Below are 520289 nucleotides of genomic sequence, written 5' to 3'. Positions count from 1 at the left end.
CGTCAGGCCCCTGCTGCGGGCTGGAGGGAACGTCGGTGCCTTCCGCTGGCAGGGGACCGGGAACCTAGCAGGTGCGTGCAGCCAACCAGAGACGATCAGGTGGGGCGCTACGGCTGGCAAGCTTGCTAACACGAGCTGTCGCCCTTTGCGTCGAAAGGCGCCGCAGCCATTATTTTTTTTTATTTACGAAGGTGGGTTGCTCGGTGAGGAACTCCACCAAACGCGATTCAGGACCAGGTAAGAAGAATCCCGCCAGCGACCATCTCCGCCGACCGAGGCCTGCCCGATTTGCTTGTGGCTGGTCTCACGATGCCCAGCTGCGGAAATGGCGACCACTACCACTACCGTCAGAAGATCTCCTTATAAGGACTTTCTGCAGCCCGCGCTGCATCGGCGCTTCTCGACCACGGCCTCGATTCTGCTGGCCATCTCCTACTTCGAGGCAATCGCCTTGGCGAGCTGGAACTCCTGTTCGTCTTGACCGCAACTCCCGCGCTGCCCCGCGAGCGACACTAACAGTGAATTCGTTTGACAGACTTTTGGTATTGGTTCCCCATCGGCCCTACCGGGTTGCGCGCCCTCTTTCTCAGCGCTTGCGCCCTCTCCGTCATCATCCTCCGCATCGCCCAGTACCATGTTGGCCTGCGCACCTCCAACTCAGCTTTCCAGACCTTTCGACAAAATGTGTTCAAGCTCCCGACGATTGAGTCCATCTTCACGTATGTGACGTCGGCTCTTCTCTTCAGCCAGATTTACCTGTGGTCGATCCCCGAATCTGCACACCTCGAGTGGATCACGCACTTCTCTGCGGACCGGGCGAGACTGAACGAGAAGACCATCTTCTTCACGGCTCACTTTGTCATACTCGGCCTCTACCAGGCCGGCCTCCACCTCTTCAACGATAACGACCGGCTGTCCCTGGGCACGTCCAGAGCCAAAGACGCCAAGAAGACTGAGCCGACAGTAACACAATGGAAGCAGTTCTGGGACCAGTTGCCCGTCATCCTCATAGTCACGGTGAACCAGTCGCTAGTCGGATTGTTCATTAGTGCCGTCGTCTACATGCTCTTCATCCGTTCGACGGTATGGCATGCGCTCATGTTCTTCCTCCGGCCCGTCTACAACCTTCCAAAGACCAACTTGCTGCCCACCTCGCTGCCGTTTTCGTTTAGGAGCATACTTCGCTGCTGGGGTGCTAGTCTCATGCTGTTGCTGGTATGGACGGTTGGTAACACCGCCTTTTCTATCTTTTTGGTCAGGAAGCCAATTAAGAACGGGAAACCTTTGACGGCCGAATCAAAGGACCCGAATGGAAGCCTACTAAACGGGCTAAAGAGCAAGAAGCTTGCCATTCGTGTACGTGGACGCCCTAAACCTCCGTTACGATGCTTGTATGCCAAATTTTAACTGTCCTCAGTGTTTTGCCGTGTGGGAGTTGGCAGATATTGCGCGGAGTTTCCCAGACAGACGCAAGGCCATTTATGAAGACATTGACCGCAAGGACGCACCAATGTGGGCGCAAGTTTATGGGGTTTGTATTGACACTTTGAAGGAAATTGAGGTGCGCATCGACTTCTACGGCAAGGACCCCAAGCCACCGGTCCCGGATCCGACGGTAGTCGAACAGCCGAAACGAACCACGCTGCCCCCGAAAGAGGACGCCATCTTCCAGTCAACCCCCCAGAGCAAAAACAAGTTTCGCAATGAAATCGAGAAGGCGGTCACTCAGACAGTGGTTGACCCCGGTCAAGGATCACAGCTTAGCCCCTTGGCGAAGAAGGCCCTGCAGTCCGCGAAGGACCAATATCGCAAGGTGCAGCTCGAGACTACTGGTATCGATGATCCCGGGAGCCTGTTTAAGATTCTTTCCCTGAAGGTGCTGAACTCGGCCGTTGGCTGGCCGTTCCGACAGGAATACAGCAGGCGGCTGGCCCACGCGGTGCTAGGAGAACCCTACGGCGATCCAAGCCTCTATATCAACGTCACAGCTGCTTTGAGCCAGTTCGCGGTTCACAGTTTGACAGAGGACAAGTATGGCAATGTCCAGAGGGATGTTGCGACGATTATACGAACATTGACGACGGTGGCGAACAAGCTGCACAAGTTTACCCAGACACTGCCCACCCACTGGACAGATGTGGTCGGCAAGAGGGAATGCCCCGAGGTGGAGGCCATCTCGGATGCGCTGAAGGAGTCGCTCCGCGAGCTTGTGGAAGCATTTGGGCCGTATGCGCGAGACCTGAGACTGAGTCTGACAGACATGCGGTTAGCCAAGGAGGCGGCCAGACTTGCTGCGCCAGAGCAGGCGGTGATGCCGGAGATGCGTCAGGCAAGATGAGGTAAACTATTGATGTCTAACGGAATAAGACTTCTTATGTATGTGTACAAAAGTAGGGGTGTGTCACTTCGACTAAAGGCGGAACACAAAATGAATGCAACCGGTGGTCCGTACTTTTAAAACTTTTAAAAGAATAAAACATAAACAAACAAGCCCCTTAACGGTGCAATAACGGGAATTCTTGGCGGTGGAGTTTCACAGACACAGTTGTTCTTGTTAGGGAGCTTGGGTCAGGCGATCGACGAGGACCAGGGGAACGGCCTTTTAGCTGTTCGTAGGGTTAGGGTTGTCGGTGCTCTTTGGCACCCTACCTGTCCCGGCGAACGAGCTTGGCTTCCAAGCTTGAGCACTAACGCGACAATTTTGGTCCCCAACCCCAGAGTTTATCCCCGCCGCGGCTCGTCAATGAAACTAATAGGAAGGAGCGCCAACCTCGCGGGCCGGTATTGAGAGCGTCTTGCGACTTCCCACGCGAATTGGCGAATTGCCTGCGCAGACATGACACCCGTGTCCCGAGCTCGCCAGAAGCAGAAGCGTGGACCTCGAGCTCTGGCCCTGAAGGAGATCGCAAGCCCGGCACCGGCAGAATGTCAGCAGCGTCGCGAGTCTTCCGGATCGTGTACAACTTCTTCTACTACTTCCTCTACCTCGTCCTGCTCGCCTTCCTCATCGTTACGCCAGCCGACCTCATCCACCAGGCTGTCCAGCGCCAACAGAACTACAACATCCTCATCATTGCGCTCGCCTACCTCACAACCGTTCTCATCATCTCCTTCGTCTACGCCGCGCGACTCTACATCAACCGCTCCGTGCTGGCCTCGATCCCGAAATCATGGGTCCCGATTGAGAAGGGCGATGTCAAGACCGCCGTGCGCCAGGTCATTGTCGAGGGCATAAGCCGGAGCGCCGCTATTGCCTACGAGGCGAGGCCACGGGTCTCGCCCGTGGCTCCGCCTCAGCAGCAGGAGCAGCAGCATGAAACGGTAGTTGCGATAGAGGAAAAGGCCTTACTGCCCAGCACCGAGAAGCGGGCGCTCCGGCTGCCAAAGCTGAGGAAGAGCGCCGCGTCTGACAGAGCCAGTGTCAGTATCGATCTCATCGTCCCGCACCACATTGAAGTATGGGGCGAGATCGAGCATCCGGGCTGGGCACCGCCCACGTCCCCAGATCTGCCAAACCTTCAGTATGACGCTGTCATATCCGAGCTGCCACACCTAGTAGAGGCAAAGGCCCTCACGCTCGCCCCTCCAGATCCGGAATCCCAGGCCGATCCGCCCTTGCTGGACCCAGAAGCCGTGGCGCTTCTGCAACGGCCAGAGAGCCTGGGGCTCCGCGAGTACCTGACACACTTGACCGAGCTGGGTGTGCTCGCGCCACCGCCCTTGAACGGCGAATTCCTCGCCAAATACGAGAGCGCGCGGTTTTCTTCTCGTCCCCTCACCATTGAGCAGTTCCGCAACCTGATGCATCTCTTTGCCGACATCTTGCGCAACATGTATCCTCTCAGTCCGGCGGCTTTGGCCCGCTACGACGACTCGGACGGTGACGACTCGTCTGCCCTGGATAGCGACATCGATAACGATGCGCCCCGTGGGGGGTCGAGCTCGTCGGGATCGAGCAGCAACAGCAGCAGCACTGCGCAGAGCATACGCAGCCAGATCGACCCTCTGAGCACAGATGGGCCAGCTGGCGGGGGCGGCGGAGCCAGTTTCCAGGCGCATCGGCGACCCAGCTCGAGTACCGACAGCTCGGGTCGCCTGCGCCCGGGCATGCCTATGCGCAACTCTTCTGCCAACACTTGGCAGTTTCGGACCGCCCCGACGACGCCCAAGAGCCGCCATACAGGCCTCTCGCGGGCGTCGAGCACCGACACCTTTGCCCAGACGAGACACCCCTACCCGGCCAGCCAGGCGTCTACTGCGAGCCTGCCGTCGACCGCAGGGGGGTCTGTCATCCGGCTTGCCGGGAGCGATGACGCGACCGGCCTGCCCTATGTCCTGATGCATCCCCAGAGCCAGTGATATTTTTATGTCAGGTCTAGGCTGATCGAGGAGCGTGTTGCATCTTCAATGTCCCCTCGCCGTCGCGGGGTATAGGAATTGCATGACGTTTCTCTGATTACCTGAGAAGACGCTGCTTCCCTCTCCGAGTTTGGCAGCTCCAGCAGCTTCCTCGCTCTGGCACTTAGTCTAGCGCAGTCCGTTGCTGTAGCTGAATGACACAACGTATTCAAACCCTCGACCGCTGCACCAGTCATGTACCCTTAACATGACTCATTCGTTGATGTCACGAAAAGGCTACAACACAACCGGCATCACGGCCACATATAATCATGAGACGAAAAGTCCATTCGCCCAGCGGCTACCTCAAGAGATTCGCAGAGTATACACCTCTGCAGACAATTATTATCCGTGGCCATATCTTCTGACGATAATGGCTAGCATGGTCAACTACGTCATGACCAACCAGCGCCAAACAGACTCTTTGGATTTTATATCAAGGCTCCAAGAGCGACTAGCGGCCTTGGAAAACGCCCTTCTTGGCGCCGTTTGGCCTTGCACGGCTTAGGTTTGGAGAGTCCCACACCTTTGTATTGCGATATCAGGGGTTATCCCATAGGTAGCTACGGTTCCCTCGGAGAAAGCACTTGGCAAGTTCAGGCCGAGCCTTGGAGTAGTTGGGCTTTCACGTCTTGGAATTGGAAACCCCACTTCCAAAGTCTAGACAGACATTCAAGAATTGATTTGGATTGTAGAAAGGCAAGGCTCAGATACCTGGTCTGAGAATCTGAGAGCAATAATTAACTAGGTCGCCTTACAAGCGAGTAATCATGTATGGGTCGTCTAGTCTAGTCTAAGAGCCCGACAATATTAATTAAGTAATATAATACATCTAACAAGTCAATGTTTTTGTCTTGAACTCGACATGTGGTCTGACATTAGCAGTCAGTACCCAGGTAATCTTCTTAGAAGTTTCACTAGGGAAACTAATCAAAGTAGGTGATTTTCTTAAATGGAGAGAGCGTGGTAATTAACAATCACTGTGCCTTCCAGCTAGTCTAATTACCTATGTTGCGGGGACACCGGGGGGATGTTGGGTAGTATATCCCGCCCCCTGTGGAAGGAAAGAAGGGGAGATGGAGAGAGTTTAGACTATTGCCGATCTCTCCCGCGTTCGCTTGACCTTTTTACTCGAGATAATTATTACCCATTCATCAACTCCAGTTTAACCACATACTTACTGCACCTTTAACGGGAGTCTGTCTGTCTGTCTCGAGGTTAGAATTCTGACTAGCTAGCTCAGAATGTCAACCGACACTACAGGAACCGATATCAACCATGTTGCTGCTGCTGCTGCTGCTGCTGTGCCCTCGGCGGGAGTCTTTAGGACCAGAACTTCCGGCCGAAGGAGCTTGTTATCTACGTAATTAGTTTGCTGGCCGCGGATGTTTGGATCATCTATCTCGTCTTCTCGCTCTCGGTTGCTTTGCCGAAGTTTGAGGTCATACTCGGAAGGCAGATTCGTCTATGACGAGAGAAACAGGCGCGCGCTGAGGGGGTGGCACCGAATTAGATGTCTTGACAGCTTGAATGTTGCACGGGCGTTTCGACAAGGCTTCTTTTCTCTTCGGTTCTGCAGAGGCGGCGAGCACTGTCGTGGCGCGGTGGCTATTGCTGTTCGTGGCTGCGCCGATTGATATGGATCAACCGGCACGTATATTGCCGGATTGTGGTCGACTCGCCGCGGCCCGCTCTGTTGCTGTCGCTGTGTTTCTGGTAGTTGAAGTAGTGGTTCAGAAACGATTGGCTATTGGTTGCTCGGGTCATATACTGCTGCGCCTGGCTGCATCTCTGTCTGTCGATGTACCTGTATCAATGTTGCTCCGCCTGCGAGGAGGCAGGGCCGTGATGCTTCGGATGCGGGTTCGGGTGCGTGAATGGTTCGATCCGCCAGAGGCTTGGCTGGCAACACGTCCATGTTGAACACTCTACGCTCGTGGTAGATGAGAGTCATGAGGACTGGAGTTGATAGTCCGCCAAAAGAAATGCATAAAAGGTAGGACGTTGGACCTCGTTGACGATTCCGAGTTTCTCTCCAGACGCCAGACACAAACATCAGCCATCGTTACCCTCACTGACCACCATTTAAAAAACCCTCCCACCGCTATCACCACCAAACCCACCACTATGCAGCCCCCCTCAGCTTTCACCACGGCGCTGAACCTCCCCGACGGCGCCTGGGAGGGCACGACGTGCCCAACAGCAGTGGCAACCTCGACGTCAACGACGTCAACTACGCCCTCGGCCAGATAGACGCCACCTGCCGCCCCTACGAGGCCAGCTACTTCAAGTGACCTGGCAGTGTGGAGATTGTTGGCAAGGGCCGCAATGGGGACAATATCTGTGTTTGATTGCGCGACGGTTGGTGGTGGGTTGTGGACTTGAGTTCGTGGAAATGGCGTGATTGTTCTCTGTGAAGTGGTTCGGAATGGGCAAGGTGAAAGCCTGTTTGCTCTCCGGGGGCTCAAGTTTGGCACCAGGCTCGCCACTGCCTTGAATGTGTACCTGTTGACATAACCTGATGGGGCTGTTCACATTCATTCTGTTGGATCGACAAGTATTGACAATATGTAATACGGAACCTTTGGTGATATTGCTGTTGGCACGTTTTGATTTTTGATTTCCTTTTTCTTTTTGAAAACAAACACCTCGCCCAAGCATTGTTTCATTCAGTCCAGTTGAACCCAGAGTCTTGTAACCAGCAAGTTCCGCAATATGATCAAGGAAGGTACCAACGTCTGGGCGTTAACAAGCGGCCTCGGTAGTTTTGTTTGTCGTTAAGCACGCTCCTGCCGTTTCTCCCCGGGACGGCTGTTCACAGGTCGCCGCTGCCACTTACACCAGCTTATTCTGGGAAACGGGCAAGTCAGTCACACTTTTTTTTCCCTTGTTTTCTCCATCTTTCTTGACCGCAAACTTGAACATCAGTGCCCGTTGAATCGGAAAAGGGGCGCATCCCAAGAGGGCTCGGGACGCATGACCACCCGTGGAAACCCGGTCACGCAATGCCCCCTCTCTGATAGCGATGGCTTATTTAATCTGCTGCCTTTTTTCCTGTTTCAAGTTAATGGCGTCACCTGCCTAGATAAGAAATGCGGCGAGGCGTTTCGGGGGTGTGTGTCTCTCAATGTGTGTGCAACCGCATGATAAGGATGAGGCTCTGTCTTGGGTCGCGGATAGACTGGGAATTGGAATTTGCTCTCGGGTGAAGGCCAATCGTTTCTCTTACCTAATACTTACCAAAGCTACTAGTACACACGTACACGTATGGGTGGCTTCAAACTCGTACGCGTCCTGTGTTGCCCATGCACAGAGACGGTGGCACGACAAGGTTCAATAGTTCTTATCCTCACATACTCGCCGACTTTAAACGTTCAGGCTGTCCCCAAGAGGGGGGGCTACACGAGGGCGTTCAATATTCATGTTACCGCAGCCCGCGTTCTGTACATTCCACGAGGCTGGCGGCAACCCAGCCCTACCGAGATATTTCTTGCCTCTATTGCTTGCGAGTGGGCGTGATAACAGATGACTCTGGTTCGTGTCCGAAGGCTTACAGAAGGCATGCGGTTGGTTTGAGTCCGGTTACACTGCGTCCATCAGGTTGCCTTCCAAGCGGACAGAGGGCTGGTGAGCGTGGATTCGGATTGCCAGAGCTGTGGCTGATTCTGTTTGGTTTGGAGCTGGTGTGGGTGACGGGGAGGGCTGAGAGCCTGTCCCGATGTGCCTTGGGTAGAGCCTCGAGCTTGGACCTCGAGACACGATTAGAGAATGAAGACGTGATTAGTTCAATTGTTGCGCTTAAGACTGCGGCCCGCAAAACATGTCGACTCTCTCCCAAAATTCGTTGCAGACTTTGTTAACTCCGAGAGGAAGAGGCAACTTGGTGTTGCAACCTACTCGGGTTCATTTCAAGGCTCCACGTACTGTACAACCTGCAACGGGCACCTTTTCGTGCGACGCAACACGATGCACAAAGTGCACAAAGTCTGTATGACTGTGCTGGATGTATGCACCAGGCTGCAGCTTACCCATGCACGCCCTGCATACTCCTAGTATGTCGTGCATTGGAAAAATGGGCCTGGGGGATTCTGCTTGGCTGCAGTGACATCATCGCCACCACCACCCGCCCTTCCTCGACAACCGAGTGCCATTTTCCATGGAAGCGTGGGCTGGGCTGATGCCGACGTCAATCTCGACCTGTTCTAGGACGCCCGTCGCGCCCGAAAATCCGCGATGGATAAGGCTCCCGTGCATCCCCTCGAGTGAGGTGAATGAGGAGGAAGTGAGGGAAGCTTTGCTTTGGCGTCTCTGGTTTGTCTTCGGACAATCCCTAGACAACCGTCAGGTTTGTCAACCCCTCACCTACAAGGTGGCGGAGTCGCATCCCGACTTGGACAGCCTCGCTCGCCGAGATTGGCGAGCGAGATTGACATACTGTAGACCATCCCATATATCTGAGGTGTCCCGTCTTTCGTTTTGTGTTTTGCGATAGACGACCACATCGCCTGGTCGCTCCACGTTCGCCTCTTTCATTGACTGCTACACTAATCAGCACCCGTGCATCCGTCTACGACATCGACAGCCTAGAAAGTCCCAGGTTATTGAGGTAGCTTACCAAGGCGACCTTCCCTGTATTACCCAACCAGGCGCCGACTGTTCCGCGTCCATCCATCCCATCTACAGCCGAGCCGAGCCGCTCAGCCCCGTGACAGACAAAAGCCAAGGCCACATCTAGTCGACGCTCCCCAAGGCTCGTCCAACACACAACTTTGTTCTCCTCGCCACACGGAAATACTCAGCACAAGACATTCAGCCATCACCGGATAACAACTACTCCCATCCACACACCCGCGCCAGAAGAGGATGTACGACAACGATAACGACAGCGATAGCTACTCCCCGCCGCGTCACCGTGACGACAGCTCTCGGCACAGCGGCCACAGAAGCAGCAGACGGTCTCCCGCCGGCGCCGGCAGGGCCAGGTCCTCTGCGGCCCGGGATCTGTCTCCAGACTACCACTTTTCCGGCGGCGCATTTGTGCCTTCTCCCTACGCGCACGGCGCCATCCCCATCGTGACGCCAGTAGCAGCCGCAGCCGCAGCCGCAGGTGCCCCGCGCCTACACTACGAGCAGCACACGCCCTTCTACCCCCCTGGTGCCGGCGAGGGAGGCCTGCACGCGGGCGACTCGCTGCAGGTGCCGCGTCCGCGCGACTACCGCCCGCAGCGCCCGCGCTCCGTGCCGCCGCCAGGCGCCATAATGGCGGCAGCGCCAAGAGGGCAACAGGCCCGCCACCGGCGCGACAACCTGACCGACTCGGACGACGACAGTGGCGATCACAGGCGCGACCACTCGCGCTCGCACAGCCCCCTCGGCAAGGCGCGCCACGTGCTGGAGCACACGTTCTCGCAGTCGACGTCGGGGCTCGGCGTCGGCGTGCTGGGCGCCATTGTCGGCGGCCTGGCCGCGCGCGAGGTTAGCGAGCGCGGCCACCGCCATGGCGGCAGCGGCAGCAAGGACAGCAGCAAGGGCGCGGCACTCATCTCCACCATCGTCGGCGCGGCCGTCGGCGGCCTCGGCGCCAACGCCATCGAGAAGCGCCTCGAGAGGTCGCGCAGCAAGACCAACCGCGAGCAGGACGCCTGGGAGCGCAAGTGGGGCACCAGCCCCGGCGAAAACAACAACACTAAAGACCTCGGCAGGTCGGGCGACAGGAGGGTGCCAGCGCTCGAGAGGGACGCGAGAGACAGGGGCAGGGCCCACAGCAGCACTGGCCGAGACCGGGACAGGAGTAGGAGCAGAGCAGACCGGCGGCGGGGCGGTAGTGACTACGATGACGACGGCGACGGCGGCGACAGCTTTGACGAGCCCTACGAGGAGCGCGTGCGCCCCGGGAAGAAGCCCGGCGGCTTGGCCGACGACTACTATGCTGCCGCGTCGAGCAACGTGAGCCGCGTCGGCGGCAGGGACAGAGACGAGAGGAGACGGCACTGATTCTCTTATTTCTCTGTTCCTCTTTTTTTTTAAATCCTCACCTTTCTGTTTGGGTGTGTTTATGCCGTTCAGGCTGTCGTCCCTTTCAAATGTATGTGCTCAAAGAAACGGTCAGGAATATGTTTCGTCGTAATATTTGTCTTTTTATACCACCACCACCTTTGAGCGATTTCTTTGTTTCCGGGGGACTAGCTTATATGCCAGTGAGCGAGCGAGCGAGCGAGCGGACGGGCTTGGTCCCATTGTAGGTTTTGTAAAGCAAAGCGACATGATGATCACGATGATGATTTATTTATAGATAAGGCGTTGAATTTCGGTACTTACCTTACCCATCTCGCTAGGTACTGTATCTTGCCATGATGGGAATGGTGGCTGAATTGTGATCGACGTAACTCGCAAAGAAAGCAAGTGTGGTTGCTCAAGGGGGTTTGTGCAGCAGGCTGGTACCCAGGTACCGAGCCCTTTTTTCCTCCGTCTTGGAGGTTGAGGGGGGCTGTAGGGTATGACATGCCTTGTAAGAATGACAGAAACAAGACCGTGAGGTTGTGTCTATGGAGGTTGAATGGGTGCGGAAAAGGGGTCGTGGGATACGCAGAATTTCAAAGGTCACTTCCATGAATAGAAATGCGTGCTTTGGAGAGTAGTACCAAGGAGAAATAAGAAAGAGAAAGAAGAAAAAATCACGTCCACGGCCAGGCACAGCACCGACGTCTCTAGTTTCACCACTTTCACCAGGGACTCGTAGATTGCTCAACACAGAAAATTGATCAATTATGCAGTTACTTAGCACCTGGGTAGGCGGGCATCACATCCCCAGACCCGATGCACAGAGAACATGCAAGAGAACATGCAACTATTTGCACATCTCCATCCCTAAAGAGAAAACCTAAGTGGACACATATACTCCAACACCAGTAGCACCACAACGCTACGCCAGAACAAAGATAGATACAAGCCCTCTGGCTATTACCTCAGTGACAGTAACCGCCGCGCTATGATACGTTCGCTGTACATGTACATGTATGTATGTACAAAAGCCTTCCGAGACACCAAGTTCCCTTTCCTTTCCTTCGTGTTACAGCTACACATAGGTACACACTCCTTTCCCAGTACAGAACCTACTCCGGACAAGAGAAGAAAAAAGAAAGCGTACAAAAACGCCAGGGCTGCCAGAATAATACGAGATATATTCCCAGCCGGAAAATGCAGTGCCGTCAGCCACTTGGCAGCGTCCTGCGAGACAGTGGATGGAGGGGGTATTCCACAGAAAAGGAAAGAAAAGAAGAAGATAAACAGTCAAGCCATGTCCTTTTCTCCATGTATCCGTTTTCCGTACCCTATTTCCATCTATGCAGCCGATTGCGCCAAACGCCCCGGGTATCATATCCTTCTTCCCTTGTAAAACCTAGTGACCAACCAAAGTACTCGGAAGATGGGTATGTAAGGGAGAAAGCAAAAAAAAAAAGAAAAAACAGAAACGGCGAATAAAACGCCGTTGCATACTCTGACAAAGGGGAAGACCCCAAATGGTGGTGCCGCTACGTCTTCCTTGAACATCAGGGTAGCCTATATGCGGTTTGTGGGGGTTCGGTTTAGCCCTCCTTGATGACTCCATACGAAGCCGTGCGGCGGACCTGATTCGCCGCGTGCCACGTCTCGCCGGACTGGCTCTTGGTATGGCGGAGGGGAGTCAGCCCGGTGGCGGCCGACTCGCGCTGCGACTCCTGCTGCTGGGTTAACAGGCGCTCGCGCTCCATGGCAGCCTTGACAAAGGCGACAATCTCGGCCAGCTGGATCTGCTGGTGCTCAGGGGCACCAATGAGGTCAAACAGATTTTGGGCGTCTAGGAGCTGCTTGGCGATGACAGTATCGGGCTGGCAAAAGGTGCGGATGCGCATGGCGCGCGCGTCGACCTTCATCGTGTCGAGGATTCCGAGGATGGAGGGGTTCGACGCCGCCCGGCCGTAGAACATGAAATCGTTCACGTGGAGCTTGACCAACTCGATCTGCGTCTCGAGGTCATATCGGAAGCTGACAACTTTGGGTCGGCCTCGCTGTTGCCAGCTGTCGGCAATCTTGCGCAGCTTTTCAGGGTCAAGGCGGCCTCCGTTGAGCTGAGCCTTGACGTACTCATTTATGGCTGTTGCCAGCGTAAACTCGAGCTCGCAGTAGAGCAAGCTCTGCTCGCGGGGGTTCAACGAGATTGCCAGGGAGCGCGAGCCGGAGCCGGGTTGGCTCTTGTCTGACTCTCGGGACTTGCGCTGGGATTTGGTGTCGCTGCCCTTGTCAACCTAGTAATATTATCAGCGAGCGATCATAGTAACATTAGCGGAGCTTCTTACCATCTCCTTTGCCTTCTCGACGAGGCGATCAAAGAAACCACCCTTTCTGCTGGGAGACGTGGTGGGCTCGGGCTGCTTCTTCGAGGTGTCCTCCAGCCAACCGTTCTGTCCGATTAGGATCTTGGAAGCCATTCTGGTCGGAGCGGAGCTGTCTTGGGCCATGAGGTAAGGAGCGAGAGGATTGTATGTGCCCTCAGTGCCACCACTGGATGACCCATTTGCTGTTCCAGGATGATTGTTGACAGAGCCTTTCTCGAAGTGGACGTGTTGCGAATTCTTAGATTCGGGATCCGAATAGCAGGGAGACTGTCTCCATTCATTGTAGCCTTGTAGCACGCTGATATGTTTAGGAAAGTCTTCCTTCTTGATGCGAAGCGGGCTTATCGGAGCAAGTGGAGACACTTCGTCGGATCCCTGGGAATATACCGAAGATGTGTCGTCCGACAGAGCATAACGGGCTGCTTTGAGGAATGGCGACCGAGAAGTGTCAAGTGGATTGTGAGTAACGGCTGGCACCTGTTCGCGTCCATGCATGGAAGCCCTCTTTGCATTTTTCTGAGCAATTTCTGTATCAATGGGCGTCGGATAATGCCGGACATCTCTCCAAGTTGGCGAGGACGTGGAAGCCACCGGAGTAGTGGATTGCTTTGGGGTACGATAGCCCTTTTGCGCTTCTGGGGACTTGGGTGTCCGGCTCGCTTCGAACTCATAAGCCTCACGAAGATTATCAACATTCCTGCCCCCGCTCGTATGTTTGATGGGAGAATGAGATCGGTCTCGGGAAAGGGTGTTAGCTGCCCGCGGAATCTTGGTTGGCGACCGGGATCGCATGCTTGTTGACGGATGCTTGTTCTCGTTGTTGGTAGTTTGCTTCAACTGGCCTGCGTTCTGGGCCATATGGCGCCCTCGAGCAGCTTGCTCTGCACCTTCATCCTGGGACAATCTTCAAGCGTGTCAATTTGTGCGCAAAGATAAAAAGACAAAGAGAACAGAAAGGGGGAGGGGAAAAGGGAAAGAGGAAGGTCTGCTTACGCTGCAGTAAGACGGTCCATCTGGGTCTCAGTCAGGCTGAACTGCAGATAAACTCCCTGCGAACGGTCGATGCTTGGAGAAGGGACCACGGAGCCGAGCGAGTGGGATACGGGGATGAAATTGCCCCGGATAGCTCTAGCATCGTCAACAGGTGCTGTATGCTTGCCGTGGTGGCGCATTTTGTCGGAGTTTTTATTCTTAGGCATCGTGGTTTGGTCCAGCGAGGCGCCAGTATCAAAGTTGGCTGTGGGAGCAAGGTCTGTTTGGGGAGGCTTTTTGTTGTTTGGGAGCGACTTTTGCACGCGTCAGTATTGTGTTGGCAGGTGGACGTGAAAGCGGGATGGGGGGGCCACTTGGGACGAAACTCACGGGGAGCGGAAGAGCAAGCTCAGGATCGTGCAAATTGTCTAGGCAAAGACCGGATACCCAGTGCTCTATGCGATATGGATGGTCTTCCTGGCCTAGAAGGCGAAAAGAATTATGGTTAGAATTTTGCTTGGATCAGGCGGCAGAGGCAGGAGAGAGTTACGTCAACGCACCCTGAGCAGCCAGACCTTCAAGCAAACGAGACTTGTTCCCCTTGTGGCTCGGGTCTATAACCCCACCTAGGTCAGTAGGGGAAGACTTGATATGCTCTAAATTGAACTTCTCAGAGGTGCCCTGGCGACGTGGTGGGTTGGAGGTGGGCGACTGGGAGCGAAACTCACTATATTCTCGAGTTGACGGGTCGTCAAAGGAGCAGGGCTTGAGAACAAAGGGCCCGAGATTGCTTGGTAGCGAATTGGTGTTATCGTTGTAACTGCGGTTGTCCATATCACATCGAGCTATAGGTTGCGAAGTTGTCGGGTCAACAGTCAGCGTCAGTGAGCCCGGGCAAGAGGAGCATGGACCGCGCAATGCAAAGGTTTTGTTTGGGAGGGGACGTCAAGAGAGAAGACGCGGTTGGCGAGTGTTGCAGGAAGAGTTTGATGCCAAATAGTAGAAATTGGGTGGAAAAAAGAAGTAGGGTACAGGTACAGGTACATAGGGGGGGGGGGCCTGCGTAGGCAGTGGAGGGGAAGAAAGATATGGATAGCTTGTTCGTTACCATTGTCACCGGGGTAACCCATTGTCCCTATTGTCCCTACTATGGGCGCCTGCAGCGATTGTCGCAATTGTTTGACCGGATCTCCCTCTTCCTTTCCATGGGCGGACGAAAAAGTCACCTTCTCGTCATAAACTGTCTTGCGGCGTCCTTGTGGCCCACGATGGTTAGCTGCCCGCGCGCCCAGGCGAGTCCAAAATAATGCATGTACAGACGACTCGTCCCAAGAGCACCCACCGATAGGCTCACCTTTCTTCTTAGTGTCTCCCACAGTGCTTCCCCCAATGCCTGGCCATTTGGGGCTCGTTCCCTTGGATGCATCCACCGACAAAGTGCTTTTTCCTACCGTGACCAGAACAGCTCGCGAAACCGTCATGGAGACGCTCGTAGCCTGGCATATCTGGGGCTCCTCGTCCTCGGAATATTCCACGCTGCCACATTCAGATGCGACCTCTGGTGATCCAGGTCGGGGCGAGGCCATCGAGGCAGTTGTATGGGATTCGTAAATGCGCATTTTCCGTGTCTGCCGTAGATTCACGACTCGCCGCGATCTGCGAAGTTTGTGCGTGGGAGGTGTAGAGGGGAGGCTGCTGAGTGTTTCTGGGCGGTTGGAATGTGGCTCACCTGCCGTAGGGTAATTCACAACGTGCGCTCCGTCCGAAGAAGGGAGATGGGTGCTGATGCAGTGAAAGACCTGACTTGGCTTCCGTCGCAGCCTGGGGCAGCCTGTCGAATGACGTCCACTAAATCGCCAGCTCGAGTTGAAGCCTTCGAACATGGAGTCCGACTTCGTTCCATGCCTTCTCCCACCACCGCCACCACCGCCACCATCACCACCACCGCAATACCTGCCGCTGAATTTCCATCCATTTTCACTGCAGCTTCCACTAGGAATAGGCATTGCGGACATGCTAGAAATCGGTCACGTAATTTGCCTGCGGGGCGATTGAGATATATCCAGGGCAGACCTGAGAACGACGAGAACACAAAGGAGAGAGACAGGATCTGAGTCTTGAGGCCATGATCAGTGACTTGCAGACCCCTACCTAGCCACCGCCCGGTAGGTAAGCACTTCGTCTCGCAGCCGTTCACTGGAACGACGGATGACGTTTCTTTCTGGCTCCCGCTGGCCAGACCCGCCTACACTGGCTGAGGTGGTCTGGCTGGGAAGGAACGGCCGTATAAGTTTGGATGACCACCGGGCTCACAGCCGTCACAGCAACCGTGACCGTGACACGAACAAACTTGAAACGCTCCTTCCATCTTCACGGCAGACTTATCCGATTTCCCAAATCAACTGGCGCAGTTCCGTGACCTCCACGCCCAGAGGTAAAAGTCGATGAATCTTTCAATCCTGCGCTCCCAACGGCGTCGTATCGAGCACAAAACTCGAAAGTGTCCGGCGAGGTTTTTTTTTCTCTTTTTTGAACGGGCGCATTCCACATTAGGTTGCCAGTAACCAAATCCGTCGCCATGCCAAAAACAAAACAAAAAGCAATCACGGCTCCGCGCCGTTACAGAGGAATCCTACAACTCGAGCCAATGTCTCCGCCAGACGAGGTCAATTCTTCGTAGATTATCCAATGATGACTACCTACCCACCTTACCCCTTTTCGGACCACCCTGGTGACCTTGGCGACCAGGACACGGACAGCAACTACGCTGCCTTTGGCCATGAGCCGCAACGCGCCTCTGGAAAAAAGGGTTTCAAGAGAGGAGATATGAAAACGGCCACTCACATATCTGTAGAGAACTTACAGTCGTGTATCGCAACAGAAGACGTTCGGCGAATACGCAAACTACCTCGTCATCTCTCAGGCGACAGCAGATTCCCACCTCTGCCGACTCGCAGTCTGGCCGCCAAGATGCGATCCGAATGACATAATCATTGGGGGAGATCCAAGACTTTGGCGGACACGCTATGATGTGAAGACGGAGGGACTAGGGATGTCCCGGGATACCGCGGCGCATCCTGGCTCCCCTCACCAGTGCTGACGGCGCTACTGCGTACCGCTTCACAGGGTCGTCTCTGGCTGACGCCACATCAAACCAGCCCATACACGTGTACTTGCAAGCAAAGGCCATACTATCGGCCATTAGCGCTGATGCCGACCGCGGAGTGTGGCGCGAAGTTCGGGGGCGTTTACCCCACAACTTTGATTTTGACAGCGGCATCGACTTTCGGCTTCTCCTCTCAAACAAACGCAATCGGGTGGTGACGCAACGGCTCAAACACACGGCTCTTCGGGCTCCTCGGGCTATTGCAAGACGAGGCAAGAAGAAGGGACGGGATCGCCCGACCCAATGAAACGCTGTTTATGTCGCCGATGGCGCGTTGGCCTCGTCCCCCGGAATCCAGGTTTGCAATTCTTTGGGCTGGGGTTATCTCGGCGAGAGTGGAACCGGGCCAACGGCAGGGTCTGAGATGGTAGCCCCTTTTTGTACGCCGTGCCGAACAATTTGCAGAACATTCCTGAGCATTTGAGCCGTGCCACCACACCTTCGCCCAACTCCACTTTGACTCCCGTCTCCAAGTCCCGGCCCCGCCCCCCTCATCCCTTCAGCCAGCTAACCCCAGTTGGCTTTGATGGTCTCGACACGACCAGCCCGGCTACGGCCACACACGGCTGTTTGCCTCGCCCCGCCACGTGCCTTGTCTGCCCTACGCGGACCTTTGGGGTGCTTATGAGGACGAGTATCCCATGGCTCGAAGCTGCCCGCCTGCCTTGCCGGCCGTGGCTGCCGCTCTGCCCGAATCCTCGAGTCAGCTGTGATTTCCTCCCGAACGCCTTGCCGTTCTCTAGGGTCACCTTCGGAGGGCCTCCCTGCCCTGGTGGTTGCTGACCCTCGATTGTCTGGCCCTGGCGCTCGGTAACGAGGCCGGATCCTGGTACCTGGGTCTCTCCGATTTATATATTATCTTGTAGTTCCATCTCAGTTGCCAATTTCTCAGTCTCTCTCATGTTTCATTTGCTGCTAGCCCGAGATACCCATTTGCTACTACTTCTGATTTACTGCCGTTTCTCCCTCCGTCTCTCGTGAAGTGCGACCCTACATACTCCAACAACGAACGCCATGGCAACACACGCTGATCGGCGGTACGCCTCCAATCAATATGATATTGGTACTTGGAATCACCCTCACCCACAAGAGAAAGCACTAACGCCCCGTACCAGTCATTGTCGGCGCCGGACCAGTCGGCCTGATGCTCTCGACTTGCCTCGCAAGATGGGGTTACAAGATCAAGCACATTGACAACAGGGCCGAGCCCACCCCAACAGGGCGGGCTGACGGTATCCAGCCGCGGTCACTCGACCTGCTCCGGAACATGGGGCTCAAGTCGGCCATCATGGCTCATAAGCCCGCGCGCGTCTACGAGGTTGCCTTCTGGGATCCCCCTAGGGGCGGCAAGGGCATTGTCCGGACGGGAACGTGGGCCAGTTGCCCTAGCTTTATCGATGCCAGATATCCTTTCACAACGCTCCTGCATCAGGGCATGATTGAGCGTGTCTTCATCGCCGATCTCGAAAAGAACGGCACCCAGGTACAGCGGCCGTGGACCATCACGGGGTTTACTTCGGACGAGAAGGCGAACCCGGAATTCCCTGTCATAGTCCAGCTCGAACACATCGACGGCACGTCGAGCGAGTCGGTCCAGGCTAAGTATCTGTTCGGCGGCGAAGGGGCGCGGTCATTCATCCGCGAGCAGCTCAAGATTGGCATCAAGCACAAGGACCCTATTGCCTACGTGTGGGGCGTCATGGACGGCGTCGTGAAGACGGACTTCCCTGATATCAAGGTAGGAGAGTCACTAACCGTACCTGGCCTGCGACTGTTGCTGACCGAAATCGTTAGATGAAATGCACGATCCACTCCGAGCACGGCTCCATCATGGTCATCCCTCGCGAGGATAACATGGTGCGACTTTACATCCAGATCGCCTCCTCCACAGACGCAGACTGGAACCCTAGGAAGACGGCGACGCAGGAGGAGGTGCAGGAATCTGCCAAGCGCATCCTTAACCCGTACTCGATCGAGTGGGAGATAGTGGAGTGGTACTCGGTCTACCCCATCGGCCAGGGTATCTCTGAAAAGTACACTCTGGACCACCGCGTGTTCCTTGGCGGCGATGCCTGCCACACCCACAGCGTGAGTTTCAGATATACCCCTATATTCCCACTGGGCATATGGGCACAACTGACACCACATGCAGCCCAAGGCCGGCCAGGGCATGAACACGGCGTTCCTGGACGCGCTGAATCTCGCCTGGAAGATCCACGCTGTCGAGGGCGGCCTCGCAAAGCGCAGCCTGCTCGAGACGTACGAGCCGGAGCGCAAGGACGTGGCCGAGACGCTGCTCGATTTCGACAACAAATATGCTAAGCTCTTCTCGCAGCGACCCGGCGCTGCAAGCGAGGCCTCTGCGGCATCCACGTCGTCGTCGGCGGCCGAGGACAACGAGTTCATCAAGGCCTTCAAGTCGGCCTGCGAGTTCACCAGCGGGTACGGCGTGGCATACAAGCCCAACGAGCTCAACTGGTCGCCGTCGCACCCAGCGCAGTCGCACGTGGTGCACCCAGCCAGCACCAAGCTGCGCACGGGGCGGCTGCTCATCAACGCCGACGTTACGCGCGTCGTCGACGCCAACGTGGTCCACGTCGAGCAGGAGGTGCCGCTCAACGGCGCGTTCCGCCTCTTTGTCTTCGCCGGCAAGCCCGCCGTCACGGCCCAGGCCCTGCGCGACCTCACCGTCGGCATGTCTCGCAAGGGCTCCTTCTACTCGGCCTACGCGCGCCCCGACGCCGACGCCGTCAGCCACCACGAGCACCACAACCCCCACAGCCGCTTCTTCACCGTCTGCACCGTCGTCGCCAACCAGCGCTCCGCCGTCGACATCTCGCGCGACCTGCCCGCCCTGCTCGCCCGCTACCGCGAGCACGTCTACGCCGACGACCGCTGGGACCGCCGCGTGCCCGACGCTGCCGCCCCCGCCCACGCCAAGATGGGCCTCGACCAGGAGCGCGGCGGCGTTGTCGTCGTCCGCCCCGACGGCTACGTCGGCATCGTCGTCAGCCTCGAGGAGGGTGCCGCTACCGTAGATGCGCTGAACCAGTACTTTGGTGCGTTTTCGACCAAGAAGCTAGGCGAGACCCAGGCGCAGCTGTAGGCTGTAGGCTGTAGGCTGTTTTGAGACTTGGACTTTGGGGGTTGGGTTATAGCGTGAAGATGGGAGAGAGATGGTTTAGAGGTCTTTGCACGGACAAGCAAGTGTTTATGGTTTAGTTGCTTTTGGTGCGATTTCTTTTGGCATATAGAAGAGGTAGTGCTATACATACTCGTTCTAGCCTTGTGTTTTAATTCGCTTTACATAACGTCAACTTTCAATGTTCCTTCACTTTCCTATCATGTCGATTTACGCCCTGCAACTCCCAAGTCTTGTCATCTACCCGCCCCTATGTCACCTCCCATTGCAGACCTCGCATGAAAAACGGATACAAACATGCTGACACGCATGTTCGAATTCAGTTTGCTCTGCGTTCATTTAGGTATGGAGGTTGGTGTCTCCATGTCCGCTGCATGTCACATCCTCTTCTAGCCGTATCCTACAGTATACTTCGCGGGTCTAGTCTTCAACCCAGGGGTCAACAGAATGGAATACATAGATACGCGAACTTCCCCCCTGCCGGCTCTGTAGGCACATGCACGCGTGGCCAAACCTGGCGGCTGCAACGCACCAGCTGTAGGTGCGTAGCAAGCCGAGTGTGTTTCTTTGTCATATATTGGCCGCTCATAAGAATGATACGGCTGCCATAGCATAGCACAGATAGATTTAGGACACATCCGAGTTGATCTTGGGTACACCATCACGCCGCCGCCGCTACAGTCCCCTCGGTCCTCGCGTGCCAGTCCTCCAGCACCTTATCCAGCTCTCTGCCGATGCTCCTCTTCCGCTCGTCACCACACCAACTCCCCTCAATAGCACTCCGTGCAATGAGCGCCCAATCATCGACGGAAAACGCAAACGCCTCCTGCACCGCGCAGTACACCTCCTGCAGATACATATCCCCAAAGTACGCCGGGTCGTCACTATTAACACTGAACCTGACCCCCGCGGCTAGGTACGCGCGCAGCGGGGTGTCCTTGAGCGACGGCGACACGCGCAGCACGACGTTGGAGACCGGGCACGCGGTGACGAGCACGCGCTGCGCCGCGAGGCGGGCTAGAAGATCAGAATCGTCGACCGCGTGCGTGCCGTGGTCGATGCGCTGCGCGCCGAGGTGATCCAGCGCGCCGGCCACGTACGCAGCCGGCCCTTCCTCGCCCGCGTGCGCCGTGCGCCGGATCCCCTGCGCTGCGGCGGCCGCGAAGATGCCGGCCCACGCGCTCGGCGGGCGCGCTAGCTCCGTCGAGCACAGGCCCAAACCGGCGAGTAAGGGCGGGTTGCCAGTGCCAGTAGGGGAGAAGAGGCCGGCGGCGAGCATGGCGTCGAAACACGCGGCGGCGTCGTCGACGGGCAGGTGGCGCAGGAGGCAGGGGACGAGCAGGGCAGAGACGACGTGGTCGGCTTGGGCGCGGAGGGCGGCGGCGTGGAAGCCGGCCACGACGGTGGCGACCGCGACGCCGCGCGCCGTGTGCGCCTGCGGGTCGAAGAAGACCTCGGCGTGGCGCACGTTGGCCGTGCGGGCGGCGCGGCTCAGGTACGCGTAGGCCAGCTCCTCGAAGTCGGCCGCGGTGCGCAGCACGACGACGCCCGCGTTGTAGAAGTCTAAAAAGTCGTCGAGCGATGTGAACGCGGCGTAGCGCGCGCGCAGCGCGGCTGGTGATGCGTATGCCGCGTCCGCGGGCAGCGCCACTTGGTTTCGCTCCGCCAGCGTGAAGAGCAGCTCGGGCGAGAGCGTCCCCTCGAGGTGCAGGTGGTGCTCGCACTTGGGCAGGGCTTCTAGTAGCCCGTGAAGCGGCGTCTTGCACATCCTGGCTGTGCTGCTGTCGATGTCTGCCAGTCTAACTGGGAGGCTCGAGTCTGGAGTCCTTGGGCTTTTGGTCCCGCGATCCACGCTGGAATAGTCCGCGAAAGTAGTGTTGCAGACTAAAGTCTGCTATCCTTTGCTCTTGTCCTTCTTACAGCCACCCCAACCCCGAGGCTCGACGTTGACGATGAAGAGCAAGAAACAGTCACAGTGCAGGCCACGCTCACTGAACTCTCAAGCACACCAGCGAACAGCAACACGCACTGTTGCTATGAGATGGACAGCGTGGACTCGATTAAAACAAAAACCATTACAGGGTCAGGTAGGTAGGTAGGTAGGTACTTGGAGACGGACCATGGCCTTGATTTCTTTTTGCCCCTCCCGCTGCCGCCATTCGTTCCGACGAAAAGAAAGAGACAGGCAGACAAGCAGCCATGGGGCCGGTGGTGGCGGCGGATACCGGCGGCTGGCGATGGCCGCCCTCTGCTCTCGCTCTCTCGCTCGCTCAGGAAATATGGATGGGTTTGGTCGGACAAGCTATGCGATGCGAGATGCGATGGGACCTCAATCCTTCTCTCTCTCCCTCCCTCCCTCTCTCTGTTTCCGGTCCGGCTGATTGATTGCGTTTATATATGTACCACATTCACTCTGGCTTGAGCGACGGACCACATAATAATCATATACTCGGTGCAACAGAGTCCAAGCTTGCAACCGCCCGGCCATGGTGTAACAAGAGAGCAAAGCAATCATCATCTTGTCGACTCGGTGGCTTTTCTTTTTTTCTCTTGGGGAGTGAGTGACATTCTCTTCCTGCGGCCTTTGCACACGCCACGCCATGGACGTGGACGGCGCGGGCCGAGGCCGGTGCCGAGTCGGACCAAGAAGCCTATCACTCCGTCATGATTCCTTGGTTGGCGGTCATTATCTATATGTCGGCTGGCTTATTGCTCCGAACATGTACATGGCATTGCCAAGCCAGCCTGGGCTCAGTGTCTGAAAAGCCAGAGAGAAAAAAGACAAGTCCGAAGGAAGGTGAACTCAAGAGTTCCCTTCATTTCCGTTCCTTGAGAGGGAGGCCCGGCATGATTCTCCCTCCCTCTCTCCTTGACTAGTCGCATTTGCGCAATCCGGCATCCAGCGCCACCAGGAATCTCTGAGCGCGGAAACCGAACAAAAACATCAAGAAGACGACTGAGAGAAAAAGAATTCGATACTACTCTGGACAATGTCACCGTCGCCAGGAAGCTGCCGTGGCCGAGATTGCAAAGGGACCCTTCATCTCAGCCCCATGCCCCATGCGCTGAAGCGGGCTTGGCCAGGCTTGAGCCGCTTTATCAGCAGCAGCAACCTCTTCCTGGCAGACGGCTTGCGATAGGCTCGCCAGTCGCACCCTGCGCCGCGGCAGCTGCCGGCCCGAAGGAGGGGGGGTGTGTGGAGCTGTGCGCATCAAAGAGGAGGTGGGGGGCTTGTTGGGGGGTAGGTCCTGGTCCTCAGCGGGGAGAATGGACATGTTCTGGGGGCCCTTGGCCCTTGGGGACGGGCCCCTTGACGAGCTTTGCTGGCCTTGCCTTGCTGAAGAACGAAGAGGGGGGCGTTGGTTTCGGCGCCCAATGAAGCCTCCCGGGGTGTGTGTGCGTGTGAGTGTGAGTGTGAGTGTGAGTGTGAGAGTGTGTGTGTGGAGGGCACCTCGGAAGCACGGCGGCGAACAGGTTCCCAGATTGAGCTTTAGTGCTGAGGAAGCGCCACAGCAGAGCATCTCTTGATCTCCGGACTGATCTCACTCTGATCTGAGGTTCCATCTCCATCTCCATCCTCGGCCCACAAAAAGTTGGTGTCCAGCAAACTTCTCGAAGAAAAAAAAAATGACTCGAGAGCGGGGCCAGAGCAACCTGGGTCCTGAAAAGGCCCTTGAAGCCGCCCGCCGTGTCTTTCTTTCTGCGTATGTCACGCAACACAATAATACGTGGAGGCCATTTCAGCTCCTGGAAGGCGGCGGCCGTGAAACGTTTTCGTGGTCCTTGGCTGGGGAAAAAAATCAACGTTTTCTCAACGCTTGTTCCTGTCGGCCAGGCCACGGCCCACGTTCGGCCACTTTCGACTCCACGCGAGAGCACAGAAGCTAGTGGCCGCTAGTCAGTGCAAAGGATGGAAATGGGAGCGCCATTGCGGGTCCGAATGATCTTCGCCCCGGCTTCCTGGAGCCGTTAGACTGAGCCTTGAGGGCGAGATCAGCAGCCGAGCTCGGTAGCCATCCGAGAAGAAGCAGAACCGTGGCGTCACCGCCAGGAACCGCCAGCCCAGGTTCCGGTTCCGAAATACCTCTTCAGTAACGTATCCCCAAAAGACACTCTTCTGCTTTCCCTATTCTGAAAAGGAAAGGATCTCCGTTCGGAGAACATGTCGATTACCTATTTTTGTGTTATTAGTATTCCGCACCCTGCCTGCCCCCGTTCCAACGGCGACAGGGCTCGGCCGTCTTTGCGCCCGAATACGGCGGCTCGTCCGAGCAAACAGCCCACCCCTCCCTGAGGGGGAAGTCCCCTCCCGCCCCCTCATCCTACTGCCTGGTCGGCGACCTCCTGCGTATTCCAGAAGAGTCAGAAATGCCCTTGGTGCACATGTGATATTTGACGCCGTGAGACAGAAGGGTGAGATGGATGACCTCGTCACAACCACCACTTTCAGGCTCCCGTCCTCCTCCCCACTCACCCCCTTCCCTACAACTAGGTCACTATACTCCGCACCCACTTGCAGAATGCAGAGAGAGCCCGCTTCTCGTCGAGCTCGGCTTCCGCCGGCCGCATCTGGCGTTGTGGACGGCCAGAGAGGCGTGAAACCTCCCGCTGGCCCCGCTGGTCCCGCCGGACTTGTGTTTGTCCTGTATGACACGGTCGACCAACAAGTCGTCGGCGTGCCAAATCATACTTGGGGCACTGTTTATTTTTGGATGCCGAGACCCGATGTGAGGCATGCGTGAGCGTTATTGTCTCCGATTGTGCTCATCTGAGCCCATTGCGAATCGGAAAGCCTAGCCGTTATTGACGGGTGTCTAGCGCCTCCATCAACCGCCTTCCCCCCCCACCCCCTTTTCATTGCTGCCAGCTTTTGGTTACACGACATGCGCCTAGATGCTCAATGATGGTGAGCCGGCTGCGGTCTGGATAGGTAGTCACTTAGGTTGCCCTCAGAAGGTAGCCGCAGCGCACGTAGATGAGATAGGTAAGGTGGGTAGGTAGGTAGGTCCCACCGCTACCACGCAAGCCGGCAGCCTGGAAAACCCCGCGGATTTTAACGACCATCGCCATTAGCAAATCGCAACTTCTGCGAGCCGGCCGTATTTCCATATCCGTAGCGGCTGTAGCGAAGGGCTGCCACCCCCGGCCGGTGGCTATCTCTGCAATGGTAGGTATCCGATTTCTTCAACCGCTGCGAGCATCTTTCCACGTAATAGCGTACGCCCTGGGCCTGGAGGGAAGCTTGGGTATCCCAACGCGGGATGCGGCCCCTGACCTCAAGCCATGCTCATGCCCGACGGAGTTAGGACTAATTCAATTCCGGCCCAGTTATTATGTACTGACCCAGTTTGAAGTTTCACCTCAGGAAGCGCCCAAGTTGGTCCGCAAATGTGTGTGCGAGTGTGTGAGCGTGCGTGCTGTAGCACCCGGGGGCGTTTTTGTCGAGGGCGGCGCAGAAAGAAAGGGGAAATAATTCCGCAACTCACAGTTTGCCTCGAGACGGCTGAGCACTGTAGGTAATACGCATGTTCGGTTCGGGAGTTCCCCCGGAACTGACTGGCCGTTCGCTGGGGGGTTCCCGGCTCGCTCTCCAGATCTGCTCGGTCTCTGGCTTTGCCTGGTGAGAAGCTTAAATCCGTACGTATACGGATACTATATTGATATTCTGGCTGGTTCCATGCGGGAACCCGTCGACTACTCTGTAGCAAAGACACCGGAATTCGGCAATCGGATAGGCCCAGACTGCTGGTGGTTATAAATTAAACCCAATATTAGTATGGGAGTGTGCGCGCTGCGTGGTGTGTCCCGCAGCAGCACACGCCGAGGCGGCGACTGCTTGCTAGGATGTGGCTGTCAAGCCAAGCCGTGTCAGCCGCACCCAGAGAACACTCCGTGAGACGGTGTCTGGACGTGCAATTTACCTCAAGCACTCTGTTCCGCCAGAGATTCGGGGCTCGGGCGTGGTGAGTGATGATGCGATCGTGATCACTACCTTGGCTTGTATTGTATGTACGTATGTACTTGGTACATGGGCACGAACATAGGGGAATGACTAACTACTACATAGCATATTCCTTCCGTTTGTTGGCACTTGTTTTGCGGTTCCTCGTCAATGCGTGCTTTCTTTTTCCCTCCTTCTGATATTTGCTTTTCGTCTCCTCGCTTCCCCGCCATCTGGCCCTTATGTGGCTGAAACCAAGTTTTGACGAATAGTTGCCGATGAACTCCTCGCCTCTGCTCATACTGGAGGACGCAGGCGGCCATTCTTGGCGTAGCATTACAATGCGTTTCTAACATTCTGGAGCGTCAACGTTGAACGGGGTGGGTGGCCGACGCCGTCCACATGTTCACTGGTGGTGGTCGGCCACTCTTGCCGGCCACAGTGCGTCGCCTATTCGTCATTGGTATTGGTTCTCTGAGCATACGGACTTCCCGCTTCGGGATTCTCCCGCAGCCGCCCCAATCTCATGCCTCGCGTTAGTGCACGCCGAGACGACTTCTTCAGCGGCCTTAGTCCGCTGCCCAATGTCTTGGAATCTGCATCTCGGCACAGGTGGCCGGATCCCTCGCATCCTTCCGCTCGCTTGCAAGACCCTGAAAAGGACGACAAGTCCACAGGTACTGTCGTCTTTCGGAGTTGGGACATGCATGCTCTGTTCCCAAGTTATGGAATAGGCGGGGGAGCATTTGGAATCTGCAGCCCTCCAACCTTTCCTTTCCATGCAGCCACGCGTAACAGTGCAGCACAGAACCGCTCCAGAGGGTTCAGTTATGTTATTGTTGAGTGAGAGCTGTTGCGGAGTATTCGTACGGGCGCCGAGTAAAACAAGGCAAGCCAGGAGAGTTGTCCAGGTATGTACTCCGTACTATGTACATATAGTATAGTACTTTGTAGGGGGACAGGGCGTATGCTCGCAGTTCGTTCGCATCATGTTCGCTTTTCTCGCGCCCCTGACAAAGTGTTGCGAACCGTAAACGCGACCTCCCGTTGTAGGCGCTCGGCCTTGGTAGCCGTGCTGTTGCAGTCTCAATGGGTCGGGGATGTTTGTTGAATCTGTGCCGTCCCGTCACAAAGGTAATCATGTGAAACGTGAAGAGGAAGGAGGGGCAGGAATCTCGATGTGACACCGAGCATCGATCTGGACTGGTGCTCTGTACGACGGTCCGCTACGACGGAGCCGCATGCTGGCCCATCTCATGGCCGTCTGTCTGATGGTGATTGCGAGTACATGTTAATTGCGCTTGTCAGGCAGAGTATATACCCTACCTACGGCATCCGTAACTCGGGGGCTTAAGGAGGTCTAGTAGCTGGTTTTTGTCCGGGGTCACCTTCGTAATCGTGGCAGCTTGAAGACGTGCAAGGCCCGAAGCACGTGCACCATCCGCCGAGACAGTCGACAGTCGACACCATTGACAATGCAAGCGCAAGTCCTACTCGCTGTCTCTCCGTGTGTCTATCAGGTCGCCGACGGCAAGTGCATGTAACATTCGGGCTTTAATGGAGCCAAGGAGGAAAACGCCGTTCCATGACGTTCGTTAGTCTAGCGGTTGACTTGGTTAGCGGCTCGAGGAAGCGCACCACTGCCACACTGCCAAGAAGGCCTAGGCGGCCCGTCGATGTTTGGCTGGACCTTGACCACGGAGTTGAATTTTGGGGCGCAAGGATAGAGTATGTACCACAACTGCGAGGAGGCGGGCGAAATCTGGCCAAAAGTAAATGGAAGCTGAATGTGAAGCGTAAGGTCCTGCAGTATCGAGTCGTACACATCTGTATCCTGCAACCAAACATGCAGCCCCCGATGGAAATTAAGGAAGGTAAGAAGATGTAAACGCGGATTTACTCTGAAGAGTTGTGGTTGCATCCTGAGGTGGCAACAGAGACTGGCAAAGACGAGCCTCCCTCGCTACCTACTAGTCTGAAACGGGCGCAACTCGCATCGTGCGCCTTTAAGATTAAGGTAAGTAGGGATAATTTAACATGTGCTATCTGCAAAGTTTACTGTAGGTGGTAGGAGGACTCTCAATATCTCATGCCCTATCGATATTGAACATTCCTTCCGTCCCAAGTCTGCTTACTACGTAGTAGGTTGTTTGCCATTCATCTTCATCCGTTCCTTCCTCCCGCTCTCCAGGCAGCCACCAGAACAGAAACCTTGAAATGTGCCCGTGACATTGGATGCTAGGTGAGGTGGGTAGGTAGGTAGGCAAGGAAGGTACGCACCTCAGTGCTGTACGCTTAAATGGAAGGAACCACCTATCCCTTATCTTCATGAAACGCAGGCGCAGTCAAAAATCCGCCCCCAAACAGGACGAGAGGATTCCTGGTTTGGTACACTGCCAACCGAAAAATGCGAGTTCTTGGTCAAGCATCCAATCCAGGAACTCAGAAAAACAAGGATCGGGGTCATTTTCAATACCTTGGGGTTTCCGCGCGAGATGGTCCACACCGAAGCTGCCAACAGCGAGGTTCTGTTCCCGGGTCTGTCTGGATAGATGGGCACTGGCATCGAGGTATATTACTTTGGGTATTCGTACCTTAGTCAGGGTGTACTTTGTACAGCACAGTACATGCCCGTTTCGTTCCATGGCTGCTGTTGTCGGCTCCTCCCAGGTCTTGGGTCCGCTCATCTCGCGCAATCGATCTTGAAACGGTGGAGGCGGGGTGACCAATGAGACTACCATGGCTCCTTCCGAGTCGGAACCAGGGCCACCACTCCCCCGCGGGCCCGTGGTGGCTGGGCCAGCGGCCAGGACAGGACCTTGTGCGTGGCTTTGCAGGGATCAGGGGGAGGCCCGCGCTGCCCAAAGCTACCCCCCAGCAGTTGCCAACAACAACACACACATTTTTGGGAGCAGAGAATGGAACTTTCGCTTCGCTCCCCCCACCTACCTAAGGTACTGCAAGTTACCTTACTTCATGAAGGATGTGATGGCGTCGAATTTTTTCCAATTAATCATTTGGCAGCTAATATTGGATGCTTGCCGACTCGACGAGAGAAGAGAAAGACACAAAGACTTAGGATCGTCACAATGCCTTCCATGGCCTTGCCGTTGGCAAATGCAGCTTCCTTCCTAGTGGCACCAAGCTTTGAGCTGACGATGCCACTGCATATTCTCGTCTGACACTCATTTGTGACAGGCGAGATATCCGAGGACGGGAGGCACCGATTTCTCCGACGGGAATCTTGGCAAAGCAGTGGTCCGGTTGGCTTCCGAAAGGACAACCACTTCGCACGAGCTCAATTGAGACGACCCAAGTGTATTGGGAAAGGAAAACCAAGTCCGCCTCCAAGGTCCCACCGACCCAGACATTGGCAGACCAGACGCACAGAAACTTTAGGTTCTTGCCCACCGTGCATACGTAGTAGGGTCCTGCAAAGCGAGATACCGAGGACGGCGACCCCGGCCCCCAGTTTGGCCAATGGCCTCGCAGACGGATGCCCGCAACTGGCTAACGAGCAAGTCCTGGCGTCTGGTGCAAGACAAGACGCGGCGCGTTGCCCTTCCCGTGCTTTACCATCTCATCCCATCCCATCCTAGGTACGGAGGCACGGAGTAGGGCCTTGGCCCTCTAGAAGTGGACTTGGCTCTTGGCGAGCTCCCGGCAAGTTCGCGGCAAGCTCGCTCAAGCTCACGGCTCCCAGCGGAAAGAAGTTTGCAGCCCACTAAGCCTGATCGAGTTTTTCTTGCTGATCACTGTTGCACTCGTTTCCCGCGACGCCAGAGTCGAGTCGCATTGTTGATGCATGCCGTCGACAACTGGGGACTCTGGGGAGGCCACGACACGACACGACATGCGGCGGCAGCCCTTCTCACTTGTCAAGGCGCCAGCGCCAGTTCTAGCTCCTGCCCGACGTTTGCATGTCCACCATGGCGCGTCTCGGCACCACCCCGCTTGCTCGGCTCCCAAAGCGGCATTGGTGAGCATGTGTCTACCTGTCCGGGGTAGCGTGGCTGGCTGTCCAAGTCGGAACAGAATTTCAGACGCATGAGCGCTCTTTCTTGGCCGCTGGCGCGGGCTCCACTGCATCATTATCCCACTCCACTCGCTCTGCCCGATCTCCGATAGTTAACTGTTAGCTGTTTTGGGAAACGTCTGTGGTGTGAACTATTCTCTTGCGGGCACTACAGAGGAAGAGCAGGCCAGCCAGGGAGGGGCCAAGGGTAGATCCCCCCGCCCCAGACTTTCAACCACACATCCGGGCCCATCGAAATTTTGTCGACAAGGTGGTGCAGGGCCGCCATGATATCTGTGCACGGATATCTGTGCACTAGCCAAGAAGGCGTTGACGAGAGAGCGTCCCGTTGGAGCGGGTGACGACCGTCTTGGCCGCTCCCGCCGCTCGCTCGAGGCACGCCGCCGCACGCACCACTCATCGCTCATCAAGATGAGCCCCTCCGTACCGAGATCCTGTCTTCCCATGGTGCTTAACTAGGCCGTGCATGAGCCTGTGGACCGGTGCCACGCAGATGACGGCCTCTGCGCAACAATCCTTCTTCGACCATTGGTATTGTATGTACGGAACGGAACGGAATACTTCATACGTGTGCAGGGCAGGCAATACCGGCACCACTAAGCCGTCTCGTCTCTTGCCCGCAACGCCTAACGATGTCCAGTGCACCATCCAGTTAGTGCCACACTCCTGCTCCGCACCGCCGCCCCAATGACACCCCGGGGACCCGCCAGCGATCGTGCAGCTTTCTCGGGCTTTTGGTCCCCGACGCTTATTCCAAGGACGAGCCTTGTTGGCCTTGATCGAAACCCGGGCCTCTTGTTGTCAAAAAGCGAACAACAACACGGTGTATACCGCCACATACTGGAGAATACAGCCATAACTAGTAGGATGTATTCGCACTTCGTACAGCATGCCGGATGATTCGTTGATGATGAAGCCAATGTCCGTAACTCGCTCCATATCTGGGAAGCAGAAAGCGGTCAGGATAATAGCATGGCTAAAAATGCCAATGGACCGCCGATCGGATCACCGCTCTGGACGGAATCAGCGAGCTGATAAGAGCATGGGCCCCCGGGAGCCTTATTCTGGTTCAGTCGATCATCTTAGGAGCCTTCGCTATCGAACCGGGGTGCTGTGATTGACAGGCCGAGTTCAGATTCAGACTGGAAACGGTGCCTAGTCTGCCACTTCCGGGTGCCTTGCAAGCCGTCCACGGTTCACAGTCCACCCCGCAGGCCGCAGTCCGTCTGGTTCCCTTGCTTGTGACAGAATACGCAGTCCGTCCAGCGTGCCCTGGGCTGGGCTGGGGTTCATCGGCTTGGAAAGCCCCCTGGCCTGATGCTTGCTAAGGCACACGACGATGACAAACAAGGAAAAAGCCGCAATGAGGTAAATAATTAAACTACCGCAGCATTGTGCACCGATTCCACGCCCAAGTTACCCGCCGGTTCATGCAGTGCTCCTTACATATGTACCTAACCGTATTGTATGTAGGTATAGTACAGTCCGGAATATTGAGTCCCGGAATTACCTACATACACTACCTACACCACGTTGTCTTCTCCTCGGGCAGGTGGGTGCATCCCCGTCAGCAGCCGAAAGCCTCTCGACAGCCCGCCCGGCTGACAATGGCCGTGGTTACACAGGCGATGCGATACGCCACAGTCTCTTGTGGGTGTGCAACGGAGACCAAAAGATGCCGAGAGGCGTGGGGAAAGCGAAGGACAACTCTTGTTGATTCTGAATCTGCATCACGTCACGCCACGGAAGGATCCTGGCACCCATGCCGAGTGGATGGTCGGGCTCGGAATCTACCCATGGCCCATTGTTTCTTTAGCCCGAGGCTACCACTAGCGCCTCATGCAGGATGGACAGCCGAAAGCCACAGTCGGCTCAGGCTGACCTCAGCCCCTTCAGCGGGAGCCATGTGCCCTGTTGGCTGACAGGCGCGCATTAATTCTATACTGGATAGATATCTACTGCTGCTGCATACTACACGGCGCAGCGCAGCAGCGGGTGCGGCTTCTAGAGGGCTTTGGCACCCTAGCAGTGGCACTGGATGGTGAAAAGAAGAATTTCGTAAGGTCTGTCAGATTCCAGCAACGGACTATTATGTGGCACACATACAGACAGACACACAGACAGACACACAGGCAGACACACAGACAGATGGAAACGATTACATACGCCGGCTCTATCCTTACGGCAGTGCCAACCGATTCAACGGTCCCTCCACGGCGCATGACCGTCCATAGTGTAGTGTCTATGGTTCGGTTGATCTGTTTCCCAGCCTATATCGTCTCCCCAAAGCCGTGCAATGGTGCTAAGCTCGACTCGGAAGCGTTCTCCCACCGCCAAATAAACCAGCTGCCGGTCAGTAAATGGCTCTAGGAATGACATGCGCCGGGAAGGGGGTGAGTTGGGAGGTCCGCTTGGCAGTGGCCCCATTGCATCCATACCATCTGGCAGTATCCGTACTCAGTACGGATATTCCGTAAGGCAATCTGATATCGATGCCTTGACCAGCATTAATAAACCCCTCCCACACTTCTCTCCCCAGCACGTCACAGTGGAAGTGGGAGGCATGCCACTATCTGATGGCTCCGACTTGCACACGGTTCAAGATACGTACTGCATACAGATACGGTATATGCTACTATGTATCTTGCTCAGTGGGCATGCATGTACAAAGTATGTGCGGTACAGTACATACAATACCTACTGGGAGCATCTACCCAGCACAGTGGCTTTCGACATTCCGGGCACTCTGCGCCGACACCAGCGGCACGCTGAAAGGAGAAAACGGGTAGATGTCAGCGAGGTGCGGCACAGCACCTTATTTTTGCACGGTTCCCGATTTGCCCTGGACAGGCCAGGGGTGGGCAGAACTGACAGGGTCCGGGGTCTGTGGCTAGTGACGCCGTCCGAGGTGAGAAACCACCACACTTGTCGGCTCGAAACGCGCTGGTGATAACCCCAGCCAGGCACAAGCCATCCACGATTTTCCCTCATGGACAGATGCAGGGATGGCTTGCGAGGAGGGCAGGCAAGCCCTGAAGAAGCCTGCCCAGTTGCCCACGAGGCAGGCGAGATGGGAGCACACGTTACGCATCGAGGCACTGAGCAAGGAAGGGCACACGGTATCAGACACGGCGTGATGAGAGTGCAGTGTCCAAAAGCCACGAGAAGAGCACGACATCAAGACCGGACCGGCTGGCTGTAGCATGATAGCATCGAGTGCTTGTTACTCTCTACAGCCAGATTCTGCAGTTGAAGTCTGCAACGGCTACGATCAGCTTGGTCCCGCCACCGGATGTATGGTGTGTCTCTGGACGGACACTGAATGCTGCTGTCTGTATGTATCCCGAATCGTACCTTCAATACATACACTATCGACATTCAACATCAACAGCGTGGGACGGAAGCTAATAATGTGACGACGATGTAGAATAACTCATGACATGGGGAGGACGTAGGATGGCTGAGATGCCCCCCCGCCTCCACTAGCCCGCCCCGGCGTGTGCCTACCGGCCTGGCATTGCCGCTTTTGGCCCTTTCGAATCACGCTTAGTGGCTGCCAGAGTTTGCTATTTTTTTTTTTTAGTCACTAATCTACTGCTGATGCTCAACGATCGATACCAGCCGTTGTCTATTAACAGTTACTCCCCCTTGTTGCCGGCCAGTTGCTCCTCCTAGGCAGTACGTAGATCGGGGTGCCCCATTTTCTCTCTAGCAAAACGACGAATTCCCAACGCAACGTGCAGCGCTCTGGATCCGGTTTGCTCTTGTTCATACAGGGCCGCCGCCTCCGCGCCGCCTCCTCATCCATCCGTCCCATCACACCCTCTCTCTCGGTTCAGACTGTATGTATGTATGTACGGTAGCCTCAGAGAGTGTTGAATCTGGATCGTCTGTCTGTCTATCTGTCTAGCGGGTTTGCGAGATCGGATTGGGTACCTTTGTCTGGCGCGCATTTATTACACCCGCCAGCCGGACAGCTTTTGCCGAGCCCCATCCATTAAACCACACGGACAATACATACACACGACCAGCCGCATCGTCCCGTCCGCACACTCTCTAGAATTGGAACCACGCCTTGACACCCACGGGTGCTACTAATACGGCCGCCAAAACACACGTACCCAGGCGCACACACACCTACATGTCGTATTGCGGCCACTCCGGGGCCAAACGGCACAGCTCCCGACTGCTGCTGGTGCGGCTTTCTGCTTCTGCTTCTCTGACCCTCGTTTACCTCGAGGAGCCTGCGGGGCAAGGGCGAGGTCAGACAAGCCACAGCACACAACACACAGCTCACACAGGAGACCCTTTTACGCATCAGACGCGGCATGAGGGTTGGTTGCACGGCGCTGCAACACAACACTGCGAACAACGATTCCAACAGCAGGATTCCATTCTGGATTTTAGTTCGCCCTTCCATTTCTCCCCCAAGCTACAGGAAACAGACTAGTCCCTTGGGCCTTGAGCTTGAGACATTGTGTGTGTTTTGTGTCAAGTCCTTCTGTCCCGGCTCGGTCGACGGCAACGACACAAGCACTGACTGCATTTACGGCCTCGACGTCTAAGGCCAGGAAGTCCACAGTGGTTGTGGGCTGTTGGGGACAAGAAGCAACTTTAAGGGGGCTGCCTTCCCCCTATACATACTGAGAACGCTGTTCTGTTTACTAAGAAAAAGAGAGATCCAGAGAGAGAGCTGTGCGTATGTGATACCCCTCTTCCATCTCTCCCTTCTTTTTTTTTCTCTATTTTTTCTCTTCTCATACATTATCCCTGGCTCTCACTCTCACTCTCCCCCAAAAGGGTATGCATCGTCTGGGTCTGTGAACTTCAGAGAGAAAAAGTAATTGTGTGTGTATGGGTGTGTGTGCGTGTGAGAACGAGAGAGAGTGTGTGTGGTGTCTATGTAGCACCTGCCTGCTTGTCTGCCTGTCTGTGTGCATTGTGCAGGCCAGTGTGGAGAGTTGAGAGTCGAGCCGGAAGTGCGCTTGGATTCCCTTTAAACTAAACACGCCCCCCAATCCCAGAAAACAGCCCCAAATGATCCGTCTGCATGTTGCTTGACCGGCAGCTCCCCCAGAATCCATCCTATTGGGGCCCTTGTGGAGACGTACCCGAAGCAGACAAGACAGGCTGCGCGGGAGACGACCGACTAAGTTGATTTACTCCGCCTCTAGCACCACCAGCAGCACTCCAGCACCAGTACCAGCTCCAGCACCATGGCAGCTGTGTCGCACAACCCGTATGCTCGATCCCCCAACCCCTCCAGGCGGTCCTACGACTCGTCGTCCGTTTCGTCGGCCACCTCGCCCAAGCCGCCCACGCAGTATCTTAGCGGCCTGATGGGCTCGACCTCGACGACCTCGACGACAACGACCACGACGACATCCTCATCAGCAGCTTCGGCAACAGCAACCCCGACGACGTCCAGGTCGAATCCGGCCCAGGCTCCTCACCCCATAGGCATCCCCCCGTTGCCCTCTTCGTCCTCGCAGGGCCCGTTCCAGCCCTACACGCCCGTCACGGCCACGTCGTCCGCCATGGGGAGGGACTCGCTGCCCTCGGGCGAGTCGGTGGGCGGCACCCCGGTGCCCTCGCACGCCCAGCTGCCCTCGTCGTCGAGCTCCCAGGCCCAGAAGCGGGCGTACCGCCAGAGGAGGAAGGACCCCAGCTGCGATGCCTGCCGCGAGAGAAAGGTCAAGTGCGACGCCACCGAGATGACGAGCTGCTCCGAGTGCTCGAGCCGCAGCGTCAAGTGCCAGTTCACCAAGGAGACGAACCGGCGCATGTCGTCCATCAAGCAGGTTCAGGACCTCGAGAAGCAGATGCAGCGCGTCCAGCGCGAGAACTCGACGCTCCGCCGCCTGATGCAGGAGCGAGACGGGCCCCTGGACATGGACGTCGACGGCATCGAGCAGCTGCCCCTGCAGCTCCCCGAGATCAACATGGCGCCCAAGCACAAGAAGAGGCCGGCCGCCATGCACGACCTAGCCCGCGCGAGGTCCAACCTGCGCATTTTCTCACGCGGCGTGTGGAAGCCGCCCGCCCCTTTCCGCCGGCCCGCCACCCCCGAGCTTCGAGACTTCCAGCATCTTCTGCCGCCCCGCCAGGCCACGGAGCCGCTGCTCCGGGCCTACTACGCCTCGGCCCACACCATGACGCCCATCGTACACTGGCCCTCGTTCCAGCAGGCCGTCGACAACCTGTACAAGCCGGGGAGCCCCGTGCGCGTGCCGCAGACATTCATGTCCCTCTTCTTTGCCGTGCTCGCCGTGGGCAGGCTCTTTACGGTCGAGAACGAGCAGAACCGAGCCTACTCGGCCGCTCACCTGGTGGAGACGGCCCGCACGCTCATCGACCCCTGGAACAACGAGCCGGTGCTGGACAATGCGCGGACGCTAGTGCTGATCACCATTGCGCTGAACGAGCTGAATCTCAAGTCGGCGGCGTGGAGCTGGCTCGGGAGCGCCGTGCGGGTGGCCCAGGACATTGGGCTCTACTCGGAGTCGGGCCCGTGGCCCATAATCGAGGGTGAGATGCGGCGTAGGACGTGGTGGACCATCTACATTCTCGACCGGAGCCTGGCCCTCGAGCTCGGCCGGCCGGCGCTCATTGATGACTCGGACTGCGACGTGCAGCTGCCAGCCCACGTCGACGACCACTTCATCCACGACGGCGGCATGCTGGTGCCCACCGGCGCCGAACCGCTGACGCACTCGCTGCTGGCCGTCATCCACGTCGTGCGCTCGTACACGGCCCTGGGCCGGGCCTTGTCGACGCCCGTCATCGCGCCCACCCGCCTTGCCACCTTTGACCAGCACTTTGCCTCGTGCCTGTCTACCTTCCCGCAGACGTGCGACCCCTCAAGCAACGCGGCCCTCTCGCCCGTGCTCCTGAACCCCTTGATATACCTACTACACGCGCGCCTGCTTCTGCACCGGCACAATCTCATGCCCACGTGCCCGCCCGACGTGCGCCGTACCGCCATCGACCAGTGCACCCACACGGCCCTCGAGACGGCATCGCTGCTCGCCCGCACCACGTCGGCCCTGCCCGAGGGCGCTACGGCGCTGCTTACGACCCACATCTTCCGCTGCACACTGTTCCTGCTGCTGACGGGCTATCTGGAGCAGGCGTCCAGCTGCATCCGCGCCCTGGGCGCCATCAACGAGCACTGCGACGTGGCTGCCCCGTGTGGCCGCTTCCTGGCCTTTTTTGTCTCGGCCCTCGGGTCCAAGAAGGCCGAGTACGCCGCCTTTCTCGCGCAGGCCGCCCCGTCCGGCCCCTCCCAGCAGCAGCACGCGCACCGCGCCCCGGCGCCCGGCGCTCTACAGGACGCTCTCCTTCGCGACGAGGAGCTGCTAGCCTACGTCAGCGCCGACCTGCAGGCCGGCAGCGACACGGCCTGGGTCTGGGCCGGCGGCGAGCGCGAGCCGCCAGAAGTGCACCACCAACACCAACTGAACCACTCGCCCACGGCGGCAGCTGCGACGGCGGGAGGGAAGCACAGCCTATTCAGCCTCGAGGCGCGGACCAGCCTGACGAGCGACGAGCGCTGGGAGTGGGCATCTTCTGGCTGGGAGGGCCTGCAGGGCGCTGTGCAAGGGCTCCTGACGTCCCAGTCGACGACGCCCATCACGGCACCGTCCGCTGCCCAGAGACAACAGGTCTGGCCTCCGCTGCTGCCACACCTGCCGCCGCCTCAGCAGCTTGCGGCCCCCGTCAACATCAAGATGGAGATGGGCGGAAGCAACAGCAGCAGCGGCGTCATGGCATCATCGAACAGCCCCACCGCCGCGGGCGTGGCCAGGAGCAAGAACCAGGAGCGTATCAGCATTGCGAATATCATATGAGAACCTACCTCGCGGGTTTTTATATTTGACAAGGAGCACACATTTACAGGCAGGGAGAGGAGAGCAGGCAGGACAGGCAGTCAGCAGGCGAGGTGTCAGCCCAGTCCTCCCCCACGCTATGACTATGATGGAAATATAAAGGAAGTTACGTCTGTTCGTATAACAGAGGGAGAGCAAAAGATATCCCCCTAGCTAGAGGGGTGGCCGAACTCGAACTCACAAACAAAGCGACGTCACGAGCCACGCGAGCAAGCGTATCAGTGTAACACGCTGTTTGCAAGCAAACGAAAAGGGACGGCGAAGTCCAAGAAGTCAAGGAAAAGGAAAGAAGGAGTTGGGGTTTCAAACGCCCATGACTCACGATAGGTTCCTTTTACTTGGCTTCCGCGTCAGACGAGAGACGACGCAAATTCCTCCCCACACAACCCTCCACCTCCACGGCTCCTCGATGGTTATTTGCCTCACGACCAGGGCACGAAAAGGGGGACGGGGAGGGGGTAAGGGGTTGATTACATGATCCTCCCCTCCCCCTTTACCCCGTCGACACACGCACATAAATACCCTGTACGGGAGGCCAGGCGTACATCACACAATACGTACTATACATTTATCCTCTGACGCTTTGATGAATTTTAGGGTCCTCATTACTCGGTCTTTTACCATATCCTCCATATTCACCCCTGCGGTTGGCCTTGGATATATCCCCGGAGGCTTTTTCCCTACTACTTAAAAAATATTCGCGTTTATTTTGCTATTCTCCGTCTTCATTTTTTCGTCTTCGTCAAATCGGTGGGAAGATACCAGCTTGCTTTTCTCGTTTCTTTCTTGTTTCACTACTGCTGTCTGGCTATGTGTTGTTTCCTGCTCGGCCAGCACGTGCGGCCCCCAGCAAAGGGTAAACAAACTATCGGTAGGCGAAGAATATTTTGGCGGCTTTTTTTCCTTCATTTTATTTTGATACCACTGTTCTAGCGTTGTTTTTGTTCTTTGCCTTGTTTTTTGTAAACTGCCGACTTTGAAGGACGGGATATCTATCAAAAAGGGAGGGAGAAAACTCGGACCACGACACACATTCGATGAAGACACCTCATAGGTCACCTTGTCAGGTTTTGTTTCGATCTGTCTACGCCAGAGAAGAGAGGGGAGGGAAAAAAGGGATACGAAGTGAAGCAAAGACACACGATATCAGCACGGAGTGAGGGGGTGGAAGGGGAAGGAGGTCGGAAAAAACATATATATATGTTGTCGTGGGCGGGCGGGAAGGCAGGCGACTGATATATACATACATATATAAACTTATGTAACACGCCCGAAGGAAGGCAGCCCAGCCAGAAGCAAAAAAAAAGTACATATCACATTACTCTACGAATGATGGCCAAAGCCTCTCTACCTCTTTTTCCTCTGCTAGATGAGCAATAGTAAACAACAGCTCTTGACAGTGGACCGACTCCACACACCTAGGCACACACGGACACACATAGACATGCCCACAACACGTGCGCACACGCATGCACACTCCATCCCGGGACTCAGGCTCGCCTGCCTCGGTATGCAGTCTAGATTTTTCAGCAATCAACGCCCGCTCCATTCTCGCTCCCATCTATCCGACATGCACATAGGTAAGGTAAGGTATACACAAACAGCTTGATTCTATCATATTGCCTGCGCACTCTAAAAAACGTGCGACAGCATATTGCAGCCACCCCCGTCCGGTGTTCCCCTCCCCCCCTCTCCCCTTTCCAAAAAGAAAAAGTGTTCGGGATCCAGATCAGACTGCCGTAGCAGCGCAGTTAAAGTAGAGTACCATATATATATATATATATGTGCAAGCGAAAAAAACAACCCCCCCGCTCGAATTGGATGGGGTTGGGGAGTCCCGGAGAGCACCAAGCTACCTACCTTATGCGCCCACCCTATCGGATATATAACTTGTGTTGAAAGGCTGGTCCGGATGCCAGGCCGGTCGGCTAGTTCGGTCGGGTCCAGTTCGGCAGGCAAGTTTCTACTTGCCGGACTTTATGCGGGTGTGCATGTATTCAAAAATGATTTTTTTTCGTTTCGTTTTTCCTTTCTTTCGGAAACCGGCAGAGTTCGCCGGCATACAATCCGATTAGCTCTAACCCCCCCCCTTCCCGTCGGAGGGGTGGTTGGAATAAGGGATATGACATGTAGTATTATTCTCCCTTCAAGGTCCTTGTTAACCACACCCTCAAGTGGACAGCGGAATAATAGAGGTCGCCTATTAATTCTCCGTTTTCCAGGCAAAGGACCCCGACAGACAGAATTTGTGGAGAGTTAGTTTTGCCTGGGGGCGGACCCCCCCAGTTCTGCCGTCGAGCCGGATGTTCCGAGCTGCCGAGCCGAACAGGCGGGGAAGGGGGACATGGGAGGGGGAAGGGAGTTCGGGAGTTTCGGAAGCCCACCGCAGAAAGCTTGGCACTCCGGAAAGAACCCCGACGGGAGGCAGGTGAAGTGGGAAATGTGGGGGGGGTTTAATCGATACTCCCTGCAGTGACAGTTCCACTCTCAACGTCACCGCAAACAGGCGTTGGGAATACGTCGCATGTTTCGCGACTCAGACTTGAAGGATTTCCAAGAGGCCTACCCGTGAGACCCAGCAAGGAGACACTCGGCGAACCAGGATCTTGTTGGGTTACGTGTTATTGCCAGGTTGGTCGCGCGGCGCGCGTCCGAGCGAAATGTCGGCCGATGACCGATTTGCATGGGCCTCAGTTCCCTGGACGCCCGTCGCCGACGACGAGACGGGCAAAGCTATTGGCTGGCGTAAGCAACATGTTCCGTATGTGGCAGGGGGTGTGTCGCTGCAGACCCTCGACGTTTGGATCCCGGCTGGCCCCCCGTCTGAAGCCACCGTTATTGATGCAGCGTCGCTCCCGAGCCGCCCGGGCCATTGGCTGGTCTTTGTCCACGGTGGCGCGTGGTGCGATCCCGGGATAAGCTCGTCGGCCATCTCCGCCGCTGCAAAGCGCCTCCTACGAGGCACAGCCGACCCCGGCCCCGGCTCCGGCCCCGACCCCGGTCCCAGTCTCGATTCCGTGGCTGGTGTGGCGTCGCTCAATTACCGACTGTCGCCAAATCAGGACCCGTCGTCGGACCCGGCCCGGCAGGCCAAGCACCCAGACCACATCAGCGACGTCCTCGCCGGTATTTCGTTTCTGCAGCGTCTGGGGGCCGCGACGGGTCCGTATGTCTTGTCCGGCCATAGCTGCGGTGCGATGCTGGCTTTTCAGGCTGTCATGGATCCGGCGCGATGGGGTCTGAGCATCACCATTGCGAAGCCCACTGTTTTGCTTGGCCTCAACGGACTCTACGACCTCGCGGGCTTCATCGGGGACACGCCCCCAGGGTTCGAGTGGCTACGCGACGATTATGTGGTGTTCACGCGCAACGCCTTCGGTCACGACGAGAGTGTGTGGAAGACAGCGTGTCCTGCGACGGCCACATGGTGGCCAGACGAATGGAGTGAGGGAAGAAGGGTTGTGCTTGTCCAGAGCAGCGGGGACACTTTGGTGCCGTACAGCCAGCTCGAGAAAATGAGGGCCTACCTCAAGAAGTCTCCCTCGCTGCAGGTAGACGAGAAAGATGCGACAGGCGGGCATGACGCGCTGTGGGTGGAAGGTGGCCGGCTCGCCGAAATATTTAGTGAGATCATGTCGGAGCTGTAGGTAAGGCAAGGCACCCCCAACCCCTGTTGGCCGCCTGCGACATGCATTTTGAGCTTTGGCACGAACCCTTTGGGGCTGAGACGAAGCAACATGGACACGGACTTGTATAGAACTTTCGAATCGGACACGCGGCTTCCACATGGAAAATAAATGGCTGATTTGGGTTGTGTTGTGTGAAATGAGTTGAAAAGGAGTTCCCTCACCTTCAGCGGGGACGAAGAATGTATAGTCCGTGTAACAGGGGGCACTGGCTTTCGGGTATGGCACCCGCCTTCACGGCCCTTGTAAGCTGTCCAGCTGGGCTTCTCGTGTAGCCATGAACAATGTTGTTGGTCAGGGGCTTCCTCGCCAGGTATCCGTATAATCAGGTGTAAGCCCCTGAGCTGAGAACTGACGACGCATCGAGCTTGGAGCTGGCTGATAGCATCGATGGCCGGACAAGTGCCATGGGAGATACTTGTTCCGAGTCAGTAAGAACCGCGGTAAATAGCAGGTGGCTGTGTTTCTGTCTCGGCAGTGGGAGAAAGACTGTCGATTTGTGGAAGCAGATCTTCAGTCTTTGGGGCACGATAAAAAAGCAGGAGATATCGTGAGACGTAGGTAGTAGTGCTGGGTGACATTAGGTAAAAACGGTGCCCGAGAACATTCGAATGCCGCGCCACATAATCAGAGCAGATTGTGGCTATGGGTGGTTTTCGCTCGTTACTCAGTCTTCGTATGACCGCGTATACTAACAACGAAGGTATTGCCCCCAGCCCCATGATAGCCATCCGAGGCAAGGTTATCTATCGTTGGCTCAGCTGGTATTGTCTCTCGGTAAGGCTGGCTGCAGAAGGGATCCGTGGGGGTTTGAGACCCAACAACAGTGTGATGATGCGCCACCGACATCGAACCATCAAAAAGTTGAGGGAATTCGCATGTGTAAATATATACCAACCCTACCAGGTAGTGTTTTACGTATGAATTGTACATGCGTTGGGGAATGTCGGTATGGGCTGTCGCGCCATTTTTTGTCTTTGAATGGCTGTCCTTCTCCAAGATTTGCATCTCTGACCTTCTGTGAAATCAAAAAGTGCAGTCTAGTGGCTTCTGCTACCTATGGGCGTGGAGACCAATACGAAGCCCGAATTGCACGGCAGGTGCATTCGCCCTTGCCTGCCGCCCACAGCGTGTTTGCACCCAACTGCCTTCCATTTTATAGTCGGCCGCTCACCCCGCAGCCCAGCGTATTGGTGCTCGCTGCAGCAAGCGCGATCCGTCCGCTGCAGGCCAGGCCTGCCCTGCTGTGTAGGGCGACGGCGGTCCGAAACCCCACTCACCGCATCCGCGAAGGGGCAATAGGTCGCTGAGAGCACTCAGAAACGCACTTGTGCGACGGAAATACAAGCTTTATGAAGCAGCTGCGTCACTCGTGCAGTACAGTACATATGCACATGTGCATAGGTGTGACCGGATTCTGTGGCATACGTAACTGCCCAAGCCCGAACAAAAACGACCTCCACGAGTTCGGCAGGGCAGGTCCCCCCCGCCAACCTGGAAGCTTGGCGGCCTCCAGCTCGCCACCAAACTGGCAGTCTCCTGTCACGGTCCCTTCCGTGGTGTTGTTTCCCTCGCACCTTCCACAGACGGGAGTTGGCTTCGTGTCCATGTCTCCAAAAAACGATTTCAGTCCATTTGCTCGGGACTTGTGCCCAAATTACTGGCTATTGCACAATCGCACAAGGCGCTTACCACATCCTCCTTGAGCGTCCTGGCTGATGAATCATGAGATGTGCGGGGCAGAGCTCCCCCGCCATTTCCGCTGCTTTATTTCCTCCTACCCCTGAGTGGCTCAGCTCGAGCTCCAACTCCAGCTCCAGCTCTCTTACAACCGTGCATGCCGTATCTTTCTTAGGTGAGAGAGGTGCCAACGGGAAATGCAAACAGACCAAACAGACGTTTGGATTAACAAAGGAGTGCATTGGGTGACGCTCCTGCTGCATAAAACCCCTCAGCCAACGCACCTCACTACATCGTCCGCACCTCACCGCCTCGCATCGCAGCGATAGCTATAACAGGGCCGCCTTCTCCCAACCTCTTGCACATCGGTCCTAGCACCTTTGCTAGCTGTCATACTCCATACATTACATCCATACCTTAGCTGCTAAGGCATCTGCTGCATCTGCCCGTCCCATCCCACCTGTCCTGTCCCGTTCCCAGAGACTTTGCAAAGCTTCTTCCTGCTGTGATTCCGCCGTATCCCGTAATAAGCCCGTCGACGTACGTTACTGTACATACATCACAGCCAGAATAAAAATGGTCCACCTCAGCACCATCCCGTCCGAGGACGAGATCGATGACAAGCTCGTCGAGAGCGTCAAGAAGGCCCATCTACAGCTTGTCAACGACGAGGATGCCTTCACCACCAGCGTCTACGGCTCCAGGTTTGCCGCCCTCGACCTGCCCAGGCACGAGATGCCCGAGAGGGAGATGCCCAAGGAGGTCGCATATCGCATGATCAAGGATGAGCTTAGTCTCGACGGTAACCCCATGCTGAAGTAGGTCGATTAAAGCTTCGCCCTTTCGAGTTCCTGGCTTTCGCTGACCAAACACAGCTTGGCTTCGTTTGTCACGACTTACATGGTAATGATTCGCTGTAGGACAAGCACAAGGCCACGCATCAAATAGTCACTGACAGCCGCGCAGGAGGAAGAAGCCGAGAAGCTCATGGCCGAGTCCTTCTCCAAGAACTTCATCGACTACGAGGAGTACCCCCAGTCGGCAGACATACAGAACCGATGCGTGTCCATGATCGGCCGCCTGTTCAACGCGCCAGTCGGCTCCGACCACGCAACCAAGGGCGCAGTAGGCACGTCCTGCGTCGGCAGCTCTGAGGCCATAATGCTGGCCGTGCTGGCCATGAAGAAGCGCTGGAAGAACAAGCGCGTGGCCGCAGGCAAGTCGACCGACAAGCCCAACATCATCATGTCCTCGGCCGTGCAGGTCTGCTGGGAGAAAGCCGCCCGCTACTTTGAGGTGGACGAGAAGCTCGTCTACTGCACCCAGGAACGATACGTCATCGACCCCGAGGAGACGGTCAACCTTGTCGACGAGAACACCATTGGCATCTGCGCCATTCTGGGCACTACCTACACGGGGGAGTACGAAGACGTCAAGGCCGTTAACGATCTGCTGGTGAGGAAGGGGCTCGACATCCCCATTCACGTCGATGCGGCTAGCGGCGGGTTCGTTGCTCCGTTCGTCGTTCCGGACCTTGAGTGGGATTTCCGTCTGGAGAAGGTTGTCTCAATCAACGTTTCCGGCCACAAGGTATGTCCAAGACGGCAGCGTTTGCTTTCCGAGAGTCATAGGCTCAGATAGTGCCGACACTAACCAAAATTACAGTACGGCCTCGTATACCCCGGCGTCGGCTGGGTTGTATGGCGTAGCGCCGAATACCTGCCGAAAGAGCTCGTCTTCAACATCAACTATCTTGGCGCCGACCAAGCATCGTTCACGCTAAACTTCAGCAAAGGCGCCAGCCAGGTCATTGGGCAGTACTACCAGCTGATCCGCCTCGGCAAGCACGGATACCGTGCCATCATGAGCAACTTGACGCGGACGGCCAACTACCTATCCGACTCGCTCGAGGCCATGGGCTTCATCATCATGTCCAAGAAGTCGGGAGAGGGGCTGCCTCTTGTAGCGTTCCGCCTCACGCCCCAAGAAGACCGAAACTACGACGAGTTTGCCTTGGCACAGTACGTACTCACCAGTTGCGGAAATGGAATGGCAGAAAGCTAACACCCCCTCCTCGCCTGCAGCCAGCTTCGTGTGCGCGGATGGGTTGTGCCGGCCTACACAATGGCGCCCAACACCGAAAACCTCAAGATGCTGCGCGTCGTGGTGCGCGAGGACTTTACGCGCAGCCGCTGCGACAATCTGATTGCCGACATCAAGCTCGGCCAGCAGCTGCTCGAACAGATGGACCGTGACAGCATCAAGAAGCAGCAGGACTTTATTCACAAGAACCACACGGCCAGCGGCAAGGCAACCCACAACCACCCCAAGTACCGGGTAAGCCACCCCTTTCACATGATCCCTCACTTCTTCTTCAATATTGTTCATGATGCTAAAGCCGCAACTACAGAAGGAGACGCACTCTATCCAGGGCAGGACCGGCAAGACGCACGCCATTTGCTAAAGGGGCGGCCGGAGAGAGAGCACCCGCCCCAGCCCGCAATAAGACACGAGCAGTTGGCAGAAACTTGGAAGAAGACGAGTTTGGTGCTCAGCCAAACATGCAATCTCAAATGTAGCGGGAAGAAGTTCAGCCACTAGGGGGTTCGTTTGTAGCTGTGAATCATAAAGCAATGACACACATAAACACAAACACGTCCATCGTCCATCCATGATCTAGCAATGTCTGTCTGTCTGTCTGTCTATCCGCATTTGGTCTTTTTGGAAGCACAAATGAAGCAAGCAAAAAATTCAAACCCTTGATTTATCTGCTCCCTACAGATTCTAAAGGAGAAACCATTAGACAATCCGAATCCAGGAAGGGCTGCTACGAATTGGTACTTGAGTCCCAATATGAATGAATCATTGGTCCCCTTTTGGTTTACTACTATAACCAAGGTAAGTACCTACGCACTCCTTGTCGAACCGCACCGAGGCTATCGGGGGACGATAGCGTCTTGAAACAAGCCCCCCGCCCTTTTCAGGGATTCAACAAACAAACAGATTATTCTAAACTGCTAACGATAGCAACACCGAACGCAAACCAGCTCAAAACAACTTCGTTACTGAGCTGGGCAATTTTGACCGCCCGAATAGATGGTGAAAATTGTAAATTCGCGTGTTTTCGGAGAGAGTCCGCTTTGTAGTATTGTATTGTATTGTACATATGTACAGCACACACACACACATCATCGTCAAAACATGTTCGTGTAGATGCCTACGCTTCCATGCCAACCAAAATACATTCCCCCGTTTCTCCCCCCCTTCCAATATCCATCTATTTAACTACCCACAAGTACACCTCGAGAGGGGGGTTTATTTTCTCTATTCCGGATCCGTTGGCAGCCCTGTGAGCCCGCCTGCCAGGCCGTGCATGCGCCTGCTGAGCAGGTCGTCAGAGCTGGCGAGCTTGATAAGGCTGTGGTCCTTTGTGCGCACGCGGCGGACGCCGCCCCTCTTGGATTTCCTTTTCAGGTCACCACCGCCGCGCCCAGCGGCGCCGTTGTTACCGCCCCTCTTGGTTGCCTCGTCGCCACTATCGTCTTCCTCGCCAGCGACGACGTCGTCGGTACCGGCGGGTACACTTTCTTCGCTCACGTATTCTCCCTTGGCGACGCTGTCGGCGCTGGCAGCAGCCCCTCCCCGCCCGGCTGTTGAAGCCACTGGGGGGCTGGCTTCGTCGGCGGCTTCCTTTACCGAGCGGGTCCTCGCCCGCGTCATGCTCATCATCTCGAGCGGCCGGTCCTCGTCGCCGCTCGACTCGTGGCGGAAGTGGTGCCGCCCCGCCGTCGTGGCTGCCCCAGTCGCCGGCGCCGATGCGATGTCTGCAGGTGTTTCCACTAGCGTCTTCCCGCTGAGCAGGCCGTTGTTGCTGGCTACGTCGTTAGTGGGTCTCCGGCCCCTCTTGCGGTCCCGCTCCTTGCGCTCCGCGTCCACAAACACGTCCTCGATCCAGTGGGCGGTGCGGTCAAAGAGGCCCCAGGCCGGCGGGTAGACGGTCGGGAACTGGAGGAAGCCGTGGCTGATGCCGGGGATGAGGGCGACCTCGGCGACATCGCGCTCGTTGAAGCCGGGGGCGTGGGCGTCGTGGTCCTGGTATTCGAAGCGGGTACCTCCGCTGGCTATCTGGGCGGCCTTGACGCGGCGGAGGCGGCCCGAGAAGATAACCGTGTCGTCGACGAGGGGGTCCCGCTCGCCCGTCAGGAAGTATGTCTTTGGAAAGCGCGCCAGCAGCACGTCGGGGGCCAGTATCGGGCTGAGCAAGTAGTCACGGCTAAAGTCGGGGCGGTTGTGTGGCCCGACGTACAAGATAATCATGGCGCGCATCATCTCGGGTGTCAGAACACGGTCGTTGAAGTATGACAGCATGCTCGACATGGCTAGCCGCGTGCGCATCGGCTCCGGATGGTGAGAAGACATGCTTTTCTTTTGCTGGCGCTTTACGGGCACGTCGGGAGAAGAAGGAACTAAACTGTTCCCTTGGCCTTGTTCCTGTTGTTGGGTCTGGCCCCATGTCGTAGGCCCAGAGTGCGCGTACTTGGGCGCGGGATCTTGCACATGGCCGCCATCACTCGCATCTTTATTTTGGGTATTCTCACCTTCTTCTTGGCTGGACGAATCCGAGGTCTTGGACCCCGAGCCGGCATCGTCCTCATTATCAGACTGGTGGGGAGTCCCGACCAGGTCGTTGTACTGCATCGACTTGCGCTGCATGATGGGCTTGTTGGTGCCACGCATGCTGCGATCCTTGATCAGCGCCATCTGCTCGTCCGACATCCAATTGCCAATGTTCATGTCCATGGCAGGATAGAAGAGGATCAGGCCGTCGGGAATAGGAAGATCCAACTGGCCATTGTGGAAGCGACGAACGGGGGAGGAGCCACTCTCGATGATCATCAGCGTCATGGATGTCGCCAGGGTCCCTCCGGCGCTGTCGCCCGTGATAACCACCTTGGGCACCTCCCTTCCGGATAGCCCGATACATCGGCCGCGGCTCTTGATCAGGGTGCAGTAGACATCGTAGCATTCGTTCAGGGCGTAGGGGTACGGGTACTCGGGGGCTTTTTTGTAGTCGAGGCTCAGCACGGGCAGGCCCGTCTTGGCAGCCCAGGCGAGCAGCTTGTCGTCATTGCATCGGGGATCCATCGCCACGTAGCCGCCGCCCGGGATGTCTAAGACAACCTTGTTGTGATGCTCGAGATCGGACAGGGGCCCGTCGTAATAAAGCCAGGCGGAGACGGGGTCTTTGTAGTCGCTAGTGGCCGGCCGGGGTATCCGGATGGCCCGCGGCGGCCACCTAGTAAAGCGCGGGCGGACGAGGCCCTGGAAAAAGCGCAGGTATGGGGACTGGTTCCCCTTGTTCCAGCTGATGCGGAGATGGTCTATTGTCAGGTTGCCTCGGACCTTGCGGACCTTCTCGTCGGCTTTTTCGGCAGCCACCATGTAGAAGACGGAGAAGACGATGGAGGCCAGGTCGCGCAGCCACTTGCTCTTAATCTTCATGGCGGTCCAGAAGCCAGCGTCTAGGGCGGTGAGCACCCAAGTGGCGCGGAAGTAGGTGGCGTCGTACATGTTGGACATGGGCTCGGGGCTCGCGAGGCCGACAAGAGTGCTGAAGTTCCGGGCAGCGTAGAGGTAGATCATGGTCATGACCACGGTCTGCCATGCTGTTAGCCGCTTGGAGAACATGCGCGAGAAGAGGCGGAACACGGGAGGGCCATGTTTGTTGCCCCTATAGCAGCGTCAACGAGGAGAACACACACTCGGCGGGGAGCGAGATCGAGAGCATACCTGAGCAGATAGGCCGACCAGAAGCCTATAACGGCGAGGACCTGCAGCCTTCGGGACTTGACCGAGGGCCTCCCGAGGACGTGGTCTATCATAGCGAGCGAAACTGGTTCAGAGCCAAACGGCCTGGAACGTGTAGTGGGCCAAAGCTCGGCGAGCTGTGCCGGTTCGCTATCTGGTGCCGTCAAACATGGGCTTCAAAACCCGCTCGGATTGGTCTTGGTCTTGGAGTTCGAGGTCGTGTGTACCGGCCGCAGTAGAGACACAAACAAAGACACGGATGACTTCGGATAGAGTGCTACCAGCAGCCCTAGCTACCCCAACTTGTCCCCTCTAACCGCTGCTTTTAAGATGATGTTGTCGGGGCTCGAAAGACGAAAAAGCTCAGCCACCCAGGGCGTAATTCTTTTTGGATAAACAATAAATGGTTGGCTTGGGAAGGTGGGGGAATATCCCAAGACGATTTCCAACGGAGACGAGTCTCGGTCAAGCCAGACAACCCAAGGAGAGGGGTACGATAGAATAAGGAGACGAAGAACGAAGAACAAAAAAACCAATCGTCAGGTAAGACAGCGAGGTAAAAAAGGGGTATGTATCAGAGTAAGGAGAAGAACAAATTCGAGTCTACTTCGGACTTTGCAATGTCGAGCGTACGCACCTACGTATCACGAGACCGCATGATGCTGTTTCTGCTACTTACTAGTAATAACTGCCGTGCAGTGCAGTGCCTCGCCGGCTTTGTTTCCAATTCAGAGCTGCCCACCCGCGTAGAGCCGGTGGAATGCGCGGCCCAGCAGCGCTGGCTTGGCCCCAACTCACGAATCATGGCGTCACGCGCCCGCCTGTTGCGACTGACATGTGAAGAGGGATCAAAGAAGGGCGGCACAGCCTGCGCGTAACGTGGGGGATATTGTGGGGAAACCCCGCCAAAAAGGGGCTGGTTGGGTGCTAGCCTAGCCCAGAGCCGTGCAAGCGAAGCGAAAAACGACACACGAGTTGTTTTTGACATGTGCCTGATGAATAAAAGGGGAAGGGAAGGTAAAGGTAAGAATTCTTTAGCTTGACGGATCTCTTTTAAACTTTAACCTGCACGCACCGTCAGCCGCGGATGATGCATGGCAAACACAGGCGGGCGGGCAACTGCAAGTCCAACCGCTGGGACTCCGTCTAGACCTTCCAGAATCCGGTTCAGCCGATTCGAGCTAGTCCAACTACGGTTTAGCGGGCCAAATGCCGGCGGGGCAACCTCTCCAGACAGCTCCTCTTTCCTTCCTCGGTATCTGTTGGAAGCTCGTGCAACAAATGCTGCGGAGCAAAAAGTAGACTGTTGGTTCGATCGATTCTCGGTACCTAGATCTTCCGTACGTACTCGTACTGCATCTTTCTGTATTCTGTCGAAGCCAGCAGCGAACACGAGGCAGCGGTGCGGATTAGCTATGATCCCTTAATTGTCTGTTTCTCGAGTCCCAAAACACCTCGAGTCCTCGAAGTTGCTTTAGAGGTCTTGTAGGGCTGGGGTTCTCGCAGCCATCCCATCCCCAGAGTCGACAAAAAAGGCAGGAGAACAGAAACCTTCCTTAAATACATAACAGATACACCTGCTTCTTGTTTCTTTGATAGAGATATGAGTATGACTGATACGGAGTGTTTATCTTATCTCTTTTCGTCCGAACGCTACAGCCATGCCCAAGACCCGAGCAATGCCAAGGGGCCCAAACACACGAACCGCTTTGCTTCACACAGGCGCGCTGTCGACAGATATTTCTCGTTAGGGGTTTGTCTTTGTTCCGCATTGTGTATTTTCTATCGCCTACTAAAGAAGCGGTTTCCACAGTTAGATCTATTACCAAAGTGAAATGACTTATACCCACTACCACGCATACGGAGTACACTAAAATGAACATAGTTGAGCATTTGCCGCGGTCAGGTATGGCGCAAAAAGTCAAGCAATTGAATGGCAGTGCTCCGATAGAGTCATACAGGCCGACTTACGCGTTGTGTACTCCGTAAAGAAAGGAGATGCACATTCGATAGCCCAGACGAATCACTCTCAGGCCGTAAAGAGAAGCTTACCGTAGGAGACAACGGCTATCTTAGAAGCAATTCTCGGAGGGGATTATATTTATAGTGAAACATTAATATTTCTCTCTTTTGGTTTCGTCGAAACAAGATTTTATTTCTTTTCACACGCTTTTCGCTGGAATGACTGATCTCATCTAAAAATAAAATATGAATTTTGACGATAGAGAGAAACCAGGAGATAGCTTGTATCGGTTGGCCAGCCCCGGTACAAAAAAAGGTGACTTTGTATCGTTGATATTGCCGTCGCTGTCGCCATCGTCGCAAGTATGGCGGATCCGTTTGGGGCCTGTCCTGGCCATAAACATGAAGGCGAAAGAACAACCCCCTCACCTGCCCAGGCCAATCCACCCCTTCGATTCCTTCACCCCTTAACACCCTTAACTCCCCTGAACAAGAGCAGTCAAAACTTCGGCCATGGCGATAGAGGGTCAAGCACGCACTAACATCCCATCATCCCCCCAAGAGACTCCTTCCTACCGTTCCCCGTCACCCCGCTCAAAGGTCGACGCAAAAGTCCAGAGTGGTGGTGACAGTGACGGTTGGCGTGGGCGCTGTGGAGACGGAGCCAGTGACGCCGAAGCACGAACAGGCCGAGGCGTAGGCGGCGGGAGAGGAGCAGGCAGAGGCGTATGTGGGCACCACGCTGGCCGTCTGGGTGACCTGGCGGGCCTCGAGAATGAGGTCGCGCTTGAGGGGCGTGGCGCCGGCTTCGTCAACCGTGACAGTGGTAGTGCTATATAGTATGGTTAGTAGTTGATGAGATTTTATTTCATTTTATAAAATATAGATATTCGCAGCAGGGAGCCAGGTGGCGGCGAGGGAAAAAAAAAGAGTAGGGCCGAACGAATCGAGAGGAAAGGTCGAACTTACGTCGGCGACGGGGTGACAACTGTCAGCAGGAAGCTCTTGCAATCGGCAGACCGGACGCTGGCCGGAGAGATGCCCGGGCGAGTACCGGATATGGCACGGTTGCAGTTGTTGCCGGCGCATTCCCGACGGTCGAGCACCGAGGCGAGAGCCAGCGAGACAAACGACAAAACAATGGCGAGCTTCATTTTGAAAGGATTGCAGCGTTGGAGTTAGATAGACAGATAGACGATGGTGTTTTTGCTGCTTACTGTCTACTGGCCGCCTACGTATATAATAACTCTCTTAGGCAAAGATTTAGGATGGGGGAAGGAAGTAGGATGGGATATGTGTGGGCGGCCGCGGTTTTGGGCCCATTGTATCTATAAACGGCGTGCTCGCACTCTTGCACGTTGGATGCTCGCCGTTTTGCAGTCGGGCTGACAGCACCAGTGGTTGGGCGGTGGAAGCATGTTCACGGGCCTGGTTGGGAGGCTTGCAACCTGTGCCTCGTCCGGGCCCCTCGATTGGTCTGCGGGAAGCTCCAACCAGTGAGGCGAAGACTCTCGAGGCACGTCGGACGAAACGGGTGAGGGCATGTACGTGCAAGCTCAGCGTGCAGGGGTCCTTGTCAAGGCCAAAAAGCCATGCGTCGCCGATGCTTGTCGTTGACCTGACGAGAAACCCGATTGTTCGGGTCTAGTGTCGTAGGTAACTTGCAGCAACTTGCAGACGATAGATGCAAGTTGCGCCGGATATTGTTGTTCCCTTGTCCACCGTCTATGGTCTAAAAAGAAGCTGGCAAGCCACATGGAGCAGCCCGTGCCATTTCGTTCGCTCGCCGCCCCCTTTCTTGATCGAAGACATGCTGGTGCAGGCACGCCGCGTCGGGAAGTCAATGGCTGCAGTGCAGGCGGGATTCACGTCGATCTGGGTTGGATGACTAGCGCGGGACTCACCGTCTCACCCAGGTACAGTACTGTATGTATGTACGGGACGGATACTGTCGCCGGGGTTGGCAGTGTGTCACTGTGTAAGTGGTCGGCTTTGGCGCCCCGCCTATACGCGGGAGCCAGAGAAATGTCTTCACTTTGCCCGATCCGTCCAAACATCTTCACTGTCATTTCTTCTGCTTCTCTTCTGGAACCAACAAAGCTGGGATTTGAGGCTTGCAAGCCAATCGCCCGCCTCCTCCGCTGCCAATGACGAGCAGCCTGGGTCTCCGTCGTTAGGCTCGGTTGGAAGATGGAGCGCGGAGTCGGAATACATCCCGTACGCGCGCTTATCCGTCAAAAATAGTTCGGGCGTTGAAGAGTCGAGGCAATTGACAAAATTCCGATGAGCCACTAATCTCTCTCGCCCGGAAACTGGAACGAGCGAGCTCGACGGGCCAAGTTCCTCCTCAACTGCCCAAAGTGGAACCGATGGCTGGCGCCACAAGCTGCGACGCCCGACGAAGCAGATTGCAACCTCTTCCCACGAGGTCAGGTCGTGCGTGAGCGACTTTCTTCCTCGTTGCTATCGTCATGAGGGCACCTGTAAAGGTATGCCGCTTCGTCGTCGTGTCGTGACTTCCCGACAAGACTTTTAGTGTCTCAGCTTGCTCAGTTGAGGCTACCTTGGATTAGGTTAAAACGAAGAAGCGCATCCGTGATCCGAGCTATTGGCCGATTCCCGTCCATCGTTTGGGCCTTTTAGCTGGAGCTTGGCGAGTCAATTCATTCAATGTTCCACTGCCAGGCCCGCAGTCGCCAACTCAGGGCTGTTTGTAAATGCACCTCTGCTAGAGGAGGCGGGGAAGGAACACTTGTGCAGATGCAACCCCCGCTTATCTCCAGCCTTCCTTCCCTTTTCCACGTTCCTTCCTCTTTCCATTCTTGGTCCGACGCGGAGTGTCGGGACGGGCGGTTTACGTGAAAAGTCCCACCAATTCAAAGACAGCATCTTGTCTCCTTAGGTTATCATTCGCCTTCTTCAGTTCGACTTTGCCCCAAGTTCAGCCTTGGCTGACGGGCTTCAGCGATGGCTTGCGTGTGTTGTGTGTGGCTCTGGTCACCCTTTTCCATCATCCTCCAGCAATGCCTCATCAGATGGAATAGTCAGCCGCGTCAGTCGCCCTCCTTCGGAACTAGCCCAGCTGCCTCCAAGCTTAGGCGCAAGACTCAAAGACGGACAGTACCGCACACCACGGACGGGGCCGAGTTTCCGTGTGGTCGAGTGTCCAGATACCTCCCAGTCCGTGCCAAGACCGAATCGTAAACTCGTGCAGTATCTTGTTGGTTCGATGGAACATTAGCTAAGTATGATAGGTTTATTATTTCTGGAACCCAATGTTTTCGCGGCCTTGGTTCATCGCACGCACCTTTGTTTCTGGTTCGTTTACTTTCGCAGGATCATACTATGCATCGCCGGTGCTCCCCTTCCTTGTCTTGGGAATGGACCACAGTGCTCGCCCGACCGGTCCCACCTCAATAAACTAAGCAAACAACTACAATTTACAGCATTCGAGAGAGATAGAAACCCGAGACATTGCTGAAAGCTCGTATGTTGTGCCCAAGCCCTGAACAGTACCAGGTAATTTCTCTTTTACATCATCCCCTGTACTTCGTATACCCATGCCAGATATTTGCGCAGCCTGCTCTTCAACCCCAGTCTCCTTATCTTTCCGTTACTCTCGCGACGTTGATAAAAGAGAGCTCACCACTACTGTCTAGCACATACGGCCATAGATATTAGAAAACTCGGGTTCTCTAGTACCTACCTATAGTCGTATATAAAAGTTGGCTAGTCTACCCCACATCACTAAAAACCAACACAGTTGGATTCAGGTGGGCCTCACCTCGCCCACCTTGCAGGTACAGTACAGGAGGTAAGTATACTTCTTTGACGGGTCCGGAATTCACTTTGTTGGCCGGTTATAAGATCTCCGGTTGGATTGTTATCGTGTTAGGCGTCCAGTTGGCCCAGTCGGCCCGGTTCGCCTAGGTCGTTAGCCCAGACCCAGTTGGCACACTTGGCCGCGGGGTGGAAGCCACCAAAGGGATGTCCAAAATAAATTGCATACACAAGTGATGAAGGTGAGGTCCGGAGGAAGACCGGGGCTTTTTGAACGGCCTGTGAAGTGACCTTGAGCCAGGCCATGGTAGTAGACTCGACACTATTAAACCTTACTTCGGAACATCACTTAAAACTCTAAAAAACGGTACTCCCACACCGCTGGCTCAGTCCCCTTTTTTGCGGTGAAGCTGTTCTCGGCAACTGGCTACTTATTCAGAAGGCGAGAAACTTGCGACATCAAAGTCCGTAGAAGAATACCTCCCATGGACGGGAAACTAGCTAATTGTCTACAGGAGTGCTGTCCAACTGTTTACTGAAATGCAAGCGGCCAGTTTCAGGCAAAGGCTCCATATATAACCTTTCAACTACTGTCCCCCTCATGATGGGTGCTTCTCCACAAGGACCCTCGCAACTACCTACCTTGGTGTCCTCGCGATGGGTGCCTCTCCAGTCTCCTCAGAGACCCTCTCTCTCCCTCGGACCGTGATGACTTTTCGGGCCTTTCTTTTGAACTGGTCTGTTCAAGTGTTTCGAGGTTTGCGTAAGGCACGAAGTCTGGCGCAAAAATTAAAAGGGGTCACGTCACTTTCCCCAGTGCCAAGTTCAGGACACTACGTTCCAAAATTGGTTAAGCCTCACGCCAGCTGCCCGGCCAACAAGCCAACCTTTCACAGCGCAAAAAGATGGAGGTCTTCGGGTCTTACAGTGAGTTCAGCGATTTTCAAGGTCTTGGCCGGCACCTGGCAAACTTTCTATTGCTGTGGGGGTTCAAAACTTGGCAAATGTGAAGGATGGCCCTCTCTTTTTGCCTTAGCCTTCGTATCTATTCTGTTGCAAGCCTGGAAGCCATCAGCATGGCCGTGATGCTGGCTGGGTTCGGAATAAATATGTTTCGAAGTTGCTTGTTCTAGCAGCCCTGGGGGATGGGATGGGAACCCATTAGTATGGCCGTGATGCTGGCTGAGCTCGGAAGAAGTGTGTTTCGAGGTTATTTGTTCTGTTCCAGGCAGCCCTGGGGAGTGGAACGAACCGGCTACCATGGCCGTGATGCTGGCTGGGCTCAGAAGAAATGTGAAGTATATACAGTGTCGCTAGGTTCCTCGCATATAACATTGTCTATACCATCACATATCTACTGATACTCTAACACTTTTCCATACACCTCGCAGCCGCCAAGGCCATGGCCGGCCAAGATGTCCATAGCCTTGACATCGCCCACTGATACGGCAACGTGCAGGACGGTGCTGACGTTCTTGGAAACTTGGAGATGATCCGCGAGGGCCACCAAGAGCAACTCGAGCCCCTCGTAGAAATCACCACTGATGGCTTGCTGCATCACGCTGGTGCCATTGCTGTCGACTGTGTTCTTGTCGGCGCCCCTCTCTAGCAAATAGCGAGCGACACCAATATCTATCTGGTTGATGGCTCAATGAAATGCTGTCAGGCCATGGGGCTGTTTCTTGAGGTTTATGTCAACAACGCCCCCTGGCAACTCAAGTAGAGTCTGTACGGCGAGGATGTTCGTGCCCAGTGCGGCATATTGAAACAGCAGCATTTCCTCGGGATTGGCGCCGGCGTCGAGGAAGAGTCTCAGGCACTCGGCGCAGACTTTTTCTTTCCCTTTTGCGGGAAATGCTGCGGCGTACTCGGGCGCTGGCCTGCCATTCCCGTCTCGGGCATTGTAATCGGCGCCAGCCTCCAAGAGCATCTGCACCGCCTCTAGGTTCCCCCCATCTGGCCGCAAAGTGCAGCGCAGTCTGGCCCATTTGGTCCCGGACGTTTATGACGTGACAAAACTCCGCCTCACTGTTACTACGTATCATTTACATTGCGGAAGAAAAGGAAATCAGGTATATCCCTACGATGATCTTCTGAAGATATGACAGGCATAAATGGTCAATGGCTTCAGAAGCAAAGTCCTCTGAAAGCAGGCCCTCAATTTAGACCATACCGCGCGGTCAGCCCCAGAGTTTGTGTATCGCGAGGTCCTTTCGGAACGAGGACCCACGGTCGTTTTTGGAGTCGGGGTCCGCGCCGTACTGAAGCAGCAGGCGGAGCTTTTGCTCCTTGCGGCTCTCGTCACAGGCAACTCTGAGGCAATTCTTGCAAAATGGAAGACCCATCACTGTATTTGATGTCTGTGACGCAAGGGTGCTGGTTGTCGAGGAAGGCCTTCAAGTCTTCGGCGCCCCACGAAGGATAAATGGCACGGAATATGCTTCTATCAGATATTTCGAACTCGATTCGCCACCGAAAAGCCGGATGGTCTGCTGCTGGTTACCCACGCGGCACGATGGAGAGTCACATCTTGTTGTCGACGTTGCCGAAGAGCTGCCCACTGGGAACCCAGAGTAGCCAATGAACAGTTGGCCGATGGCCTGTAGAAAAGCCTTGGGCATTGCCCAAGAGACTTGTGGCCACCGGGCACTATGGCACATGGTATGACAGCGGCATGAAAATGTTGTGGCGCACGTGGAGCCGCCGAGTGTCGCCGAAAAATAGACCGTATGCATTCGGTGTGCGGTGTTGTTGTAATTTGGGAAGATGGTCGACGTCTCAGGCTGCTTGGTCCCCCCCAGCGATGATGCACTCTGGATCTGACTATCTGCGGGAGTTGAAACTGGACTAGATCGAGGTGGCTGGAGAGACGAAATGGCTTCTTGGATTGTAGACAGCGGCCGTGATATTTGTAGTTGAAGCTTAGCAGTGCTGCGGCCCAGAACTTGCAGTTCTTGGAGAGCTGTAAGCTGGGCTGAAACATGAGAGAGAGTGCTGCCTTGCTGGACGAGTGGGCGGCTGTCGGATATAGCTGAAGAGACGCTGTGGAGCTGCAGCTCTATTCGAGTCGAGGTGGTGCTGAGTTGCTAAGTACATGTACGCACTAGTTAGAAAAATGATGCTATTTGAACTGCTCCTCTTTGTCTATTTGTTAGGTTCAGTCGACTTACGCATTATTGGCAGCCAATATCTCGTGGATCCCTCGCCGCACCTCGCGCATTTCGTCCTTCAAAGTTGTGGCTCTGGACTCGTGTAACACCCATTTGACTCTTTGAAGCGACCGCTTCCTCTTGAGAAGGTCTGACGAGAGCTTGTCTAGTTTTGAGAGGACGTCGTGAGCTTTGTCTAGCTGTGACTTGAGCACCGCAGCACCGGCGGTACTGTCATCAGAACTGAGCTGCCAAGCCTGTCCTGGGCGCGTTGAGTTTGATCGAGAACAAGGGTAAGGTCTGCAATCTCGTTTGATAACGCAAGGAGCTCGTGACCATTCCTCAGCCCCCTGTGGATTTTGTGCAGGGCTCCAGAGATGCGGGTTGTGGTGGTGATCAGGCTCGCAATCCCCGCGAGCATGGATAACGGTTCAGCCATCATGTTGTAGAGCCTTCAGAACACGTTGAATGAATAGTATAAACAAGCTATATTGCCAGAGTTAGTAGTGCTAGTAGTAAAAAGGGAGAGGCGAAGATCAAGGCCTGGAGGATATTCCAAAATGGGGGTTTCACTAATATGTTATGAACTACCTATCCACGAAGGAAGTAGTACAGCATATAAATTAGGATCTGTTTAGCCTGGTATCTTACGTATAGGCTATGTATGATAATTTATTTGTTGTGCAGTTTGCGAATCCGTGAATTCGAAAATCAGCCTTTGCTGTGCCTTTGGAGCACATATATTTCTTGCATGCTGAAGAGCTCTCCTGCCGACTTCTTGCGCCATTCCCTGGTTGACGGTCTGAGAGCGAGGACGGCAGAACTAAAAGATATCGGCATTGGTGCTGCACATTTGCAGCTGAGACTGATATGCCAAGAGCCGGAAGCCTTTACATCGCCGATTTCCCAACGACCTAGACGTGGAGCAGGGCTCAGAGCTCGTCCGACATGACATCGTCGCACCCCCCCTGCTCAGGAGGCAATGGCAGTGGCGGGGATCTGACAAAAAAGCGGGCGGGAAGTAGGATATCAAGACTTCCTTTCGTATATGCAGGGCTCGCTTGCCATCTTCGTGGACCAACAAGCCAAAAGGCCTTGGCCACAAGAAATAGGAAAGACGAACAAAATATTTGACATGGAATCGTGCAACGTAGAACAGAAGAGGAGGCTGTCATAGGAGTCATCAGGGCTCAAAAGGTGAAGACCCTCCCAGTTGCTACAGGTAGAGTATCCCATCAACGCCCAATGAGCACAAAAAGAGGATGACCATCCTCTCCATGCTTGTCGTATATGCCAAGGAAAAAGGGGGGACTGGCCAAACTCGCTCAAAAAGCCAGGTAAAAGAAGCCAATGACTTGCTTTAATTCGCAACGGGGAATAAGTGGAAAGATCGTGGCCAGCAGGATGACTCCGTCCCATTTTCCTTTCGTGTACCCAAACCGACCTTCCGTTTATACCAAGCCCTTGAAAAACGAGGAAAAAGAGGATTTAGCGCTGACAGCTTATCGCGCAGTAGAAAGATGTACGCATTTGAACGGGCGAGGCTTGATCCATATGGCGGAGAAGATGTCTGTGGTGATATTTTCGAAGTGATTTCGAGGTATTTCTTTCACGATTGTGAATCTGGTGGGGGAGGCCGCGGTACCGGCGCTCTTGGTAGGGTCGGAGAGTTCATCCCTCGCTCGCCATCCTCCAGCCCGGCAGAGGTCTGACCGGCCTGTCTGTCAGAAGGCCCATAATAGCCGTGCATTTCGGCAGACTCGCTCACTACCCCTAACTGGCCACCGGCACCGAAGCCTGTAGTCACTGATCCCTGACGAACATGACCAAAGGTTACTCGCGGACTGGAGCCCGCGCCACTGCCTGAGCGATTACGGCTTCCGCCGCTGCCAGCAGAGGGCAACTCGGCATATGTACCGCTTGTATCCAACTCGGGAACTACAAGTGGGCTGTTGGCGCCGGCACTGTGCTCGCTTCCGTCGGCCGATAGCTCGCTTGCGTTGCTCTGCTGGCGCCAGTGATGGTGGCCATTCTGGCCTTGGGTGCTCTGGCTGTCAATGCTACCGCGTATAGCAGCCGTGCTCATGTTATTCTGCGCGCCCGGAATGTTGTGGACGCGTGCTGGTAGATCAAAGTACCCCCCGTTGGAGTCTGGGCTAGCGTGCCGTGAACTCATCATGTCGTTCTGCGAGGGCGTACGGTCAGAGTCGGAGCGCCCGCGTGTCCCCACATGCGGCGTGGCCGAGCCGCTGACCGGCGTTTTGATTAACGGGTCTATGCTCATGTCGTCGGATGGCGCAGCGTGCAACTGCCGTCCGTAGTACGCCATCTGCGCCTGAGACTGCGACTTCGTTTGGTGGCCGCTAGACGAACCCTTCTTAGACTCCATAACATTTTGGACGCCTTTTAGGCGCCTGATGATGAGGAAAGCCGCCACAACAACGACTATGAGGAGAACCACAACGCCGGCGATGATGCCTCCAAGTGCCCCTGGACTGAGGCCGCCGCCGCCGCCACTGTCTGGGGTGACGATGGCACTGCTCTTCGGAACGCTGGTTGGGATGAATTTGGCAGCGGCAATATTTGTGTCTGAAGGAAGGCCGGATGGGGGACTAGGCGTAGCCACGACAACGGATGTTTCCGTGGTTGTAATCCTGTGCGTGCCGGACGTTGTTGTAACGGCTTGAGTGACTGTACTGGTAACTGGGTTGGTAGAGTAACACGCGCTCTGCGCGCATCCCATCCCGCTCTGGCAGCATCCAAAACTCATCGAAGCAGGACACAGAAAATAGTTGTTGGGACAGGATGTATAAGTGTTGGTGATGCCGACGGGAGGCGTACAGTCATTGGTACCGCATATGTAACCGACCGGGCAGCAACCACCTTTACGTCGAGTCTAGTCAGTAAAATAGTTGCCAATGATGCAAATCAGTCAACGAACCTGAGTCAGAGGCCGCGCAGTTGAAGTAGCCTGCCTTGCCACATGCTGATGTTGGTCCCGCGGTTGTCGCATAGCAAGAATCCGTCGCGCAAGAATATCGCGGGGGACAACACCCTCCGCCCAGCGTTTGGGCGCATAGCGAATAGTCGGCCTGGCAGGTGCTCGTGTCTCTCCGCAGGGGATGAGCCGTCACTTGCGCCTTGGCCACCCTGTGAAGAAGCGCATCGTGCCTTTGCCTCCCCGCATGCGAAGCCGCTGCTTCACCGCCGAGAAGCGCGGAGACGAGCAACACCAGCCCGGGGGCACACGTCGAGGCTCTGCGCATCGCGGCCGTTGGGGCGGGCTGTCCGCTTATCGGCTCTTATCAAGCTCGGGGTAGGTGATGGCCGAGGTTTGTTAGTCGTGGACGGGTAAACCGCGCAGCATTCCAAATGCCGATCTCCGGTACCTTGGCAGCTATAGTCGGCTCCGATCTCAAAACGACGAGGCCTCGCAAATGGGTCGGATCTCGCCGTGTAGGGGTCGGGTCGCTGGCGCAATGGCTAGAACTTTCACTGTAGTATGAAAGCAAAACTTGTCGGGGCCAGGGCGAGGCTCCGACTTGGGAAGCAGCTCCCTTTTCTCTGTGAGAGGATTGCGTGGATGGTCGAAGGTGCTGACGGCGGGGCGAAGCAGGCGAGCAGGCAACGCCACTATCTCCCGTGTGGTCGGGACCGGGGCATCAAGCGTGGCACGAACGAGAGCCAGACCGCTTACAGCAGGTCGGACTGTACAGCACTGTACCTAACCCGCGGGTTTGCGAGGCTGGGTATGTATACCACTGTATCCACTGTTTGTATACAGTGCTGTTCTGCACCGGCTTAATCCCTCGGTAGGGCTAATAAGACGGGACGCTAGAAAGCGAGAGTTGGTGAATGTTTGTAGACGCCGACGGGCCCAGATTAGACATCAGATGTCGACGACGATCTAGCGTGACGCTGAAGCCGAATCGACGGGAGCTGGGGAGAAACTGAAATCGACGGGAACCCAGTCCTCCGGGAAGAGATCGTCGATATTCTTTCCCTTTAGAAGCTATTCGAGCGCCTTGAGAGATGCTCGCGACCGGGGGTGGCACTCTCTCTTAGGCCCCCAGGTTGTAATCTGACGACCACCCCAACATGCCGCCCGCATCTATCGCAAATCCCAAGTGGCACGGCTGGCACGGCGGGGCGTCCATGGACTTTGGGGTATCCGTATGTCCCGCACAATCGCGGGCGCCCCGCCCAATCAAGAGACCGACATCCGTGGTGTCAGCCCTAGGAACACGGCGATTGGCTTGTTAGAAGTTGTCGGGCGTCGACCCATTCACATTCAAGGCCAGCCCTCCAAGCCGGAGGGATGTGTGCGACGACGCATGCAACACATACACATATACATGCTGATGCTGATGCTGATGCCGATGTTCCCCCCCCCCGCAGACTTGAGGGAGGGGATGGTCAGGCTGTCGATTGCTTCCAGATGCCGATTAATTGTCCTTTCGGCCCCCCCCAAAGCTAAGCTGTCGCGTATGTTCCTCGAGGAGCCGAGAGGCACAGACTGCCATTTGGAGGGGAGGGGCGGACGGCTTGGAATCCATCATGGTTGCAGACGTTAACACACTACGCTAAGGTGGTGGTTAGCGAGGAACGAAAAAAGAAAACGCGAAGCTTTTTTGCTGTGTTTTAATGGACTGATTACTGCTTCTCCTCTCCACACACACACACGCCACGGGCAGCAGTCCGACTTTTTCTGTGGCAGCGGGATGGGGATGCCTCAAGGCAGCCACAATTGTCCCACCTCCGTCCCTTGCCCTTTCCTCCGAGAATGCTGCCGAACCAGCAAACACAGCAGTGACGGTCAGCGCTTACTCCGCAGTACGCACACGACATTCCTAACATGGAAATGCTCTCCATCAATGCTGGCAACGGACGAGCCAAGGTAGCTCCCGTCGTACATGTACATACATACATACATGTTCCAAACCAAGGCAATGTTGAAGTCGGCTCTCTGCTGCCTGGGCTGGACAGCTTTCTCTTGATCTTGGAGTTGCACGTGGGAAAGCGTGGCGATGCAGCAAACCTGGGGTTGTGTTGGCGCATTGGAATATGTTTCATGTTTTTCAGCTCTTCTTTTCCACTGCAGCCACCAACCTTCCGTGGCCCCCGCCTCCCGGTCGGGTTGTGGCCTTTTGTGTGTTTTCCAACAGGCTCCAGCTCAAGTTGGTGGTGCTGTTACCGCCTGCCACCACACCTGGCACGCCGTAGCTGGCTAGTCTCTTGTCCGGCCCGGAGCGAGGGGGCGGCGGGTTTGTGGAGAAAATGCGCCAATCGGGGCCGTGGATGGGATGGATTCCTCTCGAGAAACCAACCGCTTCAGGTTCCAACGGTTTTTCTAAACGTGGAAGTGTAAGTATGTGGTGATGGGAGCCTCGAGTCAAACACGCCGATCCGGAGTCTACGCGGACTTGGGAGAGACGAGGCCTAGTCTGGCAACTGACAAAGTCCCCAGGCCAAGAGCCAGCGGACGACCCTCGATGCAGGCAGAATGCCGAGAAACACTCGAGGTCCCAAGGTTGGGTCGTCCATCCCATCCCACATTCCTACCCCGCCAAGTTCTTTCGCTGTGCCTCTTTCTTCAGCGAACAAATGAAGATTGATTACATGGTAATTGCCCTGGAGAGGGGCCCGAATGACGCGTTCACAAAGCACCCCCAAACGACGGTGGAACGTGGGATAGCTGAGGGAGCCAATATACAGGTGTTGAACGATTTCAGCCCCCATGTGTCAAGCGTTTACTCAGCTAGACCATTCGGCTCCCTTTACTTCCGAACGACAGAGTCAACCCTGAAGCAGACGTTGGCAGTCGGGAGGGAGAGAAGTTCACCGGTCCCGGAAGCACGACGTGTCTCGAAGACCCTTGGCGTCTCCTCCATGGAAAAGAGTCGACGGCTCAAGTCTTGTGTGCACTTCAGATTCCTGCCTACCTAGGTGAGCATCGGTACCTACCATCCGGAGCCAGACAGAGCCCTTCAGCCCGTTCGTCGCTTAAAGAGGAGCCCCAACAAGCGGGTTAGGTTAAGTCCTTCAACATGGGACCTGTCTGTGGAGAACAACTTATCCAACGAGTCGGGACCTCATCAGTTCGGATGATCCCGAAAAAGGGAAAGAAGACGTGGACGACGACCGCAGATTTGCCGTGAAAGAGTAGCTACTATGTACCGTTCGGAGGCGCTGCGCTCTGATACGATCGACATTTAGGCCGGCTTATCGGGCCACAGCGGGTTCGTCCAGTCTCTTGGGATGGGCTACGCCACTAGACCAGACTGCCGGGGCTTGGATTTCGAGCGGGTCGCTTAGTAACTGTAGCGCAGATATGGATGCAGGTCGATAACGTCTGTTTGAGGCACGACTTCAACTCCTACACATACGTACAGACTTACTAAAGGTACGCACAAACTACAGCTTCACATGGAAAGTGTCGATGGGCCGAATACCGACCTGCACAACTGGATCGACCAAAACAAGAAGCAGAGGGATCTCGGGTGGTCAAATGACGATCTAAACGGCCCGTTCTCGCCAACCCCGCACTTAATTCTCCACAAAGGCAAAGCGGAGAGATGGGCTCGCTTTTCCGAGAGACTTTACCGAGACGGGACTGGAAGGCGGAGAAAAGAGGAAGGCGCGCCTCAATTGATGCGCAGACCGCTGTCACTAAGCCGCAGAAGGAGCATTGCTGTTCAAAAAAGCTAAACGAAAAATAAATAAAAAATCAATTCAACCCAGAATCATGGGAAGAGCAGGCCAAAGACACAGCTCAGGTCCGGACCGATCTTACTGTCCCGCTGTGGTGTGCTTACCCGGGATTCACGCCGGCAAGGCCTCAACACTATCCTTTGGCGGATAGGTGGCCGGCCGTGGCCGTGGCAGTGGCAGTGGTAGTGCTGTTTACCTCTTTTTTAAGATGGAAATCTAGACTTGTTCACTTCACCCCTCGAACTCACTCGCTACCCTCCACGCGATTACCGCCTAGTTATACCCAATTCGCCTTGACCTGTATGCGCAGTACTCGCTGTACTTCATTCACTGTCCACTACGTCAAGCCGCCAAACTACCGCTAGCGGCGCGAGCGCCTCGGTTTTGGCCCACTCTGTGCAGTCCGTCGGATGGGCTATTTGAGAGACGTGTTTCTTGCGGCAGGGAGCCGAAGCCAAGACCAAAGAAAGCCAAAGAAGCGGATTTCGGAGAAGCTTCGTCCTTCGACCACCACAGTCGTTGTGAAGCACTCAACCATGCTGCTATATACGCGGCGCGCTGCTCCCAAGGAGCCCAAGAGGCGTTCCAGAGCTGGTGAGTCGATTTGAGAGTTTCCGATTTCGAATCCCCAATTTCGAATTCCCATGCCTCCCTTTCTACTTCGGTTGTCGAATGCGACTTTGCACACTTGCTGTTATGCTGGGCTGGTCGGGGAGTTGCCAAAACAGTTCTGTCGTCTTTAAGTGGTCGACTCTGCTAACCATGTTGCCACAGGCTGTGCAAGTTGGTGCGTTGATCCCCCTCTATTGATAGATAGTTTCGACTTGTTTTTCTGACTTGGACACAAAGCAAGGAAAAGGTTTGTGTACTCCGTACAAACCCGCAATACGTCTCTGCGCGACGTGCGACTGTTCTGAGACTGGGGAGTCACGAGCTCTCCTTCATGGCCCAGACAAGGACAGTACACCTAACCAGCTGATGGGCGAGCAGAAGAAAAAATGCGACGAAAGACGGCCTCGGTGCACACGCTGCTCGGAGCATAGCTTCGACTGTGTCTACGAAACTGTGCAGCCGCGGCAGCGAAGAAAACGCGAGTCGCTACCGCCGATTCGCACATCAGTCTTGTCTTCAGAATATACCTCTTCTCGCAAGCTGTCCGAAGTTAGCTTGGCTAGTGATGACTCAAGGCGCCCGTCATGGGGCGAGTGGGATCATGGCAGTGTTGTACTAAGCTTCCTGAGCGATGCCATTGCCTCCAGTCCGTCAGAAAGCGTATATGACAGCGGCCCTCTCGTCAAATTCTCGCGGGTTGACTATTCTGGCACGTCACCAGTTGGGGTACGTTCTCCTGTCTCTCTGGTTGAGGCCAATGGCGGGGATTCGGGGCCAGCTATGGGACTCCACCAGGACTCTGGTGTGGTTGCGATCGCGCCGCAATCGAGGTCATTACATCCAGACCTGGCCATGATCGCGCCATGTCCTGTTGGGTCTCCCCTTTTCGATTTCTGTCCGCCGGCATTCTCGGAGTTCTCAGACCGCCGGAGCCGCCGAGCCCTGGTTGATCACTTCTGCAACGTCTTATCGCACCTGATAGTTTTCCGAGAAGAAACGGGAAACCCCTTTCAACAGCTACTTCTGCCGCTCACTCGGAAAGATTCGCCCGTCACAAACGCAATCTATGCTCTCGCCAGCGCCCACCTAGAGTGTCGGGGGGTAGAGAATGCGGAGAAGTCACTCTACTTTCACAATCAGGCCATCCAGGGGGTTGCGCAACTAATCGAGCCCAACAGCACAGTCAACAGAAACGAGATACTAGCAGCAATCATGCTTTTGGTCTACTATGAGGTGGTAAGCTACACTCTATACCCCACAGCGAGTCCAAGCTTGGCTAAAAAGCGGGCAGCTCGTCCAGAAGGGACGCTCCAATATAGTAGCTGGGCACCTAAAGGGGGCACTTACTATAATGTGCACGAACCCGGAGCCCTCCGATCCCACAAGCGTCTTCCTGGAACGCGTACGTGTGCTCCCTTTCTGGACCAGCATTGATTGCCCCCTCCTGATTTGGGCTCACGAGACTGCAGGCGTTTCGTTTTTATGATGTGATCGCAGCTCTCTCGAACGGGACGCCGCCGCTATCAGCAGCGCCCACACCAGATTGCCTCTTGCCTCTCTCCCCACTTGGAGCGTCGGCTGGCTCGCCGCTGTGCAACGTGGACGCCCTTCTCGGCATGGCCACGACACTATGGCCCATCATACATCGTCTATCCAATCTGCTGTCTATGAAGACCGAGCTACAGCTAGCAGTCCGCACCAATGCTATAACCCCCAAGATCGCCGTCCTACGTACAGAGTTTGAGACAACAGCTGGAGCTATCGAAGCAGCCCTAACTCGATGGGAGCCACACCTGGCCCCCATCTTGAGTCTAGACGACGATGGCCAGAGCGGGGATCAGATCTCAATTCCCAATATCACTGACGCCGAAAATAGTCCACACTCGTCCCCCATAGAGTGCGCGGCCGGAAATTCGCCAACTATGAGACCAACTATTGGGCTGGCTCCAACAACAAGGGACAGGATCCACAGCATTAGGAACAACGCGCTCGCTTATCGTCACTCGGCATTTGTCTACTTGTACAGGACAATATACGGCTGCTCGCGGTCCCACAATGTCGTCCAGATGCACACACACCTATCGCTCGTCCATTGTGTTGAGACCGTCTGCCACGCCGGACCTATGGGGGCGCTTCTGTGGCCCCTATTTGTTGCCGCATGCGAGGCCGTCAGTGCAGAGGACCGCGAACTTGCAGACCAGGCCTTCTCCGCGGTAAATCAAAGGCAAGGCATGAGGAATATTGAGCGCGCGTGGATGATTGTTCGGGAAGTGTGGCGGCGGGCAGACTTGGCAGCGGCCACAGAAGACAGGGGGGAGACAAGCTCGGAGCACGCCACTGTCGCTTCGCCAGCCAGAAACTGCTTTTATAACAACAAAGGCAATGAAAACGGCGGTGCAACAGACCTGTGGCGCCAAGTCAGCAGAGAGATGGGTGTGAATATCGTGTTTGGCTAAAGTGCGAGAGACAAGGTTTCCAGTTTGTTGATCCAAACAGTCGATCCCCTTCGGGCCTGCAGCTGCAGCGAACTGGAGGGAGATCTGGACTCTACTGCATGGCCTCGGCTACCAGGGCATGAACAGCTACCCGGTCAATGAGCTTCAAGTAACTGAGTGCGTGGGAGTGAGTGCAACCGTTTTCTGAGTTGCTGAGGCGAGTGAAGAGTCACACCAAAGCGTGACAAAGCTCGAAGGAATCCGGGCCGGTGGACATCCGGGGTTTGGATCAGGTTTTTTTCCCCTTCGCTCCCTTCTCCGACCCGTTTAAATGGAGGGGAGAGAAAGGAGGGTGGGTAGTGAATATGTGGCTGATATATGACAGCCGCTTTGGACACAAAGGACCCAAGGAGCCAGAGATATACCAAGTGACGCCACAGAAAAGCGAAGGGAAGACGTTTGAGGTAGGGGGCCGGGCCGGTAATAGGGCAGCCAACAGGCACCACTAGCCTCTTTCGAAAGTCAACCAGCGGCCCGGTAGCATAAGGCCGCCATATCAGGTCATGTTGTGTCACTTGCCTCCTGATTTCTGGCCGGCACCACCTTAGACTATCGTGATATATGGAGTACTACCATCTGGCCATCTATCGTCCCCCCTAGCGACAGCTTCGTGGCCTGCAAGGACTATCGTTATTTATGAGTCGCTACCGAGGGGTAGCGATTCCGGGAAGCGAAACCCCACACGCATATACGGCGTTGTCGAAAAGACGATAGGTACGGATACTGTAATGATATAGTCTACCTACCACACAGATGGCCAAGGGGGATTGCAAAAGAGGACGTTTAGCCAGCATCCAGCACAACCACCTTTACTTGCGAAACAACTCCCTCACCAATCGTCATTCCATGTCCGATATAAAACTGTTCGATATATATATATGTGTGTGCCGAGGATGAAAGAGAAGGGAAAAAAGGGGGGGCTCGACACGGAGTGACATGCATATTACTAAGTGAACACCAAGAAAACCCGTTGCATTGAACAGGACAGGTACAACCTCAAGTATTTAAATGCGTGTAAAACTGTAGCAGCAGTAATCTGTCAATCTGTCTGTCCGTCTATCCACCTACTTCTCGTTTCTCTACTTGCTTCCCTCTTTTCCACGTAAAATCCCAAGCCGGCACGCCACACACGCACACACACACACACACACACACACACACACACACACAGACACACGTGGAACCGAGATATAATATATACAATAGAATATACTAAGAATGCCGGAAAGAAAGGGTAAGACGGACGCCGTCTGAGATGTGAGATATTCTGTCTTCCAAGAGTTGCAAAAACGGCTCGAGGTGGCTGGGGGTGAAACACAGCCGCATTTTGCCACCGGGGGGGTTGGAGAGAAGGGGACAACCAGCTGATGGGAAGCGTTTTCTTACCGCCTTTTTTGAACTATCACTTTTTTTTCCTGTTTGCTTGTCTATATCAGTACTGTTCTTATTCGGTATATGTGCGCGTGTGCTGTTTGTGATGGGCAAGGGGGGTTGATAAAAAGTGGTACGTTCGTGGTAGTAATCAGGTAAGGTAGGTAAGTGGGGGAGCCCCATTCAGGGGATTAAGGAAGGGGGTGGGTGGGGGGAGATAAAAAGAAAGAAAAGAAAAAAAGTGTGGCGCTTTTCTTCCCCTTCACGGATGCAACGGCTTTTCTTATTTTATTTCTGGTTGCCTAACGTCCTTTCGTACATGACGCCAAACATACAAAACCCATCTTTCCCACGGAATTTCCGCTTTCCTGGGCCCAGGCCCACCAGCTAGCCAGACTGCCCGGGCATTGGGCTGGTCTGGGGGCCTGGCCTGTTTGGAAAATCGGACACTAGCTGCCGATGCCGGAAAAGTGGGGGAGAGCCAGTTCGTGGTTTCGTTTGGGTTACCTACCTTACCTGCATACAAACAAGGTATCTACGCGCAGTTCTATATAACCCGAAGTACTTTCACTAGGCCCTAGGCTTTGTCATCTATGTGCATTTTTTAGTATTCGTACTCGAGTGGAAAGGGAGAAGATGTGCGCTGGGGGCTCCGTTCAGCACATACCGTCCGTGGGGGTCCGGTTCCAACCCTTTTCTTCTTTTCCTTCATTATTAGCCTGAGGGTTAGAAGTATCTTCCAGTCATCGCCCTGTCCTATTTCTCGGTGGTTCCAAGAATCCAGTGTATAGCCAACACCCATCTTGGAAAGGGCAACCTATCGTCGGTCTAAAGATAGGGAGAATGTAAATGCGAATGCGAATAGCACAACATGTTTTGGTCAGTCAGGTTACCCGACATCTACCCTGCGGACTCGACTGTCAGCTATGCGCCACCTTCTTGTCGAAGCTTCTTCCCCAGGCTTCGTTCGGCAAGCTGCCTTAGTACCTATCCCTTGCCTATAGCGGCCTATTGGTAAGCTCGGCCGTACGTCTTTTTGGAGAATAATGTTTGGGGCCTGTCAATGTCGTGCATCAAACGCGGGGTTGTGTCTGGCCCCAGGGGTGAAGGCATAAGACGGGAGGATACGGGTTACGCTCCTGGCGCAAAACGTCAAATCGGTCGACACGCCAATGTTGGATACCTTGGTATTTGGGGTGGCGGCGTCTTCATCTAGAATTTTCTCCACTGTATAAGACAATGGACTCTTGTTTGTTGGACGGCAGGTAGGCCCTTAATGAGCTTGCTTTCCTTCACATGTGCCGTTGGATGCGGGTAGCTAGACCTGAGTAGGTAGTAATTAAGGTACTCGTTAAGTTCGGTGGCATCAATCCCGAACAACGGTTCCCTCGTCATCTGCAACCTTTTCCGCAGCCTCAGCCTTCTTGAGCTCGGCCACCTTTTCGTCGAAGCTCGGTAGATGAAGCATTTCCACTTTGTCGCAGTGGGTAAGCAGCCACTTGCGGCAACGCTCCTAGTCATCTTGCTCGCCCTCCATCGCAGCACTCGGGCCAGGTCTCTCTCAAAAACGACCTTCAAACCACTCGGGCCAGAACCCACCACACTCCTAGTCAATAATGGCAGTGATCTTGAGCGTTTTGGGGCCCACGAAATGTTATGCTGGCCAAGGCCGTTGTGGCAAAAGATGTACTCGTCCCTGTCGGACCTTCCACGTAGTCGCCAACAATAGTTGAGGCGCTAGGCGCGACTGGTGGTGCGCATTGGTGGGTATAAGAGCGTTTCGCCGGGAACCCCTGGCGTGTCGGATCTCTGAGATCTCAGAGTGGCCACGTGCTGCAAGAGCTCCTGCGTCACAACCGGCTTATCTTTCTGTGAGAGCTCGTTCATAGAAACGCCCTCTACCCGCCCAGTGGCGTGGTAAATGGCATCATCGTCTTCGAAAAAGCACTGGAAAGGCGAGGGGAGAGGGGGAATGGAAGGCGCCTTTTCGGCAAGATACTTGAGTACCGCGGCATCGTTTGCGAAGCGCTGGGGTAACGTCGTGGGGGGAACCATGGTGATGCTCGGGTCCCGGGAATTGTTTGCCACTCATGAAGACGAAGGCTGCGCTTAATAAACGAGTTCCTGACCTCAAAATACTTTTTGTCGGCGAGGATGGCTCAGCAACTGGGCTCTCGCAGCTGATGGATGTGTTTCGCCGAGACTGTTGCTAAGGCCGGATGGCTCGCTGTGCCTGGATGATGCTAAACCAAGATTATAGTACCAGAGCATGGTATTTTTGGTCGAGGGAAACTATTCAAGAGATGAGGAAGAAGGACCATGGGGACTAGGAATTGCAGATCAGCTGAGAAACATGATACACGCCGAGTTAGCTGTTTGTTCAATGATGAGATGAAGTTCTAAGAATGCGGTGAACTACCCGCAGATGCCGATCGTCTAGCCAATCCCCTTGGTAGGCCGTCTTCGTACTTGGTCCACTCTGTTTTCTCGTTGCTGTTGCTGTTGTTGTTGTTGCATGTTTCTTACAAATCATTGCTTTTGCCGCTAGAGTTCTTCCGAGCTGGGTACCTGACCCATGGAGCAGACATTATGTACCGACTCACACGCATTGCTATCAAGGTGGTAGGAAGGCAACTTGTGTAAGGGGCTGCAGTGGCTGGTCCAGATGTGGCTTTTGTGTGAGTGAGGTGGCTGTGGTCCAGGATTGGCATATTCTAGTGCGGGTAATAATCAAGCACCGAAACTCCTGCGAATCAATATGCTTGACTAATAAGGGGCCGGCCCCCTTCCCCTTTAGAGAGAGCCTTTTTCGGGGGGAACGTGATGAGCAATTGTGCGATTAGGTACTTTTTTCGTTCCCTTTCTCGTTGTCAGCCGTTTCTCTCCGACCACTTTTGTCCCCTGCCATCCCCCTCTTCCTTATCAGCGTGAACCAGATGCCGTCGCCGTGGGGAGCGCAGCAACCTAGGCTTGGGTCGAGTTGGAAAAAAAAAAGTTGGGGGTCATATATATTGGGAAACGAGATAAGGCGGCCCTGGAGAGCTCGGGATGACATGATGGCGTGCTCTGGAGATGCCGTCCTCTAGGCGATGTCATCCTACGGAACGACCCTAGATGGCTTCCGCGCAGGAGGCAATAAGGGAAAGAGCATCTGGGGGCATCTGGGGAAGCGGGAGGGCTTCCGTCCCATCTCGTCGACTTGCGTTGTTAGGCCCAGGTCGCGTCGAGTCTCGTTGGAAATCCGGGGTTGGCCCGGTCGGCATCTTCCAATCCGTGGAAAAGAAGGGACGCGGACGTGACGCTAAGCCCGAGAGGGCATAGAATAGGACGAGACGGAGTCGCAGCTATGATGCTATTGTCTGCACCTGTTACTGGCTCGCAACGCTAGTAAGGCAATAACCAGCCCGCCGCTGGAAGGATGAGGTGCAAGGCATTGGATCGAGGCAGTATGGACTGAGGTGCACAGTTGAACCTGCCTAACCTCCAACGGTCCTTTCCCAGACGTTGCAGGAAGGCGTGAAGTGGGAGGGTGGCCCCCGCGCTGCCCTGCGCTGGCTGCACTGGACGGATTTGGGAAGCATTCATCCGAGTCAATGGCGGACTGCCAACCGCTGAGCCTACTGCATTGCTGTACCGAAATGCCTGACCCACTTGCTGACCCACCCTTGTCGTCTGATGTCTGAGTCTGCTGGGCACTCTCCAATTTCCAAGACTCACTCCTACAGCGGGCAGTCGCGACTGGTTGCAGCGCAGAATCTTAATGCGGGAGCGGGTTGGGGTTTTGAAATCAGAGCCGTCAGGCAATCCACTTCTCCCTTCCATGTGCGTGTGCGTGCACAGATGAAAGCTCCATCAGCGTTTTAGACTCTGGTAGCTTGTTCGCGCAAAGCCGGCCCTGAGGCATGAAATGCCGAAGCAGCAATGCGAAGACAGCCCAAGACCTGAGTAGAATAAGACCATGCTCGCTGTTTCTCCCGTCACGATGGCTGCAGCCGATGAAGCTGCACGAGTCTCGGCCTCGGAGCACTCTGGGCTGGCAAAGTACATCCCTACGGAGACGTGTGTGGCAACCCCCCGCTGCGAGCGAGCCCTTCCCTAGCATCCATGGCGTTTCTCGACCCCTCAACCCCGACGGGACCCCTCCCCAATCAAGAAGCCCAATGCGATATTATTTCTAACTAAACTTATTGACAGCCCAAGTGCCCAAAACAGCCGCGAAGCAGCTCTTCTCTGATACAGGTTGAGGGGGGCAGAGGGGGGTGCTCGGGGTTAAACAGCGATCAGTGTGAAGTTGGCGCCTTTGCTCTGAATGGCCTAGCTAGGAACGAATACCTTATTACCTACCTAGCCGACACCAAACTCGGGGGTCTGGCCTCACACTCCCTCCCACACCCCCAATTGGTACTCCAATTGAAGTTGCCATTAGCTAGGTCCAAGTGCCCCCGTTCCCGTTGTGGCACGGTTTGAAAGACGTGAGCTCTTTCATTTGCCCGCCCTCCGATGACACCCCGTTATTGAAGCATCACGTCGCGGCTGGCTTGCTTTGCAGCACGCAACTCAGTGCAGGGCAGCGAAAGTGCGGTTGGTGCTTGCTTCCCAGGTTATTACTTGCTACCTACTACTTGCTCTTCTCCGTGCAGTGCAGTGTAGTGCTCAGTCCCGTCAGACAACGCCTCCGGCACGTCTTTTGTTTTCCCCGTCCCCCGGTTGGTTCATCTTTTGTCGGCCCTCGCCGGCTCGCTCGCTCGCAGCGCCTCGACTTTCCCATCCCCACCCTTCCCTCTCTCGTGCACCCAACTTCCCCTCCGCTCTCTCCAAACACTGCAGATCATCGCTTTTCAGACAGCTACAAGCTGCTCCCTCTTCCTGCCCTTTTTTTTTGCCAGCACCCTTCCTAATCTCCGGGTACGCCCAGAGAGGTGCTGTCCATAGCCAACGCATACGCAGGAGCTCCCCAACCTGAAGCTGCGCGTAGAGAAGGAAGGTATCGGCCCAGGACGACCCGCTCCCCAGGCAAGAACGACCTGACGGGACCCAGACCGGCCCAAGGGCTCGTTTGCCCGGATTAGCCTCCACCTCAGTTCCTCCACAGACAGAAGGAGACAGTCGCAGCTGAAATCTGGTCGCACCAAGTCGCTGCGGCCTTGTCTGGCCCGGGCTCCTCTTAGCACCCCTTGACCTTATCTACACCGTTTCTTCCAAAACAAGACAAAAAAACAAAAATGACTTCCTCAAAGTCTCTCCGCCAGTCGTCCGCAGTATGACCATGCTGTCGCGCGCATGTTGATCGCCCCAGGCCTTGCTGCTCCTGCACACCCACACCCACACCCCCTTCTCCTTGCTCGCCCGACAGTACATACAGTACCGAGTACCTTACTTGCTACCTACCTGGCAACGCCGAGCTGTGTCTCGATCGCCCACTTCAACGTCTTTCGTCCCGGCCCTGTCGCTGTTGACTGGATCGGGTCGCGCGACTCGATAAAACCTCACCGACTGCTGCTTTCGTCGAAGCCTACCCCGCCATTAGAGCTTCACCCGGCGAGAGCGAGCGCACCTGATAATTGCACGGCAAGCCATCATGGTTTTGCTATAAAAGGACACCCGCAATGACCACCCTGATCAATGGAGCCTTGCCGCCACCCAAACAAATACGTTTCGTGAATAACCAAGGACAGCCGCCGTCCAAAAGGCGGAGGATAAATGCAGCGTATGTTTTCCGCTTGTGTTCGTGTTACTTCGTGGTTGATTTGCCTTTTATTTTATTATATTTTTGATTTAAAAGTAATTCCCCAATATTTGTATTTCTTCTCTTCGACCTCCATGTCGTCTTTCCAGTTGCTTGTGCGTATTTTTGTGTACGCTAGCCATTGTATGGGTCGTGATCGCGATGTGTGATATCGTGTCACCCCCCACTGGGAGTTGTGCGGTGAAAGGCCTTGTGGGTGGGTGTTGGGGTGTGCTTTGACGGTGGACAGATTGGTTTCTAAAACGCAACATAGATGCTTGACGTGTCGCAAACGAAAAACGAGATGTGCAGGAGAGAAGCCAGTGTGCTCGACTTGCACTAAAAACGGACACAATTGTTTTGGATACAATGACCTGGCGGAGAAGAAGAGGGAGGATGGCGCCGGGCCAATGCCATCGAGAGGCGACCGCACCGATACGACCGACTTAAGCAACGACCTCGACGACGAGAACATGGATGATGGCGATGAGGACGTGCGCCGGCATTGGAAAGCCGAAGCTCGGATGAATAGCTTTAACGGCCGCGACGCAGCGCCGAGGCGCGACTCGGTCTCGAGCATCGCGGCCCCGCCGGGTCGGCCTTGCGGCCAGGGCAACGACTGGGATCAGGACGACAAGTCGCAGGGCTCGGCAAAGGCGATGAGGCGGACCAACTTTGGACGGACCTCTTCCTACTCGGAGGACGGCCGGAGTTCGAATAACCGCTCGCCTGTTGAGCACCATACCGAGAGCCATCGCATGCCCTACTTCAGATACTTTGGACCCACTGCCATCGTCCCGGGCTACAAGCAGATGGTGGTGAATGTGTCGGTGAATCGAGATCGACGCAAGAGCCGGGGCAGCTCGTTCTCGGCCACTTCTCCCGGCTCTTTGTTTGGCTATAGCCTTGGTCACCACCACCCGTCGCATCCCGAGACTGTTCTCGAGACGTTGGAGGATCTACCGGTATACGACGTCAGCGACATAAGTCCGCCTCACCCCATAATCATTACCCTCATCAAGACCTTTTTTCTCTATCTCGGCTGCAACTATCCCTTTCTGCGAGAAAAGAGGATCCTGCGCATGGTTAAGGAGAAGAGGCTCGAGCCCATTCTTGTGGACTCGATGTGTGCATTGGCGGCCAGGTTTTCGGACTTGCCAATCTTTTCCAACGAGCAAGATGCTAGAGTTACGAAGTCTGAGTATGGCCACGTGTTTGCCCAGCGGGCCAAAGCGGCCACCGTCGATACCTTCCCGTGCCCCTCTGTTGCTGCCGTGCAGGCATGCTTGCTTATGGCGTACGAGGGGTTTGGGGCGAACCAAGACAGCGCCTTATGGATGTATCTTGGTCTCGCTATCAGAATGGCGGTTGATCTGGGGCTCCCAAAGAGGGTCGGCATCAAGTATCAGGGGGAGCGCGATCCCTGGTACACGAGAACCTGGAGCCGAAAAGGTAGCGACGACTCGGGGACGCTCGAAGACTCGCAGGATAGTGAAGAAACCCTCAGTGCGGAAGAACAGCTCGAGGTGGAGCAGGAGCGTACCGATACGTTTTGGGCCGTCTTCGTCCTGGACAGAGTCATCTCATCGGGCACTGGCAGACCCGTAACCTTCAGAGACGATGACTTCGAGTTGGCCTTCCCACAGCCGACCAATGATCCGTTGACGGGCTGGCCGGCTCCGTTTCCAAACTTCATTCAGATTATTCATCTGTATGGCCGAGTGTCTGACGTGCTCAACAACATTCGAGACGCTAATGATCTGACCGAGGAGAAGCTGGCCAAGCTGGCCCAGATGGAGAGCGACCTAACTAAAATCTACCAGAAGCAAGATCCCCGCCTCCACTTTGGGATCACCAACTTTGGAGAATACGTCAAGGCCGGCCAGGGTACCACTTTTATTCTTCTGCACTTTTGGTTTCACGCCCTCATCATCGTGCTTCACCAGCCCACGCTATTGACGCCGTTCGGCAGCCTGAGCCGCACGAAGCTGTCGCCCAACAGCCGCGAGCTGTCAATGTCAAGCGCCAAGACCATCGCCGATATTCTTGCTTTTGCCGAGCTCATGGATCCAAAGAGCTTCATCGGCAATCCTTTTACGTCGCAACCCATCTACATCGCCGCATGCGCATTCTTAATGGAGTCAGTCGCGAACAACTCGGAGCCTCCTTCGCGAGAGCCGTCGCCCTCGGAAATCAAGGTCGAAACCCAAAGAAGCTCGTTTGGCGGGAAGCCAAATACGGGTACGGTCCCGGAAGCAAGATCGGCAAAGCATCTACTTCTAGCGTCAGCCGCGAACCAGAACTACCAACGTTGTTACAAATCGCTTCAGCAACTTCAGCAGTACTGGGGAGGGGTCGGATACATCCTCACTGCCCTTGACCAAAAGTCGAAAGGCATATGGGACTGTGAGACGTTCACGAATGAGGAATACGAAAGTGCTAAGTTTCAACGGCGTGGCTCACTCAGCCGTCTGACGCGTTTTGAGAATCCGGCCTCACCAAATGCTCCTCCTATCGCGTGGTCGCTCACTGGCACTACGAACTCGCCCAACTCTAGTCTCACACTGCTGTACCAAAATAATCTGTCGGCGACGCCTGCTCATCCGCCGCCTCCTCCGCCCTCGCTCCCAGTATCTGCTGCCACGCCCCCGGGGAATATGATCTATGATCCTATCCGGCAAAGCCTCCCGGAAACGGGCTCCATGTTTCCGCCTGCATATCCCCAACCAAACGTTTCGGCCGTGCGTTATCAAGCCCATCCCCCCAAGCCTGGCCGTCATTCGACGTCATCTGCGGGCGGGACTGGTGGAAGGTCGCTACTCAAGTATGGGACCCCGCCCTTGGGCGATATGGATTCAAACAGTCCGCCAAATGACTCGAAGATGCATGGACTTGGTATGTCTCAAGGGGGTCATGGGCCGTCACCGCATGCATATGGATCGGCTTCGCAACATTCTTCGGGGTACGAGTCTTCTGCCGTCCATAGCGGATCGCCCTCTAGCACTATCACAGACTCGGGCATGCACCACCAGCAAGGCCACAACGGTGTTCACCACGGGCAAGGCGGGCATGGGCACAGCAGCTACGAAGGCGACTTTCCTCAGAGCGGCTTGGCTTCGGGATCATACTCATATCTTGGCCTTAACCCCATTAATGAAATCATCACTTTCGACAGCCAGGAGATCAGCTTTGATGCTTTGGGTCTGCCAAACGAAATGATGCCGCCGTGGTTGGAGATTTTACCCGATAACGTTTTGGGTCTGTGGGAGGGAGGCATGTCGGGTTCAAACCAGGGTCATATGGGTTAGGGGAGGTATGGCTTATACGGCCGAGGTGGGGATACCCAGGTTTCTTTGCGCATTCTCTGCTGTCGTGTCAAGTGTCATTTTCTGGCCTCCAACGATTGATGATGTTTCCAGACCCGGGAAGGACTTATGATAACGATTCCATTTCGTTGGAGGAATAGGTTCTGCTTTGTTGTTTTTATGCGTCATGCCTTGTTTCCTTTCCTGCGTTCTCCTCGAGCACAAAGTACTGATTGCTAAGCACCTCACTACACACGATGGCACGATGGCTCACTGTATCACATCGTGGGTCATTCGTGCCGATGACTTTCTCTTACCTTTTCCAAGACAAATGCCCCAAACCATTGGAACTGGCGGGTATTATCATTCGGGGTTTCATGATCATATCTATTATTTAATAGCAAGGAGACGGCGCATTTTAGTCAATTGGTTGGGTAAAGCGGGGGTGGGAGGTCTTCTCTTTCCACATACGCGGAGTTTTTGGTGTTGGAAGAAGGAAGACTTGGGGGCTATCCGGAGGGTGATGCTTGTGCACGGGCGCAAGACGCAAAAGAAAGAAGAAAAAATACCTCGGAATCCTCTCGGCGGGAGGTCAATAAGGGAAGAAAGAAGTCTTTTTTTTCTCCATCTGGGGGGTTGCTGCTGCCGCATATTCTCCATTGCATCTTTGGCAATTTGCTAATAGTTAGTTTTTTTCTTCACTTGTTGTTAGTTATTCTTATAGTTTTTATATTTACTGCGAGTTGTCTTCATCACATGTTCAAATGCTCCTTTGATGGGTTGTCTGTCGTTGTATCTGGTGTGTCAGCCTGCACCGCCGCACTCGATGAAATGGGCTCCTCCTAATCCCCCAGACCACATGAATGGCCATCTCCGAGCCCTGTTCATCCACTAGGAACCCAACCTAACAAAGAAGGCTGCGTGGCCCAGTGGTTAAGGCATCTGCTTTACACGCAGAGGATCGCAGGTTCGATCCCTGCCGCGGTCACTTTGATTTGGGTTCTTAATATTCTTAACCTTTACACCGGCTTGGTTCCGTGAGTTTGAGGAGTTTTTTTTTTTGGAACTTTTTTCTTCTACATCTTCTAAGTAAGTTCTATTCTTAACTCGGTTTCTGTTTTACACAGTTCTTTTAAATGCACGCACCATATTTCACAACGAAGATAAGTTATTCGTGCTCTATGTATTAATAAAACTCTCTACGTCAAGGTGATTAAACGGTCTAGGTTCGGCAATTCGGCAGCATGTCAACAGCAGCGGCAGCGGTTTCAGGCCTTGCAATGACTGAATGCCGACTCGCAGTGTGAGTTTACGGTGAGAGCCTTGATAGGCCGGGGGTCGCCGCTGCTGTTCTTGTTTAGCAGGGAAGGTTTTCCTTATCGATAGGGATGCGGTCGTTGACCGTGGCGGTGATCGGCTGGGCTTAGCGGTTGACAGATGGCGGGGTTCAATTGAGGGTCGCTGAAACGCCGAAATCGCTCAATGGGGGGGGGGGGGGGGGAGGGGGGGTTTTTTAAAAAAAAAAATTCTGGGGCTGCTTGTCTGGTGGGTGTGTGGGATGACTCTTCGCCCAGTGCTTGCTCGCTAGCGATATCGTTCATACACAACCAATGTCCATTTCCCGAGCAAGACGGCGGTAGAAATTCCATGTGAGTTGTTATTTTTTTAGATCCTTTCCGGCAGTTGCTTTTTTTGTCTTGATCGTTTGCATTTGCGGCCCAATTGCTATCAGCCAGTGACATCGCCATTACACTCCCTATCAAGCAAGCACTTGCTGACAAGGAACCCGGCTCGACAGAGGTGGCTTGACGTCGCCCTTTCCTCTCCCTCGTCCTCGAATCCCTCCAACCCGCTCGCCCGTCGACTTGCACACTCGGACCTCGCCCTTCCCTCCCTTGGACGATGGCCTTCCGAGCATCTCTGCGGTTCGCCACCAAGACGCTCCCCGCTGGCGGTCGCGCGAGGTTCCTGTCGCAAGCGGCGGCTGTGCCGACGTCGAGTAGCAGCACGGCGGGCGCCCCCAGCGCGGCACAGATCCGTCGCGACGCCAGCATACCGAACCCCGATCCGCCCGCCGGCTCGGCCAGCGCCGCCTTCATCCGCGAGCATGCCCCCTTCATGGTGACCACGTACTCGCGGCCCGCGCCCGTCTTCGTGCGCGGAGAGGGCTCGTACCTGTGGGACCTCGAGAACCGCAAGTACCTGGACCTGACAGCCGGCATTGCCGTCAACTCGCTCGGCCACTGCGACCCGGAGTTCGCCGAGCTCATCGCCCAGCAGGCCAAGACGCTCGTCCACGCTTCCAACCTGTACTACAATCCCTGGACCGGCGCCCTGTCCAAGCTGCTGGTCGAGAAGACGGTCGAGTCGGGCGCCATGCACGACGCCGCCGCCGTCTTCGTGTGCAACTCGGGCTCCGAGGCCAACGAGGCCGGCATCAAGTTCATGCGCAAGGTCGGCAAGGTCCTCGACTCCTCGGGCGCCAAGCACGAGGTCGTCTCCTTCGCCAACGCCTTCCACGGCCGCACCATGGGCAGCCTGTCGGCCACCCCCAACCCAAAGTACCAGGCCCCCTTCGCCCCCATGGTGCCCGGCTTCCGCGTCGGCACGTACAACGACGTGGCCGGTATCGACGCCCTCGTGACGGGCCGTACGTGCGGCGTCATTGTCGAGCCCATCCAGGGCGAGGGCGGCGTGCAGGTCGGCTCCGACGCCTTCCTGGTGGCGCTGGCGCGCCGCTGCCGCGAGGTCGACGCCGTGCTGCAGTACGACGAGATCCAGTGCGGCCTGTCGCGCACCGGCGACCTGTGGGCGCACGGCCGGCTGCCGCGCGAGGCGCACCCGGACATCCTCACGACGGCCAAGGCGCTTGGCAACGGCTTCCCCATCGGCGCCACCATCGTCAACGCGCGCGTCGCCGACAAGATCAAGGTCGGCGACCACGGCACCACGTTCGGCGGCAACCCGCTCGCCTGCCGCCTGGCCCACTACATCGTGTCGCGTCTGGCCGACCCAGCGCTGCAGGCCGCCGTCGTCGCCAAGGGCCAGCTGTTCGAGCGCGGCTTCGCCCGCCTGCAGCAGAGGTTCCCCGACCTCATCGCCGAGGTCCGCGGCCGCGGCCTCATCCTCGGCCTGCAGCTCACCCAGGACCCCGCCCCTATTGTCGCCGCCGCCCGCGAACGCGGCATGCTCATCATCATCGCCGGCACCAACACCCTGCGCTTCGTCCCCAGCCTGACCATCTCGGACCGCGAGATCGAGGAGGGCCTAGTCATTCTCGAGGAGGCCATCGAGGCGACAATCGCGGCGGCGGCATGAAAGAGAGATATATATTTGTGGCGGCGGCCCCTTCCCTCCGTCCCGGCTTGCAGTTAGCCATCTAACCTGGCTGTCTGGTTGGACTGACTCTTAATATATCTCGCCTCCTGTGCAGCATCAGGATGATTTCTAGCCTTTTTTTCTTTGATAGATCCAAGAACTCACTAACAAAGTAGGTAGGTAGCTTCCACCAAGTGATTGAGCGGGACAAAAATGTGTGTGTGGTGGAATTTGTCCTTTTTTATTGATGCCCGCTTGGTTCCTTTTTTGCAAGTTCCTTAGCAAGGCTAGGTTTGAAGTAAGGCGTTTTCAGGAGTTTTCCTTTCTCTTTTTTTCTTCTACGATGAGATAGTTTCTTCTCCCTTCCACCAGAAGGGGAGAAAGATATATACAAAAAGCGAGCAATTTATTTTAAATTTTGAAGTTGAATTAGAATTCGAAGACGAAACGAAATCCGGGGTCAAATCAGCTTCCTGCCTACTACTTACCCTGCTCTCTCGAGCGTACATAGAAATAAGGATAGTAAATAATGGGTATTCGGATGAGTGCCAGACTCCATCCATTTGGGCATGCTTGCTGCGGGTGCAACAAAAGGTTTCCGTGTTCCTCAGCAGACCAAAACTCCACCACCTGATGAAGTACGAGGTAGGCTTCCGTAGAACAATACAACAGCAATATTGCAGCTTTGTTGGCCACGGCGTCAACCAGGTCAAACGAAACCGTGACATAATATCCATACCTAAAGGTGGCTTTACCTACCACTCTAAGTAGTCAGTCTTCACGCCATGTTGTTTGATATCACAGAGACAGTGTTTTCTCAGGTAAGAAAGAGAACTAGGTAGTCAGGAAGTCATCGTGAATGATGGATGTATTTATTTCTATAGCATCCTCCGTGTGGCTGGCCAAGTAGCTAGCTTCTGCTTTCAAGACTAGCAGCCCGCCCATGAACGTGTCCGCGTTTCACCCATACCGCGTTTATGCTGATTGACATGACACATAAAAAAGCGTCGCCTTATTGTCCTCTATTCCCCGCCGTCACTTAAACAAGGGTCGTTGTCTCTCTGTCTGACCCCCACTCTTTGTCGCGGCCTTTTTGTATTTTCTCACAATGCCACACATGCAAAAGCCCCGGCCCAAAACGCCAAATCCCTAGTTGATGCCTGAAAAAAAGAAGAGAAGAACACAAGATTTGCAAGAATACACACCACGAGTGTGTGCACCTGCCAAACGAGTGGAAATGTGCCAGTGGTCGCCCAAATGTTTTGTAAAAAAGGGTATATGCTCACGAATGTCAAGAATCGAAAGAGTGAGACCAGCCCAGAAAAATGTGGGTCCCCTTCCCCGCGTTGGGAAAGAGTCAAGTGAGTGAGTGTCAAAGAAGGGCGAATGTTCATTTTTATTTTCATTGTCGTCGTCGTCGACTTAATCTCAAGACGAGATTAATCGTAGAGGTTGATTTTGCGGCGCGGTGCCCGGCCAAGGCCGCGACGGCTGATGGCAAACGTGTCACTGACGCCAGCCGTGCACTTGGTGCCGGCGGCCATAGAGATGACCGCCGACCAGCTGCCGCTGGCGCACCGCTGGAAGGCGTTGCCGGCGATGCAGTTCCAAGCGCCCTCGTTGGTGCAGGCTGTGCCAGGAGAGTAGGTTCCAGCCGCGCTCGAGCCGGACCCAGTGCTGGTGCCGGTGCCGGTGCCGGTGCCAAGGGGGGCAGCAGCGGAGCTGGCCTTGGTGGCGGTCTGCAGCGTCGTGGGGACTGCGGCAACAGGCGTCGTCTGAACGGGGTTCACAGTGACCGAGGCCACTGAGCTGGTTTGGACGGTGACAAACACGCCGCTAGTTGTCATTTGTAAGCTAGAGGAAACAGCGGATGATGAGGGAAGAGGAACATACCCAGGCAAAGTAGGAGACACTGTTGGCACCGCCGTGGTGGTTGGGGATGGTGCAGCGAAAGCCGGCGCCGAAGAAGTCGACGTGCTAGCGCCAGCACCAGCGCCAGCGCTTGAGCTCGAACCCGCTCCAGAGCCAGAGCCGGAGCCGGAGCCGGAGCTAGAGCCAGATCCAGAGTCCGAACCCGAGCCGGCAGCGGCAGCGGAACCACAGGTTCCTGTTGGCGGTGACTGCGTAGCACCCTTATTAGTGACAACATCGGGTCCAGGGTTGGGGTAGATGACATCGGCGCTGTCGACCGTCTTGCAGCCGTTTCCGACATTGGCGAGGAAAATGGAAGGGCGGGACGAGAATGCCACAGCGCGCTCTGCGAGCGGCTCACGCTTGCTGCTGCCTCCTCCAATAGTGACGGCGGCGCAGTTCATGTATATCTCGCGATTTCCGAGGTTGTTGTTCCAGGTCCAAGCAAAGATGGCGTCGCCGGTTTTGGCGTCTGATGGAATCGAAAACGGGTAGCTAGACGAGAGTGGGCATCCGCCAACGATGGACTGGACAACGGTGAACGTCTTTCCTCCATCGTAACTCAGACTCGCCTGGCAGGAGCCGCCACCGTGAGCCGCACCACCGACGATGGTGAAGTTGTATGTGCCACCGGGAGCAAACGTGGCCGTGCTCTTGCCTGCCGCGGAACCAATATCGGATAGGTAGCCCTTGCAAGGATAGTTGGAGCCGTCACCACTGAGAGGGGCCGTCATGGAGTAATCGATGTTGACTGCGTTCGGGTTGTACTTGGACCGGAGAGGGGCAGGAAACTGCATTTCCATGTGGGCGGCAGCAAGCTGGCCACCAGCGACGAGCAGAGCCAGAAGGCCTGTGGTGAATGCGTTGGAAGGCATTTTTGGTGAAGGAGCGCCGAGCTGTAAAAGTGAGTTCGGTCTGAGAGGCTGGTGATTATCCCGTGAGATAATGGTTTGTAAAAGATCCTGTCTTTTGATGCGTCGTTCCTGGTGCTGTTGCTAGGAAGTCCGGATACGTAGGTAAGGCAGCTGTTTCCGAAAATGAGAGTGGAAGATGAGAAGCAGTGAAGTTGGTTGTTTGACGCCCTTTAAAAAGAGTTGAGCACAGCTCTTGCGCCAGAAGAAGGAATGATTGTTCACTGAGGTTGGTGAAAATTGTTCGAGGAGGCCGGAGTTAACAATAGCGGGGCGGGGCGAACAATAGGAAGCACCTGGCTGAATGACGGAAGTTGAACAGCTGGTTTTCCGAGGTGACGAACAATAAGAGGTGAAACAATAGAAATCCCTTGACGGGGTGGAAGGAGAGACAAAAGGCAAAGGAAGGAGCCGTGGCGTGGTGGTTAAGATCAAGACAAAAGAAGGCAGGACGTGCCAGACGGGTAGAGGGACGTCTCCCTTTATGTTTCTATTCGACCTGTTCATCCCTCGGCCATTGGACGCGAGAGGGCTGGGGACGAGGAGGAGATGTTTCGAACGCCACGCCACTAGGTAGGCGAGTGTGCTCCCTCTCGCTGCCAAGCACCAAACACCAAGCACAACAGCAAAACACCACAGCACCCCAGCATCCCGGCAATTGCCTCTCCGTCCGCGACCCGTTTGCTGCCGTGTGAATGGACGGCACGGGGATGTGATGGTGTGGGGATGGCGGCGACCCGGGTGGATCGTGCATACGCACGCAAACCCACGACCCTGAGGACTCCAGAGCCTCTGCCCCCTTTCTCAACGAGTGCATCGCCTGCGGCTATGCAAGGCCTGCTAGGATGATCGGTGTTGTACTGTACACTCCAGTACACCGTCCCAACTTCATCAGGTACCTCCTGCGGGGCACTTGCTTGTCATATCAGGTACCAGAATCCCATGACAGCTTTAGGGACAAGAGTGAATCAATCACCTGCGAGTGGCGGCTGGCTGGCTGGCAGCGAGCCGCGCGGTGTGCCTGGAATGCTGTATAGCAGCCTTCTTGGGCGAGGGGCAGTCATTGCTGAGACAGGTTGACAGACATTGACGTGGCCGACACCCGACCCCCCAGCTTACCTGCCTCTAGCCGGGTCACGCAGTAATGGATATGGTCATGGAAAATGAAATAGCACGGGGATAGAACATGGCCGGCGGCATTCTAGCGGCCGCCAGCGAACGGCATGGACAGATAGATGATGGAGGTCGGCAGTCGGCTGGTCTTGGTCTTCTGTGAGGCTGCATTTCAAGCGCCTTACCAGGATCGCCTGCCGAATCGCAGTTCTCCATTCTCTGTCCGGGAACCCCCAAAAACGAGAGGCACAGCAAAAAGAGGCAAATAGATTGAACAAAAAAGGAATGGAAGCGTTTTGTGATCTGCATGCAGCAAAAAAGTAGGGCCTGCAGGGGCTCTAAAGACGCGGGCAGCCAATCGAGGGGCGCGCGTGCCTGGCTCTTGCCAAACCCCCGGCAGTAGCTGATTGGTCCACGCTTGGTGAGGGGACGGGGGCGATCCGGGGGAACCTGGTCGAGCCACCGACTTCGGGTGGGCCAGTCCCGACATGAAACACCAAACCCCTTTTTCGGCTCTGCAACTCTGCGCCTCTGCTGAGAGCTGAGGGTTGGGCAACAGTCCATTCGAGAGCGCCCGACCTGGGTTCCCGCGTTCTGGAATTCTCCTTGCGACAAAAACTTGGAAGCCCAACCCCCGTAAAGTCCCCTCTCCGGGCGGTACTGTGCCACAGCGACCCCTGCACGGCCCATTCCAGTGGCCGCCGTGTCTTGGCTCTGCTGCTCGTCGGGACCCACTCACTACCTTTCGTTCTCCTTGCAGAAACGCATCCCACGGACCCTCCGTGTTTGTTTGCTTCCTCTTCCCCCTTTTCGCTGTGCCGGAAAGCCGCCATGCTCTCTGAATGAACCCTTCACCTCTCCTCGTTGTGATTAGGTCGCATTGATATGGCCGTAGCCCTGACAAGAGCAAGGCAGGCATTTTTCGTCAAGCCAAAGGACTAGGCAAGGCCCCAAACCCTCGCTCTCTCCTATCTACCCAGTTATGCTTATTAGTAGTGGCGACTAAAGGCCAGGGGAGCCCGTCTCCCCAAGGGGATGGATGGATGCACACATCACCGAGTTAAGCACGCAACCATCACGCCACCGTCCGGCCATATAACCAAGACAAGCCGCGTTACCCATGTCATGTGTGTGTGTGTATGTGTGTGTGTGTGTGTTTGTGCGTGCGTTCGTGCGAACAGTCAAATCCCAATGTTTGTCAGCGAGGGACCTTCCAAGATCTGATCCTTGACATGGTCGAACTTTGCGAGAAGAACAATTTTGCCTGGTGATCGGATACGTTGAACTAATCCCTATCGTTTCTCAACTCCGCCAACGTCTCCGGATCTCCAGCTTCGACCACAAGGGTTAGCCAAGCCCCTTTCGATCGCCGTTCGGGCTTTGAGCTACCAAACGAGTCTCCTGTATGTAGTCCATGTCTGGGAGCAGGTTTGATGGAGAGTAACCTCAAAAAGGATCAATCACCACATTTTAGAAAACTAGAGGTCTTTCGTGGCCGAATCTTTCCCTTCCCTTAAGTACGGAGTACTACGCTAACAAACATTCGAAGTGCATGTATTCCGAACGTCACGGATTTACAAGACCCATCCATCCGTGCAGCCTAATCTAGAAAGCGGCAACGCAGATGTCAGAGTAAGACAGATGCACGCACTTAGAGACCTGACGGCGGGCTGCAACAGCCGTGCTGCAAGCTGCAAGGCACACACGAACCGATCTTCTTGGCTTCGACAAAATAATGTTTGCCTTCAACAGTCATCTGCATGCTTTTAGGAGTCTGTCTTTTCGGTCTGAATTCTGAGCCGGCTGGTCCATCCATCCCGGGCCTTGTGCGGGAAGATATTGTTCTCCCCCACAACGTTTGCAGAGATGAGATGCGGCTCCATATAATGAACTGCCTATATGTTGAAATATTGACAAGAGCTCTCAGAATCAACATTTCCCGGGCCAAGAGGCTACAAAATAACGCAATGGACAATCGCTAAGGACAAACAGACATGCGGGCCTTTCATACTTGTTTGGAGCACTTTCTTGAGAGAAAAAAATTGTCAAGAAAGAATTAGAGAAATCCTCCATAATTCTGACCGTCCTGACCTCTCCCACAGGCTTTTTTCCTCTTGGTATTCAACGCCAGCCTTTCTGACTGTCGTTGGATTTCCATACACGACCCCACTCAGCACGCCGGACAGGGTAGCCCGGTCTGGGCGGTGAGCCCCAACCCTCGTCCTCCCACTGTGGTTTAGGGCGCTTGGCGAGGCTTGACTTTCCATTCGGGTTGAGCAGCGGGTTCCCTTGCAGCCAAATGCCGGCAATGCTTGGAATCTGAACTGTGAGTTGCGTTGCACCCGCGAGGCCCCAAGGCCAAGGGCCAGGCCCGTCGTTCCCGCGCGGCCAAGGTGAGAATCGAAGCATGATGGAAAACCCCTTTGGGAAATTCGATATGACGCGCGCAGCAGAGGGCGGTGCACGCCGCTGCCGTACATTGGACGATAGACGGTAGGTAATTAGCTCGAGTCGTGCACTCTTCAATGCTACCCCGAGCGTTGACGGTGACGATGACCGCCTACGTAACCACTAACCTCGGTGAGGCTGTGTACTTACCCATCCCACCTCAAAACATCTTCTAGTTGTAGTTACGAATAACATGTTTGAGAAAGTGGGCCTCCAACTGTCACCTCCAAGCGCCCTCCAAGAAACAAGTTGGGCAGATCGTAGATCCAAGACGACAAAAAGAAAGGGGGTGCAGCAGATCTGCGTCCATTGTCCAACCGCAGCGGCAACCACTGCAGCATAACCGCAACCGCAACCGCGCCCAACGAGAGAGGGGTGGGCGGGAATGGGATGCATGAAAGGAGAAAATGGAAGTTAGACGCGCGCTCCCCAGCTCAGCACCATCTCCAGATTCCACAGCCCAATCGAGCCGCTGAAATCGAACAAGTGTCTCGCCCAACGAAAGAAAAAAAAGAGAGCAAAGCCTTGAGTTCTCCTATAATAAGGCTTCCCTATTTAGATAAGAAGGTGCATCATTACAATAGCCAGAACTCAAGTATCCGCACCAAAGGAAGAGAGGAAGAATGGAAGCGGCTACGGCAAATACACCTTCACACTCGCACGTGAGGTGAGGACGCTGAAGTAGACACATGGAATTTATCCCAATACTAGTATACCAATGGTCGATAGAAATGAAGGAAGGCAAAGGATGACAGCTTTTCAAGACGAATCTCAATTCGCCTTTCATCCTTATTCTCCTAGTCCACTAACATCAACAGAAGACTGCAACGGGAACCGCGCTCACAATCTTTAAGAAAATGTTTCCAAAGCTGTTGGATTCCCCTATATGCATCCCCACAAACCGTGATATCGCTTGCTTCCCCATCGGCCACAAAGTCACGGTTCCCCGCCGAAACTCGTTTAGCTAGGGTGGTAGACACATTGTAATTTTTCCCTCCATAGCCAGCTTTCATCGCCCGGCTCTTCCTCCGCCTTCCATCTCACTCATAACTACATCTGACATCAATGGATACTACCATATTCATTGCAACCCTTCGCTTCATATCCACCCTGGCGTCTGCTACCCTGGCCGCCGCAACCACTAACCCAGCATCCCCCTTGTACCCGTGTCGCGCGCGACAGACCGCTCCGACATGGCGAACAAGTCAGACACACGAGTAGTCAGGACGGCTACGGAATAATGTCAAAAGTTTGTAAAGCTTCCATCAAAGCTAGCAATGATTTCCTCCTACCTTTGCTTTTCTCTCCACCCTCCCACCCTATCCTCTATCTCTCATTCTGCGTAGCGGAGCCATTGATTTGGCTCAATATGACTATTGCTTAGACTTTTCCACCATCTAGTTGATGATGATGGGTACCTCGCTAAGCTCCAAGTCGCGGCCAGGCTTGAAAGAGTAGGTGTCACAACAGAGTTGAATGTCGGCATTGCCACACGTAGCGAGTGCCCCGACTTCACTCGCTCACTGAGGCCGCTGGCCAGAGAACTTGCCCTGAGGTTGCTGCGCGTACGCCGGTTGCTGATATTGCATCCCGGGACTCATTCCATAGACGGGCGCCTGTCCTTGGTGGGAGCCTTGATGAACCATCATGGTTGCTGCCGGCCGGCCTGGGCTGGGAAATCCCGTCGAGCCTGCCATAGAGCCTGCCATTGACTGTGGCGGGACGGCGCCAGGAGGCATGAACGGCGGGCCAGGATACATTGGAACTTGAGGTCCAGCCGCCACCATGCCATTCGGTGCTGTCATATACTGCGGCTGAACCATCATCTGAGCCGCCATGTGATGGGGCTGCTGTTGCGGTAGGAATTGTGGGTTGTTAGAGAAGCTGCGGAAGCCCATCTGAGGAGCCCCAGGGTTCATGTACGGCTGCATTACTGGCTGGCTGTAGGGAATCTGCGCCGGCGCGTTCAAGGCCGGTGCATAAGCCATGGTAATCTGCGTCATCCTGGGCGAGGCAAACGACTGTGCCGAATTTGAATGCATCATCCTATGATCATCCGAGTTGCTGAAAGGAACGTGGACATGCCCGTGCTGGCCATTATGCATCTGCATCGGCGGCATGTGGGGCGACTGTCTAGGTGCCAAGTTCTGCGCGCCGAGTTGCAAATGAAACGGGATTTGGGGGTGATGAGGGTGCGGTATCTGGGGCATAACGTGCGAGGGATTGGGCGTAGCCGTCGGGGCGTTCGACATTGACCGTTCAAAGTATTTCTTGTAGGTTAGGTGCATCGTAGAGTCGGGACTCTCCGTCTCGTCCTGTAGCTGACGCCAAGTCGGAATCGTCTCGTAAGGTGGTCTGATGCCGTCATTATCATCCCAGTTACGCGGCGGAGGAGGCTGGATTGTCTGGATATGGGAAAGGATAAAGCATTTCTTCACATCAACTGCCTTGGTCTTGCGCCGAATTAACTGGCCAGCAACCGGAGTAGGAGCAAGTGTAGCCTCGACAATGTTGTTCACCGAGGAGCGAGGGCTAGAGCTCTGGCTGACAGCTGATGGGTTAAATGTAGTCGACGTCGCAAACGAGTTAGGTCTAAACTCGTGGCTGTTGGGGTTTAGTTTTGGTCCCAAGTAGGACGACGGAGCGCCGCTAATCCGGCGTCCGTATGACGCGTCAACAGAATTAGCCGGGCCTGTGGGAGGAAGCCGTATGTCTTGGAGAGGAGCATGTTGGCCCATGTGCGGGTGTTGCAGCTTCTGTTGCTCAACAGTGCGGAGCCGTTGGGCAAGATTGCCAGTTTGTTGGTTCTGGGGCGCCATATGCGGCAGGGTGCGACCATTTCTGTTGTATTGATAGTGAGGCTGGTTGTTGTACGAGGCACGGCCGCCCGGATGGCGGCTCGGAACGCCGGGTTGCGAGGACGAATGTTGCGGCGCAGTTGGACGCGAAGTAGTTCGAGACTCAACCGACGCAGGAACCGCCAAGGGCGTCGATTGCTCAGCCGTAGTCTTGGGCTGGCTTTCCTTTATTGCCGCCGGGGTGTCCTTCTGCGGGACGGATGTATCGACAGAAGCCCTCACCTTCGCCATCTCCTCGGCATTTTGCAGAGCCTTCTCCTGAATTTGCTTCTGCTTGGCGGGATCTTTGGCGATGATCGAGATCAGATCTTTAGGCACAGGCGTTGATAACTTGAAACTGGTTGAAAATTTCTTCAGTTCGATCAGTTTTACCTCTTTGTCTGCCCTGGCCTTGCCCATTCGCTTGTATTCCTGCATGTTTCTTTCACGTGTCGCAAAAGACTTGAACGAAGCCAAGACATCTTGCTCAACGGTAGCGGTAGCGTTCGGGGCGCTGTCCTTAGTGGTAGTACGACTGGTAGCAGCGGATGGACGTGCCGACGTTGGGGGCTTCTCAGGCACCTGCTCAGAGGGCTTGACTTCTTTCTTGTCCTCGAGAGCCTTTTCCTCGCTGGTCTGCTTCTCTGCCTTAGGCTCGACCGGAGTGCTCTGTGCAACTGGCGAGGTCCGAGTCTTGTCAGGCTGGGGGGAACTATTGGTCTCGCCGACCTTGGGAGTTGGCAGCTTCGGGGTAGGGGCGATCTTCAACTGCGAGGAGATGATAGCTGGATCTACAGGGGCGCCCTTGACGGTCGCTTGGCCAGTGGGGGCACGTCGAGCCGGAGGGGTGTAAATATGTTTGTTGGTTTCTCGGGTCGACAAGGGGGGGAAGTCCTGACGTCGTACTCCACTGTACCTGTCGAGGCGTTAGTTTGTCCAAAATTTCCTCCGTAACTCTGTGGCTTACTTTGCTTCCTCGTCCCCCTGATCCTCACCCCCACCAGAAAAGTCCATAACACGCTCTTCGGCAACATGCGATGTGGCAGGGGCGGTCTGCTGAATTTCGCGTGTTATCCTATCAGCCATCGCCATTCGCTCCTTGTACTCCGGGTGTTGCTTATTGATTGCCGAGGTATAAATTGACTCGTCGTAGTCCGTGTGAACTCCAAAGAGTCGCTCGTTCTCCTCGAATTGATTCCATGGCTTTCCGGTAGTTGCTGACTTCTCCAGGCTCTCGTCAATCTGGGAACCAGCATCTGGGACCCATGGCTTTAGGACTCGATCGGTGCTGCCAATCCGTACATTTGAGATTGCGCTATCGGTTCGAAACGAGGACCGGTTGCCTTGAAGATGTTAGATAAGAATTTCAACCAGGTAAACCCACTTAGACCATACCATTGAAAGCTTTCCCGTCACTCTTACCAGTGTTGCCAGATACCACACGAGCATCGGTTATCTCCTTTCGCTGGAAAGTCATACCGAGCTGTTCCTTTCGGCCAGCACCATTGGCGATTTCACCTCCGTTGGGGATCTTTTTCTGAGTCACCATGGTGAGTCGATAAGTCGTTGAGTCTGAGCTACTGAAGTTGCCCTCGAACTCAGCGCCCGTAGCAAGCGTGATCTTAATTCGCTGGCCCTGTGACGAAGCCACGAATTTTAGTCTTTGTATTTAAGCGGCCAATGTGAATAGGTGCCTCGACGGCAATCAAAATGGAGGCTCTGAGACACGCGCCATGCGAGCGCACGTGCCGGAACCTATAGTGTGGACGACGGCAAGGAGCAAGGAAACACCAAATTGACATACCTCGCGGAAAGAGCTTGGCACCGACTGCTTGTTCTGTGAATTGAAATTGGCTTGGGGGGTTTGCGATCGACCCGTGATAGGGTTCTTGGCGGATGTCCAAGCCTTCTGCTGGACAGGAGGCTGTCTATGGGGGCATCAGCGGATTGATACGAGCTTCTCCGCAACGCAGCGGGGTGGGAACCAGGGACTAGGGACGATTGTGGACGTCCAATGATGGCGCAGGGCCCTGAATGAATGCTGTCTTGAAAAAAGACTGGGGAACAAAAGCAGCAAAGGGAGGAGGGCCTCTTTGTGTCGGCAGGCGACGTGAGGCTCCGATAAAAAAGTTTGGGGATGCATGGAAAGTGGCTCGTGTCTTACCTCGTCGTTGGATTAGACGTGGCCGCCTCTGACGCTCTCCCTCTTTGGTCGCCAAGCTTGCTGCTGTACAAGGGTCGAGAGGTGGGCGACTTGATGTCGGGTGTGGGAGATTGGCCTGTTGGAGAGGAGACGGTGAGTTTTGAGTTCGACAGTCGGTCTTCCATAGTTCCTGTGTGGTGCCAGTGGCGCTGGTCGCACCTTTGCGAAGTTTGGGGGAAAGAGGGTTACGAGCGGGAGAGGGCGGGAGCGGCAGACAAGGTGTTTGCACGAATTGGGCGAATCAGAGCGCCGAGCCGTGCGACCTGACTGAATGGGTGAGGCGGGTGTGCACTTGCGAGAAGATCGACTAGCATAGGCCCGAGGGTCCAGTAACAGCGGCCTGCCACGCTACGATTTTTGGCTGGGCTTCGTCGCCGCTGGCCGCTGGAGGCTGCGCGGGATGCCGAAGAGACAAAAAACCCTGAGATGTAACAGGGAGCTTCGTCAAACGGAAATAAACGGGATCCGTGCTCGAAAGTGTAATAAAAAGGCGCATCGACTGCTTCTTCTCTTTGATCCACACACAGGTGGAAGTTTGACGTGGACTCGGTCGCTGGCTCGGGATATTTGGGACGCTTGGGGCTCGAATATTAGGTCCCACCAGCGGGACAGGGTGATTCGGAAGGGAATTGGCAATAGGCGACAGCAAACACGATGCAACCAAGAGCAGGTCCGGTCGGGCTTCGCTTGCTTTTTGGAACCTTGTTTCTCGCAGCTCCGGTTGAAGGCCTCGCAGGTTGGGTTTTGGGCGGGGAAGGAGAGCGAGATCGATGGGCAGCTGCTAAACGTCGAGAAGGGAGGCACGAACCGGCAGACAGCGCGGGGGTCGGAGAGGTGGACTGGGGGGAAAAAACCCGTCGCTCGAGGAAAATGTCGTAGAGGCTACGAAGAAAAACCAGCGAAAAACGGCCCCCTAGCGAACCAATGCTGGCTCCTCTGAACCTTTGATGGAGGAGGAGGTTCGGCGACAGAAGCAGGAGCTTTCGCCAGAGACCGACGTCGAGATTTTTGTTGGTAACAATATGGTCTCGCGGAAATGGGCAAGTGCAGGGCAGCCCCCGCTAGCGCCGATTCTAGCAAAGCCAGTCTTGGCGCGCAAGGATCGCCAGTTCTGCACGTGACCTCGCTCAGCCCGATGCATTTTGGATTTCGGGATGGACTGTTCATACTAATGTCAGGCGCCGATACCTTATCTTGGAACGTGATCTGATGCCAAAGGAGGGACTCAACTATCTGTAATACTACTTGTTGCATGTTGTTGTGTTCCCTCAATTCAAGACGCCGAGTAAGAGTAAGGTCGCTATTGTTTCGAAGCAGTATAAACGTCCGCATGGCTGCCAGTTGGAAACCATGTTCTGCGGATCTCTATTACTCCACGTAGTCGCCTCTCTGTGATTCAGGTCTCCGCAGATCTCGACGGGAGGGCGGAAGCTTCCACGTTGGTTAGCGAGTTCACAATACATTGAAAGAGTGCCTAAATTCTGTCCACCTCGTTCCTGAACAAGGTAGGCGTGTGCTATGTATAGTATATATAGCTGATTATATTTAATTTACTTCCCCTAAGGCGTGTGCAGCTTCCGATTCCATGCCTTCGACCCTGCGACTGCTTGCAATTGCAGGGCATTTTAGGGGGCTGAACGCCGCCCTCAGGGTTCCATGTTAGGTCGGGGCCATCCCCGGAAATTTCTGAGGGTCCTTTGTAAATATTATTCAACAGTTTTCTACTGCTATGGAACGGCGTAAAAGTCAGAATTGGGCTGGCCGATGTAACGAGGTGTGTTTGCTGTTGCTCTAATCTCTACCGGGCAAAATCTGCTGTGTCCAGCAATGAACACAGCGTTGCGGAAAGTGGTCTGAGGGGCCAGAAAGGCCAAATGCTGTATGGTTGAAGAGATATCACAAAGGTTTGCCGGATTGTTGGTGGTGCGACTCGACCCGGGTCCTCTGCCTTCTTGGTGGCATCATTCTTCATCAGACACCGGCACTAGTCCAGGAGGTCCATGGCTAAGCAGTGGATCCTGGTGCCTGGTAATACCTGGGGGCGGTTTCAGGTTTTTAAAGCTGGCAGACGGTGATGCACGAGGTCCCCACAACTTGATATCCTGATGAGCTGAAGCGACAAATTACCTGGATAGCTTACTCTCAGGTCTCTTACCTGCAGCTACCTTAGCTGCCTGCAGTCTCAAAGCCCGCAGCTGCAGCTCTCCCACTGGCATGAGTAATAGTCCGCAACCACAGCCAAACTTCAAGGTTCGTAAGCGCAAACAAGAAGAAGGGTCCCCATTTTCGTCTTCTCCAGACTCCAGCTGCCCCCTCCCCTGATGGACATAGCTCCACAGTCGCATCTCAGGCATCCCTTAGCCCACGGCTGTCATCTCTGAGTCTGTCAGCAACATTGAGGCTGTTCAGCTACTCTGCAGTGTAAGCTATCGGCCGCATTGCAGCAAACGGATCGGCCGCCTACGGTAATAACCAGGAACCTGGAAAGGCGAGTCGGAGAATTTCTTCCCGCAGCTCGAATTGTGCCGCACTAGGAACCAAAAGCCGGCTCAGGTTCTCGTGACAAACAGTGCCCCGCCCTTCAGCGCCGGCACTCCACTGTGAACCATCTGGCGATGAACGAATGGACCCTGAGCAGGCGGGGAAAGAGCTCTCCAAAGCTCAACCTAGAGCTCTTTGAAGGGGATGGGCCTACAGGGGCGGGTTGACTAATTTGCAGGCTATTTCACAGTGATGTCATGTCGACAGCTCCTCTGATAGAGTTTTATGTCTCTTTATGTGGTGGACAGGGAGCGGTCCATGGCTATCCCTCTTTGTCCGCAGGTTTCCCACCGCGCGAGCGTGCATGCCCTGCCTTGGCCAGGCTGGCAGGTAGTTGGCGGAGAAAGAGCATTGTGTGCCCAGTCTGGCCCAGGCAAGAACCACCACCACCAGCACAGCGGGAACCACCACCACCAGCATAGCGGGAGATCGACACATAGCCGAAAATCTGCCAAGACCCGATCAGGAAGGATCGAGGTCCTCGTTCCTGCCGCCGGTTTTGCAGTTGCATGACGCCAAATTGCCGACTGCACTGCATCGGCATAAGTACATCTTGCATCAAAGATGGTGTCTCGATAGAGCGTGATCGACGGAAACCTTGACTTAATTCCGCAAAGGAATGGAAAATGCTATCCTAAAAGAAACACAGGGGAGGGTATTCGGGGGCTAACTCTACTAACTCGAATAAGCACAATCTACACATCAGAAAAGGTTGGCTCTGCAATATCATCCGTTCTCCCATTCTACTTCCAATTCACACCAGGGCTTGCTATGCCGTAGCACACCGCTCAACGCTGGAAACTGTTCTTGAGAAAGAAATAGGAGTGAGTGAAAGGAGAGGCCAGTGGATGCAAGAAGCCTGGGATCCGGAACTTGAGGTGTAGAGCCATCGCCTTGGGGATGAAACTTCGCGGATCTCCCTTCGAGAACATCCAAATGTTTGTCAGCTGGTCCGTCAGCCGGGCAACTTTCTCAGCACGGGCCCACATCTCTTCTTCAAAGGCGACAACGCCGCGGTCGAGCCCATCATCGGCACCTCCCTCAACAGCACCGATGATGCCCCGCGCCAGCCGTAGGGCGTCCTCGAGTGCGACGTTGACTCCCTCGCCGGCGAAGGGCGTCATCAAATGGGCGGCATCGCCAACAAGCGTGACGCCGCGGCGGTGTCCCCAGCGGAATCCTACGGGGAGCTTGTGCAGCGTGCGTGGGATGCACTTGGTCTCGGCGCGGAGGACTGCCTGGTGGAACATGGAATGCCAGTCGGCGAACAGGCCATCAGGCTGTCTAAGCAGGGCGGCCTGCGTCTGCGCTAGGTCCGTGGCATCGTAACCGCACGAGTCAGTCCAGTGCTCGTCGGCTGTCGCGAAGCCGATGTGTACTGTCAAGGTGCCGTCGCCCATCTGCTGGACCACTAGCCGCTTCCCCTCGCCCTGTCCGAACAGGTTGCCGCGGTTCACCGTCGCATAAAGCTCGGGGGCCCGCGTAGCTGGCTCCGGGATGCTCATCTCAATCATTCCCACCCCGGCATACTCGGGCCGCTGATCGCTGAGCGCTCCGCGAACCTTGCTCCAGGCTCCGTCGGCGCCGATGACGAGATTGAACCCTCGCTCTGTCTCAATCTCGCTGTTCTTTTCAAAGACTAGGGCGTTGCTGCGGCTGTCGCTTCCCAGGTTCAGCTGCTTCAGGTGGTAGCCCCACTTGATCGTGCCATCGGGCAAGCTCTCGGTAAGAATCCGTCGGAGATCAGCGCGGTCGATCTCGGGACGCTGCTCGGCGAGGCGGCGGCGCGTCGAGGGGTCTTTCTCGGGGTCAGAAGACTCCTTGGGTGCCGGCGACCCGGCTCGCTTGATCAAAACCTTCAGGTTCTTGTCCGTGATCTGCAAGAAGTCTCCGTCGTACCGCGCCTTCTCCAGGAACTTGTCGAATAGCCCGGCCTGCTTGAGTGCCGCAATGCCCGTGTGCGTGTGCAGGTCTAGCGTGCCGCCCTGTGATCGGTAGTTCGGCGACGCCTCGCCCTCAAAGACGGTCACGGGGATTCCTGCCAGGTGCAGCAGCCGAGCGAGCATACACCCTGCCGGTCCAGCCCCGATGATGGCGATTTTAGGAGGGGACTGTTCCGTTGTCTTTCCTGTCGTCTTGTCCATGATTGTAGGTGGCAAGCAAGACTTTAACCGGATAGATGTTTGGTAAGAGATGGCTAAGAAACAAGGAGCTTGTGTGAGTGTCGTTGTGATGAAGATGCCTGCGCTGACTGCGAACTGTCATGTCCCTATCCATCCTCTCGATGATGGCGCCGATAGTCATCTTATACTTCTTGAGCTCTTTCCTGTTATTATCAAGCCATCTAGGACAGAGCGGCTGTCGGTTTTGAATCATGCCCGGAGGGTAGGTCGGCGGCCGCCTCGTCTGATGCAAAGAAAATGGTCTGAGCCTCGGCCTTACGAAAGTTGGACACAAACGTAGCGAATTGCGTCAGCAATCGGCACCGGTTTCGGCAAATATCCCGGACAAGGACTTGCTCAGGGCTGGTTGTACGCTCTGGAATCTAAAGAATGCGCTGTACGACGAAAGAAGAGCGTACTCCGTGGGTTTCATTCCGGCCCGAACGCCTATCGGCCCCAAAACCGGGAATTAAATGCCAAGTAATAGCCTACATAATACCTAGAACGGGTCAACACAACGGTCGACATCGGGGGTTATCAGGACCCGAAGATTTCTATCGGATCTAAATCAGAACCAGAATCCCCGCGACACAAAATTCATCGCCACATGAATGTCAGTCGTCTCACTGATAAGCCCCTTTACCTCTTTACTCACAAAATTCCAATATACGACGCGTGATGCATTGCGACACATCGCACATTACCAGCCAGAGCCAAGAGCTCTCGCATGTCCGCCGGCGCCGCCGACGGCATTCCTATGTCCATCTATTTGCCCAAGTCTGGGACAGCTGAGCCGAAACTCACGCATACTTACTTTACGAGGGTCAACCGGCGACAACCGCAGACCACTAGGAAGCTTATCCAGAATTCAGACCTCGACCAGCGACTCCATTGGATGCCTGGACCACTGCGCTACAACATCTGAGCATGAATCAACCAACACCACCTCGGGGAGGGATCTGGACTTGATGGGATACTTCAAATGACAACTGCTGCGCCATACCTATCGATGGCTGGCCAACCATGACACCTCACGAAGAGAGATGCCTTTGGGCCTTGACTTTGTTATTATGGGTTTGTATTTCCAGGTCTGGATCAAACTCTGACAGTGGCTATACTGCTTGGCAGCATTGGCCACTTGATATTACTAATTATTTGGTTGGTATGTATAGGTGAGGGATGCCAGTTCAACTTCTCGGCATCTCTATATTCAACATGTCATGTTTATATCCCGTTCAACAATGCGCCCAGAGGGAGAAAAGATTCTCGGTTCCCCCCGGCAGCCCAGTGGCTCGCAATGCACAAACACCACCCCGTCCCTTTCTTCACCTGGAATTGACCACCCTAGATGGCTAGGTTGGCAGCCATGGCGAGGCCGAGGATAGCGACTCCGAAGTCGGACCGACCGGCTCCGCTCGACCTGGTAGTTGTGGCAGCGGCCGAGGTGGTGGTGGGAGGCAGGGCGGGCGTGGTGGTGGGCCCGACCGAGATTGTGGCCGGCGTACTGCTGGTGGTGGTGCTGTTGCTGTACCTAGTCGTGATGGTGCTGTTGCTGAAGACGCTCCTGATCAGGGTTGTGGAGTTGGAAGCCCTGGAAAAAGTGGTGGAGGCAGAAGATGATGCCGACGAGAGCGCAAGGGCTGTAGCCGTTCCTGTTGGGAGGCTGCTGGTGCTGACGACGTCCTTGGCCATGCCCAAGCCGAGCAAGGCCGAGAGAAGGAGTGAGGTCTTGATTTGCATCTTGAAGGTCGAGAGCTTTTCGGATAATTTTTTTTTTTGGGGGGGGGGGGGGGGGGGGGTATTGTATTGGCGAGGGTAGTTACTTGTTGCAGATGAGTCTTTTTGGAAGCTTTGGAGTGATACGGAATGACAGAGACGAGCCAAAACACGAGAGAAAACGCGAGAAGTCTTCCCCTTTAAAGAAAAAGCCGCCGGGGACGGCACCGCTCGTCTCCCGGGGGACAATAATTTGCCTTGCACATTACAGTATTGTCGCACGTGGGGACGCGGGCGAGGGAAAAAAAAAAAAGCCTTGTCTGTGGCGTCGACACGTAATCTCTTCCTGTGGTTTTCTCTTTCAGCAGGGACCCGAATCACGACCCGGAGCATGGCCCGCGGAATTAGGAGCGCTGCGGGCGCGTGGGCGGCGGGACTCGCGCTTCGGCCTAGGCCCCTGGCCGCACAGTGGGACGCACAGAGGTTCAGAGCTTCAGCGCACTGAGGTACTGCCGCGCTGCAGGCCATAGATCCGTCACACAGTTCACGACCCCACGCTAAGCCGCTACGGCAAGCCGCACCTGCTTGCCCCCCCGAGCTTCCGTCCAGGCGATTGGCCGCAGCGACGGCAACGTGCTTTTGCGGGTGAGGCATCGGGGTGGGCCGTGGCTTGCTGCAAATCTCCCCATTAAAAAGGAATGCTTAAATCAAATGGCATGGATGGATGGATGGATGGATGGACGAAGCTGGAGCTGAGCTGAGCTGAGCCATTGGACTGGGGCTCTGCTGTTGCTCGCTCCTCCCGCCAAGCTATTGACGATTGCGACATCCCATCTTCATGTTTCGACAGAGTGGCCGATTGAGAGTGTTGTTTTCTTTGCTGCTGCGGACAAGAGTCTCTGGCATTTCTAGTTCTCTGCTGAATGCCATACTTACCAATAGATTCCTCAGTGTTCGACTGGCAACTCCTGAAACTACGAGCAGCGATGATAGCCAACGATGACCTTTCCTTCCCACGGGCACTAAGGTCCATACATTTTACTTGCCTTATCTTTGACTTTCTCGTGGCCAGGACAGCTTATTAGTATCCTAAAGTACTAGGTTCAGTCTTTGAAACGTCGATTTGCAGCCTGAAAGGCGGCTGGATTGCGACAGACTATGAAATCTCAAATCTCTTAATTTTTGCCTAGGAACCGGGCGGCATTGATCTGCGTATTCGCTCAATTCCATGAAACCCGTGATACACAGCCAGCGAAATGGGCGGGTGTTGTTGGTTCTCGAAACCCTCCAACGCTCGTGTCTCAGTCTCATTGTTTCCCGGCACAGCATGACAAGCTTCTCAAAACTCCACTCTCGTCGCACGCCCAAGAAAAGGAGACGATGACATTGTGGAATCGCGCTTGTTGGAGCTCAGAGGCCGTTTCGAAACACCCAATAGGGTCGTTCTCTGTGGATTACTTTACCTATCTCACCTTTTTCAATCCGCAGGCTGCTCGCACCATAGATGCACCTGTTGATGAGAAAAGGCTGCGAAGGTCTTTTGGTAACTTGACCGAATACGGAGTAACGCCAATGGCAAATGCGCACCTGGTGACCAAGGTACCTTGGACACGTAGTGAGATGCTAGGATTCGGCGCTGGGGCAACTGAGCCACTGCTGTCGTCAGACAAAAGCGACCGTAGTTGATCGAGTATGGAAAAATTGAAGAGATTCACGTCAAGTTGTCGAGTTCAGGAACTCTTGCGACTTTCAATTAGGACACGCTAGGCCCGTGTCCAGCCCCTGTCCTTGCAGAACGGCCTGACAGTTACGGTTTAGCGCGGCCTGTGACTTTTTGGGACTCTCTGGTCGGGGCTGGCAGCAGCTGGCTGGGAAGCAACTCGAAGTGGAGACTTTGCGGCATGGACGAATGGTGACACTTCGTTCGCACCCGACCGGGTCACCCAACTCGAGGCGCTTCGACGCCAGAGAATTGCCATCTGCAATCTGCATCGTCAAGAGTCGGCGCTTCGTCACAAGCATCACATCACATCACCGCGAGCCCGGGTCCCGCACGCCACCCCGACGCCCCAGCATCGACACTTGACCTTGCACGGCGCCCGACCGAGGCCGCTAGGCCATTTCCCCCCAACAAGCCACAACGAAATCCCTCTATAGTGGTACCCGACCTTAGCTACGGTATCTACCTTTTCTAGCTGAGGTTTGCCGTATTCGAACAAGCCGGGCGCACCTTTCCTTCCACCTCTGGCTACCCGTATACAGCTATCGACCCATCGAGGCTCGAAAGCCCCCCGTCGCGGTTGTCGTCGCCCGACATGAATGCCCCGCCGGGCCCATCTCGATCCATACAACGACGCTCGCCGGGAGCCGAACCCGGCCCACCGCCCAACATTCCACCGCGGTCCATGTCGCCCGCCGTCGGCGTCGGCGTCGGCACCAACGTTCCAGGGCCTCGCTCGTCGGCGCCCTCGACAAGATCGGCCCAGCCAGTCGCGAGCGGAGGAGGCGCCGGCGGGAGCGCCAACACGCGGCGGACCAACGTGAGTCTGACTTTGCTGCCCTCCACTCAGAAAGCACCAGCTGCACTTGGTGGATATCTTCCGGTTTCCCACGTCGCCAATGCCTTGTTTCCGTTTCCGTGCCTGTTTCGCTGCCACCTTGATGCACGTCCCGATTAGGCGGGCTGCTTCATGCGTCGACTACCTGCCGCGCATCATCTGCCCACAGACGACTGCCACACCTCGCCCTCTTCTTGCTTTCCTTGCTGCCAAATCCTGCTCCCCGGGGCACCGCTTGCGATCCCCTCCCCCACTACATGCTGACCATGGTTTCGTCTAAAAAGTCTTCGGGCGGCTCTGCTGTCCCGCTCTCGCAGATCGAAAAGAGCGTAACGCACCTCCTCGTCGCCACTAAGCAGCTGCTCGAGACGCTCACGCAATGGTCGCGCGGCAACGCGACCGACACCCAGGTGTCCGACGTCTACGTCCGCCTGGGCTATGAGTTCAACATGGCATGCCGCGCCTTCGCCGCCATCAACGTCGACACGTCCGACTTGGGCAACGTGCCGGAGCTGCTGAGGAACATCCTAGAGTCTACACTGAGCCAGGAAGCCAGTGTCGAGAGCCTCGAGAAATACCTCCCCAAAATACGCGACATCATAATAAGTCTGTTGCATGGGCTGAAAAGGAAACAACAAAAACTCAGGCAAAAGCAGGCGAGAGACAAGGAGAATGGGGTCCCTGATCAAGTCCCAGCGAACGCTGCCGCCAGCAGCAGTGCTGCTGGCCCCAGCCGGACGACGAGCACCAGCACCATGGGGAGTGTTAATTCGGGACTCACAAATCTGTTAAACGAAGGCCTGGAAAACGGGTACCGGGCCGACGCGGTAAGGGATGACGCGCGGAACAGTACTGCAAATGCCTCGCCGACAAGGCGCTTTCAGGCTCAGCGGGAACAGTCGCGTGGCTCTGTCAACTCGGAGCAGTCCAGTATCTCCAGTACGACGATGCAAAACATACCCGTGCTCCCCCCATATCCAGGCGACGAGACCTTGATGCCGAACGGCCCGGTGAACGGCGACCTCGACAACTTTCCTCCACCGCCCCCGCCGCCAAAGTCGCAACAGAGCGCACTGGCGGCTCTCCAACGCGGCGGAGATCTGGAAAGACGGGCGTCCCGAAGATACTCGGCCTACCAGATATCCAAGCACCTGGGGGCGCAGGGTGCCCCTATACCTATGCTCCCGCCGCAGACAACGCCAATACCCAACCGCGGGCGAGGCGAAGTCAGAGAATCCATGCGCGCGATGCAGACAAGGGAAAATGTTCGCCACAAACGCAACGTCTCGAGCCAGTCCAAGACCGCTGGAGATTCCTCGCCCGTGCGAGTCCCCAGTCGAGTCTCAGAGGAGCCTGAAGAGGGTCCCGCCGAGCTTCCTGCCTCTGGCCAGACGCCCACGATAGAGTCGCCAGAAGAAAGCTACTTCAAGCCGACCGCGACTCTAAAGGGGCCCCCAACACTTGAACCTATACCGATGATTAATCTGGGCGACTTGGAAGAGACCACAAGGCCACCAAAGGCTGCCGCACCAAAGGCTGCAGCGCCTCCCGCACGTGCAGAAACACCCGATAAGCAGCTCCCGAGCTCGTTCATGCTGGAAAACTCGCCACCCCCGACGACCAAAGAGTTGACCCTCTTCTTACAGTATAAATCAAAAGTCAAGAAGTTTGTGCTTCCAGAAGGCTACGAGGAGCTGTCGATAGGCCGCTTGCAGCTCGCCTTTATCGAGAAGTTCTCGTGGAATACTCAGCAGAACGGGGCTGACCTGCCCGATATATACATCCAAGATCCTGTGTCGGGCGTGCGCCACGAGCTCGAAGACCTGTCAGACATCAAAGACCGTACCGTCCTGGTGCTCAATGTCGAGCCGCTGGACGAGGTGAAGAAGCACATCGACGAGGGGCTTGGCTCGCTCACCAAGATTGTGCAGCAGGTCAAGCAGAACATTGACGAGCACGGTGCTGCCATCCAGAGAGTATCCGAGCGCCAGCAGGAGACGGCCAAGGATGTGGCGCGACTAGCGGCGGCGCCTCCTTCGATCCTAACGCCGCCTGCCGACTCGCCGAGGTCAGCCGGGCCTGCCACGATGCGCAAGTTCAACCCTGGCCAGGTGTCGGAAATCCAGAACCTGCGGCGAGACCTGGCGGTGCTCCGCCAGACCTACTCCAACTTCCAGTCCGAGGTGGAGGGCTCCATGTCGGCGCTCCGAAACAAGGCCAACAATGTCAAGAAGGCGGCTGCCAAGGCGGCGGTGCCGGGCGTCGAGGGCGCCTCGGGTCAGGCCTACGTCATCAAGGGCCGCAAGCAGCTGAACGTGGACAGCGACCGGTTGGTCAACAAGGTGGACGACCTACAGGACCTGGTCGAAGACCTCCGCAAGGACGTGGTGCACCGGGGCGTGCGGCCCCTTCCTAGGCAGCTCGAGGACGTCACCAAGGACATTACGCTGCTCAGCAAGGAGCTCAAGACGATGGAGGACTACATGAAGCAGGAGAAGCCGCTGTGGACCAAGATCTGGGAGAAGGAGCTCGAGGACGTGTGCCAGGGCCGCGACGAGCTTCGCGTGATGGAGGACCTCATGGTGGACCTGCGCGACGACCTCGAAAAGGCGTCCGAGACGTTCGCCCTCGTCGAGCAGGCCACCAAGGAGCAGATGAAGGACGCTGGTGCCGACGGCTCGGCGCCCACCGTCAGCCTCCGCCAGTTCAGCAAGGGCCTCAACAGCCTCGTCAGCAAGTCGGCCAGCCTCGCGGACCCCGGCGCCGCAAAGGAGGGCGTCCTCGGCGAGGTCCGCGCCCTCCAGCCAAACCACGAAGACCGGCTCGAGGCCATCGAGCGCGCCGAGAAGCTCCGCCACAAGGAGCTCGAGAGCCGCCGCGACAACCCCCTCACCATGGAGCTCACAAACTTTGTCGGCGAGGGCAAGCTCAAAAAGTCGGGCGGCTTCGAGGAGGTCGAGCGCGCCCGCAAGGCAAAGGACGACCGCATCCGTAGGGAGGTCTGGGAGAGGCAGAACGGCATCGTCTCGGCCGACCCGCCCTCGGGAGAAGCAGGGGCCGATGACGGGGACGGGCTGCCCGTAGTGTGATTGAAGGGGGGTGAATGATGTGGGGCGGCATTGTGGTGCGTAATGGACCTTGTTAAGCCTTTTAAATTTTTTTTTTGTTTTGTTCTTTCTTTGTTAGGCTAGGATAGGTAGGCGGCGCGTTGTGCGTGCGTGTGTCTCTGTATGATTGAAACAGATGCAAAAAAACATTGTGTCTGTGTTGCAGTATAGGGGTGGCGATGGTCTGTTTTTGTTGTTGTTCTTGTTGTTGTATGGTCCGTCTATCGTGTGCAAAGCAGGCCCGACTGGCTGGGCGTGTCTGTTCTGTCTGTTCTGTATAACTGCGAGAGGGATACGGATATGGATATGGATGCAGATGGATAGCAGGTCAAGGGTGTTTTGTTCTCGAACCAAGCAAGCAAACAACGATGGGGTGAACGGATGGGAGGAGGAGCAAGGAAATCAAATGAGTAGGGCAGGGTAGGGTAGGGTATCTTATCTGGTTCAAAGATGGGATATTATATTAAAGATCTAGTACTAACAAGATGAAGATGAAGGTGATGGTGATGGTGATGGTGATGATGAACATAAATGACAGGAGAGGCGAATCAATATAGCTGCACGCTACCACCAAAACAAACCCCCTTTTTCTTACTTTGGCTTTTGACATGTCATTTTTGCTGCCACTCCTCCCCCTGTTCCTTTTCTTGTTCTCTTTTACTCCCCAGTCCCTTTTTTATTGGCCCTCCATGCCACGTTAAGCCGCGTTTACGTTTTCGAGTTTTTTTACTTTTACTTTTATCTTTTTTTGTACTACATTACGGATGATAGTTAATAATTGGTCGCGTGGGAAATGGCCCTGTTTTCGCTGTCACAACACATTTAGGGGTGGACGGAGCGAAATGGGGGGGTTTTTCTTTCTTGTTTGCTTATCTTATCCGTACTCCGAACTTATCCCTGCATCCATTGCTTCAGTCAGCCCATATCCTCCCAATGCTTGGCGGAAGATTGGGGACATGAATGGCATCTATTTGATCGTGAACTGTACATCCCGAGGGTAGTTAAAGCACTAGAGCTACCTTGGGAGGTGGTAATTAGTAGTTTCCAGTGTGTGCATTATACGAGAAATAAATGGTACGAGACGAACGAATGTATTGTCGCCCCTCTTTCGTTAAGTAGATGGCGTGACAAGTCTCGCCCTCTGTCCATCTTTGCTTTCACATCTCGAGTCTACTCCCACAGTCTTTAGACAGACGGATGGACGGGTGGGGACGGGACGGGACGGCTATCATCTGCCGCTACCCCCAATCTCCAAGTGTCGAAAACTGCGAGCGGCCCCGTCGTCGTTCGTGCAACTCTCTCTCTCTCATTACATCACATCGCGCAACCCCGCATCCCTCACCTCCCTTGCCGAGCAGCTTCCCCCCCTCCACTCACCCGACTTTCCCACTGAGGATGGATCGACAGAAACGGATTGGGAGAGCTGATGATTTGCTTTTGGGAGTCTTGATTCGGTTATGTATGTAATGCAGGCTGCTTTGAAGGGAACCTTGGCAAAAAAAGTGACGAAAGAGGTTTCTTTTTTTGTTAAATGTCATGGAAAGGACTGGAGCATCCCACCTCGCGGGACAGCTGAGGGGAGCCCGCCCGGCCGGGGGGTAGATTAATGAACGAAGCCGCCTGGTTGTCCTACCCTGCTCTCTTTTGTTGGGAGGAATGTTATGTATTAGGGAGGAAACAGACAGTGGTCTAGTATATATAAGTGGGCTCAGCCGATTTGGTGCGCCCCCCAGCCTAACCGTGTGCCCACTTTCTGTTCTCCCCTTTGCTTGCGAAACTACTTACGTATGTATGTCAACGTCTTTGTCTTTGCCCCGCTGGCACACCCCTCTCAGATAAATCATGATATGAGATTGACCAGAACGCAGCTGATTATTACCTACGTAGACCACACCATAGCTGCCTAGACAAGAGTGAGAGAGCCGACATACGAACCCACAAACAGCAAGATGGCATCCAGCAGCCTCAAGCCGGCGTTTGATGCCGAGCTCGCCAAGGCCGTCGACGACGGCATCATAGGGGGAGCAGTACTACTTGCAGGCGACACGACCGGTGCGTGTATTTCCTCATCCTCACCCACTTACACCCACGTACACCCACTTACACCTACTTACCTACCTACAGGCAACTTCAACTACGCTCGAGCGATCGGCAAGGCGACACTAGACCCCTCCGCCGCGGCCAACACCGACATGCAGCTCGACAGCATCTTCGCGCTGGCGTCCATGACGAAACTCCTCACCTCAGTCGCCGTGCTGCAGCTGGTCGAGCGCGGCGTGCTCAGCCTGGACACGGACGTGGCGCCGTATCTGCCGGGGCTCGCCGCGCAGCCCATCCTGACGGGGTTTTCTGAGGGCGACGCGCCGCAGTACACGGCGCGCACGAAACCGATCCTGGTGCGGCACCTGCTGACGCACAGCTCGGGGTGCGGGTACGGGTTCGCGGACCCGAAGCTCGGCAAGTGGCTGGAGCAGCAGGGGCTCGGGGGGCCCGGGGCGGCGTCGTCGCCCGTGCACGGGTCCGTCGCGGAACGCTACGCGTGGCCGCTGCTGTTCGAGCCCGGCACGGCCTGGGGGTACGGGTGCTCGTCGGACTGGGCGGGGGCGCTGGTGGAGGCGGCAGGCGGGGCGACGCTGGACGCGCACCTGCAGGCGTACGTGCTGGGGCCGCTGGGGATCACCTCTGACAGCAGCAGCGGTGTCATCACCTTCTTCCCGGAGCGGCGCGGGGAGGGAGTGCTGGCGCGCGTGGCGGACATGACGGTGCGGGACGTTGCGACGGGGCGCGTGGGCCACGGGGGGGCCGTGTTCCCGCGGCCGACGGCGCTGCCGGCGGACCGGTCGGCGTACGGCGGCGAGGGCGGGTACGCGGACCTGAGCGCATATGCCAAGGTGCTGCGGTCGCTGCTGGTTGATGACGGCAAGCTGCTGGCGCCAGCGACGGCCGAGCTGCTGTTCAAGCCGCTGCTGGACCCGGCGGCGCGCGCGTGGCTCAACGAGAAGACGCTCGTGCACCCCGAGTGGATCGTCGGCACCGTGCCGCACGGTGTCGAGTATGACTGTGGCGCCGGCGGGCTGCTTCTCGACGACGATGGCCTTGCAGAAAACCACCAGCACCGGAAAAGGGGCTTCTTGAAGTGGGGCGGGGCGTGGAACTTGTTTTGGGTGGGTTGTCTTTCCCTCCCATCTTTGTCTCTGGCTTGCCCCTTTCCCTCTTTTGAAACTAACTGACACGCTCAACAGTTCATCGACAGAGCCGCCGGCGCGTTCGGCGTCTTTGGGTCGCAGGTCTTGCCGCCGGCCGATCCTGTGGTGCGGCCACTGATCCAAGCGTTCGAGGAGGCCCTGTACTCGAGGCTCTGAGCCCGCTGTTAGACCAGAACTCACTGTGGGAGTTGTTGAGGAGCCATCTTCCTCCTGCCGTTCAGTCATCACAAGCTCGTTCGTAATGTCATTAGTCAAAGCGTAGAATTTCCGTCGTATCTATAATGCGATTTCGCCGAAAAATACTTGAGAGACATCGATTCCGAATAAAAGACCCAAACATTGGATGATGTGTACATGTACATTCGCACGATAGCCGATTCTCTACCCCTTCTCTTCCCCATAAACCCCCTACATTCAAAGAGCCCCTATCACTCCCCAAAATAAATACGACATGGTTATATATACCTGGCCCTAAAACCTAGAAAGACAAAGCCCGATCACATCATTTTCATGTGTGTACCCTATTTTTTTTACGAGGTTTCTGTCGCTCCACGTTTCTTTTTCTTCTTCTTCTATCTTTGCCTAGACAGTAGAAAAATCAGTACCGCCTCTCAGGCGGCCTCTCATACGTGTCGTGAGGCCTCAGCTGTCTCGTGAGAATGCTCTGGTGTTGGGCGGCCGACACCGCCCCGTCCCTCGGGTCCCTGGCCATCTCGCGTGGGTCTCTCCCCAACTCGCGGCCGTCGCGAAACTGCTGCGGGTCGCTCCTCACCAGCTCACGCAGTTGCGCCTCGCGGAGTTGCTGCGGATCCCTCGCCATCTGGGCCTCGCGTATGTGTGCCTCGCGCTGAGACTGCATATGAGCCTCGCGGAGCTGGGCATCGTGCAGAGACTCGCGGTCGCGCCGCTGCATGTCCCGCATCGGCTCCTGACCCGCGTAGGGCGGCCCAGGGGGGCCGCGGTGATCGAAACCTACTGGCGTATAGCTCCGAGCCGGCCCAAGCTCCCTGCCTTGTCCGGGACCGGGCGTGTTTGAATATCGTACATATGGCTGGCCAGGGGGTGGAGCTGGCTCGCCCCTCCGTAAATCGGCGGCTTGCGTATATCGGCCTCCGTCTAAAGACGTGTTATGCTGATGCTGATGCTGCATGATACCCGCCGTGGGGCTCTGCAAGTCGTGGCCTGGATAGACGGGACCACGCGAATCCCGCAGGTTGAGCGGGTGCGGCTGCTGAGGAGGCCCGGACGACGCCCATGAATGCTGCTGTGGTGTCATCGAGTTGCTGACCTGGGGTTTCGCCTGCACCCCATGCTGGGCACCCCAGGCAGACTGCGTAGGAACAGGCTGGTTCGACTTGGGAGGTCCTTGATGAGGCGGCCAGGGCCCCTGCTGTTGGAGTTGCTGGTGCTGTTGGAGCTGCTGTTGGTGTTGTTGATGCTGGGCTTGCTGCTGAGCCTGTTGCTGAGCCTGCTGCTGCTGCTGCTGCTGCTGCATGGCGGCTGATGTAGGTTGCTGAGGCTGAGGCCAAGCCTCACGGCCGGATCCTGGGCCATCACGCCGAGGTCCGACCCCATGAGATGGGTGTGAAGCATACTGAGGGGTTGGGGAAACCGCGTGCGGCTGTGGGGCTTGATAAGGCTGATAAGGTTGCTGAGATTGATATTGCATCTGGGCTTGAGCCTGGGCCTGAGCCTGAGCTTGGGCTTGGGCCTGAGCTTGAGCCTGGACCTGAGCCTGCTGCCCGTGTGGTCCAGGAGGGGGGTAATGATTGGTTTGGTGTGACTGGGGTGAATTTGACGCGCTCGTCTGGTGCTGAGCTTGGAAGGGGTGGCGGGGCGGGTAATACTCGCGATCCGCTGCAGCCCCTGGGCCAGGCGCCCCCATGTGCTGCGGTTGGGGAGACTGCGTGTGGTACGGCTTCAAAGGTGGGATAGCCGACTGTGAAGGCTGCTGAGCGGGGCGATTGAAGGGATATCTTGCCGTCTCGACATCCTGCCGCGGCGCAGCAGAAGTAGGCGGAGGGGGACGCCCCGACAATGCCTGAGGAGGCGGCGTCGAGCTCGACTTTATCCCCAACGAGATGTCGCTAACTCGCGACACAGGTGGTGCTGGAGGGTCGTCGTTCAGTAAAGCGAAGAGACTGCTAGTCTTACGTTGAGCAGGACTAGGTGCCGGAGGCGCGACAGGAGGCGGCGGAGCAGGCGGGGCGATGACGGGCGCTCCGTACTGCTCCTGCATTGACGCCGGCAAGCCTCGCTGAATGCCGGAAAGCGGTCTCTCGGCCGCCGGGCCACCCTGCGGAGGGGGTTGCGGCGCAGCCACATGGTCGGCATGCGAGTGCCGCATGGGCTGTGCCTGGATGGGCTGCGTGTATGGCGGCGGCGCTAGCGCCACGGCACGGGGCGGTTCGGGTTGTCTCGACAGGGGCACCGGCTCCGTCCTCGGCTGTACAGCACGCTGGGGTTGCGCGAACGGGAAGGGCTCTGGGTGGTGGAGCGGCTGCTCCGGCTCCTGCTTCATGCGAACCGGTGGCCGCTCAACAGGCTTGGGCGGCTCTCGCGAGATTCCCACTCTGACTGAACGATCCCGCGCTTCTCGGGCCTCCTTTTGCTGCGGTGGTTGCCCTAGTGGCGCCATTTGCTGGCTGAAATCGATGGCCCACATTGCCGTCGGGCGTGGCGCAGATTCGTTGACAGGGGTGACAGGAACCGAGGTGGGCGCGGGCTTCTGCGAGATTCGAACCGGCTGTGGTGGGGCTTGTTGTACTAGAGGCTGTGGCGGCGGGACCAGATCGCTCTCTCTCTCGGGGTAGGGGAAGGGAGGACCGGGTGGCCTAAGCGGGTGGTTGCTGGGCGACATGGCCTGCGAGACCGGCGGTCCACTTGCTGTGGGAGTAGCTGCCGCCGGTGGGGGAGGTGGCGGCGGCGGTGAAAGGACCGGCACCGTAACCGCAGGTGCTGCCTGTGCCTGTACCTGTGCCTGTGCCTGTGCCTGTGCCTGTGCCTGTGCCTGTGCCTGTGCCTGTGCTTGAGCCTGTGCCTGTGCTTGAGCCTGTGCTTGAGCCTGTGCTTGAGCCTGTGCCTGTGCCTGTGCTTGAGCCTGTGCCTGTGCCTGTGCCTGTGCCTGTGCCTGTGCCTGTGCCTGTGCCTGTACCTGTGCCTGAGCCTGTGCTTGAGCCTGTGCCTGCGTCTGTGACTGCACCTGTGCCTGTGCTGGTGCGAGGGGATGCGCAACAGGAGAAGCCTGGGCAATCGGGACTTGGAAACGCGTGAAGGGCTGGCTTGACGGCGACGGCTCGACCTTGGTGGGAGTCGTCTCGTCGGACTCGGCAGCAGCCAGTGGCCGGTGCCCTGTCGACGGCAAGTCATATCTCTTCCTCGGTCCGGTTGACGGAGTCGGCGGAGCAGGCCGCTTTTCTCCTCGCTGCCGCTTAGCGTCGGCTTCGTTCGCGATCGCGTCCCATTCCGGCTTGCCACCCTCTTTTTGGCGGACGAAATAGTTCTTAACCTGCGGGGACGGACTGGTTAACCTAGGGTACTCGGTCGAGGGATAGGAGAGCTGCTGCGCAGAGGGACACGGGCTGCTTACCATTACGGCCGTCTTTGTCTGCATGTGGGCGGCAATCGAGCTCCAGTCAGTGCCAAAGGACCGCAGCAGGTTGGGAAAGTCGGTAGACTCGGAGACACTCCAGTAGCTGGATGCCTGCTGCTGGCTGCGCATGCGGTCCGACCCAGAGGAAGGATTGATGTCAAAAGTGGGCATGGACGCCAGGGGCGGGGGAGGTTCGGGTCGCAGCTGAGGCGGCGCCATGACCTCGGAGATGACAGACGGCATTACCGCCGGTGCTGTTCGCTCAGGGCTGGCCAGAGTCGGCGGCTGCTGCTGCTGCTGCTGTTGCTGGACGGGCACCAGCGGCGGCTGCATGCCACCGGGCGACACCTCGAACGGCTGCGGGTGGCGAGCAGCAATGTCTGCAGGCGTCTGCGGGGATGCCCAGTCGGGACCCTGGACCCTCGAGTTGGAGCGCGACCGGTTAGCCTTGGCTGCCGCTGCTGCCGCTGCCGCCGCCGCTGCGGTGGCGGCGGGTGGAGTGGGCGCCAGAGGCTGCACAGGCTTGAGTGCTTTTGCCTCCTTATCCGCTTTAGGCTGACGGGCTCTGCGGCCCTTCTTGCCCTCAGTCTTCTCGGCACCACTGTCGTTCTTTTGCTCTGCAGCCGTTCCAGCCCTCCTGCGGCCAGGCGTCGCGGCGGCAGTTGTGCCGTCCGAGTCGGCATTTGGCGTCGCCTCGTAGCCAAACGTCGGAGCAGCGGCGCGGCGCGGGCGGCGCGGCTGCGGGTTGTCGCCGTTCTCCTGCGCAGGCTCCTCCGTCTCGTTTTCCGGATTGCCCAGCTCCGACACCAGCGCGCTGGAGCGCTGCTTGGCGCCACGGCCCTTCTTCCGCCTCCTAGGCTGCTTCTTAAGCTTTTCCTTGAGATTCAGCTCCCGCTTCTTGGCGTAGTAATACTGAATGCAGGCCCCAAAGTCGCGCGACTGAATGTCCTTGGCGATCTTGCCCCACTGTTTCGGGCTCTCGAGATAGGCCTTCTCAAACTTTTCGGCCTCCTCTTCGGTGAAGTTGACATGCCACGGCACCACCTGCCATGTGGCAACGAGCTTCTCGAGCGGGAGCAGTCCGGCCGTGTCGAAAAAGAGCCCGCAGTCCTTGTCCTCGGGCGTCCAGAACATGCCGGGGATGACAGCTTCCTTATCGCTGCGCTGTTTCTCCTTCAGGGCCCTGGCTTCTCTTTCCTGCTTCTCCTGGTGCTCTCGCATCGATTGCTGAATCGCATACTCGACGTCCAGCTCGGTGGCAAACCGCCCTGCCCGCCGGCCCCCTTCAGGCTTGTTATCGGGTGCTGTCACGGCCTTGCCAGTTGTCCCCAGGGGCACCGAAGTGCTAGAGAAGTAGTCGCGGCTTTTTGCAGCAGCCGGATCGTCCGACCTGGTGAACTCGAGGTACTCCTCATACCTTGTACGGTATTCCCGCCGCATTTCGTCTTGCTCGCTTGTCGCCGCTGTCGTCTTGTCTCGGATTTGGTCGAAGATGAAGACATCGAAGTCTGGCATTTGCTCTGACAGCTTGCGGAGTCGTTTGCTCTTGTACCATGGCCTCGAGGTGAAGGTTGGAAGCTCCTCGGTCGGTGGAGTCATCGAGTATTCGCGCACAGCCTCGATGCTGCCATAGATGCTGCCGTCGTCCTCGGTTCTATCCTCACTGTCTTCGTCCATCGCAGATGCACTGCTCCTTGCCGAGACCAACTGGCCAGACGGCAATGGGAAGATTGGGATACCGTCCCCCTCGGCTGGAATCCCGTTTATCGGGATATTTTCACGCAGCGGGCCAAGTGCGTCCTGGGCTTCCGAGACGTCGTGCATGTCAACGTCTTCGGTGGGACCTTTTGACTCTTCGACGGTGGGAAGCGGCGGAAGGCCCGAGCCCTCCGTATCCATCTCTTCGACCTTTGGCTGTAGGTCTGCAAGTTGAGCCATGTTGTCGTCGCCATTTTCAACCGTGGGTATTGCCGAGGGCTCCCGGGGAGCAGGGGGCATGGGGTGATCTTCAGGCTCGGGCTCGGGGGATTTATTGTTCATATTCTGAGTTGTAGGCTTGGGGCGAGGGAAGGCAAAGCCGTCGGGGATGTCTCCGATCATATCCATTAGCTTGTCGCCACCTGACAGCACCTTCAGCATAGCGTCGTGAACCACGCTGGCATATCGTGCAACAATTCGAATGGGAACAGCGTCCTCGGCGGCCTCTAGTTTGTGAAGCTCAGCCTCGACTTTTGATGTCTCTTGCTCAAAGTAGTTGTCTAGCTCGTCACCATCCGAGTCCGACTCATCCTCAACGGATATAGCCGGCTGTCTGATGGGCAGTTGAACTCGGGAGGATGGAACAGAGAGGGTGGTGCGTTTCTTGCCGGTAGTCGCAGTCCCAGGCCGTCCAACCTTTTCCGGCGATTCGCCGTTGACGCTGGCGGGTTTTGCAGCCACGGGGCTAACCAATGGGGTACGAGACGGGTCAGGATCGGACTCCTTACGGGCTACGTCGGCCGTGTCCATGCCACACAGCTGCACATCGACAAATCTACCCCGTATATCCCGGTCGATTGACGCTCGCGCCGACTGGGTGCCCCTCTCGGATTTGACTGCAATGTCGTTCGGTCCCCTGTCATGCAGGCCTCGAAACTGCCCGTCACTATTAGACGTATGAGGCTCTGATTGCGCGTCCGAGCTCCGAGGACGCCTCTCGAAGTCGCCATGGTAGTCCGAGTGGGCGGATTCGGGTCGGTAGTTGCCGAACGGCGGCCTGGACTGTTGCGATACAAAGCTTTGAGATCTCGCTGTCTTGGGTGAGTCTGGGCCTTTCTTATTGGCCAAGGCCGGGTTAATCCATTGTTTACTAGAGCGTTGCTGCTTTACTACCTGTGCCCGAGGTCCTACAGGTATCGAGGGGCTTCCATCCAGGGCGGGCTTCGAAGGGCCGGTCGGCGGCGGTCTTTCGGTCGTGGCCGAGTGGCCTGCCGAATCAGGTCGTTCCTCGGTGAATGCTCTGGGGCCTGTAGGCGGGACCTTGCCGGTAAGAGACTGGATCCCCAAGCCCGTTTCCGAAGTCGAGGGCTGACGCGGAACTGTGCCGAACGCAGGGGCGGAGGGGGCAAGGGGCGGTGGCGAGACATCCTTGACATCCTTGGGCTGGGAGGGGGGCGGCTCGTGGGATACGCGCTCAGCTTTTGGGCGACCAAGCTCGCCGCGCTCTCTGTCTCCACGTGCATCGCGATCATCGCGAATATCTCGGGCGGGATCCAAGTACCTCGACGAGTCTCTGCGGTCCTCTTGGTCACGTCCCCACCGGCCCTCCTGGGACCGGCTTCGCGGGCCATAGCGGTCCTTTTGCTGCTCGTCGTATTGTCCGCCTCTGCCGCGGCCACCGCGCTCCGGCGGCCACTCTCCGCGCCCCCGGGATCCTCGCCCGCCACGAGGAAAGCCGCTGCCGCGGAAGGACGAGGATCCGAATGGTGGGTCAGAAGACGAGGAGCCTGCCGACAGCGGTCCGTCTCTTGAGCCACGTCTTGCCCTTTCCGCATCCACGCCGAGAGGGGCATCCCTCGCGTCTCTGAAATCGCGTCCAATAGGCGACCGACCCCTTCCTTGCGGGGAAGGTCTTCGGCCGCGGGGAGGGAAAGCGTCGCGGTCTCTCTCGCGCCAGTCTCTGTCACGCTCGAGACGTTGCTCGCGCTCGCGCTCGCGGCTTCGCTCGTCTCGGAAATGGGGGCGGTCCCGGTAGTCTTGCTCGCGGCCCCGGTCACGATCTCTACTATCGTCGCGCCACCCTCGGCCACGGCCGCTTCCCCGGCCCCTGCCCCGAAAGTCGCCGGCGAAGCCTCCGCCACGTGGCCCGCTTGGGGGATCAAGAAGCAAAGCCTTGGGACCCCGGGGCGGCTCGCGGCCGTTGAGCGGACTATGGAAGGCGTCCCGGTTTGACTGAAAGTTAGCGGCGTTAGCACGCGACTCGGCCGACTGGCGCCTGCGGTCGCCGTCGCCGTATTGCGAACCCCGATCCGCGCCGCCGCCCCTGTCGCTGTATTGTGGAGGAGAACGGTCCCGAGGCGACCGGGAGCGCCGTTCGCCGCCGCCGTCGTATCGGCTGCCAGTGTACCGTGACCTGTAAGCATCGCCATGGTAAGCCAGAGAAGGGTAGTCACGGCGATTGCGGGGGCTGCGGGTACGAGAACGAGGACGTGTATCACGGCGCTTATGGCGTCCGCGAAGGTATTCTTCTGGATGGCCGCGATAGGATGGATACATGGGCTCCGACACGTCGTCCACACGCGACAAAACATCTACAATTCTCCTATAGGGACTGGGAGTATCCGCAAAATACATTTGTACTGAGAGGGAAGAAAGTCAAAACATACATCGCAATGAGGGCTCCGGCCCTCTAGTTGTCTCGGGAGAGCCAATCTAGCATGCGCATAATCGAGGTTTACCTCTCCGCAAAGATGAGCGACGTGGGCGGTGTTGATTGAATTTAGTTGTTGCCACCGTTTGAGGACAGCAACTTGCTTTTGGTAACGCTTGGTCGCGGTGGAGGTGGCACGCCGTCCGGGGTGGAGGTTTGGCGCCAAGGTTTAGAGGCTGACGGGAGTGAGTCGTCGACGCAAGCAAGCAAGCTTTGGCGTTGGCCCCGCGGCTGCAGCTCGAAGGCTATCGAGTGAAATCCGTATTGCAGAGTATCGCTGTCGTCGGGGCGCAGCGTCGTGCTGTTCCGGGCGTGCTGGGCGTCGGCAAACAAAGGGTAATTGGATGGAGTGTGCGGTGTGTTTTGGAGGAGAAAGGGCTGGTGATGGCCGAAGATTGGATCGAGGTGGAGATCTCGAATTGACTGGTGTCGCCTGGCCGCCGGACCCATTCCACGCCCCCTGTGCTGTGTGTGCTGGGCACGGGCACCAGAGGCCAAGGCCAAGCAGTCGAAATGAAGGATTGTTCTCGTTTGTCCCGAAGCGTGCGTCCACATGCGCTACGGTACTTCCATGGTACGTGCCTTGTTTGGCACCTAAGTGCCTGCTCGGAGTGGGCCCGGTGTCTCGAACAAGCCACCCACTTAAAACCCACCACGGGTTGGAAAGGCGGCGTTGCGCTAGTCCCTTCCCGATCAGGTGTGCTCAATGCAAGACTGGGCCCTGTCCTTGGAGCTTGTGGCCTACGGCTCGTGATTGGGCAGTCGGTTAAAGACGCAAAATTTAAATGTTAGTGCATCCAGGCTGCACCTTCTTCTCATCCCGCCCCGATTTTTGGCCAGCGTTCCAGAATCGCGGCCGCATCAGGCGGTTCAGGGTGTATTTGCGGCGGCGCCTGTTGGGTATCTGCACCGATTGAAGACGGTTACAGGCCAAGCACTGTCCGAAGCCGAGTAAATAAAATCGATGCGCCTTGTATCCAAACACCGTAAACGCCCCAATTATCAGACGGTGAAAATTTCATCTCCTCGTTTTTCATGGGATGGAATTGTGGAGCGGCACTGCTGCCTGTCGTCTGCCTTCTCCGTACTGACCTTTGTACTCCGTACCGTACGTACGGGGCACGCACCCGACTCGGAACCTGTGGAAGGGATGAGCAGCAGAAATGCCCCTCACCTCATCAACCAACCGTTCGTGGTCGAATCTGTGACCCAACAGAGACATTCATCGACGTCTAAAAAATTCGGCATTTCCACCCCATAAACGCAGGGAGTCTTTTTTACGTTGGAAACGGCCGTCACTCTTTCAGGGTCCAAATCAAGGCGAAACAGCCGCTGGATTAGGGTTTCGATATCGAATCGTGGGTCTGATCTGATCTGATCTGATCTGATCCAATAAGCCACGGCTCAGGCTCCGAGTTTCTTTCTCGTACAAAGGAACTTCAACTGCTTCCAGCACCTTTTGGGAGAGACTCTCTGCATCAAGATGGCAGCCACACAGCCACCCACCGCCGCGAAAGAGGCTGTGCTGGTAAAGTCGGTCGAGATGCCCGAGGGCGCGCAAAAGGTCGAGGAGCTCGACTTTAACAAGTTCAAGGGCCGGCCTATAACGGTCGACGACCTCTTCCAAGGCATGAAGCACATGGGCTTCCAGGCGTCGTCCATGTGCGAAGCCGTCCGGATCATCAACGAAATGGTTAGCGACGTCTTGTAAAAGCGAACTCACCACAAGGAAAAAAATGGGGGGCAAGCAGCCTATTTTTTATTGTCCAAAAAAGATATTGTGTATGCCCCCAAGCCGCCGTGTACAGACTAACTAACTGTGTGTTCTTTTTACAGCGCGCGTGGAGGGACCTCGAGTCCGGGGACAAGACGACCATCTTCCTAGGCTACACGTCCAACATGATCTCGTCGGGGCTGCGGGGCGTGTTCCGGTACCTCGTCGAGCACAAGCACGTGTCGGCCATCGTGACCACGGCGGGCGGCATCGAGGAGGACTTCATCAAGTGCCTAGGCGACACGTACATGTCGTCCTTCAGCGAGCGCGGCGCCGAGCTGCGCGCCAAGGGCCTCAACCGCATCGGCAACCTGGTGGTGCCCAACTCCAACTACTGCGCCTTTGAGGACTGGGTCGTGCCCATCCTGGACCGCATGCTCGAGGAGCAGGAGGCCAGCCGCGGCACCGACGTCGAGGTGCACTGGACGCCGTCCAAGGTCATCCACCGCCTCGGCAAGGAGATCAACGACGAGCGCTCCGTCTACTACTGGGCCTACAAGAACGACATCCCCGTCTTCTGCCCCGCCCTGACCGACGGCAGCCTCGGCGACATGCTCTACTTCCACACATTCAAGGCCTCGCCCAGCCAGCTGCGCATCGACATCGTCGAGGACATCCGCCGCGTCAACACCATCGCCGTGCGGGCCAAGCGCGCCGGCATCATCATCCTCGGCGGCGGCGTCGTCAAGCACCACATTGCCAACGCCTGCCTGATGCGCAACGGTGCCGAGTCGGCCGTCTACATTAACACGGCCCAGGAGTTTGACGGCAGCGACGCCGGCGCCCGCCCCGACGAGGCCGTGTCGTGGGGCAAGATCAAGGTTGGCGCAGATGCCGTCAAGGTGAGTTTTTTTTTCTTATCTGGGTATTCCCCCCCCCCCTTTTTTTTTTTTTTTTTACTGGTGACGCTAACCGAGGGAATCAACAAGGTTTACGCCGAGGCAACGACGTGCTTCCCATTTATCGTAGCAAACACGTTTGCCAAAGAGGACTACGCCTGATGAGTGGCTGGATAAATAAAATTGAATTCTCAGGAACAAGCCGAAAGACGGCTCCAAGAACTCAATACGTGCGTACCTGCATGTCCATGTGAGATTTGTTGTTATAATCCTGTTATTCGCCCGTGATAAATTACTTCCCGCTGCGATTCCCCCTTTCAGTCTGGGTAACAAACAAAAAGTTGCAAAGAAAAGACAACCGCAGAGTGCAAGAAAGTAAGCAGCTCGGTCCAAACCGGCCGGCTACCATCCATCCATACCACATGTATCATTGTCTCCTCTGTTCTGAGAGAAAAGACAGCAAATACGTCCCAATCTATGAAGCCAGCCTTTTCCCCTTCCATATAACCATGTGTACACAACCCCCGTGCGCACTTTCCCGTCCCTGTACTTTCTTGTCCCTGGCCCTCGTAAATCAATAAACCGCACCCCCCATCACCAGCGCCCATATTATAACCTCCACTCCCATCACCACCCATAAAACCCAAACTCACTCCCCGGAGGCCCTGTCCTTGCGCCGGCGCGGCGGTGGCCGAGCCTGCGGTTCCGCGAGTCTCTGTCCCTGTCCCTGTCCTCGTTGTTGTTATTCTCTGAAGGAGCAGTGGTAGCGACGTTGTTGCGGGAGCTGCTGCGGCCGAGGAACACGGCGAACGAGCGTTTGTGTTTTCTCCTTGCTGGCGTCGTGGGGGCGCCAGTTGCTGCTGCGGTAATAGCCGTGGTAGTGGTATTTGTAGTAATGGTAGCGGGCCTAGTGGTTGTGGGCAGGGCAGGAGGACGGGGCATGGGCGATGGCAGGAGGGCAGCCGTGGCGGTGCTGGCGGCTCTGGTGATATTACTGTTGACATGATTGACACGGCGCGGCGCTTCAACATGCCCATGTCCTTGTCCTTGTTCAGGCCACGACCTGTGGCGCTGCGTCTGGGCCTGCGTTTGGTTCTGCGTCTGCTCACCAGCAACCTCATCGAGAAACGAGCGCAGGGCGGCCCGGAGATTACTCGTCCGGGGCCTCTTGCGAGGATCCACAGCAGCAACAGCCGAGCGCGGTATGCGTCCCTCTTCTTCTTCCCCCGCAAAAGAGGCACCAGCTGGTCTTTTTGTGCCTGGCAGAGACAGTTTGCCTCTAGGCGAATTGGCGGTGGCCGCCGCAGCAAAGAACTGCCTCTCGAACCGGCGGCTGCGCGCCAGCAGCTCGTGCTGCGCCGCTAGCGCCGGGTTGCGCTGCTGCCGCACGCGCGCCACGTAGTCGTACTGGTGCTGGCGCAGGCCGGAGCGCACGGGCAGGGCGGGCGAGGGCGCGGCGAGGTTCAGCAGCGGGACTGATGGCAGCGGAGGGAGCGGGCGCCGTTGATGGTGGCGTGGCTGGGTGGTGGTGATGGTGGTGGTGGTGGTGGGGGAAGAGTTGGCTGGCGTTTTTACTGCTGCGCTGTGATTTTTTGGCTCGCTCTTAGCTGTGATTGTTGTCGTGACTAGTATCTGCCGTGGCGGCGGCGGCCTGCTGTGTCGTTCGAAAACGGCGTCTGATTGTCCTGGCAGCCCGTCGAGATCCATCTTGATCGTGGCGCCGGCGTCGCTGTTGTTGGTTCTCGGTTTGAAGGGCGACTGTAGGATGTCGCCGCTGCTTTCGACGCCACCGTACTTGGGCAACATGGTGCTGTTACTGCGCCAGAAGCGAGAAAGCGCCTTTCGCACCCAGTTGGAAACGGGAATGTTTAGGTTTGGGTTTGGGTTTGGGTTTGGGCTCGGCGATGAGGGAGACATGCTCATATACGCTGGCTGTGGTAGCCGAATCCGAACTCGTGATTGGATGTCCATCCTAACAACGTGTGAAAGTAAGTGTGACGACGGCCTGGCAGCAGCAATTAAGGCAGTGCCTCGGACTCTCGGACCTAGGACGCGGTTCCTAGCGAAGCGACGAGATCAGATGGAAAGGGTGGGTCGATCTCGGGCTACGGTGTCTTCGTGGGCCATCACAATTTGTTCACTTCTCCGTCTGATGTATCTGGGGGCTATAGGACATTATGGCTCGGCCCTGCCTACAGATGAAAGGCGCAGAACGGCATCGCCATTGGCTTCTTTCTCTGCTCCATCCGAACATGAAGTGAGCTCGGTGGAGAGTGGGCAAGCCGGGTGCCAACAAGTTAACACGAGTTTAATTACTTGCAGATGAGCATCCCGCTCCAACATTCCGGCAATCTCCTTTGCCATGGCAGACAAGTCTTGTTCAAAGTGATCAGCCCATCGCCGAGTTATAAACGGTTGGAAGAAAGATAGGGGAAAGGACGAAAGGACGGCTGCAAAGCGGAGGCAGCAACGGGGAATGTTTCCATACAAAGCCAAAAGGGGGGGGGTTGGAGGAAGTAGATCGGGAATTATTACCAAATTCTACAATCCCAGAAGGAAACAATGACAGACAGACACCTAGATAGTGGGCCGTACCTTTGACACTTGGACAGCTGATAGTATTTACACACACCTGCCTACCAACACCATCACCACCACCACAGGATTTGATCTGGTAGCCTATGAACCATAGGCAGCCAGTCCCAAAGACAGCCAGCGTCCACGCACCGTACAACATTAACCATCCACTCCACGCAGGCACTCCATGCATTAGTTCGTCTCCGGACTGCCGGCCCTCGAGCGGGCGCCAATCACAGCTTTCCCGACGCTGCTCTCGTGGGGCTTGCCGACCTCGCGGGTGATCCAGGCGCCAATGTCGGCGACGGCGTCGAGGTCGACGCCGGTGCGCATGCCGAGGCTCTCGAGGAAGTAGACCATGTCCTCGGTGGCGACGTTCCCGGTGGCGCCAGGGCTGTAGGGGCAGCCGCCGAGGCCGCCGACGGCGGCGTCAAAGGTGCGGATGCCGTGCTCGAGGGCGACGGCCGTGTTGACGAGGGCCTGGCCGTACGTGTCGTGGAAGTGCATGGCAAGATCCTCAGGGAGGACGCCGGCGCTGCGCAGGCAGGCCAGCAGGGCGCGGGTGCGGGGCGCCGTGCCCATGCCCGTGGTGTCGCCGAGCGCGATCTCGTCGGCGCCCATCTCGAGCAGGTCCGTGGCCAGCTCGGCGACGCGGTGCGGGTCCACGTCGCGGCCCTCGAACGGGCACCCCAGCACGACCGAGATGTAGGCGCGCACGCGCAGGCCGCCGTCCTTGGCCGCCTGGATGACAGGCGCGAACCGCGCCAGCGCCGTGGCTATGTCGCAGTTGAGGTTGCGCTGCGAGAACGACTCGGTCGCCGCCGCGAACACGGCGATTTCGAACGCCGGCTTGCTGGCCTGCCCCGTCGTCTCGGCCGTCGTCTTCCCTGCCGCCGCGCTGGCCGCCCGCTGTGTCTCCGTCTCAAAGGCTGTGGGGTGGCGGGCGAAGATGGCGCTGGCGTCGTTCATGCCCGTCATGTTGGGCGCGAGGAACGAGAAGGTCAGGGGGGTTCGGGAGGGGATGTCGCGCTGGAGGATGTGTTGGAGGATCTGGCCCGAATTGCTCATCTACGCAGCCAGCCAGTTCAGCTTTGCCTTCTGTGTCAGTGACTGGAGGCAGCAACTGCAGCAACTGACCTGGGGCACCCATTTCGGCGACACAAAGGCGCCGGCCTCAATGCTCGACAGGCCGGTCCTCGCGAGCCTCTCAATCAGGTCAATCTTTGTAGCGAGCGGGATGGACTTCTTCTCGTTCTGGAGGCCGTCGCGCGGGCCGACCTCGACGATCTTGACGCGGTTGTCGAGGTGCGGGGGCGGCGAGTTGGTGGCGGTCGGGCCAGCGCCAGCGCTGCCGTTGCCGCTGCCGTTGCTATTGCCGTTGCGGCCTCCGCCTGGGCTAGTCGATGCCGTCGCAAACAGCCGTCGCCGCGCATCGCCGACGGGCGCGCACCGTGTAAAACGACAGGTAATCAGCGCAAGCCTCGCCATGGTTGTCATGAGCAATTCAGCCCATTACTCTGAGGCGGGAGAGGGTTCTGTTGTTCCCCGTAGGTGCGCACGAGCTAGGGAAGGGATGACGTCGCATAGCATCGGGTCAATCAATCAATTGGAAGCAGCCAACAAAGCACGTGACGTGACCGTCGCCTGCTCCCCACCCTGGTCAATACGCGCCTGGCAGGGGTCGCGTACCACGTTTGGTAAATGGATACGCACAGATACCTCCTGTCGCCACTGGACGTCACAAAACGCTAGAGAAAATTGAGAAAAGGAATATAGTTCTACAGTAAAGTATTGCCAGTTTTTTCGACAAGCTAGCTTTTGAGAAATCTACAGTTTGGGTCACACCACCAATCATCCATCCCCTATCCCGAGGATAGATACCCTAGGTAATACCTAGGTACCTCAAGTCCTATTGTCTCCCTCCACTGGCCCCGTGATGCACAAGAGTTCACCAAGGCCTCACACCCACCACGCGCGCTCGTCTCAACGGGTGTGGTGAAAAAAAAATAATGCAGAAAAAAGAAATCAGACAGAAATACTCCATACACCAGGGCGACACAGGCTAGAATGGGTTGTAAAGAACGAGAGAAAAAGAAGGGGAACGAGATTCGGGGAACGAGAGTCGGGGAACGAGAGTCGGGGAACGAGAGACACACTTCGTATGGCCATTCTATAGAATTGACCCTGCCTAGCCAGACAGCAGCAACAGCAATTTGCAAACTTAGACACACACCTACACCCACGCACAAATACACCTTTTGGGACAAAAAACAATCTGCTAGTCCATCATCACGGCGAGCGCGGCTCCAGCGGAACGACAGCGCCCTCCTGGACAATCTCGTCAAAGTTGGTCTTGTGCTCAAAGTCCAGGAAGCCCTGGAACACCACGAGCTCGTCGCGGTAGGCGAGGACGACCGTGGTCTTGGACACGACGCGGGCGATGGTGGCGCCGCTGTTGAGCCAGACGGACGGGATGAAGAAGTGGCGCACGTACGACTTTGACGCCGGCAGCCCTTTCAGGCTGATGGAGCACACCCAGCCCATACTGCTGAGGAAATACAGGCTCGACTTGTAGATGCCCAGCGCGCCCTTGGTGCCCGACACGAGCTGGCGCGCCGTGCACACCACGTCGACCTGGCGCGGCCATGCGGCCCCCGCTGCGGGCGCCGCCGGTATGTCGACCGTCAGGAACGCCGTCTCGGACGGCGACTTATACATGGCCACCGACTGGTGCAGCGTGCCGTAGCCCGCGCGCGAGCACCAGTCGTCGGCCGCCACCGTAGCGCCCGCCAGCTCGGCCGGCAGTGTCAGCTCGATGCCCGCCGCGTCCGTCTCGCGCTCGAGGCTCTTCCAGCGGAACACGTGAAGGCGGTGGCCGTCGATGAGCAGCAGGCGCTCCGCGTCGGTCGGGTGCTGCAGCCACCGGCCCGTCTTGCCAGAGTAGTTGGTCAGCGTGGTGGCAGCCCCGATAGGGAAGGCAGCGGTGGTGGGAGTAGGGGTGGGAAAGGTAGCGGTGAGGGGGGTGGGGGCGGGGATGGTGCCGTCCGTGACAGCGGGACCGGGGGTGGCGTCGTGGATCTCCTCGCCCCGTGTAGTTGACACCAGGCACATGGTGCCGTCGGCGCTGACGACGACCTGTAAGACGGTGTCGGCGGCGCGGAAGTCGAGGGTGTGGTCGAGCTGCTTCCACGCCGGGGCGGCCGTGGTGGGCGGCGCGAAGCGGGTGGCGAAGCAGCGGCGCGAGGCGTCGACGCTGAAGAGCACCTTGGTCTGCGGGTTCCACTCGAGGTGGCGGATGTCGACCATGCGCGCGTGGTACTTGAACTCGGCGCAGACCTTACCCGTGTTGGTGTCGTGCACCGTGATGGAGCCCTCCTCGCGCCCGCAAAACACGTAGTTGAGGTCTCCGGCCTGCGCCACCACCGTGATGTTGTTGCTGCCCTCAAACGACCGGTTGCACACGAGGCTCGACGCCGGCGTCAGGAACTCGTCCGAGTCCTCGCTCGAGCTGTCGTCGGCCATGCTCTTCTTGATGAGCACCGCCGGCTCCCACACGTTGCACGAGCTGCCCCGCAGGTCGAAGAAGCGCAGGCTGTTGGACGCGAACACGATGCCCATGATGCGCTCCTCCATCGACGAGATGCGGCAGATGAGCCGCAGCGAATCGAACGCGAACAGCGAGATGACGCACTCGCTGTCTCCCGCCGCCAGCGTCGACCCGTCCGGAGACGCCGCGAGCGTGACGGCGTGCAGGTGGTACGTGTTCCTCTGCTGCAAGCTCCACGGGTCGAGCGTGACAAGGTCGCCGTCTAGGTACGAGACCGCCATCAGGTTCTGCTCGAGCACCAGGTTGAACGCCACGTCGAGAATCTGCGGCGGCAGCACCCCGTCCTCGTATCCCTCCTTGACAAACGTGTCGACCCTCTCGTCACTGTCATAGTACGACAGCTTCAGGTGCGAGCTGCGGTACGCGATGGCCGCAATGCCGAGCTTGGGGCATATCCTCATGAGCGACGGCGTGATCACGCGCTGGTGTTGGTCTGCATTGTCCGAGTCCGAGTCCGTTTGCTCCTCGCCGAGAACCGGCAGGGCCTCGAGCCGCTGTCCCGTCTTGACGCGGTAGACAAAGACCTCGCCCGTCTTGACCGCCACGTAGAGCTTGGAGTCGTCGGGACTAAACTCGAACCACAGCGCGTGGTCGGGCATGGGCACCGTCCACAGAGGCTCCTGACGGGGACCCCACATCTTTATCCACTTGATGCCGCCAGACACCAAGACGTTGGTGAGCATGCCCGAGGCAAGGCGCCGGACAGGCTCGCCGTGCTGGAGGTTGGCCACGAGCTCAAACGTGGTGCTGCGGTAGACCTTGATCGAGCTGTCCGAGAGCCCGATGGCAAAGTAGGGGTCGAAGCAGGCGATGGAGAGAACCCGGCTGGGGTACGAAAAGGAGGTGAGGCGTTCGTCCCACTCCTCGTTGAACGAGCAGATCACCTTCTGGCGGAACTGCTTGGCGAACTTGGACTGGATGACCGACGACTTGGGGCAGAGCAGAGGGATCAGCGTGTAGATGATGGACGGGTTGAGGAGCAGGTTTGGCCCATAGATGGCCCCGAGCCGGGTCAAGTCTTCGAGGAACCTCAGCGTCACTGAATAGTCGGGGTTTAGGGGCGAGCAAGTGATAACCTGGCGGGTAAGATACGACTTGAGGTGCTTGATGGCCCGGCTGAACATGTACAGCCTGCTCGTCGTCGCCACCCTCTCGATCCACGTCAGCACGTTGGAAGAGATAAAGGCGCCGAGCAGCGGCAGCAGGTTGTGCGTCGCTTCCGACGGGGTGCAGTGGGCTATGTGGTACGAAAAGTTTGCGATGGCATATTCGTCAAAGACGGTCTCCTCCGCGTTCACCTTGGAAGGACTGGGCCGGTGTGCTCGGGGCGGCAGGAAGTTCTTCCCGTTGAGATGCTGCAGACAGAGCGTTGCGATGCGCGCGTGCGACCACGACCTATCGATGTAGAAGCCCGACTGCTCTCCGGTCAGGAACTCTTTGACCGTCTGGTGCATGACGCGGATCTGGTTGTCCTCGACCGTGATCATGTTGCCGCAGATCTGTGCGAATCTGTCCGAGGTCCGCAGCGTTTGGTTGATGTCCAGCCGCACCACCTCTCTCAGCTCCTCGGTCGTGAGAGGCTTTCTCGCACAGACTACCCACCTGAGAATGCACAGCGACAGCTCTGCATTCGGCGACGCCTTAATGTCCGCGAGGATGCCCTGGTACAGCCCGCTCATCTCGGTGGGGACCTGGTTGAGAGTGTCTCGCATGGCCTCGATGCTATGGGCCTCGTCGAGGCGGTCCATGATCAGCGACGCCCAGAGGAAGATGCCGTTCGACTTCTCCATGATCTCGGCCACCAATTTTGTTTCAGCCTGCTCCTCGCTGCCAAAGCCCTCGAGGATGTTCGGCGACAGTCTTGACCTCACAAAGATCTCAATGTCCTTGAGCGACTCAGCCTGGCCGGTGTGCATCTCGACTCGCTGGATCTTCTCTTGGTTGAGGAGGCGCTCTACGAGACCGTTGGGGCGACTGGACATGAATATTTTGAGAGGGAAGGACGGATCGATCCTTGCGAACATGGGGAGTAGAACCGAGAGAGCCTTGGACGGGCATTCGTCGAGGGCGTCAATGACCCAGTACTGGGGCTGGGATAGGGTCATTTTGAAGATCCTGCCGAGGAACAAATTGCTCCAGACCATCGTGTGGTCACTCTGGCTGTTGATGGTTTCGCCTTCCTCGATCATTGCCAAGAATGTGTGGCGGATCTGGAAGTTTGATTCCGCCATCTGGAGGGCGAGCGAAAGGAGCATGTGGGAAATGCTGAACCTCTCGTTGGCCTTGAAGTAGAAATATGCGCAGTCTAGGTTGTACGACTCGAGATGCCTGATAACGTGGGTCGACGCCACGGATTTTCCAGAACCCGGTGGGCCGTTAAGCCACAGATATCGAGGTGCCGAGCCGGCCGGCTCCTGCCTGGAAGGGTTGAGCGTGGTTACCTTCATGTTGGAGTCGGCCTCTGATGGGTCCTCAACGAGCCAGTCCTGGAAGGAGGCGTGTTCGGTCAGCCATTCGCAGGATCCATCGTGGAGCTTGTCTACCACTCTGTTGAAATCGCCATCTGGGCGGTCAGGTATGTCAAACGCAGCCGCAATCAACTTCATCTGAGCCTTGTGGTTCTCAAACCTGTCGGCGATGTCTGCTATCGTCAGCAAAGTCCACAACTGGCTCCAAGGGGGTTGACTTACACTCCTTCTCAATCTCCGCAATGGTCGTGTTGAAGCAGCGAAGCAAAATGTTGTAGTTTGTGTCTTCTGCAGTTTCGAACTTGACGACATGGCGATGATCTGCTTGCAGGAATTGGGTATGCTCACCAGGCAATCCTTTCCGGTGTCGTCAGCTATAGTTGGCCAAGAGCACGAGGCGAAGAGCACGAGGCGGAGAGCACGAGGCGAAGAGCACGAGGCGAAGAGCACGAGTTGTGTTGACTTACCTAGCACGGCCGACTCCTTCTCAACGACGGTCAAGTACTTTGGACCAACCTGGGTTGGGAGGCCCTCGAAGAAGGACCAGAGATGGACGTCCTGACATACATGCCGGAACTCGTCATTGATGACCTGGATTTGGATTTGCGCATCAGCAACGGGACGAAAAAGAGTCACGTAACATCGGAAAACCCACTTGAAGCGTCCCAGAGCCGGGAATAAGTTCCTTGACAAAGGATTTCGACCCGGAAGAACCAAGAGACATGGAAATAAATGTGGTCAAGAACGATGTCGAGTCAGCCCCCCTGTGCGGGGTCGCTAAGAAGTACAGACTGTGGATTCTCTTCGCAAACTCCTGATAGATGGGATCTCTTCTAGCGAGCAGGTAGGCCTGGGCAGCAAACATGTTAGCGATCCCGAAACGACTGCACGGTCAGCCGGGGGGTTCAATTTACCTTTTTCACAATCAAGCCTCCCATGCTGTGTGCCACGAGCACAATAGGGGTCTGTAAATCCGGTCAGACCTCGCCACCAAATAGGTCTCTTGGGGAGAAGATACTCACATTTCCATTCTTTCGCAGGCTCAGCGAGTTGTACAAGTCTGCTAGTAGAGCTTGGCCGTAGTCGTGGATGGTCAGGGTGCTGGGTTGCGACTTGGTCCAGTCCGAGTCGTAGCCAAAGCTGGAGATGCGGACATGTCTGAACCCGGCTTCGGAGGGAAGCCATTCCTTGGGCCAGAACGTCGAGGGGTCAGAGGTCGCGCTCCACGTCCTCCTCGAGCCGCCGTTTAGTCCGTGGACCTGAAAGATGCAGACAGTGAGCACAAGGTTTCACGCACGGGATAGGAGCTGGTACGCGAATCGGGGACGTACGAAAACGAAGTCGACACGTGGCTCTGAGGGCTCGTGCAGCAAGTTCAGCCCCAGTGCGCCTCTGAGATTGTCCGGGGTTGACGTCTTGGACTTGTCAGTTGTTGTTCGCCGCAGGCTCTTGAGCCGTCCACGGAAGCCGCCGACGTGTTCCGCCTCTACGGGAGTGGTGAGATCTATCTGCTTGTCTCCAGAGCTCCACGTCGAGCTCTGCTGCCGGTTCTGAGAGGATCCCATGTTAGCTTCCGGTCTGTGGGGGGTCACCTCCCGGCACAGGGGGCACAGGCGGCTGTGGGCACCTGGGCACTTGGGCACGGGGCACGGGGCATGGGGCACGGGGCACGGGGCACAAGAGGACTTGGGGCTCGGCTCTGGGGACCTCACCGGCGTCGGTTGGTCGAATTCCATTGTTATGTTCCATTCGGAGGGAATCCCCGTTGTTGTCGAGGACGGATTCGGCTTCCCGGCGAGGGGCGGCGGGGGATTCTTTTGCGCGGAGAAAGGCATGGGAGGACAATCAACACTCGTTCGGAGTCACTGGGACCGCAGTGAGACGAGCTGACGGGTAAGACAGCGATTTACTCGGTTTTTATTACGAAGTTGACGTAAGAAGCAAGGTGAAACTTTGCATTGCAAAAAGGCTCGGGGGGCCCTTGAACAAAAAGAAGAAGCTTGGTGGAAGAGGCCGATTGTTTTCCTGTTTCCCGAAGGAATTGCAAATGCGTCCCAAGGGGGCATTGCCAGCGAAATGATCGCCACGGCCCTGGCGTCGCATCTCGAACGCATCTCGATTCAGTTTGGGCTTGTTTCGGCAGATTGTGCGGGACCTGCCTGCCTGGGGCTGTCGACACATCCATCCGCGTGGCGGTCGGGCGTTTCCCCGTTCTCAAATAACCGAACGGCCCAGTCGAGGTGCGGCAGCGGCTTAGGTCATGTGTCAGGATGCAAATCTTGAAACGGCCTCCAAGTTCGGACGTGGGTCTCGGGCTGGGTGTGGCTGCGGCTGCGGCAGGAAGCCCGTCTGCCGGGCCGGCTTTGTCAGAAGGCCTATGGCACGTTGCTGCGCCGCTCGAGACGGCCAAGCGAAACACCCGACGGCATCCAATGGCTGACTCGATGGTGACGGGAGGAAATGGGGAATGCGAGCGCTAGAAAAACCAAAAATCAGTTCTACAGTGCAGATTGAGGACCAGTCAGTCTCTGTCGAGGTGGAGACCAGACACCGACATTGTTGCACGATGAGGAAGGTGCGAATGGCTGCCTCTCAACATTTCAAGTTCTGTCTCACCGACGGCCACCAACAGACCAACCCCGCCTTCCCGACCCATTTTTTTCTCGGCGCAACACAAATCTAACCTAGATCTGAAATCAATTTAACTGGCCGCCGTTTTCCGGGTCGGCGCCGGGCGGCCAAGCCTTATTCCGCGTGTTGGCTGCAGGATATACGTGAAACAAGACAGGTGACTGAGATGGACGACCGGATTTTCGAAACAGGCGAACCAGTTGGCCGCGATGCTGACGGCCGCACCAGCAACAAGCCAAATCTGGCCCCCCCGAGTCACGGAATCGGCCTGCGGGCTCCTGGGAAGGCCGCGCGCGATGGTGAAGACGCATGTATTTGGTTCTCGGTCGCCCCCGTGCGCTTTTTGAGACGAGCTGCTCCTCGACCCCGTTCCCAAGACTTGACGCATGCACTCACCGAGGCCGCCGTCGTCCTGATTCTGTGTAAGCTTATTCGTCCACACTGCATTGTACTGAATCGAATCGAATCGAGTTGAATTGAATTTGTCACCGTCCACTCCGCAATGGCAACCGATGAGCGAGATGTGGAGCAGAAGCTCGACGAGAACCTCTTGGCCGGTATGCGGACCCCCTCATGAGTCTATCATCTTGGCCAGCCAGCCTAGTCTGCCTCCAGATATCCAGAAACGTTGCTGACCGAGATTGCAGTGCTCCCCGAGGGCGGCAAGGTGATGTCTGTGACTCCCTCCGGCATGAGCGATTACTGCAACACGTACCGAGTCGAAGTGGCAATGCCCGATGGCAGCTCGCAGGTCTTTTTTCAAAAGGTTTGAGATATTTCCCTCTGGCAGAACTGCGGCCACGCACTCGAGATTTGGGGCTGACCCGTGAGATAACAGGAGTCGGCGGGCGAAACGGGGTGGGATTTGATGGAGGCTGCTTACAAGTCGGAAATCACTGCGCACGAGTTCATTCCCGAATTCCTCCCGAGACCGATCACGCTGGGCACGTACAAGTCGCGCCCAAACGTCCATTTCTACCTGGCAGAGTTCGCCGAGATGATCGACGATGATATTCCGGGCCCCGAAGGCTATATGTCGGGCCTCATTGCCCTCCACACTCGCAGCATGGGCAAGTCGCCCAACGGCATGTTTGGGTTCCCCATCAACACGCGCTTCGGTAACATGGAGCAGGAAAACGGCTGGAAGGCGACCTGGGAGGAGTTCTGGAGCGAGCAGATGAGGCGCTACCTCGACAAGGAGGAGGCGGGCCGCGGAGTGCCCGACGCCGAGCTGGCGAGACTGCGCCCGCTGTTCTTTGAGAAGGTCATCCCTCGCTACCTGCGACCACTGGAGACCGGTGGGCGCTCCATCACGCCAGCTCTGGTGCACGGGGATGCCTGGCCGGGCAACATCAAGTACCGGACCGACGGCGAAACCGTCTGCGCTTTTGACACGTGCATATTCTGGGCCCACAACGAGAGTGAGTGGTTACCCCTTTCGCATGCTCTCGTGTCGATGCTTTCCTAACCTGTAGTCGTGTAAATAGTGGATCTGGGAGTCATCCGTAACCCGCGCTACCCTCTCGGAAAGCCGTACCTGAAGGAGTACTGGAAGCATGTTCCGATTTCCGAGCCAGAGGAGGACGCCGACAGCCGGAACAGCCTCTACCTGCTGAGAAACCAGGTGCTGCTCGCGGCGCTGTATCCCCAGGACCACAAGCTCCGTGAAATGTAAGAACTGTTCCCCGCTCCGATTGAACACGGACTCTTTAACCAAAAGGACTGCTGTGTTGACCACCCGCCATGGCAGATTTGTTAGCAACATGCGATTCCTCGTCGACCGCGTGCAGGCGGAGGAGGATGCCGCCAAGAAAGTGTCTCAGCTCGCCGACAGCCTTCAGACCCAGGCTCGCCTGTAAGAAGTTAGTCTGGAAGGGGACAGAACTTTTGCAGTCTCTGGATGATATTAGATGCTTGTATGATAATGAACGATACTAGTAACTTCTCACGCAAGTTGAGTTGTTCTGTTCAGGTTTCATGCTGGGCCGTTAGAAACTCCCTCGACTTTTAGAGAGAGTTTCATGTGTGACTTGCATGGGGGCCGCCGGTAAGCTTGAGGCTTTTGAGTTTGATTGAGTAATTAGATTTGCAAGCACTGTGGCCTCGTGTTGCCCAGGCAGTCACATTCGTTTCACGAGCCACCTTGACAAAACTGGGCAATTATGTTGTCTAATTTCTGCTCGAAAATTCAAGCCACTCTACAGGTCGGCGAAAGCCAACTCAGTGTTCAGTTAAGGACTGCTAGACATGGCTAGACCTAGCCCGAGCTTTTCATTGTGAATATGAGCAGAACTCTCAGGGGCATCCGGACATTTCATGACAAACACGATGACACTTCCGCATGGTTTCAAGAATGAGCGACATCCAGTTGGCCGCAAACATTGGGGCCGACGGAGCGAGCAGCTTTCAAATCCGCTGGCGGTAGCTGCCAAGTCTCCGGTTCCGAGTCTCGGTCCTGTCAGGTCCGCGGCGAGTCCAACAATTCCCGTGCGATGCTGCCGGCCTGCGATTCAATCTGAGGAGCCGCCCACACCACCCTGGAGACCGCGTCACGTATGACTATTCGGCGACCTTGACGGCCCATGTTGCCCAGGCAGACGGTGCGGACATAGCCGCCTGATTGACGCCTAAAATCACTTTACTGTATCCGCAGGGCAAGGCCGGAATCCCCAAGCTTGTCCATGGCTAGGCTAGAGTCGCGAGACGGCTCACGAGAGAGGGGGTGTTTTGGGGAGTTCGGCCCAAAATAGCAGCGCACCCAAACTAAAACGGCGTCCGGACCGTGACATGAGAGCCCCGAGAATCGCCTGCCCTGGTTTTCCGTTCGCCAGAGGACACGGCTGAATGGTCGCGATAGCTAATTCGTGCGCTTGGGGGGAAGATGGCTCTTTGCAGAGGTTGCCGAACCCAGGTGCCGACAGGAACGGACCTGGCGCCCGTATTGGCGCAATATATAGGTGTCCAACCCTAGACCAGGTCTGCGGTTCAGCCGTGTGGGGAGCCGTAAGCGTGTCGCTTTGATTGCCCAAACATTTAACCGCCCGCCCTTTAGCCACATGCCCGAAAACAATCCAAAACTGGAAACTTCTCTGGTTGTGCTCCGGTGTTCCTGCGTCTGCTGCCCCCGTTTCTACCTGCCGAGTTCTATCTCGATGGCTGGTTGCGGCGCTTATCGTCCCGGGGGAAAGACGTCGTCATCCTATCCACGACCGACGATGCAACCCGAGCAAGCGCGGACAGGATCTGTATATAAGTCGCGATTGCCGACGTTGCTGGAAATGGTAAGAACTGTGATCTGCAGTTAGCATCCTCTTGTCCCATCTCAGCTCACCCAGAAGGAAATCGCCCACCATGCTATTCCGAAGCTTTGTCGCGCTCGTGGCCACGGCCGCAACGGGCATCTGCGCTTCGCTGCAACAGGTCAAAGACTTTGGCGCGAACCCGACAAAGATTTACATGTACATCTACGTGCCTGACAAACTTGCCGCCAAGCCAGCCGTCATTGTCGCAGTTCGTATCATCCCAACCCCATTGACTGAACGGGAATCTGAGCTGACCTTTGGCGACGCGTAGCTCCACCCGTGCGGCGGCAGCGCGCCTTCGTGGTACAGCGGCACAAAGCTGCCATCGTACGCCAACACCAACGGCTTCATCCTCATCTACCCGGGCACGCCTAACTATAGCAACTGCTGGGATGTGAACGGCGCGGCCACGCTGACGCACGGCCAGGGCGGCGACGCGCTGGGCATCATCAACATGATCAACTACACCATCAGCAAGTACAGCGCCGACCGCGACCACGTCTACGTCATGGGCTCGTCGTCGGGCGCCATGATGACTAACGTGATGGCGGGGTCGTATCCGGACGTGTTTGAGGCCGGGGCGGCCTTCTCTGGCACGGCGCACGCATGCTTCGCCGGCTCCCAGGGCCAGCCCACGCCCTTTGGGGCCAACCAGACGTGCGCCCAGGGGCTCCAACACACGCCGCAGGAATGGTCCGTGCTGAAATCCACCATCCATGACAGGGGATTTTTCCCTTTTTTCTTCTTTTGCAGAGCCGCACTGATGCTGACTGGTTACTAACCTCTTTCAGGGCCAATTTTGTCCACAACTCTTACCCCGGGTACACGGGTCGTAGGCCCCGCATGCAGATTTTTCACGGGCTGGCCGACACGCTGGTGCGGCCGCAGTGTGCCGTCGAGGCGCTCAAGCAGTGGTCGGCCGTACTCGACGTGCCCTTTGGCAAGAACGTCTCCGGGGTGCCGTCGGCCGCGTACACGCAAATGATCTATGGCGACGGCACCAAGCTCCAGGGCTTCTTCGGGGTGGGGGTCGGCCACACGGCGCCCGTCAACGAGCAGCTGATGCTGAAGTTCTTCGGCATCCTCAGCTGAGCCACCCTCGGATGGGATTTGCGGGGTCCGCACTTAAGGGTCGACGACTTAGCGTTCCTCTCGCTCCGTGTGCTGCTGCGTAATAAGAACGGAAAGGAAAGGAAAAGAGTTGGGGGGAGCGCGATTGCTTGAAGTCGGCCCGAGCTGCGGATGCGTCTCCCGGTGTTGATTAGCGTGCAGCTAAGACACCGAGGAGAGAGCCGCGTCATAACCTTGTTACCTTGTACTTGCCTAGAAGTCTAATTATATGTCAAAGTTGCCTAGCAAGGGCGCGTTTGCTGTCAGTTGGGATTTTAGTGCCAGCGGCTAATAGATGCAGGCGTTGGCGAAACGTAGAAAAATTCTGGCTAGATGTCGAAGGAGCGCTCGAAGCAGTCATGATGTGGAAAAAAAGAGAAAGGAAGACTAGACTACAGTACAGGGTAGGTTAGAAAGTTATGGAAGGTAGGTATGCTTAAACCTCTGGTAGGCATCTCGAACTCGTAAATACACTAATAGGCGCCGTACCTTGGGCCGTGCAGCACGCTATAAGCCAGGTGCCGAAGATGATAGTCCAGCGTTGCACCAAGTGTCAAAGTGCCGTGCCGTTTCGGTGCACGCACGAAAGATCACCAGACAAAATGCGGACAGGTGAGAAACGTCTGAGGTGGCCTGGCTGTGGAATGGAAGCTTCTGGCGAGGTCAGCAAGTGGACGGGATTTGCTTGGGCTTGCGTAGGGCCAAGTGGATGCTGCACCCGCAAGGCCAAATTCCCCAACCGTGCTCCATGTAGGGCTATCAGTCATCCGTCCTGTCATCAGCCCTACCACGAACAACGGTCTTGGCCCTCTGGCGACCCACTCCTGCCTTGTCCATTCGGTGCGCTAGGAAGGAAGCGGAAAGGCGCTGCACACACTTGGTCGCCCTCCTGCAATTGTTGAGGGCAGAACGGGGCGGAGCAGGTGCATTGAGCATGTACTGTAGCAAAGGCAAGCGCGGGAGGTTGACCAATGGCGCTGGAGGGACTAGACGATAAAGGTCTGGGCAAACGGCTCAAGCAACCTGGAAGTAGTAAGCCGGCTTACCATATTGGGAAGGAAGGGGGGTGCGAGAGAGTCTTGGGCGTTATTTCACTGCGCTTTCCTTGCGTGTCTGGGCGAAAAAAAAAAGGAAAAACCAGCCCCAGACTCGCAGCTTCCACTGAAACCTACCTACCTACCTTGGGCGGTGGACAACACTCTCCAGTCTGCCGCCCCGGATCTAGACGCGCGCGGGTGCCGATAAGTTAGACAAAATCTCAGTGTTTCATTGATGCACTTGGGGCTCTTTAAGTTGCCGGCGGCCGACGATCCACGAAACCATCGACTTACTTGGATGTCGGATGGAGACTGTCCGCTGCGCGACCTGTACCAGACGGGATTGCTTGCTTGCCGGTCATTGGCTTCCGCGTGACATCTGAGCCGACCGGCGTCGTCTGTCTCCGACGCAGCTGCCTCGACCAGGCCCGTGACTCAGACCGACTTCAATGTTTTCTTGCAGTTGTTTTATTTCGAACATTGGCAGCCTTGTCCAGAACCATCGAGGCCTCTTGTCCAATTGGTCAGACGTTAATTACTCTTGCACTTGCCTGCCGGCCGACGCATGAGCAAAGGGGGCGCCGCTGACTGCTCTCGATCTGACGTGACGGCGGAGGCCTATCCGATCAATCAGGAAGCTGCTGACACTGAGGCTTTGCATTCCCGATTCCCGTATGTCTAGGACTTTGTGGAAAGAGTTTCAAGCCTTTGTTTGGCACATCTTTTTCTATCCGATTCGTGAATTGAACTACCTGTCTCGGGAAGCTCAGCAGTGGTCCTTGTCTCCTTGAACACGCGAATATCATCATCAACTGACCTATTGCACTTCACTACCTTATTCGCGTCTCTATCCAGTTCTAGTTAGCTGTTGAGGACCTGCGAGTGGAAGAACTACGCTCTGAAACCCGTAAGCATTGGATATTTGCCCTGGCGTGTCTCGAGGTTGGCTAAACAGGCCATCGCAGAGGCACAGCAGCCGACTGGATTGCTTATTTCACCAAAACCCGCCGAAGCTTAAAGAACTTGCTTATACTTTGACCATAGCCTCCCGATTGGAGGCCGTTCATGGGGAAGCCCCCCCGCCATTTGGGTGGGTGTCGAAGGAAACATGTCATTGGCTCTCGGATATCTCTTGCCCCTGACAAGCATTGACAACTGGCGTCCATGCTTCTGTACCTGGGTAACAAACTGACCACCCAGTGCAAGGATTCCGGAGATTTGCTTAAGCGCCCTTTCGACAACGGTTCCTTGGCCAACTGCTTCTGAATAGCCGCGAGAAGGTAGGACAGCAGAGCCCAACACGATATACAACTTTAAGAAGCCAAAGCTTCGACGGTTTTTCGAATTTGAAAGCCAGAGCACGAGATTCCAGTCCTACCGCGGCGACATCAAGGGAGCGAGATCAAATCTTGGGAGCCATCTCCATGACGGCAAAATAATGTGGAAAAGGGGTTTGAAATTCTGTATCAGGCCCATGGCGAGCTAATTACACGAGGCTTTGGATTACTCATTGGCCTTTGAATTTCTTTATCAGGCCAAGGTGCGACCCCCACGTGTACCCTGTGCGTGGCCTACACCCCAACGCCATGTTCATAGGCCATTGTCACCGCTCAATATTAGGACCGCCGTTACCCTTTTACCTAGCACCACATACATCGTGAGCAGATGGGCACCTACCTCTTCCGTCGTGCTTGGCGACCGGAATGGAGCCGAGTCTGCATCCGCGCCAGAATGCTGAAACGCCAACTTGCCATCATGCCCGCCGCTGGACAAGATAGCAGCGGAGGCTGTCGGACTTGCCGCCAGCTACTTTGTGGTGAAGATGGCGTCGGTCATTCCGCTGCTTGGTCGTGCCAACAGTTCGGAATTCAGCCTCGCCGACACTAGTCGTCCAAGTTGCAGAGACGGGATGCAAATAAATGGCGACACAATAGCCTCGAGATTGGCCGACACGATAGAGGCGGCTGTTAAGGCGCACGGCATGAAAGAAGGCTTCTAGAAGGGTGCTTTGGCCCTCTGCTACCCTTGCATGCAATCTCGCGGCACATGCGTCGAACTTTTCGAGAAGACGATCCTTCATGCAGGCCAAGCAAATCCTGTAGCCAAACGCGCTGCCCGACGGCCAGCCACCAGGATCCCGTTGCTCTTTTAGGATCGCGCTTACGGTGTTCCGGGTCGAAGACTCCAGAATCGCCACCCATGGCACCAAGAAGCAGAAGCAGCCCCCAGCTTTCCGTCGGCACCATGACGGCGACGCACGCAACCCTGTCGCTTTTCCATATGGGTCGGCTCTCCTACCGCTCGACAGCCACAATTCGGTCCCGTCATGCATGCAGTGCAGCGCAGTGCAGCCAGACTTCTTCTAATTATTGCCCGCCCACCGCCATGGCTCTTGGCTGCCCAAGCGCGCGCTGTCTGCCCTCCTCCTGCTGCCCACGTTGCACGCAGGGCAGCCACACCAGGCCCACACTCGCTCGCTGTCGTGTATCCGTATCTCGCCGGGCAATCTGTGGGGGCTCTATTGGCTTGCACAGCCTGATATAGCCGCCGCCAGGCGCCATTCCATGATCCCAGCCCTAGCTTGCAGGGCAGCAGCCCATGTGGGGCTTGCTATGGATGCACCCATGCCTGCATGCAGCTGCACTGAGCCCTCCAGCGCCGACTTTTTATACTTATCGAGTGACCTGCCACACCTGCGAAGCCAGGCAGTGGGTGCTGGTGACTGGCCATCGCCGGCTGATTTCGTCGCACCACGGGCCTGCGGCGGCCATGGAATCTTTAAATCTGAGATTCTCTATTAGCCCACGATGATTACATGATTTATTACATGCGCATGCATGCTGCTGCTTATGTACCGACGCAGCCTCAAATCTAAACCCACGCCCTGCTTCCCCACAGCTGTCAAGTCCCGGCACGACTGACGCCAGCTAGGGACCCAAGAAAATTTAAACTCGCAATCAGGGGCCCTTTTTTGTGAATAAAAACACCCGGAATCGCCCTTCAGGAAACATGGCTTCGTTTGGTGTTGATTATCATCATATTACCGGCAACCCACGGAGATCGGCTCATCAATATCATGGCTCCACTATGGTCGACCAAGCAAGCCAGCATCCACCAGGAGCCATTACTATATGGTTCTCTGGACGTCGGAGACTACGACGTGGCATGTTCTCTGGGCTCTTCTTTCCTAGCCACCCTCTCGCCCAACCCCGGCCCCTTCGACATGTCCTCTCCCGTCTCCATCAGTGCCACTCGGTCCTCTCCATCAGGGTCAAGGATCGGACGTCCGCCGCAATGGACGGTATCACGATCACGGAAGCTGGCACGGCTCTATCTATACACGACCTTGTCCATCGAGAAGATCATCAGAGTGTTGGAGGATGATGTTTTCAAACCACGGTACAAACAAGTCTTGGAGCAAGGGCCCGGGCCTTTCAGAGCTGACACGTCCATAGCAAGAACTCTGCCCAGAAGACCATCCACAAGATGCTGGACAACGACCCCCGGTACCTACGCCCCGAATCACGAGTTGAGATGGACCTGCGCATCAACAACCTGTCAAGCTCCCCCACGAGGCGACGGACAAGGAGACCTGGCTCGTCGTCTGTGACCTATTTTAGCGGCAGCGCCAGCAGACATGCCCACGGCGAGGTTAGTCAGCCCCTAGTGTCGAATCTTGGTGCCATCGTCTACGAGAATCTGACACGCTCTCCCTGGCAGAGAGAAGCGACGTTGTCAAGTATCGAGGTCTCATCTGCTTCTGGGTCGAGCCGCAAGGCAGAGGAAACGCACTCGTTGCGCTCAAAAAGCTCGGTGGACTGGCCGACCAGCGGCCACATCCCAAGGCCTGACCCATACCCAAACCAGTTTTCCATCCCTATTAGGGGGAATTACGGACAGGGCAGGCCGAGGACATCAGAGTCCAGTGAGGCACACTTATCCACGGTTCGGGACCTGAAACGAAGGGTGTCGGACTGCTCAACCAACTACGCCCAGCAGGTATCTACCTTGCTCGAAGAGTTTACCATATCCAGCGGCTCTGAAGACGATGACTCGCCGTTTGATCGCCGGCCGTCGTTTGACCCGAGCGAGCTGCCAGAGCTGGCCATGACCCCAGACTTTGAGGCTTTGGACGTTTTCGAGGCCTTTCCCGAGCCGGGATTTGCGCTACCTGGGGACTTTCTAAGCGCACACAGGCGAAACTGCGCCGACTTTCCGGGGCAAGAGCATGGAGGTGGGAAGTGTTGGTGCTCCATTGCCGAAGAGACGTCGAGCCATGAGGATTCGTGGCTGTTTCCGAACGGCGAACTGCGCGAGCGAGCGAACCGTATTCTCGAGAACTCATCGCCAGCCAACATCAACCAGCGGGATGGTTTTGGTAACACCCCGCTTCATTTGTTCGCTGCTTTAGATGGGTACCAAGACGCCCTGTTTAGGCTTGTTGTCAACAGTACCAACGTCAAGGCGACGAACAATGCACGCCAGACTTTTCTCCACGTTCTCAACCTCGATTGGTTCTCGGACCTCACCAGTCCCACGGCTCCTCTGAAGCAACTGCTCACGTTTCTAGTCGAATCCGCGCCGGATATTGTTTACGAGACGGATGTCTACGGCCGGAATTTCTTCCATCGCGCCCACTCCATCGTTCGCGATCCCGAGATGCTAGCCGCCGTCATGTCCCCATTCGACCCAGCCAGGGCCCTGCGCCGAGATGCCTTTGGCTTCAGCCCCTTGAACAATACGGCACTCGGTGGCGAGGGACCCTATATTCCGCCGAGACGGTCTGGAACCCACTCGCCTCATCTACAGGACTCTCCAGTACTCGCCGGAAGCGAGGGAGGAGCCACACGAGGGCCGATGCTTTCTAGGCACAGCACTAACAGCCCACGGCCGTCAGCCGCCGACGAAGACTCGTTCCTGGCTTACCACGCCCGGCTTGTGCAGACGATTCAGTCGTCGTACATCCATCCGCGAGCCGAGGACGCCGAGGGCCGGAACGGTCTGCACTGCCTCGCCGAAGCCATCCTCAACCAGCAGACCATGGACGAGCAGCGGTCTGCCATGTCAACGGGCCGGCCCCTGAAGCGGAAAGCCGAAAGCGCGGCCGGGCCACTGCAGCTCGCCAGCGGAGGCAGCCCCGCCGCCGCTGCCCCTTCAACCTCGGCAAAAACCAACAGCGAAGGGGCGCTCGCGACGCGGCTGCGCCACGTCGAAGGCCTGCTGCGGTCGGCGGCCGCGCAACCCGTCGATATCGATCACTACGACAAGCACGGCAACACGGTGCTGATGGCCTTCATCACGCACATCAGCGACGACCAGGACGATAAGGCCAAGTCGCTGCTGGCGATCCTCGAGGCGCTGCTACGGGGCGCCCACGTCGAGGCGCGCAACCGCCGCGGCGAGACGGCGCTACTCGTCGCCGCACGCCTCGGCCGCAAGACGGCCCTGACCACCCTGCTCGAGCACGGTGCCAACGTCCACGCCCGCGACGTCGACGGCCGCGGCATCCTCGATCTCCTCGACGCCACCTGCTGCAGCCGCGCCGCCGGCCGCGCCGACTTTGCCCTGTACGCGCGTGTCGAGGCTTGCCGCGTGCTCCTCACCGGCCGCCGCGACTGGGGCATCGTGCAGAGTCCTTCTGTGTCGTTGGAGTGGCGGACGAGGGAGGGGAGGGTGTGAGTGAGAAAGGTGCTTGATAGATTTTGGCGTTGAGGGAAATAAAAGGGTCTGGCTTAGTTTGTTTTCCTGGTGGTGTTGTTCTTTGGCTTTGTAGATGCCATGAATTGGCGTAGTGAACATTACTTCATTGGAGGGGTCTGGATTTGCTTCGACTTTTCTCTCCCTTGACTTCTTCTTCCCCTCCCCCCGTTTTCTCAACCCTTTTAACTGGCAGGCGAAATTGTTTATATAACCTGGAGTTGTAGAGTCAAAATACACGGCAGACCTCTACTAGAGTGTAGGATAGAGGACAAAATAGGATAAGTTGCCTAATTAAGAAGCACCTTCCTTGCACATCGGTTTCGGTTCTCAATGTTATATGATCATGTTGTGACAGCCATTTTTTGAAGGTGTGTAAAAAACAACAACTCAATTCTTCATTAATGGATCTATTTCGCAATTGTTGGCGCCGTGAATGTACTCCGTAAGCTGTCAACATCTGGCTACTTTCTTTCTTCATTTTTCTCCTGATCGGGAAGCAAACCTCTACAGTGTTGAATCGCAATAGAGACTGGGCTGTACTTGGTACCTACGTTATGTCAAAACGCTCTCAATGCAGGTGCAACTCGAAAACCCAAAACCGTAACACGACTTGGGAGTTGATGTGCAGTGCGCCCACACCCACACACCCACATGGTCGGCCTCGAAGCACAACAAGGCGGGCTCTCCCACCTGTCGCTAGGTGGGTACCTTAATTCGCGATCCACGATGCGAACACCTGAAAAAGGTGACCAACCTCATGTTGCACCCCACCCCTCGCCCCCACCCATAACATTACACAGGATCCAGGAAATCGGATTCGGTTGCACAGAAACCCCGTGGCTCGGTAAGATACAGTAGGCTGTTCCTATTCCCGGATGGCACCATGACATGCTATGCGGAGTTGCTGTGATAGTCGACGACCCGCAAATATGGGAATTCATGTGTGAATTGCACAAAGGGCGTGTGTTACTGCGTCATGGTATATGAAAGGGGAATTACTTCCGATGCCACGGCTTCCCGCTTACTTGGGTTGCCCTAGACTAGATACAGTTGATCAGCCGTTCACTTCTAGCCTATCCAATGTCCAGTGGTCCACTGAAACGTCTATGATGTTGGGTGAGGCTCTGCTTGGCTTGGTAACACCAACTGATGGTTGGGTTTCACTTTGTGGAGGAGGTCGTCGCGCTGGGAAGAACGATTAGACGGCTGCCGGCACCCCGTGCAGACATTCGGCTGATTTAATGAATAGTTCATTGACTTCCGTGTTGCGAAGTGTTGATTGCCCACGGTGCCGAGACGAGGACCAGGCCGCGTTGATATTACAGGAGTTAATAGAAGACGCCTACGAATGTCGAGTTGACTATTGGGTGTTCACGGCAGATCAGTTGAAAGCTTCAAATGATTGGTTGAAGCCGTCGCATGAGATTGAGCGAATGCTAATATACGCAAGGCATTTTTGCAAGAGTGGCGAGTTCTATGCCCCAATTAAAGACTTTGCACATCGTGAAAATAGCAGTCTTATATCATAAGCCCGTAATTCCCTAGATCGGCGTGCATGAGAAATCGAAATATATACAAAGGAATCGCCAGGAACACGTCCATTCCCTGGTTGGTGCGCCAGGCAAAACTTGTGTTTTATTTTATTTTGCGAAAGTGGGTAGATTATCATGCTTTTATCCCAAAAACGTTGTTAATAAACCCGTCCACGTCGACTGCAACCACTATGGCGGAACGTAGTTCGATTAGACTAGAGTTTCGGTGGCGACCCTAGCTAGGAGAGAAAAATAAACCAACCCAACGGTGCCACCGGGGCGGGCCGCAAAAGTAAAAGCAAAACAAAGAAAGTTCGAATTGAAGAAGTGGAGACATCCCCGCGTGAAAACGGTTCGCGTAGGAATTTGTGGCACGGTGCGATCCCACTCTGCAAGACAAAGGAGCCGAGACAAGTGGGCAAGGGGAAGCGGAAGTAATGGGGCCACAGCCTGGGGCCTCAGTGCTGCATATGTCTGTTCCAGAGGGTCCAACACGATGCGGTGTACTCCCGACCGGTAAAAATGCGGAGAATAGGGGATAAGAACGGGAAATGAATGGGTAGGCAAGGTCACACGAGTTAGAAATTCGGGAACAAAGAAGGCAAGTGACATTGGATGTGCAACGTCTTCGGGGTTGGGCGCATTCGCTGGCTGGCTGGCTTGCGCGTCCAGACCGCATAAGCGGCGTCGGCCCGGACATAGCCGTCTTTTTTCTTTCTCGAAAAGTCAATGACAATAAAGTGGCGGGCGTACTACCCAAGTCTGGCGTGACACTGAACACACAGGGAAAGAGCGGCGCAGTGTGGGTGCGTGCAGGACTCGGAGGAGGAAAAGCAGTTGGTCAATGAGTCCCCCCCAATCATTGTGAAGTGGCATCCGTGCGAAAACCCGATCCACGGTATTCCGTACGGAGTCTTTCGTACCCTTGGCTGGGACGAGATCTACTGGTGTCGCCTCGTGGCCAATCGGCTACGTTAGCGAGGGCGGCCCGATGTGGGAAACAGGCTTGGTAGGGGATTGCGTGCTTGGGCTGGAGTGTTGCCGACTGGTTGGGAACAGCTGAGCAGGGGTTGGCGGAAGGAGGAGATTTGGCCCCCAACCCGTAACTCGGGGGGTATGGGTCTTTGGGTTGGGTGGGCGAGAGCCTGTCGCAGTGGCCGTCGCAATGCAGTCCAGTGACGGGGATGGCACGCAGACAGGATGGCGAGAGGTCCTGGTTAATTGGGACGACCATCGATGGCTTGGACGGCGGCAGTGGTGCGGCGCTGCCTCGAGTGGAAGGTCGAGGGCAAATCCAGAACGCGGCCATAGACAGGTCCGTCTTCAGCGGCGTCTTGTTCCAAAAACATGGCGAGCTGGGCAAGGCTAGGGGCTGCAGTTGTAGTTGTTGTCGTGTCGGCTGGTTCGCTGTTTGCGACCTGGGAGACGTCGGATCGACCGAGAGTCCGAATTGAAGCCGTAGAACTGGCTTCAACCTTGAGTGAAGACCTGAGATGAGAAAAATAAGGATTGGTAGAGTGCAAAGGGCGTGGGGCCATGGATGCAAAACAGTGGGGGGGGAGACAGTTTACGGGCACAAGCGTTGACAGAACCTAGTGGGCCGTTGGGGCTGGTGGGGGGTTCTGGGTGGGGCTTACAGCGAAGTGCCAGTGTCACTGGACATCTTGAGGCAGGGACTATGTTTAGCTCTCTGATAGTGGGCGAAAGATATAATAGGGTTTGGCGGCAAAAGGCTAATTGACTAGAGGAACTGGGAACCATCCCTTGCTGTAGATAGAAGGCAGGGAGATATTTATGTTTTCCTGAAAGTTTGGGACCACTGGTGGCTCGTCCAGGACCGGGTCGCAATTCAACACCGGAGGGGGTGCCGTCGGGTTCGCAGGCCCAGACCACCGAATATACGTGTAGTAAGAGTACGGTAAAGTCTCAATGTTGTATAGCGACATACAGCGCCGGGAACAGTTACTAACAATACGATTTCATCTTCGTCCCATATACAAACTAATACCAACACTGTCTCAGCCCGGGTCCATAGTGCACCTCAGCTAGGGGCTCTCGGAGACCCAATGAGTACCCTAATCACAGCCCGATTTGGTAGTGGTGCAGCTCCGATACGTTGTACCCAATTACCGCTGCGGGCCCGCCCCGCGTGTGGGTGTGGACGATGGACAGGCAAGGCAGGCAGGCAGGCAGGGGTACTTCCAGCGCAAGGTCCGCTCTTTCAAGCAGACGCCCCTGCCTTGCACAAGGCAGCATGGGCTAACAAACCTTGATCGCACCTTCCGACCTGTGTCGAGCATCTCATTTACATTTTGCTCTTTTTGCTCAGGACCGTTTTGGAATAAGGCTGACGGCCGGAAGGCTGGTGCTTCTTTCTTTAGAGAGCGGTGAAGGCGGGAGCTTCAAAGCAGCTCATAACCTTCCAAGTTCTCCCCTCCAAAACCCAGCCATCCCTCCCCCCTCAAAATACTCGCAGAGCAAGCATTCTCTGTCAAATAGATCTCCATTGCGCGTGCCTGTAAGAAGACAGCTGGCTTTCATCCTTAGGGTGTGAGGGTGTGAGGATGTTTTTGCCAGCTCCGCGAAACACAAAATCAGTGCTTCAGTAGGATCCTGCCGAAGACTTGGGGTACTTGGACCCGATTAGACGAATCTGCAATGCAAGCAAGCTTCCGCGGGAATTTATAGCGACTTTTCTATATGTATGGCACATATGCCGAGCACTCGGCCCGAGCTTCGATTCTTAGGCTAGGGGTGGGGATAGGTGGAGTTGAATGCATGTGGGGACGGGATTGAAGGGGCTCTCTCCTTTAATTTACTGTACAGGTGTACGGAGTATAGCCCAGTCAGGCACATCCCAAAGTGCGCGGACTGCCGTAATCTGCGGTTGCCTTGCTGTATTCGTCCTAGCACGCTCATAGGGGTTGCGCACCCCGGAGCTGTGCATACGGCGGTTCCGGTCTGTCATCGCGCAAACACTACATCTAAGCCATGACCCCGTCCTCCATACTCTACGCGGGGAAGTGCCTACAGTTCACAGCGCACGCAAGCAAAGACTTTGATACAATCCATGCACCGACAAAAAGACACTCGGTAGTGTAGACGCACATAGTGGAACTAGCATGTCTGCTACTCGAACGTCGGTTTTTTTTTTGGGAATCAACATAAACAAGGCAGGTGGGCTTGAAGGACGGGCGGATAGCTAGGGAGCGTAAAACTCCAAAAGACACGGAGCCGAAGCGGGCGGAAGCCCGACCGACGGTGCCAGACGGGACCGTCGTCACCGAATTTCGCTCTGCTACTAAAGTACGTACCTAGCTTGCGGCGGCAGTGGGGCGCTGCTAGAGTTCGACCGCATGCAGCTGCCATGGCGTCTTTCAACAGCACCGGAAGGAGCTCCGCCCACTACACGAGCTCTGTGTACCTAGGCGAGCGAGCGGAGCGCGATGCCTGTCTCCTTTAGATGCCTTTCCATTGTTCGCAATATGCGAACCATGGAAAGGCAACCAACCATTGGGAGAAGAGGCTTCTGAACTCCTTTGTGCCAAGACTCTAACGGAGAACAAAACGGTGTGTCGGTACCTTCATTAGGTTCGAATTCGAAAACCTCCGTATTATCTACGTTGGCTAGCATCCCGATTTGGCGGCGTCACGTGGAATTAGCAACACCTGTGTTATTTCGTTCCTCTCCAAGTCGCACAACGAGCCCCCCGCTAAACGTAACATGCTTCTTGAACAGTGATAGCAAACACATCACATTGTAGAGTTCTTGCTAGCGCGATACTACTAGAAATAGGAGAGAATTACTCAAAGTTTTGAACCACAAGCTATGTCATGTTAGACGCATTATCCCTGCCCCAAGGCCTCGTCCAAAACTGGAGCGATGTAGTGAGGGACAGTACTGTACCTCGGCGCATCCAGACACGCCTGATCAACCCAGGCACGCTTAGCTCGCTTTGCAATCAGACCCCACGCTGCAAGTTGCATACACCGTCCGCCTTATTCCTTCTCGGTGACCCCAGTCACTACACCCTTTCTGCCCCACCGGAACGTCCCGCTAGCGCACCCATGTAATTAAGCAGTAAGCCTAACCCATTTTAAAGTTAGGTTCTTAACGCTTATTTTCCCGCGGCACTAGTTGCCCTAAACTTGTTCTCGAAAACTTCAATGGCGCGAGCCGCCCTCACACAATATGCCGGAATGCAGGCGGGCTGTCCTCTGCCCCGGGGCCGGCTGGCAACTCGGGCATAGATGGTGCTCTCTTCCATGTCTGACTGGGAGAGATATCTATCCATCTGACCGCCCGAGGATTCACCGCTACCGCTGGTGGGAGTGGTCGTCTTGGAGTTGGAGCTTGTCGACATGGATGGGGAGGACGAGAGGGTCGCGGGGATGGCAGTCGAAGCAGAGCCGTAGCTATATATGTTCCTGTTGTCAGAGAGGTGCGTTTAGATTTGCAAGATTTGCAGTACACTCAACATCGAAGATGAGAAAGATGAACTAACTAATTGTGAGATGCGAACGAAGAGTGAGACATGCTGGCGGCGAGCCCCCTACTTCTGGAGAGGAATAGTGACAATTTTAGCAGCTAAAGATAGATAAGAGGAGAAAGAAAGGAAGCAATACTGTCTCGTTGATATGGGTTGGATTGGATCTTGTTAAAGGCAGCTCTAGACTAGGAACTATGGAGTGAGTAGAGTCCCGAGGGTGGACGAGGAGAGGGCTCTCTTTATAACCACGACGGGAGAGACAACTCACTGCAGAGGGACAGGAGAAGGTGTTATGTCCTGCTTCTCTTCTCTTTTTGTTACATGCTATAGAAAATTAAATTGAGCAACTGCTTAGACCACAAATGTAGCTCGAGTGAGCGCCCCCCCCGATGCGACAGATTTCCCTTGCACACCTAAATTCCTCCAAGATGCGAACCGGAACTGGGGCACACCCAAGGATCAGCTGCAGTACGCTATTCCATAAATGGACATAGGCCGACATATCACCCACCATCCTGGGCCGCCCTACGCTAGCGTATGAGAAACGGCGACCCCAAAAAGTGCCAATCTTTCATAGTGCCAGAAGAAAATAATTGAAACTGTGAGATTCTAGACTAGCCAGGGCAACTGTGGAGGGATGACCTCTATTAGTCTCCGAGCCGTGTGGGACACGGAGACGGGGGGCTGGCATCGTTGGCTAACCTGGTCACCCACCATCCTGGGGCCGCCCTACATTAGCGTATGAGACTCGACTTTCTTCACCTCCACTGGGGAAATACATGTTAGCTTGGTATGTTAGTCACTATTAGTATCTTCTAGGGAAATCTCGCTAATCACTAACTTTGCTACCTTCCCACACTAACATGTATTACCCCGGAGGTGTAAGAGGGCGCCAAATCATTCACAGTGTTAGATGAAAATAATTAACACTGTGAGATGTCAAAACTAAGCTATGTGGAGGGGTGACACTTTTTTTTCTTCGCTTGAGCCGTGCGAGGGACGGAGATACGGGGCTGGCATCGTTAGCATACGCAGTACGACGCCACTACGGAATACAAGCGCAAGCTTTTGCTCAGTGGTGATAGTATCCGATCGAGCGGGTCCCACTCACATTTGCGCCCAATGTAGTATATCTTAGAACAGTAAAACGACATAGGACCAACCGTTTACGCGCAGCGCCAACAACAACTACTATGAGCGAGAGAACAAATACTGCAGGTGGCTCGCTCCTTTCGGCTCGACTAGTCGGTATATTGGCATGAACACTGCTGGATGTTGGCGTCAGGAAGGCGCATTCGGATACATACGTATCACGACAAGGGAAGCAAGGTTGCACTCTCCTCCCTGACGGTCTGCACGGCACCTCGTCGCTCGCAGTTTGGAGGGGGGGTGTAGGATTCTTGTCGGCTATCAATTCCCCTACCCCTTCCTGGCGGTCTGCATGGCACCTCGTCGCTCGCCGTTTGGAAGGTGGGGGGAAGGATTCTTGTCCCACCCCCCCGGTTTCTGTTTTAGTGGGGGGTTCCCAGACTAATCGAAGCCTCAAGTGGGTGCGCGGAACAGGGACCGTACCTGCACCCGGGTTTGACACGGCCAGATCTACTGGCTAGCGACATCCCCAAAAAGCCATGTCGCTCCTATGACTGCAAAATAATATCAGGGGGCCGCGATTATTGGCCGGAGTTGGCACGATGCCACATCGGCGGGAAGTGTGGGCAAGGCTGCCCGGTGTGGTAATTTGCACCTTAAACTTCGTGTCTCTCCATGCAGTAGAAAGGCTTCTGCACCGGCGGTTTGAGGCCATTTAGTGCACTATGTGTATGCTACCATGCAGAAGCGCAGGTATGGTTGCGGATAGACCGCTTTGGTCGTGATAGACGCTGCAGTAAAGGTCATATGGAACCGCCGAGAACAAAGGTCATCCGGCGCCGAATCCGCTACTCTCATCTAAGGCGCCACGAACCAGACTTCCTGTCGCGTGCAAGGGATCCGTCTGGCGAGCTCCCCAAGACGGGGGGAAAGTTGGCGCGGCACAAGTATACCCCTACCCAAGCACGGAGGCAGGCGGCTGTCTTCCAAAGCCCATACATTGTGCCCGGCCGAGAGATGGACGGCTTCCGTTTCAAGACCCAGCGAACGGCTGGTGGATTCACAGATTTACAGGTTACGGTAAGGGTGCCTGTCGGGCCCACTTATTACGTCACACACACAGCAGACCAGAGCCTACATAGTAGCGGCATCAGATGGTACGATCAGGCGTTCGCGCACTGTATGTATACCTATCCCGGTCACGTACCTGCTATTCATCCGTAGTGACAGCGGCAGTAAGACGGGATGATTTTTGGGCGTTCGCGCACTGCGTGTATACCTAGCCCGGTAATGTACCTTGATACATCTTTAAATGTGAGCAGGCATGCTCTCCCTAGAGAAGAGATCCCATGATGAAGCCGAGCTGGATCCGCAACCTATTAGTACGTAAGTCTAATTGTCAGCCTTCCGCATCCCGCTTCCACCTCGCTTGCATTGCTAAGTGATAATTTTGGTCGCATTGTAGATAGCTTGACGGCGTCTCTGGTGTATTATCCGTAATATTTCTTACCCCTGCTTTATAATTATACTTTTTTGCTACCTTAGGGACGGCAGTTTTAAGGAGGGGGGGCCGCCATGATACGCGGGGACGCTACGGGCCAGCGATGACATCCACGCAAGATGCTTAATGAGACATCGGACGCGCGGGGCAATGTCCGCCCTACGAGGGGCGGCCATTCCGGGCTGGAACGGCCCACGGACTTAGTAAAAGACCGACCACGTTATCCGGCCGCCAATACGGAGTATGTTCTAGCTAACAGCCCGTTCTTTTAAACTTCTTCCTCAAAAGGGCCTTCTTTTTTAGTACACCTACATCAAACTGGTGTGGTGCACATGCATCAAACAACATGCACAAGGCGTGAAACGGAGAACCCCCATCATTATTACTCAATCGAAGCTCAGACTAGGCCATTGCCCAGGGCTGCCAGTTTGGCTCAAACAGCGGGCTCACATAGTAGTACCTGTTCTCGTACTCGTCCCTACGCCACAAATCTTCCTACCGCTGTTCTGTGCACAGGGGCGCATGTGCGTTACCTAGTGCTTCCTAACAGCCGCATGGACGTGACGGAGCCGCTTTTTCGCCGTCTCGCTTTCGGATTTTCTCACCTGGGGGAAAGGTATTCCTATTTGGGCTAATTTACCCAGCTGCAGCTCGCCGAATACGCGGTTTTGTTCATTTCACGCGGCATCGGCAGTACTGCCTCCCACGAGGCTCGAGCTGACATGTCCCAATTGGACTCTGTGAACAAAAAAAGAAATTTGCCCATTGCTTTCAGGCGGGGAAGTAAGTTTCCCGCATTGTACGGAATACGATGCACAGCATATTCCCTTCAAATGGTTGGTTACCGCTGTCAACATTTCAGCTGGGTTTGCCCCGGCCGATTTCACTTGCCTCCAGCCTGCCCTCGCAGACGGGGCACCCGGCTGGAACGATTTTCACATGCTGCGCCGCTGATTCATCCAAAATCCGGTGCCCAAATGGCCTTCAAGGGCGCACGCGCACCCGCGGGCGGCTCGAGACCACGTCACTCGTCTGATTTTCCAAAATACCCGCCATCGAAGATATGGCTCGGCTCCTACATGTGGCTTGAGCTTGCGTCATCACAGCGAACCGTCGGGGGATGGGAAAAGCAGAGTGCATCTCCAGTGTGTGGGACAATTCGTTGAGAATGCAATATGTGAATCATTACTCCATGGCCAGATGTGTAGTCATCCAAGCGTCTTTCCATCTATTGAATGGCCATAGGCCTGCTTGTTCCCGAACTCCGTAGTTCGCTAGTTGGTGTTTCTACGGCCTGAGGTGGCCAGTGGTGCAAAAAAAAAAAAAGGCAACCACGCCTAACCCAAAGGATATGGCGCATGGGCCACGCCGTTTCCTTCCCACTCCGGCGGGACGTGCCCAGCCAGGTGCAGATCATGCCCAGCCACGAGTTCGGCAGACAGGGCCAACGCTCGCTTGGCTAGGATACGTGCAGAGTGCAGATGAGATGCAGTCCGCTTGTCAAATGAAGCGAAAACAGGGGAGGAAAGCCAGAAACAGAATGGTCTGGGGTTCATCCCACGCAACACGTCAACACAAAAGTGTCGCTCAAAGTTTAAAACCGTATTCAGACGATGAGATGTAAAGCCGTAAATACGCCAGAAATGCAAGAAAGAAGAGACGAAAGGAAAAGAAGAGACGTATTAAGAAGGACATAGAAGACAGACGAAAGAAAATAAAGGGCGCGACAAAAAGAGGAATTGTTTCGCTGGTTAATGACAACAGGGCGTATGAGGATGCGGGTGCGTGCGTGCGTGCGTGCGTGCGTGCGTCCTGGTGGGCGAACGACGAAAGGTGCTATGGATGCGATGCGGCGGTGCGACGGGTACGACGCGGCGGATGGGGCAGATGTGGAGCGACTGGGGAGCGCGGTGTGCAAAAGAGGCTCATTCATTTTAGAGGTGCTTTCAATACATCGCACTCATGGTGCGCTGCCGCCGCCGGTGCCTGTGGTACCAGGCGGTGGTGGTGAATTTGTGTTCTGGTCGAAACCCAGATCAAAGCCGTCAATGGCGGCCACAGCGCGCACTGCGTAAAACGGGATGCGGCTGTATTCGTCGTTTCTCCCAGGGAGCTGCTGCTGCTGCTGCTGCTGCTGCTGCTGCTCAGCCAGGTTTTGGAGGCGCCCGTAGATTGAGCCGTCCTGGAGTGCGGGCTGCGCAGTGTATTGCTGCAGCATTGGGGATTGGCACGAGACAGACGAAGACGACGGCCAGCTGTTGCTGCTGCTGCCGTCGTCTGCGGGATTGGAGCCGCTACTACCAGCGGCGCTGGGCGGCGGGGACAAGGGAAGTGTGGCATAAGATCTCAAATCGCTGTGGACAGAGCTCGACGGCGTTAATAAGACCGTAACAGATGAGCTAAAAGAATACGTTAGCTACCACAGCATTACACGTTTAATAGCAGATTAAGTAATTAGAATGAAAGCGACTAACCTTGAGCTCCCTGTAGATGGTGGTAAATTTGTATTGAGTATTTGTGAATCCATGTTGGGGCGTGATCTTCGGTCTGCTGGGGATAGGGATTCAATAGCGTAGCTCAATGGAGCGAAAGCGTCGTTTCCCCAGCTTTGGTAGGCTGCTGGCCACAGTGATAGAAGAGGTATGTAGATGAGAACGTAGTTCAAGGTGAGGATCTCGCCGTGTGTTATATGAGAAGTGGTGATAAGTTGGGCGAGGGAAAAAGAAGTAGCTCGAGTGACTGTTTTATATGTATAGGAAAGGTGATGGGATTAGAAAAGGGAGACTGGGGGGAGTTTTAATCGGGGAAGGACGGGGGATGTTGGCGGCGAATGTTTGAGAGCGCTGGTGGTCGAAACCCCGACATGGAATTATTTACGCCTGAGGCAAAAATGGCATGCGTCCCATCTACAGCCCGTCGTACGGGGAAGGGGAGTCAAAACTAAGTCGCTACATCACTCCATGTAGAGCGCTACCGAATTTGCGGAGGGCGGATGGGCGAGTGCTCCGCAAAGCGCCTCAGTACATACATGGATACACTTGAGTCTCCGTACCTGTCATTGGCTCCCACATGCCCCCTGTCATCTTTTCGAGAAAAGCAGCCTGGAGTTGCCTTAACCGAGCAAGGCATACAGAGTAAACGGTAACAAGCTCTCTGTGCCTTGTGGCTTTACTTGTTTGGCCAAGATGGATTGAAACGGTGCGCGGATTTGGAGACCAAGAAATATAACGCCCATCTTCTTCACCTTGATCTAGACTACCCTTCCGTATTGTACACAGCTCCTCTTTACAAGTCCGAAAACAGCTGGTTCGTCTTTTATCATTGCCGCCCACTAAGACTCTGTCGACCCTTGCCTCCAGCTCAATGAAGAACTCTACGGCGTCGCTTTCTGCCTTGTCCTTTGAGTTGTTCTGAGTAAATAGGGAAATGTTGGTTCACAGTGTATGCTAAAGCGCCTCCAAATGCAGACCAGCCATTAAAAGGCACCCTATGTGGTCACCTCCAATTGTGGTTGGAAGCCCCACCAATCGGTGAGATGGTTTCCGCCAACTGCCAACCGGCTCCCGTTACCTCTCGTTATCTCATCTCAGCTCACGACCAACTCTCGAGTTGAGAGGAAGCGCAATTTTGTGGCCAGTGCGGTCGTCTCAAAGACGCCCATTCCCCGATTTCCATCTTTTTAGTCGGTTGATCTTCGATGACGAGTCCGGACGGCTGCAGGACGTCTTGGCAACTGTGACATGGCAGACATTGGTAAGCTCCCCAGTGGGTTTGTGGTTGGCAGCGATCCTCTTGACGCGCACATGTGCATGTGCCATTCCCGGGTCCCCACGAATGAGGAACGCGGTACCTTGAACTTGGGGACGAAATGCAACCGATTTTTTGACGCCAAAAATTACCAACAAGAGTAACAAGGCGGGCTGCTGCGGCAGTCCACTCCCTTTGGCTCTGCTTTATTGAACTCTGAAGCCCCTTTTCACCTTGGGAGCCCCAAAACCGCATTGCACTACATGAAAACGGGCGTTGTCTCGGTCGTACCGTGGAGGAAGAACTCACGAGAGCATGCGACGGCGCACATAGATAGAAAGGGTTGGGTGCCCAGAGGAAGAAGATTGGCGTTCCCGCCCGTCTCAATTACGTAGGCCCTAGGAACGGAGCTAGCGGTGGGGCAACGAACGACACCACCCCGCTGGGGAAGTCGGTACCCTACATCCTTGTCGTGTTCCTGAAACACGCAACTTCCTAGAGTTGTCACTTGTCGGACGGGCGCCAGCAGCCACCCGGTTTCCAGAGGACAATGACATTACCTCAATAAATGAAGCCGGCCTCCGTGTAAAAGGCAAAGACACACAATGGTTGGAATCCCAAAGAATGCGAGTCCTAGTCTTACAAAAGTGACAAAAGTGCAACATTACTCCGTAAACACCGACCGCTTAATAAGACGACGGAGAGAGAGGAAGTGATTAAGTCCGTGCTCCCCGACGCTCCGTAAATACGGAGGTTTACAGTAAGTACCCTTTGCGAAGAATTAATGAGACACCGGGCTTAGCGGGAACTTAGCGGACGATTCTCTGTGGGGCACTGGGACAGGCGCAACTACAACCACGGCACTGTGGAACGGTCCTCTGCGCCTGTCAAACCGTCAACGTCGGCTTTCGCCTAGCCAGGCACGGGCACTGACACAACAGCGTCAGGTTGCACGCGGGCGGCATTTGGGTATCCGATACACACTAGAGAGGCTGTCGACACGAACTCCCGTCTTCTCTCTCATCCTACCAAGGTAATTCTATTCCAAAGCGGTGAACGTGATCTCAAAAACTCACAGCCCACCTCAACATCTGGCGCACCCGGCCGAATTAAGAATCCCGGCTGAATCCTCTCAAAGCGCAACCTGTAGATGAGTCTATCGAGGTGCTAATATTTATTCGGTGTTACGATAGTTGTGGGGCAACATACCGTTATGGGCAGCAACAGCGCTGGCCACGAGGGGGAAAGACCTGAAGCTGTAGCTGTGGCTGCTGTAGCCAAACACCGTTTAGGGCTTGTGTGCAGGACTCCTAAGTAGGTGGGGAAAACAAATGTCAACGCACCCCAATCAGGCAACCCGGTGAATGTGAGGATGCTCAGGTCGAGACCGGTCTAATTTCGTGAGCGAAAGCGGAAGCGAGGGCCCCCAGCTCGCGGCTTGCGGATTTGCAACGAGACACGCCGTCGATTGAACTCCAGACCGCGGTGCAATATGGGAAACCAGGACGCGAGGGCATCAATCTAATCTTTTTTCTCACTTTCCTTCGAGATAGTGTGTTTCAAATTGTCTCACCGGAGCCCTATGACCAACAAGTGTCCCGATTTACGCCACTACACTCTTGGCGGTGGTAACACACGCGTAGCCGCAGGCCCCGACTGAGCCTGCCCAACTCTGAAAATTTTCTTCAATTATTGTTCGGGGTTGGGTAGGCGGTGGCTGACCGGCAGCGAGTCCATGAGGCTCGATCGCGATCACGACCCTAGGCGTGAGCTGGCCTCAGCTCGGCATCTTGAGGCCTCAAACCTTACTGTTGCCAGAAGTGCTATTTCTAGAACCGTGGCGTCTTCGTTGCTAGTCCCATTACGGACGGAAGTCGTCATTCTCAATCTGATGATAATAATAGCATCGGGGCTAGCAACGAATGGCTGGTCTTGGCAGGTGTCTGCCTCGGTCGCTTGAAGAAACAATAAAACAGGTCAGCTGACTACAATGCGGCTTCCCTAGCCAAGTGCGACAAAGGAAAAAAGAAGCTTCTCAGACGGAAGGTCTGTGGCGGCGCGACTGTTGTCACCCCTTCCAGTCCTTCCCTCCTAACCTGGAACATTTCCTGTCGGCGGCCCCACCAGTACGGAACGGCAGCGCTATTTTGGGTTCCACAGTGGGGCGACCCAGACTGCCCAGCCCTACGGCTTGGCCCCCCACGCGGTTTGCCATGTTTTTGCACTGTGCCACTTGCAAGCTTAGACCAAAAGGGTCGAGGAAGCTCGGAGGAATTGGGCACATGAGATGAAGGATGAATTTGTCAATAAGCCCATTTGAGCCGATTGGTGTTATCGTGCTGCAATCATGCCCAACAGCAATAAAATGCCTATAGAGAGTCGCCGAGGACTGTCAGGGAAAGACAAGTATCCAAAACAAGAGAAGAAAACCGAAAAAAACTCCAGACGCCATCGAACGACCCAAACGGCGTGATTGGGTGTTGCACCCCCCACACTTTCAGCTGTGTCAGGTCAGCCTGGGAGGCCTTTCTTGAACAGCAGGGGGTCGAGGAAAATTTCTCCACGAAAATGCCAGATTAGGAAGGAGGTGGCAGTCTCTTCTCCAACTCTTGAATGATGGCGCGTATGCGGGCCACGCCCCGCAATTTGGCCCACGCCCTCCCCCGGCGAGCACCAATCGGGCCCGGCTGGAGCCAACAGAAGGTCCAGCTCGAGTCGGACCGCAGGTGGCCGTGGCCGTCGCCGAACGCCCAAGGGTTCAAGAATCTGCGCATCGCGTAGGTCCGATCGTCCATCACCTGTGCCAGGGGCAGGGTGGGCCGCATTTTCTTGTCTACCATCCCGCTGCCTTGTTCCGCACACGCCCGGAGCGGACCTGCGGCGTGAACTGCTCAAGCGTCAGTGAAAGGGTCCGTAGGACCTGCGGGTGTGACACGGCGGTGCAAGCTTGCTCGAGCCCTAGGGGGCCCCGCAACCCGGTGCACCACCTCCATCCAATATTCACAAAGGAAGAACAGGAGTGATTGAGATGAAAATGCCAAAATAAGAACTTACAATCAATTCCCACTTGTGCAGTGAAATTATTCCAGCAAGTCGAAATGCGAGAGGGAAAAAAACCCTAGTCAAGGGAATTCCCTGTCAAGCAAGGTGCTGACGCGATGCGGCTGGCGCGGGTACAGTATCCCGCAACAAAAACTTGGCGGCCCTGGAAGATGCGGTGGGATGGGATGCGATCTGGGTTGACTAGCACCCGAGAAGAGGCGTTGGGAACGCGAAGTACGCTTCGGCCGCGAAGCGGTGGCTGAACTGTGCTGCACTGCGTGCGCTGTGATGTGCTTCAAAGGTCTCTTGAACGGTAGGCGGAGGTTGAAGGTGAGCGTGGTATGCCGACGGGAGCAGGCTGGTGGGTGCGTTGTGCAACGGTGAACAGATTCAGTCTTCCGAGTGTCCGCTGGGATGGTATGTTTCGGGAGCAAGGTGCGACCGATTGTGTGGCGGTATAACGGGAAATTTCGACGGTCGCGCTTCGAAAATAATTTGACGGTACGAGGGGGACAAATGCTTTCTTTTGCGAGGGAAAGGGGGGTTTTTGTTTGTTTCGCTCGGGCAAGTAGGCTGCGAGCAAGTCGTAGCGAGAGGGTCGAGAGAAGGCTGTGTAATCCCAAGGGACGAAAGCAGGGAATCTTGGTCGTTCAGTATGCGGGTCCAACAACACAAGAAAAAAGCCGAGGAAGATTGAAATGGTTGAGGATGGCAGAGAAAAAAGTTGCGGGCGCTAAAGCTTTAATAACCTGTACTCTGCTACATTTTGTCGTGTGTGACAGCGAAGGTTCATTCTTTGCTGGCAAAACATGGTCATGTTTATTACCTACTCGGCCGTCAGGCCTCGAAAAGGATCGTGAACCTAGAATCTGGCCATCCACGCCCGCACTTGCAGCAGACAGTACAGAGTACAGTGTAGGTGGCCCCCCTGCATCCCCGGCTTGTTCTGGTCAGCCAATGATCATCCAGGAGTCGCTCATTTAACACATGACTAGCCGTTGTCGTGCTGCAAGGAGGGTGTTGCCGCCCCTTGCCCACAAGCCGGTGATGCGAAAAGGCTGCGGACCCTGGAGGCCGGCAGGTTTTGGTGGTGGGTGTGGGTTCTCTCTTCTTTGGCCCATCGACCAATTGGGCCCTGGAAGCGCAGGCAGTGCTTCTGTGGCCCAACAAACGGCCAGCGATTTCTGCACCGTCCACCAGGCGGATTGGCTTCGTAATTGGACGATCACCAGGTCGCCCCGGCGCACATTAACTCGGAAGGGGGGAGACCGGACAGCAAAGTGGTGGTGCCAGACGGGGCCAGCCACAACAACCCACACAAGGCCATCGGGGTATAATGATTCGCGGCCTACTTTTGCCCTGGGGAGCGAAAGTGAAGCCTTTCCCTCACAACGCACAAAAGACTTGCAGATTTGTGGCTAATCAGAGCCCGAGTTCTGCCACCCTCTGCGAACTGGCTCCCCGTTGTGATCTCTCTTGCAGGGCCCGCCAAGATCTGAACAGCCCACCCCTGTCCCGGCGTCCACAAGCCTGGTCCCGCTGTGCGCAATGAGCATTGCCGTTTGGCGTAAATTTGGAGGTGGAGATGGACCCATGCTCAGGCATGGCCAGATGCGAAACCTATAGCAGATGAGATATTGGTGGCATGCGACGGCGGGAAATACACAGTGCTTGACACTGATTAATTGATGCCTCAATCTAAAGCAGCTAGTAGGCTCCCAGGTCTGTCTCCTAAGCAAGGTCGGGTGTGATGACCGGTTCGTCCACGAGATCTGCCGCGTCGAGAAGTGGCTCGCTGCCTTGTGATTGGCGAGCTCGAACTGTGCATTTCTGCCTGCCTGCTTGCCTTTGAATGGGATCCCGGTTTCTCTTGTTTCCTCTGGTAGTGAGTGAGAGTCGGGAAGCGGACAAGATGGCCTCCAGCGGGACCTACCTAGCTCTCGAAGGCCCGGCCGATCGGCATACCGCACCACACCCATATCGCTAGCTCAGAGCCACCATCCTACAACGGGGCCGCATGCGGACACTATCGATTGGTGTGGACCTTCGAGAATCGAAGTTGACAGGGTGTCGTCTGCCGATCCGCGCCATCACCCATCACCCACCTTACCCTGGAGGGAGAGGGAGGGGTTTCTTCTGGCCCTCAACTCACCGACAACTGGGCCAGTTGGCAGGGTGGTGCGTCACTCGCCCACACTGTAAAAAATCGTGCGTCGATGGGAAATTTCCCGGTGCCTAGTCCCCATTTCCAGCATGGGTTGCGACTGCAATGATAATGCCTTCCGTCGGTCTCACCTTCCCTGGACCCTGATTGACAATATTGGTGGACCGCGCCTGCACGCCCCAACAAGACCAGGCAGGCACGTCGGAACCAAAAAAGCCTGGGGTGATGTCATTAAGCCGTTGAAGACTGTGGCGGAGGCCTTGGAGCCCTGGCAGCTTAGGCGACAGCCACTAAAATCGGCCCCAGCGAAAACCCACAGACCTGAGAGGGGCAGGCTGGGCAGGCAAGGATCCAGGGTGAGGGTCTCGACCGGCGGCGAACTGGCGGGCAAGCTTTGCCCTTTTCGCCCAAGCCTGCCTGCCCAGGGCGGCCCCGCTCGCTTGGTGCGAATTGCCAATTTTTAGCGAGCTGCACGGTGCTTCTTTCTCCAGGCTCAAAGGGACTGTTCTAGCCCCTCGAGGCGTTTCGATCGAAAAGATCGTCACCTCAGCGTTCTTCATGCGCTTGCGAGAAACACACGGCGCGCGTGTGTGTCAGCGCCGCCTGAATGTTTCAATTTTTTTAATCTTCCGCGCAGGTTCTTCTGCTCTCCCGAAGACCCGAGACCATGCAGACTCGGCGAGACACGCAGAAATTCCAGAACTGGCATTCGCTGCGACGATGACCCAGCGTCCAGTGCCTGCATGACCCGCTGAAGGTGCGCCTTTGACGCTCCCTGGAAAGGAGCAACACGTCATCTCTTCTTGCTCTTCGGCGCGGTTGTGCACTCGCCAAGAGATTATTGTGTCGCCAAAGAAGAAATGTGGTGATTGTCCTATTTGACGCTAATCAAATGAGGAATGGTCTCGCGTCGGCACTTGGTTGCATGTGTCGGTGCAGTCGCTGCCAGAAATATGTTTCTGGGTTTCGCTATGACAGAGAGTGATCGGTTGAGCGCTTCATCGGTTGCTGTGTTGCTGAATGCGTTGACCGACAACTTACGCCCGGCGCCTGCAGCAAGGCAAGGCCAGCTGACGGAGTCAGTGCACCATAACTCCGTAAGCCGACGGATATGGGTGGTGAGTGCGCCAAATGAAGTGAGTCCGCAAGCCGGCATCAGCCCTGGCGGGTGTCGCCAGTAGCCGCCACGTATTGTCTTTCTCTGCGCTCCTCTGGGCCGTTTTTGGCTGCCGCTTCCTCCTTCGTGTGCACACGACACCAGCCTTTGCACAGTTTGAGACCGGCCGTGGCCTGAGTCAAACGGTCAGGACAACGTCAACTGCAGCCATCCTCGCTTGCAGTTAGCCATGTGTCCCTTTGCAGATACGAATGCGTCTAGAGAGCCCAAGAGTGCCGTGTTTTAAGTTATCCGGATACCAGCCCATATCCAGCAATTGGAATTCTCGCTTGAGCGGGGCTCGCTCGTTGACCCTCTTCGCAAGTGAGCCGCCCCCAAAAAATTCCCTACGAGGTCCAGTTCTTGCGTAGTGATTGCCTTCGGCTGAACGGAGCATCTCGACAGTCTCTGAAACCCACTTCCGGTGAACCAACAGCTGCTAAAAGGGAAGCGCTGACAAGTCATTCACTTGTCTTGCTTGTGGCATTGTTTCGCTTTGCTTGTAGCGTTGTTTCGCTTTGCTTGTAGCATTGTTTCGCTTCCCGCACTACCTACTGTCTCTCGGCTAGCTTAGCCAGCTTAGACGGGGTAAGTGTTTCGGGGCCGTCCGCTAATGCGGTGGTCTTGAGCGAGCGCTGCGATTACTGGCCAACTCAGCCCACCCGCAAGACACACGTCGATCAGTAACACGCAGCATTGCGTTTTTATGTTGCACCCCCCCGATCCGGGTGCGGTGGCACGACGCAGACCCGTGAGACTTGACCCCGGTCTCTTCTTCGTCGAAATTCTTACTGTGTTGCACGTGACGACATTGAATGCGCTCTGCCGTCAGTTCAAGCAGGGTTCCATCCGTGACAACTGTACTGCGTAATCTTTGAACAGCTGGGCATGTTTGGTATCACCGTGGCGTTGACGCCTCTAACCGTGCCCGACGCAAGGACCAAGCCCGATGGATCTTCCCGAAAGCTGGGGATCCAGCCGAGAATGCCTGCCCCGATTCTCGGGCCGAGTCAGTGCTTACCACTCATCACACCACCCGATAGGCTCAAGGATAAGGGGTTTTACTCCTCCACAGTCATTCTCAAGAGGAGCCACATGCATGCAAGTAGATTCAACGCCAGGCATCCACATCGAAGGATTTGATTGAGTAGATCAGCCCAGTCGCCGGCATTGTTGGAGAGAACTAGCGGCTAAAGATAACATCAAAAACCCACTGATCCACTCGGTTCTATAGTGTAGCGGTTATCACATCGGATTCTGATTTTCCACCTTCGGATGGGCGATTCTTTCGGTAACCCCGGCTCGATTCCGGTAGGACCTTTCTTATCTTTTGAAATTTTTGCCCTTTCGATGCACGGCCTTTTTTGTCTCTCTTGTTTCTTTCACCGGGTGTTGGTTCACTCTTTCCGACGGGCTGTGCATCTCGAATACTATTACTTCCGTCATCACACACGACACAGAAGTGGGCAAATAATAGTCCACTCAACTTTAGGTTTATACAGGTCTCTTTCTACTGAAATTATCTTTATTTAAGAGGAAACACATGTTGACAGGGAAGAATAGGAGAAACTAAGAACCTAGGAGAGGTAACCACGAGGTAACTAAAGGTTTTCAGCATTTGATCGGCGCCTTTTCAGATTATACATTCTATTGGTATTTTGCAAGAATGGCAAAGTTGGAAAGGCAATGCCGTGGAAGCATAGGAAGCAAAGTTGCTGGTTTTTGATCGCATAGTCGTAGAAATAATTAGAAAAGTTAAGTTGCCACCCAAGTTCAAATGCAATCTTAGTGACGGGACGGCAAAAGTTGCAAATAGATTCTAGGAAACGAACTGAAGTCACAAATCAGACGTAGTTAGAGAACTCAGCCAATAGTGTGCAGGTCCTGAACATATAACAGCCTCTTGTTTCATGCAGAAGTTGCCCCCGCCAACTTCCGTGTCTGTGCGAGATCCTGAGTTACCAAGTCTTGCGCCTCCTGGTTGTTCCAGAGCCCTTGTAATGGCGAGCGGGTGGTTTTCTTCTGTCTACCACAGTTGCTGAATAAAAGCAACTATGTCGTCGCTGACAAGGTGTCGTTGGCCGCCATTTCCAACTCCATCAGAATGCAATCTGACTCGACGCCTTTGTCTATGCTGCTATTGAGGCAGCCGTGCATCATGATGCTCCCTGTCGCATTCGCATTGAAGATGATTCTACACATTGGGGCGCAGAGACGTTAGCGCAAGAGCTTTCAAAAAACATATAATCGCTCACCCCGGAGACCCTGAACATGTCCATGTTTCCTTCATAGTTAGGCTTATATCGGCGAAGGAGAACTGAAACTCGGTCCCAGTCGTGTTGTTGCATTTCGACCACAGCCCCGCATCCCCCAGCTTGGCCAGGTCGACGTTTTGCACCGCGCATTCCACCGTCGTGTTTGTGGCCGAGAAGTAGGATTTGAAGCCAAACGAGCCCACAGATCCGCCGCTGTCCCAGTTGATAACCTTCAGAACAAAGTCATCGATCCTCCAATAAGCAGGCGATTGGGAGCTTTCGGTGCAGTTGGCCGCCACGTATTGCCCAGAGTTGCCGCCGTCCAGAGCCAGGCTTACTCGGCAGAGCAGAGCCACGAGGAGGGAAGTGGCTGCGCGCATCTTGTTGTCCGCGAACTTGGAACCGAGAGCATCAGACCAAAAACTTGGATTCACTCAACTGATCTTTGCCGCGCGTCAGTGTGTGTACTGCGGTTGAGTCTCTCATATTATATGAATGAAATAGCTGGCATTCATGTCGCCGGGGCCTGGCAAGGCAATCATCGCGACAGGGGATTGCCGAGCCTCTCGGCTAAAGTTGGAGGGGCCTCACGGAACCACTAATGCCGCCAATTTACCTAATGAATCGTCGTTGGTGTCATTGGGTGAAGGCTGCGGGGGTTGGGGTTGACTGCCTTCTCCGTGAGTAATTGTGACATGGCCGTCTCGGTAGCTAGGGACGGCTCTCGAAAGTAGATTTGACGGGGAGCGATGGAGCTACTATCTATGCTCTGGTCTTCTGGTATGCACGGATTTGGGTTAAATAGGCCAGGTTTTGCTGGAAGGAGGTTGCCACCAATTATAATTGCTCCTGCGATGTCAAACCCAATTCTTTGTGTTAGTGCATAATGAAGTTTGTTAACCACCTCATGCTGGCGCTTGTTGATGTGTTGGCCGTCAAGCGCGTTCCATCCATTTTAGGATCCCTCTCACTTGCTTCTGGACGAAGCCGAGTGCCGACTGCACCGTACCGGCCGCAATCCGACTTAGCACATGATTGGGACATTTCACGCAAGGGTATCTAAACCTATCGGGTATTTTAAATTCTGGGCTGGTGACAAGCCTCGCCCGGCAGAGCTCATCTGCCGGGACGACCCACGAGAACCAGCCAATTAATTAATTGTAAACATACCCCACAAAGATAATTGAGGATGGGCACTAAGCGAACCATAGATGACCAATCCAGTCACGGCTTCAAATTTAATGTGGCTATTTGGGGCCGAGGGGGGCACCCTTGCCACTTACTTGATCCAAGCAGGACAGAGTACGTCTCCTCTACAAAAGCGCCTTGGACCCGAAATGTTTATGAAGTTCCATTGTTGCCGAAGACCCTGGCGTCTTTCTCAACAAGGACAGGAGTCTGCCACAGAGCAACTGCTACTTACCCAACATGCGGTCCATTGTCTGGAGTGCTTCCTTCCTGCTGCCCTCGGTCCTCGCGGGAGTCGCGGCGCCGGGGGATTGGAGAGCTAAAGTGAACGTGTGAGTGTGTAGGACTCGAGTCGCTATTTTGGGAACGGTAGCTAACTCGTGGATGTCATACTAGGCAACGCAACGGTTTCTATGCCTTGGATGTTGTCGACAAGCTGGAGGACACGACGATGACCAATATTGATGCGTACATGACCAAGAAGATTGCTGCGGGCAAGAACAATGGCTGCACACTGGAGAGGGCGGGCGTGCGGAGGGAGTGGTGAGTATATTTGGCCGTCTCCATGATGCTGCCGGTCTAATCACTTGGAATGGGTCTCTGACTCGCTGATATTCAGGGGCGACATGACCGTCGATCAGCGGGCCGATTTCATCAACGCCACGCTCTGCCTCATGAAGGCGCCGTCCAAGGCACCCAAGGACCAGTTCCCAGGGGCTCGGAGCCGGTTCGACGATTTCATGGCATACCACCTGACGAACGCCGGATCCCTGCACGACACGATTGGCTTGTTCCCTGCTCACAAGTACTTCCTCCTTGCGTACGAGAATGCTCTTCGTAACGAGTGTGGCTACAAGGGGTACCACCCGGTAAATTATCCTTGACCCTCGTCCCACCCATAGCGTTTTGTTGCGGGACAAAGTTGCTTACTGCGATTTTACAAAACAATAGTACATGAACTACGACCGCTACACCAAGGATCCCACGAAATCGGCCCTGTTCAACGGCAATGCGACGAGTATGGGTGGCAACGGCGCGCCAGATCCCAAGTACACCGGTCTTCGCACCAGCGGCGGCCTGATCAAGTCTGGCGGCGGAGGGGGATGCGTCACGGATGGTCCTTTCAAAGAGTTCGTAACTACTTCACACAATCAACTCGGCAAAGGAAAATATTTGCCTAGAACTAGGCGGACTAACTAAAACCCCCTCGACAGCTACAAGGCCTCCGTCGGCCCGGGTTCGCCAGTGATGGACAACGTACCCAAGAACCCCCTGTCGAGCGGCGGCGGGTACAACCCGCGGTGCATGCGGCGAGACGTCAACGTCAACGCGGCGCTCGGCGCGACGGCAGACCGGTCGTACAACCTCATCACCAAGTCCAAGAACATCAACGACTTCTACAACACGCTGCTGACGCCGGCGCGGAACAACAGCGACGCCTACAACTGGGGCATCCACACCTCGGGCCACTACATCGCCGGCGGCGATCCTGGAGGCGACCCCATGGTCTCGCCCGGCGACCCCATCTTCTACTTCCACCACGCCATGCTGGACCGCCTGTGGTGGATCTGGCAGATGCAGGACCCCGAAAACCGCATCAACGCCCAGGTAAACCTCGGCGGCGCGAGCCTGGACAGGAAAATTGATCTCAAGTGGCTCGCAACCGATGTGATTCCCGTCCTCGAAGCGCACGACGGGTTGGGAGGCTACGGAGGGGCGTTCTGCCACGTGTATGTTTAGTTCTGGGTCTTGAGAATAGGTTCAACTCGAGTTCGCCGATCGTCGGTGTCCCGGGAATCGATTTGAAATGATTGTTGTATGGCTCAATCTTAAACTATCCCCTCGATGAAAGTTGACATTTCAACCTTCGGAACTCCGCCAAGTGGCAGTTCCCCGATCATGTCCTGCCCAGGTACGAAGGCTCAGGCAAGAAAATAAAAGGCCACGCTCCACAGTGGCCAGGATTTGAAATCTTACGGTACGATTTCATCTGCCTGGTGCCGTCCTGCACTTTACGTATCTATTCAAGCTTGTTGGACCTCCTGTCACAGCCCCAAGGACAGTTATCGTCTGGTACTTTGAAACTTGTACTGTGAGAGATTGGCTTGTTGACCAAGCAGCTGGCGAGGTCAATCTAGCCCCTTTTAGGACGTGGCGTTCTGAACCTTGCACTGGGGAGGGTGACTCTTTCCTTTTTGCCCGAGCCCTTGCAGTGCCTGAGCAAGGTGGCAAGGGGCGGTGTGGGTGATTGGGGGTTGGTGAGGGCAACTTTTGCGCGACACAACAGGCTGAGCGAGCCTGATGGCTCAGCGACCCAGCTCAGCGACCCAGCTCAGCGACTCAGCTCAGCGACTCAGCTCAGCGACTCAGCTCAGCGACCCAGCGCAGCGACCGAGTGGTCACCCCACCCTCCATTCTATACTTGGCTTCTATTTCATCATTTCAGCTAGCCACAGTCGATACCTGACGTCACTGGTCATCACCCATCGGATCTCGCACGGGTATAAAAAAGAGGCCGAACCTGCTGCCCGTAAGTACTTACAACTTGTCTAGTTAGCCACCTGAGCCACTCAACCAGAAACGCCTCCATCGGGTCCAAGCCTCCACAAACAACCAGCAAACTGACCATTAAGTAATATGGGATCCAACACATCCACTCCCTCTGGATTCGCAACAGCAGCCCAGGCCAATACAAGGGCAGCAGACTCTCCGCCATCGCCGTTTATCTGCCACTCGCACAATGGATGTCGGTCACAGCCCTGCTCGTTTCCCCAACCCCTCAAACAAAGGCTCTCCTAACAAGCCCCAACACACACACACACAGACATCCCTTTCGGTGAAAGCTGGGAGATAACCGACTCATGCAACTTTTGCTGCCAGCAATGCATCATCAGCGGCCGGATCATCGACGGCAAGCCCCGAGCCAGGGGCGCTTTCAGGACGCCAGGCTCCTTCTTCGGGCAGAACCCTGCGCTGGTGTTGACTTGCGGCAAATGTAGCAGAACTGGTATTTTTTTTTCAATGTCTCCCTCTACCCCCCAGTCTACCAACACTAACCTCTTTCTGCACCACCAACCAGCCAGCCAAGCATACGCCCTCGGCTGGATGTTCTGCATGGGCGACGAGGCCAGCTTCTGCCCTAGCTGCCTGCAGCAGAACGCCAGTCTCTTGCGGAACCACCGGCTCGGCCCGCGCCATGTCAGCACCCATAGCAGTAGCAGTCGCCAGCCGGCATCGTGGGTTCTCTTCGCCCACCCGAAACCCGACAACGACGTGGCCCAGCAGCGCCATGCCATCCTGGCCGGACAGGCGCCTCCTCCGTCGGCGCGGCTGGGCCAAGACTTGGGTCTGGCGAGCCCCGAGCCTGTGTCGTGGGTGCGCATGCCCGCCAACGCACCCTGGGGCGTCGTCCCCGGCGGGTCCGGGACCCGGAATACCCTGTGCGACGCCTACGATCTGCGTGAGTAGTTTTTGGTCTCCACTTTTCAGACCCTCGTCACCAAATCGCTGACTCGTTCGTTGCTCATCGGTGCGGTGCAGACAGAGGCGGGCCCACCATCGGGCCCACCAACAGCCAGTGGTATGCGTGTGCCCGGTGCAAGCCTGGCTGGGACGCGCTCGCGAGGGGCCAGTAGTTCGCAACGGAGGTGTAAACCGGTGAGGCTTGTAACTGTCGGGTTGCCTTTTGTGTAATATTCATGGCTTTGGACATTCGGGTGTCAAAGTATCTACACGAGCTTGCGTCTGTGCTGAATTTAAAGGGATAGTAGCTTATTAAGATGGAGTTCAGTTGGGCAAGTAAGACGTGTGGCAGGTTGCACGGATTTGATGTTGTCTCTGATGATAAAGCCTAGAATAGTTCAAACAGGCAAGATCACTGAGACGCAACAGCTATCCTGAACTGAGAGAACGCACCCCCCACGTCGATGTGACCTCGACTCTCATATTAACTCTTAGTTGATCTCCATTGGATAGACGCCAGCCGTAGCAGCCGTTGCACAGCAGAGGGTCCTGGTTGTTACTCGCCATGTCGACTGTTGAGACGGGTATCTGAGTCTGAGAGAGGACTTGAGTTAATTAGCTGCTATGGGCCCACGGGATAAGATGAAAAGACAGACATGTTTCTTGGACGAACTGTTGGTTAATTTCGGGTCGGACGGTGTTGGCTACTGCTGTCTGGAAGATTTGAGACAGGGAGGTTTTCTGGATTGATATTGGTGGGCTGGGAGTCTGTTATGGCAGCCCAGAAGTGGGGACCGTAGTGTTTGCCAACTTTAGCTTCCGCTTGTCCACTCAGACTTTCTCGATAGGGACTGTAGGCCTCAATGCTTGAGGATACGAGAGGTGTGGCCAATGCCGTCGTATTAGTATCACATGACGACTTCGGGTGTGACGCTGTCTATTTAATCACTGACTTGCGTGGATGCGTGTATCGCCATATTCTCGTTGATTTCGGTCAGGAGTTTGACGGCAGAGCTGATTTCCTCGTCACCTTCGCCAAGCCAAGCCAGCGTTTTCTCCGCGCGCGAGTAGATGAATGGCATAACCTGGACTTGAGCGCCTCGCTCTGGGAGATCGAGCTGGTTGATGGCGATAGCGTCGATCCAAAGCCGGCGGTCCTCGGTTGGCCGTCGGAGCCGGGCCAAGGCGCTGCGCAGGTTCTCCGTCACGTAGAAAACGCAGCCATTGAGGCAAATAGGTTGAAGGTTCTCTTGGGATCCCCTTAATTAACAGATAATGGAGTTGAACGGTGATCAGCGACACCCGCGTTGGATAATTTGGATGGATGGAGGAAGCCGAGGAGGCCCTGCCAGGGATGGGTTGCAGGCCGTTGAAGACGATATAATATGGTGTGTCGGTGTCAGTGCCTTGCGGGGCTGTGCTACGAACGGGTTCGTGGCTGAACGACACTGCCTAGGGAATGGAAGCCCAAAGGGTTACCTTGCATGCATGCGCCCACAGGTCGAACGGCGGGCGAATGCCAGCCCAGCCCTGGTCAGAACCCCGAAAGTCCAACAGGTACATGTACCCTACCCTCGAGAATTCCCGAAAGCAAAGGGAGGCCACAAAACAAACCGCAATACCTGGCCTCAGATTCCTCGCTCCAGAATGTCTGTCTGCAATCTCTGCCAATCTGTAGCTCTCTGGGGCTCAATATCCCACCAAGGCAGAGCCAGCTCGGCATCGACCTTCTGCCGTCCATCGAGACTCGGGAAGAGTCAGACGGCCAACCATCACTCCAACATAACCGCCCTCATTGCATCCTCGAATGCTTGTCGCGTTTGTCAAATTCTATCCTCAGTAAAGGCTCTCCAAAACTACCAACAATGGGCAGTCAAGCTTGTCGAAACAAGAGCAGCGCGTTCTCTCGTGACGGTTCTAGAATTGGAACTGTGGGAAAACACAGGGGTCGAAGATCCAGGGTACTCGCCTTTCCACGGCGACGACGACCCCAGGATTGGAATATGCGGCAGCACGAGTTAGTATGGAGCAATACGGCTGTGATACCAATTAGCTGACACGATGGATTCAAGATATTTTGGCAACCAGAGCGGTATGGAGCAAGACGTGTCCTGTTTTTGTCGAAAGAGTTCCAAGTTATCAACGACTGACTCGAGCACTGCTTCAGGGAGCACTCGACCTGCGGCGCAGCCCGAACAACCTACCCTGCCCGGTTCCTCGATCTAGGCACGAATGGTGATGAATCCACCGTCAGCCTCGCATGTTCGACCCAAACAGGGGCGCTGATCTCTCCCATTCGCTACGTGGCCCTCAGCCATTGCTGGGGTTCGTCGGCCAGGCCACCGTTAAAGACGACCAAAGCGAACCTCGCCAGCCACATGCAAGTAATCCCGACCGCCGCCCTCTCTCGCACCTTCACGGATGCAATCCAAGTCACGAGAGCCCTCGGAATCCGATACCTGTGGATCGATTCGCTCTGCATAATCCAGGACGACGACGCGATCTGGGCAGCAGAGGCCGTCAAAATGGCTAGCGTCTACCGAAGAAGCTACTTCACCATTGCGGCTACTTCGTCTTTGAGCGGCGACGGCGGCCTTTCCCTCGACGGCTCGGACCCAGACGCCTTGATCCACGTGAAATTTGACGGAAGCCCCCAACAAGAGGGGGTCGAGGCCTGCTCGATCAGGTACCCCGTCGCCTCGCCCCGAGCGATCTGGAATGCGCCCCTGAGCGAGATAGCATGGGTGATTCAGGAGCAGGTCCTCTCGGCCCGCCTCGTCCACTTCACAGAACATCAAATGTACTACCAGTGCCGTGTCGGAATGGAGTCGGAGGACGGGACGGTGAGGTACCCGGATATTTCCAGTCTCCGAGCCCACCCGTCCCGAGGAAGCGGGACGCGAGACATGAGCACGCCGGCTCGAGCCGTCGGGAACTAGTAGTCCTAGGTGACAGAGTACTCGTCGCGTCTCCTGACCTTTCCTTCGGACAGGGTGGCCGCCATTGCCGGCTTGGTCAAGTACTACCAGGACACCACCGGCGGGACGCCGGTTCTCGGCTGCTGGGAGGAGACCTTGTGGTACGATTTCGGCTGGAACGTCGAACTCGACGGCCGCAGCCAGAACCTCGCCGGCTGCCGCGCTCCAACGAAGTAAGCGGTTCTCCCCACCCTGGGAAGGCTTACGGCTAACCCATCCCGAGCATCCCTACGTGGTCGTGGCTATCTATCCGCCCTTCGACCTGTGTAGTCTCGGCGACGAATGTCAGTAACCTCGAGGACTACCACCAAAAGCTGAGCCTCGTGAGCTAGCATGTCGAGTGGGAAGGAGTGCCATTCACGTCCAGCCTTGTCAGTTCCCAGCTGGTTGTCCTGGGCCTGCTGGAGCCGCTCGGCATGCCGCTGCCTCAGCCGAGAGGCAAAAACCCCCTTAGATTGGACTTTGAGTGTCGCTGGGACGAGTTTCTGTCAGTTACCATCTTGCTCGACCAGCGGGTAGATGAAGGGGAGCGCGAAAGCTCGTTGCTCCTTCACCTTTTCTCAAATGCGTCTTGTCACTTTTGCATGGTGGTGACGAAGGAAGGGACCGATATGGACCCCCGGTATCGACGGCTTGGGTCGGGAACTATCTATCATCCAAAAGGCCACGTCGGGTTTTTCTATAACGCGGGATGGGAACGGGTCACACTGATATGAGGGAGACGTATCGTATGTGGAAAGAGTAGGTATATAGGTGAATATGGCCTAAGAATCTGTTAACCCTTAAATATTTATTAATTAACCCAATATTTGAAATGAATAGGCAGACACAAATACACGCATACACCCAAGTCGAACACCTAAGTCGAACACCCAGGTCTCTCGGGTCTCAGCAATCATAAGTCATAGTCAAACCAGCGCCCTGCATCTCAACAAACTGCACCGCGGCGGCGGCACCACTCCCATCGTCCTGCGCAATCTCAAGCGAGTAACACATCTGCGGGCGGCAGGCGAAGCTGTTGATGGTGGCGACGGCGCCGTCGGCGAACGTGGTGGTGCCGACGAGCGAACCCGCCGACGGCCCGTCCAGCGCGACTACGTTGACTTGAACGCTGCCGCTGACCTGCGCGACGCCCGCCGGGAGGTTGAGCATCAGCGAGCACGGCCCGACGGCGTCGGACGGGATGGTGAAGCCGATTTCTACCGGGCTCGGCGATGACGACAGGGATGAGCTGCTGGACAGGGCGACGGAGAAGGGGATCCCCTGCGAAGGGCTGGTGCGCAGAGCTGGGTATTGCACGCCGCCGCAGGTGCGCTTGAGATTGGATTGTGCGTCTCGGGGAGAGCAGAGAGGGTTTGTTGTGGGAGCTGCGGAGACGGTGGTGGCGGCGAGGAAGGTGGCGAGTGGGAGGAGTAGTGAGAGGTGCATTGTTCCTATGGCTAGGCGTGGTAGCTGCCTGGTTGAGTCGGCTCTGGAAGATAGATGTGAACAGACCGGACAATGACTAGTGGTTCAGAAGGACGTTGCGTGATGTTAGGAAAGCAGATTCAGACAGAGGACAACACTCAGGTTCTTATATCTGGGGCATTTGTGCCGGAGGGCAATGGCTGCACCAAGGACGACGGCAGGCTGGATATTCCTGGCTCGGCCTCTCGAAGATGACGAGCCTCTTCCCCGGGCATTTAATTATATTCAACAAGGCACGGGACAACCTTGAGTGCCAGTTCCGTGCATGTCGAGAAGCCAACCATCAAGTAACTCCCCAAAAATCATGGCCCCGGTATGCAGTGCGAGTCATCTCGCAGGCGGCTAGCTGCACAGCCAACAGGTGTGGCTGAAGATCTTAGGCCATGGATTCGACGACGCTCCCCCGGACAATGCAGCCGCGAGATTGTTCTCTCTCGTGCTGCGTGCTGTGGCTTGACATTGGTAGCGCTGAGCTTATTAGAGAAATAGCTTGCATTAGGGCGATGAAGCACCGCCAGGCTCTCTGCAATGTTCGGCCTTGGTGACAAGTCGGGCCAGGAACTTCGGCATAGCTAGGATTCCGCATGCCCAAAGGCTTGGCGAAATAATTTAAATTACGGTCGAAAAGTCGAGGACATGAACCGCCGGGGCACTGAAAGAAACTGAAAGATGAAAAAGAACAACTGTGTCATCAGACTGGCTGGCGTGGAGCAGAATCTTAATACGTAGAGAGACATGGAAACGTTGCTTGTGACTGAGTAATAAGTGACGGGAGAGACCAGTCCACGACTGAAAGGAATGCCTGCCTCCTCCTCCTTTTTGGGATTTTAGTCGATCTTTGTGCGTGAAACCGCCTCGGCACGAAAACATGTATTTAATTGGCAAGTCCCAAAAGAAATGAAAGAGAGAAACGGAGCAGCGTTTGCGCGGGAGATCTCACCAATTGGCGTGGTTCTCGTGGATTTCTGCCCGCTGGAGTCCGTAGAAATGAGGACGAAGCTGCAGGGTTCAGCTGTAAATGCCAAGACTCGTCAAACGTCTGCCCCACCAAACCAGAGGCCCCGCTGAAAAAAAAAAGTCCGATAAGCGATAAGGATTGTGGTGGATGGCTGGGGAAAAAATCACCAGCCAAGCGAGCCCCGAAGCCCCAACCGACCAGCAATCGACAGAAAGACGACAAGATGGGCAAACGCAAGCTCGCCGCGCTCGAAAAGGTTGATGCAGACCTGGTCAGCCTTCAATACAAGATTAGGAGAGATCCCAAGTGAGCTTTGCTGTCTAATGCCCTAACCGCGCCGGACCCAAGGCTAACAGCAAGGCCGCGCGCAGATCATATGCCCAAGAGTTTTACGACCAGGTCAGTAAAGCCGCCCTCTGGCGCACGTCGGGCGAGACTGGCGAGACTGGCGCAAGAGACTGACTATTGCGAGAATAGTGGCTTGCCTACGATGCACAGCGGCAAATCTTCATTTCGTCTCCTTCGACGGCCTCGACCGACGACCTCAAGAAGTTCCACGACCTCGTCGACCTGATCGCCCACGTCGCCGACCTCTACCCCGACCTCACCGGCGCCTACCCCGACCACCTCAAGGAGCTGTTGAACCAGCACCATGCTGTTCTGCACCCGGAACTGAGGGAGAAGGTGGTGGGCAGTCTCGTGCTGCTCCGTAGAAAGGATGTGATCGACTCGACCAGTCTGCTCACTACCCTTTTCCCTATCCTCATCTCGGTACGCGCTTCTTTGCGTCTAATTAGGGAGGCGGATCGCTAACCTGCGCTAAAATAGACTCCCAGCAAGACGCTGCGATCGCTCTTGTACGCCAAGATCATCAGCGACCTCCGGGAGTCCAACTCCAAGTCGACAAATCACCGCCTCAACCGGACGATACAGACCGTGCTGCACAACCTAGTAACGTCGGATCGCACTTCCACAAAGGGCATGTGGGCCACGCGCATCACGCGCGAGCTCTGGCGCCGCCAGGTCTGGTCGGATGCGAAACCCTGCGACGTCATGAAGGAGGCTTGCCTGGGTGACAACGAGAAGGTGGTTGTGGGCGGTGTCAAATTCTTCCTGGGCGGAGACAAGTCGCGAGAGGAATTCGAAGACGAGTCCAGCGGCGACGATGTCGATCTTAAACGGGTCAAGCATCAATCCGGTATCAACAAGAAGTCAAAGAAGCGCCAAAAGGCATACGAGAAGGCCATTGACAAAGTTAAAAAGTACGTCGCCTCACACGGGCTTACGATGCACGGGCGCAGTATTGGGGGGGGGGCTAGGCCATTGCTAATAATGCAAACAGACAAGATCGCAAAAAGAGTGCACCGCATCCGTTGAACTTCTCAGCCCTGCATCTGCTTCACGACCCCCAGGGGTTTGCCGAGCAGCTGTTCCAAAAGCACCTGCAGAACACAAAGAACAAGTTCAGCCTCGATAACAAGCTGCTGATTTTGCAGCTTGTAACCCGTCTGGTCGGCCTGCACAAACTGACGATCATCTCCCTGTACTCTTGGTTCGTTCGCTTCCTGACGCCCAAGCAAGCCCAAGTCACGTCGTTCCTTGCCTCGCTTGCCCAGGCGACGCACGACCTCGTGCCTCCAGATGCCATTGAGCCGCTGGTAGTCAAGATTGCCAACGAGTTTGTCTCGGAAGCGTCGGCTTCCGAGGTTGCGGCCGCCGGCATCAATTCGATCCGCGAGATTGCCATCCGCCAGCCGCTCTGCATGACCGAGACGCTGCTTCAGGACCTGGTTCTCTACCAGCGGAGTAAAGACAAGGGCGTTGTCATGGCCGCCAAGGGCCTGCAGTCGCTCTACCGTGAGGTGTACCCCGAACTGCTCCAGAAGAAGTACCGCGGCAAGGAGGCCACCATGGGTCTCCGCTCGGGCGAGACTAGGCAACGCAAGTTTGGCGAGGAGGACGTGGGAGGCATCGAAGGCATTGAGCTCCTGGAGCAGTACAAGGAGGAGCAGAAGGCCAAGAAGCTTGCCGAGCAAGAGGGCCTGCCCGAGGGAGATGAAGGGAAGAAGAAGCTGGACGACGAGGATGACGACGGCTTCCACTCGGACGAGTGGGAGGTCGGTTCCACCGACAGCGAGTCTTCAGGAGGCTGGATTGACGTCGAGAGCGACGGGGAGGACGATGTTCCTGCCAAGAAGCGGCAGAAGACGGGTTCTGAGGCACCGCAGCTCGTGGATGGAGACAAGGAGAACGTGGTTGCTGAAGCCAACGGCATCTCGACGCTCGCCATGACGTCCATTCTGACGCCGGCCGATCTGCTTAAGCTCCAGGAGCTGCGGCGAGAGGCCAGGGTTGACCAGGCGCTGGGCAACCGCTCCAAGCGCAAGAAGGAGCTTATTGACCGCCACATCGACGAGGGTGTGACGGCCGAGGACATTGAGCTCCCGGCGACGCTGGGTAAGAAGTCGACCAAGGAGGAGCGGGTTGCGCTCGCCAAGGACGGCAAGCCTGGCCGCGACGAGCACAAGTCGACGCAGGCCATCCGCAAGTCCAAGAAGGAGGCCGAAGGCAAGAGCAGCACCAACAAGGAGAAGGCGCGCAAGAAGAACTTCCTCATGACGGTCGGCAAGGCCAGAGCGAAGACCAAGAGGAGTCTGACAGACACGACTAAAGCGCTCAGGCAACACGTAGCCAGGAGCAAGAACGGCGGCAGGAGAAGAAACGACGCCCCGCCATGAGAGTGTTCGTATTCCTAGTTTTATTCTCCGTTCGAGCATCAATGACACAACATTCTTGTGTTCAAAGTTCAATTCTGCAGTGTCCATTCCGTGCCTTCCCATTCCGTGCGTAGCGGGTATGTTATCCTGTTTCCTTTTATCTGTGACTGGCCTCTCCTTGCACTGACTTACAGCCCCGCCTACCCAAAAAACGTCTCGGTCAGTTCCATCCCCTCGGCAAGTCCTGCTCAATGACCCAGAAGATCCCCTGAGCCGTGTCGCCGCCTCCACAGTCGGACCTGATCTTCCATGTACTCGACGGGGTACCTTCCCCGCCTGACCTGCTCGTCGCGCGGCATGTGTCAGCTGAACTCCTCGCTGAGGTAGTGCTTGAGGCGGTAGTCCTCGTCCTTGTTCCCTAGGAAGTTCATCCACAGCTCGCCGTCTCCCCTGACGGAAACATCAATAAAAAACGTCCTGGCTATAGTGTAGTACCTGCCGACATACGCGCTGAGCGCTTTCGGCGCGCTGGCAGCCGCCTCGCCCCTCCTCGCAGCCAACACCTCAGCCTGCAACTCCCTCTCAACCCGCTCGTACGTGCCCAGCCCGTCCACCACCGACGCCCGCGCAAGCGCCACATAGTCGTGCTTGAGCGCGTCGTCAAACACCGTCTACATCAGCAGCTGCCTGATCCACGTCAGCCCGTCGTTGAGCCCCACGCCGTTCGCCAGCAGCAGCGCCGCCGTCTCCGTCTCGGGGAACACGTACACGGCGCTCGAGAACCCCACCACCATGCCGCCGTGGTACAGCGCCAGCCGCGGGCGCGCCGCGTCGCCCACTACCGGGACCGCCGCCCCCCACTACCGGGACCGTCGCCCCCAGCTGCCCCACTATCGGGACCGTCGCCCCCAGCTGCCCCACTACCGGGACCGTCGCCCCCAGCTGCCCCAGCAGCTGCGCCCGCGCCCACCCCAGCCTAGCTCTGATCGCGCAGGCTGGCCGCCGTGCTGATAGTGCCGCTGGCAATCGCCACGAGCTGCTTTAGCGGCGAGCCGGGCGTTGCGGTCCTGCCCGTTGCGTCCTGGTCGTTGAGTGCCGCCGCAAAGCCTGTATAATACCGCAGCAAGTCACGCACGCTGCTCTGGATCCACCCCGCCGGCGTTCATGGCCGTTCCCTGCGCGAAGCGCGGCGCCGGGCAGCGCACGGCGTGCCGTCGTCAAGACACATGTACCCGCGCGCGACATTACCGTCGCGGCTCGCCGTGTCGGCGACATCGTTGCTCATGCAGGCCATGCCCAGGAGGCCGAAGGTGCGCTCGGCCACGAACGCCGCGTACGTTTCCCCGGTCACCGCTTCGACGAGCCGCCCCGCGACCTCGTCCCCCCAGTTATTATAGCAGAACGCGGTGCGGGAGGGGTTCACGGCGCGCAGCTGCGACACGGTCTACATTACCTAGTCCGGGCGGATGAGCATGTTGTTCGCGGCCTACGCCCACAACGCGTCGGCGGTCGAGCCCCGTACGGTGGCTCAGCACGTCGGCGACGGTCGCGTTAGGGTTGTAGACTGCTGTTTTTGGCGGGTACGTAGCCGCAAGTTGCAGCAGTTTAGGCCGCCTTAATAAGTACGTATTGGGCGGGGTATACATTACCCCTGGATTCGGTGGGGTGTGGGGACTGACTCTCGCCTCTCTGTGTTGCCTTCTCTGGGGTCCAAACAGGCTAGAACGGGCCGTCATGTAGAAGAAACAGCTGCATGTGCGTCCGGGAGGCACAGAACTGGAGGCCGCAAGGCACTTTCAGTCAAGGCAATGGCTTGGCAGAATTGTATTGCAGCCATCACAAAGATAATAACAATCTATCATTGGTGGCCTTGCATACTCTTCTCTAAAGCATCGACCACACCGCAGGAGTTGGTCCGGCGGGCAGAAGAGAAAGGTTAATGGTATCCCCTGTTGCCTCGGGCTCTCGTTTTAATCATATTCCAAGACAAGCTCGAAATCTATCAACCCAGAGGTGAACTGTAACGGCAGGATAATCTATTGTTGGCCAGTCAGATAGCCTGCGCTCACGTACTTATTAAGTCTTTTGGCTCTGTACTCTGACTTCAAGATGGATCCGCTCTCCATCGCCGCCTCGGTGGTGACTGTGATCCAAGCTGCTGGATTCGTGCGTCCCAGGTCCCCCTCCCCATTTCTACGGCCCATCGACTCGAATGGGCTCTTGAGCTCTCGCGTATCTCGCTGATATAAATGCTTTCTGATATAGGCTACGCCATCTCTAAACAAGTTCATCGAGTCAATCCGTCACGTCGACGCGAGGCTGTCAGAACTGAGTGGGGAACTCAACAGGCTCGCTGTATTGCTCACTGCGGTCGACGGTACATTGGACCAATGCCAGCGCCACAATAACCTCCTGTCCCCGATTGACGAGGATCTCTGTCGACATGGTGTTTCGGTCTTGAAGGACTGTCACACGTCTCTTGGTCAACTGCAGGATCTGATAAAGAAGATCAACATTGGGCCCACACGCTTGTGGCGCTCGACGAGGATGGCTATGGTCCTCAGTCGCCATGCCACCGATATTGAAGGCTTGCAAAACAAGATGTACAAGTCAAATTCGGCCTTGCAAACCATGTTGTCTGTGTTCAATGTGTAAGTTCCTCATCGAATATTCTGCAACTTTATACATTAGAAATAATACTATTAGTTTCGTAGGCGAATGATGGCTAAGATCCCATTTCTCGGCTAAAGGTCGTTGTCGCTTCGATCCAATGATTATCACGACATGATCGCCATCCAGCTGACCCATCTCGACGAGTACATCCGGAGTTCCTTCCGTGCTGCTATCGGCTCAACTGCCGGCTTTTCGCGCGCTCTCAGACAATCGTCCGAGGCTCGCGTCGCACGCAACTTGCAGAACTTTGCTCTTGCCGCTAGAAACTTCCACTCAGCGGCGACCTCGACGGCAAGCACAGTCCGTGGCTATTCAATGCATTTCCAGTCCTCGTTCCCAGAAGCAGTGGGGAGCACGACAGGCCACATTCCATCGCACAGGATAGAGCGCATCAGAGAGTACATAGAGGCAACTCCAATGTCACCGGTCCATCGCCATGCGAGGTCCCCTGACTGGATTTCGGCGCCGCAACCCCTCGACGCGGCCTCCCTGCAGCAAGCGGACAAGCCATCATGGGAAAGTGAAGATATAATGACGTCCTCGCCAACCCTGGCGACACAAATAGCAATTCCTACACAAGAAGAGCATGAGCCGGATGCCGACGCCGACTTGGAGCTGCTATTCCTGACTGGGCTGGAGAAGCGAGCTAGAGAGAGTGTTCGATTGAAGGACTTCTCCAAAGCTGAGACGCTGTTGAAAATGGCACTGGACCGCCATGCAAAACGCAATGGTGACAGGGTGGCGTTTGAGCGACTGCGGATTCAACTGGCTATGTGCTATTTGTTTCTGGGGAAATGGCCTCAAGCAGAGCCGCTCATTGAGGAAATGGCACGCTCGAACCGCACGCCGGACTTGGCCATCCCAAATTTGCTGCACGCCCTCGCCTTGACACACCTGACGCAGTCCTCTTCCCGAAGAGCAATAAAGTTGTGCAGACAGTCCCTGAACATGAAGAAACGGCTGATTGGGTCCGACCACGCCGAGTACTATCAAACGATGGAACTTCTAGCCACCGCCTATGAATTGGAGGTGGAACCAATGTATGGCGAGATTCTCAGAAACTTCATCCCCACGTCCTTCGAGTGCAAGAGTCACCCGCCCGATGTCCTTGACTTCATCACAAACCACCCGGGACTTCTTGATGGCGTTTTTGGCACCGATGCTACCCCCTGGGCAACTGCGCTAGAATCTGATGGCCTAAGATTGCCGGTTGTCGAGCTTTGGAATACCGGCGTTCCGAGGCCCTCTATACCCCCACCAGAACTCGAGGACTCGTCTCGACCCATACCGCTCTTCGAGAAGGACTCGGATCCGCCCGCCCCTATCAACCTCTGGGACGCTAATTCGAACACCCGCGTTGAGAATCAGCGCACTGGAATTGACCCATACCCAATACGAGATGGCCAGAAGGGCCTGTCGGGTAGGACACGGTGGACGCAGGTGCTTACAGGGGAAAACACCAGGGCACGTGATACACCGGAAAGGCGAGCGTCGCTCGGCTTGAATTCGCTAGACCTCGCGGGTACATCTAGCACATATGCACTCCAAGCGAGACAAACGGAGACCAGGAGACGGTGGTTGTCGAGGATCGTGCCAGAAGGAATGCGTCACATGACCTGGCAAGCATCAAATCACCGGAAGCTACAAAAGAAGAGGACGGGGTTTCAACAAACTGCAACTAATCTAGGTCCTCGCACAAGGCAGTTGATAGAGCAGGGAGTAAGACAGCGCATGGTTGAACCACTAGCACCTACTCCCCAATCATATGCCTCACTGAGCATGGACAGATTTTCAACCATGGCAGTGTTAGCTCCTGAAGATTCTCAATCAACGGGCGAGCCAGTCCAGCATGTTTGGAATCTTGTGGCCTCCCGATACGTTGATGCCTTGGTCGACCCTAGGGCCCACGGCAAGAATCATGGCAATTCTTCCGCCGACATTGCGGCCCCTGTCGAACTTGATAGCACTCCCCTGGGTCGTGACGATCCTGTCGCCAACTACGTTGCCCCTGTTGAACTTCACAATACGTCTCTCCCAGTCGAATTGCCGCTGTCTGACCCCTGGACCCGGCCAATATTTCAACACAGATCGACGGCGTCCTCAACATCAAATTCAGATTATCTCGATTACCCTGCGTCCTGCGACTCTCCAACTCTTGGTGCTCAATTCACGCCGCCGACCTCGAGAGAGAGTCTCCCTATAGGTACGACCTTCAACAGTACACACCCCATGACCGAAGATGCGATGAGATGTTTTGATACCGGGTGGTCGGGGATTGCATCATCAGATAGCATCGAGATCGAAGAAGAAAAGATCGAAATACTTTCGCTCGAAACCGACGTTTATGAGACAGATACAATTCCAGACAGGCCTGAGACAGATCTGACAAGTGAGGCGAAGGCGGGTCTTACAAGACATAATATCATCGAACACCGCAAAATTTCCGAGACACTCCCAGAGCGCACCCTCAGTTTGAGCATCGACACAGCCAACACGTCTCCGATATCCTGTCCTCGAGCACCATTTGACATCGAGAAGGAATCACCAAAGCCCCGCTGGAGAAGTCACCTTACTCCAGGCCGACGCAGGAGACGCCAAGGCAACTTGAAGAGCGGAGAGCGGAAGTCGATGATATCAAACACCTCCCCGTGTTTTTACACTGCCTCACGACTTTCCGCGACGGCATGCGCTCGACACATACCAACCGCCTGACATCATGTGATGAAAGTTGGAACAGAGCAGGTTGTAAGGGGGTACAGAGGGGTCTCTTTTTAGCTTATCACATCAACGTACTGCAGTGATTATTGAGATATTTTAAATGTCCCTGTATTTCTCAGATAAAGAGATGGGTATTTCTCAGATTGAAGAGATGGGTATTTCTTAGATTGAAGAGATGGGTATTTCTTAGATCGAAGAGATGGAATTATGCGACCGGTCACATTCCAGCCGAGGGCTGTTGCTTCGAGTATTGCAAGTAACCAACGTAGATAACTGCTACACAAGTCGAAACAGACGAATTACGTGCCCAAACTACAAGGCACTGATCGTATCTCTCAGCCCAGGAACTGGTACACGCCGCCCAAGTTTCCCTCCGTGTCCTCGAAGAACCGATACAAACCGCTCTCACCTTCCTTCTCAGTGGAGCTAAGCATCTTACCGCCGGCTTTCTCAATGGCATCTCCGATCTGCTCAACGTCTTTGACGAGCCAGTAGACACAGACGCCGCCACGACCGGTTGCAAGGGTGCCGGTCGGCTCAGGCACAGCTGGATACCGCCGCTCAAGAACACGTCGGGGTTGAAGTCGAACTGGCGGACTTCCTCGGCCTTCTTGGGGTCGCCGGGGGTGTCTTTGAACTTCCAGTTGAAGACGGCCGAGTAGAATTCATGGGCTGTTTCAATAGCTATGAGGGGCAGAAACATAAAAATTAATGAGTCCAGCGCTTATCTCGAGTGATCTCGGTAGCCGAGATGCCCAGCCACACTGGCGAGCCGAACTTGGGTGCCTTCCAGTCTGCCATTACGTAAGATTTGAACTTGAAATTTGGAACGGAATTTTTGCTTGGTGACGTTGATATTCTCTAGAGTGAGTAAGAGCTGCAATAGAACAGGAGAAACGCGACGAGAGTGTGGAAGGAAGCCCCTGTATTATGCCACACAAAACGTGACGGGAGATCAGGAAATGACTCACTTTGTCTCTCTCAGTTTTGATGCGGGGTGTGGGGTGACCCGCCTGGTGATGTGGCTTGCATTGGCGCGTGTGCACGGCTTCTGTTTCGCGAATGATGGCCCAGGATGTAAGGAGGCTGCATCTTGGCTGACACGCCCGAGACGCGAGAGCACGTGAAAGATGGGAGCAGACAAAGACAGCTACGACCCCGCACCGTCAAATATTTGGGTAATGTGATCCAAATTGCACTAAAAAACGGGAGAGGCAGAAGTGGACGAGTTATTTTAGGACAGAGTCAGGAGGCTTCGGTTGCGGTAGTGTGATAGCAACCTGGAAGTGACTCGGCGACTAAGATGGATGTCTGTTTTTGTGTGATGTCCAAGTAAGTTTAAAGTGACGGGCGTTTTCGGATTTGCTTCTCACGAGCCAAATCAGATCTACGCTGCCATCAACTGACATTGCCGCACCTGCTTTCTCTCCTTCCGCTCTTTAGGTGTAAAAATGTTCGACGCACGCAAGTCATGTCAGCAAATATGCCAGAGGCGCCCCACCCACCCGCCCACCAAGGCGAGCCGCAGGCGAGCTGCAGGTGAGCTTTACAAGGTACAACTACAGGAGTCCATAGCCGGGTAATACAATATGTTAATAGAAAGGCACTACTGCGTGCACTGGTCTGGGGATCTCAATTCATTGTAAAAGAACGTGGTTTCTTGGAGAAAAAGCTAGGAAAAATTAGGGATGCGTGCCGGACCTCTGATCAGAGGAAGGAGCAGGCCGCCCGCCTTTTATGAGGTGGGCGGGCCAAGAGAAAAGGAAAAGAATTTGCACTAGATTACATTCGGTATGGGGGTAAATAAACCCCTGATTGCCGGGCCCCTTGCCCCTGATCAGTATGCAAATTCTCACCCCACAAGCTAGATTAGCACAACAACAGATATACAGAATTAACCGCAAGTAAAACGCTACACTTGACTCAATATTTAATTATCGCGTGAGGTTTATACCTTAGAATGAGTCATTGTTATCCTCTCTGCTCGCTCCATTCCCCGACGTCAGCGCAAATACGGAATGCGAATGCTGCCGATTGGGCAACTTCTCCACCTTCTACTACTCTAAACTCTCAAACCGCAACGCCAACACCGTCCCTATACCTGTAATCAACATATCTGTTCAGTCTTCATTATACCATCCCAGCAATACTTGTGGTGCCCGTGCACCCTTACGGACAGGTGACCCAAACAGCCGAGCGGTTTGTAATAGACAGGTCTTATATAGACCAAACACTACGATCCTGGCTCGAGCTGTAGGAGCCCCACAGAGCCGGCGTGATTGGGGCGGAAGGCGGCAACGGCTTTGACTACTTATGGCAGTAGACGAAATGGAGTATTACCAAGAAGATGTTTCCGAACAGATCCTCTCGCTGCTCCCTGTCACACTTCGCAGTCCGACCATAGTGGTATAGTCAGAAGACAGCGTCCATTTCGACTTGAAAGCCAGTGGAATTAAAGGTTTCGAAGCGGATTTGAGCCATTCGCTCCCCATCGGGGACTTGGACATGATGACACCACGTTCCTCGGGCGCAATACGCAGCTCTATCGTGAGGGTGTGGTGCTAAATCTTCATAGAGATGTAAAGACCATTGCTCCAACTTCGATACTTTGTCGTGGTCGGTGTGTGTGTGTGTGTGTGTGTGTCGACTGAGTCGGGAGTATAAAAGAAGCGTGAGGGCGCATCTGATGCTTTGTCAGTCTATTCATACTACTACTACTCACCGTTAGGAAGGATTTGAACGTACTAAACAGTGCTATGAGAAAGCAGAAAGAAAAACAAGATAGATGAAACATGGTAATTTTTAACTCAAGGCGCCCCCGAGACTCAGCCCTTTATGCCTAGACTACAGTCGACAAGCCGAAACATCGCTGTTGGAATGACAAGGTCATTCGCAATATCATTCTGGTAGTGACAGTCACGATTGGGTTCTGGTTTAGCCACATAGAAGGTGGTTCGGTTGGTGGTTACTTCTTGATTGATCTATCTCTCTTCCGAACTCCGTTGGACAGGAAGAGGGTGTCTTATACATGAACATCTTAGTCACGGTCACCCCTGTTAGTGACCCACTAGGATGTTGACCCCTTGCCCCTAAGAACGTTCTGGAATATGCCGGAATGTACTACAATGCTCTTGTTCCTACAATAGCTACTACTATCCGTTCTGCATTTATCATAATGCCCCTTATCACGTATAAATCTATCCGAGAAAAAGCGCGTCTATAATAAGGCTTACGCCGGGGACTCACCGAGGTTGTCACGAAAGGTGTTACATGCAGGTATAGGGCGGCGGATTTGCGGCTCAAGGATCAGTCTTTTTTTTTTCTTTTCTACGTCACTCTTTTCTACGTCACTTAACGGCAGCAAGCTCTCAAAATTGCCTTTCAGACACCAACACCAACACCACCCCTCGTCATCGTCATCGTCATCACAAATCCAGCGATTCCGGCGCCCGCGCAATCACCCACAGGAACTCGGCATCCACTCCATCCTCGTTCTTCGAAACTTCGCTTAGTACCACCTCTAGGCCCGCCTTCCGCGTCACAACTTCGAGCGTCTTATCCACCCCGAAGCCACTCCAGTACATCCACCCCTTTTCCTCGCCCAACCAGCGATCCATAACCTCGCCCGGCGTGTCCTCGACGCTGAAGTTCGCCAGCACAAGCCCGCCGGGCTTCAGCCACCGCGCAACGCGCTCCAGCAGCACTACCTGCTCCTCGCGCGGCAGGTGGATGAGGCTGTAAAGCGCGACCACGGCGTCTAGCGAGCCCGCTGCGAACGACAGGTGCATCATGTCGCCCGCGACCCACTCGATCTGGTCGTGGCTGCCGGCGCGTGGAAGCACCCCCTCCCTGCCTAGCGCAACCTGCGTCGCCGACAGGTCGTTGGCCGTGACGTGCACGCGCCGCCCACGGCCTGCGGGCGTGTCGGGAAACTCGAGCAGCGCCTGCGTCACGGGGAAGCCGGCGCCGCAGCCTAGTTCCACCAGGTGAGTCATTGGTACCGGTGCCGAGTCGGACGCTGCCGTCGGGTTGCCACCCCCGCTGCCGCCGCTGCCGCTGCAACTGCTAGGGGAGCTGTCATTGACAGAAGGCAGAGGGGGCAAAAGCTGGAGCAGTTTTTCCACGTAGTGGAGGCGAAGGCCTGAGTGTTGCGCGGTCCAGGCGTTGTAGGAGGCCGCGATGGCGTCGTAGGAGGCCGCGAGGCGCTCTTTGACATTCTCGGGGACTGATGTCTCGGGGACGGATGTCTCGGGGGTAGGCAGTTCCATTTCTAATTATAGCTGGCGTGTAGGTAGAGATTTGAAATGGGATTTTAATTAGTAGCTTAGCTAAAGCGAGCTTGTAGCGTTCTCCAGTTGGTACAACGGTCTACTTTTGCTTTCGCTGCGGCGTAGCGTAGTAGCCCTTTGCAGCCGTGACAGTGATAAAAAAAAATCCAATCGAATGGGACTGAGAGTAACGTAGTAATTACGAACTTGTCTGGTCAGTGCTACGTTTCCTCGGCAATCAGTAACTGTCACGTGCCACTTGGGGTAGCCACAACGAGCATACCAGAAAAGGGGCATACTAGTAAAAAAGGCCATTTCCCGGCATGTTGACCATACTCAATCAGGGAGGATTGACCCCGATTCCGCTGCATTTGAATGGAATTGATTGGATCGCTTTATCTAGCAACAACCACTGATTAGTAATTGCCTATAATATGTGCCACTGACTCCTAGCTGTCAATCTTTTAGCAACCTGCCGCCTTCACCGGGAGAAGCTACCGCCGAGGTCTTCCTCAGGGAACCAAGTCGTATCCGGCATCTTCGTAAACACCGCCTCTTTGGTAAATAGCTCAATCCCCTCCGCAAGGTTGGGAGATCCCAGGTGGCCCTTCTCAAAGGCTTCCATGCTGACGTATCTAAACAGCCCAACTAGTGTCTGGGCCAGGTTAGTGCGCGTGGACCGCTGAAAAACCGATAGGACCGGCATAATCGTTGAAGGATCCTATTGGAAAACCTGCACCAGAAAGACCCAAAATTGGATCAATGCAACCCGTCTCCAGCTGCTGGTGGTCTCCAATTGCTGGTGGAAGACACGGAGCAGACGTGGCGCATGTGGCGCCTCGGCTTCCACTATCTCCCAGAGAAGCTGCCGGATCCGCTCGCCATGCTACTCGAGCCGCTATGCCGCCTCGTCGAAATACTGCATCCCGTCATGGGGAGTCCGGGCCCTGCTTTCTCGGCTCCACCACCCTTCCAGACTTAGTGACGCTGGATTTCCCGACTTCTCAGGCGCCCAGTGACGGATCCCGCAGCTGTTCGCGGTCCCGTGCCTCGAGCCGGCAGTTATACGAGGCGTCCGATTGGTGCCCGCACTTGACAGCCCCTTCTCTTTTGAACCATGATGGCCGGCCATGATGGCCGACTATGATGATCCTCATCGCATCCCTACCCAGCTTGACATCCTTTTGCCGTTCACGTCTCAGCGCCGTCGATATCATGGCTAAAGTCATTGGCCTGGCTTCTAGGCTGATAGCGCTGGCTACTTTTGCGCTGAAGTCCGTCACTAAGCTCTGTCAAACGGTCCACGGTTTGGGGCATCATTCCGAGACGGTCCTCGACCTCATCAAGGAGGTTGAGGCCTTGCAGGCCGCCCTCACCTCGCTCACAAAGACAGTCGATGACGCGGTGGATGCCTGTCACGAAGGAGAGGATTCGACTGCATAACGCTCAATATAACCGTAACCTGTATTGTGGAATCTAAAGCTAAGGAAGGAAAAGAGGAAGGAAGCAATTCGCGGGCGCAGGGCGCGGGGAAATAGGTGTGGGCTGCAGGGCTGACGTAAGGAAGCCGAGTGCGCACAGACCACATTCTAAAAAGGATGCACCCAATCAGGGCGCAGTATACGTCATTGACACCACCACGGCACCTACCGTGACAATGCCGACCTTTCCGCACTCAATATCCCGCTACTGCGATGCTGAAATGCATGTCGCGAATTGGAGGAGAAACTTCTTAAATGCGTGTCACAATCCGGCAGCACACGGGCAAACTTCCGGGGCTGGGCTAAGCTGAGGTACCTGGGTGAAGATGTCGACGGCTTTCGGCGGACGCTGGCTGGATACAAATCCACTATTATTATCAACCTCACCGATGCAACTTTGTACGCTCTCCCCTTGATACCCGCTTCCGCTCTATCGCACTTCCTAGGATGGGAGCGATGGGGCGGACGATGGCATTTGCTGACCTTTTCCTGCTGCATAGGTCTTTAGTCGTACCTCCTCCGTCAGTGCTCAAAAATTTGAGGAGCACCGAAACATGGTCCAGGTCGCTGTTTTGACGTTTGAAGACCGCCTTACGGCAATCGACGATAAACTCGACTCGATATTCCAACGCACCGTGGTGGACTCTGACGAGGACGCAGTTGAGCTGCGGCAAATCAAGGACGAACGGCTGAGCACGCAGAAATGTCTCCAGATCTGCATCCAGATGTCCCGCCAATTCGACCAGATCAAGCTTCCGCCCACGCGGGGCGATGGCAACCCCGCCGGGCTCATTGATCCAGTAAAAGTCATGGGTGACGGCATACAAGGCCAAACGTGGTTGGTTACCTGGTTTCGCTTGGAGCCCCCTAAGCTTCCTCTCGTTATATCTAACTATACCTACTACCTAAGGTATATATATATCGACTGCACTCTGCCTGCAGAAATCTCAAACCGGCCACAGCAGACACTTGAGCACTGGACTCAGAGCCTGACATCCAATTTTACTGTTTCATCATCACCTTCCTCCTTCTTCCACAGTCTACTTAACGTACCCAAGGTACTTGAATTGCCTCACCGCCGCCTCGTCTTTTCGCGTTTCCGTTTTCGTTGCCATCCTTCAGTGATCAGGCACTCTTCGCGAGCGAACCTCATGTTAAATCTCGCTAGACCACAGCTTCATACGGTCTTGGAAGGTAATGTCGGCCTCAAACTCTACTCTCGGGATAATATGAGTCTCAACACCGCCTACGCACCACACACGATTACCCAACATGGCGCCAAGTCTCACCCACTCCAGATTCAGCAACATCGCACTATTCCGGCACATTATGCTCCTACTGGTGCTTGGAAGAACCCCAGTGATGACAAAGATCACCGCCCAGATGGCTATTACTACAAGATTCGTATCAACCCCATTGTCGCCCAGCCGGCAAAAGACGCTCAGCCAGCAAAAGATGCGGTGAAGGCGCCAGCTCCAACGAAAAACCGACCCCAGCGACAGCTGCCGGGGGTCCGCCGAGAAAGACGTCCGTGTCGCCGGCCAACAGCGATGAGTCGAGCGGCTCTCACCCTTCGAGCGAGCGCTCCTAGGCTAACTCGACTGCCACGGACACGTCTGGCACGTCGCTATCTTCGGGGCAGTCGGTGGAACTGCCGTCGTTTGGCAAGCTCTTCCTCATCTACGGCCACCTCACCGGGACCAGCCTTTACATGGGCAGCGACGAGTACGACAATGAAGCCGAGAAATGGGTCAAGGAGAAGTGCCCCGTGATTCCGTGGGAGGCGTTTTCCGCCTCGCTTCTGAAGGGGGAACACGGCACCATAAGCTTTTCCAGGATTGCGGAAACCAATGTTTCCACAATCCTCCACCAGGCCAAGGTCAAGCTGTATGGGGCCGACAGCGACGGCGGCTGGTCATAAAACTGAACGTGCCCCGCGGCTGCGACTTGTCTGGCACAATGTCCATGTTTCCGTCGCAAAGACTGGCTTCACCGGCGGCAGATGGGGAGCTTTCCCCGGTTGTTCTTCATTTCTTTTTCTTTCTTTTTCTTTCATTGCGGAGACAAGACTTGGGAGCTGCTGACGCCAAAGTGCTCTCCCGACTTCAAGACATGGCAGGCCGTGTTACCGGGGTGGGGCGAGAACACTAAAAGCGCTGGAGGCTGGGAAGGCGCAAGGAGCGTTCCTAGTTCGCTATATGTGTTCGAGAGCTTATTAGTTAGCTAGTCTGATAGATTTTTAGTCTTTGTAGCCTTCTTTTTAAAAGAGGACTTTAAAGACCACGCCATAGGGGAAATAGAAAGCTGGGCACTTCACTACCGCAGGTCAGAAGAATTTTGATAGAAACCAATGGCAGTGCCGTTGTTTCTTAATTTCATGCCTTTATTGGAACTTCTTATCCATCTTTTGGTCTATTACTCTCCCAGATAATGCCCAATGTATTGTACCTCCTCTCACTTAAACATTGTCCTATTTTTTTCACAATGTCCTCAAAAGCTAGACCAACTAGTAAAGAACAGTTTAATATTCACTTCTCGACCAGGAGATTTCGGTATATACTTGCAAAAGCCGGAATCTCGTGGCACTTGGTTAACGAGTTGAGGTGTTTCGGTTCCATTAACCATTTCCAGAACTGGGCATGACCAGACCCAGTTCTGCAAGCCTCGCGTGCCAGTTCCTTGAGGATTTACTTACTTATGACTTAATTATGCCTTGTGATATCTTGATTTCATTCATATTGGTAGTGTTTTACTCGTTTCGGGGGGATTGTGTGTATTTGGCGTTGTTGGTCATGGAAAACTGCATCGTGCTAACTTGAATGAGAAGAAACTTGAACCCGGGGCCCAATAGGTTCGCGGGTCCCGCGAATTTAAATTTTCGCGGGGCCCGCGGATATTAGGTAAGCCTTCCATCCCTGCACATATAGGCATTACAAGTCTCGATTTCCGCAATTTGATTTGGGCCAATATTGTAAACTTTTAAGACAAGGTGATACAGCTCGCGTAGGGGCCGGGAGCAGCGCATAGAAGCAATCGGGGCTGTATTCTGCGTGAACCTGCTTGAGGAATCAGGAGGAAAAACCTGACCCTCGAAAGGAGCTAAACTAGGAAAAGTGGGCGAGGTCTGGCAGATGCGTGGCACCTGAACTGACTGCCCGGGGCTGTCAACACAAGCAAAGAAAAAACAAGGCAAAAGAAAAGACAAGGCAAAAGAAAGGACAAGGTAAAAGAAGAGAAGAGGAGCCTTTGGCTCACGATAACTCCCAGGGCTGACGAGCTCAATCCACCCTTGCCCCACCAACGCCTCTATGATCACTGCTTTCTTGACACTTCAAGGGGCTTACCTCACTACTACTCTGTCCCAACAAAAATACACCCCTCTTCCGCCACTTTGGACGAATACAAAGCTTGCTGCACTTCAATATCTCTGTCCATCCTCCTCCAGATCTCGCCTACACCTCTTCTCCCGGTATCCAATGGTTCGTCTTCCTTCTCCTGAGCTACCAGAGCTTCAATCCGGTCATCTTCTGATCTGTTCTAATCTAAGTAGGCCATCATCTCCTCCTTCATCCAGCCCCTTAAGCCTGTTGAGGTAGCACACTGTTTCGTCATCTGTCTATAGTCAAGGCACCACTCATAGCTTGCCTTGCTGTGTCGCAGAGGTAGACCCATTGCTTTCCGGTATTGCGGGTTGGTTTTGATGCTCCCGAGTGGTTGGGCTTTATACCAAGCGTCTCTTGCCTTTGTATATCTCTGATAGATTGCCCGTGGGTCCCAGTAGTTTAGTGAGGCTGAAGATGGACTTGACGAAGGTGCTAATGTGTAAGCCGGCGGTAGTGTAGGTGGCGGTAGTGCACGAGTAGGCGGTGATGTACGAGTAGGTGGTGTGGGTAGTGGTGATGTGTCTTCCGTGATGAGCTGGGTTGATGGTGTTGCAGTTGCCGCTGCTTGTAAAGTTGGTTCTGGAGCTAAAGCTAACTGGAATAGCTCTATATGCCTCTGAGGATATGACTTTGACGTCATTATACGACCTAATGTATGGCATTTGCTGCATCTGGGTAATGCTGTTGGATGTGTTATTACCTCGACAACCTCAAACCTGCTAGGCTCTCGCCTAGTGCTTGATTGTGGTATAGTCGAATTGGCACTAATTTGATCGATACGTTGACGAGGCTCCAGCAGCAACTGGGGAGCACCTTCGCGTTTCAAATGCTAGTGTAGAGACAAATGCTCAAGCCGAAGGACTAAGTTCTGGTCGAGCAAAACTTTCAATGTATGAGCACACGGTAGCCCTATAGATCGAGAGAAAGAACCTGAACAGGCTGGTGATAGGGGTGGGTCCTTTTTGGTAAGGAGTTTTCGCTGCTCTTCAACCTTTCTCAAAGCCTCGTGTGATACCCAGCTACGTACTGCGCTGTATAGTGATCCAGAGATGTTACGATCCTGGCTCAAGTCTGCAGGAGGCGCTGGAAGCCGACTGCTGATTGGGCAGCACTGGCGGGCAGGACGGGCCCCACATGAGCTCGGTGCGGCCAGTCAGGCGGCGCTCAGTGCGTTCGGCTGCCAAGACTGGGAAGACCCACTGAGCAGGAAGAACAGCCAATTAGGAAAGTGCTCAGTTACCATTGAGAGCTCAGTCGTCCTTGAAGACTGAGCGCCCCGGAGGCACTGAGCACTGTAAGGGAGAACCCTGATTGGTTGCGCAATTAGATAAATACGATGACCGTACCCACGGTCTTAGATAGTTCTTGCTTGGTTCTTCAAGCAAGCAATACACATTCACTGCACTCATACACTTTGAGTGGCATTCCGATTTGACTGTATTACCCGTGCGATAGGAGCTTGCCCTTTGTTCTATCTTCATAATTACCAACCCCAGCATTCTGTGGAGCCCGTGCTCCCTTACAGACAGACGACCCTAACAGTCGAGTGGTTTGTAATAAGATCTTCTTATATAGCCGTACGGCGCTTCCTTCATTTTTTCCGTATCTACCTACCTACTTGAGTTACAAGAATCGTAGGTAAGAGAGAGATAAAAGCTATGCCCTTGAAGTGTTGTACCTACAGCAATCTAACCAGCGTTAATTAATAGGTACAAACATCTCCCACGAACGCCCAGCGTTAAAGCAAGAATCCCCCTAGCCTTGCCATATGTGCCAGCCAGTGCCACAGCTACCTAAAATGACTGGTGAGCGGGCGCAAGCGTCGCGCCCCCTTCGCCTCAAATAGACCGTGGGACTCAAACCTCTTGTCTAATTTTCCAAATCCATTTTCTTTTTCTTTTCGCTGGCACTGCCTCGCCTCTTTCCTCTTCTGAGATGGTGAGAAGGCGGTGCCAGCCGCTCTCACGCGCCTGCTCAGACTGAGATCTCTTTTCGTCCCCCCTTCTTTGTTCGTCCGTCCGGTTGAAAGCCTGCCGGAAAGCCTGGGGTGGCCCTCGCTTGGTTACCTACCTGGGTACCTAACTAGGTACCTTGCCTAATTAATCAAGTGGCAACGGCGCCACCATGGCCCCCGCGGCCACAGTAGAAAGGCACGATGGTCTCTGCACAAGCCATGCCCTCGTTCCACTTCCCCCACTTGTCCTTGCGCAGATTGGCCTTCTCTTCCCGCGCGCCTTCGGCGGTTGCGCCGTAGTTGGACACGAACATGCAGCGCGGGCAACGCGCCAGCGGCGTGAAGCCCGGGACGCTGAGCGCGAGCCCGGTCTCGCAGTGGCGGTTGAAGATGGAGCGTGCGTGCGCGTCGTGGAAGCTTTTCAGCTTGGCCGTCCTCACGCTCTCCTTTTCGTCCCCCTTTTTCTCGTCGCTCAGGCTTTTGTACGCGTCGCTGCTCATTTTCGCGGCGACTTCTGCCTCGGCTTCGACGAAAAGAACGTGGGCCTTCTCCGACATCTTTACCGCGTCTTCGTCATGTTTGAGGGGCAGGTGCTTTTGCCGCTCTGTTGTGCGGAAACGCTCGACCATCTGATCGAGCAATTTCGACGGCTTGTGCATATCTTTCGATGATGCGATGGCAAACGGATCCGCAGGCTTCTTACCACTGCAAATGAACAATACAGATGGATAGCCGGCGGACAAGCTGCCCGCCAGTTCGGTTTTTATCTCCCTAGCCAATGCATCTAGTAACGCGTATCGTTAGCTGGATGAGTATCGAAGGTAATAATGACTCAGACATGTTGCCACCTGGGAGGGGGTGTCTCCTATCCGTGACTTACCCAAAGTGTCACACGATTGGGCTATAATTCGTGCGACCATCTCCACAAAGCCCAGAAGTGAAATGGATTCATGCGAATGGTCTTTGAGGGTTTCCTCGTTCACCTTTTCGACATGAAATCCCCGGACCATCTCGTTTGTTAGACCACCTTTTAGGTGTTCAAGGAAGATTTCTTTGAGTTTCGTGTCGAAGTCAGCGTCCTTCATGCTTCTGGTGTAGGCGGCATAGGCCGAATTGCCTTGACTGCCTTGTGTCAGCAACTCTTTCCAGTCGGCCACTTTATCTTCTACTTCCGTTCTGAACCGAGCGTCAAACAAATCGAAGTCGCTCTTGTGCGTTGGGCCGAACTTCTTGTCTTTGAATATGCCCTTTAGGTGCTGTGCTGCTGCTATTGCCGGCTCAAGTCCGTCGGCGATACCCCCCTCCGTACTTCTCCCGCACTTCCTAAGGAGGTCTTGTATGGCTTTAACCTCTCTCAGGGTGATGTCGAGACTTGCATTTTCGGCATGTATGGCTTCTTGAGACGGTGCGGGGGAACCAAAAGCGGCACGGGATGCGTCGTCGATCCTGGTTCTGATTGACTTGTTGTCAAAGTTTTTACCAAGCATGACATCTCCAATCCTAGTAATAAAGCTCTTTCTGGCTTTATGCACCTCCACCTTTTTCACTGCCATGGTGTTCATGAATCCTAATGGGACTCTGGCAAAATAGATCGCCGTGCGGACAAAGTCATTCGCGTCCAACAAGGCTGCTTGATATTTACCTTGCCCGACCGTCTGTGAGTGTAGGTTGGGGAGGTGTGTTTGCACCACAGCCACTAATTTTCCCAGGTTCTTTACCGTCTTTTCGAACGCTAAACAGTTACCTGCCATTGCAGCTAGTTGCTCCATATCGGGCTCTATGTCGGTCGCGGCGACGCCATTGCCATAGAGGCGGATGGGCTCCTGAACAACACGTCCAATTGGCTGAGACCTGGAATCAGGTGAATTTGGAGATTAGCCATGGCTAACTGGGGCAGTTATCGGGTGCCTGCTTTTAGCCCACCATGTCGGAGTTCAAGGCTTTCAGCAATGATGAGTACTTACATATCGAGCTGCCACGTGTGGGACTCGTTATGTAATCCGTTCTTTTCTTCTCTTTGACAACCCGTAGTTTACGCAAAGCAACTCGAGTTTGAGCCGGGGCCGCGAGGGTGGTTGGTTAATGGCACAAAGTTCGAGATTTGCGATGTAATTGGAATTGCGATGTAGAATTGCGATGTGGAATTGCAGGTGTTACACTATCAAACGGATAAGGGCAAGGAAAAGAGAGGTTTCAAAGACGGTGATGTGGAAGGGGGGGGCATGTGGTAGTTTTCGGAGGAGGTTCGAGACGTGCGTTGGAGAAGAATTTGAAAGGAAAGGATCAGTGGACGGCATGATCGAATTAATACTTCAACAAAGCCACGGGAACGAGTTCCCTCCACTGTCCCACGTGGTACATCGGTGTTGCTCGTTTCTCGCCGGTCCGCACACGTCAGCTTTCTAAGCTGCGTACCTGGCTGTTTCGGCGTCATGACATCTACTCTGACCACAGGATGAGGGTCTCTGACTACGGGGGGAGGGTGGGTGGGCTGGTGACTGGCGTGTGTTCCTTGGAGATTTGACCTGGAGCAGCAGCCTTGTCCTCGGAGACATAAGCATGCCCAAACACATGTCAGCACCGTTGGTAATACCCACCACGTTTCGTCCGTCTCAGAGATCCGAGCATCCAGTCAGACAGACAGAAAGCAGTCACAACAGGAATCACTTGGGTGGGTGATTGGGCATCTGTGGCCGCCTGCAGAGTGCCAACAGGAACGAACGAGCCAACGAACGAAGGCATGGCATGGCGGGGTCTGCGGCAAAGACATCACCTCAGGTCAAATTGGAGACGTGTCGGCCCCCAAAAATCACCGAGCTGTGCGGCGGGCGTAGTTTTGTTTCGACCCAGTGGCGCTAGTTGACATGAAATGACATGACATGAACATCCATGCGTTGCGTGTCCATTTAATTATAGTAACTGCCTCTAAAATGGTGTCCAGGGTGTAAGCAAGCCGCCGTGGAAAAGCCGCAACAGGGGCCTTGACCAGGCTGCACACCACATTTTTGGAGGCAGGCAGTTGATAGGTACCTTCGGTAGGGAGTATTCTGCATCAAGGTGGCGTGCTGTAATCAACCGTCCCGTCATGACAGGGTGCGACCTTACCTCCTGACCTTAGGAACGTTCAATTTGTGTCTCTTTTGTGTCTCTCTCTTTTGAGCCGCGCTGTCTTGGAAGACAAATGAATTGACTTTTAATCTTTTGGATTTTACCACAACCCTTTAATCGGATATATATTCTCGGTCCTCGTCTTCCTAACCATGTAGGACCCGTAAACCCATCAACTCCCCAAGCACTCACACCTCACTCCGCTCCATTTCACATTTGATCACCCGACTCTGCCCTTTCTCCGCGAGCACTGTCAAAGCCTAGCACCTGGCGACCAACGACGTCTCTTGCTTCAACTCGGCCGTTTATTTTCTCAGTCTCCGTCGTTAATTATAACTCATACAACAATTGACCATGTCGAGTTCGGCTTCTGGTAAGAGGCTTCAATCTACTCATGACCGAATGTGCAATCATGGCTAACAATCTGTCCATTGCTTGGGAGCAGGAACAAAAGCTCTTTCTCAGGTGCTGAAGGACGCATTCGAGGACGGCTGGCTTAAGCACTATGACAATCTCGACGAAGACTACACTAGCACAGTCTTCGTCAGAAAGAACCAGAAACAATTCGATCTGGTGCCTTGTCGAGCCCTCCCTTCCGAATATGTCGAGGATTATAAATTCGGCAAGGGCATAACATCCGATGACGTCCATTCCTACTGGTATTTGGTCAAACATACTAGTTCGGCTCCGGGGAGCGTCAAATCTTCTCCCGGATCCACCACGTCGAACCTCCCCGCCACCGTCCACGTAGGACGCGAGCAACAGCGCAAGGAGTCTCTACCTAGACCGCAGACAATTTCACCAGCCAAGTCGGACGGCTCTTCAGGCCAGAGCGACAGCGCCAGCTCAGCCGACAAGTCCTCGACCACGCACATGTCTACCTTGACCGCTTCGTCAGTGACTTCCTTGGGTGGGAGTGAACCCCATCCGCCACCCAACAAGCTCTTTCTCATCCACAGCCAAGTGACCTTCAACAAGGTTCCCGTCCACTACTACGTCGGGTATGACGAGCACGGCAGATGCCTTCTGGTGAAGATGCCCACCGACGAGGTGGAGGCGTGCAGCTTGCTCGACGAAGTCAAGCCGAACATGACCTTTGCCGTCCTGCGAGATAGGAAGAAGCTCCTCGAGTGGATGCAGGCCGGCTGTAGTGAAATGGCGTGGAACGAGGTCGTCGGCCACCTCAACTCGGCGCTCACCGACCACTTCAAGTTTTCCATGCTCACCTTGAAAGAGGCTCTGGACATATTGAACACCGCTCGCGCAGCGGACAAGAGAGCTTCCAGCCCGGGAAAGTAATTAGACCCGTGGAACATGCGTGCATGACCTGAGACTTGTGTGGGCTGGGCAAGTGCGCGAGGTTGTCTGTCTGCTGCCAATGGACCTTGTCCCCACCTCGCCCCGCCGTCACTAGGGGAAAGGGAAAAAAGGCAGGCCCATAGTTTTTTCCCCTGACGAGGCAAGCCCCGGGGTTCTAGTCTGAGAGGCGCCTCCAAATCTTCAAGGCATGGCGGGCCGTGCCATTGAACGTGGTCAGGAACCTTGAGGAGGTCGCGAAATAAACGATGCAAGATATAATTCTCGCGGTTTCGGTTGTGTGTGCGTGTGTGGACAATTGGTTGGATACGTGTTGCTGGCCTGGCAGATGTTTGACTTTGGCTTGAAAAAGGACATCGGGATCGGGAGCTTGAGTGCATCAGCAGCCTAATGACCTTAGGTACCTTACTCGGATAGATGGTAGTAGAAACCAACGGCAGTGCCGTGTTTTCTCTCGTGCTCAGCGTTCACTTGACACTTGTCGTCTCAGATCTTGGTCACCACTTCAGTTGATCGGTGTGAGGATTTGTATGAGAGGGCTTCTTAAACTAGGTATATATCCGAGTCTTATGCCGATTTGCATGGCAGATTTAAACCTAGCTGGTGACTATAATCCTGGTCAGGCAACTCGCTTGCAATTGATGGGTTGGCTGCCCGGGCCAGTTATGGGTTCTGGGCAAAGACACAAGGCTGCAATACAGCTAACTATTCGGTTCTTATAACGAACCTGATACGTAAGTAAGGTAATTGGTTCGATTAGAAGCTAGTTGCATTGGAAAAGCAGCAAATCTATCAGCGGCAAGTCACTTGAGGCCAGTTAAGCCGTCAAGCAAAGTTAACTTGTCAATTGCAAGCCAGTTGCCTACAAGTTTGTTGCATGTAAGCCGATTGCTTGCAAGCCGGCTTCATGTCTTGGACAGCCTCTGGAAGGGTTAACTACCTACAAACGGGCAGTGGGCACAAGTCTTACTACAGGGCTTGCAGCGCACTACGTATTCGTCTCTCACTAAGGTAGTATGGTATTTTACAAGTATTTCTGTTGGAATCACTAGGTACCGGTACTGGAAATAATAGGGCGTGCTGCACGCCGAAAGCTGGTGGTTCAAGTGATGGTTATTGTTGTCTATGTGTATCTAGAAGAAAGAGGTGGCCGTAGGCCACTTATATGGAATCTGGGGCCCCTACGCCTCCACCGCCGCCTGTCTGGCTGATGAATGCGTTGCTACAGCCACCTCTATGTGGCTGGAATGCGCGTTGTTCCAACAATTTCATACTGTGACGTTACCTCCGGGAGCCCAATATTTTGCGCTGGGAATGAGTTGGGAGGGGAGACCTCGCCGCCCAATGTATGTAATCCGTATTGAGGCTCAGGCCAATAAGAGAAGGCTGCGGACACCGAGATGATGTCTTGATTACCCCACCCTTACGTGAGCTGCCTTGACGCCGTGATTACTCATAAGCAACGCAACCTTGTCAGCGTTCATGTCGTTTGTGTCAGAAAGAAGGGGGTTCTGGCACGCAGTGCCAGAACACCAAGTAGTGTGGTCAACCAAGCTGAAAAAGAGCTCATGCGAGCTGAAAAAGGGCTCATGTAAGCTGAACTTTACGTAGTCAGTTCAGCTAGCAACGACTACTATTTGCCACCATTCATAACTATAATAGAGGTTCTCTGACTGAGCCAAAGAGCACGGGAGGAGGAGGAATCTCAATGAATTACTTGGAACTCCATCTTTTCCACCGAATTTAGTGTGCAGTGCAGTGTGCAGTGCTTCTGACAGTTTGCCAGTCACATTGGATAGGTTAGAATTGGCAACCGTGCCCTGCAATGCAGTTTACGTATAAGCTTAACGGGGAACGAAATAAAGCGCCTCCATACGCCCTTATACGGGCAGTCCAACCGCTGACTGACTTTCTGAGATCTGAAGGGCCTCAGCACCTTACGGCTCGCCGAAAAAACTTTTCGCTGAGGGAGGTAATAGTTATTGTGATGCCTAGGTATCTTAGAATCCTATAGACATATATCTTCTCTGAAAGCATATGATATAAGATTTTCTGGCCTATTTACTTGCTATTGTATCTTCCTCCTTCGTAACTACCACACAATCAAACATTCGGGAGCATGGGCCATTCAACCTTGAGCGCCAGGGCAAGCAACCAAAGTGAGAGGGGCGAGGGCTGACGTTGCCGCAAAAAACCACTCTCGAGCTTGCAGCAGTCAATGGAAGACCATCGCCAGGACCGGCATCTCTCACTGCAGTTCAGCCCCGAGTTCCACCAAGGAAGGGTTCCGCCACGCCGCACCTTACTAAGTGATCAAGTTGCCACGGCTTTGGTGGCCCCTTAGCACCAACGTCAAAGTCGCCAACGACATCTCCCCACCTCCATTCCAGACTAGTGTTACTCTGTGTCAGGCTGCCACGTTTCAGTCTCAGACGTGGCAATTTGTTACCATGAGAGGGGGGGGGGGGGGCAAGTGCGGATATCTTTTGGATTTTTAAGGTCTGCTGAGATCAGAATTTCAGCCCTGGCTCCTGATGATTCGCAGCTGGAGGCCAGTAATCAAGGCACAGCTGCAGCGAGGCGCTGGCGGGGTGCCATAAATGGCGGCCGATATAGGCTTGGCAGGGGAAGTCTGTGTCTTACTCTAGGCCAATCGGACCCATCTGAAATCAATGTTGTCAGATTTAGCAGCCTTGTAAAGAAAGGCACAGGTATCATGTTGAACACATATCTCACCAAATCGAGGATGCGGCTGTCGCGTCAGCCTTGGCTTCGAGGCTATTCTGGGCAGATGCTGCAAGTCGAAGTCGCACTCCAAGTGTGGCCCTACCTACCTTTGCTCACAAGGTTGCTACGCCCGAGAAGTTGATTATATCTGTTACGGCACGGCCGAACTATGGTCCGTGGTGCCGCAACCATGTCCTGGCTGCAGGCCCCACCCTGCAGCCCCACTCTCCCGACTGCAAAACCACAGCCTGCAGGAACCGCAGGCCTCTTCTTTTCCTTTTCCTTTCCTTAGCTTAGTTATCTTACGAATACAGCCATTCTTTACTTGCAACCTTGACTCTCGTACATGCCTGCCTTCACAATGTCCCACTATATAATTGCAGCCTGACGGCTTGCAATTCTGGCATCCTTTTGGAAGGTGTGGTGCAGCGGTAGTGGGTGTTGCTAAACGCCGTCACAGCCGTAGTCGATCCGAGTATTCTTGACACGGCCCCCATGACGGACAGTGACGGAGACTTGTAATCTCGCCTGACGCGGCATGTTCAGACTGCCAAAGGAGCCTGGTTAAGGTAGACAAGGAAGGTATTCTGCTCGCAACCGTGCTGACTCTCTAGTTAAAAGACAGCCCGCCGCAGCCGTGTATCGCTTTCTGCTTTGTGAGGAGTCCACTTTTTCTCTCAGCCTACCGCAGCCGTGTTATCGCTTCTGCCTTGTGAAGAGTCCACTTTTTCTCTTTATACGCCTTCTGCACTCATATGCGCATGCATGTCAGATCAGCGACAGTCGGCCCGACTATTATGCAACACCGTGTAAGCTTAATTAAATGCAGATCTGCACAATATCATATCGCAAGATGTTACCTAAAAGGAAAGTTACAATAATTTCTTGGAACCCTTGGTGGCTTGTAAAGATTTGGTGAGGACTAGGTACTCACTTCATGTTACCTCCGAGCTAAAGTTCAAGTTCTATGAAGTCGGTGACTTGGTCTCTTGTCTCGAGTCTTATATAGTCCGTGTGGCTCGTATCGGCTAGGTTAGTCCAATCGGCCTGATGTGAAACATATGTGGGCCTGGGCTCCACAAGCGCAGGCCATCATCTTCACATATATATCTCGCTGTTGCCCGGATAGCTAGATTCCTTCTAAGCAAGCAATCCAACCCATCACTTTCCCATCCACAGTCCGGCTGTTGCGCCACTCATAGTTCAAACTCTATCGTACTCTCACACTGTGAAAGTTATACCAAGTCTACCCATGATGTATATATCGCTTCGTGCGCTTCATGGCCTCGCTCTGCCTCTTCTGGTAGCTTCAAAGCTTCTGATCGACTTCAATGCAGCCCGAGGCGATGATCCTTCAAAGATGGGGCACATCAATCTCGAGGGGGCTCGAGGAGAAAGTCGGTCTTCAAACAGCCCAGATCTCTACATCAAAAGCGACCAAGACTGGCGAGGTGAGAAAGCTGCCCACTTCCACCGCGAAGTTGGGAACATTCGGTAAGTGCTTGCGCGACTATTTCCCACCCGACGGCATACAAAGTAGCCGTTCTCACAAAGAATAATAGGGCCGAGTATCACGCTCTGGATAAGAAGACGACGGCAGGCGAGACATACTTCCTCGGCTACCAGTTTGCTATGGGTGCTACGCCACACGCGCTCATGGTTTGGCAGTGGAAGGAGTACGTTGCCAACAACGACGAGGATGGCGGCGCCAACATTCCGCTTGCGTTGGAGATCCGCAACGGCAACTTGTGCTTCCGGTGGTCAGCTAGCTCTACCGATGGTCGTACTACGCAGTGGTCTACCCCGGCAAAGGTTAACACCGTTTACACTATTGGTATCGAGATCCTGGCCAAGAGCACCGACGGCCATGCTCGAGTTTGGTTGAATGGGGAGCCCGTCACCTTCACGACGACGAAGTCGACGACACTGAAGGGAAACATGTTCCCTGGGCGGAGTGATCCTAAGGTCGGTGCGTATCGCGGTGAAGATGTCGAGGTGAACACATTTGTATACCAGTTGCAGATTGGAACTTCAAAGGCAGACTTGAACGGCCAGTTCTTTGGCTAGGCTGTGTGCACTTCACTTCAAAACTTCGAGCTATCCCATTTCTATTCAACACAATTTAGTCGAGTTCTAGAGTATCGAAGTGGGAACCGCGTCTAGTTTTCATAAATGAAAGGTACTAAACCTAATCGCACATACACGGATTATCAATAGGAGTAATCGTCATATCGCTCAATAATTAGAAGAGAACGAGCTCATTTCCCAGAACATGACTGGGTGGGGCCACCGAGTCAGACATAATATCACGTCAGAGAATGCATGAACCGTAATTCCTGCCCTTCGCCTTGCGCGGCAGGCCTTTCGCACGCGGGGCTGGTTTGTTTGTTCTACCTCGGTTGACCGCCTTCACTCTGACTGAACATTAAAGGACAGGGGTGGTCAGGAAGTGAGTGCTTTGACTTGACGACAAATGATGAAACACCAGATAACTGTTGTGTTCTTTAACAGACTGACTTTACTCGTAGCTGGCGTAAAGACGAGGCCCGGCACGTCTTTGTTGATGGGCGCGAATTCGACGCACTCGGTAGGCGATGCCGGCAAAGAGTTGGTATTGAAAAAGTCGAGGAGGCGCCAGAATGCCGCCTCGCGCGGCGACCGAGGTGGCGCCACGATGATGTGCTTCAAGGACGACGGCGATGTTCAATGGCGAAACTGCGGAAATTCCGACGCTGGCCACTGCAGGTGCAACGCGATGCTCAAATGTTTTTGGGGCGCGTTGGTGGAGAGACGGCGATAACGATAACGTCAAGCGAGGTGCTAGCCCACACATTCAAGGCTGGGAGGGGTCAAAACTCAACGGCTTCCCCACCCCCGCTCGCCCCGGACTCGCTTCCTTAAAGATTGCCAATATTAGTCCCGTCGTCCAAGATCGACCCATCCCATAGGTTTTAGCTGCGGCTAGCCGAATGCCACGCGACGACCTCGTCGCCAATACCGTGCGAGTGCAAGAGCTTCCGAGCGGGGCGCTGCTGCTCCACATTGACGCCACGCCGTTCTCTGGGTCCAAGGCGACGGAAACAGCAGTCCTGCATCTGCGGGCAGTCACCATCGCTTGCCCTGCTCCTGCACTGCAATTTTTAGCTCCGCAGAGGGCATCAAGTAAACTAATAGCAATACTTGCCGCGCATCTTGCGCGCAATGCCGGCAAAACGGCCGAAATAAATATTTTTCAACTCGCCGCACACGGTTCTCAAAGCCTACCACCATGGCCGGCACGCGCAAGGGGCTGCGCGGTCGCAAGCAGCAGTTGAAAATTCCAGCAGGCGGCTCCCTCGCACCTGACGAACTCGAAAATATTGCCGAAATGCCAGCACACACCGCCTCGCACAGACCCAGTAGCCAACCCACTTTAAACACACAGCCAGCTCCATAGCCAGCCACAGCCAGCCACACCACCACCACGGCCATTCACGCCAGCCAATCCAGCACCCGGCTCTAGCCCTTTTGTCAGCTCCATAGACAGCCCTATATCTTGCCTCAGCGATGATGAAGAGTATAAGGTTGGAAATGGATTCTAGAAGATATTTGGGATTATTTTGATAAGACCTGGCCGGAACACCCCCTCCCGGAAGATGCAGCGATCTACACAAAGCAAAATGGCCAGAAAATTGTCAACCTTGAAGTCGTGAATTATCTATTCATTATCATCCGAAAGATAACATCTACAACACGGCCCTACGAAGAACTCTTGAAAGCCACACAGACAACCTCACAACCAATCACACAGCCAGCCATACAGCCAGCTACATGGCTGGCTAAACTAGCAGCCACTGTACCAGGGAAAACGCAAGCAGTTGGAAAGGAAAGACTTGGCGTTGTTCACTGCTACCGGTGCTTTAGCTTTGGCCACATTGCCAACCACTGTTTGAAGCAGTAGTGTGTGGGTTTTGCAGCCTAGATAGTTACACTAGCTCCTTCTGCCCGAGTAAAGAAGCAAAGAAGCCACCAAACTGCATCAACTGTAACGGCTGCCACCAAGCCTGGGCTGTCAAATGCCCTAGCCAGCCACAATCACAACAACAACAACCAAAACAACAACAACAAACGCAGCCATGGTCACAGCCAATATCACAGTCACAACCCCGGCTACCAGGCCACACATACGCACAAGCAACAGATACGCCCGCCCCATTATGACAAAGAGTCATACTACCTCGTCTTCACAACAGGACCTTCAGTCAATACTACAGCTATTTATTATACAGCTGTTGAAGCAAATGAAGCCTTTCTGAAATACTTTCCTTTTCCTTTTCCTAAAAAAAATAAAAAAACCCCCAAAAAACCATTTACTCCCCTTATTACTAGAACTCAAGGGTAGTACGGCATAAGTCCGGCTAAAGGAACCCCACTACTTGGAAACTATTGCGTTGTAAGGAAGGAGCACCCCGAGCACATGAGCACATGACAACGCGCGCACAAAGTGTGCGCGCCCACCACCTGTCACCAACTGGCCAGAACACTGCCAGTTGGCACAAGCCACTAAGCCACACCATAGCGCCACACCCCCACAGCTTTGGCGGAGCCCTTAAGTGTAAGGGAAGGCAGGTACGCCTGATCAAGGTGGTCACAATGAAGGTACTGAAGTAAGAGAGCAATGACTGGTATTAGCAAGAGACTTCAACCTAGCCCTCGTAAAGGAAAAGGGCGAGGGCTTCTGTTTATATACATGACAGAGTATAAGGCGGGCCTTTAACAAAGGAGTGAGTGGGTTATGTGTGAGGGTTGGGGTTTCTTTCTTACACTAAGCATATATATAAACAGTGGCCCTCGCCCACCTTCCTTTGCGAGGGCCAGGTTGAAGTCTTCCAATACCAGTCATTGCTCCCCTGCATTCTTGCCTGCATTGTGACCACCTTGATCAGGCGTAGGAAGGGGCTTAAAGGATGGGCAGACCAGAAGCCCGAGTATACGTAAACGGTTTTTATAATAGGACGGAGTCAAGCGGGAATAAATAATAACATAGCCAGTTACCAAGCCTTGTCTCTGACAAGTGCCGATTTGTTTTATACTCTAGATGGGTAGTTGAGAATTACCCTCTTCAGGTATACGCTTGTCTTTGAGAAATTTCTCATGCTTGTGACTCTAGAACCAAGAAAGCGTTGGGCCGTAACTGATTTAATTAGACGCTTGATCGATAAGCGTTGATGCTACACACAGGATCAGACCCTGAAACTTGTAGGTAACTGGGCCGGTTAACATTCTCTCTGGGAAAAGAGCCCAATAGCAGACGTTTTATCTAGTTCACGCGGTACCTAGACTAGAGAGTGGAGCCTGAGCGAGGGCCGTTTGTAGGTAACGTTGCATGCGCGCTTGCTTGGTAAAAGGGGTCTCTTGCAACCAAGATGTCCAGTGATCGCGGCAAGACGACTTGGCTCGTAACTAATACACCCTATTTGAAGGTCTAGCATCTTCTTGCTTCTTCCCCTCTGACAAATGCCCCAGCACTCTACTGAACCTCTGCTGCAGCATTAGGATTGTTCAGTTCACCGGGCAATTCAAGTCTCGAGAGCGAACATGAAGTCATATGGCTAATTGCAAGAGAATACCGGAGAATTAATAAGGATAACTACCCAGAAAGCCTCCAAGCATCACAAAAAAAAAGAGAGCACTCGCCACAACACATGTAGTACCGTTCCAGCATGTCACAAAGGGGACGCCTTCCCTAGAGGTCTTGCCGCTCAGAACGAGTACGAATGGCTCTCCCTCCGCATACGCCAGTAGTGAAGGATTCCGAAAAAACCCTGCATCGTGCTGTGCGGCTTAAGGCTTTTGCCTGCTCTCGCTTTGGATGGATGAGTTCTAAAACAATGGGAAGGTCTTATGGCCGACAATAGGGAAATTTGGGAAATTTCTACGAGCGGTTGTTGGCCCTTGCGAAGAGTACATACAAGGTGGTCTATCCTCTCTTCGGCCCCGGTGACCGCCCATCGTATCCACTTCCCACCGGCAATTCTGCCCATATACGTCTGTTACAGTCTTCATGCCCCGATGGGCTATCAGCGAGGTGTACGAGTAAGTTCTGCATATTACCTAGCTCCTCACTGTATAAGTAATGTAATTGCTTCCTGATCTTCATGTCCCGATGGGCTATCAGCGAGGTGTACGCGTAAGCTCTGCATATTACCTAGCTCCTCACTAAGATAATTGCTTCCTGATCTTCATGCACGAGTCATTAATACTACCGTGCCAGATGTCCACCTTCAGCCAACCACATGGACGAGGCTACACATGTGTTCGAACCTCAGACGACCGTATTGGATAAGGGCACAAAAGGAGAGGAGTGTAGATATGCTGAGCATTTTTTAGGCAGAACCATGGTCGTACGAGTCTGCATGTTAAAGAGGGGTATCTAACAACTCGATGCTGACCAGGGCCGGTATGTGATGGAGCTAAAGTTGATCTATAAGTAGGGAGATACGGAAGTGGGCAAAGTGTACTTCTTTCATCCTCCTTCTCCTTCATTCTACGCCTCCCGACACGGCAACCAACGCAAAACTCGGTCTTATCAAAAGTTTGTTCTCTACAGAAGCTGAAATGGTGAATTGCTCTCGACTCCATCATGATTCACTCTACTGATACCGTGCTCTTAGCCCGACGTGCTGTGCGACTCGAGCGGATGGCTCGTCACCAAGGGCTACGACTACAAGATCCGCATCCGGGTCGGGGGCTCCGAGCTCGGGATGTACGCCAAGGACTGGAGCGATAAGACTTTGGCCGATAACTATCGGCTGACTGCCGGTCCCGCCGGATCCGGCTCTCTGTTTTACATTGAGTCGGATGGCTGGGCTAGCGGCAAGAAGTTACAGCTCCGGGCCAAAACGACCACTTGGAGCACGTTTGAGAGTCGAACGGATATGTATACCAACTTTGCAAGCTTCGGCAACGAGAACAAGGGGCTGTGTCTCACGACAACCTTGGAATGGGCAGCTCCACTGCTGGGAATTGCTGGGACCGAGAGCAACATCTTTCTTGGACAGGGCTCTAACGTGGGGTTGAGGGTCATTTCTCATTGGGGCCCAGAGAGTGGCTGGCATTACGTGAATGCAGACTTTACCGGGGCATACCTGGATGTGCAGTTTGTCAGGATGCCCAAAGTTTAACTAAAACGGGCCGAAAGCTAGCATAGAATATCAAGAAGAAACCTATGTCTTTGCTTCGGGGGGATCGAGGTGTTCCATGAATTCGTTGGGTTGCTGCGTCGTACATTTCGTGACCGAAGTCACTAGGAGTACTCGCTAAGTCAAGGTCACCGTATCCGGACATTCATGCGCCTTGCGCTAATACTCCGCTTGCCTTGGCTGTGTAACATATCCTGTACCATACCTGGTGCTAGGGCCTCTCACTGTGATCTCGAACGTTCATCTCCTAAGTTTGGCCTTTGAGTTCGTCCGCGTCGTATGTTTTTCGTTTTCCAGTCTTTAGCTCCTTCCTTAGTGTGGACCGGTAGTTGTGTTATTGGTCTGTGGCAAACCTTCTAAAAAGCGACACCGAATTTCCTTGACCCCAATCCCGGCAAGGTTGTATAGAAATCACGAAGCGGAGGCGAGAGCACGCCTAGTGCGATAGAAACCGCCATTTAGTAAGTCTTGATCTAGCCACGCTCCGCTCTAATATATGAGAACACGTGGCATGGCAAAACACCATACACCATCGCGTTCACAATGACCTTCTCCTTCTCGCCAGGGACCTAGATGTCACCCTCGCCGATTTCCACAAAGCCTAGCTTCTTGTACAGGTGGAATCCCATAGGACTAGCCATGGTTGTTATAGCCTTCAGGCTGTCCTTGGTAATTTCTCCTATGCCCCACGAGCAAAGTGACAACCCGTGGCTACGTCTCTAGAAGCTGGGCAGAGTGGCGAGGATCTGAAGGTGGATCCGCTCATAACCCAGATATCCAAAGCATTTCTCATTGATTCCTGCCTGACATTTCTGGAAGGCCTCGACACGCTCGTGTTAGTATCCTTACGGGCACGCCTCCCTGCTTCTCAACCCATCCCTGGCTGTCTACCTATTTAGCTAATCTTTTTATATAGTTTAATTGAGGAGTGTTAACAAGACGAAAGGCTTACGGTTTTGAGTCTCGCGTCCGGGATTTTTTCTTTTGTTTTTATGTGAGATGTCCCATACGGCGAAGGCTACAATCGATTTCTTTCCATCGGCGAGGCTGTCTTCGCTGACCATCACAACCCAATCTTCGTAAGATAGGAAGTACGCGATCGCCATTCTTGTAAATTCTCGATGGTTACCAGGAAACTGTCCACGCTAAGGAAACCGGTAGCGCCATTAGGGGTCCAGGTGTATCGTGTCAATTATTCTTCCGTAATAGTATCGAGATCGGAAAGGAGGCCCAGTCGAGGTTCAATCTGCTCGGGCACGCTCGTAGTTAGGTGTTCGAGCGCTTCTACGCGACGCGGCTTATTTGCTTCCATTATTGTCGGTTGGGGCCAAAGTGCTTTATGGTGTTAATCCGTAATAATGTTTCGCGGGAGAGAGGGGCTAAGGGACATTTCTGCTAATACTGTGCTTATTATTAGAAAATGGAGGGAGTTTGAAGGAACGAAAGCTGAGGCTTGGGGGGAGGTGTATGGACTTACGTAGGGGATTACTGGTTGCTGTTTCTCCGTTAACTCCCGACCGTCTGGGGCTAATCGTCGGAGTTGTTGTACTGATTAAAGAAGTAGAGAAAGCATTATAATTTGCGAAAAAATCTCCAATGCGGGCGAAGGGGAGAAAGAGGTCGTATGGCTTCGCCAAATTCTCCTTCCAGGGTGTCCGGACATCCTGCCCCTGGCTCACCCCCGAGCGCCTTAAGATCACACATCTCTTAGAGACCTTCCATGTCTCTCATAGCACCTCTCGGCAATTTCTTATTATAGCATGATATGTAAGTGGGGTTTCGCAATTTTTAACTAACCCACCCAGCGTTCGGGTTCCGTGGGGAGGGCTAACGCCAGGGGGTTCCTTCCTGGGGTTGTGTTACGGACTAGCTCCGTTCCCCGCGGTCTATGGCGGCGACCCAAGGATCCGTCTATTGAGGAAAGTTATGGCATATACATGTATTCCATCCGCAGCAGATCGCTAGGGAGCGTTGATAGTTCCAGAATTCGAGAGACACCTTATATTCATTATTAATACCCCACTGGAGGCATTCCCAGATGGAATCTCAGCTTTCCCGAATCTCTGACGCTACCTAGCCGCCAAAAAACTAGTTCTAGGACAACAGAATTTGTCCTTGTTATTAAATCAGCGTGGGCGAGAATTAGTCCAGCACCTCTCCCGCTCTGACCACCCTTTTGCGAGCCCCCGCTCTCCTAAGCCCAAGGTCCGGTTGACTGCCTTCGAGTCCACCAGCATACCCGCGCTCTGATCTCGAATCGCTTGTTTCTCTGTAGATCTGAAGTAGCGTTCTGGTGGGTACACAACTCTTCAAAAGCTTCTCTATATGGACGTCAAGAGATAATATATCTTTGAGGATCTTGCCGTATATACCGGGTGGAAGTCGTCCACCGACAATAAAACAGATAAGTCCGAGACCACATGTCCAAGCAATTGCCCGTATCTTATTACTAGATACTCTAAGTAATCGGGACCGTCGTAATCTCCCTTTCGAAATTTCATAGGCTGGTCTATCTGAAATATTACTAAAGTTTATTAGGAGTAATCTAAGAACTTGTAGGCGAAAGTACATATAAAGAATTGTTACAATCTGGACAACGGGGTGTCCACGGAGCTAGGCCCGGCCTAGGATTGTGGGAACCGGGACGATGGGGAGGAGGTGCTAGGAGGCAAGGAGTATCGTGCACGGATTTCGAAAGGCAAGCTTTCAACACACAACCAATGTATGCTTAACCATATGCATTGATAGCTGCAGAACCGTTCTCCCAGAGAGCGTACTGCCAGCTCCTATATAGAACTATGAACAACCAATCAGAGTCCTTCCCTTACATGCTCAGTGCTCCACTGGGTGCTCAGTAGGACTGAGCACTCAAGTGTGCACTGAGCGCCCTGCTCAGGGTGCTCACCTTGGTCTTGGCAGACTGAGCGCACTGAGCGCCCTGCTTAGGGTGCTCACCTCGGTCTTGACAGACTGAGCGCACTGAGCGCTCCCTGATTGGCCGCACCGACCCTGGGGAGAGCTCCGCTCTTCTGGTTGCTCTAGCCAATCTGCAGCAGGCTCATGGCGCCTCCTGCACTTTTGAGCCAGGGTCGTAACAAGAATGGTTCCTTTCAACCACGTCTTCCCAGTTCTTTTCTATAGCTTTGAACTGACCACTCAACCACGTGGAGCAAACATTGCGTCTAATTAATCCGACGTAGAAGATTATAGCTAGAGGAAGTCCCGTAGTTTGTGAATAGGCCTGCACCAAAGAACCCGCAATAACCAAGATCTTGGTAGTACCGATATAAGTTAGGTGGGGGGGTAAGCGAACACTACTGATTTAGAACATTCTGTATAAGCAGGAGTCCCAACTAACCCTCCAACAAAAGAAAGGGTGATCTTTTTATTTACAAAACTTCAATACAATCTTTGATATCCTCTGAATCATCCGCTTCTTCCGCATCTTCTAAAACCTCTGCTGCACGCCCTACAGCCCTCTGGGCCTCACGAATAGTCTGAATATTCGCAAAGGTGGTATTTGGATCTTCTTCAACCTTCTTCTTCTTTCTGGCTCTTATTGATTCGAGAGTGTGTTCTAGACCTTCAATCTTTCGCTTCCTAATAGCCAGTTCAAAGGCCTGTTCATCCAAAGCCTTACCAATCTTTCTGAGGAAGAGCTTATCCGCTGGCATTGCTTTGATGATGCGTGCGAACTTCTTTGCCTGCTCAACGTAATCACGTGCCTTTCTAGGAGTCCTCCACTGCACCCGATCGTCTCCATAATCCTCCAGGATTGGCATACGGAGTGTGCGAACCTCTGGGGTAACTATAGTAGTTCTTAAGGGGCGTGAAGTATTAGAATTCTTGAGGAGGAGTGGGCTTCTTAGCGGTTTGTTGACATTCAAGGGCCAAAGGCCTGATGCCTTCTATCCTGACTTAGCATTACTCTTAGTAATTGCCTCTGTGCGTGAAATCTGGTAGCATTCCAGAAACGCACGTTTTCCGGCTACAGAAGAGTCGTCAAAGGCGTTAGCAAGAAGGTCCTCAAGCCGTCTGCGATAAAGTCGTTTTAGGGGGCCAAATATGGCCAAATCTAGGGGTTGGAGGACATGGGAAGTATGGGGAGGCAGATAAATAATGTGAATATTGTTTGTGTATGCCTCCCACATATAATCGGCAGTTGTGTGGCTGCCATGGCCATCAATAATAAGGAGTCGTTTCTCAGAGGAGTTTGCTGGCTTGGTGAGAGGAATGAACACATTTTTTAACCATTTGAGGCTTGTCTCATCGGTAGTCCATCCTTTCTCAGTTGCTGTAAAGAACCAATCCTGAAATGGCTTCATATCCAAAGGAAACCATTGTTGTTGAACGCTTTTCCCCTTAAAAATGACCAAAGGAGGAAGGCAACGGCCAGCTGCTGAGATGCATTCGACAAAAGTGGTCCAAGTGCGGGTTCCAGGCTGTTTTTTTTGAAGCGCCTTAAAGGCACGGCTTCCAATGACAAGGCCGTTGGTTCCTCTGCCTTCCATAATACCAGATTCGTCCTTGTTCCAGCGATTCTCTGGCTTAATCGCCTTGATAGCTGGTGTTTGGAAATGGTTGAACCAAGGTCGAATTGTTGACTCTGTAGCGCAGTTGACGCGGACCGAATCGACTCTCTTGGCCCTCTGAGTCTTCAAAATTCGATTGCGGTTAAGAAAGGCACGGCACCACCCCTTTCCAAGTGGTAAGGAGTCCCCCCTTTCAGCTAGAATACGGCGTGCAAGCTCCCTGATCTGTGCATGTGTAGGGGGCAATCCTAAATCTTGTTGAAGAAGAATCCATTCGACTAAACGATCCTCTTAGGTCTGTGTAAGCCTTTGCTCATCTTGATGAGCAACATTTCGAGGTAGGGAGCCATGTAGACGGCCATAAAGGGTGGAGGGTGGAACGTTCCATTTTCGCGCGACTTTGCGTAATCGATGTGTTCTGACGGCTTCCTCGCAAGCCTTGCGGAGGTCTTCTTCTGTATATGAAACCATTGTCAAGAGAAGAATAAAACGAATTGAAGATGAAGAGAATTGGAAAAGAATTGGTTGAGTTATGGGCTTTTTATATAAGAGGGTTGGTTGTGTTCCTCGCTTATCTAGAATGTTCTGGATCAGTGGCGTTCGCTTACTCCCCCACCTAACTTAGAGGGCTGTGTCCAATGACTCAACCTTCCGCAGTATATCTCGCTATTTGCTATCCAGTCTAGCTCCAATCAACGCATCGTGAAAGTAGCTATCATCCTCGTTTATAATGAAGACCCAGACCTATTCGGCTATATTTCCAATAATATCTAAACTAAGGGTGCTAATTAAGAGGCCTAGATGTTACGATCCTGGTTCAGGCGCGCAGGAGGCTGCACGGAGCCTCCCGCTATTGGCTAACGCAAGGAAGTGGAGTGGTTCCCCGCTTCTCTCAAGTGCAGCCAATAACGGGGCGGTCAGTACGATCAGCATGGTCAGGGCGATCAGTGAGGGAACTGAGCACACTGACCGCACTGATCACCTAGGACCAACGCTCTGATTGGTCCGCCTTAGATAGATATATACGACGACCGTAGCCACGGTCTCAGATAGTTCTTGCTTGGTTCTTCAAGCAAGCAATACACATTCACTGCACTCATACACTTTGAGTGGCATTCCGATTTGACTGTATTACCCGTGCGATAGGAGCTTGCCCTTTGTTTTATCTTCATAATTACCAACCCCAGCATTCTGTGGAGCCCGTGCTCCCTTACAGACAGACGACCCTAACAGTCGAGTGGTTTGTAATACTAGATTGTCTGGGATAGTCTGGAGAAATGGAGGAAGGACATTCGTCTGGATATAGAGATGGCTGACCGAGAGGGCAAGGCAGAAGATAAACGCGAGTAGAGATCTGCAGTGCCTCTACTCAAATAGAGGCAAGCGTTACCGTCGGTGATATCCGTTGAGAAGCGGGGTGGTTTCGGCAGCCATTTGTCGGGTTGACAATTCTTCAGGTATAGTGAAAAGAACAGCTTAGGTTGAATCTGCTCCATAGAGTGTCGTATATACTTAAGCCACTTAGCTTCCGGCAGATAAGAAATCAGAGTACTGAGGATTATATATAATATGCTTATTCGGTGGCCTTCATGCAGATGAGCGTGGGGGTAACCCTCTACCTGGCCTTTACTTGCGTCTTTTGATGAAAGCTTGGGAAAGGCCGAGGTGGGAAAGTAGCGGAGCTTATGGCGATTAAGCTGGAGCTTGACCCTTGAGGTTCGTAGCGTAGGGTATAGAATAACAACGACGACCTAGGCTCTATGTAAGGAAACCACCCTCGTAACCACCATGGCCACCGCCACCAGGGCCACCCTCGCCACCATCGCCACTATCGCCACCGCTAACAGGGCCACGCACTATCGCCACTACCACCCTAGCTACGCAAGGATGACTCGTAACCCCTTTCACGTGTATATAGACCATGGCCTTCGCACACCTCTTTAGCTCAGGCCAGGTTGAAGTCTTACGCCAATACCAGTCATTGCTCGCCCTGCTTGTTGCTCCTATTGTGACCACCTTGATCAGGCGTACCTGCCTTCTCTTACACTCTACAATGAGACCGGTAATGAGTCGGAGACACGGACCGGCGCCGATCCGTATAGAGGCAAGTATTACAAACCACTCGACTGTTAGGGTCGTCTGTCTGTAAGGGGGCACGGGCTCCACAGGATGCTGGGGTTGGTAATTATAAGATAGAACAAAGGGCAAGCTCCTATCGCACGGGTAATACAGTCAAATCGGAATGCCACTCAAAGTATTTGAGTGCACTGAATGTGTATTGCTTGTTTGAAGAACCAAGCAAGAACTATCTAAGACCGTGGTCACGGTCGTCGTATATATCTATCTACGTAACCAATAACAGTGGTTCCGTTGTCCCGTGGTCCCGCGTCCGGGTCACCGCCCGACCGGAACTGTCCCGCGTCCCCGAGCTCCAGAGCTCGGAACCCTGGAACGCTCCTGATTGGCCCGCGCCAAAAAGAGCATGCCCCACCTTTGTGCATATCCACAGGGAATCCATAGGGATTCGTGACAATTCTCTCTCGTGTTTTGTGATTAAGTTAGACATATATCTCATACAGGCGCGATTACCTGCTTTTTAGTGGTTGGAGACCCACTTTTGGTGGTAACTTCTTACCACCAAAAGTGGGTCGGCTTAGCGACACGTGGTGGCTTCATCATAGTTCCTCTTGACCGCTCATAAAAACAACCTGGACAAAACGATGGCGAAAGACCACTCTCTAACTACATCCAGCGACGTTATCATCCTCAATAGCATGGTAGAACTTAGCGCTATGCCGACCATTTCTGTCAGACACGTTAGCGCGTCGAACGCTCCAGGAGATGGATGACGAGGACGACTCTCTTGGAGATAACGCCTTGGTGCTGACACGCGATCAACTCCAGCAAGTTGAGGATTTTCGTAACCGGCTGCTTAACAAAACCGACGATGCCGAGAAGCTCGAGCTATGTGCGGAAAAGCGCAATGAACTACTCCGCCATAATACTGAACTGCAAATTCTGGTCGCCACTTATGACGATGTCATGTCGGCTGCTTGTCACGGATACGAAAACAAAAAGCGAGAGACGGCCAGCAAGGGGACGTTACGACCGACTGGTCGCCACAAGAAGCTCGACAATAACCTCGAGCGCGACGAATGGGAGTGCTACTTTGGTATCGCTACCTCGGCGGCCCAGGTCAAGTCCAAGTGCCTCGCCGCCCTGAAGGCCGTGGCCAAGCGCTGGGGCCGCGAAGTCACCCTGCACTATGAATGGGAGTCTAGGGGTGAGAAGTTTTACAATCTGCTTCGTGCTAGTGCATTGAAGCTCCCGGAGTGGAATGATACTGCCCGGGCATTGACTATCATCATGTGTCAACGACATAACAACATCAAGCGTGCCTGCATCGTCCAGTCCCGAGACCCTATTATGCAGGCCGATCTCCGGGAACTGGGGGTGTTTCCTATATCCAAAATTCGAGAGAGTGCATTACCTACCAGCTTTGGCTTGGACAAATTTGGCATTGTCGTTGTCGAGCAATTTGCTGTTTCCCGACCCCCCAGTACTTGCAGCGCCAAGCCGCCTGTCGAGTCCGTACCAACTAAGCTCTCCAACACTGCCAGTGACTTGGATCCATCAGATCTGCCTAGAACCGACTACGCAGAGCCTTCCGAACCGCCTGCTGACCCTCTCGAGGCAAACTTACTCACACTACTAACTAGAAGGTCGCTCCGCTGACCCACACAGGCTGACTGGAAAGAGACCCGAAACCGCGGCTCTACCCGATCTATTTCAAGGCCTCTGCCGCTCCCAAAGCTCCAGCATTGTTATGTTATCCTGTGTCGCCGACCCTGCTAGGGGCTCCCGATAATACCACTATCTTCAGCGCAGAGGATTTCTCCAGTATCCGCCATGAACTCTGCTATCATCACACCCAGCTCCTTTTTGACAAAGTCTGGACTAAGGGTCCTGCCCCGTAGCAGGCCACAACTCCGGCCGATCCTTCTGCCCATCTTCGGACGACCTCGCTACCTGACATCAGTCGGCCTTTCAAGAGATAGCGGCTGGAAGATCCATCCCAATTCCCTCCCGTCTTGGGCATAGAACCGAGCTCTTGCATGACCAGGAGGCTGATGAGGCCTACCGGAAGCGGGTTTTAACTGAACTAAAACGCATAACTTTACCACCAAACTCGCATGGCAAACAAACCGCCAATTTGGTACAGGGTATGCTCGGAAACACAAGACCGCCTAACACCGACAGGAGTCGCGGCCTAGTCGACGCCTTATTCCTTACTGGTGTTGAAGCCGCTAGTTTTGTTGAGTACGCATCTCTAAGCGTTCCCATCATCGCCGAAGGCCAACAGCAGTTCCAATGGAACACGAACGACCGACCCATCGCCCAGCTTTTCAAGCGCATGACCCACTTCAATAGGACTGTATCCGTACAAATACCATCCCGCAGCCCAAAGGAAGATTCATTTGAGAACCGAGCAAGGAACGGTACTACTGGCACGCGGTAAATGCGGAGTGTCCGGAATGCCCGTTGGCAGTCCTTGGACAATATTTTCGGACTTGGACCCTACCTGAAGAACAACCGAGTTGGCTAGAGTGTATTTAGAAAAACGCGCTGGTCCGCGCGTGACTATGTATCATAGATTATATTCTCGTCCAAGACCGAATACCCCCCCCTGGTCGCTGTTCAGAATTCTTGAATCTTCTGGTTTGTTGCATTCTATTAGAGTTCGCTGCCATTTGGCGGGATCTTGCCCACGTGTGCATGCTGTGCTGAGATGCCGCAAAGTAGCTTCTTTTGACAACTTAGCATGGTCGAAGTGACAAAGGTTTGTCAAAGCAGTGAATAACGGAGAGGTCCTTACCTGGGATGGCCCGCACTGCTTGTAGTTTGCAAGGCTAGTATGCTTGTATTGGGACAATAAGAATTTCTGGACTGGCCGAGACACTGTGATTCACTCCACCTTTGGTTGCTGGGTGAGCAGCCTTCCTTGCACGAGACAAATGAGGATTAGATGGCGGTATCTATTCCTAGTCTCTCTCACCACAAGGTGTTACTCGATATCGGCCGTGTATCACGAACTAGAGTGTGTCGCACCCGGCTTACTCGGGGCCCGAGGTGTGACAAGTGTCGCCAGTAGCGGATAACTGGGACTCTTGGATCAGCAGAAAGAGTTCCGGCTTCAGCGATGTGGAAGCAATAGGTCCGATGGCGTTTTGGCCCTGACGCCCGGCGTGTCTCGATTGTCGGGCGGCGGAAGTGATGTAGGTGACACATCTCGGCTAGAACTTTGAGGTTCGCGGCTCGGACTAGCCGTTCGAGCTTCCATGCCAAACATTGGGGTGGTGAAAGGGAGATTGGGTAAGACTGGAGAGGGTCTCTCCGTGTCTTCTTTGCGATGTTTGTCAAAGAGCTTCTTGAACCGTCCAGCCACTGCACAGAATGCATATTCGCCATGTCAGTACACGGTACTAAACTTCTGCGAAAGAATAAGGGATCTGATGGAACAAGCGAGGGAGGCTTTCCTCCCTTTGGTCGATAAAAAAGCACCTACCTTGCGATGCCACTTCGACGACGCGACCATCACGGTTCTCGGTGTTGCTAAACTTGATGGCAAGATATTGCACGTCATCGAAGAAGTCCGGGTCTCCCAAATGCAGCTGGACCGACTTTTGGGACGTGCTCGATGATCTCTTGTTAAGTTTCCCTCCCTCTGTCCCTCTTGAAAAGATGCCCGAGAAGCGCTTCCTTTTCAGTGATGGTGGCCCTGTTGGACTGCCTGGCTCGTCGGAGACGGACACGGCGGTTCCATGGCTGTTCCTGTCGCCGTCAATGAAATCTAGATAAACAAGGTCATTGCTCCCCAGCCGGGCCGCAGGGGCAAGGCGTCGCAACTCGCATTCGACATGGCGGTCCTTGTATATACCGTTTGTTACATTGAACGACAAACTTCCTGCTTGGCCCGCCCGCCCACGCCATAGCTTCAAGTCCTGTGCGTATGATTCACGTCTGTCGTGACGGGACTCGGTTCGATCAGTCCAGATTACGTCCGTGTCAAAAGTACCGTCCTTGATGAGATCTTTATCGCGCACGTCGCTTTGGAAATCTCGATGCGCCTCGGGTGACCTGAACAAGTACTCGGGTACGATGTCACGGTACTCACTGTTACCGACGCCGTCGTCTCTTCTCCACGTCAGGTGGTGTTCATCATCTCGGCCTCGAGGAGAGGGAAAGCCGACATGGAGCCTCTTGTTCTGGGAACTGTGTAGCGTGTTGGGGAAAACGTTGTGTGGGACTGTAGCCATCGTTTTATATCAGCACGGAGTGACACAGGACATAATAACGCCCTTAGTCTTAGAGTGGCTGCACGTACGGGAATGCTCTAGGACTCCAGGCGGCTTCGCCGCTGTCCAGATTATTTTAGGTCTAAGGCTCAGACGATCCACACGCCATTCCTTCAACGTGATTTTATCTGTGGGCAGCGTGACGTAGACAGGGGCGATGTGAAACACTGCAGGAGAAATAGGGATGAATGAAGATTGCGAGCTGCTGTGGGAATGCAGGCTGAAATGCGGAATGAACGGCAGGCTGGCGCTTGCTGGTATAGACGGCGTTGTGGCGTTAGACGCGCTCGGAAGAGAAAGGCTGATGGTACTAGAAGAAGAGATGTCTGTTCGAGCCGAGACGCTCGCGGATGGTGGTACCCAGCCTGATTCTGAGGCCAGAGTGTTGGCGCGTCCGGGCGGAAACACGCTGTACTCACACCCTTGCAGGTTCCGGAGCGGTGCAAAGGCAGACGCGTGGACAGATGGCCGAGTGGCTTCAATGATAGCGTCGTTTCTTGTACTTGTAGGGGCCATCAGCAGACGGTCGACTAGCAGGGGTGGACGCGAGGACTCGGGCAAGCCCGCGCGGGCGCAGAATTCGTTCCAGACGCTCGACATGTCGCCGTATATTGCCGAGAGGTCTAGCTGACGCGCAGTTGTCGTTCCTGCTAGGAGGAGTTGGGCTGATGCGCTCGTCTCGCGTTCGTACCGGTTGCTGATGGACCGCAAGCGTTTAAACATCTCCTCGATCCATCTTGGGTCGTAGCCCGGCGGGCTCTGTGAAATGGCGTCGCTCTGCCACGACGTACTGAGTGACGTCGAGTTGGTCGCGCGGTTTCTGATTGGCGATACGAGTGTTATCGGTACTGGACCAGGACATTGGGGGGCACCCAGGAATAAGGCGCCACGTACCTCATAGACGTCACGATAAAAGCCAACAGCTTCACTGTCTCTAGCTCTAGGGCATCTCGCAACTCCCTGACGCTCTGTTCAGCGAACGCATAGCGGGTAGTTTGCCATGCCGCAAGCCAGCTATCCCGCAGGCGGTCGGTTCCAGTGGCAGTAGCATGCTCGGCCTGGTACTCGGTCTTGAGAGTGTGGTATTTGGCTAAGAAATCGTTACACTCCTGGAGCTTGCGCGTGAATGTGCGATGCAACTCGGCAGGAAAGCGGCCGCCGTCGACAGCTGTGACATCGCCGAACAGGTTGGTAAGATAGCGGCACGTGTCGACGAGTTCCTGGACGCGGGCGGGTGCGCTCTCGTACTCGTGGGTGAAACTCGTGTAGATGTCTCTGCACTTCTTGATGACGGCGATGATATCGTTGATGCCAACTCCAGGAGGGTTCATGACGGAACCGTAAACTCTCGACACTCAAGCAAAAGAAGGTCAGTGTCTTGGAAGTGGATTTAGACTTGGGATTGGCAGAAGCATGGATTCCCGACAGGATGGTTTTGCCAGCGGCAACGTGGAATGAACTCGGGGCAGCTAAAGCCACGTGCAAGCACCATAGCATGCACTGACAAAGGCTCTGAGATGCTAAACCTGGGAGGCGTTCCGAGTTGTGGGTTTCTTGTGGGAGAACGGTGCGGGGAGCGACGGGAGCGGGGGGGGAGGTCAGTGCGGGGGCTTCTCGGCGGCGAAGGAGAGGCCGGTATTGCAGCACGTGTCGGCTGCCGCCTGGATGTGCAGGGACAAAACCTGGTAATGGGCAAGGGGTTTTGCAGAAGCGACACGCTTGGGGCCACGCATTACGGCTGAAGCCAGAAATTGCCCTCCACTACCTCTGTGACTGATCGGCACGTCTCCTGACTTCGGTAAGGCACCCCCCAAGCTCGGGTCGGGCTGCGTAGGTACGCACGACCGCCTTTGCTGGCTGATTCAAGAGGCAGGTGCGCCCACGCCCGCGCATCCCGCCTTCTCCCAGATCTAGCTGCGCCTTGTCACGAATTACGCAAAGGTCCCGGGAAGGGCTAGAATGGGCCTCCAGGGCTGCGCTAGTCGGTGTCGTGGCGGTATCACAGACTATCGATATGCGGTGAGTTGGGCTGTCCAAAGCGCAGCCTCGTCTCTCCTCGCTTACGGCAGCTGTAATTTGGCGAGCCATGCACTGAACCACCTCTTTATTTCGCGTGCTCTTTTCCCTTCGACGATTAAATTAAGTATGTTTTTTCTTCTCACTCTCGCAATTCTCAGGCAGCCGAATGGCATGTTCATCCGTCCTCGGTCAACGTCCTCAACCAGCAACCATGGGAGCAACAGTTTCCAGACCTGAGATTCCAGAGAGCCTGACGGTAAGCAGTTCCTAAATGTCGAGATTCATCAGTGTTATTTCGCAGAGATCTGACCTCTCGCTTCGCCCCTCCTCACAGACGCGACTGCAAAAAAGGCGTTTCATCCGCCGCGCCATCGATGCCCACGGCTTTCGATGGCTGGTGTATGCCGTTGCAGCGAGCGGTTTCCTAACTGATTCATGGAATTTGTTCGCCACCAACGCTATCCTGCCCTCGCTGGCATTTGTGTACTGGCCAGAAGAGACGAGCGGATGGCGCGAGTCCCTCATCAACTGCATGACCCTGGGCGGCTCAGCTGTTGGCCAGCTGTTGTTTGGTTACCTTGCCGACAGTATGCCTCTTTTCTTTTCAGATCTCTGAGCTGTATCACGATCTTGGCTCCGGTGCAATGATATGTCCTAACGCTATAGTCCTATAGAATACGGGCGGACCCGACTGTACGGTATTGAACTAGTCATCGTCTTGTTCACAACCATTGCTTTATCTGCATCCTCGACTGGCGTAAACGGCTCCATTGCTGTCTTGCCTTGGATTGCTTCAATGCGTTTCTTGATGGGTGTGGGCATTGGCGCCGAGGTAAGTCTCGTCGATCTACCTAAGCAGAACCTTTGCGCAAAATTAACACCATTTAAAGTATCCCCTGTCAGCTTCCATATGTACCGAGTGGGCTTCAACAAGTGCCAGGGCCAAGATGATGGTCGCTGTTTTTCTCATGCAGCCCCTTGGACAACTCATATCCCAGCTTGTGGCATATGGCGTCCTGCTAGGCTACAACAAGACATACAACCTCCAGTCCTGCCGTGCGCCCAGCGAGGGCGATTGTGGCAAGATTGTTGACATGATATGGCGCTGGGTGGCCGGTGTTGGTGCTATCCCCGCCCTAATCGCCATCATTTTCCGTTTCCAGATCAACGACCCGGGTCTCTATGACCTCGATGTGAAGGACGAGGGCACGCGGGCTGTGCAGAACACGATGACGCTTTATGGCTATCGCCGAATGTCAACACAGATACCGGACTCTGAGAACGATGGGGAGTCGATCGAAATGAGCGGCGATATCATGCATGACGGGCACCATATGAACGGCGCCGCTGTCCACCACGAACCAGAAGAGGAACTACCAGAGCAATTTTCGAGGAAGGACCTCAAAGATTACTTTATCACCCAGGGAAACTGGCGCAGTCTGGCTGGGACATCCATGTGCTGGCTTCTCCTAGACATGTAAGTGCTGGATGACGTGCCCATTCAAATTAGATCGGCATCTCCTGCTAACCAGAACAACAGAGCATTCTATGGTCTCGGCTTGAGCAACCCAGGTTCCCTCGCAAAACTCTGGGCCTACGTGCCAGAAGGCACGACTCTCACCGACGTTCCAAGCTGGAATCCCAACGCCGCGAAACCTCAGTCCAGCATTTTTGAAGCCCTGCGAGACAACGCAATCCAGAACCTCGTTACCGTGTGCGTGGGGTCCATGACCGGGTGCCTGCTACTACTCCTCATCATCGACTACATACCGCGCAAAGAGTTCCTGACATACTCCTTCGTCTGGATGGCGGTGCTCTTCTTCATCTGCGGCGGCTCCTTCTTCTCCGTCTTCCACAATGACTTCCACGCCGTCAGCATCGTACTCGTCGCACTGTGCTACTTTTCCTTCAACCTAGGCCCCAACACGCTCACGTTTGTCATCCCCGCCGAAATTTTCCCGACCCGGTACCGGGCTACATGCCATGGCATTGCGGCCGCGGCTGGGAAACTCGGCTCCGTCCTCGTCCAGTCGACTTTGCCTTCGTGGACCGTTAACGGCGTCCACGTGTCGGACCCGAATAGTAACGGCCTCGGCTGGGTGTTTATTACCTACGGTTTTGTCATGGCGCTGGGGGCTGTCTCCTCTTGGGCATGGATCCCGAGTCTGCAGGAGCACCATCGCGTCGGTGGAGGCGCTGATGCCCCGGCTACGGCGACGGTGTTGCGTACTAGGGGACCCCCGAGCTTGCGACTGCCGAGCAAGACGCTTGAAATTCTTGGGAAGGGTATTGTCCAGGCTAGAAATGATGGCGAGCTGATTGGTATGAGGGACAATTTCGTGCACTTGTGGAGCAGGTTGTGGAAGAAATCCCGGAGAGATTGACGACTGTGTTCGGCTTTCTTCAACGACGTGGTCATCTGCATTGAAGGCAAGGAGAAATTTTTTGGTTAGGTACTAAGGGAAGTAATACTAGACGAAAATTTGGGACTCAATCTCCTGCGGTCACTGTAACAACTTTACCGCTCTGAAATGTAAGGTAATCTCTTCCCCTTCAATTTGCGAGCCAACCAAGGGCGTCCTTGCCAAGCTGACGTCAGTTAAGTCCTGAGCGTCTCGTAGGGCCCAAAGTCCTCGAAGAGCGAAGTTAAACGTCTCCTTATACTTCTCGATAGCTTTGACATATCTTCCAGCTGCCTAGTAGTGCTTGTCCCGTTAACCGCCCGAAACTCCAATTACCATACGTCGATACTCTACGACTGCCACATTAACCTTTCAATACACACTTGCATTATGTGAATCCAACTTCTGGTATTGAGACCGTATATCCTCAACTGTGACACTTCTCTCCCTCCCATCATCTCCAAGTCGTCTCCTGCATACAAGCGCGCAAGCAGGGCTTCTGCGGCTTCTGCCACCACAGACCGCCTCATCCCGCCGTTCAGCAGATCGAGCGGCCAGTGGTGTCTTAGTTACCAAATCAGATGTGCCGGAACGAGCTCCCTGCCGGTCCACCGCCCAATCTCGTGCATCAATTTTCCACTGTCCAAAGTCGCAACTGCTCATCACACACATTCTCGCCAAAGGCGGACTTGTTCCCCTAACCCTAGCTACTTATGGGAGGGGCAGACGTGCGCACGGTATGCGGTATCTTGTGTGGTGCATATGACCCGGTATCCGTATTATGACCAGGACACTGTTCGGGTATGGGATGAAGTGCACATGACACTGCAGCGTGCAACCCCTCACCTAATGCCTTGAAAAGGATACTGGAGTAGATTGTTGATGAGACGTGCTGCATTTACCCTCGACCATCGTAGAAACGAATTGGGATCTTAGGGAGTAGGATGACGTGAGCCTTCCTCGACTGGCCGAGATTGACCACATTGGGGTAGCTGGACATGGAACGATAAGAAGGCTACCGGGTTTGATCAATCTGTACTGGGCTGCCTTCATAGGCCCGAACTAGCCATCCCTGCACAGAAGGGCTTGACAAGAAATGGGCGGCAAGGCGATGGCATGTGATACAGTCCCGTAGTGGGACCGCACCGTGTCAAGGAGATGCGTCCGGATCTTTCCGAATCATTGGCGAGCAGGACATCTATCTTAACCATTCCCCCCTTCGACGCTGCTCTAATGAATTGTGGTCAGCGAGCTAACATCGGAGGCTAGCAGCCAGTTATGTCACCCAAGGTTAGAGCCTGCATCCGGTCAAGTAGTGATTCTGTGCATCCGAGACACTAAGACCGAGCCCTTACGTACTGTATCGAGTTTCACGTTGGAGGGATATTCTGTCACTAGAACGGAGGTGGCTTGTGCGAGCAATTTCTGAACTCTTTGAACTCTATGAGCCGGTATCCAATCAGCTTGCATCTATCGAGATACACCGAGATGCGGCCTGCTGGGAGGCTTCTGAATGCTACTCTGGATAAGACAAAAGCTGTCGGTGGCTCGGAACAAAAGGTGATGTTGTGGATAGGAGCGGGGATTGCGGACCGTACCCAGGCCATGCAGCGGAGTCGGCTCAAGAATATAGAAACATACAGGCAGTTCTAGTCCTTGCTCCCGAGACAAGAAATTCAGATTGGATGACGGAAAGGTGTCGAGATACATTCGGCAGCGCTCGGACGGTCAATACAAGCTTCCCCCGTGGCGATCTTGTCTTCCACTCCAAACCGTACTACCCGGAGTGACTACATAACCTCAGTCGCCCTGGATGTCAACAAAGACGAACAGCACACAGTATTTATGAAGTGAATGGGAGGGGGTGGTAATAACCGGGACGCATGTGACCGAATCAGACGTCCTACGTTACTTCTGACATGCAGTTGAACAATCACGTCGGTATGGTGTTCGAGAAAATCTACTGGCGCGCGGAGCTGCTCAACTAAGATAACTCGGACAGGTGGCACTCATTCGCATACTTAGCTAGGATGGCCTGGCACAAAGAACTTGTTCGAGGGGCGACGCTGAAACCCGCGCTGGCTGCCCTACGTCATGTTTTGAATGGCGAGTAGCAGGCTAACGGCGGGGAGCTCGGCGTCTTGGACGCTGTGGGTGAAGATGCCGTTGTGGGTGCGGTCGATTACGCTGGACAGGGCAGAGACGGCGAAGGGGGCAGAGAGGTCCTCGCCGTTTGGGGAGGCGAAGGGTGGTCTCGAGCTGCATTGGTTCCAGGTTATGTTGGGGTGTGAATTGCGGATTTGACATCAGGGCGGTTGAGGCATGACGCGAGTGGGTTGTAGGGCACGGGGACGAGTTGGGTTAGTTGGTAGATGCTGAAGCCTGGGTCGGAGAGGGCGTAGTTTGAGAGGGCGAAGAAGTGCGTGTCGCAATGGCGAACGTCGAGCCAGATTCCGTCGGTGGTGCTGTGGGACGGGATGAGGGGTTCGGCAATCTGGAGCTTTCGGGGGGAGGGAAGGCTAGGTGCTTGGCAATGAAGGCATCGTAGCCACAGGCTTGGCTGGCATTGCGGAGGATTGCGAGTGTCTTGTCGGTGGAGGAGAAGATGGTGCGGAAGGTGTTGACCAGTGCGACCGCGGGGATTTGTTGATGAACGACCATGGGCGCGATGAAGGGGTTGTAGAGCAGCATGCCGCGCACGCCGAAGTAGCCTGGGGTGGAAGCGTTGGCGTCGAGGAAGTGCTTGGCGATGTAGGGTGCGAACATGCCGCTGTCTCGGAGGGCTAGTTGTTGCGATTTGTTCTGTGGGAGATGAAATAGAATCGTGGAACTCACGCGTGCGACTCTCCCGTCACGTACACCTCGTAGTGGTGCAGTCCAAATGTGTCGACAAAGTTCTTCCAGAAGCCCATGAACTGCTGCGCGAGGTCGTCCTCGTCCTTGATTGTGACGGTGCCAGTCGCGAACCCGGTGCCTATGGGCTAATCGATCCAGACGACATTGGTCGCGTGATGCCAGCTCCAGGGATTCTTAGCGGCCTCGACCATGCACTCGTGCCACTGAAAGGGGCAGTTCTCCTGCATGAACCCAGTCATGGAGGAGCATCCAGGCTATGGGAACAAAAAGTTTGCTTTTGCGTTAGACTATGAGGCATTTCCCGATTTGGGAAAACAAGGGAAGACTTACGCCGCCGTTCAGAAAGATCAGAATCTCCTTTGGGCGGTCTTTGTTAGTGGTTGGGAAGAACCAGAAGAACAAATTGCCGTCGCTGTCGCCACCAATGGGGAGCTGTCCGGCGTACGACTCTCCAATATCGAATTCGACTTCGGGTAGACCGGTGCCATTGACGGAGAGCTCTGTGGGAGGTCAGATGCGAACTGCAGGACTAGGAGTAATGGATTTGCTGACTCGTCGTGTTGGCATTCTCGAAAGGCGAAGGCGTATCTAGGACGGCCGCAGACTGAAAGGGCTGTAACTGGCTCTGCTGTTTGCCCTCCTTGTCTCTGCTTCGAAGGCGCCCGGGCAAATCGCGAAGGTTGCCGGAGTGGACCCCGTGTGCGAATCCAAAGCTGGCCGCCAAAGCCCAAACGGCGTTGGTGAACCGCATGCTTGCCCTGAAGAACGAAGAAGCCCGGCAGCCGGAGAGAACGTTCAGAAATGAGGTGAGGAACGAAAGAATGGAAAGAGGAGCAGGCCTCACTTGACAGCCAGGAGATTTGACCGTGGAGCTTGCAGCCTCGCAAGTGAATGTTCAGCGGTGCAGACAACCCTTCAATACTGCCACCGGCCCCCCTTCACTACGGCACCTGCTTGCGGCGTGGCAGGCCAACCACGCCAAGGCCTATTCAAATGACATTGGCTAACAATCTGAAGGACTGAAGAGCCAGTACGAAAGAAAGAATTGCAAATGGGCCTTGTTGATAGGTTGTTTCAAAGATGGTTTTAGGTTGGTAGAATAATTGCAAGAGGAAAAAAAGCTGCAGGCCCAGCTCCTCCCCAAATGCCCTTTTCAGCTAGGGGGTTGGCCACACCTTCCACTAATTCTCGCCAAAAGCCCGGGTTGCAGCCGCGACCTATAACAGCTACCTCGTAGGATATCCCAACACTTGCATGTCTAGAGTCGCTGGGTGACTCCGTGTCATGGTCAAAGTCCTGTCTATCGTAGGAGGCTTTCACAGGTCAATCCACTAGACTCTTCAAAAGGGAGACTGATGATACCTTTCGCATCCAGAATCGTCAATACCTAGGTCGACAAGCCAAGAAATCCCCTCACACGATGGCTCTAGCCTGCCAAATAGTCCTTTTATACCCAGCAGGTGCCTGCTACATTTGATCTTTGTAGACTTGGCGGAGTTTGGAGTTTGGAATCATCACGGCGTGTGTTGCTCTGCTGTGCTTGCGTGTCAGGGAAAAGCCGGGCCCTCATGCATATTCAGCTACGAGTATGAACTGTGCGCTCATGTGGGGATGCGACCGTCGACGAGCTCTCGTGTTTGTCATGCTGATGTGATTCGTGTTCAGTTGACCGGCAACGTTACGTTAGCCTCACAATCAAGCCTTACCGCCTGTCTTTTGCTATTTCTCGTCGCCTGCATGCATAGTTACACTCGGAATGGCGAGCGTCGCAAAAGTTCGTGTGATTACTGAGCCTTTGACGAGGCGAGAAATGGCACCATTAGCGTGGCAAATCGTGTCGTGCCTGCCCGTAGGACAAGCTGAATAAGTAGGTAGCTTAATAGGTCCCTCTTTCTTAGCATGGTAAAAATATCTTTGCATCTTTATCTATCGCTTTTTATCAACTCCACCACTGATGAAGTTTCGAGGCATGTTGACGGCGGAAACTTACATTGATGTGATCCATTATACCCACTTTTGGTGGCATAGTCCTCAAAGCAGCTTAGGAACTAAACGATGTCGGTCTGTCCTAGCGACTGCAGAAACCGCATCAACTCAGCCGCGATTAGGTGGTACCCGCTTATGATCGGCGCTCACGAGACTTCGGACCTCGTATTCATGATGATGACGGGTTTGGCCACCTAAACTCCAATATGGAGCTGATCCTTCTCGCTATTCCCGTTCAACTCCACATTTTCCTTCGATTTCCAAACTCTGGCAACAATCGCTGTCGATCAAGTATAAAGAGACGTACTTTTCCAGTCTTTGATCTCTCACAATATCATCACATCATCACCGGCCGCATCTTTAGCAAATACTCGTCATCAACCACGATGCAGACCATCCTAGCCCTCGGACTCGCGGCGCTGGCAGCAGCAGCTCCAGCCAAACGAGACACTCCACATTACCCTGCAACTTCGTTGTCCAAAGGCTTTCTCCTGATTGCCAACGTGACAGACCCAACCAAAGACCTGTCGCCCTCAGTCAATGGCTGGGTTGTCCAGACGGCGCACATTGGCCCACCGTTCAACGCAGCCGTGTTGCAGTCACCGGGAGCCTCGGCGCCCGGCCGCATCTTCTACGAGAACGGCACCGACGAGCGGGTGCGGTACGGCCAGAGCACCGTCATCACCGATGGCGCAACGCCGCCCTCGCCCTATGGCATCTTCACGCAAAGCCCGACTGAATTCGACACGCTCTACCCGACCGAGCACGATGTCTTCATCAACGGGGGGCCAGGAACGCCGGCGTCCATCACCCGGTTCCCCAACCCGTATGCCATCCTCCAGAACAATCTGGGCGTGGGCACTTTCGTGGCGTGCAACAACACGATCCCTTACTACGGGTACAAATTCATCACGATCAATTACGCCTACGCCACCTTCGAGGGTCCCGACGGCGGGTACCAGTACAACGCCAACATTCCCGAGGGATGCGCGCCCATTGCGCTGCTGCCGCAGTGCACGACGCTGAACGAGCTGCCGCCTGATGCGTATGCCAGCCACGAGTTTGCCGTGACGGAGCGCTGCTATGACGATGTTGCGGGTATCGACTGGAGCCAGTATGGGCCCTGACGACAGACTGGGGTAAGCTTGGCTCATGTCAAGCCGTTGCCAAGCCTACGCATGTCTTACTGGTTGTCGCTACGAGGTTTATCGCGTGTCTTCCTCTGTGATCAGTTGGAATTATAATAGCCAATAGAATATGTAATGTGTTGTCAAATAATACAGTTACTCCAAATAACGTCTCTGAAGGCCTTCATCAAGTCCAAGCACTGTTCAACCCTTGTAACTTTGCGCTGCTGGCGGGCTCGGGAGGCAGCCCTGATCTGCCAAGCTACTTAACAGGCATATTCTGACCGCACTTCTACCCAACAAACATCGCGTCGTAACACCCAACCCTGCAGGACGCGATAGACCCCATCGCCACACGTGTACAGAACGCCACAAAAGGAAGCTCAATTGGCATATTGGCAGGTGTAAGGGCCCGACCTTCCCCATTAGCCTAGGCTCCGTTAGGCTTCCAACCGATAGGAGGTAAAGTTAGGAAATCCTTCCCTTCCAAGGCATGGCTCTTTTGCAGCACAAGCAGATGGCACACTCGGATGACGCCAGATCAGCCGTGCTCACCGCTATGATGAATTTTAGGCGAGAGGTGAGTAAAATACCTACTTAGTCCTGCCCATCCCCCAGGTCCCGAGTCTCGCAAGGTGAGTCCCATTCATCCCCCGGAACCGGCTGACGAGGCATACACCACTATGGGTCATCTTCCCATCCGCCCTCCTCGGCGGCCTAGCAACCCTATGCCTCGCCAGAACCAGTAGCGCCCCCTCTACGCGCTTCTCCATCCAAGCCTGGCGCGACCAAGCCGCCGCACTAGAGCAACAATCAGCAACCCTCGCCGCCTGCCGTGTGACATCGACCCAGACGTCCTCAACCCAGACGTGGAGAGCTTGGCCGTATTAGTACTCCACTGAGTAAGTCCTTTCGCGACCCCTTCCCCCCCTAGATCTTTACACGGATATTAGATAACTGACAGTTGTAGATGGGGCTACCTGCAAACTGGTTCCGGCCTCCCGCCTACATAGCTACCTCATCTCTCGCTAGATCGACCTTGAATACACGTCCACCATCTGCTGTATGGCGTTTGGTGTCACCGCTCCGCCGAACACAACTGAAGTGAACCGCCATGGCGGGTTCTGTATCAGATTCCCGCGACTTGCTATCGTTGATGGATCTGACAACCCCTAGCGCGCCGCCACGCCGCACGCGCTTGGCCTGCCGGCTCGCAAGAGTACGACGAGCGAGCCGTTCTTGCTAGTTCGCGGCGGGGTGCATCACTGGGACGAAAATGGCGTGTTTGCAAATGAGACGGTGCTGGGGGTGCTGCCGCCGCGTGAGGTGGAGAGGGTGCAGGGCGAGGAGAGGAGATTTGTTAGGGCGTGGATGGACGAGTGGCAGAAGAAGAAGGGTGTGTGATGGTTGATGAGGAGTTGTGTTGGATGATGTTGGGTTGCTAACAATTTCGTGGGTATATTTCGAGCCGATGGAGGTGCGGAAGGGTGTGAGAGAGGGGGACGGGAGTGTGAGCGCCGGGATATGTGAAGGAAAAGATGCTTTAGGGGCATTGAAAGAGCTGCTTGCTAGATGTCTGATGTTTAGAACTAGAACGAAGGTTCTCATGGGCTAATAGTAGACTAATTAAGTAGTTACTCTACTACTCTTAAATAAAATAATAGAACTTTATACTCTCTTACTCTCGGGTAGAGCAATAGAGCTTTATACTCTACTTTGGCTCTAGGTTGTCATGCTAAGGTACAGGGTTGTTATTGCTTAGCAAACCGAGGATAATGGAAAAAGAAGATGAACACAGCAGTATAGAACCATTACTCGCCCGTGGGCTGTTGAATATCAAACCACACACACACACGCACGCACACACACACACGCACACACACGCACACACACACACGCACACACACACACACATTACCATAATCATTTAATACTTAACAAGTAACTATGTCCATACTAATACCAAACCGACATTCCATACAGCATCCTATTCTAGCCTTCTAGACATTAGTCATCTTCCTTAGTTCGCCGGCTAATAGGAACCGCTCTAGGGACAAAGGCTGGAGCGACGAGAAAATGTCAAAAAGAGAGGGGTAAGAGGACAAAGTTTTCTGAATCGACTATATAGGAGAATTTAGGTAAGAAAATCGATAATCTCTAATTTCTTATTCATCCGTTGCGTACTAAAGTCGCAACTGCGACGTTACTCCTGTTGTAGTCCGGAAAAGGCATTGCTTCTCCGCGAGGCCGGGCTCTTGCATCCAGCAGACCCTGTCGATTGCGCCGGTCGGTCCACCTCAGTTCCCCTCGCCGGCCATAAACTTTAGCTTGAATATGTCCGGGCCGGCAAGATTAAACCTAGCACGCCGGGCTTGCTCGTTGAGGGATTGGAGCCAGCTAAATGTGTCGTGCTCGTAGTGCGCAAGCGGCCACGCTTGGGACTCCAAGCCCTGGAAAAGCACTTCCAGCTCGCCCCTGACATCGCGTCGCCTGCGGACCTGGAGCTTGAAAGACCGCCGAGCCCGACGTAATCGCCAACGTACTCGTCGAGTGACGGCCGCGGCTGTGTGCCCGGCGTGCGGGCTTCGTCGAGGGCTTTTGCGTTGTCGACCTCACGGCGCGCATGGTTCGTCGCCGCTTCGATGGCGAGATGGGTCCGGTTGCGTTAGGCCTCGTTGATGATGGTCATCACGAGTCTGCTCTGCGATTAACGTATATTATAAGCGAGTGCCGCATACAAGCGAGCGCCGCACTTTCTACCAACCCACTACAATAATCCTTAATTACCCGACCATAACACTAAGAAACTATAATAACTAAACCAGAAACCGATGAATCAGATGATTCTGCAGCCTCGGTGCTGGAAGAGGTGACGGTAACGGTGAACGCCTTGGCGGGCATGCAACGTGCATAAGTGCTACCCAGGGTGGGCGAAATATTTTCAATACAGGGATCAATCCATATCGCTTATCGGCCTCATCGATCGATTATCGATCAATATTGATTCAATACTGCTGACTCATCAAAATACTGCTTAGTCATCCACAATATTGACCTCGTCAGCAAATCCCGCCTCCGTTGTAAGGCCTGACCTGATCCAATGTTTCAAACATTCAAGCATCTCGATAGGTGGCGTTGCTATGACGCTGCTGCTAGCTGCCGATAGCAAGGACGACGGTCGAGTAAGCAACCACCACCGCGACTACGACTACAGCTACAGCTACAATCACTACAGCCCGCCGCGGCCAGCATCCACCCGCGGCAACAACAACAACAACAACAACAACAACAACAACACGTGGCGATCACGGCTGGCGGGCGCGAGCAAGGTGGGCTACCTATGCTGGGTGCTCGTGACGCTGGATTACATGTTCGCGCGCGCCGTCAGCACGTTCGCGTTCCTGGCGGCATACTACCGGCTCGTCGTCGCCGGCGGCGCGGCCGAGCGCGTCGCAGACCCGCCGAGCCCACTGACAGTGACGCGGACATGATACCCCGAGAACGAGAACGGGAACGGCGAGGGTTCAAGAACAGCGTTCAAAATGCATTGCAGATAAACATTGCTATGAATCAGCTGCGGGGTAGGTGATTACTTTGGTGCCTTCTTCTTTAGAGATCTTTTGTTTTATCATGCCTTGCTACTCAAGAAATGGGGGTTCTGCAAAATGTAACGATGTATGACTAGATTCTCTCTTGAGTGGGTTCATGACCTGGTTCTAACTATTAATAGTTGAGGTTGAATAGAATTACGAATTGGATCTCCTAACTTCCGTCGCTTCAGCTCTTTGTAAGCCGCCACTGAACTTGAACCTTTGCTCGTGTCCGCCTTAGTTAGATAGAGTGAAAAGTTCCCGTGTGATAATCTAATGCCTATATGTTAATGGGAGACTTCCCAGACTTGAGAGGCCCTGCTGACTCACGGCTCGCTCTGAAGTTTTCTCCCTGAGGGAGGTAATCGTAATTAGGATCCATGATATAGAATCTTAGAGGCTTTTTACTATTCTCAAAATACCTCTAGAAGGCGTTTTAAGCCAGTATATTTACTATTGTCTTTCTCTCTGTGTATTTACCTTGGTACCACGCTAACAAGCCTTGGGGGCCGGAGTGTAGAGAGCATTTGTTAGGCGGCTGTGCGCTCAAGCCAGCCACCATGGATCGCACTCAGCCAACCACCCCCGGCAGGCAACAAGGTCATGCGGGCAGGTAGCTGCCTGAGTTGCTTGGGCCTCATTTCTGTGCGGGGAATGAGGCTGCCGCGAGTTTTCACTTTACACCTCTTGACTGTTCCACTACGCTTGGCCACGATCTGTCTGTCAATCGATTCCCGCGCTCTGGTCACACCTTTCTGTTGAACTTCTATGTCTACCTAATTACCGTTTTTCTTCCTCTCTCATCACCAAATCGACGTCATGGATCCCATCTCCACCTTTTCCCTGGCCGTCAACGTCCTCACCTTGGTTGACATGGCCGTCAGGACAGGGAAGACACTCAGCGAGTTGTACAAGTCGACTTCGGGCTTTACCAGAGTATCTCAAGAGCTCATCCAGGCCACCGACCAATTCGAGAAGGCGCTCGCTGGTCTCAATTCCGTAAACCCCCAGCCTGCCACTGCGCAGATCTCGGGAACCGACGAAGCAACGGCCGCTAAGCAATGCAGAGACACGATTCAAGCACTGAAAACTCTTATCGATCAAAGCAGGGCCGCCAAACAGTCTTCAGTCCGTACCGCCATGAAGAGCTTGTATGTGTCTACCAAACACAAGTCAAAGCTCGAGGAGTTGCAGGCTACCTCGAATCGGCAACGTCACAGCTGAAGACTTCATTGGCAATCGCAACGAGGACCGACGTGGCACGAATAGCGCAGCTCCTGGACGTCTCAAACACAAGCCAGCAACACCTGGCCATCAAACTGAACGCGATCAGCGACGAGTTCCCCAAGCTTGACGAGAGCCTGAAATTGATCGAAACGATTAAAGAAGCAATTGTCCTGGCCGAAGATTCCTTGAAGGCGATGAATTACGCTGCAATCCTCGCAGCGCTACGCCCAGCTACCGTCGATAAACGATCAATGATCCAGATGCCGATACCTTTTCCTGGATCCTTGGCGACGGCAAGACGGAGAATCATTCTGTTATAGACTCCGAGTCTTTATTCGCTAACCCAGCGTTGCTCTGGACCAAAATCCGGGAGGAGAGGGAGTGTGCACTTAGGTCCGAGCTCTCGTTGGAGTTTATGGAATGGCTGAATTTAGGCTCTGGTGTGTTTCACATTGTAGGAAAGCCGGGGTCGGGAAAATCGACTTTAATGAAGTACTTGGCCGCGCACGACACATCTCGATCCCTCTTGACGCGATGGTCGAGCATTGATGGGAAGCAGCTCATTTTTCTTGCTTCTTCTTCTGGAAACTGGGAACCGATGAGCAAAAGACGATGCGCGGTCTGGTCAGGGGGATCCTCTACGACGTCCTGAGGGGAAACCCCGAGGTAGCACATGTTGTTTTTCCGGAGCACTGGGCCCCAAACCGGTATGCCTCGCCACTTCCGGCTCAAATTCCAGGACTCAGCATTTCCGACAGCCAAGTCAAGGCTGCCTTTGATAGGCTCTGAGCAGTGCGGAGAGACTCGCCCGCTTCAAGATCTGCCTTTTCATCCACGGACTTGACGAGTTTGACGAGCCGGCAGAATCTCTCTGGGGGTCTCCAGTAAACTGCACAACTGGGCCAAGTGCGACAATGTTAAGCTCTGCGTCTCGAGTCGCGAAGAGCCACCGATAATGAAAGCGTTCCTTTCAGCCCGTCGCGTCACTCTCCATACATTGACCCGTCCAGATGTCATGGCGCTCGTCCGTAACAGACTCGAATTGAACCCGCATTTCCAAACCCTTGCGCAGTCAGATCCCACTGGCATATCAAGCTCGACGTTCCAGTCGTTGATAGTCCACAATGCCGAAGGTGTCTATATGTGGTTTGTTCTCCTGCTAAAGCTAGTGGAAGAGGAACTCGCGATTGGATCGTCGTTCCCAGCGCTCCAGCGCCTTGTCGAGACAACACCACAGGACCTAGACCAGTTCTTTGCCAGAATCCTGGAGAGCGTTCCCAAACACCATTCCAGGGGAGCTTATCTTGTCTTTGCCATGATGCTGGTGGTCCGCCAAGACTACTACGACGTTTTGAATTTCCCCTTCCGTCCGCCGCGGATGTACGAAATCTTCGCGCCGTCGACATTCGGCCTCTTTTGACTAAAATCGTGAGACGCTGGAGGTGCTTGCTTCTGGATAACGGCGTTAGTGTTGATTCGCTCGACGAGAAACGGCACAGTCGAGGTGTGGACTACATCCTAATCGACTCTCGCAAGGTCTACGCACTCTTGTGCACGGCGTTTGCGGAGGAGCTCAATTCGAGCGTCTCGTCGTCGATGCCACTCCTCCGTGCCCTCGTAACCCGCGGCGCCGACTTGTATCTGCCGCTGAATGACGACGAGACGATGATCCATTTCCTCTTTCAGTTTCCACAAGCATGAAGTTATCGATACACTGTTGCAAGAGCCGTGCATCGAAAAAATTGACTTTGATCGTCGTGATCAGCACAGGAGGACGGTGTTGATAGCTGCCTGCAACTTTCACGATGCCATCCGCGGCTATTCGCACCGGCATTGGGTTGCCAAGGTGCCAGGGCCGGCGCTTCGGATCCTCGACTCAGGGCGGGGAGCCGATACCACGTTGGTCAATGAGGAGGGAAAGACGGCACTCCATCATCTGTTGGACAACCCCGGCACGCCCGATGAGGTCCGTCGGGATTTTAACAACCATCCAGCAATTGCGCCCACGTTAATGATGAAGGACAACACACGCCATTCCGCTACGCTTTACGAAGCCTGCGACCGGAAATTTGTGAGCTTCTGCTTTCCAAGAGCGCCAACCTCCTTGAACCTGGTCGACGAATGGCTTTATGGCTCTACACTATATCACGACGCAATAGCATGTAACCGAGCGGACGCCTCGAAAATCCGGAACGATTGTCGGTTGACCTGTCGGAGGAGTATTTTGACAATGTGTGGCCTTTTGGAAGATGTTTCTACTCGAAGGCGGCTCCATCAACGCAGCGGACAGTGGCGGAAACACGCCGCTGCACTTCTTCTTGTTGGCGCCGGAAAAGAGTCAAACGCAAAAATCGACGGCGAACCGCTGCCATCTCGCCTACTACGACGTGCCGTTCCTGGCCGATAGTGGCGTCAATGTTTTTGCGGTGAACAAGGAGGGCGAGACGGCGCTGCACTTGGTTGCGAGGCGGGGGCCGTCGTATCGCGCGGCTTCGGGTCACGACGAAGGGCTGTTTAGGGCGCTGATGGCCAAAGGGGATAAGAGATGGAGAAGTGCATCGGATGTTGCGAGTGCCTGTAGCAAGAAAGATATTATGACCATTTTGGGAAGCGGTGAGTTATTGGAGCGTGTCTTGACTATCTCTTTTGGATAAGGAACTCTTTAGGAAAACCCAGTCTAGATCCACTCCTCATTCCCATGGTGGCTGATCATCAGTCCGGACTGCTCGGTGGTCAGATTCTCAATGACGTTCAGGACCATCTTGATGCTTTCTTCCGGCTGGATCTGCCCCTTGAGGTTCGGCCAGATCTTCTGGAAGCTCTGAAGAACGTATGCCTCAACACCTAGAATTTCGGCCGGTTTCGGTGCTATAGTCGGTTAGTCAAGGCGCACTAAAATCAACAAACAGAGGTCAACTCACTCGGCCCCGCGTAGGTGTCAACCCACCCGGGCGAAAGCGCAACAACCTTGATGCCCTTGGGCTCCAGCTCGGCGGCATACTTGGCGACAAGGATATTCACCGCACCCTTGGCAACCGCGTAGTCCACCGCGGCAGTAACGCCAGTGCCCTTGATCACACGCGCGTCGGCGATGCCGGTGGAGATGTGGATGATCTTTTTTTCCTTCCCGCTCTCGATCATCGGGAGAAAGGCGTTGGTCGTCCAGATGGCGCCGTAAAGGGATGACTCGTACGCTGCTTTGAAGAAGTCGCGCGTGGCCGCCACGTCGAGCGGGATCTGCGAGGGCGGCACTGCCCCCGCGGCCGGGTTGGTGGAGACGGCGTTGTTGATAAGCACGTCGAGGATGCCGTTGGTTTCTTTGGAGATCTCGGCTGCCGCGGAGACGAGAGACTGCGGGTCGGTGATGTCGGCCTTGACGATGTGGACGTTGGGGCGTTGCTTCGCAAGTGTTTGGAGGTTGGTTGCCGAGTCGGGGTTGCGGACGATGGCGAAGACGGTGTTGTTGGCGTTTTGGGAGAGCTGCTTTACGAACTCGAGACCCAGGCCCCGCGAGGTGCCGGTGACGGCGTAGGAAGGCATGGTTGTCGTTTGAAGGTTTAGGAGAGAGATAGTAATGGGAGGCTGTGTAGAAGATGATAAGCTACCGTGAGTTGTCTAGGATTTATTTCTTGACTTCAGGGGATTGAAACTTCATTTATACGCTCGATGATCATAGAACTTGTGAACAGACGTGACGTGGTGCTGACAAAATGGGAAGATCGCTTTGAAACCTTCGGCATATACAGAAAGTCGTGGCCACGAAGGCGCGATGGGGATGAATCAGTGCCTCCTTTATTTACTGGCGCTTCCGCGCAGCTGATGGACCGAGAGAGAAGGTGCCGGAAGTGTGCCATTTGTCAGCGCCAAAGCACTCGTAAGAGCCCATCCCGCCCCACCCCATCGGCCGGTCCGTTTCCCGCTCCCGTTACCATTCCCATTCCAACCCTCCCGAACGTCGGCCCAATGGACCCAAATCCCGCTCTCTCCTCGCTCAAGCGACGCGCTTGCGTTGCCTGCACCAAGCAAGGCAAAGTGCTCGCCACATGCCACGTCACATCTCATCTGCGACCGATACCACCGCCTAGGGAAGCACTGCGTCTTCCTCCATCTTCCCGAGCGCCGACGACGCCCGCAAAGTGCACGGGTAGAGTGCCCGACTGGTCAAGCCAGCAATGTTCAGGCCCTGGAAAATAAACTCGATTCTCTTTCCGCTGAAATCGCTGTCCTAGAGCAGCAAAGCAACACGTTCGGCTCAACATCGCAATCAAGCTCCCCTGCCGCAGTAGAAAGCGTTGCAAACAGCCGAGTTTTGTCCACCGGGTCCGGGTCGAGTCTTCGACACCCGCTCAACCATGGCCACGCCGACATTATCGACCGAGGCTGGGTCACCATGGACGAAGCAGAATACCTGATCACCGCCTTCAAACAAAACTTCATCCCGCGTTTCCCCTTAGTCACGCTAGGCCCGAGCGAGACGGCCGTGCACCCGCGGAAACACGCGCCGTTCCTCTTCCCTCTGCATCGTCGCCGGCCCACTCTACACCAACCCGCCTCTGCAGCAGAAGCTGGGGGAGGAGATCCGTCGGCAGCTGAGTTTGTGGCTGCTGTTTAACGCGGAGAGGTTAAGCCCAGGGCCTCTTTAAGTTCCTGAATGACATATTAATTTTCTGAAATAATAAATAGCAATGAGGCGACTGTGTTTGGGCAAAGTCTTTTAAATAATTCTTCCTGGAACCTAATAATTTTCAAATCAGGCGTAACAATGCCGCAATTGAGCGTTTAAATGCATGGGGAATTCCTGCGTGATAGGCGTTGGTCTATCTTCTCTTGCCATCAGAAAAGCTAGACTCCAGAACCACCTAACCAATTAACCAGGTAGGTAGCTAGCAGCGAGCCCGAGTAGAAAGGTTCGAGCTGCTATTCGAGTATCCAACTTTAAAATCATATAGTCTGGTCAGGCTCTAGATCCGGGCGATTGGCTAGAGATGTTTTTGGCACGAGGCCGCGAGTATCGTCGACGTCTTGCTCAAGAAGGTGGGTAGGAATGACGGCAGGGTTTCCACCAAATAGGACGTCCATATCTTCAAGTCGACGCCCGTTTGTTTCGGGGTACAGAAGGTAGATGATTGGCACGCATATCAGGTTTATGGCCATAAAGAAGAAATAGATTTTGGAGCCGATGTTGGCAATGCCAACGGGCCTTCGCAGTGTGGTTAGCTCCCGTTCCACGATTTCAACGCAGCACCACAGAGAACTACTGGATCTGTATGATTTGGAACCCACGCCTGAATTTATGCTGGAAAGGGGCGGAAGTCAAACGTATGAGACAATTGGACACTTACCAAATTTGTGCAACCATAATGGAGCCGATGGCGCCGGCTGAGGCAGCAAAGCTGAGCCCACGAGCACGGACGGCCGTGGGAAAGATATGAATCGCTTGGTTAGTCGGAGTTCCAATCGTCAGTTGTACGCGTGCTGCTCTGACCTCAGATCCATAGACCCAGGCTGCCGGGCCAAAACCTATGCTGTACCCAAGCGAGTAGACGAAAACGAAGACAATACAGGTGTAATCAGAGGCCCTGTTCACGTTATTTGGGTGGAATAGAGGAAGGGCGCCATTGATCTAATACGTCAAACGTACGAGCGTCAGCAGATTTCTGTGGACGACGAGGAGGGGGGCTTATAATATAGCAATCAAGCTCTCCTTACCAGAACGTACGTGAACCGTCGAAAGGAACTTATACAGCTTACAGTCCAGGATAAGTGACAGAAGTACTTCAAAGAGGTGGATAGACGAAGTGCCCTTGGGCAATCAACTAACGATTTATCCACGCTAACGCCAACGGTAAAGCTACATAAGCCGCCAACTCGGACCGCGGCTGCCGATAAGGTCGCTGTGTATATTGGCCGCTTCCTTCGCGAGAAAGATCTGGGAGGATACCGGCGAGCCCGGGTCTTTCACAGCTACTTCTTGCGTACCTGGGAAACCGGGGCGCTGAGGTGGAGACCATCATGAGCTCGTTGGGAGATAATAAGACGCAGGACGTCGCCAAACAGACCGAGCGCTGGCAATGCCTATTCTGTCTAAAATCTTTTACCTTCCGCGGCGGCTTGACAAGGCACAACGAGAACGACCATTTCAGTAAAGGTACCTTCGACCGTCCCTTTCCGTGTGGCGAGTGCGGCCGTCAAGGAAAGACGCACGTCGTGGATGGGGCAGAGCAGTGGAGCAACCATGTGGAGACGTGCCACGGTCGTAAGTACACGCCGATGCCGCCACGGCACAAGAAGGAGGTCAGACCAGCCGAGCGAAAGTCCGCTAAAGAAAGGTCCGCGCGTTGCTTCTTCTGTGAAAACATCTTCTTTGAATGAAGCAGCCACTCGCGACACCTCAACAAAGATCATGGGAGTATTTTTCAGGAGCCCTTCGCATGCTTCGAATGTGGGAGACAAAGACGAAAGGCTATAATCGAGAGCCGGGCAGCTTAGATAGACCATGCCGCGGATGTACATAAACGCGATGGACAGACGATGGCCGAGATTCCCGAGCAGGCGGGAGTTCTGGGGAAGAGGAAGAGGGGGGTGGAGAAAGGAAGGCTCGCTAGCGCGGCGTCAGAGCAACAAGCAGACCAGGACCGGCAAATGCATTTGGGCATCGCTCCAATAGTGATAGATCCTCGGCTGTTAGGTGCTTAGTAGTAGGGAGTTAGAAGAGACTGTATTGTTGAACTACTTGATCTCTCCGTCATACGTACATTGTCTGCCTTCAGCGTGAATGCGAATAGCAGACCGACGAAATCTCAGAGACCCGTATCGAGAATCCATCCTCCTTTCACTACCCCTGAGAGATGAAGGGCTGAGCCGGGTAGGCGGGGTAAGTAGGGTAAAGGGGGCCACTATCCGTACTCAGTATGTCTTATTTATCGGCGCAGGGAGATTTCTCCCTATCACTAGATATCCTCACCGGGATACAAAACTAAAACACCGAGGTCTACTCTTTGGTAGCCTAGAGTTCGTAAAATAAGGTGGGCAGCCAAGGTGGGCAGCCAAGGTGGCCCATCTCCGAGATCCCTAACCACGGGGCGCAGGCAAGGTGGGCGGGTAAGGTGGACTGTCATATTTGACGCGGCGATACAGGATCGGGTTACGCATTTCGTACCTCGCTACGCTATTTCTCGTCACGCCTAAGCGGTATATAGCTCTCACGGTCGTCGGCGAGGATTCGAGCCGCCTCGGCAACTGGCACCGCCAACGTTGCGGCGAGAGCTTCAGCCTCACGGAGAGCGGCCTGCTCGTCGGCCTGGAGCGGTGGTTCGGTAGGATTGTGGCCATGGCCACGGCGCTTCTTAGGCACCTTGACGCGGCGTAACAGGCTTGCCGTCTGGCCAGGTAAAGAGGGTTCCATGCGGCCCTGCACGCGGCGTACTGCACCATGCCCTCCACTCGCGCTGCTTCGAAGCGTAGCTCCTCGTCGTATTTGCCAGCTGCTCGTCCTTCTTCGCTTGCAGGCCGGCTCTCCGCGCCTCCTGAGCGCGGCCTTATTTGTCCGCCTTATCTACCCACCTTGTCTGCCCGTCTTTTCTGCCTACCTTGTTTGCCTACCTTGTTTATCTACCTTGTTTGCCCGCCTTGTTTGCCCGTCTTGTCTGCCTACCTTGTTTGCCTACCTTTTAGACGTTGCGTTGTTAAACTAGACCTTTCGATCGATTCGTTCGGGTCTGACCAGCGCATCGTTGAGTCCATCAGGTATATTGGTAGTCATAATAAGGATATGGCCTTCGTGCGAGGATGGGCCGTCAATGGCGGTAAGGAGGCCCGGGAGTGAAACGCCTGGTTTGTCACCGATAACGTCGATATCGTCAAACACAATGAGACACCGCGACGGCGACCTCCTAATGAGCTTACCGAGTTTCTCGTCGGTGAGGCCCGAATCCTTGAGGTTATAGGTATATATTGGGAGATAGAATTGTGAAGCAATGGCGACTGCAAATGATGTCTTTCCGGTCCCAGGCGGGCCGTGGAATAGGTAACCTCTGCGATAAGGTATGCCTCTATCAGAATACCAGACTTACCTTTTGAAGAATTCATTGATATCGTTCACAATCTCGTCTTTGCAGTCAAACCCTCCCCCCTTCTCCTTCCACATCTCAAAATGCAGGGGTTTTGACCATGCTGCGTCCGAGTGTAGTGCTAGTAGGGGACGTTTTGACAGCTACTCTATAGCTCTCATGATGTCTCGCTCTTGGCTGTCACACATTCTTTCCAACTACTTCCGGCGATAGTGGAAGTATTCTAGCACAAACTCGCGTATTGGTACAGTCTCGCGGAGCTTCTTGGCCGCTTTGCCTCCATCCAGGTCTGCGGCCACCAGTGACACCCGTGCAATCGTTTTATGGAAAGAAGGCGGGACGGTCTGTAGTGTTTCTCTGCCTAGAAGGGGATACAGTAGAGGCAGGGGTAACCGCCCGTCAGAATAGAAGCTGGAAGGAACCTTTAGTCTCTGAAATTCGCGTCTTTGCGGAACACTTGCTTGGATTATCGCAGGGGAAGATGACGCAGAGCAGCATCAAAAGGAGAGTGTCCCATCCTTGCCGCTGCGATATTAAGCGCTCATCTGCCGCCCAAGCCCATTGGTGGCTATCCCGGGTGATTTCCCCGACCCTCTGAAGAGAGTCAAGAAGTTGGGACTCTTCGCCGAAGAGCAACTCGGGGAGCTGAAGTTGAGCGTCCTTCAAACGTCGTACGCGCTCGAACACTACTCGTGGTATTGGCTCGCGCACACCACTGAAAAAATCAGCCAGATAACCCATTTGGCCAATTTGAGCGGCGCAATCATAATCGTTGATTCGTTGTTGTTGTTGAGCGATGCTGGCGGAGATATCGCCCTGGAGAGGCCACCGAGTACAATCCGGCGACTCAGCACCCTTCCGAGCGGTGCTACTTAAAAAGCTGGTATTGCATGCCGGTGTCGCGACGCCTCTCTCTTGTGAAGAGGCCTTCTCGTTAGATCCTGAGGTAGCTTGGTAGTCCTCAAGCAAGTGAGATGCGTACTTGCACTCGAGAGTGAGTAGTTCAAGTTCAGCTCTCGGCAAAGTCTTTAGCGCTGGGTTCGTCCACTCTACAAGCCTGGAATTTGCTTCTAGGAAGACGGAACGCTGCGGCCTGTCCAAGTCCGATTTCCCCCATTCGCTTTGGACTTTTTCGGTAAGGAATTTGGACGAAAGAGCCAGCTGATTCTCTACAAGCCATTGAAGTAGGTCCGTAGTTGTGCAAGCCGCAACTTCTCCAGTTGCTTCCCCTTTACCGCCGATATCACGAGCAAGGCGGGCCCGGGACCGGCGACCTTGGAGATTAAACGTTCGTAGGCGCTTTCTGGCTTAGGTGGCTTAGAGACATTCTCTCGATTGAGCCAAAGGCCATCGAGACTTGACTTGATACTCGACTGTAAAGTCCGTAGCCGTTCAGCCATCTTCGTATCGTTGGTTGCGGTTCGGAAGTGTGTGCGTCTTGTATTCGTACTAACTAATGGCAGGTATGTACTTTTGGGGAAAAATTCCAAAACGTACGTCATTGCGGCCCAAATTCCGGCACAGTACGTACCTTTGGATTTTTGCCCCAAATTTACGTACCAACCATCCTTGCGGCTGACGATTTGGCCCCCAATTGCTCCAAGACCTTGCTGGTTTAGGGACGCTCCACCAATTCGACGACATCCCTCTCTGCTGTCCATGTTCATTCCGAAATGTCACATCCCCCCCACTTCGCTAAACTAGCACGATGCACAACCACAACGCTTCGACTCTCAGTTCTGGACGACGAACAAGCCCCCCGCGGATGCAGATGGGATAGAGGTTATAGTAACACGGCGATCAGAGAGTATGTGCTGCTGACCACACCAGGCAGGTATACATTACCAGAATAGCAGAGGTACTCCCGGATCGATATATATTTGAGGCCTACTTCCTCCCGAGTTCAATCACCATTTCATGCTATCTCAATCACTTGCTCATAGACAGCGTCCTCACTGATAGCCTCCCTCCCATGGACGACCTCTCTTATACACAACGTCTCTTATAGATAACCTACCTCATATAACCACCTCGGAGTACTAGTTATTCGCAATTATGCAAGACGGCGATAAACAGGATGTCTACCCTCCTAAAGACGACCCTCCCAAAGATAGCACTCCTCCGCCTCCTCCTCAGGGAGGTGACCAGGCCTCCGATTTGAGACATCATAGCGAACACCTGGATCAATTTGGGTTTCGTGATGAGGATAAAGAAAAGAAATAAAGGTGTTATTTGCATCCATTTATTACAACCGCCTTTGCTTATAGTGTAATTAACTAGAGTTATTTGGTAAGGCCCTGGATTCAAGTGCCAGGTTCGGCTCTAGGCTCATAGCATCGACAGGTCTCTTCAGGTTCCCGGGTAGCTCCCTCTCCTGTGGTTCAGGCCTGTTGGATATGCTTAGCTCTGTTGTGGTGCCTTCTGAAAAATATGGAAGGCTCCAGGGCATCTTTGACACCGGCCGACAAGTACATGCCACCCCACGACCGCTTTAGAGCGTCCATCAGAGTGCAGGGGAGTTGATCTCCACTCTTCGAGGGGTCTCAGCACCGCCGGGGAGATAGAGGAGAAGGGGGTCGAGATTGAGGGGAGGGACGAGACCTTATTAGCAAGTCTGTAGGCGGGAAGAAGTTGCGTGAGTCGACCACCAGCACAGGTGTTTTTGTCTTCAGCAGCTCAGCGTATCCTGAAGCAAGTGGCGGCAATGCTTTCCAGGTTGGCAGCTGGGCAAGCGGGCGCAGGCGGGTTACCTAAGGATTAGCGCTCCCGCGTGCCTGGCTCGCCTCAATGTATGGCTTGCATGAGGCGGCCTGCGCCCCCCATTATCCATCCTTCCTTTACTCTCCTCTGGTCGAGCGTTTCTCTCGTTGATATCTCCAGGTGCAATCTTGTATTCCTTCCGGGATTTTTTTCTGGCTTCCATCTTCCTCTCATGCGCCTCCAGACATCTCAAATCATCGACGTCACCAGCGGAAGTTCTGTGCCGCAGCCCTATTTCCGAGCACAGATGCCAGCATTCATTACACGCGGCGACCACCTCGGGTCGTTTATGTCAAGCCCACAGAGGGACGGTATCTGGATGGAAACGGGAAAGAAGGGGACTTAAGTGGCAGTTGACAACACTTCCCGAATGCGAAAAGCCCGGACCTTGAATGATCAGGCCTAATAATTTTAGATGGATTCTATCTGGTGATGGCGCTCCACATACCCACAGCCATATCCTTTTCCTGCCTGCAGGAACCCAGATTCCTTCCTTTTAGTCTGTGTAGCTTTGTATCCACATCCACAAACCCGTGGTGACACGACAGGTCACGCACAGCCTGCCAGAGCAACAAGTCCTTGCCGACATCCTTGGCGACAGGACGAGGACCTGCCAGAAGAGGAACGTTTGTGGTTGGCGATGCAGTCGAATTGACTCGCGAATCGCTCGAGAGGCTTCGTCCAGGGCAATGGCTTGACAATTGGCTCCTTGGCGTTGCCATGGAACTAGTCGATAAGCCATCTTGTGTGAGATACGGCCTCAGCGTGCCGCTAGACGAAGATAAGGATGGCGAGAAAGTCATCATCACCAACCCATTTAGCCTCTGGAGAAAGAAGATCCCCCAAACGCATTGGTAATAAGCTAAACCGACTCTTCCAGACCCTCCAATGGCAATAATAGTGAGTCCTACGAGGCTCCGATCTCATGTCCTGCTCCACCAATATGGGGTAGTGACGTTGTAGATGCGGTGGATTCCGATAGCCCTTTCGGCGCGAGGCGCTAAGGTCAGCATATAATAGGGACTGTGGTCACGAAGCCGTAGAAGGGAAACTGGGAATGTCAGATTAGGGGCCATGAAATGGATTACACACCACTTACTCGTAAAAATACCGGGAAATAAGAGACACCCAATCCCAACATAATTGACGTGAGGATCAACTGAATAGCGTATGCGAAGAGTCTCGATGCCCTCTTCAAACCTCCATTCTTAAGCCAGTAGGATACCTCCGGTCGGCGGCGTAGGTCAACGGTCTCTTCCCAGCCCGACCAAAAAGTCGTCACAAACATGTCCCCCCCCCCCCCCCCCCAAAAGAATACAGCGCAGGGCGGCATTTGGCTCGGGCCATAACGGAAGCTCTAGCGTAAATAAGAGACAAATAAGAGATCCAACAATAAAAAGAAGCGAAATACTAAACTTCTGCCGAACACGCTTCAGAAGCCACGAACGCGCCCAGTGAATTCGCTGTATAATTTTAGCCCAAGATGGGGTATAGAGACCAGCCAGGACTTACAATTGTAAAGTTAAGTGCAAATAACCCGAAGGTAAAAAATGCATACCGTCCAATCCACATTACGCCACAGCGATTTGGGACCAACCCCGATCCAAAGTGGGATGAGAAAAAGTGTAGGCGATGCCCCCAATACCAGCTGTACAAACCAGGCGGTGTATAATACACACTGGTAACCAGGTTCTGTTAGCACAGCAGTCGTTGGGCCGGCAGGAATTCTACCACATCTAGCTTGGTGATGACATGCTCCAAGTAGAACAGCAATCCATGTCGATAGCCAGACAAAAGCGACTGCGGTTACCGCCTCGGTTTTTGTCACGTCTTGCATGCTTGCTTCGGGCTGCGTCAACGCGCGGCATTGGTGCCCTGAATCGGGGAAATAGAAAATGCTCTAATTATATATGTAGATATTGGGGGTTTGCACTCGGGAGTCGGGATTGCTGATCACGCCGACGGATCGGCCCAATAGTCAATCTTGGCTTTCAAAATTCCCAGGGACTTATACGAGAAGGGGAAATAAGTAACAGCGGGATATTAAGCGCGAAGACGGCGGGCGGGCCGTCGTCAGAGCGGCAGCGGGGGAGGGTTATGGAGGGAAAAAGGAAGGAAAGGAACCTAGGGTCATTGTAATCGGGGATTATTTCCAGAACAAGCTCCTCATCTCGAGCTCCTTGCGACGGCCGTGGTTGCTGGGTGGCACACCACCACTGCCTTCTTTGCCGTATTCCTGATAACGATTATGAAACGGACCAAGATAATCCGCCTCTACTTCGAAAAGGTACACCTCTGGTTCAATAAGACCTGCGTAAGGAAGGACTTCCACAGGTATTCAGTTATAATCGTCAGTCAGTATTACCGTCCTATCAAGTTTTAAGGTAAAAATTACCCACCATTTCTTGGCATTGGTTGAGGACTTGTAATTGCAACATGTAATTGATCATCTTTTAGGCTCACCAGCTTCGTGGGATCTAATCCCACCTCAAGAGTGTGAATGTTCGTGGTACTCAAACTACGTAGGGATCCTACAGGTCGAAGGGTTGGTAGATCTACCGGGGGTAATCTTGTGTCTATTCTCCCTCCCTCTCTCTGCGGAACTAAGGTAGGTTCTGCGTGCGACCGGGGTTTTTGTGTGTGTGTGAGGTCCGCGCGCCGCACGTGCCTACTTGCACGTGCGTACTCGCGCGATCTCTGCTTCCTCCCTGCTAGTGTGCGGTCACCAGTATCGCTATTCCAACAGTGGATGACTATTCTTCCCGGGCGATGCGAACCTTGGTCACCGAACCTGATGTTGGGCGGGCTCCGACCATTTCGCCGCCCATATCACGCACAGAGCGCGCAAGGCTCCAGAGAGCGTTCTATCGGTATGAGCTCTATTCTCGAGTATTCCCTGCCAAGCGTGCCGCTGAACCTCACGGTTCGCTCGTGCCGGCCACAGAGCAGTTCACTCAATTCCTGGCTCGAATCGTGCCTTGGGAGGCTGAGGAGATGAGCTGCATCCACACTTACTTCACGACTCTCATGGGGGGGCTTGTCGACGATCTGGAAGACCTGGTCGTGGATGCCGTTCTTACCGCTCCTGGTGTGCGCCGTCCGCCTGGCTCGGTTGTCGCTTCATCCCCAGATCCGCCTACGTGTGGACGGTATCCCCCAATTAAAACAGCTGGTGGATGGGTATATAATCCCACCCCCCCAGTATTCGATCGTCAGCCAGACCGAGGCGGACGACAAGCAGAGAGAGGCCCATAAGCAGAGCCAGTCTGCTGCTGGGCAGAGCCCTGCCGATGACAAGCTGGTCCCTTTCCATCAGCTCGACCTGACAGACCTCAACATATTTTCCGAAGACGGTAGGCACCGGTCACCAGGTTACGTCAGCTACCTAGCATCTTTGGGTTTGGCCTTCACCCATCAACTTGTTCTTGCCGATGAACTTCAGCGCAAGGATATCATCCGGGAGAATATGTCTATTGATCGAGACTTTCTCCCGGAAGCGTTGGAAATGGCCCGTACCATTTCTCCTCCGACAGCCGTACCAGCCGAGATCGCCGATGACCCTCCCATCCAAATTCAGGATATTACTTGTTCATGCCCTCCAAGTACGACCGCTACTTAGGCATCAGGCATGACGGGCTCAGGAAAGCTCCTCTGAGAGAAATGGCATATGGTTTCTGGGACTCTGACAGGGTCGCCTGCCCGGCGGCTACCGACAACCTCCTCGAAACGGCAAATATGTCCTGGAGTGATGTGCGTCGACTCTTCGACCGATGTACGGGCAGGAGTGCCGAGGAGCGACTGAAGGGTGTCAAGCTACCTCGGTCCCAGAAAACGAAGGATAGAAGAGGAATTTGGCTCGTCTTGGGAGGAGGAGGATGTCGAATAAGGCGTGCTTTTCTTACTCCTTCGGTTCTTAGCTGCGTCGACACTTGAACCTGATTAGCACCCGAAAGTAGGGCCAGGGAATTCTTCCTGGGATGTCGACGGGCATCTTCTACTACGGCTGACGGAGAGAAACGCCGCGACTATAGACTGGCGGGGCGTTATAAATGCTAGGATATTACGTTGGAGAGATGAGGGCAATAACGAAAAGTGAGACCCGGGGTCTATGGATGCGCAGCGTACGAGACTAGATTGGGGAGGTTCTTAGAGGTAACTGGACTTTCCCAAAAGTTGGATGGCTATCATTTTATCGCTGTCCTTCGACTATACACCCGTCTGAAACAATCATGCCTATGTAGTGTAAAGACGCGGATCAATAGGAACCTCGCTCTCGCCCTCAACCCCTTTCTCGTTATTATCTGTCTTTTCGCCTCTTTTCTTTTGGCTCCTCAGGATAGTGTATCTGTAGGGCCACAAGACGGCCATCCGATTCAGCCAAGAACTCACGCCCCCTGTTTTTCCTTCGGCGAGGTGGCTTCAATATCTATGGTGGGTCAGGGCGACAAATGAACTGCCTCAGCAGTGTGCCGCGGTCGCCTGCCGACATGCATGTATGATCGTGACTTGTAACCGACAGACTCAGACCCCATAATCGCGGACAAACGCCTTGGCATTTCAAGGTAGCCCAGATTCCCAAGATGTAGTCGCGAGTAGGTCCTCGTCTATGTCGCCCATGATGCCGGTAAGGATGCGTCGTTCCGGCAGGCTGTGCGTGACTGTAGAAGCAGCTGCAGGGCATTCATGAACCCGCGGTGGAGCGACGAGTTCTTTGTCGTCGCTTCCGGTAAAGTCGTTAACTGGTTGGATGACAGCACAGGGGCCGGGCGGATATACTAATATTCCGCGACCAAGACCAACAGATAGCCGACCAGGCGCAGTGAGTCACAACCATACAATGACTCTGAACACGTATGCGGAGGGATGAGCTGGATGAACTTACATACCACAGCGCGAAGATGGAAACGCGCGATGAATTCGAGCCGGAATGAGGGCGATGAACGCCTAAAGTCTCTTGTGGAAGAGCCTTCTGGGAATAAACACTAGGAACTCCCCAATAATGTCCAATCCACTGCACTACTCAGTTGCTAAAGTTCTTGGTGGAAAGGCATCTAGGATCTATGGCTTGACTGAAAAGATTGGCGTCTTTCATGGCACGGGGAGGAGCTCACATACGAGTTGGTCCGGCTAGGCTATGGGCTTACAGGCCCGGAAGCAGAACAGCACGTTCAGATGCTGGGAGAGGAGACGAAAGGGGCGATAATTGCTAGAGCGAATTGAGGCGATTTAGAACTTTGCTACTTTTATAATAACCCTGACTATCCTAAAATTTACTTTAGCTAGGTGAAGCACAAGTGACTACTATTAACCCCTGTAGTTCGTAGTCGAGTCGTTATGAATATACTTGCCTAAAGCAATTGATGCCAGTCATCGACCGATTATGCAAGTCATCACAATCACAAGCATACCAACAGAGGTGAGCTTGGATCAATTTGAACTATCTTCGTATTTGCAGAACGTCCTGGCACACAGCGCCGGCCTCGTACCGCAGGAACTCCCAAGCCTCCTCCGCCGAGGTCACGCTCAGGGCCCACTCCAACGGCAAATGGGTTGCTGGGGCCTTCACAGGGGCTCAGCGTAGCAAAAAGGTAACGATTAAAGGCGCCGCGTACTGCACGAGAGTCTTTGCCTTACGCTGCTAACTGGTCTTGAGGCAATGGGCAGCGACGGCTTCCTCTCATCGCTCGTGGATCACGTCGAGAAGCGGCGTTGGCAGCTCATCGTCGCTTGAGTAACCGTTGGGCAAAAGCGGCGTTGTCTCGACTACACCGCTAGACGGGATTGGCTCATGATTATGATCCCTTAAGCTTAATACCTGCTCCAGAACACGTCCCGTAAGACTACCATATCGTGCCCTAGATTAGGAAGACGATGAGATAGGGTTGTTGTTACGAAGTAGCTCGAGCTCGGCCTGGAGTGATTTCTCTACCTCTCGTGGATTAGGAACGAGTCGGTCGAGTCCTTAGAGAGGGACCATAGAGTAGCCATAGCCATAAGCGACGCTATTGGGGTGAAAGGCCAGCTTCGGATCTATTGTCTCGGCGGGCCAGTTTGACTCTGGCTCGGAATCGGAGGTTGTGTGCCCTGCATGGGCCTCGCCATCGGACTCGGAAGAGCATTCTGCGATGTCTCTGCCCGGAGTTTCGCAGACAATGGGCGAAGTTGCAATAAAAGGATGAGGATAACAGTAAGCTCTCAGGAATAAAATAACCAATGCAAGTGAGGGCTATGACAGGCGCAGTCTGTGACACATTGTGAAAAGAAGAGGAAGGATCGAGATAGCCCTCCGACACGAAGGCATTTTAATGCACAGTACAAACTTGCGATAACAAGGCAAGAGCGGCAGTGACGACGCTAGACCGCTCCAAGCCCCAAGAGATAAGACGATTTTGCTGTGCCCGTCAAGGTGTGCTCTTGTCGGTGGCAATGACACAAGTTGGTGTGGATGACAGTCACCGACACCTCGAGTTCGCCTGTAGGCAAAGATGGACCATTATCACACTTGCTAGGGAGGGCCGCCCGCGACAAGGCGATTGTCTCACCGACCCGCACTCCACCACGCCAAAAACCCATTTCTGCTAGCACCCGCAGATTATGACGCCATTGTACATGTCTGTGCTACCTATGATGTCTCGACAGAGATGTAAATGGGTGATCCAAAACGCGGGATTTTCTTATCAGAGGCGTTGGAGGCTCTGTCTGTTTTTGACAGTGCCTAGTCGCGACATGTTAAGCGGAGTATGAATCTATACGCAGTAGGCTAGTCGGGCAGAAAATACCAAGTCGGTGGGACATTATGCATATATTGGGCTGAGCAATGAGTCAGTTCTTTGAAAGACAGCGAGTCACTTCTTCAGATTTATAGTTTGATCCAGCCAGCCTCGCTCACCAACAAGCTAAAGACGTAATACGCCGCCATGGAAAGCTTTCACGGGGTAATGACACACTTTCAACCCGGTTCTGTGACTGGCTCAAGCTCAAGATCATATTGGAACGGAATACGCGTAGCTGGAGCGGCAGCGCCAAGACCAAGTCATTATGCCCCACAGAGAGATCACTCAAACCACCCATGCACTAAGCTCCTTAAAGGCCAGGACATCCGACTACCATTCAACTACGAGACTGACGCAAGGGCGGTCGCGACCTCCCGCTTCGTGAGCTTAGCAACCCTGACCGGTTCCCTGCCGCCCTTGCCAAAGTTAGCCGTCAGCTGCCGCAGCGTCGTGGGCGTCGTGGGCCACGAGGTCGCGATGCTGTCCCAGAGACACACGCTGTCTGCATTGGGAATGCTGGGATCAAAGACCGGCGGCTGCGTTGCCGGATCGATAGTGACGCGGTCATCCAGGTCGCGGTCATAGGGCATGCGGTCGTAGATGAGCCAGACGGGGAAGCCTTTGCTTAGCACGTCGACGACCAGGATGTAGTTTGTATCCCCGGAGTCGGGCGCCTGCCGCGAGCTGCCGCCCGGTGTCTTGGTGTCCTGCCAGACGAGGCGGCCTAGAGGCAGCACGACACGCGGGACGCGCACAGTGGGGGCTGGGGCGCCTGCCGCAACCTGGGACGACAGACCGAGGTAGAACGGGTGCAGGTCGTCGTCGTCGGTCGTGCTTGGCGGGGCGGGCGCAGGGTCGACCGGAGTCACCAGCGAGCTCCTAGCGGGCACGAGGAGCAGTGCCCGGGTCTGGTCCGTCGCCAGCTGGTATGGCGAGAACTCCCGCAGCGTTTGGAGTTCTGCGAACAGGGCGCCTCGGTTACGGAAGTCGATGGTTTGCAGCGTCTTGGCCAGCGTCTTGGCGTCCGCCGGGGTCGTAGGCTTCATGGCGGCCACGTTCTGGCTTGCACGCCAGTTCATATAGCCCTTGACATTGCCGTTGGTCGTTTTTTCGATGAGGGCAATAGAGGCGAAGAGTCCGCCTTTGTGGGGGCAAGACCGTGTTAGTTGGCGTCGCAGTACAAAGAACAAGCAGGGTTCTTCAGAATGCTCTTACCGTTCTGTTCAACGGCCTTGTTGAGCGCCGGGTAGTCTACCTCTTGTGGCATGATGGTGCGAGTAGTTCTGGTAAAACAAAAAAAAGGCTCTGTGTTGGTTTGATGCGGTTATGGTGGACTATCAGCGCAACTATTGGGGTGAAGCACAGCGGCTTTAAATAAAGCAAGTCGAACGAGGGAAGCAAACTAAGAGCTTGAGGACTCGGATAAACGTTGAGTTCGGGCTAACTTGATAATTGACTGCGGATCGCTGCAAAGCGTCTAGAATGAGATTTGAGTCTGTACCGGCCTGGCCAAAGGGAAGGGTCTAGGTTGTCTTGGTCCAAGTTCTCCGCACAGTGGCTGTGACCACTAGGGAGAGCTGCTGTCGCGACTGCCTGCTCAGCCAGCCACGTTCTGCCAGGATGAATGGGCATCCCATCAGCAGATTGACCAAATCTCGCCACGACCGCCTAATTCAGCCCGTAAGCCGCAGGGTGACTTGACAGTGAATACAACGCCATTTTGGGGTCGGCTCCAAACAAAAAAAAAGTTCAGCTCGCCACAGACTTTCCTCAGCCCGCCCTAAACCTCCTTAAGCTCGCATTAGGTCTAGTCGCTGCAAGACAGCATGGCTTGACTCTGCAGGAGGTCCCAGGGTTCCCCGCTTACCGCAAGTTAATTACGGATTACCCGGGCTACACCTGCACTCAACACGCTAAGGGGCTATTCAGCTCACCAAAGTTCACCTTGCTCGTCTATGCGGTCCCAAAACGGTTCACGAGTAACATTCTTGGAAGGCTGAGTATCCTTCGTTCAATCTTATGCCGCATGATCAACAGGCAGTAGATCGCCAAAAACAGCACAATCAGCTTATCGCGTCGCGTGATGTAACCGAGCTACGGATGTGCCGAGCCTCTGGCTGGCTGAGCTGAATCATGGTCGGGATACAGGGGCTTGGTAGACGATGGCCGCAAGAACCGCCTCATCGATGAACATGTGAACCGACAATGGTAACATTCAAAAATCAACTGTGCATTGCCTTTCCGGCCGTCTTCATAAACAACCGCCACGGCCGCCATCTCCCTCCAGCCCTCGTTCTTTGCTCCACATGCAAAACATCTTTGTTCTTTTCATCTGCCACTTGGATTTGGTCTGCAATCCAGTCTTGATCAACAATTCCAAGGACTTCCAATCTTCAACCGAGCGGTTAGTATAATCATCCCCAGGATCAATGTCCATACTTCTCAGTATGCGTGTCCTGTCTTTGTTTAGAAGTGCTTCACTGACGATGGTCCCAGAGCATCTATAGAGCCCCTGTCGTCACCATGCACGTTTTCCAGGAAAATCACCGCCTCTACACCGACGGGGCGCCTGGAAAAGGGCAAATTGGTATCACAGACTTCTGGACCCGTGGTCCCTTGTCTCGAGAAGGCATGCGGGTTATCGCAGCCATGCTTGAGGATCTGAGCGGCAGCTTGACGCGTACCGACAGAAGCGATGGCGAGAAGACGGCTTTTGAGGCCGCCCTTCCTGATGCCCATGACTTCCTCCTGCTGAGTGCCTATGTTGACATCTTTGTCTTCCGAGTTTTCGGGGCCAGGTGCGAGGGCGTGGTAGCCACCAACGAGGCCTGGATCAAGCAAGTACGCGGCCTCCTCACCACGTGCAGCCAGTCAATCGCGGCGTACAAACTACCGCCAAAGGAAACCGACGCCAAGGGAGCCATAACCAGCGTTGTGGGATCTCTCGAGAAGGCTGCTGCTGATTTGGGTGTCAACACCGGTGGTTTCTCTACGGCCGATCATGAGATGGCCGACCAAGTCCAGCGCCTGGCGGACAATCTCAAGCAAAAAGTTCAGGCCACCAAGACCGACAAGGAACGCATGGCGGTTCTGAGCGATGCGCTCAAGGCTCTCCCTTTGAGCCTTGGGAGTCTGCTCACCGACTTCAACGCCATATCACAAAAGGACCTAGACGCGGCTAGAAATGCACTCGGTTATCATACCGCGGCGTATGATGCAAACTTCCAAGCCTGGCATACGGCAAAAGCCTCGATTGAGAAGCTGAATCCGAACATGGGGAAATCGATTGAAGTCACAGTAACTGCTTGGGCCAACTTGAAGAAGAATGAAAAGGTAGTTGGGGTCCCGCGGCTCGGGCTCTTGGAACTGCTCCTACGAGTCGTGGCTTATGACTGGTCCGTGATAAGCGCAGGTATGTCTGAACTCTGATGCTTGATGTGAAGGTATCGAACCTAACCTTGACCACCCCAAACAATAGACAAGATTCAAGAGAGCCTCAAGAAGCTGAACCTGTACGGGCTCGCCCAAGACGTGTGGGCTAGATACCGGGAGCACGCGACGATTGCGCCCTCGTCTATCTTTATCTGTGCCGGTAAGAGGCCATCGACAAACGCCCCACCTAGCGGGCCCCTTGTCATTACCACCTCGACTGACCACTATGAGTGGTGCCCGGATGTCAATGATTTTTTCAAGTGGGAACACAATCACCGCTGGACGCCCGGATTCGACGTTGAGGGTTACAGCGTCAAAGCCAAGAACGCCTACTTGGCTGCCAAGGAAGACAAGGGCAAGGCAATCACCCTCTATGCTGCGCGCAAGGCTGAGATAGCGAACTGGAAGAAAACGAAGAGCCAGTACTGCGATCACTCCACCGAGTATGCCATCCCCTTCACCAGCCCCGAATTCTTCTTCAAACCTCGTTGCTTGCGGTGTCAGCACCTCTTTGAGTATGACGTGGACGCAAATATCCTCGCGCTCGAGGACGAGCTGCTGGCGCCCAAGAACGACAAAAAGTTTAGTTTGGGCTGGCTTTGCGGCGAGACGCATGCGCACTTCTATTGTCTCAATGCGCACTGAGAGTGGAAGTGCCATGCTCTTGTCCGTGCTCCTCTCTTGACAGATTGAAATGGCCTTCAGGGTGCTCTCATATATCCGTGGAGGATAAGGGACTCGCGCAGTGGTATAATCTGGCGACGAGCCGTTAGCAAGAATCCATCCTGTCCCTTACTAGAGAACTTAGGTAGTGTCTTGAATTTTTTTGTGTTCGAAGCCTGCGTTATTCCTTACCTCAAGTCGCACCACCTCGGCCGAAGATTCCCGCTCCTGCGTGCTGCATATAACATGTTGCAAAAAAAGCAGCCACAGGGGGGCTTTGCCTAATTTTTTTTTTTTTAAAAAAAAAATGCTGCACTGCTGCTTTCTTAGCCTAGCTTGGCTTGAAGTGGCAGCCGCTCAGCTCCGAAGGGCGAAATAGAAATTCTCTTTGTGGGTTTTGGGATGGTGTAATGGCTGTTTTATTTGTGAGAACCCTAGCACAGATACAAGATGTCGTCAATGAGTATGCTACATACTGGAACAGAAAGACGTCGCTGGCCACGGGGATTCCGCCAACAGTCTTACTGTGACACCTGTTTGCACGTCTGTCAGCTACCCGTTATTCACCAGGCCTCCCACGACAAATCTATGGGCCCGAGAAGGGGATGCCCTCGTTGTTAGTAAAGTACAGGCCGTCGTCCTCCCGCTTGCCGCCGGGCCTGCCCCCGAGACCTTAGCGATGATGTCGGCTGGGCCCTCGTTGGCACTCTGCATGTGGCTGACGCGGGGTCCGCGCTGCTCGCCGGCGACAGCGCCAATGGCCGTGGCCACTGCCTGCAGCGGATGGTGGCACGGGTCAAGCTGGTTGGTGTTGATGCTCATGGTGGGCGGTGAACTGCGGCCGACTGTCTGAAAAATGGATGTCGGGTCGAGAACCGGGAGAATTGCGCCTTCCCGGCCAGGACGAACCTCGATTACATCTTCTTATCAAGTGGGCGCTCCTCTACTTACACGGCGGAGCATTTGTTCCGGACAACTCCTGAAAGATGTTAGCTTACATGTTGGGGCATCCGTGCTGCCCAGATTTTGGTTCACCTTGAATCGCTGCGGGTAAAGTGCGTATTCTACTCCCTGCCCTGTCAACCGAAGTGCAGGCCTGTCTCTTCCTCTTAGATGCCTTGGCGATAGCTTGATATGGCTAACTCGGCTGGCATAAGGTCTTGCCCTTAAACTTCCGGCTGTTGCAGGGAGGCGAGCGCCGGTAGGGGATACCCCAGGTTCGGTTTGCGTGGGCAGGAGTAGGTGGGTGGGTGAAATGGGTTGGGTTGTGGCGAGGGAATTCCGGGGAAATTCTAGTCTCGGGACATTAGGCAGCAATTGGCGCTAGGTTAATGACGGCGAGTAATGCAGGAATGCGCGTATTCGTTCGATAGGGCAAGGGCATTTCCGCCAATCTGCGACGGGCTGAAGATGCGCAAGGCGCGATTGGCACTCTCCAACCCGTCAATAGGCAACCGCTCAACAAATGCAGTCAACGTCGTGGTGGTCGAAAGAGGGCGTCGACGGCGTCGGCCTCGAGGGGGAGCGCGCAAATGAGGGCGATCTCAAAGTCGCGGCGCGTGGCCGGGCGCCGCAGGAAGGTCTTTGCTGAGGATCGTTCCATCAGGTCCTGCTCGGTTGTCGCTCTAAACTTTCGTCTCTCCGTATAAGCTCTCGTCTTGTCTCCCAGTGCGAGGTGTGCCGAGGCCCTTTGCCACGGGTGCTTGGGGAAGGTGAAAACACCTGGAGGCCCTCTTTAGGAGCACAGTTTCCCAACTGCTGCCTAACAGCCACAAAGCTGCTCCACGCTAGCTTAGCGCCATGGCGTCCACTCAGCACCACTAGATTTGAGACAAAGCCCCCCTCAAGCGGGGTAGAGGGCCTCTCTGATTTGCTGAAGTTTTCACTGCAGCGTGCGACGCGCAGCAAATGCTCGATGTTGTTGAATGGGTGGGGCAGTGAGGACCACCGCTTCGCCCACTCCACAAGCGTGCAAACGTCGCTGCAGCTATCTGGGTTCGAAGCGCGGGCCGCGGAAACCCATATTCTTAATTTTCACGACAGCTGACCACCCTCGTGGGCAGGTTCTCGATTCTTGTTCGCCGAGAGGGGAATTACCATGTAGTCCGCTGGACTGAGCCTTCCGTATTGCAGCGGGGCGGGTGAGACTGAAGGCTTTGGTGAAGGCGGCCGGTCAGGCAGCGTTATAAGTCAGCTGGGCCAGTTCTAGCTGTGTTAGGTAGTTATTGCCCCCTCGGTACCTCACGGCTACAAGTGCATCCTGCAAAACCACACAAGCCACAAATTTACCCCGCAGTCCTTAAAAAGTTGTCAACCGAATGACCCCCAGCCCTCGACCCCCCTTTTGCTTATTTCTCCTCTCACGGTTTCCAACGAATCTCAGACAGTCCGTCAAATTGTCACGGCATGGCCCGTGCATGACATGGCACGTGGCCCACAACCACCTATTTCCCTGCGTCCTGCGCGGTCTCTGCCATAGCTTCCTTCTTCATCTTTAGATTCTACGAATTCAGCAATGATTACTGCAACCCTGTCTCCTTACGTTGACTGAGCCGTGATAGTCAACCTACTTCCCTCAGTGGCTCACGCAGACCACTATTGTACTTGACCACAGGGCAGAGTTTCCTACAGTCAACCGTCGACCTACCCTGCACTCGATCCCTGAGGCAGTCAGTCAGCGCCACCGCTTCCGCTTCGCCCTGCTACCGTACCGAGCCCACGGTAGCAACCTTGTGCAAGTGCTGTACTACAGACCTGCCAGGAGCCCGCAGTTCAACATATTGTATCTTCCGGTTTTAGGTAGGTAAGCCTTTGCCCCGGTTGTGATTGGTTTGGATATTTTACCAGCCTGCGCGTTCTGTGTGTTGTGGTTCTCATTATCCCACTCTGCTAGCAGCATATGACAAACTGCTCACCCGTCACTGTGCCCCGCATTCCAGCAGAAACCTCGCACCATCATCGGTGGGGCTGAGAACCGCTTATTTAATTTCATAGAGGAGATAGCAAGCCATGTTTAACAGCACTAAACGCTCACTCCTCACGCCGTGTGACTCTTTAATTGAGAGTCCCACTAGCCTAGCCCAGCTCTAGCTGCCCTTGATCTTGACCCGCAAGAGATAACGAATGAGCAGATGGGAGGGGCTGTAAATTACATACTCGTTAAAGATTAGCCCGCCGGGTGTAAAAGTGTTGGTGTAAGGAGCCGCAATATTGGGCTATCTAGAGCGATTAGTAAAGTCAGCTGTTCACGACCGAAAGAAGGAAAACATACCATAGAAACCGACCCGCCACCACTATATGGCGGTCCTTCCATATCCCACCAGATTCGCATCCAGCCGCTCGGCACGATCGTCCCCACACCTTCAATACACCTGTGCTTCCCAGCAGACATCTCCACAACCTGGTGGCCATTCGGAATACTCACCCGACTCCTCATTCTGCTAGTGCCGACATCTGCCTCACAAAGCAACAACACCGCTTCCCCATTCCAAATCCGATGTCTACAGTATCCCGCCGATTTGCTCGCCACGTCAGCTAGATAGATCCCGTTCCCAAACATGGTTCCTGTAAACGTCGCCCCGGGCCTCCGTATCTGCAGTCCCGTGTCCAGAATTCCCACGAGACTATCTGCTGGCGTTCCATGCCACAACAGCAAACGCTCCATCTCTCCTTCTGCTTGTTTTACCACGGGCGGAACGGCTTCAATCCAATCCCGGTACGGGTTGGGCAGGTTATTCTTGACAAAGACGCGGTAGATATCCTGGAGTTCTATCTTCAAGTTGTGACTCGCGTGACATGAGTTGTCAAGATAGGCCCGTATTCCCCGGAACTCGCCAGAATCCGTCAGGCGTCTGAATCCGTGGCGGAGAGAGGAGTAGGCCCGGTAAAGCGGCTGCGCGAGCGATTTGTGCGCGCTGAGCTGCGCGTTGCCGCGGCAGTGTATCTCGGTGAGCAGAGCGGCCGTTTCCGGGCGTGGCCAGAGCGAGTGGAGGAGCTTGAGCTCAAGGAAGATGGCGTGGTAACTGGAGATGGTAGGGCACCGGCCGGCTGCGCCTGCACAGAAAGGAATCTGGCTTCGGTAGCGGGACGTGGCGCGCAGGATGGCTTTCCAGTGGATCTGCTGGCTTGAGTCGACAATTTTGCAGATGCCGTCGAGGATTTTGAAGGCGAGGAAGGTGCTCCAGCTGCTGAGCTGTTCGTAAGGGGCGCTGAATTTCGATGGCGACAGCGGCGCTAGTGTGCTGGTGGTGAGGCCGTGGTTCTTTTCTTGCTGTATGGGACCGCCGTAGAGCATGAATTCCATCAGATCACGAACTTCCTCGTTGACGTTGCTGCTAACCACAGAGTAGTCGGGGAGTCGATAGGAACGAAGACTGGCAATGCGATAGTCAAGAGCAACAAAGGTGAAGTGCCCCTCCCGGCCAGAGGGCGGCGCTTCGAATCTTCTTTGCCAGGTTACGCCTGTCCTGTCACGGAATATCTTGCGAAACCTAGTGGCCACTGCCTTAAGGTCGGTCGAATGCATTACTTGTCTAGGTACTCCTGCAAGCCCCACGCGACCCTCTCGGGTCCAGAGAGTGTACACTTTGGACTCGGAATCATATACGATCTGTTAAGCATCGTACAGATTAACAAGAGGCAGCGGGATTTCTGCAACAGCAAAATGTCGTACCTGGTGCCTATGAAAGTTATTTATACTCCTCATGACGTCGGCACATAAGAGATAGGCGTCATATATCGACGATGTGTGCGTATCTATTACGACGGAACCATCGGGGCTGGCTCCCGGGTCAGGCGAAATCCGTGTTCTCGCCCAGTGCCCTGTTTGCTCTCGAAAGCTGCCGTGGTGTGTGGTAAGTCTTATCCTTGTAGGGGGTTTAAGGACTTGAAGTTTCTCAAATTCGGCCCGGTACTTCTCATGATCTTGCCAGGAGGTGCGACAGGCCGCCATTTCACGCTTGTCGTCCCAATCTGAAGATATACGGGAAAGAGGAATATGCCTGCGAGGCCTCGGCGGAGTATGCGCAGTGGGGAGTGGAATGCTTTGATCGGCATCTTCGGAACTCGCCTGTGCTAGAGAAGGAAGAGACGCACGGCGCTCTAAGATGTCAACGCTTTCAAAGGCATCAGGGCCTACTGCGGCTCCCGGCAGCAGCTTTGCTGGATTGATAGTGCCTGGCGGATCCGGGCGCCAGCGATCCATCTCTGGCGTGGTCTGGATAACGCACCCCGTCTCATTTGGATCGAGGACGCTTAGTGTTATGTCACGGCCGCAGATATCATTCCTGGTACGCGACGTGGAATGAATGCGATGGTAAATGGCGCATGAAACCTGATGTGTTGGATGGAGCGCCGTCCGTGAGGCAAATGGCGTGCAAAATCTGCATCCTGTGACGAACGCCGCCCAGCAGCCTGATTCGGGTTACACAGCACCAAGTGGTGGTTACGTAAGCACAGGGTTACGATAATGTTATGGTGTCGCTCGTTTATTAGTCACATAGCTCCGCCTCTAGCAGTTTCCTAGTATCGATCTCTGTTGTGGTAGTTGCTGGGCCAGCCTTAGCTCCTCTTGGCGGCCAGGGATGCGGGAAGAGTTTTCCACCCGCACACACACACATGTTTTCGGCTCCTGAGAGGTCGGAGAACCACAGACAATTCCAATGGAGCAGCTTTAGCCCACAAAAATCTCTCTTACTCTTATGCACTGCCAGTCCGTCGCGCACACCGGTGCATTACATGGAGAAAGAAAAAAATCAGTGTTACAATCACGTCATAGCTATTGTGTCGGAAATCTTTCTGCCCATTGTCAGCAATATCGCAGACACGGAATATAGCTAGCGGTCCGCTGTTTTTCTGGCTCTTCACACCGCGGTGGATGAATTGTTACGTAATAATGCCCTGCTGACGGTAGTTCAATCTGGCCGGGTGTTTAGGCCAGTTGGTGGCGCCTAGGCCGGGCGCCTGGACTAGTTAGTTACAGGTGGCGGGCGCAAACAGGGTAAGCGTATACCGGGTGCCTGGAGTGCTCTTTCCTTACAGATAAATAGATCCTTGTCTTCTCTCTTTTTCCTGCAAGACAGAAGAGGGGAGACACTTCAATTTCAAGCTGCATTGTGCGCAACATGAATGGCTTAGCGCTTACCGAAAAGCTATGGAAGAGTAGCCGACATCTGAAGCTGCTTCTGTCTATCGACTTGGCCGCATCAAACCTCTCAACCTCTCCTTTCATAAGACGTATGACTGCTTGTGTGAGTCCTGACAAGATGACGGTGTCCGTAGTTTAGGGGGCGAAGCGAGTATCTTAATTCCACACTACACCAATTCGAGGCCGGCGTAGTAGAAGAGTAGAAGAGCCGGTTGATGTGACTAATGCGTCACAATTTGATTGAAACGTGTGATTCATCATAGTCTAGGTTCTCCCAGAGACGCTAAAGATATTCCCAGAACTACGGGCGGTCCTAGTTGAAGTAGTCTGCCCCCATCCCCATCATAGCCTCAACCAACCTCCTATCAGGACCGTCTCAAATAATACGTCTTGATAATCGTGCATCACCATCTGGATATCTCTGCCTCTAGCAGAGAGTGAGAGGACACAAATGCAATACAATTCACACACTTGCAATCCCCATCAATGTCACACACAATCGGGTGCAGTGTTTCTGACAGGAATCTAGTGTATGGCGAATAGAAATTTCAAGCGTCTCATCGGATATATCATCCAGCGTCATTCGAGCCTCGTCAAGTTGCAGTTCATGCATGTAGCATTTGATCAGACGCTCGTAAAGCGTCTTTTTGTTGCGGATCCGATCCCCCTCAGATTCGAGCCTGCCTGCCAGTTCAAGGGCCTTGAGAATGTACACAATAGCACTGCTGTACTGGCCCAGTTCAAATTTAACGCTGGACAGATTAGCAAGAGGACTTGGGTCATCTGGTGCAAGGTCTGCTGCCGCCTTGTATTCCACTTCAGCTGAACACGTTTCCTGTCAGATGCCGGATCTTTTGGCGAATGACGACTCATTCACCAACACCAAGACGACCCTTTTTGTAGAGCTCATTACCTCGCTTTCTCGCGTCTTCGGCAGAAGAAGAGACTGCCACCTAGTTTGCGGCCAAGGTCTCTCAATAATGAAGGATTCAGAATAAGAGTACTAAGGACATTGGAAGAATAACTCAAGAGAAGCTGTTGCAAGTTTTCGGGTTCTGCGGGGTGAAACTGTTGGATTTTCGAGGTCCTGACCAAGCCCGGAATTCGCCGGCAGTCTGGCCTGCAGGCGCATGCAGGGCAACCTTCTGGGCCTAGCCCAGAAAAACCCCTCCTTTTTCAGGGTAAAACGGGGTCCCCAGCTGGGAGGTCCCCAGGACTTACCCCAAGACTTTACACACAATCAGACTGTTGCATTGAACCAATTTTTGGCCGACTTTGGAGCCAGCTTTCCAACAGAAACCTAATAGCAGCCCAACTAATCCTACCCGGAATGGAACTCTCCCAATGGGGCCCTATTCAGAGGACCTGTTCAGGCATACGCTAACTAACTCAGCTCAATAATTTCAACGAGTCTGCGTTGAGTACTCTGCGTGAAAGGGTCGAGGACGGGAATTACGCGGGTTCCTGAAGTTCTCCATGGCTGTTCTATTATAGGATGTTGTGGTGTTTTCTGGAGCGACCATGTCGCTCCAGGTGGTGCGGCACACGCAGCCACGTGGCCCGCGCGCAGGGAGCGCGCATTCCATCGGCATTTTGCAGTAGCGGAACCCCTAGGAAAGGGAGTGTAAAGGGGCCAGCTATCCAGAGGATACCTACAGCCACTTCCACCTTGGAATGTTCTACTTCCGAAGCTCCCAAACACGACAGATGTCTTCATCAGCCCAAAGCTCATTAGGTCCCCCGCGTCAATCTCTGGGTTCCTCTTAATACGGTAAGATCCTGCTGCGGGAGGAGCTTGACAACAGCTCTATGCTCAACTCGCCTCAGAAGGCCGCGATGACAGAGGAACAGAGGATTTTCGTAGTTGGCATCAACGCTGTACTATGTATGCCATACCATATTGTTGAGATTTTTAGTGTTTTACCTTCAACTTAGGAGTACATTCATCACTGGAAAAGCCTCCATGGTCTCGTGCTAGGAGTTGGCTGAGAATTTTGATGCGAAGATAGATACACCTGTGTCACGACCCCGCGGTCAAGACAAGCGGGCCGCTGCGAAACGAGGCGGCAACGCCAGCCTCTAACCCCGTCATAACACCATCGACAAGTAGAAGTAGTCTGCTAGAAACTACGGTATCCACCAGCCGGAACGCCTTGGTCCATGGTATTCGCCGCCAGAGTGTAGGTCGGCAACTTTGTAGACCAGTTCGGTCCAAAGGTCTTCAGGATGGCCTGCATGTCCGCTGAAGAAGGGGATTTTCCAGCGCCCACTCTCAGTCGGATCAAAGCTTGTATCTCTCTGACTTCCTCGACTTTCTGCTTCTCGGCCTCGGTTGCTGGCCGCAGAGATCGAACAAGGGAAGGATCATTCATAAAGGCGTTCAGAACATGCCATGGAGAACCAGGGGGTGGGTCGAGTAGGTATCCGACACGGGCATTTTCATGATCCTCCGTGAGGGTGCTTTCATATTGTGGGCCAAATAGTAGCCGCATTTTCTCCGGCGTGTCTTGGCCGGTGAGAATTAGGCGATGTAGAGGTAGGCTAGAGACTGTGTCAGCTACCATGTTTCCATCTAGGAGGGGGAGGCTCACGCTGTTCCTCCACGGTTTGGATGCCCCTCAAGGCGAAGCGCGCTCATCAAAGCCTGAGCCTCCGGGTCGGTAGGCGCCTTCGTGTTGTAGTAGTTATGAGCATTGAGGCTAGGGGAGGCACCAGGTGTGCAGCACATTGGCTTATGGTGCTTCCAGTGCTTCTTCTGACACTCCCTCGAGTGATAAAAGGCCTCGCCGCATCGCGCACACCTCTTGAGCGGCTGGAAGAAGCACTCGCGGCTCATACCGCAGCCATGGCACTTCGCGGAATCGCCTAGACTAACTGCGTCTGGCTCGATATCCTCCAAAACCCCAGTCAACGTGCTGAGGAGCCTGGCTCGGGCCGTCTCCAAGATGTCCCGCTCTTCAGCGGTGCAAACACCCACTTTGCAAAGCGCGGGCTTCACGTCGTGCCTTTTGAGGCCGTCCTCGATCGCCTGTGCCATGTCGGGATCCAGGGTGGACCAGGTCCAAGGTGCGAAGGTTGGATTCGAAGGGTCGATGGCCGTGGGGTTGGCGAAGGCATCCAGAAGGTAGGGGATGGTGGCTTCGGCTTTCTCGCGTGTCGTTGGCAATGAAAGGATCTGAGCCGGTCCGGCCTGATTAAGATACTCACTCTGTGGGTTGATGGCTAGAACAAGGTCGCCGGGTGGATGCATGTCGACATGGCAGACGCCAAAAACCCAGTGGTTGGGCAGCAAGCCGCTGGGTACCTTCTTCGACCTTGGGAGGTTGTTGAACGAGCGAACCTTTGCCTCCATGATTGCCTCGGGGGGGGGGGGGTTCACAGGAAGCCGATGCAGACTTGGGGGCAGTGGTGATGCTGAGGAGGAAGGGACGAAGCACTCCTCTTGTCGCTGAGAGGAATGGAGGCGGCCTGCTTCGAGGTCTCGTGACTTCCCAGGATGGAGTAAAGAATGCAAGCTAAAGCGGCGTGTTGGAAAGCTGGCCCCAAAGTAGGCCCAAAATTGGTTCAATGCGACAGTCTGATTGTGTGTAAAGTCTTGGGGTAAGTCCTGGGGACGGGAGGCCCAGAAGGTTGCCCTGCATGCGCTACTGCCAGGACCTGCTTGTCACGTGACTGCGGGGTCTCCAAGTCGCTCCATGGCATGCCCCACCTCGTAAGCGACATACGCGGGGGCGCTCTACCCACCAAGCTCACCCTACGAGCCAAGAACCACCAGTATGCGCACAGGGCACGTGTAACTGATCGCATCTCCCTGAACGGATACCCGCTTGGAAAGGGAATGTCAGGGAGGATTGGCATGTGTCAGCGGAATGCCCCCTTGGAAAGGGAATGCCAGGGAGGATCGGCATTTGTCAGCGGATACCTCCTTAGAAAGAGAGTGCCAAGGATGGGTGGTGTTTTGCGGTGGCATGCCTCTTTGGAAAGAGAATGCCAATGGGTGCGGTAATCCTAGAGCTTAAATACTGGCTCTTTCAGTCACTTCCACTGTAGAATTAAGGGCATTCTTCCCACCTTGGAATGTACTACTTCCGAAGCTCCCAAAACACGACACCAAGTTAGAAGCTAGCAGTTGGCCAGTGCAAGAAAGGTAGGCATGGCTACCAATGTGTGGAATTGTCTGCTCTCTAGAAAGACATCGAGGTGTGAGTGACCTTTATATATCCGGAGATTTGGTTGCTTTGTTGAGGTCACCTCTCTTTAATTGGCCTTCTATTTGAATCATTCCAGGCGTTGGAACGGGTCCGATTTATTGGGTTGGCTTGCATAAGGCCATTTCCACCCCACATTTCTCGACAGTTGACTACTTCGTTTTCCGCCCTCTGTATCGTGACAGCCGCTCGGAAAGTTTGTCATTAACCTCATCGAGTGCTTCCGGATACCACATCTAACGATTTCGTTGTTCGAGAGGCCGTCGAAGATTCTCTTGACCCTAAACGGCGAGCTAACCCGGCGTCAAGCACGGGATCATTGCCTTTATGGTCTCTGTGTGGCCGCCTGTGCTAGCGTAAAAAATGGCACATTGCCCTGTGGTAATAGTCTCACCTCCCAAGAGGTAACCCGCGTGGTTTTCCTTCGTCTTGATAGTGTCCGGCTCAACACCAGCCTCGAGAAGGACAGTGACGACGGGTGCATGGTTCTTCCGCGCTGCTAGGTGTATCGGCTTCAGTCTACATGCGTGCGGGATTTGGGTTGCTGCCAAGCAGCAAGGCAGTTTTAGCGTGGCCGTTTGCTACTGCCCGGTGTATTGGAGTGCGTCCCTAGGCATCGGGAGACGAGATGCAAGCATGGTCTTGAGTCAACAAGGCTAGCATGAACTTGGACAGGCCGGCGAAGGCGGCAATGTGTATGGCTCTTGGGATGCCTTCAGTGGACTCTCTGCCTGCCGACGTGGCTCCCCATTGGAGCACAAGCCACCTCAAGAAAGCAAGGCTTCCCGGCTTGGAAAATGACGCAACGGTCGCGAAGAACTCTTCATCGTGCACGTCGTAGTGACTGGCGTGGTACGTCCAGTTTTCGACGGCGTATGCGAAAAATGGGTGCAGGAGGCGGGCATCACGGTAGTTGAAGAGTTAGCAGCGAGCCAGCCTGGAGGTATCGAAGGCAAGCCATGTGCTTGTGTGCTAGATCTGAGCTAATTATAGGAAAGGCGGGGGCCCCATCGGTAGCTTGTGGTGTGTTGCGAGTGTCGCTGCGAAGAAATTCGGCGAAGGAGTAGTGTATCACTTGCAAAGTCTTATCCTCGAGTAATTCAACAAGGGAGCCACAGCAGCTTGAAACCAGAGCCTTCAGACCGCCCGGTACTCTGAGCTGCGGATGCCCCGAGTACCTTGATATCGATTCGAGAGGCGCTATTGGCAAGAGCGCTTTCAACTTGGTTCATGGTGAGCTTTGCGTAGAGGAAGAGACCACTTGGCCTTGTCGCAACCATATCAATGACCTGCCTCCAGACATTCTCGTCTTGAGAAAGCTGGGCGAGCGAAGTATTGGCTAAACGGTGGCGCAAATACGAATGGATATTGATATTAACAAGTTGCTACTAGAGGCTAATATGCACGATGGAGGAATCTCGCAGAGCGCTCTGGAGATGGCGTTTTGGCCTGCTCGTCATGAGCAGCTTTAGTAAGGCAGGTCGGTACGTCGCCAAGCGGTTCAGCTGGTCGAGGAAGTCTTGGAAGAGGTCATGTTCGGAAGTCTCTGCCAACTTAGCCCTCTTTTCTGGTCGGGCATGCAAGATGAACTGCAGTTTGGGGGAATGGGGTAGCAGCTGGACATGCCAGTCTCGGATGAGGGCACCCGATGAGAAGTTGGACGTGAAAATGTTACGAAAGAAGAAGAAGAGCACGGGGCACTGCTCCGTGGTGCTGAGGTGGCGGACAAGTGATGCGGCGATGACCGACTTTGCCAGCGCCGGGAATACCTTTGATCCAAAGGCTTCCATGGTTGTCGGAATCATGCCATGCCCGATATTCTTGCGTATCGCAGATCCAGAGTCCTGTGTCGGGAACCGGCAAGGACAGATGGCGGCGGAACTCGCCCGACTCGGCGTTGAAGTCGGTAGGCTGCAGCCACTCGCGGACCTCAGCGGCGCTCAGCGTCGTCTCGGCGTAGTCAACTATCTCAAAATCATCAGACATATTTTCTGCAAACAAAATCTTATTGTTCTTTGCGTCTAAGAAGTGACATTTGCAATTCGTTGATCTTAAGTTACCACTTGACTAACGCGAAGTAAAGCTAACGTAGACAGTAGTCTAGGCAGCGATCCTTGGTTGCCTTGACTCCATAAGGAGAAGCTTGGAGGATCCCAGCCCCCCGGCTTGGCGTTGCGTTCTGCCAGGCCTGGCGCTCCTCTCGATGCGCCCTTGACCTAGACCACGGGGTTGCACTGCCATAATCCCGCGGCTCCTCCAGCCACTACCGACCCGCTCTAGTTGTATCTTGGGCTCTGCGGCTGCGCGCGTTGATTGAGAGCTGTTAAAAGGAGTAACTTTGGTTGTCTTTTCCGACTTCGATCACATGTGCTAACTTGTCACAACCTGGCTTCGATCTTTGCGATGGCATCTACGCGGCGTGAATCACGCCAGCAACAAAGTTCGACGCCGAACGCCGACGTCGGTCTGACCACGTAACTAAAAGAATGACTCTTGCTGGCCAGAAACTCTATTCCTCGACATTGTTAGTATAACAAGCAGAGGTGGGAAGCCTGCTCTGCCTAATAATATCGCCTTCCAGTTCAGCCGTCACAAGGAAGTTTACGCGTGCAAGATGAGTGTTAACAAAAGGAGTAGCTAATTTGAGCTCCAATCCAGGCTCATAACCAGGCATTCAAATATTCCAGGTCATCTGTACACCGCCCGTCATTCTTCGCCGTCAATGTCCTCGGTTGCGGAATGATTATAATTTATTGGTCGTTGTAGGCCTCGAGAGTGCGCCGACGCAAAACCACAACCAACGTCAGAAGAAGATGAAGAGGAGTGTCCGGGCTATTGCGAATTGTTGAATGCCTATTAGCTACACGAGTATGGCCGTCTCATTATTTGGAATTGTTATCTCCTAACCCCCATCCACTACTTGTCGACAGGAGTATCCCCTCCAAGGGAGTCCAGTGGTGACTCGCCGCCGCGAATATTCCTATTTTTCCATTGCTCTTCGCTCGTCATACTTTCACCCCCACTGGACATCGCTCCTGACGCAGCAGTCAGCGCAATGGTATAAATCATGTCGCCGTCACTACCTGTGAACCAGCCCTTGTAAAGGCGTGTGCCCTCGAACACACCCCACAGGCCAGCCTTAGTCAACCACTCGGCACCTGCGAAGGGTAAGCTAGCAAAGTGCTTGATTGTTTTCTATCTTGCAAAGCGAGAGCCTTTGTTATTATAGCCGGTGCGATGGCCAGTGCTTTAGCACTGGCCACTCTCGCTTATTTATTGCGAGATTGACTCTGTTGAAATACGAGGTTTTTCGTGGAGTGTATTGACTTGGCTCGTAGATCGCGGCTGCGCGGCTCCTGCGCCCTCCGCAAACTGTGGGCGAGGCAATGTGTGGAAAAAGTGCATTGGCTAGCTAACTACTGGAGGGGCAAGGGTCCCTACCAAATGTGTGGCCGAATACCCGTGCGAGGACACATTCTACAATTGTATACTCTCAGTTCTCTTTTCTTCCCTTTCTCTTTTTCTCTCCTCAGAGTAGAATCTTCGTCGATAGCGCCTAATAGATGAGTTCCGCCATCTACATTAGCTAGGCCGTGACATATAGGACTCAGCTACAGGTTAACTGTGAAGGCCTGGTCCTCCAGGCCTCCCAGACGCTCTGACTAATCAGACGCCAGCCGGGTGGATCCACCCGACCAGCCAGAGGGATCCACCCAACTGACTAATGGAAGCTCGGCCAGAGCCCCACCTTGAGACGCCCTGGAAGAATCTCGCGAGGGGAGGCTTTTGAGCTTCTTTTCCCTTTTCCCTTTAGTTTAGAATCTTCGTCTATAGCGCCCAATAGAGGAGTTCCGCCCTCATTCCAAGCCGGCCGTGACAATCACAAGCTATTCCTAGGGATTTGTGCTCAATTTGTGGATTTCGAAACTGTTGGGTTCACCAGGGTACCGGTACTGGACTCAACAGGGCGTGGCTGCACGCCGAAAACTGGTGGTTCAAGTGATGGATTGTAGATGTCTGTTCTTCTCTCTAGCTTTCTGGTAGTGCCAGAAAGCCCGTTCTTATACTACTATTGTGGTGGCGGAGTTGGTGGCAAAGTCTCTATCTAGAACCTTCGAGGCCCTTCTGCTTGACAAATTCCAACAGAAACTGAGGAATTAGTTAAGGCCCTAATCGCTCTATCTTCTATTCCTTCACACCACTCTGAGGTCCAGCACGATATTCTCTTCAAAACTCTCCAGGATTTCGGAATCTATCACAAGATTGGGGCATTTATCAGTGATAATGCTACCTCCAATGACAAACTTTGTTTACTTCTCGATTCGAAGTTTGAAGAAGAAGGCCTCTAATGGAAGGCGTCAGAGAATCGAATCAGATGTACGGGGCATATTATCAACCTGGCAGTCCAAGCTTTTCTTTTCCAAAAGGATGAAGAAGAAGAAGATTTCGAATCGGGCTTCTTTCGCAATATCGGCCCCCTTGGAAAGCTTCATAATATCGTCATCCACATCCGTGGTTCAGTCTCTCGTACGAATCAGTTTAAAACTCTTGCCGGCCGGAATATTCCTCTCGATAATAGCACAAGGTGGAATAGCTCGTACGAGATGTTAAGAGTTGCACTAGAAAAGGAATCAGCCCTTGATACCTATTCGAAAGCTTGGTACGAAGAGCTGAAGTCTGACTTTCTTTCTCCGCAAGATTGGGAGATTATTCGATTCATCCAATCCTTCCTTAAGCCGTTTTATTCAGCAACAAAAACTACTGAGGGAGATCAAGCAACAATTGACCGAGTTTTTCTTGTTATGGATGCGTTGGTTCAGCATTATAAGAGGAGCCAGGAAACCTTCAAATCCAACCCCTTTATCTCTCAACGAATCCAAAAGAGCTGGCAGACTTTCGACAAATACTATGCCAAAACGGAAGATAGTCCGTATTATGCTGCTGCGATTCTTTTCCATCCTTCGAGGAAGACTGAATATCTCAAGTATAATTGGGAGAAAAAATGGGTCAAGCCCAGCAATCCAAGCGGTCAAAACGCTCTGGATCAACTTCAAAGGAACAGGAAATAAACTACAGGCAGTTCTTCTGATTGAGAAGGAGAGGAGCCAAGATCAGAATCCAAACCCGAATGATGATTTGGATACCTTAATGCGAGGTCTTGAGAACTTTCCAAGGCCACCAAGCAAAGATGAACTTGAAGAGTACTTGTCAGAGCCACCTCGTCAAATCGAAGGATCATCTCTCTCTTGGTGTCTCCGTGCAGAGCAACGAAGACGCTGGCCGAAGCTATCTCAATTGGCAATCAACATCCTATCAATCCCGGCAATGAGTGCTGAGCCGGAAAGGGTCTTTTCTGGGGCTCGTCGTACGATAACGTGGGAAAGAATGCGACTAGAAGAAAGTACAGTTGAAATGCTTGAATGCTTGAAGCATTGGATTAGGTCAGGGCTTACGGGAGAGCTAGGATGTATTCGAGAACAATTTGTGGAGGTTGAGGCGGAGATAGACTGATAGCTGACTAAGCATTATCAATGTTATTGATATTTATCGACGATATCGCACGATTATCGGCGATAAGCGATATTTATCGTTGCCCCAGCGATAATATTTCGCCCACTCTGGCTGGGAGTGCTTGCGTCCGGTCGAAGGTTCTGCAATCCCTACAATACATACATAGTAAATAAGGGCCATGAGGGCGATGAGGTGCTCAGGGATGAGCCAGGGGTCGTTGGCCGTTCTCGATGAGGACCTGAAGCCACACGCGCCTGAGGTCGACACTGTCAAGCTGAAAGTATGGCAAAGCTTCGGAGGCCATGGCGATTGTATCCCCTTTGTAGGGTGGGTCATATATCGGTTGTTGAGCGTGCTGTGTCGCGTAGTGGGCTTATCGAGGATCGATGGATGAAAGAGGACGAACGAGGAGGAGGGGAAGAGAGAGGGCAGAAGGGGGGTAAAATACTCGGCTCGGCGGCTGGACGCTCTGTCCCGGTCAAGGGTTCCTGAGGTGCGCAGACTGTCAGGCGGAAGACCAATGAACCTGCGCGACACCTAACGAGACACTAGTCCCGCGAGGTCGGCCGCAAGTGCCAACCTTAGCCAGCCTGTCCGGCCTTTAGCTTGGTGCAGCGCGCCTGTAGAGTCCCCACAGCCCTGCTTTGCCGTAGAACGGCGTCCGAGAACTGCTGATGGATTTCCTTCCACACGACAGCTTCTGCTTCTTCAGGTCGACAAGAAGGCCATCCTCTTCAGGCGTGAAGCTAAGTCTCGATCCATAACTCCGCTTCCTATGAAGGTGGCTCTCGGCCGGCAACTTGTGTTGCGGGTTTCTAGTTGCATGCCCCTTGTCCTCGTGTTCCGCGTAAGAGCCCCAAGTGAACTGTAGTTGGAAAGTCGGCATGCCCTTTACCACTGCGCGTTTGAGAGCTGCATTCTGAAGAGGCCATTCCTCGAACTTGGCCGTCGGAACGTACTGATCCCCTTCTTCACCGCTAGAGCATTGGGAGGATGACGGGCTGGGGATGCCCTACCGAATCGAGTGCCTCGGACCTAGGGATGATGTCTTGCCTTGTCGGGCCCGAGAGAGGCCTCCATCTGAGCGAATCTGCCCTCTGGCGGCCGCTCTAGCAAGGGTCGAACGGGTACGGGAGCGCAGTTTATGACGCTTATACGGCGGTGGGCAGGTGTCACCGTCTTCCTCGTCCTGCCCTCCGTCACTGTCTCCAGAAGGATGGAAGGAATCCTCGTCATCGACTTCCGCCCTATTAGACCGACGACGGCCCAGACGATATCGAGACTTGTCTTGGCCGTCGGTTCGCCGCACGGCTTCAGCGTTGATCTCGTCAGAGTCGATGTTGGATACCTCGCGGGATGGACGGGTCCCGGAATGAACCGCGGCTTTCCTCTGACCGGACTTAGGCTTAGTCCGAGACGGTTCATCGTCATCATTGCCATCGTCTCCGTTCGACACCTCATGGTAGGATGCACTTTCTCGATGGTTGTCGGTGCGGTGCCGCAGATAGAAAGGTCTGGAAAGACGGCCTAGATCATGGGCAGGTTGCACCTCAATCCTCGGCGCGGCTGACGGTGTAGACGGCGGCGCTGCGGAGCGTCCAATACCATCCGCCCTCCGACTTCGCCTGGAGGTGATGTTCGGGCTTCTCCGAGCGGGGGGACGTCATCATCTGAACGAATATGCAGTCCGATGGTCGACCGGGGAAGGGCCGAACGAGTAGGGGAATCCGCCTTGCGCCGCTTGCGTGGTGATGGACGAATGGTATCGTCGTCTTCCTCGGCCTGCTCTCCTGCACTGTCTTCAGCAGGATGAGACATGCCGTCATCGTCGACCTCCGCACTGTCGTGCTGACGTCGGCCTAGATGTTGAGACTTGCCTTGGCCCTCGGTTTGCTGTCTAGCTTCAATGCCGTCTTCTTCATCAATATCAAGGGATATGTCGTGGGATCGACGGATCCCGCAACGACGCGTAGTTCTCTTTCGACTCGACTTCGACTTGGCCTGAGGCGGCTCGATATCGTCATGGCCGTTGCCTTCACTGGCCAAATCATGGCATGACGCGCTTTCTTGACACTTGGCGTTACCGTAGGAGGCGTCCTCGAGATCGGATTCCTGCCCAGCCTCCGAGGCATTACCGGGAGACACCGACCGGTTCGGCTCCGCCTGTAGGGCTTCAGATGCTAGTTATTGTCGCGACAATGCCAGGGCAGACGGCGGTATCGGAGAAGGCCCCGGATCATGTATCTCCTCCTCTTGGTCTGATTGGGTCTCCACACCGAGATCTGCCTAGTCATCGATGGACGGGGCAGACGCCGGCGCTGTGAAGCGCACCGGGCCATCCGTCTTCTGTTGTGGGCTCGATACAGACTCATCGACCGGCTCGGCTACTTCGACAGCTGGCAGCTCCCTTGTGCCGCCCTCGCCAACGGAAGATACGGTATTGACCTCGGCTACTCAGATGCGTTAGCTTAACGAGGCGGCGGATATGAAGGGTTAAAGCACATACCGACACCGACACTAGCAACACTGCCAGAGCCATCGTCGAGATCGCCGTAATCGGACTAGTCATCGCTGGAGATCACGCCGAGAAGGAGTTTCGACAAGCTCTAATACCACTTCATGTTCCGGATGACCTGGATGATTCCGTCTCGATTGGTCGTCATCTCGGTGACCGGGCTCAGAAACACCTACAACACTGTATGCACTTGGTCCCTGGTAGCCAAGGACTAGATCGGCTTCCAACATGGAATATTGTAAGCCATGTAATCGGTACTTTCCGACTACGGGGTCGCGGCAGCAGCATCTCCGGATTTCGCAGCAGCACGCCTATGACGTATCGCACGCCTATGACGTATCGCAATGTCGGAAACGCTTCGGCTCCCATTCCGCCAGAAAACAGCACCTCCTAAATCCCACGAGGCACAACTTCTTCACCGAATGTTCCCATGCACCGGACTTCGAGACAGAGGGTGAGTTAAATGTCAAGGCACCAAGGGTGATAACAGTCTGCTTTACAGTGGCCAGCAATGTGGCAGGCAGCTGCGATCTGCACCCCAAGGCGGGGGGCTCGGCTTACGTCCCATTTGTCGCAGGCTAGTCGAAGCTTTGGCCTGGCTGTGTAGGCTTGACGTATTTCGTCACCTTAAAGATGTGTCGGTATCGTGTTCGTCTGTTCATTGGGACCTGCAGCAATTATCGGCGGGACAAGCACCCAAAGAAAGCCTTGTGTCTCCAACTCTAACCGTGTAGAGAGCAGGGCAGCAGACGTGATGATGTCATTACAATTTCCATACAGAAGAACAGTAACTCTTTCAGACACAGACGGATACACATAGACAGACAATCCTACTCAGTCACTTTAATTCCTGACCTGACCTCTCAATCTGCTGATGACGTAGAGCCATCCCATGACTATAGTAGATTACCCCAATCTCTTATCTATCCGAGCATTTAAGCACAGTTATGCCAAGTATATGCGCCGAAAATTATGACTTAATAAGACAACCGACAATAATCTATCCGTATCTATTAAGCAGATGCCAAGCAGATACTTACGCTTACTGCACTAAGTGCCTCGTAGCTATAGTGTTAGGGACATTATCTATTTAGCAATCTACTTAGCTTCTATCTAACGTATGCTAATTGAACAAGCTTATTCGAAGCAGTCGCCACCGTCCAATTGGTTGGCCCCTTCTTTGACTCGCAATTTTACTGCTCAAATCCACTGGTACTATTAGACTGTAACATATGGGTTAGCATCTCCCAGTCGGCCCAGTCACACTCCCCACTACCAAGATCAAGTTGGCTTCCAGGCATATCTCCAGGCAAGGATGCCCAGGGTGCATTGCCGTCCGACAAGCTGAGGCTAGACGCCGAGAGCGAGTCGCAGCACACAATGGGAGCTGCTCCGCCCTCTTGGTCACTCCTTCGTGCCCTTTCTCTCGCCGAAAGAGCCTTGGCCTTGAGAGCCGCCATGACGGCCCACTTTGATCCATGATCCGTCGGAGACTCGTCGCATAGTTCCTGGGCGAACAATTTCTCTATCGCTTCCCAGGCGCTGTCGATGTTAGGGCCTTTGGGCTGGGTGCATAGGTGCCACAGAACATACATGGCGATGTGGTATTGAGGATATGCTTTCCGAACCCAGGCGAACTGCGCTAGAAGCCCATCCTCGCTGTGCAGCTTGAGATTTAAGATCTGCAGTGCCTCGTCTAGGTTCTCCTCTGTGAAGAAGCCGCCCTGCGGGCCGGAACGCTGCAGCAACGACCAGCGGAGTCTTGTGATGAAGTTGAGCTTCTGGAGGAGGAAGCGAGAGCAGCAGATGGTGATGCGTTGTTGAGGAATCACAGGGTTGCAGTACTCTAGCCACTTTTCAATTCGTGCCCTCGCCTCTTCCATAACCCGCAGTCTCGCCTCTTCACGAGGGACTTTAGAAGAGGAGGAGGATGCGATCATGTCGTCGAGCTGCTGCATAGCTTTTGAAAGCTCGATAGTGATGAGAGAAAAAGTCATGGGGGTCCAGCACTTTCTCGGCTCTGGGAGTCGCTCCATGTCTGGGTAAAGATCCGCGTCGTCCACATTGGCTGGCAGACGTACGTCGGAGACTAGAAGCATGCTGTCCGTAATCTCCAGGCCGTGGTCCTCGCCTCCGCGACGCTTGCGCGTAAGGAGGTGCCACCAGAGACGGCGGCGCATTTCGGACTGAAAGGGAGAGAGCCCGAGCCGTTCGCCGTCGCGATGAAGACCCAATGCTTGCGCGATACGAACGGCCAAGCCATTCAAGATCCACACCCCCTTCCCTCGATTGTGTACGCGGAGCGCCGACTACGGACCGTCAGGATGAAATAGCAGAGCAGCGGCCATGAGGGCAATGAGACGATTGGAAGGGCCATACCAGATACACCGCCAAAGCATGGAGTCCCGTCAATGTTGGGCAGTCGAGAAAGTCCCCGTGGGCCAAGGCTTGCTCTAGCCCAGTCTTGAAACGCAGCAGACTGCTGAGCTTGTCTTCTCCTAGAATCACCTGGGCTTGTAAGTTGTCCAGGGAGATGGCCGATGCGTAGTAGATGGCAAAGCAGAGCGCGAGGTTGTCTAAGGACACAGCGGTTGGGTTGTCGATCACAGAATACACTCGAGCCTGGTCCGTTGGGATATGTAAGAGCTTCAGCCCGGCGCAGCTCTCTACGTTGTCGACGTAGATGTTCCATAATTTTACAGCGATAGTTTGTTTTGGATGAAGGCTGCTGGGAACCATGGCCAATGAGGGTGAGGAGAGAATACCCAGGGCGTTGAAAGGAGAGCATGCGGCGGCGCAGAGGGACGTGGTCGTCGGAGGCGTTGGGGCAGGCTCAAAGTTGCACTCCTGCGCCAGTCTTTAGCGTTAGAAGCCGATAGAAAGAAAGGAATACACGTACTTCTTGAATGAATTTGGAAAATATGACTTCGTTGAAATACTCGCTCGAAGATCCATTGTGGACAAGGACGTCCGCTCCCGCCAACCCGCCTGCAGTGCCTTCCGGCGAAGCTGTTCTCAGTTGAGTCGACGTCGTCTCTTTGTCCGTGTTGCCCAATGGGTTCCTCGCAGCAGCCGCTTCATCTCTTGCTTTTGTCAGGGATTTCTCCAAGCTGGAGATCCGAGAAGCCATATCCGCCATGATGGCTTTCCTCGTCCGTCGTTTCCGCGGGCCGGGAGAGGGGAAGGCGCAAGGCCTCCCAGCTCGCGTACAGGCGGAGCATGGGTCCTTCTTGTCGCACTTGATCCTTTTGCTATTACAAGCGTGACAGGAACGAGGAACCCAGCGATCAGCCTCGGATTGTCCGGTCACCGAGGCCGCCTCTTGCTTCTCTTCCTGGTTTGACTCTTGCTCGCGACCCGGATTCCCGTCGGCCCCGGTGTCTTTCGGTTCGGGCTCCATATTCTGCGGGCCCCTTGGAAAATATTTGCGGAGCTGTCTTTTACGCTTCGACAGCTGTATCCCCGAATCGAAGATGTGATGAGACTGGCCGGATCTGTTCGGTCGACGATGGCGCGTTTTTAAACCCGGGAGCTTTAGTCAGCCGTGCGGAGTCGGGTTTTGCTTCTGCTGTTTTACGACCGACGTCGACCCCCATGGTAAGCTGGCCAGCCAATAGGAGGTGCAGGCAACGCATCGATGGATTTTGGAGCCGGCCTTTTGACGGATCCCGTCGCGAAGTTCGCCAAGCTCTCGGTAGTTTGTTTAGATAGATCTGACTGCTCCACGCCCTGCATCGTGTTCTTAACCCAGCGTTTTCTCTTTCAAAGTGCCGTTATCCGGCTCCTACTTTGCTGTATTCCCAGGAACCAGTCGACGTCGTTACTGTCCGAATTGTTAAGACTTGCCCGTTAGCTTTCCCGGTTCCTTGCCCCTGGCTAGCACAGTGAACATTACGCCTTTGTCATTCACTTGAGTGCCCTGCATAAACGGAAGATGTCTTTCGAGAAAGCTGCGCCAACTGGCAACGATGTCGGTGGCGAGGTTCAGCGGTCACCGGACGAATCGCAGGTGTCTCATGGACCCGGCAACAAGTCAGACGAAGACGCACAGCTGGAAGACGCACAGCTGGAAGACGATACTCCCCCTGATGGCGGCGCCGCAGCCTGGCTCGTCGTTCTCGGTGGGTGGTGCTGCTCCTTCAACAGCATGGGCTGGATGAACAGTAAGCCATCCCGAATGCTGATGTTCTCCCTCGGGGAATTCGAAACTGCATGTCATGAACAGACAACCTAACCACAAGGCTCCTTTGTTAGGCGTGGGCGTCTTTCAGCAGTATTACGAAAATGGGCCCCTCGAGGACTACGACAGCAGCACCATTTCCTGGATCCCGTCGCTTGAGCTCTTTTTCCTTTTTTTCCTGGGGCCTGTTGTCGGCATCTTGTTTGACAAATATGGACCGAGACCGCTCATCATTGTCGGCACATTTTTCCATGTTTTTGGGCTGATGATGGCTTCCCTGGCAACGACGTACTACCAGTTCCTTCTGTCCCAGGGCGTCTGTAGTGCTGTCGGCCTTGCCTTCTTATACCCACCTGGTAAGTCTTCATCCATTCCTTACCCAAGGCGCCGCCTTGTTACCCGGTCGTCCATACTGACCAAGTCCGATGCTGCGAAGCGCTCGCGTGCATTTCAACCTGGTTTTCTCAGAAGCGGGGTGTCGCGATGGGCATTATGGTGACAGGCTCGTCCGTAGGTGGCGTCATCTTCCCCATCATGCTCAATCGATTGGTCCAGAATCCGAGCACTGGGTATCCCTGGGCTATACGGATAGCCGCCTTTCTCGTCTTGGCCTTACAAATCGTTGCCATACTCACCATCCGGCCGAGATCTAAGCTAGTGCCCAAGAGAATGCCGGCCGGAGCCCTGGCTGCTCCCTTCAAGGAGTTGCCGTTCCTCACAATGGTGCTGGGAATCTCCGTCTTGACGTACGGCATATTCATCCCGGTCAACTACTTGGCCTTGCAGGGTTTTTTGGAGGCCCATGTGCCGGCAGATATGTCACTCTACTTGGTGTCCATCTTCAATGCCGCGAGGTACGTTCGCATCAAGCTAGAAGCCACCGCACCCCTCCCCACATGGAACGCTGGGATTGCTGACGGATGGCCACTTTCATCAAGTCTTTTCGGCCGTCTGGGCGCAGGATACTGGGCCGACTTCGCTGGTCGATGGAATGTGTTTATCATCGCCTGTGCGCTCTCGGGAATCACCGAGCTGGCTCTATGGATCCCGGCTACCTATGAGTCCGCCGTCATCGGCTTCGCCGTCATGTACGGCTTCGTATCAGGTGCCTTCATCGGGCTTTTCGCAACCCTGCCGGCGTCAGTATCCCCCGTGCCCGAGATCGGTTACCGGATGGGCGTCGTCATGCTCTTCATCTCGCTTCCCGCCCTCACCATGGCGCCTATCGGCGGACAAATTCTGCAGAATTCGGCGGATGGCTGGCTTCACGTGAAGATTTTCGGGGGTGTCATGTGCCTCGCTGGATCGGCCATTGTTCTGTATGGCAGGGTCCTCTATACTAAGAAGTTTTGGGTGGTGTTTTGAGTTGAGGTGATGAATATTTGCCACTCTACACACATTAAATCACAGGGGCGCCTCGAGAAGGCTGGGGGGATGATCCGATGTATTGATCCGTCGCAATAGCGATGGATGCAATGCCAATGCCGGTGCCTTTGAGACAATCGAAGAGGGACCTGCCGTAACGAAATCCTAGTTCGCTTGTGTATTTGATATTATTGATCTTACACTGTACTACCTACCTACCTAGGCATGCAGTCCCTCTGCGAGTCTACTTTCGCACGGTAAAAACCTCGTAGGCGACAAACCCGTACGCTGCGTATAGTAAAGAAATCCAAGGTTCCTCGTTACTCACTCGGGTTCTCACCAACCGGGCTAGTCATCTCTGGGCTCGCCGCCCTCTTCCGCTTCTTTTTCCTGTTCATTCCAAAGCTGTGCGGCTACCCTATATTCCGGTAATCGATTTAGCCTAAGAAACCACCTGAATAGAACCCGCGCCTTGCCCGGGTCCTCGGCCGCGGCAATGTCCCGTCGTGGGTATATGGGTTGCTGTAATCTGCTGCTCAGATCCTCCCTGGCCGGCTCTGTCTCTGGGCATCGTAAGATTAGATGATCGGGCGTTTCCGACTCGTTGCCGTAGCTGCAGAGCGGGCTAGCGATATCTCGTACGCGGCGTTGGAAGAAAAAGCCGCGTAGCCCGATTTTCCCTGTTCGGATTTGGGTTAGTAGTCGGGTATGTACTGCCGGCGGTGGCTGGGAGGGTCTGTCGGTGGACGGGACATTGGAACGAGAAGAGGTGACGAGAACAACACGCAGCGTTTTGACCCAGAGGAGCCAATCGGCAGTACCGGTATCTATCGCGACCCATGGGAGCGGAAGCCGCTCCCGCTGGATGCGCCAGACATCCGGAGAAGGGATGTGCGTGACACCCTAGATTACCCGACCACGGAGGATTTTCTGCAGGCACAGGAGCGGCCTATGCCCGGGAAGACGCGAATTATCGTTGACACGGGGAACGCAACTACGAAAAGCGATTGGCCAAGGAGTTTGTTTGCAGTGCTGTTGGAAAACTGCCAGGGGCCACCAGAATTCCCATGGACTCTTGCCACCACCTCAAATTGACGATTGTTCGGTGCAAGCGCCCCCAAGAAGACTCATAAGTAGCTGGTAGGTGGGAGCAGGCCTGCTGTTTCCGGCCTGCCAATGTCGGAAAATGGGGGCGGACAGCTGGCCGCTGAGTCAAAATGGATTGCCCCTCGCACCGAGCCTTCCAGATTGATTGGGTGTTATGACTTTGAAAATTTTGGCGCATGCAGGAAAACTGTCAGAAGATTTCATGACCAATCATTTACCCGCGCCACGCCCCAACATTGGTGGTGCTCAACAGCAATATAGCTAGACCATCAAAATAACCACGTGCGATTTTCAAGTCCGGATTAACACGAATTAAAGCGATGTCTTCCTGGATTTGTTCTTCTATTTCTAGCTATTCAAAAGCTTCAATTACGGTACAAATTGAGCGAGTTTTGGCGATGCCCTCAAAGAGTGGTTACCTTGATTGTCTGGTTATATTGCTGTTGAGCACCAGCGGTGCTGGTGCTTGAGCCCCCAGAATGGGGGCGAGAGTGCCAGAACTGTGGGGCGGAGCACGGGTAGCTGGCCCTGGAATTTCTGAGACTGAATTTGCGGGTGTCGACAGGCGGATGCCGGTTGACTGGGTCTAACCTACCCTGCCAAGTGGGGGACAAAATAAACGAGACACTAAGGATGTTACCGCCACAGTAAATACCTTAATACCTTCAATCAAGAAGCCACCTCTCAATCAACTGTAGACCAAAACAATAAAAAACAATACATCATAGATTTAGAGGGCAATATTTCAGTAGATTGATGAGCTTCCATTTGGTGTAGTTCCTGTAGCAATTGGCCTTCATTTGGCTGGTATCTCGTTTATTTTGTCCCCCCACTTGCCTGCACAGCATGGTGGAGCAGAGCCGCCGACGACTAATCATTAGTAGCGCCACCAAGCTACGATCGTCCAAAATCAACCAAGACGCCGACTGCTCAAATTGTGTGATTCGGGTAGTTTTTTTCTCACGTCGCGCCGCATTTAGATCTCTACGACTGGTAGCCAATATAAATGTCAGACGACGTCCAATATCCCACGGGATTTTGTCTGCGTGACCTCGTCAGCTGGGGAACAACCAGCCTGGTTGTGCTCGATAATGCCTTCGACATAGTCATCAAGGCCCCCCTTCGATCCCGACAGCCGCGGAGTGTTTTCTCCGCATGCAGCGAGAGCGCGAGAGGTGTATGAACGCTTCGCCCAGCGCGGCGGTCACGCGGGGCTCCTTGTTTACCACGGCGTCTTCGAGTCGGGAATTCGTCTGGAATATGCTCCGAGACAGAACCTTCGATTACACGTCAGAGACACTGCCGTCGGTTTTGCGCTGCGGCTGCGCTAGGCTGCTCAGGTTGCCGAGGCGATCAGATCTGTTCATGATTCTAGGGTCATTCATGGGGACTTGACCTGTGCATATCTTCCTGGATGCTGGCCTCAATGCGAAGGCGCTGATTTTGCCGGATCGTCAATAGACGATTCTCCGCTCTTGGTACTCATCACCGAGAGTCATGAGTTTCCAGGACCGATCTTGTCCGTCCGGACCGACCTGTTCGCCCTGAGCTCTGTGTTGTACGAGATCATGACCGGCCACCCCCTTTACGAAGGATTGATTGACGCGGAGATCCCTTCTCTGTATCTAAATGGCCAATTTCCCCAGATCGCGTCTCTTGGGGCAGCTGGGATTATTATTGAAAAATGCTGGAAGGACGACTACTCTGAGGCCGGGGAAGTTGTTGAAGCTCTGCAAGTTATCAATCCCATTGGATGTGAGACCAAGGTACCCCAGATTCGGTTTATATTGTACGCTCCCGGAAATGACTCACGTAGCCCGGAGCTGCCAATGCTTGCATGCCAAGTGTAGTCTAGGGTCAGGTCGAATCGACCGCATCTTAATTACTTTAAACTGTAGACTTGGATGCGGCTACAGTCGGTGGCACGTTGCGCCTAAAAAAATATGGTGCCGTCTCGGTACCGTCTTGCTGACGACATTGTCATTAGAAGGTCCGACCAGAAGACTGACACATATCATAATACCAACCCAAGTCAAGCGAATCTAGGTTCCTGAAGCGGTAAAACCGAGAAGGAAGCAAAAAAGTGTAAAAGGTGATGCTTTTTCTAAGGCTAGGTGGGCGCGGCGGATTTCCCTAAGGTAGGAAATCCCCAGACCCCGCTATGTCACATGCTAGCGCCGAACGCTATTAGTGGGGCTCCCACCAGCGCTTCACGTAATGAAGCTATTTACACTTTTCGTGCATCAGTTCCCCTCTGATCCTGGGCTCCATGACTCTATAGACTACACATCAGACGAGATTGTACATGGAGAGAATCAATTCTCGTCCCTTGCCACATCACAAACCGAGGTCGAGTTCCTTCTCCAATTCCAGTACTTGTGGCATTCTAACGCGCCCCCCCCTCTCGTGCAGACATTGGGCAGATCCTCCTCGTAGCCATCCACCTCAACGTCTGGCCAAGGGCCCATGGACGTGATCCCGCGCGGGTTGATATCGTAGTGTGATTTCGTGTAGTTTCTCCTTGATATGGCGGAAATCCGTCATGTCTCGAAACGCCGGCAGCTCCCTGTACAGATATGCGAGCCAGTTGCGCAGCTGAGGGTAGTCGTGACGGATGGTGCCGAGGTTTCACTTGAAGTGCTGAACATAGACGGCGTCGAAGCGCACGATGGTCGCGTAGGCGCGCACGTAAGCGCTCCTCCGAGCAGGAAGGGCCCGCCGCGTGCTTGTAGCAGGCGCTCGAGCGCGTTGAGCGCGACGAAGACGTACGGCACCGCCGCGTCGTAGTCGGCCTACGTCTTGGCAAAGCCGGCGCGGTACACGCCGGAATTTAGGCAGCGCTGCATCCAGGGCGTGATGGTATTGATCTGGGCGCACAGGGCTGCTAGGTACAAATCGATCTTCGTGACGTCGTACGCGAAGCCGGCAGAGGGCAAATCGCGCATGAGCTCGGCCGACTCGTTGTTGACGATAGTGCTAGTCTCGGTGTCCCAAAGCACGGGCACCGAATATCGTCCCTTGTACTCGGGGTCCGCGCGGAAGTAGAGTTCGTGCAGGTGCTTGGAGTGAAACAAGGGCTCTAAGGTCGCGCCAGGGTATTCTTAGTCAGACGAAGGGAAGGCCCAGCCGGGCCATCCATCCTCATCCCCCTTGGGATACGGCTTGGCCACCGTGACAGGCCTGTCTTCCTGCAGGCCGAGTAGGTGCTGCACAATGTTGACCCGATGGGCGAAGGGACAGAAGTGGCCTGAGGCAGATTTCAGTTGGATGGCTTATGGCAGACATGGATGCAACAACTAGATCTAAACTGACCGATGTAGAGTCGATATTGGCCTCTTTCTAGACTAAGGGTGATTATGTACAAAAATGGGATGTGCAAATTCCGGCCAGTGGCTCGGCTTATAACAACCCTTCCAGTCGTCTGGGACTTCCAGTCTGTAGGAGTGCTCAGCCATCTCCACAATGCGGTAATGCTGTCGTGTCAGGGGGAAATCCAACTTATCGCCAGGTCGGTCGCTGGACCAGTTCCTCTTAATGATGAAGACTCGATCACCCACGCCGAAGTCCAGCTCTCACCAATAGCAGTTTGCTTAGTCAGTTTAGATTTGTTGGGCTTTGCGAATTAGCTCTCTAGCGTGGTTCAAGTCCGGTGCTGGCGTGTGGCAGACTATTCTGAGCAAATTCCATAGCCGAGATCGCTCGTGACCAATTGTCTTGGTGGTGGTTGACGAAAGGTCTTAGTCTCTGCTCCAAGTACTGGTTCATGATCTCGACCTGGCCGGCCGTCTGAGAATGCCCTGAAGATGCTAGTTTCCACTTGACGCCGAGGATCTTAGAAACCTCGTCCGTGAAGTCCGCGATGAACTTGGGGTCCTCGGTCGCTAACGACCTCGTCTGGTAGTCCCATTAGACGGAACGGCCCTTCGTAGTACATCAAGGCCGCATCTTTGGCCGTACCCGAATCCCGGCAGGGTATAGTCCAAGCTGCCTTACGGAACCTGTCTATCAAGATGAAGGCGTTATTCTTGTCGTACTTGTCCTCAGGCATCTTACAGAAGTCCACGGCTAAGGAACGCCATCCCCTCAACGGTATTGGCAGTGGCTTCAAGAGTCCCGGAGTCTTGCCACGGGGCTTCTTGCTTGATTGACATAGACAGTTGTCAACAAAGCGGTCAACGAAACTCGTTAATCTGGGCCACCAATATGACTTAGAGACCATTCTGCGGGTTTTATTTCTCCCGGGGTGGGCGGAGGGCATCCGTGAATGCACCTCATGGATGACCTTAGTTCTCAGGTTTAGCTCCCCCCCGGAGGGTACGACCAGTCTTCCTTTGTATAGCAAAATGCGGTCTTCCAACATGGAGAAGCCATATAGTCCCTGGCGGGCCTTCTCTCTATAGACGTCGAGCTCCGGGTCGTTCTGATTGCAACGCAATAGGGTATCGATCATCTCGTAACCCGATAACGACGGGGGCTCCACGTCCTCGTCGATGACGGAGAGGGCTACGGGGGCTTCCGTCGTCACGGAGGATACCGCTCCCGTAAGCTTGAACATTTGCATAGTTCGTTGCAGCTCCTGTTTTTCCTTCTGGGTTCTGACGTCCTCCGACTTCCTTGATAGCGCGTCGGCGGCGGCGTTCTCTGTTCCAGGGCGATAGGTGATCTGGAAATGGTATTGAGACATGAGGTCTGCCCATCCGGCTTGCCAGGAGTTGAGGAGTCTCTTCGTTCCGAAGTACTCTAGCGCCCTGTGGTCGGTAATGATTGTAAATGGCTGGTCTCTCAGGCCTACCAGCTCGGCTCTCCACACCATCAGTCCCCCGACCACCGCCATCAGCTCCCTATCATGGATAGGATAGTTGAGCTCCGCACCGTGCATTGTCTCCGAATAGAACACTACGGGGTGCCATTCTCCGTCGTCTGGTTGGAGTTGTGACAGTACTCCTGCGCACACGCCTCCTGACGCATCTGTCTCCATCCGGGTAGGCAGGTCATAAGAGAAGTGCCGTAAGATCGGTGCGGATGTCATCAATATATACGCTGCAGAAGTCGTCTAAGTATCCTAGGAAGAGTTCGTTGATATAGCGCTGAAAAGTTGCTAAGCCGTTAGTGAGGCGAAAGGGTAGGACCCTATACTTATAGGCGCCGTATCTCGTCCGAAAAGTCGTAAGGTCCTCCTCTCCCGAGTGTATGCGGATCTTATGAAAGGCTTGCCGTATAACGTGATTGTATAGCGAGCGCGCATGTATAGCGAGCGCGCACTTTTCCTACCCCAATTGAACTATAATACGAAATACCAACACCACAAAGGAAAAAAATTAATAGAAACTACTCAGAATCTAATTACTCATCCATTTTCGCGTCCTCCTTGCATGTACGAGAGTTGTGTCCTATTTTGCCGCAATTACTACAGTGTCGTAAACCTGTTGCGTTGCTCCTCGTACGACCACCCCTCGATCGCTTTTCCTTCTCTACCAATGCATGCGCATCCCTTTGGGCCAAAATATCACTCGCTTCTTCCATAGTTAATGGTCCTCCTGCCCGGATACGACTTTTTTCAGCTTTCCGGCGTTTGCTCAATGCTGCATTTGCTTCCTCAAGCTCTCGCACGCGCGCCTTCATCAATACCATCTCGTGCATAACCTTCGTCGTACCCTTTACAATCTGATTAAGGGCCTCAATAATCGGGGTGGGTGAACTGCCTTGATGTCTAGCAATACGATCCTTGATGTGTATTGACTGTAGAGAGGCTTCGGTAGCATTTTGTGGCGTTTGAGAGACCCAACTATCGTACGAGGCCTCGGGGGGCCCAGTAGGTGTTGGCGTACGAAGCTTGATATCTAGCCCGGAAATGACCTTCTCTGGGTCGAATGGAATAAGGCCTGCCCCTCGAAAACCTCCTTGTACGTTTTCGGGTTCAAATGTCGCGTGGAATGCGTTGAAGAAGGCGAGAAAGAAGTCGGGCTTAGTGATGTGGTGAATATGGTTGCGCATCAACTTCTCAATTTCCTTGCCGTACGACCGCTTCAATACACTAAAACACCCGATATCAAGAGGCTGAAGTAGATGTGATGAGTGCGGAGGCATACAAAGCGTAATGATGTTATTTTCTTTGCAATAGTCCTCAAATTCGGCCGAATGGTGGCTCTCATGCCCGTCAAGGATTAGGAGTCGCTTTCCACGTATCGTACGGCGGCAAGAGTGTTGGTCAAAGTGTTTAATCCAATCAAGACCAATCTGGTTATTCGTCCAACCAGTTTCTGAGAGATCCACTACCCAGTCGGATGGGAAAGGGCTATCGCGATACCAACTCTCAAGGTGGACTTTGCCCGCAGCCACTATATACGGAGGGATAGTATCACCACCCGACCGTACGGCCTGAATCACGGTAGCCCATTCCCGATTACCAGGCTGGATCTTCTTCACCTTCGCACGGCCGTCGGACGAGGTAACAACAAGTGTTGACAAGATCTGGCCCATCGTAAACCCAGTCTCGTCAAAGTTCCAGATATCCGACTCGAGAATCCCATATTTCGCAATTGTATTACGAACACGGTCAAACCACGCGCCAATTATCTTTGGATCTTCGCATTTAGCTCTTTGGTAGTCGTACGGACGCGTCCAACGCATCTTGAGCTCTGGTTGTCGTCGTACGAAGTTTGCAGCCCAGCGTGGTCCGACGCGTGACGCGTTACGCGTCGCGCGTAGCAAATTGGCCATATCTTCTATTATACCGTATCCTGGCGAAAATCCTTGCTCGTACAGGTCGAGAGCCCTTCGTATGATAACCTGCTCTTCAAGGGGGTCAAAATTCCGCGAATTGGCAATAATTTCTGCTCGAGGGAGGATTCCGTTCGAACGCCGCTCAAGTGTTCTTCGGGGTACGGAATATCGGGCTGCAGCAGTTGCAAGGCGAAGATTCTTATCGCGTTGCATAGCTTGAAGGGCAAGCTGTATTTGTGCTTCATTTCGTACGGCGGGCATGTTTTATCGTGGAGAAATTTACAATGTTTTGCGATAGTTCAATTGGGGTGGGAAAAGTACGCGCTCGCTATACATGCGCGCTCGCTATGCAATTACGTATATTTTCTTTCATCATGTTATTCGCGCGAAATATATTCCCTTTACCTCGTTAAATGGGTAATACGTATTGAACCAATGCTTGACTTGGATTGTGCTGCTGCACCGTGTCTACGGTCTCGGTGAGCCCGCCATCTCGAACGTTCTTTTTTTCTTCTTTTTTCTTTTTCTTTGATATACCATCCGCTGACACCGCAGTGTTTTTGATGAGACAGAGACAGCTGGTGCTTTCTGGGATGTGAACTCAAAGCGGCTTCCGTGTGAATAACCAGGACATGCTCAACTCGCGGCGTGTTATGGGGGCAGGCAGGCATGTGCGGCTTTACTCTACTTCGCGCTAGCGGCCCTCGCGTCATTGGGCTGAACACCTGGCTAGACATTCGAGTGCTCACTGCTGACACATGCTGGGGACTTGGACATATTGGCTGCCTCCAAACTTGCCGACCGGGCGGATGCCTTTGCAGCAGCATGCGTTGGACGCCTCCGTAACGCGGTTAACCGTTAACGCTGGCGCACAAGGTAACTCAGACGCCAGGACGCTTGGTCTTGACTTATACTTTCGGCTTTGCGGAAGAGGCATTAAGGCAGTCGGTGATCACGCTCATCAAGAGGCAATATCTAGCTTTTTTTCCGCGTCTTCTTGCACAAACTAAACTCCAGACCGTTATTCGGACCTTGATCCAAGCTAGCCATAGCAACGTGAATAAGGCTTTCATCATCGGGGCCTGCGCTGCATGTCTCCATGATACCTCGACTAAAGACCTCTCAGCATGTTAAAAGGGTCTAGTTTTTAGACTTCAAATTATTCATCCTCGGTCAGATTCCTCAGTCTCCAAGAACCCCTATTCCAGTTACAAGTAGCCGGCTACGCTTGCTGTCCAGGATACGAGTTGTTTGAGCTGCAGCTTCGATGTGAGAGCCACGACATCGTACGAGATTAGCAGCCATGGGCATCGCACATACATAATGTTAAGCCAGTGAGATTGTTCCGCCAGATGATCCTCTGCTATGCGTGCCAGCGACACCGTTCTAAGCCAGCCGCTGTGTACCGTTATAAAAACCGCCCTCGTCGAGCTACTTCTCAGAGCCTGTCGTTGGACATTCGAGCGGGGAGATCGCCCCGCCGCGCGTACTCATGAGCGCTCGCGGCGGCGCGCAGCAGTTTACCGGAATTGGCGAGAATTGACTCCGGGGCTAAGAAATCCGGTTTCTGTAGCATGAGCAACAACCCTGAGAACTTCATTTTCACCGATATCTTAGTTGAATTCTTTGAGTCCTATGCTCCCCGTTCACCTGCCTCGAAAGTCCCAACTAACTTGATTCTGGTGTCTTACCACGGCGTTATGATTGCTCGACGACAACCATCACGGGGAGGAAGATCAACGTTAATTGCATGCTCACCTGCGACTCGCAGTCTCTCACGAAGGGTAATTCTAGGGAGTGTGTTAAATTGGAGGGTAATTATTTCTTAGTACGTTGAATTTTGTCCCAAGGGCCTTGACTCTGATGCTGACGCCTTGCAGCTACCAGTTACCTCTGTGCACTATGACTTGGTTCTTGGGATGGAGTCAGTTTCGATGAAATTCGCGCTTAAGTTCCAGGGAGAAGAGGATGGGCTCGGTACAGGCAGATTATAAGACATAGGTCACGGATCTTGTGATATTGTCGATACGAGGGATGGTGGAAAACAAGGTCTAGACTTACTGCTAACAGACTCAACAAAGCAAGGGATTGCAATAGCGAATAACGTCTTAGGCTTCCAGCTTGCTTCCAGCTGCAGAGTGTCAAGATCAGCACCTCCGGCCGCGCAGCGTGACGATGGATTGAGATGTTGCTATCCTCACTCATACTAGTAGAAGACGTACATGCATACTGCATAATTCATGACCTGCAGATGCGACTAAGCCACTGGCGGCCCTCATTTCTTGTCGGCTCAGTCATCAGGTCGATAGTTTGGAGCTTGCCAGGGCCTTTCAGGAGAGCGAAGAATGACTCCTGCTCCCCCACGTCTCAGTCAGCCTGTGCCGAATTCCGGCATGTGTTGTCCCCCCGCGCCCGCGTTGCCGTGATAAGGAAGGGGCGCCTCTGGGGCAGCGAATGGTTTGCCGTACATGCTAAGAGGTTAGGGGTTCTAATACTTGGAGAAAATGACAGTCAGGTCTACATGCTTGGCTGCATGTGTGGTGTGGACATTGGCGTGGAATTATGAGCTTGAAGTTTGGGAACGCGTGTCGCAGGTATTGGGCAAGGCATTGTCGGTGCGCATATGGAGTTATTCTACTTCCTCCAAACTTGTTACCCGTGAACTGGGCAGAGAGTGGCACAGCTGAGCCAGATGAGGTCCAGATACAAACGATGTCCCTAGGCGGCGTGCGCACACTTTTGCCTTACCTTACCTGGGGTGTCCCGCTCCCCACGTTCAGCCCCAGAAACATGGGTGAGAGTGGAGACCAGCAGATAGGGGATCCCGGGAAGAGCGAAGTTTGGGGATGCAATCCGACGCCGTTGCAAATTGAGTGAGAGTAAAAAAAGACCCTGGTCGTCGTTTGTGCCGAAAAGTCGTCACGAATGCCCTTACCCCGATGTGGGAACTTTTCTGGGGTCATGTGTACTGTAGTGTAAATGCTCAGCGTGGAAAGAAACGTCCATACCTGTTTCTCGCTGCTTTTTCCCTTTCACCAGCCAGAGAGAGTCATGAAGTGAGTGCGCTCATCAGTAGTTGTGTAAGACCAAAACGGAAATAAAAAGAGCTCTACAGTATGGCCTCCAATGATCCTGTTCCGGTTTTGCGCCTTTTTCGTATTCTTTCCTTATCAGCTAAAATGAGCCACAGACGAGACCTGGTGAAAAACACGAAGATGGAGCCAAGGCGGCACCCCAGTCCAAGGCGCTAGCGCAGCTGTCGCTCACTGCAGCAATATTTTGCACGAAGATGCGGCATCGAAGGTTTCTAGAAGGTTGACCATGCGTCTTTGGAGGGTGAGATATGGTCGTTGGTTGGTCCGATAAGAAGATGATCCTCCTGTTTCTTTGCGCCGTGCAGGGGGGGGAGAGGGACGCAGTTAGGCTGACCAAGGAAATAGTGTCATGCCATGCAGTTCGGGAAGGCTGGCTAATCCGGTGCGCTGGAGTTCCCGTGGCCTCAGTTTCAGCTGGACGAGAAGGCCGACGACCTTGATCGGGCGATTGGGCGGCTTGGTGGGCAAAGGAGTGTGGTACAGGGTGGGTGTTGGTTGTTTGAATCACAACGGCTCACCTGGCCAGATTGCTCTTTCCGCTTCCATCGTTCCTCGGCTGCCTTGTAACCTGCAGTTACGCAACAAATATTAATCAATTCTGTCATCGGCGTGCCCGCGAAGGACCAGCAGGGAGCGCTGGCAACTGCGGGCGGGGATCCAAAGTGTTGGAATTTGTCAAGCAGAAGGGCCTCGAAGGTTCTAGATAGAGACTTTGCCACCAACTTCGCCACCACAATAGTAGTATAAGAACGGGCTTTCTGGCACTGCCAGAAAGCTAGAGAGAAGAACAGACATCTACAATCCATCACTTGAACCACCAGTTTTCGGCGTGCAGCCACGCCCTGTTGAGTCCAGTACCGGTACCCTGGTGAATCCAACACAAAGATTTGATGCGACGGCGCACCCGTCCGCGACTGCAGGCGGCACAGAACGGCGCAAAAAGCTTACACAGGGTGCCCATGGCTGCTGCATCGTCACGCGGCCCCGCAGCCAACGTGGGCAAACCTAAACTGCGGTTTGAAGAAGCTGTTTGGTACTCAGCTGCGCCTTGGTTTCCTGTGTTCGTCAAGGCTGTGTCTAGGCGAGTTGTGGACCTGGTCGAGATGCTATGCTTCGGTCGTGGCTGCCCCGCGGCCGGACGACTGAATGCTGTGTGAAGATTGGCCGTCTGCCTTTAATTTCCCCGTCTGCATCGGACGGGCTTGTGAATTCTGCCCGCGGGGCACTTGAGACATGAGGGGCAACAAAAGTTCCACGCTCCGAGAGCACATCCAAACATCCCGTCTTCAGACGACAGGTGTACGGACACGGCCATAGCACAGACGGGACCGGGATGCCGACGGTCTATCGCGAAGCTGACGTCCTTGAGGAGCCGCTCGATTGTCCGATTCCAGCAAGGCGGACGAGCCGTGGATCCCAAGACCCAAGCGAGACAGGCCTCCACTGGGAATCGTGGTTGGGCCCGGACCGCAGAGGTGACTGGATTGCAGTGAAGCATCGCCAGGTCAGGCATAAGAGACGGGAACCCCCCACCCCGTTTTCCACAGACGAACGGACCATCAAGCCTAGGGATCCATTCCTTATCTTTCTAGCCCACCGCCCATTCCCCAGCAGGCGGTCTTGGCAGGATTGAGCCGGGATCTCAGGAGTCTCCACACCTGATACCACTTGTGCAGTGTACCCAAGAGCCGGCTACGTTATCAGCAGAGTCGGGCTGCACGCCCCGTGGTCGGCTACTGCGCAGCAGGCACCGGGACCGTGCATATTGAGCTCCCATCAACCAAGCTGTAGGACTCAAAGGTGTATTTTCCCCTGCCAATCCCCTCGCTCAGCCGTTGGTCCAACTTTGGTCCAACAGTCCCCTTGTCTCTCGTGTGGGTGAGACACTCGGAAACTGGAAGACAAGACCAGCACCACATCACGGCCGCGATCGAGTCGAAACTCCTTTCACTATGTCTGCCCTCCAGCCCATCCCCTATGAGGGCACGCTTGGCGTCGCCGACGCCGGCGGCAACTCCCTCGACGAGGACCTCAACATCTACTACTCGGTATGCTCAACTCCAGAGTCTGGTCGCAAGCCCGCAAGCTCGCTCTCGCGCAGCGTGCCTTGACATGTGCTAACATAGCCCAATTGCCATCCAAGCCGGTGATTTTGCGTGGATCATGACCGCGTCAGGCCTGGTGCTGCTCATGATTCCTGGTGTCGGCTTCTTCTATGGCGGGCTGGCGCGCCGCAAGTCGGCCTTGGCGCTGATCTGGCTATTGATGATGTCGATAGTGGTTGCCGGCTTCCAATGGTTCTTCTGGGGCTTCTCGCTCGCCTTCTCCTACACGAGTAGCAACGCCTACATTGTTAATCTGAGCAACTTCGGTCTCCTTACTATGCTTGCCCAACCTAATATCCCTGGTTCCAGAATCCCCAACGTTCTATTCTACTTATACTAGGCCATGTTCCCTGCTATTACGTAGGCCCTATTAGCCTACACTCTAGCTCTTTATATAACGGCCTCTAACTAGCTCGTTTATGTCTAAGGTCGCTGTAAAATACGGGCGAGGGAAAAAAAAGGCCACGGAAACAAGGTAACACAGAACACGGCTGTGTAACGGCCATATATTACAAACCACTCGACTGTCAGGGTCGTCTGTCTGTAAGGGAGCACGGGCTCCACAGAATGCTGGGGTTGGTAATTATGAAGATAGAACAAAGGGCAAGCTCCTATCGCACGGGTAATACAGTCAAATCGGAATGCCACTCAAAGTGTATGAGTGCAGTGAATGTGTATTGCTTGCTTGAAGAACCAAGCAAGAACTATCTAGGACCGTGGCTACGGTCGTCGTATATATCTATCTAAGGAGGACCAATCAGAGTTCCTGACTCACATGCTCAGTCGTGCTCAGTCCTAGACGCACTGATCCCTACTGAGCTCCCCGCTCAGTGCGCTCAGTGGGTCTCGGCACTGATCCTACTGAGCTCCCCGCTTAGTGCGCTCAGTGGGTCTCGGCAATGGCCCCACTGAGCACTCCCTCATTGGATGCACCCTTGAGCGAGAGCCCCCCACCTTAAATGCTGTTCCAGCCAATCCAGAGAAGGCGGGCAGCGCCCTCTGCACCTTTGAACCAGGATCGTAACACCATACCCACTATCACGTACAAGTATTACACTACGAGACATTTGCCCTAGCTTCAAAACAACGCCCTTCATATAGCCACCTCTAGCACGGAACTAGCTCGGTCAACGACTCGTCCATTCGAACAAGGTTTGACGAGCGGGCTCCTAGCCTCGCCGTGGCTCACGGCCGTAACTCAATAACTCAACACTACCACGTGAAATTTGATACTTGAAAGTAAGTATTACTTGTATATACTTCCTAGTATTCGAGGATAAAAAAGAGGCCTTACGCACCAGAATCCTTCCTTCCATACAACAAGCTATCGAAAAAGCTAGAAACTAATGTTACGATCCTGGTTCAGGGTGCATGAGGCGCCCTGCTTCCGCCCTGTGATTGGGTGACGTGGTGGAGACGGACAGACCCCACCCCGTGTGGGTGCGGCCAACCAGGAAGCGCTCTGCCTGATTAGCTGCCAAGACCAGCAGAGCGGACGGAGCGGGCGCTCTGTGGGGCCCCTGCGCTCTGCGAGCAGAGCGCCCTGGACCCGCGGAGCGCAGACACCAAGGACTCTGATTGGTCCGCCTTAGATAGATATATACGACGACCGTAGCCACGGTCTTAGATAGTTCTTGCTTGGTTCTTCAAGCAAGCAATACACATTCACTGCACTCATACACTTTGAGTGGCATTCCGATTTGACTGTATTACCCGTGCGATAGGAGCTTGCCCTTTGTTCTATCTTCATAATTACCAACCCAGCATTCTGTGGAGCCCGTGCTCCCTTACAGACAGACGACCCTGACAGTCGAGTGGTTTGTAATAACTAAGCCTTGCTTCCGCGCAATAAGCCCACGAAGAACCTGGCAACTAAGACCTAAGTTCGCCGTAATCTTGTCGATCAAGACTTGGAGAAGAGCTCTTTATCTGTCACGGTTAATAGGTTTTGAAGGACTGTTGCCAACAATATACCGTATTGATTTAGTGTAAAACTAAGCTAAGGAAGAAAAAAGGAAAAAGAAGAAGAATCGCGAATTGTGCGATCAGTAGAAAAGGTTGTCGGCGGGGTAGCTCGCAACCACGTGACCAATGCGCTAGACCTAACTGAGCTTATCGGGAAGTGACGTCACACGGCAATGCGATAAGGAACCCGAAATGCGCTGTGCCGTGACAGTCCCGAGGTTCGGGACCACTTAAGGTCGGGGACGCGGGACGGTGTCCCGCGCGCCCGGCGTCCCGAGACCGCAAGTCTCGGGACCACGGGTCAGTGGGACTATTATTATTGGTTACACAGTTAGATATATACGATGACCGTACCCACGGTCTTAGATAGTTCTTCTTGGTTCTGCAAGCAAGCAATTCACATTCACTGCACTCATATACTTTGAGTGGCATTCCAATTTGACTGTATTACCCGTGCGATAGGAGCTTGCCCTTTGTTCTATCTTCATAATTACCAACCCTAGCATCTTGTGGAGCCCGTGCTCCCTTACAGACAGACGACCCTAACAGTCGAGTGGTTTGTAATACTTACCTTCGGCTCACCCCGACTCAGCCTACGCTCACCATATCGAGAAATTGCCAACTCTATGCAACTCTCTAATCAGGAGACGAGTTTTGGGCGTCAACCCCTAGACAGGGCGACCCACTTATGCAATCGCCCCCCTTTGCAATCGCCCACCACCATCACCGCCCACCACAAGAATCGTCAAAATACTCAATTGTAGGCCAAATTCTATAGAAAAAAGTACATTCTAGTCCTCGTCAATCGCCCTATATTGCTCAAGCCCACGGGCGATAATTTCTTCAGCTTCCTGGACCAAGTGTGCAGGCCTGGACTTGGTCTTCTTGGATCTCTTCTTGGGAGGCTTTTGACTAGCTTTTTGAGCCTCGTCAATTTCGTCAATAGTAGCAAATCTGTCGTTGGCGTCTATTTTGACCCTTTTACGTGAATAGGGTTTTTTGGATTCCAACTCGTTGGCTAAGAAGTCGTTTTTTGCCTTCAAAGCAGCGATTTCCGTATTCTTCTGATCAAGTGCCCTCCCTACCTTCGTCAACATAGTCCTGACGACCCTACCTCGGGGACTAGTGGCCGTCTTGGCTAAGCCCTGTTGCCTGCGGACGTCGTGACTACCTTGAGGTGTATTGAAGAGGTCGTTCCGGGTTGCCCGGGTCTTCCGGGGTGGTGTGGATGGGGGGACTGGTTTTGCAGCTTCGTCCCGGACCGCCTCGGGGTCGTCAAGTATACGAGCGGGTTGGAAAGGCCAGATTCCAGTCTTCCGGAAGCCGGATATGATATTCCGGGCTGACATACCCTGCGCTGAGGCGTCCCGGTAGCAAAAAAGGAAGCGTTGCTTGTTGATAGGTGCTGAGGCTGTGAAGGAAGCCAATTCGAGGGTTCTTTGGCGAAAATAGGACTTCAAAGCCGAAAAGATAGACCGGTCGAGTGGCTGGGTCTTGTGAGAAGTGTGTGAAGGCAAGTATAGTAGGTGTACGCGGTTTCTTTTAGCTAGAAGCATAAAGTCTTCGTCGATATGAGTAGCGTGTTCGTCGAGGATTAATAGGCGCCAATCGTCCTTCCTTTGGGGCTTTGTTGAGGAAGATATACTTCCTTGAGCCACATAAGAGCTATTTTGCTATTGCTCCAGCCTGTGGGCGTACAGTCGTACTTCCAGGTCTTGAGGACTGGTAGTTCCTTGAAGTTATCCGGGAAGTGTTGGCCTTGTAGATTTTCACCCGTAAAGATCACTACGGGCGTCAATCGCTTGCCCTCAGCGGTACCACACTTGATAATACTGACCCAGGTCGTTGGATCAGGGCCAGTCAGGACTGCCCGAGATGTGAGGGCATCGCCAATCACTTCCCAACCGTAGTTTCCGTCTCTTGCATGCCATGTTCGTTGTCACGGCATGGCCTGGACAGGCTCCTGTTTAGAGTGTGGTCTGTGCCTGACGTATCACGTGGCCCACAACTACCCATTTCCCCGCGCCCTGCGCGGTCCCCGTCATAGCTTCCTTCTTCATCTTTAGATTCTACGAATTCAGCGATGATTACTGCAGCCCTGTCTCTTTACGTTGACTGAGCCGTGATATTCGTCCATATTGGCGATATTCGCAGGTACCAGCTTCTTGTCCTTAATTACAGCTTCTTGTCCTTAATTACAGCTTCCAAACGATCAAAAAAATGCTGGAATCTCTCACGGGTAGATCCTTTGACTCGAGACCGTTCTAATAAGGTACCTAACTTGGCCTTTACCCTGGGGTTGCGGGTAAAAAACCGATCTACCCAGCGCTCACCAACTCGCCCAGGGAGCCCGGCTTCGTTCAGGATCGCTTGTGCGAATCGTCTTAGCTGTGCACGACTTGGGGCACGCCCTGCAGCTTCCTCCTCAAGAGCCCACTCGGCGACGAAGGCTTCCTGGCCGTCAGTTAACTTCTGGGTGTTTTTTTGGGCTTGTCGTGGATCCTGTTGTCCACGGCGTCGTCTGCTGAGGGTGGATTCAGGGATCCTATATAGGCGCGCTACTTCCTTCTGCTGAGCGCCCTGATCAATAGCCTCAATAGCCTCGGCTATTAGCCGCTCTCGTACGCGTCGAACCATCGTATTTTGAGCCTATTCCGACCAGTATTGAGGAAGTTGTTGGTGGTGGAAGGTAGAGAGTAGGAAGTTGGCGGTGTGGGGGAAAAATTGCAAAGTGGGGCGATTGCAAAGGTGGGTCACCCTGTCTATGATCTGAGGGCCCAGTTAGCAAAACCTATTCTTATCTACCTCGCCAACAGCAACAATCTTCAAGACGGAGGCCTAGGTGTTCGTGGTATTCCAACCACGTAGGTGTTCCAACGGGTCAAAAGTGGTAGTACTACCGGGGGGGGGTGTAAAGTTGTTCTGATTCATGTTCTGTTCTAGAAATCTATGGTGGGGGTTCTTGGCTTTGTACGTGGCCGTGCGAGGGCCGTGCGGCGCACGTGCATCGCACCGCCTCCCTTCCAGCGCAGAGTACGGTCACCAACATCGCTATTCCAACACTAGGAATAATTAGTCCCAATATTAGCCCCTACTTTATCTTAAGAATACTGCACAATGAAAGAATGTATGAGTAAACGCCACTTATTCGTGTTATCAAAGTCTTTCGCTTATCAGTCTGCTTTGTTTCGTGACAGCGTCCGTTCGGGCCCATCCGAAGTGATGCGCTTGCCACGGATGATGGCCACGGATGATGGCCGGGGCCGCGACTTGGCGAGTATGGCTACTAGAGATGTTGCCGCCTTTGATTCGCGGTGTCTGGTAAATTTTTGATGCAAAGGGGCCCTACTGCTGCCTGCAAATGTTGGAATGTGCTCAAAGACTGCGATTGGATGCCTGTTCCGGCCACCGTTGCACCACCTTTCCAATGCAATGTTGCCGGTCAGCTATTGGGCGCACGCAAACGCACTGACACGCACTTGCAGCAGGCAGCACTTTTAGGCATCAATCAAGCCGCCTCACCTCGCCGGCGGCGTGGTCAAAGACACGAGACCACCCTTCCCAAAACATTTCTTTACTGCCCGCAACTATACCTCCAAAGGCACCCATTGGTCATTCGCTCTCCCAACAAACCTAGCGTTGGTTTCCCCAAGGTCTACAACGACACATACTACCAGGTACCGTCGGGGAAAATGGCACCGAAAAACAGCACCATGGCAGAGAGGGCTCCCACGGCCGCTGAGACAAAGGAGGATGCTTGCTTCGGTAAATCGTAAGTACAGCAGAGCAACAGTAATTGTGAGGCCTGGACTGGCTGACGCTCCGGCGAAGACCTTTTACTTCAACGTCTATGGTTACACTCCGTTTCAAACAAGGCGACCTCCTGAACGTCCACCCGGCCATCCTCTACCGAAATCCGAAGCTAGCTCTGCTCGATACTTCAAAGCAGAACAGCTGGTCATTCCCTAAACCTCCATCCCTAAGCCACATCTCGCGCGGCGCAGGCCACGTTCTCGTCCACTACCTCTATACCGACTCCTACCGGACGCTGGATTGGACGGGCCCTACAACTGTTCACGACGAGGCGATTGCCAAGCTCAGGACGGGCTTCGAAGTCTACGCCACCGCACGCCAGTTCGAGCTCGATCGGCTGGAAGAGCTCGCCAAGGAGCAGATCTCGCTCCTCAGCAAGGAGGTCGACCCCTTTACCATCCTCAACGTGGTTAGCGAGGCGTACCCCACGTCGACCAACAAGGACACATGGTTTCCGACTTACATGAAGGCGGTTGTCAAGACGGCATTCGAGGGCTCAGAGGCACTTCCAAAGTCCGAAGCATCCGAAAACGAGCGCGAAGACGGTATTCCCACTGCAAGAATCCTCCTTAGGGGCGCTGTAGAGATCTATCGCGAGATGGTGGAAGCGCTAGCCGTCAAGAACATGCCCGTCACGCTGGAGAAACCTGTACCGGTGCCCCCCCGGGATGAAGAAAACACGTGGGGTCTCGAAACGGCCAACAAGGACAAGAAGGCGAGGTATGCCATGGAACCGGAGCCCGAGCCGTATGCCGGACCAGCTCCAGAAGCTGAACCCGAGCCAGAGGTCGGACCCGTGCCGGACGACGGACATGCGTTAATACCAGAGCCCTCCCAGCAGGAGGATATTGTGTGGGACTTTACAACAGCCAAGAAGAGCAAGAAGGACAAGAAGGACAAGAAGAAGAAGAGCAAGAAGGGCGCTGTCGAATCCGAACCCGAGCCCGAACCCGCGCCCGTACCCGAGCCGACGGCCGAGAAGGAGGACAACACAACCGCCAGCAGCACAGCCGCCAGCAACACAACCGGCGCCTGGAGCATTTTCGGGGTCAGCAGGAGCACGACAACTGGTACCCCATTCGGCGGCACGACGAATGCCGCGGCTGTTGGCGGCCCCCCCGGCACCGCCTCCCCCGCGTTCACCCCGACGACAGATAAGGAAGTTGGCGATCCGTACCACAGCATCAGTTTCCAAAACAACCTGTTCATGGACGCATATAAGGGGTGGTCCGGCGAGGAACTCCGCTTGGCAGATTACAGCCAGGGCCACAAGCAAGGAAGCAGCGCAGGCGGTGGAACAGGCGCATCTGGGGCGTCCCTGTTTGGGAAAACTGGATTCGGATCGAGCAAGTAGAGGGCAGGGCTCGTGCTAGCGCGAGAGTTGTAGCGGTATGCTGGTGGTAGCTGGTGGTAGTAGATAGGGAAAGTAGCGGAGCAGGATTTCATGTAAGTGCATGGTGGCTTGCGCAGGGTGGCTTGCGCAGGGGTCAAAAGTCGGGTAATCCTCAACGGGATATTTCCGCTGCCACGAGGTATTTCCGCTCCCACGAATCCAGCAGCCCAACTCTAGTCTAGACCTCGTTGCGATCGTTGTTGCTACAGGCATCGTTATTATTACTACCACCAGGGGGACCATTTGCCCTGTCGACGCAAGTCTCGTTTGTGACCCTGGTAATGAATTTGCTCTTGCCCGCCGAATGTAATCCATCTAGTTGTTCCAAAACAAGTCAAAGGCAGCTATCAAGTCGACTGTGGCGGTGGACTTCAATACGAGGGGACTCAGCCAAAGCCTGTGACACGACTAGCCCCTTCAATGTCAAGCATCCGACTTCAAGGAGCATATTAGGGTCCAGATATAAACGCAAAGCGGCCTTGAATTGATAATGCCCCAACATCGGTGCAAGACAAGTTTTTACGGGACATCTAGCTAAAACAAGCGATTAAGACGTTTCACCAAACCCCTTTCAGAGTTTATTTTTTGTATTTGACATTTCTACACTCTTTCCAATTTCCTGTCCCTAGTTATTCAGGCTGCTCGAAGCTGGCAATCTCTTGATGGAATTCGTCACTGAGCAGCCCGGCGGATTATGTTCCTCTCATAGTATGTTCCTCTCATGGTATGTTCCTCTCATGGTATCTAGGAACCAGCGCGACTCCCCATCTACCCAATTAATATCAATAGGACATCCACTGTCAACCGCTATCGTGCATCTCAACCCAAAACATGCCTCTCGGCCGGAAAGCTCAAAACGACATCCCGTATCTGTTCGACCTGCGCCCGCTCCTCGTCCGTCCACCTAATCTCGTACGCGCGGTCGGCCCAGTCCTGCACGGTCCTGCGCAGCTCCGCAAACAGCGCATTGCTCTCGGCCATGTCCTCGTCACGCTTGCGCAGGTCGGCGCGCTGGACGGCGGCCGCATTGTTCCACACGTCAATGTCGAGCACGAACATGGCGCGCAGCAGCGCCGCGGCGCGCGCCACCTCGCCCGCGCGGTCCGTGTACAGCAGGCCGTTGAGCTCGACGGCGCGGTCGGCGCGGCGGGTCGGCGGGATGTAGTGTCGCGTCAGCTCGACGTCGACGCGGTCGTGCGGTGGCGGCGGCGGCGGGTGCCGCACTTCGGGCGCCGGTGCCGCGTCGGGTTTCGGCCTGCGGCGGAAGAGCCCCATGCTCTCGATGCACATGGCCAGCCCCGCTGTCGCGAGGATCAGGGCCAGGCACGTGATGCCGTGCGCGAGACCGACGATGCTCGAGCCGGCGGGCCCGGTGGAGCTGCGCCCGGCGCTGTCGACGGTGACGAAGGTGCAGTTGGAGGCGGTGGTGTTGCAGGCGAACGTGGTGGTGGTGGTGCACAGCTGGTCGCTGTTGTAGTCGCACGGGTAGTAGAGACTGGTGCCGTCGGACCACCCGTTGGTGCCGTTGGACCACCCGTTGGTGTCGTAGTCGGGGGCGACGAGGTTCAGCGGGAAGCGGTCAAGGCCCCATCGCAGGGCGGCCGCGCTGAGGGCCGCGACGGGGTGCTTCTTGAGGTCGGGGTCGCCAGACTTCCACGCCTCCATGTGCGATGCGGCGGTGGTGGAGAGTGAGAAGAGGTACGTGTGAGCGTGACGTTGGGGCAGACCAGCGCATGCCATGGACTGACGGACTGCAGGCCATGCATGCACCTTTACGTGAATATGCAACAACGAAAGGCAAAACGAGAAGCTGAAATGCAGCCTGCGCAAAAATTGGCTGGACGAACCCCCCCCCCCACCCCCCCCCCCCCCCCCCGTCTGCACGAGCTGCATTAGCGTAGGCAGACCCCGTTTGTCACGACGAGGCTGTGAGCAGAGCGGCCGGGTCCAGGCCAGACGACGACTGAACGACAGCGAGAGCCTCGCGCCCGTCTGGAAGCTGGGCAGGGGTTGACGCAGACCAAGACTGCGGAGTCGCGCGGGTGGAGCAGCCAGCGGCCAACCAGCGGCAGCGGCCGCCACACCTCTGCCGCAGCGCTGCCGCCGCTGCCCATGCCCCCCCAATTCCATGTTCATGTACCGGTACATGGCGGTGCTGGTTGTGGGAGGTGTTGTGGGAGAGGTGTGCTGTGGTTGTGGAGAGGTGTGCTGCTGGTTGTGGGAGAGGTGTGCCCCCGCAGACCCCTGCTTGTTTCGATTTGTTCTTGCAACGCTCGCATTCTGCACGTCGACGTGTCAGCGCGGCATTTATTACTTGACTCGACCGGCTGATGAGTCTGCCTACACAGCAAGTAGTACACACACGCTCGATCTGAAAAAATCACATGCAATTTCAAGCGTGGTGTGGCGGGTGCATTGATGGTCGTCGGTGATAGAAAGGGACACGGTGAAAAGAACGGTGTGGAATGGGTTGTCCTGTCTAAAAACTCAGGCCGAAGGCCGCCAGCTATGAAGCGCGATTCCAGGTGTGGGATAAACCCTAACCCTGAGGATAATCCTGTGGTGGGGCTTTCAACGGGGCTTTGGCTGTCTTGGCTTGGCTTGGCTTAAATGGTGCGATGACATCAGGGGGGTATTATTCATAGCATAGAAACCATAGTGTCGCCCACTTTTGAGCCACTTTTGAGCTACATTGTCAAGTTACATCCCTGCATATCCCTTCATTCGTTACTTTCAGCCCTGATCCCTTTTTCGGGCTCCCGGACTTCCGAATGCCCTCTTTTTTTCTCCCTTGCTACGGCTGAGTCCTTTACGTAGTACGACTGAACAGACTGTTGAACCAGGTTTCCTTTGTCCTTTTCTTGGAAACATAAAAGGCCTTTCTCCTGTATTATGAGATGGGATTCAGACAGACAATTCAAGACCCTTCAAGCCACTGTCAACTTTGATCACGGGCCAGACCTAGCATAGAAACACAATCCAATTTACACAGTGGTGTCGCGCTCAGCCGTAGCCCGCGCCCCTAACCCACGGCGTGCCCCTGCCGCCGCCCTGCGGTCTGGCGTAGTCAACGGGCGACCTCAGGGGTGACGTAGGTTGCCTAGACACACGAACAGTTAAATCAGACCAAAATCATTCAACTCGAGTTTCTCGAAAAGGAGTGCTTACGCAGCCTCGTGTCTCTTGGGATAAACACCCAGCTCCTGGCCCTGGCACAGGACACGCACCAGGTAGGATGCATTGTAGTACACCGAAATCTCGACCGTCAAGCGGGCCTCGACGTACCCACCACGCCCGTCAGGGGCGACAAGACCGCGAAACGCCGACGAGGGTATCTTGTCCAGGCGCACATCGACGGCCGCGACCTCGCCGGCATCGCGCGGCAGGCTATGCGACGGCGGGTCGTCCATGGCCGTAGCGCAAAACACGACGCGCGCGACCGACCCATTATTGACGTGCGCGGGCAAGAAGGTGCACGCGACGCGCGCCGTCGCGGTGACGGGCCGGTCGGGGAACACGACGTCGTGCTTGCGGACGAGCCAGGCGACCTGGTCGAGGGCCATGTTGGCGCCGTGCACCTCGTCGGCGACGATGCGGATGGCCGCGTCGCGGTGCTTGGCCGCGCTGAGCGCCTCGGCGCCCATGATGCCGAAGTGGCGTTTGCACGGCCGGGTGAGCACGGCGTTGCGCGACCCGATGCCCATGCCCGCGAGCACGGCGCCCTGCACGACGGCCGTCCACCCGTTCTCGGGCCGCTGCACCGACATCTCGCCGTTGAGCGTGCGTGCCCACTCGCGCACGCGGTTGAGCACGTAGTTGTTTTGCGACATGCCGCCGGACATGAAGATGTGCTGTGGTGTGTCATGTCATGTTAGTGCTGTTGTGTAACTAGGTCACGCCTACGAGGACATGCTTGCTGGCGGCTTACCATGACTCGGTGGCGCTTGTTGGCGGCGCTGGCGATCTGGCGGCCGATAAGGTCGATGGTCTTGATGACGGAGAACTCGAAGAAGCTCTTCATGTCGTCGCTGGTCACAGTTCCGTCAGTGTGGAGTCAAAATAACTATTCGATGTCGAGGACGTACGCTGAGATCTGTAGTAGCCCCGGGACGCTGTTGGCAGCGCTGGGGTTAACGGCGACGCCGCGCGGCAGCGTTAGCGTGTTGGCCTCGGTGCCGGTGAACTTGCGCTTCATGATCTCGAAGCGGTTGAAGACGGTGCTGCCCTTGGGGTCCAACACGTAGTGCCCCCCGGTGCCGATCTCGTCGGACCGCGCCGTGATGCCCGTCGTCCGCGCCTCAATCCAGCGGATGAAGGCCTGGTCAATGAAGATGGCGCCGCACAGACCGCCTAGGTTGCTCGATCTTAGCCGCAGTGCTACTGTTTGATTTTATTCATTTTTATTTTTATTTTTTGGGGGGGGGAGGGAAATCATGCCGTACCGGTGATGACGCCAATCTTCTCCAGCTCCAGCGGCTCGACCTTCTTGATGAGGTACGTGACCAGGTCCTGCGGAAACAGTACAGTAAACAACCAGACGTGTCATCGATAGAGGGGGGAGGGGAGAGGGGGGGGAGCGGGGGAGCGAGGGCCAGACACGCACCACTGTTCCTCCGCCAGCATCGCAGACAACAAAGCACTCGCCCTATTTCATGTCTGTTAGCGGCCCCCCTGCACCAGGTTTGGATAGATTCAGATAGATTCCACTTGCCGGAACCAGCGAGCGCCCCTGCGCCTCGGAGATCATCTGCTGGACCGTGTAGACGGCGCAGGCCTCGGGCTCGGGGACGAAGTAGACGTTGCGGCGTGTCGAGAACATGTGCTTGTTGAAGGCACCCGTGACGGCGCGGTACGTATTGTTGAGGGCCTCGTAGCTCCACTCGACGGGGTGGGTGATGACCATGTCCATGGGCACGTTGCCGTCCTTGAAGATGAACTCGTTCTGGTCGAGCATCCACATGTAGTACTGGCGGGCGACCCTCGACAGAAACTCCTCGACGACCTCGACGGGCCCGCGCGTGATGTGCTCGGGGATGGCGTGCTCGACGGCGGCCATGTCGTTCCCTCTGAGTCCCTCGAGCAGGTGCAGCCCGTTGAGCGACTGCAGCAGCGACTTGAGCTCGTCCAGCGGCGGCCGCGCCTGCAGCTCCAGCTTGGTCCACTGCAAGACCAACGAGTTCTTCTCGTCGATGTCGTTGCCCCACTGCCGCCGCCCGTGCGGCGTGCGCGAGTACGACATGGCCGACCGGATCTTGCCGCCGTTGCTGCCGCCCTCGCCCCAGCTGTCAAACACCACCAGGTCGCTGAACAGCGGCACCCGCTCCATCGTCTGGTGCATGAACGCGAGCCCTGCATACAGCCAGTCAGCGGTGCTGCGAGACTCCCCTCGGGTAGCCACATGCACATACCCGTGTGCGTGGTGCCGTAGTCGAGCCCGAGCACCACCCGCGCCTCCTTGGGCCCGGACTCGGATTCCGACATCAGCCCGCCGCTCCCGCTCCCACTGGCAACGCCGGGGCGGGCGCCGGGGCCGTCGCGGGCCGACGCGCTGTGGTTGGTCGGCAGCGTCAGCTGCACCGACGGCACCCACGGCCCGTTGGACATGGCCCCGTAGTCGTAGTCGCTCGCGGGCGACGGCATGGCGTTGGCGTTGGCGTTGGCGTTGGCGTTGGCGTCGACGCTGGACCCGGGCTCTGACACCCCACGGCCGTCCTGCGTGTAGCCCGGGCGCGCCGTCTCGCCGCTCATCGACGACACGGCGTCAGAGTCCTGTCGCCGTTCTCTCGGCACAGGCATCCTTTCCGCCCGCGATGCCTGGCGCCGCGATGCCATTTGTGTTTGTTGCGTTCGGCGCTGGGCCAATCTTCATGCGATACTTGCCTAGGTACCCTCACAAGCTAGGAATCTTGGGTTGTTGACCTGACCGTTGGCGTCCGTCAACCAGGTGCAGCGGCCGGTGTCGCAGTGGCAGTGTGCGGGCAAGGCTCTGGATAGTCGACAATCTTGTGTGCAATGTGCGTGCAATTTGCATGACCGTCCATGAGCTGCCCCAGGTGTGACTGACTGCCTTTGTGGTGTGGGTGTCCGGCACCCCTGCAGCCCCGAGAGACATTGCAGCGCAGCGCAGCACACAGCCCCCACGGCTTGCTGGTGGTGTGTTTGGTCTCTCGGCCGCCCCGTTACAAGCATACATGCGCGCTACGTCTAGATGTGGCATGCGCGCTGCGTCTGGATGTGGCATGCGCGCTCGCGTCTGGATGTGGCATGCATGTGCATAACTGGACAGGGTCTGCCAGCTCCATCTCGAGAGCCTTCTCTTCCGACTCTGTCGTGCACGCACGCCCTGGGCCGGGGACGTGGCTACCTAGAGACCTTATCCAAAGTCGACCAGACTAGATCCCCCCCCTCTCGTTGAATATCACCACCACCGGCGACCACCAACAACACCATGGGCATCTTCAGCGCGCTACAGCTCATCGCACTGCGCCAGCAGTACGCCGATGGCGTGACCAGCTTCCTGTCTGGCGCCGCAAAGTTCGAGCGCACCGGCCGCGACGAATCGCTCGTGGTGCCCAACGAGTACAAGTTCCGGTCCGGCGACCGGCTGCCGGAGCTCCTGGCGTGGGGCCGCGTGCAGCTGCGCGAGAAGGCCGCCCTGAAGACCCGCGAGGCGGCGCTCGAGGAGCAAGTGCGCCGGACCGAGGCGCGGCTGGCGGCCACGGAGCGGCGCGTGACGGACGGCGACGCGCAGAACCTGTCGCTGAACCGGCAGATAGCCGAGGTGCGAGCCCAAGTCGAGCAGGCGCGCGCGGAGCGGGTCGCGCTCGAGGACCAGCACCGCACGACGCTCGGCCAGATGACGCACACGCACGGGCGGCAGCTGGCCGAGATGCAGCAGCAGCAGGAGCGGCGGCTGGCGGAAGCGCGGCAGCAGCACGAGCGGGCGGCGGCGGACGCGCGGCTGACCAACGAGCGCGCGGTCCGGTCGCTGCGCGCGCACCACGCCGAGGACCTTGCGCGCCGCGACCACGAGGCGCGCAAGCTGCAGAGCCAGCTGCTGGTCAGCCACGACAAGAACCTGGCGTGGCCCGACGAGAAGCTCAAGCTGCGCGTCAACGAGGTGCGCCGGCTGGTCGACAACGCCACGGCCCGCCTCGCCGTCGACAACGTCGTCCCCCGCGACCCCGCCGGCCTGCCCGTCCGCATCGACCCCGCCCAGGCCCTCGCCCGCGTCGACGGCCGCACCCACTTCTGGCTGCGCGCCAAGCTGTGGGCCATGCTACAGGCCGCTTTCTTCAGTCTGCCGTTCGGGTTTGGCGCCTTTGGGCCGGGTGCGGCCGTCGACGAGCTGATGGGCATCTACGGCGCGTGGCGCCTGCGGCTCGACGGGTACACGGACATGGGTGTGTTTTGGCGGGATGCCTGCTCCTTTCCTTTTCCTTTTCCTTTTCCTTTGACTTGTTGACCTGTGTATTTACTGACTCGGTATGATGATTGCAGACCCGACCAACAGTACAACATTCGACCTGTTCCGGCAGTCGGCGCTGAGCAACAAGTGGCGCTCGGTGACATTCCAGAGCCTGGGCATCGCGGCGCTGGGCGACGGCGGCGGCGCCGGCGGCGACGGGATGCCGGGGACGGGCGTCGTAGCACAACTGGGCGAGGCCAACGTGGAGCGGTGCGTGCAGCAGGTCATGGGCTTTCTCACAGAGCTGTCGACCATCTCGGCGGAGCCGCTATACGCCGACCTCGGGGACGAGGTGCGCAGCCTGGTGCGGCTGGCGTTCGAGGTGGCGCTGCAGTTCGGCGTCAACCAGGCCAACCTGGCGCTGCTGGCCGTCGAGCCCGGCGAGGCCGTCGTCATCGGTCCCGACTTCCACGACTGCGAGGACGCCGACGAGCACCGCGGCACCCGCGCCCGTGTTGATCTGGTTGTGTCGCCCGGCCTGCAGCGCGTCGGCGACGGCCGCACCGAGCTCGCCCGCAAGCGCACCATTGTGCCGTGCGAGATCTTTGCTGGCGAGGAGCTGTGATTACTGTACCCATAATACTATCTATCGTCTTGTTTTTGTTCCTGTTGTCAAGTATGCGTGTAACGGGTCGAGATGGCTTCACACGGCCAACGCCGCCAACGCCAAGGCAGGGGCACATTCTTGACATTCGGAATGTCGAGACATGGTGTAAATACATAACTGACGAGAAAGTACCGGTACCCGGGCAGGCCGCGGGGTTGGCTGGCCATGGCGCCTGCACGCCGCCGATAAGACTGTCAGAAAGGGGAAATTGAAATTCCGAAATTCAACCTTGCGACCCCCTACGATTGGCCACAAAAAGGCGCCGCCCATCGGCCAACCGCCGCACTTGGCCTCGTTCCAGGGCCCCCCCCCGGTGGGTAGCTATCTTGGCGGCGCGAATTCGGGGGAGGGGCACCCACAAACACTTGTCCAGCCGTCTTTCGGCGCTGTCGTGCTGTACCTCGATTTGCATCCTATTAATTCCGTAGCAATTAATGGCCGCGCATGGGATGGGAATCTGTCTCCTGCCTGTGTCTCACGACTGACGACAACACTCGACACCGACTACTCGACCGAGCCGGCCATGCAGGGCCTCTGGACCGTGGCGACGCGGGCCCTCCCGCCCGGCGGCTTCGACCCGGGCTGGGGGCTGCCCGTGTGGAACATCCTGCTCATGATCTGGCTCGCCGTGGCCGGGTGCGTGCCGCTCGGCACCCGGTCCCGCCACTGGCACGCCCTCAAGCCCATGCACGCCGGCATGCTCCTTCTCGCCATGTACGTCTCTGTCTCTGTTTCTCGCGACGTTCTGTCTCTGTTTCTCGTGACGTCTCTGTCTCTGTTTCTCGTGACGTCTCTGTCTCCGTTTCTCGTGACGTCTCTGTCTCCGTTTCTCGTGACTAGGAAATCAGTGGCTAATATATGCGATATGCGTGTAGCTGGTTCTGTCTGCACGTCATCGACCAGCTGATCCACCAGCGGCAGGCCGCGGTCACGTACGGCTACATCGTTTTCCCGGCCGTGTACAACATCCTGCGCACGCTATCAGACCTGTTACTGTTCGCGGGCCTCGGGCTCGGCCTGCTGCGCTGCCACACGCCCGACGTGGCGGCAGCCGAGGGGCTCGGGTTTGTCGTGGCCGCCACCGCCGTGCTCTGGGTCCTGGGGATGTACCAGGTCGGCCTCAACCTGTCGCTGTGCTTCGCCTGGCTCGGCTTCTCTGACGTCGGGTCCATCGACGCCATCGCCGCCGCCCGCAGCGGTTTTGATGTTGCCTATGCCGCCGTCTACTTCCTCGGCGTCCCGGCGCTGGCCATTGTCGCGTCTGACGAGCCGACCGTGCCGACGCCGGAACTGGCCCCGTCCGACTCGGCGCCGCTGGCCAGCAAGCTTGCAGACGTATGTGCTTATTCCTTCCTTCACAAGTTCACGGCATAAACTACTGGTCGGTCCCATGCTGACAGAGCGTGGCAGGTCAAATTCGCCTTCAACGGCGCGGCCGTGGCGCTGTTCCTGCGGTCCTTCTGCGAGGTGGTCATCGTCGGGCAGCTCGACCGCGCGCCGGCCGACCTGCAGACCACGTACGTGGCGCGCGACGTGTGCTACGGGCTGTGGAGCTCGCTGTGCATGGTGTTCTTACTCGTAGGCTCGCCGGGCCGGTTCGACAGCGGCGGCGGCGGCGACGTCGACCTCTGGGACGAGGACGAGAAGGCGGGCGCGAGCCGGCGCGAGGCCGAGCGCAGGCGTATCGCCGCCACGTGCCAGTCCGTCGAGGCCGCGCTCGCCGCGTGGGTCGTGGACTTGCGTGAAGCGCTGGCGGAAAAGCTGGACAGGGTCACGTACGGTGCGGCGCTGACGGCGCCGCCCGTCGGACAGGTTCTCGACGAGCTCGAGGCGGACATCGACAAGGCTCCCAAGGACCGCGGACGAACGAGCGACCCGGACTTTGTGGCCAGGCTGTCGGCTGCCAAGCACAAGGAGATTGGGGTGCTGCGAGAACGCTTTGCCGGATGGGAAGTCATAGATAAACGAGACAACGGGGCGACGGTGCCAGAGGATGCAGCGGACGAGGAGAAGGATGCCAAGGAGCCCGACGGGGACGTGGCAGAGGCAGTCTCGCTGGCGCGGGCAGAAGAGCCTGCAGAGTCCACGGAACCGGTTCCTGAGATGGAAGAGCCGTATGCGCAGCCTGCAAGGAACACGACGTTCTTGGATGTCTTGCGAGCACACAGGAGAGGAATCAGGCCTGGCGATGTGTAAGAATCAGGCCCGGCGACGTGTAAGATTTAATGACTGGGGATCCGCTGTTCTTTGACAGCGGCTGAGTAATTAATTCAGCTGGAAGGGGCCACCGTAGGCGAGCTTGCGAGCCGGAGGCGGCGTAGAGAGGCTGCATTCTATATTACCGTGAGGGTGCCGAATGTTTCTCGAATGGGAATTGGTCAGGTTACGTCCGTGTCAAAATGGGTGGGAGGTGGGAATTGGTCGATCGGATGAACCTCGGACAGGTTAAGCCGTGAAATCCGCTTTGCTGTGTCGTGGGTGTGCGTGTCAGGAAGGAGCAATTTCCCAATTAGTAGATATAACGCGTAAGCTGTATAAGGAAAGCGCCGCAGGCCAAGAGCGCCGCAGGCACTAGGGGCCCTAGGGGGCTTGCCCCCTAGAAATCCGACAATTAGACCATGAACATCGAAACATGGAATTATCTTGAGAATTTGTTCTGGTATTGAGGGGCTAGAATAGCTGTAAATCCGTTATCCCGAAGTTCAGCTGGGTAGAGTCCTTACTTCCGAAGTTTTATGATATCGCTTGGGCTGCCGACATGGAAGACCCTCGCCGCGAGGCTCCCTTGTCCTGCTTGTCAAGATGGACGAGTATGACGTTACAAGTCCCTTGCGTGCGGCGGATTACTAGCGCCGTGTTGACGCCGGCGAGGTGTTGGTTCCGGGTGTAGCCTCGATAGCAGAATCGACTTTTTCTGCCTTAACACAATGATGTTTACGTTGTGATGACTCTCCTGTGTTTTTTACTTTGAACACAGTTGACACAATTGAGTCAGCCTTTGGCTACGAGTTACGGCACAAAGCGGGGTTGTCCTTACTGATTTCTTAGTAAAATGGCCCAGCCACCCTTTCCCTCGAGCGAAGCGAGGACAGCCCGCGGCAGGCGCCGCCGGAGGCATCCGTTCAGCTGACCCCTTCCTAACTGGTCAGGTAGCTTATTTTCATATAGCCAAAAGAAAATACCTAGGTACCTAGCACCTACCTGACCTCCACGGCTGTCAAGGGCTGCAGCTTTGCGCGGGAAGGCGATGAATATGTGATCGAATGAATGTGTGATTGAATGAATGTGTGATTGAATGAATGTGTGACTGAAAGAGATGGAGACAGAGGCTCGGGCAAAAATGAAGGGTTACGTCACCCTCCTCTGGCAAGATAGTCGATACTGTGGGAGTCTGAAACTTGGCAACGGTGAAGGGTGACCCTTTCTTTTGTCCGAGCATCCGTACCTAGCTATAAACCAGGGGAGAATCAGTTCGTTCAGCGGATCCGGTATATAACCCTAGCATATTGTGAAAGAACAATTGAACATTGGTGAATACGCCCACTAGTCAGCACTCGTCAACTTGTGTTGGCCTTGGATAACATAGCACTTCGATTACATACTGCAACAAGTTGCAGAACGGGTTCAACGCGTTATCTCGTCTTTCTACCTAGGCCCAAAATCCTTTAATTGCAGATTTTGCCGAGAATCCGAGGCTTACTGGAGGTCCGAGCCAGTTCCTTGACTTCGCTTAAGGATAACCGATAACCTCTATTGACATCACGCACCACAGCACTGCAAAGCGAAATCCACAGAGACACGTGCCACAGCACTATAAAACGAAATCCACAGAGACACACGCACTACAGCACTACAAAGCGAAATCCGCAGAGACAATCGCTACGGAAGCATCACGGTAGCATATCAGGCTTCATTCAATCTGGCCTCAACACTAATTATCCCTGCAGCCTAGCAACCCATCCCCGTTCTCCTCTGTAAGTAATTAATCCATCCTCCCTCATTCGCGCCAACACCCCTCATTCGCGCCAACACCCCTCATTCGCGCCAACACCCTCATTCGCGCCAACACCCCTCATTCCCACCAACACCCCTCACCTCGCCGCGGGCGTAATATTCAGCAGACGCATGCCGTTCTCCAGCACCTGGCGCGTGGCCTGGTACAGGCGCGCCCTGGCGACACTCTGGCGCGCGGCGTCCTCTTCCGTCTCGCCGCTCTCGTCGTCGTCGACCACGTCGAGGCAGCAGCTCAGCTCGTCGACGACCAGAAACAGGTACGACAGGATGGTCTCGGGCTCGAGCGAGTCGAAGGCGGCGGTGGCGACGTTGGGGAAGCGCGCCAGCAACCGCAGCAGCTCGATCCACGGCGCGTCCCACAGCGACGAGTAGTCGGCGGCCGCTCCTGTGCTGGTACCTGTCGCGGGGTCCTTGGCGGCGGCGGCGGCGGCGGCGGCCTTGAGCTGGCTCAGGGTCTGGCGCAGGCGGGCGTAGGCCAGCTGCAGTGCGGGCCCGGTCTCGCCGTCGGTGGCGGTCAGCAGCTCGACGTCGAGGCCGATGGTGTGGGAGCGGTTGCGGATGTTGAGCTCGTGCACGACGAGCGAGCTGATGGCGACCTGGCCGGCGACGGCAGTGCGGCGCAGATGGGCCGGCACGTCGTCGGGCCACGTGCTGGCCGCCGCCCGCCGCACGTACTCCTCGCAGCGGTCGAGGATGTCGCCCAGCAGCCGCGCGTCGCCGCCCCACTGCGCCGGCCCGCGCGTGAAGCTCAGGTGGTGCAGCCGCCCGGCCACGTCGCCCTGGCCCAGCAGCCGGGCCGTCTCGAACACCTGCCGGAAGTGCGCGTCCTGCTCGCCCACCACGTAAACCATCTTGTCGAAGCTGTAGTCCTCGAGCCGGTCCAGCACCGTGGCCACGTCGCGCAGGAAGTACGTCGTGGTGCCGTCGCGCGCCCGCACCACGGCCACGCCGAGCCGCGCAGCCGCAGGGCTGTGCTTGGCAAAGTCGACGACCCACGAGCCGTCGCCGCGCTGCTCGGCGATGCCCTCGGCCCGCAGCACCGCCTCGACGCGGGCCAGCGCCTCGGGGTTGCGGCACACCAGCGACTCGCCCGAGTAGTCGTCAAAGGCCACGCCCAGCCGCGCGTACGTGCTGGCGTAGTAGGCGATGCTGATGTCGCGCATCTTCTCCCACAGCTCCACCGCCTGCGCCTCGCCGTCCTCAAGCCGCTTGAACGTGGCGTCGCGCTCGGCGAACATGTCCGTGTCGCTGCCGTCGTCGTCGTCGTCACAACCATCCGCTGCTGCTGCTGTCGCGGCCCCTTGACCTTCCCCCCTTCGCGTCTGCTGCTGCTGCTGCTGCTGCTGCTGTTGCCGGCGCGTGGCCTCGAGGCGCGGGCGGAACTCGGCGTCGATGCGTGCTGCGATTCCGTGGATGTAGCGGAACGGGTCGGCGTGCTTGGCCAGCACGTCGTCGGACCCGTACTTGATCCAGCCCAGCCCCAGCAGCCCGATCTGCTTGCCCCAGTCGCCGAGGTAGTTGATGCGCACCACGTGCCACCCCATGGCCTCGTACATGTTGGCTACGAAGGCCCCGAGGATCGTGCTGCGCAGGTGGTCCGTCCGGAAGTCCTGCCCGAGGTTGGGCGACGAGAACTCGACGAGCGCCTTCTTCTGCGCTGGCGGCGCCGGCGGTGGTGTTGTTGGTGCCATTTCTGGTGCCGCCGCGCTGGAGTCTCCGCCCCTGTCGTCCCGCCGGCGATGGGCGGGAGCGGCGCCGGCGCTGGCGCCCAGGACGCCATACTTGCCCCGGCGGTCGAGAATGTAGGGTATGAGGATGCGGGTCAGCGACTCGGGGGACAAAAAGAAGCGGACGTGGACGCCGTCTTTGAAGGGCGGCAGGAAGAGCGGATGGGGACGCGGAAACTAGAGAGCACGCGTGGTCAATCAGGCGCCCCGAGCCAAGCCACGAGCCAGACGGCAGTGAGTGCTGTTCCGTCAGTGGCAGTCCGGGCGGTCAAAAGAAAAGGAAAACAAATTACGGCAAAAAAGAAAAAAAAGAAACGAAAGCTGAGCCACACGTTCTCCACACTGGCACACACCTTCTTGACTACGTCGGCCGCCAGGTCCTGCAGCTTGGTGCCGTCGGGCAGTTTCAGCTTGGGTAGCACAAAGTCCAAGTCCCCGTTCCCCGCCGAGCTGGCCGGCTGGATCGCGTCGTAGGCCTGCTCGAGGCCGCAGCCGACGAGCCTGCCGAGCGTCCGCGAAAGGTGTGCGCGGTAGATGGCCAGGGGTTGGTGGAGGAGTACGTCAGGCGTGGCAAAACCCGTCAGCACCGCCTCCTCCTCCTCCTCCTCTCCGACGACGACGCCCAGCCCCTGCACCAGAGCCGCGAGCCCGGCCACGGACCGCGTGGCCATGGCCAGCAACGAGCGAAACCGACAACAAACAGGGGTGGTGGGAAAGGGGAAAAAAGGGGGAGACAAAAAGGGGGGGGGGAGGGAGGGGGCCGGGGGGCGGTAATAAGACACTGGGCGATCTAATAATATGGCCACCAACAGGAACGAAATCAAGCTTATCCTGCAGTTCGATCTAGTGAGGGCCGAAGGATGTGAAGGAATAATTAGGGGGGTTAAGGGAGGGGGGCCGGGACGGGCCAGCGGAGTCTCTGCACTCTGCAGCGCTGCAGCACGCTGGCTCGACGCTGGTTTGACGGGTTTGGAGCTGACGAAAAAGCCCTAGCAGGACTCGATTGTGTTTGGTCGGCTGCCATGGCTGACGCGAGAGAGAGAGAGAGAGAGAGGAGAGGGGAGAGAGAAGGAGAATCGAAGGAACACCCGGCCCCCCCCCGGGGAACAGTGACAGGTAGACGCGGATTGGACATTGGGACACTGGACATTGGTAAGCGCCTGGCCAATGCATGGCTGGCCCCCCTCACCCCCCTTTCGATCGAGGGCAGGCAGGCAGGAAAGTAGAAAAAAAAAACAAAGAAACTGGGGACCGTGTGTGGGTTGGGCCCCGGTTGGGCAGCCACCGAGCACTGCATGGGAGGGCCAGGAACCACAACACCCACCACAACACCCACCACCACCCCCATCACCCCCATCGCCAGTGGGCCCCTTAGTAGCCGCAAAATCCCCGACACGGGTTTGTCTGTAGCTCTTCTTTTTTTCTCTTTGTCGTCTTTTTTCTCTAAGTCTCAACCTCCCCATGTCTCCGCTCGAACATGCGACCATGCAACACGCGGTTGCCACCGATGCGCATCGGCAGGCCACAGAGCCCCCGGCCGCCGGCCCCTCATAGGCCCATTCCGCTCGTGCGTCACGCATGCTGTCAAATCTAGCCTAGCCGGCTGTCCCCCACTAGGCACTTGGCCAGCGTCAGAAGGTCAGACATTGGTTGTACAGCATCGTCGCTGTAACATGTTTTTGTATTTCTGCAATGCCGTGTTGCGGTGGCGCTTCCGCGGGGGTTGCGAGGGGAGCTTTTCGGTTCCCCAGAGCGGCGGATTGTGACGGGCGGGTATTATTGCCAGCCTGGAGCGGACTTTGAGCGGCTTTGGAGCTGTCGGGTATTATCCGCGTCCTTTCCATGGACATTGTATCGCGGATTCCAGACAGCGAGATCGCACCGCTGGGCGGTTTCAGGTGTACACGTGCGTGCCGTTGTGCCGTGGCGGGTCGTGGGCCAGAGTAACGTCGTGTCGTGTTATCCGGAGTCTCGCTGGACCTGCAGGTTGCCATGGCCGCGAGAAGTGGCCGCTGCGCAGCTAGTGAGAGTCAAAGAAAGAACAGAGTTGCGATAGCGAGTCACCGCTAGCAGTCCTGTGTGTCATGTATCAATGTGTCCGAATCGCGAACCCGACCGGCGGAAAATTGTAGTGAAATCGCCCAGGATCTTGCGCTGTCCTGAGTCTCGTCCAGAGAATACGCAAATTAGCTTTCGGCGAGTTTTGACGAGTCCCGAGGGTTACTGGGCAATTGCCGAAGGCCATGAACCCATCGCACATCACAACGTGCCATCCTGGGTTCGCGACCAGTGACAGGGACGACCACCAGCCGGTCAATATCCTTTCGGCGGTGTGACAGCAGACCTTGGCGGCGACGGCGATTATTGCGAACTTTGCACGAATTGCTGTCCCGAAATATTCACCTTGCACCTCATGCGACGGGAGTATCGCTGGCAGCTGGCAATGTTTCAGCGCTGGGATTGGCTGTGGTTGACGCTGTTGTGAGGCCACGCGTATCGACAAAAAGGGGCACGCTGGTCCAAAATGTAAGCCGGGTCAAGTCTCAATCCACCGGTCCGTCCCAGTCATTAAGGAGCTTTTTTGTGTACGCGACCCAGCGTGTGCGGCAGTGCAAGTATGTCATCATCGTCTTTATCGTTATCCTCGCTTTGGGGGGCTGCAAAACTTCATTTGCACCTGAAGAAGCGATCGATCCAATGCTCGTCTGTTCCGGATCCAGGAGATGGCGACCAAGCTATGCGAGCAATTATTGTGTCCTATTGTCCCAAGTCAGCCTAAGTCAATAATGAGGTGAGGTAAGGGAAAATGGAGAAAACACTCATGGTGTTCTTGACACCCTTAGACTCGAGGGGCGCCATGAGCTAACGAGCCGAAGGGAGACCGGCAGTAGAGCCACAAGGCAGAAGCTCGTCCGCAGTACGTCTCAGCGCATCCGCGCATCCAAAGAGCTGACCAGGCTGTCTGTGCAACACGCGCAGTCTGAGTATCGCTGGCAGAACGAACCTGGAAATTGCTATTTGGGGTGAAATCGTAAAAGTGAAGTCAACTCCGTCTCGTGCTGATGAAGGACCCCGAAATCCGACGTCGTTGCATTCCGCAGCGAAGAATCCGGTCCGTTATACGCGGAAAGAGGTTGATCCAATCCGTCCGCAGTACTTTCACTAGGCCCCCCTTGGCTAGATCTCTGACATCACCCAGACATACACTCCAGTCTGCAGAACAAGGAGCACGTCTTCGAGATGGAAACGCTAACACTTACCCCAGGGAAGTCAGGGCCCGGCTAACAGGTGTCGGTATATGACACCAGAGGCTTGTGTCATCGCAAGTGGCAGATCCGGAGGGGAGGCCTTGTCAACACTAAGTGAACCACGTGTTTGGCCTCGACGGGATTTTCCGAGAGAAGCACCCTATCGCATTCACCGGACTGTGAGCAACGTCCTTTTTCATCGAATGATCAGCCAGTCAGCGGCGGGCCTCAGACTCCATGGCTTCAGTCCAGCAGCAAAGCCAAAGAGCAAAGCCAAAGAGCAAAGCGGAAGCGACACGAGGAAATCCCATATATCATTCCATCGCCACAACGTCTGACTTTTTTGCCTACTTTGCCCCCTCACGTGAGCTCGCGAGAGGAGCAAGAGAGGAAGACGACGGAGCCGGCAGCTCGCGACGGTTATGGGCTAGCGCAGCGAAAAAAAGCAGCAGCCAGTCAAGTGATGTAGTACTGCGTCTGGGCCCGAAACAGTGTCTCGCTCGTTTATTTAACCTCCGTTGACAATAAGTCTCCTAGTTGGCTAGCGAGCCTCATGTGACATGCCACCTTAACACCAGGTTTGTGCTACCCACAGAGCACCCTCTCACCCAGGTAGGTTGCCGACAGTGTGGGAAGGATGCACAGCAGCAACAGCAGCGGCGCGGCCGCTACCGTCTAGCCCGCACGCAGGCTACCAGACTGTCAGTTGCTTTAAGCATATAATACCGCCGAGCCCTGGCCGGCGCCGCAGGTCTCGCGCGAAGTGGGTGGCTTGCCATGCAATGCCAAGGTATACGACCAATATATTAATCGTGGCACTGGAACTTCCCAAGCGGGAGCGCCAGAGTGCAGCCAATATGGGAGAAGCGATCCTCCCGCGAGAACAGGCTGATTGCGGTACCCCACGGCCTCGGAGGGCTAGCGGGCCACTACGCGGGTTAGCAGCAAAGTCCGACCCACTGAGCTGAGGGGGAGGTGGATGCTTCTTCTTGGTCTATCTAGTCTTGGAGAGTTGCGCGCAATAGAGGAGGGCTAGGAAGAAGTCGAGAGATGGCGAGAGATGTTTGCGCGTCTCGCCGCCAGGTCAGCGCGGCATCCCGTTGTTGCCCTCAATCTGGTCTTAACGCCAAGCGGTACAATAGTGCGGGCATTGGAGTTGAACAGGTCCGTGTCGTTCTCCAAATTCCCAACCATGAACACGACAAGCGTTGGCTGGAACGTGATGGACCGGCAGGGCGGGGGCCCAGCTGGGTGGAATCGACTATTAAGTCTGACAGACCCATTAATTATTCGGTAGCCCGCGTCTTTGCCCGGTCTAGCCTCAATCCCTCCGGTATTAGCTGTGGTCGGCCGCGGCAGAGCACGTGTCCCGCCGGGTCTCCAGTGCGGCTCCTGCTCAGCGACTGCTTACCGTGGCCGTGGGCGGCGGAGAGTTCATTTTCTTTAGGTGTAGTGTCCGCCTTTGTCCCCGTCGCGCCCTGTTAGTCGCCACAACAGCGTTGTCCGTCTCGATTTTGCCCATCGTTTCGGAGTAGCGAGCCAGATACAGAGCCAGGGAGGGCATATAGTGAATCTTGGTGCACTGCCAAGCCTCATCTCCCCGCATGCCCGTGTGTTGCCACTCAACGACCCATGGCGAACCCATCTCCATCCCGGGCTTGGCGCTGTCTTGGCTGGTAAAAACGGGCTTTCCCCCGCAAAAACGGCGGCCAACTGCATCTGCCGAAAGGAGCCCTGTCGTGCCTGCCGCGACATGACTTCTCGCCTGTTCCCTCGTGCCAAGAGTCCGACTCCCCTTGTCTCGACCAGTCGTCGACTCTTGCCCGTGGGCGAGCGTTTCCCTCCCCCTCCCACCTTTCCACCTGGGCAATAAACCCTGCCGCAAGACGTTGCCGTTCCGGTTATTCTCAACCGGCCGGTGGCCGCGCCAATGTCTGCTCGACGGGCTGGGCGAAGGGGACTGGTATGGGGGGGTGGATCTGCTGTCAGGCTAGCCAAGGAGTAGAAATACTATATCCCGCCCGCTGCGTCCTCACTTCTGCGCCCTGTTCCATTCCCACTGTTGCGGTTCGCCTGTTCCTAGTGGCCCCTGCCTATCTGTTAGACGCGTAGCAAGACATATCGTTGTGCGACCTAGCCGAGACGATGGACAGCGAAAAGGATATTGGTAAGCTTGCTTTGTCTTGGCCCTAGACCCCTGGTGTCGCCGCTGACGGTAATTATGCAGCTTCGCAGGTCGAGCATCAGCTCGGCCCCTTGTCCAAGGATGGGGCGTCGTCGGACGGCAGCCTGCCGGAGCTGGTGTGGACCGAGGAGGAGGAGCGGGCGATCCGGCGCAAGATCGACTGGCACACGGTGCCGCTGGTGACGCTGCTATACATGCTGTGCTTCCTGGACCGCGTCAACATCGGCAACGCGCGCATCCAGGGCATGGCCGTCGACCTGGACCTGGGCGGCTTCAAGATCAACTGGGCCCTGTCCATCTTCTACATCATTTACCTGCTCGTCGAGGTGCCGAGCAACGTGCTACTCAAGCACATTGGCCCGCGCTACTACTTGCCGCTGCTGGTGTGCGCCTTTGGCTTCGTGTCCATGTGCACGGCCTTCGTGACGACCTTCGAGGGCCTGCTGGGCGCGCGCGCCATCCTGGGCGTCTTCGAGGGCGGCGCCATGCCGGGAATGGCCTTCTTCCTCAGCTGCTTCTATAAGCGCAACGAGCTGTTGTTCCGCATCGGCATCTACGTGTCGGCCGCGTCCATCGCTGGCGCCTTCGGCGGGCTGCTGGCGGCAGGCCTGTCGCGCATACCGGCGTGGGGTGTAGCTAGCATGCGCATCGCCATGTGGCGCAATATCTTCTTCTTCGAGGGCGTCATCACCATCCTGGTTGGGCTGCTGTCGCCCATCTGGATGCCCAATACGCCGTCCGACGCCTACTTCCTGAGCCCGCGCGAGCGGTTGATCGCGGCGGAGCGGCTGGCGCGTGAGCACAAGGCCAACCCCAACGAGAAGGTGACTTGGGCCGACGCCAAGCAGGCCTTCTTGACGCTGCACAACTACACGTGTGCACTGGGCTTCTTCCTCATCAATATCACCGTTCAGGGCCTGTCCGTCTTCCTGCCCACCATCCTCAACGACCTGGGCTGGACCAACACGCAGGCCCAACTGTACTCGGTCCCGCCCTACGTGTGCGCCTGCTTCGTCGCTGTGGCCGTCGCCTACGCCAGCGACCGCACCCAGCAGCGTGGTATCTGGCTGGCCGCCTTTTCGTGTCTTGCTGTCGTCGGTTTTGCCATTCTGCGCTGGGCCGAGAATGCAAACGTGCGCTACATGGCCGTCTTCTTCGTCACCGTCGGCGCCTTTCCAGGCGGCCCGGGCTTCTTGAGCTGGGCTATGAACAGTGAGTGCTGATGCGGGACTGTTATCGAACTGCATGAAACTGACTTGGGCGTAGATTCCGCGGGGCCTTCGGTGCGCGCCGTAACGACTGGATACGTGGTAATGCTGGGGACCATGGGTGGCATCGTTGCGACGTACGTATTATTTTCTTCAAGTTATATCTGCAGAGAACATGCTGACAGCAGGGCAGGTGGACGTACACGTTTCTCGATGCACCAAAGTACCGCACGGGACACACCATCAATCTGGCCGGCAACCTCGCCGTCGTGTTCCTGTCCGTCTTTGGCATCCTCTACTGCACGTATGAGAACCGCGCCCGGGCTGCGGGCAAGAGAGACCACCGACTCGAAGGCCTAACCGAGGACCAGCAGGAGCGGCTGGGCAACAAGCACCCCCGTTTCCGCTACTGGACATGATTAGCAGTAGAGTAGCGTGTCAGTAATTAGAAAGCATTGTTGTGTAGTTTGCGACAGATGCAAAGGGTTCTGTGGTCCTACGTGGCTTGACTGCTCGTACCCTGTGAGTCTATATCGTCAACTGTGCAACTGCTCGTAGCCTGTGAGTCTATGTTGTCAACTGTGCAATTGTTTGCGAGGAGACGGCAATCAGCTGCCCACGACAAACAAGAAAGTGGTAAAGGTCGTAACGCGATTCGACCCAAACGCCGGGCTTATCCTTCACCGAGCTAGCCCCACGTTTGTAGCTGCAGGTGCAAGCCGAGCACATTCACCCGACCACATCAAGGCACGCGGCCAAAGAGCGCTAGGCTAGGGGGTTGGCTGCAACAACAGCAAGGCAGAGATAGGATATGCAGACCCGGCACCGCGCTAGCTGTTGCCATCAAGCCTTGCGAGGACAAGGCACGAGGACAATCTGCAGCCAAGAGCACACTAGAGCCTCAACCTGCCACTGGATCCGGGGATGCGGCTGTCAGAGCGACTCTCGGGAGGAGCGGGGAAGGGATCGGCGCTCCGCTCGCCCAACCTAGAAAACCTGATCATCCGATCCAAAAGCTGGGGAAACCTGGTGTACGGCACTTGAGCAAGGAAACCCGGCTGGCCTAGTCAGGAAGGTATGACGAGAGGGAGATAGGATGAAGGAGGAGATAAGCCGGCGCAGATGGAAGGTGCAATGCATATAAGGATAGCTCCTCTTCGTCGTGTCCTCGTCGTGGGCGATTGGTCTCGTCCCTCCCGCCGTTCTTTAGCGAGTCTCGAAGAAGAACCTTACAACGCCCGGCCATTTACCCTAGACCCCAGTTGCATCACCTCTCCGCACGCAGGTGTCTCACATGGACGAAAAACGGAGCACGGACGGCGAGACATCGCATGTCAACAACGCGGCCGTGCAGGAAAAGACCGACACGACCAACTCTGAGGGGAACACGCATGTAGTGCACTTTAAGGGCCAAACGCCAGAATGGCGCGATGCCACGGAAAAGAAGCTGCTGCGCAAGATAGACACGCACCTGCTGCCGTTCCTGGTGGTCATGTACCTGCTCAACTTCTTGGACCGGTCGAACCTGGCGCAGGCGCGGCAGGGCACGTTCGAGAAGGACCTGGGAATGACGGGCACTGACTTCAACCTGGCCACGTCCATATTCTTCGTGGCATACCTGCTGATGCAGCTGCCGTCCAACATGCTCATCACGAGGGTGAGGCCGTCGCTGTATCTGTCGGCGGCCATGGTGCTATGGGGCGGCGTGTCGGCGTGCACGGCGGCCACGCGCAACTTTGGCCAGCTCATCGCCGTGCGCTTCCTGCTCGGCTTTGTCGAGGCGCCCTTCTTCCCCGGCGCTGTCTTCCTCATGAGCTCGTGGTACACGCGCGCCGAGCTGACGCGCCGCATGGCCTACTTTTAATCGGGTAACGCCCTCGCCAACATGTTTGGCGGCATCATCGGCGCGGCCGTGCTGGGAAACCTCGAGGGAGCGCGGGGCATCGCCGGGTGGCAGTGGTTATTTATCATTGTGCGTGCGACTGGGGTCTATTAGCCGTGGATGCGTTGCAGACTGCTGACTGGGCTGAACAACAGGAGGGAGTCATCACCATCGCCGTGGCGGTTGCGGCGGCGTTTGTGCTGCCCGACTACCCCAGCACAACGCGGTGGCTGACGGAAGAGGAGCGGGCGTTTGCGGCGTGGCGGCTGCTAGCCGACATCAACGAGAGCGACGCGCAAAAGGCTCGGACGGTCTGGGAGGGGGTCAAGCTGGCCGCGACGGACCCCCGGCTGTATCTGTTTGTGCTGCTGCAGCACCTCAGCCTGCTCAGCCAGACGTTCCAGTACTTCTTCCCCGGCATCGTGGGCACACTAGGCTACGGCAAGATCGAGACGCTGTGGCTGACGGCGCCCGTGTGGTTTGCAACGTTTCTCATCTCGGTCTGCGTGACGTGGACATCGGCGCGGACACAGGACCGCTCCATCCACATCTTCTGCCTAATGATGTTGGCTGCTGTTGGCAATGCCATTGCGACGGGCTCGACAGCACTTGGTGCCCGCTTCTTTGCCATGTTCTTGATGCCCATGGGGGCTGTCTCAGCGTGTAGGTGTTCCGGTGTGCCATGCTCTTCAATATGAAGCTTACTGACGAAGCACGAATTGACAGACCAAATCATCGTGTCGTGGGTGGCCAATTCGTTCCCGCGGCCGCTAGTCAAGCGTTCGGCTTCGGTCGCCATCGCCAACATGATCGGCAATACGGCCAGCATCTACGGCTCGTACATGTATCCTGCCTCAAACGCGCCCCAGTACACGCCCGGCGGGGCGACGAACACGATTGTGTGCGTACTGGTTGGCGTCCTTGCCCTGCTTATGCGCTTCGTGCACAAGCGCGCCAACAGAAAGCTCGAGGATGCCGAGGCCGAGCTAGCCGAGAATAGACACGGCGAGATTTCGAGGCCAGCGAATGGCGACAAGAGGGCGGTGGGGTTCAGATATGTTCATTAGAGTTGCTGTCGGGTACAATTGAATGCCTTGGTTTGTAATTAACAAGGGCCAAAAAAGATTTGCAGCATTTTGACCTTCGCACGACTTTCTTTGCTCAGGGTTAGGGTAATATTTAAGCCTTCCGGCTCCAAGTAACCCCACTGTGTTCTCTGACTGAAATCGTTCTTTCCCTCCCCTCAAACATCCGTTTCCCCGTTTCTTGCTTTACTACAAAGCAACCTGTAACCTGGGAAAGAACCACCAACAAGACTCTCTGATCAAAATGGCCAGCACAAGGAATGGCGGCCCCAACTAGCTAATCGAAGTGTCCACACCACGTTCCACTTCAGGTGGTTGGCCCACCCCAAGTTCGACCTCGCCGCCCCCTCCGGTCCCTGCAGGCACTGCAGCAGGGTTCACGACACTAACGACAGCGACTGGCACCGCGGCCAATTACGTATTTCCCATAAATTGCACGCTAGTCGAGGTGCCACATGCAACGTTCAATATCAACACGCTTGGCATCGCACCAGATGACCCCCTCCCCATCACGCAAATTCCGGGCGAGAAGGTCCTCAGCTATCGCATATATCCAGCGCCAGACGGCCTAGTCACCACAACTGAATTACTGCCCCCTCCTGACCTGGAAGACCAATTGAGGGCCCGCAGGGTCTTCTACCTGCGCCGCGAAATCGAAAGGAACACGGCCCCCTAACAGCGCGTCAACCTGGAAGCCCTCGTCCGACACTATGAAGCGGGCGGCTAGCTTCCCCAAGGCAACCAAGAGCTGTAGGCTATTGCCGGCGAACTGTCGTGGGGCAAAATGTGGGTCCCAACGACTTTCCGCAGGCAAGCTTCTGGAACCCCGCCGCCCCCAGATTTCGCGAGGTAAACTCAACTCCCCCCTCTTCTTGATCCACATCTATCTCGCTGCAAAGGCTACAAGTCAGCTCTTGATTGATGTGCTCTTCAACTTCTAGACTGCACAGTCTGCTGGTTCGTACTAGCTAAAGCCGACATTTAGCGGTGCTGAATGTCTGGAGAGACGAGTGCTGTACTCCTTGTATTGGAAAATGATCAAGTTCCAATGAATACAATACGAACCTATCGAGAAACATCCTTTGTTCTCCTGCGAATCATGCTGGGTACTGCATATACTCCTGAAAAGGACGAATCGCCGTTGCCACCGCACGCTATAACTTAGTGGGTAGGGAATGAAGACAACGGAACGACTAATAGTTCTAAAATTACACTTTTGAAGAGGAGGATTTTGGAAGTGTCGGAGGTTCATAACTGGGTCCGCATAGGGCAGCTGATTGGACTACCTTTTCCACAGGGTTAACACAGATCCACGACCTGTGAGCGCAGGCCTTTTCTTCTTCCTTGCATCTATCCTTGACTGCTTTTACACGCATTTGGATTCTGAGAGGGGGGAGGGGGCGGGGAGGCTAGAGCTGACCTCCCCAGTGCGCCTAGGGCTCTCGATGACATATCTCGATCATTTCCAGAGCATCTGGCGTTCTTATTCTTAAGGCTCCAGTTGCCATGATTTCATCCCCGCTACCCATACAATACTCGTAGAATCTATCTCCTACAAGCCCCGCAAGTCCTGTTATCGCGCTTAATGTCTATTGTTCCAACGTATGGTAAGGCGGAACGTATCGGGTTAAGTAGAGCTCTGGCTTGTGGCCGCTGTTGGTAACCTGCCCTCCACGCCTTGTTCGCCATGACGGTGCCATCGACGCTCCGCCCACCCGGAACAGGGCAGCTCGAGGCCACACAAAGATATGGACATGTTTTGAGGGCAACTTTGGCGTGAAATGTAGAGCTGTTGTCAGCTGCCGATGAGTTTTTTCGGTCTAAAGTGATCTTCTGTGTTGTGTTGTTCGTGTCAAGGCGGAAGTACTTGACAGCGTGAAGCTTTTGGGCATCTTCGTAGGCCTCGTCTGTCGGACGCTCGTTGACTCTAATTATTACACCATTTTCGACGCGTCGCGGGTATGCGTCGTGCGAGGCGACACCAAGCTGGCTAACGGTCTTAAAGGCGAAGCGAACCTGGGTGTGCTAGCATACTCTAGGCCAGGACATTATGTACTGGTATATTCCAAGTGTTAGCATGATATGCTATGCACCATGGTTATATAATATACTAGTAAAACTACTAACTAAATACCATCCCAGTTTTAGTACTAGGATGCTACCTACCACCCCCCAACATGTACCAGTATATGCTAGAAACGCGGACACGGCGGGGCACATGACAAGGAAACTTTAGCCGAATACACTGAAAGCAGGCCTCTGAGGCTGTGCAGCAGCAGCGTCTGGATCACCCTATTAGCTCAGGGAAGAATCAGGGAAAGCTCAGGCCAAATCAGCGACAACTCACCCCAGCTCAGGACTGCAAACGAAAAAAGAATTTCGTGGGCCCAGACTCGCCTCAGACAACCAAGCTGTTTCTTCTATTTGCTCGTCTCGTTCTGTCTAGTATGTCATGGCCCAATGTTAAGCCTTGTTCTGTTTGTTTCTAGTTACCCATTCAATATATGTAACAGAAGCTAACATAATGACGCTGCCCGTGCTCCCTAGACTATGCCGAAAGCACCCTGACCGACTTTCAGCGCTCGGTGAGTTGGTTACAAACAACGACTCGCCCCATCTCACGCTCCAATTAGGTCTAGGTAACTAACCACCGCAGCAACAAACAACAGCAAGTCTTCGGCGCGGCCGTACCACTGCGGTCGTACCTCAGCGTGTTCGGCAAGATCACCAAGATGTGGGTCGACCTGTCCAAGGAGAACGTGTTCCCGGAGCTGGCGCTGCGCGAAAAGCTGTCGGAGACGGTCGAGGACAAGTAGATTGGACAGCTAATAAAATATTCGCTTCTAATACGAAAAGCACAAGTTAATCCTTTCCGGAGGACAATATTACTGCGAAACTCTGAAAAAACTACTAACGTGGTTTATCACCGAGCGGGCCACCCCACCGAGCGGGCCACTTTTCCACGGCTCCATAACCTCCACACTTCAAACTATCGCACACCACAACCAATACAATGTCTAATCAAACCCAAGAAGCCAAAATCATCCTTGCTATCGAGGCTATCCGTACATCTAAGAAAATGTCAATCCGACGCGCTGCACAGATGTACGACGTACCCAGAACTACTCTTCAGGTCAGAATGACTGGCCGCGTTATGAAACGCGAAGCGCGTAACGCCGCCCATCAATTGACCGAAGTCGAAGAAGAAACGAATGTCCGATATGTTCTCGACCTAGATTCGCGAGGATTTCCACCCCGGATCGAGGGTGTTGAGGAAATGGCGAATCTCTTTCGTACGACGCGTAGCGCGAAACGCGTCGGCAAGAACTGGGCATACCGCTTCGTACGACGCCGTCAAGAGCTAAAGACGCGTTTTTCTCGCGCCTACGACTTCCAGAGGGCCCTCTGCGAGGATCCAGACCTTATCAGGAAGTGGTTCGAGCTGGTAAAGAATATGCGTACGAAGTACGGTATCCAAGACTGCGATTTCTACAACTTCGACGAGACTGGCTTTATGATGGGCGTTATTTGCGCTGCAATGGTCGTTACACGTGCAGACCGTCGCGGACGAGGCAAGCAACTACAGCCAGGTCATCGAGAATGGGCGACAGCAATTGAGTGCGTGAGTAGCGACGGCTTTGTGGTACCGCCATTTCTCATCGTACAAGGCAAAAACCACCTCAAGTCATGGTACGAAGACACCGATCTCCCAGCCTCCTGGGTTATCAAGCCCTCCTCTAACGACTGGATTGATAATAAAACGGCTATGGATTGGATTCGGCACTTTGATAAGCATACTACTTCCCGGCGGAAGGGTGGTTATCGCATGATTATTTTGGACAGTCATGAAAGCCATCTTTCGTACGAGTTTGAGCAATACTGCAAGGAGAAGAACATCATTACTCTCTGTCTCCTGGCACATTCCTCGCACCTTACCCAGCCTCTCGATATTGGTTGTTTTAGCGCCTTGAAACGGTCGTACGGCAAGCAACTTAAAGACTTCATTAGAGCTCATATCAACCATATTACTAAGCCCGAGTTCTTGATCGCCTTTATCGCCGCCCACTACGACACTATAACGCCTAATAACATTATAGCTGAATTCCGCGGTGCTGGATTAGTGCCATTCGACCCAGAAGCCGTCTTATCGAAGCTAGATATTAAGCTTCGGACGCCAACACCGACTGGCCCCCCCTCCGCCGACGCCAGCCCTTGGACCTCCCAGACGCCACGTACGGCGGCCGAGGCTGTTTCGCAATCCCAATTCGTACGGAAGAGGATTAGCGACCATCAAGGGAGCTCGCCGACTTCAATGTTTAACGCTATTAAGCAGTTAGCAAAGGGTACGGAGGCAATCGCGTACGAGATGACACTCTTGCGGGCAGAGCTCCGTACGACTCAGAAGGCCAATCAGGCCCTTGCAAAGCGCCGGCGGGCCAAGCGCACGAGACTCCAAGAAGGCGGTGCACTTTCTGTAGAAGATGCGCGCGGTTTGATAGCCAAAATAGATTCTAGTCGCCAGAAAAAGAGCAAAGAGGACGAGGATAGGGGTCCGTCGCAGGCAGGGCCGGCGACTATTCGGTGCTGTGGACGATGCGGAAAGCCTGGGCATAATGTACGAACCTGTCCCGTGGATGAAGAACTATCGGGTGAAGACAACGAGATGGATTCCGATTGAATTTTTATTGTGGTGCGGTTGTAGTTGAGTCTAGAAGTCATGGAGTCGAGGAAAAGTGGCCCGCTCGGTGGGGTGGCCCGCTCGGTGATAAACCACGTTATGTGAAATTGATAAGACGCCTCATCGCCTTTCCGGATTGGCTAACTTCCGTGGAAAAGTGGACCCGATTTCTCAGTCACATCAATATGGGTAGCCCCTATCACGTGCCTATCTGCCATTCGGTCAGCACACTTTCCAAAATTGATGCAACCGGTATCATTATGTGTATAACTCTACGGAAATTTTGAATCTAAAGCCCGATTCGTATTATAAGAGAAATTGGCTGAGATATAAGCGTTTAAATGCTTTCTGGCGTGGTGGGGCGTGCGTAATGGTGGGCTTGCGCACGTGACTACGCGAATTGCCCTTCAACCCCGCGTCGAATTTCCTCGCCTACCTATTACAAACCACTAGACTGTTAGGGTCGTCTGTCTGTAAGGGAGCACGGGCTTCACAGGATGCTGGGGTTGGTAATTATGGAGATAGAAGAAAGGGCAAGCTCCTATCGCACGGGTAATACAGTCAAATTGGAATACCACTCAAAGTGTATGAGTGAGTGAATGTGTATTGCTTGCTTGAAGAACCAAGCAAGAACTATCTAAGACCGTGGGTACGGTCATCGTATATATCTAACTGTGTAACCAATGAGAGAACTGCTCTGTTGCTCTCATCGCAGAGCAACAGAGCACATTGCTCTGTGCTCCACCTTACAGAGCAACTGTAGGGCACGTCTGCTCTGTGCTCCACCTTACAGAGCAACTGTGGGGCACGTCTGCTCTGTGCTCCACCTTGCGGAGCAACTGTGGGGCCGTGCCCCTCCTTCAATGGGATTCGCCGAGGCGGCCCTGCCGCCCCTGGCCTGCCGCTGAGCCAGTACGAATAGGGATTCGTAACAGATACTTGATGCACGAAAAGTGTAGATAGCTTCATTTCGTAGAGCGCTGGTTAGAGCCGCACTAATGGCGTTTGGCGCTAGCCGGACGCATCGGGTTAGACTCGCGCTAGCGCACGGGCCATGCTGGCACTAGCGGGGTCTGGGGTTTCCAACTTTTGGGAAATGCCTCGCGCCCACCAAGCTTAAAGAGAATCATCACTTTTTACACCTTTTTGCATCCCTTTCGGTTTTACCGCATCAATACTATTAGGTACCCGTATTGAACCGGAGCTAAAAAGTATCGACTTATAAAACTACTATTCGGTCTTGTGACTATTTATCTATCTTGTGGGAACTACCAGTCAACGGGATGGTGCACAGCTGTCACGAATCCCTATGGATTCCCTGTGGATATGCACAAAGGTGGGGCATGCTCTTTTTGGCGCGGGCCAATCAGGAGCGTTCCAGGGTTCCGAGCTCTGGAGCTCGGGGACGCGGGACGGTTCCGGTCGGGCGGTGACCCGGACGCGGGACCACGGGACAACGGAACCACTGTTATTGGTTACGTAGATAGATATATACGACGACCGTGACCACGGTCTTAGATAGTTCTTGCTTGGTTCTTCAAGCAAGCAATACACATTCACTGCACTCATATACTTTGAGTGGCATTCCGATTTGACTGTATTACCCGTGCGATAGGAGCTTGCCCTTTGTTCTATCTTCATAATTACCAACCCCAGCATCCTGTGGAGCCCGTGCTCCCTTACAGACGGACGACCCTAACAGTCGAGTGGTTTGTAATAATAGGGCTTTTTGGTGGTCCAGGACGAGTCCGACGAGGAGGAGGAGGAGCCGCTGGTATGTTCTAACGACGGCTAGAGATATACGCGGAGCCGGCCACCACATTGCAATTATTTCTCGGGCGTGGACGTCATATCGCAGACATGTGCAAAATTGAGGGACAAACGCGGGATTATAATAACAAAATATTAGGGATGGTATCGGCGCTAGTTAGGGATATGCAAAAAGGAGCACAAAACGGGATGTATAGATTTCTGGAATTTAGAGACCGTCTTATAGGCAGTAGAGCGGTATGTGTTGCTTGCGCCTTGGAAGCAAGGTGGCTATCCTTTTCTGGAGGATCACATCGCCTGGAATGCTAGACTTGAAGTCAAAGACGCGCGGAAAATGTTGGAGCCGACCCGATTTAGGAACCGACGCAGAGAGAAGGACAAAACAGGCTAGCTCTGCGGACTTCGCCAGCGATGGCTGTCTGACACGCCTGTGGATGTAATTACACCTCGGTGCGCAAGTGACGGGCGCCGCTAGTGAGGCTCCGAGGCATATCATATTACCCGGACACGGCGAGTGCTTGACAGCGCAGCTATTATTACCACTGACAAAAAAAAAGGCAGCGGCTCGGCAAAAACGGCATCCCAGGCGAGGCGTGGAGGAGGCCATGACATCAGACCCCCTTTCGGCGGCGGCGGCTAAAGTGGACAAGCACTCCGACCACCCAAATCGAGACTCGGGGACAAGCGACCTTCAGGCACCACATATAGAGACAAATTTATTTCTCATTTAATCTCAGGGACAAGTGCACTCCGCACCTCGTGCATATGCCCGACAAGCTCAGCGGGTCCGGACCTGGCGGACTCGACCATGGAGCTCGGGACCGCGGAGCCACGAGCCCAGCGCCGGGCAGCAATGCCCAAGGGCGAGCTACCGCGAAGGAAAGCGCCGAAGCTGCGGTTTCTAAAATAAGAAGCCCAGCGGGATGCGAGTATTAAAGAGCGGCCCGCTCCCTAGTGAGCCCGACCCATTGCGCTATCCCGAATCCCAATCGCAACATCTCGCCCGCTGTCTTTGAGCACGCCAGTTATACTACCTAGGACCAACCGGGACTCAAAGCCAAGAACCGCTAAGATGCTCCCCAAGACCCTGCTGATGGCCGCCTTCGCCGCGCTGGCCTCTGCCCGGCCGCAGGTGACGACCGACATCCCATCGCAGATCACGGCGCCGCCGGCCCTGCCGTGCTCCGTAGCCTCGGCAATGCCCAGCTGCGGCGTAAGTACCCATCCTACCGACAGACAAACACCAGACTGCTAACAATCACACCCCCAGATCCCGTGCATCACGTCGGCGGCCATCGGCATCGGCTGCACCGCCGCCTTCGACTTTGGCTGCCAGTGCCAGCACGCCGCGGCCATGCAGGCGGCCGTCATGCCGTGCGTCGCCTCGGCCTGCGGCGCCCTCGCCCCCGTCGTCGGGTCTGTCGCCAACGCTATCTGTACCGCCTGTCTCCCGGCGATGGCCATGCCGACCCCCGCCTAACTGGCTGTGGACACGTGCGGGCTGGAGTTCGGCATGTGATTCTGCAGGTGATTCTGATGGGACGTCGAGGTGCTGAGTGGGTAGGGCCTTTAAGTTTTCGGGGAGCAAGGTTGAAGTTTGTGACTCACGATCTGGGGACAGAAACCTTCATGTGTGATCGAGCGAGAGTTGTCCTGTTGTAGCGCTGTGTGTGGGTCAAGTAGGTTGGTTCTATTCTATGGGCCAAGACAGAAAGAAGGGTTGAAAAGTCTAAATTTGAGACACGCATGGTGTAATTTTGACATGTTCCGTTGGGCGTTAATTATCGGTTTAATTATTGTGATGTAGAATTCGCGGAGTTGATGACACTCACTCTTCATGTGCCACCATTCCTCCCGGTTTGTAATACTGCGGCATTGACATAGCCGGTCAGTTTAGACTCGATTTCCATTTACGTAGGTTCTCAAAGGAGAAGTTAAGCTGCCGGCTCTGGAAACCAGTCCATTGAGTGTCAGGAGTTGAGTGATTGTGGAGAACTGGCTTCGAAGAGACCCAGCCAATTGTAACTCAACTTACACTTCACATGCTATGACTGTGTGGCAACCGGTGACTCGATTTGGTTAAAGTTCTCAACGGCGAAGCCGGTATTCTCCATCAACGTGGCCTAACCATACGTGGAGTCCGGCTACTTGACATCGTTTCCGACCTGTCTCTTGGAGGTATAAGTAAAGGCCTCCTCCCCCGAGGACTGCCCTCCCTTCTTCTCCCAGGCACACTCGCATTCTAGCATCCAGGCATTGCAAAAGTCTTCTCGTCTTCAGACACTGTCACAAACACATTCTGCTCGTGTCTTTCGGCCCTCTTGACCATCATCAACATCGCCAGCGCTACGCACATCAGTCACCAGTCACAGTCACCAGTTACCAAACATCAGGCATCAGACACCAGCGTTACGCTGTCCACATCATCACAATGGGTTCCATCCAAGCCACCCAGGTCATCTCAGCGGGTTCAGACCAAGTCACTGTCATACTCACAAAGGGCCCCAGCCAAGCCGCCGCCGCCGGAAAATCCCGCGACGGCACCACATACCTCGTGCACTACTCGCTCATGCAGCCGCTAGACCCAGCCGCCGCCAAAAAAGCCGCCGAAGACAAGGCGGTCGCCGCCATTGACGGCATTCTCAACGACCCGGCGAAGCAGAAACGCCTCATCGAGCGCCTCGAGCGCCGCATCCCTGGCGCCAAACAGGCACTACCGCCAATCACCGTCCAATTCATCCTCGGGCACGAGAAGCTCGTCAAACGCCAGCGCTACGAGCCGACGCCGCTGCCGCCGCGCCCCCGCCAGTTTCTGCGTTGAGAAGAATCTCCCTCCGCAACCCGTCAGCCAAGCCAGCCAAGCAATGCGTCGCCAGCCAGCAGTGTCGAGCAGACAGACAAGACAGACAAGACAGACAAGACAGACAAGACAGACAAGACAGACAAGACAAACACCGAGGCGGCTCATACAAACACCAAGGTGGACCAGAAAACACCAGGGCAACTGAGACACAACAAAAATCAGTGATGAGAGGAAAAAAGGGCTTACAGGAAGAGTGGGGAGGGCGGCGAAGTCGGACTCTGCACCTCCACGCGGTGCCGCCTGGGAACCTGCGCCCCCCAGCGGGGGCCAGAGCCAGCGCAGAGACGCAGTATTCCAAGAACCATAGAGTGGTTATGATGATTGTGCTTTCTTTGTTACAGTTGCCTGTGCCTGTCTCCTCGTGTGATATCCTGATGGATGCCTACCAAGAGTTGTACTGTCTATCTACCTAGCCATCTTCAGCCCATCCCTTGGCCTGGTAACCATCGCATCATGGAGTCGTTGCACAGGCGGTAGGTTTTGCCAACGAAATTTGGCCCAAAAAATCCCCAGTCCCCAAAAATTAGACGTTGAGCATCCTCGCGCCTGCTGGAGCATACCGGTTGCTGCACCCAGCTGGCGACGCGATGTAAACATCCAATGCCATCCCCCCCTACTTGCCCAGGCAGCGCAGCGCCTTCAAGATATTCTTCTGCATCTCCACAAGCGAAGCCTTCTTGCCATCCAAATAACGTCCACGCTTCCCCAGATACAGCGCGCAGCTGTCAATGCCTATCTCGAACAGCCGCGCCAGCGCCAGGTCAACATCCCGAGGCAAGTCGGTGCTGCTGCTCTCCTCGGCCTGCAGGTCGGCCGTCGTCTTCTCTGCACGACAAGCGAGCCACTGGTGCAGCGCTGCCGGGGTTGCTTCCTTGATGACGCTGCCGAGATCGCGCCTTAAGTCGGCCATGGCGGCCGTGCCGAAGCGGATCTACACGGCAAAGTTGAAGACGACCCAGTAGAAATACAGAATGCAGTCGTCGCGTTTGTTGCCGGGAGGGAGGTTCGGATGCTGCTGTTGTTGTATGACAGAAGAAGAATCCTTCTAGGGGAGACTAGAGTTGTCATGGTAGCACGACGACGCGGCCTTCGAAAGCCCCATTCCGTCGGTCGGGATGCCGTTGAACTTGAGCAACATGCTGCCATCCTCCGAGTGGCGGTATAAAGAGACGGTGCCAGGCCACGGCATCACCGTCTCGCGGTCGCCGTCGTACCAGGGCTGCTGCAAGCCTCCCCCTTCTCCGCCATTCTCCGTCTTCTTCTTCTCTTCCTTCAAAAGACACACAAGCGCATCCGCGAGCCCGGACATCTAGTTGAGACTCCACTTGACCAGCTGCTTACCCGGCACGCGGGCCGTCGTGTCCTGCCAGAGGCACTCGAGACTCCCGCCATCGGCCCACTCCCACATCAGGCCACTCGAGTACTCGAGATCCACCCCCACCCCCTGCCAGCCGCTAGCAAAGGCTGCGAGATGCTTGTGGGTGAAGGCGCTGGCGAGTTCGTGGCTTCGCGGCCACGCATCCGCCGTCACTTCGCAGACCGCAACTACGCGGCCGGGGTTTCCTTGCTATTCATTGTTGGTACTGGTTAGTGCATGAATCTTTCTGGTGAGGTTCCTTTTTTTCTTTTCTTTTTTCGGATTGCAGGTTTGCATGAACTCACCATGTACGGTGTCACGCCGCCGTCATAGGCGGGGTGCAAGACGGCCCTGCGGAAGCCTGTTGTGTTGTCGGCGAGGTGTAATATCCCGGTCGAAGCTGTTCGCTTTCCTCTCTCGCTGGAAACAAGCCGAGGTATTTGTAGATATCGGCGCTCTCGTACTCCTTGAACGGCAGAACGATATTCTGATGATGCCGTGCTACTCTCGTTAGTTCGAAGACGGGGGCGAGGAAGCTCCACTGAAGGCGGATGAATCTCGTGCGCTCTTTGCTCATGTTCCCAGTCTCGAAAACCTCAAATGCGTCCGTCCCGAGCTGATACGAACGCGGCTCTAGGGACACGATTTGGCAGCCTCTCTGGCCGACAGGTAAGTATTCGTCGGTGAAGCCGGAATCCTTCACGTCCACGACGGCCGGGATGAGATTGGCCATGGCAAGAATGGCAAACACCTTCTTTGCCTTGTTGAGGATAAAGTCGACGGTGGAGTCGTCGCCCGCTACGCCATATTGTTTGAGCTCGCGGAGGACTTGACTGCGAGTGACGAGCTTGTCCAAGGCGTCCTGGGGGACGTAGTATTCGCCGTTGAAGCTGCTCGTCTCCTGGTAGAGTCGGACAAGCCTGGCGAGCGGGGCTGGGTCGTTTTGGAGCGACGCCTCTTGGAACAAAGATGCCAGCGACTTATCTAACGGCCTAGGCGGTGCAGAGCCGCGGCTGATGTCGAGTACCTGTGTAAGCCACTTGGAGAGCGTCTCGACACCAGAGGTATCACGCCTGGACACGGGCTTCGGCGGGGCGGCGGCGGAGCTTGGTGCGAACGCCACGACTCTGGTCCGGGAGAAGATAGCCCAACGGCTAGACTTAGGCTTCGGTGGGTCGGCGGTAGGCTTCGGCGGGTCGGCGGGGCTTTCATTGAACGCCACGACTCTGACCCGGGGGAGGATGGCCCACTCGGAACGCAAATACTGGCTCTGAGATTAGCGGCTGGCTGGCAAGTAAATGACTGAAAGGTAATCCATTGGGCCGTGCATGACATACGGGCTTCTTTCTGTCGGCAGGAGTGGTAAAGCAGCAGGCAACTGGCAGATGGGGACCTAATTGGTCCTTGAACGACACCTGCATACTGGCGATGCCGACGATGGCGTCATCAGGCGTGGGTGTCGGTCTCCAACGGATCCACTGTGCCAGTGCTACGTGGAAGTGGGGCGTGTCGAGAAGAACAAGGCCTGTCACGCGATGGCGAAGGTACGGCTTGCCAAATAGCCTCTGGCGCAAAAGAAGGACGGCCTGTTCGCAGACCAAGCCGCCGTAGCCGTAGCCGAACAAGACGACGCGCGGGGCAGGGGCGTAAAAGGGCGTGACAAGCCTGGCCTAATCCAGCAACGCTCTAGCATCGTCCTGGATGCACTCGATCGAGATTTTAGCCGTCGTCGTCTTGAAGGAGTCGGCAAATGCGTCGGCAGGAATGCGGCTGGCAAGTTAGTCGACAATTTCACGTCTGGAGTCCGGATCCTTGTCGGCGTAATCAGACACGAGGATTACATGCGTGGTTTCCGACGTCATTGTTCCCTTGCCAGGTAGTGGTAGTGGTACTGAACCCACCGCTGTTTTACCCTCGCCCATATTGGAATGAGCGTCGCGTGTCTGGCTGGGAGATGGGCGACTAACTAGCTGTGTTATTACCTGGCCTAATCAACTGGCGATGGATGTGCGTAGTTTTGGGGAAGAAGGTAAAAGGCGAGGCTGCAGCTGGGGCGAGCACCTTATCTATTTATGGGAAGCATTTTTGGCCCGAGCTCAAGGACACCTGTTGCCCCGCGTGCGATCGGGCTGTCTTGCAATTACCTAAGGTACTCTCCTAAAGTAAGGTAAGGTACCTAGATAAGGCTACCAAGGCAGGTGCCAGGTGCAAACTAAGCGCACTAAGCTGCCGGCCCCAGCTCCCCCACGGCCACAATTGTAACGCCTTAGGACCTTGTTCTGAGGTGGTCTTTGCTGCGTTGCTGCGCTTCTGGCACTACCCATTCAGGTTTTCACGACGGTGCAAGGTAGGTACCTAGGTAATATGGATTCGTGCGTATTTGATTTCAATACAGAAGTCTTGGATCATTGTCAGAGTTGTTCAGGTAGGAAAAAAACAGACTAGGAAAGAAAGAGACCAGGAAAGAAACAGACCAGGAAAGAAACAGACTAGGAAAGAAACAGACTAGGAATTAGAACAAGTTTGGGCTATAAAGCCTTTTTGGGCTATAAAGCCTTTTGCCATTATTTGAAGGCTGCCTTTAATTGGTTGACCTGTTCCTAAAGGACTTGTTGAAAGGCAGGGGAATGGACCCGGCAATTCCTTGATAGAATGCGCAAACAGAAACGCAATATGAAGGAAACGGCTAGCACGGAAATCCGCGGATGGCTGGTGCATGACGTTGAGCGGGAATATAAAGTGAGGTGCCTGCCTATCACCCTCCTTTCCATGCCTGGGCCACGGGAAATCGAACTACACGCGAGGGTCTAGTCAAGACTGTTGACGCTAGTAATTGACGATGGAACATCATGTCAAAAAGCGCATCATCGTGTGCTTCGATGGCACTGGAAAAAACCACTTCCGAGATATCAACAGGAGCCCGCTGACGAACGTCTCGCGTTTCGAGACGTACGTCAAGGCGGAACACCCTCTGGCACTGATCAGGTCGCCTTGTATATTAGCGGCATTGGCACCGACGAAGGCGACTTCTTGAAGCACCCGCACCAGGGATTTGGGAAAGGTGACACGGCCCCGGACGTTACCGTGCTGCGGTTGCGGCCAAGTACCCAAGGTACGCAGGTAGTTCATTGGCTGACGACTGGGGTGTCCGAGTACCGTAGGCATCGAAACGAGAATCAAGCAGGCGTATAGGTTTATATGTGCCAACTACGCTCAGGATGACCAGATCATCCTCGTCGGCTTTTTCAGGGGTGCCTCTACCGCGCGGTGCGTGGCCGATCTCATCAGCAAGTTCAGCCTTCTTACCAAAATCGCCCTCCATTTTCTCAATGGTCTCTACACGCAATGGTCTACAGGGGCGGACCCACGGCGTGATGGACCAGAACCTCCGGGCACGCCGGCCGAGAACGGCAGCGAAGTCCCAGTTGTCCAAAAGCCCACTGCCTCACTGCCGCAGCTGCTCAAGCACCAACTCAGCCATCTCGCTGAGAGGGCGAGCGACTACGTTCAAGCCCGCTCCAGAAGAATTACCAGAAAGCCCACTCCAGAGGCGCAAGTTGCAGAAGCTTCACCCAGGCCGGAAGGCGAACGAGGCCCGCTTGCCAAAGAATTCACAGCCGCCGTTCTGCACCAAAAGAGGATGCGCCACCCAAAGGTCGGCATCATCGCCTGCGGTCTGTGGGACACGGTGGCCTCGATCGGCTTTCCGAGCCTGCGCCCGAAGCGCTTCTCATTTGTCAACTCGGCACCATGCGACGCGGTTCAGAATGCTTTCCAAGCACTGGCCCTTCACGAGCACCGCCAGCCTTTTCTTCCCCTGGTGTGGGAACGGGTGGCACATGGCGGCCAGATGAACCAGTGCTGATTCCTGGGCTACCACGCCGACATCGGAAGCGGCAACAAGGAAGAATGCCTCGCACAATTTGCCCTTGCCTGGATGATCTCCAAGCTCGCCCCCTTTGTCAAGTTCAAATATGAGGCTTTCTGGAAGCCCCACCCATCCAAGTCGAGCTGGTCTCTAAAGCCTAGCCTCACGGCGGCTGCCGAATACCGTAAGCCCATGTTCATAGTTACTCCCAACGGAGACGGATGCGCTTGCCTCCCCGACTCGGCCTGCTGACTAGGTGTCTGCCCCTGATGTGGTGAAAATCCGCCCTAATCTGGATTCTATGGTCTGGTATTACCAAAGAGCTGGATCTAGGCCTCGAAAGCCTCGCCGCCACTTCTGGACCCGCACGGGGTTCGAGGAGAGGTTGCCTCTCGCTGAGAATATGTCGTTGGAGTTCATGCGCCCAACTGTCCGGTTACTCTACTCGGTGGAAGGCATGCCAACGTGCCCTTCTATTGCCAATACCGGCCCCCAGAGCCGGGACGGCAAACTGACCTGGTCTTGGGAGCTTCCAATCTTGGTGGGGGGCGTCGTGAAGAAGAGCATGCGGCATCTTCCAGTTCAGATGAACGAGTGAATCAGACCCCCCAGGTCGAGGTTCAACAAGAGACTGCACCTACACTGTACTTGAAGACGCAATGGATGCGACCCAGGGCAAACTTCTCTCGTTTTAGCTCGATTCGGAACTCGGCATCTTGGATTATACCGACGAAAATACGATAATTGCGGAGCTCAAGGCGTTTCTAGGGAGTGAGTTGAGGTGGTTGTGAGGTGGCAGTGTGGTTGTGAGGTGGTTGTGAGGTGGTTGTGATCTGCGCTCTAGTCTCTACTTGACTGTGTAAATGAGTATTATTCCTAGGTAATTTTCGTTTGGTATCGTCCACGCAGCTTTGCACATTAATCGTTATCTTTCCATTGCGACAGCACATCTTCTCGGAAGAAGGGCGCGTGGGGGGTGCCGTTGGCGGCTCTCTGATTGGCAGTCACATTTAATTCCACGACGCATGCTCCCCCTCGCCGCCACGCATCGAGTCACAGTCCGAGATTTGGTAGGCATCAGTGGCGAGGCAGCTCCCGGATTTCACTCTTTCTGATTGGCCCACCATACGCACGTCAGCACCCCCCCCCCACCCCCCCCCCGAGGCATCCAATGCGGTGAAACCAGAGTATCAGACAGAATTAGATTCAGGCGGACTTTTCGCTCCCGATGAGGCTCTACCAAAGGAAGAAGGGGGTGCGCCGGGGGCCCAAGGGTAGATGACGTATATAGGGGGCTGCTCGTTCCTGTGAACCTCTGAGACGACCGAAAGGGGGCCAGCAGGAGAACGGTGGCACCATCTCGCGGCCATTGTCGACAAAGAACTGTTCTGTCGCACGAGCATGCAGTTGCTTAAAGCTTTTAATTAAACAATCCTAGACATACAAGCTGTCCAGCAGCATACCTAGGCGTACAAGCTGTCCAGCAGCATACCTAGATACCTAAGCTACATAACACATGAATTCCTACACACTAGTCTCGGGCCTCAAAGCCGACATCTCCCTCGTAAACTCGACCGGCTTCTTAAACACTTCCCGCCCGCCTCTCTCAATCTCCGCCCAGACGGGATCCTCCCGCGGCAGCACGGCCGTCATGACCGCCAGCGCGCCCAAGTCCAAAACCTGCCAATCATCAAATACCAAGCACCGCTTCTCGCGGCGCCAGTCGCCCAAGATGGCCTCCTTGAGCGTGGGAATCCCCAACTGGTGCGCAGCGAGGTACAGCTGCAGCGTCTCGCCGAGGGCGGTGGGGTGGCAGCGCATCCTGGCACGCAGCAGCGCGGGGGGCTGCTCGCCGCCGCCGCCGACGCGCTTTGCGCCGGGAATCACGGGCGACGACGCGGCGGGGTTGTAGCACCAGACGAGAGCGCGGCACAGCGCCACGGGGTCGAGGTTTAGGGTGTTGTCGAGCTGGATGGCCGCCGACGACGCGCCCGCCCACGTGCCCTCGGGCGCGAATTTGGTGGCGAAAAAGTGCGACACGCGGCCGAGCACGCCGCGGTGTGCTGCCACGACGCCACTCCCGCCGGGCAGCTCGAGGCGCACGTCGGCGGGCTCCTGCATCAGCTGGACATTTCGGGCGAGCAGGGCTATCAGGGGCCCAGTGCTGTTGTTCATTTGGCGGTGCGGTTTTTTTGGTGGGGGTTGATTTCGAACAGTTAATTTGGTGGGGGTTGATTTCGAACAGTTAATTTGGTGGGGGCTGATTTCGAACAGTTATTTTGGGTCGGATCAAATGTCGATGTGAGACGGAATACTTGTTCAGTAACAGAAAGGTTCTGGGTTTGGGTTGGGATACACGTGGTGAAGACCTGAGCGGGTCTTGGCCAGGACAGCTTCCTGTGGACCGTGAACATGTGGACCTTAGCCCCGGTGATGACACGGATTGGACCTGCAGTAAGATCGAGGGTAGATGGGACGAGCCGAACAGGCCGTGTGGAGACTGGACGAATTTTGGCTGCAATGTTGGCCGTAAATGTCCATTGTCTTATTCACAGAGTCCGAGACATTTTACTTTCTGAAAAGTTTGCAAGATCCACCAATCAGGTCAATGGGACTTGGATTGTGGAGCTTACAGTTACCATTCAATTGGGTGAGATTCCAAGACTATGCGTTTACAACCCTCCTGCTTCCGACGGATCCATGCCAAGGCCGCTGCCACGTTTTGGCCCTGGCCGGCCGACCTAAGCGGCTCTGCCTCAGACAGATGCGACGATTTTGTGGCAAGTGGCCACGATCACGGCCTACCTGCCCCTCCCACTTCACGACCTCGGCGAGCGACCTCTCTCGCTTCCAAGGCTCATTGCATGTCGAATCTCTCGCTCACGATAGCAGCATCGCATCTCAATCGCCGAATCATCAGTTGCAAAGCATCCGCCCAACGAGAGAAGGACGTAAACTACGAACCGCCCATGAAAGAAAAAGGAAGTGGTAATGCACGGTTGCCCCACCGGCCCTGGTCGCGGCCCGATCTCCGGTTGTGCGACTACATCATCGACAGGCGGCCTGAGGCTGAAACCAGCTAAACATTCCACCCTTGCGGCAGCGATACGCTCGTGGGTAATAGCGATACGCCGAGAACCAAGAAAGGTGGGATTTGAGGCATGAGTTGCCTGCGTTGAATAGTCACTCAACACGTTCATTAAATCTATCTCCTGGGTCTAATTATTCCCCGCAGCTGGGCTTGTGCTAATTAGTTATTAGGCCCCTCGACATCATTGAGTGGTAGAGGGTTATATTGTTGCATTCCCAGTGAGTAGCCCAACTCGTGTGATTCGCGCAAGTAAGTTTGCATGCATGCGCACCGGTACATTGGTTCCGGGTCGCAATCCCGGCATCCGACATGCGCTCCAGTCCCGTGTCTCCGTTGGACCTGCATCGTGGTCGCCTAGGCCCCGGCGGGAAAAGGTGCCTTGCGAGTTTACCTAGGCGACCCGGAGACAAGAGAGTAAGGTGTGTAATAGATAAATAGATAGATAGAGAACCAACTTGGCTGCCTCGGCGCCTCAGGTCCAGCATTTCTAACATAGGTAGGTAGGTACACGAGCAGTCGACCATCGCCAAAAGAATGTTGACGAGCAAGGTGGCCGCCATGGTCGACATCGCCCTCGGCAGCCTGATCTGTGTCGCGCAGGCCGACAACCCCATCATCCAGACCATCTACGCGGCGGACCCGGCGCCGTACGTGTGGACTGACACGGTGTGGCTGTTTGCGGACCACGACAAGCCGGGGTCGACGACGTACACGATGCGGGACTGGCGGCTGTTTTCGTCGAATGCAGCGCAGCGGCAAGTTCTACTTCTATGCGTCCATGACGCGCACCGGCGTGTCGTATGGCATCGGCGTCGGGGTACAGCGATTCTATTCCCGGGCGTACCGGGACGCGCTGGTCAAGCCGCTGGTCACCAACGGCAACATCGACCCGACGATGTAGATCGACGGCGACCACGACACCGGCCAGGCGTACCTGTACTGGGGCAACCCGGGGTTCTACTACGTCAAGCTCAACAAGGAACAGGTGTCGTACAGCGGCGGCATCGTGTCGGTGCCGAACACCCAGCAAGCCTTCGGCCCAAGTTCGCAGAAGGGCCGTGGATGTACCAGCGCACTTGCAACGGCACGTACTACAACGTGTTCGCAGCGAACTGCTGCCCCGAAGACATCCGCTCCCCGACGGCGCCCGGGCCGACGGGGCCGTGGACGTACCGCGGCCAGTCATGGCCACGCAACAGTGACGTCCGATGGCTGTGATCCGATGGCTGTGACTCTCTGTGCCGTGCGCATCGCGATTCATGCCGGGTGTGCAAGCATGCCGGGTGTGCAAGGAAGCGGTTGTTATTTCTTCATGGCTAGGACGGGAAGTCCCTGTCCCCAGCCCTAGCCTGACTCGTTCTCCGCCACCGACTACGCCAACTGGATTGGTAAGCCTCGATCATGACGACAAGACTACCACACATCGAACGATTCCACGGAACAACGAGAACCTACCGTGTACCAGTGTGCCAGGAAACATCTAGAATCCAACCACTGCTGTCCTTGGCGCATCCAACTGTCTGTTTGTTCTGCCGTTGACAGCGGACTTTGCAGTTTGATGACAAAGTCCGAAATCTCGCCGCAGATTCGTTCTCGATCCCCACAAGTGTGGGCCCGGAGAAGTCGATAGAAGAAAGCTAGTGGGTCTGGTTCTCGCCGAGATTGAGTCGCCGCTGGCGAGCCCATGGGCAAGCCATGTCGTGCTGGGCCGCCGCGGTGGCGGGCTGCGCCGCTATAAGAGCCGAGTCGCGCCGTCTCCATCGTCTGTCTTCGACTTTGGCACCGTTAGCTACGACCTCTCAGCAACTACGGATCTTCCTACAGACCACTCACCATACTCGAACAAACGCCGCACCCTCAGCCCGAGCGCCCCAGCAACATGTCGGGAACCACATACAAGTTCGAGGGGTGGCTGGCCCATGACGCCTCGGCAGCCGAGGGGAAAATGACGTGGGGCGAGTTCGAGCCCAAGCCGTGGGAGGAGACAGACATCGACATCAAGGTCACACACTGCGGCATCTGCGGCAGTGACTTGCACACGTTGCGCAGCGGATGGGTAAGAGCTAATTACCAGCCAGGCAACTGCGAGGAACAGACAGACACGATTACTAACCTACATCTAGGGGCCGACCATCTACCCGTGCTGCGTGGGCCACGAGATCGTCGGCATCGCGGTGCGCGTCGGCTCGCAGGCGGTCGGGGAGATCAAGGTGGGCGACCGGGTGGGCGTAGGGGCGCAGAGCGACTCGTGCCAGAACCGCACCGGCACCAAGTGCGCGGCGTGCGCGGCGGGCATGGAGAACTACTGCCAGGTCAAGCACGTGGGCACGTACAACGGCAGGTACATGAATGGCGGCAAATCCTACGGCGGTTACGCGACGTACAACCGCGCGCCGTCGCGCTTCGTCGTCAAGATCCCCGACGCCATCGCGTCAGCCGAGGCCGCGCCCATGCTGTGCGGCGGCATCACCACGTACACGCCGCTCAAGCACTACGGCGCCGGGCCCGGCAAGGCCGTCGGCATCATCGGCCTGGGCGGGCTCGGCCACTTCGGCGTCATGTGGGCGAGCGCGTTGGGCGCCGACAAGGTGGTGGTGGTGTCGCGGTCGCGCGGCAAGGCGGCCGACGCGGCCAAGATGGGCGCCACCGACTTCATCGCGACGGGCGAGGACGAAGGGTGGGCCAAGAAGCATGCGGCCACGCTCGACATCATCATCTGCACCGTGTCGTCGGCCGACATGCCGCTGCAGGAGTACATGAGCCTGCTGCGCTTCGACGGCACGTTTGTGCAGGTCGGCGCCCCCGAAGACGGCCTGCCCGGCTTCCTGCCGTGGGACATACTCTACCGCCGCCTCAAGCTCACCGGGTCCATGATCGGCTCGCCCAACGGCATCCGCGAGATGCTGCAGCTGGCGGCCGAGAAGAACGTCAAGCCTTGGGTCACCGAGGTGCCCATGAAAGACGCCAACAAGGCCATCCTCGAGATGGAGGCAGGCGTGCCCAGGTACCGCTACACGCTGGTCAACGAGGAGCAGCCCACCCGGGCGGGCTTGTAGGGACCGTCAGAGTTTGTGCCGTGATAGTTTTGGGTTAGTTAGCATGGCATAATCATATATCTATGTATTCATGAGTGAAGAAGCTGTCGAGAATCCTACTTTCACCGCTTCTGCTTTTGAGATTACCTAGCGCCCGCATAATTTCTTGTACGTGATCGAAGTTGACAGCGCATTGAATTGTCTGGCCGAATAGGTCTAAGATTACAGAAAGGAACGCTTCCTTATACTCACTCATTGAGAGAGGGCAAGGGAAGTGTTGTAATCAGCCCGAAAAGAGGGCATTCCGAATGAAATGAGGGCATTCCGAGGCCAAGAATGAAGGATAAATAAAGAATGAAGGAAGTACAGAGGCATGCTAACCGGGGCCTGGAAAATGTGGTTCAATTTCATGAAAAGTGGGTCAATTCCAGGCGGCATGATGTTTTAAGCGGGAGATTTGGAGATTTTCCAAGATTTGAAAGGCCTTAGTACTTTACAGCTCGTCGATAAGGTTTTCTGCTGAGGGAGGTAAGAGGTATTAGAATCCGGTTTTGGGTCCTAGAGGCCCATCTCCTGCCCAAAGCATCTATCAAAGGCTTTTCCTTACCCGTCGTTCTAATTTCCAAGAATATCATTTCTTCGGCCCAAGTACCACACCAATGAATGCTTAGATTAGAGTGTTTATGTTTCAGTCTGAAATCGACGACGACCTATACCGGAATTTTAAACCCGGTATTTTTACAATATTAAACAATATTGAGTAAGCTTTTAGTACTTCCTTTTCTGTAATTCACTCTCCCTGGTCTTTTCCGTCATTCACTCTCCCTGGTCTTTTCTGTTATTCACTCTCTCTAGTGTCTTCATCTTCCTGCATTGCCAAAGCGCTCTGTTCATGAGCATGCCGAAATATTTGTACCAACCCCAGGAATGGATCGAGGCTCGTCCTATTGTCTTCCGTGTTGTTGACCGCGTAACCAACAATGTGGCAGGATTTCGGGAACTGCTGTTTGGTGGGAATGCATCGGTAGTCGTCGAGTTCCTTCCGCCCGTCCGCCTGTGACTCGTTTCGCTTAGCCTTTCCGGTCCGGGACTCGAATTTTAGCGGGTCGCTTTGTTGAGAAAGTAGGAGAAGGAGGTGCTCCGAATGTCGTATGGGAGGCCTTAAAGAACGCGCCAGAGGTGATCACGCGCCGATGGTCGGCTGATAGTCTTGTCCATGAAGGTGTCGAGGAGGATACGGAATTCTGCGTCCTCATGTGCGGGTCCAGCGCAATGTGTCACCATGGTTCCTGAACTTTCGAGAGCGGCGGTTGAGGAAGTTGGACGTGGAAGAAAGAGAAAGAAGCAGAAACGCAGTAACTGAGTTTTGGATAGAGCGGGAGGAACACGAGAAAATAAGATTTTGACCGCGTCTCGTAGCTCTCTTGGAAACTTAGCGTTTTTACATGGGACGAAGAAAAGCCCGGGCTTAGGTAACAAGGACTCTATGCACCAGAGTTCCAGAACGCGGAACCGCCGGAGCTTTCTATTCTGGGCTGTCTGCCAAGTCTGGGCAATGCTTGGTACGATAACATCACACTCGTTACGTTACTCATTCTCTCGAGTCCATGCACCGAGTAAAGCTCTTGAAATAGGACAATCTGCTCGGGGAGAAAAGGGTAGAAAGCCAAGGACTGGAACTAGACCTTTTTCTTAATTAAAGACCCCAAGCGCCTAATTTTGGACGAAGATGGCAACAAGGTCCTGTGGATGAGATTCGACGACTTTAGGTTATTGTGAGTCATCTAGAATCCATGTACATATAAGTTTCCTTTGATCGTACATGGCGGTGGTAAGGTTTCGGTATAACTCTGTCGGTGCCGTTAAATTGTTTGACTTTTTGCTGTATCGCTACAGATACGTATATTAACCATTAATATGTACGTGATGATGGGTATAAGCCATTTCACTTTTGTGATAAATCTAATTGCGGAAGTCCCTGTCAGAAACACTGCACACTGGATCTTGTGGAATTGATGGGGTTGTAATTGCTTGATTGTATTCCCCTTTTTTCTAGGCTCTCTGGCTCTGCCAGAGAGCATTTCTTATAGCCATGGCCAGGTGGCGAGGTTATTGCGCGTCTGTGGCTAATAGTGACAAATTCATGATTCTAGCACCTTCTAGAATCTCCCTTCTTTCTGATAGTGACAAATCCATGATTCCAGCACCTTCTAGAACCCCCCCTTTTTTCTGACAGTCCCTCATTATCCTCCCGGTCTGCTTCAGGGGAGCACCTTACCTTTTGATACCGGGAGCATCAGCCCTGTGCCACTGTAGATTCATTGAGTGAAAGCTTTCTAGACGTTCTTCCAGACTACTACTGAATAGTCCGGCGAATCACTACCAGCTAATCAACATACCGCCCTCCTAGTTAGGCAGGCTCGCAGCAATTTGGGGAATTAAACACCAAAATCTCAATGCCCAAAGTCCACTGCGAGGTAGGTTCCGAGGCATGAAAATTAACTCACCTGCATCTTCCCGTTACGTAGGTAGCATCCAATATAATTTGCACAAATCGGAAGAAACATGCTTGCTATTTTAGCCGGGAATTAATAACAGTCTCTACTACTATTACCGCCTGTGACAACTGACCGGTAGGGTCAAAGTTCGTTATCACAGCATGCCATTGAAGAATCCTGGACGGGAAGCACAGACCATCGGTGCATTCTTTTCACAATCGCAGATGGTGGACAAAGTGGTGACTCACCAGAGCATTTTTCCATTTAACCAATGCGTAATGTTTGGGAACCCCAATCATGCACTCACGCTAACACTATGGCTACAGGCGACGTGGAATCCCTTTGGCTGTCAGATAACGCATCAATTATTCACATCCGTGGCGACAAAGTTGACTTGGAAAAAAGTTATTACCTTGCCTTGGCCGACACGAACGCCCTTCTCGATGCTTCCGAGCTTGTATTAGTCCCTGCACGGCACAGGTCGCGGGAAGCGTGAATCAATCAGCGAGCAATGGAAGCACTCGGTGCCGTCGTTGGTGTTGCGGACGTCGCCCTGCGAACTAGCTCGAAGCTTTGGAACTGTCTAACGCATGGCGAGATGCGCCAGAGAGCCTTCACCGGCTGCGTGACGACATCACGCTGACGCAACAGTTCTTTACCGAGGTCCGGGAGATCATCGCCGACCAAATGGTTCATGGGTCTCAAATAGATACGTCTGCCCCGGCCATGCACAAGTCGCTAAGTCAGGGCCTCGCCGTCTTAAAGCATATCCAGACAATCGTTGACAAAGTGAGCGGTGGAGATGCACCGAGTCATGGCGAGCCGCAGGAGCTTGGAACGAGAAGACAGATGATTTGGATAAGAAGCGCAAGCAAAATTGCCACTCTGAGGAAGGAACTGCGTGAAGTTGTATTCTGGATCTGCAACTTGTTGCTTGTCCAGAATGTGTGAGTCAATACCTCCAGGCTCAGTTACCTTACCGAACCGAACTTCTAACAAATAATTATCGTTATCGGGCAGGCGAGTGTCCACAGAGACCAGCGGCCTTTTCCAGACGTGGCAGAATGATTTCCACTCACAACTTGACAGAAGATTGCAGGCAACTTTGGAACGAATAACATCGCACACTGAGCGCGCAATCTAGGCATCTGGGGGCTCAGTCGTCTCTCAGATTGGTGAGGCAATTCAGCACATGGAATCACGGGTTGAACATCTCGAGCGCAATTTGGCTGCGGCTGTTAGGCGTCTGTCGCTGACGAGATGGCACTCTACCGACACAAGGCCTTGGACAACAGTCGCCAGGCAGGTCCGCCAGCAGGCAAGTCCAATTTTGCGACTTGGCCGTCCTTCGCCTGCTACGCTACTTCCTCTGACGCCCGGTCCAGTTTTGTGATGAGATCTGTCACTGCCAGTGTCATTTTGGCGCCAGGAGTTGGTGCAGGGCAGCGACTCTGCTTCAGCCAGTTATGGGCTCCATAAGTGTTGTGTATTCCTTTCGCCGTCTGACTCAAAGCCTCTGCCAACGCGACATCTGTCGACGCCGTTGTCACCGGGTCGCGTCCCGAGAAATGCGGCTCGTCTCCCACTTCCCGAGCTGGCTGGTCCGAATTTCCTTGTTAGCCTTTCTGTCGATCGACCTTAATGGGAGGCCCTACTTTGCCTTGCGAGTATCTAACCACCTTTTGTCTTTTCAAGTACCCCTTTCGAGTCGCATCATGATCCCCGTCGTAACGGGGAATGCCGATGCCCTCAAACAGATGCTAGTCGAGGGCCGGGCTTCGGTCCATGATGTTTGGAACGATGGGATTTACACCCCTCTGTGGGTTGCGATGGTTCTGCGGAAGACGGAAATCGTCAGGGCGCTACTTCAGGCAGGTGCCGATCCGCACCACATGATGCCGTCAAGTGGCGTATCCCCCATGTTGGAAGCTGTCACCTTTTCACTTTCAAACCGCACGGTGGAGAAAGAGATCGCCAGTCTGTTTCCAGTTACCAACTACTTTGAAGATAAAAGCTATTCAGCATTGCATCTCGGCACGGCGGGGCTTCTCCATTTCGACCTTGCTTCGGCTGTTCGTCAGCCATGGCATCTGACAGAGATCGACAGGAGGGCCGGAGATGGGATGACGCCGCTTTGCATAGCGGCTATACGAGGCGACTCGAATGCCGTCAAGATTTTGGTCGGAGCAGGAGCCAACATAGATACGAAATCGACAGCGGGAGTCACCGCCCTTGGCTGGGCATGTCGATTTGGCCATTTCGAGGTGGCTCGGTTCCTCCTCCTCGAGACAGGCGCCAGTGTCAACGAGCAAGACAACTTTGGCACGACGGCACTTCAGGAGGCTGTTGGACGGAGGGAAGGAGACAACCCCAAAGAGCTTTGGTCGATATTGGTGAAGTACGGCGCGGATGTCAATTACGCCAGTCGCGAGGGCACTGCGCCGTTGATTTCAGCGGTCCAAGTGGAGTCGATGGAGGCCGTCAAGTTCCTACGGCTCTGACATAAACCCAGAAGGCTTCAGCCCGCTCGAGATTGCCATTGCCCATAGCCACCATTTAATCATCGAGCTGCTGCTTCAGCGCGGTGCCGTGACTGATCTCGTCGCCAAATACAATACAAGCAGACTGCTGTACGCGGTCGCCGCTACGGCGGACTGCGGGACAATAGATATATTTACCGCACATAAGATACGGGGCATTAACGCAAGGCTCGAACTTAAACACGGTAAAGAATTGCTAGAATACTGGTTTGATGAAAGAAAACCGACGGCGGAGCTGCATCGTGCGTTTGACCGTTTGCTGGCGAGTCTGGGGGATGAAGGCCTTTCGATGAATGGCCGAGAGATTCTCGTCGAACCCAACCCACAACAGATACAACAGAGATATCTGGCGATGGCGATTTGGACGAAGAGTTTTTTGACACCCAAGAAGAGCTGGAGCGAGATGGCTGAGCGGCTATGCACCAGGCTCGGGAGCGACCTCGAGATTTTCGGGCTTCAAACTTTCTAGGCGGCTTCAAAAATTAAAGGGCTTGGCAGTGCCGGTCGATTCGGGCAAAGTCGAGTCGCTGTTTGGTTGGCAGGCTGGGCAGTGTTCTATCGCAAGACGATTGTCGTCGAACTTGGGTTTGCACACACGCGCCATCCGCGTATAGATTGGCCAAGGTGAACTGCACGTGTAACGTGAGCTAAATAGCTTGTGGACAGATTTTGCGCCCGCAGATTCGAGTGTCAGCTGGCTTGATGCCGGAATCGAGAGCGGGCAAGCTCACTTTTCAACTTTGACTACAAACGTGGAGTAACGACCATTTGTGTCAAAAAGGCTGCGTAATATCCAAGCCGCTCCTTCTGTGGCTCATGACCATGTATCGCGCCTGGGAGAGGCGGCGCAGCGTCGCATCCGTGTCTGACGCCCAGTCCACAATGGCATGAAGTGGCACTCCGACAGTCACAAGGCGCTAGCCTCTTGAAATCTCGGGCACATTTGCATCGTCGGCGAGACATTTTCTGGCAAGCTCGGAATGCACATGGCGGGGGACCGGGCGCAAGCTGGCGTAAATACTTGGAGTTTAGCCTGCCAAGTGGCAAGCCTCTGGAGGTGCAGTAGTCCCGCATAATCAGCTCACCACGAGGTTCTAATGGCTTTGCCTCGCGCCTGCCATGATAGGCGTCACCTGCAGCTAGTACGTGGCCCTGTAGGGTCCATCGCCTGAAAGCCTAGGCTAGGCCGCACTCCAGCCTGCGCGATCCCAACAGACATTCGTTGCATCGCATGCTGATCGCTGGCAACGAGAAAACCACCATCTCTAATTGGCCAGACACCCAGGCCCAACCGGGGGTGCAAATCCCGTTCGAAACCCGCCGTCACACATAAGTCCGGCATGAGCTGGCGCATGCGGCAAGCACGACTGACGCGCAGGATTCCATTTAAACACGTCTCGGCCTGAAGGTCCCCATCGTGGCTTTTTCCTCATCTCGTCTCCTTCCAATTTGGAAGGAACTAACTAGGAACCCGCCACCGAAGCGTCCAGACCTTGGTTTTGGAAATTAAAACCAGGGCTTGGACTGTGCTTTGGACCTCGCATCTCAGCAACTCTACACCAGACCACCACAAACAACAAGCATTGCTAGACAAGCCGACGACCCCAGCACACAGAGATGGCGCCAACCGACCCGGACAAAGTCGGGATCGGAAGCGAGAGAGAGGCGCGGCTGGTCCGCGAGCTGGCCATGGAACGGAAGAAATCGTGGTTGAAAAGCTTGGTCATCATGGGCATCATTTCGACAGCAGCTGTTTCACATTACTTCCTCGTGCATCCCTCCGCAACCTCGCAGCAACCCGTGGCGCCGGCCACACCAGCCCTCCAAGACTGTCTCAGCAAGGTCTGCTCGGGCCGCAACGACTGCGTCCACTTCGACGGCCACAGCTCGCTGGAATACTTCACGCAGTGGCTGCGCCCGCTCAACCTCGCCTACCTGTTCACGCCCACCGCGGTGGTACGGCCCAAAACCGCCGCAGAAGTATCGGCCGTCGTGAAATGCGCCGCCCAGGCAGGCGTCAAGGTGCAGGCAAAATCAGGGGGTCACTCTTACGGGTGAGAACAGAGAACAACCACACCAGCAAGGCGACTTTAACTGACAGCATTGCAGCAACTACGGCCTCGGGGGACAGGACGGCTCGATATCGGTCGACCTGCGCAACTTCCAGGACGTCTGGGTCAACACGTCGGCGAGCTCGTGGCAGGCGCACATCGGGGCTGGTGGGAAGCTGGGCGACATTGACGAGAAGCTGGCGCCCCACAAGCGGGCCTTTGCCCATGGCATCTGCCCCGGTGTGGGCATCGGCGGCCATGCGACTATTGTAATCACTATGGCGCATCTATGGCTTTGCTTCGCAAGTGGCTGACAAGAGTCTAGGGTGGCCTTGGTCCCATGTCGCGCATGTGGGGATCGTGTCTCGACCATGTTGAAGAAGTCGAAGTCGTCACGGCGGACGGTAGGATCCTCCGCGCAAGCAACACGCAGAATTCGGATCTCTTCTGGGTATGAACTGGGTCGTCTTTCCATCATTCGACGCCACGAGAACCATTACTGACGCCGTTTGTGCAGGCTCTCAGGGGAGCCGGAGCGAGCTTCGGCATTATCACCAAGTTTGTCATGAAAACACACCCAGAGCCGGTGCAGGTGGTCGACTACATCTACAACTTCCAGTATAGCCACCTGGACGAGATGGTCGACTTCTTCATCGGGTGGCAGAATCTTGTGGCCGACCCAAACCTCGACCGCCGGCTGGGGACCGAGTTCACGCTGCATCCGCTGGGGGCGCGCGTGTCGGCAACATGGTACGGAACCGAGGCCGAATTCAAGAAGTCGGGCATCTTTGACCGCCTGCCCAGCGGCAACGATAGCATCGCCATTAGGGAGGACACGTGGATCGGACACCTGTACAAGGCGGCGCAGAAGGAGGCACTCAAGCTGGGCGACATCCCCAACCCCTTCTACGCCCGGAGCCTCGGCTTCACGCGCCGCGACCTGCTCTCCCGGGCACAGACCAAGGAGCTATTCCAGTGGGTTGACAGCGCGCCCAAGGGGACCCTCGCGTGGTTCATCATATTCGACGCGTCGGGCGGCAAGGTGGCCGACGTGGCCACCAACGCGACCGCCTACGCCCACCGCGACAAGAGCTTCTTCTACCAGTCGTACGCCATCAACGTGCTGAAGGTCTCTAGTAGGACCAAGGCCTTCTTGGACCACTTCCACCAGAAGCTGCTAAGCTACCTGCCCGCCGACGAGCTACACGGCACCTACCCAGGCTACGTCGACCCATATCTCGCCAACGGGCAGCAGGAGTACTGGATGAGCAACTTGCCCGCCCTCGAGGCTATCAAGACCCGGTGGGACCCCAACGACGTCTTTCACAACCCGCAGAGCGTCCGACCGCTACCGAAGAAGTCTGAATAGGATACCGACGAATTAGCGGAATCTGCTGCGAGTGCCGACGAATTAGCGGGGTCCGCTTAGGGTGTCGACCAACTGAAGGAGTTTGCACATCGTGCCGACAACGGGACGGCGAGTGCTGTTTTGATTGTTTTGTTTTCGTTCTTCTTCCTGAAAGGGCTGATGTCGTCTCTTCGGGCGTTGAAGTTCTTTGTTCAGCCTCGGCTATCGTTTTTGTGGCAGGAACTGACCGCTTCACCTAACTTAATTCTTTACTACTTGATTAGCATTAGCATTGGTTATTCGGTGGCAAAGGTCTTCGAGATGTTGGTGGTATGATGCTGTCTCGGACCCCGAGTATTATCCAAGCTGCGTTTATGTATATTTTGAGCAGCGAATCGAAAGCACTATTAGTTCTTTTTGGTTACTCAGGGAGCCTGGCATCTTCCGTGCCTGGTCAGACTGCGAGGGGACCCCAAGGGGTGGTATTGGGGTGGTATTGGGGTAGGATGAGGCGCAGCACTGCAGCCTCCAGGCCTCCTGCTCCTACCTCAGAGTCCGAGCAGCGAAATTACAGCCATTGATTGACGTTGCAGGAGAAACCAGCGGGCAACATCGCATCGCCGATGTGGCCAACAACAAGAGAGTTGCAGCATGAAGCCAACCACAGAGGAATCGATTGACACGATCGAGACAAGGGACCTGTTGGCATCGATTCTGCTGGAGATCAAGGGCTTGAACCAGCGACTGTCTGGACAAGGCGATCGGATTCTGCAGCCTAGAAAAAATGCTTCGTTCACGCAGGTGAGTCCGAAGCGTGTGTCAAAGGCCCAGACCGGCGCGAAGCTGACGCCACCAGAAACGAGCGCCAACAAACGAATGGGCCTTGCCTCCTTTTTCCGCCGAGGCAAGGCGCGGCCCGCTGCTCGAAGAAGCGGTGCAGCGCTACAACGCCAACAGCCTCCCGCGGTGGAACGCCCACTACGGCACGCACACGTCTCACCGGCCGACGATCCAGGTACCCCAGCAAGGCTCCAGCACGCGGTTCGACTGGCCGTCCGTGGTCGGCGACTTTTGGTGCATCCCTAACGACAACCGCGTCAGCCTGTGCTTCCTGGCGCCGCCGTCCGACATCACGACGGCCCTGCGCGTGCGCAACTTTGTCACCCACTTCCATAACACGCAGGCCAGAGGCGCCCCCAACGGCGACTGCCTCAACGTCTGGGACTGGTTCGACTCGGGCACGTCCCGCTACTGGCACCCCGACAAGATGTCCCCGATGCCGGCGCTGGACCACGCCCCCGAGGCCGCAATCCGTGGCGAGGAAGACAAGACAGAAAGCGCCCCGCGCATATCGCCGCTCATCGCGCCGTGGCGCCGCGTGATGTGAGTTTTCGACTCTACCCCAGACGAACCCCAGACGAAGACGCGCCAGCTAACGCGCAGCAGCCACATGCAAGGGCTGACGACGCTCGACATTGGCAGCAGCAGCGACGTCGACGCGGACAAGCTGGGCGACGACGACCTGTGCCCGGTGCTGCTGGCCGAGGCCGAGGAGGACCCGTTCCAGCGGCCGCTCAACAGAATGATCTGGGGCGCCGTGCGCTGCCACCTGCGCTGCCGCCGCGCCACCGCTGCCCACCACGCCGAGCTGCTCACCAAGGGCGGCCTGCTGTTCCACGTCACCTTCTACGAGATGCTCGGCGCGCACTCATCTGAAAACATGGTTGAGCTGTGGCCCCACGGTGAGCTGCATAGCGATGGGCATCACACTTATAGCGGCGGCAGTGGTGGTGGCAAGCGGCCCCGAGTCCGCGAGAGCGCGCTGACCGTGTGTTGCAGCATATATTCCACCTCATCGCTGATGTCACGCTAATCACTGACGCTGTCGCAGATCATCGCAGTACCCAGCGCGGACCTGCCAGGTCCCAAGACGCGCGCCATCTTCTGGACCATGATCATACTGCGACCGCACGGGTTCCCGTACCCGCACTACTACGAGACGGGCGGCGACCTGGCGCAAGGCGGGCGGACGCGCGCCATGGCCGACGAAGTCGCCGACACGGTGCACGAGTGTGTGGGCGCTGTAGTCGGCCGCTGGGACGAGCTGGCGGCGTACTTTGACGGGCTGCTCGGCGAGAAGAAGGCGCTGCTCGACCCGGACCGCCACGACACGCTGCTGACCGACGACTGGACGCTGTCGCGGTCGCGGCGCTACTTCTGGGCCATCGAGTTCCTCAAAGAGGTCGAGGCCAGCGTGGCTGACAACATCCGCCAGGCCGAGAGGTTCCTGGCGCTGTTCCGCGACTCGCTGCAGGGCGGTGACGGGGCGGAGGGTGGAGATGATGCGCGGCGCCGTCTGGCGAGGCACGAGGCCATGCTAGCTAGGCTAGAGGCGCTGCGCGCGCGGTTTGTGCAGCGGCGGGAGGAGGCGGTTGCGCTACGCGACGGGGTGAGTTTATCTTAACCATTCATCGTCGTGGAGGGCTGCTGACTGTTGATTGCGCAGCTCTTCAACGCCAGCGCCGTCATGGAAAGCCGCACATCGACCAAGCTCGGCGAGAACATCAAGCTGCTGACGCTGATCAGCATCTTTTTTCTCCCGCTGTCGTTCTGCACGGTAAGCTGGCTGCAACATTCCCAGGGCTTGTTTGCGTACTGATTAGCCCGTCTAGTCCCTCTGGAGTATCAGCGACCAGACGTTTAGCATCGCCGCGTTTGCCGCCACCATGCCCGTTCTCGCGCTCGCCACGTACGCCGCGACTTGGAACCTCGACCGTATTGCCGCGCTGCTCGACGGCCTGCAGCAGAAGGCGTTCAGTGGTAGTAGTGGTGGTGGCAGCACGGCAACTGCTGCGCATGTTCGCCTAGCTGATCGTCCGCAGAAACGGAGTGATAGCAGGGAGAAAGATGGCGGCGCCGGGATCTGGGCAAGAATCCAACTCTTTGGTCGGTACACGTCCAGGGGCAGGGACAAGGCCGCTGATGTTGCGCACTTGGAGGAGGTAAATGTTCCGGTATGAGGTTGATGTTGATGTTGATGATGTTGACGTTGATGTTGACGTTGATTGCCACGTCATGACAGCCTTGTCGAAAACTACAGCGGGCGGGATTGAATTGGCTTCCTTTTGTAGCCACTGCCATAGCTTTACTGCGGTTTCATGTTTTGCCAGGACACAAGATGTTTCACTATCTATAAAGAGGGTTTGACTATCTATGAAAGGTTTGACTATCTATGAAGAAGGTTTTGACTATCTATAAAGGGAATCTCAAACGGTAAGTGCCTATAACATGTCCAAATAATGTACCTACAGAGAAAGAGGGAAGGAAAAAAAAGGAAAAAATACAATTCAAACACCCCTTCATCAGAAGAACACAACGTGAGAAACTCGTAACCCCTGAATTTAATTTAGCTTGGCTATGTTCCTAAATTTGCTGTGAAAATCCCGAATGGCTACCAACCCCTCCTTAGAAGTGGCTGGCCGGATATCGTTCTTTGCGCACAGCAGGTGCTCCATCGTTATCATCCTCCGTGCCCCTGACTCCTCGTCGAGAAGATGAGTATTAGTGTAAGATGAGTATTAGTGTAAGATGAGTATCAGTGTAAGTGACTGGGCCCTTGTCTGCTGCTGCGGCGGCGGCGGCGTCGAACAACGGGAGACATGCCATCCACCAAGCCGCCCAGGGTGGTCACCTTGAGTGTGTCCGTTTTCTCCTCGCCGCTGGCGCCCGTCCCAATGAGCCAGACTCCAAGGGCGCCACACCCTTCTTGTTGACCTGCAGCGGAGGGTTTGAGGAGGTTGCTCGATTCCTCCGCTCCCCTGAGCCGAGCATCGACGTCAATGCGAGCACTATCGCCGGCCCATCCACCAAGCCGCGCAGGGAAACCACCTTTCCACCGTCATCGAGGCTAGAGCTATTATTGACCAAGGCGAGGAGGACGACGCCTCCGCCCTTTGGGTTGCCTGTCAGGACGGCCATGGAGAAGCCGTGGGGCTGCTGATCAGTCACGGCGCTGATGTGAACAAGCCCAGATTCGGCAGCCGGCGTCGACCCATCCATCAAGCTGTGCAGAACGGCCACCTGAAGGTTGTCGGGCTCCTTCGTGACCATGGTGCCGACCTTGACGCTGGTGAGAGTGACGGCGCGACACCTTTGTGGTTAGCCAGTCAGCAGGGCTTTATCGACATTGTCAACATCCTGTTGGCCCGACAGGCAAATCTTAACTCGCACATCATCAAGTAGTCTCGCTCTCCCGTGCACCAGGCTGCGCAGAACGCAGAACGGCCATGTTGATGTGGCCACCGCTCTCCTCGCGTCCGGCGCCAACGTGAACGCGGTCGAGGAGGACGGCTGGCCGCCGCTCATGCCGACCGCACGGCAGGGCAGTGAAGACATGGCCAACCTCTTGGTTGCTAAGGGCGCGGACATTAACCTTGGGGAGCAAAAGGGGGGCACGCCCCTATGGATAGCCGCGCAGCAGGGACATGTCAAGATAGCCGAAATGCTGCTCCAAAACAGGCTTACGGCTACCGGGCGCTCGTCGAGCGGGAGGCAGCCAATCCACCAGGCAGCGCAGAACGGCCATCTCAACATGGTCAAGCTGCTGGTCAAGTACGGCTCCGAGGTTGACTGTAAGACAGACCGCGAAGAGGACGAGGTCAAGGTGTCGCCGCTATGGCTTGCTTCGCAGGGTGGACACGATGCCATTGTCGAATTCCTACTGGAGAACGGTGCCTCTGCGGTAATTGGAGGTTGATCGTGACTGCGAGTTTATTTCGATTCGATGACGTGGGAAGCCTTCTTTTCGTGGGAAGCCTTCTTTTCGTGGTCGAACTACACCAACCGCGTCTCACTCTTTTCCTTTTAGATTATATTTCCTCATTTCGCGTACCGCTCAAGCGCTTTCTGCAGTTTCATAAATACTACCGAGTATCAGCCTGTTTCCTTCCACGCATTTGTTTACTGGGTTGCTTAAACTAGTTCCAACGTGTACGTTTCAGAACTAGTTGCGCAAGAAAGATCTCCCAACACAGCTCCCGAAAGTGATATCAATGCTGCCTTGTGATATTTCAACTGAAATTCACTACGACAGTAGTTGCAACATCATGTTCATGGACATTAAAGCTAAGACAATCGACACCGGAGAGGTATCTCCTGCGAGGACTTCGAGACTGACACTCGTCATGGACCAGCTGCTTGATTACCTACAACTCTAACACTCGATCAACTCATTCCCCAAACACGGAAATCTTTTGATTCAAGCGCCTGGTGCCCGAGATTGTGGGCTCTTAGTACTCAACCTGTCCAAAATATCGAAGATTCAGAGTCTTTGTTTTTCAAAGTACAGAACGAATATTCAGTGTAGCTAGAAATCAGACCGGGTTACATTGGCTTTGGATTGCCGGCAAATTAATCCTTGCAAAAGCAATTGGTGACAAATTGCTAGAAGATACACAACTTTTGTAGGAAGAAGCCTTTTTCATGAAATACATTTATTGTTGAGAAGCTTTTGAATTATCACCTCTATTGCAGCAAAAGTTTTGCCCCGTGCATTTTCCACGCATTTTGCAGCGCAACTTTTGCATTGTGACCAGAGCCTGTCAGGGCTCTGGGGGAACTAACAATTAATAGTATTAAGAGTGCACGATTTTTATTTTAAAGAGTATCAGAGCCACCTCGATTCCTGATCATCTGTCTCTTACCAGGCCAACCTCGACAACATCATTTCACTAAAATCCACTTCGCCAACCTGCCTCTCATAATCCAAATCAATCCTCTTAAAACCCAGCCCAGAACAAGCATCACACCGCTTCATCCTTTACCAACCAACTCTCTACCGATCTCTCCCCACCCCCCTTTACCCCCTTACCCTCTCTAGACATTTACCGCCTCACTAAAGCCAAAATGAACACCAATACTGCTAGCGGCGCAGCTACCGGCAAGGAAAGCCAAAACACATATTCCAGTTCTCCTCAAGTCATGTACTAACCCGCCATGTGTTCAGACTTCACTGTCGCCGTCCCTCGCGTCGACGACAACAACCCATACGCCCGCAACATCGACAAAGGCAACCTGTCGCCGGCCATGGAGCAGTGGCTTTCTGAGAGCGCGAGCGAGCAGCCTTTTCACGCTCTCGCCGAGATCATCTTTGTCCAGCAAGAGCAGCCGGTTCCGGAACAGAACACTGGTAGTCAATGAACGAATGGGTGGCCGCCTGCGTGCCCCGGGGAGTGGGAGTTGGGTTGGTGGAGGTCGCGTGGAGGCCGCTCTGGTTAACTACTCTATAACCTTGGGAAAAGTTGAACTGGTTGTGCGTCCACAGACCTTGTTGTAACTATTTGGCAGTGCACTCGTTGGCTGTTGTTTAGGGCTTAGCTTCTCACAAATCAGGGCAGTCAGGGCAGTCAGGTCCACAATTTTCCTCCTGTAGGCTGAGGCGGCAAGGGTTGCATTTGCTTTGCTGACAGGTAGCATAGTAGGTGAGATTTCCTAAACACATCTCGGGGGCCGCAGTTTGTGCACTAACAAGCTGTTATCCAACTCTCACGCAAATCTGATAGCCATGACCCCCTAACTACTTCGTATCCGCTAGTTCATACTTCGAGTTGTGCCCCCCAAGCTCGGTCTTTGGCCCCGCAACTCCACCGTCGTGCCGCAGCTTATTACAGGCATGACAGGCATGGGATGGCCGACTCTTGCTACCTCGACTTCTCCTTCTCCTGTCGACGCGGACCTGGCCTCTTTCCCAAAACTTTGGTGCACAATGAATCCCAACCATCCTCATAGCCATCCGTAAAATGGCGGTTGATCGTCGAATATCACGGCTCGCCCTGGTCGCCGGCATCGCCTTGCTCGTCGTGTTCCTCATTCGCCCTCGTGGACCGCAGGTGCCGTTCCCGTCCGGACAGCAGACGCCACCGCCGACCGACCACCGAGTCCGTTTCCGGCCCAGCACCTTTGACTGGACCTCGGTCCCCCAGACGCACCCCGTATCGACGGCCCACCAACTGCCCACCGGCCCCCCGACTCGGCTGCACCGCGTCCAGCACGACTTCTCCGGCTACGTGCACGACGCCACGACCAAGAGCCGCCAGGACGCAGTCCGGGCCGCCTTTGTGCGGAGCTGGCGCAGCTACAAAGAGCGTGCGTGGCTGCGGGATGAGCTAGCCCCGGTGACGGGCGAGGGCAAGACGACCTTCGGGGGGCTGGCGGCCACCCTAGTCGACTCGCTCGACACGCTCTGGATCATGGGCCTCGACGACGACTTCCGCGCCGCCGCCGCTGCCGCCGCCCAGCTGGACTGGGCCAACACGACGGCCACGAGCCTCAACTTGTTCGAGACCACCATCCGGCACCTCGGCGGCCTGCTGGGCGCGTACGACCTGAGCGGCGAGCCCGCGCTGCTGGCCAAAGCCATAGAGCTGGGGAACATGCTGTACATGGCCTTCGACACGCCGAACCGGCTGCCGGGGTTCTGGTTCGACTTTGACAGAGCCAAAAAGGGCCTCCAGGAGGCCGGCTCCAACGACCCCGCCGCCGGCCCCTGCTCCCTCGCCCTCGAGTTCACCCGCCTGGCCCAGCTGACGGGCGAGTCTAAGTTCTACGACGCCGTGAGCCGCGTGGCCGAATTCCTCGACAGAACCCAGAGCAAATCCAAACTGCCGGGCATGTGGCCCAAGCTGATCAACTTCCGCGACGAGAAGGTCGACGAAGAGCCTGGCTTCACGCTCGGCGCGCTGGCCGACTCCATGTACGAGTACCTGCCGAAGATGGCGGCCTTGCTGGGAGGGCGCGATCCTAAATTCGAAAAGATGCACCGCGCCGCTGTGGCGGTCGCCGCCGACGAGCTACTCTTCCGGCCCATGCTGCCGGCAGACGAGCCCGACCGGGCTGCCGTCTTGTTCGCAGGCGACGCGTACGTGCACGTTGGGGGCCACGCGGACCTGGCGCCCGACGGGCAGCACCTGTCGTGCTTCGCGGGGGGCATGTTCGCGCTCGGCGGCAAACTGTTCGACGTCCCGGAGCACGTGGCCATCGGCGAGGCCCTGGCGCGCGGGTGCGCGTGGGCGTACGGCGCGTTCCCGACGGGCGTCATGCCCGAGCTGTTCAGGCTCGTGCCCTGCGCCGGCTCGTGGCGCGACGGGCCGTGCGCGTGGGACGACGCGCGCTGGGACAAGGACGGCGATAAGAAGCTGAGCCGTGGCTTCGCCGGGGCTCGCGATCCCAGGTACTTGCTGCGGCCCGAGGCCATCGAGAGCGTGTTTCTGCTGTATCGCATGACGGGCAAGGCGGACTTGCGCGACGTTGCGTGGCGCATGTTCGAGGCGGTTGTCAGGGCGACGCACACGCCGCTGGGTTTTTCGGCCATTGCCGACGTGACGGCGAGCGGCGAGACGACCAAGACGGATTCCATGGAGGTGAGGGTTACCTCCTGTTATTTATATGTGTTTTTATGAAGTGACTACTAACTGGTGAGATGCAGAGCTTCTGGTTCTCCGAGACGCTTAAGTACTTTTACTTGATTTTCTCGCCTCCCGACACTATCAGCCTGGATGAATACGTCCTCAACACTGAGGCACATCCACTCCGCCGGCCAACGTAAGACGCATCGTCTAGATTCCCGCCGCCCTTGTGGACTTGCCACTCGCCCGCTGGCTTGTCTGTAGCGCAACGCACCACGCCGATCCTTTCGACGAGGAGCTCGACATCGTAGCCCGCGAGGTAGCTTGCACCATCAGTGCCGTCGTATCGGCAGCTACCGCAAGCCGATCAGATGCGGGCAAGGTATGATGAATGCGAGTCTCGACAAGTGGGTGTGCACAAAGCGCTCAGGATATCTTCCCGGTAGAATGCCCCAACCTTGTTAGGGTTAACAAGGGATTGGTCGCAGTTGGCGGCCTGATTCAGCACTCCAATGCATTCGTCGGGCAGACCGTACGCGCCCTTTGCGAGGCTGTTGAGGTAGACCTCGGCAGCCGCCCGCTGCTGGGCCAAAAAGGAAGCAAGAATGACTAGGATAAGTTGATTCGCCATTATCTCTTGGTTTTTTCAACGTTTTCCCAGCCCAATATCGTGAGAAATTGGATTCCAATAGGTGAAAGGGGGTAGTTGGGAGAGGGGGGAGATGGAACGAATGAAAGGCCGAGGGAGCGAAAACCCCTTAACTCCAGATCAGGGGGCGGGTCACGTCCGTCCAACATCGGCGACTTGGAAGGCGACAGCGCTTGATTGCACGGCGAGTAACACTGCTTGGTGACAGTTGATGATCATCATTAGCGGGACGGACGGCTTGAGCTGAGACAAACAAACCTGCTCTGCACGACATGTAGCACCATACTCCGTTGCATGGCCCCCCCAGTTGATTATTCCAAGGGGAGGTTGGTGGTGGACCACCACAATGAAGTCACGGCCGGTCCACTGCCGATATAATCACGGATAATATACAACTTTATGTGCTCGCTTTTGCTTGTCGTCAGTTCGTGATTTCTAATGTCCGAGGGCAGGTGGATGGAATAGTTTGTCACGGCGCTCTGAACTTCATCCGCGAATTGGTTGGTCTGTTGGCTGTTCCAGAGAAGAAAGTATGACCGGTCTAGTTGCAGCTAAATCTTATGCGAACCGTTGGGCAGTTGCGTGGCTGCCTGTCGCTGCCTTGACATGCGATAGGCTGTGATAAACGACAGTACGCGCAGCTTCTCCTTCCATTTGTGCATAACGGTTGACCAACAAGTCAATCGGAGTCAAGAACGTAAGTTTTATGCTTATAAGTAAGGAAGGTGGCTCGTGCATTAGCCTACATAGCGTAGGCACCACTAGCTTTGGATAAATCTATCCTTCTTCCACTTCTCCTTCGAGGCACGTACTATGCATCATGTTGCACGCGGTTGAAGTTCACAGCGCATTGGATTGTCTAGCCAAATAGGTCTAAAAGTACAGAAAAGAACGCTTCCTTATACTCGTTCAGAGAGGGTAAGGGAAGCGTTGTAATCAGCCCGAAAGAGGGCATTCCGAATGAAATGAGGACATTCCGAGCCAAGAACGAAGGAAATAACAAAGAATGAAGGAAGTTCAGAGGCATGTCAACCAACTCCATGAAAAGTGTGTCAATTCCAGACGACACATTACAATAGTAGCTGCGATTTTCCGATCGTAGCGACCGCAATACCATACAATTGAGCTCGATTTGGCGCCGAGTTTTTACACCCGTAGGCCAGATTGACTTCATTTTTCGAAAGCCTTCCGCAGCGCACGCAGATTCTATTCCCTATACAAGCTTTCGTTAGATTCGGCAACCTGTCCTTTTCTCCCACCTTTTCATCAACCGTAGCATTAATTCTATTAGCCGGAAGATCGAATTATTGATTTCGATTTGAACTGGTTTTTGTTTCGACTACCAACCTATCGTCGCACTAATTAGATCAGACCTGGACACACTTCAATTAAGTTGCATTGTGCGTAACAGAACTTGCAAAGCGGAGCGAGAACGTGTCACGCGACTAGGCCCAATTGGCCGCATGTTTTCTAAGCGAGGATCTACGCCTAAGGAGGTCTAGTGCTTACATGCAAAAGGGAGCTATTTTCCACAGCAAGAAGGCCCGCAGAGAGGTTTTCTTCCTTCCGGACCCATCAATTGGACACACCTATTTTTGACTATATTACGCGTAACAATTAACAGTCTGATTCACCGCATTCGCGCATTAACGAACCAAATCCACCACGTACAACTAAATCCACCACGTACAACTAAATCCACCACGTACAACTAAATCCACCACGCATTCGCAGTACTCCACAAGTGAGGCCACTCGAAAGAACCTCACCATGTCAACAAACCACACGACCTTTTCGGGCCCGCGCGACTGGAAGGACTGGTCCAAGGCCTTCAGGACCCAGGCGTGGGCCTTCGGGGTCTGGATGTACGTCGACCCTGCAGTTGCAGAGCCACCCGCAGCCCCGACTGCCGTGACCCTCCCCGATGTCACCACATACCCCCGTGAAGGCGGTACCGGTCGCCAGCTGGCCCGGAACCTTCGCGGCCTATCGGCGGAGCACTACGCAAGGTACACGACAGAGCTCACAGTCTACCGAGAGGGTGTCAAAGCCTACGAGCAATACGACCAGGGCATTGGAAAGCTGGAAGTCTGGGTCCGGGAGCATGTCGATAGAAACACAAGGGAAGCTCAGTGCCCGGCAGGCAAGTCGGTAAGGGGGTGATACTCCAGCATCAAGGCCAGCTGCGAACCGTACCTAGGCCTGTTTTCCCGGGAAGCTCAAATCGACCTTCGGAAGCATTACGAGAGGGTCAAGGAATACACAAGGAAGATGGGGACCTGGGCTCAAGAGTGGGGGATCCTCATGACGAGGGCTACCGAAGCGAAGGTCCCTGAGGCTGTCACGATGACAACATGGTTCGAAGACTTCATCGCGGCCCTCTCGAGGGTAGCCACAACAGAGGTCTGGGCCACCAACACGCACATGAACCGCCGTGCCGATGTGGTCGGAGGAAAGATAACCTACGGCACCCTCACAACGGAGCTGAGGAAGCACATCGCTATGCAGGCTCGTATCTCAGGGAAGAAAGGCCGCTTCGAAGCGTCTTTCGCCAACACATTGAACGGAAAGAAGGCGGATGACAAGCAAGGGTCCTCGGAGGATCGGAGGAAGAAAAGGAAGAGGGCCGCACGCCCACATCGGGTTCGCGGCGCGCCCACACGCTAAACCGACCGGCTAGAGGCCGGGGAAAGAAGGCGCGGCAGCCCCGGAAAGAAGGCACGGCAGCTCCGGAGCACATCCCGGGACTCCAAGCGAGCCCGTAGCAACACCGACACGAGCAAGCGGCCCCGGTGCGAGGCAGGTACCATCAGCCACGAACTCGCCCCATGCTTCTATGTCTTCCCGGAGGAAGCCCCGGAAGGCTTCTACGAGAACTCTGGCATCTACGCCTCGGGCACCCTGGCCCGGGAGCACCGAAGCAACTGCCTAACCGCTCTACGGGGGTGAAGCTGACGATGACGAAGTCCGAGGGTCCCTCAATGGTAGAGTGTGAGGGCGATGTTGTTCACCGAGAGAGCCTCAGGGTACATCTTCATCATCGCAATGAAAGAAGGCCGCAGATATCTTGGAGGCGTTCAAATACTTCCTAGGGACGATGGAACACTAATTTGGCATCAAACTAAAGGTCTTTGAGTTTGATAACGAAATCGATACCACGCTGATGAACCTGGAGCTTCTTAAGGCCCGCTTCATCGGCATAAGGCCCTCAGCGGCCGACACGCAGGCTCAGAATGGCGGCGTAGAGGGGCAAACCGCGTCATCAAGATGAAGGCGATCGCAATGAGGGTCAAGGCACGTCTTCCTGCCTTCCTGTGGAAAGAAGTCTACTACGGCGCTGTGTATCTACACAACCGGACCCCGAGGGCAGCCAACGTAGGCTTCATGTCACCATACGAAGTCCTCTATACCTACCTCGCTGGCAGGGACGGCATTCCCGGGCTGGTCCGGAAGACGGCATTCCCGAGCTGGTCCGGAAGCCGGACTAAGCGCACCTTAGAGCTTATGGCTGCAGGGCCTGTGCTATGACCCGCGATGTCAAAGGGAAGAAGAACAAGAAGTAGAAGCTCAACCCTAGGGTATAGATCGCTTATCACAAACCACTCGACTGTTGGGGTCGTCTGTCTGTAAGCAGCGATGCCAATAAAGCAAAGCAAATAAAGGAACGACCAGGTTTCCTTTATTTGTTAAATTCGAGGCTCTCTTTGCTTTACGTGATGCCCGCTTTGCTTTATTTGCAAAGGGTGCCAAGATCCTCCGGAATAGGTTTTCCGGCCCGGTCCTCCCAAACAAAACCAGGTCCCAGCCAGGCTGCCCCTGAGTCTCCATCACAACCGCCGCGCCTTCTGTGTGGATTCTCTGGCCGATGACGCTCTTCATTACACTCCCGGCCACGATCAATTGCGCGTTGTCTTCTTCGACTTGGACCGCGCGTGGCAGGTGGACTGTAGCATCGTTTTGGACGGTGGTCGAGTTGGTCTGGCCGGTCAGTGTTAGCTATAGAAGAAGAGGCATTTCGATGACTTTCTTACCTCGTCGCCTGTTCCGAGTTTTACTCCGTGCTGCCCGGTCCCTTGATATGCGTATTTCTTAGCCCTTGGCTCTGTTTTTGCCGAACTCATTGCGCGCGCCAATTCTTTTTTTCAGTTGGGAATCAAGCGCGGTAGCGTGGCACGCCTCTCGAGGATTGGAACGGAGCTGATGGCAACCCCGCACAGAGGTTCATGTCAACGGAAGGTACCGCCTCCTTTGCCGACATGCATATTGAAATGACTAAGCTAAAATACCTAGGAAACGGTGGGCCAATACAGCGAAACTCTCGTGTTTCGAAAAGGAAGACAATGGGTGTGTGTAACGCCTGTCCAACTCCAAGCTTAACGCCTACCAAGCTCAACCCTTATCAAGCTCAACCCCTACCAAGCTCAACCCCTACCAAGCTCAGCCGTTTCCAAGTTCTCGTACTGGGACAATACCAATCATGTGCTACGCTGATAAAAGGGTCTTCGAGACCAAAGAAACCAAGCCACAGCACACTATCGCCAGCTTTCCGCTGTTGAAAAGTGCCGAGGTATTCCCCTTCAAATCAAAATTGGCTGCAGTTTACTATGCAACGCCACCATCCACACAAAGTATGTACAACCCATCAGATCCAAAAGACCGGGAATTCCCATTCAGCTGACTTTTCTTTCTCATGCAAACAAACTCAGTTCACAATGCAGTACTCACTCTTCATAGCTTACGCTCTTATCACGCTTGCCCACCTCTCAAATGCTGCCGTCGGCCATGCATCGCCTCACAGCAGCTTTAGTCTCGACAAGAGATACATAATGTCGTGTAAGGTGGGAAGACCAGGATCGTGATGCCCCTCAAAACTTGGCCCAGAATGAGACAAAACACTTCCGACGAGTGGCACAGCTCATCAAAGACTGCCAAGCCGCGCATGTTGCTGGCGTCGGAGACATCAAGCACGAGAAAAGTGTCTGCGTAGTCTCCCGGAAGGCGCTGTGGCGACTCTGCAAGTGTGCCTGCGAGCATCTCTCGCTCAATGCAGTGGCGGCCGTCCTTCTGGTCGCCTCCTGTCTGTGGGCGCCGTGCTCGGTGAGTCTGCGCGCAGCAATGCGGCACGGGCGATGGCGAGATACCACTCCTGCAACGCCCAGGCTCGTTTCCCCAACGGCCCGTCTAGCATATCGTGCTCCAGGTCTGGCTGGACGGCAACGTTGACAGTGCCTTGGGCAGGGCTGTTCCCCTCGGGGTAATACGGAACACGGAATGCGTGCGGTTCTAGACGTTTGGCCACGTAGAGGCCCTCTAACGAGTTTTTTGCGCCCGAGGCGGCAATAACGAAGGTGGCTCGTGTATACAGGGCTCCCATGTTCTCCCGAACGCCAGTCGTCGGGGTCGTCCTAGATAATGCAGAGGAAATCTATCCACAGATAGACAATGTCCAGCTACGGTCAGAGCAACAGCGTCGCGGAAGGTCGGCGGCAGAAGCCCGAGAGGGATGCGGGCGAGACGGTCGACCAGTTTACTCCGCGTCGTACGCAGGGGCTGGTGCGTTGGTTCACCCCAGCAATGTTCTATCAATTCAGGTACCTTCGTCAGCCCACGCGTCGAGACACAATATCCCATAATGGGAATCGCGACCTCGTCACCATGTCAACTCAGTCTGCGATAATTGGCCCTCCTCGCCTGCCATTCCACTCATATTCGTAAAAGTCATGGTGGTCCTGCTGTACGTGCTGTCCTGGTCCTGGGCGTCTGGCGCATCATAACTTTCGCTGTGTCGACCAGCAACGTGCTCGTAGATGCTGCGGCATAACTGGCAGCTCTTGGCCGATGCTTTAATGAGAAGTCTGCTCCCGATACCCCAATCTATCTCTCGTAAGTCCCTACTCTGGTTCAAGGAGCACGGCGAGATTTTTCAGAATGCCACAGCAGTTACCGCAAGAGTCAGACTTGGCCGAAATTTCACTTCCCTTCCCCCCCCCCCCCTGAAATATGCAGTCGTAAGGCGAGTAAAATAGTCGTGGTCTTGACGTTGTGGAGAGCCCTTGACAAGAAATAGACGAGTACCTCTTCTAAAGGTACTAGGCATCAACATTGGCTCCCTCGAAACGTGACACCGCCTTCCTCGACCAGACTGGGCAGCAGCAGGCAGTCCCTCGGAGGAACAAAGTAGGTAAGCCGAGGTTGCCACGAGGATGGCCGCTTACGGCCTAGACAAGTTCAGCTTAAGAAAACAATGGTTTATTTTTCCAAATCAGACCTGGCACGACTTTAGCAATACCTTCCACCTATCCTGGGAGTAGAATAGCCGTAGATACGCCTGAATTCCTATTGACGAGTCTCGGGACCCTTGGACAAAGCCAAGGAGCATTTAGCAAGACGTCCCAGCGCCCTGAGACACAATAACGCCCCAAAATAAAGCACGCTGTGTCTAATCACCGTCCTCCCTAAGCCTTCTGCAACAGCGGAAACCAGAACATGGACAGCAAGACACAGACGACCGCGAACGGGATCGACGCATTCTGCCAGTCGTCGCTGTGCCCCAGCTTCGTCTGCCACAGGACCCAGAACGCAAACGGCCCGGCCAGCGCCAGCACGTGGTACGCAAACACCCTGGCCAACGACGGGCGCTCGACGGCGACCAGCCCCCAGACGACCTCGCGGTCGAGCGCGCGCGTGCTAAGCAGCGACCGGCGCTTGGGGATGCGGTCCAGCGCGCCGCGCACGCCCGCGTACCGCGCGCAGGCGTGCCTGCTGCCGCCGCCGGGCAGGAAATGGGTGTGGGGGTCGGTGCGCGGGCACGCGTAGAAGCGCCGGTTGAACTCGTGCGCGTTGATCGGCGGGATTGGTTTTGGAGGCTTGGGCGCGAAGGCGTAGGCCGCGTCGCCCGGGTCCGGAAAGGATGGTCGGAGGTCGCCGGGGGCGTAGGCGTCGACGCCGATCCGGTCGACCTGAGAGGTGTTCCTGTTAGTATTATAGATATATTACATTCGGGAAGTTCCATGTCTCTTCCTTCCTTCCCCCTTTCTTTCTTCCTTACTCGCTCGTAAGTTTGGTAGAGGTACCTACGTGAGCAAACTCGCAGTGGTGATACACGCGGAAACTGAACAGGCGGCGAAACAACCCTCGCATCTCGCAGTATTTAGCTCGCAAGGTCTGGAAGAAGGCATCGTCGCTAATGTTAGTTACCGGAATTTGCGCAAGCTGGTAGTCCCCGCGTACTTCCACGGTGAGAAAGACCCATAGAGAACTTTTAGGCGGAGGTGCCGAGATCCCCGACACGGACCCCGTGGGCTGCGGTTGTGTCTGGCCGGCCGAGCTTCCTTGGATAGCGCCCGGTAGAGGTGGTGAAGTAAACCCTTGGGCGTGTCTATTGTGTGCAGGTGGTGGCGGACGGAGACGCGAGCCTTGTGGTGCCGTCGGTGTCGAGTCGTTGGGAGGCCGGGTGTTGAATGTGCCGCCGCCTCTTACAGTTCCGAACCTGGTAACGAGACGCTTGAGCGGTATAGCAAGGTTGGTGGGGACTTCACGGAACCTCTTCTCCCCACAGACCTGTGTCGGCATGTTAGTCCCTTGATTGGCGGCACGGTAACTGGTAATTGGGGTCTTACGCAAGTCCAATGGATGCAAGCCTTTTGGGCGTTTGCCGAGGGGTGGGGGTCTTTTAGAGGCCACCAGTCCCATTTTTCCTTGGTAGCCCGTTCGACAGCTCGTTTCGCCGTGTCCAAATAGCTCGATGTCTTGTGGACATGTAGCTCAACAGCGACGATATCGTCCATGCCCAGGTCCAGCTCCAGTTCCTTGAGGTAGAGGAGCCGAGCCTCTCGGTAGGGTGAGGCGGTCGCTAGAGCTTTCGAGACCTCGTTCTGAACCAGCTTCCGAACCTCGGATGGAAATGTGGGAGAGAGGAGATCGTGGAGCCGAGTTTGAAGATTTTGGAAAGCGATGCCCCTCAAAATGAACTGCTTCATTGCTGCCAAGGCCGGCAGTTCATCCTTGTTTGCATCCCAGTTCTCGTCCTCGCTGTCTAGCTCGTCCTCGGAAGAGGCCTTGTCCGTCTCGTCTCCTTCGACAGCCTCATCCGCGCCGGCCGGGCTCGGCTCGAGCTTTTGTAGGAAGTCTTCGACGAGTCGCAGGTTGTCGACCTTCATTCTGTCAAGTGGTTGAAGAAAGTCTCCACGCAGCTGCGTCGATGTTTTCGGGACAGAAAGCTGTCCAGACAGCTGTCCAGATCTCTCCTGAATGGCGTGTGAGATTTGGGATGCTCGGGACCGTACCAGTTTGGCGGCGACAACATCACCAGCATTGCTCGCCTCGGCTTTTAGTTCGCCCCCAAAACGTCTCAACAGCTCCCTCAATTTCCGGCCGAGCTTTTCTGGACCAATGGTGCCGGATTCCAGGGCGTCTGTGCAAAGGCCTCCGATTAGTGGCTGCTCCATAAATATGTAAGCGAAATGCTCGGCTGCGGCAGCCGCGACAATATTCGCCGACGCAGAGGAGCCAACCAATGTGGCAGACGAGTCAGGACTAGGTACGTCGTCAACGGTCTCGGCGTAACTGGAAAGCTCTTCTAGATAACGCTCTAGTATGAAGTCTTGCGGCGATTCGCCTGCCTTTCCTCTCACCATCGCCTTAAGATTTTCAATCTCCTGAAGAATTTGGTCTGCGTTGCGTCCGATGTCCTCGGAGTGCACCTCATATTCTCGGGAGTCTTTCATGGTCGTCCTGAAACGGAATGCCGAAACGTCAGTAGGTGCGGCCAAGGCAGGAAATGTTTGTTGAGGCGTTAGGTGAACTCACATGTTTAGTAGCGCAAGGGCCATGTTAAATGTGGCAACGTGTGCGGCGAGGGTCGACTGAAATCTTTGCACTTTGGTCCCCTCGATCGGTAGGCCGCCTTCTTCGTGGTATTCGTCGAAATATGTCTGAATTTGATAAACTGCTGCGGAGCAGTTGTCGATGGCGGACTGGATCTGGCTCAGGAGCATATCGGGGATGACTACGTTCTCGCTCCAAGCCGACCACTCAGCATCCATCAGCTCGAGCACAGATTTGAGCGAACTCAGGTCCCGCAAGACTTCAAGCACGTCGGCCCATGCATCACGCACGTCGCGCACGACTCTATTGAGGGTGACTGTGAGACGGTCGATGGCTGATACTAGCTCAACGAGGCCGGCCACGGTGGATCTGGTGGCAGACAATCGCGGTTCATCAGGCAGTTAGTTAGTTCGGCCGAGTTTCTAAACTGATGATGACCTGACAAGGAGGAAGTCGGAAACCCACAGAGGATCAGCCATAGCAATCAGTACGCGCTTCTGGTGGTAAACAAACTCGCGTCACGCTGCGTGAATGTTCTGCTCTCCTGGGCCTTAGAGTCGAACACGGCCGAGGCCGATGCGCTGAATTGAAGTGCCGTGATAATTGACCAACCATCTCAATTGGCAGTTGACAGAGGATGGATCAAAGGCGGGGTTCCAGGTCGGCCGGCGCGCGCTTTAATGCCTTTTGCTTGCCGCCATCATGCAATTTTCATTGGATGCACGCACATTCGGAATATCAGTCCAGTAAGCTAGGCTCCAGGCACACCCACAGGCTAGAACGAAGACGCCACCGTGCTGCAACCCAGGCAGAAACAGGGGCTAGGTTCTCAGCTCGGAGTGCTGCAAGACAAATTGCGCGTCGCCTCTTATCCCGCGCGTAAGACTGTGAGCAGCCATTGCTCCTCACAATTTTCTATCGAGCAGCCTTATTATAGGAGAGTCTTGGAGTTGCGCCGAGAGACTTGGAGTTGCGCCAGGCATTAGCTCGTCATTCGATATGCAATTAACTAATTAACATAACTAATTAACATAGGTAAGCTCGGCCTAGAAGAAAAAAGCGTCGCCGAGGCGACGATCCCTATCGTAATAGAAAAATGCAAATACGGCTTCATCACGTGGCTGAACGCCTTTCGAAAATCGGATCTGGCGCGTTTTTGCAGGGCTAAAAGCGGACGCCTTGGCAGGTATTGAGGGCCATAGGGTTAAGGCCTGCACGCGTGTCTCGGCGAGTGAAAGCTCGTTCAAGCGCCCGAAAGAAACAACATTCAAGCCTCAAGCCACGCAAACCAGCAGCCAAGCAAACCAGCAGCCAAGCTCAACACGCGGCTAATCATCTCTGTAGCGATTGGCGGTGAAGCAACGCTGTGTTGTACCGATCGTGAAACAAATATTCGATAACGCCACGAATAGAAGATGACCCAGGCCCAACCTTAAGTAGAAGAACCGAACAGTAGTAAGCAAGCAACAGCGGATTTATTTCCGAGCAGACCATGCCGTGCACGGGCTGTGGACCAATCCCTACGGCCGCTCGCAGCTGCCACGCTCCCCCTCACGCAGCACCCCTTTCCAATTTCCCAATATTTGACGTGCAGTACCGACAACGCGAAGGCCCATCCCGGACGACCGCGGATCTGTCGGCCTTGGTGGACAGGGGTAGAGTCGGATGATACCTGACTGCAGCCGCCCCCACGGGAGACAGACCACCGCCCCTCATCAGCTGGTGGGAAGAACTTCTTGCACACATGGCGAGTTTTCCACATTCAATCTGTATCGTGGGTGATAGGTAGCCCACACCTTTTGGCTACCAACGAGCGGCGCTCGACAACACTAATCCCATCATCCGCCCACCCAACCACGACCATCTCAGCACCCTCACCATGTACCCCGTCTTCCCGCTCAGCTGGCCGCCGCGCTGCCCGCAGTGCGGACAGCCGTGCACGCACGACATAACCAAACCGAACAACGCGTGGGGCAACGCGGGGCGGCCGTACTGGGTGTGCCGCAACGTGTCGCTGCACGCGACGGGCGAGACGCACTTCGGGGCGTTCGACGACGCGGTCGGCGTCAGCGCCGCGAACCCGGTGTGCTGGTGCCGGCCCGTGGCATTCTACAGCCGGCGCGGCGCCAACAGCGACCGCGGGCGGCGCGAGTTCTTCTCGTGCGCCGTCGGCGCGTGCGGCTTCACGCGCGACATTGGGTCCTCGGCGCCCATGCCCATGCCATCCGTGCCGGTGCAGGCGCCGCAGGCGGCGTATTATTATCAGCAGAGTGGTGGTGGTGGTGGTGGTGGCGGTGGTGGTGGCCAGGGGTATTACTACGGTGCTGGAACGGCGGGCATGGGGGCGAGCAATGCCATGGTGCTGCACCAGCCGGCGCAGGCGCATATGCAGACACAGGAGGCAGGGGGATACTACTCGGCCTACTCGTCGCCTAGCCAGCAGCGACCGCAGCAGCCGCAGGGGTTGTATTCCACTGGCTACTCGACTAGCTATCCGACCAGCGACTACGGGCGATACGGGCCCGAGGACAGCTATCGCCGCTCTTCGCGCTGTTGTGGTTCTTGTTCAGTCATGTGAGGTTCTTGTTCAGTCATGCGAGGTTAGGCCACCCAATTGAAGGAGAGAAAGCATTCATCGATTCAGCTGGACAGGGTCATAATATCGGCTGTACTCGAAAGAAAATGAGTACTGCAAGCACCTAGCCAAAACTGCTCTTCGTACATATACACTATAAGTAGGCTATTTGTTCTTCAGCTCTCAGCTAGGCCAAGCACTACATCGTGGCGATTCCATTCCTGCCTGTACCATTAACCGCAAGTGCTCGCATCATTTAGGCGTGCTTTCCTCCTTTCTACCATCGAGACTAGCGCCAATGCCATAAAAATAGTGAGAATAGTGAAAAATGACTTCTCAGCGTGACTGGTTGCCACACGCCAGCACATTCACCAATCGGCGCTCATCGGACGAACGATGGCTTATCGGACGAACGATGCGTAACATTTTTGCGTGAGAGGGTGGGTGGCTGGTAATGGCCTCAATCTTGCCTGGTCAATTCAGCAAGTTCTCTAACCACTTGGTGTTTCATGCCATCATTCATTCATCCATCATTGCATTTTGCGGCTCACGAGAATGTGCTTCCCAGCAGCGTGGCTTCTCAGGCTGCGTAGGATACAACCCAAGCGCCCGACCACCCAGCCTCAGCCATCCACAGGAACGCCAAACGCTGGAAATAATACCGCCCCAGCGCGAGATGATGACAGCGACGATGACTCGCCCCCCTGGCTCAGAAGAGCGGCATCCCAATTGTCCCACGGCTTGCATAATTAACCATACTCTGCCAAAATACTGACCAATGCAATTAAGCCCCCCCTGGTATGAGAATGATTTCAGTTGTTATCTGTTTACCGGCACCTGTATTGACCTAATCATTTTCTGGCACAGAGGCTGCGCGATCGCCTCAAACCCTTCCTTCCCTACGTCGACAACCCAAATGAAACTGCGATAGGCATCGCGTCTCAGCCGCTGGTGGGAATCGCTGGTGGGAATCGCTGGTGGGAATCGCTGGGGGAATCGTTGGGTGACAGGGAGACGCTACTTCTCCAAACCTTCCGCGAGGCTGAGAGGGGACTTGTCCAGTAATAAATCTTTTGACTACCCGGCGGAAAGAGGAGAAGCCCGTAACATCTCCGGGAACAGACAAGGGTGGGAGTACCGAACCAAGCCAGTTTTGGACGTGGTCGCGGCCAAAAGAGGATGGAGCTTATTAATATGAAAGTTACTTGCAGCAGCCTAATTATTCGATCCCCCATTTCTCGGGACGGCTCGGACACTTCATCGTTGCAGTCTGAAGACATTCTTGGCCCTCCTAAACTGCGTCAAGGAAGAGCTGACGCCTGGGAATTCTTTACTGGCGGAAGCAGCTCCGCCGAGTCGCTCTGCGAAGAGGAAGAATCTTCTTCTCTTGCGATAATGACGACCCGCAAGAATTCTCGTATCCTGTTCCACTCCCCGACGTAAACTCACCTCCCCCACCACACGTGCGAGCCTCGAGGATGTGGTGCCATACCCACCGTGGTATTCTCAAGGTATGGGATAAGTTCCGCAACAAGTGGACAGGTACGTGTCTCTGCGTTGACCTTGTCGACGAGAGGGGTGGCTGGGCAGGGCGTTACGATACCACCTTAGTAGGAGATCCAAGAAGCCGTTCAATGAACACGAGCTGATCGAGCTATCGGCTGGGTCAGTTCTGGATCAAGAGACGGAACGGTAAGCATCGATGAGTGGTTCCGACCAGAATGTCCGCGGCGGAGCGGTAAATGAGTTCTACAATGTCATTGCTATCCGACGTGACGGGCCCGACACCTTCAACTTAGGGATTTGCCGTGCCAAAAAGTCTACGTTGGAGACGATGGAAAGGGAGGAAATTGAAATTGAGCTCCAGTAGAAAATGTCCTAGTATACTATTACTACTAATATGCAGTGATTCAATACTCTCCGGTCACAGCATCGGAAGTCTTGTAGCGATTTCTAGGTAGGTGGATTGCTCCCAGGCAGGAAGGTGTCGCATAAGGGCGGACATGATTGGCATTGCCGTGTGTGAGGGCAAAGTTATGATGATACGCATAGATAGGGGTATTTACGTTTTTCTTCTGCAAATCGTGCTTCTTGCAGTCGACCTCTCTTCTGTCGTGTCTTTCACAAAAACTTTCTCAAAAAGACTTCACCCTATCACCGCCATGCTTACCCAGACCGACCATTCATTCGTCGTAAATATTGCTTTCACTGCACCGGCTGTCAGCTCGTTATCATTTACACACGTTAAAAATCACCACTCACAACTCGCTGGCAAACTTATCGCGGCCCTCGGCATCCTTGTTGACCCATATGCTCACGCTGGTCTGGCTGCATGTGAAGTCGGCAAAGCCGTCGTCACTAATGACGACCTCGCCCGACGACCAGCCCAGCACATCGGTCCAGCGCTCGCCGGCGTGCATCTCGCCGACGTGCATGCGCTTAGTTCCGGGGCCGGCGTTGCTGAGGACCGTGGCGCAGCCGAAGCGGCGGTCCCACGTGCCGTAGCGCACCCAGCCGAGGCACGTCTCGTAGTCAAAGTAGTCGGCCTGCGTGCCGTACGCGTACATCTTGCGCGCCAGCACCAGCTTGGACAGCGCGCCGCCGCACGACGGTGGGAACGGGTGCTCGCCCTTGATCCCATACAGATCACCGTACCATACGCATGGATATCCGGCGTCGCGTAGAAGGATTAGCGCGTATGCGAGTGGTTTAAACCATCCCTCGATGGGTGCCTCTAGTGCCTGGTACGGTTGCGTATCGTGGTTCATGACCAGAGTCTGCCCGAAGTAGGCCTTGGTTAGTTTGTTGAGCTAGAGCACAGAGGTAAGTGAGGACCATACCACTGCCGAGATGGGGGCGGTTTGCACCAGCGTGCCGTCAAAGACCTTGCGAAGGTCGGCCCCCTGACCCCGACTGATCTCGCTAAAGTTGTAGACCAGCGGCGCGTCGAACAGGGAGAATTTATGCCCCATGCGGTCGAGATAGCCGGTCTACTTTACAGGTTGAGCTTCAATCCTCTCTCATATTTTGGTTGGCCAAACAAGGGGTTGGAAGAGAGACTCACCATGTCGCTGAGCGAGTCCTTCCAGAACTCGCCGACAAAAAACCAGCCCGCGCCGTACGTCTCGTCGAGTTCCACGACGAACTTCTCCAAGAACTCCGCGCTGTAGTGCTTGATGGCGTCAAAGCGGATGCCCTTAAGGGGAATCTCGGCAGCTAGCCACTTGCCCCAGTTGAGAACGTCCTGTTCCACCTCGGGGTGCGAGTAGTCGAGATCGGACCCCATGAGGTAGTCGCTGGGGGGTATCAGCTCAAAACAAGGACAACAACACCTGAAGGTTTCCGAGAGCCAATTTGGCTGCATTCATCCAACTGGACTTACTAGTTGCCCTTTTCCCCATCCACGTCCGGAGTCGCAGCCCACTCCATTGGTTGTTCGCCAACAATCTTGTAGATAGCCGTCTTGTCGTTGGCAGCATTGAAGTCGACGCCGCTTCCATTTGGTGAGTTGCAATTAGAACACGGAGCAATTGCCTGACATCTCAACTAATTAGGGAGTCACTCACCTGAAATGGTACCAGTGGTACTTCATGCCGCTGTACTTATTCTTGCGGCCGGGAAAGTCGAAGCCGACCCAGGCGTCGATTTCGTAGCGGCCGCTCACCTCCTTGTTTCTGTCCTCGGGGTCGACCTCGATGGCCTGGCACTTTTCGCGGTGGTCGGCGGCAAACTTGTGGTTGAGGACGGCATCCCAGTACAGGCCGACGCTGGCGGCCTTTGCGGTGCGCGATAGCTTCAGGAGCTCGTCCTTGGTGCCCCATTTGGTGGCCACGGACCCCTTCTGGTCGAACTCGCCCAGGTCGTAGAGGTCGTAGATGTCGTAGCCGTTGCCGTCCTTGGACGATCCCTTGCATCTGGTAATTTCAGTTCCAGTACTGCATTTCACAAAGTGCTTCTCACCGCTGATCGACGTGAGAGACAGAAAAGGAAGGAACCCACCCGGGAGGTAGCCAGATGTTATCGATGCCCCACTGCTTCAGCTGGCGCACCTGCTTCTCCAGACGCACCCAGTGCTCCTGATCGGCAGGCACATACCACTCGAACCCCTGCATCATGGTCATGTTCTCGGCCGTTGGCTCCTGCGCATGGTTGTTTTCGCCCATCTCGGCAACTTGACGGGGCTAGTAGGTCAGCAGCGCTGGGTCTGGTTTCAGATCTGGTTTCTAAGAAAAGGTGATTATTTGCACAAGAAATCTTATTTTTGGGGGGAAAGAGGTTCGAGTGGAAAGAGCAAGCAATGTCCGACCGGCCACGAGTTCGAGCATTGGCAAGAGGACTCAATCCGGGCAGAAAATGGGAAGGGGGGATAGGAGCTTGCCGAGTCATTGCCCACATCCAACAACCCCTCCCTCAATGCGCTACCAACAAGCTTATCTGCATCTATCCACTAGGTTTGCTCGGTAGCGCCGCCAAGCAGGGAACCGGTGCTTTCGAGCGACAATTGATCGCAGCATTGATTCGACAGCCTTCGGGAATGGACCCGAAAAACTTGGTGGCATGGTGCAGAACTTGGTTCTGTCAACCGATTGCGTGCATGTTCCCACTTTCCCAGGACAAGGCCCCAGTCACTCACCTTGCATCTGCAAGGCAAGAACGACGAGAGGTCGCTGAAATGTTGGCGCTAGGTGCAGGTGGATACCACTGCCTTGCCGTCTGCCCCTTGCACAATGACGTATGCAGCAGAGACCGGATAAGGGGTAGACTCCAAGTCCCTTAAAGCTCCCAACAATTCAAGAACCCCACAAAAGGACGTATTTAGCATTGACGTCCTGTCCATTACCGGGTCCATAAGAACTGAATACGAGGTTTGGTGTTCTAATCTTGACTCTATTCATTCTCCGGGGGCTTGACCTGATCCCACCAACTCGCTACCTCGGCCTTTGTCAAGGTGCGGTGCTGGCTTCTCCGCGCAATCTGGCCAGTGTACACTCGCAGCTGGTGGGCTCTCACACCTTCGACCTCCATTGCCTCTGGTTTGGGCGCGGCGTCGTCGTCACTATCCACCAACGTGGGTTCTAGAGCGTAGTTCGCATCGGTGTAGCATCGTTCTGCCATCTTCTACAGCCGGTCACAAACGGCCGATGATGTTGCCCGCCTAGTACTGTCTACAACAAGCAATCTAAACCGAATAACGTCAAGAAAGCTGTGCACGAACCCCGTGCAGGCAGGGTCGGAGTGAAGGTGGTCGATCCACTGAGAATAAGGGTCAGCTTTGGTAGTACGGAACGACTCTTTGGGTTTTCCTGGATGAGCGAGAACAAGGAGAAGTCGAATAGAAAAGGAACTCGGGAAGAAATTAAAAGAGAAGTACACAAAGGAAAAATTCTAACTGACCTCAATCACTGCTAGTTTGACCAGTGCATATCCTTTGCTGCCTTCGGTGGACGTAATCTCGTTGATCTCAAAGAACGCGCTCGCGTCCAAGCCTCCCCTGGCGCTCTTGCGTTTCGCAAACTCCTGCACGTATGAAAACCCGCCCAGAAGCCAGCTCACGAATTCGAGATAAACACAGCCTAAGCTCCAAATATCGGCAGCTTGTCCGATTGCTGTACCCTTCACGTCCATCTCTGGAGGCTGGTACGCCGGCGTGAATGGGACGGTGTTGGTCGTAGTGGCTAATAGTCGGGTTTCTAGCTCGGAAACTCCAAAGTCGGATATCTTGAGCGTTCCTTGGTCATTGGGGTCCGAAGGGTCAATAAACCAAAGGATATTTTCCGGTTTGATATCACCGTGGCGGCCCCGGTACGGGTTTCTTGCACTTTCATTAATTATTAGTTGCTGCACTGAGCCTCGATTGACACGAAACGGAGTAGAGACCGCGTCAGATAATTTTCTCGTGTCTGCGTTGCTTGACAAGGATTCCTCTGGGCCCTCGGTAATTCCGTAACTGTGGATGAGTCGTAGGCCATTGGCTAAGCCCAAGCACTGATCTGCCACCCAGTAAACGTATTCGTCGAAGTTTGGCGACGGGTTGTTGACCATCCAATACTTGGAGAGATCGGCTTGGGCCCAGGGGAAGATGAGATAGAAACTTGCAGACTGCTCGTATGTTGCAAGTAGAGATATCACGTGTGATCCTGAGTCAGAGACCGTGCCGCTAAATCTCTTGAGCATTTCGAATTCCCTCCCAAATTCGTCCCGGCTCTTGGAATACAGCCGCTTCACTGCAAATTCTTGGAGCGGACCCTAGTTCTTTGTTAAATTCCCAGTCTTCCTTTTTTTTTCGGGGAGAGGGGGGTATCATCAGAGTGTGTGCTTACGTCGAGGCCACGGAAATTGTGGTGGCTGGGATGTATCTGAACCCGAAACACATCGCTGAAACCTCCCTGATGGACGTCTTGGTCGTTGTGCGATTCTTGACGACTCGAGTCGTATATGAAAGGAAGTACAGTCTTGTCATTGAGCGTGTAGAACGAAACATGACCGGGTTGTCCTTCTGAAAAGAGTGGCGCCACCATCGACCACTGCCACTCCTCAAACTGCCTAATGTAGCCGAACCTCCACCCGCCGAAGCATTGCAGGGGGCGGCCGGAACTCTCCCTCCGACGCAGCGTGAATTGGCCCTCCGGTTTGTTGTCACTGTACATTACCAGAGGTAGGTCAGAATCATTGACATTTTCCAGAAATGGGTGATCTTGTCAACTTGGTAGATGAGGACAAGAATGGCGAATATTTTCCGAAAAGATGTGGTTGTCATGTTCGGGAGTCGCTCGTGAATCGTTCGCACCCGACATATGCTCCGTGCCAAAGCAGCCCTTTGCTCCGCTGTGAAGCGCAAAACGTCGTCCGTTTCCAGCTCCCTGATGACTGCATCTTCACTGATGATGGCGTCTAGTCGATTGAGTGGTAAGAAGCCCTTTTTTTCTCTATATGCGCCGCGAAGCTCCGAGTAGATTCTCTCTTCGAGCGATTTATTAGATTCTTCGCCATTATCTGTAGCCAAGGTAACTTCTTCGGTCTCATGTTCTGGAAAGCTCCAAGGATTCGTCTCCGTATAGCCCTTGGCGGAGACAAAGAAGGAGCTCTGTTCTGCCTCGCTGGAGCTACCGGAGAAACTGAAATCATCAACCACTGACGGCGGCCTCGGCACTTGTGCCACTGGATTACGGGTGAGTATTTCGCTAGGGAAGAAGGCGCCGCCAGGGATAGTGGATGAAATTCCTCTCCCTCTCTGATTTATCGATGTTCGAACGGTATATGCTGTGCCTCTTCCGGTCGCAAGACCCAGGAGCGTGTGTATTGAGCCAGAAACCTCGGAAAGGTTGTCGACTGACGACTTGAGGTCTGCGACCATCTCCTCCAAGCTATTGGCTCGGTGTTAGCCGCAGTTCTCTGCCACCCGGGGATGAGTGTTGCGCGTACTCGACCGATGAGCTCCTGCTGCTGCTGGTTGCTATTTGCCTGACAGCCGATACGGTGTTTCCGAGCAGGAACTGGAGACCGGGCGCCTCGTCGGGATAATGGGCCGTGAGAGTGTTTCCCCAATCTGGTGTAGCTTGCAACCCCTTTCCCCACAATCGCAGCCTGAAGAGGGTGTCATCTGCGGCCTTCCTAATATCCGACCCTGGCGCGAGTTTTGCTAAAATTCCCGTTTCGAAGAGCGCTTCGAGCTCAGCGACGGCTCTGTCGTAGATGGACTCGAGGGGTTGCGTGGCAAGACTTGCATCACCATCCGCAGACATGGTGGTCGTGTTGCGATTGCGAGGGCAAGCTTCGGATGGGGGATGAGAAAAGTGTTCGACGGAAAGAAGTTGAGCCGCCGACGTGAGACGGGACCGGCCGACCTGACCCTTCCCCACTTTTGGGCACAGTCACTGGCACAGCCCGTACGGATTCGTTGAAGATTGATGTAGTGGTCAAGTGCTAGCTGCCTGCTCAGAACCAGCGATGTACCCCGCAGGCCAGAGCAACCCGTCAACTTGGTCACGTGAGTCGTTGTCTGTCTGATGGCTTGACACCCGATGCCCGCAGCTGCGGTTAAGCGCCAGGTCGCGCCTTCTCATGTTTTATGTTCTACTGTCCATGATCTATCGCAGATTCTACGTCTGACTCTACCTAGGCACACGCCCAAGCAGCGAAACTAAGGTACCTGAATTATTAATTAGCGCCAAGATGCCTGAACCCTTCTCCATCGCTATTGGTGTCATTGGACTGCCCATGTCGACCTTCACCTTTTTCGTATCGACAATCCAGAAGTCGGACCAATTCCGTCGGGACTTCCAAAATGCGCACAGGGCCCTTGGTTCCGCCCAAACCCAGCTAGTAATGGGAAAGATGAATTATCGATCCTGGAAAGAGACATGGTGTAACGGACCACGCCACTTTACCGACGACGATTATGTTTACTTCTGGGGCCAGGAAGGCTATGATGAGGTCCGGCGCATTGTCTCCATGATGGAAGATAGCATGGCCGAGCTTGCACTACTTTTGTATTCCAGTCCAGACTTCACTCGCCCCACCCAGCCAATGGCCCTCACCCAGATCCAAGTCCAAAAGTGGGAGAGCGAACTGAGAGATCTCCAAGCTGGCTTCAATCCACAGGTCGGATGGTTGGGACGAATCGCCTCCGCATTGGTTGGCACGGCCCGCCTGAAGCAGTGCGCCGACGAGTTGAAGGAGTCGGCCGGGAACCTGGCCGGATTGTCGAGGCAGCTAGTGTGGGCCGCCCATTTTCAGATCGAAGCCCAGCCGGATATCACCAACCGCTACCTTACGCAGATGCTAGATCGCCGAGATCTTATCCATCACAATTTCAAAGCCTTAACTCGACTACACCGCGCCATCGAGATGAACAGGTGGGGGATTTGGGCCGTCGTCCTCAGATCTCCCGATGCCAACGGCGGCCCGCTTTCTTTGGACACGGGATCGGTACTCGTCAACTTCCTCGCATCCAGAAACAGTATACGAAACGCCCAAGAAACAGGCGATGTCAGCCTCCTGATGTTTGAGCCGTCGTTATTTGTGGTCGAGTTGGAGTCTGTCGACGACACAATTGGAGCATGGTGCGACAGAGAGATGCTTCGTTCGGCTCCAAACATACAAACCCACCACATGTACCTGGCGGATACGTTCCGTTTTCCATCCCACCTAGATTCGAGGCTGCGGCTTACGGGGGCCGCACTTGGTCTCACCAACTGGGCTTTCCTTCTCTGGAACACGCCATGGACGCAAAGCCTCTGCAGCTGCTGCATCCGCTTCGTGTCGGTTGACACTTCTAGGTCTACGGCTACACTTCAACCGGGCCAACATGATCCAAACCATTTAGCGACTATCATCACAAAAACACGCTGTTATAAGGATCGCGGAAAACATATACCAAGGAAGGCCCTGCTCTTAGGCACGTCGCTCGCAGAGATTGCCATCCGAAGGCTATTGACAATCGCCCTCACATCGCCCAACGGGATTCCACGCTTCGCCCTAGGCCACAACCCCCCAATTTCGGCTAACGAGTTGCTGGGCAAGGTGCGAATGGCGCGAGACCTGCCGTTCGAGAGGGCAGTTAGGTACTGCTTTTGGTATGACAGGGAACGCCAAGAGGGGTTCCATCCGGACGACATTATCCGCTTCAAAGAAAACGTGATCAACGAGTAAGCTTTGTCCAAACTTCTTTCCTCCCAGCCCAGTCTTGCGAACCATCGGCAGTAATTCAACGAGGCTGACAACACGGGTGCGAAAGACTGGAGCCGTACTGGCCCGCCGAGAGAGAGCACATTGCGTGGCACCAGCAGCTGGCATCGACGCCCAGAGCCACGCCATGAAGGATGCAAACGGCGTCGCAGAAACTACACTCCAATTCCTGAATTTACGTCAACGTAAGACTTTCTTATCAAGACTTGAATTAGGTAGCCCAAACTGGTTGATCACCCGGTTGGGGGGCTTGGGCGTGTGATGGGGAAATGGTGGTTTTACCAAAGTAATGTATTAAAATGTAAGTAGGTAGAAAGCTCAAGTTGGTGGAAGAGTGGTGTGTGCGACCGTGGGGTAATACCCTCGGGGACAGTATAGCGATACTGCCTGCTCACACCGCTTCTGACACCACCTATGACTAATTTATATTACGTAATATACAGGTGGGTGCAGGCACGTGCCTACTGCAGGTGCGGGGCACTCAGCCAGTCTTGGCGGGGTGCAGGCGAATGAGGTTTCCCGCATCAGCGTGCCTGTAATGAAGAAACGAAAGGGAAGAATGAATTGATACCAACTATAAATATCTGGCGATATCCACCCTCGCAACTGGATATGCGCTTGTATCCTCGAAAATGTCGAAAGAAAAAGAAATAGAAAAGTAAAGCATTTGCACTACAAGCCCAGGCATGAGGCAACCAGCAGCGTTGGCGCCCATTCAGCCAGTGGCAGGCATCAAGTGCAGTATCACGACGCTTGCCCGCTCACTCCCGACCCGTCCTTACGATCTCCTCCATCAACTGCTCAAAGACAAAATCGCATATTTGGCGCCTCAGGCTCGCGCGACCCGCTAGCGACAACTTTTCCCAACACGAAGCCGCTGCTTTCTCGCTTTCCCCAGGCTTGTCCAGCAAATGGTTCAAATAGGCTTTGATACCCGCGGGCGTGTCCTGCCCACCACTTGCGTGGAGAGATACCTCCTGGCCCAAGTCCAAGTCGAGAAAGTGCGGCATGGACAACTTTATTTTGCCGACGATGAACGGGTCTTTGGCGGGGTCGGAGTCGGGGATCACGATTCTAAAAATATTGTGCCACGTCTTCTTCGTCGTCCTGCTGCTAGTTGCCGAGGCGGCCAAACTCTTGACGAGCGAGTCCAATTCGACCACCATGGCGGGGTTGACGCCGTCGTTGGAGATTGGCGCTGTGTGGTGAAGCTTCGGGTGGTTGACCACGTCCGGGATGTTCTTGAGTCCCGTGAGAGCTGGGGGCGTATTCGAGGCCCAGCGCAGCAATAGGCACGACCAATATTTCTCCAAGTTGAAGCGGTAAAACGGACACGCTAGGTGGTTTATCTTTGGGTTTTCTTGTTCTACCTAGTCAGAGAAGCTTTCGCCTGCGCTCAACACGACTCGTTTGAGCAGCTCGTTGTAGCACTTCACGTTATTCGGCTTGCTGTCGCTGTCTGGGATGGGGGCGCCAGGGCCTTCCTGTGCTGGGGTGTTTAGTTGCTGGCGAGCGTCGACGCCCACCTCCTTCCCAGTTTTGGGACTGGCTATGACCGAGCAGGAATATTGGTCGCGTTGTTGCTATCGAGAAATCGTGATGGCGCGGGCTGTGCTGTCGGGCGGCTGGCCAGGATCATTTGCGGGTTAACTTGAGCAAGATTGTCCGCATCTCTACTAACTTGTTACTAACTGCAGTTCGGCTTGCGGTCGGAAACTAGCTCAGGTTGCCGTGACTGCCCAGTTGACAGCTTGCTTGACTTCTTGATAGAGCTTTTTCCAGGGCGGCCCGTCCCGGGCTGGGCTTTTTTGGGCTCGGTCATGCTATCTAATTGAGATGCGTACGTGAGGTGCGAATAATTGAAGCTGGCCAGGATAGTGTTGCTCGGGGAAGACGATGCCAGCAGTGAGTAGATCCAGAGATACGAGGGCAGGGCCAGTGGTGGGCTTAAATAAATTGCAAATGACCTGCTCGATGTGCGCGTGTAGAATGGCAATTGTTTGCTACCGTTTCCCTGTCTTCCCACGGGGACTGGATGCTTCAGATTCAGGTCCATGATTCGACGCGCGGATAGATGGAATTAGGAGGACATTTTGGTGGATGCTCGGAAACATGGAAAGGAGACGGTCCAGCGATGAGTTGGTCTTGAGTTGTCGAGCATGTGCAGGGCCAAACGGCTAGGCTGGTCATTAGTAACATGGTAATATTTATCAGTGGACGTCACGAAGGAAGATGCATTTTACAGATTTGTTTGTATATATTGAGTAGGGCAAGCCAGCTACAGGGAACCCAGAGTCGGCAGGTTCCAGATTGAATGTATCCATGGGAGTTCGGTAATAAAATCAAGTAGAGGTAAAACTCAAGAGAAAGAGCAAAAGCCCGCATCGCATGCCCCAGCCATTGTCGTTCCATGTGTCGCCACACTTTGACATCCTCTCTGCTCCATGTGTCGCCACACTTTGACATCCTCTCTGCTCCATGTGTACCGCGTCTTCCTGAGCTCACTAGAAAAACCCTTCAGCATAGACCGATATCATTCAATCATAATCCTGCCCACCTCTTTCTGTTAGACAGTTGAGAAGCGAAAGAGAAAACGAAACACCCCGCCATTTTGAAACAACATTGATATCCAAGACAGCCCCCTAGTGGAGCCTCACCCAACGCCTTAATGCCCATGAGTAATATTCAGGGCTCTGACATATGCACATACGAAAAGAAGAGATCACTTACCCAGAAGGGCAGCTGTTGGTGGCCGATGTGATAGGAAAACGATAAACAAAAAAGAAACCAGGCATAAAGGAATCGATATTATAGGCCGACTGTCAACAACTCTAACCTCGACATGACACTGTCGAGATTCGCGCTGATGCGTTGTACTCTTGCCATGGAAAAGGTGACAGTCACCTCGTCCTCGGTGGTGTTGACGAACTCGTACCGTGCGAATGCCTTCTCGAGCTCGATGCCACCAAAGATGTCGACATCTGAGAAGCCCTCGGTGTCAAGCTCGACGGGTTTTATCGTCTCGGCGACGGGCGAGTCGTGGTAGAGGGCGAACATTGGGTCGTTCTCGAACTCCTCGTCCACCGGTGCCGGTGCCGGCGCTTGCTCCTTCTCGACAATAGCCGGGCGTTCGATGACGGGCATCTCAATCTTCTCCTCCTCGGTGTCAAACTGTTGGCCGACAAAGTTGGTCGTCTTGCCCGAAAGCAGGGACGCGTCGATGGTCAGCTCCGGAGTCTCGAGGACAGTAAACACCTGCGGCTGGTACGTGAAGCCTTCCGAGTGATCCATGTTGAGCATGGAGAAGTCCATGGTCTGCTCAGGGATCATCACCAGGCCGATCTGCTGGTGTTGCATCTGTTGTTGGGCAGCGTACGGGTTGACATCCTTGGGCAGCGGGCGGGCCTCTTGCTGCTGCTGGGTTTGCTGTGGCTGCTGCTGCTGTTGCGGTTGTGCCTGAGGGGTCTGTTGGGGGTTGGAGCTGAGCTGGTCGAGGAAGTTGGAGAAGGACGACGACGATAGAAGCATCCGTGTCAGGTCTGACAGGCGCTTGTTCTCGTCCACCAATGCGCGGTTCTGGGCGCGCAGGTCTCCATTCTCGGTGACCTTGTTTGCAATCTCGGCCTCGAGTTGCGTAATGTATTCTATTGAGGCATGTTAGTAGGTTGATGCGCTAATTGCCTCTCGTCTTGTGCTTACCCTTTCTTCTGGAGCGGAATGCGCGGGCCGACACCTTGTTTCTTAGCTGCCGGCGTTCCTTGCTGCTGAGCTTCTTGCCCTCTTCGCTTGCCAAGAGCTTCTCGTCCTCGTCCATGTCATCCTCGTCCTTCCTCATCCGGGGCAGATTCATCTGAGGCGAGCCCTGCGAGCCATCGGATTCGCCAGACTTTGCCCGCATCGAGTTGAGCAGCTGGGTGATCTTCTGCTCGACCAGCGGATCGTTGGGTTGCGATGACTTGGGCCTCTGGGGTTGCTTGGCGGGTTGCTGGCTCTGCATCCTCTGTCTCTGCCTTTGTTGTTGCTGGGCTTGAGCTTGGGCCTGGGCTTTGGCCGCGGCCTGCTGTTGATGCATGCCAGGCCAGAGACGACCGACGTTGCTGGTCTGGCTTGGTACGGCCGACGGCGACGGCAAGGTACCAGGCTCCTGTCCACCGATGGAGTTGGGGTTGACTGTCGACTCAAAGAAGAAGTTGGGGTCCGACGACGGCGAATCATACTCCATGTCCATGTCGGGCGTGTTGGCCGAGTCCAGCGACGGGGCCGTGTTGAAGTCGAAGATCTCGTCCGTGTTACCCATACCTAAGTAGTCAATGCTGAAGTCCGTATATGCCGGGATCTGCGTGTTGTTTTGGTTGATGGCAAGAGTGCTCGCCAAGGCGCCGGGAACGATGCCCGTCTGTTGCTTGTAGAGGTCGTACTGATGGCTTGGACCGCTCAGCGGCTGGGTGGTGGAGAGCAGCGACGTCGGGGTGGCCTCGGTCTTGACGGGCCGCGTGAATGGCGCCTTGCTCGAGCCGGTGGGCGAGAGCGATGGGGATTGATATGCGACGTTGTCGTAGTCGGAGAAGTCGATGAGCGAGTCGACGAGCGAGTGGTCAATGAGGCCGGGCTGCGTGGCAGCCGGGCTCGTTGACATGGATCCCGACATGCTTTCCCTCGTGGGATCCCCTTCTCGATTGACGATCAGGCCGGTGCGAATGGCTTTTAGTGTCGCCGAATCTGCGTGCGTGCGTGCGTGCAATGTGTAATCGGTGTTGATGCCAAAGAGTACGTTTGCTCGGAAGGGGCGAGGAAATCGAGTTGAGCGGAAGGAAGTGCTGGAGGAAGCGAGCCTGGGGGATTTTCAGTCTATGGGTGCCTGGAAAAGACGGTGGTTTGGGTGTCGGAGCGCTTGGAACCCCGTGTCTTGACTGGGCCTGGTTGGGCGGGCCCCATGCAGGCTGACAGGGATCCGGTCGGTTGGAGGGGGGGGGACGCGTAATCCAATGCGAGGGCCACCGATCACCCAATTCTGCTCTCTTGGCTCCTCTGGCCCAAAGAGCCCGCAATCTGGAGCCAAAGCGACAACTGGGCGACGCCCGAGCCAATCAGCACCGTCCCTTGCGGGAAATAGCCTGTTCGCGGCGTTACGGCGCAATGGTTGCACTGGCGTGGGCTGTACTTTGTCGTGGCCCGGCAATCGCTGCGAACCCCAAGTACCTCGAGCCTTCTCGCGGCCTGGCCTGACAACCTCAGCGTATCTTCTCCCTGCGCCTGCGGCCTGAGGATGACGAAGCAGCTTCCTCTTTCGGGGAAGAAGCCCACGCCAGCGATGAAGGCGGTGATGAAAAGGTGCCTTGATGTCGCGGCTGTCTAGTGATTGCTAACAACAGTTCGGCAGCGATACAGCGTCGTTGACGACTCTCGATTCCGACTTGTACAAGATCTTTGCACGGCGCGTTGTTTTGCACAACTGTGCACTGAGGGGGAACATCTGTCCACTTTGTGAGGGGTGCTGATGAGTCTACGGGAATAACGCGCACATTTGGAATGTCGGTGCACTCGGCTAGAAGCCGATGGGTGGCTAGGGAATGTTTTGGACAGGAGGGAGGTCATCAGAACCTCGTTGAGCTATCGATGGCTGCTGTCGGATTATGCACTGCTAGCGCGCCGCGGTACTCGCTACTTTACGCCAGAGATTGGGGTGGTGCTGTTGGCTCCAACACAGCCCCAATTGGGGTGCAATGGCGAATGCGAGAGCGAGGGCGTTTGGGGACCTTGAAACCTGCCTTGAGCCTGCTCCGCATCGCCGTGCTCTAGCCCAATAACACCCAGCTGCAACAGATCACTATGAGACTTCATTAACTACCCCTTTTCGTCGTAAAACCGATTGCACGATTCACCGGCCTTGTGGGGGTTAATTCATGCGACGGTTGTTTCTACTCTACAGTCGTCAAGCGCTTCTCAGCCCACGTTGAAACGAGCTCTCCGCCATGAGGCTTTGGGCAAGGAAGGACTCGATGCACTGCCCCGCAGCACTGGTTTTGAGACTCTAGCGGGAACTTTGGCTACCTGCACAACGACACGTACAGAGTCTGGCGGCCAGCGAAGAGGATGGCCTCCAGATTGTGCATACTACATCCAGGACATTCAGGCGCGGCGAGAACGAAATTCGGAACGCAGTAGAACGACATGGAGAGCGGCATGGCAGTGTCGACGACAGGGCCGTTGGCTTTTCTGTCCCATCGGCAGGCCGGGAAGACGGGCAACCTCCGGGATTCCCGTCATTAGACGAGTGCCAAGACAACGAACCGGCGAGTCGGGCATTGGAAAGACCCGCTGGCGGGGGGCTCATCCACCAACGCGTCCGCAGTGGAATATGAAATCCCCATCCAAATGAAATTCGACGCCCGTACCATCCGCCGCATGATCGCCCGAAACTTAGCGGCATGGAAGCCCTAAGCTCCCAGGATGAACCTGCGAGCCTACGACGGGGATTGCAAAAATAGAACTGGGCAAAGCTAGGTGAGGTGGTTTCAGGCTTTCAGGGGCGCTGCTTGGGGCTCGAACCCACTGGCGAACCCCGCCAGGGACGCATGGAAGCGCCTTCCACAGTGGTGGAATCAGCATGGACCGTCTAATGTTTCGGGTCTCGCTCAGTGAGAGGCCTCCCGGCGGGCAGCCTTATACCTCGGGCAGAAAATGACGATTGAAATGCAAAGCCAGAGAGAGCCGTCTGGTCTGGGCTGGGCGATCGCCACAAGAGAGGCCTGATTAACTTTGATGCCGTGCTGATCTCCCTCGCAGGCGATCAAGGTTTGAACGGGCTGTTTTGCCCACCAAACCTCGGCCAAGCATTTGAACAGCAAGCAAACCTCGCAGTCTAGCATTGCCCCCGATCACAAGCTATACGATAGCAGAGCACAGCCCTTGAATCCGTTCACTCCGATCAGCTCCAAGATCCCATTCTGCAGGCCTTCCCGCAGCTGGGAGAAAGAGCCGCAGCTTTTTCGTCTGCTCCAGAACGGCGGGATCTGTGATGATGCAGAAATCCGCCGCCGCATCCATGGAATACGGGTCTCTCGCTCACTGTCCATGTGCTGCGCCTTCCAAGCGAGGCCTGGGCCAAACCTAAACCCAAAATTTGAAGCGGCACAGGGAAATTATTTCTCCCGTGTCCTCTTTCTTTTCTGGAAAATACGGCTAGGGTCGTACGAATACATCCCTTGCACATTTAAGAACCCCACGTCAAGCGAGATGCACCACTGTTTTACCCTAGACACGATATCATGCTGCTGCGGAGTATGTCTTCTCGGGGAGAGCCCTCTGAGCGAATTCTCTAATAAAATAGTAACTTCCCTGTTTCTGTTTGCTGCTACTGTGTGCTGCCAACGCGGGAAACAAGTTCGGTTGGGTTATGTGGCTGTGCAAGCAAGCATTTGCCACAGCTCTGGCGATCCCTTCCCTTCCAGGTTTGGTACCGCCCGCCTTGGCGTGTGGCTGAACCGGCCCGTGGCAACATCGGCGGTCGGTGGTGCCGAGTCGCCGATACCTGTTGTGGAGCGTCCACTTCCCAAGTCTTCTCTCTCCGGAGTTCCGCTCGCTTTTTGCTGGGCAGACGTATCGAGAACCAACGTGGCTGCAGCGAGGTTCCGGCCACGATAATCTGTGAGACAAAATGTCAAGTATAGTCTCAAGTGTGTAATGATCAACGGAAAACGAGCGCTGAGGTCCCGACTCTTGTATCACAGCGTGACGGAGGATAATCCGAAACCAAGTTACAAAGACTCTCTCAGCCACGGAAACATAATTAGACGTTGCGCCCTGGGTTTGGCGCTTCAAATAGCAGAGCCAGAAATGACCTGCATCTTCCAAAAAACGGACCAAAAGTTTCTTCCAATCTGTGGACCTCATATGGCGAAAGAGATGAGTTCTGGGATGGACGGAGGTCATATTTTTAAGTAATTTGCCAGAAGTGCCGCGGTGAGAGCGGAGCCGGTCGTGGAACTGTCCTGGTGATTTGTCTTTAATTTTCACCCTTTCCCTAGAAACTTCCCTTGTTGTAGTCCTAGCTCTCCTTGCTACTTATGTTAAAGTTCGCGTGCAAAGGAACCGAGCAGCCCTTGCCTGCCTAGTAATCTTCTGCCTTATAAGGAGTATAAATACACTAGCAGAGATACGCAGCAACACAAAGTTAACGAAGACCTCGTAGCGCTTTTCACTACCCTTACGCTGTCGTCCTCCCGCGAGAGTCATGGTTCATGCCCTGGGATGATATATAGCTAACGTATTTTATAAGCGAACGGATAATATAAGCGAACGGATAATTTTACACCACCCCACCCTCTCGACCTTTCGCAACGTTTTCCTCCACCACACAATATGGCACTACCTTCAAAGGAAGCACAATTAAACTTAGCCCTTGAAGCTCTTAGAAAAGACCCAAAACTCCGTCTTTCAGCTGCAGCAAAGATCTATTCTGTTCCTTACACTACTCTCTACAACCGACGCGTCGGTCGGCCTTCACGACGCGATATTCCAGCCAATTCACGAAAACTCACAGATCTAGAGGAGCATACAATTATTCAGTATATATCTGAGCTATGTGCACGCGCGTTTCCTCCTCGGCTTCGTTTTGTGGAAGATATGGCCAACCGACTGTTACGCGAACGCGACGCGCCCCCTGTCGGCAAGCTCTAGGCTCACAACTTCGTCACACGCCAACCAGAACTCCGGACGCGTTTTTCGCGTAAATATGACTACTAGAGGGCTAAATGCGAAGATCCAAAGATTATTCGCGAGTGGTTTGCCCTTGTGTATAATACTAAAGCCAAGTACGGTATCCTTGACGAAGATACGTACAACTTTGATGAGACTGGGTTTGCGATGGGTATGATTACTACTGGGATGGTTGTTACTACTTCTGATGGCTATGGGAAAGCTAAAAAGGTCCAACCTGGTAATCGTGAATGGGCTACAGTTATCCAGGGGGTAAATGCTCAAGGCTGGGCTATCCCACCATTCATCCTCTTAAAAGGAAAATACCACCAGGAGGGTTGGTACCGAGATTGCGGTCTTCCAGCTACCTGGTATATCGGGACGACCGATAACGGCTGGACTACCAATGAGAAAGGCCTCGATTTCATCAAGCACTTTGATCTTCATTCAGCATCTCGTACGAAGGGAAAATACCGGCTCTTAGTCCTTGACGGCCACGAAAGCCACCATTCCGACGATTTCGAGACTATTGCAAGAAGCATAACATTATTACACTCTGTATGCCTCCTCATTCCTCGCATCTAGTCCAGCCATTAGATGTTGGTTGTTTTGGGCCGTTGAAGAAGGCTTATGGTGATCAAATCGAGGAGTTGATGCGCATGTACATTACACATTTCACTAAGTTGGATTTCCTTTGTGCGTTTAAAGAGGCATTTTTTACGGCTTTTATCGACAAGAACATCTAAGGAGCCTTCGCCGGAGCTGGCCTTGTGCCGTACGACCCAGAAAGGGTGATATCTAAGCTGGATGTGCGCATTCGAACCCCAACACCCCCAGCCTCAAGCCTAACCACTACACTACCTTGGGTCTCCCAAACGCCACACAACCCTCGAGAAACCACCTCACAGTCAGCGTTTATTAAAACTCGAATTTCCAACCATCAGGGCAGCTCTCCAACCCCAATACTAACTGCTGTGGATCGATTAGCCAAAGGTACAATGGCTGTGATGCACGAGGTAGCTCTTCTACGTACTGAGGTCTCGGCACTACGTAAGGCCAATGAGGGGCTTAGTAAGAGACGGAGAGCTAAAAAAAACACGTATACGGCTTGGAGGGTCACTTACAGTACAAGAGGCACAGGATCTACTAGATCAGAAGGCTGTGGGTGAGCAGTTAACCCAGGAAATACGACAAAGTAGTGGTGATGTAGGGGGGTCTCGAACGAAGATTCGGTGCTGTGGCGTGTGCGGCAAGCCTGGCCATAATGCACGCACGTGCAAGGAGGCTGCAGAATCATCTGATTCATCTATTTCTAATTCAGTTATTGTTATTTCCTAGTGTTGTGGTTGTGTAATTGAGGGTAGTTGTAGTGGGGTGGTGCAAAATTATCCGTTCGCTTATAAAATACGTTATTTAGGTTGGCAAAGGAAGAAGTAATATTGTCAGAACAAGTAATACCCGCCAGAAGTCTGATCCTCCAAGGAGACTTGGGGGAGATCTCGAAAAGAGGATAAAAGGCCTTATTATGCCATTGGCGTTCGAGGAAGTACACACGTTGTACTTACGCGACCACAGGATGACGAGTCGTCGCCAACCGCGGCCCCTATCCGCTTTAAAAGCAATTATATTTTGCTTTTCTTTTCTTTTCTTTTAGGAATACGGCAGCTGAGAGGAGCTTCAGGAAGCAATGTGAGCCAAGAAAAACGACGAAGTCAACCTCGAGCTCAGATGTCTACCAGCGGTCGAGGGACCGGAAATCTGGTTCATACTCATGTTTCTGGAGACTAACAGATGCAGGGACACTGTTAACAGCGTGACCGCAGCGATAGACAACAATATGAGCGCTTTGATCGACCGACTGGTGAGAAAGTCGAAGACAGCTATGCCGGACGAGGAGGAATCGGTGATGCTTTCCCAACTGCAAGCAGAGTGGGAGTCGGTTCGGAAATCCCTGCAGCTCTGCTCTCAATCGAATACCAATTTGAACGAGAACATCAGCGTCATTGACAACTTCGCGACGGGTGACGACGCTATTCAGTTCCTGGTCTCTACAAATGACAAGCCGATACGTGGTCAGAATCGAGGGTATGGGGAGCGGCCTAGGCAGCTCGGGGGCTACATGAGTGACGAGTCTCTCCAGAGGGTATCGGATAGTATGACACGTCCTGGCCTCTACGATCGTGAGGTTGCCACACCCCCCCGGGCTCCCGGAAGTGGGCCGGGTAGACCCGGTGCGAGCTTCCAGGGCGATGGTAGCCGAGGTCATAAGCCTGGCTCTGGGTTTGGCCAGGAAAAGGAGCTGAGCGCTCCCGAAGCCAGCAAGCGTGCAAGGAGCGGGACGCCGGAAGAAACCGAGCCAAATCCCCCTGAAGCCAATAGTCGCGCAAAGCGCTCCTCTCCTGGGCCGTGATCGCCTTAGTTTCCTACCACCATCTCGCTAGCTAGGTGCTATATAATACAGACTATCACTCTATAGGTTCAGTTTTGAACTCCCTTACGCCCGTCTTTCCACCTGCCTCGACAGTCACCCCCGACAACGTCCCTTGGTTAAATCCGTATCAGGCTTAGAACCTGAGCAGGAGCTGAGGCGCACTAAGCATCGCCCTAAGCCGAGGTGAGCCCAGGGATGTCCAGCTATACTTGCTGTGTCTAAACTCCCTAATCCCTAGTTTTAGGATAACAACCTATAACTTTCGTTTTTTTCCTCACGGGCGCTTTTAATTGCTGTTATTAAACCAACTAGACCCACATTTTGTACTTCAAATAAGAATTTAGTACATATATATAAACTTACTTATATTCTTTTTAAGAAAAGACGAAATTCTACGAGAAGCGCGTATCGTTCCGAGCTGGCGGAGCTGACGGGCTGGAATCCGCCATTCAATTCAGGCTCTAATGAAGTTGAGATCTAGATATGAGCATGTCTTAGCAAGGAGCGCGGTGTAACATGGTGTAAGGCATTAGTCTTCTACGTCCTGATTAGCATGATTTGGATTAGCGGTGTCGGATCGGAGCTCGGGGTCGGTGGGAGTGTCTCGTTGGCCTAGATGGTTGGCCCTCGAAAAGGCCAGCAGAATCGGTGTAGATGTGTCACGGTCGCCACAGGGCTCATGTGACAGGATTGATTCTATTGGCTGCATTGTGCTTAGGGTGTGGCCTGTGCGCACTGAGCACCACTACCTATTTCTCCGCGCCCTGCGCGGACCCGGCGATAGATTCCTTTCTCTTCCTTAGCTTTAAATCCACATTCATTACTGCCTTCAACCATTGACATCCCTACTGCGTAAGGCGGGCCGTCACAAGATGGCTATTAACCTCGTCAAATGGATTGCGGCTTTGGCCACGTATCTAGATACAGCATAGTCAGGAAGACCGAAATGCTTGGACTAAGATGAAAACGGTAATACCTATACCATTCTTCGACGAGGCTGCCCACGGCAACTTCTAGTTAAATATATGTAAAAGCAATGCGGGCTAAATATCAGACAACCTGTGGCCGGGGCTCGCTGAAAGATTCGATTTTCTGCTTTCGTCCATTAATACGTCGGATTCTCACGGCCCAAAGTGAATATAAGCCGCCCAGAGCCTCGGATCAACCCCTGCCCACGATGACCCATCAATGTCAGCAGACTCTCCCTCCCTCGCCCCTACCGGCCTTTTCCGAGCCTGTATTGTTATTAGCGGCATCGTCGACTCTTAGTTCCTAAAGCTCCGTGTCTGGCAGAGTGTTATTATCCGATTCCTGGCATATTACCTCCCGACTAGTGCTCATCTGCTTTGTCTCAGTTGCTAGGCTGTTCGCATGTTTGGCCGTCCTACCGGTTTCCTGTCGCCGAAGTCTATTCACACCTGCCCGCAATCAAAGTACCACACCCGCGCCCGCCCCCTGCAGCCCCCCCAAGGTTTGAGAACACAGACCGGGCCACCTCAACGCAGTGCCAAACTGATACTTCCTACAGCGACCCTTCCACGTGCCGAAATCCGGATAGCTGACACGCGCTCATAAGGCTGAGGCCCTCATCCAGGATGTCGTCGACCCTGACTACAGGGCAGAGTCCCCTGCAGCCTCCGAGGTAGACTGCCGAGCAGAGTCCTCGCAGTCTAAGTGGCCGGCTTGTGGCAGGCCTGTGGCAGGCCTGTAGCAGAGTCCTACAGACATGTGGCAGTCAACCTGCTTCCCTCAGTGCCCTAAACAGAGCAGTGTCGTACTGGTTAGCGAGCTAAGCTAGGTGAAGCACATAGGGCTTAAGAAGCATAAGGAGCAACACAAGTGCACAGATTGCGGGAGCAGTATCCCAATCATATTACCAATGAATGATAAGTCATATAAATTGATAGCTGAGGAACCTTCTCCCAGAGAGAGTTTCTCAGCGCTACCTATATAGAACTATGAATGACTTAATCAGAGTCCTCTTAGAGTGATCTGCCACGAGTGATCTGTCCCATAGATCACTCAGAGCGCCGTAGAGAACGGTGCTCCGCGTGCTCTGTCTGGCCTTGGCGACCAGTCCCTACGGAGCACCTCCTGCACACCTGAGTCAGGATCGTAACATTGTAGCTTTTAAGCCAGGTTCGTGGCATTCATCGCCGCAAGTGTGAATTGCCCTAAGTTCGGCTTCCCGCCAACCTACTGAGGATTGGAGGTGTGCAGCGCTTGCGTGTGTGCCAGGGGTTGTGCCCCAGCGGGCCTGAGACATCGCAACGAGGGAAGGCCATTAGAAACAGGTCCAGGGTGGCGACACGCAGCCACGCTGGCTGCTTGCGTTTTCAGAGTGTCTTATTGGCTGTGGTACGGCCCGGAACCGGGATGGAGCGAGGGAGGAAGGAAGAAGGAGGGAGTTGAAAATAAATAAGCAAACAGGCGGGGATGCGGTGTTGTTGGATTCACCAGGGTACCGGTACTGGACTCAACAGGGCGTGGCTGCACGCCGAAAACTGGTGGTTCAAGTGATGGATTGTAGATGTCTGTTCTTCTCTCTCTAGCTTTCTGGCAGTGCCAGAAAGCCCGTTCTTATACTACTATTGTGGTGGCGAAGTGGGTGGCGAAGTCTCTATCTAGAACCTTCGAGGCCCTTCTGCTTGACAAATTCCAACACTGGCAGTTTTCTCTTTTGAGGCTGGAAAGCTGCCCTTATATAACTGCCACTATCTACACCCCCGGGATCACTGCTTCCACCCGGGTCTTCCTTACCGGGAGACCCACCCTTCCATACGGACCGTAAGGCTATTACCGTCGATGAACCGTTCTAGGGCCCGGTTCGGTACGGCCTTGGTCAGGGCGTCGGCGGGGTTATCGTCGCCGTGGATCCACCTGACCTCGTGTAGCTCACGGCGCTCGTACGACTGCCGTAGGGCCATAATGTCGATCATTAGCCTCTTCTCTTTCGTTGTCCCTAGCTTGACAAGGCATTCGTATAGCGAGTATGAGTCTGTACAGACGACCGTAGGGACTGTTGGTAGATTGAGGTGCGTAGTGACGACTTGAATCGTAGAAGCTAGTGCGTAGGCCATATCCACGCCTGCCACCATGCCGTAGACTTCGGAAGCGAGTATACTACGTGTGACTCGCTTGCTCTTAGTACTGGAGAAGTGGATGATATTACCACGAATGGTGAATTGAGTATCGATTGTGGTCTCGTTGGCTAGAATGATTACGAAGCCGAGTTGTGATGTGAGGTCACGGTTATTAGCGAAGGATCCGTCGACGAAGACGAAGAGCTTTGCGTTAGGTAGGTCTAGGGGGATAAATGCTAGACCTCGGTCCTGGTTATCAACCTGCCACTTAATACGTTGGTTGAGGGCTTTAAAGTCATCTAGCGTAGGCTCTTGGTGTTGCGCTGCGGTTGATAGGTCGAAGCAGGCTTCAGGTTGACAGATGGAAGCAATATACGCGCCGCGGGCTCGCTGCTCGACGTATTGTTGCTTGGCGTCAACTGCATTGTAGTTAATAGATCGTAGCCTACCGGCCTGGCCTTTCTGCCGTAGGGTGATCGTATCGTTGGTAAGCGTAGCGATCCCTCCGTTGAATGCTAGTGGTTCCTTTGAAGTCAGGATCTGCTTAGGCTTTGCACTGAATGCGGCCTCTTTCAGCTGTTCTTCCTCAACACGGGAAAAAGCCTTAGTTGACAGGCCGATCGTATCGTCGGTTTGCATCCCGATGCAGGCAAATTCCGGGTTCTCCGTATTGGAAATTAACAAGCAGGGGTCGTACGTAGATGTCATCATCTGGAGCCTTTCTAAGTGATGCTTATGGTAGGTAGCCCACCAGTGGGTCCCTGCCTCAGCCAGGCCGTATAACGGCTTGATTACTCGCATTACGGTGCCTTCGGGGTACTGGTCCTGAATCTGCTTAGGTAGGTAGGCTAGGATTTCGCGGTTGAGGTTGGTTCCTGATTGAACGTAGGCCTGCGTAATGTCCCGTAGCCAGATAACCATACTGCGTTGCATGAGCGAAGGAGCTAGTGCCAGTATAAGGCGTTGGCTAGCCCGTTGGATCGTTGGCGACTGGGTTAGAATAGACTCCTTCCCGTCGTCTGCGTAGCCTTGGATAACGAGGCGGGATTTTTCGTAGGGCGTTGTGGTATTCTTGCCCTTGACTTCGTTAACGATGCGGGACTTGAAGATGCGTAGGCCTCGGTTGTGGCCTTCCTTGACGAATTCGAATACTCCCCGAGCGATTAGACTGTCGATCTCGTATTGGGTAGACTCTTCGAATGGTGCGCCTGGCGTGGTGATCTTGCCCTCGGTACGTAGTCGTACCGCTAGTACGGCGTCGGCCTGTTCCTTGTTTGTTATAAAGCTCTCAGGGGTTCCGGTTTCCTGAAGGAAGGTGTCTTGGGGGGAGGCTTTACGGGGTCGACCGCGGCGTCGTGGTCTGACGATGATCATGTCCTCTGCTTCGCTTTCCGGGGCTAGGCCAGCTTCCGATGCCGTTGTGGTTGGTATAACCGGTATAGCCTGCGAAGCTGTTGCGGTCGGTGTAGCTGGTGAAGTTGGTACGGCCGTCGGGTCTTCGTAGTAGGGCTTAACTACGGTTGATCGGAAGATGCGCGGGCCGTTATTCATTTCCAGGGTACAGGTTTCTCCGTCAACTGCAATCAGTTTGAAGGGTCCTTGCCAACCGGCTTTTTCGCGCCATACACGGACTAGGGAGTTAACCGGTAGTTGAGTGGTTCGTACGGTGTTTGGGCCGTTGCGCGTTGCGAGGGCGCCGTTGACTTGTCGTACGGCCTGTAGCCGTTTGACTGCGTCAGTGGCTTTCTTGACTGCTAGGGCACGTTGTTTTATCGTAGGCGAGGGTGCCGAATCTTCGGTCAGCCGGGGGTAGGCGCCGAAGACTAGGAGCGTAGGTATAAGGCCGTCCGGGCCGGCCGTATCGTTGACTGCTTTGACGGCCATTTGTAACGAAGCTTCCGGGCTTGCTTCGGGGTCCTCGGCCCTGAAGATATTATATGCCCGGCGTAGTGGTGTGTGGTATCGTTCAACCTTGCCGATACTGTTGTGGGCTTCAACGGGTATTTCTTTGATCGAGATCCCCATCTCCTTAGCCGACTGCCGGAACTCGGTAGATCGGAACGAAGTGCCGGCATCGGTAACTAGCCAGTCGGGGGGTCCTTGGTATACATTGATCCAGCAGAGGCAGAGGGCTTCCCATACGGTCTTTGACGATATATCCTTGAGGAAGCAGGCCGCTGAGAAGGCCGTAGCCGTATCGACGATGTGGAGGACAGGACGGCTATCGATATATAGTATATCGACGATAACCTCGTAGTTGAACTCGCAGTCGTCGTGGAGGGTGAATTTGAACCGGGCTGGGCGGCCAGCGTTCATTTGGCACTGGTGGCATACCCGGCTAAGGAACTCAAGGGCTCCGATTTCCACAGGGTGCCCGGCCGTCTTCAAGACTTTATGTAGGCGGGCGACCGACGGGTGGCCGAATCGGCGGTGGAGCCGGCGTAGCTCTGTGTCGGTAAGGTAGTTATATGCGAGGGTCTTCTCTTTGGTTAGTTGGAGCCAGGGGTGCCCCCACTTCCGTACGACGGGGATGGTTAGGTTGCCCTGCCGTAGTTGGTTATGCAGGTTGTCGAATTTCAAGCCCAAGCGATCCATATCCTGAAGGCATAGCAGGAACGGTGTGTTTGCGGGGACTACGTGGAAGTCAACCGAGCCGAAGGGGGTAGGTACGGTGATAGTGCCCAAGGGGGTGAGGGTGCCGCCCTGGCCGAATTTGATCGCGGCCTCCGTAGTTGGCGGTCCGAGCCGTAGTGACGGTAGCTCCCTTTGTAGGGCACGGAACTGTGGGTGCCCGGCCGTTGAAAAACCGGACGCCCCTGTGTCGGGCATGATGCCGTGGAACTCCGTAGCTGAGTAACGGCCTTCGAGGGTGAAGATTGAAGCGGGTTGGTGGTCCTGATCCTCGGCCTGTAGGAATGGGTCTTCTTTGGTTAGGCCGTGGCGGACTGACCTATCGGCAAGTAAGGTAACGATGGCGTTGCCGTCGGTTGGCATGGAATCGTTAAAGAAGGTACTTTGGAATCCCTCTTCCTCACTACCTTCGGACTGGTCGTCTTCGTGGGCCTGTAGGAACTGCGAGACGTTGTCGTCTTCGTCGTTATCGTCAAAGCTTTGGGTTCCTTCGTACCAGGCTAGGAATTGGGCATATGTAGCCGACGGTTGGCTACTCTGTATATGCTTGTTGCCCTTGAAGCGGTCGTAGGCCTGGCGCCTTTCTTCCGTCGTGTGGGTTGTCGACCAGCAGCCGGGCTTGCCGCATACGTAGCACTTTTTACCGGGCGAGGGTCCTCGGGCCGGGAAGGTACGTCGTGGTTTTTCCTGGTCCTTACGCCCGAAGCGAGCCTCTCGGCCGTTGCCTTTGAATGTCCGGTCAGTCCAGTGCTGCCGGGCTTCCTCAGGGGCGTAGGTGTTGAACTGTTGGTTATGGGCTTCAGCTGCAATACTAACTGCCGACCGGAGCTGGCTGCGTACGCCTTCGTAGGTTGCAGCCGGGTTGTACAGACAGAGTGTACATTCAGGGATCCCACGGCAGGCGTTGAGGACTTGTATGCGGAGTAGTTCTTCTGACTGATTGATGGTCGGGAGGGTACGTTGAAGCTTGGTAAGCTTATTGAGTAAGAGTTCGAGGCACTCGGTCCTTGGTTTCCCTGGGTTCTCGTCGATGACCTTACGTAGCGTTGTGTTGCCCCACTCTAGTAGGCGTAGCTGGTTGCTTTCTTCGCTTTCGAATTGGGCCTTAGTCTGGGCGATCAACGTAGCGAAGTCGTATTTACGCCCACAGAGCCGGTCGTAGTAGTAGGTCAGGGCGCGGCTCTTGAGCATAGCGGGGAAGGCTACGTCGTACTGGCCCTGGGTAATACCCAGTCGTTGGCAGCAGTCCTGGAAGATCACTAGCTTAGAAGCGAATACATCGTATGTATCGCCGCCGTATTTCATCTCGTCGTTGTAGAGCTTAGCCAGGTCTGTAAGCTGCTTCGCGTTCGGGGGCCCTTGTGGTACGGGTGGGTACTCGAACTGGAGTCTAGATCGAGGGTACTGGAAGTCCTGGTGAGGGCCATCTGTAGGACTGCGTTGCTGGGGGTACTGGGGTCCTTGGTGAGGGCCGTTTGTAGGACTGCGTTGCTGGGGGTACTGGGGTCCTTGAGGTGGTTCCCGAGGTGAAAATGCCGTAGGAGGTTTTTCGGGCTCCTCTATATCGTCGTCGGGCTCTTGGATCTCCCGAAGGAAGTCAGGGTCTAGGGTATTTAGTTTGAAGGCCTTGTTCCGTCCTTTCTCGTACTTGACGTCCGCGTCAGACCATCTGTGGAACTCCTTCGCTGTTGCTGCTCGTTGGAGGTTATTGTGGATCCTGTCACCATCCATAGTAACGAAGACTCCGTTACCCCGGAGCCAGTTACGTAGGGTAGTCTGTGTTCGACCCGGGATCTTCGCCCAGGCGGCTTTATCCCAGTGCTCGAATTCCTCAGTAAACTGTACCCATGCGTATCTTCCTTTTAGGGGGTTTTTCTGCCAGGAGCGTAGCAGGAAGTGGATGTGCCCATTGATCTGCTCATTTGTTGGCGACGGGAGTCGATCGAACGCGCTTAGCCGGCCCCAGGTTAGAGGGTCTACCTCCCCTTGAAGGTCGGGAGGGACCGAGGGTCCGGGGGTAGGGCTGCTGAGGGGTTCTGAGCGCGCTGGTTGGCTAGGCGTAGGGGTCGGGGACGTAATAACGTCGTTCTCTGTGCCCGTGGCCATCTTAGGCGTGTACGAACGAGCCGTTGGCTGGCCTGGAACGTAGGGATGGGCTGTTGACTGGCCTGGAAAGCTGGGAGTCGAAGGAAAGTGCTGGAAAGCGAGAGAATGCGAAAGAATGTTGAGAAGGGCCGAAAAATGAAGGAATGTTGAAAAGACCGAAGAATTGAAGCCGGATGGATTATGGTAGAATGGAATGGTTGAAGGTCGAAAAGAATGAATGAAGGTAAAAGAATGATGATTCAACACGTAGGTCGTTGTTGGCCTGGAAGGTCGTCTTTCAGGGTTTGTTGCGTGGTAGACGCTCTACGGCTAGGTGACGCCAGGGAGACGGTCACGGCCACTTCTTCCGTAGATTCGAAGGTCCTTGGGCTGCGGTTGAGATTCGAGGCACGAATGCTCCGTTATACCATCTCTTCCGTAGTTGGGGATGCCTTCCTTAGCACAGGTTCGTAGAGAGGGCCGGCCTTCGGGTCCGACCGTTCTCTACGGCGCTGTCTCTTCTGTTGCTCCTTGCTGATCTGTGGCGGAGGACTGTTGTCCCAACAGTGGTGAGTTAACCACTGATCAGTGTTGGATTCACCAGGGTACCGGTACTGGACTCAACAGGGCGTGGCTGCACGCCGAAAACTGGTGGTTCAAGTGATGGATTGTAGATGTCTGTTCTTCTCTCTCTAGCTTTCTGGCAGTGCCAGAAAGCCCGTTCTTATACTACTATTGTGGTGGCGAAGTGGGTGGCGAAGTCTCTATCTAGAACCTTCGAGGCCCTTCTGCTTGACAAATTCCAACAGGTGTATTTATCAAGACATGGTGACTTTGAAAGTGAAGTGACTGGTACCTAGGCTGGTTGATCGACGTTTTGTGGTGTACCGCTCTGTGTGTTCAGAGTCGCTGTCTGTTGAAACTCAAGCCGTGAGTTGTCTTGGGCATGAACAAGAATCAGTTTGCACAACGAAAGTTTATAAAGTTACATTCCAAGGTACTCTTACAAGGCTGAGGCATAAGCTCCTCCTCCGCATCCTTTTTCCAATAGGTACTTAAGACTCTCCCCTCATCCACCATTCCACCTAATAAGCCATCACATCCCCATCGCCAAGTTCTCAATTCATCGGCACCGGCATCAGCTACCACACTTGCCAAGCTGACGGCCACGGTCAAGTTCGACCAGGGCGTCAAGGAGCCAATTAGGGCCGCTTATATCTCCTTTGACGACGTTAATGCTGCCCTTGATGCGGCGGTCCCATCCCTCTAATTGATAAAGATCGAGGGTTCGTTTTTTCTTTTGATGCATGATGAGATGTTTGTAGGCTAGCACAGAGGCCCTGCTGATAAGTCTGATCGCGTTTTCATTCCCTTGAGGCTGTGGATATAGGGGTGTGGACGTGGTAATTTCTCGAATCTTAGGCCTCAATCTTTCCGTGTTATCCATGTGCAATAACTACCGAGCCGTGATCTTGAAGTATATGCGCGATAGTGATAGTGTTCGAGATCTAATAAGTAACTGGGCGTATACGCGCAGCTCCTTCTCGCACTCCTTTTGAGGTTAATGATAAAAAGGTCGTTTGGTTGACTGTGGGGGCAGACGATCGGTCAAACGAACCTTGGGTTGCTCAAGATGATCCTAGGCCAAAGAATTGGTAAATAATTGTACCTAGGAGATAATAAATGGAACTTCAAAGATTTACAGGCACTCACGTTTGGCCTAATTACCGACAAAGCCTCTGAGGTCATTAAGAGAGACTTCCAAGCACTTGAGGGCAAGGCAAAGGAGATCGAAACCTCACTAGGTACTAAGAAGTATACTCGAGGCCGCACCTGCTGAGATCACGAAGGACACCAATTAGGAAGAGGAGATTGATGTCGACAAGACACAGGTTGACGGCGACTGCAGCCCCATAAAATTTGATCTCTACCTGCCAGGAATCGTCAAAGGCGTAGAGGTCACAGGAAAATTCCCAGTCGGAGCCCTATTGACCACGAATCTCAAGCTAAACATGCCGTTGGGCACCAGCTTCCTCGCACGATACGGCGCGAACCTTGACTACCCCAACCGAACGACGTCATTTGCGTCATGTCAGGACCTCACCTTGCCGTTCGAAGCCGTGCAGAAGTCATCCAAAATAACCCGGCGAGTTGTTTCACGGGACAGACGAGAAGGCTTAACCCTCGACCAAAAGCTTCTCAATAACCCGACAAAACAGAAAGCAACAGAGCCCAAACCAAAGAAGGAGGTCAATGCTTGCACTCTTTTCTAGAGGCCAGCGTATGGTTAGGGAAGGAAGGCACTGCCACCAACAGGCCGACGCGTCAGTCAGGCAGCAGCAGCGGCCCGCGGAGTATCCAGGCTGCCGAGCTCTCCGTCTACAATGCACCCCAGGGCGCCATCGAGGCACAGGGCAGAAGCAGTGCAGACAACAATCTACTTCCTTCGGTGACAGCTCCGACCGGGGTTGGCGCGATCAGGGGCATGAACGAAGCCTTTGACGTGGATATCGCTAGTGGAACCGCATCGTTGAAGATTCCGATTCCCATCTCCCTATGCATACGATGGGGTACGCCCGACCTGGCTCTAAAGTACGACTCGGCGGTGGAAATGGTGTTTTTGGGCTTGGCTGGGCTTTGGCAGGCGTGTCCTCAATTGAGCGGAAGACGGTGGACGGTCTCCCAAAGTACATCGACGATAGGATATTTTTCTGCTAGATGGTGACGAACTGGCCCCTGTCTTTAGAAAATTGGATTCTGGAGAGTGGGCCATAAACCCTGATGGAACGCATCAGACCCAAAAAGATGCGCGTGGTAATTATGTCGTATGCCGATATCGCCCACGACTTGACCGTAACTCTGACCTCATTGAGAGATGGACACACGTCCAAGATCCCCAAGACGTTCACTGGCGAGTCATCAGCCCACAGAATGAGACAGAGATCTTTGGTCGCTCGCGAGACGCTAGGATTGCTGCAGATGGACGTACCTTGGCGTGGTTGTCGTGCGAAGCGTACGATAGCCATGGAGGCGCACGATTGGTTGAGTGGAAGACGGAGGATGGTGCCAACTAGACGACCTACACGTCATTCCGTACCTATATCACGGAAGGACCGGTTTATACTCAGTCGTGGAGCCTAATTGGAAACACTAGAGAATAACGCTCCTTTACTATTTTTGGCTTGTAAAGTAACATGTTACCGTCACTCTTTTCAGAAGTATAGCACAATAAATAACTTGCATTGATACGCAGGCCGTGCCATGGAGACTAAGAAATTTCTTGACAGAAGACACCCGCACCGGGATTTTACTAATTGCATTGTGAGTAAGTCTCGGGAAGGCATAGGAAGCGGCTGTTCTTAACGGGACGCTGCGGGACGCGCAGGCTGGCTCTGTGCGCAGCAGGTCCGCCACTGACCTCCTCGCTGCTCTTCTCCACGACATCGACGCTGCTAGGTGGGTTGACCGCACGGTTTCGGTTGACGAAAGATGTCACGCAAGCCTTTCCCTCCGTACGTCCCCGGCGCCCGTCGTTTAAACCCGCCGAAGCAAGGTCCTTTCACTGCCTCCCCCTAGGCTCACCTCCGTCCCCAGTCCTCCTGTCGCTCTACGTAGCCAAGGTCTGCGACGGCGAGAGAGTGTACAACTACGTCGACAACGTTGCGGTCCTCGGCAAGGCGGTGCCGCTAGTAAAGAAATGAAACAATGGTAGTCAACCCTTGAAGTGGGACTGCTGGCGGACGCTGCTCGGGGTAGCCCTGCCCTCCTACTACATAGTCTTTGTCGCGCTGTAATTGCTTCAGGCTACAGAGTTTGGCAAACGACATCTTCAGTTCTAGGGCCTTGGCAAACGGGGAGAAAAGCTTTGAACGGGACAAGGCTGTCTATGTCGTTTGTGAGCGAGAGCAGACCGCCCTCCCCCTAAGCTCCCCAAGAAGCGTGGCGCCTGAAAAATATTTTAATGTAAGCTGCTTCTTGGCGTTTAGCAACTCCCTCTGCTCAAGTCGGACAGCTGTGGACACCTCAGGGCTCGTATTCCAGCAAGTCAACCCATCGAATCACCACACTGTTACACAGTCCACATCGGGGAACCGACACCGCCAACTTTCTTGAGCAGCACAACCTATAGAGATATGTGACGCAGAAGTGGCCGGATCGCTACGAGTCATGTTCTCAGGGGGACAAACACAGATGAGAATTGGTCGAATTTGCAAGAATCCAGGATTAGAGGCAAGGGTAGCTCGACCGAACACAGCATACGGCCAGAAAGTATCATACGGTAATTATACACCAATAGAGGAGGCCGGTGGCCCCGACGAAGGATAACCGAGCGCTAGGTAGACACCGACGACAACCAGGGTTGGTGACTCTCGAGCCCACACCGTTAGCGGGTGGTACTTAACCTTTATTTGTCCTATTCTCCATGCTTGCTGGCCTTGAAGGTTCTCTCCTGTGAAGATTACTACCGGTGTGCAACCACTTGCCTCCTGCTATGCTACGCTCAATAATTGTGATCTAGTTAGTTGTGTCGGGCCGGTAATATACGTTCGAGCAAGGGCCACTAGACTCCTGACAATTTTGATGGGTCCCTTTATTTGCTGAGGTGAATCGCTTCGTCCAATTCTCTCTCCTCTGTTGCCCTCAAACCAAACAATCGCTGTAAATCCGGGAATTCGACGTAGCCATCATTATCTAAGAACTGGTTTTGAACGGATACTTGCGACCTTAATCTTCCTAAGCTGATGTTAGTAAACAGGTATTAGTCCCTTGAGTAGGAGAGTATAGAAAGGGGCGAGTACGTGGCTTCTTAATGCCTCGACGGCGGCGAGAAGACATCCTATTCGCCGCTTGCGGTCGTGTGCTGATGTGAAGCTTCTTCCAACCCCCAGCAGCTTTAACTTTCTCTGTCGGTTTGCGCTTGCGGCCAGATAGAGTTTTATAATACTCTTCGTATCGTGTACTCGCCGATACGCGCAGAAGAGCATACGATAATAAGCATATCGGCCCAGTCGTACACCCTCGTTGCGGGCTTATCGTATACCACCCAATCATTCCGTAGCTACCTTCCTAAATAAAGAAAGTGGCTTTTCGTACCAAACCTTCTTGTCCTCTTATTTTGTACCATCCTTTTACCCTCTCTTTTAAGTATTTCGGGCAGCTCATATTTAATAAACTACCACCAAGTTAGTTAAATTTGCTCAGGTCCAAGAGATAGTACGTACATTTGTAACCGAGACTGTAATATCTCCCGGAATAGTATTATTTTCGCGACGCCAACCAGCCGTGAACTGCTTCCAATATACTATTACCGTCCCTTGCCCTGGATCAGGGTCGTCTTCAGCATCGTCGATACCGAATGTAACATCTTTGTGACGAACCTAGTTCGTACTGGACCAGCTGCAGAAGGCAGGCGCCTCTCAGGCAAGACTGGGGGCCTCGCTTGTCTAGAGCCAATCAGACGGTGCTGTCACGACCAGGGCAAGGCATTGAGGTGAACTCAGTCCATTGGGTGCTATCGACGAAGATTCTAAACTGAGGAGGGAAAGAAGGAAAAGTCCGACAACGCGTCGCGTGCTCGCGAATAAGTTTGCATCTATCAGTGGGGTAGGTGGGGCCTCGAGGAGGCTTCTGATAGGCCCGTGGGTTCTGGGCGGCTCTGGCTGCTTCAGGGCCAGTTTGGTGGACGGGTCCTCACAGGTGCCCGGTGCTAAGAGGGCTCTTGGCACCAGGCAAACGGAAGGACGGCGAATCAGGGGTGGCCCGGTGCCAAGAAGGGTCTTGGCACCAGGCAAATGGCCCGGCACGCTAGCAGTGCCCGGCGCCAGGCAGCTCCTTCCTGTCGGGCAAGTAAGAGCTGCGCTCTTACTGGCCCGCCATGATTAAATAAATACGATGACCGTATCCACGGTCTTGGATAGTTCTTGCTTGGTTCTTCAAGCAAGCAATACACATTCACTGCACTCATACACTTTGAGTGGCATTCCGATTTGACTGTATTACCCGTGCGATAGGAGCTTGCCCTTTGTTTTATCTTCATAATTACCAACCCCGGCATTCTGTGGAGCCCGTGCTCCCTTACAGACAGACGACCCTAACAGTCGAGTGGTTTGTAATAATCTTGTCACCGCACAGTCAACTGTAGAGAGGCAGGGCTGTAATGTGGTTGCTGTATTCGTAGAATCTAAAGCTAAAGGAGGAAAAAGGAAAGAAAGCTTCCGAGGCCTGGGCGGAGCGCGGGGGAAGTGGGTTGTGGTGTGGGTCACGCGGTTATGGTGTGCACGGACCACTATCCAAATCTAGTCAGCTGTCTGCACCTGCCGTGACACATCTTTTATAAAGTCCTTTAAGGATATGAGATCGTAGGCGTTGGTATTGGGATGGTCTTCAATATATCTATAGGAAAGTTAGATCATAATGCTACCCTTTCTTTGACGATAACTCAAGGTTCTTACCGGTTCTATAGGTCCAGCATACGACGGTAGTCTTTTAGTGTTTTCTCAGTTGGCTTCTTATGAACTATATGTAAGAGAAGGCAGGTACGCCGGATCAAGGTGGTCACAATGCAGGTAAGAAGGTTGGTGAGCAACGAGTAGTATTGGTGTGAGACTTCAACCTGGCCCTCGCAAAGGAAGGTGGGCGAGGGCCACTGTTTATATACGTGCTCAGGGGCTCAGGCCCGGGGTGCCATGGCGTGGCGTAGTGGCTTGTGCCAACTGGCAGTGTTCCGGCTAGTTGGTAACAGGTGGTGAGCGCGCACCCTGTGCGCGCGGCTGGTGTTTGGGGTGTCCTTTCCTTACACTATAGTACCGTTGGTTCCCTCAGTGTAATTTCCGGAACCATTCTCCTTTCCCCGCCGAAAGAAGTCCGTAGGACTCTTCTTCCGCGGCATTATGGAGGCATGTATAGTATAGGTTGAAGTAAAAGGTACGAGCAGAAATGGTATAAGGTATACGAGAAATATGGGAGAAGAAGGTTTGGCTTGAAAGAAGGTAGGAACACAACGGATATAAGGAATACGAGAGAATTGTCGCGTAGTAGGTAGGGACAGAACGAGCTGCCTCTTTATTTAGTGGGATGGAAAAGAATAGTCGTGTAGTAGGTGGTAGGAGCGGAACTGCGTCTTTTATCTATTTGGGGAAGGAACAGTCGCGCGGTAGGTAGTAGGACAGAGCAAAATTGCCTCCTCATCTATAGGTTACTCAGTGTATGATAAGATTACGATAACTAGAGCATTTCAAAACGGAGAGTGAATACGCTATACTCTCGGGACCATTTCTGGGCCTCCGTTTGAAAGGTTGTTGCTAAGGCGAGGTAGATAGAATGGGTCCTGCTTACTGGGCCCTCTTTTAGGCCATTAGGAGAGCGAGGCCCAGAACTCGTCCCCGAGAGAGTCGCTTAAAGTTGATAATTGCGTGACATGGTGAGCGTAGGCTGAGCCGGGGTGAGCCGAAGGTGATCCGGGCTGAAGCGAGGCTGTTTCTTGTCTAACCGTCCTCGGACGCTAAGAGAATTCTGTTTTAGATCCCGACTACCTCTTTAGTCACCCCAACCACTCTCCCCGTGAGGGCTAAAAATGCAGTGCCCATGCATGCCAAGACTTGAAAGCCCTACACTTCTCTCTCGATGAAGGTGCGCCAGCGTCGCGGTGGGTGAGGGCTAGCTGGTCGTGTTTGAGCCCGAGCACGCGCACACGGTGTGGAAGATGGTGATCTCGGCGTTGGTCTCTTTCGAGCTGGGCATGGTGCTTGCGAAGGCCATGGTGCGCCCGGTGCAGGAGCACCTCGTCGATCTCTATCGAAACGGCTTGGGCGGTTGCAACCTCAAAGACCACCTATCCCGATGTCTCGTTCTAAATACTTTCATGCTGGTCGGGCGGTGATTGTTTGGAAGACTCTAAATGATCGGAACGGTCTGTGCTTGTAGGGCCTGTGACGGGACTTGCACCGCATAGTAAAATGACAAGTTCAATTTCGAAACCACGGCCGAGAACTCACACAAGCTTTACAAGGCAATAGACCGACAGGTGTCGAGTCAAAGGATTAGCGACTAGTGCCTACCCTAATTGTTGAACCTGACGACTGTTGTCTCTTCTAGCCAGTTAACCCTAGCGACGAACGCCCATTGTGATCGATTCTCGGCATCTTGGCTCCCCCCGTTGCTGTCCTACCGCCACCCTCCCTCGGGTGGTGAAGCTCTAAGCCTGCAATAGCTCTCTAATCTCAAATGTCGCAATATCTTGCTCCTCGCGGTCTCACATTCTATGGTAAAGCGGCGTCTCAAATTGATACAGAATATCAACTGGCGCGACGTCGTGGAGTTCAGGAAAGAGCAAGTTTGGATCGTGCCCTATAGTTCCGTGCGGGTCCCCTGTGTTATTCGGATCTGCCCCAGCTGCCAAGAGACTCTTGACACCCTTTAGGTCTCTCCGGTAAACCGAGATTTGAAGTACCATGACCCGTAATCTTCTCGGGCTGGGGTTTGCTCCTAGGCGAAAAAGCTCTTGCAAAGCGCAATAGTCGCGGTGGTACGAATAGCATGTCGTGTGGCTCAGTATGTAGCTAGGCAATAAATTACCGTAGTCGATAAGAGTAGAGGCTTCTTGTTGAAGAAAGCCAGCCGTTCCCTTTTGCACTCCTTGGGTTTTGCAGTCCTTGGGTTTTGCAAAGCACGTCGACTAGATTGCCCTCGATCTGGACAGCTTTGTAGTCCAAACCACGCCCACGAGTCCCTAGCCAAGCTGGAGATGATATTTTACCATTCAGAACTTCTTGCATGAGTCCCTTTATATCTAGGTCCCCCATGAAGACTTTTCGGTTAGTCTAGCCAACTTGGCTAACTCACGTCTAAGAGAGCCTTGATAGCGTTGAAAGGCTCGTTATCAAGTGGCTGTAAACCGGAGAGTTGTGAGCCGGCAGGAAGCAAAGATATATATCATTCAGGCCGTATGTCGTCAAGAAGTCGTCATATATATATATTATGAAATTACTGGATGAAAGAGCGTACGGGACTTATCTCTTACAGTTATGTAGCTACCGTGGCCATCAAGAATAAGCAGCCGAGCCTCTTTGTCGTAGTCTAGGAGCCTGTCGGTCTTAGTCCAGGAGCCTGTCGGTTTGTGGAATAAAAATATCCTCAAGCCAGCTGATCGCTATTTAGTTGTCAGTCTAGCCCTTTTCTATAGTAACGAAGGGCTAGTTACAGATTTTCTGCATTTCCTCTTCAAACCCCGCCTTTTCCTTTAAAAATGAGAGCGTAACCCTCCACTGTTAAATCGTCGCCATGCACTGTAAGTACAAAGGCGCCCAAGCGTTACGGCCCATCGCCCAGGAAAATATCACATTTTACAGCCAAAATTACCGCGTTCGCTAGCTGCCCCGCTCCAAGCGTTGGCAATGCAGCTTTACCGCAATTGCACGTCGCCGCCGTCGCCCCCGGCACTAATACATTCGATAATGGTGGACCAGCCTCAACCTTGGTCGCTTTTTAGATAGGCTTTCTTCGTCTCTGATGTCCCTAGAACTAATGAATCAAGCCATATATAATATAAGTAATAGATAATATAACTAGGCATTATTTACTTACCAAAGCCCGCCATAATGCCGGCCTTATCGACGTTGAAGGTAAGCTCAGGCTTGATTCAGTCGTATTCTTTCTCCCTTATATTGAAGCACCAGATGACGGCTTTGTAAGTAACCCCGTTGAAGCGAGAGGCTTCCATTTTCTTGCCTACTTTGGCTCAAATGTCGGGGTTTCCAGCTTTGAGGCTAGAAATCCAGTTTTCTCTTTACGGTCTTTTTGCCCTGCTTCTTTCCAGAGCCTTGTAGCAATGCTAGATACTGTTGAGTAACTAGGAGCAAAGTCGAGTCTTTCCTGCTTGATGATCCACTTAATGAGCCGCTTTCCTTGAAGCTCTGTGAGCTTGCGTTGTGTTTGGAGGACCTCGTCTTTGGGGGGGGGGGGCTCCATTGAGTCGTCGGTTCAACGTTGCATAAGAAACTCCAGCTTTTGAGCCGATTGACGAATAGAAATCTTATTGTCTGTGATGTCTAGGTACGTATTGACCCTATTATCGTCACTTTGTTCAGACATTGTGGTAGTACAAGACGAAATTTACACTCAGAAGTAGGGGGAGAAGAATATTAGAAATCTAATTTGGAGTTAATTTGGAGCTATTCTGCGATAATGTAGCAAAAAAAAAAACATAGGGCTTTAGGCTGATAAGTCCATACTAAGATTAAACTAGATGCAATTACATAACTAGCTCAATTGTCTACTTACGAATAGCTCAATTGTCTACTTGCGAATAGCTCAGTTGTCTACTTGCGAATAGCTTCACAATTGACTACGTTATTGTTCTTCAAAAAGGTATTGTTTTGGTGTAAATGGTTGATCCACTGCTAGAGTGATCCGTTGGGGCTGGGGTATGGTAGCTTAGTTTCTGTGAAGAAGATTACACCATTTCATTCTGCGTTGCTGAGCTCGTCAACTCATTGACGAATTTCGCATGCAGTAGGTTGCCATTCCACCGCCGGTCCTGCTGTAGGCTTTCCTGGCAAGACGACTGGTTGACGCAGGCTTGCAGTTATCCTCGCCTTGCGCTGAATGTACAGGCCGGGAAGCCGCAGAATTCTCGCGCCCAAGCTGGATTTCATGTCCATCTCTCTCCTCGGGCTCGGCATTGGATCCTTCCTGTTTCACGCATCCCTTTGGCACACGCTAGAGTATGTCGACGAGCTCTGTAGTGCCACTATACCCGTCTGTGAGGACTTGCTTCGACATCCAGTCTCCTGATCGCTACCAACTCTTAGGCGTGCTGCCTTGCGATCTTTCTCAACCCTTTAGGTGTGGGTCATAACAATAGTACTAGTAAGCCTGGACTGAGCCAAAGCGAGCCTGATTTTAATCTAACCATCTCTAGATGAGGCCCTGTTCTTTTAAGCGACCGACTACCCAAGTAGATAAGCTTTACCTTGATTGTGGTCATTTAGCGTGTCTGTGGCATAGAGTGCAAGCCGTTTCACTTCGGTGCTAGATCTAACTGTGGAAATCGCTCGATTGAAACTGAAAACAACTTTTTGTTTGTCGATCTACAGAGCGACGTTCTGTTCGGACCAGACGTGGGAAATCCAGGGCTCGACTTTGAATGTAACCCATCCTCCCCACCACTCGCCGCCGACCCATTGACCTGCCCTCGGCTCACTTGTCGACAGTAAACGAGCGCACGACGGTGTTGTAGCAGGGATAGCCGCTGGGGTCCTCGCCGCTGGCCTTGAAGGACGAGGCCGGGGCGGTGCAGCGGTCGTCCTCCCACAGGTTCACGTTGGTGCCGGCGCCGGACCCGCCTGCCACCGACTGCGTGGCGTTGATGGCGATGCACTGCGGCACGTAGCTGGACCCCCGCCAGTTGGCCACCACGGCGCCCTTGCAGTCGGGCTCGCCGTACCCCACGAGCACCCAGCCGTAGTCGGGGTCCTGCCGCGCGGCGAGGGGGCTGTCACTCTCATTAGTCTCACCTATTGGGACAGATCGTTGCGGGGATAGAAAAGAGATGACCGTACATGGACCGGCCCTGGACAGCGAACATTACCAATGCCCAGCTCAGAGTCAACAGTTGAAGACGCATTTTTATTGCCTGTCCCGAGAGATGGCCCCAGGCCTCGGCCAGGAACCGGGACGGGGAACCAGCCCTGATTATAGCCTCCGTGCCTATAGCCCCCGTGCCTAATTGCCTGGCGGGTCGAGCGAGCTCCCGGCTTGCGGCCACGCCTGCGCCCGCAGTGATTGGCCTGCTAATATATCATTCTCCATAGTGCCATGCTGCACCGTCGTCTCGCGCGGGGATGGCTGCTGCACCCGAGGCTAATATCTGCGTGCTGGCGGCATCTCATTGACGGATGATTCCACCTTGAACTGCTGCTGTGGGTGGATTCGAGCAACTACCGGCAACGGCCGCGAGTGCCCAGTCTGCACCGCCAGCTTGTGCATTGGCAGAATGCAGGAACATATGTGCAACACCCCGGCGGGAAGTCTTGGCCTCGGCGGTTGATCAGTGTCGGGCTATCCCAGCCTATCGGGTTATCCCAGCCTACCAGTCGCAGTGCTCCCGGCTGGACAGCGGAGCACCATCCGCGGCTCCCGAGCCGTGACGCCTTGAAGCCACCCAGCTTCTCCCCTGGTAGAATATGCAAAACCCAACCCACGCTCTGCATCCTGCCTGACGAGCCATCTCATCGCTATCCTAAAACGCCATGTATCTTGCCTGACGAGCCATCTCATCGCTATCCTAGAACGCCATGTACGCTCTCATCTACCTCCTCGCAGCCGCGCCGGCGTGGGCGAGCGCAGCGGCGTGCGAGCGGTCGACGCTAGTCGAAACCGCCAGCCGCTACATCGCCGCGCAGAGCGCCGGGCAGATCCAGTACCTGACCTCACTCGGCGCCAACGCCACGTACACGGAGAACGCGGTCGCCACCAACATCACATCGGGCATCCTCGGCACGCCGCTCAAGATCGACCACACGCGTAGCATCTACGACACGGCAGCCTGCGCAGCGTACACAGAACTCATCGTCACAGACCCAAAACACCCGTACGTGATCGGCACGCAGCTACGCCTGAGTAACAACAGGATCGCGCGCGTCGAATCCGTCGTCACCGACGCCGGCGACTGGCTGTTCAACGCGCAGCACACGCTGCACTACGCACTGCTCGAAGATTGGTCGCCCATCGACGCGTCCAAGCGCGACTCGCGCGCCGTGATCCAGGCCGCCGGCGACGCGTACCTGGACCTGTTCCGCAACGGCACCGGCAGCGTCGCCGTGCCGTGGGCCGACAACTGCCGCCGCCTCGAGGGCGGGCTGTACACGGCGCCCGGCGACACGTGCAACAGCGGCGTGCCCAGCGGCGTCGACCTGGCCGACCGCCGGTATGTGATTGATGAGACCCTGGGTGTGGTTGATGTGTTTCTGCGCTTTGGCGGCCCCAACGGCCAGCCAGATAGCCATGAGTTTCGCGTCGAGGGTGGCAAGATAAGGTACGTGCATACGATTACGGCTTGCGCGCAGGAGAACTGTGGGTTGGGCCTGCCGCCGGCGATACTCGGCCAGGACGTCGGGTGGTAGTGGTGTTGTGAGGAGGGCGGTGGTGTTGTGGGGAGGGCGGTGGTGTTGTGAGGGCGGTGGTGTTGTGGAGTTATTACAGTTGCGCAAAGCAAAAGCGAAAATAGAAGCTGCTGTGGGTCTGTAACATGAACTCTTAAGCGCTGAGTCTTGGTTCGTAGAAATACATATTCCGTCATCAACGACCTTCGTGCCTCCTGAGTTCATAGACTGATTTTTCAGACCATGATATTTCCCCCAGTATATCAGATCATGATATTTCCCCCAGTATATCAGACCATGACATTCCCCCAGTATATCAAACCATGATATTTCCCCCAGTATAAATCCGTACCAATCTAATTCTTTACTCATTTTAGATGTCTGTTTCAGGCGTGGACGCGACAATGCTGGTGTTGACCAACAGTGGGCCCCCAACCGGGCCCGTACACGACATGGTGTCTTCGATCTGAGCTGGACAGACGACCTCGAATTCGCTGGAGCCTACGGCAAAAGACGGTCTGGCGCGTGTCAGCAGCTGCGCAATTATCTCTCAAACCCCCCCTCCCCCCAAAGAAAAAGACGAAGACAGAAGAAAAACCTACAGCACCGGAACCCCGGGCTGACCATTAGGGCTGCAGCCCGTCCAGGACTCGTTGAACGAGATAACTGCAGCGTCGAGGTTCACCTGCAGGTAGATCTGCAGGGCGGCATCGGCCGCCGTGCCGAATATCTGGCACAGGCTGTTGAATTGCAGGTCGCACGACACGGCCTCGGTCCGGTTGGTAGCCGAGCTGGTGATGTTGAGCTGCGCCGTCCCCGGCGTGTACGTGTCGTCGCTATACGTCACGCGCAGCGACTCGAGCGTCCAGCTGGGCAGCGCGCAGGATCTCGATTGTCGGTGAAGAACGCGCGCCGAAGACGGGCGGGCGAGCATCTCAAACGCCAGACTGGCAATTGTTTGAGGGAGCATCGGATCGGCTGTGGGGAGGTTTGTAAGTTCGTGACGGTTTGTTTGAGGTTATTGGCGGTCTGTTTCGAGAGGCGAGAGCAGAGATTTGGGTCGTAATTCAATCGATTCGAGACGGGTTTATCTGCGGGTGTAGGTGAGCGTCTAGGGTAGATTTAACCGGCGTGTGCTGCTCCGGGTTCTGCTGGGGATAAATCTGCGTGCCGGTACCTGCCATGCGTGCGGTACCTGCCATGCGTGCTGGTACTTGCCACTGCTACTGCCATGGTGCTACTGTGTGGCGTCCTTGTATGTTGCGTTGCCCCTTTGATTTTTCGTCCCAACCGCTTACCCCTTTCCTGCTCATTCCCTATCACTAGACAGCTGTGAAAGACCCCGCTATCTTCTCGGAACCTTGATCCAAGTGGGGAAGAAGAAAGGTGCGGGCACATCAAGTTAGGTACCTACCAAGAGAGAGGGCTTACCGCTTCCTTCCAGCCATCTGGTATTTGCGCAATTCGATCTGAAAAGAAGCGGTGAGGTAAGGTAAGGAGTAGGACTGGGCTGATTACGTCGTCTCCCACCTGGGCAGCCACCTTCCGCCACATCTCTACACCTAATCTAGAAGGAACTACAGGCAATCCAGCTGAACCGCGCACGGGCCAAAGCCTAGACCTTAATTTCTGATCTGAGGCAATTCCTTTTCCTGCTCCTTCACACAACACATTCTCCTTCACACAGCGCACCCTCCTTCACACAGCGCACTCTCCTTCACACAGCGCACTCTCCTTCACACAGCACAATCTCCTTCACACAGTACACTCTCCTTCACACAACACACTCTCCTTCACCCAACGCACCCGACTCCATCAAAACGCTGCCTGTACAATTACATGCAAGCCTTTCTATCGCGTGCCATTTTTCGGGAAGCTACGGCTACCCGCGCCTAGAAATCGGCTCCCACTGCTTTAGGTCTCGTTTCCGATATCATGCAGGTGATCGGCTTTGCTAGCCAGATCATCGCAGATTACCAAACGGTCACCAACATCAAGCCTTCAGACCAAAGCCTCAAGAAGCGGGCAGAGATTCTGGAAAAAATCTCCAAAGGTCTGAAGAGCAAGCTGCCGGCCTCGGCTGGACCAAACCGCCAAGACGTACAAGACTTGTACGATGTCGCTAAAAAGACTTTGGCTGTCTCTTTAGCCTTGCGAGCCGCTATTGATGACGCCTATAGCGGCAGATGGTAAAAGAATACTTGGGGCGTTCTTTCAGACAAACTATGGTATAGGAGGATCGCTCAATGCGAAAAAGACTTTACGGCGGTACTAGAGAATCTTCAGCACTGCAACCTGATACATATCATGTAAGACTCCGATACACGTGGATATTGACCTTTTATCTTGCTGACCTGCGCCGTTCTCTCTGTGCAGGACAACGGCCGATGCCGTGGCCATCCAGCTTAGCGCGGGCTTTGGTCGTCTTTACAACGACCTGAAAAGATTCCTCACGGAATTCTCCAGAGCGGAGGGTAAGCTATCACGCCTTGTCATGGAGAGTGGCTCGTTTATAACCCTGATTGAAAAGAGTATCTCCAGGACCATGTCGAAACTCAACTGAAGCAGCAGATGGAGGCGCATAAACCGGGGCGACTTCATACCGACAATCGGTTCCACGAACAAAAGTCTAAGCAGAGACTGCAGCAGCTTCTTTCCAGTCTCAAATACCCCGGAATGAACAACCGCGCCAATGCCGTGCGAAACTCCGACCCTGATTCATTCCATTGGATCTTTGCAGAGGGTAGCGAGAATGCCTTTCTTCACTGGCTTGCGTCGAGGAAAACCTCTTTTCTGGGTCAATGACGAGCCTGGCTCTGGAAAAAGCACACTTATGAAGTTCATCCTTGAAGATCAAGGAACCTAAATGGCGTTTGTGTGTGACTCGACGGCGACGAGGCCAGCGGTTGCGGATCTTTGCCGTCAAACCAGCAAGCTCGGGGCAACCCTCAGGCAACGGACCATCCTAGTTTTGATGCACAATGGCGATCCACTCGTATTCAACATTGCTTGGTGCGATCAGGTCGACCTCCAGCTGAACAGCAATCGTGTTATCCTCGAGGTGGACTTGGCGTTTCTCCTCAATTTATACTTGCAGGCTCTCGAGGCGAATGGGGAGATGTCCAAGTCACCCAGAATGCAGGAATTCCAGATACTCGCCAAGAATGTCAGCAAATCTAGGTCGGCCAAGGTACTGGGCTTGACGTTCCGGGAGCAACCAAGCATAACCGATCATCGAGATCACACAGTATTCCAGTTTGAATCTGAGCATGATAGCTTAGATAGCTCAGAGCTACTTGGATTAGTGCGTAAATGCCAACTCGTCAGCATCGAGGACTTTGCACTCTTGATAGCGCCTAGATTCACAGCATCGACTTGGGATCGGCTTTGCAGGACGGTCAGTATAGGGAACAATAGCCGTACCATGTCGTTGGGACAACTGGAAGCCCAACGTGTTGAACAAGGCCTTCTAATTCGTATTAACAAGTTCAAGGGCTGGCCCCCTGTGCACTAGTTATGGCTCTTACGTTAGCGGTAATTGTGATTCTGTTTCCGCGACCTCAGAGGTGCACTTGGAGGTCCTGGCTAATTCCCCACATTAGACACAGGAGACACAGTAGACAATACATCTCGGTTGAAAAAGGATTTGCTGGACCTTTCCACAGTGGCACAGCAATCAATAGATAGATAGATAGACAGACATATAAACGTCATAAGAAGCGAACCCTGAACGGACACGCGTCTCTCGTGCCAGCTGTCAGTGCGCTACTTCGAGCACGTAGTCTAGATATGAATATCATAAAGCACGTTCCAGGAACTCATATACCCAGGTCTAGCTAGTTATCCTCATTCTGGCTAACCTCGCGCACAACCACACTCTCCTCGCGCTCAGCGCCCAGCTCGTCGCCCTCGACGTGCCAGTCGACCCTGTTGACGACAGCCAGCACTTTTACCGTGACGGCGGCCTTCTCGACGAGGTGCACCATGGCCTGCAGCAGGCTGCGGCCGTCTCGCCTGTGCGGGTTGCGGGTCGACTCGGACAGCATGGCCCGGCACTGGTCGACGCGGTCGAGGACGATCCAGACGGTTTTGTTGCTGTCGAACAGGCCCACGGCCCGCAGCGCGATGCTCTGCAGCTTGTGCTTCAAATCGTTGGCCCGGGGGCGAGGAGACTGCGCCGCGTGCGCGTAGTCTTCGAGCTCGGCCCGCAGTTCGGCGAACCGCGCCCGGTTGACGCGTAGCGCTTCCTTGTTGAGGCTTAGGAGTTGGAGGATGAGGGAGGAGAGGACGTCGACCGTCGTGTCGTCGGTCGAGAGGTGGCCGAGGAGATAGAACACACACGGGTCCGAGTCCGCGTTCTCGGAAGCCAGCTTGGCGGCCAGGTTCAACGCGAGAGGCGAGACCCAGCAGTGGCTGGCCTCGACGACCTCGTTACGGCCGGATAGGACGAGCAAGCCCGAACGCTTCGGTTGGGACCAGTCCTGGAAGTCCGATCCCTTCTCGATTTCCTGCAGGCTGTGCTCGGGGGTCGTCTCGGCGTACCAGTTGCTCTCCTGGAACTCAGCGGCGACGTTGCGGCGGTGGCGCTCGAGCTGGGCGAGCTGGGCGGCGTCCGACACGGCCTCGAGTCCGAGCAGCTTGCGGACGACCTCGATATCGTGGTCGTTCTGCATATCGGAGATCTGGCTCTTGAGCCCGCCGATCTCGCCCTTGAGCTCGACGTTCTGCTGCTTCACCTCGCGCAGGTTCTCCTTGACCGCGTTGACGTTCTTGCTCAGCAGCTCCTCGCACACCAGCCGCACGTCGACGACGGTCTTTTGCACCCGTTCAGCTAGCGCATCGACCTCTGCAGTGCCTTGTATCGCCCGAATCCACCGGCCTAATGAGGTAAGCTGTTAGGTCATGTACTGGATCTTGCGTGAACCTGCTGCGCTCTGATAGAGTGAGGAATGCGTACGAAGAGTTCCACAGCTGTAAAAGTCCGATGCCGAAATAGAAAAGTCGATGAAGCTGTCGTAGGCGTCGACGATCTTGGTTTGCAGCTGCTGGTCAAGCTCGTGGTCGTCGTTGTAGATGTGCTGGTACATTCTGACACCCGGCAGGCGGTCTTGTATGTCTACGAGCGTCGCCAGTATCTTTTTCTCCATCGTGGTCCGGTTTTTGGCAACCTTTTCGACTTGTGAGCACGTTACTTGGTCGGAGCTTCATCACCCACGACGGTTGAGGTGCGTAATTACCGCAAACAGGAAGCAGATGGTTCCGATGGCCATGCTGCCGTAGGGCGCCCCGAAGTCCTTGACTATGGACACCATTGGGCTGACATTTTGCAGAATGTCATAGGCCGAAGAGGCTAGGTGGGTCGCCCCCTGACCAAGCCGCCCGGGCCTGTCGTCATGCTCAATGTCGAAGTTGTCTTTTGCGTCGAGCGAAACCTCCCAGAACTCCTTGAAAGCCTCCTTACTGTCGATGTGCAGGGCCGACTGCTCTTTGGGGGTGAATTTTCGGGATTTCCCGGCCCAGGTGCGCAGGCGCTCCTGCTTCTCCTCGCATTTCTTGACCTTTTCACTGGGGCACATCAGTTGGGACAGCCGACATGGCGATCGATGATTGGGATAAATACCTATTCCTCTCACTGAACGTCTTCTTGCGCTCGGTGGTCCCGTTTTGCGGATACGTGGTCCCCACCCGAGACATGCTTCCTATCCATGGATCGGATCATGGGCCAGACTCTGGAGGAAATATGACAGGACAGGAGGCGAGCACTCGACGATAAGGCTGAGCGTGGGAGACGACTTTGTGGGAGACGACTTTGTGGGAGACGACTTTGTGGAGACGATTTTGTGGGAGACGGCGACTTTGTGGAGACGACTTTTGTTGGGCACGCATATTGCTTGGTAAGCACACTCCTGCGTCAATCCGCGTATTGATGCCACACGCACTAGAACTGCTTTGGGATGTCGTGCTGTAGTATGTACATGTACATGCTACTGTGTAGGGGCCACAGAGGCGCAGTCAGCAGCCTCCAATTCGTTCCTGTCCCGAGTCTGCAGCTCAGTGCTACCAGCCTTATAATATAGTAGCGTCTTAGTGGGCCTGGCCTTAGTGGGCCTGGCCAAGGATGTAGGATCACGCCACGGCGCTGATTGGATGCATAAAGTGCGCGTTGGTTGCCAAGGACACGCAGCGGCCGGAAGTTGAAAAACCAGGCCCGCCGAACTGCGAAACCTGCAGTGGCGCAGTCGTCTAATTAAGGGGCCAAGGAACAGGATCAAGGCTGAGCTAGATGGATCGATTGCGTGATTGGCCACGGTTAAGTCCTGAGACGCACTATTTCGCCGAATAATGGGGTCGGTACCCGGGGTCCCTCGGTAGAAAGAGGGGATAGGATAGGGCTTGGCTGGAGCCTCGACCAGCAGCACTCTCCTGTCTCTCTTCATACTCACCACCGAGCTTCGGCAGCTCGCAACCGCGCCTGATTCACTGGTTGGAATATAAATACTCCCGACGCGTGGTTGGAATATAAATACTCTCGACGCGTGGTTGGGGTATAAATAATCTCGACGCCATTTAATCACACGAGCAACAACACCCGCCATGGCCGACGTGGCGGCTGCTCCCCCGGTGACTGTACGTTGGATGGTCAAGCTGTTCTCGTATGGTGCTGCGATTAACACGAACGCATGTAGTCCCTCGAGGAAAAGCTGGCAGCCATCGAGCAGAGGTTGGCCGTGCTCGAGCTCGCCTGCAAGTGCCACTGCGCTCCGCCAGCAGAGGCCGCACTCGCCAAGAAGGAGGCCGAAAACAAGCCGGGTGGACCCGGGGCGATTGATGCCGCTCCAGGCGACGCCAAGGACGACAAGGATAAGGTGCCCGAGTCCCGAGTCAAGGTTGTTGTCAGCAGGAAGGACCCCGACACAGGCGAGGCCATCGAGGAGGACGCCAAACTCCCCCAGCCCAAGGACGGAGAGGTGGACCGCGAGCAGTGCGCCTTCGTCCTGCGCAAGAACATCTTTGGCAACGATTTCTCCGTCAACTCGACGCCCAACAACTCCGAGATCGACATTACGAACCCGGACCTGTGGGACCTGCTCAAAAAGCACCTGGGCTACTACCCCTATCACATCTACCGCGATGCGCCCACCACTCTCGACTCGCCCTACGAGGCCATAGTGTTCCAATTCGACGAGCTGGAAGCCGCGGCCGACGAGGCTCCGAAGGATGACAAAGACAAGCGGGCGCGCGAAGACCTGAAGCTGCTCCTTGGAACCATCAAGGGCGGGTCCTCGGGCGACGAGAAGCTCGACAAGTACTTCAAGATGCGGCCAAAGTACAAATCCCAGCAGCCCGAGACAATCCAGTTTGAGGATCTCTGGACCATCTTCCCGCCCGGCCAGCTCGTTTTCGGGACACCCTTCCAGGGCGAACCCCAGGTCTTTGTCGTAAGGGACAACAAAGCGACCTGGCCATGGCAGCGAGAGCGAGACGGGCGTGGCTACTCCCCCTGGAGGCTGGACGCCTGGTCGTATGACTGGAAAGATGGCTCCTTTGCACGCTCCGACTTCACCCTCGTCTTTGACCACTTTGACGGCCACCTCCCGCTCCTCTCGCTGCCCTACTATCCCTTTGAGCTGCACCCGGACCACGACGCCATCAGTGCCAAACTGATTGAGCGGGGCAAGATTTTCCGCAGCGTCTGCGAGGCGAAGCAGGGCTGGCGTCTATTTGAGTACAAGGGCAAGGCCATTTCGGAAAGGAAGGGCCTGGCCGGCATGAAAAACGACGTTGGTGCTCCTCTCCCACGTTCTATTCTCCCACGTCCTATTCTCCCACGTTCTGGAAATCCCCACGTCCAGACGTGCTGGACAGGGGTTCGGGCGTGCTAAATACTCATCGTGTTCTCTAGGATTCCGAGGTGGACTTGAGATCGAACATGTCGTTTGACAGCCACGAGTACCAAAACATCATGGCGCTCAACGCGAGGCGAGCTGCCGAAGCTGCTCCCGCCGCCGTCAGATCGTCCGAGATCAACAGCCGGGTCATGGTCGACTACGAGTCGTACTCGCAGTACGGACAGGCCGACGTGCGCAACGGGCCGCTGAGGTCGGATGAGATGGGCCCGGGCTGCAGCTGCACCGACTGCGCCAACAACCTCGAGCTCGCGCGCAGGTACCGCACGCGCTTCGACGAGCCCAGGTTCGCCAACGCCAAGGAGTGGGAAGACGAGCAGTACCTGCTGTGCGCGCCCCGCGTGCTGGGATACATCCTCGACCAGAAGCAGTGGGCCCAGCTCCAGGTCAACCTGCTGCACAGGCTCTCGGCCGAGGAAGACAGCATGGACGCCTGGAACTCGCGGCTCAAGCTGGCCGACGACACGGCGCCGGACAAGCGGAAGAAGGGGAAGAAGGGCTCCGAGAGCCAGTCCACCAAGGACCTCCTCTTTGACCTCGTGCGCAGCCACATCTCGTCCAGCGTTGAGAGGTCCGACGAGAAGGTCGAAGACAGCCTGGAGGTCGACGACATCATCCCCGGCAAGGGCAAGGGCCTGGTCATTCTGCTTTATGGTAGTTTCCTTCTTCTGTTTGCCATCTTCTGTCTGCCATCTTCTGTCTGCCACCTGTCTGCCACCTTCTGTCTGCCACCTTCTGCCTGCCACCTTCTGTGCCTCGCCCCCCTGCTTACAATAACCAGGCCCGCCGGGAGTCGGCAAGACATCGACTGCCGAGACCATTGCCATCGCCACCAAGAAGCCCCTGTTCTCGGTCAGCGTTGCCGACGTGGGCACCCAAGCCAAGCATGTCGAGTCCAACTTGTCAAGGATCTTTTCGCTGGCGACGAGGTGGCAGGCAATTTTGTTAATGCACGTACCACCCGTTTTTCGACCCCCGAGACTGCTATTGCTAATTAAAACACGACAGCGACGAGGCCGACGTCTTTCTCGAGAGCCGCGGGCGCGGCAGCGCCATCCGCTCTACCGACAAGAACGCCTTGGTCTCGGGTAAACCCACACGTTTTCGCCTCGACCGGAACAGCTCGCTGACGTGCCACACCTCCAGTCTTCCTACGCGTGCTCGAGTACTACCAGGGCATCATGTTCCTCACCACCAACCAGATCGCCGAGTTCGACATTGCGATCCCGTCGCGCATCCACGTGTCGATCCAGTACGAGAGCCTCAAGGACTACCAGATGGAGGCCATATTCCACGGGTTCCTCGACAAGCTGGACGAGCGCGGGCTGGTCGACGACTACGACGGCATCAAGGACTGGCTGGAGGAGGTCGTGTACAAGGAGAAGTTCGACGGTCGCCAGATCCGCAACACGGTCACGACAGCCCTCGGACTCGCGCGCGCCGAGACCAAGTACCGCGGCCAGGGCGGCCGCCTGCGCAAGGACCATTTGAAGAGGGCTTTCGCCAACGTCAGCGCCTTCAAGCGCGACTTCAACACGCAGTGGGAGCGCTACAAGGAGAGCCAGAAGCAGCTGATCAAGTAGCGGGGGGGTTACGCAGCTGAAATGGTAGTATTCCTGGCATATCTACCTACCCAAACATGATTGATTTCCATGCCGTCAAGCATCCTTGCGACCAAATTAGTAGACTCCTTCTGCAGTGTCTATCCACAGTTGCTTCAAACACCGGCAACAGAGCGTTGCTTCAAACACCGGCAACAGAGCGTTGCTTCAAACACCAGCAACAAAGCTCTCGATAGAAAGGACCTAATTATTGTGCACGGCAATGGAAACAGTCAAGAATGGAAAAAGTCAAGAATGGAAATGGTCTAAAGTCACGGTTATTCAGTATTCTAGTAATGGAGCCTTGGGACAAGGCCCCCCCCCCCAAAAAAAAAAAACGGGAGACGACAGGCCCCCTGTCCAATCAACCGAGGTATGGCATGTTTAGGGGTGAAAAATGTGAATTCCTAGTGTGGAGAATCATAACCCCCACACTCTGTCGTAGCCACGATGATATTATCCAACTACACAGTTGCCGTCATCCCTATCTATTTAGCGCTAATCACTGTTATGGCCACGGTCATACGTAGCCCTGAGACGAGGCAAGCGGATCCGCCTCGCGATCCACAGCCCATAGCACCACCTTCCTAACTTCCTTCCTGCAAGCAATACAATCACCAGATCCCTACAAAAGATATGTGGTGTCCATCGCTGCCTTACTCGTCACTGTCGTATCCATCCGAGCCCACGTCTCCGGACTCTGTCGTAATAATAGCCACCCCGTGTCGACGAGCTCGGTGTACTTTTCTTCCATCTCATCTACACCATATGAACCGCGAAGTGGCCTAGAGCCTTGGCGAACTGCGACACGGGGCCGTCGGCAATGAATCTTCTGAGAGTTGATCCAGGGGCGCTCTAGAAAGTCCTCGTCCCATACCAGGCGGGTGATTCTGAGGCCTTGCAGTTTGGGGCATTTCTCGAGGAGGGTGACCAGGAGGGTGACCAGGACCATGTCGTCTTTCATGCGGATGCAGTTTGCGATGTTGGTTGTTGTTGATTGTTGTTACTTTGGTTGGAGTTGTTGGTTGGATGGCGGCGTTTGGGGCTCTTAAATCGTTGGTTTGAAGGGGGCTGATGCCCGAGTCACGGCTGCCTCTTGCTCTGGTTCAGTGACAGGAAACAGGTGCCTGTTTTGTCTGCCGCTGTACGCATGACGACACACCTTTATGTTGCCAAGAATTTCTTAACCAGGTAAACCATGTACCAGCCCCGCCTCAAACAAAACAACACTATCTGGGGTGAGAAGTCACGATTAGCGGCGCCCACCTCCGCTCGTCATCGTCTCAATGCACTTTGCCCGTCTCGTTTGCATTGGGCCTTCCACTCGTGTGATCTCAGTGAAGTAAAGGAATTGCAATGTATCAGCGGGAACATGTATCAGCGGGAACAAGGAGTGCCTGGGCGTCTCAAATGCTCCATTCGTACTAGGAAAGCAAAAGTTCAAACAAGTTGCAAATGTCTGGAAAGTCATGGAGTTGGTACAAGTCCTTTGCTTGCTCGTCACAAATACTGTCTTTGTCTCTCAGCCAAGTCGCCTTTTAACTCCCCAACTGCGCGAATGGCACACGCCTTCTAATCATCCCATAGTCAATACCTCCCAGTCCCATCGGGGCGTTTCGGATTTTCATCTTCATGGCATCGCGGCCGCTGAAGCGGGTTATGCATTAGAAGAAAACGCGATCTGAAAGAGTCCACCACCTCCCGCAATTCACCCAGAGCTCCCACGCATTACCAACACATGGCGATAGCTGAGGGAGAACAGGATCATATCTCTCAACATTCGTAACCCAACTCTTCTCGGCCCAAAAGTGCCTCACCAAAATATCCAAGAACGATGCCAAGACCTGGGATCGCCGATATGTGCCGTCCGAGCACAACGGAACAGTGTAGCCCATCAGGTCCGTTGTCGCTAGCGGGGTGCTGGCGGCGGTGGTATAGGTACTTGATATCATCGCCCCTCGAAAACCCACAGCTCGTCATCAAATCCGGACAGTGGAGGATACCGTTACTTGTCCCCGATCGTAAAGTAGGCACGGCCGTGCAGGCGAAAGTGTTGGAAGTTGCTGCAGAGCACCATGGTGTGGTGCAGATACTCGCGGTCTTTGCAGGTTGCAGCACCATGGTGTGGTGCAGACACTCGCGGTCTTTGCAGGTCGCTGGCCGATCTTCCAACTTAAGCTTGGGGAATACAGCCTGGCCGTTCCTTGGGTTTTCACAAACTCAGTTAACGTGCCAGTAGACCTCATCAATATCCGAGGCCAACCACCTAGTTAACGTAAAGTGGAAGCCATCCGGCTTGAGACCCCATCGCTTGCTTCAGCTTCAAAGGGTCCTCGTCCATGAACAGATCTCCAGGCCGGTACGGTGTTGTTTTCCGGTCAACGTCTTCGTCCTCGACACACGCCCAACTGTATTCTGCGCAGTTCCGCATGTTGAGGCCACGGCTGTTGGCCAGCTCGCCTTGGAAGACAACGGAGAGGAGGCCCTCGCGCGGCGCAAAGACCTCCATCTTTCCCAGGCTTTTTTCGCGCATTCTGCGCAGCATGTCTTTCAATTCTCCCAGCACTGCATCCAGTTTGGCTTTCCAGTCCGGTTCTTCTTTACCCCTCGATGGTTGGTATTACTCTGAAGCATTGCATGATGTCCTCCTTCGACTGATATTTCATCAAGTCCTCAAACAGGTCGTCGTCTTCTCTTCTCTTGAGACCAACATCGACAATAAGCGGGGTGTTCAATGTTTGAGGTGCGCCAGGCTCATTCGGAGCCCCAGTCTTACCCTCCTTGAGGACATCAAACTCAGGGCGGCTGTCGTTTGAACCCGTCTTCTCGAGGTTTTCTCCCGGTTCGCGGTTCCTGGCGCGCCTCTCAGATCGTGCATCTGCGCCTCCAAAGAAAAGGGTCTTTTATCTCCAATCATCATTCCATTGATGGATCGCCATAATCGAGCGACAAAGCTGTGGTCCTCGGTCCGTTGGGTAACGGACTTAAGAACCCGTGGACTTCTGGAGTGATTTGGTCGGCAATGAGGGCCCTCCTTCGACACTCGACGACGCATCCGTAAGGGCCAGACCATTGCATAGGAAGCTTCATGAGTTCCCTGGAACTAGACTTCTTCTGTTCCGGTGACTAGAATCCAAGGAGACCACACATGGTAGTTAGGGTACTCCCCTACCAGCGCATGGACGATGCCATTGACCAAGTTGGGCTGTGGGCTCCTGGTATCCGAAGCAGTTCTGCGAAGCCAGGAGCGACACATGACAAACCAAAACCATGACGATGACTTTGAAGCTCGCCTTGAACCCAGGACTTTGACCCATGGTTGCGGCTACAGACGGTATCAGCAGGCAACTTGGTCAGCTGCAGCGCTGATCTGACGGTTCAAGTATCGGACTCGGCCATTGAGCAGCTAGAGAGGTACCTCCCGACCTCTTTAAACCGCGACTTAAACCGCGACTTGAACCACCACGTGCCACGAACCTTTATATTGAAGGGGCCACCGGGTAAGTGGCAACGTTCCTCAGTCCTGCCTCATATCCTGGCTACTGCTCACAGACGCTGACCTAAGCATCTTTGCCCCTCAGGTACTGGGAAGACAACACTGGCCAGGTACATGGGGAAGCTATTTCGTGACATTGGCCTCCCAACCCACCAAGTGGTGTTCTGCCCGGCGATGGCCTTAATCGGGCAACACGTGGGACAGACTACGCCCAAGACTCAAATGCAGATCGAGAGGGGCTTCGGCAAGGTTTTCGTTCTCCGCGATATCCACTGACTTGCGAAGGGTGGCTATTCGAGCGACGTTCTCGACAAACTCACCTCACTTGTGCGCGCCTTCTCCGAGAGAATAGCTATCGTTCTCACAGGGCCCTCAGAGCCAGTTGACGAGCCGTTGGCCGAGAGACGCGGTCACGGGATCATGTTTCCAAGCCGCATCACTTTTGAAGACCTTTTACCTCGGAGCTGCCAGAATCTGCTGGACAGGCTCATTCACACTCTCGAATCTGACGCGGAAACGCCCTTTTTCACATCGCAGGACGCCGCGGAAAGCTTTCAAAAGGCAATGTCAATTGTAACCTCGTTTGAGGGTTGGGGAAATTCACACGGGTGCCGCGGTGAGGATGGTTGTCTCTGAGCCTGCCAGCAATACTGGCGAAACCCAAGAACCCCCCAGCCCCAGTCGGATACCGACGTCACACAACCGACACAAGCAACGATTGAGGCAACTTCAGTACCTGAACGGCTGGTGCAAGCGACTCACGAGGTTGAGAATGTAGTCAGATATGAATCGAGCCCCACGGGGGATCAGGGGCATGGGGGGAAGGACCCCAAGCTGCGGAACAGGACTGCAGCCAATGCAGCGACATCAACTTTAGCGCAAGGGGGCACTCATTTTGTGTCTGATGCCGACGTGGCGGACGCTGTTCGGTGGAGACGGATTCGGATTTATTGGATTTTTTTGCATAACTTAATGTACCGAAAATTAAGTTACATTGCTGAATAATTATTGTTGGAACAACGCGCTAGTCAGCCACAGATGTAGCGGTGGAGGCGCAAGCAGCCACATGTGGCGGTGGAGGCGCAGGGGCGCAGGGCCACCGAACCTAAATAAGTAGCCGTAGGCCACTTCCACCTTCTTAGAGAAACACATAGACAACGAAATCCAACACTTGAACCACCAGTATACGGCGCGCAGCGCGCCCTGTTGATTCCAGTACCGGTACCTGGTGATTCCAGCAATTATATCTAATGCGCTTAAGTACGGAGTTCGGGAAAGGTCAGGGTACCAGTTGTGAGGATTGTGTTCTGGCTGAGGGAGACGAAAATTCCGCGGGGCTTTCCAAAAAAATAAAAAAAAATAAATGGGTTGCAAAATTCCGCTCACCCCGTCGAAAGCCCGTTCATCTCCGGTCAACAATCCGACGGGCTGGGATGGAGCGCGACCATGAGTAGGGGAATGCCCCTGAAAGTGAAAGTGAATACTATATGTATTCAATGGCGTCGGCGGCTGCCAAGTCTAAGCTGGGTAGGTCAGTTCCGACACCGCGATCGGCTTCTTGCACTTGGAAATTTTACCCATCGAAGCCAGCAGTCTTTTGCAGCCAAGATGACAGGACCTAAGACCCCGTCTCGACTCGGCGACGTCGAGGCCCGGCTCGAATCGGACTCCTCTCGACAGACGGCCAGCCTGCCCCCTGCGGACGCCGACGCTGCCGACGCTGCCGTGGTCTCGGAGCGCAAGGCCGGCCACGAGCATGACGCCTATCCAACGGGCCTCGCCCTCATGGCCATCCTGGGCGCCGTGGCCGTCTCCTTTTTCCTCGTCTTCCTCGATATGGCCGTCATGTCCACGGTGGCGCCGGCCGTCACGACCGGGTTCGACGCGCTCACCGACGTCGGCTGGTACGCCAGCGCCTACCAGCTGGCCAGCGCCGCCTGCACGCCCATGACGGGCAAGATCTACAGCTACTTCCACATCCGCTGGTCCTTCCTGGTCTTCTTCCTGATCTTCGAGGTCGGCTCCGCCCTAAGCGGCGCCGCCGCCTCGTCCAACATGTTCATCGTCGGGCGCGCCGTCGCCGGCATCGGAGCCGCCGGCCTCTTCACCGGCATGATGACCATTGTGGCCAACGTGCTCCCCATGCACAAGCGGCCGGCCATTCTAGGAGCCATCATGGGCCTTGGCCAGCTCGGCATCGCCGGCGGGCCGCTCATCGGCGGAGCCTTCACCTCCAACGTCCACGCCACCTGGCGGTGGTGCTTCTACCTCAACCTCTGCCTCTTCCCGCTCGTCACCGTCGCCTTCCTCCTCAATACGATCCCCGAGGCCGAGGAGAAGCCGCCCTGGCGGAGCGTGCTCAGCACGGCCGTAAAGTCGCTGGACCTCGTCGGCTTCGTGCTCATCAGCGGGGGCGTGCTCATGTTCCTCTTGGGGCTCCAGTACGGCGGCAACCAGTTCGCATGGGACAGCTCCGTCGTCATCGGCCTGATCGTCGGGGGGCCGCCACCTTCGCGCTGTTCCTCGCGTGGGAGTACCGCCAGGGCGACTCGGCCATGGTGCCGTGGGCCATGCTCCGGAGCGGCATCATCCGCGCGGCCTCCATGACGAACTTCTTCAACTACGGCGTCATGCTCGTGGCCGACTTCTACCTCGCCATCTACTTCCAGTCCGTCCTGAACGACACCCCGCTGGAGAGCGGCGTCCACATGCTGCCCACCACGCTCGGCATGCTCGTGTCCATGGTGGTGGCCGGCGGCCTCACGCAGTCGACGGGCTACTACCTCCCCATGGCAATCGTAGGCCCGTGCATCTCGGCCGTCGGATACGGGCTCTTGTCGACCCTTTCTCCTACGACGCCCACGGCTCGCTGGATCGGCTACCAGATCCTGTACGGCGTGGGCAGCGTGTTTGGGAACAGCAGCGTAAGACTCCGCGTCCCTTTTTCCTCGTGAAGCTCGAGCAAGGCGCTGTACATAACCAGGCCCGACGCTGACGTGACGTGACAACCCAACCAAAAACAGCCCTACATGGCAGTGCAGAATCTCGTCCCGTTGCACCAAGTGCCCCAGGCAATGGCCATCGTCTTGACTGTGCAGACTTTGGGCAGCTCCGTCTGGCTCATAATCGCCAACGTCATCTTCAACAACAGCCTCCGCAGCCTGTTGCAGGAGAAGGCGTCCGCGATCGGCCTGGCGCCCGACTTTGTCATATTCAGCGCGGGCGCCCGCGGCGTGCACAGCCTGGGCCTCTCGGGGGCGGCGCTGCAGGCGCTGCTGGAGTCGTATGCCACGAGCGTGGATCGCGTCATGTATCTGGGCGTGGGGCTGGCGGCGGGAGCGCTCCTCTGTTGCTGGGGCTTGGGTTGGCACAATATTCTCGAGATCAAAGAGAAGGAAGCGTTGAGGGACAAGAGGGAGGCCGGTGCGGTTGGTGAGGGACAGGGCGAGGATGAGGGTGCTGGGGAAAAAGTCACTGTCTAGGTCTAGGTAAATAGGCGCGTCGCCGGATGGGCATGGATGGCATGGATGGCGGCCTGGCACTCGGTAGACAGGTTAGTACAATTGCCCATGACACCCAGCGGCGTTGAATCTCTTCTCTTCTCTTCTCTTCTCCTTTGGCATCATCGCACTAGAGTTTAGACTCAAGCGGGAGCCGGGGGACCTGGCGTTCCGGTGGGATCCGGCGTTCCGGTGGGATCCGACGTTCTAGTGGGATCAATGCCGTTGATAATTACACAAAATCTTAAAACAAATCTACGATGTCCGACATCCCAATCAACGCCTCAAACCGGAAGCCTCCTCATTGAAGCCCCCCTTCTTACTCATTGAAGCCCCTTACTCATTGAAGCCCCTTACTCATTGAAGCCCCTTCTCACTCATTGAAGCCCCTTCTCACTCATTGAAGCCCCTTCTTACTCTTTTTTACTCAGCTCCAGTCCCATGCACGGTTGGAAAGATAGATGCTTGGGAGACTCGCGGTATGGTTTGGGTAATTAGCATCCCACACTCTTAGTGACGATGAAAACCACAACTAGTTAGGTTAAAGGCATGACATGTCTACCACGGCGAAAGGAAGAGTATTGGCCGCGTTATATGTGTGAGCAATTTCTTGCATTAGATAACGCTGCTAGAGCTGCTTCTTTCGGATGGGTAATTTCGCGAGGACAAGACAGGCAAAAAGAAACCATGTGCGCTTCCCGAAACATCTGCCCTCTGCCTAGGTAGCAATGTCTATTTTGGAGGGCCGCCCATCAATGAGGCATCTCCTAGAGTCCAGATAACATTCAACACCAACCTCTTGATCTTCCACACACCCGCTTCATCCTTGACAAGCTCAACCGAATACTCGCCGCCCACAGTGTACTTGGGCCCGGCCGGATCCCTGCCCGTGCCGGGAGGACTATGCTGTGCCATCGACGTAGCAGTGAGAGTCGCAGTGTCGGCGCCATCCTCGACATGCACGCGGACCATGCTGATGTTGTGTGTGGTATCCATAGGGCCAACTTTGTCGAAAACATGGGTGCGGATCAGGGAGAGGTTCGGGATGACTCTCTTGTTGTCGTCGTGGATTTCCATGGAAACGTCTTCGCCGGCCCATGCAGAGTTGAAGAGCGCCGTGTCGTGGTGATCGCTGCCAATGGCGGCTCGGTACAGGGCGTCGGTGATGGCTTCACGCGGGCTGAGAGAGGAGAGGGAGATGGGGTACGGCTGCGACATTTTGGCGGCTTGCTGATGTCAGATGTTTGATAGAAGAATGGAAATGTATTTTGCTGATTGTCGTCGTGTTCAGTCTATCTGTATTTTGTTGATTTTCGTCGTGTTCAGTCTATCTGTATTTTGTTGATTGTCGTCGTGTTCAGTCTATCCACTTGGCTGGCTATTTATTGACTGCTGCTGGACCCCTTTTTTTAATATTCAGTAGACCACCCATAAATCTTCCCGCGGAATTCTCGGGGTTTATTAACCCTGCTACGCCCCACTTATACTGTTGGTTAAGAGTTCGCCAGCCAGAACACTGCAAGGGTTACTGTTGGTTACGAGTTCGCACAGCCAGAACACTGCAAGGGTGATTTTGTTAGCTCGGTTACCTTGCATGGCCCCCAACAAAGTGGCCAAATTCCAGTGGGCGGCTTGGCTGTACCAAAATAACAGAATCCCGTATTTCCCGCCGTGTGCCGCGGAGATTTCCAAAAGCTTCCGCCAACGTTCTCTGCTAAACCTTTCCGCCAAAGGACCCCAAACCAACACCTGTGGCCTTTATTTTCCGCGGCATGCGTGTGCATCGTACAGAACCGGCATTCTTCGAGCCACCACAACCTCACGGCAAAGGCAAAGACGAATAATAGCGCAGAGCCGAATTATTACCCAGGATGGACGGGCCAAAGACCAGTCGCAGCGCCAGATGGGGAGCGGCCTGCGCTCCGTGTGCGGCAGCAAAGGCACGCTGCATTCGCACCCAGTCTCCTGCTCTACCATGTGATCGATGCCGAAGCTTGGAGAAACACTGCTCGGATCAAATTCCCAGACCAAGGAAGAAGAGACAGGCGGCAGTATCCTCGTGAGCATTCATGTTGGACCCTCTGTTGCATCTGCCTGACCAGTGCCTGACCAGTGCCAGTTTTGACACAAGAACGGCTATGCCCGAGGAGGCATTCAGTAATCTGATCGGCTCGTTGAGGACGCCGGGGGGGGAGAGCTCGACTGCACATGACAGTTCGCCCACTAGCAGTCCGGATCACCTCGCAAACAACCATTCCGCATCGTCGATTAGCACCGAACCTCAAGCTCAAGACACGCTAAGCCGGGAAGAAACCGCAGCTGCTCTGCACACCCCGCCGTACGACTTCGCCTCTGGCACACCAGCGCGTCCCGCATGCACCTGCATGGCAGCAGTCGGCAAAGACGACCTTGTCCCCGTAGAGTCCGACGAGACTTTGCTGTCCATCTACAGGAACCAGCTGTCCAGCCGGCTGCCCTTTGTCATCATTCCGGCTGGCACAACGGCGAGGCAACTGCAGGCAACTCGTCCACTTCTCATGAAGGTGATCAGAATGGTGGCGTCCGTCCGCCACCTGCGGCTGATGAGGGGGCAGAGCCGCGCCGTCGTGGAACAAATCTCTCAGGCCATACTCGTGAGATCTGAGCGCTCGTTGGATCTCCTCCAAGGCATTCTGGTCTTCCTCGGGTCCTACCACTACCACTGCATGACTCATGCGCAGTTCAATAATCTGACTCGTCTAGCAGTCAGCCTGGTAGAGGAGATGGATTTGACTACATGCCCCGAGTCTCAACAAAGGAGGAGTCAGCTGCCTTTGCTACGCGCCGAGGATCCCATGTCTAGAACGAACGACGAGAGAAGGGCACTACTTGGCGTCTGGTACATGAGTTCAAAGTGAGTCTCGCATCGCCTACACTGCCCACACCGCCCACATAGGTAATTAGAGCTTCATAAAGAACGAGACTGACTTGACAGCAGCGCTGGCCTGGTCGTGAACCAGCTAGCAGTCGCAAAATATACTAAATATCTGGACCAATGCCTCACCGAGCTCGAGGATGCTGGAGAATACAAGACAGATCAACTTGCCGTACAGCTGGTCCGCATCCAGCGGCTCACCGAGGAAATTTGCCACTTTCACAGTAGGGGTTCCTGGATGGACGAACAGCTGGGAGATTCACCCGAAGCTTCGACGACAGCGTGTCTGGAGGCGTTCCGAGTCGAGCTAGACAGGCTCCGGAACACACTACCCCCGAAACTCAAATCTGACTGTATGATTGATTCCCCAACTGTCTGAACAAGACAAGTCGCCGGTGCTTCGCTGACGTGGCCTGAGAGCCCAGACCTTCTGTCTTGCTATTACCACAGCGCCCACCTCAGGATCTTTGAGCCTCTACTGGCAGGTTCGCACCTCCCAGATGCTGAGTCTCGGTCCTTCGCCTCGCTCTCGCTCTCGGGCGTGCTGATATCCGACGTCTTTTCACGCTTCACTGCCGCGCTCAAGGCCTGGCTCGACAACTGGCTTGCCATCCCGGTCTGCTCCTACTTCTACATGCCTCAGCCCGCTTACGCCCAGTTGGTGCACGCCGCCACGATGATCTCTCGCTGGACCAGAGTAGCCGGCCCGAGCGCGGTCGAGCTTTCCAGTGCCGCCGGCATCGCCGTGTCCGCGTCCCAGAGAGAATCCGTGACGCTTCCTTGGGAACCAACGCCGGCTCTCAGCGGCGTGCCTCCATGCCCAGATTTGATGAGCTTGTCGAGGCCTCCCGCCTCAGCAGCATCCTCCGCCCAAGTCGTGTCCGCCCAAGTCGTGTCCGCCCAGATAGTCAACACGCTCAGGGCCCAGGTCGCAGCGCAGCCCAATCTCCAGGTTGATATCTGCGGCATCTTGGACACCATGGCAGCTCGTTTCAAGGCTGCAAAGGACGAGATGGCCGCGGCGCAGGGCGTGGACTGGGAGAACGATACGTGGGACCTTGCTGCAGAACATTTGAAGATGAAGAAGGCCAGGGTCGAGAAATGGCGTGACATGGTCGCCATGGGCACAGCGGCAGGTGAGGGGAGGAGCCCGCTGACCACCAATGCCTATGACACCAGCGTTTATGAAGGGGATCGAGAGACGATGGATGTGTCGGCAGGGCGGAGCGCCAACGGTTTCGACTGGCTGACGTCAGGCGGCTATGAACAGGACGATTTGCAGTGGGAGAGTGCCATGTTTGACGAAATCTTGCGGGACATTCATCCTGCAGCTGTCTTCAAGTCTCCGGTCGACTACATGCCGCTTGACATGGGATTTGTGGGCGGACTTAACACGGAAGTTGACGTGTAGAACTAGAGTCTTTATCGAGCGTCCGGACTTGGGAGTAAAAGCCCCGCCCGGTGCGGAACGTTCCAGGGCATAAGCAGAGGCCGCGCGTCGCGCGTCGCGCGTCACTGTCGCGGGTTGTCTCGCGTGAATTCCGCGGAGATTTCGAGGCCGAGAGAGCAGGTACCTATTTATAACCCCGCTTTGGAGGTACAATCTCACGATCTAGTAATTGCATCCCATCTCTACCAACCAAAAATACCAAAAAAAAAAAAAAAAAAAAAAAAAAACGACATCCAAACGACCATGAAGGTGCTCTTGCTTGGCGCTACCGGCAATGTCGGCAGCCGTGCACTGCCAGCCCTGATCAAACACGGCCACACCGTCATAGCCTACGTCCGCTCGCCTGCCAAGCTCGCGCCAGAGCAGCGAGCTGTGTTGGCCGGCGTGGTCACGGGATTGGTCACAGACAAGCCGGCGTTGAAGACTGCCATCCTCGCCCACAACTGCGACGCCGTCTTCCACGCCGCTGGCCTGGCGCAGATGTGGGGCCGCTCCCAGACCGGCGAGTACAACACCATGTTCGCCACCGTCGTCGCAGCCATTGTGGAAGCCCGAAAGGAGCGCCGCGGGCCCGCAATCCGCGCCTGGCTGATGTCTGGCTTCCCCATGCTGGACCTGAACAGCGCCATCCCGACACGGCTCATCGGCGACTACATGCCCATGTTTCCCGAGCACAGGCAGAATCTGGCCCTCATCCAGGAACAAGAAGAGGAGGACATCGCCTGGTCGCTGTTTTGCGCCTCTCAGCTGACTCCCAAGCACAAGGAAGCTCGAATTCCCGCGCCCGACGACTGCTCGGCGGCCAATGTGGTGGCCGGCGCCGGCTCGCCCCCCGAGTGGCGGGACACTCTTGCCTGGGTGCCGCTGATCGGGCCCTACTTGAACATCTTGAGCCAGGCGGGTGGCTACGCCACTTCCTCAGAGGATCCCCTGGACTTCATTGCTGCCGACTTGGAGGAGGGGAGACAGAGCGAATTCATCGGAAAGAAAGTAGGATTTAAGCTGAAGAGGAAGAAGGCTACTTGAATGTGCGTGCGTCTGGGGTTTCTGGTTACCTACTGTCTTCTCTTTAGCACTCTGGGAAAGGTGTAGCTGGTTCGCCGCTATCGTAGATCGTGCTGCCAGTGTTACATGTTACATTATAATCCGTCATGATTGTGGCCCGCTCCCATGTAATTAGATCAGCTCACATCGAGGCCATGCCTCGCTCTCTCCTTGGTTAGTGGATGGAATGGATGGACGGACGAATCTCTGATGGAAATTGTAAAAACTCTTAGCAGAGAAACGTGCGTCTGCACTACCGTGGTAGCAGCTTAAACGATGTGTCGAACTACTAGTTAGCTCCGGTGCGGTCTTAACCCTAACCCTAGAATGGTTCGGCGCCAAGCTGCGCCGAGTGAAGGGCTAAAGCGAGACGCGTCCGCTGCTGAAGACACCGCGTCCTCCGCCAAACCGACCTCCGCCAAACCGACCTCCGCCAAACCGACTTTTCTCGAAATTGTCGGACAGACCGACTTTTCTCGAAATTGTCGCGACAGACCGAATTTTCTCGAAATTGTCGCGACAGACCGAGTTTTGTCGAAATTCTCGCGACAGACCGATTCATGCTGCGCGGAATTCTTGTCGCCATGTCAAGACGAACCACGCGATCCACAAAAACAGCAGCGGCAGAATTCACGCCAACAGCGACGACAACGCAAGCCAAAGCGGCTAGACCGTCGACAACCATCCCCGCTCCGGCCCACCTCTTCGAGGACGCCGACGCCTGGGATGCATGGCTCGATACCAACCACGGGACCGTAACAGCAGGAATCTGGCTCAAGATTAGCAAGAAAGGGGCGCCCGTCCCCTCCGTCACGTACGACCAGGCCGTCGACGCAGCGCTGTGCTGGGGGTGGATTGACGGGCAGCGCAAAACACTCGACGAGACGCATTTCCTGCAGCGCTTCACCCCACGGCGAAAGGCGAGCATCTGGTCGAAGCGCAATGTCGGCAAAGTCGCCGTGCTGGTGGAGGCGGGCAGGATGCGACGCGCTGGACAGGCCGAAGTGGACGCGGCAAAGGCCGACGGGCGCTGGGACAAGGCGTACGCGTCGGCGAGTATTGTCGAGGTGCCGGCTGATCTCGCGGCGGCATTGGACAGGAACAAAAAGGCGCGCAGTTTTTTTGATGCGCTAGGAAAGTCGAAGAGGTACTCGTTTCTGTGGCGCCTCGAGACGCTGAAGAGGCAAGAGACGCGCAAAGCGAGGATCGACGAGTTTGCTGCGCTGCTTGCGCAGGGGAAGACCCTGTGACTGCCAGACGACGTGGAGCAGAAGCCCCCCGCCTTTTCGGCTGTCCCCACCCAGTACCGATCCGTAATTAGATTAGCGGTTTCCGTCAGTGGGGCCATGCCATGCCTGCATCTGTCGCGCATTACGGGCAGTCACCTCTTCCTTTCGCAACGCCAACGCCGCCGCCATCCCACCCACACAACGTCTCTCAACGCCGCGCGATCAGCGGCTATTCTACAAGATGGAAACGTCAACTTATTTGCTCATCTTGTTCGTTCTCTTCATAGTCGGCCGAGTATGTGTCAACCCAATCGCGTCACGACTGCCGTGGATGAATCTCAACACGTGACTGGAAAGAATTTCATGACACCACATGCACGCCCGCTAACAACGCATCTGAAAAAACCAGGCCGTGTTCGCCGACCGCTCACCCATCCCCGAGACCTCGGGCAAGGTGTTCAAGATCACCACTGCCGCCGAGTTCGACGCCGTCGTGGCCTCCAACACGCACGTCGTCGTCGACTTCTACGCCGACTGGTGTCCGCCCTGCCGCGCCATCGCGCCCGTGTTCTCGGAACTGGCCGACAGCCACGCCCAGGCGGGCCGTCTTGCGTTCGCCAAGGTCAATGTCGACCACGTCAACAACGTGGCGGGGCGCTACGGCGTCTCTGCGATGCCGACGTTCCTGTTCTTCGAGAAGGGCTCACCCACGGGAGTCGCTGTGCAGGGCATCCGGCCCCGCCAGTCGGTTAGCTTGACGGGCGATGGGCGCGTTGATAGGATTCGCGGTGCAGATAAGGCGGCACTGCAGGCTGTGGTCGAGGCTTTGCTTTGATGGGGAGATTTCGATAGTTGACCGTGTCCGTAAAAGGTTTCCGTGGTTGAGGCGCGTCAGGAGAATGCAGGTCCAAGCTAGTTTCGGCTTTTGTATGTGCATGTACATAGGCGCTTTGTCGGCGCATTGGCGACCATGGTATTTAAAGGGGTGTTTGATTATTGCCGGGACGGGGTGATTACCTTGGTGTTGGGGCTGTTGCTTGTAAAGACAACGGGATGTTCAATGGTGGGGAAGCTATTTACAAAAACAATATTGACTGTTGACTGAAACGCAATGAGGGAATCCCTCTGATTAGTCTCGCCGCTCACTCCCCGACTCTCAACTAAAGACGACCTTCTCTGTGCAGAAAATAAAAGTAGATCAAACGGAAATCGGGAAGAATTCACCTTTCTCTCTCTCTCTCTCTCTCTCTCTCTCTCTCTCTCTCTCTCTCTCTCTCTCTCTCTCTCTCTCTCTCTCTGTCTCTCTCTCTCTCTCTCTCTCTCTCTCCCTCTCTCTCTTCCCCCCCCCCCCTCTCTCTCTCTCTCCCTCTCTCTCTCTCTCCCCCCCCTCTCTCTCTCTCGCGGACTCATTGTCTGCGGCGACCACTCAGGCCTTGTCCTTGAGGAGGGTGAGATAAATGAGGTATGTCTGGACGGAACGAGTGACCTTGGTGTCGTCGCCGTGATAGCCGCCATCGCGGGTGGTGACGACATTGACGCGCTGGGGAGGGAAAGGGTCTGCAATGACCAGATCCGGGGCCCACTTGATGGACCAGGTGATGTGGGAGGTGAGCGCCTCGAAGAGGTAGCTGCTGGTCGTGCTGGCGTTGTCCAGCGCCAGGACCTTGGGGTTGAGGTAGATGTTGGTGTAGGCTCCGCCACCGATGTCGAGAGGGGTGGGGATGATGGCCTTGATGTCGACGGTGCGCCCGGCGGGCAGGTACAGTTCTCTGGGGGGCAGCACCTCGGTCTTGACCGGCGACGAGACGACCGTAGCCGTGTCGGCGTCGGTGGCCTTGACCACGCCGGTGGCGTCCCCGTTCTGTGCCGACTTTCCAGTCAGAAAGATGTAGTCGATGCGGACCTTGACTACTGTGCCGGCCACCTCGATGTAGACATTGTCGTTGTCGAAGCATTCCTGGGGGAGGTGGACTTTGAATTTGGCCTTAATATGGAATGGGTCGTCGAGCTCGATCGAGCCCGGCGGAGGCTCGAGGGGGATGTAAGCACGCAGGGAGAAAAACAAAGCGCCGACGCGTTCCTCTTGCTGGAAGAACGGGTCCGGCAGCCCCCAGCGCTTGGTTCCATCGGCAGTCAGGGTAAGGCTCTGGGTGAGAAAGTCGTACAATGCGGAGAACCTCGGGAGCTTGGGCCCGGACGGATAGAGGATCGACATTGCGCCAGAGGTTTTGAAGAAAATATTGAAGGTGAGGCAGCGGAACAGGAGATGCTCTGAGCTCTGTAGTGATGAAGGCGAAGGCGAAGAAATTGAGGGCTTGCTTGGGGAAGAGTCAGTCAACTCATAGACGATGAAGGGGGGCAGAAACCACGACTTTTGTCTCCGTCGTGAGCTGTGTCCTGCCCTGAAGCATATCTACGTCCTGGACTTTGCCCTGGTCCTAGGCCTCAACAGCCTAATCAGTGACTACCTATTCAATTGCGCGCAGGACGATTCAGCTATTCTGGCGACTCAGCTAATCTGCAATCGACCACGGGCATGCCGAAGCCTTGCTGACTTGCAGTGTTTGAAATTGGCTGTCTTGAGTCTCATGTGAGTGATTACTGCAGATAACATACAGGTCGGCATTGTACATACGTAGTACGGTCAGGTCGAGGCCTGGCAAGCGCGCTGAGACGGTTCCCATCTTGTCACCACAGCCAGCCACCGTCCTCGAGCAGAGAAGCCACCGATTTTTAGACCACACAATGGTCCTGGCGCAATTGGACTTTTCGAAATATCGGCAGCTCCCAGTCAAGGCGAGAGCCGCAGTGATGGCAGCCACCCAGACAATAGTTTCGGGTTCGGCGGCGTATATCATGAGAGCTTTGATCAGGGCACCCTGATCAGGGCACCCCATCCAAAAATCAGGGCACCGTACTCGGGGTCCCTGGCACCTGCCAACGCAGGGACCGCTTTTTGTATGGTAAATTTTCCGTATTGCATGGCAGCCACGTAACGGTCTGCCCGGCTACCGGGCACTAAGGAAGACCGGGGAAGTCGAATAACAATATTTACACTTTCAAATACAGGCCTTGGTGCAGGCCTTGGTGCGTAACACATCGTCAACGTCCCTATGTAAGCAGGTTGACAGGCCCAACACCATGGAAATACATCGCCATGCTGACAAACCATGATCCAATAGATTTCATAGCCCCCTAGCCGTGTACTGTGGCTTTTGGCCAGCCAATTTAGTGCAAATTCAGGACTCGGGGTTGCTCAAAGGCCTGACTAGCAACCAAAGTTGAACCAAGAAATGGTCAGCAATTTCGGGGCGTATGACGGTTTTGACGGCTTCAAAGTTACTGGTAATTCAGGATTTTACGGGCCTATATTGGGCCCTGAGTAGCACAACTGCCAACAGGTGCCGAGAATGCGAAGTAGGGTGCGCTGATTTTTAGATGGGGTGCCCTGATCAAAGCTCTATCATAATGCCGGCCGCTGGCCAATCACACCCAGAGGGCGAAAGGCCACTAGCGAGGCCTTGCATCGTCAGCGCGCCTCTTTCGGCCTTTGGCGCCCACACGGGCCCCAAATAGGGAGTGCATACTGCTAGTGGTTTCCAGATGCAGTTTCAGGCCCCTCTTCCCGGTGATGGCATTAGGGGGCTTGTCTTCCCTACAGCCCACGGGCGGCTCACAAAACACAGCACGCACACTGCATCTTTTCAGCCCTGGCCTATCCGCTAGTGTCTACCCTCTTTCTCCTTGACGCCGGAATGTGGCTGGAGCTCGTCATCCACGGGGAGGTTGCATGTCTGCGCCCAGCATGCAAATGTCATGCTCGTGGTAATGTATTGTGTGACCTCTTCCAGCCCAATACATCCCGCGCCGGTCGGAAAAGGGCGTAAGGTCCGGCCGAGGGACAGCTGAAACGGTCCATACACAGTGGCTGGGAGGCCAGTTTATCAACGTTCTCAGGCATTTTCAACGCCAATATCGCCAAGTCGCCAAATCGGGTTCCGGTATTGTTCTGGTTGAGAGGATGTGGCTGGCTGCGTCGAACAAGCAAAGTATCTTGGCAGCCCTTTCTAACAGGGACCGGGTGCCACGGTGACCTTTACGTTGCCGGGCTTGAAGTACTGGCTGGTCTTGAAGTACTGGCTAGGCTTGAAGTACTAGCTGGGCTTGAAGTGCTAGGAGGTCTTGAAGTACTGGCATGGAATATATCAGGTAATATCAGATAACAAGAATTTCAGCGTATAATCTCAATAGATAAACGGCGAGCCTGGCGATGTAGAAATAGTGGGGTTACCTCATACGGTTCCCTGATACAGAGTTCGAGTCCACACAGCTGCTCTCCCATCGTCTATAAAGTCTGAAGCCTCCTCTGAGAACTCCCAAGTTCCTTTTCAATCATCATCATCATCGCTCCGCTTCCACCACATCTTTTACTTCGGCAAACTGCAGCTAACAAACATTTACCATACTCTCACAGCCTAGGCTCGACTCTAGCACAATGTCGTCGCTCATCCCCGTTCCCAAGAAGGACATCAGCGCCATATATCATGGCCTGGGTCGATATCTGGAGGTCATCGCCCAAGGCTCTCTGACTAGAGAGATCACGCTCCCCTTCATCAAACAGGAGCCCTATGTCGGCGGTCTGTTTTTCTCCATCCGGGGATATTCCGTGTTTGGCCCCCCCGGCTAGTGGCCCTACCGCATCACTCTCAAGCTGCCCATCTTCCTCCCCGAATTCTGGTTCAACAGCAAGACGATCCTAGTCGAGACCTCTCTGGGTCGCTTCAAGATCCCCGTCGTGTACGTCGACACGCCCGGCCCCGGCGACGACGGCGAGGTCTACGCTTCCGCGGCAGACGCCGAGGACACGAGCGCCTCCCCCGATGTCCCCGGGCCCGCCGTCCAAACCGCCGTCCTCCCGCCCATCAAGCGCTACATCCCCATCGACGGTGCGCTGGAGATCAAGGCCAAGGTGCCGCTGCACCCCGGGGCCGGCTCCTCGGCGTTCCCGGACTTCGAGACACTCGACATCTTGTTCCACGAGGCGTTCATCAAGATTGACAACGCGCGCGCCGTCGAGGGTGAGCTCGAGTGGACCTTGTCGTGGGCCAAGTTCCCCTCCCCCAAGGACAATCCCCAGCTCGTCAACGTCGTCACGCGAGTCGCCTCTCCCGCACCATCCAGCCCTATCACATCGTTGGGGTTGTGGAAGACAAGCCCGAGGAGTGATGGGCGTTTGATGCATGTGTACCGGCTCTGGCCGAGCCTTGGCTGGGGGTGTCTTGGCGATGAGTGGCACTGACTGGGGTGTCTTGGAGATGAGTGACTGACTGGGGGTGTCTTGGCGATGAGTGGCACTGACTGGGGTGTCTTGGAGATGAGTGACTGACTGGGGGTGTCTTGGCCATGAGTGACTGACTGGGGGTGTCTTGGCCATGAGTGACTGACTGGGGGTGTCTTGGCCATGAGTGGCACTGACTGGGGGTGTCTTGGCCATGAGTAGCACTGACTGGGGGGTGTCTTGGCCATGAGTGGCACTGACTGTCGTAGCAGTTGGCTGGATAGAGGGGGTGGGCTGTGTGGAGGTCTTTCATGGTGTCTCATTTTTCACACGGAATATTTCTTGCCATGGCAGATGTTATTCTTTGTATCTTCCCTTTTTAATTGAGGTGAAGCGCCTTTTCTTCACATAATATGTCTTCCGTAGCCGTTCTGATCAGTATACAGACAATCGACTCCTCCCTTTAACCCATATCATGTCACGAATTAAGCCAAACGATAGCGAGTTTGACCCTCCTAGCCCAACCCACAAGTAGTGAATACCTCCCTTTACAACACAAGTAGTGAATACCTCCTTTTACACACAAGTAGTGAATACCTCCTTTTACAACACCTCAGCAGACCTCACCTATCTCCCCTCCCGTCTCCCCTCCTATCTCCCCTCCATCACCTCTCTTCTAGAAACACCGGGATGACCGGCGTCGTCCGCGCATTCCCCTGCGACCACGCCGTCCGCGTATTCCCCTGCGACCACGCCGCGCCGCGACACGACGGCGAGCAGCGGCGGTGCTCCTCGGCCGCCGCCCTCTGCATCTTGTCGGCCAGGTCCGGCGGCGATACGCCCAGCCCATACTGCGCAGCATCAACCACGGCATGTTCATGCTGCTGCTGCACGCCCTTGCCATCATAATTTGCCACCTTTTGCTTTTGCTTTTGCTTGCCGAATTTTGCGTCGTCGCTGTCCTTGTCGCTGCGCCAGCCGCGTCGCGCCGCGTCGTACGCCGCCATGCCGCCGCCCAGCCCGCCGCGTAGTATCGCCGCGGCTGCGGACGGGTTCTCGGCTACCCCTGCTGCGCTGCCGCTGCTGCGGCCCGTCGTCTTCTCCCACTTGCCGCTGCGGCCCGTCGTCGTCTCCCACTTGCCGCGGGCGTCGAGGGCGCGCGGGTCGGCGGCCTTGCCGTGGAAGCGCGAGCGCGGGTGGGCGCGGATCCCTGCCGCTCGCCGGACGACGCCGCCCGGGTTTACGGTTGTGGTAGATGATGTCGGGGGAGGAGGCGCGGGGAGCACAACGGAACCGTTGGCGTAGCCGTTGTACTCGCTGTCCGTGTCGCCGCGGCACGTCATGTCTGTTTCGCTGTCGTCTTCGGGGCACACCAGGTACACCTCGGCCATGCCGACGACGAAAGCCGTACTGCGCGTGCAGTGGTGTGTCGTCAGCCAACTCCTTTCCTGACGCTGCGGGTTCGCTGCTATGAGTGAGTACACTTACACATTCACGCCGTCGGAAATGTCGCACGACCAAGTCTGGTTGATGGTAATCGACGCCAGCTCGAGGTTCAGCTGCAGCCACAGCTGCAGGTCCTTGTCGCCGGGCGTGCCGTGGAACTCGCAGAGCGAGTTGAAGGTCAGGGCGCAGCGCAGCGTCTCGCGGTAGCCGGAGCGCGTGTTGGCCAGCGTGAACGTGGCGTTGCCCTGGCGCACCAGCTCGTCGTGCGTGTACGTGACTGACAGTCCCTGCACCGACCACAGGTCGACGATGGTCTCGCTGTCGACGCATGCGGGTGCTGCCCGCGGCGGCCGCGGCGGCCGCCGCGGCTTGGCCACGACCCGCCGCGCCTCGGCACCGCCGTGCCACCACGGCAAGGCACACGCCGCGGCGACGAGTATCCGCGCTGGTAACCGCATCGTGGCGCAAAGGTCCGTCAACGGGGGGTGTTCGACCTCGGCGGCGTTGGTGGAGGGTGACGACGAGGGTGGGCGAGAGTCAGGAGCGGGTGGGCAGCCGACTTGTAGTCCGGGCTGCAGCAGCGGCTAGGCAAGGTACGGCGTGGTCTACGATGGGGCGATGAATGGGGGCGTGCATGAGGAGCGAATCAGGAACGGGGTGGGACGGCCATCTTAGCCTGCCGTTTGCGTGGTGATAAGACCAACACGGCCAGACGCCCAGGACAGACAGAGTGCTACCCCGCATGGGGGCCCTCCGAGTACGACGAGTGCGGTGGCATGGATGCTCGTGTCGGGGCGGTCGCTCATATCAGGTCCCGGGTAGCTGCGTTCAGCCGCTTTACCCGGCGCATGCCAAGAACCTGGGTGAAATGCCTGCGTACCGGCAGTCGGGAGAAGGGAACACGGCGAGATTGCAGGGCGGCCTAGACCAGCACGTGCTAACAAGAGGCTATAAGTGCAGCACACATCAGCCGTGTGGGCTCAGCTGAAGAGAGCTCTGTCGCCGAAGAGCAAAAAGAAAGAAGAGAAGAAGAGAAAGAAGAGCAAAAAGAAAGAAGAGAAGAAGAGAAAGAAGAGCAAAAAGAAAGAGGAGAAAAAAATACATACAACACCAGGGATTCGCTGGTCGTCACCGACCCAACTACTAGTCTAGCGGTTACCGATTTATCTAGGGGAGAGCGGACGGGATCCCGAGTTCTTCAGTACCTATGGCCGTATGTGAAAGGAGGCTGGTTTATTCCTGCTTAAGCCGGTGCGGTAGTTTTGATCTTGCTAGAGGAGTAGTGATAGCAAAGCCTCAAAGGGGTGAATTTGAGTTGAAAATTTGGTGGCACTCTAATGCCCAAAGCCTCACGAGACAATCTTATGATCCGGGTAGCAGTTGTGGCTGTCAGAAACCCATCACTCAGCTAGTAATTGAAGGGTAGCTGCCGGTTTCCGGCAGGCGTGCTGGAGTGTAACCGCACCCGAGACATGCAGGTTCTATAAACGTGACATCAGTACAACTACGTGATTCTGCAGTGGGTCAATCCTCAACCAATGACATTGTTGCATTAATTATCTAACTATCGTGGCCAGCGACTTGTTAGTAAGTATTCGTTGGAAAACTTAGCAGTAAAATATTGCTGCTGCTCGTACCTCGCTCAATTGTCAAAGCCGGACATATGCACGTGCAATACGGAGTCGACTAAGTTAGGAAGTTTGTTTACGTTGACTTCCGAGGTCGAGCTTCTGGCCAAGAGGATTTCTTGCCCATCGAGGAAATAGATGCGTGCCGACACGTCTCCTAGTTATAAGGCCGTTGGCATGCAAAAGCCCCCTGACATGCTGCGTGTCTATGTAAAACCCCCCGATTCCAACCCCCCGATTCCCGTCCACGATTTACCTCGTGGCCGTCCCCATTCTCCAGTACCTGTAAACACCCAAACGCTCAAAATGTCTCTCTATCTAGCCGCTGTCCAAGCCCTCATCTAGCCACTGTCCATGCCCTCATCTAGCCGCCGTCCAAGCCCTCATCTAGCCGCTGTCCAAGCCCTCATCTACTTCTTCCGGCAGGTACCCACTGTCTCACCCGTAAAACCACGAAACGCCGCCCTATCCAAACGCCTCCGCTAAGCGACAAGCCCTAACCCCAAAAGAAAACCTAGGTCTGCTTCGCCAGCCACTCGTCAACAATCCCACGATAGTCATCCTGGGAATACGCCTCGAACAGCTCGCGGAGCGCAGTCGGCTTGCGGCGCGTCTCGAGCCCGAGGTCGTGCAGTAGCAAATCGAAGTACGGCAGCTGGTCGAAGACGAGGTCGGGGTAAGCCGCGCCGTGGCCCAAGGGGGCGCGGTACATGGCCCAGCGCTGCGCGAGGGCCGTGGCGGCGTAGATGCGGTCCTTCTTCTGCTCTTCTTGAGAGCCGTCGTCGTCGTCGTCGTCGTCGAGGTGCGCAATCTTGCCGCTCAGGTACGCCGCCGCCCACAGGCTCTGCACCTCTAGCCGCATCGTGTTGGCGATGTTGCTGAAGATGCCGACAAACACTAGCGACCGGTCGCCCGCCGCCGCGAGGTTCGGCGGCGCGATGCCGCGGTACAGCCGCCACGGCGTCGTCGAGCGTTGTACGGCGCTGCGGCCGGGTCCGGGGATGAGTTGGGGGAACTGCCGCCGGATTGTGTCGTCTGCCTCGGCATCTAGCTTTGCCCAGAAAGCTGCCTGCTCCGTGTCGAGTGTTGTCGTTGGCACGCCGAGATCGCCGAGCAGCGTCGCGGGCGAGAACGAAATGGACGGCTTGGACGAGTAGCCCGTCGCGGCAACGAGCGCGTCCACGCTCAGCTCTGTTGTGGGCGCCTCCGCGGGCTTGACGGTGCCGTACCCTGTGCTGTACCCTGCATCTGCGGCGGTATTGCGCTCCTCAGCCACGAGATGGATGGTGCGGTGCGAGACGTGCGAGATGTCGGCGCGGTGGATGCGGACGCGGCCGGAGCTGACCAGGTCCAAAAAGTCGATTTCGTAGTTAAGCGTGCCCGACGACGTGCCGTACCAGAACGGGCCGTGCTCGGGCTCGAGCACGCCGAAGCGCGGGTCGGCGCCGAAGCGGCAGTCGCGCACCGTGTCGGCGTGGATGGCGGCCCAGAACTTGGACGCCACGAACCTGCCGACGGCCGACGCGTGCAGGAAGCGCCGCAGCCAGCCCAGGCCGGAGAAGTCGGGGAACACGCACGGCGACATGAAGCTCAGCACGCGCCGCAGCACCAGCTGCTCGCGCCACGCCCGCACTGGCCCGAGCATCGTGTGCGTCGGGAACACCCACGACGGGCCCCGGCCTGACCGCCGGATGATCCACTCGACGCGGTGGCCCGACGTGGCTGCCAGGTAGACGGCGTCGTAGGCCGACTTGCCGCCGCCCAGCAGGGCGACGGTCGATATCTGCGGGTCCCCGGTCAGCGTGTGCGCCTGCGGGCCCAGGTCGCACGAGTGCAGGAAGGGCGTGCCGAACGACTCGATGCCGTCGATGCGCGGCAGCTTGGGCTCGTTGAGCACGCCCGTGGCCACGACCAGCTTGCGGCACTGCAGCACCTCGCCTCCCTCGAGCTCGACGTCCCATCCGCCGCCAGCCGCGCCACTGCCATCTCGCCGCCCAACGTTGACGGCCTTGGTGTTGAAGCGGATCTTGTCGGCAATGCCAAAGTGCTCGGCGTAGCCGGTCAGGTAGGCGTGCATTTGGTCGCCCGTGATGTGCTGGCCGGGGCCGACGCCGAAGCGCGCCGTGTCCATGGGGAAGTCGGTGAAGTCGAGGCTCGCGAAGAGGTTGTTGGTCCGCAGTGTCGGGTACAGTTTCTCGCGCGCCCACACGCCGCCGGCAGTCGTTCGCGCGTCGATCAGCACTACCTTGGCGGCGGCGTCCTGCTGGAGCAGCGTCTTGGCGGCGCAGAGCCCGCTGGGCCCCGCGCCAATGATGAGAACGTCGATCATGGCTGCTCTGACGTTTGGTTTGGTTGCTCTGACGTTTGGTTCGGTTGCTCTGACGTTTGGTTCGGTATGGCTGCTCTGGTTCGGTAACTTCTTTTCGTTTCGTTTCGTTTCGTTTCGTAGCTTGGTGTTTATTCGTTTGTTGGTTTGATTGTTGATATCGCGCTAGTGGCGCCTCATTTTCCCTCGACAGGTTTGGGGAGGGGAGAATTTCAAAGTCAGGGGGCCTTGGAGAGCCTCGAGGCTTTTTAGGAGCAAGAGTAGTCGGGACAAACTGTCCAAGGCGAGAGGAGCAGGGTCGGTTTTTGAACAGGGGCCCTGTTCCATCCGATCCGGGTGCGGCACCCCCGGCTTGTGGCCACCGCCACCTTCCAAGTCGTCCGTCTGAAGGCTCTGGCCGTTTGCCTGCCGCTGACCCTGACGTGGCGCGTCAGAAGTGAGACCTTAGTGCGCCCTAGGTAGGTCTAGGAGCGAGAGTGGCGGCTGCGTCTTGCTCTTGCGGGACGGGAATCGGGTCCATGGGTCTTAAATCCCTCCGGCTTCCTTCTATGTAACCCCCACCTTGCTTGAAGGATTCTTGATTAATCGAACGACGGCGGGTTAAGACGGCGGCGGTGACTGGATGCAGCGGTGCTGCGCCGCCGAGAGTGCCGTTAGCGCCGCCGCCAACGCACTCGTACCTGCTGGCTTGGGGCTCAAGCACTTGGCGCCTACCTACGTTTTTTGGGTGTATCTTTTGGCCCCCAGCATCCGCCCCGCCACTCACCCGCCAATCAGAACAACCAACAGAAAAAAGAAAAGAAACAGAAAAAAGAAAAGAAACAGAAAAAAAAGAAAAGAAACACAAAAGAAAAGAAACAGAAAAAAAAAGAAAACAGAAAAAAAACTGTTGGATTCACCAGGGTACCGGTACTGGACTCAACAGGGCGTGGCTGCACGCCGAAAACTGGTGGTTCAAGTGATGGATTGTAGATGTCTGTTCTTCTCTCTAGCTTTCTGGCAGTGCCAGAAAGCCCGTTCTTATACTACTATTGTGGTGGCGAAGTTGGTGGCAAAGTCTCTATCTAGAACCTTCGAGGCCCTTCTGCTTGACAAATTCCAACAAAAACAAAAGTAACAGAAAAAAAGGAGCAAAAAAAAACAGAAAAAAAAAGAAAAAGAACAAAAAGCTAAACCTTGCTTGCTATTTGTCTGTTTGTATCGAGGAGACAATACCTCTTGTGCTGAGAACGTGAACCCAAGAGCCAGCACGGGTAACAGTGGGATTACCCGTCAGTTGATTTTGCAAACATAAACTCCCGCGACCATGAGCACGTCTAGCGAACTAATAGTGCGTACATAGCTGCCAGCCTGCCACCTGGGCGCGCGCCCCCACCCCGCCTCACAAACGCCCAGCGTTTAGAAGGGGTATAGCCTGCGGTCCTAAGTACAAGGCTAGTGCCCTGTCTGAGAAAGTACTGAAGTGATAAGAGAATACAGTGTACCTAATTAGGTAGGTATCCTCTACACCTCTCTCTCTCTCTCTCTCTCTCTCTCTCTCTCTCTGTCTCTCCCCTCCCTCTCTCTCTCCGCCCCCGAGTCCCAACCGATGCCAATAATTACCTTGCCCAGCTTAGCAGGTAGCCAGACCCGCTTTCTTGCCCGCATGGCTTATGGTAGCTGATGTGCCTGGACACTTTTACCGATCAGCCCCAAGGGTGGGTAATCTTTTGCTTCAGCTTCCTGCTTCTTTTCCCACTTTCTATACTTCTTTTCTTTTTCTTTTTTTTCTTTTCAAGAAAATTGACCATAGCATTGCCAAACTATCTTCCCCCTTTCCCATCCCATCCCCCCACCCCCCTTTACTCTTTCTCCCTCTTCCCCACGAGAGTCTCCAATCTCCAATGCCTTGTCGTCTGGGGCGCGAGGTAGCTGAACGTCTTATTCTTCTGCCCAGGGGTTTTCGTAGGGTCCGGTGTCACTACCCGGCCAAGCAGTCGAGACAATCTTCGACGGCAACGCGGATTGGGGCTGTGGAACTGTATGGCCCGGCGTGGTCGGCGTAGTGGGCGTAGCAGGGCGGGATTGGGGTCCCTGTATTGAAGGTTAGTTAGGGCAGAGTCAAGAACCCAGCTAGTCAGGATTGGAGGGGGGAGGGGCGAGAGAGGCGGACAGAGAGAGGGACAGAGAGAGGGATAGAGAGGGACAGAGAGAGGGACAGAGAGGGACAGAGAGGGACAGAGAGAGAGACAGAGAGAGGACTAACAGCAAAGCTTGTCCCATCGAAGAGTCGATTTTTCTTGATTTCTGCGGCCCTCGCGAGCTCGTCGGGGACAAGCTCTTCAGCGTCTTTTGTACTATTGTCCGTGTCCAGTGCATGGAGCCATTCTTTCAGACCGGCGACTTGGCTATTGGCGGGTAGTCTCCGCATTCCCTCGAGAACAGCCTCGATGTACTGTGCGGGAGTCCCGATGGACTTTGTATTTTTGAGCTCTTGCCACTTGCAGTGTACGAGGAAGGCTGTGAACTGTCCCAGGGCGTGCCCGACCTGCTTGATGGTCTGGTCGGCCGTCTTGGCCCATCCCTGGCGGCGGAACTCGACGGTTCCGCAGCCCTTGAGCACGTTGGTGAAGTTGGTCGACGTGTATTTCTCGTTTGAGCGCCTTGTCGAATATCTTGTCCCATTTGTAACCTGCGTTCGCCGGCGCCGTACCTTGGACCATTCTGTACTTGGCAAGTAACTTTGGGTCGAGTTCGGCAAGAGGCCTGCACCACGTGTTCCTCTTGCGGTACGGGGGCATGACCTTGAACAGGGCATTTTCCCAGTACATGACTCCACAGTAGATCTTGGCCAGCTGCTCTGCGACAAACCACGGGTGATCCAGCTTTGTGCCAGGCGTGACGTGGACGTGATGTGAGCACCCTTTCGTGGTGGTGATTTCGATCTGCTCACTGAAGGCCTTGAATAGGTTGTGAACTTGTTCCTGCCAGTTCTCATTGGAGCCCAGGGCAGGAGAGATGATCTCAACGCGCCCTGTCAAAGAACGAGCTTGTCAGTCCGCGAAACCCGGGAGGAAGCAGGAGGGAGAGGACCATACAGTAGTCATTTTTGTCTGTCTTGTCCTCCGAGAGCGCCGGTTCGTCAGTAACCTGCCAGCTGTCCTCGTTTTGGTTCACATATATCTTGAGTCCTCTCTGTTTCATCAACTCCTTGAGGAGGTCTCTCATGCGCTTCCGCTGCGAGTCTTGGGCATCATGTTTGGCATGATCCGTTTCTCTGTTGGTGATCTCGAAATTCCAGGACCTGTATTCGGCAGGAACGTTCTCCTTGGCCTCTAGCCTCTTCTTCAGATCTTCCTTGAAACTGTCTTTGAGCCTGACAAAGAATTCAAGCTCAAACCCAAAAACGGGAGTCAAGATGGACATTTCTGACTTGTGAGGTGCTGGACAGAAAATAAAAGTGAAAAGAGAAACGAGGGATGCTCTGCGTCAATCGGCGGCCTGTTGGCTTAAAAGTGTCGGAGGGCCTTTGTTGTCCAAGATTCTGGGACTTGTGTCTGGGTGCCGGACTGAATGAAAATTATGGACTGAATGAAATATATACACTGAAGCTTGTTGCTAATTAGGTACTTTAAAATTACAGAGAACAACAGACCCCACATGTTTTCAGCCTTGATCTATTCAGCCTTGATCCATTCAGCCAAGAATCGTGTTGCCACCAACACCACAGCTGTGTCTTGCTTCAAACAAAGGTTTCATCAGCGTGGCAGGATGGATGGTCAAGTTGGCGGCCCAGGTTTGGGGCTCAGGTGCAGTGAGTGCCCGTCATGTTCGAATTTGACCGACCTTCAAAGCTCCGAGACCAGGACACGCCACAGCTGGCACTACGGCGTCGATGTTTCAACCGTTAAAAAATAGCAGCATTTGGCGGGTTGTGTATTCACGCCACCGCCCAATGTGGGACGAGAATATGCCTCAAAGTCTTTGCAGGTGAATGCCGCAGACGAGGCTCGAGGGGGGGGGGGGGGGGGGGGTGCATGGCGGAAAGCATATCAGACAGACAGACGTCTGGTGCCGTGCCATGGCGGGTATAAGATCCGAGCAAGATCCAAAACTGACATCATGTCACCGGTCATCCACAGGATCTGACTGTGCCGACCAAGATAGGATTATAGGAACCGATGTCGAGATTATAGGAACTGACGTTAGGTATGTGTCGGTTCGTTGGTTCGAGATTTGGCTGGTTTAGGTATCTACCGAGCGAGGCACAGCACAATCTGGCGATGTTCTTTCTTGGGATGAGGCCCGACAAGTCCACCCGACGCCTGCTGCGGCGCAGGTGGGCGCTGACTATTCTTAGACGCGCTAATGCAGCCTGAATGACGATTACGACCTGACCAATTAGTTACTCTTCTGACAACATTCCCCACCCAATTAGGTATCGCGATACGGAATACCACGTAAGTTTCACTTCCCCGGAGGCGTCCCCTCGCCATGGCTCGGTTCTTGGTGCCGCTACGGCAGGGGCTGATGATACGAGCCTTTGAAACAAATGGTGGTGGTTGCCGACATTCCCTCCGCGGCACCCTAAAGTAGGTGGGACGTGGTCTCGAGATACCTACCGAGGGGGGTAGTACTTGGAGGACAGCATTGTGTCTCCTCGTCTCTGGTCTCTGGTCATCCAAGTCTATATATCTGGCCTCGTCACTTAATTGTCTCTCGACGTGCTCTCAAGCAGTCACGATAACAATCCCCTAGGGTCGCGACGTACTATTCCCCATTACCTCCATTCTCCCACAAGTGAGAAATTCTCCACACGAGCCTCTCGCTTTTCTTTTGGCGTATCGTTTTTTTCCATCGTTTTTTTCCATCATGGATAGACTCAAACACATCGCAAGCGAGACCCCTAGCACCTCGAACCAAAGAAATTCCGCCACGACAACCGGTGGCCAGCACCCCACTTTCACAAAGAAGCAGTTTGAGAATGCAATCCAGCGCGTGCTGGGCCAGGCCGCACCCGCCCAGGAAAAGCCAACTGAACTTGTTGTTTACGAGACGGCCGCCGAATCAGCTTTCAAGAAGATCCTGACACCTTCGGCGCCCACGGAACAAGTGCACGAGGTGGACTGGTGCGGTGTTCAAAAGCCCAATAAGGAGTTTCACTTGGTCCGAGTCGGATCGACTGACTTTGGAAAGTTGAGGGCGAAGGCGGGGAGCGAAGTAAGAATAAAAGAACCGGATAGGACAGTACGGTGGGCTCACGTGTTCAAGCCGTGAGCCAACCCAACCTGTAGCTGCGAGCCAGCTGGGATCGAATGGCATGGAACCTCGGACATTTGGATCGTGGGCAGCAGGATTCCCGCTGGCTGGACTGCTTCTAGATTATTTCTTTTCTTCACCTCTCCTTGCCCGGTCAGTCTTTTTGTGGAGAGATTCGTGGGGGGGGGGGGGAGGGTTTCTTGGCATTGCTGAATCCAAGCAAGGACTATCGAAGCGGACATGGCTTGGTGCACTACGGACATGGCTTAGTGCACGACGGACATAGCTTGGTGCACTATGGACATGACCTTGACACAAGCGGCGTGTTGAGGGTCGGTGATTCCGAGAACAGAACAGAAGAGGAGGACTGGGAAGAAAAAGAGGGCAAAGTTGGGTATTTGATTAGTCCAGAAATAAAGGATCGGCCGGACCGATGATATCTTGTTTCGAGGAATTCGGACTATCAATCTTATACGCATTTGATTCTCGGATTGAGCCTCGGGTCGCTCCTGGGAGGGTTGTTCTCTGTCGCAGTAAACAAACCCTGTCCGGGTGCAGTAGAGTGGCTCCATGTAGAAATCTACCAAGACTCGGCTACAAGAAATACCTCGCCAAAAACAAGCTGCGGCCGGCAGTCGGGTCCGAGATTCCCAGCGGTGTTCCCATGTCGGCTCACGTGCCGGAGAGGGGTGTAAGCAATGCCCCATACACAAGGTGTTGCGGGGCTTAGCCCTGGTTGAACGCTTGGGCTACCAGCCCGCACATGGGTTCTCACGCCCACACATTTAGTACGGGGATTAGCCCCTCCTAGAGTTGGCCAGCTAGTGCACTTTCTACACATTTTGTCACCACAACAGGTTATGACGCCCTACTGCTTCCAAAATTGAAGCTATCACCAAGCCGCTTTCTGCATTCGAGAGCGCATACTCGGGAGTTTAGTCCAGTTGATTGATCTACCCAGTATTTTCCAGGGCGCAGGTAACAAGCGGGATCTGCGACCCGAACAAAGGTAATTGAGCGATTACTTCGGCCAGCACTGCGGAGCAATACCCCTGCGGAACAAAGTCCTCGATTGTCCCCCCTATAGGACCATATTAAGGCCATTTCCAACACTGTCAATTTGGTGACAGATTGACAGACCATTCGACCAACCAGGTTGCCAATTCAATTCCACGATGACTATGGACAACACTCGCCTGCTCCGGGCCGACATGCCGGTCCTTGGAGAAAAGAACCTGACCCAGTGGGACAGCGCTCTTGGGGTTACCTCAATATTTACGACCTTCAGCACTTTATTCTCGAGGAAGTTGAAGAGCCTACCGTTACGGAGACTACCTCAGCCATAGTAGCTGCGCTCGTGCCTGAGCAAAAGCGAGAGTGGCGTACGAACAGAGCAGTCATAATAGCTATGATCAATAACAGCCTCTCACTTCAGGTTCATGAGAGACTATTAGCCCGAGGCTGGGATCCTCGCCAATAGGACCCTAAAGTCACCTATAACTAATCAAGCACGTCATTCCCCGCCTGACGCAGGAAGCCGTCATAGACTTCGTTATAGAGTTTGTGAAGATTGACAAACCTTCTTTCATTACCATATAAGCTTTCCTAACGAGACTCCGGAGGTGGTGGTGGTGGTGCCGATTCAGGTTGTAGTGCCGATTCTGGCTCGATTGTTTGAGCTCGATCGGTCCCGAGATTGAGAGCTGCCAATTGCTGCTCGTGCTGACAAACCCGCAAGTTGTAGAGCTCTTTATCAATGAGGTTGTCCTCGACCTCAGTACGTGGACGATTGTAGTCGAGTGCGATGGGTCTGACTACTTTCTTGAGCCCCTTTGTTCTGTCGCCGCGCGGGGCAGGTGGTGCGTTATGGGAAATCTAGAGGGAGAACGAGAACTAATTGAGGTCTAAGGCTGCTAGCAACGGGATCAATACCCGTGACGGTCCAGGGGAGGTGTCTGGAAAGCTGCCGGAAACGGTGCTGGCGGTGCTGTCGATGCTGTCAGAGAGTTGTTGGCCTGACGTTGATGCCGATGTCGATCGTCCGACGGGGCGGACCGTTTGGGATTTGATGAATCTGACGACTACTGCCAGCTCGCTCTTGACGATGTCGTGTTGGAGGATCTAATTGGGATTGAAGGTAATAGTCCGACCTTGGTTCCGACGCCTGGTACCGAGCTGCTATTCGTTCTGCTACTTGATCTCGTCAAGCACTTCCTGCGGCAGGTGGTCAATGTACTCCTCGACGACTTCGATCGAATCAATGTCAAGGGTGTTCGGGTGGACGGCAATATAGTTCAAAATCTGAGCGGCTAGAAGGTGCTCTCGGGGCTGTCGATCCATTAACAACTGGTTGACATCAATGTCGATAAAACGACAGGCCGACTGCTGACCTCAATACAGGGACGTAATAGCCTGTAGGTACAGTGATGACAGGGAGGGTAGTCTGCAGTAATCTGCACCGACATGAACTAGCGGTTCTTGTGTGTGCGGGTCTTGTGCGAGATCCCAGGAATTTTCCAGAATGTTGGGCAAAAACGGGGTCCCAAAGTGGCATTCGCGTACGACCGACGCAAAATGGTGCAAAAAGCAGAAAACAGGCTTCCAAATGTCGCTATGGAAGGCAGGTAGTCGGAAAAATGGAACAGATCAATTGCCGTCAATCCAAGCGATGGAAATGAATAGACAGACGATGGAGATCTTATAGAAAAGGACAGGTGTTAAGAAACTACCTGCGTGTGCGGAAGACTTGGTGATCTCGTCGCTCAGGCCATCGAGAAAAATCTCGGCGCCTTTGGTGTACGAGTTCAATTGTAGTGCATAGGTCGCTACGACGTTGAAGTCGCAGCTACCATTGTGAAGGCATACGTGCCTACAAGAAAGAAGAATTTAAGAAGGATAAATCGTTCTAGTTCTAGGGTTCTGGAGCAAATGCTAATGAAGGCTAATGCATAGACCACCTCATGCTTATGTGAGCATGACATCATATAAGCATGACAGCTATCTTTATAAGAAGATCGATAATGTTGGCACATGGGTGCGTTGGTGGAAAATGCGATGTATGTCTTCTACCTCAATGGATCACGGTCCAAATCTAGAACTAGAAGTGTCTTCCGGGTCACGTGATCATGTGACCTTGTATGTATATAGTCCACCAATGGTCCAACAATGCCCCTCCACACAAAAATCATCGCCCCGATGATTAGTAGTTGGTGACCTAAGGTTCTCGATCTCACTCACTTGACTCTAATTCCATCACTGCCTTTTTGGCTGCCTTCGTGAACACCTACTCCCCGTCCTCGTGCTCAAGGCCCATTTTGGCCGTTTCCTCACTGGTCAATCCGTTTATACTTCCCACGTGCATTTCGTGGGATTTTAGTAGTCCATGGTGGACTCTGGTAAACACGTTGAGGTCTATTACAAACCACTCGACTCTTTGGGTCGTCTGTCTATAAAGGAGCACGGGCTCCACAAAATGCTGGGGGTTGGTAATTATGAAGATAGTGTGAGGGCCTGGTCCTCCAGGCCTCCCAGACGCTCTGACTAATCAGACGCCAGTTGGGTGGATCCACCCGACCAGCCAGAGCCCCACCTTGAGACGCCCTGGAAGAATCTCGCGAGGGGAGGCTTTTGAGCTTCTTTTCCCTTTTCCCTTTAGTTTAGAATCTTCGTCTATAGCGCCCAATAGAGGAGTTCCGCCCTCATTCCAAGCCGGCCGTGACACCACTGTCCCGCGTCCCCGATCTCAGGGGTCCCACTTCGGGACCCTAGGGCACTCCTAATTAGTACACTCCATAGGACGCCCCTGATTAGCCCACGTGTTACAATCTAGACAACAGGTCCACGGAGCTAGGCCCGGCCTAGGATTGTGGGGGTCTGGACGGCAGGTAGGAGATGACAGGAGACAAGGAGTATCGTGCACAGATTGCGAAAGACAGGCTTTCAACGCACAACCAAACTGAACAAGTACGAATACTACGACCTCAAACCTATACGTACGCCGTGGCCTTCGAAATTCGATCTACTAGCAAGGGGATTATTAGACTAGGAGGTTGTTCAAGATAAACAGAAAGAATATATTAAAAAGATAGGGGCTCTGTGTAAGGAAAAGGACACCCCAAACACCAACTGCGCGCACAGGGTGCGCGCCCACCACTTGTCACCAACTGGCTAGAACACTGCCAGCTGGCATACGCTACGCCGTGGCGCCACGACCGCAGACTGATGCCCGGGCCGAACCCCTGAGCAGGTATATAAACAATGGCCCTCGCCCATCTTCCTTTGCGAGGGCCAGGTTGAAGTCTTACACCAATACAAGTCATTGCTCCCCTACCTTCTTGCCTGCATTGTGACCACCTTGATCAGGCGTACCTACCTTCTGTCACGGCATGGCCTGGACAGGCTCCTGTTTGGAGTGTGGTCTGTGCCTGACGTATCACGTGGCCCACAACTACCCATTTCCCCGCGCCCTGCGCGGTCCCCGTCATAGCTTCCTTCTTCATCTTTAGATTCTACGAATTCAGCGATGATTACTGCAGCCCTGTCTCTTTACGTTGACTGAGCCGTGATACCTTCTCTTACACTCTGAACTACCTTTCCACAGGTACTCGATCGGATATTATATATACAGTCTGTCACGGCCGGCTTGGGATGAGGGCGGAACTCCTCTATTGGGCGCTATAGACGAAGATTCTAAACTAAAGGGAAAAGGGAAAAGAAGCTCAAAAGCCTCCCGTCGCGAGATTCTTCCAGGGCGTCTCAAGGTGGGGCTCTGACTGGTCGGGTGGATCCACCCAACTGGCGTCTGATTAGCCAGAGCGTCTGGGAGGCCTGGAGGACCAGGCCCTCACACTACCCCCCTCCAAGCCGCGACTGCCGTGACGGTGGTCGTGGCTTTGAAGAGCGGATTTAAGCGTGCCTTCTAGTATACTTCCTCTTTTGCCTTGCCTTGTACCCTTTGTGCTCTGCCTTGTTATCCTCTTCGTGGTCCTCCGGATATTCGTCTTCTGCTGCTGCCTTTATCCAATCACGCAGCCTCACTGGAGGTCCTGCGGCTTCGGGGTATTCTCGATGAAAACTATCCAGCGCCATAGCTGCATTCTTGAGATTCTCTGCCTTATACCAAGTATCGTCGGGGTCGTGCCCCTTCCAGGCAACTTGGTATTGTAGGGTCTCTCGTTGGCCAAACAGTCGAGAGGCATTAATCCTCTCAACTTCCCACTCTGGCTCCCCGTTGATCTCCTCAGGTGGTTCCGGTAAGCTGGTCTGTTGGGGTAGGGGACTGTCATCAGCCTTACGTAGCCGATCTGCATGGAAGAGGTTCGTGCCTTTGACATAGGGCGGAGTATCCAGCACAAAGCTATGTCCTCGTTCCTCCACGATCTTCCATGGTCCTGCCCACTGTGAATCCAACTTGGTACTCGGGGCCTCTGTCCTCATACCCTTCTTGCTCACGTATACCAAGTCTCCAATGGTGAAGTCGACGGGACGTCGCTTCTTGTTCGCTTGGACGGCTTGGGCCGCTTGAGCTTCTAAGGCATTCTTCCTTGCCAGGTCTTGTACCGCTTTGGTCTGGGTGACGAGCTGTAATGCTTTCTTTTGCGGGTCGGTCGAGGTATTGAGGTCTAGGATATCAATAGAGAGGGGGTTCCGTGGGGTGGCTCCCAACGCGACTTTTAACGGGGCCATGCCGATGCTCGAATGCCAGGACACATTATGGGCGAAGTCGAGTGCCGGTAGGTACTCGCTCCAGGTGTCTTGGTACTTGGTGAGGTAAGGCCTCATTCGTTGGTCTAGATCCGCGTTGGTGATCTCCACGGCGCCTTGCGTCTGTGGGTGGCGAGAGCTGCCGTGACGGTGTTTGGTCCCGGTCAGCTTATTAATTGTTTCCAGAAATTCCGAGATAAACGGTCCTGCATTATCGCTAATCCAGACAGCCGGGATACCAAAGAAACGGTATACCTTGTGGAAGTAGCGCTCTGCCAGATCCGGTGCGGTATCGTTCTTGTGTCCAGGGAGCGTAGCCATTATCTTGCTGAACTTGCAAATAAAGGCCCAAACGTAGTCGTAGCCGTGACGATCCTTCGGCATATCTTTTCCGTCGACGACTACCTGGCTCCAGACTTCATTCGGCACCTCCAGAGGGTGTAAGAGGCCCGGGGTCTTGTCATGACGGGTCTTGTTCCTCTGGCAGCTTCGGCAGTTCTTGATGTACCTCTTGACATCCTGTCGGAGGGTACTCCACCAAAAGTCTTTCTTGAGGAACGCGATAGTCTTGTTTTGGCCTGGGTGTGCGAAGATAGGCGGCTCGTGGGCTTCTCGGATTAGGGCCGTCCGTAGATATACCGCTCCGTCGGACGTGACTTCCGGTACCACGAGACGACCGTTATCTACGCCCAGACTCTGCTTCTCGTTTTCCTCTTGGATCAGGTCTACCAGGTCAGCGCCGCGAGGCATATCTGGATTCACTACCGCTCGGGAGATAGGCGCTAGGACTGGTTGGATACGTTCCACTGGTATCAAAGGGAATGTTCGATCTTCCTCCTCTCGTGCCTTAACCGTAGGTGAGTCGACGGTCTTACGTGATAGAGCGTCGGCAACCACGTTTTCTTGTCCCGGGCGGTACTGGAAGGTGATATCAAACTGGCCTAGGAAATCGGACCATCGGACCTGACGGGTTGACAGCAACCGCTTAGTAGACCAGTAGATCAAGGCTTTATAATCCGTGACCAAGAAGAACTCCTGGCCGAGAAGAGAAGGTTCGTTATCCTTGAGACAGTTGACCACGGCGAGCAACTCTTGATCCTGGATCGGATACGCACGTTCGGCCGGAGTCATGTTCTTCGACGAGTAGCCCACGGGTCTCCAGACTCCGTCGGGCTGTTGTTGCATGATCACGCCTCCAGTGGCGTTGCGTGAAGAATCCGTTTCCACTCGCGTCGGGCGGCCGGGGACGAAGAAGGCGAGGACTGGGGCCTCGGTGGCCAGCTTCTTCAGTTTCTCAAAGGCCGCTTGTTGCTCGGGTCCCATTACAAATTCACTACCTTTCCTCAATAGCTTGGACAGGGGCTCGGCGGCATCGCTAGAGTGGTGGCAGAAGACTCGGACATAGTTGCACAAGCCCAAAAAGGACTTGACGGCGCGTATCGAACGTAGGTCCTCAAACTTCCAACTCTGGATGGCCTTGATCTTCTCTAGGTCGATACGTACGCCTTTCCCAGCTTCGAGAACTAACCCTAGGTAGTCAATGACTTCCACGTCAAAGCTAGACTTCTTGATGTCTCCCTGTAGACCAGCCTTATACAAACGATAGATGGCCTCCTCCACGTGTGCGAAGTGTGGCTCGTTCTCCTGAGTATAGATGAGAACGTCGTCGGCGTAGGCGCTGGCAAAGTTGTCTAGGAGCTCGTTCAGCTGAGCGTTGATGAAGGCTTGCCACCAAGCAGGGCCGACCTTGAGTCCAAAGGGTAGGACTTTCCACTGGAAGGTTCCTTGACGGGTCTTGAAGGCCGTCAAGAATCTTGAGTCGGGGTGGACTAGTAGACGATTAAAAGCTCGGATAATATCGATCTTGGTCAGGCGGCGGGCGTTACGGCAGTTGGAAAGCGTTCCTTGGATATCGGGTGCGAGGAACTGGCGTCCTTTCAGGAACTGGTTGACCCATCGGTAATCCACACAGAAACGTTTCTCCTCGGTACCCTTCTTTGGTACAAATAGCGTCGAAGCGGCTGTCTCCTCCATACAGGGTTCCACGAATCCAATCCGTAGAAGCTCGTCTACCGTCTCTTTTTCCAGAGGGAGAAGGTGACCGGGTGTATAGAACCTCTTGGGCTTCCCTTCCAAAGGTCGCTCCAAGTCTAGGGTCACGTCGAACCCTTCACGGCTCGGCGGCAGCTCGGTCGAAGCTTTCTTGGAGAAGAAGCCTTCGAGATGGGCGAGCTCCTTTGGGAGTTTATCGCGAACTCTCTTGACGTGTTCGGGATCTTCGCCGGCAGGGAAAGGAATTGGCTGTCCGTCGTGGGTCTGCCAGTTTAGACGAGACGCAACGACGTTCAAAGAAATAGGTGTATCCGGCATGTTCTGTCGAGCCCATCTAGGTTGCCGGGGGTCATTTTCCACATGCCTACAGAGAGCTGCAATATTGACCACGAGGGGCTTGTCCTGGTCTCTGGGGCTAGAAAGGGCGATGGGCGCTAAAACTGGGTTTATCGTTCTCAAAGGGCGCTGGATAATCTTGGTGACCCTCGCTTGCCTTTCGTCCTCAGCTATCAGGCGGTCGCGACGCACCGCGTCTGCCTGAGCCTGTATGTCGAGCAAACCAGTCTGGCATGGAATAGTAATGGTGGGCGAATACTTGGCGAGCGCTGGTAGATCTTGAGGCCAGATCATGGTTCGCGTGGCGGGGAAAAGGCCAACGCGATACTTAATGAACCATTCTTGTCCGATAATAACATCGTCGGCAGTGGGGATAATGAGGAACTTCTGTCGTGGAAATCTCCGTCCGTCGAGTTCCAGGGAGAGGCGGATCTGGTGGGTGGCTTTGGCGGCGAGCACCCCATTAAAGTCATTAAGGCGGATGGGCTTAGATAGCTGTTCTCGAACGGCGCCTAGTAGCTCCACGGCCTTATTGGCCATCTTCGGGGTCATTGACAAATAGATATCTGCTCCGGTATCACAAAGAGCTTTGGTTTTGAGGCTAATTCCTTCCAATTGGAGTTGAATAGGGAATAGGAAGGTTTTTGATCCAGACGATCTGCTCACTTTAGCTAGTCGTGGTATACGGACTGTCGTGGAGACTTCCGACAGTCCTAGCAGTTTTCCGATTCGTTAGACGACGAGGATGACTGCTCCGGGGAGGTAGGAGGATCCTGGTCGAGGTCTAGCATCATCTTGGCCATAGTCTTCCGCTCGGGGCAGTCACGGGCGAAGTGACCTTCCTTACGGCAGATGAAACAAGTATCGTCTTTCCCTCCATCCTTCTTAGCCTCGGGAACTTTGGTTGCAGCTGGCTGGGAAGTTGGCTTCTCAAACCGAGACTCCCTAACATGGGTCCGTTCGCTGTGAGTGGTTGGCGAACGTGTCCGGCGATCCCTCTTCTCTTGTTTGCGCTCTCTGTTCTCCTCCCAAGCGCGCTGGTGGGCTAGAGCAGCATCCGCGACGCTGCCAGCAAAAGCTTCGTAGGAGATTGTCGGGTTCTTTGAGTCTCCCAAGAGTCGGGTGTCAAGCCGGGCGGGAATATGCTCATAGAGTAGGGTCTTGCGCTCAGACTTGGCAATATTAGCCTTATCAGCCAAGCTATTGACTAATCCAATGTATGAATGGATAGTCACGTCCTTATTCGCCGGATCATACTTGAGCTTGGCTAGCTCGGCCCTGGCTTTCGTGGCCTGGTTGTCATCATGGTAGACAGTCGACAACGTAGCCACCATCTCGGCGACGTTGCGGAAGGGCATCTCCTGAGAGCTGTACCGACTCTCCAGCAGGTTGTTCGGGGATCCCTCCGTAAGAGAGTTCAGAACCGCCATGCGGCTACGTTCTGTCTTGAAAGTGGCATCGTCTTCTACAAACTTGTCGGCCACCTTGATGATCCACTTATCGAAGGTTCCGTCAACACCCTTGAAAACTCCAGGGTCGACACCGGCCTTGCGAGCCTTCCGGTCGAAGGTTTGGTTGGCGGCGTGCTGGTCCTGACCGTAGGGCTTGAAAGCGGGAAGGGCGGCGAAGCCAATGGGTGTGAAGCTGTCCCCACTGAAAGCGCTCTCAGCGGGGGTGACAGTTCGGGCCCGGCGATTGACGCCGTCGGCGGTGCGGGCGGCTGCCTCCGCCCTGAGTTCTGCCACTTGGGCAAGTAGAACTCGGTAATCCTCGGCGCTCGGGGCGCCATCGTCACCCGGTACGCTACGGGTTTCGTTTCCCGGCATGTTGTCTATCGGGGCGTCGACTTCTATACTGGTGACTGGCTCGATTGGCTCTGTGTCGCGTTGCTGTGGAGCGGGCTTAGCAAGCTCTGTGCTCGAGGGGGTTGCTATGACTTCTTCGTCGGACTCTTCGGTCTTCAAGTTCGCTTCCTCCTGGGTCCGTTCGCTTAGCTCTTTTGGCTAGGAGAGGCGTTCGGATTGGCGCATCGGTGGTCCGTAATCTTTCTTCTTGGGCATCGACGCTGTGGTGTTTGGGGGTTTCTGTGGCCTGGTTTATCGTCGTGCACAGCCGACGTAGTGGGTTGTTTGTGGGGTTTGACGTATTTATTGATCGCTAGCCAGCGATGAGAATTGAGAGTTTAGAATTGTGTCACGGCCGGCTTGGAATGAGGGCGGAACTCCTCTATTGGGCGCTATAGACGAAGATTCTAAACTAAAGGGAAAAGGGAAAAGAAGCTCAAAAGCCTCCCGTCGCGAGATTCTTCCAGGGCGTCTCAAGGTGGGGCTCTGGCTGGTCGGGTGGATCCACCCAACTGGCGTCTGATTAGCCAGAGCGTCTGGGAGGCCTGGAGGACCAGGCCCTCACACAGTCTTACAGCTATATAAGGCTAATACATGTGAGGACCCGTCCACCAAACTGGCCCTCAAGCAGCCAGAGCCGCCCAGAACCCCCGGGCCTATCAGAAGCCTCCTCGAGGCCCCACCTACCCCACTGATAGATGAAAACTTATTCGCGAGCACGCGACGCGTTGTCGGACTTTTCCTTCTTTCCCTCCTCAGTTTAGAATCTTCGTCGATAGCACCCAATGGACTGAGTTCACCTCAATGCCTTGCCCTGGTCGTGACAATACAGAGCCAACAAAGAAGCATCTCGAGCTTCTCAAACATCTATTTCGCTATCTCAAAGGCATCAAATCCTTGAGCCTGGTCTTCTGCGGAAACGATGTGACTATTCAGGACCTAGGCTTGCGCACCTATGCGGATGCCTCACTTGCAGACGAAGTACATACTCGTTACTCAATAGGTGCACATATAGTCTTTCTTGCAGGAGGACCTATTTATTGGAAGACCAAGAAGCAAACCTACGTTGCAGTGAGCACTACAGAGGCAGAGTTCATATCACCGCACAGTCAACTGCATGAGACAAGGCTGCAATATGGTCGCTGTATTCGTAGAATCTAAAGCTAAGGAAAGAAAGAAGAAAGGAAGTTTCTAAAGCTTGGGCAGGGCGCAGGGAAATAGGACGTGGGGTGCACGGGCCATCTAGTCTAGTGGGGTCCGGGTCGGGCCCACTATTCCAGAGTTGTCTGCACTTGCCGTGATAGTTCACCAATCTCACGCCTGCAGGGCGCTCAGCGATGTGGATCAACAAGCTGTATGAGGAATACGGCATCAAGCAAGGTCGCCGTTGGTTTTGTTTACTGATAGTGCGAATGCCCTCACAACGGTTCTGAATCCCTATAACAAGGCACGAACGCGATGTATAGACATTCGCTATAAGTGGATTATTGACAAAGTCAAGAAGAAGGAAATCAAGCTGGAAAAGGTGCCAGGTACAGAGATGCTGCGGATAGTTTCATCAAGCCCCTTGCACTGGATTTACTTACGTATTAAATTCGTCAAAATGCTGGGAATGCAGTCAAGGAAGGTTCCCTGGTATTGATAAGAAAGGAGTAGAGCTTATTTGTACAATATAATACCCTTTCCCTACCACAACACAACATGGCATTTTGCCATTGTTACTTTACACATCACATCTAGGAATCTTCATTTGGAGTGTGGCGAAGGGGGTGTGTTGCGGGGCTTAGGGCCTGATCTTCTCAAACTCGGCAAGTTGCCAACTCTTCGAAAAAAGGACTTCCAGTGGCTTCGTCAAAGTGGATCTACCAAGAAGTAGTGCATTAGTGCCAGTCAGCCACACTATACCGTAACAGTAAGGCGGTCAGAGCGGTATTCTCACCGCCTTTGGCCACTGAAGTTGATCCTGGCCATGTCCGAGTGCGATGCCCGAGAAGTCCTTTTTTGCAGCCAAAACGACGTACAATGGCATCTTCGAGCGACAGCCAATTGGACCTCGAGCCAGTGATTGATCTTACTGGCGCACCGGGAGCCCCCGAAGCCCCTGAGTCGGCCAGCGACTGGCTTGACAACCCCCTTCCAGAGCCCCGCCTTTCCGACTTGCCAGCAGAGTCGCCGCTGCGGTTTCCAAGCCCAGGCACTATAGTAGCCATAGTCGACGACCCAGGCCGACGGTCGACGGCTTCCAATAGTATTTTGGCGGCAGAGTCGTCCAGCGAGTCCCCCCTTGCGTCCACGGCGCCCCCTAATGCCGGTGCATCACGAAAGCGCCCGGCCCCGAAGAAGGAGTCTACCAATAAGCGGCGCGGCAAGCAGTTGGTTGATTTAACCGATACAACCGACGACCAGTCAAGCTCATCAAGAAGGGCATTGCAGCTGAAGAAGGTGGTATTCAAGACGCATATGACGGAGCAATTGATGCTCTGGTTCCAAGAGTGCAAGTCCGAGGGCCTGTTCAATAGCAGCAAGAAGAAGGATTACGCGCAAGTCTGGCAGGACGTCTGTACTCGCTGCAAAGAGGCCTGGCCGCAGTATCCATGGACCCCTGCTGTTATCTCGACGAAATATAATACCGAGCGCTCTCGATATCGCGTATGGAAGGCTCTGTTGGAGTATTCTGGGGTCTCTTTCAACGAGGAAAGCCAACTACCCGAAGCGGCCGAGTCAGTATGGGAGGCTTTCTTCTTACGGCATAACACTCCCACCAGGAACCATACCTGGCTTCAGCACACACCTCTGGGGGATCCAGAGGTCTACTCAGCAGTCTTTTGGCGGGAAAAAGCGACAGGCAACCATATAATGGAAGCTGAAGATATACCTTCCCAGTCCTTTGACCAGATTCTCGATGACGGCGAAGAGTCCGAGAACGATGAGGCTGAACCTAGCGGTAGCGAAGAGGCTGGCAGAGCAAAAGCATTACGAATACTACCAGTTACGCCTGCAAGGAAGTTGACACCGGCACAGCAACACCGTCGTGATACTGACCCTGACTCCAACCACCGCCGTACTAGCGGTTTGTCGGTCTCTGAGGATACAATTGCCGTTTCGCAAGCCTCCCAGCAAAGCAAGACTCCTGATGCTTTTGATACAGCCTTGTATAGCACTCTTTGTAAAGCGGCCTCGATTATGGCCGCTCCGAGGACCCAAGGCGCCACCGATCTCACCGAGGCTATTGTAAGCTTGGAGGCTCTGTTTTCGCAGGATCTCAGCCGTCAGGAGAGGATAAATTGCCGGAAATACCTTCAAAACAACCCTCTGGCCGTAATAGTGTGGAACGCGTTGAATCCAGAGTCAAAGAGAGAGATGGTTGACGAGTGGAAAGTATGAAGTTGAAGTGGTGGATTTGATGGGAGTCAAGATTGTATTCAATATTCAGCTTCGCCAGCCAATTACCATAGAAATCCAAAATCCAACCTCGGCTAAAGCCACCCTTTCGCCCCACCTTATAACCCCTCAACACCAAGGTTTTGGCCGTTAAATATCACCATTTCTATCCTCTTGATTGACGGTATCTACTATACTGAGCCCACATTGCGTCTGCAGCGGTATGGCGAACCCAATCTGGATGCCGCGTTCCGACCGTCCGCCCAGCTCTGGCTGCCGCAAGCGATATCAATTGCCGCTGTTCTGGTCCAAGTACGTCCTCGTGATTATACTGAAGAAGGAAGTTATGTAACGCAGTCACAGCGTATACGATAAATACTTGCTTCTCAAAGCTGTACTCGATTGGGGCGTTCCGAATAATTCTCCACATCCTCTTTATGATACCGAAAGCCTGCTCGACGACGACTCGGATACGGGCGTGCCTTAAGTTATAGAGCTCTTTCTGTGTCTCTGGCGGGTTTTGAGCATCTCTCCAGTCTTGTAGGTGGTATCTAATATTCGGAAAAGGAATTACGATGCCTTGGCGAGCCCCGAAGCCAGCGTCTGCCACATAAAACCGGTTCTCTGGTACACGAAACCTCCTTCCAAAGGCCTGGGCACACAACATCGCGTCGTTAATCGAGCCTTCGGCACCAGCGAGTACGTAACTGAACGAATAATCGCTTCTGACTGCGGCAAATACGTTCTGAGAGACTCCTCCCTTTCTATCACGCCAGCGGGCTTGATCACGAGTAGGAATGTGGGCGGCAATGTGAGTGCCGTCGATAGCACCGATACAACCGTTGAAGGCGTTCAACTTCGGGTTCAGCTCGACCGTCGGATCAAGCCAATCGTCCTCTGGAAGGCGTACAACGTGTTTATGTAAAGACACCAGCATTGGCAAGACTGTATCTATCGTCCTCGCCACGGAGCTTTGGGTAATTTGGAAGAAATGGGCCGCGTTTCGCTGTGTGGCTGCGTGTGCCAGGATATATAGGACCACCATAACCTTCTGCTCAGCCAGTTGATACCGGCTGCCTTTGAGTCCTTCGTTGGTCCGCAGCCATCGTACGAGGGCATGGAAAGTAGGCTTATTCATGCGAAAGAGGTCCTTGAACCGAGTGTCTGCGCCATTGAGAAGGCAATTGGCCAACCGGCGCGCAAATCGAGGGCCACCGGGGTGTATAACTTCGCGTAGGCCAAGTTGAGTGCCTTGCTGGCTTGGTTGGTACGAATTACATACAAAGTCAATGTTGAGGCTCATTTCTAACCCTGTACAGACTTTTCCAACCGGTTCTCAGCCCACTTCCAGTGTGGCTTTGCCTGTGGCGCCAGCTTTGGATCTACTTTCCACCGAAAAAGTCACAAATTCCAGCTTTTCCAGCCATCTTGCAACTCGCCAAGTTATGGCCAAAAACCGGCAGAATCCTCGTCTATTTTACCATATTCGGTATGGCTGTGGCCCGGGCGGCCTTGCAGTAGCGTGGTACATGCGATTCCAGGGGTGTTGGCATGAGTTTGGCTGGCAAAATTTTATGAGGTACAAAACCCACTTTTTCCACTCAAAATTGGTGCCAGAAAGGGTCAAGCTCCCTCCGGAAATTCGATCAATCTTGGTCTTGGCGCCTGGGACCTAAAGTACCGAAAAGCTGACAACTCGCCGAGTTTGAGAAGATCAGGGCCTTAGCCCTGGTTGAACGCTTGGGCCACCAGCCCGCACATGGGTTCTCGCCACACATTTAGTACGGGGATTAGCTCCTCCTAGAGTTAGCCAGCTAATGCACTTTCTACACATTTTGTCACCACAACACGAGGTCTACACAGATAACCACGCCACACCCGTGCATTCAGAGGCAACTGCATAATACCTGTGCAACTCCAGTACTTTGATTCGGCGAGGTTTGATCGAGCCAACGAAAAGCCACTGACGGCGATCGAGGACCCTTGCCGCGGTAATTGGTGAAGCCAAGCGGACCACGTGCCCGTGAAACCGTCGGAAAGGGCCAAATGCAGGAAAACCGGGTGGCGATCGCTCGGGCTGCAATGCGGGGAAGTCGTGTCAGGTTGATGATGGGACGATGATGGCATCGGTTTCCAAGGAACGGCGGCCATGATCGGCGTGGAGAAGTTGGGGTTTTGGCGTATAATTAGGGGGATGCCGTCTGGACCTCAACCCATCTGATTTCATTGGGACTGGTTTTGGGGGTTGCGCTTTTCTGCCGCGACGGCAAACATGAACATGGAGCCCTTGACAGAGAAGCCGGACAGCGCGCACGCCGAGGAGACACAGGGCGCGCTGCCCAAGCGACACAGCCATTTCCTCGAGCAGCGTGACAGCGACAATGCCCAACTGCAGACGACGATGGCGGCGACGATGACGGCGACGGCGACGGCGACGGCGACGGCAACGGCAACGGCGACGCGCAAGTCGTTTGCCCACCTCGACCAAAAGGCGATTCTGCGCAAGGTATGTCTCGCTGCCGTCTGATCAGACGATAAAGCTGTCAGCTACCTAACTCGGGCTCGCCATTGCACACGGCAGATGGATCTCCGGCTGATCCCGATGCTGGCACTTCTTTATCTGCTCTCGTTCCTTGACCGTAGGCACCCAGCCCCCGAGTCCACTACCAGCACAGAGCTCTGACAAGTGGCCACGGCGCAGGTGGCAACATCGGCAACGCCAAGATCGAGGGCCTGCAGGAAGACCTCGGGCTGACGGCGGACCAGTACAACCTGTGCCTGACCGTCTTCTTCTTCAGCTACGCCGCCTTCGAGGTGCCGAGCAACCTGCTGCTCAAGAAGCTGCGCCCGAGCCGCTGGCTGCCGACCATCATGGTGGCGTGGGGCGTGGTCATGACGCTGATGGGCGTGGTGCAGGGCTTCGCGGGGCTGCTGGCCGCGCGGCTGTTCCTGGGCGTCGCCGAGGCCGGCCTGTTCCCCGGCATCGCCTACTACCTGACTATGTGGTACACGCGCGACGAGATCCAGCTGCGCCAGGCTCTCTTCTTCAGTGCTGCGTCGATCGCCGGCGCTTTCAGCGGGCTGCTGGCCTACGCCATCTCCAACATGGGGGGCGTCGGCGGGCTGGCAGGCTGGCGCTGGATTTTCATCCTCGAGGGCATCGCCACCGTGCTGATCGCTGTTTTCGCCTTTTTCGTGCTGCACGACTTCCCCGAAACGGCCTCTTTCCTGGCCGACGACGAGCGCGCTTTTGTCGTCGACCGTCTCAAGTTCCAAGGCCAGAGCAAGAGTCGGTTGGCGGCGGAGCACGACGCTGAGACGCCCGGCCAGGCCGAGGACCACCTGGCAAGTGTCCACCTGGCAAGTGTCCACCTGGCAAGTGTCCACCTGGCAACTGTCCAGGTGGCGCAGGCCGACGAGTTCAGGTGGGCGTATGTCTGGCAGGCCTTTGGCGACTGGCAGATCTGGGCTAGCATCGTGGTTTACTGGGGTGTAAGTCACGCCTGGTCGACAACAAGGACATGTTTGCTGAAATTCCGTGGCCAGATCGTGTGCCCTATCTACGGCATCAGCCTGTTCCTGCCCACCATCGTTCACACGCTGGGCTACTCGCCCAGCACGGCGCAGCTGATGACAGTGCCCATCTACATCACGGCAGCGGTGCTGGCCGTGCTCGTGGCCTATGCCTCGGACCGCGTCGGGAAGCGCAGTCCGTTCGTCGTCGGGCTGCTGATCGTGGCGGCCATGGGCTTCTCCATGTAAGGGCTGCCTCTGCGCACCACTAGAACTCCGTGGCCGTGTTTTGACCGCAGACAACAGGTGCATCGCCTCGTCGGACCCCCACGTCGTGTACGGCGGCGTATTCGTAGCCGCGTGCGCCGTCTATCCGGCGTTCCCCGGCATCATCACGTGGCTGAGCAACAACCTGGCGGGGTCGTACAAGCGCAGCGCCGGCATGGCCATCCAGATTGGCGTTGGCAACCTCGGGGGCGTGAGTTTCCGTGATCCATGCATACTCCATCTCGAGACTGACGCTGCTGAGCAGGCCATGGCTTCCAACTTCTACCGCCAGAAAGACGCAGCGCGCTACGTCCTCGGCCACGGGCTGGAGCTCGGGTTCATCGGCGCCGGCATTGTCGCGGCCGCCGGGCTGGCGGCGAGCTACTCGGCCATCAACAAGAAGCGGGACAAGATGGTGCGAGACGGCCCGCTGCACTCGTACACTGCCGAAAAGCTCTCCGCCATGGGCGACCGTGCCGTCACTTTCCGATACATGCTATAATGACCTGGATACGGCAAAAGTCGACGCTAAACAAGGCGCAGAGTACCTCGACACTAAACAAGGTGCAGAGTACCTCGACGCTAAACAAGGCGCAGATTACTACGACTTGACGAATCAGGACGAGCCAAACGTCGACGCCAAACAAGGCGCAGAGTACCACGACTTGACGAATCAGGACGAGCCAAATGTTCCCCACGCCCCCCTCATAAACGCCACGGCAAGCCTGTTCGCCCTCTCGTCGCCGTTCGGCACGAGCTGCGTCGCGAAAAACGCCGCCACCCCCTTTTCCCTGTTAACAGCCCACATGACATTTGGCATGCCCTCCCACGCCACGGTGCCGCGCGGCATCCCTGACAGACGCAACACATCATCCTCAACCACGAGCCCCGCCGCACTCCAGTTCACACCCAGCTCCTCCCCACCGTCTCCCATCCTCCCAGCACAAAATGCATAGTCGTCCCTCCCAGCACAAAACGCATAGTTGTCCCTGCCAGCACAAAACGCATAGTTGTCCTTCTCGCCGCGCAGATCCCGCAGCGCGCCGCTCCCAGCCGCGAACTGCGGCTCAAACAACAAGTCGACCAGATCCCGGCGGGAGAGCAGCCGCGGCGCCGGCGCGAGCAGATCTGCCAGCGCGGCGCCCACGTCGCGCACGCTGCACGTGAGGCCCTGCGTGGCGTCGTCGGCTTCCACCAGACTGCCGTCGGCGGCGGCGCGCTCGACCATGCGCAGGCGCCGGTGCCACACGTCCTCACGGTCGCGCGGCCCGAACGTCGCGGTGCGCATGTTGAGGACGTCGAAGACGTGCGTCTGCATGTGCCGGATAAAGTTGCCGCTGGGCGCGGCGCGCGCGACGAGGAGTTGCGCCCAGTGGATGCTGTGGCCGTAGGCGAAGCCGGTTCCGGGGTTGAATGTGAGCGGCAGCGACGTGGCGCGGACGATGGGGTGGGCGTCGGGCGCGGGGGTCGGCATGGCGCCGCCGGCGGCGAGGTAGGATTGTACGGCCGGGTCGTCGTGCGTCGACAGGCCGCTCGTGTGCGTGAGCAGGTGGCGGAGGGTGATTTTGGTCGCTGGGGGGCGGGCTGCGAAAGGGCTGCTGCGAGAGATCAGGGGCAGCGCGTCCAGCTCGGGGAGCAGCGTGGACACGGGGTCGTCGAGCCCCACGAGCCCGTGCTCCACTAGCTGTAGTGCGGCGATGTGCGTCAGGAACTTGCCCGCGGAGCCGAGCGATACCGTGCTGTCGGCGTCAAGCGGCGGCGCGTCGGCGTCCAGCGACTGTCGGCCGCACGCGTGGTGGTAGAGCGTGGTTCCTGTTGGGGTTGTTAGGGTTTGGTCCTATGGTTTTGTGAAGGGAGGGTTGTGTAATTGGATGCCTGCCTTTCGCGTCGACGACTAGTCCAATTGCGCCCAGGACGTCCCTCGTGTCTGGTGCTGCTGCCCGAGCGAGTTGTGCCTCGAAGTCTTCCATTGGTAGTTAGGTTACTAGAGGTTCAGATCTGGTACGAAAGCCGAATGTGTGCGAGGACGAGGAGAAATGAAGAGGAGATTTGCGTAAAAGATACGGGGGGTCCGGCCCTGGGTTGAAGGTTCTGGGTGTGCATCAGGCTTCCCCGGGGCGGATTCATGCCGGTGGGGGTCAAAACTCAAACGAATACTACCTCGCCATGCTTTCAGTTCATGGCTCAGACAGAGGGGGGATCTAAGCCCCGTGTACGGTTAAGGCTATAGAAACAAAATGAGTTAAATGTCTAAAACAGGGCTGTGCTGTTTCGCATTCGACAAACCTTTAAAGTGTATTTCCTTTAGTAAACCTTGTGGTTTCACACGGGAATAACAGTAACCCCAGGCAAAAAGGCCGGGCATGGTTATACGCAAAGGCATCAATCCGTTTGATATTAGCAGTATTACCAAGGCACAATTTGCCAACCAAGAATACAACGCCGAATGCAAGCCAAGCGGCCGCCTCGAAGCCCGCTTAGGTAACCACTCGTGCCATGTGCGTGAAAGCTCGCCTTCAGTCCAGACGCAAACAGGCTGAATGGGATTAGCCACAACCTTTCATATCCCTCCATCTAACTGCAGTGCCGGCATTGGGCGAGCTTATTGACGGCCCAAACGCACCTACCACAGTGGTCACGTTTGCACGGCATTCAAAAGCCGTGTTGTGTTGGTGCCTTGGTCTTGGCAGAAGTAGACTTAAGGGAACACACTCCCGCCATGGCCTAGACGCCGCCCTTGGCCAGTCAGAAAACGGCCTCGTACCAATCAATTCAAGCAGAGCCGCCACAATACCTTCGCGATGAAGTTGACGGCGTGCATGCTGCTGCTGCTCGCAGCCTCGGCACACGCGCACTGTCAGTGTCTCAGTCCTTAAACGCGCGACACCTGCCCATGACTGACAAACACAGACAAGTTCCCGCGGCTGGTCGTCGACGGCAAGCCCGAGGCGGCGGACTGGGTGTCGGTGCGCAAGACCAAGGTCAGCAACTCGCGGGACAACGGGGCCGTGTCGGACGTCAACAGCGCCGACATGCGGTGCTTCGGCGGCAGCTCGGGCAAGGCCACGTCGGCGGTCGCGGCCGGCGCCGAGCTCGGCTTCGTCGTGTCGTCGGGCATCATGCACTTCGGGCCCTGCCAGTTCTACATGGCCCGCGTGCCCGACGGCAAGGACATCGACACGTGGGACGCCGCTGGCAGCGTGTGGTTCAAGGCCGGTAGCATTAGCGCCGTGCAGACGGGCGGCCCGCTGAGCGGCAACGAGGCCACGTGGCCTGCATATCGTGAGCACGTTCTGTTTTGTCTGTTTGCGGAGATGCAGCTGCTGACTATACCGTGTGGTGGCAATCAGACAAGACCCAGGTCGCCTTCAAGATCCCGGCGGCCCTCCCCAGCGGCAAGTACCTGGTGCGCGTCGAGAGCATCGCCCTCCACCTCGCCCAGAACGTGGGCGGCGCCCAGTTCTACATCAGCTGCGGACAGGTTGACGTGATGGGCGGCGGGAGCGGCGTGCCCGGGCCCCTTGTGGCCTTCCCCGGCGCGTACAAGGCGAGCGACCCAGGCCTCATCTGGCCGAACTCGCCGCCGCGGACTAGCTATACAGCGCCGGGGCCTGTTGTGTGGGAGGGTTAAAGCAAGTTTTTGACTCGTAATTATATGGTCTCAAATTCAAAGTTTGTGTTGCTTGTTTGAGTAAGAATGGTGAGAATGGTAAGAATGGTGAGGGTTGTGAGTGAGAATGGTGAGAATGGTGATGTCGCCCAGATTTAAGCCACTCTTCAAGCCACAGTCAGCTTATTCCGTCATCTTACGTTTGACTTTTGTTTAAAGATGTGTGTTGGTTGAACCAACAGAACAATAAGTGGCGGAGGCGGCGGCAGGAGGCGCAGGGCTACAGGGTCTATATTAAGAAGCCTTCGGCTTCGTCCTTTGAACCTTCCTTCTAGCCCAGACGGAATTTAATGCGCTGTCAACTCCGATCATAAGCAACAGGTGAGAATGGTGAGTGAGAATGGTGAGAATGGTGAGAATGGTGAGAATGGTGAGAATGGTGAGAATGGTGAGTGAGAATGGTGAGAATGGTGAGAATGGTGAGAATGGTGAGAATGGTGAGAATGGTGAGTGAGAATGGTGAGAATGGTGAGTGAGAGGGTGAGTGAGAATGGTAAGAATGGTGGTGAGTAAGAACGGTAAATGCTGGCAGTCAATTGAAATGCTTTGAACCGAGGCAGCTTTGTGCACGCAGTGTGCTCAAGGTTACATAAACTCCTGCCCAAGTGACACTGCGATATCGGCAGCTGGCGACGGCTGCGAGCAACCCCAGCAACCCCACCCCAACGCCCAGCCAACCATTGAAGGCGTGCTGTCAGTGCGGTTGCGCGGCCTTTTATCTCTTAGCCCCACTCGCAACCTAACGTCATCCTAAATTCCAACCTCGCATTTACGTCTCGTTGCATTGCGTGCATGCAAGAGTGAGGGGCATTCGCGCAATCGACCAACCACGGACCACGTCCCGTCGCGGCAGCCGCATTGCAGGGGCGTAGGAAGCCCGGCCTGCCTATCTCGGCACCCGCACTGCGCCACTGACTCGCCGCCGGACTCGACTTGGTAAGCCTGGGCAGCTAGACCCCGCCGCCAACTGAGCACGGCATTGGTCGGGCCAATTCGGGCCAATTCGTCCCAAAATCATTACAAACGTCTCAACTTTTTTGCGCATCCAAACACCGTCTTTATTTGTCCATCCCTTTCGAGCGCAGCACACATAATTGCCAAGAGCCTGGTCGCTAGCAGAGAGAGGCGAGGTATCGGCTGAGTCCTGACGGACGACATCATATCATTTCCTCAGGCAGCCATGGCAGGAACACCAGCCGCCGACGAGACGTCGCCGCTCCTCGGCGGACCTGACTCTCGTAACGGCGACGTCAACGCCAATGCCAATGGCAATTCCGATGCCAATGCCAACGGCAATTCCGTTGCCAATGCCAACGGCAATTCCGATGCCAATGCCAATGGCAATTCCGATGCCCATGCCAACCCCAACGCCAGTGCCGACCCCGATGCCGCCGCCGCCGCCAACGGCAACGGCAAGCCCGACGGCGCCGTCGCCGTCGCCGGCTGGCTGCGGCAGGCCTTTCTCCACGTCGAGCAGCGGCTCCTGTTCGGCGGCTTCCTCATCACGCTGTCCTTCAGCTTCACCCAGGTGCCGTGAGTCCCCCTTCCCGCCCGTGCCGAGCCGGCTTCCCTGGGCCTAACCCGCCGCGCCAGCATCTTCTACGCCTTCTACCTGATGAACTGCGACGTCTACTACGAGACGCACCCGCCCCACCAAGGGCCCGGCAACCGCTGCAAGGTCGACGAGATCGCCGCCGCCACGTCGCTGCAGTTCGCCTTCCTGGCCATGTCCACCACCATCTGCGGCACCTTCAACCTGTTCTTCGCCGGCTGGCTCGTCAAGCGCGTCGGCCCCCGCCGCGCCCTCCTCGCCCAGATCTTGGTCCCCGCCATCCGCGTCGCCACCCAGATCCTAGGCGTCCTCGCCGGCGGCGCTGCCGGCATCACCATCTTCCAATGCACGCAGCTGGTCACGGTCCTGGGTGGCCCCGCCGGGTACATGTGAGTGCACGCACCGGCAGCCCGTTCGAGCAGAGTAGAGCTGACGCGATGCTAGCCTCGTCATGAACATCATCGCCGGCGAGGTGGTCGAGCCCGAGCGCCGCACCGGCGTCTTTGGCATGCTGCAGGGGTGCATCATGCTGGGCCAGGGAATCGGCTACTACAGTGAGCTGCCCCGACCCTGTCTGCGATAGCCGGACATGCAGAAACTAACCAGGCAAGCAAAACAGCCGGAGGTCTCATCGGCGACACGTGGGGCATCCGCCGGCCCTTCGAGGTGGCGTTTTTCTCCTTCCTTGTCTCGGCCGTCTACGCGCGCCTGGCGCTGCCGTACATCTCGCCCGGCTCCATGTCGGACGGGAAGAAGCCGGCGGTCCGCGGGATCGGCGCCTTCTTCGCGCCCCTGCGCGTGCTCGCGCCGCAGCGGATCCGCCTGCGGGGCGGCAAGATTGTGCGGCACTACGGGCTGCTGTTCCTGTGCGCGGGCGTGTTCCTGGGCGTGGTGGCGACGGGGTACGTGGCGCTACTGATCCAGCTATACGCGACGTCGGCGTTCGACTTTGAGCAGAGCGACAACGGGCTGCTGATGTCGGGCTACGCCTGCATGCGCGCCCTGTTCCTGATCGTCGCCTTCCCCGGCGTCATCGCCCGCGGCCGCAAATGGTACCTGGCCCGCCACCCGGACAGGAGCACCAAGGGCCACACCCCCGCCCACGGCGCCGACGACCTGCCCACGCGCCCCGAGGAGATCGAGGCCCCCGTCGGCACCTTCGCTGCCGACGAGCCCGTCACCTCGGAGACGGTCAAGGAGGTCGAGGGCGCCCGCTTCGACCTGTTCTTCCTGCGCTGGAGCCTGGTGCTCGACGGCGCGCTGACCATGTGCACCGCGTTCGCGACCAAGAAGTGGCACATCTTCCTGGGTAACGTTCACCTCACAGACTCGACATACCGGTGAGAAGAATAGCAAGCTGACAACCCTGTGCTTCAAGCTGCCTTTTTGCTCCCGTTTGCGTCCGGCAGCGCGCCCGCGGCCAAGGGCGTCATGACGGAGATGTGCCCGCCGTCGCAGCGCGCCGACGCCCTCAACGCTCTGACGCTGGTCGAGAACCTGGCCAACATCAGCACCCAGGGCCTGTTCGGCTTCGTGTTTGCCGCGCTGGCCGAGCTGGGGAAGTCGTACATGACCTTTTACGTCAACGCCGTGAGTTCGATATATGTCTGATGGTTGGAGGCGATTAATTAGCTGACACGTTGAATTGCAGGCCTTGGCGCTGGTCGCCTGCGGGGTGCTGCTCTTCTCGCACTTTGCTCCGAGCGGGAGCACGCTAGTGGAGAACGAGGAGCAGGCCGACCAAACAAGTACTCCCGAGAATGCGACCACAGCGGCCGAGTAGACGGCAATAGAGTTCGACCCGATAACGTGGCCGTTGGATTTACGGCAGCTAATCGGGTGTTGCCGGTCATCTTGTCCGTGGATGCGATGGCCGCCCGAATCTGCTGTTGTTGGAACAACGCGCATTCCAGCCACATAGAGGTGGCTGTAGCAACGCATTCATCAGCCACACAGGCGGCGGTGGAGGCGTAGGGGTCCCAGATTCCATATAAGTGGCCTACGGCCACCTCTTTCTTCTAGATAGACATAGACAACAATGACCATCACTTGAACCACCAGCTTTCGGCGTGCAGCACGCCCTGTTGTTTCCAGTACCGGTACCTGGTGATTCCAACAGCTGTGTCACGCACAACACGGTCATCTACACGCAGACACGGTGTTAATTACCTTGAGCAACATATGAACACGGCGAGACAGCAGCGACACGTTGCATATTTGCATTTACAGTTAAATGGATGGATATCAATTGATATACAAGGGCAACACGTACGAGACACAGAAACCATAGATTGTAGTCGGTTCGAACAATAGACCAGCTTCCGGTTTTATGGCGACAGGTGACATTCTACTACAGGGAATACGGCTACAGGGAATACAGGGGTAGGCCAAGTTCTCGAGAAGTGTTTCCGCGACTGATTACGCTGTGCAACATAAACCAAACATGCATCGCCAAGAAGTGGCCATCGCCAAGTGGCCATCGCCAAGTGGCCATCGCCAAGTGGCCATCGCCAAGTGGCCATCGCCAATAGTCATGTACATACATCAAACTCCCACCCCAAATTCCTTTCCGCGCCATTCTACCCGTAGTCTACATGCGTCCCTCTATCCCACCCAGCCTCCGCCGACCATCCTACATGCCGCTCGGGTCGCCAGGGAGCTTGTCGAGCCCTGCGAAACATCTCGTCAGTAAAGCAGATCACTAATGGACACCATGGATGTCGGAAACGAAAGAAAATACTCACAGCCCTCCCACTTCTCATTAACCCGCCCAGGCACCTTGCACTTATTCGCCTGCGCGACCTCCTGCGTCTTGAGCCCCGTGCAGCTGGCCCCGGTGCACCCGGCGTCCATGGCGCGCTGCAGCGAGTCGCCCTTCCACCCGAACACGTAGTCGCCGTGCTGCCCGTAGCCCGTGTTGTCGCCCGTGCTGAGCACGAACGGCTGCGTGCCGTCGGCCGGCCACTCGGCCTTGTTGTTGAACTGCGTCGTGTCCCACACGATCTCGAGCATGATCTGCGGGATCTTGACGGGGTGCGTGGACGGGCAGCCGTTGCCGACGCTGGAGCCGGTGAAGGTCTGGGGTCCGGCGGACGGGTACGCGACGTGCGACTTATGGTCCGGGCTGTCGAGATTCTTGCCGTCCCAGCAGCTATGGATTACCTGCCGTGTTAGAAGGGCGAGGTCGTAAGTGAGTGCTGGCGATGGGGGACTTACGTCGGATACAGGATGTTGGAGCGGATGCCCGAGCACACACCGGCCGGGAGGGCCTCGGTGTCGAGCCGGGCGTCGGCGCACGGCGCCGCGTCGTCACCCTTGAAGTTGGCTCCCGAGTAGCAGCGGAAGCAGCTCTGCGACTTGCGGCCGTTGCCGATCTTGGCGCGCTGGCCCGCGTCGCCGACCAGCATGCGGAAACCCTGTGTTCTCGTCAGTCTTGTTGCGGGAGTGTTTGGATGATCAGTGGGTGGTCGACTCACGGGCTTGAACGCCGTCACGCCGCCCTTGCCGGGTGACACGTAGTACACGACGAAGCCGCCCGACGTCTGGGTCGTGAATTTGTCGCCAAAGAGCAGCCTGCGGACGAGTCAGTTCTGTCGTTGCGTGCTTGGAACGAAGGGGGCAGTACCGGTTGGGGATCTGCGGCACGCGCTTGTAGCTGCCGTTGCGGGCCTTGAAGTACATGTTGGCGGTCCAGTAGTTGGAAAAGTCCTCGGCGTAGCTGCATGTGGTGCAGCTGGCGACCTGGGAGATGTCGGTCGACGCCATGCTGACGTTGAAGGCATTGCCGCCGATGACCTGATGCAGATGCGGCGACGGCAGCTGGTCCGGGTTCACCAGCGGGTCAATGCGGTCGATGACGATCTGCGAGCAGCCGAACCGTAGCATGGTGGCCGCGGCATCGGCCGCACCCGCAAAGGCAAGCACAGCAGTCCAGTGCATCTTGGGCAGTGGTGAGCGGTGTCAGGGGGGGGTTGTTGACAAGTCGACTAGGGGTTGGCCGGAAAAGGGGACGCTGGTTTCCGTCTCCAGACTCGAGCGCAGGCGCATCCCACTTATAAACACTGACCCTGACATCAGTGGGGTAGACAGAGCTGCCACTGCCAATTACCCCAGGGTTGGCCGAGCTGGAGATTTGCCGGCCACCAACTATACCTGCAATGGCGTTGGCTGAGAGCAATCTGGACTTGATTGCCCATATCACCCGGCCCAACCAGCCTATGGGAGGCGCCGTAGAGCGCCCCCGTGAGCGGCCCCGGCGGCCTGTCTGCGAGCCTGGATTTTGCCATATTACCGGGCGGCCGGATTCAGTCCAGCCCAGTCCATCACGTCCCCCAGGGGGCGACCGAGGCAGAGTCGAGCGGCACGACGTCAATACGCGCCATTCTATACCCCTAGCAATTATACGAGATTGAACGTGTTCCTGAACTATTGTCCCGTCTCTGCTGCTCCCGGGTTTGGCGCTGGCTGGAATGCGACACGCCACATGGAAGGCCCGGAGCGGCGGGCGTGGTGTACGGGTCGTATGTGGATACTATCGTGGTTCTAATTATGTCTTGCCCAAGTCTTAATTATTGGGACTGGGCAAAGATATGCAGTTGGTTAGAAAGGCTGGGGTCTCGGCGCCTCGTGCCTTGGAAAACAGATCTGCCAAAAAACAAGCGCCAGAGGAAAAGTCGAAATGAAACAACACGGCGCCCAGAACTAGTAGACCGTTGCCCCACGCGGCCTGGAAATTTGGAAGCCGGGAGAATTGTTCTCGAAGCTTGGCGTCTTGGCCTGCGTCTCTCCGCAACGTTCAGATTCTCCAGAACGCCACGGCTTATCCCTGCTCGGGCACCCCAGTACTCCATGATTTCTCGCCCGTCACACAACTACCGGATCCGGTGGCAATGGTTGGATCAGAGGATTTCGCCATTTGAGGAAATTTGTTGGGTTCGGATGTCCAGGAATTTGAACACAGTTTAATCTAATTCTTCTGCCTGCCTGCCTGCCTGCCTCTTGCCTGCCTGCCTGCCTGCCTCCTGCCTGCCTGCCTGCCTGCCTGCCTCCTGCCTGCCTGCCTGCCTGCCAACCATAATCCAGATATGAGCCCCTGCCAATATCAAATCCAGATATGCACCCCTGCCAATATCAAATCCAGATATGCGCCCCTGCCAATATCAAGTCCCGAGCCTGGTCTCGCTCACGCCCGCTTGTAGGAGAACTTGGCGGCTAAGAGCGCCGCGGCTCCCGCCACCAAAGAAGTCCCGCCGAAAATCTGGGCGTACAGGTAGCTGCCGTGGTTGAGCTGGACGAGGGCGCCGCCGATGGGGGCGCCGGTAAGAGCGGCGAACGAGACAACTGCAAAGCACATGCCCGTTCGCGAGCCGTTGGCGTTCATGTTGGGGGTCAGGCTGGCGCAGGCCGAGGTGAAGAGGGTCTGGACGACGGCGGCGAAGAAGCCGTACAGCACGCAGAAGACGTAGAAGGCGGCGAGCGAGTGCACGCCGGCCCAGGCAAACATCAGCACCGCCGCGCAGGAGACGCCGGGGATCATGACGTTGAGCGGTCCGAAGTACCGGTCCGCGACTAGCCCCGCGACGATGCGGCCGGGCGCGCCGACCGCGTTGGACACGAGCAGCAGCGTCAGCGATGTCGACGTGTCGACGCCTAGGTGCGTCTTGGCAAAGGCGCTGATCTGACACGTTTGCACCTACGCCGTTAACTCGGGAATCCGTCAAATGACCGGGGACTCCGTCAAATAACCGAGGACTCGGGGAGGTGGTCTTACGTAGAAAAACGCAAAGTACAGAGCCCACCACACCAGAAACATGCCGACACAGAAAAGCGTGTATCCGCGCTCCCTAAAGGCACGCCACTCGAGAATGGGCCCGGCCCTTCTCGGCGGCAGGCGGGCGCGCGCGAGCAGGAGGATAAGGACCGAGTTGAAGACAACAACAAACCCCATAACCCTAACGGTCCAGGCAAAGCCGATGCGCGGCTGGAGCTGCTGGGCGACGATCGGGAAGACGAGACCCCCAGTCGCAGTGCCAGCCGCGGCGATCGCCATGGCGGCGGCGCGCTTAGTCGTAAAATACGTGGGCACGACAGCGACGGCGGGACAGAACATGAGTCCATCACCAAGACCCTTGCAGATGCCCTGGGCGAGCAGCAGGTGCCAGTACTGGGTGGCGACGGACGACGTGAGGATGCCGACGATCTGCAGCAGCATGCCGAGGGCCAGCGTGGCGCGCAGATAGCCGGCGTCGAGAGCGCGCCCCGACACGCAGCCGACGAGGAAGTTGAGCAGAATTTGTAGTGAGCCGATCCAACTGATGGACGACGGGGTCGCCGATAGTGTGGTGGCGTAGTACGCTTGAAACAGCCCGAACGAGTTCAGGTAGCCCCAGCTGTTGAACGACACCAAGTGGCCCACCAGAACCTGCGTCCATGCCCGCAGCCCGCCGTCTGGTGGTGGCGGGAACCCGTCGGGGAGATGGAGGCTTGTTTTTGAGTCACTCGTGAGGGCGGTGTTTGATTCACGCTTGCCCATTTGGTCTGATACAGGGGGTGCGTCGGCCAACGTCATCTTGGAGTCTGTACAACTCTCAGTGGAGGTATTTGCTGAAGCCATCGGGTTAAAACTGGGTCTAGGTCTGGTTCGAGCATTTGGTTCAACCGTTGAAGAATGAAAATAATAGTTCAAGATGCTGAGTAAACCTGAGACTACCTGGACTTCGCCCTGGCGTGGAGTCAAGGAGCTGACATGACATGTTCAACACGGGTCATAGACACTTATATCCTACATATTTCGAGTTCCAGATACGCTGCGTATTATTACTCATGGAGCATTCGCATACGTAGTACCACTGTTAAGTTGGGGCTTTGGAAAGCAATTGAATTTGGTTCCGTCGTCGGCTATCCTGTCCAGGCTTATTGTGAACGTGATCGACAAGAAAATGCATAAAATACAGGGATCGGGTCTGGGCCCGCGCCGCTGTCGGAATTGTTGCCACCCCAAGTGCCTGCCCCGGGACGACTCCGAGTCGTTGGTTGGTCATCAACCACCACCGCTAGCTCCGTGTTGGCGCATGCAGGTCTCTTCGGTGTAAGTACGGATACCTAGGTAATGCGACCGTGCATACGCGCCGCGCCTTTCGCGATACAAAAACCGGGTACCATTGCTCCTAGAACTTTTTTTTTTTTTTTTCAATATGGCATTCGCATTGCCAAGCGACGTGAGTGGCGGACGCATTTGAAGCTTCCGGGCTTTCTATGTTCCAGGCAGCCGTCGCGTGTTAAACCCGGAACTGCACAACGCAAACGTTTTGTTTTTATTCCTGTTTTCTTCCCAGTTTATTCGATACCCATGCCATGCTTAGTGAAGCACGGTCTATTTCTCTTTGTTCGTGTACTATGCACCCCATAGGACCAAGCGCAGTGCAGCGTGATGCACTGTATGTCCCTAAAAGAAGAAGTGAAAGAAGGATAGATTTGTCTAAACGCTAAGGTTGTGGTGCCTACGCTATGTAGGCTAATGTACTGGCCACCTTCCATACTTATATAGGTATAATAACTTACATAGGCATAATATATGCCCCTCTCTTGGATGTCACTTACCCACAAGTGACTTCTATAACCTAGCTGATGGATGTCGTTTATTGGAGTCTATATGACTGATCGACATTCCTATATTGAAATCCCAAAATATGTTTGTGAGATCTTTATGATTACTAGTAACGGACTAAGACGAACTTAATCGTCGTGAAACCTTTATAGTTATCCCTTATTACGTTTACTATCCTCCCCGAAGTTCTATCTCCTGGTCCTCTAACTCCTTGACCTTCTTCTGATAGATCCTTTTTTTATGCTCGATATTATCGAGCTTTCTTTTCTTCGCTATGTACTCCATGGCCCCTTTCAGTTACCCTTTCAACTCGTTAATGACCTCCACAGCTTCCTTGAGTTCCGCCTCTAGTATTATTACCTTATCTTGTAGCTATAGGACTTCAATATCTCCCATCTGACCGACGACGTTATTAATTACTTCGTCAGCTCCGTCTATTCTCTCGGAAAGTTATCGGGCGAAGTTGTCGGCCTCTTCCTTCTCTTTCATTTGCTCGATGATGTCTCTGACATCCTCGTTATCGGTATCCTCGTCGTTGGCTTTATTGATCTAGAGATTTGACTACTTATCGCCGTTATATCTCTGGTACTTTGTGATGCACAATATGTGCAGAAACGAGAGGTGGAAGAAGGATGATTAGTATGGCGGGACGAAAAGTAAATAGACTCGGTAGTATGGCGGGACGAAAAGTAATTAGACTCGGTAGTATGGCGGGACGAAAAGTAAATGAACTGGTTTGGCCTGTCTGAATACCCTATTCTCACCGAAACACCGCACCCTTTTCTGCACCGCACCCTTTTCTGCACCGCACCCTTTTCTGCAACTTGCACAGCGTGTGCAACCTATTTGGTCTGTCTGAATTGGTTGCTTAAGCAGGGGACCTGACTGTAGGGACTGTAGGTGATTTTGCGGGGTTGGGTTAACTGCCCACCTGCCTAAGTGTGGGGTTTTGGCCTAATGTTACAGGGCCCCCTGACCTGTCAACGCCTGCCCCACCACTGCGCACAGACCGCAGCAGTTGGCGAGAGCCTCTGCCTGGAAAGTATGACAGCCACGGAGTACCCATCTGCCAAACCACGATGGGTGCATCACTTTCTTTCATCTAGTAATTTTCTTGGCCTCACTTCAATCTCATCTCTCCCCCAATTCGCCGAATGACTGTATAGAAATGTAGGAAACCATGGCAACGACACGTGACTTGCTCCCTTTAGAGTCTGAAAGGCCGGTCTGAGTCACACGCCAAAGCGGTTGGCTCAGGCGGCCGACTACAATTCTGTTGACCGTAATTAGAGCTGGCTCTGACCCCACCTTCTTCACCTAACCTCGCCCTTCACCTAACCTCCCCCTTCACCTCGACTGTGTTTGCTCCCCGGCTTGACTTTCTTCTTCCCAAAAACGCAACGCAACACAACACAACTTCGCATTCATCACCCAATTCACTTGTTGTTTTGTATTCATCTACCCGATTGACCTCTTCTCCCGAATCGCAGCCATGGCCGAGTCTCAGGGCGAGGCGTGGTTTCTCAAGGCGAAATGCCCCGTCTTCTTGCCCCAGGCCGACGCCCTCACCTTGTCTGCCGCCGAATTCGACGGCTACCTCAAGGCAAAGTTCGCTGCGTTCAACAAATCCGCCGAGATTGTTGATGCCGCCGAGACTCATCATGCCTCGGTTGACCGGGCAATGACGGACGATTCCTTCACCGTCGTCACCGACCCTTCGACAATCGCCGATGCCCGCGAGATGGTCGAGAATCTTGCAATCGATTCGGCTTCCGCTCCCGCCAGTAGCGCCGAACAAACAGCCGGTGATAAACAGGTCAACGACCATCCATTCATGCAAGCCCTCCTCTCCGTCGATGCCGACAGCGAGCCCCCCAAGGACATGGAGAACAAGATGCTCACTGAAAACGGCGATATTGCCTTGCGCTCCACCAACAAGGGCCTGGTCGACCTCTTCTTTGAGCTTGAAGTAGCCATCTCGGGCCCCCGCCTGTTTCAGCTATTGAATTCCGCCTGGAGGCTCGACCCGCTGGCCACGCTCAAGATCGTCTTCAACGCTCGATCCATCCACCTGGGCAAGAGCTCGCGGACAGTCTTCTACCGCTGCGCAGGCTGGCTCGCAGAGCACCACCCCCTCACCCTAATCATAAACCTCCGCTGGCTAAGCCGTCCCGTCATTCCCAAAAAGGCTGCTAAGAAAGATCCCGACCTCGATGACATGGTGGTTGTCGACGCTACCCAGGATGAGAGCGACCCTGCCCGCTTCGACGTGCGCAACGGCGTGGCCCATGGCTACTGGAAGGACCTGCTGAACATACTCGCGCTCTCCGCCAACAACAAGCTCAGCGTGCTCGCTAGCCCTCGCAAAATCCTTAATATCGAACGCCCAGACAAACACGCTGCTCGTTTGCCGGCTGACGTGGTCAAGGAGAACCAGCACAAGCTCCGGGACGCGCGCCACGACGCTGCCGTGCTCGCCTTTAAGACCAATCCAGTGCACCGCGCACTCCACCTCGCTGTCGCACGGCTCTTCGCAGAGCAGCTGAGAACCGACCTCGCCCTTCTCAATAGCGCCAAGCCAAAGGAGATGCGTAAGATCTCGCTGTGCGCCAAGTGGGCCCCGTCGACGGAGCGTTTCCACGATAAGCACACGTTTATCGTGTCGTCGATCGCCGAGATCCTGTACCCCACAAGCCACTTTGACGCCAGCGCCATCTCCCGCGCCGACAACGACAACGAGGCAAACCGCACCCTGTACCTGCGCCACGCCCGCGAGGCCTACCGCATGGCCACGGCCTCGCTGCGTAGGCACCTCGAGGTCGTCGAGCGCGAACTCTCCGCCAAGACCTACGGAAATATTAAATACGAGCGCGTGCCGTCTCTCGCCATGAATATGCACTCCAAGACGTTCATCGAGAAGGACCCCGAGCGCTTCGAGCAGTTCATCGACAAGGTTGCCCGCGGCAAGGCGCAGATCAGCGGCGCCGTGCTGTTGCCCAGCGTGCTCGTCAAGGCCGCGAGTACGCAGCCCGGCATCAGCTACGACACACAGCTGTCGACGCGGAAGCGGCCGCGCGACATGGTCCAGGCGCGCTTATCCAACCTCGGCCTCGACGCCAAGGTGGCCGACGGCCAGTGGCGCACGCTGGTGCAGCGCATCAAGGACTCGGGCGCGCTGGAGTCGAGCATCGCCGTGTGCGACGTGTCGGGTAGCATGACATACCCGACGTTCCCGGACGGCACCTGCCCCATGCACAGCGCCATCGGGCTGTCGCTGCTGCTGGCCGAGGTGACCAAGCCGCCGTTCGGCGGCGCCTTCATCACCTTCAGCTCCACGCCTACGGTGCAGAAGATCGACCTGAGCCAGTCGCTGACGCAAAAGTATGCGGCGTTCGCCAGAGCCGAGTGGGACATGTCGACCGATTTCGTCGCCGTCTTCCGCGACCTGATCCTGCCAATGGCCGTGCGCCACAAGCTCGCCAAGGGCGACATGGTCAAGCGCGTCTTTGTGTTCAGCGACATGCAGTTCAACGCCGCGTCAAAGCTCAGCAGCGACCGGTGGTCGTCGAGCTACGAGCGCGTCAAGGCGGACTTTGCCGGGGCTGGCTACGACGTGCCCGAGCTGGTGTTTTGGAACCTGGCCGGCGGCCGCGCGGGCTACGCGGGCGGCAGCGACAGCGGCAGCGGCGACCCCGTGGCCCCGAAGCCGGCGGCTGCCGACGAGGAGGGCGTGTCGCTGGTCAGCGGCTACTCGCAGGCCATGCTCAAGGTGTTCCTGGACAAGGGACTGTTCAGCGAAGAGGAGGACGAGGAAGAAGAGGGCGAGGTTGTTGTGAGCGCTGATGGCGACGACGTGGTGGTTGAGGAAACGGCCCCCAAGAAGCACAAGAAGAACCCGCTGAGCACGGTCAAGAAGGCCATCTCGCACAAGGCATATGATATGCTCAAGGTGGTTGACTAAGCGGGAGGACTTTCGACATTGTTGGAGGTTTTGGTTTCGTTTTATCAACGTGCACGCGTGTATGATACCCAGGCAACCAGTTGCCAGAAAAATCCGCACACCAAAGCCTGCCACGTGACCCACTGCACTAACAAGCCCCCTAACAATTCTACACTTTTCCATCACACCACGCACCACACCGCCAGTTCTACCATTTCCACCACTTCTACCACTTCCACCACTTCCATGGCTTTTGGTGATACGCACTTTACTACGCCTATCAAGGCACAAGTTCTTGGCGCCATTCGCCTTCTGGAAGGCCATAAGATTCCACACTATAAGAACGATGTTTTCAGCTCTTTTGGTGTAAGCCGCCGGTCAGGCTGGCAGATCCTGCACAACGCGCGCGAACGGCGGCACCCAGAGGTGGAATCCAGGGGCCGGAAGCCGGTCCTTACGCCAGCCAATTTGCTAGCAATGGAAAGCATTATCTGGCAATACGGTTTCCAAGCCCGGGCACTAAGCTGGCAAGGCCTTGCTAAAGCCGCCGGCATCTTGACGCTAGTTTCTACACGCACGATCGAGAGGGCAATGGGTACACTAGACTACCGGAAGTGTATTGCTTGCGAGAAGGGCTTTGTCTCGCCAGCGCACGCCAAGCGAAGGATAGAAGCAGCCAAGCTTTCACTTTCCTATCGCCCTTTGCCTGAGAACTGGCGCGATATAAGATGGTCAGATGAATCTCACTTTGGTATATGCCCTGAAGGGAAGGTCCAGATTATACGGAAGCCTGGAGAGCGTTACTGCCCTGACTGTATCCATCATGCTGAAGAACCTTCTAAAGGTATTGAACGATACCATGTTTGGGCTGCTGTTGGCTGGAACTTCAAGTCACCACTTCACTTCTATAGTGTTCCTACCAACACCAACGGAAAGATGTCCTTAGCTGTATATCGCGATATCTTGGAAGAAGTGGTAGGTCCTTGGCTGGCACGTGGGGATTCTTTTGTTCTGGAAGAAGATGGGGATTCTGGCCATGGTGGAGGAAAGAAGCCTAATATTGTAAGGCAGTGGAAGGAAGAACACCAGCTCAAGCACTATTTTAATATGCCTGGCTCACCAGACCTTTCGCCCATAGAAAACTGTTGGCGTGCAGTAAAACAATTCGTACGTGCACACTTTACTGTAGGAGCTGACTTGAAGGCACTGATTTTTGGAAGGCTGGGAGCGTGTAAGTCAGGAGAGCATCAATAAGATGGTGGATTCTATGGTAGTGCGGATGGAAGATGTGTTAGCCGGCCAGGGTCAGATGACTGGGTGGTAGAAGGCCCTGTGGTGACTTGCTTGTAGGTAGGAATTTCTATGGCAGTGGAAGTACTGTGCTGGGTCTGGTGTGCTGGTTTTTTGGCAACCGCTTGCTAGGGACGAAGTAGCCATTTTGTGAAATAAAGTCCACTTCTACGGAATAAAACAAGGATGTCTAGTCGGACCGTAGAAAAGGTCGTCCCACATCGCCTGTATATGGAGTAGCTTTGAGCAACCGCAAAAGTACTTAGTCTAACCATTCTCGCTGTTCCGTTTTCCTGTACGTTGCCTGTAAGTTTTAACATTGCATTCTGATTAGTAATAGTCTAAAGTCTAGTAATTAGTATAACGAGTCTCTCGGCTACCCCGTAATGCCTTCGTAACGCCACCTCTGCCTTGGTAGTGGGTTAACCTGACTACTAAGCTATGTAGGTAGGTAGTTATCGCTACGATGCAGTCGACGATGTAGTAGTTGAGGGCGTTGTAGGGAGTGCAGAGTGGAATGCCGTTCTCAAAGGCCCAAGCGGACGTCCCAAATAACATGGAACTGACATGGATATGAGAAGGAGACCATCATCTTTCCTGTCCATATTCCACCATGGCCTTGATAGCTAGATCTTCTTCCTGCAAGTAATACTGTCATCTGTTTCCCATCTAAAAAAATGTGACTAGACACTTCTAAAATGGTCTAGTCCCCCAAGATTTGCAATTTCTCCGGAAGATTGCGACGCGGGGAACATGTTGTATTTGGGTCATTTCATGTCGAAGGGAGCAAGTCTGTCACACCAACCCAAGTCACGTGACCCAGCCCACAGGTTTGGCAGAGGCGAACCAACTCCTCAGGGGCCGAAAAACTAGCTTTGATTTAGTTCAAAGAACTTCCGTGATAAGGAATGAGTTGGTCGTCGCCAATCCATCGAGGTAAACAACCGAATCAATACTCGCGAGGTCAACTTCACACCGTGATGGCAGGGCCGAAGTGGTCGAGGCTCTAGTGCAGATGCATGACGTGACTACTTCTAGGAACATCGAGAAGCTCATTGGTGCATGGGTGGGAGTACATAGGCGACAAAATAACACAGCTTTGAGCTAATTACACAGGGCTAGGCACAATACCGCTCAAACAACATGCATCTCCACGCCCTTCCGCCTCCGCCGCTTGTCCTTCTTCTTCTGGCGCACCATCCACACAGCGTAGAGCACGAAGATGGCCACAGTCATGGGCACAGAAATAGCCCAGAACAGGGCAAACTGCGGGCGGGTCGCCACGGCCAGCGGGCCCGTATGCGCCGCTGCCGCCGCCTGCTGGGCCGCGCCGTCGTCCCAGACAAACAGCGGCGTCGAGAACAGCGCAGCGACGAAGCTGCCAGGGAGGAAAAACATGGCGACGAGGGCCAGCATCTTCATGCTGGACGAGTCCTGCAGGCTGGAGGCGGCGATGCTGCGGGTGGCGCTGGCCGTGTCGAACGCGATGGCGTTGTCCTGCTGCGCGATCAGGTGAAACAGCGCGGCGATCTGGATCTGGATCCGCTGCTGCACGTACGCCGTGTCGACGGCCTGCATGCTCGCGCGGTGCTGCAGGAGCTGCATGTTGCGCGCGACGGCCGCGTCGTCGGCGGCCGAGGTTGTAGTGGTGCCATTGTCGCCCGCTAGGGCAGCGTCGTGCAGCATGAACTCGTTGAGCGCGTCGACGACCTTGAGCTTGCGCGTGCCGTTGGCCAGCTTGGCGGCGCACCCGCTCATCTGCGCCGAGAGCGAGCCTAGCTCGCCGGCGGCGGGCTGCGTCTGGCGGCGCGACGTGAAGCGGTGGTGCCCCGTGCGCTCCTCGACCTGCCGCACCGCGAGCTTGATCTCGTCGAGCGTCGAGTCCAACTCGTGGCCTAGCACTAGCCCGGCTAGCAGCGCCGGGAACATGACGTGGCGGGCCACGCGCGCGCTCCACTGCGACTGGAGGATGCGCAGCAGCTCGGTGCGCTCGTCGCCCTCGGCGAACACGACGGCCTGCGTGTGCGGCAGCGCGATACCCTCGGGATCGCTCCCGTCGCGGCCGGTGCGCGACCACGCCAGCGCCAGCTTGGGGTGGTACGCGACGCTGAACACGGGGGGTTTGTCGGCGTCGTGCCTCGGCAGTGCCGCGACGCCGGCGAAGCAGCTCCGCGCGTAGTCGAACCCTCCCTTCAGATCCCAGACGCCCAGTAGCCGCTCTAGCGCCTTGGTTGACGGGCTGTGCCGCGATGTCTGCGGGTTCTGGCCGACCCACACGATGCGCAGCAGCCGTGTGTGGTTCTCGCCCTTGATTGTCGTGCGCCGAGACGCGTCCAGCCAGGTGTCGAGGTCGGCCGATGAGATGGCGCGCGTCTCGACCGCGGTCGCCGACGACTCGTCGTGCCCCCATATCTCGGTCACGTCGATGACGGGCGACTGAAACACGTCCCACTCCGGCCACAGGCTGCGCCGTCCAAAGTGGTCATGTAAATCTTCCATGTTGGGGGTTGTGCTGTTCTAAGCTGTCGCTGGTTGTGTTGGGGTGTTGGGGTGTTGATGATTGCTGCATCAGCTTGGTATTTTGGTATTGTTGATCGTTTGCCTAACTCAATCGCAGACCGGGTAATCCACAGCGTGTTTATATCATCGCCGCGATTGACGGTGGCCTCCGGATGTTGATCTAGGACTGCGCGTGACTCGAAAAGGCAAGGTCCTAGCGAGGCTGTGCAGCAACGGGGGTGGCTCATCGCCATGACGGACAGGGTCGCGATGCGGGGAAACAATTGTAACCGTGTCTGATTGATGTCAGTGGTAAGTCTTTGGTGTATGTCTCGAAGAAGGCTTCTGCAAGTTTACCTAATTGATGTCAATATCAATAGGATATCCCCACCTGGCCTTTGCTCCGTAATGTCGGGCAAAACATGCCGAGGCCTTGTGTCTTGGCGGGAGGTTTGACGTTACGCAACAACCCAAAAGAACAAGGCGACAGCGCCAAGGAAAATGCAACGAGCTGTCACAGCATGCAGCCCGCGAGGCACCCCACAAACTGCGCCGCCGCCCGATTGCCCAGCCACCGCGGATAGACGCCGGGACTTGTGTGAAGCAGTCTAGGCCGTTGTTTGAGGTATTGAATCCGCGCATCCCCAGACGTCACTGTCCTCACCCGTGCTCTCGATGCATGGACGTTCACATGCACAGCCGCGGTGACGCGACTAGACACGTGCCTTGCTGTCGCCGTTTCAAATGAGGCCTGCGTGTGGTTTTGAACACGTCTGCCCGGTATCAGATTCTGGACATGCTTTTGTATCACCCTGGCCTTGTCTGGGCGCTTCTAGCGCATTTTCTGGTCTGCGGCCAGGCGACGGACGCTGCGCCTCGACCTGTTGCCTGTCTTTGCGGTCTGAGCTCACTTTCTAGTCTATGGGCAGCAGCAATGATGTAGTCGCACGACAGATGAAGCGGAAGTAGATGGCGGGTGCGGTGTAATTAAAACAGCTTGTGTCAGTAGCGCAGTGCGCAGGGGGTCATCGGGGTTCGCGACATGAAGGTAGAGGCTACAGTAGGATGGCGGTATTTAAAAGAGGGGAATGGAGAATGGAGAAGATACTGAATGATGTGACTAAAGTTGAGTGACGCCAAAGATGAACATGCCTGAAACCAGAGAGGGGAGGAAGGGCTTCCTGAAGGGTAATCGCACACTCGAAGTCTAGCGTTGGCGAGAGTTTTGGAAGAATATGGATGCATTCCAGGCCAGAGAAACGCTGTTCAAGCTGCTGCTTGTCTATTTGGTGTAGGTATATACCCTTTGAATCAGGATGAATGATGATAGTGATAGTAAGCGACGTTATTGGGTTCGTGAGAGGCCCGTCTCGGTGTCTACCACCCGGCTATTTTCCCGAGGCTTCCGAGGCCGTCTCTGTGCGTCCCATCTCATAAGAATCTCGAGGTCCGTGTCGTGCTGTTTCGCCAGCATGTAAACCCACTTTTGCTCTTCGGAAATCCAGCTGCGGTTGGGGAGAAAGGCCTCGAGCATGTAGTACTGGTCACGGTTGAAGGGAAAGTCAAGGGTCGGGGGCCCGCTTCGCTCGAGGAAGGCATCGGTGCCGGCGCGGACGTCGTCGTCGGTCATGCGGAAGCGGCGGCGGCGGTTGCCCTTGTTCAGGCCGTGACGACGGATCGAGCGCGTGGTGGAGTCGAGATGGGCCTCGAGGATCCTGGCATGCCACAGGCGGCTGCGCAGCGACTTGACGACGACGGCAGCGTTGGAGGCGACGAGGGTCTGGTTCCACTCAGGCTGTCTCCCGCGGGGGACGGGGAGGATGGGCTTGCCCTTCTCAAGGTTGCCTTGCCAGTGGGCAAAATCGACAACGAGACACAGGCAGTTCCATCGCAGCATGCAGGTCAGGCAGGTGCACGTGAGGGACATGTCGGGGGGCTGGATGTGTTGGAACGGCCTTTTGTGGACAGTCATCTCCTGTCGGTCCGGGTTCTGCACAGCCGCGCGCAGGGCCGAGTCGACGTCTTGCATCAGCACGGGCCGCAGGAAGCATCGCTCGAGGGAGGCATAGCGCAAGCTTATGATGCTGGCGGCGAGGGTGTCTTCGTCGGAGAGGATGAAGTTCCGCAGCGGCTTGCTCACGCGCAAAAGGACAAAGACGTCTCGGGGGCACAGGATGGACAAGATGGCCGTCAGGATCTCGTAGGGCATGTCCAGCAGCCCGCTCCAATGCCTGGCCGCAATCGTGTCGGCCCTTTTGGCCAGTTTCTTGCGCTGGCGCTCGGTGCGTTTGGAGTGCAGGGCCAGGGCTTTAGTGAGGTCGACGAGGGGCTCGTCGTGGTCAGCGTCGTCGTCAGCGTCACCACCACCCTCAACCCCACCCCCAACCCCACCCCCGCCAGGTCCAGTGTCAGCAGCCCTGCGGCGCACGACACTGATAATCGGGACCGCGTCGGCCATCGTCTCGATTCTATGTATAGGGTTCTATTTATAGGGGTGTAGGATGTAAAAAGACAGAAGAGGTGATGCCAAGTGGCCGGCTGGTGACAGGCAGCGATTGCAATTGGAACTCGGATGGCGCCCGGGATGGACTCGGGATAGTGGTGTGAAGTCGAGCTTGGCTTCGTGACGTGGATGTGCTCTGGAATGCGAAAGGCGGGGAAAGCTTGCTGTGTAAAAGCTTACTGTGTAAGCTTCAGGCCTCGGGTGGGCCGTGCCCCGAGTGGCCGCTGAAGTGGAGTGTGGGTCTTAATCCACTATTGGGGCCGACGGTTAGGGTAATGGAACCCTGGCTGCTGAGTCTAGGTGGACAAGACCGCGACTTCCATCCTAGGTCAGGCACTTGAGAGGTGCTTTTTTGCCGTCATATTTCGAGAGAACAAACATCAATGGCTGATGTCTTGGTTGAGAACGGCAACGACTGTGAAAATCCAGAGCCAGTCCATTATTTCGGTGCCTGCCATCGACCACCAACTATCGATTTTTGTCGGGGCGAAGTCATTCATGTCTGCAACCACTAAAAAGAACCAACCTACGTATGTACTGTCCCTACCTTATTCCGTAGGCCCTAGGCTTCGTTGATTAGCTTGAAATCTTCGTGGCTTGCTTTGGCTGGGCGCGCCTTCGCGATCCACGCATTTGCGCAGCTCGAACCTGCACTTTCCACCACATCTTCGTGGCTTGCTTTGCCGAGGCGCGCCTTTGCGACCCACACAGTTGCACAGCTCGAATCTGCCTTTCCACCGCCAATTTTCTTTGCGCGAATTTAGGACTTCAAAGCAACTCACCACCTTCTCAGCTGCTATCCCTTTAACTTTCGCCACTCACCACCTTCTCAGCTGCTCTCCCTTTAACTCTCGCCACTCAAAGCCTCTTTCACTCAATTATTAATTACCACGCCATCCAGTTATCGTTGCGTACCTTCCTAGGTGTCGGCATGGACGACCATCCCATCGACAACCTATTCATTGGAGCCGGAATGGCTGACCTGAACCCCCAAATTTCTTTTTGTACCAATCCATACGGCATTTTCACGCCGTCTTTGACCTTTCGCTCAGGACATCTGGAAGCTGAAGCCGGGAGCGACGACATTCCCCCGTTGGTAGGTGACTAGTTTTTAGATGCACCTTCACTTCTCCTGATCCCGAAGACATTATCAAGCAAAGCTGTGGCATGAACGTGGTGACGTCAGGCCTTGGTGGCAAGGTCAGGCCATACAACTGGCTATGCTGACTCGCAACCTAGACCCTCATCCCCCTGCTCTGGATGCCCACCTGGGAGTCTTCAGGCCATCAAAGGTCTATATAAACCCGGCAGTCTTCTAGATAGAAGCGAGGCAATAGAACCAACATCTTCCAACCACTTCATCTCCCTAGGCATATTCAACTCTGCCGCAGCGTAGACTTACTCCCTGCAAGCAGTGGAGTCGTCTGGTTCCTGTCCATGGAGAAGCTCCTGTCCACAGAGAAGTTCCTTCCCCTGGAGAAGCTCCTGTCCACAGAGAAGTTCCTGTCCGAGGAGAAGTTCCTTTCCAAGGAGAAGTTCCTGTCCAAGGAGAAGTTCCTGGCCACTGGAGTGGCAAAGACCAGAAGGACCGCGGATTTACATCAGCTTTTGTAAGATGGTAGTCCGGATTTAGGACCCTATTATGCGATTCACAGATGTGGATCCGCATGCCTCGGTTTAGGCCCAAACTTGTGGTTTTGGCTAGTATCTATCCAGACTTGGCCAGTAGCTATCCAGACTTGGCCCTCTGTTTTGAGTTCGGACTCAAACCAACTCAACCAAGCAAGGCCCCTCATCCATTCGAGAACTCACAACTCGGGAATGCTCCTTCTGCAACCACATTCGCTCGTGCCACTATGGTTCCCAGACCCGCAGTGTCAATCACGATAGTGATATTTGCCTTAATCTATCCCGATTCCATGTCACCTCTCACTTTGCAGTCAAGCAACTGCATAGCGCCAAGAGGCACGCCTTTGAGAAAGAAGCTCAAGCGCTGCGTTTGCTGAATGGCAAACCTCACCGGCACATTGTTCCTCTTCTTGGAAGTTACCCGCTTCGCGGCAGGTACTGTCAGAAACACTGCACACTGGATCTTGTGGAATTGATGGGGTTGTAATTGCTTGATTGTATTGCCCTTTTTTCTAGGCTCTCTGGCTCTGCCAGAGAGCATTTCTTATAGCCATGGCCAGGTGGCGAGGTTATTGCGCGTCTGTGGCTAATAGTGACAAATTCATGATTCTAGCACTTTCTAGAATCTCCCTTCTTTCTGATAGTGACAAATCCATGATTCCAGCACCTTCTAGAACCCCCCCTTTTTTCTGACAGGTACTATCTCATGTTTATATGGGCGGACGGCGACCTGGGCATGTTTCGGCGTCTGAACCCCAGGCCTCAGAGGGAAAGATCCCTAGCCTCGTGGGTTGTGACGCAGTTAATGGGGTTTCTTGACGCTCTGTCTCTTATTCACGGCTTTGGGAGCAAGGATGGCGACTACTGTGACAAGTTCCTTTGGCGAGGAAGACATGGAGACATCAAACCATCGAACATCCTGATTTTCCGTGGCGAAAGCTCTGGCACCCTCACACTAGCCGATTTTAGGTTGTCATCTTTCCACAAACCCGGCACCCCAGATCACGAACAGGTGGGGGAAGGGCCGATTAGATACACCCCTGCTTATAGGGCTCCCGAGTTTGCATTGCCAGGCGACGGCATAGGACAGAGGAGCGACATATGGAGTCTCGGGTGCGTCATCACAGAGTTTGTCACATGGTACATGGCGGGCGCCCTAGGGCTTGACAAACGTATCCTGCCGGACAGACGGCCCGGAGCGAAAACTCCGTACTGGCGACGCCTTCTTCGAACTTACTGGGGAATCTAGTCGCCGCAGCGTTGCCAGACTGAAGCCTGGGATCGAAGATGTAGGACTTCTGGCTCATCCTTTTCTTACTTTGTGTGGCTAATCATTGTTGCAGTGGATAAGGCGTCTTTAGAGCCATCTTCAATTGAGCCGCTTCACCGACGATGTGCTCCGCGTCATCCTTGACAAAATGCTCGTCCTTAAAAGCACTCGAAGATCTTCGGCCCACGACGTGCTTCACGAGCTCACCCGGATCGATCAGGTTGTGAAAAATGACAGTTCGTGTATCACATCAAGGGAGACACGGGTTCTTGCCTTTGGTGATGAGGGATATCGGGATGCCTCTGGCCCTTTGAGCCCTTCCTACGAAGATTACACAAAGGTTAGGCGCCTCACCAGAGAATTACTGACATATTCTGCGTTCAGTTCGCTCACACATCTAGATAGACTCCTTTATGTACCGCTTGCACGCCGAGAGAACAGCCTACTAATAACTGTTGCGGTCTCGCAGGTACACTCAAACACACAGTCTGGCCACGGCAACAGCCGGAAGCGCAAGAGCAAAAGCGACGTCACAAGCTCCAATCAAACAACAGCAACAAACAGCAAGCGTCGTCACCAGCGAAAGCTTGCGTGCCCATATCTGAAGACAGGATATGCTCAGTCAGAGCTGAGTCGGGCATGCATGGGGCCAGGATGGGGATCCTTCCACCACTTCAAGTAAACTCCGAGGCTGGCAACCCTTGTTTCGGCTGTTTAGGCTAACCATCTCCATAGGGAAGATCTTTTCCGTTGCCATGCCCCTCCGGCTTTCAAGAATCCCCTGACTTGTGGCCGCTGCCTCGAGGGGTTCAAGTCACAAGACCTTCTTTTCCAGCATTCGCGAGAGGAGCCACAATGCCTCATCAAGTCACCTGAAGTTATCAACGGCTAAGTGAGCCTTGGGCAGGCAATCAACCTTCGATCGTATGAAGAGAAAGCGCTCCGACATGACGGATGAGGGAATGTGGTTCGAGATCTACCAGATCCTTTTCCCGTTAAATGAGCTCCCCAAGTCTCCGTGTACGTTCTCCCTGGTACCCACTCACTGTCCCAAATCCCGTCAAACCCACCCCTACACATAAAGGCTAATATGTCAACCATGGACCCAGACCATGAAGACCTCACCGTATCTTCTCTCAGCACCATCAGCACGCAGAGCTCGACCAGCATCTCCGAGTACACAGGCCACCTCCGTCGCCCTATGAGCGAGAATGAACAACGGGCGCTCGGCGAGAAGCTCGGCAACGCCATTGGCTTTTCGAACCCCGACCTTTGCAAGATGCTAGCAGCCGCATTCCGCGAGCAGCAGCTGAAGGACATCGAAGATTTTGACAGGCAGAAGCTCGGGCCGGTCTATGGCATACAGGTGGTGGACAACGATACTCCCAAGGCCAAAGCGGCCGCCCTCGAGGCTCATGTCGGCGGTGCTGGCGCTAGCAATGGCAAGGACGGTGGTGACTTTGAGTGGTGGATGAAGGGGCTCGCTGCGGGAGAGGCGACTTTGAGTGATGGATGGAGGGGCTCGCTGCGGGAGAGGCGACTTTGAGTGGTGGATAAAGGGGCTCGCTGCGGGAGAGTCGTTCTTTGGCGCCTAGGGAGTGGACTAACTTAAAGTGCCCAGGTAATTACGTGGAAATTCCGCTTGTTTTTTTAATGTACGTAGGATCAAACCACTTGGACCAGAACACATTGTAATGCTACTTTATTTCTCTTCTTGATCTACGGAACCTCGTTCCAAGATCTAAATTTCCAAGTTGAGAGTTTTACTCAGAGTGCACCCATCCTTTTGGCTCGGTGTGCCTCTGTTCTCTCTCTACTTAAAGGGTCAATTAGGGTTATCGGTTCCAAATCCAGGGTTGCTGCATTTGCCAGCCCGCACCACACAGTTACCTTACTCTCATTATGTCAGACTTTGTCGACTGCAGACGGTCGTCAAATTGACATCTCATAAACAGGAGGGCTGGATTGGATGGTTCTGACATCAATCATCTGGACACATAGTTGGATGAGGTGCGTAGGAATCGTTTAAATGTGTGGGTCATAGCCTACCTAGTTCCAGACCTGATTACTGTGAAACTTGACTGTGCTGGTCACGGCTTGAAATTACCTAGATAGACTTGTGATGATGGTCACTACTTAACTTCCCGTGATTTCGGTCTTCTGGCTTCTTTCGTAACGACCCACTGGTTTGTGTTGAGTCTGAGTTTCACCTCGTTTGCCTGAATGTCTTAGGTTGTTGCTAGTTTTGTCAGATCCCTTTGGGAGGCCGTGCGATGAATAAAAAACCCTATACGACGATGACCAAGAAAGAGGACAGAAACCTGGTTTCGTTGGCCCCCTACGGCGATCTCTAACTCATAGTTAATTAACTTCGAATTCAGTTTGGAGAAAGAAATTTTATTTATTTCGTGGTGCTGTCTCCGAGACTATGTATCTTGAGATGATTATGCCCACTGACGTAACTGTTAGACGACGTGTTGATTCCCTTGGAAGTATGTTGATTATGCCTCGAGCGCAAGATTAAATAGCCCTGAGCCAAAGCTCGTAGATACATGCTAAAACCCTAGGTCCAAACTATCACCTCCCCTAACAAGTTCGCAGTGACCATGATAGACTCGTGTGCTGCGAGCAAACCAATCCTCAGTCCTCCCAGAGGCTCAGAAGAGCGGTACGCATCGTAACACCTCCATCCAGGACAATCCGACCAAGGATCGAAGATGGTGAAATAGACTGACAATTGAATGGCCGTCATCAGAGTAGGCGATCCTAAGCTCACTTCCCTCTAAGTTGGCTTCCCGGAGAAGGGGTTTTCGAAGGAGGCTTGCTACCCCGGTAACCACGGGCAGTGCCATCGCTGCCCTGCTAATCTCCGCCACTTACACTCTCCGGGCTATTAGAACTCTCGTGCTTCTTTCGTTTATGCGTTGTCTCAGCTGTGGGAGTGCTATTTAACTGGGGATAAACCCCTTGAGAGTGGACAGGTAGCGGTAGGCCTCTGGTGTTGACCTTGGTGCTGACCTGGGCGTCGATCATAGCTGATCGAAGATTGCACGGTGTGTGGCTGTGCCTGCGGCTTTGGTTGAATTGGCGTGTAACCAATTGGAAGCTTCGCTACTTCTGCAAGCAGCCTTTGCGTTTCAATTGGACCCCGTTCTTTCTGTTGTGGTGGTCTAAAATCGAGTATCCTCTGGCGCGCCTCAGCATCGGATATCCTTGAGCCCGCCTCAAAATCCTGCTTGTTTCTCTTTCTCGCCGACTTCTTGATCTCTTTCTCTTACTTTTTCTTTTTTAATTTTAGCTCATCCTCGGCCCTCGCTTTCGCCTTGGCCTCCTCCAAGTCCTCTTCGGGCATTTTATACTGTTTGAGCTCCCTCCGATGCTGCTCCGCCTGCAACTTTCGATACTTGGCCTCTTCTTGTTCTAGACTTTGTTGCTCTTCTTGGACTAATTTTCGTTGTTTGTCTCTTTTTGCCAATTTCCGCCGTGGGGCTTGTCTGAGCGCCCTCCGGTATTGCTCCGCCTCCGATTCGTGCGGTGCTTGATACGTAATTGCCTGTTGCGATGCGCTGGCTTGCGAATGGTTTGCTTGCGAATGGCTTGCTTCATGCGGATAGCCTGGCCCATGAAGCGGCTGGAGTTGAGGCTGCAAGGCGGTCATAGGTGGAGGCCAGGTTTGCGATTGCTGATGCGGATTGCAATGCGGACACGGTACTTCCGAAACTGGCGCTCCCGAGTCGACATCCCATGGCAATAATTGGATCCGCATGGGATGATTTTCTGCTCTGCTACATGCTCGGGTTGTTGGTTGCAATATGGATGGACGTGAATAACCTCTCTACACATGATCAATCTCGGATCGGTAACAGGCGGCAGATTGTTGCTGTGTTGGTGGCTGAGAGTGCGAAGCAGATTGGCGAGTTGCCGCGTTTGATACGGTCGACGCAGTGGTTTTGGCGATGCTACGAGTTGCTGGCGAGCTGATTAGAAGACTATCAAAGGGAGAGGGAGAGGGATATGGGAGATGCTTATATGTGAATCCATGGCCACTTGGACTATCTCGAGCAGCTGGTCAAATTGAGGCATGACACGAGTCATCGTGGGCAGTCGTGCAACGTGTTTCATGAAGTTCCGCAAACATCGTTCCAGGGGCCAGACAGTGGGCTGATATTGAGTTGTCAGAGAAGCGGTCTGTTGACAGTAAACAGCTACTGCCCATCTAGGCCAAAAGCATCTTCACTTCATTCTCGTTTTGCTTTATCTGGCGAATGTTCTCTACCTGCCATATCTTCCCAGCAGCGCCTTTCGGGCCTCGAAAGTCGTCGCTGATCCAAAGCCCTCGCCTCACTTCGCAAACCACTTGCACTACTATCTATATTTTCTTGGTATTTGCCTAAGCCTTGCTGTCGCGCCGAAGCTCTCAGCGCTGAAACAACGACAAATTGCCGAGTGGTTTGCCCTAATAGGGCCCCTGGGTCTCACCGTTGTCGGGTATGTACTATGTAATAGACCAAACACTTGTTTTGCAACATGCCAAAACCTACGAGACAGCTATCCCTAACGATTCATGTTACACCACAATCGCTTTTCCTCCCGCCATTACGTCACCCAACCTTTCTTTCTTTTACATCTCCAGGCTCGCCAGGTCCGAGGGATTTATGTCATCGACATGGCGAGCATTAGAATCGGCCCCATCCCGTAAGACCTGACCAACTCTTTGATATCCCGCGGCGCAGTCTAGCGTAGCGGATGTTGCCAGCGTTGCCGGTCGTCGGATGGCGCTGGCGTCGATTTCAGTGTGTCAACTCAAAGACCTCATGCAAGCTTCCCCTGCTTTCTATCTCATAGTTCAATTACCTACACTAACCTACACTAACCTGCACTAACCTACTTCAATGCAGATTTGAAAGCAAAAATGGTTCATTTATTCACACGTCGCATTGTTTCTGAGACCATGTATCCAAGGCGTTCGTGCCCACTGACGTAGCCGCTGGCGCTGTGAGCCGCCGCTCGACGCAATCTATCCCGGAGGCAGAATATCACCCTCTTCCGCATTGCTGGCCAGCCGGAGTGAGGCTGATCACATGGGTCATTAACCTGCAGCCACTATAGTCGCATTAGCCGGAGTGCGGGCCACGCAGCTCTTGAGTAGCTGCTCCGGGTTGTCGGCACATTTTAGCCGGACTTGGCAGCCGCCTGCTGTTGCCCGCGCTATATCTCGTGCAGAATACCCCAGAAACAAGGGAGAAAAAGTTGGAGAGCAGTTCCTCCGAAGCAAGAGAAGAAACCTTGGCGCCAGTTCGTCATTCTTCTTTCTCGGGGCAGGATGATGCTCTCCACCGGCGTCGTCCTCGGCTTTTTCTCCCTAGGGGCTTGGGGCAATTCGGGAATATGGGGTCGCCAATACTTCCCCGACCCCAGCGGCGAGCTCGCGTCGGCCGAGGTCTGCATTGAGGCGTCCCTCACCAGTCCAAAATGGGGTATCTACAATCCGGCGCTCGTCACGGTGAACGGGTCCAGCGGCGGCTCCATGGGCGACATCCGCTTCCTGACCGAGAACACGGCCACGCGCGTCGTGGCCAACTGCACGGCCGAGAACATCGACCTCGACCCGAAAGGGCCTGACGCTCTGACGCTCTGGCACAACTGCAGCATCCCGAACCTGTTCTTCCAGTTCAACCTGACCACGCTGGACCTGCGCCTCCAGGGGACGTGGCAGTGTGGCAACTCGTCCAAGTCCGACCCCCTCAGGCCTGCAGCTGGTGGCAGACTGCTAACAGGAGCAGGCTTCTCTTTGCCGGAAACGGGACGTGGGAGACACCGCTGATCCAGGGGTGCCTGGACGACTGGCAGGCGCCGCGGGGCGAAGAAACGCTGTGCATCATGGGCAACTCCCAGGTATCAGCGGGCCTGTCGAGCCCCGTCAGCATCCAGCCGCAGCTGCCCATCTTGCCGTACACGCCGGCCGACCTTCCGTACCGATGCGTCGACCGGTCCGCGGAACCCGAGTGGGAGATTGAGAAGCTTGTTTACCAGCACCACTCGACCCAGACGGCGGCCAACGCGACCAAGACGTGGTACGACCTGACGCTCAACCTGACCAACATCTCCAACGACGAGGGCCTTTACTGCCACCTCGCGGCCGACGAGTCGGCAGAGGACACCGCGGCGGGGATCACGCCGTGGGTCAAGTGCACGGCGTCCAACGCCACATCGGCTCCCGTCAACATCTCGTCGACCGAGATCCTGCTCGACCGGGTCTACGGCCTCGTAGGGGTCCGCCAGACGTGGAACTGCTCCGACGGGATAGAGGAGCTCGAAGCGTGAGTGTGACGGCTACTCTCCTGTGAATCAAGTAGACTTGGAAATGAAGCTGAACGTGCGACAGAGACCAGTACACGGGCACCGGCTACCTGACAGCCGACCTGCAGTGCGGCAGCGCGGTCAACCAAACGACGACCAGCCCAGCCGGGCCAACAACCACCTCGACCTTCAACTGCACGCTGCCGACCTCGCCTTCCCGGTTCTCGGGATACTCGCCCGACGCGCCGGCGATGCCGCACACGCCGTACACGCGCAGCTGCACCATCGGGTCCATCGTCAACTCGACGTCGCTCGCGCTGCGCGAGCTCCAGATCGACGACTACACTCCAGACAAGAACAGCACCGCCTCCTTCGCCCTGTACAACCCCGGCCCGGGCGACACGTACCGGCTGCGCGGCGTGCCGCTGCACGACGACGGTGGCTGGCACGACTGCGCTGCCGCCGCCGCCGCCGCCGGCGCGTCGCAGCGGTTGCCGTGGCAACTGGCCGCGTGCCGCTACCTCGTCGACCGCAAGGCCCATCGCGTCGGCTTCCAGGTGCAGTGGCTGTGCGACGACCGCGACCCTGGGCATGCGTATGTTTGGTGTTTTGTTTCCGATGCTGAGGGTAATTCGATCAAAGTGGCTAATTCAAGTATTCAAAACAGGGTCCTGTTCAACGCTACCACGGTGCTGCAGCAAGTGCCCGCCGAAGTCTGTGAGGCGGCGGCGGCGGCTTCGGGAGACAGCCACCGGCAGTCGTGCCGCGTGCCCCTGAACTCGAAAGATCTTGCGCTGCCGTTGGCGATGCCTCTGTCTTGGTCGACGACGGCAGGGCCCATGACGCGTGGGCCGACGCTGCCGTGGATTTGACCGCCGCTTGAGAAGAGTGTGGGAGATGCGAGCATGTAGACACCCATCTACGTACATATATACACAAAACATATATACACAAGCAGAGAGGCCCGGCCCCCCGGGGTGACTGGACTGATTGAGTTCCGTTAAAACGGCGCCCGCCGGCCCGAATTGTACGAAAGCCGTTTTACGTGTTCGCACTAGGTGCGTTGCGTGCGGTCGAACTTGAAGCTGGGTGTAAGCAAGACTGGAGGGGAGAGCACCAATAATCAAGACACGGTTACTTTGCGTCCGCATTTGAGCCTAACCTCAATGATATCGATTGACACCGAGACTGACCTAAAAGCCAGGGGCTTCGGTTCCCCGCCTGTCTGAACAGGAACGCGGTGGCTGAACTAGGTGCTTGGCCCAAGGCAGACTCTTGTCGACCGACGAGGCTCCAGAACGCGCCAAGACGCAATGCGCACATTATTACTCCGTATGGCTGTTGGAAATTCCCTCAGCGCGTCTCGACCGCACTGCGCCGCGCAGTAACATCCTGCAGCTGCAGAAGCATATCACGCCACTCGCTGGCCCGATAGGCCGCAATTGGTGTCCGGTTCCCTTGGCAAGTTGCTGAATCAAAAGCGGGTTGGGAAAACAAGGCTGCAAGAGCGCTGCAATGTGTACCTAGGAAATTCGACCCCGGGGTTCCTCCCAAGAGCCGGGCGCTTTCCTTACGCCGTTCGACCCTCCCTTCTGTCCTTCTCCTCCCGATCCAGACTCCTTGCCGCTTGGATTTTGTTTTGAGGAGACCTGTATTGGCAGGTCCCTGCGGGCGATGTCCGGGACGTCAACATGGACCCCATTACGTGGGTGTAAGTGAACTTGCTGACTCCGGTGCCGACTCGTAACTGACACCTGCCAGCCCCCTAATTGTCGGCGCGGCCGTCAAAGGCCCTGAGATCATCCGGTTTGGCCGCGAAATCATCAACACCAAAAAGTCGCTCGACGAGGTCAGGCTGTACCAACGCCGCTGCGACACCTACCTCCGCGAAGTCAAGGCCGAGAATGACGAGCTGCGGCGCGAGGGGCGCATCCCGCCGGCACTGCGCAACGAGACGCGGAACCTGATCCGGTACTGCCGGGGCATGGTCAACGGCGTAGCGCAGTACCACGACGACTACGTTCACAAGCTATCCATCCGGCTGCTGCACGTCTTTGCCATGCCTGTGCGCAACCAGTCGCGCTACTACAGTCACCGCCTCGACGAGTGCAGGACCTGGCTCGCCATCGCCGTCGCCGCCAACTTTCTGCACGCCAACTTCGACGCCGCTTACGCAGGGGACCACTACGCCCTGGCCGAGTGCCGTAACCGTGCCCAGGCCCTGCGTGACGCCTTCGACCAGGCCAGGCAGTACCAGCTGAGATACCCCCGCCGCGCGAGACACATGATGGCTGAGGTGGATCTGGGCGTCTTTTGGCGATTCGAGTATCTCGGCAACCTTGAATTGTTCGCCAAACCCCAGGCATCGACGCTGTCCATCGCCACAACTTTACCGAATGGCCTGGCCTCCTCGATAGAGGCGCTCGGTCGGGAAGGACAGCGGGCGAACAGCAGGAATCGCGATCTCGGCATCAACATAGTCGATGCCCGCCCGCCCCCGACAGAGCACTGGCATCGCGACTACGCGCTCGGCCGCCGGGAGGACGGAACGACAAGCCCACTGGTCGAAGTCCGCGACTTTTCAATGGGACCACCGAGCGCAGTGCCTCTGCCCCTTCGAGTCGACCGAGGCAAGCAAGCAGCGCCGCTACGGCGCGGCTCGCATCCTAGGCCCCCCGACTCTGGCTACAGCTCCATGCAAACTTCGCCGCAGATGCAGTACGGACAACCGGCCGTGAACCAGACTGAAGGCAGGCGACACCGTGATTCGGAAGACAGATACTCACATGCAACGCTTCCTCGCTCCTTGCACCTCGAGGCGGAGCCTCTCGCGGACCATGTAGAGCGACCACGGCGACGTCGACACTCCCCACCCCGCCGTGCAGCACGCCAGCGATCACCGTCACCAGACCGCCGCAAAGCTAGCGACGATAACCACCGCAACAGAGAACGCGGTGCACCGCGGACTCGACGCCGACATCGAGACGAGGACAGGGATTTTGATCCCCCAGCCCCTCGGCCCACCAGCAAGCGGCGGCGGGCGTCCTCGTTGCGCGCCCGTCCAGCCCGCCAAGTCGACCTTGAGCACAACAACTACCGCCGCCGCTCGCCGCCTGCACGCCCACGGCGGACGAACAGCAGGCGGCACCACGACCATCACAATCACGACTACGAACACGACGCCGGCCCCAGGCCCGACCACCCACAGCCCTCCAGCACCGCGCAGACCTGGCTCGGCTGGATCTGTAGCGAAGAATTCAGCGGCGCCCCCGCGGCCCGCCGGCGCATCAATAAAGAGCGCATCAATAAAGAGCGTGACTCTGCGCTTCCTCCTCGCCGGGAGGATGGGCGGCGGCGGCGGCGGCAGGACAGGTCCGAAGAAGAGCGCGACTCTGCGCGTCCCTCTGCGCGTCCCTCTGCGCGTCCTCCTCGCCGGGAGGATGGGCGGCGGCGGCGGCGGGACAGGCCTGAAGAAGAGCGCGGTGCTGCCCCCCGGCACGCGCTGTCGCCGCCCAAAGAGCCTCGCGCTACGAGGATCCGAGGGCATGATTATGAACGCAGGCGGTCGTATTTTCGCTGAGCCGGCTGGGCTGCGAGGTCTAGTTAACAGGGGTTACCGCCTTTGGTGCTGCCGGGTTGTGAGAGCAGTACGGTCGAATTCCGCGTTTTTGGGACGTGATTATTGCTTGGACAGGACTTTAGGGCTTTCTCTTTCTTTTTTCACCTCGTCTTCACGTCGTGTCCGCAACTCGCCGCTTCGTTTAACTGTTTTCTTTGATACCCTCTCATCTCGCCGCCATACAAGTAGGGAGGAAAGCGAAGCATCTACTCCGGCTCGTATGCTTCTTTGTTTTGAGCATGATGCGGTTAATGATTGATGACTTGATGATCAGTGGGTAGACGGGAATAGCGGATGATGAATCGTGTGTATCTAAATAGAGTGTATCGATGAGACTTTGATCCTTCCTTCTTAGATGCCTCATTGTGCAGTAGTAGCACTCGCAACTACGCTTTGATAATTAGCGATGGGAACTATACGTCAATATCGGATCAGCCTCGTAAACGGGATGCAGATACTGATTAGGGGTTCAGGGGCCGGGTGGAATACCCTCCCATCAAGGCAAGTGTGACAAATTTGTTACCTTCAATATCAGCCCACTTCTACAATCATCTACTCTCCAGGCTCTCCCGGTAGCCAAAAGAAAACTTGTTCTCCGAGGCCCCTGTGGCCCAGAGACGACGAGTGAGGACCGATAGGCAGACGTTACCTGGTGCACAACAAGCGAACAGCCGAGATATAGGACGCCGACTTGACCCTGTCAACTCCGTACCACCCCGAGTCGCACCACCCGACGAATTGTGGATCCTCAGTCGCCGTACCACCATGCGAGATGATGATGTCCACCATTTTCTGCCTGGCTGCGATCTCCTTCTCGAGATCTTGCACCCGACACTCCAACGCGCTGCTACCCTCAGTTTCACCGTAATGGGTGCTGTCATACTCGTCCAATTCCTTGGCCAGAGTTTCCTTTGAGTCCTCGTAGTTTCCCCAGTCATCAGCACGCGAAACGTAACTCAGCCATGGCTTTCGTATCTGCCTCTGCTGAGCCAACTCTTCCAAATGCCGAAGCTCGCTTTTCCGTGCTCGCAAGCCAGAATTGGCAATGTCAAGCGCTGTTCCATCGACCGTCCGCCGATTGAGAAACACCGTATCACACCTCTTACACAGCAGCCCCACGATGTCGAGGTAGGCAGAGTCGAACATAACTGCCACAGCTTCTGTGCCAGGGTTTTTTTTCCTTGCAAATACAGCCGCCTGCAAAGGGCTAACAGTATGATAGCTACCGTGCTTATCCGGCTCGTTGACCATCCTGAATCGGGGGTCGTTCAAGAGCAGCTTGACAATCTCAAGGTTGCCCGTCTTGGCTGCGAAGTATAGGGCCGTGTATACTATAACCTCGCCAAAGCTCATGTTAATATCTGTACGGGGGTCGCTTATGATCATCTTCGCCATCTCGGTGTGCTGGTTCTCAACTGCACGGTGAAGAGCAGTGCGCTCTCCACGGACATCAGTCGCGTTGATATCGATGTCCTCTCGGGCAAGTAAAAGTCTCATGAATGGCAATGACGAAGGGCTTTTCGCGGCTTGTCGGGAAGATGTTTCTGTTGGCAGCTCTCCGTTTGACGAAGGCAAGTTGACATTGAGGTCTGGTCTTTTGAGCAGCTTTTCCACAGTCTCCATGCCGAGTGTATCACACATCGGCTCCCTCCACGACATACCCCCGGCGCAGTAATGAATCAGGGCGTAACCAAGGTAATCCATCTCGTTGATGTCATAATCAGGTCGACTGATAAGCAATCGAAGGCAGGCCACCCTACTGTGAGAAATACAAACCCCCATGGTGGTCTGTTGGTACTTTGCTTCGAACACTGCGGCCGCACCTCGGTCGAGGAGAAGCTTGAGAATGACATCGCTGTCCCGGCGTATAGCGTACCCCATAAGGGAATCCCGCATAAGGGGATCCGTGGTGGTGCCACTGCCGAAGCTGTCCTCGACCCTTGCCCTAAAGTTCAAAAGCGCCCTGACAAGTTCTGGAAAATTCTTGGAATCGAAAGCCTCTTTCGCCAGTAGGAGTGGCGTTGCGTGGTCTTCGTCTCTCGCGTTGACATCGGCACCACGGAGAAGGAGAACGGTACAAGCCGTCAGGTGGCCTTGCATAACGGCCAGGTGGAGGGGGGTGCGGCCCTTGGCGTCCTTGAGATCCACAGAGGCGCCCGCCTTCAACAGCAAATTGACTAGGACACTATCTCCATTGGAGGCGGCAACATGGAGTGGTCTCCAGCCCTCATTTGGCAACGCAACAACATCGCTGTCGGCTCCGGCATCTAGCAGGGCCCTGACAAGCTCCTTTGATTCGGAATCCCGCATTGCGGAGGCCAGAGCTTCCCCCATCTGAAGGTTGCAGTCGTCGACGAAGTCTTGGTCTTGCATCGCTGGCGACTGGGTCGATCTCATTTTTTTCAGGTGTTCCAAGACAACAATGGCCATCTTCTCCCCTCCTCGCAAACCCCATGTAACGGCAGAAGTGCCGTCTCTCGATCTCACAAGAACGCTGCCCCCCCGCTGGAGGAGCAACCTAACCGCCTCCAGACTTCCGTTGTAAAGTGCGGTGATCAGCAGTGTGTTACTTCGGTGTGGTGATTCCACATCCATGCCGTACTCATCCATGAACACTGCCAGCATTGTTACGCTCCCTCTTGCGGCGGCAGCATGCACTGCCTCTAACAGGCCAGCTTTGGTTGCTGGGTCTTGCGCCCTTGCTGTCAACTGATCGGCGAGGATGCGGATGAGTGCTGTAAAATCCCTCCTGCTCGCCATGAGCAAAATTCTCTGGCGCCAAAAAAGTCGAAACCCCTGCTCAGATGATCGTTGGAGCAAGCCCAAGGCTGTCGCTAGGTCGGGGTCCGGGGCAATGTCTTTTTCCATCAACGCCTTAGCATGAATGAGCCAATCCAAGACGCCTTGCATGCAAGTGTCAACGCTGGTATCCCTGCCGGTCAACGCCAGCCCAGCCTCGGCGAGGCAGTAGAGAACAGCCGGGTCGGTGTCATCGCCTGGTGGATTCTCGTACCCATGGTCATTGTGCCAGTCCCAATCCGAGTTCGTATCGCTTGTACGATCGTAGGAGGGAAAAAACGCTTCTGAAGCTTCATAGCCATCTTCTGGTTCGTAGTTCTCTAGCTGGAGGAGGGCGAACCGGGCAACGAGGTCGGGGTCGCCAATCTGGAGTACCCCATCAAGCGTCTCTTGGTTCCTGAACAGGACACTGGCGAACCTAGGGCTGCTCGTGAGGATTTGAAGGGCCTCTTGGATGGATTTCTCATCATGCTTCTGGACTAGAGCCTGCCAACGCAGCTCCAACGCCCTGAAGCTCGCTAGGGTCGACGAAAGATGCATTTGATAGACACATAGGGATGCCCTCTGTTGCGCAGCCTCTGCCGTCGGGTGATTCGGGTCGAGGAGGGTAAAGCCGTGATTCCACATGTACTCCTTGGCGGTTGGATGAATGAACTCGACACAGGCTGATCCAAGGGCGGAGTCGCGCGGGACTGTCCCGCCCCAGTCCAGTCGCATGAGGCCACACGACACATTCGGCAGCCGACGCGCGAGTTCAACCACGGTTATCGGTTCAGTGGAGTCATGAACCTGCTCTCCTAAAGCATCTGGTGCGTTACTCGCCCGAACCAATTCGCTCAAGTCGATGCTTTCGTGAGGGGAGCACCCCATTAGTTGCAATATCTTCAGCGTCAAGGAGATCTCCGTCGTCGTGACGGTCTGGAGAAGGCCCTCATAGATCCCCATTATCTCACCAGGGATGCCATGTTTGATGAAGTCGTGTATCTGGTCCAGGCCATGCCCCTCATGCTCGAGTGACACTGCTCTCTTCGTGACAGAGGATGCCCACAAGAAGCTGCCATGCGCTTTGAGCCGTATTTGGAGCTCTGGGATATCAACTGCCTCAGCTAAGGCAATCTCGCTGGAAACGAATCGATCGATGTCGACCCTGTTCTCCTTCTCCATTTGGACGCAGCTTTCCACGTCCCTTGGGGCATAGGCAGGGTAGTACCGACTCGAAAGGCAAACGGCAACACCGCAGCGTGTCTTCTCAAATCGCTTCGGCATATCTTGGAATCTCTTGACCATATTGCGGGTGCCTTCAGCATCCCCACGGCATTCCTGGAGGCCGTCAATGTAAATTCGAACATCTCGCTTCTGTAGGGCGTAGAGGAGCAGCTTGTCGAGAAAAGATGTGAGATCCTCAAACGTCCATGCTTCGTCCGGGTTCGCCCCCTTCCGTGTCAACTCAGGCACCACACGATCGGTAAAAGCCGAAGGGTCGGTGAGGAGAAGTTGGTAGATCAGCGACCTCAACAGTCCGTCGATGGAGTGTTGTAAAGGAGTCCCCGTGGCAGAAAAAAAGTGCGACAAGATCAATGTCGAGCCCTTGCTAGCCTCGATCCTGGCCGAGCTGACTAAGTGCTTAATCATGACGGATTTTCCTGTGCCCGGGAGGCCCAGAGTCCAGAAGACGCCTTTGGCTGAGGACTTCCAGCTCTTGTAGGCCGCGTTGTCGAAGATCCAAAGACAAGTCCCATCGAGGGGCGGGGAGATGCCGTCTTCGCGGGCGAAGATGTCGCGAAACCAGATGCCGCGTAGAAAGACTTCCGCATCGGGAGATGATCCTTGGTGAGCTCGTAACGGCGATGAGCCCGTGCCAACACGTCCCCCCTGTTCTAGGTTGCTTTCGGCGGCAGGAATGACGTCCTGCCCCAGCCATAGCTTGAGCTCTCCGGAAACCCGCCGATACCCGGTGTCGTAGGTGCTGGAGAACTTGCACATCCCGACGTGGTCCGCCCAGAGGGGTCGCAAGGGATACCCGTCGATGGATGCCGACGCTCTCGGAACGATCATTCCCAGACGAGGGTGCTTCAATTCTTCCCAGAAGCAGGTGACATTGGCTCGGGCGCTGTTCTTCCTGAGCCACACGCAAAACTCTTCGTGGACGTCAGTAAGGAGCTCGGATCCAGGCCTCAAAAGATCAACGGGACTGCTGTTGACACGGAAAAACGGCGGAAACAGAGAGAGCGCGCTTCCGATGATGGCTCCCAGATTAGCGTGGCTGGATCCGCGATGCGGCGTGCCGAGGAAACACAAGCCACGGATATTCCGATCCAGCGTCTTGCTGCTCTCCTCCACAGCTGTTGCCGACATCAGGAGGGCCTTCTTGGCGAGGATGCCTCCGAGGCTGTGGGCGACGACGATAATGGGACGGTCGCCACAGGTGGGATCTCGACTGGTCGCGACTTCCCCAACCAAAGTCGACGCGTGATCACGCAAGGATCCTTGGCCAGTGCGGTCGAAAAACTGGACGACGTCAACATCGTACCCGAAAGTGAGGATCCGAGCAGACGGGAAATCACGAGACAGGAGCTCGGTCGGCCAGTAGACGCCCCGCTCCTCGCTGCCGTGAAGCCATGTTTTGAACGAGTCTCCCCTCAACCCGTGGATGAAGATGATATCGACCTTTGCATCCGGCAGGGACACGAGTTCCCTGAGTCCGAGTGTGTGGCGGCCACGAAAGAGGGCGTCGAGCGACGGCATTATTTTCTGGTTTGAGTTGAGTCGAAGGTGAGGGGAATTGACGCAGGATGGTGTTACTCCCGCGCACGCCTTCCCCCAATTGCAATCACTGAAAGGGCACGTGAGTGGCGGCCACTCACCCACCACTGAGAACGTCGCCCACGGGCACCCGTGCATTTCATTGGTACAGTTGGGGTCCTTTTCCTCCCCCTCCCGTGTCAACCCGCTCCGAGCACACCCCCCCAAACCAGACTATTCCCCAGACTATGATCGTAATATTCGCCTTAACATGGTTTTTAAAGTTGATGAATCGCTGTCAAACTTCTCGGAAGGAAATCGGAACACTTGGGCGCTCGGCGAAGAGGTGTTATTTTGACAGGAACACTCAACAGACAGACAATATGGTCTGGCAGGTCAGCGAAGGGGAACGAAAAGAGGGGACTTCCAACCACAAATCTGTAAGAACTCGTTAATAGTTTCAAGGGTAAGTCAGGTGGTCTGCTTATGGAACACCCCTGGATTTGGAACAAGGTTTGTCATCAAGGACTTGCCGCTCGCCACCCAACTCACCTATTTCAATCGCTTGCAACTCGACCAATTCTGCTTCAATACTTATCTTTTTTTCTCCATTCAATTGAGAAATGAAAGATGAAGCGATATACTCAGTTGGATTTGCAGAATGCGCTGGCAGAGTATGCAGAAACCGGCTTACTCCGTAGCTCTGCTGAAAATCACGGCATCCCCCCTACTACTCTCTTTAATCGGGTTCGTGGTTCCGAGCCAGCCTCCAAGGCCCAAATTCTTAATCAAAAGCTTTCTCCGGCTATGGAAGAACGCTTAACCGAATGGATTCTATTCCAAGGGTCGCTCGGTCACCCTCCAACCCACGCCCAAATTTGGAAACTAGCTAGAAGAATGCTCGAAGATAACGAGACCCTCGGAAAACGCTGGACTAGCCGGTTTTTGGCTAGAAATCCATCTATTTCTACAATTAGGCCTCGGAGAATCCATGCAAACCGTGCTGATCGAGCCTGTGAGGCCGTTATCCGGCCTTGGTTTGACTATTTGAAGCCTCCAGGCGTGGAGGCTATTCCAGCCAAGCATAGGTATAATATGGATGAAACTGGCATTGCTTCTGGCATTGGAGATAACGGCCTGGTTGTTGGATCTAAGGAAAGAAAGAAATTCCAGAAAAAGAAGAAAGGAGACCGAATTTGGACCTCGATTATCGAATGTATTTCCGCTGGCGGCCGGTATTTGAACCCAGTCGTCATTTTCAAAGGTGGAAGCCTTCAACAACAATGGTATCCACGCGATTTACAGCCATTTAAGGGCTGGAAGTGGAAACCCATTGAAAACGGCTGGTCTGACGATGATACTGCCGTCGCATGGCTCCGCAATATCTTTCTTCCAGAGACTCGGCCAGCTACCCCCTCGGAGAAGCGCCTCCTTATTTTAGATGGCCACGGTAGTCATACCACCAAAGAATTCATGCGGCTAGCCTTTTCTAATAACGTACAATTGTTATTTCTACCAGCCCACACCTCCCACGTTCTCCAGCCCCTGGATTTATCGGTTTTCGGCCCTCTAAAAGCCCGGTACAGAGCCAAGCATAACGAGGTTGTTTCCGGCTTCGACGAAGGCACTGTTGCTGAAAAGAGGGCCTTCCTAGAATGCTACCGGCAAGCCAGGGTCTATGGAATGACTGAATCTAATATCAAAGCCGGCTGGAAAGCTACAGGCCTCTGGCCGGTCAGCCTCAGGAAGCCCCTAAGCAACGGCCTTGTTATTAAGAATTCTAACGGCGACGTTGGTTAACTGACCTCTACGGTTTCTATAGACCTTCAAGAGGTCTATAACTTCATTCTAAATAAGAATTCGGAGGGCCGGCTTATATGTTTTACCCCTAAAAAGCCGAAGGATTTCCGTATTCAGGGGCAGGTTTTTCTAGCTGGCCAGAAACGGACTGCCAACGACCGACTTTTCATACGCAAGGCCGCAAAAGCCTTCGATTACGTGGTTTTCCAACTAGCCAATACGGCGCATCAATTGGAGGCTGCAGAAAAAAGCCTAGAACGCACAAGAGGCCGAAAGAGAAGGAAGGTCCAAGTCGACCCTAATACGCAGTTCGCTGGAATTGAGGAGGTTCGTACCTCACAGAGAGAGGCTGGCAGAGAGGACCTTGGTTATTCTGAAAGAGAAGAATCAGGAGAATCCGATACTGAAGACTTCATCATTGTAGCTAATTAATTGACAAAGTTGTTGGCAATTGAAGTTTGTGGTGTTGTGCGGGGTCCGATTCAGGGGCTGTTCCATACGCAGGGGTGTTCCAAAAGTCCCCCACCTGACTTAACGAATGTGGATTCAAAGCTGCAGAAAGGAATCTGTAGTGGGGTTCCTGCAGGGCTGGGGCAGGAAAGAGGATGTGACGGCCTGACCAGTTCTGCCACCACCAAATGCCACAACAAATGCCACAACCCTATAAATCGCCTTAATCCACCCCAACGTATGCAGCCTACCCCAAAGCATGCAGTCAGCCAGCCACCTATTCCCCCAGGATTCTTACCAATCACAGCCATGGATCCCATTAGTGAGCCCCCTGTTCCGGCGCGCCACAGCTCATACTAACCCTCTATGCAGCGATAGATCTGGCCGACGAAGATGCGCCGTTGGATGCCACCGCTGTTGACGAAGTGACCGTTATACCTCTCGATGACGAAGACGCCGCCACGCCTGGCGATGAAGATGACCTCGAAGATGGCTCCGTTGCGCCGCTCTCGAACCCCCCCACAAGGCCACAAGCTACTCACGCGGAAGTACGACTTTTACGATGATATCATGCACGACCTCCACAAGTTCTACGCCTATGCTGGCTTCTCTGTATCTATTAAGCGCTCCCTCAACCCAGTCAAAGGCTGTAGGAAGGCCAGATTCGACTTGGTATGCCACAAGGGCAAGATGTGGCAGTCTCGCAACACATCTACCATGAAGAGAGGTTGTAATTGGAAGGGTCAGGTCACGGCGGTCCTGGCCGATAATACGAAGGCTCGGAAATGGATCTTTGAGGTTCGCCACGGCTGTACGGCCCATAACGATCACGAAGCGGAGGACCGTATCGCACAGAGGTTTGGCCCTGAGCATGTCGCCTTCGTGGCGCAGTATCTTGACCGACCTACTATTGCGAACAGAGAAGTGGCTAGAGATCTACGGCTTTGCTTCCCTAGTATCGTCTTTAATTAACGCTAGGTCTAGAACACGCGCTACAGGCTCAAACAGAAAGCCTTGGCTGGATACAGCCCTTTCTAAGCTACTAAGAAAATGCTGGATGACTAAGGCATCCGCCATACAGTTAAATGGGCCGAAGACAATGGTTCTGGTGAACTGAAACCAGAGGGTCTCTTCTGGACCTTCGATTAGATTAAAAAAAACCTGGGGTCAGAACGATTGGATCCAGATGTATGATAGCACATACAAGACTAATAACAAGGGCCTTGCGCTCTTCCAGATCGTCGGCCTAACTAATGCGAATATGGCCTTCTCGTGTGCATTCGGCTTCATCAACAATGAGCGCTAGGAAGGCTTCGATTGGTTGATGGAACAAGTTAACCAGACCCGCGATAGGATTAATGCGAGGGGGCCCTGAAGGTCACTATCACAGACTACGATACTACCATACGCAATGCCATCGCCAAGGTCTACCTAGAGGCACAGCCGCAACTGTGCATTTTCCACGTTAATAAGAACTAGCCCTTGACATGAAGAAAAAGTCGTCTAAGCCAGCTGTAGCCGCCGTTATAGCTGCGCAACAGAGCGTACAACAGAGCGCTCAGAGCGCCCAGAGCACTCAGAGCGCCCAGAGCACACAACAATCACAACAACAAGATGGTGATAGTCGCTCTGGTGTTGAGGAGCCGGTTCAGCGAGCCATAACGTACAGGACCGTCGGCCGTGGCTAGGCTCTACAGAAGGCTGACGACCGAGTCGAGTACTGTCTTGCTGGCATTTACGACCTCTGGACTCACATGGTTTACTCTGCTAGCCTCAATGACTTCGATACGGCCTGGGAGAAGTTCAAAGCCTACTTTTACGACCAGACTACTATCATTGACTACATTGAGGGGATGTGGATTGCTGCCGCTGAGCAATGGGCCGGCTGTTACTTCGGTAGAAGGCTCAACTTCGGCCAACGCACTACATCCCCTGTTGTTGTTGTTGTTGTTTTCATTTATCATCCTAAACGGGAGGAGGGAGCTTGAGCCCCCTCCTGCCCTATAAGCTCTAGACTTGTGGGGACGCGCTATGAGAGGACCTATGTACAAGACAGCCAATATAGCGAACCATGCATTATTTTGCAATTTGGCGGAGTGGGACCGCGCTTCAAACCGCTACCCTCACCTCTACATCCCCTGTTGAGATTGTCAACCGCTCCTTAAGTCCTTCGTCATCAATGACAACAGTACGGTCTTGGATGTTGTAAAGCAGTCAATTAAGATGGTTAAGGCGATGGAACGACGTATTACAGCAGCTACCAAGAAGCAGAAAGAGAGGCAACGGATAGACTCGTCAACGCGCACTGGATGGGTACAGCTCGCTATACCGTGGCACACGCAGCTCTCGATGTCGTCAACAAGCAACACCAGAAGATGCTCGCGGCGGCACCGACGCGATCACGGCCTGTTGTTACGCCTCTGGAGCCCTGCACACACTACTTCACAACTCAGATAGGTCTCCCCTGCAGCCATGAGCTGCTCCGGTGCCACAGAGACCGAGATAACGGCGGTTTAGTCCTTGAGAAGGCTGACTTCTATCCATTCTAGTGGTTGGATAGAAACTTGGCTGCCGATGACGAGTATCTGATGATACGAGAGTTTGATAGAGTTCAAGCGCTCCGTGGCACTACCGCCTCGCAACACGTGTCACCATCAATCCAACGCGATGCCTCGCAATGGGAACGCGAAGATCTCGCGGAGGTGGAGGGCACACACATGGGCAGCCGAGGACGGTCAATGGCCTAAGTTCTGCACGCACCGCGCCTCGAGGAGCCCGAGGAGGCACTCCTGGTAGCTGTGGTGGTGCGCGCGGAGGTCCGCAGTCACAAGCATCACAGGCCTCGACCAGAGGCACATCAACGGTGCGTGGCAGAGGGGGAGTGTGTAAGGGAGGTAGCCGGCAGTCGTCTGACATCACGGCCGAGGCACTTGCGCAGCTGGCAGCAACTGCAGAGGCAGCTGAGCCAGCTGCCGAGGACTCAATCGATGTAGTTATGTAAGCTAGTTATGTGGATGTAGGCATTCAAATGGAAGACTACTGTATATGAGCGATTTGAGTTTTCTGGTCAATTGAGCGATTGCTGGCGGTTGCAGTGGTTGTGGTTCACCGCCTTCCAAATTCGAAAAGCGGTGAGAGGATTTCTTCGGGGTGGTTGCAGGGTTAAGGCCCCCTCCCAGAGGGTGGGAGGGGCTAAAATTGCAGTGCAGGACGCCATGACCGAACAATTGCGACGGTACGACTTGAAGCTCTTCTGACCCCGTCGTCTCCCTCCCTCCCCTCTGGGAGGGGCTAAAATTGCAGTGCAGAATATCCACTCAGGAACTCGAACTTGACCGAACACGACTTGAAGCTCTTCTGACCCCGTCGTCTCCCTCCCTCCCCTCTGGGAGGGGCTAAAATTGCAGTGCAGAATGCCAAGCCCAAGAAAATTATTGAAAATGCTCTTCTGACCCCGTCGTCTCCCTCCCGCCCAGGGGCTAAAATTGCAGTGCAGAAACCTTTGCCATGCCAAGACACCTTTCCCAACCACCTTTCCCCCGCGTCTCCCCTCCTGGCAGAGGGGCTACCAGGAGGGGCCAGGAGGGGCTGCCAGGAGGCGTCGCCCCATTTGCCAGCAGACCGCCACCGCCCTTATAGGAAATTGGCCGCAAACCCACACCCTCAGTAGGTATTGGATGCACCAAGCAGGGACATACTCGAAGTGCCCTCCTTCATTACGGCGCAGTTTTCTTTCACCGTCTGCCACCAGACGCGCAAGCAACATAATATAGATAAAAGTAGGACATTATTACGAGAAGACCTAAGCTTCCAACCAAATAGGTTTGCATTTCTGATGTATTTAGCCCTATAGTCTACCGCTTTGCGCCTTGCGCCTCTTGAGTTGGCGGGAGGCCGAATATTCTAGGGCTTTGCAGGCGTTGATGATGTCATCGTTACGCTCATAACATTTTCCTGGAGCGGGGTGCATCTGCAGTTAATAATTATACCTCTTGACTCAGTCTACAACTGCCCTACCTATTTTCACCCCCTGTCACGGCAAGTGCAGACAACTCTGGAATAGTGGGCCCGACCCGGACCCCACTACTTCCTGACACCCCACTAGACTAGGTGGCCCGTGCACCTACGTCACATGACCCACAGCACTACCTATTTCCCCGCGCCCTGCCCGAGCTTCAGAAACTTCCTTTCCCTTTTCTTTCCTTAGCTTTAGATTCTACGAATACAGCGACCATAGTGCAGCTTTGTCTCATGCAGTTGACTGTGCGGTGATACCCCCCATAATTTCTACCAGTCTAGGGCACTTTTGACTACTAAGCTTTAAGTATACGACATAGATTAGGCTATGGCTACGGGGAATACTTGTTGGATTGGCTATTGTCAGATGGACAAGGGTTGCATGTGGAATAGAGCTCATCCCAGCTGAGCTCTGGTGTGGTCATCCGAGGTGAAAAGAGGCTCAGGGGAGCTGAAATGAAGTGGCCAGTTCAGCTGGTGTGGCTACTTTTGCCACCACCATTGCCACCATTTACAACTATAATAGAGGCCCTCTGGCAGGACCAAAAAGAAGAAGGAGGAGAGATCAATGAAGAAAGTTGAAGTGCTGAATCCAACAAGACTATCATCATGCCAGACGGACCCGACTGCTTGCCAATCACAAAACCAGTTATCACGCCGGGGCAGTCAAACAAGCGACAGCGCCAGGCCAGCATGGACTTCCGTAATGATGACTTGGAGTAAAACCTTATTACACAGCACCGCCATCTACATGCAGAACACAGGCACGAGCTCCTGCAGAAAGCCAGCAAGCCACAGCCTACTTTCTACCTTCCACCGCAATTTATAAGCCATCACCATGAATACGAAGTAGGCTTGATGAGAGCTTAAAAGGGGGCGCTGGCCAGGATGTCGCTCCTCAACTCTGATCAGCGTTACAAACAAAGTGAAAACACGCATCGCGAGATGCCACGTACATGTTCAGACCTGCTTAGAGTTCACCGATGTGAGGGTAATTTCCGACACAATGCTCGGTCTCATGCAAGCTGTAGTCCAGCCGTTTAGAATTCACCGATGTAATAGTGATATCCGATACTATGCTTGATATTACTAGTCTTCTGCAAGTTGTATCTTTCATCACACGCAGTCTAAACTGTGAACGGAACATCTCGGGTTCTAGGTTCATGAACAATCCCAGCTGACATCTATTGTTACGGGGTAAGCGTACATACTATTATCTGAAATCTAACCGTCAGTCAAGTCGTGTCAGGGCTGAAGGCAACGCTGAGGCATTATACCGGCTCGGCACAACCATCAGGGACGCTTACACGGCAATGGTTCCACATTCGGCGCGGGGCTGTTCTTATTTTGGATGCTAATTTCCAAGGGACATGGATAAAATATATCAAAGCATTGTAACACAGCAGCAATAGATCGCCTCTGCTTTCTCTCCGTGTTGCTTGTCGTCAGGTCGCTTGCGCGTAAGCGAAAACTTGACTCTACTGCCCGCTCGTATTTCTACCCGCGAGCTAAGGCCCCGCTACTTCTTAGCGGGGGTTTAGTAAAGGGGTTTGGTAGAGGGATTTGGTAAAGCCTCTTTCTAAGAACTCTCGCTACGGTAGGTTAAACTTAAAGAGGTAAAGGGAGGGAAAATAACCTAGAGCAAGAGAGTTAACGCGATTAAGACGGCGCCAGGCTAAATTTAACTACTTAACTACTTAATGTAAGAGAAGGCAGGTACGCCTGATCAAGATAGTCACAATGAAGGTAATAAGGAAGGCAAGCAATGACTGGTGTTGGTGTAAGACTTCAACCTGGCCCTCGCAAAGCAATGGGGCGAGGGCCAATAGGATATCCACACCCCGCCTTTGGTGGCTTGGTCAGCCGCTTACTGGTGCATTAGCGCCATTTTTTGGCCGTGCCCTCAGCGCCAGTCACCAGTGGAAAATATTCGCCCATATCGTAACCTGGCAAACCAACCCCTGCAGGGCTTCCAATTCTTCCATTTTTCTACTACTTCTTGACGATAAGCTATGCCTTCCGGTTAGCTCGCAACTGCTTACAGAACTGGTCCATAGAAGAACCGGTCCGCTGCTGTTGTAGATGGATGATATACATCGCAGCCTCCTCGCCAATACGACGGTTCCGCGCAATACGCTCGATTTCCCTGATGACCTCCAGCCGTAACGAATACCACTGCAGCTCTGTACGCCGGCCTGCCCTCCAACTATGCCCCCACCGACTATCTAAATCACGTACGGCTGGCTGCCCGTGTAGACCAACAGTCCATTCCTTCCAAAGACCCTCTACCGTTTTGACAGCGCGGCTCATACTATACTGCGGTGGCCCTGCAGTGGGTAGGCTTGCCAGCGCTGCAGTGTACGGGCTCGCCAGTGCTGCAGTGGGTGGGCTCACCAGTGCTGCAGTAGGTAGGCTAGCCGGTTCTGCAAGGGGTGGTCCCGTGGTAGCTGTAATAGCAACCCCCATCGTGCCATCTGAGCCTGTATTGGTTGCTTTGATGTGAACTGTCAGGCCGTTTGAGAGCAGCGATAGAATATGGGAGCCTTGTTGTGACTGGCTACCAAGTGTCTTCTCAAGCTTTTGGTCCAGTTGAACAATCCGTGCCTCGTTCCGTTTATCGATCGACTGGAGGAAGTCAGAGAGAACTGGTATAGCCTGTGTCAAAACTGCCAGCTGGCTTGGCCTCTCCTCTTCTTGCGTAAAGGTCCGGATCTCTTGTGCGTATTGGAGATATGCTTTATGCTGAAAGATTGGATGGAGCCAGACTGGGCTCCTTGGGTACCTCAGCATAAGGAACGCTGAGTCCTGAAGGACTACCTCACGTAGGTAGAAAAGCAAGTTCGTCAAACCCATTGCTGCAAGGTCGTTGATTTGCCCAGGGCCAGATCCAAACCGGCCCTCCCACTGGCTAAGCTCTGGCCATATCATTGATAGAAGCTCAGGTGGCGGCACAAGGTTGGCACGGCGGATCTCAAAACACCCAATCTGCTTTGGGTGGCCGGCCATAGTGCGCATAAACTCTCGAGGCAACGCATTCAGATAACAGCCGACCATTTGCTCCTGGTTCCAACGGCCAGCCCGGCGAATCTGGTCCTCAGAAACCCCCTTTAACTCAGCCGTCTTAGCCCCTGAACTGCGGCCAATATGGGTCTTCTTGTTGGAGGTGATCTCAGCGTATGAGAAGGCTTTGACAACCCACTCACGTTGCGCATTGTACGAAAAAGGTTTCGTACGATCTGAGCTGTTGCTATTGCCTTTAATCAGTCGGATGTCGTACCAGGTAGAGCGTTGGCTGAAATCTGGGAAAGGCTCGTTGCCAAGATCCCAGCGGAAAAGAAGGTAGAAAGCTACCGCGCCTAACAGGCAAAGCTGAGGATTCCGATTCCGTAAGGCGCCAGCAGTCTCGAGCCGGCCGTCCTGGTTCTGCTTACCAGCACGTGTCGTCATAATTAGCGGCATACAGCGGGTAGGGCCCTCTCCAACAAACTCAAAGGTAAAGAGATCTGAGAGCTCTAAAGCCCGACGATCGCCACCGCGAGTCAGCATATAGTGACTGAGAAGGATGTCGACAATTGTACGGAGGTAGCACTCAGGCGATTCGCCAGTCTGTGACCAAAGCTCCTGACAGAGTCGTAAAAGCTGGGGCTCTGTATACCCATCGAGAAGGGTATCACGGCCTTTATCAGCGTAGTTGGCCTTATCCCGTGCAGCATCTCGGCGTTGCAATGACTTGATGTAATCCCGTACGCTATGCTCACGGGGAGATGGATGGCTGTTCATCCCCAGAGCCTTCTGGGTGCAGTACAGGTCGGTGATAGCTGTAACGTAGCTCCGGACTGATCGCCATGCCAGTCGAGTAGCCGTTCGGGGGGTCTCAGGGGCTGTCTTAGAGCTCTTGCCTCTAAGCGGCCGCTGTACCACACGCTCGACAAGGAAGAGGAGAAGCTTATCTTCTGTAACAGTATCGCGATCATGATACTGCTTAGAAGTACAGAACTCCTGGAACTCT

General features: G+C 55.0%; 151 protein-coding genes and 2 non-coding genes across 153 annotated transcripts; 88 read left to right on the top strand and 65 right to left on the bottom strand.

Moving 5' to 3' along the window:
- Positions 1-172: 172 nt before the first annotated feature.
- Positions 173-2490, top strand: B0T26DRAFT_726350 (nucleoporin protein Ndc1-Nup). The gene is made up of 3 exons (XM_060442816.1): positions 173-470; positions 536-1356; positions 1418-2490. Exons 1-3 carry the CDS (start codon positions 326-328, stop codon positions 2336-2338), a joined length of 1887 nt encoding a protein of 628 aa, XP_060291459.1. The 5' UTR covers positions 173-325; the 3' UTR covers positions 2339-2490.
- Positions 2491-2925: 435 nt separating this feature from the next.
- On the top strand, positions 2926-4359 carry B0T26DRAFT_656384 (uncharacterized protein; the record flags this gene model as incomplete). The annotated part of the gene is made up of 2 exons (XM_060438704.1): positions 2926-3935; positions 3993-4359. 2 exons carry the CDS (start codon positions 2926-2928, stop codon positions 4357-4359), a joined length of 1377 nt encoding a protein of 458 aa, XP_060291458.1.
- Positions 4360-9035: 4676 nt separating this feature from the next.
- On the top strand, positions 9036-10601 carry B0T26DRAFT_789303 (uncharacterized protein). The gene has a single exon (XM_060446829.1). It carries the CDS (start codon positions 9262-9264, stop codon positions 10390-10392), a length of 1131 nt encoding a protein of 376 aa, XP_060291457.1. The 5' UTR covers positions 9036-9261; the 3' UTR covers positions 10393-10601.
- Positions 10602-11984: 1383 nt separating this feature from the next.
- B0T26DRAFT_680055 (uncharacterized protein) lies at positions 11985-15331 on the bottom strand (the record flags this gene model as incomplete). Its single annotated transcript, XM_060440445.1, has 8 exons — positions 11985-12683; positions 12735-13677; positions 13767-14059; positions 14136-14227; positions 14306-14359; positions 14474-14590; positions 14854-15021; positions 15100-15331. The coding sequence occupies 8 exons, from the start codon at positions 15329-15331 to the stop codon at positions 11985-11987; spliced, it is 2598 nt and encodes an 865-aa protein (XP_060291456.1).
- A 2594-nt stretch (positions 15332-17925) lies between these two features.
- Positions 17926-20017, top strand: B0T26DRAFT_680054 (FAD binding domain-containing protein; the record flags this gene model as incomplete). Its single annotated transcript, XM_060440444.1, has 4 exons — positions 17926-17974; positions 18027-18649; positions 18706-18999; positions 19064-20017. 4 exons carry the CDS (start codon positions 17926-17928, stop codon positions 20015-20017), a joined length of 1920 nt encoding a protein of 639 aa, XP_060291455.1.
- Positions 20018-20714: 697 nt separating this feature from the next.
- Positions 20715-21821, bottom strand: B0T26DRAFT_743642 (uncharacterized protein; the record flags this gene model as incomplete). Its single annotated transcript, XM_060444288.1, has 1 exon — positions 20715-21821. One exon carries the CDS (start codon positions 21819-21821, stop codon positions 20715-20717), a length of 1107 nt encoding a protein of 368 aa, XP_060291454.1.
- A 754-nt stretch (positions 21822-22575) lies between these two features.
- On the top strand, positions 22576-22988 carry B0T26DRAFT_450236 (uncharacterized protein). The gene has a single exon (XM_060435100.1). The coding sequence runs from the start codon at positions 22718-22720 to the stop codon at positions 22928-22930; it is 213 nt and encodes a 70-aa protein (XP_060291453.1). The 5' UTR covers positions 22576-22717; the 3' UTR covers positions 22931-22988.
- A 692-nt stretch (positions 22989-23680) lies between these two features.
- B0T26DRAFT_806148 (uncharacterized protein) lies at positions 23681-26020 on the top strand (the record flags this gene model as incomplete). The annotated part of the gene is made up of 10 exons (XM_060447182.1): positions 23681-23757; positions 23889-23950; positions 24040-24149; positions 24245-24438; positions 24573-24791; positions 24947-24959; positions 25127-25220; positions 25408-25457; positions 25542-25565; positions 25829-26020. The coding sequence occupies 10 exons, from the start codon at positions 23681-23683 to the stop codon at positions 26018-26020; spliced, it is 1035 nt and encodes a 344-aa protein (XP_060291452.1).
- Positions 26021-31174: 5154 nt separating this feature from the next.
- Positions 31175-32208, top strand: B0T26DRAFT_450110 (uncharacterized protein). The gene is made up of 2 exons (XM_060435099.1): positions 31175-32093; positions 32151-32208. Exon 1 carries the CDS (start codon positions 31461-31463, stop codon positions 31950-31952), a length of 492 nt encoding a protein of 163 aa, XP_060291451.1. The 5' UTR covers positions 31175-31460; the 3' UTR covers positions 31953-32093; positions 32151-32208.
- Positions 32136-33644, top strand: B0T26DRAFT_449926 (uncharacterized protein). Its single transcript, XM_060435097.1, has 3 exons — positions 32136-32938; positions 32994-33364; positions 33458-33644. The coding sequence occupies exons 1-2, from the start codon at positions 32408-32410 to the stop codon at positions 33165-33167; spliced, it is 705 nt and encodes a 234-aa protein (XP_060291450.1). The 5' UTR covers positions 32136-32407; the 3' UTR covers positions 33168-33364; positions 33458-33644.
- A 1204-nt stretch (positions 33645-34848) lies between these two features.
- Positions 34849-38243, top strand: B0T26DRAFT_449537 (fungal-specific transcription factor domain-containing protein). Its single transcript, XM_060435096.1, has one exon. The coding sequence runs from the start codon at positions 35247-35249 to the stop codon at positions 37878-37880; it is 2634 nt and encodes an 877-aa protein (XP_060291449.1). The 5' UTR covers positions 34849-35246; the 3' UTR covers positions 37881-38243.
- Positions 38244-40579: 2336 nt separating this feature from the next.
- On the top strand, positions 40580-41566 carry B0T26DRAFT_680049 (Alpha/Beta hydrolase protein; the record flags this gene model as incomplete). Its single annotated transcript, XM_060440443.1, has 1 exon — positions 40580-41566. One exon carries the CDS (start codon positions 40580-40582, stop codon positions 41564-41566), a length of 987 nt encoding a protein of 328 aa, XP_060291448.1.
- A 2295-nt stretch (positions 41567-43861) lies between these two features.
- On the top strand, positions 43862-45749 carry B0T26DRAFT_680048 (pyridoxal phosphate-dependent transferase; the record flags this gene model as incomplete). Its single annotated transcript, XM_060440442.1, has 6 exons — positions 43862-44103; positions 44161-44188; positions 44234-44875; positions 44951-45306; positions 45370-45622; positions 45696-45749. 6 exons carry the CDS (start codon positions 43862-43864, stop codon positions 45747-45749), a joined length of 1575 nt encoding a protein of 524 aa, XP_060291447.1.
- A 605-nt stretch (positions 45750-46354) lies between these two features.
- Positions 46355-49448, bottom strand: B0T26DRAFT_448791 (Alpha/Beta hydrolase protein). Its single transcript, XM_060435094.1, has 2 exons — positions 49076-49448; positions 46355-49016 (listed from the first exon to the last, which is right to left on the bottom strand). Exons 1-2 carry the CDS (start codon positions 49165-49167, stop codon positions 46610-46612), a joined length of 2499 nt encoding a protein of 832 aa, XP_060291446.1. The 5' UTR covers positions 49168-49448; the 3' UTR covers positions 46355-46609.
- Positions 49449-51649: 2201 nt separating this feature from the next.
- Positions 51650-52209, bottom strand: B0T26DRAFT_743634 (uncharacterized protein; the record flags this gene model as incomplete). The annotated part of the gene is made up of 2 exons (XM_060444287.1): positions 51650-51887; positions 52025-52209. The coding sequence occupies 2 exons, from the start codon at positions 52207-52209 to the stop codon at positions 51650-51652; spliced, it is 423 nt and encodes a 140-aa protein (XP_060291445.1).
- Positions 52210-56189: 3980 nt separating this feature from the next.
- Positions 56190-57180, bottom strand: B0T26DRAFT_680045 (ankyrin repeat-containing domain protein; the record flags this gene model as incomplete). The annotated part of the gene is made up of 3 exons (XM_060440441.1): positions 56190-56471; positions 56568-56791; positions 57066-57180. The coding sequence occupies 3 exons, from the start codon at positions 57178-57180 to the stop codon at positions 56190-56192; spliced, it is 621 nt and encodes a 206-aa protein (XP_060291444.1).
- Positions 57056-58451, bottom strand: B0T26DRAFT_449159 (uncharacterized protein). Its single transcript, XM_060435095.1, has 2 exons — positions 58006-58451; positions 57056-57913 (listed from the first exon to the last, which is right to left on the bottom strand). Exons 1-2 carry the CDS (start codon positions 58053-58055, stop codon positions 57232-57234), a joined length of 732 nt encoding a protein of 243 aa, XP_060291443.1. The 5' UTR covers positions 58056-58451; the 3' UTR covers positions 57056-57231.
- Positions 58452-59498: 1047 nt separating this feature from the next.
- Positions 59499-61704, bottom strand: B0T26DRAFT_448779 (uncharacterized protein). The gene is made up of 2 exons (XM_060435093.1): positions 60926-61704; positions 59499-60867 (listed from the first exon to the last, which is right to left on the bottom strand). Exons 1-2 carry the CDS (start codon positions 61248-61250, stop codon positions 59594-59596), a joined length of 1599 nt encoding a protein of 532 aa, XP_060291442.1. The 5' UTR covers positions 61251-61704; the 3' UTR covers positions 59499-59593.
- A 995-nt stretch (positions 61705-62699) lies between these two features.
- Positions 62700-64044, top strand: B0T26DRAFT_448070 (uncharacterized protein). Its single transcript, XM_060435091.1, has 3 exons — positions 62700-63348; positions 63452-63930; positions 64009-64044. Exons 1-2 carry the CDS (start codon positions 62840-62842, stop codon positions 63597-63599), a joined length of 657 nt encoding a protein of 218 aa, XP_060291441.1. The 5' UTR covers positions 62700-62839; the 3' UTR covers positions 63600-63930; positions 64009-64044.
- A 1187-nt stretch (positions 64045-65231) lies between these two features.
- Positions 65232-67763, top strand: B0T26DRAFT_656947 (fungal-specific transcription factor domain-containing protein; the record flags this gene model as incomplete). Its single annotated transcript, XM_060438744.1, has 5 exons — positions 65232-65293; positions 65658-66543; positions 66599-66709; positions 66777-67116; positions 67204-67763. The coding sequence occupies 5 exons, from the start codon at positions 65232-65234 to the stop codon at positions 67761-67763; spliced, it is 1959 nt and encodes a 652-aa protein (XP_060291440.1).
- A 2776-nt stretch (positions 67764-70539) lies between these two features.
- Positions 70540-71228, bottom strand: B0T26DRAFT_755856 (uncharacterized protein; the record flags this gene model as incomplete). Its single annotated transcript, XM_060446019.1, has 2 exons — positions 70540-70646; positions 70922-71228. The coding sequence occupies 2 exons, from the start codon at positions 71226-71228 to the stop codon at positions 70540-70542; spliced, it is 414 nt and encodes a 137-aa protein (XP_060291439.1).
- A 3427-nt stretch (positions 71229-74655) lies between these two features.
- On the top strand, positions 74656-78549 carry B0T26DRAFT_447983 (fungal-specific transcription factor domain-containing protein). The gene is made up of 3 exons (XM_060435090.1): positions 74656-74880; positions 75173-78231; positions 78531-78549. The coding sequence occupies exons 1-2, from the start codon at positions 74780-74782 to the stop codon at positions 78204-78206; spliced, it is 3135 nt and encodes a 1044-aa protein (XP_060291438.1). The 5' UTR covers positions 74656-74779; the 3' UTR covers positions 78207-78231; positions 78531-78549.
- Positions 78550-79118: 569 nt separating this feature from the next.
- Positions 79119-79191, top strand: B0T26DRAFT_t236. The gene has a single exon. It is a non-coding gene; the product is annotated as a tRNA-Val (tRNA).
- Positions 79192-80105: 914 nt separating this feature from the next.
- B0T26DRAFT_755854 (pyridoxal phosphate-dependent transferase) lies at positions 80106-81521 on the top strand (the record flags this gene model as incomplete). Its single annotated transcript, XM_060446018.1, has 1 exon — positions 80106-81521. One exon carries the CDS (start codon positions 80106-80108, stop codon positions 81519-81521), a length of 1416 nt encoding a protein of 471 aa, XP_060291437.1.
- Positions 81522-82371: 850 nt separating this feature from the next.
- Positions 82372-83283, bottom strand: B0T26DRAFT_726263 (uncharacterized protein). Its single transcript, XM_060442814.1, has one exon. The coding sequence runs from the start codon at positions 82925-82927 to the stop codon at positions 82625-82627; it is 303 nt and encodes a 100-aa protein (XP_060291436.1). The 5' UTR covers positions 82928-83283; the 3' UTR covers positions 82372-82624.
- Positions 82961-84307, bottom strand: B0T26DRAFT_655767 (uncharacterized protein; the record flags this gene model as incomplete). Its single annotated transcript, XM_060438651.1, has 2 exons — positions 82961-83296; positions 83411-84307. The coding sequence occupies 2 exons, from the start codon at positions 84305-84307 to the stop codon at positions 82961-82963; spliced, it is 1233 nt and encodes a 410-aa protein (XP_060291435.1).
- A 3808-nt stretch (positions 84308-88115) lies between these two features.
- B0T26DRAFT_447846 (uncharacterized protein) lies at positions 88116-88635 on the top strand. The gene has a single exon (XM_060435088.1). The coding sequence runs from the start codon at positions 88295-88297 to the stop codon at positions 88568-88570; it is 276 nt and encodes a 91-aa protein (XP_060291434.1). The 5' UTR covers positions 88116-88294; the 3' UTR covers positions 88571-88635.
- A 422-nt stretch (positions 88636-89057) lies between these two features.
- B0T26DRAFT_447860 (uncharacterized protein) lies at positions 89058-92617 on the bottom strand. The gene is made up of 4 exons (XM_060435089.1): positions 92546-92617; positions 92164-92362; positions 91709-92084; positions 89058-91657 (listed from the first exon to the last, which is right to left on the bottom strand). The coding sequence occupies exons 2-4, from the start codon at positions 92288-92290 to the stop codon at positions 89425-89427; spliced, it is 2736 nt and encodes a 911-aa protein (XP_060291433.1). The 5' UTR covers positions 92291-92362; positions 92546-92617; the 3' UTR covers positions 89058-89424.
- A 3656-nt stretch (positions 92618-96273) lies between these two features.
- B0T26DRAFT_655435 (uncharacterized protein) lies at positions 96274-97629 on the bottom strand (the record flags this gene model as incomplete). Its single annotated transcript, XM_060438627.1, has 2 exons — positions 96274-97305; positions 97342-97629. 2 exons carry the CDS (start codon positions 97627-97629, stop codon positions 96274-96276), a joined length of 1320 nt encoding a protein of 439 aa, XP_060291432.1.
- Positions 97630-98812: 1183 nt separating this feature from the next.
- On the bottom strand, positions 98813-99900 carry B0T26DRAFT_447785 (uncharacterized protein). The gene has a single exon (XM_060435087.1). The coding sequence runs from the start codon at positions 99889-99891 to the stop codon at positions 98992-98994; it is 900 nt and encodes a 299-aa protein (XP_060291431.1). The 5' UTR covers positions 99892-99900; the 3' UTR covers positions 98813-98991.
- A 2287-nt stretch (positions 99901-102187) lies between these two features.
- Positions 102188-105010, top strand: B0T26DRAFT_656905 (actin interacting protein 3-domain-containing protein; the record flags this gene model as incomplete). The annotated part of the gene is made up of 1 exon (XM_060438742.1): positions 102188-105010. One exon carries the CDS (start codon positions 102188-102190, stop codon positions 105008-105010), a length of 2823 nt encoding a protein of 940 aa, XP_060291430.1.
- Positions 105011-107599: 2589 nt separating this feature from the next.
- On the top strand, positions 107600-108564 carry B0T26DRAFT_726240 (uncharacterized protein). The gene is made up of 2 exons (XM_060442813.1): positions 107600-108192; positions 108271-108564. Exons 1-2 carry the CDS (start codon positions 107785-107787, stop codon positions 108388-108390), a joined length of 528 nt encoding a protein of 175 aa, XP_060291429.1. The 5' UTR covers positions 107600-107784; the 3' UTR covers positions 108391-108564.
- An 81-nt stretch (positions 108565-108645) lies between these two features.
- On the bottom strand, positions 108646-116318 carry B0T26DRAFT_447653 (uncharacterized protein). The gene is made up of 2 exons (XM_060435086.1): positions 111824-116318; positions 108646-111742 (listed from the first exon to the last, which is right to left on the bottom strand). Exons 1-2 carry the CDS (start codon positions 116156-116158, stop codon positions 108833-108835), a joined length of 7245 nt encoding a protein of 2414 aa, XP_060291428.1. The 5' UTR covers positions 116159-116318; the 3' UTR covers positions 108646-108832.
- A 1399-nt stretch (positions 116319-117717) lies between these two features.
- Positions 117718-119009, top strand: B0T26DRAFT_655866 (Deoxyhypusine synthase; the record flags this gene model as incomplete). The annotated part of the gene is made up of 3 exons (XM_060438661.1): positions 117718-117941; positions 118043-118850; positions 118938-119009. The coding sequence occupies 3 exons, from the start codon at positions 117718-117720 to the stop codon at positions 119007-119009; spliced, it is 1104 nt and encodes a 367-aa protein (XP_060291427.1).
- Positions 119010-119474: 465 nt separating this feature from the next.
- Positions 119475-120653, bottom strand: B0T26DRAFT_755846 (uncharacterized protein; the record flags this gene model as incomplete). The annotated part of the gene is made up of 1 exon (XM_060446017.1): positions 119475-120653. One exon carries the CDS (start codon positions 120651-120653, stop codon positions 119475-119477), a length of 1179 nt encoding a protein of 392 aa, XP_060291426.1.
- Positions 120654-121616: 963 nt separating this feature from the next.
- B0T26DRAFT_743623 (hydroxymethylglutaryl-CoA lyase) lies at positions 121617-122912 on the bottom strand (the record flags this gene model as incomplete). Its single annotated transcript, XM_060444286.1, has 2 exons — positions 121617-122492; positions 122562-122912. The coding sequence occupies 2 exons, from the start codon at positions 122910-122912 to the stop codon at positions 121617-121619; spliced, it is 1227 nt and encodes a 408-aa protein (XP_060291425.1).
- An 801-nt stretch (positions 122913-123713) lies between these two features.
- On the bottom strand, positions 123714-129064 carry B0T26DRAFT_755844 (uncharacterized protein; the record flags this gene model as incomplete). Its single annotated transcript, XM_060446016.1, has 7 exons — positions 123714-127672; positions 127722-127856; positions 127967-128090; positions 128155-128349; positions 128414-128464; positions 128522-128758; positions 128831-129064. 7 exons carry the CDS (start codon positions 129062-129064, stop codon positions 123714-123716), a joined length of 4935 nt encoding a protein of 1644 aa, XP_060291424.1.
- A 1127-nt stretch (positions 129065-130191) lies between these two features.
- B0T26DRAFT_447436 (Fructosamine kinase-domain-containing protein) lies at positions 130192-132107 on the top strand. The gene is made up of 5 exons (XM_060435085.1): positions 130192-130687; positions 130778-130896; positions 130969-131551; positions 131618-131801; positions 131881-132107. Exons 1-5 carry the CDS (start codon positions 130633-130635, stop codon positions 131987-131989), a joined length of 1050 nt encoding a protein of 349 aa, XP_060291423.1. The 5' UTR covers positions 130192-130632; the 3' UTR covers positions 131990-132107.
- Positions 132108-133481: 1374 nt separating this feature from the next.
- B0T26DRAFT_755842 (Alpha/Beta hydrolase protein) lies at positions 133482-134524 on the top strand (the record flags this gene model as incomplete). The annotated part of the gene is made up of 3 exons (XM_060446015.1): positions 133482-133640; positions 133704-134125; positions 134224-134524. The coding sequence occupies 3 exons, from the start codon at positions 133482-133484 to the stop codon at positions 134522-134524; spliced, it is 882 nt and encodes a 293-aa protein (XP_060291422.1).
- Positions 134525-138279: 3755 nt separating this feature from the next.
- B0T26DRAFT_806126 (uncharacterized protein) lies at positions 138280-140690 on the top strand (the record flags this gene model as incomplete). The annotated part of the gene is made up of 3 exons (XM_060447181.1): positions 138280-138978; positions 139035-139230; positions 139300-140690. Coding segments are annotated over exons 1-3 (1908 nt in total), but the record flags the coding sequence as incomplete, so codon positions are not given.
- Positions 140691-143590: 2900 nt separating this feature from the next.
- On the bottom strand, positions 143591-144318 carry B0T26DRAFT_447410 (uncharacterized protein). Its single transcript, XM_060435084.1, has one exon. It carries the CDS (start codon positions 144118-144120, stop codon positions 143671-143673), a length of 450 nt encoding a protein of 149 aa, XP_060291420.1. The 5' UTR covers positions 144121-144318; the 3' UTR covers positions 143591-143670.
- Positions 144319-149129: 4811 nt separating this feature from the next.
- Positions 149130-149890, top strand: B0T26DRAFT_680026 (uncharacterized protein; the record flags this gene model as incomplete). The annotated part of the gene is made up of 5 exons (XM_060440440.1): positions 149130-149143; positions 149188-149570; positions 149615-149625; positions 149728-149776; positions 149856-149890. 5 exons carry the CDS (start codon positions 149130-149132, stop codon positions 149888-149890), a joined length of 492 nt encoding a protein of 163 aa, XP_060291419.1.
- Positions 149891-151851: 1961 nt separating this feature from the next.
- On the bottom strand, positions 151852-152418 carry B0T26DRAFT_680025 (uncharacterized protein; the record flags this gene model as incomplete). Its single annotated transcript, XM_060440439.1, has 2 exons — positions 151852-152290; positions 152366-152418. 2 exons carry the CDS (start codon positions 152416-152418, stop codon positions 151852-151854), a joined length of 492 nt encoding a protein of 163 aa, XP_060291418.1.
- Positions 152419-161224: 8806 nt separating this feature from the next.
- B0T26DRAFT_t237 lies at positions 161225-161320 on the top strand. The gene has a single exon. It is a non-coding gene; the product is annotated as a tRNA-Gln (tRNA).
- Positions 161321-162052: 732 nt separating this feature from the next.
- Positions 162053-162635, bottom strand: B0T26DRAFT_654680 (uncharacterized protein; the record flags this gene model as incomplete). Its single annotated transcript, XM_060438565.1, has 2 exons — positions 162053-162194; positions 162256-162635. The coding sequence occupies 2 exons, from the start codon at positions 162633-162635 to the stop codon at positions 162053-162055; spliced, it is 522 nt and encodes a 173-aa protein (XP_060291417.1).
- Positions 162636-163683: 1048 nt separating this feature from the next.
- On the top strand, positions 163684-165183 carry B0T26DRAFT_743617 (uncharacterized protein; the record flags this gene model as incomplete). Its single annotated transcript, XM_060444285.1, has 5 exons — positions 163684-163688; positions 163840-163986; positions 164063-164312; positions 164395-164573; positions 164658-165183. 5 exons carry the CDS (start codon positions 163684-163686, stop codon positions 165181-165183), a joined length of 1107 nt encoding a protein of 368 aa, XP_060291416.1.
- A 687-nt stretch (positions 165184-165870) lies between these two features.
- B0T26DRAFT_726203 (uncharacterized protein) lies at positions 165871-167572 on the top strand. Its single transcript, XM_060442812.1, has 4 exons — positions 165871-166189; positions 166268-166450; positions 166523-166903; positions 166984-167572. The coding sequence occupies exons 1-4, from the start codon at positions 166081-166083 to the stop codon at positions 167076-167078; spliced, it is 768 nt and encodes a 255-aa protein (XP_060291415.1). The 5' UTR covers positions 165871-166080; the 3' UTR covers positions 167079-167572.
- A 1537-nt stretch (positions 167573-169109) lies between these two features.
- On the top strand, positions 169110-170060 carry B0T26DRAFT_656962 (heterokaryon incompatibility protein-domain-containing protein; the record flags this gene model as incomplete). The annotated part of the gene is made up of 2 exons (XM_060438746.1): positions 169110-169770; positions 169861-170060. Coding segments are annotated over 2 exons (861 nt in total), but the record flags the coding sequence as incomplete, so codon positions are not given.
- Positions 170061-170855: 795 nt separating this feature from the next.
- Positions 170856-171086, bottom strand: B0T26DRAFT_627747 (uncharacterized protein; the record flags this gene model as incomplete). The annotated part of the gene is made up of 1 exon (XM_060436212.1): positions 170856-171086. A coding segment is annotated over one exon (231 nt), but the record flags the coding sequence as incomplete, so codon positions are not given.
- A 1445-nt stretch (positions 171087-172531) lies between these two features.
- On the top strand, positions 172532-175046 carry B0T26DRAFT_655904 (SDA1-domain-containing protein; the record flags this gene model as incomplete). Its single annotated transcript, XM_060438666.1, has 5 exons — positions 172532-172614; positions 172680-172707; positions 172786-173079; positions 173137-173570; positions 173651-175046. 5 exons carry the CDS (start codon positions 172532-172534, stop codon positions 175044-175046), a joined length of 2235 nt encoding a protein of 744 aa, XP_060291412.1.
- A 3425-nt stretch (positions 175047-178471) lies between these two features.
- Positions 178472-180535, top strand: B0T26DRAFT_447316 (uncharacterized protein). The gene has a single exon (XM_060435082.1). The coding sequence runs from the start codon at positions 178524-178526 to the stop codon at positions 180408-180410; it is 1887 nt and encodes a 628-aa protein (XP_060291411.1). The 5' UTR covers positions 178472-178523; the 3' UTR covers positions 180411-180535.
- Positions 180536-180751: 216 nt separating this feature from the next.
- Positions 180752-181508, bottom strand: B0T26DRAFT_743615 (uncharacterized protein; the record flags this gene model as incomplete). Its single annotated transcript, XM_060444284.1, has 3 exons — positions 180752-180952; positions 180988-181088; positions 181463-181508. The coding sequence occupies 3 exons, from the start codon at positions 181506-181508 to the stop codon at positions 180752-180754; spliced, it is 348 nt and encodes a 115-aa protein (XP_060291410.1).
- A 1464-nt stretch (positions 181509-182972) lies between these two features.
- On the bottom strand, positions 182973-183378 carry B0T26DRAFT_726191 (uncharacterized protein). Its single transcript, XM_060442811.1, has one exon. The coding sequence runs from the start codon at positions 183208-183210 to the stop codon at positions 182986-182988; it is 225 nt and encodes a 74-aa protein (XP_060291409.1). The 5' UTR covers positions 183211-183378; the 3' UTR covers positions 182973-182985.
- A 329-nt stretch (positions 183379-183707) lies between these two features.
- Positions 183708-184840, bottom strand: B0T26DRAFT_726190 (S-adenosyl-L-methionine-dependent methyltransferase). The gene has a single exon (XM_060442810.1). It carries the CDS (start codon positions 184682-184684, stop codon positions 183842-183844), a length of 843 nt encoding a protein of 280 aa, XP_060291408.1. The 5' UTR covers positions 184685-184840; the 3' UTR covers positions 183708-183841.
- Positions 184841-185899: 1059 nt separating this feature from the next.
- On the top strand, positions 185900-188086 carry B0T26DRAFT_680016 (uncharacterized protein; the record flags this gene model as incomplete). Its single annotated transcript, XM_060440438.1, has 6 exons — positions 185900-186088; positions 186167-186222; positions 186442-186564; positions 186674-186978; positions 187360-187676; positions 187757-188086. 6 exons carry the CDS (start codon positions 185900-185902, stop codon positions 188084-188086), a joined length of 1320 nt encoding a protein of 439 aa, XP_060291407.1.
- A 3565-nt stretch (positions 188087-191651) lies between these two features.
- B0T26DRAFT_680015 (uncharacterized protein) lies at positions 191652-193936 on the bottom strand (the record flags this gene model as incomplete). The annotated part of the gene is made up of 6 exons (XM_060440437.1): positions 191652-192286; positions 192383-193048; positions 193247-193353; positions 193467-193517; position 193660; positions 193918-193936. The coding sequence occupies 6 exons, from the start codon at positions 193934-193936 to the stop codon at positions 191652-191654; spliced, it is 1479 nt and encodes a 492-aa protein (XP_060291406.1).
- Positions 193937-194964: 1028 nt separating this feature from the next.
- Positions 194965-195909, top strand: B0T26DRAFT_680014 (uncharacterized protein; the record flags this gene model as incomplete). Its single annotated transcript, XM_060440436.1, has 2 exons — positions 194965-194983; positions 195056-195909. The coding sequence occupies 2 exons, from the start codon at positions 194965-194967 to the stop codon at positions 195907-195909; spliced, it is 873 nt and encodes a 290-aa protein (XP_060291405.1).
- A 3704-nt stretch (positions 195910-199613) lies between these two features.
- B0T26DRAFT_837247 (uncharacterized protein) lies at positions 199614-200814 on the top strand. Its single transcript, XM_060447527.1, has 2 exons — positions 199614-200148; positions 200217-200814. The coding sequence occupies exons 1-2, from the start codon at positions 199907-199909 to the stop codon at positions 200719-200721; spliced, it is 747 nt and encodes a 248-aa protein (XP_060291404.1). The 5' UTR covers positions 199614-199906; the 3' UTR covers positions 200722-200814.
- Positions 200815-204697: 3883 nt separating this feature from the next.
- On the top strand, positions 204698-205817 carry B0T26DRAFT_680012 (uncharacterized protein; the record flags this gene model as incomplete). The annotated part of the gene is made up of 4 exons (XM_060440435.1): positions 204698-204729; positions 204908-204999; positions 205089-205093; positions 205308-205817. The coding sequence occupies 4 exons, from the start codon at positions 204698-204700 to the stop codon at positions 205815-205817; spliced, it is 639 nt and encodes a 212-aa protein (XP_060291403.1).
- A 7270-nt stretch (positions 205818-213087) lies between these two features.
- Positions 213088-214886, top strand: B0T26DRAFT_755826 (uncharacterized protein; the record flags this gene model as incomplete). The annotated part of the gene is made up of 3 exons (XM_060446014.1): positions 213088-213144; positions 213206-213820; positions 214590-214886. The coding sequence occupies 3 exons, from the start codon at positions 213088-213090 to the stop codon at positions 214884-214886; spliced, it is 969 nt and encodes a 322-aa protein (XP_060291402.1).
- Positions 214887-216746: 1860 nt separating this feature from the next.
- Positions 216747-217458, top strand: B0T26DRAFT_447229 (uncharacterized protein). Its single transcript, XM_060435081.1, has one exon. The coding sequence runs from the start codon at positions 216908-216910 to the stop codon at positions 217352-217354; it is 447 nt and encodes a 148-aa protein (XP_060291401.1). The 5' UTR covers positions 216747-216907; the 3' UTR covers positions 217355-217458.
- A 1495-nt stretch (positions 217459-218953) lies between these two features.
- On the top strand, positions 218954-221126 carry B0T26DRAFT_755824 (major facilitator superfamily domain-containing protein; the record flags this gene model as incomplete). The annotated part of the gene is made up of 5 exons (XM_060446013.1): positions 218954-218998; positions 219077-219329; positions 219417-219574; positions 219633-220219; positions 220283-221126. The coding sequence occupies 5 exons, from the start codon at positions 218954-218956 to the stop codon at positions 221124-221126; spliced, it is 1887 nt and encodes a 628-aa protein (XP_060291400.1).
- A 2379-nt stretch (positions 221127-223505) lies between these two features.
- B0T26DRAFT_680008 (Alpha/Beta hydrolase protein) lies at positions 223506-224751 on the bottom strand (the record flags this gene model as incomplete). Its single annotated transcript, XM_060440434.1, has 5 exons — positions 223506-223914; positions 223980-224083; positions 224144-224254; positions 224331-224500; positions 224553-224751. 5 exons carry the CDS (start codon positions 224749-224751, stop codon positions 223506-223508), a joined length of 993 nt encoding a protein of 330 aa, XP_060291399.1.
- Positions 224752-226264: 1513 nt separating this feature from the next.
- B0T26DRAFT_726142 (uncharacterized protein) lies at positions 226265-227279 on the top strand. The gene has a single exon (XM_060442809.1). It carries the CDS (start codon positions 226373-226375, stop codon positions 227111-227113), a length of 741 nt encoding a protein of 246 aa, XP_060291398.1. The 5' UTR covers positions 226265-226372; the 3' UTR covers positions 227114-227279.
- A 948-nt stretch (positions 227280-228227) lies between these two features.
- On the top strand, positions 228228-229644 carry B0T26DRAFT_755821 (uncharacterized protein; the record flags this gene model as incomplete). The annotated part of the gene is made up of 3 exons (XM_060446012.1): positions 228228-228239; positions 228290-228509; positions 229532-229644. The coding sequence occupies 3 exons, from the start codon at positions 228228-228230 to the stop codon at positions 229642-229644; spliced, it is 345 nt and encodes a 114-aa protein (XP_060291397.1).
- Positions 229645-230253: 609 nt separating this feature from the next.
- B0T26DRAFT_806111 (uncharacterized protein) lies at positions 230254-231037 on the top strand (the record flags this gene model as incomplete). The annotated part of the gene is made up of 2 exons (XM_060447180.1): positions 230254-230694; positions 230844-231037. The coding sequence occupies one exon, from the start codon at positions 230254-230256 to the stop codon at positions 230602-230604; it is 351 nt and encodes a 116-aa protein (XP_060291396.1). The 3' UTR covers positions 230605-230694; positions 230844-231037.
- A 485-nt stretch (positions 231038-231522) lies between these two features.
- B0T26DRAFT_680004 (uncharacterized protein) lies at positions 231523-233631 on the top strand (the record flags this gene model as incomplete). Its single annotated transcript, XM_060440433.1, has 6 exons — positions 231523-231854; positions 232001-232243; positions 232389-232422; positions 232534-232637; positions 232816-233310; positions 233400-233631. The coding sequence occupies 6 exons, from the start codon at positions 231523-231525 to the stop codon at positions 233629-233631; spliced, it is 1440 nt and encodes a 479-aa protein (XP_060291395.1).
- Positions 233632-233922: 291 nt separating this feature from the next.
- Positions 233923-234706, top strand: B0T26DRAFT_446956 (uncharacterized protein). Its single transcript, XM_060435080.1, has one exon. The coding sequence runs from the start codon at positions 234180-234182 to the stop codon at positions 234582-234584; it is 405 nt and encodes a 134-aa protein (XP_060291394.1). The 5' UTR covers positions 233923-234179; the 3' UTR covers positions 234585-234706.
- Positions 234608-235470, bottom strand: B0T26DRAFT_755816 (putative short-chain dehydrogenase; the record flags this gene model as incomplete). The annotated part of the gene is made up of 2 exons (XM_060446011.1): positions 234608-234798; positions 234852-235470. The coding sequence occupies 2 exons, from the start codon at positions 235468-235470 to the stop codon at positions 234608-234610; spliced, it is 810 nt and encodes a 269-aa protein (XP_060291393.1).
- Positions 235471-236871: 1401 nt separating this feature from the next.
- Positions 236872-237553, bottom strand: B0T26DRAFT_656572 (uncharacterized protein; the record flags this gene model as incomplete). Its single annotated transcript, XM_060438719.1, has 2 exons — positions 236872-237130; positions 237273-237553. Coding segments are annotated over 2 exons (540 nt in total), but the record flags the coding sequence as incomplete, so codon positions are not given.
- Positions 237554-237942: 389 nt separating this feature from the next.
- On the top strand, positions 237943-239299 carry B0T26DRAFT_680002 (uncharacterized protein; the record flags this gene model as incomplete). Its single annotated transcript, XM_060440432.1, has 4 exons — positions 237943-238186; positions 238719-238804; positions 238977-239023; positions 239068-239299. The coding sequence occupies 4 exons, from the start codon at positions 237943-237945 to the stop codon at positions 239297-239299; spliced, it is 609 nt and encodes a 202-aa protein (XP_060291391.1).
- Positions 239300-239620: 321 nt separating this feature from the next.
- Positions 239621-239995, bottom strand: B0T26DRAFT_655927 (P-loop containing nucleoside triphosphate hydrolase protein; the record flags this gene model as incomplete). Its single annotated transcript, XM_060438672.1, has 1 exon — positions 239621-239995. A coding segment is annotated over one exon (375 nt), but the record flags the coding sequence as incomplete, so codon positions are not given.
- Positions 239996-240196: 201 nt separating this feature from the next.
- B0T26DRAFT_680001 (uncharacterized protein) lies at positions 240197-241399 on the bottom strand (the record flags this gene model as incomplete). Its single annotated transcript, XM_060440431.1, has 3 exons — positions 240197-240360; positions 240422-240986; positions 241235-241399. 3 exons carry the CDS (start codon positions 241397-241399, stop codon positions 240197-240199), a joined length of 894 nt encoding a protein of 297 aa, XP_060291389.1.
- A 4349-nt stretch (positions 241400-245748) lies between these two features.
- On the top strand, positions 245749-246318 carry B0T26DRAFT_726135 (uncharacterized protein). The gene has a single exon (XM_060442808.1). It carries the CDS (start codon positions 245754-245756, stop codon positions 246012-246014), a length of 261 nt encoding a protein of 86 aa, XP_060291388.1. The 5' UTR covers positions 245749-245753; the 3' UTR covers positions 246015-246318.
- A 3199-nt stretch (positions 246319-249517) lies between these two features.
- Positions 249518-251159, bottom strand: B0T26DRAFT_446907 (uncharacterized protein). Its single transcript, XM_060435079.1, has 2 exons — positions 250748-251159; positions 249518-250673 (listed from the first exon to the last, which is right to left on the bottom strand). The coding sequence occupies exons 1-2, from the start codon at positions 250797-250799 to the stop codon at positions 249874-249876; spliced, it is 852 nt and encodes a 283-aa protein (XP_060291387.1). The 5' UTR covers positions 250800-251159; the 3' UTR covers positions 249518-249873.
- Positions 251160-252867: 1708 nt separating this feature from the next.
- Positions 252868-253983, bottom strand: B0T26DRAFT_446881 (uncharacterized protein). The gene is made up of 2 exons (XM_060435078.1): positions 253820-253983; positions 252868-253719 (listed from the first exon to the last, which is right to left on the bottom strand). Exon 2 carries the CDS (start codon positions 253622-253624, stop codon positions 252905-252907), a length of 720 nt encoding a protein of 239 aa, XP_060291386.1. The 5' UTR covers positions 253625-253719; positions 253820-253983; the 3' UTR covers positions 252868-252904.
- Positions 253984-254213: 230 nt separating this feature from the next.
- Positions 254214-254449, bottom strand: B0T26DRAFT_755811 (uncharacterized protein; the record flags this gene model as incomplete). The annotated part of the gene is made up of 2 exons (XM_060446010.1): positions 254214-254237; positions 254300-254449. 2 exons carry the CDS (start codon positions 254447-254449, stop codon positions 254214-254216), a joined length of 174 nt encoding a protein of 57 aa, XP_060291385.1.
- Positions 254450-256633: 2184 nt separating this feature from the next.
- On the bottom strand, positions 256634-259069 carry B0T26DRAFT_446870 (uncharacterized protein). The gene is made up of 3 exons (XM_060435077.1): positions 258300-259069; positions 256899-258236; positions 256634-256842 (listed from the first exon to the last, which is right to left on the bottom strand). The coding sequence occupies exons 1-3, from the start codon at positions 258828-258830 to the stop codon at positions 256714-256716; spliced, it is 1998 nt and encodes a 665-aa protein (XP_060291384.1). The 5' UTR covers positions 258831-259069; the 3' UTR covers positions 256634-256713.
- A 2823-nt stretch (positions 259070-261892) lies between these two features.
- B0T26DRAFT_679996 (uncharacterized protein) lies at positions 261893-263124 on the bottom strand (the record flags this gene model as incomplete). Its single annotated transcript, XM_060440430.1, has 2 exons — positions 261893-262313; positions 262364-263124. The coding sequence occupies 2 exons, from the start codon at positions 263122-263124 to the stop codon at positions 261893-261895; spliced, it is 1182 nt and encodes a 393-aa protein (XP_060291383.1).
- Positions 263125-265368: 2244 nt separating this feature from the next.
- B0T26DRAFT_656099 (uncharacterized protein) lies at positions 265369-265975 on the bottom strand (the record flags this gene model as incomplete). The annotated part of the gene is made up of 2 exons (XM_060438684.1): positions 265369-265610; positions 265675-265975. Coding segments are annotated over 2 exons (543 nt in total), but the record flags the coding sequence as incomplete, so codon positions are not given.
- A 4117-nt stretch (positions 265976-270092) lies between these two features.
- B0T26DRAFT_679994 (uncharacterized protein) lies at positions 270093-272030 on the bottom strand (the record flags this gene model as incomplete). Its single annotated transcript, XM_060440429.1, has 5 exons — positions 270093-270468; positions 270508-271018; positions 271063-271654; positions 271823-271936; positions 271998-272030. 5 exons carry the CDS (start codon positions 272028-272030, stop codon positions 270093-270095), a joined length of 1626 nt encoding a protein of 541 aa, XP_060291381.1.
- Positions 272031-273072: 1042 nt separating this feature from the next.
- B0T26DRAFT_726117 (uncharacterized protein) lies at positions 273073-275527 on the bottom strand. The gene is made up of 3 exons (XM_060442807.1): positions 274906-275527; positions 274386-274853; positions 273073-274315 (listed from the first exon to the last, which is right to left on the bottom strand). The coding sequence occupies exons 1-3, from the start codon at positions 275404-275406 to the stop codon at positions 273200-273202; spliced, it is 2085 nt and encodes a 694-aa protein (XP_060291380.1). The 5' UTR covers positions 275407-275527; the 3' UTR covers positions 273073-273199.
- Positions 275528-275940: 413 nt separating this feature from the next.
- Positions 275941-277551, top strand: B0T26DRAFT_755806 (major facilitator superfamily domain-containing protein; the record flags this gene model as incomplete). Its single annotated transcript, XM_060446009.1, has 4 exons — positions 275941-276169; positions 276261-276542; positions 276623-277040; positions 277125-277551. 4 exons carry the CDS (start codon positions 275941-275943, stop codon positions 277549-277551), a joined length of 1356 nt encoding a protein of 451 aa, XP_060291379.1.
- Positions 277552-277917: 366 nt separating this feature from the next.
- On the bottom strand, positions 277918-278253 carry B0T26DRAFT_612879 (uncharacterized protein; the record flags this gene model as incomplete). Its single annotated transcript, XM_060435925.1, has 2 exons — positions 277918-278073; positions 278194-278253. Coding segments are annotated over 2 exons (216 nt in total), but the record flags the coding sequence as incomplete, so codon positions are not given.
- A 1411-nt stretch (positions 278254-279664) lies between these two features.
- Positions 279665-280630, top strand: B0T26DRAFT_789088 (uncharacterized protein; the record flags this gene model as incomplete). Its single annotated transcript, XM_060446828.1, has 5 exons — positions 279665-279802; positions 279834-279947; positions 279990-280056; positions 280093-280413; positions 280575-280630. The coding sequence occupies 5 exons, from the start codon at positions 279665-279667 to the stop codon at positions 280628-280630; spliced, it is 696 nt and encodes a 231-aa protein (XP_060291377.1).
- Positions 280631-290501: 9871 nt separating this feature from the next.
- B0T26DRAFT_726105 (ammonium transporter AmtB-like domain-containing protein) lies at positions 290502-291183 on the top strand. The gene is made up of 2 exons (XM_060442806.1): positions 290502-290524; positions 290620-291183. Exon 2 carries the CDS (start codon positions 290640-290642, stop codon positions 290919-290921), a length of 282 nt encoding a protein of 93 aa, XP_060291376.1. The 5' UTR covers positions 290502-290524; positions 290620-290639; the 3' UTR covers positions 290922-291183.
- A 4388-nt stretch (positions 291184-295571) lies between these two features.
- Positions 295572-297891, top strand: B0T26DRAFT_726094 (uncharacterized protein). The gene is made up of 2 exons (XM_060442805.1): positions 295572-296318; positions 296378-297891. Exons 1-2 carry the CDS (start codon positions 295879-295881, stop codon positions 297711-297713), a joined length of 1776 nt encoding a protein of 591 aa, XP_060291375.1. The 5' UTR covers positions 295572-295878; the 3' UTR covers positions 297714-297891.
- Positions 297892-298571: 680 nt separating this feature from the next.
- Positions 298572-299900, bottom strand: B0T26DRAFT_679988 (uncharacterized protein; the record flags this gene model as incomplete). Its single annotated transcript, XM_060440428.1, has 2 exons — positions 298572-299503; positions 299837-299900. The coding sequence occupies 2 exons, from the start codon at positions 299898-299900 to the stop codon at positions 298572-298574; spliced, it is 996 nt and encodes a 331-aa protein (XP_060291374.1).
- A 517-nt stretch (positions 299901-300417) lies between these two features.
- On the bottom strand, positions 300418-303331 carry B0T26DRAFT_726089 (uncharacterized protein). Its single transcript, XM_060442804.1, has 8 exons — positions 303161-303331; positions 302464-303101; positions 302356-302397; positions 302195-302261; positions 301838-302102; positions 301681-301780; positions 300921-301603; positions 300418-300852 (listed from the first exon to the last, which is right to left on the bottom strand). Exons 1-8 carry the CDS (start codon positions 303231-303233, stop codon positions 300756-300758), a joined length of 1965 nt encoding a protein of 654 aa, XP_060291373.1. The 5' UTR covers positions 303234-303331; the 3' UTR covers positions 300418-300755.
- Positions 303332-304911: 1580 nt separating this feature from the next.
- B0T26DRAFT_446666 (uncharacterized protein) lies at positions 304912-305824 on the top strand. The gene has a single exon (XM_060435076.1). It carries the CDS (start codon positions 305240-305242, stop codon positions 305783-305785), a length of 546 nt encoding a protein of 181 aa, XP_060291372.1. The 5' UTR covers positions 304912-305239; the 3' UTR covers positions 305786-305824.
- Positions 305825-306350: 526 nt separating this feature from the next.
- On the top strand, positions 306351-308023 carry B0T26DRAFT_755799 (uncharacterized protein; the record flags this gene model as incomplete). Its single annotated transcript, XM_060446008.1, has 3 exons — positions 306351-306541; positions 306703-307162; positions 307238-308023. The coding sequence occupies 3 exons, from the start codon at positions 306351-306353 to the stop codon at positions 308021-308023; spliced, it is 1437 nt and encodes a 478-aa protein (XP_060291371.1).
- A 1630-nt stretch (positions 308024-309653) lies between these two features.
- On the bottom strand, positions 309654-312298 carry B0T26DRAFT_862286 (uncharacterized protein). Its single transcript, XM_060447768.1, has 4 exons — positions 311922-312298; positions 311617-311745; positions 311225-311493; positions 309654-311155 (listed from the first exon to the last, which is right to left on the bottom strand). Exons 1-4 carry the CDS (start codon positions 312237-312239, stop codon positions 309919-309921), a joined length of 1953 nt encoding a protein of 650 aa, XP_060291370.1. The 5' UTR covers positions 312240-312298; the 3' UTR covers positions 309654-309918.
- A 4663-nt stretch (positions 312299-316961) lies between these two features.
- B0T26DRAFT_743604 (major facilitator superfamily domain-containing protein) lies at positions 316962-318628 on the top strand (the record flags this gene model as incomplete). Its single annotated transcript, XM_060444283.1, has 4 exons — positions 316962-316983; positions 317044-318213; positions 318268-318346; positions 318403-318628. The coding sequence occupies 4 exons, from the start codon at positions 316962-316964 to the stop codon at positions 318626-318628; spliced, it is 1497 nt and encodes a 498-aa protein (XP_060291369.1).
- Positions 318629-319503: 875 nt separating this feature from the next.
- On the top strand, positions 319504-321158 carry B0T26DRAFT_743603 (major facilitator superfamily transporter; the record flags this gene model as incomplete). Its single annotated transcript, XM_060444282.1, has 4 exons — positions 319504-320010; positions 320140-320181; positions 320247-320754; positions 320818-321158. The coding sequence occupies 4 exons, from the start codon at positions 319504-319506 to the stop codon at positions 321156-321158; spliced, it is 1398 nt and encodes a 465-aa protein (XP_060291368.1).
- A 1705-nt stretch (positions 321159-322863) lies between these two features.
- B0T26DRAFT_679981 (uncharacterized protein) lies at positions 322864-323992 on the top strand (the record flags this gene model as incomplete). The annotated part of the gene is made up of 6 exons (XM_060440427.1): positions 322864-322932; positions 323034-323196; positions 323319-323323; positions 323552-323621; positions 323724-323761; positions 323846-323992. The coding sequence occupies 6 exons, from the start codon at positions 322864-322866 to the stop codon at positions 323990-323992; spliced, it is 492 nt and encodes a 163-aa protein (XP_060291367.1).
- Positions 323993-328696: 4704 nt separating this feature from the next.
- B0T26DRAFT_679980 (uncharacterized protein) lies at positions 328697-329104 on the top strand (the record flags this gene model as incomplete). Its single annotated transcript, XM_060440426.1, has 2 exons — positions 328697-328837; positions 328895-329104. The coding sequence occupies 2 exons, from the start codon at positions 328697-328699 to the stop codon at positions 329102-329104; spliced, it is 351 nt and encodes a 116-aa protein (XP_060291366.1).
- Positions 329105-330055: 951 nt separating this feature from the next.
- On the top strand, positions 330056-330445 carry B0T26DRAFT_679979 (uncharacterized protein; the record flags this gene model as incomplete). The annotated part of the gene is made up of 1 exon (XM_060440425.1): positions 330056-330445. The coding sequence occupies one exon, from the start codon at positions 330056-330058 to the stop codon at positions 330443-330445; it is 390 nt and encodes a 129-aa protein (XP_060291365.1).
- Positions 330446-331980: 1535 nt separating this feature from the next.
- On the bottom strand, positions 331981-333429 carry B0T26DRAFT_446550 (uncharacterized protein). Its single transcript, XM_060435075.1, has 2 exons — positions 333182-333429; positions 331981-333108 (listed from the first exon to the last, which is right to left on the bottom strand). The coding sequence occupies exons 1-2, from the start codon at positions 333263-333265 to the stop codon at positions 332161-332163; spliced, it is 1032 nt and encodes a 343-aa protein (XP_060291364.1). The 5' UTR covers positions 333266-333429; the 3' UTR covers positions 331981-332160.
- Positions 333430-334683: 1254 nt separating this feature from the next.
- B0T26DRAFT_806092 (uncharacterized protein) lies at positions 334684-336568 on the top strand (the record flags this gene model as incomplete). The annotated part of the gene is made up of 5 exons (XM_060447179.1): positions 334684-334793; positions 334847-334956; positions 335006-335664; positions 335794-335896; positions 336036-336568. 5 exons carry the CDS (start codon positions 334684-334686, stop codon positions 336308-336310), a joined length of 1257 nt encoding a protein of 418 aa, XP_060291363.1. The 3' UTR covers positions 336311-336568.
- A 577-nt stretch (positions 336569-337145) lies between these two features.
- B0T26DRAFT_726053 (uncharacterized protein) lies at positions 337146-338204 on the bottom strand. Its single transcript, XM_060442803.1, has one exon. It carries the CDS (start codon positions 337885-337887, stop codon positions 337237-337239), a length of 651 nt encoding a protein of 216 aa, XP_060291362.1. The 5' UTR covers positions 337888-338204; the 3' UTR covers positions 337146-337236.
- Positions 338205-338978: 774 nt separating this feature from the next.
- On the top strand, positions 338979-340352 carry B0T26DRAFT_446517 (uncharacterized protein). Its single transcript, XM_060435074.1, has 2 exons — positions 338979-339222; positions 339308-340352. Exon 2 carries the CDS (start codon positions 339338-339340, stop codon positions 340019-340021), a length of 684 nt encoding a protein of 227 aa, XP_060291361.1. The 5' UTR covers positions 338979-339222; positions 339308-339337; the 3' UTR covers positions 340022-340352.
- A 330-nt stretch (positions 340353-340682) lies between these two features.
- B0T26DRAFT_743602 (chaperonin 10-like protein) lies at positions 340683-341859 on the top strand (the record flags this gene model as incomplete). The annotated part of the gene is made up of 2 exons (XM_060444281.1): positions 340683-340859; positions 340927-341859. 2 exons carry the CDS (start codon positions 340683-340685, stop codon positions 341857-341859), a joined length of 1110 nt encoding a protein of 369 aa, XP_060291360.1.
- A 4192-nt stretch (positions 341860-346051) lies between these two features.
- On the top strand, positions 346052-346837 carry B0T26DRAFT_755786 (ankyrin repeat-containing domain protein; the record flags this gene model as incomplete). Its single annotated transcript, XM_060446007.1, has 1 exon — positions 346052-346837. One exon carries the CDS (start codon positions 346052-346054, stop codon positions 346835-346837), a length of 786 nt encoding a protein of 261 aa, XP_060291359.1.
- A 391-nt stretch (positions 346838-347228) lies between these two features.
- Positions 347229-350296, top strand: B0T26DRAFT_743600 (uncharacterized protein; the record flags this gene model as incomplete). The annotated part of the gene is made up of 5 exons (XM_060444280.1): positions 347229-347247; positions 348696-348930; positions 348986-349196; positions 349253-349378; positions 349445-350296. The coding sequence occupies 5 exons, from the start codon at positions 347229-347231 to the stop codon at positions 350294-350296; spliced, it is 1443 nt and encodes a 480-aa protein (XP_060291358.1).
- Positions 350297-350611: 315 nt separating this feature from the next.
- B0T26DRAFT_446349 (uncharacterized protein) lies at positions 350612-352312 on the top strand. The gene is made up of 4 exons (XM_060435073.1): positions 350612-351076; positions 351132-351658; positions 351722-352017; positions 352115-352312. Exons 1-4 carry the CDS (start codon positions 350927-350929, stop codon positions 352135-352137), a joined length of 996 nt encoding a protein of 331 aa, XP_060291357.1. The 5' UTR covers positions 350612-350926; the 3' UTR covers positions 352138-352312.
- Positions 351941-353362, top strand: B0T26DRAFT_446339 (uncharacterized protein). Its single transcript, XM_060435072.1, has 5 exons — positions 351941-352017; positions 352115-352724; positions 352782-352892; positions 353015-353277; positions 353358-353362. The coding sequence occupies exons 2-4, from the start codon at positions 352227-352229 to the stop codon at positions 353141-353143; spliced, it is 738 nt and encodes a 245-aa protein (XP_060291356.1). The 5' UTR covers positions 351941-352017; positions 352115-352226; the 3' UTR covers positions 353144-353277; positions 353358-353362.
- A 568-nt stretch (positions 353363-353930) lies between these two features.
- Positions 353931-354475, top strand: B0T26DRAFT_597546 (ankyrin repeat-containing domain protein; the record flags this gene model as incomplete). The annotated part of the gene is made up of 2 exons (XM_060435650.1): positions 353931-354003; positions 354189-354475. Coding segments are annotated over 2 exons (360 nt in total), but the record flags the coding sequence as incomplete, so codon positions are not given.
- A 2597-nt stretch (positions 354476-357072) lies between these two features.
- Positions 357073-358877, top strand: B0T26DRAFT_655964 (glycoside hydrolase family 47 protein; the record flags this gene model as incomplete). Its single annotated transcript, XM_060438675.1, has 2 exons — positions 357073-358692; positions 358758-358877. The coding sequence occupies 2 exons, from the start codon at positions 357073-357075 to the stop codon at positions 358875-358877; spliced, it is 1740 nt and encodes a 579-aa protein (XP_060291354.1).
- A 2219-nt stretch (positions 358878-361096) lies between these two features.
- On the top strand, positions 361097-362275 carry B0T26DRAFT_755782 (uncharacterized protein; the record flags this gene model as incomplete). The annotated part of the gene is made up of 3 exons (XM_060446006.1): positions 361097-361432; positions 361505-361838; positions 362007-362275. 3 exons carry the CDS (start codon positions 361097-361099, stop codon positions 362273-362275), a joined length of 939 nt encoding a protein of 312 aa, XP_060291353.1.
- A 2065-nt stretch (positions 362276-364340) lies between these two features.
- Positions 364341-365288, bottom strand: B0T26DRAFT_806085 (uncharacterized protein). The gene is made up of 3 exons (XM_060447178.1): positions 364922-365288; positions 364781-364876; positions 364341-364751 (listed from the first exon to the last, which is right to left on the bottom strand). The coding sequence occupies exons 1-3, from the start codon at positions 364955-364957 to the stop codon at positions 364368-364370; spliced, it is 516 nt and encodes a 171-aa protein (XP_060291352.1). The 5' UTR covers positions 364958-365288; the 3' UTR covers positions 364341-364367.
- A 520-nt stretch (positions 365289-365808) lies between these two features.
- On the bottom strand, positions 365809-366511 carry B0T26DRAFT_624650 (uncharacterized protein; the record flags this gene model as incomplete). Its single annotated transcript, XM_060436145.1, has 2 exons — positions 365809-366285; positions 366404-366511. Coding segments are annotated over 2 exons (585 nt in total), but the record flags the coding sequence as incomplete, so codon positions are not given.
- Positions 366512-369930: 3419 nt separating this feature from the next.
- B0T26DRAFT_446205 (uncharacterized protein) lies at positions 369931-370956 on the top strand. Its single transcript, XM_060435071.1, has one exon. It carries the CDS (start codon positions 370032-370034, stop codon positions 370728-370730), a length of 699 nt encoding a protein of 232 aa, XP_060291350.1. The 5' UTR covers positions 369931-370031; the 3' UTR covers positions 370731-370956.
- A 1797-nt stretch (positions 370957-372753) lies between these two features.
- Positions 372754-375252, bottom strand: B0T26DRAFT_446172 (glucan 1,4-alpha-maltohexaosidase). Its single transcript, XM_060435070.1, has 7 exons — positions 374727-375252; positions 374294-374641; positions 374110-374220; positions 373792-374023; positions 373568-373717; positions 372990-373504; positions 372754-372935 (listed from the first exon to the last, which is right to left on the bottom strand). The coding sequence occupies exons 1-7, from the start codon at positions 374888-374890 to the stop codon at positions 372911-372913; spliced, it is 1545 nt and encodes a 514-aa protein (XP_060291349.1). The 5' UTR covers positions 374891-375252; the 3' UTR covers positions 372754-372910.
- Positions 375253-375710: 458 nt separating this feature from the next.
- B0T26DRAFT_446137 (kinase-like domain-containing protein) lies at positions 375711-377185 on the bottom strand. Its single transcript, XM_060435069.1, has 3 exons — positions 377048-377185; positions 376122-376951; positions 375711-375980 (listed from the first exon to the last, which is right to left on the bottom strand). Exons 2-3 carry the CDS (start codon positions 376899-376901, stop codon positions 375846-375848), a joined length of 915 nt encoding a protein of 304 aa, XP_060291348.1. The 5' UTR covers positions 376902-376951; positions 377048-377185; the 3' UTR covers positions 375711-375845.
- A 1506-nt stretch (positions 377186-378691) lies between these two features.
- B0T26DRAFT_725940 (uncharacterized protein) lies at positions 378692-380473 on the top strand. The gene has a single exon (XM_060442802.1). The coding sequence runs from the start codon at positions 378900-378902 to the stop codon at positions 380376-380378; it is 1479 nt and encodes a 492-aa protein (XP_060291347.1). The 5' UTR covers positions 378692-378899; the 3' UTR covers positions 380379-380473.
- A 2749-nt stretch (positions 380474-383222) lies between these two features.
- On the bottom strand, positions 383223-385062 carry B0T26DRAFT_743597 (uncharacterized protein; the record flags this gene model as incomplete). The annotated part of the gene is made up of 2 exons (XM_060444278.1): positions 383223-384058; positions 384114-385062. 2 exons carry the CDS (start codon positions 385060-385062, stop codon positions 383223-383225), a joined length of 1785 nt encoding a protein of 594 aa, XP_060291346.1.
- A 5931-nt stretch (positions 385063-390993) lies between these two features.
- B0T26DRAFT_755775 (uncharacterized protein) lies at positions 390994-391521 on the top strand (the record flags this gene model as incomplete). Its single annotated transcript, XM_060446005.1, has 1 exon — positions 390994-391521. One exon carries the CDS (start codon positions 390994-390996, stop codon positions 391519-391521), a length of 528 nt encoding a protein of 175 aa, XP_060291345.1.
- A 9452-nt stretch (positions 391522-400973) lies between these two features.
- Positions 400974-403042, top strand: B0T26DRAFT_875470 (uncharacterized protein; the record flags this gene model as incomplete). The annotated part of the gene is made up of 3 exons (XM_060448070.1): positions 400974-401469; positions 401658-401911; positions 402936-403042. The coding sequence occupies exons 1-3, from the start codon at positions 401354-401356 to the stop codon at positions 403040-403042; spliced, it is 477 nt and encodes a 158-aa protein (XP_060291344.1). The 5' UTR covers positions 400974-401353.
- Positions 403043-410537: 7495 nt separating this feature from the next.
- On the bottom strand, positions 410538-410964 carry B0T26DRAFT_679959 (uncharacterized protein; the record flags this gene model as incomplete). Its single annotated transcript, XM_060440424.1, has 2 exons — positions 410538-410854; positions 410895-410964. The coding sequence occupies 2 exons, from the start codon at positions 410962-410964 to the stop codon at positions 410538-410540; spliced, it is 387 nt and encodes a 128-aa protein (XP_060291343.1).
- Positions 410965-411634: 670 nt separating this feature from the next.
- Positions 411635-412462, top strand: B0T26DRAFT_743596 (uncharacterized protein; the record flags this gene model as incomplete). Its single annotated transcript, XM_060444277.1, has 1 exon — positions 411635-412462. One exon carries the CDS (start codon positions 411635-411637, stop codon positions 412460-412462), a length of 828 nt encoding a protein of 275 aa, XP_060291342.1.
- A 352-nt stretch (positions 412463-412814) lies between these two features.
- Positions 412815-413375, bottom strand: B0T26DRAFT_679957 (uncharacterized protein; the record flags this gene model as incomplete). The annotated part of the gene is made up of 2 exons (XM_060440423.1): positions 412815-412959; positions 413044-413375. 2 exons carry the CDS (start codon positions 413373-413375, stop codon positions 412815-412817), a joined length of 477 nt encoding a protein of 158 aa, XP_060291341.1.
- A 1001-nt stretch (positions 413376-414376) lies between these two features.
- Positions 414377-415246, top strand: B0T26DRAFT_679956 (uncharacterized protein; the record flags this gene model as incomplete). The annotated part of the gene is made up of 3 exons (XM_060440422.1): positions 414377-414630; positions 414818-414915; positions 414972-415246. 3 exons carry the CDS (start codon positions 414377-414379, stop codon positions 415244-415246), a joined length of 627 nt encoding a protein of 208 aa, XP_060291340.1.
- On the top strand, positions 414969-416148 carry B0T26DRAFT_445924 (uncharacterized protein). Its single transcript, XM_060435068.1, has one exon. The coding sequence runs from the start codon at positions 415308-415310 to the stop codon at positions 415953-415955; it is 648 nt and encodes a 215-aa protein (XP_060291339.1). The 5' UTR covers positions 414969-415307; the 3' UTR covers positions 415956-416148.
- Positions 416149-416277: 129 nt separating this feature from the next.
- On the bottom strand, positions 416278-418135 carry B0T26DRAFT_679955 (uncharacterized protein; the record flags this gene model as incomplete). The annotated part of the gene is made up of 4 exons (XM_060440421.1): positions 416278-417320; positions 417399-417617; positions 417657-418006; positions 418062-418135. 4 exons carry the CDS (start codon positions 418133-418135, stop codon positions 416278-416280), a joined length of 1686 nt encoding a protein of 561 aa, XP_060291338.1.
- A 516-nt stretch (positions 418136-418651) lies between these two features.
- Positions 418652-422137, top strand: B0T26DRAFT_725905 (uncharacterized protein). Its single transcript, XM_060442801.1, has 6 exons — positions 418652-419068; positions 419128-420222; positions 420345-421002; positions 421130-421298; positions 421357-421436; positions 421495-422137. The coding sequence occupies exons 1-6, from the start codon at positions 419036-419038 to the stop codon at positions 421929-421931; spliced, it is 2472 nt and encodes an 823-aa protein (XP_060291337.1). The 5' UTR covers positions 418652-419035; the 3' UTR covers positions 421932-422137.
- Positions 422138-424215: 2078 nt separating this feature from the next.
- Positions 424216-425266, bottom strand: B0T26DRAFT_755766 (uncharacterized protein; the record flags this gene model as incomplete). The annotated part of the gene is made up of 3 exons (XM_060446004.1): positions 424216-424483; positions 424554-424827; positions 425146-425266. 3 exons carry the CDS (start codon positions 425264-425266, stop codon positions 424216-424218), a joined length of 663 nt encoding a protein of 220 aa, XP_060291336.1.
- A 1787-nt stretch (positions 425267-427053) lies between these two features.
- B0T26DRAFT_679951 (major facilitator superfamily domain-containing protein) lies at positions 427054-428927 on the top strand (the record flags this gene model as incomplete). The annotated part of the gene is made up of 3 exons (XM_060440420.1): positions 427054-427938; positions 427980-428369; positions 428469-428927. The coding sequence occupies 3 exons, from the start codon at positions 427054-427056 to the stop codon at positions 428925-428927; spliced, it is 1734 nt and encodes a 577-aa protein (XP_060291335.1).
- A 566-nt stretch (positions 428928-429493) lies between these two features.
- B0T26DRAFT_725887 (uncharacterized protein) lies at positions 429494-430247 on the bottom strand. The gene has a single exon (XM_060442800.1). The coding sequence runs from the start codon at positions 430161-430163 to the stop codon at positions 429678-429680; it is 486 nt and encodes a 161-aa protein (XP_060291334.1). The 5' UTR covers positions 430164-430247; the 3' UTR covers positions 429494-429677.
- Positions 430248-430534: 287 nt separating this feature from the next.
- On the top strand, positions 430535-433499 carry B0T26DRAFT_725883 (uncharacterized protein). The gene is made up of 3 exons (XM_060442799.1): positions 430535-431838; positions 431923-432212; positions 432285-433499. The coding sequence occupies exons 1-3, from the start codon at positions 431015-431017 to the stop codon at positions 433268-433270; spliced, it is 2100 nt and encodes a 699-aa protein (XP_060291333.1). The 5' UTR covers positions 430535-431014; the 3' UTR covers positions 433271-433499.
- Positions 433500-433552: 53 nt separating this feature from the next.
- B0T26DRAFT_655899 (uncharacterized protein) lies at positions 433553-434335 on the top strand (the record flags this gene model as incomplete). The annotated part of the gene is made up of 1 exon (XM_060438664.1): positions 433553-434335. One exon carries the CDS (start codon positions 433553-433555, stop codon positions 434333-434335), a length of 783 nt encoding a protein of 260 aa, XP_060291332.1.
- A 602-nt stretch (positions 434336-434937) lies between these two features.
- B0T26DRAFT_679947 (bacteriocin-protection, YdeI or OmpD-associated-domain-containing protein) lies at positions 434938-435603 on the top strand (the record flags this gene model as incomplete). Its single annotated transcript, XM_060440419.1, has 1 exon — positions 434938-435603. One exon carries the CDS (start codon positions 434938-434940, stop codon positions 435601-435603), a length of 666 nt encoding a protein of 221 aa, XP_060291331.1.
- A 220-nt stretch (positions 435604-435823) lies between these two features.
- Positions 435824-436417, top strand: B0T26DRAFT_743590 (thioredoxin; the record flags this gene model as incomplete). The annotated part of the gene is made up of 2 exons (XM_060444276.1): positions 435824-435877; positions 435992-436417. 2 exons carry the CDS (start codon positions 435824-435826, stop codon positions 436415-436417), a joined length of 480 nt encoding a protein of 159 aa, XP_060291330.1.
- A 591-nt stretch (positions 436418-437008) lies between these two features.
- On the bottom strand, positions 437009-437797 carry B0T26DRAFT_755759 (uncharacterized protein; the record flags this gene model as incomplete). Its single annotated transcript, XM_060446003.1, has 1 exon — positions 437009-437797. The coding sequence occupies one exon, from the start codon at positions 437795-437797 to the stop codon at positions 437009-437011; it is 789 nt and encodes a 262-aa protein (XP_060291329.1).
- Positions 437798-439987: 2190 nt separating this feature from the next.
- On the top strand, positions 439988-440417 carry B0T26DRAFT_725873 (uncharacterized protein). Its single transcript, XM_060442798.1, has one exon. The coding sequence runs from the start codon at positions 440078-440080 to the stop codon at positions 440267-440269; it is 192 nt and encodes a 63-aa protein (XP_060291328.1). The 5' UTR covers positions 439988-440077; the 3' UTR covers positions 440270-440417.
- Positions 440418-444448: 4031 nt separating this feature from the next.
- Positions 444449-446263, bottom strand: B0T26DRAFT_656103 (uncharacterized protein; the record flags this gene model as incomplete). Its single annotated transcript, XM_060438685.1, has 2 exons — positions 444449-445118; positions 445176-446263. The coding sequence occupies 2 exons, from the start codon at positions 446261-446263 to the stop codon at positions 444449-444451; spliced, it is 1758 nt and encodes a 585-aa protein (XP_060291327.1).
- Positions 446264-448180: 1917 nt separating this feature from the next.
- On the bottom strand, positions 448181-449665 carry B0T26DRAFT_679941 (uncharacterized protein; the record flags this gene model as incomplete). The annotated part of the gene is made up of 4 exons (XM_060440418.1): positions 448181-448333; positions 448506-448914; positions 448982-449273; positions 449338-449665. The coding sequence occupies 4 exons, from the start codon at positions 449663-449665 to the stop codon at positions 448181-448183; spliced, it is 1182 nt and encodes a 393-aa protein (XP_060291326.1).
- A 1446-nt stretch (positions 449666-451111) lies between these two features.
- On the top strand, positions 451112-452385 carry B0T26DRAFT_788982 (uncharacterized protein; the record flags this gene model as incomplete). Its single annotated transcript, XM_060446827.1, has 4 exons — positions 451112-451459; positions 451723-451892; positions 452087-452189; positions 452356-452385. The coding sequence occupies 4 exons, from the start codon at positions 451112-451114 to the stop codon at positions 452383-452385; spliced, it is 651 nt and encodes a 216-aa protein (XP_060291325.1).
- Positions 452386-453688: 1303 nt separating this feature from the next.
- On the bottom strand, positions 453689-454811 carry B0T26DRAFT_679939 (uncharacterized protein; the record flags this gene model as incomplete). The annotated part of the gene is made up of 3 exons (XM_060440417.1): positions 453689-453888; positions 454228-454343; positions 454786-454811. 3 exons carry the CDS (start codon positions 454809-454811, stop codon positions 453689-453691), a joined length of 342 nt encoding a protein of 113 aa, XP_060291324.1.
- Positions 454812-455594: 783 nt separating this feature from the next.
- On the bottom strand, positions 455595-455842 carry B0T26DRAFT_725864 (uncharacterized protein; the record flags this gene model as incomplete). Its single annotated transcript, XM_060442797.1, has 1 exon — positions 455595-455842. A coding segment is annotated over exon 1 (223 nt), but the record flags the coding sequence as incomplete, so codon positions are not given.
- A 10790-nt stretch (positions 455843-466632) lies between these two features.
- Positions 466633-467251, bottom strand: B0T26DRAFT_725845 (uncharacterized protein). The gene has a single exon (XM_060442796.1). It carries the CDS (start codon positions 467168-467170, stop codon positions 466913-466915), a length of 258 nt encoding a protein of 85 aa, XP_060291322.1. The 5' UTR covers positions 467171-467251; the 3' UTR covers positions 466633-466912.
- Positions 467228-469096, top strand: B0T26DRAFT_656047 (major facilitator superfamily transporter; the record flags this gene model as incomplete). The annotated part of the gene is made up of 7 exons (XM_060438681.1): positions 467228-467320; positions 467396-467453; positions 467516-468107; positions 468195-468306; positions 468361-468572; positions 468634-468805; positions 468860-469096. 7 exons carry the CDS (start codon positions 467228-467230, stop codon positions 469094-469096), a joined length of 1476 nt encoding a protein of 491 aa, XP_060291321.1.
- Positions 469097-469267: 171 nt separating this feature from the next.
- On the bottom strand, positions 469268-470848 carry B0T26DRAFT_862242 (beta-lactamase/transpeptidase-like protein; the record flags this gene model as incomplete). Its single annotated transcript, XM_060447767.1, has 2 exons — positions 470487-470848; positions 469268-470431 (listed from the first exon to the last, which is right to left on the bottom strand). Exons 1-2 carry the CDS (start codon positions 470562-470564, stop codon positions 469268-469270), a joined length of 1242 nt encoding a protein of 413 aa, XP_060291320.1. The 5' UTR covers positions 470565-470848.
- Positions 470849-471401: 553 nt separating this feature from the next.
- B0T26DRAFT_837180 (glycoside hydrolase) lies at positions 471402-472430 on the top strand. Its single transcript, XM_060447526.1, has 3 exons — positions 471402-471450; positions 471505-471876; positions 471945-472430. Exons 1-3 carry the CDS (start codon positions 471414-471416, stop codon positions 472223-472225), a joined length of 690 nt encoding a protein of 229 aa, XP_060291319.1. The 5' UTR covers positions 471402-471413; the 3' UTR covers positions 472226-472430.
- Positions 472431-473066: 636 nt separating this feature from the next.
- B0T26DRAFT_725829 (major facilitator superfamily domain-containing protein) lies at positions 473067-475934 on the top strand. Its single transcript, XM_060442795.1, has 6 exons — positions 473067-473797; positions 473858-474205; positions 474261-474370; positions 474436-475125; positions 475195-475406; positions 475468-475934. The coding sequence occupies exons 1-6, from the start codon at positions 473445-473447 to the stop codon at positions 475597-475599; spliced, it is 1845 nt and encodes a 614-aa protein (XP_060291318.1). The 5' UTR covers positions 473067-473444; the 3' UTR covers positions 475600-475934.
- A 514-nt stretch (positions 475935-476448) lies between these two features.
- Positions 476449-477701, bottom strand: B0T26DRAFT_743584 (uncharacterized protein; the record flags this gene model as incomplete). The annotated part of the gene is made up of 5 exons (XM_060444275.1): positions 476449-476486; positions 476561-476967; positions 477033-477232; positions 477293-477389; positions 477442-477701. The coding sequence occupies 5 exons, from the start codon at positions 477699-477701 to the stop codon at positions 476449-476451; spliced, it is 1002 nt and encodes a 333-aa protein (XP_060291317.1).
- A 1190-nt stretch (positions 477702-478891) lies between these two features.
- Positions 478892-480708, bottom strand: B0T26DRAFT_725821 (major facilitator superfamily domain-containing protein). Its single transcript, XM_060442794.1, has 2 exons — positions 479587-480708; positions 478892-479493 (listed from the first exon to the last, which is right to left on the bottom strand). The coding sequence occupies exons 1-2, from the start codon at positions 480427-480429 to the stop codon at positions 478999-479001; spliced, it is 1338 nt and encodes a 445-aa protein (XP_060291316.1). The 5' UTR covers positions 480430-480708; the 3' UTR covers positions 478892-478998.
- A 1443-nt stretch (positions 480709-482151) lies between these two features.
- On the top strand, positions 482152-485383 carry B0T26DRAFT_875448 (uncharacterized protein; the record flags this gene model as incomplete). The annotated part of the gene is made up of 3 exons (XM_060448069.1): positions 482152-482202; positions 482257-482615; positions 482913-485383. The coding sequence occupies exons 2-3, from the start codon at positions 482603-482605 to the stop codon at positions 485381-485383; spliced, it is 2484 nt and encodes an 827-aa protein (XP_060291315.1). The 5' UTR covers positions 482152-482202; positions 482257-482602.
- A 2403-nt stretch (positions 485384-487786) lies between these two features.
- B0T26DRAFT_655937 (uncharacterized protein) lies at positions 487787-491609 on the bottom strand (the record flags this gene model as incomplete). The annotated part of the gene is made up of 2 exons (XM_060438673.1): positions 487787-489169; positions 490533-491609. The coding sequence occupies 2 exons, from the start codon at positions 491607-491609 to the stop codon at positions 487787-487789; spliced, it is 2460 nt and encodes an 819-aa protein (XP_060291314.1).
- Positions 491610-493091: 1482 nt separating this feature from the next.
- Positions 493092-496099, top strand: B0T26DRAFT_679930 (uncharacterized protein; the record flags this gene model as incomplete). Its single annotated transcript, XM_060440416.1, has 7 exons — positions 493092-493264; positions 493980-494295; positions 494334-494396; positions 494645-494893; positions 495041-495174; positions 495461-495573; positions 495663-496099. 7 exons carry the CDS (start codon positions 493092-493094, stop codon positions 496097-496099), a joined length of 1485 nt encoding a protein of 494 aa, XP_060291313.1.
- Positions 496100-499468: 3369 nt separating this feature from the next.
- Positions 499469-502007, top strand: B0T26DRAFT_862221 (uncharacterized protein). The gene is made up of 4 exons (XM_060447766.1): positions 499469-500286; positions 500337-500873; positions 500939-501448; positions 501521-502007. The coding sequence occupies exons 1-4, from the start codon at positions 499877-499879 to the stop codon at positions 501723-501725; spliced, it is 1662 nt and encodes a 553-aa protein (XP_060291312.1). The 5' UTR covers positions 499469-499876; the 3' UTR covers positions 501726-502007.
- Positions 502008-502544: 537 nt separating this feature from the next.
- B0T26DRAFT_755738 (uncharacterized protein) lies at positions 502545-504495 on the top strand (the record flags this gene model as incomplete). Its single annotated transcript, XM_060446002.1, has 4 exons — positions 502545-502564; positions 502615-503587; positions 503697-504420; positions 504464-504495. 4 exons carry the CDS (start codon positions 502545-502547, stop codon positions 504493-504495), a joined length of 1749 nt encoding a protein of 582 aa, XP_060291311.1.
- A 371-nt stretch (positions 504496-504866) lies between these two features.
- B0T26DRAFT_725797 (uncharacterized protein) lies at positions 504867-510023 on the bottom strand. Its single transcript, XM_060442793.1, has one exon. It carries the CDS (start codon positions 510014-510016, stop codon positions 505118-505120), a length of 4899 nt encoding a protein of 1632 aa, XP_060291310.1. The 5' UTR covers positions 510017-510023; the 3' UTR covers positions 504867-505117.
- A 2435-nt stretch (positions 510024-512458) lies between these two features.
- On the top strand, positions 512459-513628 carry B0T26DRAFT_725783 (uncharacterized protein; the record flags this gene model as incomplete). The annotated part of the gene is made up of 2 exons (XM_060442792.1): positions 512459-512585; positions 512636-513628. A coding segment is annotated over exon 2 (524 nt), but the record flags the coding sequence as incomplete, so codon positions are not given.
- Positions 513629-520289: the final 6661 nt, after the last annotated feature.

The sequence above is a fragment of the Lasiosphaeria miniovina genome, assembly GCF_030549165.1.
Source record: "Lasiosphaeria miniovina strain SMH2392-1A chromosome Unknown B0T26scaffold_7, whole genome shotgun sequence".
Classification (NCBI taxonomy): Eukaryota; Fungi; Ascomycota; class Sordariomycetes; order Sordariales; family Lasiosphaeriaceae; genus Lasiosphaeria; species Lasiosphaeria miniovina.
The sequence above is the reverse complement of the archived record's forward strand: the minus strand, read 5'-3'. Positions and strand labels throughout refer to the sequence as shown.

What these genes read in the sequence shown, in the direction of transcription:
- B0T26DRAFT_446550 (XM_060435075.1), bottom strand. Translation starts at nt 333,265, where the DNA reads ATGCAGGTGTCGTTCAAGGACCAATTAGGTCCCCATCTGCCAGTTGCC. An exon ending in CTGCCGACAGAAAGAAGCCC is followed by an intron (nt 333,109 to 333,181) that starts GTATGTCATGCA and finishes TCTCAGAGCCAG; the next exon opens with TATTTGCGTTCCGAGTGGGC.
- B0T26DRAFT_725829 (XM_060442795.1), top strand. Translation starts at nt 473,445, where the DNA reads ATGGCAGGAACACCAGCCGCCGACGAGACGTCGCCGCTCCTCGGCGGA. An exon ending in GGTGGCCCCGCCGGGTACAT is followed by an intron (nt 474,206 to 474,260) that starts GTGAGTGCACGC and finishes ACGCGATGCTAG; the next exon opens with CCTCGTCATGAACATCATCG. An exon ending in GAAGTGGCACATCTTCCTGG is followed by an intron (nt 475,126 to 475,194) that starts GTAACGTTCACC and finishes CTGTGCTTCAAG; the next exon opens with CTGCCTTTTTGCTCCCGTTT.
- B0T26DRAFT_445924 (XM_060435068.1), top strand. Translation starts at nt 415,308, where the DNA reads ATGGCGTTTGTGTGTGACTCGACGGCGACGAGGCCAGCGGTTGCGGAT.
- B0T26DRAFT_446172 (XM_060435070.1), bottom strand. Translation starts at nt 374,890, where the DNA reads ATGGGCGAAAACAACCATGCGCAGGAGCCAACGGCCGAGAACATGACC. An exon ending in AACATCTGGCTACCTCCCGG is followed by an intron (nt 374,642 to 374,726) that starts GTGGGTTCCTTC and finishes TGAAATTACCAG; the next exon opens with ATGCAAGGGATCGTCCAAGG. An exon ending in CCGCCCCCATCTCGGCAGTG is followed by an intron (nt 373,505 to 373,567) that starts GTATGGTCCTCA and finishes TACTTCGGGCAG; the next exon opens with ACTCTGGTCATGAACCACGA.
- B0T26DRAFT_862221 (XM_060447766.1), top strand. Translation starts at nt 499,877, where the DNA reads ATGATGCTCTCCACCGGCGTCGTCCTCGGCTTTTTCTCCCTAGGGGCT. An exon ending in CAGTGTGGCAACTCGTCCAA is followed by an intron (nt 500,287 to 500,336) that starts GTCCGACCCCCT and finishes TAACAGGAGCAG; the next exon opens with GCTTCTCTTTGCCGGAAACG. An exon ending in GGGATAGAGGAGCTCGAAGC is followed by an intron (nt 500,874 to 500,938) that starts GTGAGTGTGACG and finishes AACGTGCGACAG; the next exon opens with AGACCAGTACACGGGCACCG.
- B0T26DRAFT_449537 (XM_060435096.1), top strand. Translation starts at nt 35,247, where the DNA reads ATGGCAGCTGTGTCGCACAACCCGTATGCTCGATCCCCCAACCCCTCC.
- B0T26DRAFT_725797 (XM_060442793.1), bottom strand. Translation starts at nt 510,016, where the DNA reads ATGCCGTCGCTCGACGCCCTCTTTCGTGGCCGCCACACACTCGGACTC.
- B0T26DRAFT_447410 (XM_060435084.1), bottom strand. Translation starts at nt 144,120, where the DNA reads ATGGCCGCGTTCTGGATTTGCCCTCGACCTTCCACTCGAGGCAGCGCC.
- B0T26DRAFT_726191 (XM_060442811.1), bottom strand. Translation starts at nt 183,210, where the DNA reads ATGTTTCATCTATCTTGTTTTTCTTTCTGCTTTCTCATAGCACTGTTT.
- B0T26DRAFT_725883 (XM_060442799.1), top strand. Translation starts at nt 431,015, where the DNA reads ATGTTGGACCCTCTGTTGCATCTGCCTGACCAGTGCCTGACCAGTGCC. An exon ending in GTCTGGTACATGAGTTCAAA is followed by an intron (nt 431,839 to 431,922) that starts GTGAGTCTCGCA and finishes ACTTGACAGCAG; the next exon opens with CGCTGGCCTGGTCGTGAACC. An exon ending in CCCGAAACTCAAATCTGACT is followed by an intron (nt 432,213 to 432,284) that starts GTATGATTGATT and finishes CTGAGAGCCCAG; the next exon opens with ACCTTCTGTCTTGCTATTAC.
- B0T26DRAFT_450236 (XM_060435100.1), top strand. Translation starts at nt 22,718, where the DNA reads ATGATTCCTTGGTTGGCGGTCATTATCTATATGTCGGCTGGCTTATTG.
- B0T26DRAFT_446137 (XM_060435069.1), bottom strand. Translation starts at nt 376,901, where the DNA reads ATGCTCAAGAGATTTAGCGGCACGGTCTCTGACTCAGGATCACACGTG. An exon ending in TCAAACTAGCAGTGATTGAG is followed by an intron (nt 375,981 to 376,121) that starts GTCAGTTAGAAT and finishes CCTTATTCTCAG; the next exon opens with TGGATCGACCACCTTCACTC.
- B0T26DRAFT_447316 (XM_060435082.1), top strand. Translation starts at nt 178,524, where the DNA reads ATGGCACGCTCGAACCGCACGCCGGACTTGGCCATCCCAAATTTGCTG.
- B0T26DRAFT_447785 (XM_060435087.1), bottom strand. Translation starts at nt 99,891, where the DNA reads ATGGCCTGCAGCGCGGCAGTACCTCAGTGCGCTGAAGCTCTGAACCTC.
- B0T26DRAFT_450110 (XM_060435099.1), top strand. Translation starts at nt 31,461, where the DNA reads ATGCAGTGCTCCTTACATATGTACCTAACCGTATTGTATGTAGGTATA.
- B0T26DRAFT_726105 (XM_060442806.1), top strand. Translation starts at nt 290,640, where the DNA reads ATGACCGCGTCAGGCCTGGTGCTGCTCATGATTCCTGGTGTCGGCTTC.
- B0T26DRAFT_446517 (XM_060435074.1), top strand. Translation starts at nt 339,338, where the DNA reads ATGTTGACGAGCAAGGTGGCCGCCATGGTCGACATCGCCCTCGGCAGC.
- B0T26DRAFT_725905 (XM_060442801.1), top strand. Translation starts at nt 419,036, where the DNA reads ATGGCCGACGTGGCGGCTGCTCCCCCGGTGACT. An exon ending in CCTGGTCATTCTGCTTTATG is followed by an intron (nt 421,003 to 421,129) that starts GTAGTTTCCTTC and finishes TACAATAACCAG; the next exon opens with GCCCGCCGGGAGTCGGCAAG. An exon ending in TGGCAGGCAATTTTGTTAAT is followed by an intron (nt 421,299 to 421,356) that starts GCACGTACCACC and finishes AAAACACGACAG; the next exon opens with CGACGAGGCCGACGTCTTTC.
- B0T26DRAFT_726117 (XM_060442807.1), bottom strand. Translation starts at nt 275,406, where the DNA reads ATGGAGCCCGAACCGAAAGACACCGGGGCCGACGGGAATCCGGGTCGC. An exon ending in TTTCCAAATTCATTCAAGAA is followed by an intron (nt 274,854 to 274,905) that starts GTACGTGTATTC and finishes AGACTGGCGCAG; the next exon opens with GAGTGCAACTTTGAGCCTGC. An exon ending in ATGCTTTGGCGGTGTATCTG is followed by an intron (nt 274,316 to 274,385) that starts GTATGGCCCTTC and finishes GACGGTCCGTAG; the next exon opens with TCGGCGCTCCGCGTACACAA.
- B0T26DRAFT_789303 (XM_060446829.1), top strand. Translation starts at nt 9,262, where the DNA reads ATGTACGACAACGATAACGACAGCGATAGCTACTCCCCGCCGCGTCAC.
- B0T26DRAFT_446339 (XM_060435072.1), top strand. Translation starts at nt 352,227, where the DNA reads ATGATCATACTGCGACCGCACGGGTTCCCGTACCCGCACTACTACGAG. An exon ending in CGGTTGCGCTACGCGACGGG is followed by an intron (nt 352,725 to 352,781) that starts GTGAGTTTATCT and finishes TTGATTGCGCAG; the next exon opens with CTCTTCAACGCCAGCGCCGT. An exon ending in TCCCGCTGTCGTTCTGCACG is followed by an intron (nt 352,893 to 353,014) that starts GTAAGCTGGCTG and finishes TGCCCGTTCTCG; the next exon opens with CGCTCGCCACGTACGCCGCG.
- B0T26DRAFT_446881 (XM_060435078.1), bottom strand. Translation starts at nt 253,624, where the DNA reads ATGGCACTTCCACTCTCAGTGCGCATTGAGACAATAGAAGTGCGCATG.
- B0T26DRAFT_446666 (XM_060435076.1), top strand. Translation starts at nt 305,240, where the DNA reads ATGATGATTGCAGACCCGACCAACAGTACAACATTCGACCTGTTCCGG.
- B0T26DRAFT_449159 (XM_060435095.1), bottom strand. Translation starts at nt 58,055, where the DNA reads ATGCGCGAGGTGCGGCGAGGGATCCACGAGATATTGGCTGCCAATAAT. An exon ending in ATATTGGCTGCCAATAATGC is followed by an intron (nt 57,914 to 58,005) that starts GTAAGTCGACTG and finishes TTAGCAACTCAG; the next exon opens with CACCACCTCGACTCGAATAG.
- B0T26DRAFT_448779 (XM_060435093.1), bottom strand. Translation starts at nt 61,250, where the DNA reads ATGCGCAGAGCCTCGACGTGTGCCCCCGGGCTGGTGTTGCTCGTCTCC. An exon ending in CTGCGCGGCCTCTGACTCAG is followed by an intron (nt 60,868 to 60,925) that starts GTTCGTTGACTG and finishes CTCGACGTAAAG; the next exon opens with GTGGTTGCTGCCCGGTCGGT.
- B0T26DRAFT_725940 (XM_060442802.1), top strand. Translation starts at nt 378,900, where the DNA reads ATGCCTGAACCCTTCTCCATCGCTATTGGTGTCATTGGACTGCCCATG.
- B0T26DRAFT_726053 (XM_060442803.1), bottom strand. Translation starts at nt 337,887, where the DNA reads ATGAACAACAGCACTGGGCCCCTGATAGCCCTGCTCGCCCGAAATGTC.
- B0T26DRAFT_725821 (XM_060442794.1), bottom strand. Translation starts at nt 480,429, where the DNA reads ATGGCTTCAGCAAATACCTCCACTGAGAGTTGTACAGACTCCAAGATG. An exon ending in TGTACTTTGCGTTTTTCTAC is followed by an intron (nt 479,494 to 479,586) that starts GTAAGACCACCT and finishes CAAACGTGTCAG; the next exon opens with ATCAGCGCCTTTGCCAAGAC.
- B0T26DRAFT_447983 (XM_060435090.1), top strand. Translation starts at nt 74,780, where the DNA reads ATGACCACCCTGATCAATGGAGCCTTGCCGCCACCCAAACAAATACGT. An exon ending in AGGCGGAGGATAAATGCAGC is followed by an intron (nt 74,881 to 75,172) that starts GTATGTTTTCCG and finishes AACGCAACATAG; the next exon opens with ATGCTTGACGTGTCGCAAAC.
- B0T26DRAFT_447229 (XM_060435081.1), top strand. Translation starts at nt 216,908, where the DNA reads ATGAATGAAGATTGCGAGCTGCTGTGGGAATGCAGGCTGAAATGCGGA.
- B0T26DRAFT_726135 (XM_060442808.1), top strand. Translation starts at nt 245,754, where the DNA reads ATGAGCTGCATCCACACTTACTTCACGACTCTCATGGGGGGGCTTGTC.
- B0T26DRAFT_726350 (XM_060442816.1), top strand. Translation starts at nt 326, where the DNA reads ATGGCGACCACTACCACTACCGTCAGAAGATCTCCTTATAAGGACTTT. An exon ending in CTTGGCGAGCTGGAACTCCT is followed by an intron (nt 471 to 535) that starts GTTCGTCTTGAC and finishes TTCGTTTGACAG; the next exon opens with ACTTTTGGTATTGGTTCCCC. An exon ending in GCAAGAAGCTTGCCATTCGT is followed by an intron (nt 1,357 to 1,417) that starts GTACGTGGACGC and finishes AACTGTCCTCAG; the next exon opens with TGTTTTGCCGTGTGGGAGTT.
- B0T26DRAFT_446349 (XM_060435073.1), top strand. Translation starts at nt 350,927, where the DNA reads ATGAAGCCAACCACAGAGGAATCGATTGACACGATCGAGACAAGGGAC. An exon ending in AAAATGCTTCGTTCACGCAG is followed by an intron (nt 351,077 to 351,131) that starts GTGAGTCCGAAG and finishes TGACGCCACCAG; the next exon opens with AAACGAGCGCCAACAAACGA. An exon ending in GGTTGAGCTGTGGCCCCACG is followed by an intron (nt 352,018 to 352,114) that starts GTGAGCTGCATA and finishes CGTGTGTTGCAG; the next exon opens with CATATATTCCACCTCATCGC.
- B0T26DRAFT_837180 (XM_060447526.1), top strand. Translation starts at nt 471,414, where the DNA reads ATGCTGCTGCTGCTCGCAGCCTCGGCACACGCGCACT. An exon ending in AGCCTCGGCACACGCGCACT is followed by an intron (nt 471,451 to 471,504) that starts GTCAGTGTCTCA and finishes TGACAAACACAG; the next exon opens with ACAAGTTCCCGCGGCTGGTC. An exon ending in GGCCACGTGGCCTGCATATC is followed by an intron (nt 471,877 to 471,944) that starts GTGAGCACGTTC and finishes GGTGGCAATCAG; the next exon opens with ACAAGACCCAGGTCGCCTTC.
- B0T26DRAFT_446907 (XM_060435079.1), bottom strand. Translation starts at nt 250,799, where the DNA reads ATGCCACAAGAGGTAGACTACCCGGCGCTCAACAAGGCCGTTGAACAG. An exon ending in CAAGGCCGTTGAACAGAACG is followed by an intron (nt 250,674 to 250,747) that starts GTAAGAGCATTC and finishes GCCCCCACAAAG; the next exon opens with GCGGACTCTTCGCCTCTATT.
- B0T26DRAFT_725873 (XM_060442798.1), top strand. Translation starts at nt 440,078, where the DNA reads ATGTCGTCGCTCATCCCCGTTCCCAAGAAGGACATCAGCGCCATATAT.
- B0T26DRAFT_726203 (XM_060442812.1), top strand. Translation starts at nt 166,081, where the DNA reads ATGGGATCCAACACATCCACTCCCTCTGGATTCGCAACAGCAGCCCAG. An exon ending in CGGCAAATGTAGCAGAACTG is followed by an intron (nt 166,451 to 166,522) that starts GTATTTTTTTTT and finishes ACCACCAACCAG; the next exon opens with CCAGCCAAGCATACGCCCTC. An exon ending in GTGCGACGCCTACGATCTGC is followed by an intron (nt 166,904 to 166,983) that starts GTGAGTAGTTTT and finishes GGTGCGGTGCAG; the next exon opens with ACAGAGGCGGGCCCACCATC.
- B0T26DRAFT_447860 (XM_060435089.1), bottom strand. Translation starts at nt 92,290, where the DNA reads ATGGTGACTCAGAAAAAGATCCCCAACGGAGGTGAAATCGCCAATGGT. An exon ending in TGTGGTATCTGGCAACACTG is followed by an intron (nt 92,085 to 92,163) that starts GTAAGAGTGACG and finishes AACATCTTCAAG; the next exon opens with GCAACCGGTCCTCGTTTCGA. An exon ending in CAGGGGGACGAGGAAGCAAA is followed by an intron (nt 91,658 to 91,708) that starts GTAAGCCACAGA and finishes ACGCCTCGACAG; the next exon opens with GTACAGTGGAGTACGACGTC.
- B0T26DRAFT_862286 (XM_060447768.1), bottom strand. Translation starts at nt 312,239, where the DNA reads ATGGCCACGCGGTCCGTGGCCGGGCTCGCGGCTCTGGTGCAGGGGCTG. An exon ending in CGGCCGACGTAGTCAAGAAG is followed by an intron (nt 311,746 to 311,921) that starts GTGTGTGCCAGT and finishes CGTGCTCTCTAG; the next exon opens with TTTCCGCGTCCCCATCCGCT. An exon ending in GCAGCACGCATCGACGCCGA is followed by an intron (nt 311,156 to 311,224) that starts GTTCCGCCCGCG and finishes GCAGACGCGAAG; the next exon opens with GGGGGAAGGTCAAGGGGCCG.
- B0T26DRAFT_448070 (XM_060435091.1), top strand. Translation starts at nt 62,840, where the DNA reads ATGGAAATGCTCTCCATCAATGCTGGCAACGGACGAGCCAAGGTAGCT. An exon ending in GTTTTTCTAAACGTGGAAGT is followed by an intron (nt 63,349 to 63,451) that starts GTAAGTATGTGG and finishes CAAAGTCCCCAG; the next exon opens with GCCAAGAGCCAGCGGACGAC.
- B0T26DRAFT_447436 (XM_060435085.1), top strand. Translation starts at nt 130,633, where the DNA reads ATGGCAACCGATGAGCGAGATGTGGAGCAGAAGCTCGACGAGAACCTC. An exon ending in ATTCTGGGCCCACAACGAGA is followed by an intron (nt 131,552 to 131,617) that starts GTGAGTGGTTAC and finishes TCGTGTAAATAG; the next exon opens with TGGATCTGGGAGTCATCCGT. An exon ending in GACCACAAGCTCCGTGAAAT is followed by an intron (nt 131,802 to 131,880) that starts GTAAGAACTGTT and finishes CCGCCATGGCAG; the next exon opens with ATTTGTTAGCAACATGCGAT.
- B0T26DRAFT_726142 (XM_060442809.1), top strand. Translation starts at nt 226,373, where the DNA reads ATGCAGACCATCCTAGCCCTCGGACTCGCGGCGCTGGCAGCAGCAGCT.
- B0T26DRAFT_725845 (XM_060442796.1), bottom strand. Translation starts at nt 467,170, where the DNA reads ATGGCTGTGTCGCTTGGGCAGCGCGCCCTGTGTCTCCTCGGCGTGCGC.
- B0T26DRAFT_726240 (XM_060442813.1), top strand. Translation starts at nt 107,785, where the DNA reads ATGACGGTGCGGGACGTTGCGACGGGGCGCGTGGGCCACGGGGGGGCC. An exon ending in GGGCGTGGAACTTGTTTTGG is followed by an intron (nt 108,193 to 108,270) that starts GTGGGTTGTCTT and finishes CACGCTCAACAG; the next exon opens with TTCATCGACAGAGCCGCCGG.
- B0T26DRAFT_447846 (XM_060435088.1), top strand. Translation starts at nt 88,295, where the DNA reads ATGCATGAAAGGAGAAAATGGAAGTTAGACGCGCGCTCCCCAGCTCAG.
- B0T26DRAFT_726190 (XM_060442810.1), bottom strand. Translation starts at nt 184,684, where the DNA reads ATGGAACTGCCTACCCCCGAGACATCCGTCCCCGAGACATCAGTCCCC.
- B0T26DRAFT_725887 (XM_060442800.1), bottom strand. Translation starts at nt 430,163, where the DNA reads ATGTCGCAGCCGTACCCCATCTCCCTCTCCTCTCTCAGCCCGCGTGAA.
- B0T26DRAFT_449926 (XM_060435097.1), top strand. Translation starts at nt 32,408, where the DNA reads ATGCGCCGGGAAGGGGGTGAGTTGGGAGGTCCGCTTGGCAGTGGCCCC. An exon ending in GGCTAGTGACGCCGTCCGAG is followed by an intron (nt 32,939 to 32,993) that starts GTGAGAAACCAC and finishes AACCCCAGCCAG; the next exon opens with GCACAAGCCATCCACGATTT.
- B0T26DRAFT_726094 (XM_060442805.1), top strand. Translation starts at nt 295,879, where the DNA reads ATGCAAAGGGGCCCTACTGCTGCCTGCAAATGTTGGAATGTGCTCAAA. An exon ending in GATGCTTGCTTCGGTAAATC is followed by an intron (nt 296,319 to 296,377) that starts GTAAGTACAGCA and finishes GCTCCGGCGAAG; the next exon opens with ACCTTTTACTTCAACGTCTA.
- B0T26DRAFT_448791 (XM_060435094.1), bottom strand. Translation starts at nt 49,167, where the DNA reads ATGATAGACCACGTCCTCGGGAGGCCCTCGGTCAAGTCCCGAAGGCTG. An exon ending in TGGTCGGCCTATCTGCTCAG is followed by an intron (nt 49,017 to 49,075) that starts GTATGCTCTCGA and finishes ACGCTGCTATAG; the next exon opens with GGGCAACAAACATGGCCCTC.
- B0T26DRAFT_446870 (XM_060435077.1), bottom strand. Translation starts at nt 258,830, where the DNA reads ATGGATCGCTGGCGCCCGGATCCGCCAGGCACTATCAATCCAGCAAAG. An exon ending in ATAACTTTCATAGGCACCAG is followed by an intron (nt 258,237 to 258,299) that starts GTACGACATTTT and finishes GATGCTTAACAG; the next exon opens with ATCGTATATGATTCCGAGTC. An exon ending in GTGGCGGGTCGGTTTCTATG is followed by an intron (nt 256,843 to 256,898) that starts GTATGTTTTCCT and finishes CGCTCTAGATAG; the next exon opens with CCCAATATTGCGGCTCCTTA.
- B0T26DRAFT_726263 (XM_060442814.1), bottom strand. Translation starts at nt 82,927, where the DNA reads ATGAAAATAAAAATGAACATTCGCCCTTCTTTGACACTCACTCACTTG.
- B0T26DRAFT_447653 (XM_060435086.1), bottom strand. Translation starts at nt 116,158, where the DNA reads ATGTATTTTGCGGATACTCCCAGTCCCTATAGGAGAATTGTAGATGTT. An exon ending in AGACAAAGACGGCCGTAATG is followed by an intron (nt 111,743 to 111,823) that starts GTAAGCAGCCCG and finishes CCGTCCCCGCAG; the next exon opens with GTTAAGAACTATTTCGTCCG.
- B0T26DRAFT_806085 (XM_060447178.1), bottom strand. Translation starts at nt 364,957, where the DNA reads ATGGGATATTGTGTCTCGACGCGTGGGCTGACGAAG. An exon ending in CGACGCGTGGGCTGACGAAG is followed by an intron (nt 364,877 to 364,921) that starts GTACCTGAATTG and finishes CCAACGCACCAG; the next exon opens with CCCCTGCGTACGACGCGGAG. An exon ending in GCGACGCTGTTGCTCTGACC is followed by an intron (nt 364,752 to 364,780) that starts GTAGCTGGACAT and finishes ATCTGTGGATAG; the next exon opens with ATTTCCTCTGCATTATCTAG.
- B0T26DRAFT_726089 (XM_060442804.1), bottom strand. Translation starts at nt 303,233, where the DNA reads ATGTCGGAATCCGAGTCCGGGCCCAAGGAGGCGCGGGTGGTGCTCGGG. An exon ending in CTACGGCACCACGCACACGG is followed by an intron (nt 303,102 to 303,160) that starts GTATGTGCATGT and finishes GGCTGTATGCAG; the next exon opens with GGCTCGCGTTCATGCACCAG. An exon ending in CCCAAGAGACACGAGGCTGC is followed by an intron (nt 300,853 to 300,920) that starts GTAAGCACTCCT and finishes TCGTGTGTCTAG; the next exon opens with GCAACCTACGTCACCCCTGA.
- B0T26DRAFT_446956 (XM_060435080.1), top strand. Translation starts at nt 234,180, where the DNA reads ATGTTTCTACTCGAAGGCGGCTCCATCAACGCAGCGGACAGTGGCGGA.
- B0T26DRAFT_446205 (XM_060435071.1), top strand. Translation starts at nt 370,032, where the DNA reads ATGTACCCCGTCTTCCCGCTCAGCTGGCCGCCGCGCTGCCCGCAGTGC.
- B0T26DRAFT_837247 (XM_060447527.1), top strand. Translation starts at nt 199,907, where the DNA reads ATGATGTATATATCGCTTCGTGCGCTTCATGGCCTCGCTCTGCCTCTT. An exon ending in CGCGAAGTTGGGAACATTCG is followed by an intron (nt 200,149 to 200,216) that starts GTAAGTGCTTGC and finishes AAAGAATAATAG; the next exon opens with GGCCGAGTATCACGCTCTGG.